This window comes from Anolis carolinensis, chromosome 2 (assembly GCF_035594765.1).
Source record: "Anolis carolinensis isolate JA03-04 chromosome 2, rAnoCar3.1.pri, whole genome shotgun sequence".
NCBI lineage: Eukaryota > Metazoa > Chordata > Lepidosauria > Squamata > Dactyloidae > Anolis > Anolis carolinensis.
The window spans coordinates 176,120,983-176,697,698 of record NC_085842.1 but is presented as its reverse complement, the minus strand read 5'-3'; the positions used below and the strand labels follow the sequence as shown (position 1 = coordinate 176,697,698).

The 576,716-nt window shown below is 39.7% G+C and overlaps 4 protein-coding genes across 10 annotated transcripts in view; 2 read left to right on the top strand and 2 right to left on the bottom strand.

The window, feature by feature from the left end:
• The window catches only part of cep112 (centrosomal protein 112), a 348,394-nt gene extending 267,287 nt beyond the window's left edge, over positions 1-81,107 (bottom strand). For 3 of the 6 annotated variants that reach the window (XM_062971149.1, XM_062971152.1, XM_008116693.3), the window contains exons 1-12: positions 80,847-81,106; positions 76,348-76,486; positions 73,911-74,101; positions 70,758-70,930; positions 63,817-63,913; positions 62,320-62,394; positions 54,056-54,103; positions 53,883-53,960; positions 10,550-10,636; positions 8,370-8,469; positions 7,564-7,682; positions 6,839-6,982 (exon numbers count right to left, since the gene is read on the bottom strand). In XM_062971149.1, the coding sequence (XP_062827219.1) occupies positions 6,839-6,982; positions 7,564-7,682; positions 8,370-8,469; positions 10,550-10,636; positions 53,883-53,960; positions 54,056-54,103; positions 62,320-62,394; positions 63,817-63,913; positions 70,758-70,930; positions 73,911-74,101; positions 76,348-76,447 (1,212 nt within the window). In that variant the 5' untranslated portion in view covers positions 76,448-76,486; positions 80,847-81,106. Of the gene's footprint in view, positions 1-6,838; positions 6,983-7,563; positions 7,683-8,369; positions 8,470-10,549; positions 10,637-53,882; positions 53,961-54,055; positions 54,104-62,319; positions 62,395-63,816; positions 63,914-70,757; positions 70,931-73,910; positions 74,102-76,347; positions 77,430-80,846 lie in introns of those variants that run through there. The other 3 variants (XR_010003101.1, XM_062971151.1, XM_062971150.1) reach the window with 3 other exon arrangements.
• Positions 81,108-88,022: 6,915 nt separating this feature from the next.
• apoh (apolipoprotein H) lies at positions 88,023-119,116 on the bottom strand. The gene is made up of 15 exons (XM_062969386.1): positions 118,878-119,116; positions 116,267-116,443; positions 115,274-115,370; positions 114,132-114,208; positions 110,358-110,546; positions 109,133-109,312; positions 107,397-107,594; positions 101,705-101,726; positions 100,183-100,298; positions 98,741-98,837; positions 95,255-95,331; positions 94,469-94,657; positions 92,715-92,894; positions 91,295-91,492; positions 88,023-90,510 (listed from the first exon to the last, which is right to left on the bottom strand). Exons 1-15 carry the CDS (start codon positions 119,113-119,115, stop codon positions 90,443-90,445), a joined length of 2,103 nt encoding a protein of 700 aa, XP_062825456.1. The 5' UTR covers position 119,116; the 3' UTR covers positions 88,023-90,442.
• Positions 119,117-183,186: 64,070 nt separating this feature from the next.
• On the top strand, positions 183,187-428,788 carry prkca (protein kinase C alpha). 2 transcript variants are annotated; one of them, XM_062971147.1, is made up of 18 exons: positions 183,187-183,685; positions 193,412-193,443; positions 293,024-293,106; positions 340,912-341,023; positions 345,739-345,867; positions 366,736-366,892; positions 366,993-367,127; positions 367,515-367,611; positions 378,359-378,388; positions 392,321-392,458; positions 393,928-394,101; positions 397,600-397,691; positions 399,691-399,753; positions 403,766-403,904; positions 406,568-406,648; positions 408,054-408,161; positions 414,382-414,522; positions 418,237-428,788. In XM_062971147.1, the coding sequence occupies exons 1-18, from the start codon at positions 183,510-183,512 to the stop codon at positions 418,399-418,401; spliced, it is 2,052 nt and encodes a 683-aa protein (XP_062827217.1). In that variant the 5' UTR covers positions 183,187-183,509; the 3' UTR covers positions 418,402-428,788. The 2 variants fall into 2 exon arrangements, with proteins under 2 accessions (XP_062827217.1, XP_062827218.1); XM_062971148.1 differs by lacking the exon at positions 378,359-378,388 and having other exon boundaries at positions 183,198-183,685.
• A 63,052-nt stretch (positions 428,789-491,840) lies between these two features.
• cacng5 (calcium voltage-gated channel auxiliary subunit gamma 5) lies at positions 491,841-570,197 on the top strand. Its single transcript, XM_062971146.1, has 6 exons — positions 491,841-492,258; positions 539,788-540,026; positions 545,843-545,929; positions 552,561-552,701; positions 553,637-553,782; positions 567,780-570,197. Exons 2-6 carry the CDS (start codon positions 539,819-539,821, stop codon positions 568,035-568,037), a joined length of 840 nt encoding a protein of 279 aa, XP_062827216.1. The 5' UTR covers positions 491,841-492,258; positions 539,788-539,818; the 3' UTR covers positions 568,038-570,197.
• Positions 570,198-576,716: the final 6,519 nt, after the last annotated feature.

Sequence of the window (576,716 nt, the reverse complement as noted above, 5' to 3'; positions counted from 1 at the left end):
ATATGATCCATCATTTTGTCTGCTTCCTTGCAGAGTCTACACTTGGAATCTGTAGTTGACTTTTCAATTCTTATTTTGATGGCATCTGTTCCAATTCCTTGCACTTGGGCTGCAAGAATCAGGCCCTTGACCTCCTTTTTCAAAATTCCATTTGTAAACTATATCTATGTTTTTTCTTTGTCAATTTTGCTCTCAATCCTTCCCTGAAACTGTCCACTGAGAACCTTCTTTTGCCAGTTTTCTCTTCTGCTCTACATTGTATTTTTATAATATTCACTCTTTGTCTTTTGCACTTAAAAAAAAACTTTGAGAAACTTTTTATAACATATAGGTATGACAAATGAGCATAAACTGGTTGATTATTCTTGATTATGATATCTTTTTAGACTAGCTCTGTGAGTGACAGATGAAGGCCTCAATGATATGGTGGTTTCTGTCATACTTTTGGGTTCTTATTGCAGAAAACACTGGTGAAGAGATGATATTATAAGAAAGAAAAAAACCAAGAAGAGAATGAAGGCAAGAAAGAAATTGTTTTCAAAGAATTCATATGGCATTTTCCTGATCTGCAAAACTGAAAATAGGAAGCAGCCAGGAAGGAGAGGGGATCCTCCACTTTCTTACTCTCAAGTAAACCATGCTGTGCTCACTCTGTGTGGAGCAGAAAGCAAGGCCTACTGCAGGTACTGTAATATGGGAGGAGGTTCATGCGAGAGACATCAGATGTCGCATAAAGTTCAGGTATTCTGGAGGTTCTGCAGTGTCAGTCATTTAGGTAGCATCCTCTCCATAATCCCCTCGTGACACCACTGTGCCCAAGCATTTAAAAAGACCGGAAATGGTGCTGCAGAAGAAGTACTTGTATATATATACATATATGCATATAAGCCAACCCATTATTTTTTGTCAATTGTATTTCAACTTATGCATGAGTATATATGGTATCTATAATGGAACAATGTGTCTGCAAGAATTTCCAAGTCTCATCACTCAGCAAAATCCACTTGTACTCAGCCAATAACACTCTTATTAACAGAATAAAAGTCATGAAAAGGAGAAAAAAGAAGTCTGAAATAATAAGAAAGGAGAAACTAATTTTCAGTGACAGTCTAGTCTTTCATCTTAAGCCATGCCTTGAACTCTACCTTGTTTAATTATTAAAATCAGGAGCTGCTGTGCAAGATCTGTCTGCATTTGATGATTCTTAAATTCAATCCTGCTGACAGACTGTGTCCATTTCTTGCCATATTTATCGCTACCTGTGACAAGGTCTGAATGCTATTTTTTTTTCAATTCAACATTCATTAGCAACACAATATTAAGAGTTTAAGCAAGCTTTATATGCAACATCAAGCAAATGATCACTTCTCTAAATGTGCTAGCGATGAAAAATGTCAAAAAGGACTTCTTGATTTCACACACAAACACACAGAAACCCAGCACAAAATCTTATAAGTGACCCAGAAGAGGAAAAAGAGACATCAGGCTTAAACACAACCACCTGTTCAAAAATGAGAGCAATAATTTTTTTTCTGTCCATCTTGTTAAAAGAATTAAAGGACCATTAGGAATGATCATGCAAGTGAAAGAAATCACTTCCCATATAACTGCATAATCCTTTCGAATACCCTCTTCTAAGAAGGCTCACTACAACAGATCTTCAACATCTCAATCTGTGCTAGTCATACTCCCTCCTGTCCCTCACTGCCAATCACCACTGGATTCTTTACCTTACCTACATAGGCCAATATTCCCTAAGACATCATGCTGGTATCTTCAATCTGTGGTCCTCCAGGTGTTTCGGTCTCCAGGTTGTTCAATGGTCAGGAATACTGGGAACTGACATCCAAAACAACTGGAGAGCTGCAGGTTGAAGAGGTTTGACACAGAGGAAAGTCCCTAAAGCCCAAAAACTTTACCTGTGTCCTCAACTGCAAAAATATTTCTGGGACCATAATTTTGTGGTTTACTATGACAGCCAATATGGACACCAGGGTTCAATTCCTTGCTCAATTATGGAAACCTACTGGTTGATCTTGGGAAGATCAAACATTCTTGGTCCCAAAAAACCTCCCACTTTCTCTCATCACTCAAAATGTATGAAAATATTCAGGTACTTCAGATACTAACAAGCTGCTTTAAAAAAAAAGGTGTTGCAGCATAGGTGAGACGCAATTAACAAATGAATATAGATTATTGCAGTCTTCATCTGTAACATAATGTAACAAAATTGGGGGGATTTGTACCTGGTTTGAAAGTGTTATTTCCTGTTTAATTGTTTGGTACTTACTATGAAAGTAGTTGCTATACTCCGTAAGCTTTGTTTCTGTGGCTGCCCACAAACATATGTTGAATTGGTTGATATCCCACAAAAACAAGGATTTTGTATTTTAGTAAACTTTTTTCATGTTTTTATGATAAAACCAATTAGGAAATAACATTTATAATCCAGGAACAAAAATCATGTTACATAGTGTAATCCAACCATATCATTAACATACCTGCACTATTATACAGTAGCCTAGCACTAAGTTCCTAGCCAATAAAATCATAAGAGAAAGATTTTAATGTAATTTACTTTACGGGCATCTCAGTCTGCAAACCTCTGCATTGCAAAACCACCAGTGCTTTTTTTTATTTTTAACTGATGTTGTTTTGTCAGCCATTTGTCTTCACGAACATTTGTCATTGCACATTTTTCATATTACCTTGATTCATCCTCAAATATTATTATTCTCTCTCTTCTATTCCACATTCAATTACTTTTACCACCTTTTCTGTTCTCCTGGATTTTTCAGTGTTTATGTCAGAGATGCTGAAAATGTGCCTTGCAGACAACATGCAGCTCACAAAGGCCTTTGCATTTCCCACAGACACCCTCCATATTTAAATGGGAAACAATGTTGGAACACCTTTACAGTAGAAAAATTACCTAAACTGCATACAGATGTAGCAGGTTGCTCTTTCCTTTCCCAGGACCCCCACTAACACCTTTCAGCAACAAAACAGCCAAAAACAAGAAAATAAAATGATGTTGTGGCCATGACAAGACAGTCAAGGAGAATGCTTAATGCAGTGTGAGGGTCCAATCCCCATGGTCTTCTAGAATCCAAAGGAAGTGCAAACCTCCATGGTAAATGTTGTCAGTGTTTTGATGTTTGAGTGAAAACAGCATTTAGTTTAAACAGCGTGTGAAACAATGTTACCGTAATTTATGAGTTAATACAATAGAGATGTGGACTATTGCTAGAGTGTAAGTTATGCAGTTTCCAATACCAAACAGAAGAGAAGAACAAAGCTTTCTTTTTCACCATGATTTGATTAAGACCGGACTCTAAGATTGTGCTGTAAATATTCTTTGTAAATAGAGTAGAAAGCAGATTTATGGAGTTTATTTGAACTGTTTTTCCTCGTGTCTTCAAAGACAGAGTCCTTGAGAGGTCAAGAAGAGCTGAAATAAATGCAGCAGATTTATGACCACTTATGATCACAATTTCCTGACAAATGTTACACTTGTGAGCACTCTCAGCACACTTCCCATGAAGTGGAAAGTGACCACAAGATAAAGGTAAAACAAAAGAATTCAAAGCAGCAGTGAAGTACATGCCTCATTATTAAATGCACTGACAAGAATCATTGCACAATCAAACATGACTGTAAACCAATATACATAGCAATTGCAGAAGAAACTGATGACAACTATAAATGAGGTGATACAGTTGTCAAACCTCAGCAATAGAGTGACCATTTCCCCAAATATTATTAACACATTTAAAATGTTTCAGACATATATAATCAATACACCGTGGAGACGGACAACGCAAAACGCAAGACATTAAACTGCCATGAATATTTTGGAAGCAGATGTTGATTAAGGATTTATCTAGGATGGATATGAACTTTTCAAACAGCTCATCTAAAGGGTAAGGAAATCACCTCTCCTCTCCCCTTACCAACATCAAATATATTCCACAAGCAGCATAAATATCAATAAAATAGTTCTCCACTAAGCATTCTGTTGATTTTACATGAAAAATAGTGTGGTACTAAAAAAAAAAAAAAAAAAAACCCGTCAGAAACCCAAATGAGGTTCTGCCACCTGGTCACCAAGACTGAAAATGTCTTAAAACATGTCATTTCTTGCAAAATGGGGGGTATTATATCCATAATTTTTTAAGCTGGCAGTAAAAATGTTCTGAAAAGTGAAACAGGTGTCATCCAAAGTTCCAAATAACCAAAACACAACTAGCATTTTAATGTTTGTGTATATTTATAATTATTTTATGTCTCGGCATGGAATGCTTGCCGTATATATATATATATAGTGCTCGACCCTGAGTCCTCTTCGGGGTGAGAAGGGCGGAATATAAATGTTTTAAATAAATAAATAAATCCCAGTCTGCATTTAATATATACCCTATCGCACAAGCTTCTAAAAAGACTCTTTCAACACTATCTACATTACACTGATTTAACTTGCAGATGAGAAAGAAGGCCACTGCAAGTAAAAAAAGAAAAGAACATAGAATCTTTTCTTTTTAATTAACCAACTCCTCTACAATGAATGAATTAAATATAAGTAGAAAGGAAAATGTTTATTGCTTAAGGGCATAAACTATTATAAACAATACAAAAGAAGCTAACATGTCTGAAACAAAGTCTTAAGCTTCCTCACTTTCACTGGTAATACAAACATCACCTTTGTAATTTGCTGAAACATTCTACAGAAAGGCTTATTGCAGAAATAACGCAACTTGACAGGATGTGCATTCATTCTTATCTAGCATAAGGATGCCTTTCCGTTATTTATTAATCATCCAGTGAAAATAAACACATAATAGGATGCTTAAGTCAATAGACAGAATAATATTGTAAATAACGTGCTTCAATTTCCTTCCAGTTTTGCCTGCTTCTGCAGAGACAGGCTTTCTAATTCATTCTTGCTTGAAGATATAAATATAGTGACTGCACTCCTGACTTGGAGCCCTGTTGCTGATTTTCTTTTTGTGACGCCACGGTATTCCATGTTTCTGATCAGCTGACTAGCAGTCTTAGGGAAAGAAATGGAAATTATATTTCCCCCTGTTTGACACCTTCCGTTTTTGGAAGGCAAGTCAGAATCCTCAGAAACATCCTCTGCTTCATCCTACTTTCTCTTCTTATTTCCTACCTTTGATGACTATCTATTCAATAATTAACCATTAAATTAGAAATGTAAATGGATAGAAGGGGAGATAGAGAAATACTTGATCAGTTGGCAAGGTTATGTAACAAGACTGAGGAGAGAGGAAGTTAGAGCAATTGATATATTCTGCCTTGAAGTGAGTTGCTCCACAAGCTTAACTGAATATAGATTCCTATATGTGAGGGGAAGTCATAGGGAAGAGGGAGCAAGCTTGTTTTCTGCTGCCCTGCAGACTAGGACACGGAACAATGGCTTCAAACTACAGGAAAGGAGATTCCACCTGAACATCAGGAAAAACTTCCTCACTGTAAGAGCTGTTCGGCAGTGGAACTCTCTCCCCCGGACTGTGGTGGAGGCTCCTTCTTTGGAGGCTTTTAAGCAGAGGCTGGATGGCCATCTGTCGGGGGTGCTTTGAATGCGATTTCCTGCTTCTTGGCAGGGGGTTGGACTGGATGGCCCATGAGGTCTCTTCCAACTCTACTATTCTATGATTCTATGATTCTAAGATTCTAGGACTACTTTCAGTTAGTTTGCCAGTTGAGAAAAAAAGATTTACCTGCAGTTCCCCATCTGGTACATACAGTCAATAAAAAAACTGTATTGCACTTGTATAGGAGAATTGGTTCATCATTAATATCAATTAGAATGATGAGCACTAGTGACAGTGCCTATAATCTGTAAAATTCTCTGCCACTGACACATGTTGACACCTTTAATTTTAGCTTTATGTTGGCTTTACCCTTCATAATGACTTTGAAGACTTTCTTGTTTTGGTCAGCATTGAGCAGAGATGCTCTTATTTGTTGGCGTAGTTTATCTTTGTGCTAGTTTCAATTCTGTTTCATAGATATTATTGCTGGCCTTTTTCTCTTTTGAGACATTGTTTCACTTGTGCAATATTATGTAATATGGACTTAATAATAAGATTAATCACTTGTGAAGACTTGAAAAAACTTGAAAAAACTGAAGTTCAACATTCTATAGTAGAAACGCTAAAACTGAAAACTAAGATCAAACGCCTGGTCAGTATTAGATCTTCAGAAAATGTACTCAGATCAACAAAAAACTTTTGATAACTATTTCAACCATACTGTAAAATATACATTGCTAAAAAGCACTTGGCATACAATGCTAAAGAGCACAAATGGCAGATCTTGTTGCACTGAACTACTGTCAATTTGTAATTAGGATATTACATCAACTGATATTTAAAAGGCTATGCACAAACCTAACATGAAAGTGAAAACTTGTGTAAGACAGGGAGGAAAGGAAAAAACAATGGAAACCATCATTTTTTTCAGCTGTCTTTAGTAATGTTTGTATTAAGTTACCATAAAAACATTTTCTTCTTTATTTCGTAAGATTTGTAAGCAAAATCAATGTTTTCCCCTAAACCAGTGGTTCTCAACTTGGGGTGCCCAGATGTTTTTGGCCTACAACTCCCAGAAATCCCAGCCAGTTTACCAGCTTTTAGGATTTCTGGGAATTGAAGGCCCAAAACATCTAGGAACTCCAGGTTGAGAACCACTGCCCTAAACAATTTCCTAAATGAAGCCATTTCTGCAACAGTGTATATTCCTTTTTCAAAAAAGGTGCTGTTTCATGATATAATAATAGTGCAAATGTTATCTTTGGTGACTACACAGCACTTACAGTTGCTTTTGTTTGTGCCAAATATTCTGCATCCATTTTACTTAGACGTGCATTTGTATCTTCCAACAATTGCTGGATATTTTCTGTGTGTTTCTTCTGAAGATCGAATTTTTCCTTTTCCATTTCAGCCACAGCATTGTGGAGCTACAAGTAGAAACATACAAACCCAAGTAAGGATATTATTCAGCAGCTAAGCTGAAGCCAAGACTATTATCATTGTCATTATTGCCACTGTTATCACCACCACCATCATTATCAGCAGCAGCAGCAGCACTTGATACATGCAGTGATGGGCATGCCTGGGAAAGAAACGGGAAAAATTCAGGACAACTCCCTCTCTCTGTAGACAGCCAATTTTCCCACACCAAAAGAGACTTGCAGTAAATTCTCAAGTTGCTTCTGACACGATAAAAAAAACTACCCAGTCAATCCCAGTTCTCAGAAAAAGGAAGCATATAAGTGAAATTAGCATAAGAATAGACTGTTTACACTGATCACTCTGTTAAAAGGATATTAATATACAGTATAACCTTGTATCACTTAACTATAACCTTCAATGTGAAAAAATATGGAGATGTAGAAAAAATATATTAAAACTGCAAACTTTCACTTTGTTGCTTCTTTAGTTGATTTTAAATCACTGCTTTAATTAAAAAGTGGTTGCAATTAGGGAAGTCATAGATGTATATGTTACTACATATTTAAATATAAGAAATATTCATTACCCTTTTCTCCCATTCATTGTTTAGGGAATCAGTGCTTTGCTCACACAGCTTTTTCAGTTCAATTATTTGTTTCTCCTTATCTTCTCTAACAACTTGTGATTGACGAACAAGCATTTGAACTGTCAGAAAAAGAAAAAATAGCACCAATATATTAGATTATTGTTCTATTCCACAGAGCTTCATTTTGTTTTTAAAAGAATTATTTTATAATAAATGTGTTACGTCTGTTCTCAACTGTTTCCCCCAGTGATGAATGTAGTTCTTGATTCTTTTTTCCTTGAAGCATGATCACATAACATATCAGTGTTTTGAATATAACTGGTGCTCAAAATCCAAAGAATGACTTTAACTGTTACCAAGAGACAAAACCAGTATGGATTTTTATAGCTTATTTTCTGCTCTGGTTAATGGATCACCTTGCCCAGTTTTAAATTACTTTTGGAAGTCCCTTCAGTTTAAAATCAAATCGATATTTGATATTGTGAACTAGTTCCAAAAAGAAAGCAAGAATGCAAGCAAGCAAGCAAGACAAAACCCTATGGACACCCAAAACTGTAGAGTTCTTTGATCACTAGCCAAATAAATTGAACTTTAAATCAAGCAAGCAAAAAATCTGAATCAATCCTGTTCCAGAACAACTGGAATTACAAACCAGCAGTGGAAGTTTTGTCAAATTAAAAGTTGTAATGGGTGCACAGCAGCTGGGGAAGGAGAGAGGACATTTCTTTCCCCAGATGAAGTAGCTCCAGTCAAAAAAGGAATGAACAGAACACTGAGCCTGGAGGACTTGATTTATGATGCTTCACCTTTCTTTTCAAGTTTCTGAATAGTCTCTTCAGCTTCACTTTGTTTGGTTTTGGACAACGTCTTCAGCACTTCAATTTCATTATTTTTTCTGTCCAAAATCTGTAGTAGAAAATAATGAGAGCTTATTAAACCTCAATGGAAATTAGCAACATCAAAAGGGGAACTCAACATAGTATAAGTAGGGACTATGGAAGGACTAAATGAAGTGTGCTGAAGCTTTCATGAATTTAGAATATTATTTTGAATAACTAAATGAACACTAGATGAAAAATCTGGTCAAAATAACCTTCGTGAAATGAAACAGCAAAGCAAAGAAAATGGTTTACAAAAAAACTGAATTTGAGAAGATTTATTTTCTCCAAGTCATCCATATCCCTTCAAAAATTATATACAGTATTTTGAAGTTTAACAAGATTTGAAAGTATAAGAATTATTGCTGAATACTCTAGTCAAAACCTCTGGGATTCCAGTAAGAAAAGAAAAGGACACAAAGAAAAGAAAACATTTAAGATTAAATGTTTTATTTACAGAAGAACTAAAAGAAGGGTATTTACCTGGAAAATAAAAAGACATGAAATGATTCTCTATACTTTAAAAACACTGTAGGACATCTCATCTAGAGATCCTGTTCTGGCAGTCAAAACAAAGTTACTTATTTTAAAGAAAAAGGAAATGAATCTCACCTTTTGTTTTGCAACACTAGTGAAATTCCAAGCAGTGAAACAGAAATATCAGACCTTCTATCAATGATGCCATACTATTACCTGTTCTACAATGCTAATAGATGATATTGTGGAAGATATGTCAGAAACCATGCAACACCTTACAGGAAAAGAAACACATCTCTATATTTCAGTTTTCAGAAAATCCTTCCAGACCAGGAAAAGGCCTTCAGAATTTTGAAGGGTACTTCTGCATTCAATCCACAATAAATAGAGAAATGGGTAAACACTAATTTAATGCACAATTTGCTTTGATTAAATATTATAATTGCTAGAACGCAAAAATGTAGCTGCCCAAATCAGAAGTTATTTGGAAGTTACGCCAACTTATTGGCTACTTTATAAATCCTTGTGAATTCTTGAAATTAATAAAAACATCTTTCAGTATTCTGATGTACAGAGAGCAGTAAATGCAAAATCTTGGTAACCGGAAGATTTGATAGACCCGATGGAAATATTTTAATTACTAACTGCAAGGGAAACATTTCCAGAGATGAAGTGGTTTCCTTCCACTAGCATTGGAACCTTGCTATGTTCTCATAATGATACAAAAATAATCATATTCGCTGCTCCATGAGTACCTACTTCAATCCACTGGAATAGCTCCCAAAGTTTTCACAGCATCCTCTCAAAAAGATTACTATGTACAAGAACCAGGTTAATTCAGAAGGCCTTGCCTCATTTCAGATACCAAAAGACTGTACAACGGGTATTAGGACACTGCAGATTGAAGACCCCCTTTCGTGTGTGTGTGTGCACACACCCATGTTTGCACGTTTCCCTATAATGTGATCTATCTGGTAGTATCTAGCAGCTGTCATATTAAAACAAGATCAATAAATGTAACTGAACTGTAACTAAATTTTTTCATTTTTCTAATTTACAAAAAAAAACCCATTAACATCAGTTTCAAATGCTCCAATAACCAATGGAATGCTATTTAAAGCTAAAATCTTAACACTGCAGGATGAAATACTGTTCTTATTTTATAGAGAAATATAATGCCATATAAAATAGTCTGAGATGCAAGAAGATTTATTGCTTTCACACATCAACACTAACTGACCACTGTAAAGATCTGAAAGACCTATATCATCTCTCCCAGCACTTTGAAAATTTAGGACAAGAGATATGATTTGCCTCTTTCTAGATCCAATTACATTCTGTTCTACTCACACAGCTGTATAAATATGCTTTATACCTGAACCTTAATACCACTCGCTACTGCATCCAAAGAAGTGAATTTATATCCACAAAAGCTCATGCTAAAATGAAAACAAATTAGTCTAAACATGCTGCCACATTGGCGAAATGTCAGGAAAGAAATCTTCTGGAACATGGACATACAGCCCGAAAGTCTCACAGCAACTCAGTAATTCCAGCCATGAAAACCTTCGACAATACATGTTGCCACATTTTTTCTCCACCTTACTTCTACTTTTTAAAACATACTATACCTTTTGAACATCTGCATCATGCTTCTTCTGTAATTTCAGCTTTTCTTCATGAATTCTTGCTTCCATTAGCTTCGTTTTCATCTCCAGCTGAAACCACAAAGTGTTTGCAAACTGATCAATTTCAGATACAAGGTAACATTCACCCTCTGTCCACCTTCCAAAACAAGCTTAGTATCTCTTAAATGAGTACAAAATCAAGCAATAAGACAGCTGTGATCAGTAAAGTCATACAACTGAATTTTCTCTTGTGAGAAAACCAAAAGATAATCGATCAGAAAAATTCAGCGCTCCAAAAATATTTCCTTTGGGCAAAGAAGCATGTATGGGAATAAAGCCATTATGAACCAATAAAAGTCAGCTTCTACTATATAGGGTTGGGAGGGGCTTTTTCCAATGTCTGTACTAGCACACACAGAAGTTCTATGGCTCAAACTAAGAAAACAACAATCATTGAACTGTGCATTGAGTTCTATACAACTAGCATATTGAAAACTGTTTAATCACATATGATCTAGGTGGGAAAGCAGTCTTTTGAGTTGCTCAACTTTTTAATATCCAAGTGAACGCAATGTCAATTACCTGCACATTGAGCTATCTGAATTAAAGAGATCAGTTCAACCCCATAGTGATTTGAAAAGCATTTCACCATAACATACCAGAAGAGGCAAAACAAAGAAAGGGGAACTGATCAAGTCTTTATTTGTGACAGAAATCTGTAAAGCAATCTCATGAAGCTGAGATTAACAATATCCTGGAGTCAAAACATTCAAAGTCTTTCTGCAATTTTCATTTGTCTTTTGCTAACTTTGTCCATATTTGCAATCAACATACGTATCATAAAAAATGACACTTGTGAATAAAACAAATGCCAACGGATGACAATGAAAACATGGTGCACCAACCTTAACACTGTAGAATTGCTTAAAAATAAAATCTACAGATCAACCAAATGAAGTAAAAATTGCACCATAACATGCAAAGCATTTAAAAGAAAAAATCGTACTCATGGCAAGAGTCCAATTGTGCTATTAAATAAAAATGTGACCCAAACACCACATTCAAGGAAATGTCAATTTGTCTTTCACATTTTCTCAGTCACAATCAATATTACAGATATGGAAAGTTTAGTACATCCTTAGATGTAAGTAAGCCCCGCTGAACAAAACTATACTTATTTCTAAGTAAAATTAAGAATAATCAATAATAATACTTTATTTCTCTATCCCGCCATCATCTCCCCGAAGGGACTCGGGGCAGCTAACAGGGGCCAAGCCCAAAACAGAGACAAAACATACCAAATTAAAACAAGCATCAATAACTAAAAACAGTGTCAGCACGACAATCAAATAAAATTGTATAAGATTGTTCTCTAACTCTTGCATCACAATTCAAACTATCAAAAGGAGAACAAAAATAAATTAGTAAATCCCCTAAACTTCTGAATAGAAAGAGCATGTAGATCATAGAATCATAGAATAGTAGAGTTGGGAGAGACTGCATGGGCCATCCAGTCCAACCCTCTGCCAAGAAGCAGGAAATTGCATTCAAAGCAACCCCGACAGATGGGCATCCAGTCTCTACTTAAAAGCCTCCAAAGAAGGAGCCTCCATCATAGTCCAGGGGAGAGAGTTCCACTGCCGAACAGCCCTCACAGTGAGGAAGTTCTTCCTGATGTTCAGGTGGAATCTCCTTTCCTATTGTTTGAAGCCATTGTTCCACGTCCTAGTCTGCAGGGCAGCAGGAAACAAGATTGCTCCCTCCTCCCTATGACTTCCCCTCACATATTTGTACATGGCTATCATGTCTCCTCTCAGCCTTCTCTTCTGCAGGCTAAACATGCCCAAGTTCTTTAAGCTGCTCCTCATAGGGCTTGTTCTCCAGAACCTTGATCATTTTAGTTGCCCTCCTCTGGACGCTTTCCAGCTTGTCAACATCTCCCTTCAATTGCGGTGCCTAGAATTGGACACAGTATTCCAGGTGTGGCCTGACCAAGGCAGAATAGAGGGGTAGCATGACTTCCCTCGATCTAGATGCTATACCCCTATTTATACAGGCCAGAATCCCGTTGGCTTTTTTCGCTGCCACATCACATTGTAGACTCATATTTAACTTGTTGTCCACAAGGACGTCAAGATCTTTCTCACACATACTGCTGTCGAGCCAGGCATCGTCCCCCATTCTGTATCTGCCAAAGTGAAGTATCTTGCATTTGTCCCTGTTGAACTTCATTTTGTTAGTTTAGGCCCATCTCTCTAGTCTGTTAGGATCGTTTTGAATTCTGCTCCTGTCTTCTGGAGTGTTACCCTCCCAGTTTGGTGCCATCTGCAAACTTGATGATTGTGCCTTCTAAACCCTTCGTCTAAGTCGTTAATAAAGATGTTGAACAAAACCGGGCCCAGGACGGAACCTTGCGGCACTCCACTCGTCACTTCTTTCCAAGATGAAGAAGACGCATTGGTGAGCACCCTTTGGGTTCATTCGCTTAGCCAATTACAGATCCACCTAACCGTAGTTTTGTCTAGCCCACATTTTACTAGTTTGTTTGCCAGAAGGTCATGGGGGACTTTGTCGAAGGCCTTACTGAAATCCAGGTATGCTACATCCACAGAATTCCCTGTATCGACCCAACTCGTAAGTCTATCGAAAAAAGAGATCAGATTAGTCTGGCATGACTTGTTTTTGGTAAACCCGTGTTGGCTATTAGCAATGACCACATTTGTTTCTAAATGTTCGCAGACAGCTTCCTTAATGATCTTTTCCAGAATCTTGCCTGGTATCGACGTGAGGCTGATCAGACAGTAATTGTTTGGGTCGTTCTTTTTTCCCTTTTTGAAGACAGGGACCACATTCACCCTCCTCCAATCTGCTGGGACTTCTCCTGTTCTCCAACAACTTTCAAAGATAATTGCCAGTGGTTCTGAAATAACATCAGTTAGTTCCTTCAATACTCTTGGATGTAGCTGATCTGGCCCTGGGGACTTGAATTTGTTTAGAGAGGACAGGTGTTCCTGGACAACTTGTTTCCCTATATGATATGCTCACTCATTTTATTTCATTTATAATATTTATATTTATATGTTTGGAGAGTTTAAAGCCAGTAAACAGAAAGCATTACATACACATGTACCTTAAATGGATTACAAAACAATTCTATAATCACATCATGCCAGAGATTAAATAGCTTTATTCACCTTAATAAACAATCTATCCCAGGGACTATGATTCTTATGTGTTCTTATTGTTTCTATGGAACTTCTCAGTAACTTTCAATGTCATTAATACCATCCTCAAAGGCTGTTTGTTCCCAGATTTCAGCAGTTGCCAGGAGGGCACATGCACAGTTAAACTCAGTATGGACCCTATCCTGGGAGAAAGGCAGGATATAAACAAGATAACAGATTTTGTGAGCTATAACAATTCCTGGAGATGCCTGATCTACCAGAGTCCCATGTCTTAGGTACAGCCTGTTTGGATTTCTGTAATATATAGGGGTGAAATATCAGGAAGTCCAAAACAATATAGCTGATTAGGACTGCTTGAAGAGATCACTTAAATTACTAGCTATTCTTTTCAGTGGCTACTGGTCTATCTCCAGGCAATGTTAAAAGTGCTGGCAATGACTGATAAAGCCTTCTACTTACCTAGTTCCAAAGGCTGCATTACAGGAACAGTCTTTGTGGACCTTACGGCAGCCTATGACACGGTGCAACATAGAAAAATGCTGCATAAAGTCTACCATATCACCCGGGACTTTGACTTTACAAAAACTGTCCAGACCCTCTTAGAAAACCGCAGCTTCTATGTGGAGTTTCAGGGCCAGAAAAGCAGATGGAGGAGGCAGAAGAATGGTTTACCCCAAGGCAGCGTTCTTGCACCAACCTTATTTAACATCTTCACGAACGATCAGCCACTACCACCACTCACAAAGAGCTTTATATATGCTGATGACCTTGGCCTTACAACACAAGCAAAAGTTTTGAAACAGTTGAAAAGCAACTCACCAATGCCTTGAAAGATCTCTCCAGCTACTACAAAGAGAACCACCTGAAGCCTAACCCTGCCAAGACACAAGTGTGTGCTTTCCACCTACGTAACCGTGAAGCCAACAGGAAACTGAAAGTTACTTGGGAAGGCCAAGAGCTCGAACACTGTTTCCATCCTAAATACCTTGGTGTCACCTTAGACCGAACACTAGGAAACACTGCATGAACACCAAGCACAAAGTAGCTGCACGCAATAACATCCTGCGGAAACTGACTGGCAGCGCATGGGGAGCAGACCGACAAGTAATAAGAACATCAGCCCTGGCCTTGTCTTTCTCAACTGCAGAGTATGCCTGTCCTGTCTGGCACAAGTCTGCCCATGCAAAGCAGGTGGACATAGCACTGAATGAAACATGCAGAATCATCACGGGATGCCTTAAACCTACACCTGCTGATAAACTCTACAAGTTAGCTGGCATTGCCCCTCCTGATGTGCGACGGGAAGTTGCTGCTAACGGTGAGAGAAAAAAGGTCGAACATTGTGAAAGCCACCCACTGCATGGCTATCACCCTCCTCCCACCAGACTCAAATCAAGGAAGGGCTTCATGAGAACCACCACTCCTCTTGATGTTCCTCCAGCAGCAGCAAGGGTGTCCCTCTGGGCAGCTAAACCTGGCAATTCCAACTGGATGGCCCCCCAAGAGGGTCTTCCTCCAGGGGCAAACCAGGAATGGGCAACTTGGAAGTCCCTGAACAGACTCAGAAGTGGAGTGGGCAACTTGGCAAGGTGGCACTACCTGGAGGAATCCTCCACCTTGTGTGACTGTGGAGCTGAACAAACAACTCAGCATATGTCTGCTTGCCCACAATGCCCTGCCTCATGTACGGAGGAGGAGTTGTTTAAAGCTACAGACAATGCGGTTGCTGTTGCCCACTTTTGGTCCAAAACTATTTAGTTGCTCGTGATTTCTTTTCTTTTTTATTTTATTTCCATTATTTGAAATGTATTTGCTGTACTAATGCTTTTGACACACACACACAAAAAAGTTCAATGCTATCTAAGGCCCCATCCAGTTTCTGAATCCAGATTATCTGTTTGAACTGGATTACAGTTAAACTCATATAATCCAGTTCAAAGCAGATAATCTGGATTCAAAACTGGATTACCATATATGGCAATGTAGATCCATCCTGAAAAATCATATCCAACCTAAGCCTCTCTAGATTTTGTAATGTTCAGCAAGAGCCACTGTATTGCTTTCATCATGCTCAAATGTTGTTTGGTGGAAAAGCAAGAGCAAGCGTTCTCAACAGATACTCTTAGGCTACAAACTTCCTTCAGTGTATGCTGAGGTGTGTCCCATCCATTGCTGTTCTACCAGAAGGCAAAGATCTTAATATTCGGGAATTTTTGAGGCAAGCATTTGGCAGCTGACTGGCTGATGACGTTGGGATTTTTATGGGATGCTTGCTCCACAACCCCATCTCTTCCCAATTATGCTTCTATTTTCTTTAATTTGATTCTTGGGTTAATTGTATTTTTATTATAACATATTGTGCTTAACTTTACCATGTTGTAAGCTGGCAAAGGTCCAGATAATTGAGAGGAGAAAGATGGGGTGTAAATTAAATAAATGCTGGTGGAAACACTGCATATAATCAACCCAGAAGAATAGGAGTATGTTTTTTTAAAATTCTGTGTTTTTAATCATGCCCTTAGTTTGAGTATTATTCAACATATGCTTAGCGCAAGAGAAAGGAAGCGAGAAGACAGTATCAAGATGATATGAAACAGCCCAGCTTCCCTCAAAACTCTTGTTACCATACTACATATACGATACTTGAAGCAATGTCTCTATACATCATGTGCAGGCAAAAAGACAATCCTTATGTACCAAGCTGGGGCTGTATTCACCATGACACCACGTTCCTAAGAAACAGAAAGAGTGGGGCAGTAGACTCTGCCACAGTCAGTAATGATGCATACTGACAGGATCCAGAAACTGGTTGGGTATCGGTGACACTAAAGGAGACTGAAGCCATGTACCTGGGCTTTAGACAAATGGTCAATCATGTACAATTCTATGGCCCTGTTGCTATTTCAATATACACTAAGCATGCTTCAGTTAATGAAGCTTCTGAGAAAGAAGCTTCTTTTATAAAAACCTTCCAGTATTGCAACTAGAAATGGGTTCCTTCCCACTGTTCCCACTCAATGGAAGGGAAAATCCTCAGCGACACTAACACATCCACAACTACAGTGATCAATCAGCTGCTTGCACAGGTTAGGCCTTAGTGTTCAAGTTTACAGTGACTCACCCTGATTCTTCCTGCAGAAGCCTCTGAGAAAAAGGCTCATTTAGACTGCCACAGTAACATGTTAAATGCTATAAGAAAAATGGCAAAGAAAACATTCTTGCACTTTGGGAGAAGCTTTCAAGTGGTTTATAGAAAGTTTAGAACTTTTAAAAATATCAGCAAGGCTTACTTGATCTGGTTGTTTCATTTTACACCTATAGTTTTGAATATAAAGTTGTTTGAAACATGTCAAATTGCTTGTACAGTTTTGTTAACCTCTCCCTATTTTTTCCTATGGTGGTTCTTCTTCTAATACTAAATATTCTAGTACTAAAGTTATGTCCAGGAATATCCTTCATTAATGAGGTAAAGCCATATTGAGAGAATGGACAGCTAAATATGCAAAACCCAAAAGTACTTAATTCAGAAACGTTCTTCACCACACCACATACCTATCTGAAAACAGATGGAATTACTGGATTTCAAATAGAGACGAGAACTTCAAACAAATAATAAAAGGTCTTCTTCAATGTCATCAGGCAAACTTGTAAGACATCTGGTATTCTTTTGACTGACCGGTGCAAAGAAAATAAATGTACAAAATGTCTCCTTGGAACATAGTAATAAATTCTAGAATCTTGCATATACTAAAGCCTTCATGAAGGTATAAAAACAGGGCCAAAAAAGTTAATATACATACTGGCTATTTTACAAAATGTTTTTGCCTTTCATTTGGAAGCACATAACTATAAAGGAATATATAGATTTTTCCCCAGTTTTAGCCTAAATTAATCCACCAAGGGCACTAATATATAAACATAATGTCCTCAGTGGGTGTTGACATACTAGGTTCCCACTGATTAAATGGGTTTACTTTAGCTGGCATTAACAATTAGATTTAGGCCATTATACATAGAATCATGAGATAATTAAGCTTTTAAAAACCAAAATCTATAAAACCCCATCTAAAATGTACAAAAATGATGTACATGTAAAAAAAAGGGTCAGATGCATAGATTAAATTAAGAGGTAGACATAAAAAAGAAAATCCCAAAGTCACAAAGAAGTATTTCCTGGAACAATAAAAACTGGTTTCATGCTATAGGAGAAAAGATATTTTGACAAAATGCTTCACTAAATTGTCACATAGTGTAAAAAAGTGTGAAATAGAAAGACATTAACATTTTGTACCAAGATCAACAACATTCTGACGATCATACAGCCCTGATGAATAAAAAAATTAAAAAATAAAACAGGCTCTGAATCATTTAACTTTTCCATAATGAAATTTAGCCTTATTTTAAATGTGTTTTTAATGCAAACTATCCCAATTTTCCACTATTAAAAAACAATCAAAACAAAAATAGCACTCAGGAGCACAGAATTCTCATACAATATTTCAGTTTTCAGGATTCAAATACCATATATACTCGAGTATAAGATGATTTTTCAGCCCTTTTTAGGGCTGAAAAAGCCCCCCCTCGGCTTATACTCAAGTATATATAATAATCAGAGTTAGACAGTCTTATCTTAAATTAGTTTTATGTAAATATTCAAAAACATTAAGCCTACTGATTAGTGTAATTTTATTGATATCTATTGTTATTTTTATTTTTTATATTTATCAGTAGCTGCTGCATTTCCTACTCTCGTCTTATACCTGAATCAATAATTTTTCCCTGTTTTTTGTGGTAAAATTAGGTGCCTCGGCTTATATTCGGGTCAGCTTATACTCGAGTATATACTGTACTTTATATATAAAGGTGCAAGTGTCTGGTTATCCACTTTAAGAAGTTTCTATAAAAACTGAGAATCCCTTTTAAATTATTAATTGTGATTTCATTAGCCTGATTAACTCCCACATACTAAAGCAATCATCATATTTTATTACAGCACTTGGCTTCCTGATGAATAACTGGCACAGATCAAGTTTGTCCGTTTTTCTTTCTTAGTGCCATATAATGTAAACATAATCAAAAATATTTTTAAATATTTTAAAACAATATAAAGACATCCCTTGGTTATATCTGAAAAAGAAAGTACAAGATGTTTAGACAACCTTGTCTAGTTGATCAAAAAGGAGCAACTGTTTTTGATAAAACTGAAGATTAGATACAAAGCAAAGATAATACTTAAGATTATCTATGCTGAAATGTTTGCAAATGCAAAATTTTTATCACTGCCACAGCTCATTCCTTTGAGTTTTTGTCATTGTTTATGCTCTTTACAGAGAACTATGAAGCAATTAAGCCTTACGGGCATGTAAACACTACTGATGTCAAACATCTGTTCTGTCCACATAATTCAAGCAATTGAGAGTCATACCAGTGAAACCAATTTTATGTGCTCTCTCTCTCTCCCTCTCTCTCTCTCTCTCTCTCTCTCTCTGAAACACTCTTTTCTTCTTCAAAATCAACATGTACTTTTCAAAAATATCTAGACTGCTGAAATTTTGGACTGAAAATCAAATGACTCATTTAACAATAGTCTTGTTTGTCACAATTCACAACCCAATCCATCTTCAGACAAGAGTAAGAGGCATTTCTGATTTTTGAATGGAAGTGGAACAAAAGTTTCATTTGACAGCAAACATCTGGGCTTCCAGGTTTGTTGTTCTAGCGAACCTTTCTTACCTTGTCCAGGGTTGAAGTGAGCTTTTTTCAGATAGCTAGCAAAATCCTAAGAAGGAACTAAAAAAAACTCTGTGTGTAAGTGAAAGACTTATATTTGCACACTTGGATTTCAACCAGTAATACATACATACATACATACATACATACATACATACATACATATGTACATACATACATGATGTCAGACAAACTGTACACATTCATACAGTTCTCATGAAGACGTTAATATTTTCTCCCATTCATAGATTTTACTTATTACACATTTCCTCCCTGCTGCCATGAATGCACTGAGCTTAAGGATAGAAACAGAGAGTACACAATCTCCAAACAATCTCTACTACTGTATTTGCAATCTGTATTGCCCTGGTCCTTAATCCTACATGTTTTGTATCCTGTCCCATTGCACTTTGTTGCTACCATATTTCTTACAGGACAGTTGCTCTCCAAACTTTAATACTTCATACAAAGATTCCCTAGCGTGACTTCTTCTTCCATGAAAAAACCATAGCTTCTTATCCTACGTATAGCCTGCTATTCAGTTTTGACCTTCTCAATAAACTACAGTCTAACGGAGTTACTACATATGTTCAGCATCAGTCCAGCAGGGGTGTATTAAACATATATAAAAATGGAGACAGACTTAATTGTTGCTCACTGCTACTACTTAACCACAATTTGTAATCAATCTCATTCATCACAAGAAAACACAAAAACCAAATGTGTGGTAAGAAAAGTAAAGAATCCTGCTCGGCACAAAGCATGTCCCACATCATTATTCATGTGAAATATAGCTGGCTAAAAATTTATTAATCTTACATACCTGTAATCTAGAGCAACAGAATAGTACATTAAGATTAACAAATGTTACATACACATTCAGCTCACAGTTTCTGTTTCAAGTTCAAATGCCACTTTTATCCAAAAACCTATTTTCAAATGCATGTAAAAAGTGAACATGGAAAGATAACAGAGATGCCTAGTGTGAGTCACAATAGTTCATTTCATATTAAAAATCTGTTCATTACATTTCAGGTCATTTTCACTAGTTTGAGTAAATATAAAAACAAGAATAATGAATTTACTGATCTTTAAGCAAGATTTCTGATACTTAATGAACATCATCAGTAATGAATATTTAAAGGAGCTATAAAACTATTCAGAGAATTCTCCACTGGTGTACAGAATTGAATTCAAATGGAAACACCCCAAAAGTTTAAACAAGATCTCTTTTACCTAAATATACACACAAGGCATTCCATTGTCTCAAGTACTAAAATAATCTTTGCTCACATATCTGAATATATGGACTAAATGTTAGACCATATGCCTTTAACACTCCAAGCTACACAAAGGATAAAACTGATTTCCTGAGGAAAATGAAGTCTATCCACAACATTCTAGAGAACATAATCCTAACCACTATGGATGTGATATTTCTATACACCAACATCTGATACCAGGATAAACTGAAAGCCATCAAGAATATCATCATCATCATCAGCTATCACTCACTACTGAGTACGATTGCCTTCCAAGTGTAGGTTCTTGGCAGTGGGTCAGTAGGTGACCGTAGAGACCTATTCTTGATCTGCATGTTCATTCATAGTGAGGACATCTATTCCCAGATGAAAGGTGGTCCTGACAATGAGTTGCCTTCCACTTCACACATTTCTCCTTTTCGCCCTTCATTCGTGCCTCTTTGAATTCTACAGCACTGTTGGTCAGCACTGAACTCCAGTTAGAACACTCGAGGGTCAGGGCTTCCCAGTTCTCGGTGTCTATGCTATGGTTTTAAGGCTAGCTTAAGCCCATCTTTAAATCTCTTCTGCTGTCCACCAACATTTCATTTTCCATTCTTAAGTTGAGTGTATAGTAACTGCTTTGGGAGACAGTAATAGGGCAGTCAGACAATGTGATCAGTCCAAAAATGTTGATGGCAAAGGATCATCACTCTAATGATGGTGGTCATTGCTTCTTTCAGCATGCTGACATCTGTCGACCTATCTTCCCAAGAGATTTGCAGGATTTTTCAGAGGCAACACTGATGAAATTGTTCCAGAAATTGAGAGAGACATTTGTAAATGGTCCATGTTTTGAAGGGGGGAAAACAGGGTTAGGAAGACAATAGCTTTATAAACAAGCACTTTGATATCCCTACAAATGTATCAACCAGATTTGATTGACCACATTATCACCGGGATCCATATACTGTATAAACTCTGGAATCCACCAATATACTCATTTAACCAGGGAGTTATCCTTCTTTGTTACCATTGACATGGAATTTTGATTTACTTTGAATGACTGATTTTGAAGAAGAGTGTTACAAACCTTGAGAATATTATCAAGACTTTAATAAGACTACTTTATGTACCAATAATTATATTTGTTGAAATTGGACATTGGATTATACATGGTTTGTTATATTGATATTGATACTATACATAAGTCTACCATTATTCATTGTGTAAACCACAGGAACGGAGTTACAGTCAATCATAATATATAAGTGACTATATCACTATAGAAGTATAGAACTATAACATAACTTACTTTATATTATATACCATACTTTTCCTTTTTTCCATTTTGCTATCCCTACAAATGTCCCAATCCTCAAACACTCTCTGTTTCATTTTTAAAAATGCTACACTTACAGAACTCAGATGGTGTTATATTTTCGTGTCAATATTAACTTTTATGGAGACATGGCTGCCAAGACAGCGGAAATGGTCAACATTTTCTAATGTTACTCTATTAAGCTAATTTTTTGGAATTGCAGAGGGATTGGCTGGTGCCTGCTGATAGAGCTCTTTAGTTTTCTCGATGTTCAGTGAGAGGTTTTGTATGCTTCTGCAAAGGTGTCTAAAGTGACTTGTAGGTATTCTTCTGAATTAGCACAGGCTACATTATCATCGCATATTAGAGTTCTATAACAGATATTGTGACCTTAGTTTTGGCTTTCAGTCTGCTGAGGTTTAATAGCTTGCCATCTGTCTGATAGATGATTTCCACGCAGTGGAAAGCTTCCTATCAACAAGGTGCATTATCATAGTGCTAAAGATGTAAAATAAGGTTGGGGCAATAATACATCCCTGTTTGACACCTGATTCCAGTTTAAATGTGTCACTTCGGGAGCCATTGCTGTCCAGGATTATTGCCGACATGTCATCAGGAAGGAACCACAGCATGTTCATGAATTTGTTAGGGCATCCAATCTTTTGGGGGATGGTCCAGAGAGCATTGTAATTCACTGTGTTGAATGCCTTTGCAAGGTCAACAAAACAGTATGATTTTAGCATAATAACAATAAGCATAAACATGCCTGGTGGCAGAATTGTTCTCGGAGCTTTTACATGACATTCTTCATTTCATAAAAAAGGTAATTTATTGATGCTCCCTTTGAACATTCAGTATGATTTATTTTGTTTAAGTTTGATTATACTGAAGTTATATACCCAGGAGGAAATATCTCTTCTTTACATTTGCTGTTTAATTTTTAGAGAAGCAACACTTTAAATTCCAATGAGTATTAGTTTTGAAAACTTGAGAATTTACATCTTTTTGTACTTAAAATTAAAAATTTAGAACTATTACCTATTCATTATTAATATAAATGTCTGTCTGGAGAGTTTTCAAAAAGAAAATATCACCTATGATTTTTTTTGTTTCTAATGTTTTATAGATATCAGCCCCAGGGAAAAAAAATATTTGAAATAAAAGAATGAGATTCCAAGTCACATGCACTCCCCAATCTATATACTTTAACTGTCAGTTGAACTTTCATAAAGTCACTTTGGAAAAATAACTTCTGAAATGAGTTTGTCCAGCTAAACATAATGGCATTGAATGCATCTCAGATCAGCAATCACTAGTCCTCATACCTACACACCAAATGAGCTTCTTTACCTCCTCCTTCCTATGTCATTTTTTGTTAACATTTACTTGATAAGGAGCCACATTAAAAGTCCTGTTAAAGGAGGAGAATTACATATATGTGCCTTAAGAACAGCAGTATTATTACCAATATTGAAGGCAAGTGATCCAAAATATTCTAAAAGCTGAACAAAATCCAAATCCAAAACATTTCTATCTCCCAAACCATTAAGCAAAGTCAACCTGAAGTGTTATGTGATTTCGGCTCTGCTAAAACTGCCCAGAGTGCAACAATTCCAAATGGCCAAATAAAACACAGATGTGCTGAAGCCAATATCGAGGCTTTATTCCCAATGGCCAGAGAGGATGTCAGCAGAGATAGCCCTTCAAAGAACTGGCATACCCCAATTGCAGAACATTTTTATTTCATTCTGACAGCTATTCAGGAAACCCACACAAATTCTGGATTGGCTTAGGGACTGTCCAGCTAGGATCTGCCTCCTGAGTGGCTCAGGAGTCCATTTGACATCATCGCTGGTTGGCTCCTCATGCTGGCGGGAAATTTGATAAACTGTCATTGGAACATTTGGAGTATTATTGTGTTTATTGATCTGTCCAGGAGAGGGGTACAATGCAGGAGGAATGCAGTGTGCCTGGTGATAATGAGCTGGGATGGGTCCCCATATCTTCAGCTCTGGCTTGATAAACAATAGGATGCTTCAATTTGTTGCCCATGTTAATAGGTCTCTCGATAGGATCAGAAACAGAGACCTGGGAAAGGGAATATTTTCAGGCTAGCCCAGGTAAAACAAACAATGATGTAAATTCATCGTGTGCCACACTCCTATTCTTCCCAGTTCAATGTTTGAGAACTGTAATAATGTCCTCTGGGTGAGGGCGAGATGAGGTACCATTTTGGGGAATTTCTAGGGAATTTATAGAAAAGTTACTGTAGGATAATCAGAAATAACAACTTAGCTAGCTATATTTCCCAAGGGAGCTACACCTCATAATTCATAATTTTGGGGTCTAATTTTTGATAACAAAATAATTTATTCAACTGTTTCCTATTCAAATCAAATGTATCAAGTTCTCTGCTTCCACTGTGTTCCATGCTTGTTCTTTTCTTCAAATCCCCTTTCTTACAAAGCTTCATTTTTGACTGACGAGTTGTATTGAGACAGAAGAAGGTTACACTTTTCAAAGAAGGCCAATCTTTTCTATACGTTCTAAAGCTAACATTCATTCAGGACTTTTATGTTCAAGGGACAATGTACTGCAAGTATATTTACACAATTACACTGGCAGCAGCCAAACAAACACCAAATCAGTGAAAATCAATCCAATCTAGATTTTAAAAAACCTTATCTGTTTGGACTAGGTGAAAGAACAGAATGACGGCAAGGACAATGATTCACATTTTGATATCCTTGTAAAAGACAAAGTATAGGATTTTTGATCCAATCCTTTCCCATTTCCTATATTTGCACAAGAAGTATCAGTACCAAAACATATTTTGCATTGAAGCAGATTTTGGAAAACAATTTGGACATGAGATCATGATTCGGCTTTTTATATGGTTTTAATCTGTTTGATTGATTGATATGTGTTTTAATTGCTTATAACAATAATAATAATAATAATAATAATAATAATAATAATAATAACAACAACAACTTTATTTTTATACCCTGCCCCATCTCCCCGAAGGGACTCGGGGCGGCTTACATGGGGCCTAGCCCGATAAAACAATCAAATATCAATGATACAACAATAAAACAATCTATATATATAAAAGAGTGATGGCATCGGGGCAGCGGACAAAACAACAAAACTACAGGCCTCCCAACCTCGAAATTTGACAACACAACCCATCATCCACGGCTCTAGGTTGATACAACAAAAAGAAAAGAAAAATAAAGTCCTAATTAGAGGGAGAGGAATAATTGTTTTTATCCAATTGCTGCCAGTTACAAGGCTAAGTTCCACCCACTTGGTCTCCTAGCAACCCACTCAGCCCAGGGGACAGGCGCAAGAGTTTGGAGAGACCCCTAAGGGCCATCCAGCCCAACCCTTTCTACTATGCAGCAGGACACAATCCAAGCATTCACAACACATGGACAACGTATAAATACTATACAATACTACACAGGGACATAGACCCCCTCTACCCTCACCACTTTCACAGTACACAAACAACCAAATGCATACTAAACATAAGGACAACCATACAACAGACATTCAATACCACCACTACCTCAACAAGTTCTCACCAATACCACCAGACAACACCACAGCAACTCATGGCCGGGCATAGCTAGTTATACCAATAAAACCTCAATTATCAGTAAAACAATCGATAAAATCGACATGAAGCATACAATATTAAAACAGGAGACTAATTCATAAAACCCAGTACAGAATGTGCCGGAATGGGGAAGGTATTTCACGGTTGAAATGGACAATAAAGTGCAAAATAACATTGGCAACGCCTCAAGAATGGGGCTATTATAAAATGGGCAGATAGATCAGTCCAACAACAAATTAAGTGTCAAAGGCCTTTTGGAAGAACCAGGTTTTTAAGCTCCTTCGGAAGGAGGGGAGGGTAGGGGCCTGCCTGATCTCTCTAGGAAGCGAGTTCCAAAGCCGGGGGGCCACGACGGAGAAGGCTCTCTCTCTCGTCCCCACCAACCACGGCTGCGAGGGTGGTGGGAGCGAGAGGAGGGCCTCCCCCGATGAGCTAAGAGAATGTGCAGGTTCATAGGGGGAGATGCGGTCTCTAAGGTAGGTGGGTCCCAAACCATTTAGGGCTTTGTAGGTGATAACCTGCACCTTGAATTGGGCCCGGAAAATAAACGGCAGCAAGTGGAACTCCTTAAACAGGGGCGTTGAACGCGCCCTGTAATTCGCTCCAGTTAGAAGCCTGCCGAACAGGGGCTGCCGAACGCTGTACTAGTTGTAATTTCCGGGCCGTCTTCAAAGGCAGCCCCACGTAGAGCGCATTGCAATAGTGCAGTCTAGAGGTAACTAAGGCATGGACCACCATGGTCAGATCAGACTTCTCGAGGTATGGTCGCAGCTGGCGCACAAGTTTTAATTGTGCAAAGGCCCTCCCGGCCACGGCCGACACCTGAGCCTCAAGCGTCAGCCCCGAATCCAGGAGGACCCTTATATGTTTAGATTGTTTATATTTTGATGAAATGTGTTTTATTGTTTACCTGTGCAGCACTGAATTTATGCCGGATTTGTAAACCGTCTTGAGTCCCCTCTAGGATCGAGAAAGGTGGGGTAGAAATGAAGTAAATAAATAAATAAAATTAAACTTACATGGACCTGAAATAAACCTCTGATAAAGCAAACTTTCAATCTGTACTACACTTTTAAATTACAGCAAAGTTTTTGATCAGTAAAAACATGATAAACTGTGTTGAGCAGAATATTTGATGACCATGGAGAGCCATATGATAACTGCAAGTCACAACTGTATTGGCAACAAATAACAATTAGCAATAAACAATTACGTAATCCAGTAATCTTCCATAGCATTATCTTGTTATCACCTGCTTCCAAATCCTGTCAAATTACCCACAAGTGCCTATATTTTTACTTTAACTCAGAATCTCGTGGCCTTATACAAAACATTCTATTTACAACTCAAATAGAATAGAATAGAATAGAATAGAATAGAATAGAATAGAAAGGATCAAATTGTCCTTGTAACACATTTAAAATTATTTTCTTGCTATGTTAGAATGCTAAACACTAAAGCACTGCTAGTATATAAAATACAATATAAAATACAATATAAAATACATTTGAAAGTGTTTCCACGGGAGCAGCCATTTTTAAACTGAGAACTGAACTCTTTCATATCCAGTAAAATAAAGTAGGTCTATTTTAGGCCCAAAGCCTCTGTGAAAGTCAGGTTTGATACAGAATAATACATGAGATTGATCCCTGGGTGATTGGCAATTATCTGAACATTGTAGTAGTTAAAAAACCTGACCTAAACTGTTAAACCAACTCTTTGATGTGCCTCAAGAGGCTCCAGTGCACATGTAAAGTAATGAATGACATAAGTGAATTATGGTCCATAAAAATGAATAGTGAAATCCTATAAATGTAATAAAGGCAATTAAGTAAAAAACCATGAAGTATTTGATTTCTGAACTTTACAGTAAACAGTTGCAGAAATAGATTTTTTTTTACTTTGGGATAATGACAATAAACTAAATCAGCCCACCTTGCATATGTGACACCATGCAGCCCTAGCCCTGCTTCCTTCTTTGTAGATTCCTTTTTTCTACCTCCAAAGCAAGGTATCCCCAATTCTCTTTCTTGAATTGAGTGCAAGATGCTCACCTTGACAGAGTTGCTTCCAAAGTGTGCAAGTTTTAAGGCTCTGGGGACAGTTCCTCAAAATGGTCAACCACATTCCCAGCCAGTGCTAGATAAAAGGCATAGGAAGGCTTCCAGATTGAGATTGGGACCTCTGGGAGTCAAAAGCCAGATTGGGGCTACATGCATGCATACTTTGATCTAGCCCCTCAAAGATCAGAGAACAGAGATATTGCAGGCTCAAAGACAGGAGGAAGCAGTAAGAAAAATCTATTTTCTATGAAATCAGAGTAAAGGCAACCTGAAAAGGGTAGGGTCAACTCTATACAATGCAGCAGAAGTTCTAGCAATGAGCATGTTTAAATTATTTTTATTATTTTTGGATTGCAAATCTTTATGAATTTTAGCTTCATTAAATCCAGGCCAAATACTTGTGCCTTTTTGGGGGGATTTGGAGGAAAGTTCCCAGGAAAGACTGTCAGTATTTGCCAAACCATCTTTTCTTTTTTCCGCCATCAAATTTATAGAAATTTCATCTACAAATACTAATCTTTTAGAAGAACTATAGACACACAGAATGAGAGGTTAGTACTCACCATGATCACTCTTGGATGACACAGTCATCCTAACTGATCAAAGGATACTAAATTTATTTTTTGTTGAAAATGTTAACTTCTCTCTGTCCCAGATAAAGGAAACTTGTGGCATCTTAGAGACTGAGACCCCATCTACACTGACCATTTAATGCAGTTCAAAGCTAGCTTCAAAACCAGGATGTCCAGACAATAAACTCTCACAAAGGAGCACAAAATAAAGCCCTTAATGCACACTAAGTGCTCTGTGGTTTGTGTAATTGTCATCCGTGCCTCAAATTAATTCCAGGATTTCCTATGTATTCATGCTTCAACATCGGTTTGAAATTGCATTAAATGGTCAGTGCAGATGTGGCCTAAGACAACAAAGTTCATAGCATTAGCTTTCAAAGAATAAGGATAGATCTATACTGTAGAATTACTACAGTTTGACAATCCTTTAACTATCCTTTCCTGCATTGGTCACACTTCTCCTGGTTACTTGACATTAGCTCAGGGCGCATTGTTTTTCGTCAATGCGACTGTCACCTGGGATGGCGACATCAATTAAAACTTGTGCGCCAGCTGCGACCGTACCTTGGGAAGCCGGACTTGGCCACGGTGGTACACGCCCTTGTTACATCTCGTTTAGACTACTGCAACGCACTCTACGTGGGGCTGCCTTTGAAGACTGTTTGGAAGCTTCAATTAGTCCAACGGGAGGCTGCCAGGTTAATAACTGGGGCGGCGTACAGGGAGCGTACTACTCCTCTGTTACGCCAGCTCCACTGGCTGCCAATTAGCTACCGAGCACAATTCAAGGTGCTGGCTTTAGCCTATAAAGCTCTAAACGGTTCCGGCCCAGCTTATCTGTCCGAACGTGTCTCCCGCTACGACCCACCTCGAAGCTTAAGATCGTCAGATGAGGCCCTGCTCGCGGTCCCGTCAGCCTCACAGGTGCGGCTGGTGGGGACGAGAGACAGGGCCTTTTCAGTGGTGGCTCCCCGCCTATGGAACGCCCTCCCCACTGAAGTCAGGCAGGCTCCCTCCCTCCTGTCTTTCCGAAAGAGGACAAAAACGTGGTTATGGGACCAGGCATTTGAGCATGAGTAGCAGCAAAAATGAGATAAGAATATATGACCTACTGACAGACCCCACATGAACATGGAAAGCGCCTTAAATGTATATTTAAATGTATAATTATGTATATTTTAATGGCTATTCTTAATTTTATTGTAATTTTTAATCCTGATGGATTTTTAAATTTGATGAAAACTGTTTTTAATGTGTATGGTTATACTGTAAGCCGCCCTGAGTCCCCTGATGGGTGAGAAGGGCGGGGTAGAAGTGATGTAATAAATAAATATAAATAAATAAATTGACCTCAAACGAATCTGTAGCTCTTTATCTATGTTTTGAATTTACAACCTATAATGTGCACTTTGCCAATCTACTATTACAACCTCACTGTTTTTACATTCTATGTTTTCAATAAGTGTGTTTTTATTCTTTTTGGTTAATGTGCAAATATTACAATTGGTGCATGTTATTGTTTATTGAAGTATTGCAAATTGTTATTGTTTTGTATTTGATATTTCTGTGAGCCGCCCCGAGTCCCCTCTGGAGGAGATGGTGGCGAGATACAAATAAACGTATTATTATTATTATTATTATTATTATTATTATTATTGTAGCTCAATTCTTCTGGTGCAACTCTTGAGTGACTCAGATCAGTTTGGTTACAGTGCCTCACCACTGGTGCTTCATTGGATATATTACTCTAAATGGGTTAGAATTACAGAAAATCTTTCTTGCTGTCATTTTGCCTTATTTAGTTTAATGTCCCAACTGGGAATGGATTGCTCTTACAAGTCATCTAATAATAATCATTCATAGTGAGCACCAATCTCCCATTCTCTAGATCACTGCTTCTTAAACCATGGGTTCCAATCCCAAATGGGATGCCAAATGGGGTTCAATGTTGGAATCCCATAAAATTGGCAACAATAAAAGGTTTCTGAACACCAGCTAGTAGCTATTTCAGCCAGTTATACCAATCTGTTGTGAAGTATTTATAGAGAAATCTGTAGAAATGCTTCAGCTATACTTCACCGAAAAGAAAACGAGCATGTTTAGCAGACCTTGCAAATGCTGATTTTTTATCTGAAAATATTTGATTTTTATACCTATTTATATACCTACAGTATATACTTGGGTCACCAAAAATTTCTAAGGCCGAAAGGGATCCCAAGCAGAAAAGTTTAAACAGCCCTGCTCTAGATAACTGCCTTGAACAATCCATACTCATAAGATATATTAAAATTCACAGGAGGGTGAGAGTTCCATTATCACTGATACTGTTTGTAATTCAGTCCTTGTAAAAAACTGCCTGAGCAGTTTGATATTTGTGTAATTTATAATGCCTTAAGAAAGTGGAGATGTTCTTCAAAACTGCTGCCTTACAAATGTATTCCAAACAAGTAGTAATTTAAAAGGCCTTGATTGTGGCCATGAATCTAATAGAATGCGTCCCCACAAGCTTAACCCTCTGCATCTTTGTGCGGTAAGAAAAATACAGGCTTTAATCCATTTTACAACAAAATGTTTGAAGCTTTGTCTCCCATAGTCTTAAGATGAAAAGAAACAAACATGGCTTTTGTGTGTCATACTGGACTTGTTTTGTTGATATAAATTCTGAGCGCTCCTAACATCTAAGGAATGTCACTGTCTCTCCAAATGATGGGTTGGTTTTGAGCAAAAGGTTGCCAAGTGTATAGTTCAATCTAAACCTTTTATATAGAGATTTTTTTGGAATGCATGTCAGATCTAAAGTCAGTGTCTCTTTGTCCTTGGCAAAATATTGTAGTGACTCAAATTGAGCTTTTGTCAGTGCATTTTACACTAAAATCAACGTGGGAACCTGTGAACCATAGCAGAAGGTTTCAAAGTAGCCCCTCAAACATGTTATAAGCACCTTAAATGTAAATTTAAATGTATAATTATGTATATTTTAATGTATATTCTTAATTTTATTGTAATTTTTAATCTCGATGGATTTTTAAATTTGATGAAAACTGTTTTTTGATGTGTATGTTTATATTGTAGGCTGCCCTGAGTCCCCTGATGGGTGAGAAGGTCGGGGTAGAAGTGATGTAATAAAATAAATAAAAATAAAATAAATAAAATATTAGGGTGTTTCAGGCCTGCCAAAATGGTTTGATAATGCTGTCTGTGTTGTGACTGCGCCTTCGGGGATTATGGATGATGGTGGTGGGATTAGAAGAGGAAGGAAAAACCCTCGCGAGGAGGGCTCATTGGAGGAGTTGCGCAGGAAACGGATTAGAGAGCTCAATGGGGAATCTTCTGAGGAACATTCAGATGGGGAGTTTGGGGAAGAAATGGATGCTGGTGAACAGGTGGTGGCTGAGGAAGTGGGCACTGAATGGGCACAGCCACCGGAGATGTCTGGGGAATTGGAACCTATGGATACTACTGAACCTGGGGTATCTTCAGGAGCAGATCCCACTTGGGCTGCTTGGAGAAGGGAGGATGGTTCTTTAAGTGTGCATGGGGTTGAGTATGGGCAGGATGATTGGAACTCCGATGAGCAATTAGGCACGCCTGATCCATGAGCTCTAGCTGTGTGGAGTTCTGATTCTGAGTAAGATCTGGGACACCTGTTGTTTGGGTGTGAGTGTTTGGACACCCAAGAGGAAGGGGAATAAATTGGGAATGTTTGGTCACTTCACTTTGCGTGTGGCAAGATGTTGCTGAAGCGTCATTGGGATTTCTGTTCGTTCAAGAAGACTGGACTGGGACTTTGCTTCTGATGTAAGTTATCTGGGATTGCTCTGCAACGGAGGGCTGGAACTGTGTGGGTTTCCCTGGACTGCACTCTGATTACTATTTCTAGCTGCTGTTACCATCGTTGCCTTGGCTCTTTGTGCCATTTCGTGGACCTGGTTTTGATGACTGCACCCTTTTGGACCCTGGACTGTAACTCGACCTTGCTTCTGCCTTCGCCCTTTGATGGATGACTACTCACGGCTCTTGACCACTGGCTTGCCCTCCTGACCCTGCTGCTGTCTCCTGCCCTGACCCTGGAGCACCCTGACAACGCCTCTTCGCCTTTCCTTTGGAGCTCCTGGCATTATCTGCATCGTAGAAGGAGTTTGCTGCAGTTCTAGTTTATTTGTTCTCAGACCAGTTTGGTGAATCTTTTGAGAACTGTCTCTTTAATTCCACAGAGCCGGCTGGCTGCCACAGTAAGGGCTTGGACCCAAAGTGCCTTTTGCACCGGCTCTAAGTTTGTTTTTCCTTGGCTTTATTTTCCTGTTCGGGATTTAAGCTACTAATTGTAGCTCTTGGAAGGTTTTTGGAAGGTTCCAAGTCATTGTTTGTTTTGTCTATTTTTATAAGCCAACACAATTTGTTTTTGAAGCTAAATTAAAGCACCTTTTTAGTTTTATCTAAATACTTGCGTGGATAATCTGGTTGGCTTGCTAAAACATACTTTTGATATATATTTTTGTTTAACTGCTTTTTAAACACTGATAGTTAAGTGTTTAAAGCTATCTTTTGTGTTTATGTTTACTTTTTGGTCTATCTCCTGAATAAACTCTGTTTTGTTTGTTAATTGGTGTCTGACTCTTGACAGTCTGTGATAATGAAGTCATAGGTATTTCCAGGAAACCCTTTTCATCTGAATATGCACGTAGTCTCCCTAAATAATATCTGAGATCATATAGTCATTTACATGTAAAATCTCCAAGGTGATTTGCAGAGTTTCCAACCTGAAATATTTCTATTTCACAAATCCATTCATGTACTTTAAATCTAGCACTGACCTGTAACAGTCATTGTGCTTGGGTAGTTAAACAAATTTGATATATTCCTTTAAATCGTGATTTACCATTATTTATTTATTTACCACATTTATACCCTGCCTTTCTCAACCCCGACGGGGACTCAAGGCTGTTTTACACATAGGCAACTACTGGATGCCTTAAAAACAATATATAATTAAAATAAACATATTACCGGTAAATAGAATTTAAAACACATTAAAAAATTAAAAACATTACTTTCACTATTAGTCACACTAACAGTAATCGTAATCCAGGCCATTCCAATTGTTTTTTTTTCCCCATGTCAGGAGCAACCTGAGTTGCTTCTGGTGTGAGAGAATTGGCCGTCTGCAAGGACGTTGCCCAGGGGACGCCCAGATGTTTTGATGTTTTTACCATCCTTGTGGGAGGCTTCTCTCATGTCCCCGCATGAAGCTGGAGCTCATAGAGGGAGCTCATCTGCACTCTCCCCGGGTGGGATTCGAACCTGGCAGCTTTCAGGTCAGCAACCCAACCTTCAAGTCACAAGGCTTTACCCCTCTACGCCACCGGGGGCTCCATTCCAATAGTCACTGTACATAATTCCATACTTATCTATTGCACTATAATTATTCTCCAAAGGGTTGATCCCAAAGCCACGTTTTTACTCTCTTTCGGAAGGTCAGGAGGGAGGGGCTGATCTAACATTCCTGGGGAGGGAGTTTCATAGCCAAGGCGCCACCACCAAGAAGGCCCTCTCTCTCGTCCTCACCAGTTGCGAAGGAAGTGGGATCAAGAGAAGGGCCTCACGAACGATCTTAGGAGGAGATATGTTCGGACAGGTAAGCTGGGCCAGAACTGTTTAGGGCTTTATAGGTTAACACCAACATTTTGAATTGTGCTCGGTAGCAGACTGGTAGCCAGTGGAGTTAGTGCAACAGGGGAGTTGTGTTATCCCTGTACCCCGCTCCAGTTAGAAACCTGACTGCGGTCCGTTGGACTACCTGAAGCTCCCATTACCTTCTCTATGACCAAGATCTATAAGAGATGTTGAATTTCCTTGCCAACTATCTCTCTCTTCTCTTTGCTTTTTTAATCTTTAGAAATATATCTATTCTTTGACTTCTTGGAAAATATGATTTTGTATCCTACAGGAGATGTGGTAATGGCTGAGTCATAACCATGTGAGGTGTATTGTAGAGGGGTTGTCCTTTACTGATGACCTGTCAGCAGGTGGCTAGAAAAGTGGGATGAAAGGTTCCATCTTTCTCTCCCCAGTGTGACTCATTCTGAGTATCTGTCTATTCTGTAAGTGACTCCCTGGATGTGATCATTTGGAAACACAAGCCTGAAAGTGGATCTGTGGATCTTAATTGTACATTTGTATATATTGCAACGGTGAAGATTAAAGCCTCCGGATATTTTGGACGAAAACCTGAATCCATGAGTTTACTAAACAGTATATAAATGATGTTTGCAGTTGGACTCTGCTGATAGATGGGCTGAAGCCTGTTTTTGCTGAGAAAGGACTTGGCTGTATTTTGCTTGCTTCTACAACACTTCCTATCCAGAGCACAGCAGTTCAGGGAGGTCATGATTTGGAAACTATAAATCTTTTCACAAACCCATCCCATGACATTCTAGTCCAACATTCTGGTCTGTCTCTCAGTAATTTAGTCTTCTTTCTCTTGTTACTGTGACTGATGTTGCTGAACATGCAGCTGTGCCATTTCCAGCATCACATACTGCAGTGCCCTTTGAATCTTATTCTGTTATATTATTGATGTACTCTGATTGTTCTTTATGTGATTTTAATATGTTGTAAGCTGCTTTGGGTCTGTGAGGGGGAAAAGCAGGACATAAATAAAGATATTATTATTATTATTATTATTATTATTTTATGACACAGCAAACAAGAAAGATATGCTGGATTTCATATCATAAAAGTCGAACACTTCCCAAGTGTCTAGGACTGTGTGGTGTATTATTATTATTATTATTATTATTATTATTATTATTATTATTATTATTATTATTATTATTCAGTGAACACTGAAATGTATGTTTTGTTAAATCTCTAATATATCCTGTACCCAGAGAATGGCTTCTCTTGAAACAGCCAATGAGGAACTGATTGCAAAAGGAACTGCCTCATGTGGCATCCTAAATGCTGATTCAGCTACCCTTTCCTCTGGTTCTTTCAATGTTGTGATACCTTCCTTAGGGGCCACAGATTACAAAATCAAAGTTGATATTAGGGCACCCACCATAGGCACTGATATATAATTTTATTTTTAAACAAGTAGAGTTTCTGGTTATAGCCCAGAAGTCTTTTAATATTGAATGGTGTCTCCTATTCGAGGCTTATGAAATCTTTATAAAGACTCCAGGTACTGGTAATTCAACATTTTTGGAGTTCATTATTTTTAAACCCAAGACCCAAAAACTATTAATGTAATCTTTATTATCATCTTTGCTCACATTTTTTTTATCCTCTAAACCCTATGTTGTAGGATTTAAACTTTCTTTAGAAGACATTTAAAATTCCGAATCCTAAATGATCTGTCAGAATGTCATCTCTGCATGTGAAGATTACTCATCTTCACTATTGATCTGTATGTCATCTGAATCTTCCCCTTCAAAAATAAAATGTTCCTCATCTGAGTCTGACTTTAAATCCTTTTAAGATTTTTCCCCCTTGCATTTCAGCTGTTTATAGAGTAAGATAAATGTTTGGATAGATTTAGACATTTCCTGTATTCTTCACCTTTCTCTTTGTTAAATCGGGCTAATGTTTGTATATCTAAATTATATCATTATGCTAAACTTATCAAATCTTCTGCTGCTTCCTGCTGTGAAAACGTGTTTGAAAATGCTTTGCATTTGAATTCATTTGGTTAAAATCCACTTGATTTAATGTTCAAATTAGCACTTGCATTAGTATGTAATGCAGATGTACTACGTTCATCTATGGACCTCAATAAACCTGTCTGTTGGAAATTCATATTAACTTGAAGTCTTCCTCTTCTTTAATTATCCACTACCCCCTTAATTATTTTTTTCGGCTCCCTGTGACGGGTGCACATTATAGTGCTGTTGTTCTACTATTTTCCCCACTGCACATTTTTGCAATTGCTGTTCCTACTGTGTCTGGAGGTTTTCTGCTGTTGTCCCTAACTGAAAGCAGAGCATTTGCCATTAGCATGTCCAAACAGAAGAGGCAGTCAGTTTGTACATTCGCAGGGTAAAAATTTACACTTGTTGAAGAACTCTTCCTCTATCCAAGTGAGTACATGGTTCGTTCCCTGAGATGTAATTACCTAGGGAGTAGAATGTCATCATTTCAGGGCTTTTCTGCCTTTCCGAATAGTTAATAGCTTTCCTAATCAGAACATCATCCTTCTGTTCAGAATGTGCCATTCCAACTTGTCAGATTAATGTGGCTACTGGGTTTTGTTTTGCTTTGTTTGTTTGTTTGTTTGTTTTGGCCGTTCCAACTTAATTTGTGACTGTTAATTTACTAAGCCCCTTATGTTTGTCTTTTTTATTTTTATAAGCAATTCCTTAGGTGTTGCCACCTGTTCTGCCATATCTGGGGTTTTTGGGGGGTTTTTGGCTTTTTGTTTTTCTGCCCACCGTTTTGCTTTTGCTTAAATAAAAATATTTTTTTCTAATCTTGTCAGGAAGTGGCCAATTGATCAATTTGATTTCTATCCATTTCACATTCTGAGACCTGATGCAATGCAGTCAAAAGAGAGGATGCAGAGGCTGTCTCTTCCTTCATTTGCCTCCATTTTTCTGACAAACATAAGGCTCCTTGTTCAGGATCAACATCCCCATATTTTCTGTTCTTCCTGCTAGTCTATGTCAGCCCAATTTACCACAATATGCCACACAACCAACCCACACAACTTTGTGAACTCCAGTTGGCTTCTGTAAATTAATATGGATGTTTGTTCAGATTTTATGTCATTATATAATTTTTGTCTGACTATGTTGGTTTAATTTATTGCTGTTAGGTTTAATTCACTGGTGTTACATTTAATGTAATGTTAGGTTTTAATTGCTGTTTTCATACGTGGGGTTTTCCTGGGATTTTATGTCAGTATTTGTTTGTTTTAAGGAGGCATTAAATGTTTGCCGTTGTATGTTGGAATCTGCCCTGAGTCCCCCTGGGAAGATAGGCAGAATACAAATAAAGATTTTTATTATCATTATCATTATCATTATCATCATCATTATCATCATCATCATTATTATTTTATTGTATGACACAGCAAAGAAGATAGATATGCTGGATTTCGTATCACAAAATCACAAGTCGAACACTTCCCAAGTGTCTAGGACTGTGTGATGTCTTTTCGGATGCTGCGCGCAGATCCCAGTAGGGTGGCCTTTTGCAGTTGGCAGATCGTAATTTTGTCAATGTCTATTGTTTCCAAATGCCGGCTGAGACCTTTTGGCATGGCACCCAGTGTGCCCATCACCACCAGGACCAACTGTACTGGTTTCTGCCAGAGTCTTTGAAGTTCAATCTTGAGGTCTTGATAGCAGCTGAGTTTTTCCTGTTCTTATTATTTTTATATTATTATTATTATTATTATTATTATTATTATTATTATTAGAAACACAACAAGATGAGTCCACAGCAGACACTCTGCTGGCTGTTGTATTGGATCACACGTCGGACACTTCCCAAGTGTCTAGGACTGTGTGATGTATCAGTGAATAATGCGTGCACATCCCAGTAAGGCAGCTGGCAGGTGGTAATTTTGTCAGCGCCGATTGTGTTTAAGTGCAGGCCAAGGTCTTTAGGCACTGCACCCAGTGTACTGATCACCACTGGGACCACCTTGACTGGCTTGTGCCGGAGTCTTTGCAATTCGATCTTTAAGTCCTATCATGTCAGCTTTTCTAGTTGTTTTTCTTCAATCCTGCTGTCCCCTGGAATTGCAACATCGACAATCCATACTTTGTTTTTTAACACAATCGTGAGGTCAGAAGTATTGTGCTCCAACACTCTGTCTCTCTGAATTCGGAAGTCCCAGAGTAGCTTGACATGTTCATTCTCTGTAAGTTTTTCCGGCTTGTGTTCCCACCAGTTCTTTGTCGCAAGCAGATGGCATTTGTGGCACAAGTTCCAATGAATCATCTGAGCAACGGTGTTATGCCTCTGCTTGTAGTCTGTCTGTGCAATCTTCTTGCAACAGCTGAGGATGTGATCTATTGTTTCATCTGCTTCCTTGCAGAGTCTACCTTTGGGATCTGTCGTCGACTTTTCAATTTTGGCTTTAATGGCATTGGTTCTAATGGCTTGTTATTGGGCTGCCAGAATCAGGACCTCCGTCTCATCATCATCATCATCATTATTATTTCAGGGGTTTTAAAATACTTATGTGGTCTGACAAATTTGATATGGAGAAATACTTGGAGTGAGAAAACCTAGACCGATGGCAAAGCACTTTTTTATCTGATGTGAGAGAGATTGGAGTTGGCATTTTCAACAGGAGAAACTTTGGATTCCTGCTTTGAGTCAACGACCCAAAAGGGAAAACCCATGAGTGTGAATAGCTCAGTCATCCAGAGAATGCCTCTATTTCTAAATCAAAACCTAAAGAACCTAAAGATTAAAATTTTTAATAAGACACCACCAATATTTGCAATCATTCAGTAAAGAGGACCAAACTTAGAAAACCACTCAAATCTGATCTGCCCTATTGACATAAAGCAACCTTGATAAAAAGGAAAATAATATTTAGTCAGCACTTTTTCCCAGCATACAATTATCCAGCCACAAGATGGCATAACAGTGCACAGAAATTACTCCAAATGTCAAGTATATGAAATATGTCCATTCATACATTTGCATCAATGGTTGTAGAATAACTGTTTCTTTTAAAAATGAAACAGTTTTCTCAGTTTAACAGAAATAAGAAAATATTAATCCAAAATGTATTTATTTTTATTTGGTGAAAACTTCCTTTAAAATTTACTTGGGAGGCAAGATGAACGTGTCTTTGAATACCATATAAAATATTACATGTAGTGGAATGGAAGCTTTAAAATTAACAGAAACACAAAAATGCCCTAAAACAGCATAGTTTACATCAAGTAAATCAATTTTTTGAACGTTGTTTATAACCACTAAAACAATACTGGTATTACACAACCAGACATGTTTCTATTTCTCTCAAAGTTCAAAACCAATTTCTAACAACATGTTTGGTTTTATGTTCCTCAGAATGTAAATAAGAACGTTTCTCTTTTCTATTTTATGGGTGGGTGGCATTCAAGATGGGTGGAGTTCAAAGGAAACTTTCTCTTTTCTCAAAATGAGCCATTTCTACCATCTGTTCTCAGTTGCTTTGGAACTGCTGAAAACAGATATGCCTGTGTTTGTTACTTTTTCCTCAAATTTTCATTGGTAACACTTACAGAACAGTTTGATTAATGTCAGAAGCACAAAGAGAAGAGCTACTTAAAATTGCTGATTGATAGTGTTCTTATTTGCTGAGATCTGTTTTGTGATGATCACTGAGAAAGGCCATATGTTAGCTATTAGGGAGTCAAAACAGGTGCAGGAATGGTTCATGAACAGAGGTTAGAGGTTAAAATCAATGAGCCTATTAACCCATTCAAACCACCCTTTTTGTTGCCAAGTGGTTTCGATTCTTTTTAGAAAAAACATGTTTAAAATATTTCATTTATATAAAATTTCAGCTGCTAGTATACTTTTGTACCTTAAAGCTATAAGGGTCTTGCTTATAACTGAGCTCATCCGTGAGCAACATCACATTTCTTTCTCTTAAATGACAGAGCAAGAGTTGTTAATGCCTACTACCATTTCTCTATGTTCAAAAGCTTTATAAAACTTAGCATGTATAAAAATAAATACATCTAACAGGCATTATGTTTTGCCTGAGATTATTCCGCATCAGTTCTTGACAACTCATTAAAATATGTATTAAAATATGCATGCAATGTAAATGTTTGTTGCATACAGTAATAATATTGGGACTTCCATTATATTTTCAAGCTACTGAGCATTCATTAACATTTCTAACATATTGACACCTCATTTTGACTCACAACCTGAACCTAAGAATCTCAAAACTGGAAAAGCAACTGAAAATAAAACGCAATCAACAGTTAAGGAGATGACTTTGTTGGAATTGGATGCAGTAGCTGCGCCTAGAGAAAGGGAAAGGGAGGGTCCTGCATTAGTATCCCTCATCCAAAATGCATAGGACCAGAGGTATTTTGACTTCAGGTTGGGGGCTGGGTGGATTGACACACATTGTCTGAAGCGCATTTTTAATTTTCTGTATTTAACAAAGCTTATGGGCATTGAGTCATCAGAAAGCAAAAATGTCAGTCCCTCAGACATCTATGAAGTGGATTCTGGAATGCTCAGCTTGTATAAAAATAAAATAACATAGGCTATATTACCCCTGTTCATGGCACAACAACAATCTCCACATTAACTAGAAAGACTAGATAAGAAAGACAGAGTTTTTTCTTCAGGCTCACCCAAATTCCATTATACAGGCAGCCCATGAACAGAAACATCTGACTTACACACAACTCCAAGTTACAGACAGAAATGGGACAACAGGATCTGAGAGGAAATTTACCCGTAGGAAGGGAAATTCGGTCCTCTAATAGTTATCATGGGGAAAAGGTGTCTCCAAAAGGTGTCTCTGTCACAGGGACAGAAAGTGAGGTGAAATCTTATGAACAGGGGCAATAACAGTGAAACAAACACCAGAGGGATATTAATCCTTCCCTATGCTATCCAAAGCTAAAAATATGTATTTTTGGCTGGATTTACACTTTAAAAAAGTACCTGTTATATACAAATTCAACTTAAGAACAAACTTAAAAAACCTATTGAGTTATCTGAGTCACTATAGTTTATACCACCCTTGCCTGCTCTTTGTTCTCTCTGGTGTTCCTTAAAATAGAGCAATGAAAAAGTATTTGTTGTCAAACTATGCTATACTTTTGTCCCAGCTGAAAGAACAATTAAACAAACTGCATGATTTTATATGCAGATGCCACCCCAATGGTTGATGTTATATATATATATATATATATATATATATATATATATATACACACACACACACACACACACACACACACACACACACACACACACACAGAGTAGAGTCTCACTTATCCAAGCTAAACGGGCCGGCAGAAGCTTGGATAAGCGAATATCTTGGATAATAAGGAGGGATTAAGGAAAAGCCTATTAAACATCAAATTAGGGTATGATTTTACAAATTAAGCACCAAAACATCATGTTATACAACAAATTTGACAGAAAAAGTAGTTCAATATGCAGTAATGTTATGTTGTAATTACTGTATTTACGAATTTGGCACCAAAATATCACGATATATTGAAAACATTGACTATAAAAATGGCTTGGATTATCCAGAGGCTTGTATAAGCGAGGCTTGGATTAGTGAGACTCTACTGTATATATACACACACACACACACACACACACACACACACACACGAGGGCTATCCAGAAACTATATTACGTTTTGGAATTAAAAATTAACGAAGTATAGGATAAAATATTTATTATATGCAGTTAAAAGCCATACTTCAATAGTACCTTTAAACATAGTCTCCATTCAAAATTAGGCCCTTTTCAGAACTATTAATGAGTTTACAAACTTCCTACCCTCTGCAGTTTCCTGCCGCGTAATGAAACTCAGCCAGCTGAAGAATGAATGCAGGAGGGAGGAGCAAGCAAAACACCCGCTCTCGCTTATTTCGCTTCTTTCGCAAGATCTCAAGAATCAAACATTGAGCCTTTCCCTTCCTGTCAGCTCAAGGAAAAGGCGTGGGTTTAATCTCTCCTCGCGAGGAGGAGCAGCCAGAATCAGCCAGGACTGTGGCTGCTTCTCCTCGGAAGGAGAGGTAAACCCGCGTGTGGAGGAAAGCGGTGTAGCCTCCGAGGAAAAGCAGCCATAGTCCTGGCTGATTCTGGCTGTTCCTCCTCGCGAGGAGAGATAAACCCACGCCTTTTCCTTGAGCTGACAGGAATTATTCCATAATTCTTTATACCAAGAATGCCCCCCCCCCAATTTGTAGCTATTATCAGTTTCGCTGCTGTTAGTGAATTGGAAATTAACTCCTTTATTTCTTGTGGTATTTTAATATTATCATATATCGACAGTAAAGCTATTTCTGGTGTGCTCATCTCCTCAAATGTTGTTATCCCCCTTATCTCTTTAAATATAATTTTCTAAAATGTTTGTATATATTTGCAAGTCCGCCATATATGTATGTATGAGCCTATTTTTTACATCCTCTCCAACATTTATTTGAATATTTCTTATCTATTCCTATCTTTGCTATTATTCCTATCTAAAGATCTCCTATGCAAGCCATGGAAAGTTGTCTTTGGGTGGGAGATGAAAGATTTCTCTACCAATCCATGTAGAAGGCCATTCAACAGATTATCTCCATTTGTTGTGGCATTTGAAGAACAGCAGGTGATTTTAACCAAAAGGCTCCATGTGTGTGCCAAGATTACACCAGGCCATGGTTCCAAAAAGCATATCTGCTAATAGAAGCACTCTTTCATTCAAGAACAGCTGTTCTAGCAAAATAAATATTTGCAAGACAACTGGCACAAAAGAAAAGAAGAACATTTATCTGTACAGGTTTTTGCACAAACGCTACAGGATCATCTTCTGATCCACAAGTTGCTATGCTATCATATTTTCCTTATTTACTCTGTTGCTAATACTTAAACTCAATCTTTTATACAAATTGCTTCAATATAGAAATACATTTTGTAGCACTTTAATTATTCATTTATTAATACTAAATACATTTTCTCACCCTCATTTTTTCAGTCAAATCCTATAAACGTTATAATGTAATGAAGCAGTTCCCAAAGTATCATTAATCCTATCAACCTTCATACTCTAGGCTTAAATATTTTGGCTGAGAACTTCCATTGAGGCTTGCATGTATCAGATACCTATGTCTTCTGATATTACTTACAAAATCCACCTTGTAAGTAATTCAGCCCTACTCAAACATACTGTGGCAGGCATGTGCAGAGAGATCTAGGAGTTCTTGAAGGTTCTCTGTAGGAGACATCCTTGCAGCATGTCCAAATACTAAAAAATAGCTGGCTATATCACCAATCATCCCATCCCACTCTCCAACAACATGGAAATGGCTATGCTTTGGTAGTGGGGCAGTACTGCTTACAAGATGGGTTACAAGTTGGCTCTTGCACACTCAGAAGAGAATTTTGGTCTCAAAAAAGTAAGCTGTACTGTAGTACCTTCAGTCCAACTTCAACTATCACAATTCATCAACAGAATGCCAACTGTCCATAGCTCTAGTACCACTTTTCATATTGAGAAAGTCCCATTAGGTCTGCTGGCTTTGTTATATTTAGTTGGTTGATAGCTTTGCTGACTTCCTCCAAATTAGGGAGTGCTGCAAGCTCATCCCTGGTTTGCTGTTGCGGATTTGCAAAATAACCTCTTTGGCCACGTTATGGTTTATCTAGTTTAGGGTACAGCTATCTCCATTAACCCTTTAAATTCATTTTAATTCAATCAATCAATTTATTAATGCTCCGACCAATGGTCATATGCATTTACAGAAACAACATCAGACAAACATTTATACAAAACACTGTAAAATCCAACAACTAAAAGTTGGATGCAAGCAGGATAAAACAGAGCATCCAAAATATACATTGCAGCAACACAAGTGCAACATGTGCTGGGAACTGCACATTTACCGGTAAAAAGCCAATATATAAGATCAGTCATTAAAAAAAAGTAAGTAACAATATCAAACAGGCATCTGTAGAAAACACTGTAAAGTTCAACAGTTAAAAGCAAGATGCATGGAGAATAAAACAGAACTTGCAAAATATAACTGGTAAAAAGCCAGTATAAAATATCAGTCATGTTAAAAACTAGATAAAAGCTTCCCTGGCACTGTCAACTGCAATGTCCGCAATCAGTCTTGCCCTGATTTTATTTTCTGCCAAGGTAAAGAGAGAGACCTTATACGTGATTATGGAGTTGGTATCAGATAAAAGGTAGAATAATCTGAAGTTGGTTGTTCCAGTAAATAGTCAGGGAGCTAGAACTGTAGACTTTTGACAACACTGGTTTCCTTTAGGTAATTTATTTACTTTGTTTTATATCCCGCCTCCTCTCCCTCATTGAGGGATTCAGAGCGGCTAACACTCAACAACAATTTGATTCATTACTATTCAGCTATATCTACTAGTGTAATGGGATATTAATGACAATTTCATACTGTAGCTTTGAGCATGAATGAAATATGGGTTGTAAAATATTCTGCAGATCAAACTGATAAAACAGATGGGAATTATTATTGCAAAAACTACTACATATCTTGTATAATACGAATAGTGAATATTGTACTCGTATTACTAACCTATCACATTTAAATTGGTTGTTTACTTTAAAAAACACAAAAATCTCTAGAGCAATGTTTAGAAATAGCAAGCAAACATACAATTTAAATCAGCACACAAACTTTTCATCATTGGGTAAGTCTCATCATGATTTCTTGGAACACAGAAATTAGACAGTGAAGCTAAAGAGACACTCCAGTGCCTGTCAGTGGAATTTTAATGGTGGTTAGTGACAACCATGTTTCAATTAAGGATGTCACACACTTCTACAAAAATGAACATTACCATTTACTCACATAAATGATGTATTACAAGGGGCATTTAGTTTAGGTTTTTATAAATCTGTTTTAACATCGGTAATATAACTTTTCTGGTAAGCGCTTAGCATTTACAAACTAACTGAAATGGAGTATGGGTGATCCACTGCTTATTCTAAAACAAAATTTAAACAAGTGTAGCAAAATAAATAAAAAATCTGCAAGTTTCTCCATTTTAAGCCTGTATTTGTATTCTTCTTTGAACTGAAAATACTCAGTCTCTGGGTACAAGAAGGGACATATTAGAGTAACAACAACAACAACAACAACAACTCTTTTTATACCCCACCTCCATCTCGGACTCAGGGCGACTTACATGGGGTCAAGCCCAGATAATTACAAACACTGTAAAACACACGACAACGTAAAAGCAAATCTATAAAACATATTAAAATCACATTTAAAATAAAACATAGTTAGATAAAAACCTGAGAAAGCTCATAAAAATGAACTGGGCCAGAAGAAAGTGCATATAGTGAGGAATATAAACTGGAAGAGAGGTAAATAACCTGGGACTATTATCATGAAAAAGGGGCTTGAGGTGGGTTAAACATGGGAACTATTTCCAACTGAATGAATAGAATAAAGTGCAACAGAGATACTGTTAATCAATAGAACAAACCCTAAACATAAAGGCGAGAATCATTCACCAAAGGCCTGTTGGAAGAGCCAAGTTTTCAGGCTCTTCCTAAAAACCAGAAGGGTAGGGGCTTGCCTAATCTCCCTGGGGAGCGAGTTACAGAGCCAGGGGGGCCACGATGGAAAAGGCCCTTTTCCTCGTCCCCACCAACTACGATTGTGAAGGTGGTGGGAGCAAGAGGAGGGCCTCCCCCGACAAACGAAGAGGCCATGCAGGACTCACGGGGGAAATGCAGTCACGAAGGTAGGTGGGTCCTGAACCGTTTAGGGCTTTGTAGGTGATAACCTGCACCTTGAATTGGGCTCGGAAGATAAACAGCAGCCAATGGAACTTCTTAAACAGGGGGGTTGACCACTCCCTGTAATTCGCTCCAGTTATTAATCTGGCTGCCGAGCGCTGGGCCAATTGAAGTTCCCGGCCCGTCTTCAAGGGCAGCCCCACGTAGAAAGCATTGCAATAGTCCAATCTAGAGGTAACTAAGGCATGGACCAAGAAGAAGGAGAGGAAGGAGAAGAAGGAGAAGGAGAAGAAGAAGAAGAAGAAGAAGAAGAAGAAGGAGAAGGAGAAGGAGAAGGAGAAGAAGAAGAGGAGGAGGAGGAGGAGGAGAAAGGGGAAGAGGAGGAGGAGGAGGAGGAGAAAGGGGAAGAGGAGGAGGAGGAGGAGGAGAAAGGGGAAGAGGAGGAGGAGGAGGAGGAGGAGGAGGAGGAGGAGGAGGAGGAGGAGGAACTTTATTCTTATATCCCACCACATTTCCTCGAAGAGACTCGAGGCGGCTTACATGGGACCAAGCCCAGTGGAACAAAATTAAAATACAACACCATAAAATAAATATACATTGCAAAGCATAACAAACATAAAAACATGTAAACCATCAGCAAAAACATAAACTCAGCAGCAACTGATTCCAGTAGCCAAGCCCTGTAAATATGGTCAGAGCTATAAGGCAGGCCAGAGCTTGTGCAGGGATGGGCTGGTGATAAAGAGCTAAGGCTAGATATTAAGTAGGGCTTGAAAGTTAAACTGATTAGTGAAAGGCACATTGGAAAAGCCATGTTTTCAGACCTTTCCAGAAAATGGCCAGGGTGGGCACTAATCTAGTCTCTCTGACATCGGTAATACAGTATAACTTTTCTGGGGGAAGGCAAATAGTTCACAAAAAGAAGTGGTAACTATATTATGAATATTATTTCCTATAGCAAATCAAGGAATTAATGTGTAATGAGAAGCTAAATTGCTTGTAAGTGCAGATGATATAACAGGGCAACAACATTACTTTGAAGAATAACGTTATGTACTAATGGCATTAAATGATTTAGTCTAATATGTAATTTGCGTGCTATTTAAAAACATTGCTCTAGAGATCATTTCAGGATTTTTTTGGGTTTTTTTTAAAGCAAACAACCAATTTAAATGTGATAGGTTAGTAATAAGTACACTATTCACTATTCATAAGGGTTTTACAAGAAATGTAGTAGTTTTTGCAATAATAATTCCCATCTGTTTTATCACAGTTTGATTTGCAGAATGTTTTACAACCAGTATTTCATTCATGCTCAAACTACAGTATGAAATTGTCATTAATATCCCCATTACACTAGTAGATATAGCTGAATAGTAATGAATTGAATTGTTGCCGAATGTTAGCCGCACTGATCTCTCAATGAAGAAGAGAGGGCAGGGTATAAAACAAAGTAAATAAATTGCCTAAAGGTACCTAAAGGTAATTACTTAGCTCCCTGACTATTTACCGGAACAACCAACTTCAGAGGGAAAGCCTAACCTAGAATTTGATCAGCTGCTGAGATATATGACATTGGAGTCAACATAATTTGGAAGCAATCCAATTAAAATGAATTTAAAGGTTTAATGGAGATAGCTGTACCATAAACTAGATAAAAAATAATGTGTCCAAAGAGGTCCTCTCGTGAATCCCACAACAACAAACCAGGGATGAGTTTGCAGCACTCCATAATTTGGAGGAAGTCAGCAAAGCCATCAACCAACTAAAAATAACAAAGCCAGCGGACCTGATGGGATCCATGCTGAAATTTAAAGAGGGTGAACCTGAGCTGACACAACTCAACCAGCTCATTGAAAAAGTGTGGGTGACCAAGAAAATCCCAGCCAAAAAAAAAAAAAATGGTCTCCACAGTTACCTATGGACCCACCACCAAGACCCTACACTTGGAAGGCAATTGTACTTGGACAGGAATGATTACCGATGATGGAAGGAGCTACAATTATGTAATGAACAAAATCACCATCTCCACCCACTAATTTATTAATATCCTGCCTTTCCCCCGAAATAGATAAAAAGTAGAAACATACATAGGTTTTTAATGTTATTGTTGAAATGTAATTAACAATCTATATAATTAAAAGCCATGTAAAAATATATATTAAAAAGGCAAGAGGTAAAAGCCCTTTCTTTATAAAACTGATCTTAAAAGCCTGTAAGAATTTTCAAAAGGTCTTAACTTGCCAACAAAAGAACAAACAAGAAGTCATTCTAGCCTCCTTAGTATCACCTAGGTTCAACCAAATATGTCTCTGTAGATGACAAGACTGAGATAAGTGCCAGTTTTCAAAACTGAGGCAGACTCATATGGGAAGACACAGTCATTCAGATAATCAATATGCCCTGAGGTCAATCTATGATGGAAGTAGGGGGTTGATGGCTCCAAGAAAAATAGTGGTGGCAGAATTTAAATCCAAAGGAACACCTCCCCACATATATATACCTACTCAAGATTGAGGACTACCAGAAGCCCTGCTTTGACCCAATCAAAAAGAGAACTTCACTATGTGAGGAATTGGGGGAAAGGTTTCCCTGCTATGGCTCCGTAATTGTGGAAAACTTCCATTCTACTAATAAGTTAATACGTAGTTCTTTATCAAACATCAGTGTTCTAATACCTCTCTGCATATACAACATTCAAATTCACTACATACTCTTCACATTTCACAATAACATTCACACTTGAATAACAGTTGCACATGTTATTCAAGTGTATCTACTATATACTCCAAAGTCAACTTTATATTTAAGTCGAGGGTAGGTTTGGGGTCCAAAATTATGGATTTTGAGATGACTCATGGATAAGTTAAGGGTCATTCTGCAGAGAGGATAAAGCATCAGTGCCACTTTTGTCCCTAGCTGCTACCAGCATTTCCACACTCAGAGATTCAAAAAAGGAAGAAGGCGGTGCCTTGGCAAAGAGAACAGAGAGGGTGAATACTTCTTTTAGGTTCTCTTTTGCCTCTCTACTCAGAAAAGGAGTTCTTCCCTTTTTTGACAAGAGTTAAGGTACAGTACTCACTCTGGCCTATAGATAAGATGACCCAGTTTTTTTAGGGGGGAGGGTTATACACATGTATATCGACATATACATGAGTATACAGCATAGTCATTGCAGGACATCTGAGAACTTATAATCTATATATATAAAAGAGTGATGGCATCATGGCGACCCACAAAACAACAAAAGTACAGGCCCCCCAACCTCGAAATTTGACAACACAACCCATCACCCACGCCTCAGGGTTGATACAACAAAAAGAAAAGAAAAATAAAGTCCTAATTAGAAGGAGAGCAATAATTGTTTTTATCCAATTGCTGCCAGTTTAGAGGGCTAATCTCTGCCCACTTGGTCGCCTAGCAACCAATTCAGCCAAAGGACAGCCAGGATTCAGTTAGGGGACAGGCAGATTTAGGCCTCATTTAGGCTTCTTCCACAGATTATCTAATTTGCACTGGATTATATGGCAGTGTAGATTCAAGGCCCTTCTACACAGCTATATAAACCATTTATAATCTTATATTATCTGCTTTGCACTGGATTATCTTGACTCCACACTGCCATATAATCCACTTCAGTCTGCATTTTATACAGCTGTGAAGAAGGGGCCTCATATAATCCAGTTCTAAGCAGATAATTTAAGATTATCAATATACAGTAGAGTCTCACTTATCCAACATAAACAGGCCGGCAGGATAAGTGAATATGTTGGATAATAAGAAGGGATTCAGGAAAAGCCGATTAAACATCAAATTAGGTAATCGTTATACAAATTAAGCACCAAAACATCATATTATACAACAAATTTGACAGAAAAGGTAGTTCCACGCGCAGTAATGTTATGTAGTAATTACAGTAGAGTCTCACTTATCCAACACTCGCTTATCCAATGTTCTGGATTATCCAACACATTTTTGTAGTCAATGTTTTCAATATATCGTGATATTTTGGCGTTAAATTCATAAATACAGTATTTACTACATAGCATTACTGTGTATTGAACTACTTTTTCTGTCAAATTTGTTGTATAACATGATGTTTTGGTGTTTCATTTGTAAAATCATAACCTAATTTGATATTTAATAGGCTTTTCCTCAATGCCTCCTTATTATCCAACATATTCGCTTATCCAACATTCTGCTGGCCCGTTTATGTTGGATAAGTGAGACTCTACTGTACTGTATTTACAAATTTACCACTAAAATATCACAATGAATTTAAAACACCGACTACAAAAACATTGATTATGAAAAGGCAGACTGCGTTGGATAATCCAGAACATTGTATAAGCAAATGTTGGATAAGTGAGATTCTGCTTTGATATGAAATAATTTCTGGGATAGAATAATGCAGAACAATATAATCTCTAAAACCAGGACAATAAATAAAGAAATAAAGAAAGTAAATAAAGCAGTGAAATTGGAAATTCCACAAAGGAAACAATCAGGGCCAGCTAACACCTCCCAAGAAAGGATTCTTCCAGAAAGGAAGCTGAGAAGGCAGTGAAGCACTGTGTATTACCAAAGTCATTATTATTACTATCATTATTATTATTATTATTATTATTATTGTGTTGCGGTCAACCGTGAAAATGAATACAATCTGGCTCCAAGTATTCAAAAACACTAAAATCAGAATATATAAAAATTAATGTGGTATAATAAAACAGAACAATACAATCTCTAAAATCAGACCACTAAATAAAGAACAACACTCTGAAAACAGGGGAATTCCACACAGGAAACAATCAGGGCCAGCTAACACCTCCCAACAAAGTATTCCCATCATCAAAGACTGGCAAATCCTCTGTTTTCTTAGGGCCACAGACATTAGAAGCACATAAAATATCGCAAACAACACCACTCTGAAAACAAGGGAATTCCAGACAGGAAACAATCAGGGCCAGCTAACACCTCCCAACAAAAAAATCACTCAGAGGAAACAGCCAGGCTTTAAAGCTGCAAGGCCATTACATCCTAATCATTTTTCCTAATTGCAGCATTCATACTTGCCTCCAAGAGACAAAAAAAAATCAGAAATATTGTATATTCACAACTTTTAGGAAATAATATCCCCTGATGGCGCAGCGTGTTAAAGCACTGAGCTGCTGAACTTCTGGACCGAAAGGCTGTAGGTTTGAATTGGGGGAGCGGAGAGAGCCCCCATTGTTAGCCCCAGCTTCTGCCAACCCAGAAGTTCAAAAACATGCAAATGTGAGTGCATCAATAGGCACTGCTCCGGTGGGAAGGTAACGCCGCTCCATGCAGTCACCCCACATGACCTTGGAGGAGTCTACGGACAACGCCGGCTCTTCGGCTTAGAAATGGAGATGAGTACCAACCCCCAGAATCAGACATGACTTGACTTAACGTCAGGGGAAAATGTTTACTCTTTACCTTAACTACCACCAATTCCTCAATACTTTATTCCCCATACCACCATACTTCGCCACAGCAACGCGTGGCCGGGCACAGCTAGTAAAGTTATAAGAGAGTTTGTTTTTAACCATGTCATGTGAGAAACCTTCATACTCAGAGAAAACATATTTACTGTGGAAAATCCAGCCCTGTACAGAAAACTTCATGTTCAAGCCTCAAGGAACATAAGACTCTCAACACAAAGTTATCAGAATGAAGAGTCCAAGCATAAATGAGCTGTACATACATAGTGATTTTCCTCAAACTAAGTTTATACTCATTATAAAAATATTTAAAATGTTTTTCACAAAACGATTTTATATGTACCAAAGAACACAGATGTCTTTACAGAGGCACAGTTGTGCTCTAACCCGTGTAGTAAGTATTGACACTTTGGGAGGGAAAGGCAAAAGGTAAACCACAACACATTTACCATGGGACTGCTTACTACGTATGTCCGTTAATTTTAGCTAGGTTGCCATTTAGTCACATCTTAAACTACATACCAAACCATGTTATATTTGCAAGCTTCTTATAGAAACCACACACTAAAATACATGTGAGCTATCGGCAGTCAACAAAAAATAACTCAGGGTGTGGAGAAAACACAAAACCACAACAAATTTAAGAATAATCTTAGATACAGCATGTGAACAGGTTCAGGAGATGTTTCTTCGTTTAAATGTATACATGTGGTACAACTGGGGTGTTTATTTCTGTGCGAATATGTCATCTCGGAAGGTAAAGATTTCATTGCATTCATGGCAAAAACATCAAAAAAGGAGCAGTGACTTTTAATTATTCTATATAATATATTCTGAAAAGGAAAAAGTACCAGAATAGCAGTTACCAGAAAGAACCCAAGAATAACATGGATCAAATGTGACTAAAAACTGGGGACAGAGGCACTAATTGCCATTATACTTTTTAAAAAATATATATTTTATTCCTTGAGTTAATCTGTGAAAATGTTGGTTGCATTCCTGAACAGAATTTCACATAATTAAGTCCCACAGACTTCAATGGAACCTAAGAACGCTAATCTTGCGCTCAGGGCTAGAAGGACATGAAACGTGCTGTATAACTTTCTTTAGAGACAACAAAAAAAGAACAGTTCAAAAGCAATATAAAAAGAGCTGGAGTCTTTTTAATATCACTTTATGGCCGTTACCCTATATACTGTATAAGTGTATAATTATATGTACACTGTATACTTATATGTATAATTCTAGACATTTGAGTCAAAATATCAACCCAAAAAACTTGGGTCGACTTATCCACAAGTCAATATGAGTACTGTACCTTAAAAGGAACCATTCTCTTCTGTGAGTAGAGTTGCAAAAGGAAACAATTTAGTCCTTCCCAAAAGAACTTAAAAGAAGCACTAAGCCCTTCTATTCTTGCTGGTGTGGCATCACTTCTTGCTTTTTTGAATGTCTGTGTTGAGAAATGGTGCTAATAGCCAGGGGCTGCTAACCTGCTGAGGTGACACTGGTGCTGTCCCCTCTCTAAGGGGTTTGTATAAGATCCATAATTTTGGCCCTAAAACCTACCCTCAGCTTATACATGTCAACTTATACATGAGTATATACAGTTGTTATACAGAAAACAGCCTGTGCTGTTTCATTATTACAAGATGATTATTTAAATCAGTGAAAGACACAATGCAGGCTTGGGCAGGGAGGTATATCATGACACCCCAAAATCTGATTTTGTTGTCTTTCAGCCTTCTAGATTTTGTTATCTTTGAGCCACACTTTTAGGAGGCCCTCAAAAAAAAAGGTGAACTGCTGTTTCAGGAACTCTACAAGAGCAGGATTTCATCTTTTAAATTGATTGCTGAAGATCACCCCTCACAAATACAGAAGAAAAGGTAACTATTGAAAACCAGAAATGGGGTTATTTATGCTCTTCGTATTTCTTTTTAGTCTCTTTTAATATTGTTCGGGGGAGGGCATTTTTTGCAGTTTGTGTACCGCCTGAAAGACCTAAGGCCAAAAAAGTCCCTGAGATCAAACACAATTGCCTACCACTGATATAAATTCTGACTAAGCATATTAACTTGGAAATATGATAGAGACTACTTTGCCACACTACAAATCAGTTACCTTTTCTGGAGGTAACACAATATCACAATCCTTTAACACTAAAATTACCTAGATAGTTCTTGTGTAGTAAAAGACAACACTGTGTTATCAGTGTTCTGAACTACAATCCTCAACCACTGTTTATGCTGTCTAGGGCTTATGCCTGTTGTAGATTAGATTGCCTGCCCTGAACTAGTGGTGACTTGTATGAGAAAATTGTTTCCTTTTTAAATGTATCAGCATGCTTGGACTAAGTTCACCATGATTACCTCATTCCATCATTATCAGGAGATAAGTCTTGTACTCCCAAAATCTGTTATAAGCACTGGAAGACCACAGTAAAGCATGAGAGAGGTAGCAGAAGAGGCTGCAAAGGGAATCCAAAAAGCATGCTTATAGTATGCTTTAGTCTGCCTGAACTCCATTCACAGGACACTTGGATGCACCATGTTTATATTTTATTACTTTAAAATTACACACTCCACATATTGAAGTAAACAATAAACAAAGCCCTTCAAAAGGTTATTTTAGCTTTATTTCAATTTTTTTTCTGTATGCCAAGAGGCTGAAACTGAAACCACAATAATAATATTTTTAAGTTACCTCTTTTTCATGTATATGGAAGAGTGTCTGTTCATCCAGCGAAGTGCTATTTTTCATCATGTCTATTTTAGGTGACATCTATTAAAGAATAAATGTATGTATTCAGAACCAGGTATGAGGACAGCTTATGAATAGAAAAAAAATTACAAATGCTACAAAAATGCACTACTTACCAGTGACAGTGGTATAGGTTTTTCACGTAAATATCTGGGATTTTCAAGCTGCAAAAGAGATATTAACATGGAATTAATAAACAGGCCCATTATATTAATATTCAACAGCAAAATAACAGGAGGAACCTAGTTCTGAAGCACCTACATTAATTGCAATCTCATCCTTTATGAGAAAAAGCATTCCCTCAGATCATGAAAGTAACTGTTGCAATTGATAACATACAATATATTTTTACTGATTGAATATATTTATTACATGTATCTACCTTTCCTTCACAGCACTCAAGCCAGCATACATCCTATCTGCATTTGTATCTTCACAATATCCTATAGGATATAGTAGGAGCCTAGGTACCAAAAGGCTCAAACTTACTTGGTAAGAGCACCTGTCATTGAAAAGACCTCAAAAACAGTTATCTTTTTACACTTTCAACAGCTCAACAGTTTCTCTTGTCAAAGACACAAAGTGTAGTCTTTCATTTTTAGAGTATCACAATATAATAGTAATCTTGTGTAATTCACAGCTTTAGTAAGTATGATTAAAATGTTTAACCCACCAAAAATGTACAGCAAATATATTTGGAAGGCCACATTAGCCATACAGATCATTTCTGTGTCACTCAGTCAACCATATACAAAAAACAGGGAATACCGTATCTCTCTGATCCTAAAATTAGTGTAAGAACCATACTAATTTCAGTACCACCATCAACAAAAAAACCATAAGATGTCATTCTAAGACATTTTTAGAGATGTTTATATGGGAAAATATGTGTCTTAGAATTGAAGAAATACAGTATTAAAGGGCTTTCTTTGAACATGGAAACCCAAAGTCACTTTCAGTCCTTTGCTGGATTAAAACTGCCCCAGAACAAGGTGGTGTGACCAAAAACAGCTCCCCTTTCACCCAAACACATACCAAGAACTGTTCTCTATCCTTGATCTAGATCAATTTGCTTCATGCACTAGGGGTACTGCCATATATGCAATAGTCATTTCACATACCATCCATGGACAGCCATCAATAAAGAATGCAAGTAGAAAACCAACGATAAATTTAAGACATGCATCAAACTGAATTAGATACCATGAGGGAAAGGAAGTCCAGTTCCAATGTCACATTTTGTGTATACACATAAAATGTCTGAAACCCCTCCATTTGAATGCACACAATTAGGAAAAATTATGAATATATATTATTTTTTCTCTCTCCATTTTGCAGTCTTGAAATTATCCAAATTTTGAACTGAAGGTGTTCTTCCTTTTCACTCAGGTTAACAGTGGGCACGAAGCACAAATATTTCAAAACACTGCATAGAAGAGTCTACGAAGCAGTTCACAACATACATATACGTACATGCACATTAGACATTAATGTTTAATTATATATTTTCAGATCTGATACATGTCCAAAACTACTGTTGATCACTTTGGTTTTGTAATACTAAAACCTAAACAATATATTTCAACCATCATTCAATTCTCCCATCCAAGAACCACAATGATTCCCATGTATATATTTTGGTTCAGTAAGGACCACTTATACTGCCTGAAGAAAATGGAAGGAAAGGAGGGGGTGTTATTGTACAGTAACTGTGCAGACAGAACTTATCTTTCATTTTACCGTAACGTTCTGACTAGAAAGTGCTTTATAAACATTGAACAAAGTTTTAAAACATTTCCCTAACTCTTGTAAAGAACCAATCAACTTCAATTGGAATTCTGAAGAAAGAAAATGCAGGCAACAGCTTTCAGGATTTGTTTTTTCCTGCATCCCGTTTTCCATATAAAAAGTACTTAATTTCTAAAAATGTTTTCACTTCCAAAATGATGTATGCAAATAGACACACAGCTATTAATGGAAATGAAAATTGACAGCTACTTTGCATATTTTATTTGGCATGAAATGCAAGAAATAAGGCTATAAGTGGGAAAGGTAAACATCACTTGTTTACAAATGAACAAAATGTGGCTGAGTGGTTGCTCACGCAGTTTTGCATTTTCCAATTTAGAGAGAACAGTACTTTGAAGTTAAATCCTTCCAGTCTGTAACCTTGTGGATTACATTCATTCAAACAGATCTGTAAACATTGTGTGTCTCAGTGTTCAGTCTTTTCCAGCTATATGTCTACACATTTTTTATTTTCCAAATTATGCCACAGTCACAATAAATAAACAAACATGATCACAATAAATGTTGCCCATTTAAAAAAACAAACCCTTAAAAAACACCAATGCTAAAACTATAAACATATTTGCCACATTAAGCAGATTGGTATTCTATACAAGAAACCCTTAAGATATTTTGAATACAGAGACTTGGGAACATTAAATTTCAGAATTTCTTAAACTTGCTAAGTTCAACAATTCTACAGGACTAGAGAAGTGACACACTACAGCTGAATAATAAAGGTATACAGTGTTTCCTTACTTATCATGGGGGTTACATTCCAGGACCACCCGCAATAAGTAAAAATCCTTGAAGTAGGGATACTATATTTATTTTAATATTTACACATTATATTAGTAGTTAGGTGGCCTTTCGCCCCTTCGCAAGCCTTCTTACTGTGCTTCTCAAAGTAGCTTGAACTACATTTCATGGACTATAGCACTACAAACATCTTGTATGGACTCTAGCACTTTCAATATCAAAGGGACTTTGAAAACATTTTATTAGAGCATAATGGCCCAATCTTTTTACTGAGCAGCAACATCGCACTGGTAAACCAAATCTCTGGACTTGGCTCATTTTTTTTTTATTCCTGATTATACTTTTAAATTGTTGAGGTAAGTATTAACAGACACATTCTAGATCAAGGTGGACAAAATGCAATATGTTGCTAGACTACATTTCTTAAAAGTTCTAGTCCGCTTTGTCAATGGCAAGAAATGCTATCCAAAAACGTCTAGAAGCTCACACATTGCCCCTGCCCTAGGATTTATTGTCCAATAGGATGTTTTTAAAAAATTCTTATAAGACAGTACATTCTACAAAGCCTTAAAAACACAACAGAATAACTGCAGAATAATTTCCAAGATTCTTCATAACCTGGCTGTTTGCTTTTATTAACTGTTACACTATTTTCATAAACTAATTTGATGATATTGTAATTTTTCCCAATTAAAACTGTTTTGTTTAGGATTTTGTTCTTGTAGCTTTTAGTCTGAAAAAGATCAATTCCTCTGTGTGCCTTAAAAGAGCCTCAAAATGGGTTTGTCACATGCTCATTTCCTCTATCATTTGTTCTGTCATTTATAACAGTGTTACACTCTTCTGCCTTTATAAACGAATGATTTGTACAGTACCCTCAAAAGGCATGCCAGATTATCCAATCATCAAATCTTTTCTTTCATTGAAGCACATAAAAGAAAGAAAGAAGGACAGACGGAAATTACTAAAAGGGAGCGTTTGCAGTCAGGTCAACAAAAAATGGAAGGTGAAGGATTTTTAAAAATGGTTTTCACTTCCATTGATATGCTGTTTCCCTATATCAAGGATTGTGCTACCGTGTTTCCCCGAAAATAAGACAGTGTCTTATATTAATTTTTGCTCCAAAAGATGCGCTAGATGCATGCTGTATTGTTCTGTTTGGTGGGTATGCTTCCAAACAAAAACTTTGCTAGGTCTTACTTTCAGGGGAGGCCCTATATTTAGCAGTTCTGCAAAACCTCTACTAGGTCTTATTTTCTGGGGATGTCTTATTTTAGGGGAAACAGGGTAGCTACCACAAAAGCATCAGGATCAACAATTCAATTGGAACCAGCTTTTCCTCCCATCTCAGAACTGTCACACTTCTGCGAGTCATGGATACATAAGGCCTTCCTGGACTATCTATGGGGAATAGAAATGTGTTGTGTTGAAAAACCCCTCTAGTTCTAGAGCAGTGGTTCTCAACCTGTGGGTCCCCCAGATGTTTTGGCCTTCAACTCCCAGAAATCCTAACAGCTGGTAAACTGGCTGGGATTTCTGGGGGTTGTAGGCCAAAACACCTGGGGACCCACAGGTTGAGAACCACTATTCTCGAGTATGGCATAAGGGGAGTCACACAATTATTAAGATGTGAAGCTACAAACATGTCATCTTATCCCTTATATGATTTAATATAAAGTCACTGGGGGAATTAAGATAAATTTGGGTTTGGATTCTATTGATATGCAGGTGAACTTGGATTTTTGTTGTTATCTGAATCAGCTGCTCAAGATAGTAATGGGAATCGTCTTAAATGTATTGGTTATAGTTTAATTAGAGCCAATACATTTAAAACAATTCCCTAGCAGAAAGAAGTAAATACAGTAGAGTCTCACTTATCCAACCTTCGCTTATCCAACGTTCTGTATTATCCAACACAGTTTGCCTTTTAGTAGTCAATGTTTTTGTAGTCAATGTTTTCAATAAATTACAATGTTTTGGTACTAAATTTGTAAATACAGTAATTACTACATAACGTTACCATGTATTGAACTGCTTTTTCTGTCTATTTGTTGTAAAACATGATGTTTTGGGGTTTAATTTGTAAAATCATAACATAATTTGACGTTTAATAGGCTTTTCTTTAATCCCTCCTTATTGTCCAACATTTCCGCTTATCCAACGTTGTGCTGGCCTGTTTATGTTGGATAAGTGAGACTCTACTGTAGTTAGTTTTCTGAATTGAATGAATGGTGCTGCACTTTTCCCACGGAGCACGTGCATAGCTTGGATGTCTCTCTCTTTCACTAGATTTCTCAGAGTGCTTGGAGACAGCACACAATAGGTTATGCAATGGTAACCTCTACTGCAACATATTGTATAACTTAGAAGCTGCAGCTACTGAAAAACAGACAAGCCATTGTGCTGCCAGGAACATCTTACAGAATCCATTATGAGACCCATCCTAAAGAAACTGCAAACAATAGCAACACTGAAAGGTTCCAAATGGCCTGGGACCCCAGTACAGACAGTCCCCAAGCTACAAACATCTGACTTACAAACAATTCATAGTTAAGAACGGGGGTGAGACAACAGGAAATGAGAGAAATTTCCCCCTAGGAAGGGACATTCACTCCTGAAAGAGATATCATGTGCATCAACTGAGGCTTTATCATTAATCCTTGTTCTCACAACAAGCCAAATGTTTCAAAATCTAATTATCACAGGGACAGAAAATGAGGTGAAATCTTCTGAACAGCGACTGGAGTCGCACTTTAAAAATGTACCTATTCCGATTTACAAACAAATTGAACTGAAGAACGAATCTACATAATCTATCTTGTTCACACCTTAGAAACTGCCTGTACTTGAAGGAACAACTCTTCCCAGATATCATGCTGGAGTAATGAGAACTACTAGAAGTCTATCCCTGTGTCCCACCTATGAAAGCTCTACATTGCATGAGGATATGAGAGATGGTCTTTACTAATATGTCACTCCAGTTGTGGAATTCCCTCCTCCTGGAGGCCCAACTGAGTTCAATGCTGAGTACATTCTGGTGTTAAAATGTGCCTTTTTGCAAACTTTTTAATCTGTTTTGCCCAGTTATATACAACAAGATTTCAAAGCTGTATTTGTTTAATATGAATTTAGGCTGCACAAGCTATTCATACTTTCATATCATTAATTTTTCCAAATACTTTTAAAGTGCTTTATCTCTCCACCACTTTAAAACCTGGTGACATATAGAAAGACATATTTTATTTAATAAATAATAAATATACTGTGATCTCAGCAAAAGATTCCACTCAGCTATAAGAAATGAAAAAAGGAGCAATTAACTAAGAAATATTATGAAGAAGTATTTGCAGAAAGGCTTGGAAGATTAATCTATACACATAATAAAACTGAAAAATGTGCATGTGGCGGAGGTGTCCACTTACACAGACAGCCTTTGGCCTCCAGAGACAGATGTGCTCAGAAGCCTCCAAAGGCAATCCTAGATTTGATGTGTTTCCTCCTCCACAGGCAGGCATCCTAGGGTTCCTTTCTCTCTCCATTGCTGTGGAATTTGCATGACCCTTTCCTACCTTTTCCTATGGCACAATAGCAAACATAGAGCAATTGATCAGCATTGAACAGACTAGAAGGGTTTGGGGGACTGACACAATAGGATCGAAGTTGTTGCTCACTCTGCATCAAGGCAGAACACCGTGACCCCTTCGATAATGGACCTGGACCACATTTGGCACGCAGAACCCCCATGATCAGGTTTGAGGGGAATTGACCTTGATTAATAGGACTTGTAGTTTACCTACATCCAGAAAGCACTGTGAACTCAACCAAAGATGGATCTGGACTAAACTTGCCATGGATGATGGGACTTGCAATACCTTCACTCACTTCCAGAGACCAATGCGACCCCCACAAATGACGGATCAGGAGCACACTTAACACACAGACTCCCCAGACCTAGTTTGGGGAGGATTGACCCACGATTCTGGAAATTGTAGTTTACCCACATAGTTATATATTTTCTAATGAGAGCATCCATAAAAAACAAAATCCAAGACTAGCTTTTTTCTAATAAATAATGTTACTAATTAACTAAATGATATTACGTAACTCCCCAAAACAAACAATGCCTTTTTCAAATAACTCAGGCATCGCCAGGTACCCAAGCTAGTTAATAAGTTCAAATCCACAACAGAGATTATAACTATAAAAAATTGTTTTGTTATATTTAGAGAAAAACGAGTAACCAGCAAGTTATTTGGGAGGAAAAGAGTAACATTTGCTAATATGTATCAATAAGAAGATGGAAGCTCAACAACTATTTTGCCCCTATCTGCTCTCAAAACAAATGCTGTTTTCAACCTTGTGGGAACAGGTTGATGCAGCAAGGAGCCTGAATTCCCAAAAAGAAAGCCAAGAAGTGGTACAGGAACAGCTAGCTACTTTAAATGGATTCGGACCATAGGGACCATATAAACTCGTAATTCTGATAAAGTTAAAAATCAGTAAACCAGGGTAATATTGTACATGCAATGTACTTTGATTTCAGTGGGGCTTCTGAAAAAGTATTCTGTGATATTCTCACAAGCTAGTATAATGTGAAAGAAGAAAGCACAAACATCAAGAAAACCAAGATTATGGCAACCAGACTGATTAATAACTGGCAAATAGAAGGAGAAAACGTGGAGGCAGTGACAGACTTTATATTTCTAGGTGCGAAGATCACTGCAATTGCAGACTGCAGCCAGGAAATCAGAAGACGTCTACTTCTTGGGAGGAGAGCAACGGCCAACCTCGATAAAATAGTGAAGAGCAGAGACATCACACTGTCAACGAAGGCACACATAGTTAAAGCAATAGTATTCCCCATAGTCACCTAGTAAGGAAGGCTGAGAGAAGGAAGCTAGACGCTTTTGAACTTTGGTGCTGGAGGAAACTCCTGAGAGTGCCTTGGACCGCAAGAAGATCCAACCAGTCCATTCTCCAGGAAATAATGCCCGGCTGCTCACTGGAGGGAAGGATATTAGAGGCAAAGATGAAGTATTTTGGCCACATCATGAGAAGACAGGAAAGCTTGGAAAAGATCATGATGCTGGGGAGGATAGAAGGAAAAAGGAAGAGAGGCCGACCAAGGGCGAGATGGATGGATAGTCTTCTTGAAGTGACTGGCTTGACCTTGAGGGAACTGGGGGTGGCCATGGCCGACAAAGAGCTCTGGAGTGGACTGGTCCATGAGGTCACGAAGAGTTTGAGAGACTGTGTGAATGAAGAAGAAGAAAGAAATGTATGTTGTTTTAAAAATTCCAATCATAACCTTTTTCATCACTGAATACAGTTAATTTTCCGATTAAATCTATGATTTAAATTAATGTATACAGGTATACCAAAGGTGTATGGGTATACAGAACCCCTAGGATCTAAAGCTGTATATGCAACATATGCATTGGGAAACAGTAGTGGAAGGTTGCTGGTGCTTTTATTTTCTGCTCAAAAAACTTCCCAGAGACATCTGGAGTGCAATATAGAACATTGATCCTCCTATATGAGCCAACATAGTTGTTCTTGTTTTTAAAAATGCCGTCGAAGGGAGTAATGTTTTTGATTCATTTAATAGTATGCTCTAAAATGTTAGCAATTCATGGCAACATATCTATGTGGACCAGAATATCTTCATGTCAACTTGCCTTGAGGTCTATTTTGACAGCTATGTTGCTTAAAAATGAAAATGTTAAAATTTACTTCACTTTCTTTCCAATTTTTTTAAACCTTAGGATCTTATCAAATGTTGACACTAAAAACACCAACACATTTTATTCTGAAACCAATAATGAAATTTTACCCCAAGATTCCAGCTGTTGAGACGAGTCTCAAAGTCACTGTCATCCAAAGAACATTTTTTTGAACGATGGTCCTCCTGAAATATTTTTACACAAAACATGTTAATAACAATTATAGATATAAAGCAAAGATCAAAAGCTGCCATTTGCTAGAAATGTATTTTCTGCAAAATTTACAGCTTTTCTAGTTTCGGTTCAAAACAATCTGTCTTAACAATGCACACTTCTTCACATAGCATGGTAAAAATAAAACTTTGGCATAAACCTATGCATGTTCAAGTGGTCCTGAACAATAACTTCTTACATTCTGCATATTTTTTATCATTTGCTTCTACCATAAAAGTTTTCATGACAGGGTCTCTTCTGTGGAATGTCCCTTTGTCAAGCTATGATATTTCAATGCAAGAGCAGATAAATTATCTAGGATAGACTGCTTGAAAGATCAATTACAAATATGCAGCCCAAAAAGTGATAGTTTTTTTTAGTTTACTCTTGCAAATTGAAGTGTCAGAAGCAAATAGTTAGCTAGATGCTGAGTCAGATCAATAGGCCATTTCTTCTGTCTTACTGTAGCCATGTAAGCTGCAGCTTACCAACAACAGGTAAGGGAAACAGCAACTACTTCCAGAATCCCTTGCCAAGTATGCATGAAGAGCAAAACAAAGGGGCATAGAAACCACTACCTCCAGCAGGTTAAAAAAGATATACTGTATATGTTTGACAATCAAAGTGGAAATCATATCAAAATCAGAGGCTGTTCAGAGTAAAAGTCACCTGGATACATTTTGGAATAAGTTTTCAAGATGTCTTGAGATGGTTCATAACATTTTTTGTTTACTTATCTAACCTCAAAGCATTCCCAACATGTTTTCACATGGGAAGGACTACAAAGGCCTTCTAGATCAACCCCCTACCATGTATGAATACATATTAAAGCACTCATCTTTCATGATGCCCATCTCCTGAAAGATGCCTATCTCCAACCACTTTTTAAAGACCTCCAAAGGAGAGTCCACCACCCTCTAAGACAGTCTTTCCCACAAAGTTCTTCCTATTTACGTATTTATTGAAATTCTATCTTGTCTTTTTCCCAAAATGCATTTCATTCTTCCTAATGTTTTCAGTAATTTGATGCCAGTGCTTTATGTTGTAGTATTTGGTGTAGCAGACATTTTTTTCCATCTTCACTATGGCATTCCTTATAGGAGGCATTCTCAAATTGTGGCCCTCCGTCTCCTTGGGGCACCAACCCCCAGAATTCCTGGCCATTGAACAAACTGGCTACAGCTTTTGGAAGTTAGAGGTCCAAATAGCTGGAGAGCCTCAGTTTGTTTGTTTGTTTGTTTATTTATTTATTTATTTCCATCATTTCTATCCCGCCCTTCTCATCCAAAGGGACTCAGGGTGGCTTACAAAACTGGCAGAATTGATTAACTGATGTATAGCTGTACTAATAACCTTCTATGACAGCTTTATAGCAAATATTAAAAATATCTTACCAGTGTTTTTGATGGAGAGTTGTCATCTACTGGCAGATGAGGAGGACTCAAAGAATGAGACTTTAGTGCACGTTTTCCATTATAAGAGTACAGCTCCCTGTTGTGAGTTAAATGGAAAATCAGGACATATTTAAATATTTATGGTTTTAATACTACCCAGTATACCTCTTCCTCATATATAATTTTAACAAAAGCAAATAAAAACCAATGGTGGCATATTAACTTTTTCCTCTACCACTTTTTGTTTTTCATGGTGAAATGCAGAGTTCTATCAATGGTTTGTTTTTCCCAAAGTGTAACTACTACTTTAGAACAAATATTATCATCACAGTCATCTTCAAATACTACAAAACCTGTTTGGACAAACCTTTTAAACTGCATTACTTAACACACTATCTACATAACAGCAACTGCTCCTCTTAAAAACAACTATAATTTCATAGACGATACTTACAAAAAAAAGTGTAAGCAAATCTTCTATCTGGTTGAATAATAGATGAAAACAAAAAACCCTATTTAATATTTCATTAACATTTAAATGTTTAAGCATTCTATATTCTTCTAATTGTTAAACAAATTATTAGACCAGATCAGAAGTGTTCATAATACTTTGTTATATTTCATACTAATGCTAATCTATTACAAAAAGTGCTAGATCTAAGAACCACTTTGTTTTTAACCAATTTAATTAGGACTCAAATTAGGATTTGATTAGATAGCTGCAAACTACCGTAGTTAGGATTTGACTGCATGATATATTATGTTAGAAGTCTATCATTTTGACTATGAGACAACATAAATGCAATTGACAAATGATGGATAGGAACAAACTACTATGTTACAGAAACCTTCCAGTGCCTGACAAAGGCAGCTTAAGATGATCAAGAAAAAAACAAAAAGGTTACCAAAACAAATGTAGCAAACATAGGACAAAATAACAGACTGTGCAAAAAGAACACATAACAACAAGGAAAACAAATGAGATAAATAGAAAGTCTGAGGACTTCGAGAGGGTGGCTTGTTTGCCTAAGGCCTACTAGTGAATTTGTTAGTGAAATGCAATTTCTGGAAAAAAAATTGACTTAATTCTACAGTTTAAAAGCGGCAAGGCTTTAGGTATTGACTATATCCTGCTGAACTTATTAAGACTAATCAACATTAGTAGCTTCTGAAGTAGCTTCCCCTTTGACTTTAGCTGCATGATGTGAATCTAATGCACACACCAATTTTGGCAAGATCATTTAGCCAAAAAAAGGCGAGCAGTAGATTTGAGTACATAGTGTATCTATGTCAAAAAAAATACTGCATTCCTGCAGCAATCTTGTATCAATTGTTACAATCAATTTGTAAATGATCTGGAAGATGTAATATGGACCTCAATGGCCATTGGCCCAAAGTGGGAGGTAGGAAAATTTCACTCTGCTCTAGGCAGATGACAGAGTTTTTTTCAGGTTCTAGCCTTGGGTTAAACTACCTGCTGCACAAATTTCTGAATTACTGTTCACAAAATAATCTAAAAAGTAATTTTGGGAAATCTAAGATTATAATTTTGAGAAGACATTTTTGCAATGCAGATGAACATTAATGATCATGTTCTGGAAGAGGTTAGAAAATTTCTATTTCTAGGGACTATTTTCCATCCCATGACGTCATAATTCACAGATCTGAATTTATCAAAAGCACACACATTAGTCAAAATATAAAAAAGCACACCAGAGAACCAACATAATGTTAAAACAGTTGCACAACTACTGTATGCTTCTGCTATTTGGATTGGGGGAGTAACATCAGTGTCAAATAATCTTTGGATTGAATTTTTGAGGGCTCTCCTCCAAATCCCCAGATGCATTCCTAATACAGTTTATTGTTAGAAACAGGGCAATGTTTTCCTATTGCACTCTAGTAAAGCTTGACAGCTTTAAAATTTGGTTAAAGGATAATATTTCTCAATTGGGCACAGGCAAACCTCTTTATTTATCTCAGCATGTATATAAGTCATTGCTCAAAGCTTCCCACTCAAAAGGCTGCTATAATTGGTCTGTCACATCCCTCCTTTTACATTTGCGCTATGACACTGCCTTCAAATAAAAAAGACTATGGGATATTGCTTTCTGTGACCTTTGGGCTTGTTCATACTCATCCTGCATACAGAGCTGAGTATAGAATATGTCAGGCATTTTCATCTATGTGAGTATTTAAAGAATTTGACTGTTGTTAATTACTGCAGGGTTTTTTCAACTAAGGCAATATTTAATGAATTTAATGCATTTGCTCTGAGGCAAATTTTCTGGTGACTCTTATATCAAAAGGTTATGTCCCGGTTGTAACAGAGAAGTAGAATCCACGAAGCACGTTCTTCTTCCTTTTTCTTCTTCCTTCTTCTTCTTGGAGTCTACAAGTAGGCTCAGCACACAATTGATCCATTAATGGCAAATTGACCCAGAAGATCAGCCCAATTTTATGTCAAAGTATAAGAATCCCAATATGACTTTAGTTGTTGCTACATTTTCCACTGAGCCAGTCAAGATTAGAGAACAGTTAATCTCGAATATTAGATGAGAATGTCTGGATAAGCTCTGCCTTACATATATGATTTCACCAATTGTTCTTTCTGTTCTTAATTTATCTTATATGTTATGTCTTATGTTGTGAATTTGAAATTGCTGGATCTTTGGACTATAACAGAAAATTGTGATTGCAATTTAATAGAGGGTTTTGCTATCCAAAGCTGATAAAACTATGGGGCTAGATATGAAATGGATTCCAAATTGAAAGTGGATGAATGCACCAATCTAGGCTTCTCCTCAAATACACGTGGCATGTTTCCAGTACACATTTCTTATTAGATAGACCCTGACTGACATAGAATCATAGAATCATAGAATAGTAGAGTTGGAAGAGACCTCATGGGCCATCCAGTCCAACCCCCTGCAAGAAGCAGAAAATCGCATTCAAAGCACCCCCGACAGATGGCCATCCAGCCTCTGCTTAAAAGCCTCCAAAGAAGGAGCCTCCACCACAGCCTGGGGGAGAGAGTTCCACTGCCAAACAGCCCTCACAGTGAGGAAGTTCTTCCTGATGTTCAGGTGGAATCTCCTTTCCTGTAGTTTGAAGCCATTGTTCTGCGTCCTAGTCTGCAGGGCAGCAGAAAACAAGCTTGCTCCCTCCTCCCTATGACTTCCCCTCACATATTTGTACATGGCGAACATGTCTCCTCTCAGCCTTCTCTTCTGCAGGCCAAACATGCCCAGCTCTTTAAGCCGCTCCTCATAGGGCTTGTTCTCCAGACCCTTGATCATTTTAGTTGCCCTCCTCTGGACGCTTTCCAGCTTGTCAACATCTCCCTTCAATTGCGGTGCCCAGAATTGGACATATTCCAGATCTGGTCAGACCAAGGCAGAATAGAGGGGTAGCATGACTTCCCTGGATCTAGATGCTATACCCCTATTTATGCAGGCCAGAATCCCGTTGGCTTTTTTAGCAGCTGCATCACATTGTTGGCTCATGTTTAACTTGTTGTCCACGAGGACTCCAAGGTCTTTTTCACACGTACTGCTGTCGAGCCAGGCGTCCCCCATTCTGTATCTTTACATTCCATTTTTTCTGCCGAAGTGAAGTATCTTGCATTTGTCCCTGTTGAACTTCATTTTGTTAGTTTCAGCCCATCTCTCTAGTCTGTTAAGATCATTTTGAATTCTGCTCTTGTCTTCTGGAGTGTTAGCTATCCCTCCCAGTTTGGTATCATCTGCAAACTTGATGATTTGTGCCTTCTAACCCTTCGTCTAAGTCGTTAATAAAGATGTTGAACAGAACCGGGCCCAGGACAGAGCCCTGTGGCACTCCACTCGTGACTTCTTTCCAAAATGAAAACGCATTGGTGAGCACCCTTTGGGTTCGTTCGCTTAGCCAATTACAGATCCACCTAACAGTAGTTTTGTCTAGGCCACATTTTACTAGTTTGTTTGCCAGAAGGTCGTGGGGGACTTTGTGAATAGCAAGTGCTGCCAGCTATATTTCAGAGGACGGAACTAGCAAAACTGCCTCTAAGTATTCCTTGCTTAAGAAAACCCTATGAAACTCACTGGGTCATCATAGGTCAACAGACAAAGGCATGCATAGCCAAACTCCTTCTCTACACCACTGTTCCAGATGGACTCTGGCATGATAAGCCAGGTTCTACCTTGAACAAGCAATTAAACCAACCTTATACAAAATTCTTACAAAAACATGCAATAGCAGCAATTAAACAACAAATAGCTATAAGATACAGAAAAAAGTTATTCAACAATAAGGAGGAGCACTATTTTCAACCTATGGATAGGTATATTTTAGCTAACAAATTGGATTTGTTCCTGGGCATTACTTTGGTACCTGAGGTACCAAAGACAGAAATACAGTGGAAAGAATAAGAATAGATTCCCACTGCCATGAAAAAGCAGTTCAACAGGTTTCAGCAGACATTTTATTCAAAACTAACCACCTGCTCATATGAAATAATGACCAGGTCAGGTAAACTTGTTTTGGAGACAAAAATGTTTTGGATCTTCTAGAAACCATTTGAAAGATTCTTCCAATACATAACTAGATTTTTTTAATTAGCTTACAGATCTATTATTTTAAAATATGCTGGGTGTAGACTGGGGGTCCCCAAATTACGGCCCACAGACCACATGCAGCCCCTGAAACCATGTATCCGCCCCCTGAAGCAGCAGCTCCCTTCTCCTCTGCCGAGGAAGGCACATGCAGCACGAAGGAGAAGGAGAGGAAGGCTTTCCCTCTTCTCTCGCCCCATGTGCACCTTTCCCGCCACCACTACCTCCCTCGCCCGGTGCGTGCTTTCCAATGTTTTGCTTGTCCTTTTTATCACGATATTTTAAGTATTATTTAATTACTTATTTGATAAATAATTAATTATTAAGGGGTACTTTGCTTGTGCTTTTGGAAGCATTACCAAAAGGCAGAAGGGGGTTGGTATAAATGGCCCAAGGGGTCTCTTCCATTTATTATTATTATTATTATTATTATTATTATTATTATTATTATTATTATTATTGCTCGATGGCCAACTATAGTCCAGCCCTCCAACGGTCTGAGGGACAGTGAACTGGCCCCCTGTTTAAAAAGTTTGGGGCCACTGGTGTAGACGATGAGACTGCCTTAACTGTTTTCCTCTTTTTCTTATGTTTTGCTCTTTTTGCATGTTCAGTAAAGGATCCTTGAAGAAGCTGCTGCTTATCCCATCTTCTGCAAGCAAGTAGAATTCTACTCTTTCTCAACTCAAGCTTTATTGCAGTATTTACTGCAGACACAGTGTTGTAATTTGCATTTATCTAGCCCTCCTACATTATCTATCCAATACTAATTCTGCAAATAGCATCCAGTACAACAGAAAGCAAGAAGAAAAAAGTGGAGGCTGTGTGGATATACAAAGTATTTATCAAAAGGACCTGCCTTCCCAGATGCTTTGTTTACTGAGGTATACCTGTGTGCCACACTTTGTGTGTGTGTGTGTGTGTGTGTCTTATACTAAGGTTCAGGCTGTTATCAGCAAATCAATATGTTTTGGAGCACCGCTCAGCATGCTCTGCTCATATGTAACTTAATTTGAAATCACTAGGAGCATGAACAGTTCCTGCACATTTTTTTCAACATGGTTCCATCTCATGTATGGTTGCTTTCTGACTTTCCCCATTTATTCCCCACATTTGATTCTTTCTTTTATGGAAATGATCACTACATTTTAATAACAAGGCAATTATAGGATATGGCCTCCTTTTTTACAAGAGTGTTTTTAGAATAACATTCAGATGACCTCTCAAGAAACAGGTAGTTCTAGGCAGGCCTGAAGTGACATACCTTCATCCCAACTAAAGTTATTCAGGGAATACACAGTCAACACAGGAACAACACAGCTTTATTAGAAGAGCATGAATCCTGCTTTAACAGAACAGTAAGCAAACTACAACACTCTGATATTCCATTATCTCTGAAAACTGGCCATGGTTTTTTGGGCTTATGGAAATTGTACTCCAAAATGTTTTAAGTGCACCAGATTGCCTACACATGCTTTGTGGGGATATGATCCAAATCAAGAAAATATAGGCCAGTCTTCCTCTGTTTCATATATGTTGGGCCAAAATTCCCATTATGTCTAATAAGCATGCTCAATGGCCATGCTAGCTTGGGATGATGATAACTCCAAAACACTTGGAAGTCACTACATTGAAGAAGGCTAGGCTTAGTCAATGTAAATAATTGGAAAGTACAGTAAATCTATTAGCAATATTTTATTTAATTAAAATCCTTCAATTTCCTTCAATTTCTGAAATGGAACCATTACTGTTATCATCACGTATCCAATAACTCTTCCGTATTTATAATTAATTCTGAAGAACAGTTTTTCAAGTGTACATTAATCCCAGTAAGATCAGGATAAAAGCAAGGGAGCAGCACATTTACAAACATATCTAAACAATGAACTAGCAGGAAAGGTAGCCTCTGTCACTCTCTTCTACAGAACACTACCACCACCTGCTGACAATTTTTGTGTCTTACACAAAGAAACCAGAAACAGTCTTCCTGAAAATGATTTCCACTTTTACTGATTCAATTGCAAACAGTAGCCAAAGTAGCTACAGAAAAAGCCAAGTTTTTGTTGTTGTTGTTTTGTGTAACTAGCCAATCACAAATTGCAGGACAGCAAACTAAACTTATCACAGAAATTAAAGCAAAATAGTATCACAAAGTCCTTGTAGAATCAGCAATCAGAATATTTGGTTCGAACAAAGCGAATTCCTTTCCATCACATTTCATATTTACCAATATAAATACATTTACTATCAAAATGGTCAAACTTTTATTTTTATGAATTTTATGAATTGTTTGTTTTTTGAAAGTGTAGACAAGTAAAAACATGTATTATTAAAGTACTCAATTCTTACCTTTGTACAGATGGAGTGGTTACCAGGGCAGACTCCTCTCTAAAAGAATGTATCGAGGATTTGTCCTGCTTACTTTGTCCCAACTCTCCCATGACCCAGTCTGGTAAGTCTCCTGCGCTTTCAGTTGAGTCATTCAGCATTCTTGCTGAATTTGGTTCATTGAAGTAGATAAACTATATTAAAAATATAGGATTTTTTTAGTTAAAATTTTCAGTAAAAAATGCTAGCTTGTTTGTATAAACTTTATGCATCTCCATATCCTGCAATTACATTCAGTCAACATTTAAATATGTATTGTTCTTAACTGCCTTAAGGTCAACTTTGATTTCTGACAACCCTAAAAATGAGAGTCCTCCAAATCACCCTGTCCTCAACAATCCTGCTTAGGTGTTGCAAGTGTGGCTTCCTTAAATCATAGAGCTGAAAGAGACCAATGGGCCCATCCATTTCAACCTGCTGCTATGAAGGGACACATAATGAAAGCACTGCCTAATTGAGTCTACCCAACTGAAATATCCATCTCTTTTCCTACTGCCCTTCACCATCAAGCCTTTTAGTCTTTTCTAGTGACTTGATTTTTCTCATGATATGGCCAAAGGCAATAATATAACAATGTTGTTATCTCTCAAAAACAGTGCTCCCGGTTTTAACTCTTGCAGATTGTGTAAAACACTGTTTTTGCCATTATCCATACACAGTCTTCAAAGATCTGTAACAGACTCAACTTGAATAACCCTTTCATATTTATTTGGATGGTCCTTTGATACCCAATACATATAATGTCTCCTTTTTCAAAGTCACTGTTTTCAGTGTATAACATTATCACCTACATACAAACAGTTCCATTAAAACTCTTAATATTTTACTATCAAACATCAAACACATCATAATTTATGTTATATTAAAAGCTTCAGAGGAAGACATGAGTAAATCTCCACTAAAAACATCTTTCTAAGAAAACCCTGTAATAGGTTAGTTTTAGGGTTGCCATGATTTGGGAACAACTTGCAAGCAGTCAACAGCAAACTATGATCCAGGACACCTAAGTCCTAGTCTACTGCCCCTGTATTGTATGGGTTTTTGTATCTATATTGGTCTCTTTGCTTCCCTATGCTCCTTTTTATTATTGAATCAACTTTTATCAACAATGTTACACTGGACAAACTCTTGAAACAATGTTCATGTCTTAGGAAACACTTTCATTAAAAGTTATTGTTATTGTACAGCTCAAAGGTTTATTCTTTCCCAATTACAATTTCCTGCAGACTTTGGGATTCCAAGGACCCTGGTTGTCTCCTGTAGGGAAATTTTGTCTGTGTTGTTGTTTTATTTTGATATAGCAGCATGTACAATATTACTACATATGAAGATGCATGCAGACTTCTCTTAAATTTGCCCAAGGTTTCACAAGAAAAGGTTAAAGCAGAACTGGTGGACACACAGAAGCTATTTGTTTTTATTACAGTATCACAATTCTCATAACAATCCACCTCTCTTGCTTTTTCAACCCTACTCACGTTTGAGGGTAGTCCAAAATTTCTGTGAGAACTGAAGGTGAGAAAAACTGCAGTCAACAGATTGGTCGCGTTCACCAATTTGTATCGCAATATGCAATTGTTTGAACTATGCTCTATCACAATGCTGAAGCCACACCATCCTTTCAAATGCATTCTTTCAAAGAGGCATACTGAATTTCCTCAGATAACCAATATTTCAAACAGAGGTTCTATACTGGCAATATGTAAATTATGTTGCAAGATTAAATGAAAAATATGTTTGAGCACCTACATATCTATTTCATATTTTCACAGCAAGTTGGTTAATAACTAACTTTAGTGGCTGAAATAACAAATACATAACATGGAACAAATGCGTAACACACTATAATCTGCAGTGCTGACACACTTCTACATCCTTCAGTAACCTGTACCCCAAAGCCACATGAAACCAGAGTTATATTGCTGTTGTTCTTTTCGTATTTTCTTTATTTGGAAGCTGTTTTCAGACTGAAGATGCAATAATTATTGTTTCTGTCTTTTCAACTTGTTTTTCATGTTCTCTGGTTTGAATAAAACTGTGAAATAGTACATCAAGTATATCTCTTGCATGTACTAATAGTACATGCAAAAGAAACACACAACCATAGGATAGTTTTAAATTTATATTCAAGTGACTGCATACAATCATTTCATGCTGAGAAATATCAATTCCTTGAAAAATACCCTATAAATAAATGTATACGCCTAGAGATCAACCCAAAAAACCTGTGTCGAGTTACCTACAGGTCAATGTGAGTAGTATACATTAACTCTTATTGAAAAAGGCTTACATCTAGTGTTGTTTAACACTACAGTAGAGTCTCGCTTATCCAGCCTTCACTTATCCAACGTTCTGGATTATCCAACACAATCTGGCTCCCGTCCAGATCCACAGCTGTTTCTCTAGGCAGCAAGAACTGACCTTTGTACAGATTTAACTTCTGACAGTGTTGTTATTCTAAGTTCATTCTATGAAATTCTATCTTTATTTGTAGTCAATTTTTCAGTAGTCAATGTTTTCAATACATTGTGATGTTTTGGTGCTAATTTGTAAATACAGTAATTACTACATAATGTTACCGTACATTGAACTGCTTTTTCTGTTGATTAGTTGTAAAACATGATGTTTTGGTGCTTAATTTGTAAAATCATAATGTAATTTGACGCTTAATAGGCTTTTCTTAATCTCTCCTTATTATCCAACATTTTCGGGTATCCAACATTCTGCCGGTCTTTTTATGTTGGACAAGTGAGACTCTACTGTACTTCTTTAATGTCTCTATGGTAGCCTTCCACACTGGCATAGCTCTAGAGTAGTGGTTCCCAACTATTGGTCCTCCAAGTGTTTCAGACTTCAGCTCCCATAATTCCTAACAGCTGGTAAGATGACTAGGATTTCTGGGAGTTGAAGTCCAAAACACCTGGAAGACCAAAGGTTAAGAACCAGTGTTCAAGAGAGTTCCCTAGCTTGCTACAATCAATTTTAAGGGTGGGAAGAGCAAGTGAGAACATCTCCCGCCCAGTTCTATTTATAGAATTACCTCCCATCAATATTACATGTATTCCCATAAACACAGAACACAAACCCTTGTAAGCTGTAATAAGAGTCATTCACCATATATGAAGGAAGAGTTTTCAACATTCCTTTTTCTGGTTTCTGCACAAAAGGTCCCTCAAGCACACCCTTCTTCAGCATATGGAGAAGCAATTTTGCATATAGATTCCGGTTCTTTCGACCAGCAATTCCTGTGCCTGCACCTGAAGGCTCACATAGTTTCTTAATCCAAAGGGCACATCTTTCACGTTCTTAAAGAAAGAAAATAGAAATTGCATTGGTCAAAACATAAGACGTTTTAAAATAACAAATACTGTACCTTTTACAAACAATGTAATATTTTGAAATTGCATGCTTATATGCTTACTCACCAAAATAAATGAGTTAGCCTTGCTACTTCATTACTCCTTCCACCCATTAGCCCTTTTATTTTGGAACTATACTATATTTGAATATACTTAGACATTTTCCTCACATAAAAACAAACACATTTCACACAAATATATGTTTTCCCAAGGTACGTGTACAAAAAGAATGTATATGAAACAGATTTATATATTATCAACACTCACAAAAATGTGCTATCATGAAGATTCGAGTACTGGCATCCATCTTCACATCACAAGTTTAGTTTTTACTAGGCATATCACTTTCCCCAAATTGTGAGTTGTGACTGCTAAGCTTTCAGTTCACTATCCCTCACCAGCTGTGGTAGATAGTTCATTTTAGTAGATTTTTCTTGGACTTAGCAGATAATATTTGGATTTTAACTACAGATGTCTTATCTGCTGATCACTGTATATGCTTACATTTATCAATTTTTTTAAATCATGTTGTACTGAATGGTGCTGCTTTTCCACCAGAACAGGAATACTTCCATATTAATAAATATAAATAGATATAGCATGTCCCTCATCCTTAATCATTACAGTGATATTGTATGCATTTCTAAGGTCGCATCTACACTGAAAAATTAATAATGTGGTCCCACCTTAATTTCTTATGACTCAATGCTATGGAATCATGTGAGTTGTAGTTTTGCAAAGTCTTTAGCCTTCTCTGCCAAAGAATGCAGGTGCCTCACCAACTACAAGTTCCAGGATTCTATAGCATTGAACCTTGGCAGTTAAAGTGGGATGAAACTGCATTAATTCTAGAGTGTAGATGCAGCCTCAGTTGCAATGGAAGGCACTAAATTGAAATGCTTGACCACAAAAAGGTATATAGTACAGTGATGATACATTTCACTCCAACATTAGGGGCTACATAGCATAGTCACTCTAATCTATTTTCTTCATCTCTGTCAAAATGTCATCCATTTACTCAAGTGCTGACTCTAATAATTATGTTTAAATATTTCAGACAGAGGAAGCAATTCAGCAGTTATATTACATTTGTTATTTCCTTGTCACTCGCTGTCCACTAGCAGATTCACAAACTATCAACATCAGCAACGTGACTCAAACAATTACTTTGCAGATTACATCAATTTAACAAGGCCCCAATTGTTTCTAATCTCTAAATTTATGAAAATGCTTTTCTACCTATCAGTAAGCCATGTTATTAGGTAACATGCTCCACAATCAGATGAAGAGGTTTCTAAAACATATTTGCAATTTTATAAAATTATATAATCCTGGAGAATATTTTTTTTAAATTTGCATTAACGTGATGTGATTAATTATAATAGAAATTAATAATTTATGTAAAAGTATATTTACGTCATTAAATTAATACAGATTATTCATGATAATCCTTCTTAACAGAAATGTTTAAAAGATAAACTAACAAAATAAATTTGAAGAGTAATGCCCATATGCAGCATTTTGCATAAAGGGATAAGCCAGCAATAATGTGTAGAAAACTTTATGAGAAGCACAAGCTAGATAGATACAGACTTTAAAAAGCACCCTGGGTATAAATATCACATGCTGCACTCACACACACAAGTGTAACTGTGTGCTGTAGAATAATAATAATAATAATAATAATAATAATAATAATAATAATAATAATAAATTTATATCCCATTTTTGTCTTTTGATTGAGATGCAATGAGGCTAATGTCAGCTGTATCATAAACTGAGAAGGTCACATTCTTCAAACCCACTAGTGCCTGAACCTCCATGGTGAAATGGATTTTCATATTACACATACCTAATCTTTTAATTTTCAATCATTCTTCTCTAGAAAAAAACAGCTGAAATACCTATAGCCATAAAATATTTGATTACTTGTGTTTGATAGTAATAAAGGTGATCTGACAAAACAGACTTAGCTTTCAAAGAATGTGAGTATGCAGTTCTCTACATTCTACTCACAATATATCAAGAATATGTAAAACTACAAGTTCAGTTGATCGCATTTGTTAATTACATGTAGCTCAGTAATCAGCAAAGCTCAGATTAAAAAACACATCTGTTTATTTTATCTGGCTTACATCTGCTTCTATACAATGAAAAAAAATTAAAGGATAACATTTCCTCCTAATGGTTACCTGGTTTATGAGGGAGCTTCAAAACATAAGGTTTCATATCCACAACACAGTGATCAAATTCTGCATCCAGTTTCTCCCACGTTACTTCCTCACTGCTCATTGCGCTGAAATTAGCATACAGATATGCTTTAAAAGATCACTAAATAGAAAAAGAAATAAACAGTAGCACAACACATATGAAAACTAGCAATTAACATAACACAATTCTCTATACAAGCCCAACAACCCACATACATTCACTGTTAATAAAGAGAAACATTCAAAAACTTCTAGCACATATATTTCAAGAACAATTGAGTTCATTGATTATTCTTCAAATATTCCTTCACAAAATCATAGAATCATAGAATTGTAGAGTTGGAAGAGACCTCACGGGCCATCCAGTCCAACCCCCTGCAAGAAGCAGGAAAATCTCATTCAAAGCACCCCCCGACAGATGGCCATCCAGCTTCTGCTTAAAAGCCTCCAAAGAAGGAGCCTCTACCACTGTCCAGGGGAGAGAGTTCCACTGCCGAACAGCTCTCACAGTGAGGAAGTTCTTCCTGATGTTCAGGTGGAATCTCCTTTCCTGTAGTTTGAAGCCACTGTTCCGCATCCTAGTCTGCAGGGCAGCAGCAAACAAGCTTGCTCCCTCCTCCCTATGACTTCCCCTCACATATTTGTACATGGCTATCATGTCTCCTCTTAGCCTTTTCTTCTGCAGGCTAAACATGCCCAGCTCTTCAAACCAGTACATTACTCTCCGATAAGCCAATTTAAATGTACAGTAGTATAAAATGCCACCTCCTCTGCTACTCTCCATTCCAGTGTTTCTAGGTTCACATGCAATAACAGATAATAGCACGCGCACACACACAGACATGAACAATGTCTTCAAGAAGTATACCATAGAATCATACTAAGGGGAAAACAATACCCCTCTAGCATTTATAGCATACTAGAGCATCATGCTGGGGGACCTAGAAAACACCTAAAAAGAACATTTTTGGGACACAGATAATAATAATAAAACTTAATTTATACCCTGCCACCATCTCTCCACAGGGACCCGGGGCGGCTCACATGGGGCAAGGCCCGACCAGCACAATTTACAAATAACAACAGCATAAATACATTGAAAAATATATATAAAAAATAAAACACAGTAAGACAATAAAACAAGAGTTAATACAGCAGTAATAATATCAATCAACCACCAAGTACAATTCAGTCAACTTCATTGGGGGGGGGGGGGGATTGCTAGTAAGTGCCACATCTAGTGTTCTTACTGTAGGGGTAGAACAGGGCAAAAGAACGGAGAAGTTTGAGGACACTGTGGATTTGTCAGGGTCTCATCCTCCTGGCCCCACTAACCCACTTTTCCAATCCTGCACTTGGCATAGGTAATGTCCCATTATGTACTGTCCTCCAGCAACAACTGCATGACGCTGCTGCACAAGAAATTAGACTAACATTTCTTTTATTACTCCTGGAACTATTGAAACAGTTAATTGAACTGCTATTCTTGAAATTCTCAAAAAAAAAAAAAAGTAACTGCGTTAGTCTCTTGCAGCATAAGGAGGAAGGGGGAGAAAACAAAAGTGGCAGAACCTTTAACTGGTTTTTATTTTTGCGAACACTTATGTGGACATAAATCCACTTCTTTGAATGCTATCAACTTTGGGTGATTTTTTTAGGGAGGCTATCATTACCAAAGTTACCAAAATTCAACATGAACTAGGTAGTGCAATCCAATGTCTATTCAGAAATAATCTTTGTTGAATTCACTAGGGTATACTTCATCTTTTGCAATCTGTATAAGTATTTCTCACTGAAATTTTACAGGAGTCATTATCACCACATGAGACTAGGCCTAGTCACATATCTTTGTAAATTCAGTATTGCTGTTTAACAAAGGAGTACCGAGAGCTTCAGTTTCTTTGAGAAAAATCAATTTGTATAAAACTTCCCATTCAGATAAACGTACATATGTCATTCCTAAATTTGATGCATATAGCAAGTAAAGCTGATTTTGTTATTTGTGATGTTGTAAATGTGTAAAGGAAGACCCTGGCATCACAGGGATTCAGCCCCCATAATTTTTTATGGCAAAAAATGACAGATAACATCTCTTTGAATGTGGTAAAGCAGGAATTCATCTTTTAATTAGACTTTAAGAGGGGGGGGGGGGGGGAGGAGAGGCCCTGTATCTTAAACCATTGGGAGATTGACAGCCACTTCTGGTTTGGACATACTCTCCTTCATCGTTTTCTGATATTTGAGAATTTAGCAAAAAAAAAAAATGTCAGCTAGACTCATCAAAATCCTTCATACCTAATATGAATATCTTCTGAGCTTTTGTTGCTGTTATTGCTTGCCATTAAATAAATTCTGAACATATTGACTTCCCCAAGAGTCCAGGGTGCATCTGTATCTGTAGAATGAATGCAGTTTTACAGCACTTTAATTGCCATGGCTCAATGTTATGGAATCTTGAGAGCTGTAATTTAATGAGACACCAGCATTCAATGACAGAAAAGGCTAAAGACTGTTCAAAGCTACAACTTCCAGAATCCTATAGCATAGAGGCATGGAAGTTAAAAGTAATGTCTAACTGAATTCATTCTACTGTGTGGATGTGCCCCTATTGATCCCTTTTTGCTATTTATAGAAATTCTGAAGGCCCCAGATACTGGAAGCTAAACAGGGTGATGCCTGGTTAGTACCTGGAAAGGGATCCATCAAGAAATGCCAGCTGCTGTAAGATATATTAAAGCAATAGTAAACCATGTGTGAGTATGCCATGCCTAAGAAAACCTTGACACATAGGGTTGCCATAAGTTCAAACAACTTGAGACACACAGAATCATAGAATCACAGAGTTGGGTTGTATGGCTGTGTGGAAGAGCCCTCAGAGTGCATCTACATTGTGTAATTAAAGCACTTTGCGATGACTTTAATCTCCAAGCAATGCTATGGAACCCTAGGATTGTAGTTTTACTAGGGTCCCTTCCACACAGCTGTATAAGATGGATTATATGGCAGCATGGACTCAGATAATCCAGGGCCCTTCTCACAGCCATATAACCCGGAATATCAAAGCAGGAAATCTCACAATATCTGCTTTGAACTGGAATATATTGCAGTGTGGACTCATATAACCCAGCTGAAAGCAGATATTGTGGGATTTTCTGCCTTGATATTCTGGGTTATATGGCTATGTGGAAGGGCCCCCAGTTGAAAGCAGATATTGTGGGATTTTCTGCCTTGATATTCTGGGTTATGTGGCTGTGTGAAAGGGCCCTTGGTCTTTAGCCTTCTCTGCCAGAGTGCTGGTGTTTCATCAAAGTGCGAATCCTATGATCCCATATCACTGAGCCATGGCAGATTAAGTGGGATCAAACTACATGTCTTATACAATGTAGACACAGCCTCAGGACCCTTCCACACAGTTGAATAAAATCCACATTGAACTGGCTTATATGGCAGTGTGGACTCAGATAACACAGGGCCCTTCCACACAGCCATATAATCCAGAATATAAAGGCAGAAAATCCCACAATATTTGCTTTGCACTGGGTTATCTGAGTCTACATTGACATATATTCCACTTCAAAGCAGATAATGTGGGATGTTATTCAGCTGTATGGAAAGGACCCCGGTTCAAAGTAGATGTTGTGGATTATCTGTCTTGATATTCTGGGTTATGTGGCTGTGTGAAAGGGCCCTTGGTCTTTAGCCTTCTCTGCCAGAGTGCTGTTTTTTCATTAAACTGTAAATCCTATATCATATCATTGAACCATCACAGTTTAAGTGGAATCAAACTACATCCCTTATACAATGCAGATGCAGCCTCAGAGACAGGCAAAGGCAAGCCTGCTCTGATCAAATCTTGACAAGAGAGCACCATAAAGGCCCCTCCACACAGCCATATAACCCAGAGGAAGATAATGCAAATAATACACAATATCTGCTTTGAACTGGGTTATCCGAGTCCACATTGCCATGTAATCCAGTTCAATGTGGATTTTATACAGCTGTGTGGAAGGGACCTTGGGGCACCTCCACACAGCCCTTTATCCCAGAATATCAAGGCAAAAAATCCCACAATATCTGCTTTGAACTGGGTTATCTGAGTCCACATTCAGATAATGTGCGGTTTTCTGTCTTGATATTCTGGAATAAAGGGCTGTGTGGAAGGACCCCTAGTCAGAACGACTGGAAGGCACGCAATAATAATACCCTCTCCCCTAAGTGTTGTCAAGATGGAACATTTATTCAGCATGTTTACTCAGAAGGAAGCCAAGGTCTTGCGTTGGACATCCTTAAAACCTCTTAGGCCCCTTCCACACAGCTGAATAAAATCCCAGTTTCTGCTTTCAACTGAGCGGCAGTATAGACTCAGGTAACACAGTTCAAAGCAGATATTATGGGATTTTCTGCCTTGATATTCTGGGTAATAGGGCTGTGTGGAAGGGCCCTTACATCTGTTTAAATCGGTTTCTTTTGAGTCTAATTACCTCGCGCGGTCCACGACGTCGAGGCTTTGGGCGCCGCCACAGAAAGGGGATGGAGCAAACTCCCACCCGAGTCCCAAACCCACCCGCCAAGCTACAGAAAGGTTCGTTTGGGAAGGAGGAAGGAAGGAAGGCAAAGCTGCCTCCGGGGCTTGAAGTGAGGGAACAACCCTGAACTGAAGGAACTGAGTGGCAGCGTCTGCTACCAAGCAGAGCCAACGGTTTAAACCAGCACCGCCCTTTCGCGCCTGGCTCCGAGCGGCTTCCGCTTCCGGCCGAGGCCTGCTGGCTTGTAGTAGTAGAACCAACCGTTGCTAGGCGACGCGTTGCTAGGCGACACGGCAGGGCTGCGAACTCTGTGGGGAAAGTGAAGGCCTAACCGAGGCCCTATCTCGTGCCTACTGCAACATATGAGGGCCCTTCCACACAGCCATAGAACCCAGAATATCGGCAGAATAACCCACAATATCTGCCTTGAACTCCCAGTCCACACTGCCATATAACCCACTTCAAAGCAGATAAGTAAAGGGAAAGGTTTTCTCCTGAGAAGAAGTCTAGTCGTGTTCGCCTCGGGGTTGGCGCTCGTCCGTAGACACCTCCAAGGTCATGTGGCCGGCATGACTGCATGGAGCATGGTTACTTTCCCGCAGCGGTACCTATTGATCTACTCACGTTTACATGTTTTTGAACTACTGGGTTGGCAGAAGCTGGGGCTAACAGTGGGAGCTCACCCCGCCGCCCAGATTCGAGCCCCCGACCTTTCGGTCAGCAAGTTCAGCAGCTCAGCGGTTTAACCTGCTGTGCCAGCAGGGGCTCCTCAAAGAAGATATTGTGGGATTTTATTCAGCTGTGTACAAGGGGCCTCATATAATCCAATTCAAAGCAGACAATGTGGATTCTCTGCTTTGATGATCAGGATTATACGGCAATGTAGAATCATAGAATCATAGAATAGTAGAGTTGGAAGAGACCTCATGGGCCATCCAGTCCAACCCCCTGCCAAGAAGCAGGAAATCGCATTCAAAGCACCCCCGACAGATGGCCATCCAGCCTCTGCTTAAAAGCCTCCAAGGAAGGAGCCTCCACCACAGCCCGGGGGAGAGAGTTCCACTGTCGAACAGCCCTCACAGTGAGGAAGTTCTTCCTGATGTTCAGGTGGAATCTCCTTTCCTGTAGTTTGAAGCCATTGTTCCGTGTCCTAGTCTGCAGGGCAGCAGAAAACAAGCTTGCTCCCTCCTCCCTATGACTTCCCTTCACGTATTTGTACATGGCTATCATGTCTCCTCTCAGCCTTCTCTTCTGCAGGCTAAACATGCCAAGCTCTTTAAGCCGCTCCTCATAGGGCTTGTTCTCCAGACCCTTAATCATTTTAGTCGCCCTCCTCTGGACGCTTTCCAGCTTGTCAACATCTCCCTTCAACTGTGGTGCCCAAAATTGGACACAGTATTCCAGTTGTGGTCTGACCAAGGCAGAATAGAGGGGGAGCAGGACTTCCCTGGATCTAGACGCTATTCCCCTATTGATGCAGGCCAAAATCCCGTTGGCTTTTTTAGCTGCTGCATCACATTGTTGGCTCATGTTTAACTTGTTGTCCACGAGGACTCCAAGGTCTTTTTCGCACACACTGCTGTCAAGCCAGGCGTCCCCCATTCTGTATCTTTGATTTCCATTTTTTCTGCCGAAATGAAGTATCTTGCATAGGGGCCAAATATACGCTGTGGTTGCATGCCTTCAACTCCTTTCCAATGTAATGGTGACATTATGGTGAACATACTATGAGGATTTTGTGTTATGCTTTACTACTGGCATATATACCAGGCATTGTCCAAGTTTGCATATTTTTTGCGGCATTCTTTCTTTTTTTTTTCTTCTTTTTTTTGTTGCTTATACCTTGTCCCTTTCATCTCTCTTTCCAGGGGTCCCCAAACTAAGGCCCGGGGGCCGGATGTGGCCCTCCAAGGTCATTAACCTGCCCCCCGCCCTCAGTTTTATAATATATTTTATATCAATTTTAATAATATAATATATTGTATATACATATAATATTGATAATAATGATAATATGTTATATAATACGAATAATAATACCATATAATAATAATTATATGTTATATATTGTATATTATATAATAGTATAGTGGTAAAGTTCAATGTACAGTACAGTCTCACTTATCCAACGTAAACGGGCCGGCAGAACGTTGGATAAGCGAATATGTTGGATAATAAGGAGAGATTAAGGAAAAGCCTATTAAACATTAAATTAGGTTATGATTTTACAAATTAAGCACCAAAACATCATGTTATACAACAAATTTGACAGAAAAGGTAGTTCAATACACAGTAATGCTATGTAGTAATTACTGTATTTACGAATTTGGCACCAAAATATCATGACGTATTGAAAACATTGACTACAAAAATGTGTTGGATAATCCAGAACGTTGGATAAGCGAGTGTTGGATAAGTGAGACTCTACTGTAGTAGTATATAATGCTAATATTGTGCTATGATAATAATATTATATATTGTATGTACATGCAGCTGCTCTGAGTCCCCTTCGGGGTGAGAAGGGTGGGATATAAATGTAGTAAATAAATGCAGTAAATAAATAATTTTAGACTTAGGCTCGGCCAAAGTCTGAAATGACTTGAAAGCACACAACAACAACAGTCCTAATTAACTTGACTATCTCATTGGCCAGTAGCAGGCCCACACCTTCCATTGAAATCCTGATAGGTTTATGTTGGTTAAAATTGTTTTCATTTTTAAATATTGTATTGTTCTTTCGTTGTTATTGTTGCACTACAAATAAGACATGTGCAGTATGCATAGGAATTTGTTTGTATTTTTTTTCAATGATAATTCAGCCCCTCCACAGTCTGAAGGATTGTGGACCAGCCCTCTGCTTCAAAAGTTTGAGGACCCCTGTCTCTTTCTTTGCTTCTTCTCTTGTTTTCCCTGATACACCTTTTCTTTCTTTCTTCATTCAGAACCCTGCCGTACAGCCATATAACCCAGATTAAGAAACCACCGTCATCGTGTTAACCATGCCACTGGATGTTCACCTCACTCTGTGAAGACTGTGTTTTGATCGGCTTATTTAGTTTGTGCCAAAAGTATTGTATAATAAATAAGTTTAAAACTGATAAAACAAATGGATCGCAAGCAGGTAAACAGTTTTAGATCAAAAGCGGGCAGCAGCCACTGCACTGTCTGTAGCTTTAAATGATTCTTCCTCTGTGCACGAGGCAGGGCATGGTGGGCAAGCATACAGATGCGGAGTTGTTTGTTCTGTTCCACAGTTGCACAAGGTGGAGGATTCTTCTAGGCAGTGCCATTTAGCCAGGTTGTCTTTTGATATGCCCACTCCACTTCTGAGTCTGTTCAGGGACCTCCAAGTTGTCCATTCCTGATTTGCCCCTGGAGGAAGACCCTCGTAGGATGCCATCCAGTTTATCTGCCCACAGGGATACTCTTGCTGTTGCTGGAGGAACTTTTAAGAGGATTGGTGGTTCTCATGAAGCTTTTCTTTAATTTGAGTCTACTGGGAAGAGGCTGAAAGCCATGTAGTGAATGGCTTTCACAGTATTCAACCTTATTTCTCTCACAGTTAGCAACAACTTCCCATCACACATCAAAGGGGGCAATGCCAGCTAGCTTGTAGAGTTTATCAACAGGTGCAGGTTTAAGGCATCCTGTGATTATTCTGCATGTTTCATTCAGTGCTATATTCACCTGGATGTGCACTGACCTTCACACATAAAAAATTTACATATTCGGACAATTAGGGATCACCTAACCATAACTCAGAATATTAAGACAGATAATCCGCAATATCTGCTTTGAACTGGGCTATCTAATTCCACACTGCCATATAATCCAATTCAATGTGGATTGTATACAACTGTGTGGAAGCAGCCCCAGTCATTACTTTCTCTTCCTTCATGTTCCCCTTTTCTTTCTTCCCTCTCCCCCTTCCTTCCTGTACTCTTCGGCTGGATCTACACTACCCTATATCCTGGGATCTGATCCCAGATTATCTTCTTTTAACTGGATTATATGAGTCTACACTGCCAGATAATCTGGGATAAGCAGATAATCTGGGATCAAATCCTGGGATATAGGGCAGTATAGATCCAGCCTAAGTTAGACTTTTCCGAACTGTGAGTCATAACACATTAGTGTGTCCACTACAGTGTGTAGATGTAACGTGACTGTAACATGAAATGACAAAAATATTGGAAATGTATATTATCTTACAAATCATTTATTTTAAAAAATATATAAATGAAAGATTTTGATGAGATATGCCAGGTCCTTGTGTATTTCATTTATACAATGTATGTATATTTCTGCACCTCTGGTTTGCTAATAAAACTGAATTCCTTTGTTGTGAAATGATGCATTTCTAAAAAGTATGCCTTGACATGAAATATTTTGAAACTTCTGCTCAAGGTGAAGAGGAAAAAATGGCTGAGCTCCTATTAATGCCTTACACAAACTGTTATGATTTTATAGTTGTGTGTGGAGCTATGTTAAAATATATAATTCCTCCTTCACTTAATAATGTGGTGATCTCTTAAAGATTAGCAATAGCGTATAAACCTGACAGCACCCTTCCTCTTTTTGCCTTAGTATTAATTCAAAGGAGCCCCCGGTGGCGTAGTGGGTTAAATCGCTGAGTGCTGAACTTACTGACTGAAAGGTCAGCAGTTCAAATTCGGGGCGTGGGGTGAGCTCCCGCTGTTAGCCCCAGCTTCTGCCAACTTAGCAGTTCAAAAACATGCAAAATTGAGTAGATCGATAGGTACCACTCCGGCAGGAAGGTAACAGCACTCCATGCAGCCATGCCAGCCACATGACCTTGGAGGTGTCTTTGGCTTAGAAATGGAGATGAGCACCAATCCCCAAGGCCCTGTAGCTCTCACTCACCAGCATGCCAGTGGATGCGTGAGCCTTTGCCTACCTGCACGCCTACCCCTGTGATTCTTCCTTCAACCTGGAAGCCCCATACCTCCACAGGGAGGCACATGGGCAGGCAGTACAACTTTTATGCAAGGAAATCTATTTCTACCAATTTTGGTACCCCAAAAAGACATGTGAGATTTATATGTGATGGAGACTATTATCCAATGAAATACAGTAGATTATTTTACTTTCCAAAGTCCAGAGGAGTGTAACTTCTCTAAAACAGAGGAATTGTTATACAGAAGTGAGATTATACAGAAGTGCTGTACAGAAGTGCTATATGGCTTGCTTCTGTTTGGGAGAATAAAAAGCCCAGAATCTGTGCACACTGCAATCCAGCTTCAAGAGTAAGCAATTTTACTAAACAGCTTAGCTGTAATATTCTGACCCTCCAGAGGAATGTATTGTCAAAATACAATTGTTGAATATGTACGAATCCCCAATGTGATATAATCCACAATTTGAATTGTAAAACTGTATTCATTGAAACAGAATGTAGCTTGCTGCTTTTTTCAAATCTAATTTTCCCATGCTCTCTTATCTTTGTGAGCACCTCAGCAGGTTGCCACCAGAAACATGAGCACAGCTTGAAGCATTCTTTCAGTTGTCTATAAAGAAAAAAAGCAGACTTCATTCATCATAATAAGCTCTTGGAAACACTTCTAGACACAGTACATTATTCCAGGGCTTCTGTGCAAACCTTTCATGTTTGAAATGTGAGTCACAAATTTCATTTCACAGCTTCAAAAGCTTTAGGGTAATAATTTTTGTTCTGCATGCCAAAAGATAATAATTACAAAAATATTAACGTTTTACTTCCATGAAATAGTCACTTAAGTGGTTTAATGCATCGAGCTTAGACACTAGTAACTAGAATTAAAGACCCACAGTTGGTAGGGTAAGTAGAATTCAAAACAATTCAAATATTTGTTTAGAAAACCATTGTTATAAGTATGGCAGGAGGTGAATCCTGCAGTGATAGAGCAGTCAATTGGTATTTTATGGTATTACCTACCATTTCCCATATGCGTAAGTGTGACAAACATTTATGCTGCAGCAATTGTTACCAAAGATTCAAGTATTATTCATGAAGATTTCAGGCAGAAGCCAATGTGTTTGTTATTATGAGTAAGCAATCCTATTTCTCACTTTTATAGGGTCTGTAGTTTACTATCCTTCAAGAAGAAATTTCTGCTAAAGTGATATTTACACCAAAAGGTATTCTGCTTCCAAGAGGGAGGATAGAGCAATACTTATGAAAAGGAACAATGTGAAATAATCCCCCAAACTTATGAAAATTTGCACCTCTGTACTGAGATAACACATAAAAACCAGGAAGAAGAGTTCTGATCAGGGACAGTTCTTAGAGATTATAAAATAAAAAACCAAACAGGAACAACATGAAGGCATTTTTCAGAATAGCAAGATGCTCTCTAAAACGTTAATAAACAAATAGTTTCTTATTTTGCACACCATTTGTGACTTTTCATTTTATTCTTTCTCAAATCCCAATGGTCTTTAGAGAAACTGCATAAGCCATTTGAGAGCAGACATAACAATCATCAAGAATCTAATTGGGAAGAATGTTGTAAAAAAAAAGTATGCAAATAGCTACTTCGGGGACACTTTGCACACACTACTGTATCAGTTTGTGTCTTATATTATTAATATAGAGAAATACAGTGTTTCCAGCAAAAAAGATCACAAATTCTGTGCTAAAAGAAAATGGTAACAAAACCCTTACCTCTACTCCACAGCAAGATTGTCAAGAAAAATAGTTACGATACTTCTAAGAGATTTGTAACACAGTAACAGATCAATATCCTTCTTCAACAGAGTAGTAAAAACAGCCTACAAGTTGCTATTTAGTGGATAAAAATAACAAATAGCTGTCCAGAACACAGATTCTTCATTACATGGTGGGAACCTCACACAACATCCTTTACCTTAGTTTGAATTTCCAGACACATTTCCTGCACATCTAACATTTTTCTGACTGACCTCATGTTTTACTAAATGAAAATGTAGGTGTTTATTGTAAGAGCCTGGTCAGGAATTTGTAATGCTGGATTCATGGGGCTGCAGTGACCAGTAGATTAGTCAAAATCAAATTTCACCTTGAGGATGCAGGAGAGCTTTCCCCTAACACATTGCCACCTCAATATACAACCATGTTTGTGTAACAGAGGAGGCCACCAGAAACAAATCAACCAATGTTTACCAAATTTAATCTGAAATGTATAAGAAATGCAATATTAAACAATGTAAATTTGAACACCCAAGAAATATTTTCATGGGTTGTTGGTCAATACCATGGTTATATCAGAAAGGAAATACGTGGAGCAAGTATAAAAGAAGAGAAATGTAACAATTATCATATTAGCAAACCTTTCCACCCCAGTTGGGTTAAGGAGGTCCCTGCAAAAACTTAGCTATTCTGTACTGAAAACACCCTCACCACAAATAAAGAAAAATCCAAAATAATGATCTTTGGCAAGAAAACTAAGGTTTACAACTGGCTCCTTGATGGGCACAAAGTGGAACAAGTGAGGACATTTAAATATTAGGTCTACATTATGCGGCATCTGGGACATGGTCCCTACACCTAAAATTAAGTATTGCAAAAGCTGATAATGCCGTGCAGGCAATTCATAAATTATGTAACCACAATTACCCAGGATCTTTGCGTCCCTTCCTGAATGTTCTTAAGGCTGAGGTGTCCCTCATTGCTTTGTATGGAGCTGAAATATGGGGGGAATCAAGATCTGGTATTGGTAGAAAGATTCCAACTTCGCCACAAAAAGCGCTGGCCATCCGCAAGAAGATGGAAGCGGACAGCTGTGATATTAATAATAATATAATAATAATAAATTTATTCTTATATCCCGCCCCATCTCCCCGAGGGGACTCAGGGCGGCTCACAACAATAATAAAAACAGTGACAAATTACACATTGTAAAATCAAACATGAAAAGCAGTCATACAATCAATACATACATCACATGTTAAAAACAAGGAGATAAAACAGTTCTAGGCCGAAATAGAGGGCTTCTGTAGCTTCGTGGCAGAAGTATTCAGCAAGGTATCAATAATCATGGCAGAACACTCTCTAATTAAATTAAATGGGCAGACAAATCAACCCCCAAAAATTAGTCGTCGAAGGCCCTCTGGAAAAGCCAGGTTTTAAGGCTTTTTCGAAAGGCAAGGAGGGTGGGGGCCTGTCTAATCTCCCTCGGGAGTGAGTTCCAGAGGCGGGGGGCCACAGCGGAGAAAGCCCTCTCTCTCGTCCCCACCAGCCGCAACTGCGAAGGTGGTGGGAGCGAGAGGAGGGCCTCCCCCGAAGAGCGAAGAGAACGTGCGCGTTCATAGGGGGAGATGCGGTCTCTAAGGTAGGTGGGTCCCAAACCGTTTAGGGCTTTGTAGGTGATAACCTGCACCTTGAATTGGGCCCGGAAAACAAACGGCAGCCAGTGGAGCTCCTTAAACAGAGGCCAATAACAAAACCCAAATTTAAAATTTACTATGGACAAGCCACTAGTTTTACTTACCCTTGCCCCCGCTTAAACCTTACCTTAAGGGAATAATTAATTTTAATTTTAATCTTTTTATTTTGTATTTGCACAACTACTTAGGAGTGGGTTGGTAGGCTAGTAGGCCGGGATGCTTTGTATCTATACATGGTTTTACATGGTTTTACTGTATATATGGGTAAGTGTATGTTTTGTATGTTTCACATGTTTTGATATGATCAAAATTGACTAATCAATAAAGAGTTGTTGTTGTTGAAAAAAATATTAGCAAACCAGTGTGACATTATAAGATTGTCTATTTGTAACACAAATTCATTTGAAATTCCTCTCTATACCAAGCATGGGCAAACATTTTTGGGTGGGGGCTGCATTGCAGGCCAGGGTGGGCCAGGCTACCCGGGAGGGGGCAGGGGGAGGTGAATGGCAGTTGGCACGGGCTGGGGATGTTTGGTGAGGGGGTGGCACAGGTGGCAGTTGGTGCAGAGAGGGTGGTATTTGGTGCAGGAGGCGTTTGGTACGAGGGGGGCAGCTGGAAGGAGGGTGCTTCTCTAGCCTGGATACACAGTGGTCCTTGGTGTCCCCAGGCAGGGAGGAGGAGGAGACACGCCACTGTAGAGAGCTCTCGGCAGCAGTGCGTTTCTCTCCTGGCTCTCTGGTCAGCCTGGGGAATGCGGCCTGCCTTCCACAGGCTGAGAGAAAGAAGAGACACCCTGCTGCTGAGCACTCTCTGAAGAGTGCTTGGCAGCATTGTGTCTCTGCCTCTCCCTCCTTTCGGCCTGGGGAGAACTGAGGCAGGTGGGGGCCGGAGAGAAGAACCCAAAAAGCCACATTCGGCCCATGAGCCTGGGTTTGCCCATGACTGCTCTACACACTTGTTTCTTTTAAGAAAGTTAAATGTATATATCTTGAGATGTACTATAAAGGAAAACTATAACAAAAATTATGCAGCCTAAATGTAAAGTCAGCATAATTATTTCTAAAAGCCTGTGTAGAATCTGCTGGTGGTGATATCCCTGTAATTGCAGGTTGGTGTAATGCAGGAGTGAATTGTGTGCTCCTCTTATGCACTTCTTCTTTTACCAATAGACAGAAATAGCCTCTTCAGTTAATGGTTTCACATGGTGGTAGGTCTGCTACGTCTGTTTTCCAGAACAATTGAATCCGCTGGTCTGTTTAAAAGGAATTACACATCGAAGTAAGGTAAATAAATTAATGGCCCATTCAATAGCCCTTAGTGGTACATAGAGAATATTTGCATTAAAGTCAGTAAAGGCTAGATTACAATGTTCAGAATCATGCAAACTATGATAGGTATAATAGCCATTTATCTTTTTATCAAATAAGATTGTCTTAGAATGCACCTTTATAAGAACCAACGACATTGATCAAAATGGGTTTGTGCTATCTGATGTTTTTCATCTTATATAAAATCTTAGTCTTTTCTATCTGCATGCTCTGAAGTAATATGTTCTATGTGCTTCTACCACATCAATACTGATGTTTTTAAAAATATTATCCCATGTATATGAATTTAAATTTGGAAACAAGACATACATTTGACTTGCAACTTCTATGCTTCTTATGCTAATTTCAGCAAAAATGATACATCATGTTAATTTCCAGGTTGTCTAGTAGACCTATAGAGGAAGGACTTTGTCTCATTTATAATAGTGTTATCTACAGATATTCCAAAATTATGACAAAGGACATAATCCTCGTGTACTGTAAGACAGAACACCATAATAAAGATTTTGATTTGACATCAGGCTCCTTCTCCATCTCCTACCCTAGAAATCTGCCTAGATGCCTTTATATTCCACTGATCCTTCCAGGACAATAACTTGCACAACAGTATGATATATTATTAAATCCTTAGACATCTTAGCTTAATCTTAATGGGAAAGAAGTCATCGCATGCTTCCCATTTCCCATAGAATAATATATTGACTGTACCTTTGAAGCAGGCAGGGACTGTGAACTTGCCATCATTACACCGAGCAGGTACTTTATAACTACAGTGTTGTTTTTTATTTTTACAGAAAAACCAAATGATCTCCGCATGTTGTACTCCATTCTTGAGGTGCTCTTGCACTTTTACTTTCTGACTGTTGTATAACACAGTGGCTCTTTTGACAGGAATGGCACATGGTGCTGTGGGAAAGGGGGTGTAACAACACGGTTGGACAATAAGACTTATGTTGAAATGTCAAATGTTGCATGAATACAAAACTCTTTATGCAAATGCTAACATTGTTATTCAATAGTTATTTTATGAATAAAGCAAGCAAAATGCTCTCTAAAGCCTGTTATTTAAACAAATCCTCTTCAGTGATCTCTCAACTAAAATTATTTGTGGTGTGCCTTGAGTTGTCATGTTTCCCTTCTGTCATGTTTTCTATACTGTTAAGCTGGAAACTACATGCAAAAAGTATATGCACCTACTACTGATGGCTATGAGTTTATTCTTATTGTTAAAACTATTATTGAGTTCTCAATGGTTTTCCCCTCTGAATCAATATTAATGAGAACACAATCTTCACAATATTCCATTATAGTAATTCACATGGGTAACATTTTTAAAGGTCTTTTCTAAAAAAAAATGTTTTTAATTGAAAGTAGTGGAATTTAACATTCACTACAACTACTTTTATCAGTCTTAAGCCATAGACTAGGATCCCAGTTGATCCTTTTAGATCTATAAGGTGGTGAGCAAAAGAAGAAAGAAACTGTATTATGGGCTACTGGCATAGAGTGGTAAATCATCAACTGCAGCTATTGATTGAATTATTTTGTCAGCTGAGTCTTGGGCATTGATTGATATTTCTATCCAGAGTTCATCATTTCCCATGTGGATTTTTTTATGACTACACAGGTCATATTATAAACATCAAACATTTTCAAGAAAGGTCTGGATATTCACACTGATATAAGGTAAAAGTAAAGGTTTCACCTACGTTAAGTCCAGTCATGTCTGACTCTGGGGGTTGGTGCTCGTCTCCATTTCTAAGCCGAAGAGCCAGCATTGTCTGTAGACACTTCCAAGGTCATGTGGCCAGCATGACTGCATGGAGTGCTGTTACCTTCCCGCCAGAGTGGTACCTATTGATCTACTCACATTGGCATGTTTTCAAACTGCTAGGTTGGCAGGAGCTGGAGCTAACAGCGGGCGCTCACACCGCTCCTGGGGTTTGAGCCTGGGACCTTTCGGTCTCCAGCTCAGTGCCTTAACGCACTTCGCCACCGGGGCTCCCTTCACACTGATATACCAAATACTAAATTGTATCTCTGCACTGCAGGTTACAAAGATTACATAAGCTCTATTGTAAATATATTAAGATATCTGTGCTGTCTTACAGATCACTAGACCCCATACCTCTGCAGGTAGGTTTTGTTGACCACTGGCCTGTCTTCTCACATCTGGATTCTACAGGTCCATCCAGCACATATGTTGGATTACAGCCATAGGTCACAGTTTCTTTGTAATGATATGCTCTGCGAAGAAGCAAATATATGTATCCATTGGCTATACCTTCTGGTCGTGGACATTCCACAGCTGTGGTAAGAGAAAGTAAAGTATCTTGTAAGAAGTTAGATTTCATAGGTTTCATATCCAAAGCAGCAGAAAAGCTCTACTAGTTACAAAGCCAATGTGGTCCTGACCCACGGAAATAACAGCAGAACCAGTACTTTAGAAGGGTTTCCCCTGATGCTAAGTCCAGTCATGTCTGACTCTGGGGTGGTGGTGCTCATCTCCATTTCTAAGCCAAAGAGCCGGCGTTGTCCATAGACACCTCCAAGGTCATGTGGCCGGCATGACTGCATGGAGCACCGTTACCTTCCAGCCGGAGCGGTACCTATTGATCTACTCACACTGGCATGTTTTCGAACTGCTAGGTTGACAGAAGCTGGAGCAACAGCGGGTGCTCACTCTGCTCCAGGGATCTGAACCTGGAACCTTTTGGTCTGCAAGTTCAGCAGCTCAGTGCTTTAACACACTTCACCACCGGGGCTCCTTTAGAAGGATTTATAGAATCACAGGACTGAAAGTGATCGCATGAGCCAAACCCCTAGTTCAAACCCCTGCCATGCAGGAAAAACACAATCAAAGTACCCCCAACAGATGGCCATCCAGCCTCTGTTTAAAAGCCTCCAAATAAGGAGCCTCCACCACACTCTGAGACAGAAAGTTCCACTGCTGAACAGCTCTTATGACTTCATCACAAAGGCTAAAATCAGCGGCATGCGCTAATTTTAGCCCACGTTACCCACGGAGCTGGCCAGCTCCCATCAGACTACACTAGCATGGCTCCATGGGTGAAGGAGGCTCCAGTGTTGCTGTATAATCCATGGGGAGAAGCAGTGCACTCACACTTCCCCCATCTGATCACCCTCACTTGGATCTGGGCAATGTGGGCATGGGGCACTGGATTTCCCATGCCCCTCTATTAAGCGGAGTGACACCAGTGGCCATATGACAAGATTGTTATGGTCTTCCTAATGTTCAGGTGGATTCTCCTTTCCTGTGATTTAAACCCATTTCTCTGAGTCCAAGTCTCCTTATTCCTTATGACAGCCTTTCACATATTTATACATGAATGACTATCATGTATCCTCTCAAGCTTCTCTTCTGTAGGCTAAACATACGCAGTTCTTTAAAATGCTCCTCATAGGACATGGTGTCCAGACCTTTGATCATTTTGTTGTCCTCTGGGTACTAATCAACTTAAGGTAAAGGTAAAGGTTTTCCCCTGATGTTAACTCCAGTCGTGTTTGACTCTGGGGATTGGTGCTCATCTCCATTTCTAAGCCGAAGAGCCGGCATTGTCCATAGGAATCTCCAAGGTCGTGTGGCCAGCATGACTGCATGGAGCGCTGTTACCTTTCCTCTGGAGCGGTACCTACTGATCTACTCACATTTGCATGTTTTTGAACTGCTAGGTTGGCAGGAGCTGGGGCTAACAGCAGGCGCTCATTCCGCTCCCAGGATTTGAACCTGGGACCTTTTGGTCCGCAAGTTCAGCAGCTCAGCACTTTAACACACTGCGCCACCAGGCATATCCCCCCTTTTCTATATTGTCTTCAAAATAACAGCATTGTATTCATATACACATTTACACAAACACTTACTTCTGCATTCTGGTACTGCACTCCATTTCCCATCAGCCTGACAGACAGCTATTTCATTTCCAAACAGGGCATAAGGCAATAAACATTCAAATTTGATTTCGTCTTGGAAGACTGATATGTTTCCTGGCTTAAGTCTGTGGTACAAAAGGACTGAAAATTCACAAACTGGAGGTGGAGGACAAATCACAGCTGGAAAAAACAAAACAAATTTACTTTACACAATGAATCACCATCTAGATTTTCTCCCTGTGTTATTGGGATAGTAAACCCCAGGGTTCCTGACTGTAGGCCTTTGTGCTTCCCCAAGGAACTGAATCATGTTCTGTCACTGATCAACGGTTTCTCAGTTTTCTACAATTCTACAACTTTCCATACAGATGTCTGTTTTGTTTTCTCTTTGTAAGAACTGATCAGGCATCACCACAATATAGGAGTAATAATATCTCAAGCACATATGAAATTGGTCAGTGGACTCTATATGGTTTAAGGTTTCCTCCATTTCCATTTCTGATGTTTTCCTTTCTTTCAAATGCAATCACTCAGCTATTGTCACCAACTCACTATTCTCAGAACCAGCCTTTGAGCCTGATTCCATTTCCTTTCTATCCAAAATTAGTCTTGTCACACGATGCAAGAGATTGCAACAGCCAGGGATTTTAGCATTAGCACATTTCTCAAAAGCATTTTAATGCCTTTGTTATCAGCAATATCACTAATATCTCTTCTTTTCCATCCCCATGAGTCAGTTGCCCCCCAGAATTCTTTATATAGATTTATCTTACATACGTTGGCATTTAGGAAGCTTAGCACTCCATTGCCCATTTTTCAGGCATTGGCTGGTGTTAGGTCCTTGAAGAATATACCTGAAAAGTATAACATTTATTTAGCAGCAGTTTATAGGATATTCATATGAGGGATTTATAAAATGTTTCATGCTGTATGGTTTTTCTTATTATTATGAAACCATATAAGTATAAAAAAGGAATACCAAATGAAGAACATTACTAGCATTTTCAGGCCATATATCATACATAATCTGTAGTACAAGCAGCATTCAACAGTCATAATTCAAGCAAGTACCAATGATTATGTCAGACACCCTGCAAGATGTCCTTCTAAATTTTCTATTGGTATCTAATCTCCTCAGAAAAGGATTTGTCAAATTTCATATAGATGTCCTATTTAATATTATTGATAACAGCAGAAAGCCTTTGTGTATAAATTAACTATTGCATTCCATGGAAGGCAATGTAGTTTTGCCATCATTTCAGTTTTAGTTGGAATGCATAAAGACACAATTCCACATCAGGGATGTGTTTGGAAATATTTTACTTTAGCCAACAAGTACTTTTTTGACTTTAACATTAAAAAGTGTACAATTGCTTCTGCCAGGATTCCATAAGCTTTTTAAGGGGATTTTAAAGAATAGTTTGGAATGAAAATAATTGTTTTAGTAATACATTAATTGTCCAGTAGAAATAGGCTGACTCTGTCCCATTTTTAAAAAACTTTTTTGTAGCAACATTTTAGTTATTTACATTTACTGATTCATTTCTCCTGTGATAGATGTACTGCATACTGAAAAGCTAGACAACAGTCATTGCAAATGCCATTGCAGATCATTCCTAATAAATATGTATGCTCAAATATGTTACAACCTCTTCAAATTATCCGTCAAATGTTTGGGAGACACTCAGTGGTTTTTGTAAAAGAGAAATATATCCTCAGCATAGGTAAAGGTAAAGGTTTTCCCCTGACATTAAGTCTAGTTGTATCTGACTCTGGGGGTTGGTGCTCATCTCCATTTCTAAGCCGAAGAGCCGGCATTGTCCATAGACACCTCCAAGGTCATGTGGCCAGCATGACTGCATGGAGCTCTGTTACCTTCTTGCCAGAGCGGTGCCTATTGATCTATTCATATTTTCATGTTTTCAGAGTGCTAGGTTGGCAGAAGCTGGGGCTAACAGCGGGAGCTCACCCCAACCTTTCGGTCAGCAAGTTCAGCAACTCAGAGGTTTAATTTGCTGTGCCACCAGGGGCTCTATTCTTATCATAGAGCTATATAATGTGCTCTTTTGATTAATTCTGATTCCACTAATATTACGGTCAGCTCCAAGTGCTTCTAAGGGCCCTTCCAGACATGCCCTATATCCCAGGATCTGATCCCAGGCTTTCTCCCTTAAACTGGATTATATGAATCCGCACTGCCAGATAATCTGGGATAAACAAAAAACCTGGGATCAGATCCTGGGATATAGGGCCTGTCTGGAAGCACCCTATGTAATAACAAAAACCAAGGGGCAATATTTTCTAGTTCCCTTGCTTAAGTAAATTGGGGGTGAGTCTCTCGGTATTTTATTTATGTAGGTAAATGCAGCAGAATGTTAATAAATATTATAGATGGCTAATAAAAAGATTATGAGACATCCTGCTTCTTCTCAAAGCATGAAGAGGTATAGCTAATTCAAATTCTCAAAATATTTTATTATTTCTGGCCACAGAACAAAATCAACTTTATTGAAGTTTGGCAGTGAAATACTATATTTAAGGTTCTTAAAATCACATCTAAGAGCTCTCAATTTGGAATAAATCCAACCCAGTCTGATATAGCAATATACATTTGTTGAATCAGTTTTTTAAAAAAACTATTTCAATGGGTTGTTGTATGTTTTCCAGGCTGCGTGGCCATGTTCCAAAAGGATTCTCTCCTGATGTTTCTCCCACATCTCTCCTGATGTTTCTCCCACATCCTCAGAGGTTGTGAGGTATGCCTCTGAGGATGCCTGCCATAGATGTGGGCGAAACGTCAGGAGAGAATACTTTTGGAACATGGCCATACAGCCCGGAAAACATACAACAACCCTGTGATCCCAACCATGAAAGCCTTCAACAACATAACTATTTCAATTTCTTCAAGTTCTGATTAAAAGGTTTTGTGTCTATAAACTGATACCTGACTGCTAGATCTGCCAAATTTGTAAAACTTTGCACAATGTGATGATCAATCCAAATGTTTCCTAAACATTACTTGTATATTAGTTTTGCATTAAAAAAAACTTGAGTAGTGTTAGGAAATTGATATTATGTTGAGACCCACAATGGGCAGAATTTTATTTATTTATTTATTTATTTATTTATTTATTTATTTATTTATTTATTTATCCACTATATTTATACCCTGTCCTCTCTCACCCCGAAGGGGACTCAGAACAGCTTACAAATAGGCAACAATTAAATATCGTATAAACAGACATAAAATAAAATAAACATACAGATTAAAAACCAAAAGGTTAAAAAAAATCTAAGCATTAAAGCTAATTGCTAAAAAACACACAATCCAAAATCATAGTCCAGGAGCCATTTCGGTCATAATTGCACTTATTCTGTATCCACTTATTTCACTGAAATTACTGTTTGAAGGCTTAGCCCAACAGCCAACTTTTTATTTATTTTTCTGAAGGTCAGGAGGGATGGGGCTGATCTGATTTCACTGGGGAGTGCCATAGCCAAGGGGCCACCACTGAGAAGGCCCTGTCTCTCATTCCCACCAATTACACCTGCGAAGGAGGTGGGACCAAAAGCAGGGCCTTCCCATAAGATCTTAACCTCTGAAGTAGTTCATAGAAGGAGATACATATGGACAGGTAAGGTAACTAAAAAGCAAAGTACAGTAGAGTCTCACTTATCCAACATTCTGGATTATCCAACACATTTTTGTAGTCAATGTTTTCAAAACATCGTGATATTTTGGTGCTAAATTAGTAAATACAGCAATTACTACATAGCATTACTGCGTATTGAACTACTTTTTCTGTCAAATTTGTTGTGTAACATGATGTTTGGGTGTTTAACTTGTAAAATCATAACCTAATTTGATGTTTAAGAGGCTTTTCCTTAATCTCTCTTTATTATCCAACATATTCACTTATCCAACGTTCTGCCGGCCCGTTTATGTTGGATAAGTGAGACTCTACTGTATTAGTAACTCTTTGAAAACCAACAAGGCAGACAAATGTGTCATTGAGTTACTGGCCTAAATCATATTGGTGAGTCCCAAGTAGTATAAACTCTATTAAGCAACTGTTAAATTTAAAACACAGTTAAATCCTATGGATTCAATGCGTGTACTTCAGTTTGATTTAACAACGGGATTTAGGCCAATATATAGCTTCTAGAATTTGTGATTACCTCTCCTAATTCAAGACAAAATATCCAACGTTTTAGAGAGAAAAATGAGACAACATTTCAATAGTGAGAAAACATACTACTTACCCAGGATCACATGAAAAGTTTATAAAATGTGGGTAGCTGAAATCTGTAAAATGTATATTTCCATTCTTCAAGAGTCCAGGGTCAGGGCATTTTTTTGCTGTTGGAATACATGAGATTTTTTTTCCATTATATTTAAATGATTAGATAGACAGATGAACAGACAATTCCAGTTTTAATGCAATCAAGTGCTTCCAACGATCCCTTGCATATTGTATTCATAATATGTATTACAATACATTGTGGGATTTTATTGAATTCTTGAAACCTCAAAATATGCTGCTAGAATATTATGGAAGGCAGGGTGGAAATGAGAGTATCCAGTAGCCACTGACTAGTCCTGCTACTAGAGAGAGAGAGAGAAAGCAGAAAAGCCCTCCATGTTTACTATCCAGATAATTGACTTTGATGACTAGAAGTGCCTCTACACTGTAGAATGAATGCAGATTGACATAACTTTAACTACCATGGCTCTATACCTTTGGGCCTCCAGGTGTTTTCGAGTTCATCTCCCACAGTTCCTAACAGCTGGTAAGCTGGTTGGGATTTCTAAGAGTGAAAGTCCAAAACACCTGGAAGCTCAAAGATTGGGAACCACTGCTCTAGGCTATGGAATCGTAGGAGTTGTAGTTTGAACAGATCTTTAGCCTTCTCTGCCGATCCCTATGCTTTAATTATCCCATGTGCTGAAGTTCTTAGATTTAAACATCTAGTCATATTTCATCATTTTTGCACTTCTCCCATATAACATCCATTCATATAACATCCATTCATATATTTAGAACACTGGTTGATACTTAATTAACTTAATCCCAATTACAGTAGATCTATTGAAGTGATGGGATTTCCCAAATGCTAAATTTCCATTCAGTTGTTAATTTCTCAAGTTTATTCTAACTGGGATGATTAGTTCCTTAGTTCAGACTGGGATTTATATTCCATTAATGCCTTCCTGCCCTCTGCCTTTGTTTATGTTTGTGCGTCTCATTGTATATGATTGTAAAGGCATTGAATGTTTGCCTATGCATGAAAAATGCTGTAATCCGCTTTGATTCCCCTAGGGGAGAAGGGCAGAATATAAATAAAGTGTATTATTATATAATTATTTGTAATCTTTGTACATCCAGCAAACTGGAGTCCTGTGGATGCAGGATGTACAACAAATTCTCATAGTGTCCCCGGTGACAGATTATATGCTTTGCTTGCACGTGGCACTGAACAGGATGGAAATAAACACATCCTGTATATAACTGTCCATTAATTAACACAATCATTTCCTTTAATTGAGCCTTTCTAGCACAAATAAATTGCTCAAAACCTGTCCTGCCCCCACAGGATGGATAAAAATAAATTGCCTAGAAAATCTATGGTGTAGTAAATCATGGTGATCAGTCCCAAAGATAACACAGTACTTTTTCTTGTGTTAAGTGGCTCGAAAAGCTTACCGTGGGCTGCAAAGACACAATGAACGAGAGCTACAATCCCTAAGATGAGGAGGGCTGGAGACATGACTGCTAAATTGCAAGCTGATAAAATGAGTCCAAACTCAGTACTTTGGTTTCTGAAATAGAGAATAGAAATTGTTAAATAGTCTCTGACATGTTTTATGTATTTGTTTATTTATTTATTGCATACAAATTGGGGAAGAGGCCATTCCTAGTAATACAGTTGAGTATATACCTTGGACAGTGAGTCAGGCAAAACTTTATGCCATTCTTATATGAATCCAGATAATTAGTGATTTCAAAAGTTTGGTTGAAAAATGATAGACTGGATTAAAAGTGTTCACATTCACAATAGAATATACTATTTCTTCTTACCCAGATCTAAACATCCCATCCCAGATCTCGCCACTTTGGAGAGCTATGCCTGTTAAGTATTGTTTTCTCAGGAAATATATCTTAACTACAGTTGTAGTTGTTTATTAATGCTTAGACAAGTGGTTCCCAACCTGTGGTCTGTGGACCACCAGTGGTCCCCAAGAACTAAAATCTGGTCTGCAGCCTCACAATTACTACACTATCGCAATGAGAACAGCTAGTCTCACAAAACTCTCTTATAGTGCTGAGGCAATGGGAATGTTGGGAGGGGAGAGGCCAACTACCCATGAAAAGTGTGACAATAAGCCTCCTGATGGCTGCTTCTCCTCTTCCTCCCTCCCCCTGAGCGGAGCCGGTTCAATGTGGTGCCTGGAAGCGGGGGCACCTTGGTGTCTTCATTTTTAGGCCCATTCCTGGGGTTATTTGAGATGCTGGTTCAGAAAATTGCATTGGATAGACCACAACAGCTCTAGATTATTAAATATGGTTTTCTGTGGGTGAGATGGTGACTACTGGATGGCATATGTTTTGTATCAGAAACTACCGCTGGCGGGATCTATTCAAAGCAATTTCCTGAATCAGCACCTCAAATAACCAAACTGAAAGTTGACTAAATACTGATTTGTAACCCTTTTGGTACTAATGTTGGAGAGTGGTCCTTGGTCAAAGTGGTCCTTGGTCAAAGTGGTCCCTTATCGAGTGGTCCCTGGTCAAAAAAAGATTGGGAACCACTGGCTTAGACCATAGGCCATTCACATACAGATAAAGAAATATGACATAAAAGTGCAATAGTATTAATTACTACATAAAATAATAAGCATGTAGACAGTTCTTATTAAGATTCAATACTATTGAAATACAATATAACACTTCAAATACAAACAATGTTAACATTTAGATTAAACAAAATTTCATCCACTAAGAACATTCACAGAGTAATCAACTACAGTGTCAGCAGTAGACGTGGAAGCTCGTGATTGCATTTTCTGTAAGACCTTGTCAGCCAAGAAATGGCATAAAGTGAAATGAAAAATAAAATCTGATCCCCCACAAAAATGGAAAACGATATTTTAAATACAAAATATATGGTGTATCGTTTCTTAAGATAATGCAGTTTTTTTCATGCTAAATGGTTAGATAAGCTTACCTTGAGCTATAAGTAAGTACAAGTTAGAACATCAGTCCATAAGATGAGAAAGGCTGAAGGTATTGCTGCTGGATTCCAAATTGCCAAATGAGCCTGAACTCAGCACTTTGCCTCCTAAAAGTAACAGGACAGAAAGGATAAATAATAACACAAATTAACACAAATTGTTTATTTATGTGTTCTAGTACACAAAGACAGAAAAGGGAGATTCCCCATGGTGCTGAGTAAACAGACTGAATCTTCAGGCAAAAGTCTGTGAAATCCTCATAAGAATCCAGAAAGCAGTGTAGTTCAAAGGTCTAGTTGTTCTGGAGAGATTGTTTCATTACGTAATATTTTTCAGAGGAGCTGATTGGAGGAAACTGATGCAGTGGGTGGTGGATGATTCACAATCATAATAGAGAGTATTGTCTCTTCTTTCCAAATCAACATCCCATTTCATTATTTTGGAAATGTCAAAGCTATAGGAATCTCAAGTTCACAATCCTTAACCCTTGGGGCAAAATTATTAGTTAAAATCATTCAAGTTGTGTTTGAAATTCTCAAGACAAAAAGAAACAACTTGATTTTAGAATTTTAACTAAATTTGCCTTTGTCAATACATAGGTTTATCTACCTTTACATTGATTTAAAATCTAATTGAATGTTACTTTTTAAAATCTTATTCGTAATCAATGTTTAAATGCATTAAAATATTCCCAGTAACATTCCAGTTTTTCTCCAATACAAACTTATCTTGTCGTAAGCTCACAGAATTCAACGCTATTACTGATTCTAAATAGTTACATAGGAAAAAGAGTGTGGCGCGATACCAGGTGATAAGTCCATGATGAACTTTATAGTCTGGCTCCAGTGGACATAATAGTTAGTCTAATGTACACAATGAATAGTTGGGGATGATGACCATCTTAATAGGTGGACCTGGCTTGGGGCATGGGCACGAGATCTTCCTCAAAGATAGCCCCGATCTGTAACAAATACGCAGTGTGTTCTTTCTTTGGAAAAGAGGGGAAACTGAATAATTTGTACCTTTTGATTGAGACTATAGGCTCTGAAAAATATAGCAGTGACACCAATTCTAGTCTATGGCTTCTTTGTTTCATGGTAATACACATAATGTTCTTTTTCATGTAATACTTACAATTCCCTTCATATCTTTAGTTCTGGTACTTCTGGACGCACCTGTGTCAGGGTGGCTTCCTTTGTTGTTCCTCATCTTAGTCCACATTTACTCAGAAGGGGCAATCTCCCATGTCCTCCTTGTTGTCCGCCAACTCAGTTCATGCTCAATCCTTTATGACGAGGGAACCTCCCAAGTGCTATACTCCTTTGACTGTACTAATCCTTGATGTTCTCAATTTATCAAGTTCAGTTCATGGTTCAGATGTTCCTCGCTTTTGGCTGTCAGAACCTCCATGCATGCATTGAGGCTTTCTCCATTTTGTCATGTATTCTTCTGGTCTTCAGGTTCTTCTTTAGCCCAAACACATTTGCTATAAAGTCATTCTAGATCATTAGAGATTGTTATTATTCCAACTCAGATACTCATTCTCACAGATCTTATTAATGGGAACAGGAAACAAACATGGGGAGCCCTGATGGACTTCAATTGAGTAATTTCCCTCTGTCTCCCAGTTCATTGTGAGGGGATTATGGGAATTAAATAAAAGGTTTTGGGGGTGGACAAACATTATAAAGGCAATTCAAAACAAAGATTGTAAGAGAGACACAGGCACACACTCATGGGGTCTGTGCCTCACATTGGAGCGGCAGCTTCTATTTCATATTTCATAATACATTTAATAATTTGGGAGTCTGATTTCTAGATATCTGTATAGGTAAATCATATCTACATATAAACCTGGGTTGTTGATAAGAGTGCCTATCTTTGTCCACAAAAGGTGTATACCTCTCTTCTGTGTCCAAGAGAAATGGATGAAACAGCTGTACTCCAAACACTACTGTAGCAATTTTTCTGCTTTGTGTACATATCTAATCTTGCTTCAGTAATTGCTGTACTATACTGTTGGCTTTGCATTAAAACTGCTCCAAGGCTTCCTTCTGAAGTGTCACACTGCAGTGTCAATTGTTCAGCTGCATTGTAGTATTTGAGTGTTGGAGCTATTCCTTCTTTTCCCTTTGCTTATGACTGAAAACCTAGTACTGTATTTCTTTATCGTTAAATCTTTCATGAGGAATCAATAAGTACCCCCACCCCAATGCATGCATTAATTCATTGTTTTTAGATGAGTACATCCACACCACACTTCAAATCACTTTGATTCCACTTTAACTGCCAGTGCACTGCTTGGGAGAAGCGTCCAAATACCCTGTAAAACTACTACTCCTAGAATTCCATAGCATTGAGACATGGCAGTTAAGCTGGTGTCATACTGAATTAATTCTACAGTGTAGATCAGGCATGGGCAAACTTCGGCCCTCCAGGTGTTTGGACTTTAACTCCTAGAAATCCCAACCAACTTACCAGCTGTTAGGAATTGTGGGAGTTGAAGTCCAAAACACCTGGAGGGCTGGTTTTCCCATGGCTAGTTTAGATGCATCCTTATAGGCTTGCTTACAGATTTCCCATAGCCATCATGTTACATCATGGTGGAGGCTCCTTCTTTGGAGGCTTTTAAGCAGAGGCTGGGTGGCCATCTGTCGGGGGTGCTTTGAATGTGATTTTCCTGCTTCTTGGCAGGGGGTTGGACTAGATGGCCGTGAAGTCTCTTCCAACTCTATGATTCTATGTGACACTGTTGGTCTAATTAATGAACAATTCTCATATAATAAAACAGTGTACTTTATTTCATATACTTTCCTACAAAATAGCTATTGTCTTCTCTTTGCCTAATTACACAGAAACTCTGCAGCAATTCCTCCATTCTTCTAGATTCTCCTTCAAACTCTCTGCTACTACTGGTTTTACATCTGATGGCTATAAGTATTGCCACAGTTCTGTGGGAAAATAATAGACTATATAACAGTAGAATATGGTGAGGTTATTTAAAATCTGTAATGTCCATAATCAAATATGAAAAAGTATATCATATTAAAAGACTAATGCACTATTGATATCTTTACTATATGTTTCTTTGATGGTGTATTAACCCCTACATGGTTACATACTCTAAGAAAGCCAGACACATGGATCTTAAAATTTAACATGACAAAGAAAGCAATCAAAGTATTATGTAGCTTTTATGCAAAGGTGGCATTACTACTTCTAAAACCTAGGATAGGATAACTATGATGTTCTTGCACTGCAGGTAGCTTCAATTGAGGAGAAGTTTGGATGTTCCAGCCATATACAGTATTTCTTCCTTTAGCCATACAAGAAAATAGCCTGTTCAGTTCATGTTCTCACATGGCGGCAGATCTGCTATGTCTGTTTTGAAGAAGGTTGCAACAATCCCACGTTCTGTTTAAAACAAATTACACATTTAGGTAAAATAGCTGGTTCTCAAAGTTTGTGAATGTTTCAGTTCATAGCCAATTATAGAATGGTACACAGAGAACATTCTGTCAGTAAGAACTTATAGAGAGAGAGAGAGTTCATAGACACACAAGCAGAGAGGGAAAGTATCAACCCATGAAAAAACTTGATAAAGTATTTCTGTATGGGAAATACGGCTGTAACGGCATTTTATATTCTTCCAAATAAGATTGCATATGAACAAATGACTTTTTAATTTGTATACTGTATATTAGAGATGTGCATGAAAATTTTTCCTTCGTTTCCTTTGTGCTATTGTTTCATTTCGACCGTTCATCTACACAAAATGAATGACATTTTCATAGGAAACGAGAGGTGACACGAAAATGAAAGCCACACAGTCATCGTGCTTGCTTTTGTTTTCCTTTCATTTCTGCCCCGTAACAATAAGAAAGTACTGACAGAGGGTTGCTTGCTTTCCCATTACAGCTAATGTGTTCCAATGAGTGTTAATAATATATATATGAGTGTGTGTGTCTGTGTGTGTGTGTGTATAGTAATAACAATAGCTACTCTGGGGATCTAAGCTGAGTCTGGGAGAGGAATGATTCCACATTACATCTGATGTGTGCCAATGGGCATTAATAATAGTAACAACAACAACAACAACAACAATACTCTGGGGAAAATCCAAACATTTTAAAAGTTGGTGGGCTAAAAGGGATCAAAATGCCCTCTGTGTGTGGTGATTTTCACCCCTCTAGCCCAAAAACCAAGGGGTGGGGATGAGGCTCGGAAGCCCTCCCATTGCTGCCAATGGCATGAAAATATTCATGTTTTTCTTTAGCCAGACAAAAACTCATGTCGCAGCCCAGTTTTGTTATTGGGAACCAAATATGAAAATGAGACGACATGAATGAAACTATACAAAACGAACAGTAATTCCATACAAAAGCACAACACTACTATATATATCAATGTATAACAGTGGCTCTCAGATGTTTTTGGGCTTCAACTCCCAGAAATCCTAACAGCTGGTAAACTGGCTGGGATTTCTGGGAGTTGTAGGCCAAAAACATCTGGAGACCCCAGGTTGAGAATCACTGATGTATAAGTTGAGGATAGGTTTTGGAGACTAAGTTATGGATTTTGATCTAGCCAATGCATAAGTTGAGGGCTATTTTGCAGAGATGGGAATGCACCCATGCCATCTCAGCGGGCAAGCTGTCTCTCTCCATGGATTTTTTTTAAAAAAAAACCACGGCAAAGAGAGTAGGGTGTGTGTGTGTGTCAGTGTTCCTCTTAGTTTCTAGTGGGATGGACTAAGCTCTTGTCTTTTGCCTCTCTACTTAGAGAAGGGAATGATTCCCTTTTTGATAAAAGTTAAGGTACAATACTCACATTGGGCCCTTCCACTCAGCTATATAACCCAGAATATCAAGGCAGATTAACTCACAATATCTACTTTGAACTGGAATATCTGAGTCCACACTGCCATATATCATAATTCAAAGCAGATAGTGTGGGATTTTATTCAGCTGTGTGAAAGGGGCCATTGACTCACATGAGTATATAGGGCAATTTTGCCATTCAATTTTTTCGTCTAGTGTATTTTAACATTTATCCTTCTCTATGTGTGTGTTCTGAATAACACTGCTTCCACAATATAAGCCCTAAAGCTTTAAAAGGGGTCATCTGGGTATATGAAATACAGAAAATTCAGGGAAAACAGAAAAAAGCACTACTTTGACATGGAACGTCCATATTCTCATGCTAGTTTCAGAACAAAATAAACTCCACACTTATTCTAAGTGTTCAGAAAATATGCAGCTAGAAGACTTTGCCATACATTATAATGTTGTCTACACATATTTCAAAATTATAGTCCCAAAGGCCATGTTTCTATTATTTTATGAAAACTTTCGGACATTAAATATTCAAGAAGACAGAACTGTTAAGGCAAAAACTAACATTATTACCCAATTTGGTTATTTTATTAATAAGACAAGCAATTTTTTTCCACTGGCCTGTATAATAACTGGAATGTTTGGAAATTACGATAACCCTGGACATTTTCCTAGGAATCCTCACATCCAGCAACTTGCACAGCAAATTAAGAAGAGACCTTGCTGTTGAATTATTACATTTTAGATCCCTAAATTATCATTAAAATTTTTAGGCACATCAGCTGAATATTAATGGGAAATAATCCATCTCACGTGTTTCATTTATCACAGAAGACTATCTTGGTCATACCTTTGAAACAGGCAGGAACTGTAAAATTGCCATCTACACACTCAGCAGGTGATGTATAACTACAGGAGAGTTCTTTATTTTTACAGAAAAACTCAATGATCTCAGCATGTTGTATTCCGTTCTTGAGATGGTCTTGCATCTTGACTTTCTGATTGTTGTAAAGCACAGTTGCTCTTTTGACAGGAATTGTACATGGAGCTAAGGAGAAGGGAATGTATACAATGTTGTCAGACAATAAAACTTCTGTTGGTAAGAAAAATGACTCAGGAACACAGAACTGTTAAGGAAAATAGTCATGTTGTTAGTCAATCTAGTTATTTTATTAATAAGGCAAGCAAAATTGTTCTGATGGAGCCTGCTCCATAAAAGACAGTGTCTACAGGACTCTTTTAACTAAAATTATTTCTAGTATGTCGTCTGACTTCTCAATGGTGTTCTGCCCCTGTCTTGTCTTCTATGTTCTCAAGCATGAGACCATATGTCAAAAATGACAGCTATAGGTTTTTTCTTATCATCATCATCATCATTTATAGGAATAGATAATTATAATACACTAGCTGTGCCCAGCCACGCGTTGCTGTGGCATTTTCTGGTGATGGTGAGAAATTGTTGAGGTAGTGGTGGTATTGAATGTCTGTTGTATGGTAGTCTTTATGTTTAGTATGCACACTGAAGTGGATTATCTCGCAATGTGGAGTCAAGATAATCCAGTTCAAAGCAGATAATATAAGATTCTAAATGGGTATATAGCTGTGTGGAAGGGCCTTGAGTCTACATTGCCATATAATCCAGTTAAAATCTGATGATCTGTGGAAGAGGCATGAGGCCTTACTGTGCCTGTCCCTGGGGCTGAGTAGGTTGCTAGGAGACCAAGTGGGCGGAGCTTAGCCTTCTAACTGGCAGCAATTGGATAAAAACTATTATTCGTCTCCCTGTAATTGGGACTTTATTTTTCTTTTCTTTTTGTTGTATCAACCTAGAGCCATGAATGATGGGTTGTGTTGTCAAATTTCGAGGTTGGGGGGGCTTGTAGTTTTGTTGTTTTGTCCGCTGCCCTGATGCCATCACTCTTTTATATATATAGATATAATATTATGACAGTATCTTATTATAATATTTTACATGCATATCCTCTTTATCTTAAATGGTCCCAGTGGGAAAAGGGTGTCTAAACTCACTTAGAGTAACCAAGATAAGCATTGTCCAGAATTAGCATTGTCGCTCTTGGGCCACAGACTAGAATTCTATCTTGTAGATCTGAATCTATGAACAGCTAATCCCTTGCATGCAACACACACACACACATGCACCAGAACTTCTGATCGCACAGAGGCCTGTACAGGAGAGAAGGATAATATCTTGTGAGCTAGTATGTGGGTAGCGGAATTACCTCCTGGAACTACTCATTGAATTATTCTATCAGCAGGTCAATCAAAACAGATCATGGTCCACTGTATATGCATGTACATGTGTGTTGTACCAAGTATATTCACATTTTTATTGTTTAGGTAATTATATATAGTAGTGCAGAAGGACTATCTGTATTCACTGGTGAGATTGCTTAAGCCAACAGACAGACACATATAGACCCTACTCCCAAACCCCCAAACCCTAATGATATTACTTGTATACAAAGTTCTGGGTTTTACTTTATGATTACATAAAGTGTATTGTAAAGGTATCAAAATCATTATGATATTTTTCAATGAAATCTTACAGAACACCAGACCCCGTACCTCTGCAAGTTGGTTTTGCTGACCACTGGCCTGTCTTCTCACATCTGGATTCTGCAGGTCCATCTAGCACATATGTTGGATTACAACCATAGGTCACAGTTTCTCGATAATTATATGGTCTACGAAGAAGCAAATCTATATATCCATTTTCAATGCCTTCTGGCCGTGGACATTGCACAGCTGTGGCAGAGAGAAAGGTGATATATTTGGAAAAAGATTAGGGATATAGTCTCACCACCCAATTTCAGCAGTTTCATACAAAGTTACGTTTATGGTTCCATTGTATTGTATTCTCAATTTTTTAGTTTTGTCAGGTGCTTAGTATTTTCTGTTACTATTGCGGCTGCTGCCGGTAGCCTACTTTTCTTTCTTATAAGACCCAAAGTGTTTCACAACATTAAAACAACACAAAATAAAACATGAGTAAGATAGAATTAAATGGTTCTAAACCAATGTTTCACAAACTCTGTTCCTTCAGGTGTTTTGAACTTCAGTTCCCAGGAATCTCAGACAGCTTACCATCCGTTAGGGAGCTTTTAAAAGGAAAGTTTCAAACTAATTTAGGTGTGCTTTTATCATTTTTTAAATCATTATCTCACTTTATCAATTATTAATGTTAAGGCCTTTAATTAGTTAATTCATATATAAATAAAAACATACTGTATATATATTTATATATTAAAGTGCTGTTCAAGAAAAGAATGTTTAAATTGTCAAAGGCAAATGGCTATATGATACTGTATCTTTGTTGACTTTGTTGTAAACAACTTATGAATTTTTTAAAAAAGGAATTGTGGGAGCTGAAGTCGAAAACATCTGGAGGAGCACAGTTTGAGAAATTCTGATCTAAACAATCAGTTTTATGCAGAAACCTCTGAAATTGGGAGGCTATCAAGTGAAATTCTCTACTCTTCCTACATTCCCAAAGTGTAGTATTGAAGCTCAGTGGCAGAAAATTTTAGGAACCTCACAGAATCATCAATTTATGGATTTCACACGGTGGATTCAGTTAATGTGATATTGAAGTGTTCTGTTCAGATAGTATATTGGGGTTCAGATCCATCCCAGAAAAAAAGTTGCCTGTCTCGTTCTAAAACTGTTGTAACAACTGACTCTAGGGAAACAACTTCAGTAGTAGTAGTACTAGGAAAGGATTCAGAGACATGTCTATTTGTCCTTAAAATAGCAATATTGGATTCATAATAACATTCATTAAGGCTATTACCTCTGCATTCTGGAAGTGCACTCCAGTTGCCATCAGCCTGACAGACAGCTGTTTCATTTCCAAACAGGGCATAAGGCAATAAACATTCAAATTTGATTTGATCTTGGAAGACTGATGTGTTTCCTGGCTTAAGTCTTTGGAAAGAAAGGACTGAAAACTCAGAAACTGGTGGCGGAAGACAAATCACAGCTGGAAAATCAAAACAAACTTATTTTGTACCATACAAATAGAAAACTTCCCTTCCCACAAGGCGCAGGCTGAGAATCTTAGGCTTTGGGATTAGATCAAGTGTTCTTGGCTTCCCTTGAGTGCCGCTTTCCATTCTATTATTAACAGCTGACTTTCCAGGTTATCTATCATTCTTCTATATTCTCAGTGTTTAAAGATAGCACATGTGATCTTGGAAACTAAGCAGGGAGACTGCCACTGAAGGCCATGAAAACCCTTTGAAATTCATGGGATTTCCATTAGTCAACAAGAGACTGAAGGAACATAAATGTATACATTTTCAGTGTTCTCCTCATCCTACTCTCTGGTTTTGCCTGTCACTAGAATTCAGCTCCTAGAACTGAATTAATGGATACTCAATATGGGCTTCCTGCTGAAAGAGACTCCTGGCTCCATCATATGGATTGTATATTATAATTATATTAATACTATGATATTATGTGCACATATTTTGTTTATGTATATGACATAATGTAGGTGGCTGTAAAAACTTAGAATATATGTCATATTTATTTGCTTATTTATTGCATTTATATCCCACCTTTCTCACCCCGAAGGAGACTCAGGGCGGTTCATGACAGAAGGCACAATTTGATGCCACATATAAAAAGGTAAACGTGTCCCCTGGTGTTAAGTTTAGTCGTGTCAAACTCTGGGGGTTGGTGCTCATCTCCATTTCTAGGCCAAAGAGCCAGCATTGTCCGTGGACACCTCCAAGGTCATGTGGCTGGCATGACTGCATGGAACGCCGTTACCTTCCTGCCGGAGTGGTACCTATTGATCTACCCGCATTTGCATGTTTTCAAACTGCTAGGTTGGCAGAAGCTGGAGCTAACAGCGGGCTCTCACTCTGCTCCCCAGATTTGAACCTGGGACCTTTCGGTCTGCAAGTTCAGCAGCTCAGCTCTTTAACACACTGAGTCACCCGAGGCACATATACATACATATAAATGTACTTACATAAAATAAAACCAACTGTATCAATTAAAACCAAATAATTTAAAACATATCAATCTTAAAATGAGTTAATTAAAACCACGCAATCCAAAGGCATATTGCAGGAGCCATTCTGGTCGTCGATTCACTATTCCATAATTACTTATTCCCCAACCATATAAATTAAAAGCAAATAATTAAAAACATATCAATCTTCAAACGAGTTAATTAAAATCACACAATCCAAAGGCATATTCCAGGAGCCATTCCGGTTGTCAATTGCACTATTCCATAATTACTTATTCAAAGGCTTGGTCCCACATCCATTTCTTCACTTTCTTTCTAAAGGTCAGGAGGGAGGGAGCTGATCTAATTTCACTGGGAAGGGAGTTCCTTAGCAGAAGAGGCCACCACTGAGAAGGCCCTGTCTCACATCCCCACAAGTTGCACTTGTGAAGGAGGTGGGATTGAGAGCAGGGCCTCCCTGGATGATCTAAACCTCCAAGATGATTCATAGAGGGAGATACGTATGGACAGGTACACTGGGCCACCACCATTTAGGATTTTATATGTCATACTCCCTTTCTCAGAGTTCCATCATTGGGAAGGATAAAATGCATTACATCTACGATTGATATTGAAGGGCTTCTCCAAATTGCATTTCAGTTCCTGAATGAGTTATGTTGCCATCTTCAATGTTGCTTTTTAGACAGGTTTGAAATACTGGGAAAGCCTTGCACTGGTCAAATAATGATTAGTGGCAAATAGAATTTCCTAAGTGTAGTCATTCTCCTTCAGGTGGGATTACACTTCAATTTTCATAAAGAGAAAAGTTGAAAACTTTCTCCCTTCCATCTCAAGATTTTCTATATGCAAGTCTGTTTAAGTCATTCTGTGTAAGAAAGAAATCTGAGTCTCCCTCGAAGTAGAGTTAAAATGCTTGAAGTACATTTGGTTTTCTTTCAAGCAACATCGCCGCCTCTCCATGATCCATAGTCACCCAACTGGCTTGATTCTATGCCAGTGTCTATTCAAAGAAAACCCCATAGATTTAAATGGGAACAGCTCTCAAGTAAATATGCAGAACAGTGAAGGAGGTGTCTATGTGTATACTTTAAATGAATAAATGTTAAACAAATGCACTGGGCTTTTATTCCTTACTAACTTGGATACCTGGCAATGCCTGGGTTATTTGAAAAGGGCATTGTTTGTTTTTGGATGTTAGGTCATATCAGTTTGGTCATATGTTATGGTCAATCACTCACAAAGCCTGCCAGTATTCACAGTTGCAATGTTGGGTGTGTGCGCCAAGTTTAGTCCAGATCCATCACTTTCTGGGTTCAGTGTTCTCTGAATACGAGTGAACTACAACTCTCTGATGTCCAAGGTCAATCACCCCAAGTTGGCAGCATTGGGACTTTCTGGCAAGTTTGGTGCAGAACTGACATTGGTGGGGTTCAGAGGGCTCATGGAATACAGTTGAACTATAACTCCCAGAGTGAAAGGTGAATCACCGCCAAAGTCCAACAGTATTTCCAGTTGGCCATGTTGAATTTGTGTGCCAAGTTTGGTCCAGATCCATCATCAGATGGGTTCAGTGTTCTCTGAATAAAGTTGAACTATAACTCCTGGATGTCAAGGCCAATCCCCCTCAAACCCCGCCAGTATGCAAAGTTGACTGTTTTGGGTCTGTGTGCCAAGTTAGTTCCAGGTCTGTAGTTGGTGGGATGCTATTAGAATGCTATTAGACTGTAGGTGAACTATACATCTCAGTCCCTACAATTCCTATAAATCATGGTGAATCTTCCCCAAACCTCGCTCTCTAATATGTTTGGTTGCTGATCAATTCCTTTGTTTGCTGTGTGCCATAGGAAAGGGTTAAGAGAGGCAGTGGGAGGGGTCATGCAAATGGAGAGAGAAAGGAACACTGGGATGTGCTCGCTGTAACCGCAATGTCCTGGGAGAGAGTGACTTGGTGGCTCCACAGCACTGGGAACTATAGCATGTTTGTGGAGGCCAGAGGCTGTCTGTGTGAATGGACACCCCTGCCATATGTACACATACAGATTTTTACTTTTATTATGTGTATAGATGGTCTTCAATATAAAGTCTGTTTCAGAGTGAACTTTGGTGAATTGATGTGCTATTTCAGAAACAATTTTTGTCTCATCATTTTATTATCCTGCCCCACACATGACTTATCTTGTATCACTAAATTATACTACTTGCAACATGTGTGTACCAAATGTACAGCTTCTAGGGAATGAAGTATTACCTTTCCTGTTTGGAGGTATCTCATGTGTATCCTCTGAAGGAGAGATAAATCATCTCCTTTCAAGGTCATTAATTTTTAGTGTCTTAAACTACTTCATGTGTATCAAGTTTCAGGCGTTGTGTTAATACAGAAGGACCTAAAGAATGAACACAAATGCCTGATTTTGAAAGGGGAGCGGCACATAACTGATGTATACAATCTTCATTTTGACATACCATCTTGGCAACAGGAAGACAAGTTAGTATATGATGACCTTGATTAAATTCTCTACCCAACTTATGATTTGGTTACTCCCATGCATGTTCATATACATATAAATAATGTTTCATACATACGCTGACATTCAGGAAGCTTTGCACTCCATTGCCCATCTGCCAGGCATTGGCTGGTTTTATGTCCTTGTAAAATATACCTGAGAATGAAAGCATTCATACAATTGAAGGTTTCAGCACATTCTAGCACTGTAAGGATTTGTTCATGTGGTGTAAATACTCATATTATGTTTCTCCAACAGAAAACATTTGACAGAACCGACAGTTTCTGTTGTATCAGATTTTATTTAGATATAGATTGGTTGCCAAAAAATGTTTAGCACAAATCACAGGTATCTAGAGGTGCATCGACACTGTAGAATTTACAGTTTAATTGCCATGGCTCCATACTATGGGATCATGAAGTTGTAGTTTATTGCAGCACCAACACTATTTGGCAGAGAAGGCTTGTATTACAACTTCCATGACTCCATAGCATTGAGCCATTGCAGTTAAAGTGGTGTCAAATTGGATTGAGACTGCAGTGCACATGCACCCTGGGATTTGCTTTTTTTAAATGGGGTTAGAAGTATTCTTCAGAAATACTGATTATCAAAGTTTACTATATCAGTTCCACAGACCGCACTCATGGACTACTATAAGCCTCCCTAAAGGTAGTTAAGTGGTTAGGAATATAAGAATAAGAGAAATCATCTTTGTGTTGCAATTCCATCACTGGGCAACAATCACATTTTAACCATCGTATGAGGAGGTTCCAACTAAATACAGACTGAGCACCCAAAACTACAAATATGTCTTATGGAGAAGAATAAGGGAGAGTCATGACCTTATTATATGAGATGCTGGCATCGCACGTATTGTGAGGAATGTGGCGCGGGAAGGATGTCCCACAAAAACAACGTTTTTGCATTTTAATAAACATTCCCCATGTTTTTATGATAGAAGCAATTAGGAAATTACATTCATAACCCAGGAACAAAAATTGTGTTACATAGTGTTATTAAAAATATGTGATTTGAAGATTTAAGAGTGCTTAAAATGGAGTGATGATGCTAAATCTGCCATCTGGACTATACATGTTGATCAGGCAGGGATGACAGGGACTTTCAAACAGATACAGATATCAAATGGAAAAGAACTCTATATCCCACTTTCCAAAGAGATAGAAGTGAAGAACCAACACCTGTTTTAAACACACAACTCACCCTGAATCACATGAATAATCTACAAAATTCTGATAGCTAAGGTCTGTCAAATGTACATTTCCATTCTTCAAGGGTCCAGGGTGGGGACATTTCCTTGCTGTTTGAATACATGAAACATTTTCATTATATTTGGATAGACAGATTATAGATAGATGTGAAACAATACCAGGGCTTGTTATTTACAATAATATTATAATAATACTTTATTTGTATTTCACCCTATCTCCCTGAGGGGACTCAGGGTGGATTCAGCAAACACAGACACAAGGCAAACATTCAGTGCCTAGAAGCAACATTAATAAGAATCTAAAACAATTAAAACAGTGTTAAACATTTCAAAATACAAACACAAGTTTTAAATGATGAATAAAATATCCCCATATAAGCTCCCTCATTGAAGTGCAGACACTCACAGTCACGTCTTCATAAAAACAACCCAGAGATTGCGGTGGTTGTGTCTAGCCATATCATTCATAACAAGTTTAATTTCCACAAGGAATGTGTCTTCTGTCAAGCAAATGGCTTATGAAAATCCAAGACACCCCAATATGTTTCTATCTCTCCACTACTGTGAGGATTACAGGTAAACCTAAAAAGAAACTTGGGATTCAATGGAGATGCATCCAATGAAATAATGGGATTTGCATTTGAGAATTGGACTTCTTTACCAGGTTGCTCCTCTTGTGCTTCTGGCCAAATTGTAAGTCCCAGGATTCCACAGGATGGACCACTGGAATATAATGTGGAATTGAAGGGCTATAGTTGTGTAGTGTGACACTATAGCAGTGGTTCTCAACCTGTGAGTCCCCAGGTGTTTTGGCCTACAATTCCCAGAAATCCTAGCCAGTTTACCAGCTGTTAGGATTGAAGGCCAAAACATCTGGGAACCTACAAGTTGAGAACCACTGCACTATAGCATTCAGATGGCTCCCAATAAAGAATTGCAGCCAATATGGTGAATTCTTCCCACACACAACATCATAATGTACTTACGTATACATCTCAGGGACACAGATGGCCATTTGCCAGTCAAAGGGCAGATATATTTCCTTGAGCCTGATTGAAAAACATATCCAGACTGACAATTGTATGTAATTTCTTCTCCAAGATTGTATTCTGCCTTGGCTACAGTGATGGAAGCAAATGGTATTGCAGGTGGCCTAGGACAGACTAAAAAGAGACAAAACATTTTACTGAGTCGTGCATTTATTGACTGCCCTACCCAGTCTCAATAGACCAGGGCTTCCCAACCTTTAAGAGACCGCAGACCACCGAGGCAAAAATTGGACACAACAAGCATGGACAAACGTCAGCCCTCCAGGTGTTTTGGACTTCAACTCCCACAATTCCTAATAGCCAGCTGAAGTCCAAAACATATGAAGGGCTGAAGTTTGCCTATGCTTGGGATACATCATGGACCATTAAGATCAATCAATTTTTCTCCCTACTGAGAAAGGATCCAATGCCTCCCTTCCCACCCCCTTCCTTTGTCCAGCATTGGACTCTTCCTTCTTTACCTGCTTTTGAGGAGGCTGATGCTGTTACAGCCTTATTTGCAGTTTCCTTGCAACCCATCCCCTGGGTTGGGTTGCAACCCAAAGCGAGTTACAGAATAATCAAAACACATAAACATTGTAAAAATACCACAAACACCCATATTAAAATCTTTCTGTAAAAGATTCTTATTAAAACGTATTTCTATAAAATACATATTAAAATACACAAACCAGAGATTAAACAAAAAAAAAACACAAGTTAAAAATTCATTCTTAAAAACTGACTAGGTAGGCCTCCCAGAAGAGATAGGACTTTAAATGGCTTTTACATTCCAATGGCTCATTTAGTTATCAGAGCTCTTCTGGCAGGTCATTCCACAATCTTGGGGCAGCTTATAAAAAGGTCCTCTGAGTGATGGTCGCCAATTGGGTTCTGACTGGTTGGAGTAACTGCCCCCCTCAGTGTCCCAAGGAGTGGATAGTACAGGAGAAGACAACCATGTAGGTAACCTGGACCCAAACCATTAGAGCAGTGATTCTCAACCTGTGGGTCCCCAGATGTTTTGGCCTTCAACTCCCAGAAATCCTAACAGCTGGTAAACTGGCTGTTGTAGGCCAAAACTCCTGGGGACCCACAGGTTGAGAACCACTGATGTAGAGCTTTAAAGGTCAAAACCAACACTTTGTACTTTACCTGGAAATCAATTGGCAGCCAGTGGAGTGACTTTAGGATAGGTGTAATATGCTCACTCCTAGATGTTCCTGTAACTAATCTGGCTGCCATATTTTGAACCAACTGGAGTTTCTGAACTTGGTACAAAAGTAGCCCAATGTAAAGTGCATTGCAAGTCCAATATCTCAGAAGGCAGGGCTAATAGAAGATTCCTACTGACCAAGGGGCCCTATTTTTAGATAGAATTAAAGGTCAGGAAAGCAAGGGCTAGTCTTTTGAAGATGCAAGTTCCAACCGAGAATAATCTAATGTAATGAAAAGTCTGAAAGTCTTGTTAGGTTTTTAATGCTGTATTCATATGTGGGGTCTTGCTGGGATTTTATGCCAATATTTATCTGGTTTTTTAAGGCATTGAATGTATGCTGTCCCTTTGGGGAGATAGGGCAGAAAAGAAATAAAATTGTTGTTGTTGTTATTGTTGTTGTTATTATTATTTTATTATGACACAGCAAACAAGATAGATATGCTGGATTTCGTATCACAAAATCACAAGTTGAACACTTCCCAAGTGTCTAGGGCTGTGTGATGTATTTTCGGATGATGCGTGCAGATCCCAGTAGGGTGGCTTTTTGCAGTTGGCAGATCGTGATTTTGTCAATGTCTATTGTTTTCAAATGCCAGCTGAGATCTTTTAGCACAGCACCCAGTGTGCCGACCACCTGCACTGGTTTCTGCCAGAGTTTTTGAAGTTCAATCTTGAGGTCCTGATAGCGGCTGAGTTTTTCCTATTATTATTATTATTATTATTATTATTATTACAGTGTTCCCTCACTTATCGCGGGGGTTATGTTCCAGGACCACCTGCAATAAGTGAAAATCCGCGAGGCAGGGACACTATATTTATTTTAATGTTTATACATTATTTTAGTAGTTATACACTATTTTAAGTCTTTATCAACCAATTGTGTGTTGATAAAACACCTCCTTCTCTTCCTGTTGCTGCTTGGGCTTCTTTTCTCTCCCTTTGGCTTCTCCTTCCTCCCTTCCTTCCTTAGGCTGTAAATTGTAATTTTTTATGATTTATAATAGGTTTTTTTTAGAGTTTATTAAAAACCGCGAAACAGCAAATCCACGAAATAGTGAGGGAACAGATTATTATTGTTGTTGTTGTTGTTGTTCTTGTTATTATGAAAAGCTGCAAAAATTAAAATTGCAAAGTATCATACCCAGACCTTTGCAAGGCAATAATGCATTTCTTTAAACAAATTTTATATTTTAGGACCCTTGTACTACTCTAAAAATTATTCTAAAACAATACTGAAACTATCATTATTTAACAACAAAATATCCAGTGTTAATATTCCATAATATACAGTGATCAGTTCCAAAGATAAAATACTTTTTTCCTCAGGTTAAAATGATTGAAGAGTCTTACCTGGAAGAGTAAGAACAGTATGCGCCAGACTAACAATCCCCAAAATGAAGAGGGCTGCAAACATGGCTGCTGACTTACAAGCTGCCAAACCAAACCAAGACTTAGTACGGTGGCTCCTAAAATAAAAAGAGCAAGGAAAGCTAAATATTAACTTACATTGTTTATTTTTATTTTCGTAAAGAAAAGCAGCAGCTATGGGGAGAGATTCACAATGCTTCTGAGTAAACAGATTGAACATGCAAGCAAAACATCGTTCAGTTCTTTGAAGAATCCAGATACTGGTTCAGTCTAAAGGTCTACTTTTTGTTTGGGAACCTTTTGTACACGATATCTCTTTGTAGACAGATTGCTTCATTACACAGTATTTATCAGAGGGGGAGAGTGAAACAAACTCATCGGTCGGGTGCTTTATTATGTACAACATACTATATCATTTCTTCTTACCGAATCTTAACAGATTATCTTATCACTTGCCTAGTATCGCTTTCTCTCAGGAGATATGTTTGAAATATAAAAAGATAAAAATTGCAATATTATTCCACACACTTTTTCACTGGGATTTTGTAACAATCTGACAGAGCTACTCAATATGTCTTGAAAGACTTTGTGTTTCCTGGAAGGAAACTAAGTGCATTAAAAAATGCTAGATGCTAAAGCAGTTGTGCTCTTTGTAGATGTGGGGAATAAATAACCAGAACCAATGAGGCAATTAATTCAATTATTCTCAAAGGTACAGATGGATACACTTTGGTTCTCAACCTGTGGGTCCCCAGGTGTTTTGGCCTACAACTCCCAGAAATCCTAGCCAGTTTACTAGTTGTTAGGATTTCTGGGAGTTGAAGGCCAAAACATCTGGGGACCTACAGGTTGAGAACTACTACACTATAGTAATATGGTACTATAAGGGGCCGGGCTGTGGCGCAGACTGTTGAGCAGCTGCAATAAATCACTCTGACCATGAGGTCATGAGTTCGAGGCCAGCCACCCATCAATTAAAAATAAAAAATAGCCCCTGCTCGTTGCTGACCTAGCAACCCGAAAGATAGTTGCATCTATCAAGTAGGAGATAAGGTACCACTTATAAAAGTGGGGAGGCAAGTTTAACTAATTTACGACCTGGAATGAGGAAGTGCCATCAGAGTGGATGATGAAGCAGCTGCTCCCCCCTGTGGCCAGAATCAAACATCCCCTCAGGAGGTTAAATTGCCTCTGCGTCTGTCTGTCTCGGTCTCTGTTTGATGTGTTTATGGGCATTGAATGTTTGCCCTATGTGTGTATAATGTGATCCGCCCTGAGTCCCCTTCGGGGTGAGAAGGGCGGAATATAAATACTGTAAATAAATAAATACTTAGTGGTACAGGTATAACTTGAAGCTACTTCTATGGAGAACATAATCCGGTAGTTCAAGTCCCAGCTTGCAGTGTGCTTCATACTGCTGCTTTGTGTTTTGATGTGGATGTCCAGAGGATAACAAGAAAGTGAGTGTCATTTACATAATGGGTAGGCATTTGTAGCATTTGCGTGTTTTTAATGGCTATTTTAACAATAATTGCTTTTAGTAGTTCATAGTAAGTTACCACTGGGAGCCAGTGTAGTGCTTTGAACATTGGATTATGATTCTAGAGGCAAAAGTTTAAATCCTTGCTCAGCCACAGAAACTCACTAGGTGACCTTGGACAAGTTGTGCTCTTTCAGCTTGAGAGAAAAGCAAAACCAAGCTATCTTTGAATGAATCTTGCTGAGAAAATCCCATGATATGGCATTCCTATAACATACCTTGGAGGTATCTATGGACAATGCTGGCTCTTCGGCTTAGAAATGGAGATGAGCACCAACCCCCAGAGTCGGACACGACTGGACTTAATGTCAGGGGAAAACCTTTACTATAATGGAAACCAATTACTTTCTTAAAACTACAGTAGTTTCAATTATTAAATTACTTCCCAAGCTTTGTTGTCTGGTCTTATTCAAGCAGTCTTATTCTAGCATTCTAGCCTGGCTTTATGAGGCACATTTATTTGATGCTATGCGATGGAAGCTATGTATTTGATTCTTTATGGTGGTACTTGCCTTTCTGATCTCTCTGTATCCCTATTGGTAATGTAAATCAATATGACAGCCAAACCTGGTTATATCCATAGAAGTCAGGCACTATTTTCTGGGAAGAAGCAGAAGCCACCTTCCCATACATTCCTCCTATCTACCTTAAGTAGCATCCAGGTAAATAGAAACATCTGCTGAAAGTCATTCTTCTATCCAACCATTAAAGGTACAGGAGACCTTAATAATTTCCCCTTCTGGGAATCCTATTTCCTGCTGTCCTCTCTCAACAGTGGAGTCTGCAGGGGGCTGAAGGCAGCAAAAACTGCCCTGCAACTCCAGAGCCATTCTTGCCCTACCTGGAGGCATAAAAAGCCTATGGGAAAACATTGCTTGTTACAAAAGAAGAAAGGGGAATAAAAAGGGAATAGTCTAACAAAAGGAAACTAAGTGATGTCTCTGTTCCCTTCTGTCATGTATTTATTCATTCATTTCAATGGTTATTTCCTCTTCAAGGATATCAGGGTGGTATAAAATAAAACTCCTAGGATACATGTGAATATTGATCATTCTTTCCAGCTCATTTTCAATCAAGTAAGGACATGATGGTTTATGACCAGCGTATGTATTATGATGATGCAAACACAACTTGAAGGGCAGGCTTCTTTAAAGTTCTTTGGGTTGAGATCATTCCAAGCAGGAAAAGGTCAAAGTGTAAGTGTGAGGACACTGGGATTGGTGTCTCCCACCCTTTTACTTTCTCAATAGAAGCATTTAACTGAGTGCTTCAATAGTAGTTTCTTGTGGGAGTCTGTGGTGAATGAATCACACTTCATAACAGAGCTGGAGTCACAGCCGCCAGAGTAAAATGTCTGTGTATGGGGAGAGGCAGGTCCTTTTTTAAAAAACAGATTTATTTCCCTGCCATAGAATCATAGAGATGGAAGAGACCCTAAGGGATACCCAACCTTACTTCCTTCCATGAAGGAAAAGCACATTTGCAGCCTATTTGACGCTGGCAAGTTTGCCTTCCATGCTCATCTCCATGAACCAGAAATGAATATTGGAAGAAGATATATTTTCTGATGGAAAGTATTATATGAATGAAATGCAAGGACTATACATGAGTTTGATACAGCAAATGAACTCTGGTGTTTTCCCATGAACTCTGCTGCAGAAGAGTAAAATTTAAGTTTTGCATTTCTTCTACTTGTGTTGCTCATTTTTGAATATAAAAAAGGACTAATCTTCAGCTGGTCTGCACACATCATCAAATCGTAACAGTCCCTGCCCATTCTGAATTCGTCTTAGATTGTTTAAAAGGAAAACTTTGCAATTGCAGAAGTCCAAAATCTTGGTCTAAAAAAAGGTGGCAAATATAGCCACAGTGAAATGATACTATATCAAATTGCACAATTCCTGCTCAATTTAAAAATTACCATAAAACTTTCTTGAAGAAGATTACTGGTGAGAAAAGGAGCAACAAGGCTCATTTTGAGACTGCCCACTCTTTAACATGATCCAACAGTTCCCATTCCACATAAGTGCCTTTACCTGTTTCTGTGTGAATCAGGAGCTCTAAAGACTATTGTTACCCGACTCTTAAAACCGCAGTTTCAACACAATTTAAACCCTTTTTTAAGATTGAGTTCCACAGGGAATGGCCAGTAGTAGTTTTGCATTATACTGTATAATGGGTTCTGTGGAACTCTAACTTTAAACTGTTTTTAAAGTGTGTAGAAATAAAGGGGGGGGGGAGAGAGAGAATGGGATCCTGAATCTGATGAGATCCCCAGATTCACTCATCTCTTTGCAGCAGAAATAACCTTGGAGGTGGCACTTTCTGGAACCAGACCAGAAACAAGTTTTGCAATTAGACTTCCTTGGAATCAGTCGTTGGCAGTACCAATTGCAATCTGTGCCAGTTTGTTTAACTGTATTTTTCCAGGTGACACAATGGCACAAGAGACCTTTCAGGGGAAAAAAGAGATGGTACTCTTAATGAGCTCTTTGATCAACTTCACTTGTTTCTTTTTTGTTGGATTCTGCCTCCTCATTTTCAAGATGTTCTCTTTTTTACATGTAAATTGAAGATTTATAACTGGTTGTTGTAGTGTGGCTTCAAGTCATTTCTATCCTATAGCTACACTATAGCATGGGATTCTTTAGGGCTGGAAGTGTACAATCCGCCCAAGGTCACCCAGTGGGTTTCTGTGCCTGAGTAAGGAATCAAACCCTGGTCTCCATAGTTGGAGCTCAATGCTTAAACCATGCTGAAATATAACAATTACGCAATTTACCTAGTTTAGGGAGGCCTACTAAGTCAAAAAAGGAAGGACATTTCATTGATGTATGCAAACTTGCAAATGCATTCAGTAATACAGTATGTGCAAGCTATGAACACATACACACCATTAATATAGAAAGTATCCAAACACATTCAGGTGGCAGATAATACCAGTATATATACAAATCTATCCATTATTTCAATAAGCAGAATTATAATAAATATACAAAAATAGCACCTGCGAGCAAATGTATTGCAATAAAAGAGAAATTGAAACTACAAACATTTTTATTCATTCACAATAAAGTCTAAGGTATAGCTTAAAAGCAACAGATGTTGTTATGTAGGGGCCGGGCTTAGCATGGACTAACTGCTAGCTGCAGAAAAATCCTGCCAATCGAAAGGTTGGCATTTTGAGCCCAGGTCAGGGTGAGCACCTGCCATTAGCCCCAGCTCCCTGTCCACCTATCAGATCGAAAGCAGAAATGAGAGTAGATAAATAGGAATTGCTTTTAGCAGGGAGGTAATAGAGGTTCCCAAAGCTCCTCAGCATGGAAGATGGAGCAACAGCACTCCCCTCCCCTGTGGCTGGAGTCGAGCAAAGCCTCCAAGGTGCCGGAAATAAGATGGGAAATGGCTTTATCTCCCTCTGTGTATTGTTTGCCCTTGTTAATTGTATAACGACATTAAATGTTTGCTATATGTGTGCCATATGTTTGCCCTCAGGGAGACAGAGTGAAATATAAATTATTATTATTATTATTATTATTATTATTATTATTATTATTTTATGACACAGCAAACAAGATAGATATGCTGGATTTCATATCACAAAATCACAAGTCGAACACTTCCCAAGTGTCTAGGACTGTGTGATGTATTTTCGGATGATGCGCGCAGATCCCAGCAGAGTGGCCTTTTGCAGTTGGCAGATTGTAATTCTGTCAATGTCTATTGTTTCCAAATGCCGGCTGAGATCTTTTGGCACGGCACCCAGTGTGCCCATCACCACCGGGACCACCTGCACTGGTTTCTGCCAGAGTCTTTGAAGTTCAATCTTGAGGTCCTGATAGCGGCTGAGTTTTTCCTGTTGTTTTTCGTCAATGCGACTGTCACCTGGGATGGCAACATCAATGATCCAAACCTTTTTCTTTTCCACAACTGTGAGGTCTGGTGTGTTGTGTTCCAGAACTTTGTCAGTCTGGATTTGGAAGTCCCACAGTATCTTTGCGTGTTCATTTTCCATTACCTTTGCAGGTTTGTGATCCCATCAGTTCTTTACTGCAGGGAGGTGGTACTTGAGGCTTAAGTTCCAATGAATCATTTGGGCCACATAGTTGTGCCTCTGTCTGTAGTCAGTCTGTGCGATTTTCTTACAGCAGCTGAGGATATGATCAATGGTTTCATCAGTTTCCTTGCACAGTCTGCATTTTGGGTCATCAGCTGATTTTTCGATCTTGGCCTTAATTGCATTTGTCCTGATGGCTTGCTCCTGGGCTGCAAGGATCAGGCCTTCTATCTCCTTCTTCAGGGTCCCATTTGTGAGCCAGAGCCAGGTCTTCTCCTTATCAGCTTTTCCTTCAATTTTGTCAAGGAACTTTCCATGCAATGTTTTGTTGTGCCTGCTGTCAGTTCTAGTTTGTAGTGCGGTTTTCTTGTACTGGTTTTTTGTCTGCTGTGCTTTGAGGAGTTTCTGATTTTTGACTTCAATCAAAGCAGGTTCTTCACTTTGCCTTACATATTCTGCCAGGGCATGTTTTTCTTCTTTGACTGCTTGTTTTACTTGTAAGAGTCCTCTGCCCCCTGATCTTCTAGGCACATATAGCGCATCAACATCACTGTGGGGGTGCAGTGAATATTGAATGGTCATGAGTTTTCTTGTTTTTCTGTCCATGTTGTCCAGTTCCGCCTGTGTCCAATTTATAATGCCAGCAGTATATCTTATGACAGGTATGGCCCAGGTGTTTATGGCCTTGATGGTGTTGCCTCCATTGAGCTTGCTTTTGAGAATTTTTCTGACCCTTTGTGTGTATTCTTTGCTGACCACAGTTTTCACATGTTCATGCTTGATGTTGTCCAGCTGTAATATGCCCAGATATTTATAGGCTTCTGGCTGATGACACTTTATTGTTTGGCCATTGGGCATATTTATGCCCTCACTTTCAATGATTTTTCCCTTCTTCAATGCCACTGTCGAACATTTGTCCAAACCAAACTCCATGCTGATATCAGTGCTAAAAATTCGGACATTGTTGGTCAGAGTCTGGATTTCAGTTTCTATTATTATTATTATTATTATTATTATTCTACCAAAAATAAGACTTTCCACTTGGTCCTTTCCAAAAATATGGCTTTTCGCAGTTCATTATTTCCCACTATAAGAAAGAAGTCTAAAGTTATTTGTGAATCCTTTTCTTTAACAAGCCAGAAGAGAATCACGTGGTCCTTAACCAGCTAAATTATGAACAGGCAGAGTTCACTGAACTCATTCAGATTTTAAAGCCTCGTTACTTTTTGGGACTGCAGTTCCCAAATTCCTCCCAGATCAGATGCCTACTGGCTGCTTCTGGAAAATGGGGGTGGGGGGTGGTGGTGGTGTACTTTCTAATGGTGATATTGCTAAACTCTGCATTTATGTGCAGTGCCATTTTTTGTTACTCATATTCTGTAAAGCATTGTTATTTTTTGCTTTAGGCTTACACTCTTTAAAGTTTATACTGTAGAGTTACACATGAATACACACACCTATATTTTAAATTATATTGCACATAGGAAACTTTTGCATCTTATGTAATTTCTTGACCTTGTCAGAAACACTGCAAAAAATCACTACGTTGGCTTCATAATGGATATCCTGAAATGTAGTTCTAAAAATCTGAATCTCTTCCAAGAGTAATTAACTGAAACTAAGATGGTTTGGCTGGAAATGCCTACTTGCATTGAAGATTGATGAAAGATGATGCCAGCCTCTCTAGCATGTTTACAGAGGACCCTTTAAAGAAAGGATTTTGAGAAAGAAAGGGGAAAAACACATTAAAAAAACCTTGCTCTTAGTATTAATAAATGCCTCATTTGCCTGTCAAATGAACATTTTTTTTGTGCTGGCTACAATACAAGCTCATGCAAACTGTATTTATTCAGAAGCAAATCCTCAGATAACAAATAAATTTGTCTGTGGGTTGTTGTGTGTTTTCCAGGCTGTATGGCCATGTTCCAGAAGCATTCTTTCCTGACGTTTCGCCCACACATATGGCAGGCATCCTCAGAATCTGGCAAGGCCATTAATGCTAATCAAGGTGATTAATGATAACACTCACACTGGTCTCCAACAGACAAGAGTTCTTTTTCCCACCCTGGACCTTCCACAGATATATAAACCTTCCTTGCTTAGTTTTTTCCAATATACCTCTCAACCTCTGAGAATGCCTGCCATAGATGTGGGCAAAATGTCAGGAGAGAATGCTTCTGGAACATGGCCATACAGCCCGGAAAACACACAACAACCTGGTCACTCTGGTCATGAAAGCCTTCAACAACACAAAATTGTCTGTTACTGCTTTGGCTTAATTGATTTCCCAGACTAACTGGTCCCATTGTTAGCTCAACATTTTGTCTAGATTTAGTCTTCATGCCTTAATTTGTTTTCCTGCTTTTTAATACAGAAGGGTCTGGATGCCTTAGTATTTTATAAGATTTCCAGATATATATTCAAACAAGAGACAGGCAATTCTAATGTTCCTGTCATCTGTGAGCACTTCCAGTCACAATCACCAGAGGGCACAACATACTCTTCTATTTAGGCTGACAAACTAGCTGCTCAAATAATGTTCTTTCTTTTTAAAGTTTGGATAGAGAATGTGCCCCATTAGTTGACCCTAGATACTTATAATCCTGTTTTCCTCCCCTCTACTTTGTAGTTGGAAGTGAAATCAAATTACCACTAGCTAAATTGTACTATGAAAAGGTATCAAGTTTTCTGTTGGTTTGCAAAGATAATTACTCATTTGTAGGTGTATGCAAAAGACAAAAACACAATTTTCAAATGTGAGCTGCTTTAGGCTATTACAGCAAAAAAACAACAAAGAGCCCAATGTAACCTTAAAGACTAACAAACTTAGGTATTGTTCCATTATCCAGCTGAGAGATTGAGAGAAAGACAAATGAAGAAAAAGGGAGGGGGACCAGGTGATAGATTGGGAAATTTGAGTGGATGGAGTGAAGCTTGATGGCTCCTCACTTCCTCCCCATTCGCTTTGTTGATTTTTTTTAAAAAACCAATGACTATGTAACTAAGATGATGATGATTCTAAGATGCACCACCCTTTTTAGCTTTTTCTTTTTTGGGGAGGTAAGCATTTCTTAGAATCAGTGAATAATAATAATAATAATAATAATAATAATAATCATTATTATTATTATTATTATTATTATTATTATTATTATTATTATATATTGGTTGCCAAAAGATCTCAGTCGGCATTTGGAAACAATAGACATTGACAAAATTACAATCTGCCAACTGCAAAAGGCCACCCTAATGGGATCTGCGCACATCATCCGAAAATACATCACACAGTCCTAGACACTTGGGAAGTGTTCGACTTGTGATTTTGTGAAACGAAATCCAGCATATCTATCTTGTTTGCTGTGTCATACAACAACACTAACAACAACAACAACAACAACAACAACAATAATAATAATAATGTAATACTTTATTTTTATATCCCACCACCATCTCCCCAAAGGGACTCGGGGAGGCTAACATGGGGTCAAGCCCAAAGAAAGAACAAGGTATAACAAGTAAAAACATATAAAAACAAAAGCAACACAATAATCAAGTCAAATAAGCAATTTCAAGCACAATTATACAATAAAACCATGATTCAATACAATTACAATATATTCTATGCCTTCACCCCAGAGAAGATTTCAGGGTGGTGTAAATTTAATAAATTAAATATTCTAGACAATTACATACCTTAAAATTGAGATATCCATGCTTGTGGGAACCAATAATTCATCTAAAATGCAACTGGACACATAATATGTAGTAGGAAAATAAAATGTGCAGTAGAATTTTCTTTGTGTGGCGATCACAATACAGCTTTAATCAGCACAAGGTTATTTCTTCAAACAAACAAATGACACAAAAGGGAATAAACAGAAAATTTAAATGACTATTATTATCATTTAATCTTCTTGATCTTGTATTAATAATATGTGCTATTATTGGCCCTGTTACTTGACATGCTGTATCAGTCACCAAGGAGGAGACATACGTGAATTGCTGCAGGCATTTGGTGTTTTCTCCAAAAAAGGGTTGAACTTCTATGTATCTTGGCAAGGAATCCAAATGGCAAATCAAGATTGATAAGAAATTGCTCAGTGATCACCTAGTTAACCTAAATTAGTTCAAATCTGCAAGGCCAGATGACATGCATCCCAGAGTATTGAAAGAATTTGCTGACATCCTCACAGATCCACTTTCCATCATTTTAGCGAAGTCTTGGAAAATGAGTGAGGTACCTGGAGTGAAGACTTTGTTGTTTACTTGTTCTGTCGCTTCCAGCTCTTCATTCTTCCTTTTTCCTTCCATTTTCCCCAGCATCAATGTCTTCTCCAAGCTTTCCTGACTTCTCATGATGTGGTCAAAGTACTGCATTTTTGCCTCTAAAATCTTTTCCTCCAGTGAGCAGCTGGGCATTATTTCCTGGAGGATGAACTGGTTGGATCTTCTGGCGATCCAAGACACTCTCAGAATTTTCCTCCAACAACACAGTTTAAATGTGTCTATCTTCCTTTGCTCTGCCTTCCTTATGGTCCAGCTCTCACATCCATAGGTTATTATGGGGAATACCATTGCTTTAACTATGCGGACCTTCGTTGCCAGTGTGATGTCTCTATTCCTCACGGTTTTATGGAGCTTGGTCGTTGCTCTCCTCCCAAGAAGTAAATGTCTTCTGGTTTCCTGGCTGCAATCTGCGTCTGTAGTAATCTTCACACCTAGAAATATAAAGTCTGTCACTGCCTCCACAGAAATGAACAAATATTGTCCCTTCCTTCAAAAGAGACAACAGAGAAGATCCGGGAACCTATAGGCCAGTCCTCCTGACTTCACTATTTTAAATGTTTATACAGGAGTCTGTCTACAAGCATCTTGATGACAATGCAGTGATCAATAGCAGTCGGCATGGATTTGTGAAGAACAAAGCCTGCCAAATTAAACTTACATCTTTTTGATCAGGTTTCTAGCTTAGTAGATGGTGAGAATGCTTTGGACGTCAGCAAAGCATTAGGTAGATTTTCCTTATGATATTTGATGGCTTAGCAAATGGATTGAATTTAGAATAGATGGACATGCAATCTCATGGATCGAAAACTGTGCTTTTTTATCATATCAGAAGCAACTTGAGAATATAGTGCAAGTCTCTTCTAGTTTGAGAGAACTGGCCATCTACAGAAACGTTGCTCAGAGGACCCCCGGAGGTGATAGTTGGGAGGCTTCTCTCATGTCCCTGCAAGCTAGAGCTGACAGATGGGAACTCATTCTGTCTAGTGGATTTGAACCGGCAACCTTCAGGTCAGAAACCGCACTTTCAGGTCAGCACTCCAGCTGGCAAAAGGGTTCAACCCAACATGCCACTGCAGCTCCAAAAACTGTGCTCAAAGAATTGTTATCAATGGCTATGCTAGGAGCCTCCGGTGGCGCAATGGGTTAAAGCCTTGTAACTTGAAGGTTGGGTTGCTGACCTGAAAGCTGCCAGGTTCGAATCCCACCCGGGGAGAGTGCGGATGAGCTCCCTCTATCAGCTCCAGCTCCATGCGGGGACATGAGAGAAGCCTCCCACAAGGATGGTAAGAACATCAAAAACATCCAGGCGTCCCCTGGGCAACGTCCTTGCAGACGGCCAATTCTCTCACTCCAGAAGCGACTCAAGTTGCTCCTGACACGAAAAAAAAATGGCTATGCTTGAAACTGGAAGGATCTCTCAAATGGAGTGTCTCAGGTTTCTTCCCTATAACCATTACTCATCAACATTTTATAAATGACTTAGATGACGAGGTGGAATGAATCTTTTTCAAGTTTGCAGATGATACAAAACTGAGGGTGGTGGCGAACACACTGGGTGATCGGAACAGAATTCAAAAGGACCTTGACAAACTAGAAGACCTCATACCTTCCCCACCTATCAAGCAAACAGAATCCACTGCTAAAATAACCACAAGCCATGCTGCCTGGGAAGATATGGATCATCATCCAAAGCTGTGGATTTGTTTTTTTGATTTATATTCTGCTTTTTCTCATAGGAGGCTCAGGGAGGCTAACAACCTCAAAATGCAGTTAAATGCATAGAAATATAAATATCTAAAAGTAATTCTTTTCCTTCCAATTCCTAGTTCAAGCTAGACTAAATCTAACGAACTAATGGCTAAATGTTAACTCCCATTAATTCAATGAATGTGCTCTGGTTGTCAGTGGCAAATGGAATTTGGCAATAAATAACAAATGTTTGCTAAAATAACAATAAAGAAGACAACTCAAAACATTTACTTGTTCCGCAGAAGCTTGTCTGAATCTGCTGCTTTTAAAATGTCACCTAGAACGCAAAAGTGTGTATTCAAGGGACATCTGGATCTCTAACAGAAGGGAGCTATGGCATCATCCTACTGCTGCTCAGTTATGGATGTCCTCCAACATGCCTTTAGGGTCATTTGTCTGAAGAGGAACTTGCCAAGTTCTGCTAGATTTCTTCTACAAACTCTTCCCTGAAAGAGTCAGAATAAATCAACAAAGCTTCACCATTACTAAACACAGGGCTTTATTTTATGAGTAATTGTGTTAAACTTGCTGCTTAGATAGAGCAAACTTCTTCTGGGAGCAGCTGTCATGCTGTCTTGCTTTGTGTACCCTACTTAACGTAATGTGATTCTTGTCTTTGACGGAATTGGTCAAAGGCACTATGACGGCTATAAAATATTTGTTTGTCTAAACAGATTTTTGTACTGTCTTCTGACTATCTGCATAAATATCTTGAACTCCATACTCATTTAATCACTGGAATCTTTGGTATTTCACATCCAACCCCCCCCCCCCCCCCCCCAAAAAAACCCCAGCATCCAGAAGGAGGGAGGGCAAAGAAATGATGGTCCATGCTTCAACATCTCCACTTTGTTGAAATGGAGAGAAACCTAAACACCATCCCATTCTGGCTGCACTTGTTTGTTTGTTGTTGTTTATTTGTTCAGTCGCTTCCAGCTCTTCATGACCTCATGGACCAGACCACTCCAGAGCTCCCTGTTGTTGGCTGTCACCACCTCCAGCTCCTTCAAGGTCAAGCCAGTTACTTCAAGGATACCATCCATCCATCTTGCCCTTGGTTGGCCCCTCTTCCTTTTCCTATTTTCTCCAGTTATTGCCCCTGATATATTTCCATGGCTTGTGAGGTTCTAACGTGTTATCGTAAGTACAAGATGTGAACCATGCAGAAGGGCACATCACTGTCCCTTTCTTCTCTGCAGCTCTATGTTTATACTGAACAGATTCTCTAAAAGGTTGGGAGACCACCCAGAGCAGAACAGGGTATGAAAGGAGGCTCTTGTGTGAGGAGAGAGGTGAATTGTGCAAATCAGGTATGTAAATACTAAACGCTAATGGAAGAGATAGCCATTGAAACACGTAAATTCCTTTCAAATGTCTATTCATACATCATAGATGCAGTGGAGAATACTACCTGGGAGTGTGGTGAAGCTTTCTTGAGAGGTTTTTAAATAGAGGATAGATGCCCATTGGTCTGGAGTGTTTTGTCTGTGAATGGCAGAAGGAGATTTGACTGGACAGTCCTTATGTCTCTCATGATGTTATGGGTCTAAGATTATGTGATCAGCAAAAATCCAGCACGTTCCCCATGTAGTTGGATACTTTGATGTGCAGTGTCCCCATTCAGTTCACGATTGTGCAAGCAGATTTGCACATATGTTCCTGTTGGACACACAAATATGCATTCTCAGTCTTAATCCAGGCTGCAGTCAGTAAAGGTATAACTTTGGTTGCACATTTCACCATGCACTTGGTTGCTCATTTAGTTGTAAAGCACTTCAATTCAACCTAGAAAGGTCATGTAGCACAATCAATGGGTAACTATGTGCACAACCTCAGTGTTGGCTTTCAGCCACTAAATTTCACAATTAGCCACAGACATGAGTACACACAGATATATAGTGGATTGTAGTGACAAACCACAAATAACAGGAGGATTGAGAACAAGTTGCCATTATAATGTACTGAGCTGGGTTGGATTCTGTATCCTGACATACTAATCCCAAGATAAAAACCTTGTTGAAGAGCCTCTGAAATGCATTGACATGGGTTGGATCTGAGATAAAGTTCAGAATAAAAAACTACTCTGATAAGCTTCTTCAAGAAGACACTTGGAATGGGTTATTTCCTGTAACTTGGCCTATCAGCCTCAGCAGGGAAAAAATAACCATATTTGTTATATTTGTATCCCTCCTTTCAATTTATACATGGTTCTCCTTCCAACAGTATCCTCTCAGCAATCCTGTAAAACAGATCAAGTGAGAAATGACGTGTCCAAGGTCACTCAGGCCTCGTCCAGACAGTACCTTTATCCCAGGAGCTCCCACAGCAATCAGGAGGGTGGCCAGATGCTGTTCCCTGTAAATCCGAAAGCAATCACTACAAAAAGCAAAAAACGCAAGATTTCCAGGTGCTGGAATATCCGGATCTTTGCATGTCCTTATGTCCCTGCAATTAGAATCACAGAATTTTTTATCTGGGTTTGTTCCCGGGTGTTAAATGTTTCTTCCTGATTGGTCAGTTCCTAAAAAGTAGAAGGCAAAAAACTTTGTCCTGTAAAGAGGAACTTCGTCCTTCACCTGTTTAATGAAGTTTGTGGCAGAAAAATGAAGTTCCTGGAGTGCAACAGGTATTTTCACATTAAGTAGTACACAATGAAGCAGGAATAGACCCTTTCAAACCAGGAACAGAATGTCATCACTGTAATTAGTCAGGCCTTGCTGTAGGGCCATCTGTTCAGACAGGTTTTGTGGTGTTCTTGTGCAAAGGAATGACAGAATGATGTTGCCGGATTATACATGTTGGTTCCTCATGGGTGTATGCTGACAACATGGGTACAGTTTAGTAAATGACAAAAATTTACTACTGGCTGTTGGGACATGGATGTGCTGGAGAGGAATGGAAATACTGAGCGCCAAGGTCATGCAGGTGGCTAATAGAAACAGCCATGTATAACTCAGGAACAGCACCCTATTGTTTGATGCCACAAGTACACAACCAAATCTGTCTGGACAGATGGCCTGGCAGCCAGGCTCTAAAAAGTGTCAGTAATGACAAAGTTCTGTTCCTGGCTTGAAAATGTGTGTTCCTGTTTCATTGTGCAGGGCTGACCTGGGCAGAGGTGGTCCTACCTCATTAGGTTTGTTTGTGTGGCAGATACTTCATGAAATGTCTGGAGGGCAGAGTTTTTCTGGTCAGGACAAAGAATGGAACTATCCGTATATCCACATCCTGGGGCTTAAAAAAAAGCTGCCGAGGTTTCCAGTGGAAGTCCCATGGTGGCCATCTTGGGAGCCTTTAAATCTCAAAACAAAGCAGCAAGTTTGGACAATGGAGGCAAAAATCCCAGGACTAACAGATCTGTATGTGGACCTCTTCTGAAGTCCTGGGATTTTTTGCCCCTGTTTAAAACCAATGATTTAGTGCTGTCTGGAAGTGTCCTGTGTAAGGTTAGAGATGTGACAGATGCTTGAATCTGCAGTTGAACCCAGTCCCATTGCAACACCTTAACCAGTACAACTACTCAAGGTCTTTTCTAAGCAGCTTCCAGGAACCATGGACATCCCTTCCCAGGAGAATGACCTGACCTTTTACAGAGACCTTCTGGGGCAAGGAGGATTGCAAGAGGAAGGAGAGGTGTGAGAAAGTCCTCTTCCAAAGTTTCTTTCTATTTAAGACTTACAGGGAATCTGCCCATCGCAATGACTGGATATATGCTTCATTTTCCACTTTTGACAAAGAGATGTCATTTCTATCTAAGGAAGTAAAGTGGCTGTTTATTTTCAACAATACCATTTATGGTCTCTCTCAAATAGTCACAGAATTCATGTTAAACTACAGTCACCTGCTATAGAGAGCAAACACATCCTTGCACTGTATTCCTTTTTTCCTATCGAGGTAGGAATATTCAGGATCATTCAAGACATGACTTAACATGGATGAAATTAAATGAGCTAAATTTATCTCACTATTTTAGATTAGGGACTTAGATGTCACATATAATTACATGATACCTCCCTTCCAAATAGTACCTTGTGGAGGGGAAAAAAGTGCATTCATCCTCCGTTCAATTGGTCTGCTGGTGCTGTGCCAGGAGGAACCATGTAATACGAAAACACACAATCTCTTCTTAATTATTCATTTGTAGTTACTGGAAAGAAAGAGTCTTATGTGAGATATACAGCTTGCACATCTCCCAGCAATGACTGCAAGTGAAGAATTGTCACCATGTTTCTAACAAAGCTGCCTTATAATCAAAGCAGGCCAAGGGACTGCAGTAAGAACGGAAACTAGCCGTGGCTTCTTTATTAGTAGAGCAATATATTTCCCCTGCTTTCTTTGAAATATTTCCGCTGAGATCAATGCAATCACCTTGTGGATGGGATTCAGCACCTTGGATATTTCATTTGAAGTCTGGGAATAGATTCAGTTCCCATGGACATGACAGCCACCCATGGTGAGAAGCCCTTTGGGTCTTCCAGATTTCTTGGCTTTCAATTCCCAGAAGTTCAAGCCATTTGTTAAATAATAACACTGGCCAGCACACATGTTGGTGCCTAAAATGGGTATATTTGGCAAGTTGATTCAAAAAATGGCACCAGTTTTCTCCTATCAGAGCTAGTTTTTGAGATACAGAACATACCGCATATCCAATGCATTTTTTTGAATCAGTGCTTCAAATAACAATCCTAAAAATGAAAACACAGAATCATAGAATCATAGAATAGTAGAGTTGGAAGAGACCTCATGGGCCATCCAGTCCAACCCTCTGCTAAGAAGCAGGAAATCGCATTCAAAGCACCCTCGACAGATGGCCATCTAGCCTCTGCTTAAAAGCCTCCAAAGAAGGAGCCTCCACCACGGCCCCAGGGAGAGAGTTCCACTGTCGAACAGCTCTCACAGTGAGGAAGTTCTTCCTGATGTTCAGGTGGAATCTCCTTTCCTGTAGTTTGAAGCCATTGTTCCGTGTCCTAGTCTGCAGGGCAGCAGAAAACAAGATTGCTCCTCCTCCCTATGACTTCCCTTCACGTATTTGTACATGGCTATCATGTCTCCTCTCAGCCTTTTCTGCAGGCTAAACATGCCCAGCTCTTTAAGCCGCTCCTCATAGGGCTTGTTCTCCAGACCCTTAATTATTTTAGTCGCCCTCCTCTGGACGCTTTCCAGCTTGTCAACATCTCCCTTCAACTGCGGTGCCCAAAATTGGACACAGACACCAAGACTTTTTTTGGACACAAACACCAAGACTTTTTTTTATCAGCCTGTGCAATGAATGCTATAGTTCAAAACATCATCCATCCCTAGATTGGTGGTAGGCTTGGATAGCATAGGGAAAGGTTAACACCATTGTGGTGTTTGTTTTGCTGTCTGTGCCCTTGTTCAGAAGATTTCGCCTCACTTTCTGTCCCTGTGATCATTGGATTTTGGAAAATGTGGTTTGTTGTGGAACCAAGGATTGGTGATAGAGCTTCAGTTGAGACATCTTTTCTTCCATGATAACTCTTTCAGAAGTGAATTTCCCTTTTGAGGGGTAGATTTTTCTCACTTCCTGTTGTCTCACCCCTTTTCTTAACTATGAGTAAGTTGTAAGTTGAATGTTTGCAACTTAGGGACTGCCTGTAATTGAGAAGAAACATATGTGTATAATGTCTCAACACCTTGTGACATCACTCATTCACAGCAATTGTCACATTTTGGAATATTCATTTTTGCTATTGTTGACTTAATTTCACGATCCTTTGATTTAAAGCAGAGCAGCTGGAGAAGGCAGAAATTGAAACACTTTCCCTGAAGACGTTAATATTTGTGTTAGTCACTCTAATAAATGCATGGTTCGTGTGATTAACAGCATATTTCTAGGATCTGAAGCAAAAGTGTCCGAGGTGCTGTTTGATGCCACACATAAGTAAACATGTTTTGGAAGAATCATTGTACCTTGACAAAGCATAGGCATACATTTAAAAAAAATGAGTAAAGCAATTGTGTGGCTCTTTTCCATAAGCACAAAGCTAAATCTACATATATTTATTCATGCCAGTGTAAATCATTGTCTGCTCATTTGTAGCACCAGCTTTAAGAAGCTTATAATTTAAGGCAGTGGTTCTCAACTTGTGGGTCTCCAGATATTTTGGCCTTCAACTCCCAGAAATCCTAACATCTGATAAACTGGCTGGGATTTCTGGGAGTTGTAAGCCAAAACACCTGGGGACCCACAGGTTGAGAACCACTGCTAAGGGATGCTTATTTTACTGTGAAAGTAGAAGAGTGATTGAGGAGTCTTTCCTCTTTCCTGTGTATGACCTGTGTAACTTCAGTGGGGTACAGCAAGCCTTTATTTCAAACTGGCTGGTATTGTTAAAAGCATGTTTACCTAGTTCCGTGTACTTCTTCAGACTGCTCCCATTTTGTAAATATAACTGAGTTGGTCACTTAATCTGTGTCTGTAGCATGATACTATCTACAGAGTCTAAATTTAGCTGGGAGCTAAGTGTAATGAGACAAAAATAAATAAATAAACATCTCTTCTCCCCGCACTGAACATACTTTCGATTAGGTCAAGTAATGACACTTTTTTGTGCTACAGCTATCCTCTAAGGCTAGAAGTGTTGTAGTTATTTGGATAACAATACAAGGTAGAACTTTCTCATATCTGGGAAGGAGTGTTATCAGAAATATGCTTGCAGTGAAGTGCAAAGTCACACAGAAACAAGCAAGACTTACTTCAATATAAGGAGGGGGCTGTAACAGTATCTCAGGTCTTCTTTCAGCAATATTATAGGAACGCCTCCTATATCTGAGTCTCAGTATCTCAGCAACAACACCAGCTTTCTTTATATGCTGTTGTAAGAACTCTGGATACATGGTAGGTTTTAAGCACTCTGATCAAGAGGATCCCTGGCTCTGAAATTTTAGAGCTAAAACCTGAATCCTATGGACTGTCCATCAGGATGTCATAGGTGATGTAATTTAATAAGATGACTTGAAAATGGTAATATTATTAATTAAAAACCCGTTACTCTAATGATAGACAAAATATTTATCTGGTTGAAAGTCAGGTTTGTCAAACTCTGCACAAATCAGAAAAAAACTATTTCCCCCTGTTCTGTTTTTAATACTTTTGTGTGGACCACTTCTAAAAACCTATAGGGCGGTAGTGCAACCAAAGAAAGTTTTCAAAACTTGCTGTTGAACAGAAAAGCATACAAGATTTTTAGGCTATCTGTAACACTTCTGTCAAAACGGTTTTTGTAAAAAATAACAGGTAGAAGTTGTCTCTCCACACACACACACACACACACACACACACACACACACACACACACATTTCCAGGCAGAAGATTATCCAAATACTGCTCTTGGTGGGTTATTCTCATAGATAAGTGTGTCTATGAATGTGTCCAGAGGAGGCCAACTAAAATGATCAAGGGTAGGAGAACAAGCCCTAGGAGGAGCGGCTGAAAGAGCTGGGCATGTTTAGGCTGCAGAAGAGAAGGCTGAGAGAAGACATGATGATGGCCATGTATAAATATGTGAAGGGAAGTCATAGGGCCCTTCCACACTGCCCTATATCCCAGAATATCAGGGCAGAAAATCCCACAACATCTGTTTTGAACTGGGTTATCTGAGTCCACACTCAGATAATGTGGGATTTTCTGCCTTTATATTCTGGGATATAGGGCTGTGTGCAAGAGGAGGGAGCAAGCTTGTTTTCTGCTGCCCTGGAGACTAGGACACGGAACAATGGCTTCAAATTACAGGAAAGGAGATTCCACCTGAACATTAGAACGAACTTCCTCACTGTGAGAGCTGTTTAGCAGTGGAACTCTCTGCCCCGGAGTGTGGTGGAGGCTCCTTCTTTGGAGGCTTTTAAGCAGAGGCTGGATAGCCATCCGTCGGGGGTGCTTTGAATGTGATTTCCTGCTTTTTGGCAGGGGGTTGGACTGGATGAAGTCTCTTCCAACTCTAGGATTCTAGGATTCTAAGTGCTTTTCACTGATCACCTTTTCTTTTCTTTCTTTTCTAAAAATATGGTTGCTGAAATCTCCCAACTTCACCTCCACCTCCTTCCTCCACTATTTGCCAGCTAGAGGCCAACAAATGGCCAACCAAGTTTACTGAATAAAATAACATTGTCATCTATGACAACAAAATACCAAATGATACAGATACCACCATAAACAATATATTTAAAGAAAAATATATAAAACCAGGCAGCAGGACAATTTATAGATCACTATCAGATTTAGAAGTAGGGCTTTATCCTTTATTATCTCACCTGGAATACTGTGTCCAGTACATAAGGTAATACATAGACTGTCCTTGTGAGACTGGGACAGTTGGTGTGCATGGTAATATCCTCCAAATAACACAGTCATTGTTAGCCTGTGTTGTCTTAGGTGTGCCTGAATTCTCATTTCCTGAGGGACACACAAAAAAAATCCAAAATCTCATCTCTTATTTATCCTCTTTGCACTTTCTTTAAACTGCAAGTCATTATTGATACCCTAGTCATAATTTTTATAAAAGCCCTTTTGGATGAAGCCAGTGGGAGTCTTTTTCTATATAATGTGTTTAGGGTGCAAATTAATCTGAGGTTATGACATTTAGAGGCCATCTGACATGTAGTTAATTTCATTAAGTAGTACAAGTAACCTCCTTGCCTCATTGCTCAAGGCTCATTATGATCTCAAGTGATTTTTTAGACTGGCCAAAGTGTTCAGTAACTGGCTGAGAAATCAATGATGTTTGAAGATGCTATTTTGTATGCCATTTTGTCTCAGAGCAGAATTAATGTCAACATAACTAGGTCTCTCCTAACTTGTGTACTCTATACCAAAAATAACTGGGAATCATGATTTCTTCACAGACTTTTTAGAGTGGCAAGGCTGGAAAGGCAAATAACAGCACATAAAGACTTAAATGTATGGGTTGTTGTATGTATCTTCAAGAGAGCAGCTGTGAAAGGCTTATATAGTTTTTACTGACCCAAAGCCTCATAATCTCTTATCCACTTATCTTAACCTCTTTGAGAAGAGAACGGATACTCTTAGAGATCTTTCCAACTCTTCAGTCCGCTGTATTGTGTGCGCGCCTTCACGCCGCCTGTTGACTTATGGTGACTTCATGCATTTTATAGAGCTTTGTTAGGCAAGGAATACTCAGTAGTGCTTTGCCAGTCTTTTCTGCTGAATATATTCTTTACTAGAAGTAGAACTAGCCTAGTTTTAATGAGAGTGCGAAATTCCATTGGTTGTTTCAGATTTCGAATAATTTCAAAGATTCAGCAGCCAAGCCATTGGAAATGGAGCCTTCCCAGAATGGAAAACAGACTGCCAAATTTTATGGCTAAAAATTTGGGAAAGATTTGTTGATTCGGACATATTTTTCACATTAATATTCCGTTTGATTGTTTTGAAAGCACAAGCAGCAATCTCTCAGTGGTGGGGGGTGAGCAGCGGGTACAGCCACACTTCCTGCAGAATCTTCTAACCAACGTTGCCCTCAAAACAATATCTCCAAGCAGTGCTCATGAGGATTGGCTCCTTCTACACAGCTGTATAAAATCCAAATTGAACTGGATTGTATGGCAGTGTAAAAGATAAAGGTAAAGGTTTTCCCCTGACATTAAGTCCAGTTGTGTCCGACTCTGCGGGTTGGTGCTCATCTCCATTTCTAAACCGAAGAGCCGGCGTTGCCCATAGACACCTCCAAGCTCATGTGGCCAGCATGACTGCACGGGGCACCATTACCGTCCCACCAGAGCAGTACCTATTGATCTAATCACATTTGCAAGCTTTCAAACTGCTAGGTTGGCAGAAGCTGGAGCTAACAGTGGGAGCTCACCTCACTCTCCGGATTCGAACTGCCAACCTTTCAATCAGCAAGTTCAGCAGCTCAGCGGTTTAACCTGCTGCACCAGCAGGGCAATGTAGACTCAGATAATCAGGTTCAAAGCAGATATTGTGGATTATCTGCTTTGATATTCTGGGTTATATGGCTGTATGGAAGGGCCCTTGGTGTGATGCACATTATCATATTGTTCACCCCTCTAGTTAGCATCCTTCGGTGACAAAGGCCATTGCTTGTAACATCTTCAGCTATGTAAGAACCTATGTTGTTTAAAACATGGTCTCTTAAAATAATCAAGTGTCATTGCACCAAAGGCTGCCCTTGCCAGAAGGCCCTGTTTGGCAGCAGCTCCCTGCAGAGTGTATGCACAGTGGCAAAACAGAGGTTGCCTTGCCTCCTCCCACCTCCCTGTTTCTATCATGAACAGCCAAAAGGGACGTAAGTCCTCACATGAGTCGTGTGCTCTGCACAACATCTAGCAAACTGTTTCTCAATTCCATGCCAGGCTGTTTTATATCACTATTGTAAACAAGGGAAAACATAACATAAAATTTATTATTTGCTTAACACTTTAGATTGTGTGTTCTAACAGAGTCCAACTCCGGTGGCAAAGGAAATGTTTCCTAGTTTGACACTGCAATGCTCAGCCTGGGCAAGGGAATTTCTAGCCTACTGGCAATAAATGTAAATTCTAAATATAGCAGTACTAGTTTAAGGTAGACAGACCACACCATTCCTTAAAGAAAGCTCGCCTCCACCAAAGCAAACTATCAAACCTAGAAGGGAAATTCCTGTTTTGTAGCACAACACTGCATGCTCTGTCTTCTACCCCTCTGGCTGCCTTCCTGGTTCCCATAGCTTACTTACAAGGAATGTTAATAAGGTTATAAAATCTCTCAGAAAAAAGAAAAACATTCCTCTTAGAGTGGTATAATTCCATCAGAAAATGAATGTTTACAGCAAATACATTTGTGGTAGACATAGCACGAAGACCACCATCCCACCCACATCTGGTGTCAGGAAATGATCTAGCTTATTGGCATTTTGCAGATCAAGATACTTAAATCAGGCTACCTCCCCTTCCTCCATCTCCTATTCCTCCCCCAACATGGCATACTTGAGATTTAATTCATTCCCAGCTGGAAAGAGGGAAGCAGCAGGGAGTGGGAAGTCATCTCCCGCAAGGTGTGATTGGACTGTAGCTTCTATCAGCCCTCCGCAGCACAGCTAAAGGGGAGGAGTAATGGGAGCGGCAGTTCACCAACTTCCAGAAAGCTCTGTTTCCCCCAATTTTGCTTTCATTGTTCTCTTTTTGACACAAACACATTAATCAGACACATCACTGCCATGAAAGGCATCTTGATTTCAGAAAACCTACTGTGTGGCCGGGCCGAGGTCCAAATTCAATACTCTTTGCCTTTCTTGGCCAGTGTTTGTCTTTTTCTGTCACCATCGGTTTTGCTCAAATTACCCATCTTTATTTCATTTATAATCCACACTTTTTTTTTTCTAGGAACTCAGGAGAATGTACATCAATGTTTCTCAAAGTCGTGGCTCATTAATCTTAAGGTACTGCTTTCAAATGTACAAACAACAGAAAGAAGGAAGGAAGGAAGGAAATAACAACAACAACAACAACAACAACAACAACAACAACAACAACAACAAACAACAATAATAACTTTATTTTTATATCCCACCTCCATCTCCCTGAAGGGACTCGGGGTGGCTTACATGGGGACAAACTCAATCCAACAAAAATTAAAACCAAACACAGATTAAAATGTATCTCAATAAAATCAACAACATTACAACAAGACAATAACATAAAAACAATAAAAAGTAATAAAACTTTATTTATCTTCTGCCCTATATCCCCAGAGAGACTCAGACATCTGCCCTATATCCCCAGAGAGATTCTAAACATAAAGGAGAAGCATTCATAGAATCATAGAGTTGGAAGAGACCTCATGGGCCATCCAGTCCAACCCCATACTGCCAAGAAGCAGGAAATTGCATTCAAAGCACCCCCAACAGATGGCCATCCAACCTCTGCTTAAAAGCCTCCAAAGAAGGAGCCTCCACCACACTCTGCGGCAGATAGTTCCACTGCTGAAAAGCTCTCACAGTGAGGAAGTTCTTCCTGAAGTTCAGCTGCAATCTCTTTTCCTGTAGTTCAAAGCCATTATTTTGCGTCCTAGTCTCTAGGGCAGCAGAAAACAAGCTTGCTCCCTCTTCCCTATGACTTCCCTGAATGGGCATATGCAGTGCCCAAACACAACAACAAAACACACATAATAATAAAAATTGACAACCCAACATATAAAAATAAATTATGACTTAACAACCTGTTATATCAGACAAAAAGCAAAGAAAGAGTTGTAGGCAATAGACATACACTGTATATGTACCAATCTCATCCTTGCACACTGACAAAAAATATTGCTGTACATTGTTTCCTCTTACCCCTTAGCTTCACAATAGTCCTGTGAAGCTGATCAAACTAAAATATAATCATTCATGAACACCCAGTAAAGGTCTTGGTTGAATAGGGTTTTGAATGTGATTCTCCTCAGCAATATCCTGATTGTCATATTACCTGTTAATCATGCATACGCTCTTCATATTTTGGTATGAACAAGCTTAAACTGAAAAGCATACTTCTGGAACAAACTGGCACAAAAGAAGCTAAAATTGTCCAAAGGAATGAAAGTAGAAGCAAGTAGGTAAAAGATCTCATGTCTATGTATCTGGCTTGCTCTCAAGAAATGAGACATGGCAGAGGTGTGTGGGGAGTATCATGTGCAGCCCATCCATCTTCTCCCTACACACCTTGTTTTCTCTCTCAAGCCAGATGGCACTGAATGAGGAAAGTGAGGTTTTATTTCTTTTCATTCCAGAGTTTGGGGAAATTTCCTGGGTTTTGTTTTTGGACATCTCTCAAATTTTCTCTGTCAGCATGATGAGTGGCCATATTGGCTAGGGGATTTGGGGATCTCCAAGATCTGCTCAAAGCACAGTAAAGTTGCTTCTGAAAAGAACTGTTGTGGCTTTTCTGTGTGTAAAGGACTGTACTGCTGGCACTCAGGTCTTACACTACAAATATTACGCTTGAGATTCCTGTTGTTTTTGTTCTGAATCTTCAAGTCATTTCTGTCTTATGGTAACACGCAGGCAAACCTATCGTGTTTTTCTTGACAAGATTTGTTCAGAGGGGGTTAGCTTTTTCCATCTTTGGAGGCTTAGAGGTTGTGATTTGCCCAAGGTCTTCCAGTGCATTTGCATGATCAAGCAGGGATTTGAACTCTGGTCTCTAGAATTGTATTGCAATGCTCAAACCACTGTGCCATGTTGGCACGATGCTGAAATTCCTGTCAACTGTTTAATTCTTTGCTATGTCCTCAATGTAGGGGCTGGAATTTATGGCACAATAAAGGCATATCAGTACTTTCTGTAAATCTTTCAAATGCCACTAAACTGCCTGGCATTTAGTACCACCAGAGAGTGAGTGGTGGCCTCACATATTGTTACGCATATAGCAAAGTTAAAGTTACCTTGTGGAGAAGTTATTATGGCACGTAGTGTGGGCGCTGAAGTATAAAGAAGTCACCATAGAATGTATATAGTCGTATGGACTGTGTAAAGAAATAGAGGGATGAGGTATAGTCAGAAGTAAAATTAGGCGTGCTGCCAATCTTTGTAAACTCCCTAAGTGTTGACCACAAGATGACTGGCAGCCTCATCATAAAGGCCAGGTGAAGCGTCCCACTTTGCCTGGCATCTGGGAGAAAAGAAGGAGTAGCCAGCGAATCTGTTGAATCCATTGGAGCTAACATGGGTTTCCCCATGATGGGGAAAGCATCACCGAGAGGGAGCTGTGTGCGGAGTGACAGATTCAGCCTGCTGCTTCCTCCATTGGTGCCAACACAACACAAAAAGCCTCCTGTGTTGGAGGGAAAGTGCCCAATTTTTTTTCATTTCAGTTGGGGGCGGGGCCTCTGCAGAAACTTACACAACATTGTGTGATGTCCAGCATAGGGCTCCATCCTCCAGATGGGGTGAAAGTGTCCTAGGACACTGAATTCACCCTTTCTGATGAGGTCCCTAGTTTCACTTCTTTTGAAACTACTACTACTTTGGGTTGCCTTGTAATGCTAGTAAAATATTGCCTGAGCAGGAGAACGAATGCATTGGATATCATTGGTGAAAAGGATAGCAGCCTGCAGTGTAAGCAAGAGTTAGGGCCTAAACCTTTAGGAGTGTGACAAGAAGACTTCACCTGGTGCAGCTTCCATTTGCTGAAAGATCTTTACTTGCACCACCATGAAAGGTGAAGGGAACCTCTCTTCTTTCACTTCTGGCTTACCCTAGTTACAGAGAAGTGAGGAGGAAGTGTGAGAGTGTGTGAGAGTGATTCATTGACATATGTATACATGTGCCTTTGTGTGAAGGGTATGTATATGGTATTTCCCATCTTGTACATTAATCACACACACACTCCAAAAACACCAACTCCTCCACACACAGCGATTACATCTCAAGCTAGTTCTTCCTTCTAGGATACACTGTCACCAAGCCAAAGAAGTCACATACATTTTTATGCAAGTGGTTAATGTTAGGTGCTACCCCTGCTCTAGTAATTTCACAGAAATTAATGGCATAGCTATTGCCAGCACAGCACGACAAGAGAACCTTCTTGATCACTTACAAGCTTGCTACACAAACATATGGGTTGGCACACATGACTTCAAGGCACAGAATAACAGGGGAGGAAATTAAATGCTTACCTATTTGAAAACCAAGAATGGCAGCCAATCTCTGTGGCATGTTGGCTCTACTTCCATGTGCCTTTTGGAGCTCTGTGGATGATATTTGTACCACAGTCATTTATTAAGCAACTTTTCAAAACTCTAGATAGCAAGAGTCTTCTATAATTTCCTCCCTCTTCCACACACCATTATTTTGTGTCATTCACATGTATGGTGTTATGTCCCAGTAGGATCAGCTACCCCATTAATTCTACGAGTGATGGGCCTGTTTTTTCTTTCCCATCACCCAGACTCTGGGCTGCTGTGGCTGACTCACGCTTCCTTCCTTCATCACCATTCCAGACAGACAGCCTCTTCTTCAGTGGATGTAATGGAAAATACGATACTACCAGTGCGGTTTTTGCTAAGGTTCCAAGAGCTGGATTCGTCTGATCAGTATTTGGGCACAAACTCTCTGAGGACATGTGGCGGTGCAAATACAGTTTTGAAATGCTATCCCTGCTTTACCACTTCGTGGCCCAGCAGAGTCTCTCTGGCATGCTTTCCCGATGTAGAATGAGTCAGTATCACCTGGGCAACCAGCTTCTCTCTGTAAAATAATGGTGCTAGAGAAACTCAGGGGGACTATCATCTGGCAAAAGCCAGATCCAATTTGAGAGGCTGTCCACCTTGGCAAAAGAAGATCTTTCCACACAAATGTCAATATACTGTTGTATTTTTCCAAAGCACAATCCTGTATTTAAAACCCTCAAGCTGTCATGAGATGCAAAATGGGATAAGCAGAAAATAATACACATGTTTTGCACATCCTGGGCATACTAAACCTAGCTATAGGCTCTCTTGCATAGTTCTGATTAAGAAGGCTTTGCACAGGTTTGCATTGGCTTAGGTGGAGTGACAGATTCACACAGCTACTCCAAGTTCCTTTGACTGGGGGTAACAAAGGAGACACTGGTGTAAGTTGACATTAAAGCTCCATTTTGTTTCTAGGGACTGAATGTGTACAGTGAAAAAAATGCTTCTGGCTTCCCATAAAACCCTTCATACATTATATTGATACATTTTACTGCAGCCAACTGAGCTGTTTTGTCTCAAATTGCTTTAATACCTGTTCCAAAAAATACAAATACTTCATCATACTTGCAATGTAGTGTTCAAAGTGATATTGATCCATGTTATATGTGGGTGCATTCAAGCTGGTAGCCAACCTATGGTGACTTGATTAATTTTATAAGGTTTTCTTAAGCAAGGAATTTGCAAAAATAGTTTTGCCAGTTCTTTCCACTGAAATCTAGCCTATAGCACCTTGTATACACTGGTACAGTAGAGTCTCACTTATCCAATGTTCTGGATTATCCAACGCATTTTTGTAGTCAATGATTTCAAAACATCATGATATTTTGGTGCTAAATTCGTAAATACAGTAATTACTACATAGCATTACTGCATATTGAACTACTTTTTCTGTCAAATTTGTTGTATAACATGATGTTTTGGTGCTTAATTTGTAAAATCATAACCTAATTTGATGTTTAATAGGCTTTTCCTTAATCTCTCCTTATTATCCAACATATTCACTTATCCAACGTTCTGCCGGCTGTTTATGTTGGATAAGTGAGACTCTACTGTATATAGATATATAAAAGGTAAATAAATCAAATATTAACTGATCATGAGTCATACATTTATTTTAAAATAATTCTTTCGTATACATATAATTTTACCCTGTATTAAAGGAGAAAGAAAATTTGCATACTAATGAGATAGATGTGCTGATTTATTCTTACGCAAAAAAAAAATCTTGGTGGATGCTGCAAAACAAGATTTTGCATGCCATACTGGCACACTTGATTTGCAACCTCAAGTGGCAGAATATACTCTACTGAGTCTTTTTTTCCCAATGGGCATAGGTGGTGTCAACCATTCCTTCCTTGCACAGCTTGCAGGCTAACTCTTCATGGCAAAGGACTGATTTTTTTTATTCCATTGAGTATGGTTTAGGAACCCAAATAGGTTTTTTTTGAGGGGGGGGGTAAACAGGTTATTTTAGTTATGGTACATAACAGAACAACAAATCATATCAGCTATAGTCAGGTAGCAATAATTTTGATGTATACATGCATATCTACATTAGTCAATCAACCAGTTAATTCTGACATTGAATGTTTATTATGATCAGTAGCTTAACTTAAAAGATATAGTCTTGCTATTTCTACAAGTTATCCACTATTTTTAGTCTAAGCTTTCTACTCATTAAAAAATTAAAATATAAGAGTTCACCATAACATTCAAATAACAATACATGTCGTATTACACACGACAAACCATACACGCACCCAAAACCCCTATCCCACACAAAATAAAAACTCTTTCCCATACCCGTGCACCCTTCACCATGTCTTCCAACACCGAAGCATTATGAAGTCTTTAGTTTTTTAGAATCAAAATTTAAAAGAGATACTTCTGGAACTGAAAATATAGCCATCAGAATAATCAGTATTTTCAAGGCCTGCTAAACAAACTGATTTTCCTTTTTAGGAAGCACAGATGAAAAATTTTCTGCAAAGCCCACATACACTGCACAAATTTTGTGTTGCCAAATTTTGCGACCCCCCCCCCCCACCCACATTAAGCTACAGTGGCCCCATTTGTGGTGGTGACCCACAGTTTAAGAAACTTTGTCCTAGAGGACACAGGAAGCATTTTGAAATTTAAAATAGTATTTTTTAAAAATACATGACATTGGGAGTGGCGCCTACAATTTGTACTTCCTCCTCACTGGCATAAAGTTGACTTCCTTTTGTCCCTCAGCTTCTTTGCCATTTAAATTCTCATTTTACTAGCCCAGCTTTGTCTTTTTTTTTTTGTTTAATGCATAAATACCAAACACAAACTGTTATTCACCTTCAAGTTATTTCTGACTTATAGCATCCTTTGTTGCCATGTGCCTTCAAGTGATTTTCGACTTATGCCAACCCTATCACAGGTTTTCTGTGGCTAAGGGTGTGACTCATCCAAGATCACCCAGTGGGCTTTTGTGGATGAGCAGGGATTCAAAACCTGTTCTCCAGAATTGTAGTTCAACACTAAAATCACTACTCCACTCTGGCTCCATGGCAACCCTATCCAAGGGTTTTGTTGACAAGATCTATGTCGACAAGATCTATTGCCTTCCCCTAAGACTGGGAGAGCTGGACTAAGCAGGGATTTGAACTGTGGTCTTCTACAGTACAAGTCCTACATTTAAACCACTCTATCACACTGGCTCTTTAACACCACTGCTATTACCACTAATGGCAATAATAAAAAGCAAAGGGGACAATAAGTCTCATCAGAAGAGGAATTTTCCAGGAAGACTCATTGTCCCCTCTGCTTTTCATTATTGCCATGATCCCTCTGTCAACAATCTACAAAAAACAAATCTCGGCTATCAAACATCTAAGAAATCTCACAAAATTTCACATCTGATGTACATGGATGACCTGAAGCTGTATGGGAAAACGGAAACTGAAATCCAGTCTCTGACCAACACTGTCCGAATTTTTAGTACTGATATCAGCATGGAGTTTGGCTTGGACAAATGTTCGACAGTGGCATTGAAGAAAGGAAAAATCATTGAAAGTGAAGGCATAAATATGCCTAATGGCCAAACAATAAAGTGTCACCAGCCTATAAATATCTGGGCATATTACAGCTGGACAACATCAAGCATGAACATGTGAAGACTGTGGTCAGTAAAGAATACACACAAAGGGTCAAAAAAAATCTCAAAAGCAAGCTCAATGGAGGCAACACCATCAAGGCCATAAACACCTGGGCCATACCTGTCATAAGATATACTGCTGGCATTATAAATTGGACACAGGCAGAACTGGACAACTTGGACAGAAAAACAAGAAAACTCATGACTATTCATCATTCACTGCACCCTCGCAGTGATGTCGACCGGCTATATCTGCCGAGAAGATCAGGGGGCAGAGGACTCTTACAAGTCAAACAAGCAGTCAAAGAAGAAGAACATGCCCTGGCAGAATATGTAAAGCAAAGTGAAGAACCTGCTTTGATTGAAGTCAAAAATCAGAAACTCCTCAAAGCACAGCAGACAAAAAAAACAAAAACAACCAGTACAAGAAAACTGCACTACAAACTAGAGCTGACAGCTGGCACAACAAAACATTGCATGGAAAGTTCCTTGACAAAATTGAAGGAAAAGCTGATAAGGAGAAGACCTGGCTATGGCTCACAAATGGGACCCTGAAGAAGGAGACAGAAGGCCTGATCCTTGCAGCCCAGGAGCAAGCCATCAGGACAAATGCAATTAAGGCCAAGATTGAAAAATCAGCTGATGACCCAAAATGCAGACTCTGCAAGGAAACCGACAAAACCATTGATCATATCCTCAGCTGCTGTAAGAAAATCTCACAGACAGACTACAAACAGAGGCACAACTATGTGGCCCAAATGATTCATTGGAACTTATGCCTCAAGTACCACCTCCCAGCAGCAAAGAACTGGTGAGATCACAAACCTGTAAAAGTACTGGAAAATGAGCACGCAAAGATACTGTGGGACTTCCGAATCCAGACTGACAAAGTTCTGGAATACAACACACCAGACATCACAGTTGTGGAAAAGAAAAAGGTTTGGATCATTGATGTTGCCATTCCAGGTGACAGTCACATTGATGAAAAACAACAGGAAAAACTCAGCCATTATCAGGACCTCAGGATTGAACTTCAGACTCTGGCAGAAACCAGTGCAGGTGGTCCCGGTGGTGATGGGCACACTGGGTGCTGTGCCAAAAGATCTCAGCCGGCATTTGGAAACAATAGACATAGACAAAATTACGATCTGTCAACTGCAAAAGGCCACCCTGCTGGGATCTGCGTGCATCATCCTAAAATACATCACACAGTCCTAGACACTTGGGAAGTGTTCGACTTGTGATTTTGTGAAATGAAATCCAGCATATCTATCTTGTTTGCTGTGTCATACAATAAAATAATAATAATAATAATAATAATAATAATAATAATAATAATAATAATAATAATAATAATGCACTGATTGATTGTTCTTATATATAGCCATTGGGGTTACTTCTGTGTTATTCCATGTATTCTTTGCAAATATTTGATTAAAGCTGTAAGCCAATTAATTTTTATTTATAAAGAAAAGCAGAGTAGAGTAGACATTTCTAAATCAACATCAGTTTGAATGGTACTGCATATTGCTACCCGAAGAGGACCACCTGCTTGAAAACAATTATCATGGCTTGGCACTGTCAAAGAGTGTCTAATGGTATCCTTGGCTGATAGATCAAATGTCTCCCTCTACATGACCTTAGTTTCTGTGATCGCTGTCAGCCTCCAGGTATTATCTGTCAGATTTCTTCTGGGCACAGCTCCAAAGTGATTGACATGAAAATACGACCTCTGTTCACTCCACTATTCATAAAGTGTCCTACAGTATGAGATTGGAGACTATTTCTATTTGATACCTAAGCACCAAGGGAGAAAGATGTCTTCTGATTGACATTGATCATAGTCTTCCAAACTAACAAAACTAACTTTATGTCTGCCCTTTTAGAACTCATCTGAATAGAGTGATGTGTTTCAAGATTTAGACAATTACAATATTTTTGATTTTGATAGGGATTTTCCTTATTTTTGAAAAGAAGAATATTGCAACAGATCTTGAATAATACATTTGGAGAGTATGAGTCTCACTTCCCCGGAAACACAGTCAGAGAAAGAAAGTATATCTACATCAACCAGCTAAAGGTCTTATGCCATTCCATGATTATTTAGAGCTGTCCAAGAATTGCTAAGGAAAAGTCACAAAAAGACAATGGTTTGTACTGACATCTAAAACAAGAAATGGCAGAAATGGTAGAAACACAAAGGGCTTTATATATGCAACTCAAGAAAGTCTATGCAGGGATGCTTTCATATATTTTTACTAGCTGTGCTTGGCCACGCATTGCTGTGGCTTATGGGAATCATTTGATGGCCAGGCGGAATAGCAGTGAATAGCCTTGCAGCCTAAAAGCCTAGCTGTTTTCTTCTTATGCAAATCCTTGTTTGGTGACCTGGAATACAATGGAATAGACTTGCTGCTTGAAAGGCTGGGTACTTACATTCTAGGGGAATGTTTTTTTGGCCAATTTGAATTTCACTGAATTGCCTTGCGTCTTCAAAGCCTGGCCGCTTTCTATATAGGGGCATCCTTCCTTGGCTTCAAAACCTGAGGGTTTTCTATCTAGGGGAAATCTTGTTTGGCCAGGTTGAACAGCACTGAATAGCCTTGCTGCTTGCAAGTCTGGCTGCTTTCTACCTTGTGGAATCCTTGGTTGCTCAGATTGAATAGCAATTAATAGTCTTGATGTGGCAAGTATGAATGCTGCAATTAGCCACCTTGATTAGCATGTAATGGCCTTTCAGCTTCAAAGCCTGGCTGCTTCCTGCCTGGGGGAATCCTTTGTTGGGAGGTGTTAGCTAGCCCTGGTTGTTTCTTTTCTGGAATTCCCATTTTCAGAGTGTTGCTCTTTATTTACTGTCCTGATTTTAGAGATTATACTGTTCTGTATTATTATACCACAATCATTTTAGATATTACATTTATAATCTTATATTACCTGCTTAGAACTAGATTATATGAGGCCCCTTCTACACAACTGTATAAAATCCACACTGAACTGGATTATATGGCAATGTGGACTCAAGATAATCCAGTTCAAACCTGTGGATTATCTGCCTTGGCATTCTGGGTTATATAGGTGTGTGATAGGGCCTTGAGTCTACACTGCCATATAATTGAGTTCAAATCAGATAATCTGTATTTTATAGGCAGTGTCGAAGAGGCCTAACTGAACTCTGCCTTTCCCCTGGGCGCCACTGTAGCTGAGTGGTTTGCCAGGAGACGAAGTGGGCAGAGCCTACCCTTCTAACTGGCAGCAAGGGGGAAAAACAGTTCTTCCTCTTCCTCTAATTTGGACTTTATTTTTCTAGGGGTTTTTTTGTTTGAAAGACATATTTTGGATGACTGTGTCTTTTGTAGCCAAATTTGGTGTGATTTGGTTCAGTGCTTTTGCTGTTTACTCCATAATAAAATAAACATTACATATTTATATATATAGATTGTGCTGTAAAAGGTAAAGGTAAAAGTAAAGGTTTTCTCCTGACATTAAGTCTAGTTGTATCCAACTCTGGGGGTTGGTGCTCATCTCCATTTCTAAGCCGAAGAGCCGGCATTGTCCGTAGATACGTTCAAGGTCATGTGGCCAGTATGACTGCATGGAGTGCCCTTACCTTCCCGCCAGAGCAGTACCTATTGATCTACTCACATTTACATGTTTTCAAACTGCTAGGTTGGCAGAAGCTGGGGTTAACAGTGGGTGCTCACTCCGCTCCTCAGATTCTAACCTGCGACCTTTCTGTCCGCAAGTTCAGCAGCTCAGCGCTTTAACATGCTGTGCCACTAGCGTTGTCCGTAGATGCCTCCAAGGTCATGTGGCCAACATGACTGCATGGAGCGCCATAGCCTTCCTTATTCACTCAATTTTGCAGAGGCTTTTCTAAATAGTACCATTTTCCATTTGTGACCTTTCTGTTAGACAGTATCTTCTGAGCTCCCTTCTGAGAGTTGTAGGCCAAAAACATCTGGGGACCCCAGGTTGAGAACAACTGCTATAGGAGGTCTCCTACCGAGCATCGACATTTCTGTCCCCAAATCCTGCTTCATGAGCTTGGAATGGTATTTTTTAAATTAATTTCATCACTAGGAATACCACAATTTCAAGATATTACCACTTTCTTTTTCCTGCTGTTTCTCCTTCATAGTAATCTTGGCTTTCAAAATTACATTACTGCTAGATTTTCAACTTTGTTTTCCTTTTTTTTTACCAACTACAGTAGGTTCCAGTGCTTAATAGGTTTCAGACTTCTGTGACTGAGAGTAAGGAGATTGGGAGGGAAAGGAGAAGAGGCCAGATAAGTAGTGTCTGTCTTAAGAATGATGCCTTCTGTCTCGTCTATGGATGGTTGAGTTAGAGACGGGAGGAGGCGATTCTGTGTGATGAGGGTAAGTAAATTCTCTGTCTTCTTTAAAGACAGAATCCCATGCAAATAAGACAATTCTACATACAAAGGAGACGATTCTCCCCACTTTCCCATATTTTTCCCCATTTTCCCCAGTTCCGTCTGATGAAGTCCTTAGTAAATCCCTAGCCTACTTTTGCTGGATGCCAAGGCCAGTTGGTTACATTCCCTCTGCCTATACTCTTAGATGCCAATCCTCACAGGTGTGTAGCTACAAAGAGGGCACAAGGGAAGCAAAATAAGGGAATCGTTCTTTCCTCAAAATAATTCTGTCCTTCTCTATGAAAATATCGTTCACTTTCAAAATTCCTTTTCTTTTGGGGAGCAAGACATTGGAAATTATTCACACACACTGCACTTTTCTTTGCTGTGTTTATATTTCCTTGCTCGCCTTGCCTGCCCCTTTTCTTTGGCTGCCTAAACTACATTTGTAAAGGCCTAAATGAAGTTTTATGTTCCTACAGAGCTAGAAATTTGGGGACTGGAGGAAAATGTCATTGGGAAGGGCAAAAGTCTTATTTGGGAGCACAATGCCCTTGTCCGTTCCCCATCTCCAGCGTGCCCTACCTCCAGAAATACCCTTCTCTTCTGCATGAAGAATTTCCCACACAAGTAAGATTGCCATTAATATTGATAAAGCAGAGGTCAAGCAAATCTTCAATCTGCATGAAAGAAACACCTCTATTTCTGTTTATCCTTATAACTGGATATGTAATCAAATTCTATGAAAAGAGAGCAAAGAGAACTGGTTGAATTGCTGACAAGGGAGTATATGTCAGAAAAGTAAAATGCCTTCCTTCTTTAGATGACTTGTGGATGACTTGTTAAAAAACTAAGTTCAGTTATTGTCAAGGACAGAACGCCACAAGATTCAAAGTAACAGAGTTTATTAGATTACAGAACTCAAAAATGCCCGTAAAACACAAGGGCCAGGCAATTTTTGCCTTTAGGAGCAAAAAGGGGCAAAAGTAAATGTTCAAAAGATAAACCGGATTAAACCGGAGTTTAATCCGGGTAAAAACAAACTGCTTTCTTCAGCCTGGGTATAAACAAAACGAAAGCCAAGGAACAAAAGATAAAGAATGCAACTAATTGGCAGCAGATTCCTCTCTGCTGCCAACACTGTGTTTAGAGTAACTTGCGTCGCTCCCACACACACACACAGCAGACAGGATTCCAACACGAACGATTCAGCCAGGGATTTTAGCAGTAGAGTAGACCAGTTCCGTTCCGTAGATCAAAGCCAGAAGCAGACGTTTGTAGTTTTTCCAAGTCCAAGAAGGGGGGAAGACAAGCCGTGGTCAGTTCAGTCCGAGTTCTCAAAGCAGGAGATGGCGTCCGTCAGGAAGACGACGGAAGGTCAAGCTAATAAGAGTAAGCACAGGTTTGCACAAACAAATGCCCACACAATCCCTCCCGCCGTCTGACCCTGGATTCCAATCAACTTACGTCTCAGCACAGGAAAGTACACAAGTCTTCAGGGAAGCGTCCCACACACACACACGAATCCCAAGCGTTTGCCCAGATTACCTTGCCCGACGCAATTTGCAATTGCTCCCAAGCCCCATTTTATGCCAGTTACAAATCTTCATCACTGTCAGCTGTCCTCCTTAACCCGGGCGTTTCCTCATCACTTTCCTCGTCAGAGCTGGAACACCTCTGACTACGCCCAACAGCATCTCCAGCTGTGGATCCCGTCCCATCCCTCCAGCTAAGCCATGGGTCTAATCCTGAAGGTCCCCATTCATCTTCTGCCCCATCATGGCCAGTGGCCCCCAATTCCTCCCTTACCCGAGTCCAATCCATCTCATCCTCCTCTGAGCTAACCAGCCCCTCCTCCATTCTTTCCGTGAACCCTTCGAAAGACTCTTCGTCAGATGGTGCTGCAAATATGTCTCGCAGTCTTTTTCTCTCTCGCTCCTCGAGAGTATCCGACTCTCGAGGAGTCTTACGTCCACGCCTGTCAGAAACAGAGCCACGAGGCTCAATCATAACACTATCCCCTCTCACAAAGGCCTCCTCCTCCGACGGCGGAGAAGTGGCAGTGATACCCTCCGCTATAGCACCACGACGACTAGAGGTATCAAGTTTCAACAGCGAACGATGAAAGACTGGATGGACCTTTAAACTAGACGGTAAACGCAAACGAAACGCAACAGAAGAAATCTTTTTAACGATAGGAAAGGGACCCAAATACCGAGGCGCAAACTTTCCCCCAGCCTGTTTAATATGTTTGGAAGATAACCACACCAAATCCCCTTCTTCCAACTCCTCCCCTGCCTGCCTGTGGCGGTCAGCCTGAGTCTTCTGCGTTGCCTTAGCGTCCAACAGTAAGCGACGGGCAACATCATGCAATGCAGCCATTTCCGTAGAGCGGTACACAGGGTCCGAAGAGACCACATTGGTCGACGGCGCCACACCTCCCCGTGGGTGAAAGCCATAAGTAAGCTCAAACGGCGTATGCTGACTAGACGTGTGCACCGCATTGTTGTAAGCAAATTCCGCCACCGGTAACCACTTCACCCAAGCCGTGGGTTGATCTAAACAAAAACAACGCAAATACTGCTCTAAGAGCCCATTAACCCGTTCCGACTGTCCATCCGTTTGCGGATGGAAGGCGGACGACACGTTTAACTAGTCCCCAAGCACTCATGGAAATGTTTCCAAAAGCGTGACACAAATTGCGGAGCCCTATCGGAAATAATCACCTCGGGTGCTCCGTGCAAGCGATAGATGTGCTTTGTAAATAGTAAGGCCAACGTAGGAGCCGCCGGAATGGTTGAACAAGGAATAAAATGAGCCAGTTTACTAAATAAATCCACCACCACCCAAATACAAGTATAACCCCCAGACTTAGGCAAATCTGAAATGAAATCCATGGAAATGATTTGCCATGGCCTCTCCGGAACAGGTAAAGACGACAACAACCCTCTAGGGCGCCCAACAGGCGTCTTACTCTGCTGGCAAACGGCGCAGCTGTCACAAAAGCGCAGAATGTCTTGCCGCATCTTTGGCCACCAGTAGCTCCTGGTGATAAGCTGTACGGTCTTGAACCTGCCAAAGTGCCCAGCCATGGGTTCGTCATGGTGGGCTCTAATCACCTCCAACCTGAGAGCCCCCACTGGTACGTAAACCTGCCCCCTACGCACCAATACCCCGTCTTGATCTTGGAGATGTGGCAGTATGGTACGGTTACCTGCTGAGAGCAACATCAGTTGCTCCTGAGTCCACACATCATCTTTCTGAGCCTCAAGGATCTGGTCATGTAACCCGAGCTCATTATCTACAACACACAGCGAGGCAGTAGGCAAGATGGTCTGACATACTACCTGCTCATTGGTCTTAAATTCTGGCTTGCGGGATAAAGCATCGGCCCGCAAGTTTGCCTTCCCCTCCACGAACTGCACCTTGAAGTTAAACCTGGAGAAAAACAAAGCCCAGCGGATTTGACGCTGGTTTAACTTCTTTGCTGTTTGCAAGTGCTCTAAGTTCTTATGATCAGACCTGACCACGATCTGATGCCGTGCCCCTTCAAGCCAGTGCCGCCACACCTCAAACGCCACCTTAATCGCCAACAACTCCTTCTCCCATATGGTATAGTTCTGCTCGAAGGGTGTTAGTTGCCGCGAGTAAAATCCACAGGGACGCAAGGTCCCTGAGGAATCCTTCTGAGACAATACAGCCCCCAACGCGTAGCTAGAAGCGTCCGCTTCTACCACGAACGGTTTGTCAACATCAGGATGGGTTAGTATGTTGTCCGATTGAAAACTAGACTTAAGTTGTAGAAACGCCTCGTGAGCTTCCCGCCCCCACACAAATGGCTGTTTCTTGCGCAGAAGCTGCGTCAAAGGTACCGTGAGCTTTGCAAAATTCGGAATAAACTCCCGGTAGTAATTAGCGAAACCTAAGAACCTTTGTACATCCTTCTTAGTCTTCAGCTCCTGCCATGAGTTGACGGCGTCAACCTTATGTGGGTCCATTTTAAGTTCCCTACCTGACACTACATGACCTAGGAACTCCACTTCAGGCACATGAAAGACGCACTTGGAAGCCTTGGCGAAAAGCCCATTAGCCCGCAGTCGGTGCAGAACCTGCTTGACATGTTGACGATGTTCTTTCTCGTCTTTAGAAAAAATCAAGATATCATCCAAATAAATCACTAAAAATTGGTCAATTAGGTCCCTGAACACATCGTTCATGAACCTCTGGAAGACCGCAGGAGCATTACAAAGCCCAAAAGGCATGACTCGGAACTCGTGGCATCCGAAACGCGTGTTAAATGCCGTCTTCCATTCATCCCCTTCCCGTATACGGATTAAGTTATAGGCCCCCCGCAGGTCAAGCTTGGTAAAGACCTTAGCCCCTTGCACCCTTGATAACAGTTCCGAGATTAAAGGGAGCGGGTACCTATCCCGAATGGTGTATTTGTTTAGGATCCGATAGTCGCAGACCAGCCTAAGTTCCCCAGTCTTTTTGGCTACAAAGAATACTGGTGCCGCAGTTGGAGAACTAGATGGGCGAATAAACCCCTTGGCTAAATTTTCATCTAGAAACTCCCGCAAAGCTTGCCTTTCCGGTACAGTCAAGGCATACAGCCTCCCTGCTGGCAGTTTCGCACCTTCTGCCAACTTGATGGCGCAATCATATGGCCTGTGCGGTGGTAATTTGTCCGCTTCTTTTTTACAAAATACATCAGAGAACTCCCCATACTCGGCAGGCACTCCCTCCATATCAGAATGAGTAACATTTAGAGTGCAACAATCCTGCCTCTTTAAAATCACTTTACGTGTTGCCCAATCTACTTGTGGGTTTACTACAGCTAGCCAATCCATCCCCAGGATCACATCATATCTAGGCAAGCTCGTAATATCCCACACAAACGTTCCCGTTACTCCCTGCACCTCCCACGTTACTGCTGAGGTTTCCTGGTTAACCACCCCAGTCTCCAGCAGTCTCCCATCTGCTCCTTCCACCCACACGTCGCATGCTTTGCGCACCTTAGGAATGCCATGCTTCTTAGCAAACTCAATATCTACATAAGAGACCGTGGCCCCTGAGTCCAGCAGTGCCAGAGTAGAAACAAGTTCCCTTCCCCCAACAGATAATGTAATGGGTACGAAAACATGCTTCCTCCCCTCAGTTGACTGCTTGAGGAGCCCTAGTGCGTTGGACTCACGTCGCACTAGGGCTGGCCTTTTCCCGAAAGCTGGGAAGGTTTCACATTACAACTTTTGGCAAAATGCCCAGCATTCCCACAGTACAAACACAAGCCCAGCTGCCTCCTACGGCTCTTTTCCTCTGTAGACAGCTTTTTAAATACCCCAAGCTCCATGGGCTCTTCCCCCATCACCTCAGGTGCCCTGGTTCCATGCATGGGTGGCGCACACATTGCTTTTGAATGTTTACGAGCCTCGAACCTTGCGTCTAAACGCAGCACCTTAGCTACTAAGGCGTCCCAGCTTTCAGCCGGCTCCAAGCGTGCTAGTTCATCCTGGAGCATATCATTTAACCCGGCAGTAAATAAAAGCATGAATGCATTTTCCCCCCAATCCAGCTGGTGGCGATACAGGTTAAACTTATTCAAGTAATCCAAAACAGTCCCCTTTCCCTGTTTCAACCGATACAGAGCCCACCCAGCGTTCTCCGTGCGGAGAGGATCCCCAAAAGTATCAGTTAACAACTTCTTGAAATTATTCAAATTGTCCTTGACTGGGTCATTTCCCAAAATTAAATTAGTGGCCCATTGTCCTGCGGGACCGGTCAACAAACTCAAAATAAAGGCCACCTTGCTAGTGTCTGTGGGAAAAGCATGAGCACTGAGCTGAGAAAAATAAAGCTCCACTTGTGCCAAAAAGGTTGGCAACTTGCACCTGGTTCCGTCAAAGCGTTCAGGAGTCAAAACATGTCCTTTCACGGCATGAGCTGTTTGGCTAGCGGTAACAGCCGTTTGCAATTGGTCTAATTTGGCTCTTAACTCATCCATCGTCTTCCTGACGGGTTTATTGCTGCAATAAACCTTTTATGGGCGTCGGGCAATCTGTCAAGGACAGAACGCCACAAGATTCAAAGTAACAGAGTTTATTAGATTACAGAACTCAAAAATGCCCGTAAAACACAAGGGCCAGGCAATTTTTGCCTTTAGGAGCAAAAAGGGGCAAAAGTAAATGTTCAAAAGATAAACCGGATTAAACCGGAGTTTAATCCGGGTAAAAACAAACTGCTTTCTTCAGCCTGGGTATAAACAAAACGAAAGCCAAGGAACAAAAGATAAAGAATGCAACTAATTGGCAGCAGATTCCTCTCTGCTGCCAACACTGTGTTTAGAGTAACTTGCGTCGCTCCCACACACACACACAGCAGACAGGATTCCAACACGAACGATTCAGCCAGGGATTTTAGCAGTAGAGTAGACCAGTTCCGTTCCGTAGATCAAAGCCAGAAGCAGACGTTTGTAGTTTTTCCAAGTCCAAGAAGGGGGGAAGACAAGCCGTGGTCAGTTCAGTCCGAGTTCTCAAAGCAGGAGATGGCGTCCGTCAGGAAGACGACGGAAGGTCAAGCTAATAAGAGTAAGCACAGGTTTGCACAAACAAATGCCCACACAATCCCTCCCGCCGTCTGACCCTGGATTCCAATCAACTTACGTCTCAGCACAGGAAAGTACACAAGTCTTCAGGGAAGCGTCCCACACACACACACGAATCCCAAGCGTTTGCCCAGATTACCTTGCCCGACGCAATTTGCAATTGCTCCCAAGCCCCATTTTATGCCAGTTACAAATCTTCATCACTGTCAGCTGTCCTCCTTAACCCGGGCGTTTCCTCATCACTTTCCTCGTCAGAGCTGGAACACCTCTGACTACGCCCAACAGCATCTCCAGCTGTGGATCCCGTCCCATCCCTCCAGCTAAGCCATGGGTCTAATCCTGAAGGTCCCCATTCATCTTCTGCCCCATCATGGCCAGTGGCCCCCAATTCCTCCCTTACCCGAGTCCAATCCATCTCATCCTCCTCTGAGCTAACCAGCCCCTCCTCCATTCTTTCCGTGAACCCTTCGAAAGACTCTTCGTCAGATGGTGCTGCAAATATGTCTCGCAGTCTTTTTCTCTCTCGCTCCTCGAGAGTATCCGACTCTCGAGGAGTCTTACGTCCACGCCTGTCAGAAACAGAGCCACGAGGCTCAATCATAACAGTTATCTTTACAAAGACTGGAATCTCAATAAAGGTTCAGGGTTTAATACATTTATCTTCTGTATAAAAATAACAAATCAAGAGTTGATGGATATGTCATCTGTATATTATACTTCTTGACTGCACTATACATATTACAGGAATTCTGAATGATGTTCTTAAAAGATTGCAGTGGATTGATTGATTCAGTGGTGACTGAAATGAAAAATGAAGGAGACAGGCAAAAAATTGGGTGTTAAATTCTCTGTGTATTTGGGTTAAAGACACTGTCATCTGTTCTCAATTCATGTCATCATCTGCCAGGTTCACTAAATACAGTTCTACACATGTATTAAATATGTGCTGTTGTTTATCATCAAAATATTCACTAAATGAAAATATGTATTATGTCAGCAGTGAACATATGTCTTGGAGCTAACTTCTAATTAAGAGGGAAGTGGGTGAGATATGCCAAATAAAGATTAAATTACCCTGGTTGGTCTCATTTCTACAAAAGTGATAAAATTCAGTGGTCCAAACCTAGCATCAAGCCAATTTTAATTCCATTCAAATCTTGTTTAAAAAGCACATTATTCTGCAGACTCCAGGATTTTTTTAGACCAAGTGCTACAGACAATAAAAAGGGGGTGGGAGGGAAGCCATTCTGCAAATCTATTTTACAAGAACATATTAATATGTACTCTGCTGACAATGTAGCTTTTCAATTGAATTTTCAAGTTGCAAACGTTAAAAGCAGAGATAAAACGCAGACTTGTATTTTGCTTCATACATTTACAGCATGTATAATGTAGGTATTGTTTTTCTGCAATTCAGTGAATGCCTTCACTTTGACATAAATTTGGCTCTTTTGAGGTGCCAGCAAAGAACTTCTCTGTTAAAATAAGCTTTTCTTGGCAAGAAACTTCTGGTTCATCCTATGCATTACGTTATGAGCCACCTCAGATCCCATATTGGAAGGAATATAGGGTGTTGATTATAATACTAAATATTAATGACCAGGGGCCATGGTGGTGCAATGGGTTAAATCCTTGTGCTGCTGAACTGTTGATCTGAAGACTAGCAGTTCGAATCCGCAGGATGGGGTGAGCTCCTACTGTTAGCCCTAGCCCCTGCCAATCTAGCAGTTCGAAAACATGCAAATTTAAGTAGACAAATAAGTACCACTTCGGCAGGAAATGGCAAAAAGACACTCCAAGTAATCTTGCCAGCCACACAACCAGGAGGTGTCTATGGACAACGCAGGCTCCTTGGCTTGGGAATGGAAAAGAGGACCTACCCCAGATCCAGAGATGAGCATTGCTTCCAGAGCCGGAAATGAAAGGAGAAGCCTTTGCCTTTATCTGTATATTTGTGTCTTATTGTATGCCATTGTAACAAGGCACTGAATGTTTGCATGTGTCCTTTTATATGTTGTAATCTGCTCCGAGTTAGGAAGGTTGAAAACCACTGGTATAGGCCTATGTGACAGAGAACTATTTACTTTGTCTCTATTTACCTCGTGTGAATTGTGTAGCTTTCCAGGTTTTGTAGGATTACTGCTCTCAGCATTTTTCATTATTATCCATCCAAGTGAAGGTTGCTTGAAAAGCATCTAGGTGGCCTCACGGTGTGGACCCTTCTTATACTCACTGAATTTGGAAAGAGTCCCTGTGAAATCAGTCAAATGTAGTTCTGAAAAGACAAGACTGGGCTGCAGATTGTGATTTAGTTGTACCTAATTATACACTGCAAAAATTATAAAGAATACTGATAATTATTATTCACTTACTGGTGTCTGTAACTATCTCCCCCCGTGGTCCTTTGCTGTAGAGACAGAAGAATGTATGCAATTAAAATGATTTTGTTTCTGAATAACATTATAGTACTTTAAAACATATTTTATGTGGGAAGAGGTTCTGTAGCTTGGTACAATGTGATTCTGGTAAATCATCACTACAGTGTGCTTAGATAGCCATTTATTCTAAGACTAAATGGCAGGAGGGAGAATTTGGTAATGGGGACAAGAAGAGATGTTTCCTTCATTAAGGTGCCCTGCAGTCAACTCATTGTTTCCATTTCTTTTGACCCTTGACACTGGGTCAAAATAAAGACGGAAGACTGTGTTCATTATTGATGATAATTTTATTTCTGTTCTCTGAGAAATTTAAATTTTAAAATCGAGTTGAAAGAAAATTTCCGATGATTATTCATTTTCAGTCCGGCAATGTTCACACTGGGCTGGGGGACTGGTGATATGTATATTTTTACCTATAAGGTTTTTAAAAAAGTATCATCATTAAATAGTCAATGACCCTGTGCAGGCCATTGTTGACATAGTAGACTCCCATATAAGAAATACCTTTTCCTATAAACAAAGCCTAATTCACCATTAAGCATCTCTCTGTACTATTCCTGTCAATGAATAATCATTTTATGTGCAAATAAAAAACCTAAAGGCACTTTTAATACAATAAGAGCTCCGACTAATTGAAATCTGCACTCTCTTTTAAATTCCATTAAGGAAGAAACAATGTGGCGTCATGGAACAGGATGTACCCCAAGAATCACAATGAGTTTTTATCTATCAGGTCAAACATTTAGCACAGGCATGGGCAAACTTTGGCCCTCCAGATGTTTTGGACTTCAACTCCCACAATTCCTAACAGCCGATAGGCTGTTAGGAATTGTGGGAGTTGAAGTCCAAAACACATAGAGGGCCGAAGTTTGCCCATGCCTGATTTAGTCTATACAGGCAGCCTCTAAGTTACAAGCATCCGACTTACAAACAACTCATAGTTGAGAATTGGGGTGAGACAACAGGAAGTGAGAGAAATCTACCCCTCGGAAGGGAAATTCACTCCTGGGGAAAAGGTGTCTCCACTGAAGCATTATCACAAATCCTTGTTTCCACAACAACCCAAAACTTTCAAAATCCAATTATCACAGGGACATAAAGTGAGATAAAATCTCTTGAACATGGGCACAGGCGGCAAAAAAATAAAATTACAGGGGTGTTAGCCCATCCCTATGCTATTCATTCTAGGTGACCAAGAATCAGACGTGGAATCAGAATGAATGTTCCTTATTTGGTACAGCACAATTTGGATATATTGGGTTGCTGTGGGATTTTTGGGCTGTATGGCTATGTTCCAGTAGCATTCTCTCCTGATGTTTCTGTGGCAAGCATCCTCAGAGGTCTGTTGGAAACCTCTGAGGATGCTTGCAACAGATGCAGGCAAAACTTCAGGAGAGAATATTACTGGAACATGGCTGCACAACACAAAAAACTCACAGCGACCCAGTGATTCCAGCCATGAAAGCTTCTGAAAACAAATTCGGATATAGATTTTGATACAATCAGTTCTACAGATACAGACCTTTACATTTTTTTTTTTTTTGCTGTAGATGAGACAGAGAATATGAAGTCTTAGGACTTCTTCACACAGGGCATTTTAGTCCCGTTTTGCTGCTTTGTTAAATGGCTTGGATGGGGCCGGGCCATCACATGACGCATGGCAGGCCCTGCCCTTATTCCTCCAAAGTGGAGGGGAAGCGCCAAAAGGCACTTCCTCCATCACTATGGGGAGGAAAGTGTGTTTTGGGTAGCTTTGATGGAGCTACCCACACTTTCCTCCCCCTTTTCCCCTAAGATGGGGGAAAGGGCTGCAGGGCAATCCATGTTGCTGCCCTTGCTCCCATCTGATGGGGACAGGGTACCAATGCAACCTGTCTTGTCTCCACCGTATGATGGGAAAAGGAGGGAGGGCGCATGAGGCACCACAAGCTACCCCTCATGCCTGCCCTTTCGCTGGCAACTGCTGGTAAAACGGCACAGCCCAAAAAAGCCTTGTGAAGTGGTCCTTAATGCAGTATTGTAACACAACATGTTTCTCTGTGAAAAATGTACTTTCACAGCTGCATAGCTGTGCTTGGCAGAACATTTTTGTGAGCACACCTTATATATGGAAATATCTGTATTTCTGGACTGATCAAAACGGGAGGTTTGCGGCAAGGCATGGGCAGTGCTAGGAAAGACGACAATATAAGGAAGCTGTCTCCTTTACTTCTTTGGACCATGAGTACATTCCCATGTATGCAGAACCAGTGTAAAGAGATTTCTACAACATGCTGTCAAACTCCCCAATCAATGTACAGTAGTCTCTCACTTATCCAACATAAACGGGCCGGCAGAATGTTGGATAAGCGAATATGTTGGCTAACAAGGAAAGATTAAGGAGAAGCCTATTAAACATCAAGTTAGGTTATGATTTTACAAATTAAGCACCAAAACATCATGTTATACAACAAATTTGACAGAAAAAGTAGTTCAATACGCAGTAATGCTGTGTAGTAATTACTGTATTTACGAATTCAGCACCAAAATATCACGATGTATTGAAAACATTGACTACAAAAATGTGTTGGATAATCCAGAACGTTGGATAAGCAAGTGTTGGATAAGTGAGACTCTACTGTATTTAGGAAGATTTGGAGGAAAGTAAGTATAAATATACCAAAATGATAAAATACAACCAAATGACAGGAACAATTCAGCAAAAACCAGTTAAAATGACACTAGCAATTATAGATATCACTGTGTACATGTGTCTTGAAGTCACCTTTTGATTTATGGCAACCTCACAAATTTTACTGGGTTTTCTTAAGAAAGAACAACTCAAGAGGTGGTTTTGTCAGTTCCTTCCTCTTAAATATAGCCTACAGCATCTACAGAACACAAAAATACAACTAATGAAAAAGCCAATGAAAACAAGCAATCTTCAAACTTTTCTGAGGAATTTCAAAACAGGGGTCATGAAAGTGCAGAGTTGTTACTCAAAAGAGCTCATCATTTATACAACTACTGTAAATGTCTTTGAGGATAAGAATGAAAAAATAAGGCCAAAAAACATGAATAAGCAAATATAGGTGATGACCTACCAAAAAATTGGGCTGAGTTCAAATATAGTACATTTCACTTGATAATGCATTGAATTATTTCACAATATTTCAAGAGAGAGTGTATGAGTGTTGCTGCAAGGCAGGAACATGACCAAAAAATCAAACTTGAATGCTAAAAACAGGTAAACTTGAAAATAATAATAATAATAATAATAATAATAATAATAATAATAATAATAATAAAAACTTTATTTATATCCTGCCACCATCTCCCAGAAGGACTTGGGGCATCTCACAAAACACTGAAGGTGTGACACAAAATACAAAATACAACAAGTGCAGAACAAAACAGGCAATAAACAGTCAACACAACATCATAAATTCACAAAGGGATGTTTCTCATCTCCACTGCTTTGTCTCACATTGTTCATAGGGGCCTCTGACTCTGTTGAGAAGCTTTTCAAAGGAGGAAAGGGAAAAATTGGATAGAAAACGTTTTTCCATGAACAAGACTAGTAGAAGTGTCACCAGTTTCTGCACCTACCCTGCTTGGACCAGATGTAGAAATAGAAACACACACCCCCTCCCACACACACATAGTGTGCCATAGCCATGTGACAGGCCTGCTACTACTTCATATTTACCTGGCCATATATTGGAAGTTGCATTGGAGCAGGTAGGCTTGGAATAGTCTGCTGCTCTGAATCCTTCCAAAGTCTTATGAATCATAGAGTTGGAAGAGACCATATGGGCCATCTAGTCCTATCCCCTGCCAAGTAGGAAAAGCACAGTAAATGTACCCCAGACAGATGGCCATCCAGCCTCTGTTTAAAAGCCTCCAAAGGAGAAGCTTCCACCACATTCCGAGGCAGAGAGTTCCACTGCTGAACAGCACTTACAGTCATGAAGTTTTTCCTAATGTTCAGGTGGAGTCTCCTTTCCTGTAATTTGAACCTATTGCTTCAAGTCCTAGTTTCAAGGGCAGCAGAAAACAAGCTTGCTTCCTCCTCCTTATGACATTCTTTTACATATTTATACATGACTATCATGTCTCCTCTCAGCCTTCCCTTCTGCAGGCTAAACATGCTCAGCTCTTTAAGCTGCTCCTCATAGGGATTCATGGTTTCCAGATCTTTGATCATATTAGTCACCCTCCTCTGGACATATTCCAGCTTATCAATGTACCTCTTGAACTGTGGTGCCCAGAACTGAACACTGTGTTATTTCAGGTGAGGTTTGACCAAAGCAGAATAGAGAGGCACCATGACTTTCCTCGATCCAGACACTATATTTTTGATACAGCCCAAAATCCCATTGATTTTTTTAGCTGCTACATCACACTGTTGGCTCACGTTTAACTTGTTATCCACCAAGACTCCAAGATCTTTTTCACATGGACTGTTGTCGAGCCAAGCATTACCCATCCTGTATCCTTGCATTTCATTTTTTTTTTTGCCTAAATGAAGTAGCCTATATTTGTCCTTGTTGAAATTCATTTTGTTTGTTGTGGTCCAGCTCTCTAATCTGTTGAGGCCATTTTGAATATGGACCCAGGACAGAACCTTCTTTATGTGCCATTAAGTATTCACTTCTGTCCATGATGGAGATGAACAATTGGTGATCACCCTTTGGGTTCGGTCATTTAACCAATTACAAATCCACCTAACAGTAGTATTGTCTAGCCCACATTTTACTAGTTTGTTTGCCAAAGGCCTTACTGAAATCAAGATATGGTACATCCACAGCATTCCCTGCATCTACCAAGTCTGTAGCTCTATCCAAAAAAAAGTGATAAGAGTAATATGATCCCATATGTCTTTGGGATTCAGACTTGGTAATTGTGGGATGCTTTTGCAAAATCAGTACAGCTTTATTTCCTGGCCCATGAAAGCCGTCATGCTTTTTTCCAAATAACAGAAGTTGCTCAGAGTATTCCACTCAATGAGAAGTTTTCTCTTAGTTTTACTATATTATTTGAGAGATTAATACTGTTACACTCATCTTCTAACACGTCTTCAGCGTACAGAAGGAAAAGCTACTTGGTCCACATATATTAGGCTGCCTTTTCGAACAGTCTTTAAATTCTAATGATGCACAACCTTCAGATTGTTACATTTTTGCAGCATAGAAGCAATGGGAATTAGCAACCTGCCTTTTCATAGCATAAGCTTCAAAAAGCACTCTGGGGCATTGTTCCTTCTTAGGAAAAAACAGTTTTCTAATTTAAACCCTGTTTTAAAATTGCCTGTCATTGGATATTTATTAAAATTCCTTGTGTTCCTTTTCTTCTCTCTCTGCTAACAGTTACTGCTACAGTGTATTGTGGCAACCATAACTGCGTAAAAATTAACATCACAATCAAACTATTACAGTATATGCTCCTAATTGGACAAAAGTGGGTCTTAGAAGTCACTGGTCAATGGGGAATAATGGGAGCTCAAAAATAATTTACCTCCGCTTTTGCCTTTCTGCTGTATAATCTCTTTAATTCAATGGGTCTTGCTTCTGAATATGCATGCATAGGATGGGATTCTATGTTTTCTTAACCTGTCTTGAAAATTTGCAATATTCTCATGAATACTTTCTTAAGAAACAATCCATATAAGCATTCATTGTATCAAAAGCCTCTGTATATTCATTCAACCAGTCCCTTGGCAACACTGATTATAAATGGCATGAAACCCTTATGTTGCCCTTTTGGACAGATTGGAATTTAATACTCAGCACAGTGAGAGAAGCAGTGATTAAGGAGACTGGATAAGATCCAGCTGAAGTCAAAGACTTGCAGTTCCCATAGGCTGGAAAATAAGATAAATTCTCTTTGGCTGTTTTTAAAACATGCATGGATAGTCCCAATTGCATATGTACACACACACACACACACACAATCATAGAATCCTAGAGTTGGAAGAGACCTTGTGGGCCATCCAGTCCAACCCCCTGCCAAGAAGCAGGAAAATCGCACGCACACATCCCCTGATGTTTTGTACCAGCAATTGTTAACCTTTGGTACATGATCTCAGACGATCTGCAAGCTGGATTAAAAAAATGATTTTTTCCCCATTTCTATCTAGTCAACCTATTTTTTTTTGCTATAATACTGAATTTTAAGATAAAAACATTGTATTTGGAAGTGTTTTACACACACACACAAACACACAATTTCCAGCTTGGTCTATGTGAAGTAAATCAAATTCAATGCACTCAAAAGCATCTGTAACATGTTATATATTTAATATGTATTTTTAAAGGAAGGGATCAGTATCTTTTTATCAGATGGTCTGTGATTCCATAAAGGGGTTATGAAGCTTCCAGTGGCCTCCTATTTACCTTACTACTTATGTCTATCTAGAAATACTGTACAATAGAGTCTCACTTATCCAACATAAACGGGCCGGCAGAATGTTGGATAAGCAAAAATGTTGGATAATAAGGAGGGATTAAGGAAAAGCTTATTAAATTCAAATTACATTATGATTTTACAAATTAAGCACCAAAACATGTTCTACAACAAAACAACAGAAAACACCATTCAATACACGGCAAAGTTATGTAGTAATATTACTGGATTTAAAAATTTAGCACCAAAACATTGCAATGTATTGAAAACATTGACTACAAAAACAGTGGCTACTAACAAATTGACTACAAATAAAGATATAAATTGCATAAAATGAACTTACAGTAACAACATTGTTGGAACTTAAATCCGTAAAAACTTCAGTCCTTGCTGCCTAGAGAAACAGCTGTGGATCCAGATAGGAGGCAAGACTGCGTTGGATAATCCAGAACGTTGGCTAAGTGAAGGTTGCGTTGTTATCAATTGGGTGGGATACACCATTGAATACCAGGGACCCTGTAGGCTATGTTTCAGAGGAGGGAAGTGGCAAAACTACCTGAGAGTGTTCCTTGCCTAAGAAAACCTATTAATTTATTGGGGTCACCATAAATCAACAGACATCTTGAAGGCATACATACATACACACAAGACCCATACCGACACATCATTTAGTAGTTCATTGTACCCCTAAGCTTACATTCATTTGCTAGTTCCAACTAGAATGGCCCTGCTTAAGCAATTAAGATGTGTTGAGTTACTGTATTCTTTAGAAATAAGGCTTATTCTGCAGCAGATCCAGTAATCCTAGATCCAGGGTGAAATCAGTTCTGCAAAATAAGGAGTAATCAGTAGACAGTGACCCTGTCTAAAGTGCCGTAAAGAATCTTTGGCTGCTTAGAAACTCAAGGGCTGGGCAGCAGAAGGCTAATTGATCCTGTGGGAGGGATAATTGATTCCTTCCACTCTTTATTATCACTTTCCCTTTTTTAAAAAATTCCATATGCCTCTAGTGCACTGATGCACATCTCTGCAGGAAATGGATGAAATCTGCACAGAGGTTTGAGACCAGGTTCCCTGTTCAATGAAGTCACCATCCTGGCCTCAAACTGGTTCCAAACCTGTAAGTCTTATCACCCATGCAGCAAAACCGGTTCCTCCCAAACCAGTTCCAAGCTGCATCATAGGGTTAGTGTCAGGGTGGAAACTGTATCATTTTCCTGAGTTTCAGCAATTAATGTCAAGAAAAATTCTAGAAGTTGCTGTCTAGCATTTAGAGGGGCAATTAATTCCCATTCCCATACCTTGGTCACACTATTAATAGATCAAGATGTTTAAGTATATCCATTAAGTACATTTCTTGAACTGTAAATAACAATAACAATTGATATGCATTATTTCTTGATTCTTATTTGCAACACACACACACATCTGTTTCTCATAAAGTGGAGGAATCTCCTTTGGATCTTTGGCTCCCACTTCTGAATGCACACTCTCCAATTGTCTTAGTTTAGCAGGGATATCCCCAGTTAATCCTCTGTTGTCACATATTCTCAGCTGCTTTTAAAATGCCCCACTTTCTCTATTTTCCTTCCACATTTTGCCTTCAGCATCAGTTTACTTTGATTGCTGTGAAACATAGCATCTCCTGTTACCTGGACACCCATTTTCACTGCACTCAGATGTTGCTCAAACACAGATGTCCCAGTATTAATCTATGAAAGGTTGGAGAGTATATGTGTGTAGAACTTATTTATAATGTTTTTGAATAACCCACCATATATTTTGATATCACTTTCATTAAAGGTAAAGGTTTCCCCTGACATTAAGTCCAGTTGTGTTCGACTCTGGCGGTTGATGCTCATCTCCATTTCTAAGCTAAAGAGCCAGCGTTGTCCATAGACACCTCTAAGGTCATGTGGCTGGCATGACTGCATGGAGCGCCGTTACCTTCCCGCCAAAGCAGTACCTATTGATCTACTCACATTTACATGTTTTCGAACTGTTAGGTTGGCAGGAGCTGGGGCTAACAGCGGGTGCTCATTCTGTTCCCAGCATTTGAACCTGGGACCTTTTGGTCCGCAAGTTCAGCAGCTCAGCACTTTAACACACTGTGCCACCAGTCATTACATGACAGTTAATATACTTAATGGGGGGAAAAACAATCCTCTACCTATGGAAAGCACATAATATAATGATCTCAAAGACCGCTTCCATCACTATAACTGAATCCAATTGTTAGTGACAGTTAAAGAAGATCTGAGTCGATGTGAACTTGGTAAATCAACACTTATATTCAATGGATTTAAGCTATTTGGATTACAATTAGATTGAGGTCTATGTCTAGAAGCATTACAAAATGAAATATCAATCCATAAAATATTGTTTGTAAATAGATTTTAAATACTTGTGCAATACGATGAGCAAAATCCTTAATGAAAACATGAAGTGTTAATTTTACAACAAAGTTTAACATTTATAACCCTACAAATTTCACTTGTAATTTTATAGGAATAGAGTAAAATGGAATAAGTCAACATTTAACTGTGCAATGTGCATCACAAACAGATTAATTTCCCATATGATGAGGTTACTTTAATAAAGTTTAATTGAATTCCTTCTGCAAATAATAGTTGACAATTTGGATTTTAAATGTTTCTGCTAATATGATAATGAACTGATGGGATTTGGCTAAGTGACAGGGAGTGAAGAATATGTAAACACATGAAACCTAGTGTAACAATGACCTCTATGCAATGTGTTACATGCCAAAACCACACATTTTTTTCTCACTAGACATACAAAAGGTAGCTTGAAATATTGTAAGTAACTCACAGCATCAAAAGATGTGGTATTGCTAGTATCTTCTGTTCCCTGAATGCAGTAATAGCAACTATGGAATTCTCTTTTTCAATATCTTTTGGGGGGAAAACAGTCAAGTGTTCTAGTCTGGACTGGTATAAAAGAGCAAGAATGCATAAGCAAACACTGTCATCAGGCAAAGATATTATTTTAGAAACAATAAAGTTGTTTGTTTTTATTCCTTTTGTTTCCTTTAATTGCTGTCTGCCGTGGCCTTTTATTTACTTAGACTATCACATAAATATTAAAACATTGCTTCCCCCTAACAGTTTTTTGCCAGCAAATTTTGTCTGTCATTAATTTATCAATCAATTAAAATCTATGGATTTGATAGTCATTTTATTTCTTTACTTAGACTACCAATTGAATCATAGATAGCATTTCTCCTTGTACACACCAGAGTGTGCAGTTTGAAAATGAACAATAATGGCCGGCCTTCCTCATTCCAACTCCATAGGAGAGAATATTCTTATGGCTGCAACGTGGTGAGAAAAAATATAATTCTTTCCTTCACACTTGCTGCAATAAAGCATTCTCACCCCACCAGACATTTTTTTATACCTTGAAGCCAATGTGGTATAGTGGCTTGAGTGCTGGATGAGGATTCAAGAAGATCAGGGTTCAACCCAGTTATTGGTGGTCAAGTCACGCCTTCTCTCACTTCGAAGAAGGCACTGGTGAATCTCCTCTGAATAAGTCTGGCCAAGAAAACCCTAGCAGAGAGGCAACCAATGACTTGAACGTGGTGGAAGTAAAAAGGCACCAATGCTTGTACAGTGGAGTCTCACTTATCCAACCTTCGCTCATCCAACATTCTGTATTATCCAACGCAGTCTGCCTCCCGCCCAGATCCACAGCTGTTTCTCTAGGCTGCAATGCGCAGTGGGCCAACACAACCAACAACAACACAAGTGCAGCCATGCTCTCAAACAAGTAGCAGACTTGTAAAACATGATGTTTTGGTGCTTAATTTGTAAAATCTTAATGTAATTTGACGTTTAATAGGCTTTTCCTTAATCCTTCCTTATTATCCAACATTTTCACTTATCCAACGTTCCGCTGGCCCGTTTATGTTGGATAAGCAAGACTCTACTGTATATAGTTATTAGTGATAGAGAATTCTAGAGAGTTTCATCTCTTTTTTTCCTTCTTTGATCTCTGAGCTCAATGCTTTTTGCTTTTTTCCTGCCTGCAGATAACACTTCAACCTTCATGAAAAAATTAGTCTTTTTATGTTCCTTTGTCTAGGAAGGCTCCTGACTTAGAATGTCTTACATTCATAGATGATAGCCAGCTTTTAGGGGTTCTTTACTTAATATTTTTATCTATCCTCTGACCTTACAAAAGCATCCTATTTTCTCCTGTTTTCTATTGCAACCTCACATTGCACTGGTTATGCAGTACTCTGGTTGATTTAGGCCCCAGCTACCCTGACCCTGTAATTTCATTCACTATTGAAGAAAGTGGTTTCAGTGAGCAGGTGATTATATAGGAAAACCTGGAACCAGAGCCTTCCTGCCCTGGTAAACTACCTTGAGCTGTGGTGAAATAATTTTTGATACTCCCTCGTTTCAGGGAAAGACGTTTGTTTATATAGGAATAAGGAACCATGTTCTTTCTCCAATGGTACTGGACTGTAAGTCCCAGTAGTATGAACCAGCATAGCCAATGGTGAAGAATGCTGGGAGTGGCAGTCCAGCATCTAAGTTCTGGATGATTTCCCAACCCAGTTTATTGTTTTGAACACAGAACATGAACTGCACTACAGAAACACAATGTTGCCAAAGAGAGATAGAGACAAACTATATTTTACAGGAGCCAGTATAATTATATACTATCATGAAACACTATTTCAAAGAAGGGAAAAGAGAAACAAGCAAGCCCTTGCAAATCCTCACCTTTGTTGATTCCTCTATTTGGACCAAAAAAAAGCTGTACTCACCTAGTAGCTGCCTTGATCCTAACTCACGAGTTTTGACCTCTTTATCAGTGAAAGCGGGAGCCCCCAGATGGTGTAGTGGACTAAGTGACTTGAAGGTTGGGTTGCTGACCTGAAAGCTGCCAGGTTCGAATCACACCTGGGGAGAGTGTGGATGAGCTCCCTCTATCAGCTCCAGCTCCATGCGGGGACATGAGAGAAGCCTCCCACAAGGATGGTAAAAACATCAAAACATCCGGGCGTCCCCTGGGCAACGTTCTTGCAGACGGCCAATTCTCTCACTCCAGAAGCAACTCCGGTTGCTCCTGACACGAAAAAAAAAAAAAAAATCAGTGAAAGCACTTCTTTCAGGTTTTAATGCAACATACCAAAATTCATTTATTGCTCCACAGCTTACAGTAACATCCAGTCTATTGCTATGTTTTGCTATATGTGAACAATTCAGATCCGTGTGGCTTTTGTGAGAGGCGGGACAGGTGTCAGGTATCACCATTTTTTAGATGTGGATTTCTACTTGCATTAAAGAGCCCTTTATTTTTGAGTTGGGAAGCTGCAGAAAGGGTGTTTCTTTGTCATTCATTTTTGCAATTAGAAACAGTAAGGGGGTGTCACTAACTCTTCCTTTCTGCTTGGGGTGCACTGCCTTCAGAACCCACCCAGCCAAGCAGCTTCTTGGCAAAGCCCCATTGAGGAAGTTGCTTGCTCAGAACAAGGTGCCCAACCATGAGATCAACAATTGGAGGGGGGCTTCAATTGGGTATCACATGGCTTGGCACCACATTCTGATGTCAAAAGTAGCAACTTGCTCACTGGGGCTCTGCCAGAAAGGCTTTTGACTGAAAGGTAGCAGCAGGCAAATCATTTTGGGAGAGAAAGGGAAATATAAACAATGCTGTTTCAAATTGGGATGTGGATAGCAATACAATTTTAATTATGTTGAGGGTACATCTGTGATGTAGAATTAATGCAGTTTGACACCACTTTAACTGTGGCTCAACACGATGAAATTCTGAGAGTTGTAGTTTGTTGCGACACCATACTCTTTGGCAGAGAAAGCTAATTACCTGGTTAAATAAGAATTTGAAACAAGGGGTGCATCTGCACTGTTTAATAGTGCAGTCTGACAGTACTTTTAGTGTCATGGCTCAATAATATGGAATCATGAGAGTTTTACACAGTCTTTAGTTTATTCTCCCGTACAATCTTCCCCAAACACTGTGGTCCTCTGGGAGGCATCTACTCCAGCCTGCCAGAACCCGACTGGCAACTGTCACTCGGAATGCTCTTTTATTGGCTGCCCCAAGACTGTGGAATGACCTGCTGGAAGAGCTTTGACAACTAAATGAGCTGATGGAATTTAAAAACCATCTAAAGACCTATCTCTTCTAGCAGGCCTTCTAGCAGCCAGTTTTTAAGCATGAGTTTTAAACTTGTCCCTTTGTTTAATCTCTATTTTGTGTATTTAATATGTATTTTATAGAAATATGCTTTAATATATGTATTTATAGAATCTTTATAATGATTATGTGTTTTATCTATGTTGTAACTTGCCTTGAGCCATGAGGAGAGGTGGGGAAGAAATAAAATTATTATTAATAATTTATTATTATTATTATTATTATTATTATTATTATTAATAAACATGTATTAAACAAGCTGATTTTTCTTTTTGTGGACTACAGTGTAATCATTTTCTGCAGAGTCCATGGATTTGTGTAAATGAGTGGCATTCAGAAACCTTTTACTGCTCCCAATTTTTTGTGGGTCCGGATCCACAGTTTAAGAAGCAATGGTCTAGCTATCCTTCCATGAAGTTGACTTCCTTCCCTTGGCTTCAGCCTTCAGAAAGCAAAACCAGCTAACTTCTAAGCTCCCTTTGGCTGGGTCTTTGCTGCCAAATAATGCAGTTGAACTACATTATATGGTCAGTGTAGCCCAAACATTTCATGCTGGTGACACACTTTTAAGAAATGCATCATTTTGCGACACAGTTGTTCAGTTTGACTAGCAAACCAGAGGTTAAACTAACCCCACATAAGAGACGCAATCACATACATAAATTGTATCAACAAAATGCATGGGGCCACAATGCACCTGATGAAAAGTTTTCAGTTACATATTTTAAAGCATATGATTTATTGCTTATTTCACATCGACTCAGAGGTTTTCCATTATATTCGCACTACACACTGTAGCTGACACACTAACAAGACGTTCCAAGCTCTGTGTCGCGGTATGTTATTGTGTAGGAGTCTATGTGAAATAAGCAATAAATTATGCATTTAAAAAATGAAAGATTTTCATGAGATATGCCAGACTGTGATTACTTTGGTTATTACACTTTATGTATGTGCCTGTCTCTCTTAAAAGGGGTTGGCTTAACCTCAGGTTTGCTCATCAAACTGAATGACTGTGGTGCAAAACGAGCGTGTCTAAAAAGTGTGCCGCTGGCATGAAGTGTTTGGAAAGCTCTGTACTATGGTGTGGCAGCATACAGTTAGGAAAGCTATGAATTTTAAAGGACGTTTGAAGTGCATTTATCATATTGCAATTCTGTTTTCAACCACGCTGTTACTATTTACTGTATATACTCGAGTATAAGCCTAGTTTTTCAGCCCTTTTTTAGGACTGAAAAAACACCTCCTCAGCTTATACTCGGGTGAGGGTCCTGCTGGGCTTATATTCAGGTGGGCTTATACTCAAGTATATATGGTATATTTATTATTTTTCTCTATTATTATTGGTATTGTTACATTTATTATTTTACTCCATTAATTATTATTATTACATTTATTATTTTACTCTATTATTGTTACTTTTACATTTATTTTACTCTATTTTTATTATTATTAATACATTTATTATTTTACTCTATTTATTATTACATTTATTATTTTACTACATTTATTATTACTGTATTATTATTACATTTATTATTGCACTCTATTAGTATTAAAAGGATACATAATTTATTTTATTTTATTTACAGTATTTATATTCCGCCCTTCTCACCCCGAAGGGGACTCAGGGCGGATCACATTACACATATAAGGCAAACATTCAGTGCCTTAACATAGAACAAAGACAGAGACAAACGCAGCTCCGAGCTGGCCTCGAACTCATGACCTCTTGGTCAGAGTGATTTGTTGACTGCTTATCAGCCTGCGCCACAGCCCGGGCTAAGCACATTTACATTGAAGAAGATGAAAATAATGATTTAATCAGAGTTAAATTATAGTTTGATGTAAAGATTCAAAAACATTTAAACTACTGATCCCTCAATTAATGTAATTTTATTGGTATCTCAGCTTATGCTGGAGTCAATGTTTTCCCAGTTTTTTTGTGGTAAAATTAGGTGCCTTGGCTTATATTCGGGTCGGCTTATACTCGAGTATATACGGTAATAGTTTTTTGTATTGCACTTTTTAAACTTGTCTAGTGTGGGATTGTTCGCCGCCTTGAGACCCCACGAGGAGAAAGGCGGGGTATAAATAAAGTTAATAATAACAACAACAGTAATTATAATCTATCCATATCTATATTCCATAATAAAAGTGAAAATATATATGTGTGTGTGGCTGTGGGACTGCCATATATTCCAATTCAAAGCAGATCGTGTGGGATTTGATTCAGCTGTGTGGAAGGAGCTTAAGTCACATGGCCTCATAGAATCATATTGGAAGAGACCTCATGGGCCATCCAGTCCAACCTCCTGCCAAGTAGAAGGAAAATCGCATTCAAAGCACCTCCAACAGATAGCCATTCAGCCTCTGTTTAAAAGCCTCCGTAGATGGAGCCTCCACCGCACTTTGGGCAGAGAGTGCCACTGCTGAACAGCTCTCACAGTTAATCACCTCAACAAAGTTGTTCTCATGAGGAAGTCTCTGCCTGTGGGAAACAGGAAAAGTGCCTTAAGCTGAGCCCGTGAGTTTCAATCCCACCACACGGGCCAGCTTTTCCCTCCCAAGAAGCACCACATTTCCCTCACCTTCTTTGGCCCCTTCCACACAGCTGTATAAAACCCAACATTATCTGCTTTGAACTGAAATATATGGCAGTGTGGCCTTAGAGCCTTTCCACAGAAGATCAAGGCAAACAATCCCTCACAGTAGAGTCTCACTTATCCAAGCTAAATGGGCTGGCAGAAGCTTGGATAGTGAATATCTTGGATAATAAGGAGGGATTAAAAGCCTATTAAACATCAAATTAGGTTATGCTTTTACAAATTAAGCACCAAAACTTCATGTTATACAACAAATTTGACAGAAAAAGTAGTTCAATATGCAGTAATGTTATGTTGTAATTACTGTACTCACGAATTTAGCACCAAAATATCACTATATATTGAAAACATTGACTACAAAAATGGCTTGGATTATCCAGAGGCTTGGATAAGCGAGGCTTGGATAAGTGAGACTGTATCTGCTTTGAACTGGGTTATCTGAGTCCACACTGCCATATGTTTCACTTCAAAGCAGATACTGTGAGATTTTCTGCCTTGATATTCTGGGTTATATGGCTGTGTGGAAGAGCCCTTGGAAGCTCTGGGAAGAGCCAGCAAAGTGCACTGAGGAGAGAAGGATGTACAGTAGAGTCTCACTTATCCAACGTTCTGGATTATCCAACGCATTGTTGTGGTCAATGTTTTCAAAACATCGTGATATTTTGGTGCTAAATTCATAAATACAGTAATTAGTACATAGATTACTGCATACTGAACTACTTTTTCTGTCAAATTTGTTGTATAACATGATGTTTTGGTGCTTAATTTGTAAAATCATAACCTAATTTGGTGTTTAATAGGCTTCTCCTTAATCTCTCCTTATTATCCAACATATTCACTTATCCAACGTTCTGCCAGCCCGTTTATGTTGGATAAGTGAGACTCTACTGTATGTGTTTCACCTTTGTAAAGTTCACATTATCTGAGGGGAATCATTCTCTCTTAAAGAGGCGGCTTTGAAGCATGAATATGTGTGGCAAAAAAAAGGTCTTCATCGCACAGCTTTGTCTCCTCTCAGGGCCCTTCCACACAGCCATACAGCCCGGACAAGGCAGATAATCCACAATAACTACTGGGATATCTGGATCCACACTGCCATATAAATAACCCAGTTCACAGCAGAATATGTGGGACTAGCTGTGCCCGGCCACGCGTTGCTGTGGCGAAGTCTGGTGGTATGGGAAATAAAGTATTGAGGAACTGGTGGTAATTAAGGTCAAGGGTAAAGGTTTTCCCCAGACATTAAGTCCAGTTGTGTCTTACTCTGGAGGTTGGTGCTCATCTCCATTTCTAAGCCGAAGAGCCGGCGTTGTCCGCAGACTCCTCCAAGGTCATGTGGGATGACTACATGGAGCGGCGTTACCTTCCCGCCGGAGCAGTACCTATTGATGCACTCACATTTGCATGTTTTCAAACTTCTGGGTTGGCAGAAGCTGGGGCTAACAGTGGGGGCTCTCTCCGCTCCCCCAATTCAAACCTGTGGCCTTTCGGTCCAGAAGTTCAGCAGCTCAGCGCTTTAACACGCTGCGCCATCAGGGGATATTATTTCCTAAAGGTTGTGAATATACAATATTTCTGATTGGTTTTTTTTGTCTGTTGGAGGCAAGTATGAATGCTGCAATTAGGAAAAATGATTAGGATGTAATGGCCTTGCAGAAAAAGTAGTCCAATAGGCAGTAATGTTATGTTGTAATTACTGTATTTACGAATTTAAGCACCAAAATATCACGATATATTGAAAGCATTGACTACAAAAATGCGTTGGATAATCGTTGGATAAGCGAGTGTTGGATAAGTGAGACTCTACTGTAAATACTACATAGCATTACTGCGCATGGAACTACTTTTTCTGTCAAATTTGTTGTATAATATGATGTTTTGGTGCTTAATTTGTATAACGATTACCTAATTTGATGTTTAATTGGCTTTTCCTGAATCCCTTCTTATTATCCAACATATTAACTTATCCTGCCGGCCTGTTTACGTTGGATAAGTGAGACTCTACTGTATATTGATAATCTTAAGTTATCTGCTTAGAACTGGATTATATGAGGCTCCTTCTTCACAGCTGTATAAAATGCACACTGAAGTGGATTATATGGTAGTGTGGAGTCAAGATAATCCAGTGCAAAGCAGATAATATAAGATTATAAATGGGTTATATAGCTGTGTGGAAGGGCCTTGAGTCTACACTGCCATATAATCCAGTGCAAATTAGATAATCTGTGGAAGAAGCCTAAGTGAGGCCTAAATCTGCCTGTCCCCTAACTGAAACCTGGCTGTCCCTTGGTTGCTAGGCAACCAAGTGGGCAGAGATTAGCCCTCTAAACTGGCAGCAATTGGATAAAAAAAATTATTGCTCTCCCTCTAATTAGGACTTTATTTTTCTTTTCTTTTTGTTGTATCAACCTTGAGGCGTGGATGATGGGTTGTGTTGTCAAATTTTGAGGTTGGGGGGCGTGTACTTTTGTTGTTTTGTGAATCGCCGTGATGCCATCACTCTTTTATATATATAGATTTTACTCAGATGTGCAGAAGGGGCCTCGCTGGCAATACAAAATCCACATGATCTGCTTTGAACGGGATTATATAGCAGTATGGACTCATATCATTTCAGTTCAAAGCAGAGAATGTGGATTTGATATGGCGGTGTCAGATGAGGTCTCTCTCTGAGGCCCCTTTCACACTGCTGAATAAAATCCCACAGTATCTGCTTTGAACTGGGATACATGGCAGTGTGGACTCAGATAACCCAGTTTAAAGCAGATATTGTGGGATTTTTTGCCTTGATATTCTAGGTTAGGCATGGGCAAACTTGGGCCCTCCAGGTATTCTGGACTTCAACTCCCACAGTTAGGAATTGTGGGAGTTGAAGTCCAAAACACCTGGAGGGCCCAAGTTTGCCCATGCCTGTTCTAGGTTATACTAGCTGTGCCCGGCCACGCGTTGCTGTGGCAAAGTGTTGGTGGTATTGGTTAAAAATTGTTGTGTAATTTTTATTTGACGTTATTTGCATTTTTTTAATTAATTTGATTGTAAGTTTTTATTTATTATATTTTATTATTTTCTTGTATTATTTTTAGTTATTTTCTGTTATTATAGTATTTTATTGTATCAATTTTTTAAGGGTTTTTTTATTATTTTTTATTGGGTTGCTAGGAGACCAAGTTGGAGGAGCTTAGCCTTCTAACTGGCAGCAATTGGATAAAAGCAATTATTCCTCTCTAATTAGGACTTTATTTTTCTTTTCTTTTTGTTGTATCAACCTAGAGGCGTGGATGATGGGTTGTGTTGTCAAATTTCGAGGTTGGGGGGCCTGTAGTTTTGTTGTTTTGTGGGTCGCCGTGATGCCATCACTCTTTTATAGATAGATAGATAGATAGATAGATAGATAGATAGATAGATAGATAGATGGTTGTGTGGAAGGGCCCTTGGACGCTCTTGGAAGAGTGCACTGAGGAGAAAAGAATGTGTGTGTTTCACCTTTGTGAAGTACACATTCTCTGAGGGGAATCATTCTATCTTATAAACAGGCAGTTTTGAGGCATGAACAGGGTGGTAAAAAAGGTCTTACTTGCAGCAGCTTCCTCTCCTCTCAGGGCTCTTTCACACAGCTATACAACCCAGAATATCAAGGCAGATAATCCACAATATCTGCTTTGAACTGGGTTATCTGGGTCTGCACGGCCATATATCCCAGTTCAAAGCAGATATTCTGGGTTATACGGCTGTGTGGAAGGGCCCTTGAAAGCTCTGGGAAGAGCCAGCCAAGGGCACTGAGGAGAGAAGGATGTGTTTTGCCTCTGTAGCAGGAATCCTCAGAGGTTGTGAGGTCTGTTGGAAGCTAGGTAAGTGGGGTTTATATATCTGTGGAAAGTCCAGGGTGGGAGAAAGAGCTCTTGTCTGTTGGAGGCTAGTGTGAATGTTGCAATTGGCCAGCTTGATTAGCTTTAATGGCGTTGCAGATTCAAAGCCTGGCTGCTTCCTCCCTGGGGAAATCCTTGGTTGGGAGGTGTTAGCTGGCCCTGATTGTTTCCTGTCTGGATTTCCTGTTTTCAGAGTGTTGTTCTTTATTTACTGTCCTGATTCCCTTTCGGTGGCCTTTTAATTATCTGCCTTGATATTCTGGGTTATATGGCAGTGTGGAAGGACCCTCACTGCTCTTCCAAACAGCCATATAACCCAGAATATCAAAGCAGAATAACCCACAATATCTGCTTTGAACTGGGTTATCTGAGTCCACACTGCCCTATATCCCAGTTCAATGTTTGGTGCTAAATTCGCAAATACAGTAATTCCTACATAGCCCTGATGGCTCAGTGTGTTAAGGCACTGAACTGCTGAATTTGCAGACCGAACGGTCCCAGGTTCAAATCCAGGTAAGGTAAGGGCGCTCCATGCAGTCATGCCGGCCACATGACCTTGGAGGTGTCTACGGACAACGCCGGCTCTTCGGCTTAGAAATGGAGATGAGCACCAACCCCCAGAGTCAGAAATGACTGGACTTAAAGTCAGGGGAAAACCTTTACCTTACATAACATTACCATGTATTGAACTGCTTTTTCTGTTGATTTGTTGTAAAACATGGTGTTTTGGTGCTTAATTTGTAAAATCATAATGTAATTTGATGTTTAATAGGCTTTTCCTTAATCCCTCCTTATTATCCAACATTTTCGCTTATCCAACGCTTTTATTTTTCAGCGATTGGTTTGGGGGTGGGGGCGCCAAAATTCTGTTTGCTTAGGTAAAGGTAAAGGTTTTCCCCTGACATTAAGTCCAGTCATGTCTGACTCTGGGGGGTTGGTGCTCATCTCCATTTCTAAGCCATTGGTCATGTGGCCAGCATGACTGCATGGAGCACCGTTACCTTCCCACTGGAGCGGTACCTATTGATCTACTCACATTGGCATGTTTTCGAATTGCTAGGTTGGCAGAAGCTGGAGCTAACAGCGGGCGCTCACTCAGCTCCCAAGATTTGAACCTGCGACCATTCGGTCTGCAAGTTCAGCAGCTCAGTGCTTTAACACTTACACTTGAAAATTACCTAGGGCCGGCCCTGCTCACTGGCCATACAAAAGCCAAATTGAACTGGATTATATAGCAATATGGACTCAGCTCCATGAAGTCATGCTGGCCACATGTCTACGGACAACGCCGGCTCTTCGGCTTAGAAATGGAGATGAGCACCAACCCCCAGCGTCAGACATGACTGGACTTAACGTCAGGGGAAACCTTTACCTTTTTATGGACTCAGGGAGCCCGCGGTAGCGCGCCATTCAGTCATGACCTCGGAGGTGTCTACGGACAACGCCGGCTCTTCGGCTTAGAAATGGAGATGAGCACCAACCTCCCCGAGTCGGACACGATTAGGCTTAATGTCAGGGGAAAACCTTTATCTTTTGGACTCATGTTATATGCAGTTCAAAGCAAAGAAGGTGGGTTTGATATGGCAGCGTCAGACGAAGTGTCTCTCAGTGTGGCATATTTTGGAAAGAGAGAGCAAGAGAGAGAGGACAGCTGGTGAATCAGGGCCGCGTGATGCATGGCAGCGGGGCGTGCCTCTGCGCTTGGCAAAGCCACAGGTGGAGGAGGCTCTCCTGGCAGAAACTAAACCCCACCTCGGAGGGAGGGGGGCCTCCTTTGGGAAGCGCGCTCCCTTCGCCCCCTCCCTGGATCCGCGCGCCCGCTGGTTGCCCTAGAGACGGGCTTCCCCGCAGTTCCCCCTCCGCGCGCCCCTCCCTCCGCGCGCCCGGTGGCTGGGCATTGGGCGCCCCTCCTTCTTTCCTCCTTCCTTCCTTCCTTCCTTCCTGGCGGGTGGGCGGGGCCGTCGGGGTTGGCCCCGAGCGGGGATCCTCCTCCTCCTGCTCCTTTTCCCCTCAGACGTCAGGAGGAGCCCGAGCGGGACGGGAAGGCAGCGCCCAGCCGCGCCACGCAGCCCAGCCTCACTCTCCCGCAGGCTGCCGGACAGGACGGGACGGGGGCTCCTCCGCTTTGCCTGGGTTCGGCCGAGGAGGGGAAGGCGGGAAGGCAGGGAGGGTGGGCGGTGTGCCGGTGAGAGGCCATGGCGGACGTCTTCCCCCTGGTGGAGCCCGGCTCGGGCTCCGAGGAGGTGGCGCAGCGCTTCGCCCGCAAAGGGGCCCTCCGGCAGAAGAACGTCCACGAGGTGAGGAACCACAAATTCATCGCGCGCTTCTTCAGGCAGCCCACCTTCTGCAGCCACTGCACCGACTTCATCTGGTAAGAAAAGAGAAGGGCCCGCAGGACAGGCAGACAGGCAAGCAGGCAGTCAGGCAGGGGTGGCCAGGGACCCCCTCCCCACGCCCCTCCCTCCCCCGAGACCCTCGCCAGAAGCACTCCTGGGGGCTCTCTCCCCACCCTCTTTACTGCCTTCCCTCCCTCCCTTCTTGCCTTGTCTTCCTTCTCGTTTCATCTTGTCTTGTTTTGCTTCCCTTCTCCCCTCTTTTCCTTCCTTTTCCCCCACCCTCCCTCCCAGTCTCTTCCTTTCATTTTCCCTTCCTTTTCCCCTTTCCTTTCTCCTTTCTTTTTCTTCTCCCCCCTTTTTCCTTCCCTTCTTTCCTTTCAGCCCTTCCCTCCCTCCTTCTATTCCTTTTCTTCCCTTCTTTCCTCCCAGTCCTTCCTTCCCTCCTTCCCTCCCCTTTCCTTCTTCCCTTCCAGTCTTTTCCTCCCTACTTCCCTTCCCTTCTTTCCTTCCATTGCTTCCCTCCCTCCTTTCCCTTTTCTCTGTTTCTTCCCGCCCTTCCCCGCTCCTTTCCTTTCCCTTTTCTCTTTCTCTTCTCTTCTCTTCCCTTCCCCTCTAGTCCTTCCCTTCTTCCTTTCCCCTTCTCCCTTTCCCCTTCCCTTCCAGTCCTTCGCCTTTCCCTTCTTTCCTTTCAGTTTTTCTCTCTCTCCCATCCCTTTTCCATTTCCCTTCCAGTCCTTTCCTCCCTCCTTCCTTTTCCCTTTCCTTCCAGTCCTTCCATCCCTCCTTCCTTCCTTTCCCTTTTCTCTTTTCCCTTTCCCGTCCTTCCCTCCCTTCTTACTTTCCCTTCCTTTCTCATCCACTCCCTCCCTCCCTCCTTCTTTCCCTTCCCTCTTTCCTTCCTTTCCTTTTTCTTTTCCCCCTTTCCTTTCCCCTTTCCCCTTTTCTTCCATTCCAGTCCTTCCCTCCCTCATTTCCTTTTTCCTTTTCCCTTTCCCCCTTTCCCTTCTAGTCCGTCCCTCCTTCCTTCCCTTCTTTTCTGCCATCCCTCCCTTCTCCTGGCGTCTGCTGTGGTGCTTGGCAAGTCATCCTCTCCTTGCTTGCTTCTTTTCCTTTCCTCCCTTTCTGTCTTTGCCTCCTTTCTGCCCGGAGCAGGAAGGGAACCAGGTTGGATGGAGGCGCTGCTCCGGGGATCCCGCGGAGAGGAGCCAGTTTCTTTCCAACCCGAAGCCCTTGCTTGGAGCGAGCTGCTTCCTGGATGCCCTTCTTGAGAACTCTTTCTTTTTCTTTTCTTCCCTTCCCATTGAAGGCAAGACACTTAGCCTGGGTGCCATATCACTCATGCCTATGGCAGTTCAGTTGCTGCGCCTGTCTGCGAACACACCCCCTTGCCAGGGCTGTCCCAGAGAAAGAGCTCTCTCTCCAGGCACTTTCACAAGTTCTCCTTTGGCAAGGATTCTTGGCATTGCGGCTTGAAAAAGACAGGCACTGGGATGGTTAAATGCCAGACCCCCTTCAGATGTGCTTCTTGCAAGTTTGTTCCTCTCTTTTGCCTCCTCCCAGCACACTCACCCCTTCTGCCTTGGAAAAGTGACAGTTCTTCATGTGCAGAGAAGTGCATCCTTACCTGTGGATGGGCGATCACTTGTAGCTGAGTGTGATTGCTATCCAGAGATAGTCTTCTGGATCTGTGTGGTTTGCCACAATGAAAGAATATGTGTTGTCGAAGGCTTTCATGGCCGGAATTACTGGGTTGCTTTGAGTTTTCCTTGCTGTATGGCCATGCTATTGAAGCATTCTCTCCTGACGTTTCGCTCCTGATGTGGGTGAAACCTCAGGAGACAATGCTTCTGGAACATGGCCATACAGTCTGGAAAACTCACAGCAACCCAATGAGAGCATAGATTTCCAGGTGGAAGGTGGTCACAACAAGAGTTGGCTTGATGCGCCTTCCTCCTGACATGTTTCTCTCTTTCGCTCTCTTCAAAATTCATGGCACTGTTGGTAATACAACCTCCAGCTATAACGCTTGAGAGCCACTGGAAATCCCAGTTCTCGGTGCTTATTCCACATTTTAAAGGATAGCTTTAAACACATCTGGAAATCTCTTTTATTGCCCACCAAGATTGTTTTCTGTTCTTAGGTTGAGAATAAAGTAACCGGGTTATGTAAACTCCATAGCCAGAAAAAAATTTGGGGGTGGGGGTGAAACTTTTTTTAGCAAATCATGAAGAGTAGTTCCATAATACAAAATAATTTAGAAATCAGGCTCCATCGATAAACTTCAGTGGACACTCAAGAGAGAAAAACTTCAGTGGACACTCATGCGGATTTGGTTAATCAGTTAAAATTCATGAGTAAACCAGGTTGTTTTTAAATCTGAAAAATTTCAGGAGGCGTTTAAACCCCTAACCGCTGCCCATAACCTACAGCCCTGCCTATAATAGTGTCATTTTGGTTCTCCTGCTCCACTCTCTGCAGTTATTTCTGAATAACCGGTCTTCCTGAGACAGCATCCATTTCCCATTTTCAACTAGACCTCCTTTGCTGGATCTGATGGGCTCAGTTCTTGTTGCCCTTAGCCACAGTGTGTGGCTAGATTGCATATTTAGCAAACACTGAAGTAAGGGAACTGCACTAATTGTATCCCAGTGTGAAAGCTGTGGTGTGCTGAACGCACTGGCTGAACTGAACTGCTTGATTCGATAGCACAGGGGTGGGTCACTTTGATAGGTGCTGGAGTCAATTTACTGTATCTAGGGTCTTCTGTGTGTCCTGTGTCTGGATATATGTATGCACACCTTCAAGTTATCTGTTCAATTATGGTAACCCAATGAATTTCATAGGCAAAGAATAGTTGGAAACATGGTCGTAGTTGGAGGAGGGGGCTTAAGGGTTCAACTCCCCCCAAATGTGTCAGGTTAAAAAACCTGGTTTACTCATGAATTGGTTAACTAGTTAAAATTCATTAGTAAACCAGGTTTTTTTAACCTTACACATTTGGGGGGGGGGGAGGTGAACCCTTAACCTCCCCCCCCCGACTAGAGCCCTGGTTAGTAATAATTTTGCTAGTACAGTGTTCCCTCACGTGGGGGTTAGGTTCCAGGACCACCCACAATGAGTGAAAATCCGCAAAGTAGGGACGCTATATTTATTTTAATATTTATACATTATTTTAGTAGTTATACACTATTTTAAGTCTTTATCAGCCAATCGTGTGTTGATAAATTGCCTCCTTCTCCCGTTGCCGCTTGGGCTCCTTTTCTCTCCCTTTGGCTTCTCCTTCCTCCCTTAGGCTGTAAATTGTAATTTTTTATGATTTATAATAGTCTTTTAGAGTTTATTAAAAAACTGCAAAACAGCGAATCTGTGAAAAGTGAACTGCAAAGTAGTGAGGGAACACTGTACCTTCCTTTGAAAGATAGCCTACAGTGCCTGGTATTCTTATGCCCATTCAAGTATTCACCAGGACAGACCCTAGTTAAGGATTTGGTACCCTTGTAAGGATGTCAAGCCTATTTTCATTGATGGCCACATCAGTCTTATGGTTGCCTTTAAAGGGCTGTTGAATCCATGGACAGAGAGTCCATGGATATGGAGGGCCAACTATAATGTTTTCACATAGTGGTCAGTGCTTTTTAGTTTTTCCACAGATTGGTCTCCAAATGTTATTGAACAGTAGCTCTTATCACTTTTCATCATCACTATGTGGACTGTGGATAATGGAAATTACAACCCAATAGCACTCGTGACTCGGTTGGGGTAAGATTAAAGGACATTTTAAAGTCAAACGTATCCACAAGCCTTTTATTTCAATTCAAACCCAACTATCCTGACTAAACAGAACAAACTGCAGCTTCCCAGATGTTACTGTTTCTCAACTGCAATCAGCTATGGTCATGTGGTCTAATGATGAGAAATACAGAGTTATTCCAACATCTGGGAGGCTATATAAAATAACATGGTGGGCCGGATTGAGTTTGGCACACGTGCTTTAGAGTATTTAGGCCCAATCTGTGTGCCTTACCAAGTGTCAAAATGCCAGAGAAATCAACCCACCACAGTCCTGAAAGTATTGTCGAAGGCTTTCATGGCCAGAATCACTGGGTTGCTGTGAGTCTTTCGGGCTGTATGGCCATGTTTTGGAACATAGTGTTCAGAAGTCTACTGCTTTAATCAGTGCAGTCTTTTTCCTCCTTTCTCCATTTTGAAATATAGTTCTTTGAAGCTTCCAGGAGGGACCATTCATTATTTTTTTGCTAGCAGAAGGATGGTTGAAGTGCCTGTGTCAAGGCTGCAGAAACAACTGGTGTGTGTGGGCGAATGAATATGTGTGTACACATACATTGAATTCCACTGCCACCCTTTAATTCCACTCAGTGCTCTCTTTCCTACACCAGTGTAGACACACACTCTCTTCCCCTCTCTTCAAACATGTCAGTACTTATACTGACTTCATTTCTGAAGCCCTCTTTACAGTCTGTCTTTGCAAAAAAGAAAAAAGAAAAAAAAGAAGGCAAAGTTCTGTCTGTCACTGCTCTTTCCTTATTGTGCTCTTGAGATGCATTGGATTGCAAGTCCCTTCACCCCAGTTGGATTGAGTTGATGGGAGTTGGAGAGGAAATAGTTGCAGAAGCCTGTTTGACACGGTTCCTCATTGCTTGACTGGAGCACCTGGATGTGCTGGGATGGAGCAACCTTCAGCTTCCCTTTTCTATTTAGCCACCACAGATAAAAGAAACATGTCCACTATTACATCTGATTTTCCTATTAATAGACATCTGATTAATCTCAGTTTTGTTAAAAAGTTTTCCTCATTTCTATCTCATAGGAAGGATTTGTCTTCCCCGCTCCTTGCCAATGAATTGGTGGTTGCAACTTGTTCAAAAACTTGATTATGTCTGGAAGAGAGCTTTGTTGTCTCCAATGAAAAATCATGATCTAATTTCTAGCAGGGAGATTTTATTTTCCCAGCAGCTCTTTCATACCATTTTACCTCTTTGATCTGTTAAGTGGCATTTTCTTAATTCCTTAATTTTCCGTCTGTACTGGTGCTCTTTGGAAATTATGTTTTCCATCCTGTGTAGTCAGTTGATAGACTTTAGGTGGTGTGTTCTGTCAAATACCCATATCTGGCAATTCCATGGCTTCCAGATGATATTTGACTCCAGTTCCTGTGAATCTTAACCAGCATAGCCAGTCATAAAAGATGGTGATAATTTCTTTCTATCTGAAGACTGTATTTTCCCCTATAGCACATCTTTTCAACTTATACCCACAAACTGTATATTGATCTCTTGTTACTCTCTTGTTACTTTCATCTATGAATGCGGTTTGATGCCACTTTAACTATGGCTCAATGGTATGGCATCAGCGCACTTTGGGTGAAACTACAACTCCCATAGCATTGAGTCATGGTAGTTAAAGTGACATCAAACTGCATTCATTCTATTGTGTAGATGCACCTGTAGTTATAGAGTTCTTTGCTCAAAATTGGATCAGATCAAAAGCAGTGCTGGAAGAAACAAACACTTTCCCATACAGTTTTTGCAGTGCAAAATAACTTGTTTCTATCTAGCTAAAGTTGAGATTTGTTCATCTCTAAATGTATTTGTGTGTGAGAGAGAGACAGATCAACAGACAGACAGACAGAAAAAGGTGATCTTCTATTACTACTGCTTCAGTTAACTTCAGAGTCTTCCACTACTGTCTTCTAGTAAATCTAATAATACATCCCATAATGGATCTCCTGTTTAGTTGGGTACTTTTATTTGAATTGATCTATAATTATATTGTACATTACTTCATTTGATGTTTTCTTTCTAAATACATTCCTGTTTTTTAAAGTTTTTTTTGGTGCTCTTGTAATATTTAAAGCTTCCTTCTCTTTGACCTCAGTCAAAATTATGCTACCCACGTATTTCATATTGATCTTTTCTCTCTTGTTGCACTTTTGCCATTCTATTTGGTGGAGATGATGGTTACATGTCTCTCTTCTTCTTGATTCTGCAACCACAACTTAGATTTAAGTTGTATGCACTTTGCTTTTCTTCTCCAGGAGTCAGTGTGATTTGCTGGCTTTTGCAACTGAAAGTGCAAATATACACACAACTTGTCCTATAAATCGTTGAATCATACATTCTTTAGCAAGGGGTTGTTTGGGAGTGCTGCTTGTTTCTCAAGACATCTAGTTAAACTTCATTTTGGTTTGACTTTTATATTTCCTTTCTTATATTTCCTGTAGTTGCCTCTGTAGGAGAGGTGGACATGGAATAACTTTGCAAGTGACATATTTTAGATATGCAAGTTCAGGGGAAAAATCTTACTATACTAAGTAATAAGAATAAGAATAATAAGCCAGCAATAAATAATATTCAGGAGCCACAAGAGATTCAATAACAGTATTTTCTGGATAGTAAAGCTAAAGGTTTTCCCCTGACATTAAGTTCAGTTGTGTCTGACTCTGGGGGTTGGTGCTCATCTCAATTTCTATGCTGAAGAGCTGGCGTTGTCTATAGACACCTCCAAAGTCATGCGGCTGGAATGATTGTATGAGGGCCGTTACCTTCCTGCTGGAGCGGTACCTATTGATCTACTCACATTTGCATGTTTTTGAACTGCTAGGTTGGCAGAAGCTGGGGCTAACAGCAGGAGCTCATCCCACTCCCTGGATTCAAACTGCCGACTTTTCAGTCAGCAAGTTCAGCAGCTCAGCAGTTTAATCTGCTGCACCACCAGGGGCTCATATTTTCTGGATAGAATACTATATTTTTTAACCTGCCTATGCACATTCTCTTTTGACTTTGCTTTCTCTTTGTGAACATATGCATAGCTAAGCACAGTTCAACATGTGAACTGTGGGTTGAGTCCAGATAAAGTTAGTTTGGCTCTACTGAAGTCAGCAGGACAATTTGTTTAGTATTTAAATTCCATTGATTTTAAAGGGTATTAAATCCAACTAACTGAATTTGGTTTCAGCCCTGTGTACATACTGCTTCTGTGTGTTCATCTGGCTGAGGGAAAACATGACTTAGGTATTCATGCCGGGCTTACCAGGAAAGGTTTGCATTCATATCCCTTCCTTTTATTTGCATGCTATAACTTGTTTGCCCAAGAGCCGGCATCTAAATGAAACACCCAGCCATTCCCATTATATCAACAACCCTGTATTAGAAGGGAGCTTAGCTGAACATAACCATTTCCCAGTGTCTAGTTCTGTTCACCCTGACTAATAGCAAGCCCTCTTGAATGTTGTTGGGTTTTATGAAAAACAGGTACATTTTGAGTTCAGTATGGAAGAAAATACTAATGCATTGCATAGGAAGCAACATGTATTACTTGCAGTGTTTAGAAAAGTTGAAAAAGAGTGTACTGTTGTCCCACCACATTTGTGGTTTTTACTTTTATAGATATGATAAAAAAATGTTATCTCTAGGAATCTCTAGCTCCTCCAGTGTGACTATATGATCAACCTCCCAAAGTAATTCTGAAAGATCTAGAGATTTTGAGAGAGAACACCTCTCTCTTAATCTCTTGGTCCTCAATTGTGATTCTATGGTCGTTTTCAGACCTAGAAATTCCTAGAGAGGTGTTCTCACAAGTAAAAGAATAGCAATTTCTTTATTCTTTATTCATGCTCTTTCACTTTCACAGGGCTCCTATTTCACTAACAGATAGACGACAAACTGTATTTTGTCTTGTATTATACATTATAATAAAAGCTACAAATGATACACAATTGTTGGCATCTGTGTTTACCTGGTCTTGCATCCTGTCTTAGAATTCTGTATTTCTTACTGTGCAAGTCTATTTTTATCTACACATGGATACAATCCATGGAGTTCAGCAGAATTGACTCTTATGTTGAAGCATTTAGGATAGCTGTCCCCTATGGACATGAGTAAGGCATGGAGAAAGAAAAGTGTAAATAATGTAGTTTGTCTCATTTAATAAATTTAGGTAGTTTTTTATAAAAAAAAACTTACTGAAGAAGAAAATAATAATAATAATGATGATAATAACAATAATAAAAACACCCAGGACTTCTATATGTACCCCCATGGATTTGTATATATATAAAAAATAAATACTTGCATCTGTATGTATGAAGTCTTCCCCTGACTTTGAAAGAATAATTGTGTACTTTTTCATAAGACTGTTATTTGCAACTGAATTTGAGTAGAGTAAACTATATGGTATAAACATCTAAGATGTCAAAACAACCTAAGAGAGGGGGAGAAAATGAAGCAAGTATTTCTATCTTTGGAAACCATTGCTTGCTTCAATGGAAGGTTTATAATAAAAACGAGAGGAAAAACATAGATTTTAAAAGTATACATTTGATTGTTATCCCTGCCTTGGTTTTCTGCTTATGTACTGCTAAAATAATCAGCTTAGTGTTTGTATTTGACATAGCAGATTCTTGCTAGGGCAACCACGAGGCGTTTGTCAGCAGGCACAAAAGCTTTTTGTATGCTCAAATACAAATCCAGCTTGGTAACAACAAATCCTGGGTATCAGGGGTACAGGCTCACCAATCAGAGATCGCCTTCACTTTGACACACAGGTGGTTGGCTCTATTGCTGCCTGACATCCTTCTGTGACAATACTATATTTTGGACTTCAAATCATAAAGATAACTTAACCATTCAGTGATGAAATCAGCCTTCCTTAGCCTGGTGCTCTGTGGGTATGCTGGGCTGTGATACCCACTGTAATAATGATTTATAGGTCATGACTTGCATCTTTCTGGTTACATTCTATTACATTCTATCCCACTCCTCCAAATGTGAAAATATGTTTCACATATCAGGCAACCTATATCTGAAGAAGTGGGCTTATGTACAAGAAAACTCATGCTAAAATAATAATAATAAAGTAGTCAGTCTTAAAGGTAGGTTGCTGTGAGTTTTCCGGGCGATATGGCCATGTTCCAGAAGCATTATTTCCTGATGTCTCATTCACATCTATGGCAGGCAGACTCAAAGCTTGTGAGGTTTGATGGAAACCAGGCAAGTGGGGTTTATATATCTGTGTAAGGCCCAGGGTGGGTGAAAGAACTCTTGTCTGTTTGAGGCAAGTATAAATGTTGCAATTGATCACCTTGATTAGCATTGAATAGATTTGCAGCTTCAAAGCTTGGCTGCTTCCTGCCTTAAATGTACTTCCAAATTTCCTTCTCCCGCCCCTGTACCTTAACATCTTTCTTTTCTAATTTCACATGGTTACTTTTCTGAAGATGATGGAATTGTAGCCTAATGTATCTGGAGGACCCCAGACTGGGCAAAACTGAGTTAAGTTGCTAGATAGGCTGTATCTATACAGAATCCCAATTATTGGTTATAAATGCGAAGTTACATTGTGAATATAATGCTCTGTTCTTTTTATTTTTGATCTATTTCTCCCTTGAAAATATCCACTATAACCATTTTTAATTACTTCATTTATTTACTAGAAATGTGCCAAAGTGAGAACAGCAATAAGGGTACTTGTAATAGAGTTTTGTATCTGTCTACCTATTTGTCAAGTTGTCAAATATACAATGGTTATAATTAATTATGTAATATTTACAAGTGTTTCAGAACTGAAAGATTTGGAGAAAAGGCTGTTGCGATCTGGGGGACATTTCTAATTTCAGCTAAGCAATATGTAGACAAAACAAGTAGTTTTGCTTTGACAGTAAATCATACGATCATATTACAATTTGATATTATTTTAATGTCAAAATAGATCTCTAAGTCCTCCTCCTTTTTTTCCCTTTGCAGGGGATTTGGAAAACAAGGGTTTCAGTGCCAAGGTAAGTGACAAATATTTTAATAATGGCTTCCGTTTCTATTTTAATCATTACATCCAGGTAATGTCTAAAAGATATGAGGAGAAGGAATTAAGCATTCAGGAAGAGTATTGAATTATCTGGAATAATGTGCATTGTTTAATCATTTATTATCTCATGAACTGTGAATCATGCATTGAAGAATTTCATTTTGGTTGAGTTTCCTAATATTAAATGTCATATAATCTGCATATAGAACACTGTTTAATTATTCATGAAAAGATTTTTTGTGGTTTATTTTGGAAGAGAACATTTTTCTTGTTGGGAGCTGGCTGTCTCTGTGTGGGTGTTCAGAAAAGTGGATTCACTTTCCACTGGGTTTCCTTTAATACTCTAATCTCCCTCTTTCTCTCCTTTCATAATCTACATGGGAATGCATTCTGATGAACCTTTATTTTCAGCTGTTTATGTTTCTGCATGGAGCAGAATACAGTAAAGCCCTTATGAATGAATTTGTGTTTAATGTATGTTGCTGGCAGTGAACATTTCAAATGATTGTCTTGTGATGGAAAAGGACTTTTTTGTTTCTGCGAATTGCATTAATGGTAGTAATATCAACAGTAGCATCAATCAAAAGATGCCATGAACAGAGGTGAACAGACAAAACTGCTTCACAGTCTTTAAGTCCATGGAGCCCATCCTGCGACAGTTCACCAGCCACTTAGGCAAAGGCCCTGAGCTGTATATGAGTGTTGTATTCTTTTACCTGGAAATACCAAAGACTAAATGGATTCTTCTTGTGGTCTATCAATTAGCTTTCTCTTATCGTATCAGATCACTGTGGGTGCATCTACACTTTAGAATTGATGCAGTTTGAGGGAACCCTTCTCTAGGCATTTGTAGATCCTTCAGCATAATCTTCAGAAGATTCCCCATGATTTTCTTGCAAACAAACTAGTTAAATGTGGGCTAGACAATATTACTGTTAAGGGGGATTTGTTGTTGGTTAAGCGGCTGAACCCAAAGGGTGCTCACCAATTGTTCCTCTTCATACTGGAAAGAAGTGACTACATTATGTCACATGAAGAGGGTTCTGTCCTGGGCCCAGTGTTGTTCAACATCTTTATTTTGATGAAGGTTTAGAGGGCAAGCTTATCAAGTCTGCAGATGACACCTAATTGGAAAAAATGGCTAATACTCCATGACAGGATCAGAATTCAAAACAACCTCAACAGATTAGAGAGCTGGGCCAAAACTAACAAAATTAATTTCAACAAAGAGAAATGCAGTGTCTAGATCAGCTATGGACAAACCTTGGACCTCCAGGTGTTTTGGACTTCAACTCCCACAATTCCTAACAGCTTGAGTACTGAAATTTTTCCCCTGGCTGGTCTAGATCAAGGGAAGTCATGGTGCTCCTCTATTCTGCTTTGATCAGACGTCACCTGTGTCCAGTTATGGGGACCACGGTTTAAAAGAGATATTGACAAAGCTGGAAGGTAGGGCAGCTAAAATCATCAAAGGTCTAGAGACCATGAATCCCTATGAGGAGCATCTTAAAAACTGGGTATGTTTAGCCTGCAGAAGAGAAAGTTGAGGGAGACATGATAGCCATATATAAATATGTGAAAGGGTGTCATAAGGAAGAGGGAGCAGGCTTGTTTTCTGCTGCCCTTGAAACTAGGATTCAGAGCAATGGGTTCAAATTACAGGAAAGGAGTTTCCACCTGAACATTAAGAAGAATGGTCTGACTGTGAGAGCTGTTCAGCAGTGGAACTCTCTGCCTTGGAGTGTCATAGTAGCCCTTTCTTTGAAGCTTTTAAACAGAGGCTGGATGGCCACCTGTCAGGGGTGCTTTGATTGTGCTTTTCCTGCATGGCAGGGGGTTGGACTAGATTGCCCATTTGTGATCTCTTCCAACTGTATTAGTCTATTATTCCAGTAGAAGCTGGCCTTAGAGCCATGCTGGAGGATCTAGAGATTCATAGAGAGTTGTTTTCGCAGATTAAAAAATAACAATTTTTATTTGTGTGCCCCCCCCCCATTTTTGTGAGATGCAAGCATTCTAATTCAGCAAATGAGGAAGAGCCCACAGTACATCTTAATTGCTGGCTTTGGTTGCAGTGACAATCTGCCAGTGAGCAGGAGTACAGTGAATATGAAATATAGTGTGCTCCCCTTTCATTTCACATTAACATGAATTTTCAAATGTTTAATTTTAGATTTAAAGGGGCTGCCTTCCAACGTATTACTTTGGTATTAACTTTGACGCTTTCATGGTCTGCGCATAGAACTCTTAATTTAAAATGTAGGTGACCTGGTTTTTCTTAAGCGTTGTCGATGACTGATAGAAGCTTGAATATGTATGAATATGTTCTGGCTGCTGTGCATGCTGGGCAGGGGGATAGAGGCTTTACAAGCAATTGGTAGAAAGCATTTCAGTAACAAGGAATGCTAAGTATCTTGGCTTGGATTCCAGACTCCTCTGAGCAGAATTCTACTCATGGGATGCTTTCACTGTCAAGAAGTGAAGGAAACTAGTTTCACTTTCCTACTTATCCAGAGAGTAGTGATACAGTCCGGTGGAACAGTGTTGTAGTTGACACAAGAGGCAGCAGGAGAAAGGAAGAATCAACAAAATTGTGGTGTCACCCTTCTCATCTATGGAAGCTTCTGCTGGACTTCAGTCTCTTTGGACAATGGAAAGAGTCCTCTGTTTTTGGAAGAGCAACTATGAAGTCAAGCCCTTTAGCGTAAATGTTTTCCCAAACAACTGAAACCCCCTATGTTTACAAAATGGCAATATAAGCAGGCACAGTACAGTTCCAACATTTAAGTGTGAGTCTGGTTTTGTAATTTAAAAAATTGAGGTCAGCGTATTATTATTATTATTATTATTATTTTATTATGACACAGCAAACAAGATAGATATGCTGGATTTTGTTTCACAAAATCACAAGTCAAACACTTCCCAAGTGTCTAGGACTGTGTGATGTATTTTCGGATGATGCGTGCAGATCCCAGTAGGGTGGCCTTTTGCAGTTGGCAGATCGTAATTTTGTCAAAGTCTATTGTTTCCAAATGCCAGCTGAAATCTTTTGGCATGGCACCCAATGCGCCGATCACGACTGGGACCACCTGTACTGGTTTCTGCCAGAGTCTTTGACGTGGTGGGGGAGCTTAACCATTCCGATGATGCTGAGGGCTGTGCTGGCGGTAGTGTAACTACTGGCAGGTCCAACCAAGCCAGAGAGCCTCAGCTGAGGAATGGAACCAAGAGCACCTAACCCATTAGCATTATGGAGAATCAAACCAAAACGAAGTCTATACTGGCTCGGTCGTCGCCCAGGATAAAAAGGACCGTGGTGGATGCTGCTGATTCTGGACATCCATCGACAAGTGGGCTGCAGAATCAAAATACAAATGAACAGTCACAGAAGCAGCAGAAATATACAATGCCAGAAAACCACACTATTGTTGTTGTTGTTGTTGTTATTATTATTATTATTATTATTATTATTTATACCCCACTTTATCTTTGCCAAAGGGGACTCAAAGCATACAAAATAAGATTCCATGAATGGGAAGAAACTTTGCTCTGATGTCTCAGAGTGACCCTTAATCAGTACTATCGGCCCTTGGTATCTGCTGGGGTTTTGTTCCAGGACATCCATGGATACTAAAATCTGTAGCCATTCAAGTCCCATTAAATACAGTGGTGTAGTAAAATAGTGCCCTTTATACAAAATGGCAAAATCAAGATTTGCTTTGGGATTTTGTTTAAAGTTTCAAACTGATGGTTGAATCTAAAGTTTCAAGCTGTTGATGGTGTGGTGGAAGCTCCTTCCTTTGAAGCTTTTAAACAGGCTGGATGGCCACCTGACAGGGCTGCTTTGATTGTGCTTTTCCTGCATGGCGGGGGGTAGTACTAGATGTCCCATGTGGTCTCTTTCAACTCTATTATTATATGAATCCATAGTTACAGAATTCATCAATATGGATGGCCGACTCCTTTTACATGGTCTTTGTAGGAAAAAGTCAGCTTAAATTTAGTGTATCAAGGGCTGCTAAGGAAAATAGTGAACTTATGTAAGATTTTTTTGGTTGATGAAGAAAGGTGAAATGGTATCGGTTTGTACCTGTGAAGTTTCTGGCTTTCATGAGTATCCTTCACCTATGATTGCTACTGGATTAATTCTCTTTTAGGGATGTCACTGCTCAGTTCTAAAGATATTTCATTTTCTGGTAACAGATATGTTGACCTAGTGATATCTCTGTGTGATGATGTAATTGACTTGTAAAGTGAAGCATGATACTATGAAGCGAGTACAAAGGGCTTTAGTGTTTTCAAAGTATTTGTGTACATTCATCCTCATGGTGACTTGGCAGGTTAGGTTCTGCATTGTGATTGTCATCATATTGCAGATGGACAGGGAGACATTAAAATAGAAAGAGAGATAGAAGGATTCCAGCCTTAAGGATCATCTGGAATTCATGGCTGTGATGACATCACAGTTCACATTTCACCCACTAAGTGATACCAGCTGTACATAATACATGACTAGTAATCAGTACAAAGTGATAGAACAAATTAATATTTCTTTCCTCTATGGTGACCTATATAATGAGTGGCTTATAACAGAAAAATACATAATAGTATATAACATTGTTTAAAGACAGTTGATTAATAGTTGCAGGATACAGTGGACACATTCAGCTACAGTCATCACTTCAGGTCATGGCTTTTACTTTTGCCAGTTTGCTTATTCATGGATTTAATTGAAAATATTCCCTCTAGGAATCTTTAGGTCCTCCAATGTGACTCTATAATAATCTTCCAGTGAAAGTTGAACATAGAATCACGCTGGGAGATCTAGAAATTCATAGAGAGGTGTTCCCTCCAGTTAAGAAAAAAAACTATTCCTTTATTCACGAGTTTTCAGTTTCATGGAGGATGTGTGCCCCTAACCCCAATGAATGTGGATGGCTGACTGTGTATAAAAACAACATTTCAGTTCTACAACACACTGTAATTTCATATTAATACTTTCAAAACCTTATCTGATACTAAATGTTGTAAGCCAACATAAGTCTGTAGGAAATAACATATTCCTCCTAGGCCTGGTCTGATGGGCCAGATGGAAATTCAGGGAACCAAGACTTGCTCTCTGGTAGTTCTCTGGACTATTGTAAGGAATTGTGTGGCTCTCCAGTGCTGGTAGGGAGAATGAGAGCTGCAGTCCAACAATGCCTGGAGGATCAATGTTCCTCACTACTCACCATGGGAAATTATGGGGAGGAGCTGACATTAGATTTGGGGCAAGTGGAATGACAGACACAGCGTTGTTATTGTTTTAAACTTGATTGCAACATTTGGGAGTTAAGCATAAACATACTTATATTGTGTAAAGGGTTCAAATTACCTGAGTGCTGAGGGTGTGGACAAGTTGCTTGGAATGAAGTCAATGTAAAGTCCTGGCTAATAAGGACTGCCAAAGCTGGAGGGTAGTTAGATGGATGTCTCTGATTTTAAATACTTCCTTGAAGGAGAGCATTGTTCCTGTTATTAAACAAATCCAAACTATTCCCATTGCCTAACTCCACTCAATTAATTTAGATAATTATTGACCAGTCACCAAGCTTTTTCGTTGTTTTTCTTTTTGGGTAAGGTTCAATATATGGATCCTTTGATGTCTGGATGTAGGTCTAGTTGTGGGATTGAAACAGTTTTGTTTGAATTGTAAATAGCCTATCAACCTCATCATATGTGCTGCTGGAATCGCCACTGACCATGGTGAACGGGAGAACCCATCTCCACGTGCCCCACATTGCCCAGCTTCCCCCCACTGCATCCTACGAGGGAAGCTTCCGCTCCCAGCTTCCACCTGTTGGTCCCAATGCAACATGGGAAGCATAGTGTAGCTTTGTTCATTTTCCTTAAGTTTTGTTGCTGTTGCTCTTTGCAATGTTCTACTGCAAGGAGACTACAAGAAATTACATTGGCAATGTGACCATCATGTTGTATCCTCTTCAATGGCCTCTACAAGTCTCATTTTAGGAAGCATCCATGAAAAATAGTGAACATTCTGCCAAGAGGCCCATTGTTTTTCAGATACTGTAGTAACAGTAAAGAAAATAACTGTGTCTCTGCAAATGTCATTTGAGAAATTTTGGCTGTACTTCTTCAGTGCCTAGTATCATTCTAATCTTTCCCAAAGTGTTACAATTTGGAATAGTCACTGGAGAAACATTTTGTCTTGATTGCAGTGACAAATATAATAAAACTTCCTCCTTGCAGAAGATGTGAGGAGGGGCAATGTTGTGTCCAACTCCAAGCTCTAGCTTCCCAATACAGTAGTCTCACTTATCCAACATAAACGGGCCGGCAGAATGTTGGATAAGCGAATATGTTGGATAATAAGGAGAGATTAAGAAAAAACCTATTAAACATCAAAATAGGTTATGATTTTACAAATTAAGCACCAAAACATCATGTTATACAACAAATTTGACAGAAAAAGTAGTTCAATATGCAGTAATGCTATGTAGTAATTACTGTATTTACGAATTTAGCGCCAAAATATCACAATGCATTGGAAACATTGACTACAAAAATGCGTTGGATAATGCAGAACATTGGATAAGTGAGTGCTGGATAAGTGAGACTCTACTGTAGTTTGATTTCCCTTTGAAAAAAGGCCTAATTTTCCTGCCATATTGTATCTTTTAGAACTTTTTGCAGTATTTAAAGCTTACTGTAACATTGTAACCAAAGATAATATATTTGTTTTTTCCTCTGTCTTGCACGTCTCGTCATTCTGCTTTCCTGGTTGCCCACCTTTCCTGTGAAAGTATTCGAAGAATGAAGTGATGATGATTGTAGTCATAATAGTAGTAGTAGTAGTAGTAGTAGTAGTAGTAGTAATAAACAGCAACCGGAACCCAAGTCTTTTTTAAATGTATTTGACTGAGGACTGAGGTCTTCTGTTTCCCACCAGTGAAAGCCACATCCTACAGGAGGACATGAGAAAGGGCCCTTTCTGTTGTGGCAGCTCAGTTGTAGAATATCCTCCATTTGGATGCTGAAAATCCAGCTTCATTCTTGCACTAAGTTAAAATGTGACTTTTTATCAAGGTCTTTGAGACTTATTTTTTTAACCAATATCTACAGGAAACATGTTTACAAATGGTTTTCCTTCTTGATTTAACTCCTTTATGTGCTTGGAGATTAGTTAAATTATTCTTTGTTGTTTGGGTCTTTTCTCTACACTACACAGCAGGTCCCCTTGATCTTTGCCATTCCCTATCCACCATCCTTGACAATCTGGCCCAGAGGACTGTGGGGATCTTCTGAAAGAATGATGGCAGTGGAGTGGTGGGAGGGATGAACAGACCATGGGACTTTCTTAGGTCACTGGGAGCAGAACCTTGCTTAGTGAATTCTCCAGGTTTGGGGAAAAGAATAGTGATACGGTTTATTATACAGTCAAAAATGTGGGTTTAACTTCTGCATACTTAATTACAGATTTGATTAAGATGTTCTTTCTTGATATCTCTCTCTAGACCAGTGGTTCGCAACCTGCAGGTCCCCAGATGTTTTGACCTTCAACTTCCAGAAATCCTAAAGGCTGGTAAACTGGCTGGGATTTCTGGGAGTTGTAGGCCAAAACACTGGGGACCCACAGGTTGCAAACTACTGCTCTAGGTCCTCCTGCCCAATTCTATGACTTGGAAAGAAGAAGTTGCCACAGAGTTATACTGAAGGGCCTAGAAACTGCTAGAGTGAAAACTTACCTCAATGTTTGTAGATCCTCCAGCCTGATTCTGTAGTCACTTTGTGGTAGACATTGATCATGGGCTGTGGTGGTGGATCGAGAGAGTCCTAGAGAAGTATTATCTTGGTAAAAAAAATACTTTTTTGGTAGTCCTATGCCCCTGACCCAAGCAAATGTGTTGGGCTGACTGTATAGTGTAAAGTACTTCACAAATTCTTGTTAGCATAATTATAATAATAATGATGATAATGATAATAATGAATTTATTACCCACCTCTCCCTGTAGCTCAAGGCAGGATGCAACATCATTAAAACAAGAGATGATGATGATGACGATGATGATGATGATAACACAACTTCATTCTTCTATCCCGCCCCATCTCCCCAAAGGGACTTGGGGCAGCTTATATTGAGACCAAGCCTAGGAATGCAACAATAAAATACAACAACATAATATACATTCAATTACAATGAATTAAAACATTGAAATATTTAAAAGCATAAAAACTTCTAGGGAGCTGGCATAGAAGCTGTGGTCTGCTTTCACATTGTATAAGAAAGGATTGACTGAAGAAAAAAATTAGTTACTTATGGTATTTCTGCTTACCCTCACATATTGTTGTATGTTTCTGTTAAGCATAAGTGCTTTGTCAGAGGAAGTTTCACTGATCACATTTACCTAAAGGCAATTTAATTCCTTTGATATACATAGCTAAAATAATTTATGGTTTGTTTGTCTTATTATGGCAAAGCCCTGGGCCTGGAAGATTTGTGATTTGCTTCCCCAGTGTAGTCGGAAATAAGCCCAGCCCGAAGTGGTGGAAATTGGGTGGCATTCGACCTTTGGTCTAGAAAAGAGTCTACAGAGGAGTGATCAGGCAGGACAGCAGAGAAGCTCTTGAGTCAGATGCCAAGAAGGCAAAAAAGGTGGGAAGAGCAAGTACAGGCAAGTAATATAGGCTATTCCAAATACAGTAGAGTCTCGCTTAACCAACGTAAACGGGCTGGCAGAATGTTGGATAAGCGAATATGTTGGATAATAAGGAGAGATCAAGGAAACGCCTATTACACATTAAATTAGGTTATGATTTTACAAATTAAGCACCAAAACATCATGTTATACAACAAATTTGACAGAAAAAGCAGTTCAATACACAGTAATGCTATTTTGTAATTACTGTATTTACAAATTTAGCACCAAAATGTCACGATGTATTGAAAACATTGACTACAAAAATGCGTTGGATAATCCAGAACATTGGATAAGCGAGTGTTGGATAAGTGAGACTCTACTGTAAACCCTTTGAAATCCATGAGATTAACGGGTGACTTGACAGCACCGACACACATGGAAAGTATGGGATAGACCCAAAGTATAACTGAAGAACTATGGCCTTGAAAATTGAAGCTGATGTTAAGAAGGATGATGTTGAACAATACATAATCATAGTGCTATGACTCCATTTCAGCTGCTAATGGCAACTTCCTGTGAAATCCTGGGACTTGTAGCTTGGGAAGGAGGATGTAGAACAGTCAGCCAGGGGGTTACTCTGTTGCCTTTGAACCAAACACAAAACCCATGCCTCCATGGAATATTGCCATTGCAGGTAATGTGGAAGATAGTACTATAATTTACCCCTTGTCTGGGGACAAATTGAGTGACCTTTCCTTCCATCATAGTCACCTCCTTGGTAACATATGGTCAGTGATCAGATAGCAAATCTTTGGATCCCTGAGTGATTGAGATTGGATTTTGTACACAGCATTATGAGAATTTGTAGCTGAGTAAGATGGTTCCTCTCCTGTTCTTTCCATGACTTTTCTTTTGCTGCATTCTTGTTGATTAAGCCATAACATACATAAGAAGTTGCAGTGATGTGAAATTCTCTGAACTGCTGTACGTAAATTTGTTCAGATTCTAAGAAAACTAACTCATATTTCAAAGACCCGTGGACAACTTATTGCTAAAATTCTGACAAAAAGTAATGATGTCATGGTTTCAATGCTCCTGACTAGTGATGGGTTTGGACTGTATATTAAGGTATTACCTTGTATTTTGAATATTTAAAAAAGCTTAATTGTAGCTTAGGGGCACACTGTACTGTTGGTTTTACTTTGTTGTAGCCCTTTTTTGTGCGTTTGCTTGCATTAGCAATGTGCTGTAGAAAAAAACAAAATCTTTACAAAATTCCCCTCCCCACCTGCTCTATTTAAATAACTTCAAATTATCTGAAACTATTTAAATATAACAATGGACTTCATCCAGTTTTTTTTCAAATCAGATGTTTTTAGTGAGTGCAGTGTTGACTTTTATTTTCATAGGCTCAGATCCAAATAACTCATAATCCCTCTCTCTCTGTGCAAGATAGAGAAAAAGACTGATTGCGTCTAGAATGGATGCAGTTTGACACCACTGGAACTGCCTCCTCAATACTTTGGGAGTTAGAGAGTTGTAAGGTAAAGGTTTTCCTCTGACATTAAGTCTAATCCTGTCTGACTCTGGGAGTTGATGCTCACCTCCATTCCTAAGCCAAAGAGCTGCTGTTGTCCTCAGACACCTCCAAGGTCATGTGGCCAGCATGACTGCATGGAGCACTGTTACCTTCCTGCTGGAGCAGTACCTATTGATCTACTCACATTTGCATGTTTTTGAACTGCTAGGTTGGCAGAAGCTGGGGCTAACAGCAGGAGCTCACCCCGCTCCCTGGATTCAAGCTGCAAACCTTTCGGCCAGCAAGTTCAGCATCTCAGCGGTTTAACCCACTGTGCCACCAGGGAGTTGTAGTTTTATAAAATCTTTGGTCTTCCTTGCCAATTGTGCTAGGGCCTTGCCAAATGACAGTGCCCATGATTTACTAGCGCTAAGCCATAGCAGTTAAAGTAGTGTCAAACTGGCTTCATTCTACAGTGTAAATGCACTGTCTGTGACCTTGTGAAGGATGATGTGCCAGGATACACATACAGAAAACTGCTTTCTCCTTGGCTATTTCCCATAACACTGTATTTTCCTTCATTTGTCACCCCCTCCATGCAAATTCCGTAGGCTGTTGCATTTTTGTGACAGCTACTTTTCTGATTGTTTTAACTATAACTTAACAGTTAAAAAATTAGTAACCTTTCGGTTGATGTAAACTACTAACATTCATGCCTTCTTATGGTATTTGAAGTTAGGAATTTGTGTTTCTTTGTGGGGGGAGGGAATAAAGTTTGGTAGTCTTTGTAAGCAATCCTTATCCTTTTGCACTAAAAGCATAGTTTGTTAATACATATTCTGACAGCTTATTTTGCAGAGCATCCAGGAGAACAAACTGAGTGTGAAATTAATGACACTTGTTCTAATGTAAATTATATAAAAGGCATGACAAGGAAATTAGACAAATCTAAAAATGTATCCTTCAACCCTGCTTTCTCCTCTGGAATATAAGCACATTGTATCTTAACAAAGTAAATGGAAGATAAGCACAGTGTGTCTGCTACTTTCATTTAATGCATATTCTTCTGTATGATATATTGGCTTAATACTTGGTTTCTTGCGGGGGTGGGGAGGAGTGGAGTGGAGGGGGAGATATTTCTTTTTTTGAGGAGCAGCATCATATAATTACTTCAGGGAGAAGTCTGGAACATACTGGAGAATTTGGAGGCCAGGAAATATCTGTCCTTAAGGGCCTTTTTTTGCTTCTAATCCTAGAATGGGTTATAAAACCATAACTCTTTGAGAAGTTTAGCAGCATCGGATTCCTTGTGGAGCAAACATCCTTCATTGCAAGTAATTACTAAATAAGATGTTACCATGGTAATTAAAAGCAGAATCCAGAAGTTCTAGTGGTGCAATGTGAAAGGTCCTCTGAGATATTAGAATAGACATTAAGAGTGCATTTGCACTCTAGAAGTAATACAGTACAGTGATACTACTTTAAGTGATATGGGTCCATACAGTGAGATTCTGAGATTTGTAGTTTGATGAGGCACCAACACTCTTGGGCAGAGAACGCTGAGGTCCTGGTAGACCTACAACTCTACTGATTCCATAACATTGAGCTATGGCATGGAGCCGTGGTGGCGCAATGGGTTAAACCCTTGTACTGGCTGAACTGATGACCTGAAGGTTGGGTTGCTGACCTTAATCAGTGAGACAGGGTGAGCTCCTGTCTGTCAGCTCTAGCTTACGGGGACATGAGAAAAGCTTCCAATAATAATAATAATAATAATAATAATAATAATAATAATAATAATAATAATAATACAAGCAGTCAAAGAAGAAGAACATGCCCTGGCAGAATATGTAAAGCAAAGTGAAGAACCTGCCTTGATTGAAGTCAAAAATCAGAAACTCCTCAAAGCACAGCAGACAAAGAATCAGTACAAGAAAACCACACTACAAACTAGAGCTGATAGCTGGCACAACAAAACACTGCATGGAAAGTTCCTTGACAAAATTGAAGGAAAAGCTGATAAGGAGAAAACCTGGCTATGGCTCACGAATGGGACCCTGAAGAAGGAGACAGAAGGCCTGATCCTTGCAGCCCAGGAGCAAGCCATCAGGACAAATGCAATTAAGGCCAAGATCGAAAAATCATCTGATGACCCAAAATGCAGACTGTGCAAGGAAGCTGACGAAACCATTGATCATATCCTCAGCTGCTGTAAGAAAATCGCACAGACAGACTACAAACAGAGGCACAACTATGTGGCCCAAATGATTCATTGGAACTTATGCCTCAAGTACCACCTGCCAGCAGTAAAGAACTGGTGGGATCACAAACCTGCAAAAGTATTGGAAAATGAGCACGCAAAGATACTGTGGGACTTCCGAATTCAGACTGACAAAGTTCTGGAACACAACACACCAGACATCACAGTTGTGGAAAAGAAAAAGGTTTGGATCATTGATATTGCCATCCCAGGTGACAGTCGCATTGACGAAAAACAACAGGAAAAACTCAGCTGCTATCAGGACCTCAAGATTGAACTTCAAAGACTCTGGCAGAAACCAGTGCAGGTGATTCCGAAGGTGATGGGTACACTGGGTGCCGTGCCAAAAGATCTCAGCCGGCATTTGTAAACAATAGACATTGACAAAATCACGATCTGCCAACTGCAAAAGGCCACCCCACTGGGATCTGCACGCATCATCCGAAAATACATCACACAGTCCTAAACGCTTGGGAAGTGTTCGACTTGTGATTTTGTGATATGAAATCCAGCATGTCTATCTTGTTTGCTGTGTCATACAATAAAATAATAATAATAATAATAATAATAATAATAATAATAATAATAATAATAATTTATGTATGGTTCTGTCTCCTCAAGAGGACTCAGGGCGTTTTCCAACATGTATGCAAAAACAGTCAATTGTCAAAACAACATACAACAACTTAAAACATAGCAAATATAATAAACACATCATAACAAGGCAAAACAATTCAGTTAAAATAGACATAGTTACAGTCAGAACATTTCATCCTACAGTATGGTAACACATCCGGGCATCCCCTGGGCAATGTCTCTGTAGACGGCCAATTCTCTCACACCAGAAGCAACTTGCTGTATGTTCTCAAGTCACTTCTGACATGATAAAAAAATTGAGCCATTGCAGTTTAAGTGGTGTCAAACTGCATTAATTCTGCTGCGTTTATGGATCCTAAATTATTGCTTCTTCACACACATCCTCAGTTTAAATCTAACTTTGGTACAGGAGCATCCCTTTCATCCTGTAATGTATTTGGGTATTTGTGTGCTTCTGAGTAGGATTATTTGTTTCTGTACAACCGTGATCAAGAGAACCAGAACTACAGCAGGCACCAGGTATAGTGTTTAAGGTCTGGAGGATCTTCATGTTCCCAAGTACTCACTGGAGTGGACATAGGCAAAACAGGACAGGAATGCTTACACCTTTATTAATTTTGTACATAGAAGATGGATTTCAGCAGGGATTACTTGCCATACAAGTGGCACTTGCTTAAATCTTTTCTTTTGTACAGCAGCTACAGGGGAAAGAGTCCTGTCTTGTATTGCCTATATCCACCCTAGTGTTCACTGTTGGGTTCCTCATGAATCTGGAAAGACATTTCCAATGGGGTAATATTGATGATGGAGAGCTCTGTCCTAGGCTTGATACTCTGCATCCTTCTATCAGTGAAGGGGATGAAAGAGTGGATCAAATCTGCAGAACTGGGGAGGGACAAGATCTGCTTTTTATATCTCTTTCCTGATTAGCAAGGCAGTACTATGCCTTTTAAAGATGTAGCTGTGGTTAAAGATATCTGAAACACTTGCGTTTGTATATTTGGCCAATCAGTATAAGCACAACAAGAGCTGAAGTATTTTGGTGTCTTTCTGTCAAAAGCATGGCATTTTATGACCATAATAATTTAGGGAATTTCTGATTTAGCTCACTTTGAGGTAAGCAGAAGTGCTGCAACCAAAGCATTATGCCCTCATTCCTGGTTCAATCTGAATGAGAAATGATGTTATTTATTAATTTGACCCCCCCCCCCCCCGACTCCATCAACTTTTACTTCATCTTGCTCACTCAAATGGGAATGCTAATGTCAATAAAATGGCTAAATATAATCATTTCTTTATGATCGCTCAGAGACTACCTGGCACATTGCAGAGCTAAATAAACAGTGTGTCATAAATATATCAAATTCAAATCAATTCTTTCAAAAGTTCCTATAGGTGTGTGTGTGTGTGTCCAGTCATCTGATGGGCAGAAGAAAGTTCAGTTGTGCAGATCAGCTTTATTATGTGTGTGGACTTCTTTGCAAGTCTTTGGTAGGGTATGGGGAACGGGACAATGCAGAATCTGGAAGCCCAGCGTCATTGATAGCCTTGTCTTTGAATAATTCAGGAACCACAATTGTATTTTGTATTCCAAATGTACCTGGATTTATGGGTTTATCTGCTTCCTTGTGGCTTATATTGTGCCTTTTGATTTACTCAACTGAAAGAATAAAATTAGATAATTATAATTAGACAAGTTGTAATTAGTGAGATACCTGATTATTTTCCATGAAATCCCAGTGGAGCTTGAGAGGAACTACCCTGTTTTCCCTAAAATAAGACATCCCCAAAAAATAAGACCTAGTAGAGGTTTTGCTGAATTGCTAAATATAAGGCCTCCCCCGAAAGTAAGACCTAGCAAAGTTTTTGTTTGGAAGCATGCCCGGCGCCCACCAAACAAAACACTATAGCATGCAGGATTGGTAAATGTACATACCAGTTGTATATGGAAATAATGTTAGTAACAAGAAATTCTTGACAGAAGTCACAGTTTGTCTGGTTTGGTTATGTTGGTTTGTGATGCCAACTACTGTACAGTATAGAATCAATGTTCATTGTTTTGTTCAACAATAAATGTGAATTCTTCTTCATGGAAAAATAAGACATCTCCTGAAAATAAGACCTGGCGCATCTTTGGGAGTAAAAAATACTATAAGACACTGTCTTATTTTTGGGGAAACACTGTAGGGACTAGAGCAATGGTTCTCGAACCTCCTTCCTCTTTATTTATTTATTTTATTCATTTTATTTCTGCTCCTTTCTGCAGAGCTGACCATTGCATTGGATAGACCACATCAGCTCTAGATAATTAAGTATGGTTTTCTGTGGGTGAGCAGAAGAGGACTATTGGGTGACATATGTTCTGTATTAGAAACTAGAGCTGATGCGGTCTGTCCAATGCAGTTTTCTGAATCTGTACCCCAAATAACCAAATCCAATCTAAAGTTGACTAAAAACTGATTTGTAACTCTTGGTACTATGGTACTATGGTAATGTTGGAGAGCAGTCTCCGGTCAAAGTGGTCTTCGGTCAAAGTGGTTCCAGGTTAAAAAAAAGAAGGTTGGGAACCACTTAACTAGAGGGTATATGATAACTCTAGAGTGCATCATGGATATTTAGCCCTGGGACATCTCGACATCCTTTAGTGTTCTTTTACTGCCAGGCGTATAATGCTGTTATCTGCTTTTTGTACAATTCCGTGCTGCTGTTTTTCAAGATGTCTCTTCTATAGACATTGCCTGATCATTGCTCTTGAAGATCTAGATCTCCTCCTCTAGCTCTCATTAAAACTCTAGCTTATATCATCCTTGTCATTGTGTATCATTTTTAGTGCTCTCTGAAATCCGGATTGCCACCTGCACAAGAGCTTCCAGCTTTGTAATATCATCCTTTCCCAGGACACTTGACTTGATCACCTTATTAATCTTTATTACTTGGAATCTCAGTCAGGGCTTAATGGCTAGTCCATTTTAGATATTTGTTTGGCCCGTCTCCGCTCATGGTGGTTTTCAATTAACCTTGGTGGTGCTCTTTTCAGGATGGGCTCATACTGACAAACAAGGCCCTTTTTGCCTGAAACATCTACATTCTTTCTTTTTTAAAAGTCTCTTACTTGGCTGTGTGTGGGAACTTTGTTTTCTGTCTGCTTTGGATTTGAAGAGGCTCTTAAACAATCTTGCCTTCCTTGCCTGGCACATGATTAGGAATCCAATATTTATCTTGTTTTTAAACATTTCCTTTGCTGTTTCTCATATATTAGTAAAAACAGCTTGCTTTTGTGGCCACACTTTTTGTTGAAAATTACAGGGTTGGGTTTTAAATCCACTTTTAAAAGAGCAAAAATGGGTAATCATACCATGGATCCCTAGGAGGTAGTAGACATGTCTGCTTGTTTGCCAAACAGTGGAAATGAGTGAGTATAAAGCAGGGTTCACCAAAATGAGATAAGTGAAATCTCAGTTGCTTTGTTAAAGAATGACAGTAAACAGTTTACTATTTTATCAATTTAATTATATTGAGGGAAATCTACATTGGTTGGTTGTAATTATTTCCTCTCAGTTACAACGTGGGAAAACAGCCTGATCGTTTTGACTTTAGCAGAATGATTTTAACTCCTGTCACAGTAGTTTGCCATTTTGGTCCCTTCTATTTTCACTGTTTTTAATCATCAGTTTGAATGGAGCTGCACATTCCTGGATATTCATGGTCCTGAAAGGCAGTATTGTGAACTGTTTTAGTTTATATTAAATGGTCTAGGAATGATGTTTGTAATCAAACCCCACCAGCCTTGATGTGTAATTGCTCAAGAGAATACCCAGACCTCTTAATAATGTTGAACAATATTTCTACTCATTTTAGGCAAAACAGCTTGCAAAACAGAATATTAAAATTATTTTGCAGTTGTTTTGTGTATAGCATCTGTAAGAAAGAGTAATTTCAGACCTTGCACTTAAGGCTCCAAAAATAGAGTCCCTGAGAGGGTGTACCCGGGATCATAGGATAATTCAGATTTTCCTTCCAAGAACCTCATGGTCAGGTCTGAGAGCAGGCAGATCTGCCCTCTCAACACCATCCATCTGTTTTGGAAATTTTGGTGGCTCTTGCCTATTCATTGACTCTTAAGAGTGGTAGATGTAAAATGTGTGTCCATTGGTATGTCAGGGATATATTGCGAAGACTTAGAATTATAGGACTCCCAGCTCCTTTCTCCTAACATGTTCACAGAATGGGAAGAAATGTAGCTGTTTTACACAATTTCTCTCTCTTTGCAACCAGTGAGCCTCAAAGAAAGGAAAACCCAATAGAACTGGGACAAAGAAGATAAAAATGTCTTAGGACAGTGGTTCTCAACCTGTGGGTCACCAGGTGTTTTGGCCTTCAACACCCAAAAATCCTAACAGCAGGTAAACCAGCTGGGAATTCTGGGAGTTGAAGGCCAAAACATCTGGGGACCCACAGGTTGAGAAGCACTGTCTTAGGGAAAAGTGCTTGCCCCACCTTTGGGTCACCATTCCCATAATTGTAGTATTGCTGTACTGCTAAAATATGCGGTCCACATTTTAGTGAAGTGCAATCATTCATTGAGCTCCTGGGATTTCTGCAATGGAAGCCTTGACATGGACTCATGCACACGTTCTTTACTTAGCTGAAATAGATATAATGATGAAACCCATTGTGGTTAGCTGTATGCAGGAAAAGGAAATTGTGAAATGACTGAAATTTAAAATTTGCATGCCCTTCATAATTCAAGGTTTTAGGAGAATGAAACCTAGAATGGTGGCTTACGACTCTCTATCTCTATCTGTTGTGGGAGGACTGACAATCCTCCCCCCAATATGCCAGAGACTGGATCTAGTAACAGGAGAAAGGTGGGATATAATGTGTATAAACAAACAAACATGCACCCTGTTGCATTTGCAGCTGGAATAATTTTATGAGTAGTTCAGTGAAGGAGCTCTGAGAATTTATAGGCTATTGGATTGTACTCTTGACTATTTGTGCAGTTTTGCTGCTTCATTTCTCCCTTGTGCATCCTCTCTTGTACAACTTTTTTTGATTATTCACATTTTTGAACATAAAGCTTTGACCTTCATCTGCAAATACAGTGCATATTCAGGCAGGCCTTTGATGTGCCATGGCATCTTATATTGAAGGCATTTTAACCCTTTCAAAGTGGGATATACCATTTTCTCTCTGTGTGTGTTATCTAATTTCATGTGAGGTTCCAGTTAAGATTTTGTTTTTGACTCGAGCACTTTTTAATGGAAAGATAGGATACAAAATAAGAATAGGAGAGCTGAATGTTGCAAGAACAAAAGGAATGCCATAGAAAAGTTGTAGAGCTGCAGTATTCTGCACAAACTGTATTTAATATGCTCAGCTCCTTTCCTATGCGAGGACAGGAAGTTCAAATTGATGTGCTAAAAGAGATTCACCATAAAATTAAAGGGTATTGTTTCATTATCTGGGTGGAGATCAAAAGAAGACCAAGACAGAGACGGATAGTCTATTTTACGGGGGAGGGTGTGTGTGGAAGGAGTAAAACCATTTCCCTCTGTTTTCATGTTATTCCCTCCATCCATGTTACCGTTGTGGAAATAACCTTTGTTTATGACATAGAACACGGGAGTGGGATGACCAATGAAAATGGAGGGAATATTTTTTTTCTGCAATCCCCTCTCCCGTAAAATGGACTATCCTTCAACAATATTTATTGCTCATCTTCCTAATAGTATACAGTACTTTCTGCTTCAAACATCACATGTGCAATGTTTAAATTAGCCTTACAGGTTATTCAGGATATTTGACAAAATGGGCTTTAATAAAGCTTCATAGCTGGGAAAATGTTGTCTTAATAAGAATGCTTGCTTGGTGATGAAGACAATATTCAATAAAACTAGATATTTTAGTGGAATGAAGGGCGGAGTTTCATCATAGTCCTAAGTGTAATCTAAACGTAGCTATTTCCTTGTCTAAAATTCACCCACATACTAATCCAAATAGCACATTATCTCTTAATTTTAGTTTCTGAATTAACAGGCCCCGTAATTGCCATGACTTGTATAGAAAAGGTTGGCTGCTGCTTCCCAAGAAAACAGTGGCTATTAATATTCACACGGCCATGTTTAAACACTCCTCTGAAGTGGAATTTATTTCTGAAATATGATCTTTACCTGAAAATTAATAGCATCCTACCTTCATCTTACCAATGATGAAATGGTTTCATAGGAATAAAAAAAAAAAACAATCAGAAAGTGAGCAGTGATTATCAGCTTTTAGAGCCCCCGGTGACGCAGTGGCTTAAACCGCTAAGCTGCTGAACTTGCTGACCAAAAGATCGGCAGTTCGAATCTGGGGAGCGGAGTAAGCTCCGCTGTCAGCTCCAGCCTCTGCCAACCTAACAATTCGAAAACATTCAAATGTGAGTAGATCAATAGGTACCACTCTGGCAAGAAGGTAATGGCGCTCCATGCAGGCATGCCGGCCACATGACCTTGGAGGTGTCTATGGACAATGCCGGCTCTTTGGCTTAGAAATGGAGATGAGCACCAACTTCCAGAGTCAAACACGACTGGACTTAACGTCAGGGGAAAACCTTTAGCTTTACCTATCAGATTTTAACCATCAAATAGATTTGATTTGGGTTGAAATCTTGGCCTTAAGGTGGTTGTGGGTCATCTTTTCTTAATATTGTAGTGTCCAAGTGGTGCTTCGCTGACTTGGTGAAAAAGAACATTGTACGTTAATACCAATTTCTGGCACAATTTGGAAAGCAAAGAAGCATCAAGAGGCAAGGAGCCTCCGGTGGCCTAGGGGATAAAAGCCTTGTAACTTGAAGGTTGGGTTGCTGACCTGAAGCCTAAATCCCACCCGGGGAGAGCACGGATGAGCTCCCTCTATCAGCTCCAGCTCCATGCGGGGACATGAGAGAAGCCTCCCACAAGGATGGTAAAACATCAAAACATCCGGGCGTCCCCTGGGCAATGTCCTTGCAGACGGCCAATTCTCTCATTCCAGAAGCAACTCCGGTTGTTCCTGACACACAAAAAAAAAATCAAGTGGCAAAACGTCCTGCTCATATCAAATCAGTTTGACAGCTGAAGGAATGTGGTACCTCATGATATCACGATCAAAACTACACAAGACCAATTTCTACCAAGAAATAGGATAGGTTTTGCTCTCTGAGTGCTGGGAAAAACAGCATTAGAAATCTGTTTACTAGTTGGCATAATCCGGCTGTATTCCCCAAACAGCATTAGGATTACTTCTTACCTTGATGAAATAGAAGCAAAAGAGGAGTGGCTAATGTTTATGGATTATGTGCTTGGCAGTGCACGAAACCTTCCGTGGATAAGTTTACTTAAAGAAAATCCAATTTGTTTTGCAATTTAAGGCCTGCAGAGACATGATTAATAACTTTGGTAGGTCTACTGTATAAACCACAGCAAAAGAAGTTTTATGTTAAAGTTAGCTCAAGTCACTGAAAGCTCATACCATCATAAATCTTTTCATTTTTAAATGTTACAAGACCTGTTTGTAATTTTTCAATGTGTGGCACTTCCTTGTGGGTAAAATTTATGCTGTTTTTTCTTTTAAATCTCTCTAGCCAATTAGTTTCTCCTGCTTTCTGTCACACAAATTGCTTTTCCCCTTGTGCATTTCTTTAGCATATATTTGCTTATCCTTTTTTTTTCTTTTTAACATGGCACGTATAGTTTGGTGAGTAATTTTAGAAAGGATCTGAATAGCAACTCACTATCTGAAAAGAACAATAAAAGTGGCAGAATCCAAATTGTGTCCTTTAGTACTGTAAGATTTGGGTAAGGACTAGATTTCCACAAACATTTGCCACCCTCAGGGATGAAATGTGCACTGGCATGTCCCTGACCCATTTCCTTAATGATTGTCCCTGGAAGGGAGGCCAGAAAAGTCTTGGGCACAGTTCTGAATTGTAGCCCTGAAACCTGAAAAATCTGGAACAAAATAATAGCTAATTGCTCTATTGGGAAGTGATCTGTTTGACTTTAAGCTACAATTGTACTATGAAAATGCTTGAAAGACCAAAAGAGCCAAAACAATTCTACAGCAGTTGGTTTTCTGTGGAATTGCTTTTGCTTTACCTAATGCAAATAAATCTTTCATCTCTAGGTTAAAGTTTCAAAAATGCCAGGTCAGTGATTTCACAGAACTCCCTCCCACATATTCACCCCCAATTTCTGGAAGGGTTATGCAATTGCAGTATTTTTCAATTCATTTGTTCTTTACAGTATTTTTCAATTCATTTGTTTCTCAGAATGTGATGAACTAAATAAATCATTATAAGATGGCATAATGGTTTGGGTGTTGGACTTGAGACCAGGGTTCAAATCCCCACTTGGCAAGTCTTGGGCAAGTCAGCCTCAGGAAAGCAACAGCAAACCTCCCCTAAACAAATCTTGCAAAAACAAAACAAAACCCCAAACCATAATAGGTTTGCCTTAGGAATGCCATAAGTTGGAAACAACTTGAAGGCACATATCAAGAAAAAAAAGGCCATTGTCAGGTTGGTAGCATGCCTGAAGAGGAGTTCTAATGGCTGAACAAATCTTTTGCATGTTTGATATATCTCCATACGTACATACACACACCCACACATATAAAATAAGATACCCCCCCTCAAATCCTCTAAAGACCCCATATTTGCAGTTTCACATATATGTGCCCTGGGAAAATGCTCTCTTCAGGAATTTACTAGGCTTTCTGGGATATGCTCCCCAGAGTTACAATAGAATCAGCTGGAGGACGGATTCAGTGAATCCCTAAGGAGGACATGTCTTCTCAAATTTCTAGGTCCTCAAGGAAGACTTCATGACAGCAGTTCTCAACCTGTGGGTCCCCAGAAATCCTAACAGCTGGTAAATTGGCTGGGATTTCTGGCAGTTATAGGCCAAAACACCTGGGGACTCACAGACTGAGAACCACTGCTATATGATATGCTGGGATGGGAGGTCAGGTAATTCAGTAGTGTTCAGTCACATCTATAATTTTGGATTACCATGATCTGGCTGAGAATGTATTCGTCATGGATATACAGCACTTACTGTGCATATTTTAATGACCCTAGGCACAAGTTTTGCCTACTGTTGTATGAATCCCGTAAGGTTTTGGTTTTGCAAACTGCTTAAAACAATTAAGATCAGCATTGGGCTGTATTACTAGACTATGGAAGCATATTAATAAAACAATGTTAATATGAAGTTTTTATTTTAATGTTTGGCACCTATAGGAAGCATTTCTTAGACAACTTTGAAAAAATCTATAGTACATTTAAATGTACTAAATGGCACAGGGGAAAAAAACTAGAAATCAGCAACTTTTGGAAAATCTGTTTTTAAGATCACGCAAGCATGATCAGGCACGAACTGGCTGATGAAAGGGCATCATAGGAAGGCAAATGCTGCAGGGTCTCTATCTTCCTGATTTCATTTGTCTACATGTTAGAAGTGGATTTTGTCCGGAAAAAGTGCAGGGTTTCCATAAAAGGGAAGTTCAGAAAATGTTACATAAAAATGCATTGCTGCAAGAAGTTTTCTTTCTTTCTGTAACTGTAATACGTGTGCTACACTGAAAGCTGGTTGGTGAAACATATGAAGAAAGAGGAGGCTGATTATCCTGTGTGATTGCCTCATCTGAGCATAATTGCTAAAAATCAAAATGGATTTTAAGTGAAGTCTCCAGTGACAGGGTAGTAGTTGTGTGTGTGTGAACACATACACACATATAGGATATACAGTATATTGGATCCCAAAGATGGACTTTTACTGATGGAAAGAAATCTGATGGCACGGAATTATATCATCTTTTTTCCATCAACCAAAACAGCAAGTTGATGGAATAAAGAAGGGATGATTTCAGTTTACCTCGCAGCCACCATATTCCATAATTCTATTCTGGAAAGGCTTCTTAAGAATATATCTGCGTGGCACAAGGCGAAGAGGAAGAGCATTATTAGCACAAAGTGGGTATAGATTTATTTTATATAAAATAAAAACTTCATATTAACATTGTTTTTCTTTTATTAATATGGCTTCCATAGTCTAGTAATACAGCCCAATACTGATCTTTATGTATGTATATGTATGTATTCTATATTATGCATGTTGACATACGTATGTATATCTGAATGCTGGCTGAAATTATGTGCATGTAATACCATTTTGAATTCTAAACAGTGTGGCCTTATATATACAGTTTAGTCTAACCACAACATAATAGGCTTTCACAGCCAGAGTCCCTCAGTTTATAGCTAGGGAGAGATTTTTTGTTGTTGTTGTTGTTAAAATTAGGTTTGGCAGAAATGAATGCATTTAAAACTTTTTTATCTTCCCTCATATTGAGATAAAACACTAATTAGGTAAGTGTTTTCTAATATATAATGGCATTAGAGTAACACTAAAATTCTTGATTTTTTCCTTTGGATTATAATGGAAAATTCCACTGTTGAAATCCATTTAAATAGAAAAATAAAGATACAGATGGCTGGATGCAACTGATCATATGAGACTGTCCCATGCAATTGACATTTTGAGAGCAGCTCCATTTTGGGGGAAATGATGCACACACTTGGCACCCTGTCTTCTATAATTGGGCCAACAAAAAAAGTCATAAAATGTGCAAACTTTCTCAAGCTTTCAATTAAGCTTGTGCCTTTTTAAAAACCATGACTCAATAAAAGTGGTGTCGCTGATAAAAATCAGGGTTTTTTAAAAAATCAGAATCGGGGCATGCATCTACATCAGTGGTTCTCAGCCTAGGGTCCCCAGATGTTTTTGGCCTTCAACACCCAGAAATCCTAACAACTGGTAAACTGGCTGGGGTTTCTGGGAGCTGTAGGCCAAAAACATCTGGGGACCTCAGGTTGAGAACCACTGATCTACATTGAAGAATTAATGCAGCTTGATATCAGTTTAACTGTCATGGCTCAGTTCTGTGGAATCCTGAGAGTTGTAGTTTTACAAGGACTTTAGCCTTCTCTGCCAACAAGTGCTGTTCCTCATGAAGACACAAATCCCAGGATACTGTAATAGTGAGCCATGGTAGTTAAAGTGGTGTCAAACTACATTAATTCTACAATGTAGATGCACTCATGGATACTTAATTCTATATGATTTTGTTTTGTTCTTGATTAACAGGAACAATAATAATGATAAACCAAATAAGAGAAATATGTATAAATTGTATGCTTTATCTAAAACCTGATTTTCAGGTTGAAAATGGGGAGTGGTGTCTCTTTGCTTAAAGGGGCGGGTATTGTGTGAACTAAGTGATGCAGTGTGGGTCCTCCCTGGTGAAAGTGACATCTGCGAGAAGAAGAAACCTTCCTTTCGACTTTTGTGTTCTGGAGTATAGGAGAAGCATTCTTCTTCCCTTGTTCTTATTTGCTAGTTCAAGCATGGGGAAAACCATTGTGAGATGTGATAGGGACCTTGGGCTTGGTGGCCCTGTTTCCACCAATACTAAGAAAGAAGGAAAAGATACTTCTGTCAACCTCCAGGACTCGTGAGTGGCATATCACATTATTAGGTAATGTTCCATTATCCGGGCGGGGGCCACCAGGGGGTGCTAGAGAGGGTGGGATAGTCCATTTTATGGGAGCGGGGAGTCAAAGGAGGAAAACAATTTCTCCCATTTTTACGGGTCATTCCCCCTCCCCCCTTTCCCCATATCATAAATGAGGGTTGTTGCCACAATGGGGACATGAGTGGGGGGAATAACAAGAAATCAGGGAGAAATGGTTTAACTCCTTCAAGTCACCCGCCACCCCCCATAAAATGAACTATCAGTCTCTAGCACCTGCAGGTGGTTTCCGCCTGGGTAGTGGAACATTAGCTATTGTTCTTACTTGTATTCATGTAATGCTGTTGAGTGCATGTGATTTGCCATTCTAGTTGCATACAAGGAATAAATATTTGATTGGGGTATGCTCTGTCAACTCTCCTCCATCTGGAGTTTGATGCTGGACAACCTCACAATGGATGCCTGATCTGAGATTTTTGACCCTTGGTTTTTATTCTGATAGCCTCCTAGGAGATATTTGTCATGTTCGTATTGGCTAGAGTATCAAACATCAGTAATCCTATATTCTCAAAAAATTCCTAAATACTCTAAAGCAGTGGTTCTCAACCTGGGGTCCCCAGATGTTTTTGGCCTTCAACTTCCAGAAATCCTAACAACAGGTAAATTGGCTGGGATTTCTGGGAGTTGAGGCCAAAAACATCTGGGGACCCCAGGTTGAGGACCACTGCTCTAAAGGCACCAGATCCCATCTAATCCTGAAAGCTAAGTAGGATCAACTCTGGTTAGTATTTGGATGTGAGACCACCAGTGAATACCAGGTGCTTTAGGCAATATTTCAGATGAGGACACTTGCCAAACCACCTCTGAGGATTCATTGCCTAATTAAATCCCTACAAAATTCATGGAGTTACCATGAGTTGACAGCCAACATTTGCACACCTCCCCAAACAGTTATTAGATTTGCTTGTTTTGTTGGTTATTATGAGGACAGTCTTTAAATCTCATAATCCCTTGTGGAGTTGCTTGATCTGCTAGACATGAATACTCGACCAAATGATTTCATAGGTTCTGCATATATAAATCCGATTGCATATATTTGAAATTCACTTGTGTAGAAAGGTCATCAAAATTAGTCAACAGAATTTCAAACACCATGACAGAAGGATACATTTGCTGTGTATTGAAGAAATATCTATTCATAGCTTTTCAGTTAATTGGTTGGGTTTTTCTGAAATTGCTTCTTTCTTTTTTTTTTTTACATTTGCACCATTTCACCTGTGTTCTGCTTCTGTGTTTTTCTCTCTTCACTAGATCTTATATTTCTTGGATAGAAACCAAACATTCAGTATATATTTGGTATAAAGAGCTGCTGCAGAATTCCTAATATTTCATTACTTTGGGGCAGAGAGCATTTCAAGGGGTTATTTTCTCATCCTAGTCTGTTGTGGGTGTCTTAAATCTCTAGAGCAGTGGTTCTCAACCTGTGGGTCCCCAGGTGTTTTGGCCTACAACTCCCGGAAATCCCAGCCAGTTTACCAGATGTTATGATTTCTGGGAGTTGAAGGTCAAAACATCTGGGGATCCAGAGGTTGAGAACCACTGCTCTAGAAAAAGAAGAGGTAGATGGAAGGTATGAAGGATTCTCTATGGACTGCTTCAGATGGGAAGGCAGAATCAAAAGAACAAAGTTAAACAAAAGGCCTGATATCCTCACCTGTGTATCCAATTATGGCTTGTCTCCTTATCATTGCAGGTAACTTGGCTGTCTTTTGAGTATGTAAGAAACAACAAAAAGACTGAGTGATTCATTGTCATCCTGAGGTCAGAGCTACACTACCATATATCATATTTAATGCTCATCTTATTATAATGCACCACCCCTGGTGGCGGCGCAGTGTGTTAAAGCGCTGAGCTGCTGAACTTGCAGACCGAAAGGTCCCAGGTTCAAATCCCGGGAGCGGAATGAGCGCCCACTGTTAGTCCCAGGTCCTGCCAACCTAGCAGTTCGAAATGTGCCAATGTGAGTAGATCAATAGGTACCGCTCCGGCGGGAAGACAACAGCGCTCCATGCAGTCATGCCGGCCACATGACCTTGGAGGTGTCTACGGACAACGGCGGCTCTTCGGCTTAGAAATGGAGATGAGCTCCAACCCCCAGTCGGTCATGACTGGACTTAACATCAGGGGAAAACCTTTTACCTTTACCTAATGCTCATCTTTTTTGGCTGAATTACATCACCAAAAATCAGGTGCACATTAGATTTGATTTTGTGTTAAGATTTGCACATGTAATCCTGCCTGCTCTCTGCTCTCCAACTCGTAATTTTCTTGACACAGTCCTGGGGGCATGGGTACCTTGCAGCCTCTGCCATTGCTAGCTTCTTTTCCTTCTCCCTCTCCTATTGGGTCAGTTACTCATTTACTGGTTGCCCCCAACTTGCCTGGCTTGACCTCCTTGCCTCAGCTTGGCAGTTTGAGAGCTTGGTTTTATGCAGATGCCTTGCAGCCACTGCTGTCGTACCAACCGTCACGTTCTCCTCTTCTCCCAATGGGTTAATCACTCACTTTGACCTCAGCCACTGCTCCACCTCCTCACCTTGGCATGGGAACCTGAGAGCTTGGCCTGATGGAGGGACATGGCTTCCCTTGTCTGTCAGCCGTTCCTCTACCTGCCTTCCTGATGTGACCCTGCCTGTATTGTTGGGCTATCATTATGGAGGCAGGCAGTGGAGCATAAGGAACGGGAAGTGGGCATTGCCCAACTTGCCTCATTCACAAGGCCTTCAAATCCTTCTCCTTATATGGTTCATTTATAAGCCTAATAAACTGGGTACTTATATTCAACAGCAGGGTGGTATTGTTTTTTTGGTAGCATCTTTAAGGGTCCTTCAACACAGCCATATAGCTCAGAATATTAAGGCAGATAATCCACAATATCTGCTTTGAACTGGGTTATCTGAGTCCACACTGCCATATAATCCATTTCAATGTGGATTTTATACAACTGTGTGGAAGGGGCCTTAGAATGATGTTGCCTATGAAAACTTTCATGTTTATTTAGCGCTAAGCTAGCTCCTTAGATGTCAATTATTTCTTAGGCCACAAAAGCACAGCTTGTCACTGACAGAAAACAATTAATTGTCTCTTAGATGCATTTTTAAAAATCTTACATTTTGTTTTTTTAAAAACTAGATAAAAATTCTTGCTAAAGCTCTATGATGATGGCAGAATATTTTAGATTCTAGTGTACACACATAAAGATAGTATCAAACAACTTTGGGTTAGGGATTTATTTATAGCTGAAAGGTTATGAGCAAAGGCTAGGGCAGTGAACATCTGTTGAATCATAGCTCCTTCTAACCGTTACCAGAAATGGAATTGTCCTCAATAAACATGCAAGCATACCGAAAATAGGACAATTTTATCCAGTCACAAAGTGTTATCAGTATTTGTTTGAAGTATTAACATAATAGCTACAGATGTGTTACATTATCTCTAAAGACAGCATTTTAGGTTAGCATGTATACCCCATAATTTGTCCAACAAGCAGATGCTTTGCTTGAAAGATGAAAAGAAAGTAGTATTCTTACACTTTTGACTGGTTTTTCTTCTAGCAAAGACTTTTGTACAGCTGTTTCCCAAGACTGCATGAAATAACTATTTTTGTTAAGTTAATTTGAGCAGTTAGCCGAAGAGCTTGAAAGAACAGCAAGCTGGCACCAACAATTATCATGGACCATGCATGTCATACTGAGTGTAGCATTGCTCTCTGGCAGGTGGGCTGAGCAACCAAGACTCTTTCCCCTGTGTAAAGCTGCAGAGATAGAAAGCCACTGTCCCACCCCAAGAGATTCACAACAGGAAGGTTAAAATCATGCAGGCTTCTAGATGTTGCCATGTTGATGCTCCTGGCATACCCCACCTTTAGCCTGTTGAAACATTTAGGGCTTGGTACTGTTCCCCAAGCTGTTTGAGATATACATGAAAACTCTTAGTAAGGTTGTTCGGGGTTTGAGGGTTCAGTGCCATTAGTATGCTCTGTTATTCAACTCTAGCCCAAATTCACATGAAAACACTACTTTCATGTGAAGTTGGAGGCCACATTAGGGGCCAAAGCACTGTCTTTTTGGTGAGGGGGTGTCCAGATGCGCACCTGTGCCAAATTAGTATCAGCATGGCCCCCTGCCCAACCTGGACACTGCTTCTGCTGTCAAAAGTAAAATGACAGGTCCTTACCGAGACTGGACGTTTCTGGCAGCTCAATTTTGCATCTAAATGCCGTGATGGAGTTTTGGAGAAGGAATGGGGAATTCCTCCTCCAGAACTCCACTGTCAGTAAGGACTTGTTTCTTTACCTTTTACACCCAAAATGCGGTCCCGGGAGAGGAGGATGCCCGGCCCATCCTACCTTGGCGGGCAGCCTGAGCTCACGGAGGCAGAATAGCTGCAGGTAGTACCCCTAGAATTGCAGATGGCAATCCTGAGATGGCAATCTACAAGCCCTCCATCTAGGAAGATTTTTCTAGGTGTTCTTTTAAACCTAGGTTTCCAGGTTTATTCTGGGTTAAACTGCATAATGTGCCTCCTACACTGCATTATAGTGCAGTGTAGATGGGGCCTCTGATACTTTTTTCTGTCTCAGCCCAAGGAAGCTGTTCCAGTTCTAAATCAGTACCTATTATACATCATAGTTTGGATGAAAGAGGTGAAACTGAATCCAGGCAAAACAGAGACATCTGGTAAGTCAAAAGGCAGATCAGGGGATAAGTCCTCCACTTGTGCTGGATGGGATAATGCTCTCCCAGAGACACAGGTCTGCAGCTTGAGTGCAATCCTGGATTCACTCCTGAAACTGAAATTCAGATTTTGGCAATGGCCAGGAATACTCAGCACAGCTGAATTATATGCCAGCTGTGCCTGTTCCTAGAGATGTTGGATTTGACCTGAGTGACACATGCCTTAATTATACCTGTTACTATGCTGTTACTGAAGAGTATTTGGAAACCTCAGCTGTTCCAAAAAGTAGCAGCCAGGTTGTTAACTGGGCTAGCTTTTACCTGTTATAAAGTTTCTTAAGCCCTGAACTGGGAAAAGGTACAAATATTAGGACTATGATGAATGTTTTCTGTAAATATAAGCAGAAATAGGGAAGAAACTAGCCGTCACAATGGTTGACTTGTCTAGCTACTCTAGGCTATACGTTTTAGACCTTTGGTCTAGTTGCAAATTACTTTTGGGATTTCCACTAAAACAAAATATTTTATTACAGTATTTTTTTAACTATATGGAGTCTAATCTCTCTGTATAAAGATATGCTTCTCTTTTGGGATGGTTATATTCACACTATACAAAATTCAAAATATTTCAAGATAATACTAATATAATTCTTAGTGATGTATAATATGAATTTGTACATAGTTTATGATATAACATAAACTGACTTTCAAGGCACAGTGTTTTATTCACACATAAATAGAGAAGAATTCTGAACTAAGCATTAAAATCAGAAAAATTGGATTGTGATTGTTGCCTCATGCACAATTTGATACTAGGAACTGTGAGTCCTAGAGGACCTACTCCCTGATTTTGGTTTGTTTTCACCTCTTGGCTTTTCTCATTCAAGATGCCTGAGGCTGAGCGAGCTAGGGGTACTCTGAGGGCAACATGTAGTCTAAAATAACAGTGTTTTTCCTGGTATTTGGAATATATGTTTTCTAGATCTCAGTGTAATCATTACTGGATTGTTGTATCTCAGTGTATGGTTATGTGTGAGAAATCTTGTTATTTCTTGTTAATCATATTTACTTAAGTATAATGCACCATCAAATGTAATGCACACCTCATTTTTGAAGGAGCAAAAAAATGGATTTTCCCTGAAATTTTAATGCACCCAGCAATGCATTCATAGCAAGTCAGGGAGGCAGGCAGTGTGAATGAGGTCATTTGGGAAGCCATGCTCCTTCATCAGGCAGCTTTGCACGATATCCAGCTTTGCATGATACCCAACTGGCAATAAGGCTAGTTGGAAAATGCATAGGATTGAGCCTGGGGGTGGGGCAAGCAAGAGGTAGGATCCATGGCTAAGCAGCATTCCCACCTCCTTGTATGGCCTCTGAAATTCTGACTTCCTCCAGGCCTTTGCACACAGGTGGGTTTATGTGTTCAATTCTAGCAATGTAATTTAGCCAAAAAAGGGTGAGCTTTAGACTTGAGTAAATATGATATTTGTTAAGCTGTATAGTTACTGTGTGCCTTCAAGTCATACTGGATTTATGGTGATCCTAAGGTGAACCTATCACAGAATTTTCTTTACAATATTTGTCCAGAGTAACATCAACAGAGCCTTTGGGTTCTGCTGAAGCTGGGAGTGGGGCTTGCCCCAGTAGGTCTCCATGGTTGAGTTGGAATGTGAACCCTGGGCTCAAGAATCATAGCCCCAACACTATACCATTCTAGCTCTTACAAGACTTTTAATGCACACAACTATTTAGATTTTGCTCTGATTTGTTATTCTGTTGTTTTAATTTTGAATTGTAAACTCTTGTTTTGAGCATGCTTTCTGTTGGAAAACCTGGTTTGCAAAAACATCCAAATGATGATGCAAAGTCAATGCAATGGCTTTCATTTGTTGCTATCTTGAAATAATTATGAGAGCAAGATATTTACACATTCTCATTGTAGGGCAGTAGTGTGCTCGCCAAATGTTTTTCGATGGAGCTCTAAATAGCCATACTTGGCTCAACCAAGATGAATGCCCTCTTGGGGATTGCAACCCCAAAACATCTGGAGGGGCATACATTCTCCATACCTGTTATTAGGTGAAATGTTTATTGTATGTAGAATGTTTTCCAGCATTGGATAGGAGACACCTCCTTGTACAAAGCTCCTCAACCAGTGTGCCTTTCAGCAATTGGATTTGGGAACCCCTGCTGAACTCTGTAAACATTGTGCCTTATTAGTGTAGATTACTACGGCTGATATAGATGTGGATATAAAGGTGAGTTAGAGGTTGCCTACTCAGTTTACTACAAGTTAAGTAAGGTCTTTCTATTTGTGGTGGTGACCTTCTGTACCCTGCATAATTCTTAACTCTACTCATCTAGCGAAAGTTGTCCACTGGAATTGAGGGCCAGATAAACAAATGTGCAGCTGTTGATGTTAAGAAAAAAAGATTAAAAAAACTTTTGGAGCAGGAAATATACAGCATGACAATCGTATGAGAGGTTTTAGCTGGTTTGGAACTACAGTCGTGGCATGGAGGAAGAGTTTTAGTTGAATTGGTTTTGCAAGATGCATCATTCTGCTGTTAGGGCAAGAAATCCCTTTTAGATCATGTTCTGTCAGTGATATAATGGGAGGGAGGCAAATACGTTTAACTCTCAGGGTTGTTTAGTTTGCCATCTGTTTCCCATATAGAACCAGAATATCTCTCACATGCTTAGCCTGATACACTGTACCTCATTTATTATGAATGAAAGCTAATTGTCTGGTTAATGCAGGATTCCAGCCAACACTTAAATGTGGGTACTGCTTTCAATCAAGTATTTGTTTCTGTAATTAAGTTTGTGGGGCTCCCATTGAGTGAGAAATGTAATCTCATGTATTTTAAATGCATCAGGCAGTGCTAATCAATTTTTCATATGTGTTGGTGTAGCAAGCGGGAGGATAGCTTATGATTTCTATGATAGCCCAGAAATACACTTTATTAGATTGCAAAACTGTAGTTGTTTTCCTGTCTGTAATGGCCTTTTTCTTTCATCCTCTTTCTCCCTACCTTCTTTCACTATTGCTTTCCCCCCTTTTTCCCCCTTTTACATAGTGGGTGGAATCTGTGCACTTAACAATGGAAATATTTCATATGGTATGAATCACTGTGCTGTTCATGGTGCTGTGACATTTATCTGTTTAATAATAACAAGAACTTTGCAAGGTAGAACCATAGACTGCATATATCACACCTGACTCAACACCGCAGAAGGCATGAAGTGTTTAGTCATCTAAAAGGTTGGTAGACCTTTCTTCCTTCATTCACGGAAGTTCGTTTTCGGTGGCAGCTTCATCCAGGTATGGTGGGAAATGTTCAAGCACATGCTGTACTAGATTTGTAACCTTTGAAAGCTGGTTCAAGAAATTGAATCTCCTGCATTGTAAATCTATGCTAATGGAGCTCTACAATCCTAAACTCATCATCTTTGCCCCCTATCCCAAAAGCGAGACCTAACCGTCTTATGTGAGTGTGAGGAGATGATCTTCTTAGCCTCATTAGTTGCTGATGTTTCCCCTATTGTCTGCCTCCAGCTTATAGTTCAAGACTAAGTGGAAGTCAGTCCTGTTCCTCTTCTTCCATAGTTGGGTAGGAATTCAAGACACACCTGTCCACCACTGCTTTCTACTTGCACTACATAAAACTTTTTAAAAAAATGTTTTACAATGGTATGGCTGTCTTGAGAGCCAAAGTGGTGTAGTGGTTTGAGCATCAGTCTAGGACTTTGGCAGACCAGTGTTGAAATCCTCACTCAGCCATGGAAACTGGGTAACCTTGGGCAAACCACACTTCCAACTTCAGGGGAAGGCAAAAGCAACTCCCCTCTGGACAAACCTTGGGAATAAAATATTGTCACCATATGTTGAAATGACTTGAAGGCACACAGCAGCATGGACCTCTTGGATAATTATGTTGTGGAAAATTATAGATGCATATCCCCACTTCCACAAAATAAGAGCTATCTTTGGATCATATATTAACTGCAGACAAAGAATGTTATGCAAATAGTGTTTGCTGGATTGTAGTGATTAGTGCTCTTTGAGTTTCAGTTTACCTAGCATTCCACCACATGGGCACTTACCATAATTGGGCTGATTATTCCATAGTTTGCACATGGAATCTAGGTGAAGTTTTCTATGCATATAAGAAAACCTGCATGAAGGAACTTGTCACTGCTATTCTAGCCATGTCTTCTTTTGTATAGAGCAGAGGAGAAAGCAATTGCTGCAAGATGGCATGAGTATTACCTTTCTTATTGGCAAATTAGGCCGGGCTGTTGTGCAGCTGGTTAGTAGCTAGCTGCAATAAATCACTACTGACTGAGAGGTCATGAGATCGAAGCCCGGGTCAGATTGAGCTCCCAACCATTAATAGCCTAGCTTGCTTTTGACCTAAGCAGCTCAAAAGACAGTTGCATCTGTCAAGTAGAAAATTTAGGTACCGCTTTATCCGGGGAGGCTAATTTAACTAATTTACGACACCATAAAAACTTCCAGCAACGTGTTGAAAGGAATGAGGAAATACTCCATCAAGGACTCAGTCTCACAAGTGGCCGATGAAGCGGCAGCTCCCCCTGTGGCCAGAATTTAGCATACCCTCAAGAAGCCGGAAGCTGAAAAATCTTAAATAGCCTCTATGTCTGTCTATATGTCATATGTCTAATGGCATTGAATGTCTGTCATGTAAATGTGCATTGTGATCAGCACTGAGTCCCCTTCGGGGTGAGAAGGGTGGAATATAAATGCTGTAAATAAATAAATTGTTTGAGGGCTGCCACTTTGTTGGTGTGTGTGGATATTTAAATGTTCTTTCTAGCTAAAAATACAATCAACTACATTTCTACATAATATGAATTGAAACTAATTAAAATGATCAAATAACATTAAATGAAACTAATTAAAATGATTAAATATTATTACACTTATTTAAATCCCCTGATTCATTATTAACAAGCAAACCTCCACTCATACCTGATTACAGTAGAGTCTCACTTATCCAAGCTAAAAGGGCCGGCAGAACCTTGGATAAATGAATATCTTGGATAATAAGGAGGGATCAAGGAAAAGCCTATTAAACATCAAATTAGGTTATGATTTTACAAATTAAGCACCAAAACATCATGTTATACAACAAATTTGACAGAAAAAGCAGTTCAATACGCAGTAAATGTTATGTTGTAATTACTGTATTTACGAATTTAGCACCAAAATATCACGATATATTGAAAACATTGACTACAAAAATGCATTGGATAATCTAGAACCTTGGATAAGCAAGTCTTGGATAAGTGAGACTCTACTGTATTACCAAAGTTATATTTCTGTACAGATGAACTTGAGATGTCCTGATGTTAATTAATATCGTGCTGCTTATTGGAATCAACATAAAAGGAACTAATTGGGTCCTGATAACTGACTATGATATTAAATATCCCATTAATTATAGTGTTTTTAGTTCATATTGAATGTGGTTCATCAAGGGTACACCCCAATGTCATTATCCTTGAAAAAAATTAGAAGTTGCAGGGAAATACTAGAGGGCACACAAAAAGGACAGAGAGTGCATCCTTGGTCCCGCATTAGTGTAGAATTTCGGTGAATAGGAGGAAGATTCCACAACTTTACAATGCTGGTTATAAATCGGATTTATAAGTTCGGTTTATTGAATTGAGCAGGCATTAAGCAGTTTCCCTTGTTGTTTAGCCAGTCTATGAGGAGTTGTGCTGCTTCCTTTTTTACAAGACATAGAAATATATCTTATGAATTATGATAGAACACTGATAGCAATTCATTCTGATATATTATTCGCCCCGGTGGCGAAGTGTGTTAAAGCGCTGAGCTGCTGAACTTGCAGACCGAAAGGTCCCAGGTTCAAATCCCGGGAGCGGCTTGAGCGCCCGCTGTTAGCTTCAGGTCCTGCCAACCTAGCAGTTCAAAAACATGCAAATGTGAGTAGATCGATAGGTACCACTCTGGCGGGAAGGCAACGGCGCTCCAATCAGTCATGCTGGCCACATGACCTTGGTGGTGTCTACGGACAACGCCGGCTCTTTGGCTTAGAAATGGAGATGAGCACCAACCCCTAGAGTCAGACATGACTGGGGAAACCTTTACCTTATATTAGTCTCTCCTGCCCGTCCATGGGTTGTGTATGTCTTACTTGAATCTATCTAAAATGCTTTCATTGCCTGCAAGTATGTTGAGATTGCGAGGACAAATTCTTGCATTCTGTGGGTTCCTTCCACCAAGTTATATAAAAAGTAAATTCTCCTTTTCAAATTTCTTATTCAGAATGTCCTCTCCAGATGGGGTAACTTCTACAGGTATAAATTTTTGGTGGTACTCAAAATGTTTTTGTTTTCCAGTTCATTACTTTTATTTGCTAAGAAGGTTTGTCAGTTTACATTTTAGTTGCGTGGGGATGTGCGACACAGCGTCTGCTTCAGAGACCACAAATGACACGAGCCCAAGGTTGGAGAAGAAACTGGCCACAACTTGTTTATTGATTACAGAACAGCAAATGGGTTGGCAGTCATGCATGGGTTCTGGATCCAGAGAGGGTCAGCCAATGCTGACATATACCGAAGCAAAGCCGGGATGCAACCGGGCCAATATACAAAGGAAAGCCAGCATCCCTGGCAACCACCAAGCACTCCCCCCGCCATCCGGTAGGGGGGGGAGGCAAACCAGATCCAGGGCCCATGACAAACGCCCACCAAGTTGTGACAAAGCAGAAAATAAAACATGCAACCACAAACAAAGCCATGCAGGGAGGGAGGGATGGGACAAAGAACGAAGGCCCAGTGCCTTCAGAGACCCAGAGGGCAGCCTGATAAAGGCTGCCTGAGCCAATCAGCGGCAGGCCCTGACCTGTGGGCCGACAGGCAGGCCTCGGCCGCTGATAGGCCCGTTGGCCTTCGTGACAGGAAACATTCCCGCCAAGCAAGGGGCTCCTGGGAAGGAGAAGCCCCTTGCCGACGCCATAGGAAGCAGGGAAGCGCCTACCCCCGCAATGGCCATGCCAGGTAAGTCTGTCCCTTCTTTTGCGTGGGGATGTGTGACACAGCTTCTGCTTCAGAGACCACAAATGACACGAGCCCAAGGTTGGAGAAGAAACTGGCCACAACTTGTTTATTGATTACAGAACAGCAAATGGGTTGGCAGTCATGCATGGGTTCTGGATCCAGAGAGGGTCAGCCAATGCTGACATATACCGAAGCAAAGCCGGGATGCAACTGGGCCAATACCGGTACAAAGGAAAGCCAGCATCCCTGGCAACCACCAAGCACTCCCCCCGCCATCTGGTTGGGGGGGGGGAGGCAAACCAGATCCAGGGCCCATGACAAACACCACAAAAGGGGAGTGGGGAACCCACTGCCCTGCTGCCAACCCAAGCCTCCTGCAACCAATGAACAGCACAAAAATGATTGCCAGCCGAAACCCCAACCCAGAACAAAAACAAGAAGCGCCGAACAAGGGCCAAGCACCCTAAACGAAAAAAGTCCTTGCATGTGGAAAATGAACCCATCGCTGCTGGCATCACGAATTTACATCCCAGCAGTCAGGTATTCAACAGACAGAGAGTCCAGGCAGTTCAGCAGTCCCCGGTTGGCTCCTCCAAGAAGGATGAATATTCCTCTGACCCATGCTAGCTGCAGGTCAACCGGCTGGAGTTGCTCCTCGTCCTGTGTGCCCGTTTTCTGGCTCCTTTCTTTCCTTTGCCTGCTGCATCTACCCTGTTGATAGGAAAAAGAGAACAGCCAGCAGATTCGCGTGCCTCAATGAGAAGGCCTGGCCTCACATAAGATGTGTAAGCCGAAGACTTCCAGCGACCGAGTAACTTGATAACATCCACAAGAACGCCACCAACTGCAGCTGTGGTGGCGGCCCCAATCCTGAAGGAGTGTCCCCCATATTCAGCCCACGGGAGTCCCAGGTGTTTGAGGGATAAGCGAAAGATGGCCATAAACTGATATCTGGTGAGAGGGCTCCTATCCTGGTGGATGAACAGCAAGCCCGGGTGCGAACCCCGGGTGTCCAGGAACTTAGACAGGGCTCGGACTGGGCACAGCTGCCCCGAGTCCAACCCTTGAATTGAAAGGGAGACCCCCTTTCCCTGTTGGTCCGTCTTAGACTTGCGGACCCAAATGCCCAGGGAGTTGCCCTGAATGGAAACGTCCCTAAATTGCAAAGCTCTGCCAGAAGAATCAGCCTTGGAATAGGCAACCACCTCACCTAGTCGAAGAGCCCCGAAGAAAGCAGTAGAAAAAGCAGCAGTAAACAACTTGACCTCGTAACTTGAAGTGCAAATCCTCCGCAGAGATGTGGTGACTTGGACTAGGGTGGTGTAGGAAAGAGGGCGTCTGGTGTCCGGCATTTTTGGAGACTGCTTGTTCCAACCCTTCAGTAGTTTCCTGATCCTGTATGCTTGGCAAGGATCCTCAAAACCAGCAGCTTTGCAGTAGAAGGCGATCCCTGCCAGCTGGAGCCGCATAGCGTGCATAGAAACCCTGGCCCTTCTCTGATGGATGATGAAGTGGAGAACCTCATCCTCCGAAACTGGCCCCCTGCTGTCATAACCAACCTCCGATCTGAACTTTGTGAACTTGGCCATGGCCGCGCGGTATGCCTTCTGAGTAGCCGGTGCGACAGACAGCATCAATTCTGACCATGCCTCTCGTCTCCAAGGGTCGACACATCCTGGGGAAAGCTGGTAGGCAGAGGATCCGCATCGGGTGCCAGGGATCAAAATCTGTCCTCCTGGAAACGTGACAATGCATCCGCTACTTCGTTGTTCAATCCTGGAATATATTGTGCTAAGAAAGAGATATTAGCTTCCAAGCAAATTAAGACAAACTGCCTGACCAGCCTCATGACCCTGGGTGACTTGGAGGATTGTCTGTTGACAACCCTGACTACTGCTTGATTGTCGCACCAAAACTGGACCCTCTTATTGCTGAATAAGTTGGCCCAAATACGTACTGCAACTAAAATGGGAAAAAACTCCAAAAAGGTGAGGTCCCGCAAAATGTTACCCCTGCCCCAACTGGGTGGCCACCTGGCAGAGCACCAGTGGCCATTCTAAACATGAAAGACATTCAGAGTGTGGTATAGTATTGTGAAAATGGGCATTATTACAGTTCACAAATAATTAACTAAGAGCTGTTGATATTACCTGTCTCATTCTGGCACAAAGAATTCATTTGGCAGTGTTTGCTCTTCACATGAGTAATTAATTACCTATGTGCCTTTATTAAAGAGATAGTTCTGTTAAAGAGGGCTCTAGATTGCCACCCGTTATGTTATTTTTTCCTCAGTGTCTTTCCATCAGAGCATGATGGCCTTGAGCACAGAGGAGATATCTTGAGAGTTTTCCGGACTGGCTGCTGGTGATGAACACTAGGAACCTATGAACCCGCACAGGCTTTGTGATCTACCAGGGAGGCCCTATTCTAGGTCCCACCTCTGTCTTAAGGCTTGTGGGGACAAGAGAGAGGGTCTTCTCGGTGGTGGCCCCCTGACTTTGAGAGGAGATCAGGGAGATCAGACTAGCCCCTACCCTTCTGCACACAATTAAAAACATGGCTTTTATGACAAGCCTTTGACCATATTTAGATTCTTTACGAATATATATAAGGGCCTTCAGATTCATTATCAAGCACTTTACAAGATAGAGATCATTCCTGATGTTTTACCTGCAGCAATCACTGTTTTTTTAAAACTATTTTTAATTAGGAGGCACTGTGATGTTGTGATGTTTATATTGGCTGCTTATTGTTTTATGTTATGTTTTATGTTTTTGCATGTTGCACCTTGAGTGCTTTGTGAGCCACCCCGAGTCCCTCTGGGAGATGGTGGTGGGGTATAAATAAAGTTTGTTACTATTATTTAACCTCTGGAGGCCCTTTGGGGGCCATGTAACCCTTCTTGACTAGAGTGGCATAGTTATTGTAGAGGGACAATAGAGATAATTTAAAAAACTTCATTCAGTTTTTTTCTTGGTATGCTGAACAGGCCACACAAGTAAAAGAAAGACCTTGTTAGCTTCTCACTGCTTCAAGTGCAAGATGATATGTAAAATATTTATACTTGTATGGCATATGGAGGAGAACTTGTGAATTTCCTACAGTAGATGACTGCAAGTGTATAGGCTTAGTTATTAAATTCTACGCAGCTCATATCCAGCAGCTCAGATTTACAAGTTGAATTGCACATAATGTTGGATGAGGAGATGTAGGAAGCAGCAATCACATTCTGAGTTTCCCTGTAACATTTATTCTGATTTTGTCCCTGTCAGATCCCTCAATACTGGTTGGGTCTAGTGATATTTTTTATGCCGGTACTAGTGCTACTTTATTTGTGTGTGTGTGTGTGTGTGTGTGTGTTGTTGTTGTTGTTGTTGTTGTTTACACAATCAGCGTCAACTATGTTTCAGACATGTGAGGGAGCTCAAGTGAACAAAATGGGTATTGGCTAGGTGGGAGACTGCATTTATGCTTCCCTTTTATATTGCACTTCACTGTCTTGCCTCCTTTGATTAGTGAAGTGTAAATGTGAGAGAATGCCACCACTGTAATAATCTGGTCATATTAGGGACCTAGTCTCATCCGATTCTGTTTTTCTTCTTCTTCTAAATTTAACCAACAATCTCCAGTCTTGTCTAACCACAGTAAGTTTAAAACCCTAGAGAGGTAATCCGCTACCTCTGTACTACATTATGACAATCTTCCTAACATAAAAAAGCTAATTAGAGCCAATCAGTCTTAATCCCCCCATTTCCCCAAATGCCATTCCAGATATTTTGTTAGAAAGAAATCCTACTGGTTGCTAATCTGTCTAAAAAAAGATGTTGAAGAGAGGATTTGTTCTTTTCTATTGTCTAAAGGCTGGAGGGGGAACCTCATAAACAGCAACATTATCCTGAGCTGTGTGCAGTTTGTAGAACAAGGCTTGCATCAGTAGCATCATTGCCTTCAAACCAAGGGTGCATTTGCACTGAAGAATAAATGCAGTTTGATACCACTAACTGCCATAAGTCAGTGCTGGGGAATCATGGGAGTTATAGTTTTATAAAGTCGAATGTCCTATAATTCCTATGATTTCATGGCATTGAGTCATGGCAGCTAAAGCTCTGTCAAACTGCATTAATTCTTCAATGTAGATGCAGCCCTATTTGTATGTCTCTAGAACAGTAAAATGTATTTTTATAGTCTGCTGTAGTACAGCTTTTCTTTGTTAGATAGCAGCTTTGCATCCAGGCTGATATTGGCCTGTAGAGATTGGAGGTTTTTCCTTTTTTATGGTGTTTATTTTATTTTATTTGTGTCCCGCCCTTCTTCTCACAAGGCTAGAGTGACTAACAAGCTGCATAGAAATACACTTAAACTCGCAACTCCTGAAAAATGGAATTCACATCTAATAAAATGCAGCAACCAGCAATCAAATCACATCATTAAAAAGCAGTAGAACGAATAAAATATTTCCCTACATTTTGAAATCTCACAAAAAAATTGAAATAAACATATGTGAGTGACACCTGAATCTCTGATGGAAGGGACTTCCATAATCATGGCATCACTACAGAGAAAGAACCTGCTGCATGAGCTAGTCCCATGACATAAATCATACAACTCAAAGTACTACAAGGTAAATGTTTCCAGATGTAGGTATATTGTTATTGACGGGTCCATAGACACCTCCTAGGTAATGTGGCTAGCATGACTGCATGGAGCGCCGTTACCCTACACAACTGGAGTAATAAACATAGGCTGGCCCTATATTGTAGAACAGGCATGGGCAGACTTCAGCCCTCCTGGTGTTTTGGACTTCAACTCCCATAGTTCTTAACAGCTGGTAAGCTTGCTGAGATTTCAGTGAGTTGAAGTCCAAAACACTTTGAGGGCAGAAGTTTGCCCATGCCTGCTGTAGAATGAATATCGTTTGAAACCACTTTAACTGTCATGGCTCTATGCTATGAAATCCTGAGTTGTTACTTTTTGGAAGACCTCTTCAAACTATAACTCTTTGATTTCATAGTATTGAGCCATGGCAGTTAAAGTGGCATCAAACTGCATTCATTCTGGATGCACCCATACATTTAAACAGTGTATAAGAAAGATGTTTGCCCTTTATTTTGATTTGCAGTTATTTATTTATTGTGTCAGAAGTGAATTGAGAATACAGTTATAGTGTATAGAAAAAACCCACCAACATAGCCAAAAACCTGGCATTATACTAAATTTCCTTTGACCAGAAACTGGCCACTTCAAGTGCCTCTGGTGTTACTGTGAGAAGGTCCTCTGTTGTGCATGTGGCAGGGCACATACTGCATTGTAATAGGTAGTCTGTGGTTTGCTCTTCTCCACACTCGCATGTTGTGAACTCTACTTTGTAGCCCTATTTTGTAAGACTGGCTCTTTATCTCGTGGTGCCAGAGTTCAGTCTGTTCAGTGGCTTCCAAGTCGCCCAGTCTTCTGTGTGCACAGGAGGGAGTTTCTCATCTGGTCTCTGCCACTGATTGAGATTCTGTGTTTTAGCCTGCCACTTTTGGATTTTTGCTTGCTGAGATGTTCCTGCGAGTATCTCTGTAGATCTTGGGAAGCTATTTCTTGATTTAAGGCATTGGCATGCTGGCTGATACCCGAACAGGGGATGGGCTGGAGATGCCAATGCCTTGGTCCTTTCATTGTTGGCTGCTACTTCCCAGCGGATGTCAGGTGGTGCAATGCCAGCTAAGCAGTATAATTTCTCCAGCAGTGTTGGATGTAGACATCCTGCGATAATGTGGCATGTCTCATTAAGAGCCACATGCACTGTTTTAGTGTGTTGATATACATTCCACACTGAGCATGCCTACTCAGCAGCAGAGTAGCAAAGCACAAGTTCAGATGCTTCACTGTGTCTGGTTGTGATCACCAGGTTGTGCCAGTCAGCTTTTGTATGATATTATTTCTAGCACCCACTTTCTGCTTGATATTCAAGCGCTGCTTGATTTGCACTGAATTATTGAAATGCTTGATTTGTAAGGCCAACACACTTTCTGAACATAAGGGTTATCCAATGTTAGTTTCTGGTTTTAGCTTCTGACCTAGGTGTGGGCTGCCATAATGCTTGTTTCCTGTTAGATCGTGACTGTCTTTCTTCTCAAACACAGCTACTATGTTCAGAATCTATTTGGGTATTTTTTTGTTTGTATGGTGCATTTCAATAATCTCCTTGTAATCTTATGATAAACTGCTTAGTTTGATAGAGAATATCATACATCAGTGAAGCGTGCTATTGTGGCAGTAAAGTCAGACTTATTTTATAACATCCTTTCAAAGGATCTACTACAGCAGCTGTGTAGCTATCATTGCATTAACCTAATCAACCCTCTTCTGAAAGAGGGGCATGTCCCAGATTAACATTTCTAAAACCTCCCCATTATCAACAGTGCCACTGGGTCTGCACATCTGAAAGGATTTTAATCATTTTACTTCTCTTTGTATTCTGAGAATGCTTTTTGGTTTATGTAATTGCTTTTTGTTCCATCAGTCTCTCTTTGTGTGGGAAGTCCTTTTTTCCCTGGACTTTTCTTCCACTATTGAGGTGGCATGTTCTGCCAGAATAGCTGCAAAGAGATGCTGCTGACCCCTTAAGTAGAATCGCTGATTATTAACAAAACAAGGCAAATAACCACTAATAGATCCGATGCCCTCTTCAGCATTCGAATGGAACTTTGGACCTGAAACACAACAAGGGGTTTCTATCTCTTTTTTTGCCTTTACTGTGTCATCTCACTTGCTCTGCATCTCAAGTTACTCTGATCTATTCTAGGAAGTGTTTTTATTGTGAATAAAATAAGAACATTTATTGCTTGCACTTTATTTTTGATTCCTCTGATGCGTATGACCTCTTTCTCATGAATATATCCCCTCTCTTGCTTCTGCAATAAGCCTAATTCTTTATTATGGGCAAAAACATAGCAGACTAACATATATCATTTTGTTTATCAGGAAGATTTCATTTCAAAAATATTTCTTAAAACACATGCGTGAGTCCTTAGTTTCTTTCAAACATTTTGGCTTGCTTTTCTAATAACTGGTGAAAACCATGTAGAAAGAACATTACTATACTTCCAATAAAGTAATTATGCTATTAAAATACCAACCATCATGGCTGGCAGAAAAACTTGCCACAGCTCTGATAGAGTTGTGTTCTGCATACTAAGTATATGTCATTAAGGCCAACGGGAGGAAGAATATTATAAATTATGACAGTCCTAAACACTTATTCACTTGTACTGCTGTATATTGCAGTCTGTGCTCTGGAACATGGCCTGTAAATAAATGTATCAGTTAAAGGCTAGATCCAGCCTTATGCCTATGGCAGCACCCTCTATATCTCCCTCCCAGATATCTGTAGTTCTGATAATCTGCTCTGCAGTGTTTCCCGGCTTCCCCAGCAAACCTTTATAGGGCTCACAGATGTTACAGAAAAGGAGAATCTTTCTATTTGCATGAACTTCTGGGAAACACCTTCTATTCGCAGAAGCATCGGCAAATTTGATTCTGGTATAAATTATCTAATTGGGTGTTAATGTTTTTACAATACTTGTTCAGAATGTATCCATGGTAGCAAGAGCTATTGTTTAAATGTCACAGAGGCAAATATTTTTGATTTAAGAAACATAAAACGAACTACTACCATCTTATTGAACAAAACCTTTGGGAGTTTTTTTTAAAAAAATCTATCATTGATCTACACTTAGTATTTATGTGGATCACAGATGCTGGCTTGGTGAAGTGATAACCAAAAACCCCCACAAACCAGGCTCTAATCATTCTAAAAGAAGCCCAATAGCCTACCAAAATATGCTAAAAGAATATAATATGTCTATGAGTTTACCTTTAAACTTGTAATTGCATCCTAACCAAGGTGTGGGTTTGACAGGTTTCCATTCTCAAACTTGGTTTTCATGCATTTTAATACTTCTGAATGGCTGTACTGAGACAAATCCAACACACTGCAATGCTGAATGTGTGAAGTGAGCAGTCTCTTGATTCCAACCTTTTACCCATCGGGTTGGATCCTCACACACTTTATGAGACAAGACTCCATTCCCTCTGCAATATGGGGGTAAAATACAGTTCACCCTCCACATTTGAAGGATTGACTTTTGCAGATTTGATTATTCGTGGATTTGATTAATATGGTCTCTCTAGGTGTTCTAGCACAATTCTGTGGTCTACTTCCAGCAAAGAATAACATTGGAGGACTGAGGGCCCTTCCACACAGCCCTATATTCCAGAATATCAAGACAGAAAATCCCACATTATCTAAGTGTGGACTCAGATAACCCAGTTCAAAGCAGATATTGTGGGGTTTTCTGCCTTGATATTCTGGGATATAGGGCTGTGTGGAAGGGCCCTTGAGATTCCTAGGGATGTGTTCTCCTGGATTAAAAAAGCATTTTTATTAATGTTTTTCCCCATTTTCACAGGGATCCTGTGCCCTTAATCCGAATGAATGTGTGGGTCTGACTGTACTGTTACACCTTACATAGGAGTGCAGTGGAGGAACTGCACTGCAGTGCACAACAGTGTGATGGGAATATCCTTTTGAAAAGCTTAACCTCTCAGTCAGGGCCACTTTTTAGACCTAGAATATAATTCCAAAGCCAACACTCAGAGACATTATTTTGCTTTATACTTTCTGCTGTGGTTTTGTAACTGGGATTTCAACAGTTCTGTGTCAAGGCCAAACCTGTTTAGCTAGAAAAAAGACATTTGATAGGTAGATAAGGAGCTTTGGGGTGGAAGGTGTGGCTTGTGTGATGTTGCACAGGAGTACTTTAGGACTTTATAAAGCACTGTGTGTACATACAGTAAAATACTGTGTGTACTCTGAAGACACACACCCTCAGACCCTTGTCATTTCTTTTTCAGTAAACAGGGCCACTATGTCAATAGAGCTCCATATCTGTTTGGCTAGAAAGCAGAAATTTAACCTCCATCTCTGTTCATTTAAGCCTGCTGGTGAATAGGTTATATGGGGTGGATTGCAAAGCCTTTGCTGCTTCGCCATCTCCCCACAGCTTTGGGGACAATGGGGAAGCAGCCGTGAAGGTTTTGCTCACTGTCTCCTCAAGTCCGCAAACTACAGGGTGGTTGACAACTGAAAACATTTCCACTCAGTTCTTGAAGCTGCAGGGAATGACAATGCCCTCCCCCCCCCCCCCAGAAGTCGACTGGTTCATGGACTTTGGTGGGGAGTGGTTCGTCTTCCCACAGCTTCTGGAAAGACACAGTAACAGCACCCACCTGCCAGCAATACCAGAAAACCTTGTCTTGCCCCATGAGATATTCATGGGTTTTGCACCTTCACAGGGGATCTCCAATCCCAACCTCTGTGAAAGTGAAGGGCTAACTGTACTACTCACCAAAATGAGCCCTGTAAACTTTATGGAAATATAGTGACATGGTTGCTGTGATTTGTCGTCGAAATGAAATCAACACTGGAGAGAAGCTTATAGGCTAAGCAAAACTAAGATGTAAAAATAATTATTTCATAAGGATTAAATATTGGTTTTCAAATGAGATTGTTTAAACATTCTTTTTTAGCTACCATTTACAATATTTAAGATTTTTATCCCACAGGTAAATGAACTCCCAGTGTCTATATCTTCAGACCAATTTCCCTAACATGTACAACCAAGAACAGTTGTTGTACAGTAGTCTTTCTCTGCCTCATCTCCCTCTTATTACTTTTGCTACTTAGGCTGAGCCTCATATTTTATGAACTTTTCCATCTGATCAAGGTCCTGCTAGAAGCTTTCTAGTCCTAGGGTTATACTATCTACTTGAAGGTCCAGCCTGAATTCATAAGAATGCTTCTTGTTCTCCTCAGACAACACATCAAAGGTGTTTTGTTGTTTCTTTTTTGATCATCATGTCCCGGCATAGCAAGGCGTGTTCAGACAAGGAGAGCTTATCCTTTCTTCATTCTGAATTCCAACCTCACTAATGTTTTCAGATTCCCTAGCCATTCCTTACAAATTTTGATCAGCCCTTCTTGCCAGACCTTCTGACTACTCATGTTCTTTCAATAGGGTTTTAAAAATTATAAGCCACTTTGAATCCCAGTTTTGAGAGAATAGCAGGATAAATATAAATATAATGATATTAATTTCCCTTTGTCAAGGCCTCTTCAGTGTTGATATTTTAGTGGCTGTTTAGTAGTTTCATATGAACCTTTGTATTGTCAGTTATATTTATGATCATACCTTGGTTTTGAGATATTCAGAGGTAGTCCTTCTTGCCATCCTGCCACCTTCACTGGAGTATCTGGTGGGGATGTGGAGCATGATTTCCTTGAAGGCTTTTCACTGCTTACTTCCTTGAGAGAAGAAACTAGTGCCATCTATGACATTCTTCCCAAAGCAGGATTACCGATATGTATATAAATATAGTATATGTTGGGTATGTGTATGTATGTGTATAGAACTATACTTAGACCCAACAAATACTGTAACACACACACACATACACACTTGGATACAAAGCTACTTCCTACACTTATTATTTTCTTCTGTCAGTTTGAGGTCTTTCTTTCTCCCATACCTCTTGGCAATGGAAGCTGCCCTATACCTGACACGTAATAGCCTAGCTCTAGCCTGTCTTCTGGCCTGCTTGGGTACATTATAAACCTGCTCAAAAATTATTAGCTGATTGTAAACATTACAAAACATAAACCAATAAAGATAGGATATTTACTCCCTGCTGTCCTCTTAAAAACACTGCTTCCCTTTGCAATGGTTCATGCATTTAGGCCATTTAACTCTGCCTGTATTTCATTTTAATTTTGTGTAGTAGTTCCACAGGTTTCTCATTCAAAAGTGAGAAATGCAGTGCTGTGAGATCCGGTCTGTGATGAACTGGTCTTCCTGCTGCTTTGACATTCCAATAGTTTTGCTTTGCTGGAGCAGAGAAGTACACAGTCTTAAAAGAAAACAGAAATCAGTAAAGCAGAGGATTCCAGAAATGGTAGTGGATTGTTGTATTGAATTGCCATACTAAGTTGGTGTTTGTTATTATTTTTTACTTTAATTTATAAACAGTATATTCTCTCTTTCTCCCAATAATGGAACTCAAGGTAGCTTAACAGTATAGTTAAAAACAATATAGATTGAAACTATGTAAGGTCATTAATAAAATGTATAAATATGAGAATTAATTATAAGCTATTGAAGAATGGATAAAGTAAAAACATTAAATATTAAAAAGATGTAATTGCATTAAAATATGTTGTTGTGTGCCTTCAAGCAATTTCCAACTTATGGTGACCCTAAAACAAATTTGTAACAGGGTTTTCTGGAAGTCAGAATATGTGATTCATCCAAGGTCACCCTATGGCAGTGATTCTCAGCCTGTGGGTTCCCAGGTGCTTTGGCTTTCAACTCCCAGAAATTCTAACAGCTGGTAAACTGGCTGGGATTTCTGGGAGTTGTAGGACAAAACACCTGGGGACCAACAGGTTGAGAACCACTGCCCTATGGGTTTCCATGGTCAAGTTGGGAATTGAACCCTGATCTCCAGATTTGTAGTCTAATGCTCAAACCAACACACTATGCTGGCTCTCAGAAAACATATACCAATTTTTAAAAAATCATTACATGACATTGAAACAATTCCTCAGTAAGTTTTTAAAGATCAACATAATAAACATGTTTTGCTTACAGAAAGAGAAGGATGTATCCATCCAATTTGTTTGAAAGGTTGTCTGTCTGTTCCCTTATATTTATTCTAAAGCTTTCCATCCCAAAATATTGCCAATACCAATATTAGAAGTGTTACTAGATGGGCTGTGAACATCTGTTTATCTCCTGACTGTTGTTGCACAGAGAGGTGTCTGACACTCCCACATCCAAAGGGCAAAAGCAGCAGAAATTGATGCACTCTTTCATTTTTCCAGTACAAATTCTGAGGGCTTGGAAATAGGGTTTGCAGCAGAGCGGATGAATGGATTTGCGGGGCTGAATTGTCTGCAACAAATGGGTGGCAACTAATCTGTTACTGGGCTAAATACTGGTAATCTGGAAAGGCCCAAACAGATTGCTGAAGTTTATTGAGATGACATCTTTAAGCTTCTGGCTCACATGTAGTGCTCAGTTAGCAAGAACAGACCAATCCCATGAATTAACATGGCAGACAAAGTATCATTTGAGCTGGCTCTAAATGTTAGGATTATCTGTATTAGAAACTGGCTAAATAGAAAGAAAGGATTTCATTGGATAATGTAATAATACTTCTTTTGTTTTCAAGAGAAGCAGCTCTAATTGTTCCTGATCAAATATGACTGGGTTAGCTGTATCTGGAAGAGAAGTAGCCTTTTGCATAACCTTGGGAAAACATGCAAGACTGTATAAGAATGGTTGATACTCCGTGATGTCATTAGTAGTGTACATTTCCTACTGATTTGCTTAAACGGATTAATTGTTTTATATTAACTCTATGTCAGTTATTAGAAAATGGAAACAGAAGACAAGGGGCATAAAGTTCGGTAAACATCACAACAAAATATTCCTTTCAGTCTGTCTTTGCATCTTAGTCTAGTTTAGGTAACAAGATGTCAATCTCTTTGCAACTTTTCTGATATTCCAACTTATCTACATGGTTTGTGCCCAGGTTACCTATAGGATCGCCTTCTTCCATACAGTCCGCCCCACACACTTAGGTCCTCTGGGGGGCAGTTACTCCAGGTATCTAAAACCTGACTGGCAGAGGAGTGTTTTAAAATGATTATCTGTTTATTATTTTAGTAATGCTGTAACCCACCTCAAGCCATGAGGAGAAGTGGGCAAGAACTAAAACTATTATTATTATTGACACAAAGATACAGTATAACACAGCCATTGAGATATGTAGGCTGGATTTCATATCACAAAATCACAAGTCGGACACTTCCCAAGTGTTTAGGACTGTGTGATGTATTTTTGGATGATGTGAAATATAATAATAATAATAATAATAATAATAATAATAATAATAATCTGCAGTTTGGGTTTTCTTGCCATTAGTATTGAAGTGAGGAATAGTAATGATGGTAAATCTTCTGACCTCCACCATATTGTCGGATGTGTAAAATAAGCATTGTCCTGAAGAATTTATAAGATAGATGAAAAGTACAGGAAACTCACCAAGGCTTATTTAGTTTGTGAAAAATCCTCATACCTTTTTCCTGTTGGTTACTATCTTTACTCTCCCCTTTTCATGCCATTTGTTATAAAAGTTTGTTTTTTATTGTTCTCTGTTGGGTTAAAGGTGGCTTTTTATAATAACCCTGTCACGGTTGTTATACATGGATGCTTGCATAACAATGCAGGAGGAGCTGCCCAGTCAGAAGGAGCTGTCCAGCCTGAAATGCAAATTCCAAAATCCATATTGTGGAATTACTTTTTTGTTAGGCCAATGAAAAAGGTGCAAAAGCCTGTTTGCAAGGCATTTTTCATCATGCAAATATATATTCTTTTTAAAAAGCAGGTAGGTTAAGCGGTGCAAGATGACAGCCTCAGAGTCATGTAGTTTACATGTTGCATTGCAGCTTCAATGAGGAATGTCATCAGACTCTATACACACAAACGAACGATTGTCAAAAAGTTGCTGTATATTTGATTGAAGAAAATAATGATGGAGCACCGCTCTCAAAAAAGTCTTCAAAAGTAAAGTACAAATAAAGTCCCAATTCTCAAAAAGTTGCTGTATATTTGATTGAAGAAAATAATGATGGAGCACCGCTCTCAAAAAAGTCTTCAAAAGTAAAGTACAAATAAAGTCCCAATTCTCTACAGGGGTCCCGGGTATTTTTGACCCTGTTTCAGGGGAAAACCCCTTCTTCAGGAGTTGTTAAACTCAGCAACAATGAATTTCTATCTAAAACAAAACATAGAGTAACAAGTATTTTACCAGCAGTATTAACAGAAGTAAAAGTAACCCATATAACAGTATATACTTACATAGTGCTAAATGCTTTCACTGAGTGACTCTGCTTGTGGTGATTTCAACTGCGAGTAATTCTGGAGGTTCACTCAAGGGTTTTTGAAGAGTACTTGAAGGTTTAAAGGAAACAGCTAAAATTAAGTGATTCATTAAGTCCCTGAGGGGAAAAGGTTTTAAACTTAAAGATCCAGTACATTTCCCTTTGGGATAATAGTTTTTCCAAGTCCATGAAAGGTTTTTGAGAGATGCATTCCAGAACACAAAATTTAAATGAGGTAGGTGAATGTTTGTATTGGGTGAAGTGTGAATATAAAAGAGATTCTGTAGATAAATTTTTGATTCTGGATTTATGTTCAGAGATTCTGATTCTCAAGGATCTGGTTGTTTTTCCAATATACCAGAGATCACAGTCACATGTCAAGAGGTAGATTACATTGTTGCTATTACAAGTAGAAAAATGTTTTAGTGTGGTGCCCACTTTGTTCCTATGATTATATATCTCCTTAGTCTTCCAAGATTGAGGACAACACTTACAGTGACCACAAGGATAATGGCCTCTCAGGGTGCTCTTTGGTGTACTAATAGGAGTGGTTAAATCTGTATGGATTAAATATTCTCTAATATTTTTAGTACGCCTGTTTCCAAAAATAGGTAATTTATCGCAACCTGAAATATCTTGAAGAAGATGCCAGTGTTTTTTTATAATTTGGATTATGTGTTTGGAGTAATGTGATAATTCTTGTGTCCAGATAATTTGATTTTTAGTTGGTTTAGCAGATTCTTTCAGTAGGGTGGTTCTATCAGTTTTTTCAGCTTTAATTAATGCCTTTTTGATGACATGTTTAGGATAGCCTCTACTTCTAAACTCCTGGCTTAAGGTCAGGCTTTCATGAATGAAGTGTTCATTAGAGCTTGAGTTACGCTTTAGTCTAAGTAGTTGTGAAAATGGAAGATTGGTCTTTAAACCAAAGTGGTGGAAGCTGTTATAATGAAGAAAAGAATTCTTATCTGATGGTTTTCTGAAGTTCTTGACCAACAGTTTGTTATGATGTTTATACACAGTAACATCTAAAAAATTGATATGTGACAGGTTGAGATGACTGGTAAATTTAATAGACGTATGTATAGTGTTAATCCAATTAGAGAATCCTACTGCGGCTTCAGTTGTTTTAAATACTATGAATATATCATCAATGAATCGGCCATAGTATATTATATTAGAATAGTACATATTTAAAGATGGATTAAGCAATATAGTGTTTTCTAAATGTGCCATGAATAGATTGGCAATCGATGGAGCTAACGGACTTCCCATAGCGACACCGAAGGTCTGAAAGTAAAATTGGTTTTGAAAACGGAAATAATTTTTCTCTAGTACTATATCTAACAAGTCCATCAAGAAGTGTGTAGGTGGTTGCAACTTTGTTCTCCTACGAAGGATATTTTCTATAATGGTACGAGCCTCATCTAGTGGAATGTTAGTATAGAGTGAGGTGACATCAATCGTAACTAAAATGCTGTCCTCCTCAATATTGAGATTTTCTACGATATTAATGAAGTGCTTTGTGGAAGTTGGAAAATAATGTTGTAAATCATTATAATTTCCACTGCCTTCTTTCTGTTGTAATCCATTCTGACTAAACCAGTTGTCTGGAAAATGAAACGTGACTTTTTCTATGGTAGTTTGTTGCTTGAGATGGTGTGAACAGTCAATGTTGCTGTGCCTATTCAGGCATAACAATTGATTCTTTACGATCATTTTTACTGAAGAAAAGTGAAGACAGCCTACAGTTTTGGAACTATATAATGTGAAGGATATGGATCTTAACTGTCTTCAGCTTAGGAAGCATTTTTGTTTACTAAAGCTATGCGTATTGTTGCCTTTCAACACTAGCAACTCCATAGTGTCTAGGAAAACAAATGTTACTCATCAGGAATGATATATGCTTTTGTGAGTTCCACTAATGCAAAACCATGGCATGTAGACCAGAGTTATCCATAGAGTTATTGCACATTGCTATCAAATTTAAGATGGCATTTGCCAATCCCCAGTTAAGGTCGCTCCAGCCTCTGAGTGGAACCTTACTTGTTGTTTTATATACTAGTGGTTTTATTTTGCATTGTACTGTGTGTTTATTTTATGCATTATTTAGACACCTTTTGCCATATGTAAGCCACCCTGGGTCCCTTTGGGGAGATGGAGGAGGGGTACAGAAATAAAATTGTTCTTACAGTAGAGTCTCGTTTATTAAACTTTTGCTTATCCAACTTTCTGTATTATCCAATGCAGTCTGCCTTTTAGTAGTCAATTTTTTTTAATGTTTTCACTACATTGCAATGTTTTGGTGCTAAATTCATAAATATAGTAATTATTACATACCGTTACCATGTATTGAACTGCTTTTTTCTGTCGATTTGTTGTAAAACATTATGTTTTGGTGCTTACTTTGTAAAACCATAATTTAATTTGACGTTTAATAGGCTTTTCCTTAATAGCTCCCTATTATCCAACATTTTTGCCTATCCAACATTCTGCTGGCCCATTTATGTTGGATAAGTGAGACTCTACTGTATTATTATTATTATTATTACTTTGATTGGTAGTGATTTAAAGACTAACTACAAGGCACTGTATGGCATTGCGTTGTCCCCCACACCCCAACATTTTAAGACAGGCGTGAAAGAACCCAAGAGGAACAGGCTTATTCCCAGTTCCCAAGACATGATTGCCTCTACAGGCCAACGCCATTATTATCAATTTCATGTGTATTATATTTTCAATACGGAAGATTTGTCTCAAGCTTTGTCACACTGTTGCATCCACAATCTTTCTTACAAAGAACCAAAGCAAGGGGGAACTTTATATCAAGTAAGATCCAAGGCCAGAGTTTTTTTTTGTTTTTGTTTTTTTTTTGAGCTATAGCTTCACTCATACTGTCTGGGGAATTCTGGTTCAAAATCACATTTCCACGTTCTCTGAAAGGTCACTGTTATCAAAGTCAGCTTGATTAACATACTGGACAGCTTCCGAAAAGGGAATAACTTAATTTCCCAGGCTGAGGCTCCTCTCGCTTATATTGTTATCCTGTGCATGGTTAGTCAGCATTAAATTTCACTGAATTCAGTGAACCTTATTCTCCAGGTAATCACTGGCATGATTGTAGCCTCATGGTGACTTTTTAAAAAAAAATAGATGCACATTTATGACAGTAGCCTCTGAAGAAAAGAGGGGGAAACACATTTTTTCTACTGATTTTTTTTTAGCGTGAATGTTTTTTTAAAAAAATGTTTATTATATTACTATTCATTTTGTTGGGCCTCCGGTGGTGCAGTGTGTTAAAGCGCTGAGCTGCTGAACTTGCAGACCAAAAGGTCCCAGGTTCAAATATGGGGAGTGGAGTAAGTGCCCGCTGTTAGCTCCAGCTTCTGCCAACCTAGCAGTTCGAAAACATGCAAATGTGAGTAGATCAGTAGGTATCACTTTGATGGGAAGGTAACGGCGGTCCATGCAGTCATGCCGGCCACATGACCTTGGAGGTGTCTACGGACAACGCCGGCTCTTCAGCTTAGAGCACCAACCCCCAGAGTCGGACACGACTGGACTTAACGTCAGGGGAAACCTTATCTTTACAATTCATTTTGTTACAAAGGAAAGAAAAATCTTTACAATCATATAATTAAATCTTTTCCTTCCCCCAGTGTTCTACCCATTGTGCTCCCAATCACCAGAGTCCATTTCTTTATAGTCATTTCTTCTGGTGGGGGTTGATTCCCATCTTCTCTCCTTAATGTTTCTTTGATAAATTTCTTCCATATACTTTCAAAATCATTTTTCTTCCTTAGGCCTTTTTTAACATTTAAATTACATGCTAATTTATCATTTATTGCTAATTTCCAAATTTCCTTGTACCAATCTTCTATTTTAATTTCCACCTTCCCCTTCCAATTTCTTGTTATTAATAACCCTGCAGCTGTTAGCAACATTGTTATCAAATTCTTTTCATTTTCTTTCCATTCATCTGTATTATAAATAGATAATAGTATAGTCGCTGGGTTTGTATTGATTTTTTTCTTCATGATACTTTCTATTTCTACTATGACCTTTCCCCAAAAACTCTGTACATACTTACATTCCCACCACATATGAATATATGTCCCCCTTTCTTGACAACCCCTCCAACATTTTTCTGAACAGCTCTTATCCATATTATGCATCTTTATTGGGGTCAAATACCACTTCCATACTATCTTGTAGTAGTTTTCTTTTATTCTAATTGATAAATTTATGAGATGTCTTGCTTTCCATAATTTTTCCCAATTTTTTTCTCCTACTTTTATTTTTATTTTAATTGAGAGGGAGGGAGAATTTCTGTTTTAAAGAGCTACTTGTAAGTTGGGGACTACATTTCTAAGGTAATAAAACAAACACATTTTATGACAGTCTGAAAGAGCTATATATGCAAAACCACATTTAGGTTTCTGTGATCGTGGCATGCATTTCATATTATAAAAAGAGTTGTTTTTCTTCAACAACAATCTTTAATACATTATATATGATATATACCTGTATAAGACTCAAACCTCAGGATCTCAGAAGAATTTCTGAACTAGCCTCATCGTTTTTGCTAGATTTGAATGTCAGCTCTTTACTTAGATCTCTTTAATGATAGTGGCTACTTAGGTATCACATAATTGGATTTCCTGCTTAATGGCATTAACCAGTGCCTTGGCTTAGCTGAGCTATAATGCCTTTTCTGATTAAGATACTATTAAACAACAAAATAATGGTCTAAGTGAGATTTGGTGTAGGAGTAAACACTTATCATTTCTACGTAAACTAAAATTACAAAATTCTTCTCATGTATAATGTAAGCCCTTAATATCTGTTGGGGTTTGGTTTCAGGACCCTCTTTCTGCAATGGATACCAAAATCCATGGATGCTCAAGTCTCGTTATATATGGAAAAATACAATGTTGTCCCTTATGGAAAGTTGCAAAATCAAGGTCGCTTTTTGTATTTGTGTGTGTATGCAGAATCTGTGGATGTGGAAGGCTGACTGTACAACATTTAAACAAAGCTTTGGAAGTGTTTCTGCAAAAGCTAGCATTACTTTAAAATGCTTGTTACCCATTCATTGCATGTTAAAAGCAAATTGGTTTCTATTTTTAAGCCTCTAAAGATAGAAAGAATAGCAAAAAAAATCCCAAAAGAACCCCAACAATCATTTGAAATAATGGGAAGTTGCTACTCTTTGCAATAAAAAAATCTAATGAGATTGTTAATGCACTAGTAGCATTGTTTTCTCCCATCATTTCAAGTAGCAAATCGTAAGAAGTAATGTTCCTTGTAACCCATTTCACTTTGCCCAGGTGGTTCTCCCAGGTCCAGAGCAGATTTCTGGTTTCTTGTTTGTGCTAATTCATGAAGTTCCAGGATGTTGGTTTCAAACAATGTGACAGCCTTACTGCTGCAAGTCGCTTCTGACACAATAAAAAAGCCTTGCTGCTGGTAAAGATTTCCTAAGGGTCAGTAATCTGTAACATTCTTAAAATTCCAACTGATTAAGAAGTGAGCCTGCTGATTATTTAACCCCAATACCTTCAGTGATTCCTGCTTTGTACTTTGGAATCAGGAATCAATAGATATGAACATAAGTAACATTTTTGAGATGAATTTGAGCCAAATTATTTGGATTATTATTAAAATACTACGGTAATTACTAGGACTTGTACATACTTAAACTTTTACCTCTCAGATAGTCTGTGATGCTTTAAATGTCACCTATCTTTACATTCTTTGGTCTTTTCATTATATGGCAACTGAGTTTTCCTGAGTCCTTGTTTGACCTTCAGTTTCATCCTAATTTTGTTGCCAGAGAACCCACTGTCTCTCTGTCATCCACACAAAAACATATAGGGTATTAGGGTAAGTTTTCATTTTCCTCTATGCCTCCTGCAGTGTCTCTTCATTTTAGTGAGACTGATTAAGAAGTTATTCCTGATGGAGGATAAGAAAATAATAATGGGACAGTCGATGAAATGACTCACCACCAAAATAATAGTGTGAATATATATATATATATATATATATATATATATATATATATATATATGTTCTCACCGTTTTCCCCTTAACTTAAACAACAAAACTACACGACCAAATCACATCAAATTTGGCCACAAAAGACATAGTCATCCAGTCTGTGTTTTTACATGAAAAAAACAAGAAAAATAAAGTCCTAATTAGAGGGAGAGGAATAACTATTTTTTCCCCTTTGCTGCCAATTAGAAGGGTAAACTCCGCCCACTTTGTCTCCTAGCAACCCATTCAGCCATTTAATGGTGCCCAGGGCCTCTTCAATCAGGCCTCTTCCACACTGCCTATCAAATACATATTATCTGATTTGAACTGGATTATATGGCAGTGGAGATTCAAGGCCCTTCCACACAGCTATATTACCCATTTATAATCCCATTTATCTGCTTTGAACTGGATTATCTTGAGTCCACACTGCCATATAATCGACCTCACTGTGTATTTTATACAGCTGTGTAGAAGGAGCCTCATATAATCCAGTTCTAAGCAGATAATATAAGATTATAAATATACAGTAGAGTTTTACTTATCCAACATAAACACCCCGGCAGAACGTTGGATAAGCGAATATGTAGGATAATAAGAAGGGATTAAGGAAAAGTCTATTAAACATCAAATTACATTATAATTTTACAAATTAAGCACCAAAACTTCATGTTATATAACAAATTTGACAGAAAAAGTACAGTAGAGTCTCACTTATCCAACACTCGCTTATCCAACTTTCTGGATAATCCAACGCATTTTTGTTGTCAATGTTTTCAATATATTGTGATATTTTGGTGCTAAATTCATAAATACAGTAATTACTACATAGCATTACTGCATATTGAACTACTTTTTCTGCCAAATTTGTTGTCTAACATGATGTTTTGGTGCTTCATTTGTAAAATCATAACCTAATTTGATATTTAATAGGCTTTTCCTTAATGCCTCCTTATTATCCAACATATTCGCTTATCCAACATTCTGCCAGCCCGTTTATGTTGGATAAGTGAGACTCTACTGTAGGTAATGCTATGTAGTAATTACTGTATTTACGAATTTAGCACCAAAACATCACAATGTATTGAAAACATTGACTACAAAAACATTGACTACTAAAAGGCTGACTGTGTTGGATAATCCAGAGCATTGGATAAGCGAATGTTGGATAAGTGAGACTCCACAGTAATATGAAATAATTACTGTGGTATATTAATACAGAACAATATAATCTCTAAAACCAGACAGTAAATAAAGAGCAACACTTGGAAAGCAGGGAAATTGGGAATTCCAGAAAGGAAACAATCAGGGCAAGCTAACACTTCCCAACAAAGGATTCTCCCAGGCAGGAAGCAAATATGCTTTGAATCTGCAAGTCTATTAAATACTAATCAAGGTGGCTAATTGCAGCATTCATACCTGCCACACTGAGACTACTAATTGCTATTCAACCTGGCCAACCAAGGATTCCACAAGGTAGAAAGTGGCCAGGCTTGCAAGCAGCAAGGCTATTCAGTGCTATTCAACCTGGCCAATCAAGATTTCCCCTAGATAGAAAACCCCCAAGCTCTGAAGCCATGAGGCTACTCTGTCCCATACAACCAGGCCTAGAAAGGATGATTTGTGTAGAAAGCAGCCAGGCTTTTAAGCTGCAAGACTATTCAGTGCAGTTCAAGCTGGCCAAACAAGGATTCCCCTACTAAGGAAGAAGCCAGGCTTCAAAGTGGCTCTGATTGAGGGTGCTCTCCAGCTACTCCAGAAAAAGGCCAGGCTTTGAGGCTGCAAGGCTATTCACTGCTATTCCACCTGGCCAACAAATGATTCCCATAAGCCACAGCAACGCGTGGCCGGGCAAAGCTAGTATTATATATATATTGCAGATACATGAAGGAGGCAGTGAAGGTCGTATGCTTGCATTCAATATGTACATTGGCTTAAATGTGATGGGTTCCATTTGGAAAACATCAAGAGAAGATATACATTAATTTGTTATACAAAGAAACGATAACGACTGGACTGCATGGCACACTAGTATTTGCTGTCATTTGCTGCTGTAATGTCCACCCACCCACTCGTGTTGGGTCATTTAAGGCTAAATCAGCAAATCTCCCTTCTATTTTATAAAGCTTTTGTTTACCACTTACTAATTCAGTAGGATTTTGTGTTGTGTGCAGCATGAAGAATTTACTGTGTGATGTATATCCTGCTTTTGGTTTGTACTTATGGATAGATCTTTAATAACATTTCAAGAAACAGATGGCTAATTATGAAGGGAGAGAAAGTTTTTCTGCTCATACATTATATGCCTAAATAAAAATGTAGTATAGTTTCCCTTTATTATTTTCAAATGAGATTATGTAATTTGTTTTGTAATTCTATTTTCAGAACTCTTAACTTAATCTTGTGCTGTTCAGGCATATTAATGAAAATAAAATAAAATTGCATTACATTCAAACATTAAGTTGATATATTTCTGTTCTCTTCCTGTTGCTTCTAAGTTACAAAGGTTGGCATTGTTTTTCTAGAGCTAATTCGGATCCAGTGAATGGGATATTTTAAATCTACAAAAATATTTAACAATCTGTTTCTTGTTTTGTTTCAGTATTGTGTTTGGTAGTGGCTGCATGAATTATTTATACTGGTTGTTTTTAGACGGGGTTTTATACTGTATTTTTGTCATTTCAGAAGTAGCTAGTTCAAGGTCTAGCAATTCACTTTTACCGATCACTTGTAATTCTACTTCTAAATATTTATCCCTTCAGGTTTGCTGCTCCTGCTGCTGATATTAAATCTAACTGGATTCCATTCAGAATTATTTGGCCAAGTTCTGGAGTCCCTAGACAAGAGCAAAGCTAGTGTAGGGATCTAATGAAATATTGACATAATAGAACTACCAAATAAAAGATTGCTGTGAGTTTTTCGGGTATATATACCCCACTTGCCTCATCTCCAACAGACCTATGAACAAACGTCTGAGGATGCCTGTCATAGATGCAGGCGAAACTGGAATATGGAATGCTACTGGAAGATGGAACATGGCCATACAGCCCGAAAAACTCTCAGCAACCCTGTGATTCTTACCATGAAAGCCTTTGACAACACTATTAAAAAAAACTTGAACTTTTCCATGTTCTGTTTCCCATTTGGCATCCTCCTTAAGAATGCTTTAGTCCAAATATGTAAGTATAAAACTGGCAGTGGTACTTGCAGTACCATTGAAGAAAATTAGTTTGATGTAATGGACTACACTCAGATGTTTAATGAATATAAAATGCTGAAACAATACAGGATTGTGTGTAAATTATGGATCAGTATTGACTGGCTTTCCTTGTATTTCTGGACTCTTAAGACCAACAGTCCTTGCCTGTATAATGATGAGAGAAATTGCAGTCCAAAAACTTCTAGTTTCAATTCATGATGTAGTCATGACTGCTCAAGATAATTTGTTTCAGTGCAAAGTAGGGGTGAGCAAGATCAAGCTGTTATGATTTTTGAGATGGGTGAAGAGTGGGTTTCTGCAAGAGCCCATCTTTAGACTTGCCCCAGATATTGGCCAGAATGGAAAAGAAGAAAAATGCTAGAAAGGAAAGATATCATCTGACAATCCTAGTTTGCTTTGTCCTAAAGGGTATTTGGCTAGCAAATTGTGGATTTGTGTAGCACAAGATTCTTAATCACTTTCTCTAAGGCAGGGCTTCTTAAACTTTTCTGCTTTAAACCCCTTTCAGACAGAGACAGGTTTATGTGACCCCTGGTATGTATATGATATAATACCCAGACATTTACTGATATCAAGACATACTGAATTTTCGTTTTATGGAGTACATCTGAAGGCTCTTCTGTAAAGTTCACTGTACACACTAAACAACAGATTCATGTAAATATTTAAAAACGTCTAAGTGACATTTAGAAAAAAAATGTTGCCAGATTTTTCATGACCTGAACATTTTTTTATCATGTCAGAAGCAAATTGAGAACATGCTGCAAGTTGCTTCTGGTGTGGGAGAATTATCTGTCTACAGAGACATTGCCTAGGGCATGCCCGGATATATTACCATCCTGTGGGAGTCTTCTCTTATGTCCCTGCATGGGAAGCTGGGGCAGACAGACGTGAGCTCACCTGCCTCACGGATTCGAACCATTGACCTTCAGGTCAGTAGTTCAGCTGGCACAAGGGTTTAACCCAGCGGTCCTCAATGTTTTTGGCCTACAACTCCCAGAAAGCCCAGCCAGTTTACCAGCTGTTAGGATTTCTGGGAGTTGAAGACCAAAACATCTGGGGACCCCAGGTTGAGAACCACTTGTTTAACTCATTGCGCCACTACAGTTCCTACCTCAACATTGAGTTAAGGGGACCACATTTGGGGTTATTTCCCACAGTATAAGAAGCAGTGCTCTAAGGGATAATTTTTCTGCTAAGACAGACCTTATAGTAGAGGAGATACAGAGCGCAGCATGATCTAGGATTTTCTAGCACTGTAGTAAAAAATATGAAGGCAGCACCTATGCAATTACCATGGTCACATGCAATAAGGAGTAAATTTCCTAATATGGCAATGATATACCTTACACAGCTTCTTACATTTCCTTATGCTCATTGCTGATTTTTCCAGTGTTGAGGAATACATCCCCACATTATATAACAACATACTCCCTCACTCAGCTCACTATGCGGATTTCCCCATCCAAATGTAAATTAAAGTGGTGTTGGGAAGAAAGTAATTCTCTAGATTACTTAAGTAAATTGGCAAGGATTTCTAACACTCAGTGATTTAATAGTTCTAGAAAAAAAAGAGGAAAAGACACCACCTTTCTGCCTTAATGATATTATTTTAAAAAGTAAGCATAGGATAAGCAGAAGTGGGTTTGGAGGGGGGTATATAAAAAAACTGTGAGTGTATTTCACTTGCCCCTGAATTAATTCCTGGGATCATTATTATTTACATTTTAATTTCCTGTCCATAATATTCCTGGAGGTTATTCCAGGTAAAAGTCAAAGCTATTGTATCATTAGTGACAGCCTAATTTGATTATCTACAAGCCTTGTCTGCTCCATTGTTGCTAAGAACTGAGACCATGACAGCAATATGATTTTGCCTCCGGTTCCCTTTTGTGACATATCTCAGCCGGCCATTTCTGCCATCTTGTTGATAAATTCATAGAAGACACTGAAAGCTTGTAGGCATTTTTGTACCTTTCTGGTTGGCACAACAGAAGGTATTACACTGTTACAGATGTTGATTTTTTCAAATTCATGGTTAAGATAGTTATTTTTGCTTTGTGTGTGTAGTGGAGGATGCCAGTATATGGTTCTTTAATAGCAGAGCTATATGCTGGCAAAAAAACCAGAGATGTTATTCTTTTGACCTGCAATCACAAGGTAGAATTACCTATTGTTATTGGAAAATGGCACTTATAACCTTTTGAAAAACACCTTTTGGAGGTCATACCTTTTTGGAAAAGCATGACCTTTCAGAGAAGAGCCAGAAACCCTTTAGAATAGAATCTTCTCTTGTGGTATACAACCAGATATAATTATGCAAGGCAATGGTTTCAGTTGTTAGACTGAATAACCTGTTATCTCTGATCTGTTACAAAAACAGAGATTTTGCCAGTACATAAAAACAGCATAGCTTTAGAAGTGCTGTTTATGCCCATTTTCTTAAGAATAAACTATTCTACATATGGAAGGACTTGCTTTTGATATTATAGGTAGGATGCTGCTGCACATGACTTAAAAGCTGCGATAGTGTATGAGTATTGCAGTACTGCCGAATCAACTGAGCTGTGTTTTGACTACTATTTTACACCTCTGTGTACCAATAGCCACTGTTAAAACTAGCTTTTTAACAGGCATTTCCTTTTTTTCGTAAGACCTGAAAATATGCTAATAGCTAATTGTGTCATTTGGAAGATGCTGGTGATGGGTGCATCGTTTTATAGAAAGTGTGCCATAGAAATGTGTTGGAAAAAACCTCCCTTCCCCCCTTCCTTCCTTCCTTCCTTCCTTCCTTCCTTCCTTCCTTCCTTCCTTCCTTCCTTCTTTCCTTCCTTCCTTCCTAAATCGAACCATTGCTGGGACCACTAGGCATTGCAGTCCTGCCCATCAAGCCATAGCTATTGCATTTCAAGACAATACTACCTTGTCCAACTGTTCCAAGTTGTTTGTGGAACTAACACTTGGGATTGTAAAGGAGGGATAGCTAAAACTCCAGAAGACAGGAGCAGACTTCAAAACGATCTCAAGATTAGAGAGATGGGCCAAAACTAACAAAATGAAGTTCAACTGGGAAAATGCAAGATACTCCACTTAGGCAGAAAAAAATGAAATGCAAAGATATAAAATGGGAGAGGCCTGGCTCAACAGCAGTACGTGTGAAAAGGATCTTGGAGTCCTCATGGACAACAAGTTAAACATGAGCCAACAATGTGATGCAGCAGCTAAAAAAGCCAATGGGGTTTTGGCCTGCATAGATAGGAGTATAGTGTCTAAATCCAGGGAAGTCTTGCTACCCCTCTATTCCTCCTTGGTCAGACCACACCTGGAATCACCTTGTGTCCAATTCTGGGCACCACAATTTAAGGAAGAAGTTGACAAGCTGGAAGGTGTCCAGAGGGAGGGCAACTAAAATGATCAAGGGTCTGGAGAACAAGCCCTATGAGGAGCGGTTGAAAGAGCTGGGCATGTTTAGCCTGCAGAAGAGAAGGCTGAGAGGAGACATGATGACAATATATAAATATGTGAGGAGAAGTCATAGGGAGGAGGGAGCAAGCTTGTTTTCTGCTGCCCTGGAGACAAGGATGTGGAACAATGGCTTTAAACTACAGGAAAGGAGATTCCACCTGAATATCAGGAAGAACTTCCTCACTGTGAGGGCTGTTTGGCAGTGGAACTCTCTGCCCCAGAGTGTCGTGGGGGCTCCTTTGGAAGCTTTTAAGCAGAGGCTGGATGGCCATCTGGTGGGGGTGCTTTTAATGTGATTTCCTGCTTCTTGGCAGGGGGTTGGACTGGATGGCCCATGAGGTCTCTTCCAACTCTATGATTCTATGATTCTTTTGTGAATGGTCAAAGTCATGATAATAATAATAATAATAATAATAATAATAATAATAATAATAAAACTTTATTTATAACCCGCCACCATCTCCCCAATGGGGACTCGGGGCGGCTTACATGGGGCCATGCCCAGACACCATACAATATCACAAAATAAAACAATATATCATAACACAATATAATAGTACAAAAATAATCATATACATTACAACACAAATCAGAGCAGACAGGGCGGGCCACATGAACATTTAATTAAAAACTCGGGAGAGAGAGGCATATAAATAAAGAGAACAGGGGTATAAGATGGAACAATCCAAACAGTCCAAAGGATAGAATCCAAGGGGGGTAATCAAGAGGTATAAAACAATTACTCCCCGAAGGCACATCGAAAAAGCCATGTTTTTAGATCTTTCTTAAAAGCCGATAAGGTGACTCTCACACACCTTTCATTAAAGCAAGACTTCCTCCTCAATCATTGTTCTTGTTACACTGGTTATTGACCCCATTAAAATGGATAAGGTGTTTCCCTAAATATGCAAGAGTGGGAGCATTTTCCCTTTTCCTGGACATTGGCACCGCTGCCAGTCGTTTGCTGCACTGATGCTGCAGCATACTAGATAACTGCATCAGGCTGTTAGAAATGCAGAATTAATCACCTCTCCCTGTTAGTGACTCACCAAATATTTATAAAGGTCATTGAAAGGTTTGCCAAGATATTTTTAGGCTTTATTCAGAGCTTTTTTTTCTAGGAAAGATGCTGGTGTTCAGGATAGTACCTACTCATACCAGATGGAAATCCTGCTCATCCCTTAAACCTTTAATTCACTGTATTCTGTTGGTGACAATCACATCTAATTTGTTTCTAAAGTGTGAAAATCATAACTTTAAAACATAAGGACAAGGCATAGCTGTTATCTTGGCTTGAAAACTGCAATCTGGCTTATTGACATAAATGGTACACCTCTTAGCAAACACCTGGCACTTTGAGAAAACAGCCTCATTGCCCAAATATTACTCTTGAACACCACTCCTGTTCAGTAGGTAAGCCTAATAATATTATATAGAACTTGAGAAGTTAACTTTATGACAGTGACATGTAAAAGTAACATCCCCTTCTCTTATATAGTATGGCGAAAGTCATGAGCTTTAGTCCATCCTGGGAGCACCTCAGAGAAGAACTCTTTTTGTCATGGTGCTGCTTCTGGACTTCTTGAACATCTGGGAAGGAAAATGGTAGCAACAGCCAGGATAGAGGACCCTTTGGGGTGCCATTGGTGCTTGATCCTCTCTACAGAATGACCCTCAACTTATCCATGGGTCATAACAAAATCCATAATTTTGGTCCCCAACCCTGCCCTCGACATTTACATAAGGTTGATTTATACACAGTGCATGGTACTTGTATCTCTTCTTGCCAAAATTACTAACTTCAGTTCCAAAAAGAGTTGTTTTGAAGGAAAAAATCAAAAGTATATGATGTGAAACTGCTAAATTTATTTTTAGTGGTGAGTGTAAGTAATGCAATTACTATCTATGATCTTTCTCAAACACAAAGATCATGTTGAATAGTCTTGTGAATTGTAAGGTTAATGGTGAAGTCTCCTTAAAATATTCCAGGATCAAGCACATCAGAATCTCACTTTGCATGCTTCAAAGGTTGCTACCATGCCCTTCTGAGGCCCATTTTACAGATGGAAAACTGTAGGCTACAATCTATTCCCAAAAGTCTTCACAGTGACTTGAAAAATGTGGAATTGACACAAACTCAAAACGTTTTCTTTGAAATGACTTGCTGCCTGAAACATAGCAAGTGTTTATTGTGAGAAGAGCCTTTTTAATAGTGACATTTGTGTTATGGAGTGAACGATTACTGTTATCATTATTTGTATTGTTTGGGTATTATTTGGGTATAAGGACAAGACTTTTTAATACTGTGTGGGAGTTCTGCAATTAAAAAAAAACATCTTCATATGTTGTGGAACTGATGATTTCTAGGACTAGTGCTGTAGATTCCCCATTGATGAATTCTCCATCCCTAGCAGGTAGGTAAAGGTAAAGGTTTTCCCCTGACATTAAGTCTAGTTGTGTCTGACTCTGAAGTTTGGTGCTCATCTCGATTTCTAAGCGAAAGAGCTGGCATTGGCCAAAGATACCTCCAAGGTCATGTGGCCAGCATGACTGCATGGAGTGCTGTTACTTTCCTGCCGGAGCAGTACCTAATGATCTGCTTACATTTGCATGTTTTCTAACTGCTAGGTTGGCAGAAGCTGGGGCTAACAGCAGGAGCTTACTCCACTTCTGTCAGCAAGTTCATCAGGTCAGCAGTTTAGCCCACTATGCCACCGGGGGCTCTCGGTAACTAACTATTAACTACCTTCACACATCAACATCTTAAGAAAGTTACATTGTTGAAGGGAAAAGGGAGTCATTAGCAAAGGGAGTAAACAGTGCCACTTCTGTTACATTGATACAAAGTGAAAGAGTATGTGGGATATCAGCACATAGTGCTGTTCACTTTGCCAAGCCTGTGGTTGATGGATAAAGGAGAGGACACCCTGTCCAGGCCATATTAAACTTTGTCAATGGAGAGCTTCCATTATTTTGCTTAAACAGAAATAATTAGCATGAGCAGCAATCAAGTAAAATCTAAAGGAGCTGCTATTGAAGGATTTCCTAGATTTTAGAAAATAAAACACAAGCCTAATAGGACCTGCTGATGTTAAGCCCCATTTTTAATTGAAGCAGGAGAGATTTTAGCTGAACCAGGCTTTTCACATTTAACATGCCACAGGAAAACTCTCTCGCTTTTTAAAGGCACGGAGGCAGGTTAGACAGATCCTTTCATGGGTTTTAGGATTAAGAGACTAAGCAGCTTTTGGAAACCGCATCAAATGTACACTCCTTCATCAGTGGACATTAAAAGCCAAAAAGACTTAGTAGATTTAGCAGATTTAAATTTGGATGCATTTCACTGATGACTTTCCTGCTAATGATTTTTTAATTTAATCTCTTGAACTTTTCAATGGCTTCCTTATTTCTTAAGATGGGTGTATATCTTAAAGCAGAGCTTAATCCAAATGCTTAATTTTGTAGTTCTAAATTATCTGTTTGACAGCCTGACTATACAAAAGTTGAACTGAAAATTCTACTTGTGATATTTAATGTGATTTTTAAATGCATTTTAAGCATTCTTTATTCACAATTCTGAACTCCCAGACACTCCAAAATCTGAAATTGTCCACATAGGTGGCTGAAAGAGTACTTTCTGAGGGTTCAGTGTGCACAAATGGCTTAATGCACAGAATTATTACATATTTTGTATATATAGTAGCCTTCATGCGACGTATATGAGATATGTATGAAATACAATGACTTTTGTATTTAGACCAGGATAGTATATAATTCGGAGCCCCCAGTGGTGCAGCGGATTAAACCGCTAAGCTGCTGAACTTGCTGACCAAAAGGTTGTCAAGGAAGACCAAAAATTTTATAAAACTACAACTCCCTGGTGGCACAGTGGGTTAAACCGCTGAGATGCTGAACTTGTTGGCCAAAAGGTTTGCAGCTTGAATCCAGGGAGCGAGGTGAGCTCCCACTATTAGCCCCAGCTTCTGCCAACCTAGCAGCTCAAAAACATGCAAATGTGAGTAGATTGATAGGTACCACTCCGGCGGGAAGGTAATGGCGCTCCATGCAGTCATGCCGGCCACATGACATTGGAGACTTCTATGGACAACGCCGGCTCTGGCTTAGAAATTGAGATGAGCATCAACCCCCAGAGTCAGACACAACTGGACTTAATGTCAGAGGAAACCTTTACCTTACCGATTATATAATCCATTCCTTGGAGCCATCTGCCACCAGTGAGCAAGTGTTATTTCTTTCCCTTTCAAATATGGTTCACTGTCATCAGATGATGGTTCCTTCTTAGGCTTTCTTGATTACAGCCCTATAAATGAAGCAAGAGGAAGACCAAACCACTGGTGGGATGAATAGAATCTTCTCTATACATTGCTTTATGAGTTGCTATTAATATAGGTGTGACATTTGCAGCTAGGGCTTTCTAAGGCTTTTAAATCTTGCAGTCTTATGTAAAAATAACAGAATAGTCTACTTGCTGTGTTCCTCTAAAGGTGTAATTTAATTGAGAAGCAAATTGGTTTTTGGTTAGAAGAGTTACTGCAGTTATTGCATCTTGATGCCCACATCTCACTGCAGCTAGCTGACTCCAAGGTGGATGCATACCAACTGTTGCTTAGAGTAATGCCAATGAAGTAACACTTGACATTAATGTTATACTGGGTCAGCATGATGCTACAAAATGAGTTTTTATGTTTCAGGCCAGTCATTGAAGAGCAACATTAGGATAAGGTAATCATAATGTTGTTCTACAAATAAATATTGTGAGCAGCTTCTTTGCTAAAGCCTCTATTTTCTATATCTATGTATTTTGGTATTAATTGTCATATAGCTCTAAACACAGAAGAATACTTCCCCTTTAAGCTTTTCATTTCAATGGTGCATCTAATCTAAGGGTATTCAAGGACTGTCAACTTGCTATGCAGAAAGTTTCTAGGTTTCGCATGTCCTTTAGTGTTCGACATTTGCATAATTGCTCTCTAATATTCAGCACTGTATGGTTATAGCTATTGCATTTTTTGCCTACCATTAATTTTGTTCTGAACATGCCTACTTTATTCATTCAACCTTCTGACTAATATCTGGCTGTCTAAACAGAGGTTTAAAATAATTTCTAAATCATTTAACATCTTGCAGCCTAGTCTTATAATAGTCCAGGAAGGTGGTGGCAGTGGTGGGCACTTTGGTATTCTTCACACTATTTAGGAATATTGGCAATATTCTTCCAGTTGCTAGATGGATATTGTCTTGGAATGCCCTAAGTCATTATTATTCAGCAAAGTGCTAATCTAATAGATCATTCTCCTTTTTCATTTGTTTTAATTCAGCAGTGGGAATGGAGTAGGAAATATTTGATAAACAAAAATTCATGAAGCAGTTTCTGTACAATGCATAATAAAATAAATGATCCTGGTAATAAAAGGATATTACCAGAGTGATTCATTTTGTTTTGAACATTAACTGCAGTGACTCTTCAGATGATAACTGCCTGACAAGTGGGTCTGCTAGGCAGCAGAAACCAAAAGGAGGTAGGCATAAAGTACCGCAAGTAATTAATTTTCAAAACTTCTTTTATCTTTTGTTTCCTTGTGGTAAGCTGTCACCTATTTTAAAAAAACACACAAAGAAATGCACACTTAAGTTTTATTTAGCATGTACTCCCTTTTCCTCACACACCCCTTTCTTAGAAAAAGAAAAGATCCTTTTTCAAAAGGATGTTATGATATTATTATTATTATTATTATTATTATTATTATTATTATTAATTTTTTGTCCTGTGCTTCCAGATTGAAAATGACCCATCAGTTTTACACCAGTTCTTGCTGCAAGGAACAAAGCCCTTCCTTAAACATTCTGTAAGTGAAGTGAATCCCTCCTGAATCATATGCAAATCTTGTAATAGCCAGTTGCACAAAGCATTTTTTCACTGTATTGTGAGTTCGCCTCTCTAGGGCAGTGGTTCTCAGGCTTCCTGCCTTCAACAAATGCTTTCTCCATTGGGATGGCTTCCATGAAGGATGACTAATCCTTACAGCAAGCTGTGCAAGTTTGGGGTCGAGATGGGCAAAAGGTGTCTCTCAGGCCAGCTTGTCAACCAGAACATGATACTGTTCTAGGGAATAGCCTTGTGGTATCATTACTATTCCAGGCACCACCACTGGAACTTTTGTTATAGGTAGCATTAATGTGTGCTACTGACCCCATCCTTGCCCATGCTTCGCCAGGGAATGTTTACAGGAATGGAAATACTGCATACATTCCAGACAAATTTCTGTATTTTATTGAAAACTACTATATGCATTGTAGTTGTTGCATTTAAGTCATTTCTGACTTAAGGTGATCCTGATGTGGTCTTTCTCAGCAGTGTTTGTTTAGAGGATATCTGCTTTTCCTTTCTTCTAAGACTGGAGAGTGTAATTTGCTCAAGATTACTGAATGGGTTTCTGTGGCCAAGGAAGATTTGAACGCTAGTCTCAAGAGTCCAACATCCACTCTATGAGGCTTTAGCTTAGAATAGGCATGGCTGCTAATAAATCTGTACAACCATGTTGAATTCTCATGCTGTGTCTTTCCTTGAACCATTATTTTTTGTATTCTATACCCAATCATCCCTCATAGAGCACTTTTTGAAACCAAATACAAACTTAAGGGATATACTTTAAGTACATAGTTCACAACTTTAACCTCAATATTTTTTTTTACTTCAGCCCAGACATGAATGAATTTTATTGTTACGGTCACAGACCAAGAGTATAAAACTATACAACATCAAAAAACAGAGTTTTTAAAACAGTGTCAGACCCTAGGCAGCGGAGCACCAAGAACCAGACACGGAGGTCAATAACTATCTAATATCTTTATTAAAGAAGTATATAAGAATAATAAAAACAAGTAGAAAATATAGTCCAGAAGCAGACCTTTCAAATGAGGCCAAATATAGTCCAGAAATAGTTTGTCCAATAAGTGATATTAGAGTTCAAAGATAAAATCCAATAAACCGAAACACACACTATTGCCAGGCAATAGTGTGGGGAATGTCCAGAGTCTTTCAAGGCACAAGGTAAATCCACAAGAAGACTGGGAACGAGGCTTGAATCTAGGTGACAGGGTCCGTGGCTCAAACAAAGCAAGGCAATCCAAAACTTGATTCTAAGAACAAAATCCGTGGCTAGAGGCAAGGTAATTCCTGGATACTTGAATAGGCAAGGCAAGGAAACAAGAACAGCGGGCTTAGCGAAGTCCGCACTGGAAGCATGAATTCACTCCTGAAGCTGACCTGATGAATTCACTCCTGAAGCTGACCTGTTGTCTCCGCAAAGAATCAACAGAGCCCGATACTTTTATCTGGGTCTCGTTTCCCGCCAAACGGGCGTCCAGCGTTCTCTTTCCCTAGAGAACAGGGAACGAAACCCAACTTGCAGGTGTGAGACTCTCTGGATTTTCCCAGGGGAAACATGGCTAATCAGTATCTTGCTTGGCAGCAATTCGGGCACTCCTGCGAATTCTCTCTTTCACTCCCCTATCTGCCGAGAAGGATTGCTTTCTAGCGAAGGGAGGTGAGCGTTGGTCAAGGTCAGTTTTAATTGGTTCTTGGACAAGAACATCAGGTATCTGGAAAGACTCTGGCTGTTGATCTGGAGAAAACCCCATGTTTTCATCCTCATCTACCACAGTGACACTAGGCACAGGACTACAAGGCCCATGAGGCATCACAAACAGTGGCAATACTTTTATACTTCTAGTTATTCCAGTCTTGTTTGGGATTGCCATATATAGGGAGGGAAGGATTATACTTTTCCACAACTACCTCCCTAAATGTATTACCTTTGGTTAAGGGGGTGGGATTATTTGACAGTAAGAAATGGTAATTCCTTGTGTTAGATCTTGAAGAGTGTATTTACATGTGTGATTAATGTCTCCTCTATATGTGCACAACAATTTCAAGTCACTTTCACCCCGCCATAAGCTAGAAAGTGAGGATCAGCTGCATGCCACATACTTAACACAGCATGTGTTTTAACTCTCAGCCTCATTGTGCTGTGGCTGGAATAGAACGAACTCTTTGTGTGTCATGGCCTTTTAGGTGTTGGATCCTATTATCGTCCCATGAAAAGCTGCTCTTCACCCACTGAAGTGAGACCCATGCCCCAGATCCATTAGAGAGGTAGGATTCTATGGCGAAGAAATTATACTTTATCAATACGTTTTATTGATTAGCCCATCGGCTGAAGAAATGATAGGTTTAACAGGCACAGTTGTGGTTTCCTTACTCTCGTGCAGGGAAGTGGTGACCGAGAGGAAAGACGGTGACTCCTGAGTTCATGTTTCCCAAATGTTTAGCTTGCAGGTGAGATGTACCAGTAAGTGGGCAACTTGGGGAAATGATGATCTGGTCCAGGTGATTATTCAAACCACTCTTTCCCATTTTGTCTTGGCACTGTGGAATCTACTCAGCTCCCAGAAGAATCTAGCCAGTACCTCCTCCCATCACATTTAGTGCTACTTCCTCCTTATTTCCTCCTCGCTGCTACCTTTCCTTTTATACTTCCTCCATTTGCTTTTCTGGCATAGATACACCACTTGTGGATTTCAGCTACATTTTGGGAGTAAGGAATTCCCATTCAAAAACAAACCAAACAAGTGTGTGTCAAAAGTGTTTCTGCTTGAACAGTTAGTTCTTTACTTCTCACTATTAGGTTTGAGTGTGTTCCTGCTTTTTTAGCTCCATGTACTAGACATTGTAAAATCAAATTATTGCAATTTTCTTTTTTGGCTTTTATTGCCTACTTCTTTCAGCTCAGATGCTTCCCAGTGCACTTGTGCTAAATGGTTTAATTAAAGCAGTACAATATAAATGTTCTATGTTTGCTGTTTGTAGTCTTGGAGCATAACGTAAATTTAGCTTCTATGATTCTATGCTGTAAGCTAGCATTTTATACTAAGGCCAACATATAAGTACCCACATTTTAGTTTGCATATCTCTGTAGAGGTCATAAATGTGGTGTACACCTGTTTCTTCTTCAGGAACATGCAATTTTACCTTGATATTTAGAAGGTTTCAGAAATACATATTTTTAGATGATCTATCCTGAAGGCTGCAAATGAATAGTTTTTAACCCTACCAAACTCCTTGTATACTTGAGAAAGTAAACGAGGCAAGAATTCTTCTTCTGAATATGGTTCGTCACAATGTTTTTTGGACTTAAACCTCTCTTTTTTTAACCTTTTCCCTTTTATTGTGGAACACATAGAAACATACAATCTTTGATATTCCACCATCAAAATACAATTTCCCCCCAGTTTCCACCACCTCCCCATTCCCACCCATGAATCCCCAACCTTGACTTCTCTTTACGTAATATGAAGGTACAGGAATACTATTAAATATTTATACCTCACTACGATCAAGCATGTAATCATTTCCCTTGATTTCACCAGCTATTCTGTTATCACTCAGAATCTTATTAATCTTAGACATATGATTAATCTTATACATGCAAACAATGTAAAAGGATGATGAAGAAAATAAAATGAGTACTTTTGAGAATCTCAGGACAGATGTCTATGTATAAGCCTTTGTCACAATATGACGTATCTTATGGTGGCTGCTCTGGCATTGGTTTCAATGTAAAAGACCAGCAGTACTGCTTAATCAAAGTTGTAATTTGTTGAGGAATAAGCATTTTGCTGTTCTTATACAGTAGAGTCTCACTTATCCAACATAAACGGGCCAGCAAAACGTTGGATAAGCGAATATGTTGCATAATAAGGAGGGATTAAGGAAAAGCCTATTAAACATCAAATTAGGTTATGATTTTCCAAATTAAGCACCAAAACATCATGTTATACAACAAATTTGACAGAAAAAGTAGTTCAATACGCAGTAATGCTATGTAGTAATTACTGTATTTATGAATTTAGCACCAAAATATCATGATGTATTGAAAACATTGACTACAAAAATGCGTTGGATCATCCAGAACGTTGGATAAGTGAGACTCTGCTGTATATCAGAATGATGTAGCTAGAATGATAAAAAAATATCTGCTGAACCACTGAAATAGAATGCTCTTTGTACTAGTTCAGGACTGGGACATTTGGTTATTTCTTTCTAGTAGAATGCGTTAAGGCTCACAACTAGAGCCGAATCATTCTTCTTTTCTTTCACTCTCTGAGTCTTTGAAAGAGGCGTTTCTTCATATTTATTCAGGTGCATTATAACAGCTATAATACTGTGATGCAGTGATTTCAGGGCAGTTGCTTATTTTTCTTGGTTTCTTCCCATTTATACATGTGAACAAATAAACATTCACCATTTATGATATTATTTTGAGATGTTTATCTCTTTTCTTCATTGGGATCATGCAGCATATTGAACAAAATTCTAAGGTGGCTCTCTTCTTGGACTACACCACAGCAGACCAGTATATAGGCACAACTAACTATATGTTGTTGAAGGCTTTCATGGCCAGGATCACAGGGTTGTTGTATGTTTTCCGGGCTGTCTGGCCATGTTCTAGAAGTATTCTCTCCTGACGTTTCGCCCACATCTATGGCAGGCATCCTCAGAGGTTGTGAGATTGCCTGCCATAGATGTGGGCGAAACGTCAGGAGAGAATATTTCTAGAACATGGCCAGACAGCCCGGAAACATAACAACAACAACTATGGTTTACAGGAAAATGTGGTGTTTTTAAGGAACTGGTAGCATGCAGGAGAAAATGGAAAAGCCCGAAGCTTACTGCTGCTCATTAATGTGAAATTGTGCTTTGGCATTATTATTGAATACAGTCCAGACTTCTACAATTGATGATGTTGTTTATTCGTTCAGTCGCTTCTGACTCTTCGTGACCTCGTGGACCAGCCCACACCAGAGCTCCCTGTCGGCCACCCCCAACTCCTTCAAGGTCAGGCCAGTCACTTCAAGGATACCATCCATCCTTCTTGCCAGGGCCGGCCCCACCATAGAGGCCACGTGAGGCGGCCGCCTCGGGCGCAGGTCCCCGGGGGGCACCGTCAGGCTTCCCCTGCCCCTGCAGGGGGGGGGGGGCGCTTTTCCCCAACCCCTGCGTGGCGCCGGCGGGGGGGGGCGCTTTTCTCCACCCCCGCTTAATATTTTAAATTATCCCCGGCCGGCCCTGCTTCTTGCCCTGGTTGGCCCCCCTTTCCTTACATTCAACGATTGAAAGCTGACTTTTATTTACATCTTCTTACATCTTCTATACAGAAAGGACTCTTTATTTGATGCTGTTTTATAGGCAGCTGGTTTGAAAGACTTTTTTCAAGTTGCTATTTACCCATTTTTTTTCTTTGTTGTTCAAACATGGCATAACCAACAATTTTTTCCACATAAAGGTTTTTTTTATTTTCAAAAATAGCAAACAGTTGACATGAATGGCCTTTGTTAACAGTATTTGGAAGTGCATAATAACTAACCTAGAGTGCTTTTGAAATGGAGTCAGCAGGAAATAAATTTGAAAATAAATACCTATAATTTTCAGCTAATGAATTCTTTTTGCCATTTCCTCCCCCTTCCCTCCCCCAAGTTTTCAGTGAGTCAGGGGAAGCAAATCATAGATGATCCTTTGACTTTCTAGTGTAATCAATATTAATTTTTTAATATTTTAGACAGTTTTATGCTTAATGTTTCACACTAATCCAATAGCTCTTAAAGTTGATTTAATGGTTCTAGCAACACACAAGCCAGTTTTATTTCATTCCAACTATTGCTGTCCTTCTTAGCCTAGAAATTTCATCTCATCTTGTTTCATCTCATCTCATATGAATAAGGCTCAGACAGGTGCCCTAGGGATGACAGCAAATAATTACTTTTGCCTTAGGGGAAGCTATTTTAGAATTCATTCCTTGTAGGAATACCTTAACGTCTCACCACTGCAATAGTTTGTTAGGATAATACATTACTGTAATTCTGTGACTCTCCTGGATATAGAAAGCTTCTTCATGAAGTCAAGTCATTGAGCTCCAACTGTGTAGTAGTAAATTGGTAGACTCTTTCATTATTGGTTGATGGTATTACTTAGTTTGGAATTATTGCTTTGGTGTGTGCATGTGTGCAAGTATGTCTCCTATTGACTTATGATGACCTCATGATTTTCACATGGCTTTCTTAGAGGTGGTTTGCCATTTCTTTACTCTGAAATATAGCCTTGGTGTAAAAGTAGCTACACCTTATTTTGTAAAGTGGTACTGATGAATGGACCAAAGTTTGAGAACCCACAATGTGCTTATTCACTCATAATTAATAATTTACCAAAGGCAAAATGTTTGCATAACATTGTCATGCCATTTAAACTTCAACATAGTTGTACTCAACCACCATGTTCCTATTGACAGTCAATACGGCTCCCAATCTGAAATCAGTCACAGTTTCTCACGGCAGCCAATTGGGAGAACTGTGGTTTGTTCCTGGCTTCTTTCACTGAATGTTCACTGAAATGCCAGCCTTTCATAGCCTTGGCTCTCAGTGTTGACCTAAAATCCCATCTTCTCTTGGTAGTTTTCTAAACGATCAGTAATGATACATGTTATAGCAGAACAACCAGAACTTGGGAAAGTGATTACTTATAAAAAGTAATAAAGTAAAAGTAAAAGGCCAGGCTGGATGTAGCATTAGGAAAGTTATAGTCCAAATTAGCATCGCCTTGTTGAAGATGCAAATTTAATTTCCTTGAGTCAAGACGTTATGGGAAACTCCAATTTGCTTAAATTTTATTTATTTATTTATTTCCAACATTTATATCCCGCCCATCTCACCTGAAGGGACTCAGGGCGGTGTACACAATTGGCAACAATTCAATGCCGACACATAATTAAAATCATAACAGTATATAAAATCCATTAAAACAATTAATACAGTATAAAAATATAAAATATATGGTTAAAATCCGTTCATCCAATATCCTTGAGCTTTAGCCATAAATCAGTCCAGGTCATTTTTGGTCATTTATTCATTAAAAGCCTGAGCACATAGCCATGTTTTTAGGGTTTTTCTAAAGCTCAAAAGGGTTGGGGCTTGTCGTATATCCATGGGGAGGAGCCATGACCAAAAAGGCCCTGTCCCTTGTTCCCACCAGCCGCGCTTGCGAGGCAGGTGGGACTGAGAGCAGGGCCTCACCACATGACTTAGGGATCTTCCTGGCTCATAGGAGGAGATACGTTCAGACAAATAGATTGGGCCAGAACCGTTTAGGGCTTTATAGGTCAAGACCAGCACTTTGAATTGGGCTCGGTAGCATACTGGCAGCTAGTGGAGCTGGCTTAGTGCGGGGGGGGGGGGGGGTAACGCTCCCTGTAAGCCGCCCCAGTTATTAATCTGACTGCCGCCCGTTGTACTAGTTGGAGCTTCCGGGCTGTCTTCAAAGGCAACCCGGTGGGAGAGGGACATGTGAGCCTAAGCCTTTTTTGCATTTTGAAAAACCATCATTTCCCATCAAGTCTGAACTAAGACTTTTGTTTTTTCTGTCTCTTTTAGTTCAAGAGTCAGCAGGCGTTTTAAGATGGCAAGAGAGGATGTATGATAGTGATGAGGAAGGGATTTTTTTGTGTGTGTGTCAGGAGCAACCTGAGTTGCTTCTGGTGTGAGAGAATTGGCCATCTGCAAGGACGTTGCCCAGGGGACACCCCAATGTTTTGATGTTTTTACCATCCTTGTGGGAGGCTTCTCTCATGTCCCCGTATGGAGCTGGAGCTGATAGAGGGAGCTCATCTGCGCTCTCTCCGGGTGGGATTCGAACCTGGCAGCTTTCAGGTCAGCAACCCAACCTTCAAGTCACAAGGCTTTAATCCACTAGGCCATGGGGGCTCCTGGAAGGGATTTAAGAGTGTAAATGGAGCACGGGAGATCAGGGCTTTGCATAGATTGCAGAGCTGGTTGGATTCATTACTATCCACTTCCCGTTACGTTTCCCTGATGGTAGCAACTGGTCCAGTTCTCCCAGCTATATTGATTGACCTACTGCTTTTTAAGTATGGTATACTCTGTGTTAAGTGAACCAAGAAATTTAATATGAACTGAAAGTTCTAAATATGAGCACAATGTAACTTGTAACTCCTGAACATTGAAACTATTTGCTTAATGTGTTAGGCATCTCAGGGTTGCCTTTTTATTATCGCTGGAATGAAATCTCTGATGATATTATGAGATTTACATAGCATTTGAAAACTAGCATTTTTATCCTCTTTAATAATACAGTATTTCGCGTGGGAGTATGATGGGTGGCCTATGCCTTTCTGCTGGCATGGAGCGTCAAACTCAACTCATGTAGAATTAGTGGATGGCTGTGAAACATTCTATGTTGGCGATCATTAAGGAAGAAGTATTGGAGAAAATAGAAAATGCCCTACTGCTCCTAGAGTACTGTGTACAGTTCTAGTTGCCACATCTCAGAAAGGATATTGCATTTTTGGAGAAACTACCATAAAGGACAGGCAACAAAATCAGGATGTTGAAGCAATTCACTTCTGTGTAAATTTTGCTCCTTGGATTTTTCAGCTTAGGAAAAATCAGGTGAATTGGAGGGAACATGATAAATGTGCATAAACTTGTACAAGGCATGAAGAAAGTAAACCTAGATAGAATGTTTTTTTCTCTCTCTCCTAATAACATAAACTAGGAGCATTGCATAAACTCAGGAATAATAAAAGAAAAAACAAAAGGAAGTATCCACAGGTGTTAGGTCCAGGCCCCCCATGGATACCCAACTCCATGGATGCTCAAGTCCTACTATAAACTATGGCATAGTACAATGGTTGGATTTCTCTGAATATCTTCAAGCTGTGGATGGTTGAATTCATAGATTCAGAATTTGTGGACACGAAGGGACAGTTGTACTTTAGTTTTTCATTCATTCCCACAGGATGCAGTGATATCCACCAACTTGTATGTCTGTAAGTAGAAATGGGACCGATTCCTGGAAGACAACACCACCCCTGGCTCTTAATCATGCTAGTTATGTGTTGGCTGCAGAGTGAGAGGCAATAGGCCTCTGAATCTGGTTGTATTGAAAAAGAAACAGGTGGCTTAAGGCTATAGTGACAGGAGGGCTAGTTATATACATGTAAGAAGATTATGGGACAGACTATCATCATGGTTAGTAGAGTATTGGACGATTGGCTGGGGATGAAAATTTTAATGAATTTTTAAAAGGTCTCAATTTCTTCAAGTGCTGGGAAGTAGCTATTATTTGGCCAAACAACAACACAATAGATCAAAAGCGGGCATATAAGTCTTAAAGCCAACTGTGTGATAATAAATCAGACTCCTATTCTGTTATATATAATGCCCATTCTCTAAAATAGAGTTTCAAATCATGCTGCGTGTCAGGTCCTTTTGAACTGTAACTCGCAGTCCAACAGCATTTGGAGAGATGAAGGATTCCTACACTTGCCTTAAAATAAACTAATCTACAGTGTAATCTTTGTTTAGGATTAGGATTAATACGGGGCCTAGTCTCTTCTCCAAGCAGGACTGCCCTTTTGCCAGCAGAACGCTTTTCTACTAGCTGGTTATAAAGTCCCCTCGGGTGAGAAGGGTGGGGTAGAAATGATGGAAATAAATAAAAATAAATAAAGAGCCAAAAATGAAGTGGAGCCACACAGGAGAAGAAAATCTCCCCCGGCCCAATGACACTGACCCAATGTTTCGTAATGTCAGGCCATTTTGAAAGTAGTCCAATTAATTTCCAGTCCACTAAAGTTTGCAAGGAGTTTGGATAGCACAGCATCCAATTTTTCATCTGTTAGGGTCATGATCTTTGGTTCATTTTTGATTGGCCTAAACAAGTTTCCCCTTTTTCCACTTAATGCATAATCATTATTTTTGAGAGTGCAGTCATTCAGGCATTGTGTGAGATAATATAATTGTAGAATCATAGTATCATAGAGTTGGACGGAATCACAAGGGCCATCCAATCCAATCCCCTGTCATACAGGAACACACACAATGTAACCATATTTATTGCTTTTGTAATAGCAAAATGAAAAAAAATGTGTCACAAGATTACTACCTATTAATGCTGGGCAATGTTAGAAAGAGTGTGGTATCAGGGTTTGAGCATTGGATTATGACTCCGGGCATCAAGATTCAAATCTTCCATTGGCTGTGAAACTCCATGAGTGACCTTAAACAAACCTATGGGGGTGTGGGTCACCGTAGGTTGGAAACGACTTGAAAGCACACACCGTGTTAGAAACACCAATATTGATATTAGGACCATAGCCAGAAAAAAAAAGTCAGGGGGGGGGGGTATTGAAACTTTTTTTAGCAAATCTTGAAGAGTAGTTCCATAACACAAAGTAATTTAGAAATCAGGCTCCATCTATAAACTTCAGTGGACACGCAAGATAGATAAACTTCAGTGGACAGTCATGGGGATTTAGTTAATCAGTTAAAATTCATGAGTAAGCCAGGTTTTAAAAAAACTGAAAATTTGGGGTGGGGGGGGGGGGTGAACTCCTAACCACCCCACCCCTACCCCTTGGCTTCAGCCCTGATTGACATGGAGCTTTCTTGGAACATTGGCAGCTATTTTACAGAAACAACATTATGAGGAGTTAATTTTATTTTTTTTACAATTGAGTCAGGAAATGTGGGGAAAGGAGAGATGAGAAGAGACCGTACTGATTTAAATGTGACTGATTGTGCAGACATATGTTATCATTAAATTTGACCATCTCTTGCTAGTTTCAGATTTCCATTATAGCCTTACTGTTCTAATTTGCGGAGTTCAGAATAGATTCTCCTCCTGGAATGCTTTCATGCACACTGCTGGGGGAGTAAGATTAGTGTTCTCAATTAGAAGTGTGGAGGTGTGTGCCAGGAGAAATGAAAATGAGACAGACGCTTCAAGGTTGCAACTTTAAAAAAATAATGGGCTTCTGTGTATGTAGGTACAAGTAATTTGTTTACTAAAAATACATCTTACATTTCAGATAGACCTTAATAACATTTCAATGTAGTGGGTTTTAGAATGGATGAAAGGATACAATAGACTGTGCCATCATTTTGTGAACTGTAGATATGCTTGATCAGTGCTTGATTTCTCTCAAATAGCATTCTTAGTCAGATGAGCAAAGCTAACACAAAAGAATGCGTACATTTTTTAAAATTTCTTCCAGGACTCTTTCTCAGGCAAGGTGATATGACAAGCATGAGATGAGGAATGGTTTTAAACAGGAAACCTCTAAAATTCACCCAAGTATTGTGGCTGAGGTCCAAAATCCAATATCATTGAAAATGGTAGATAAGTTTTGTTTCTTCAGTAATGGGTTTTTTGCAAGTTTCATGATTATAATGCTAGCTTGTATAGCAGCAAAAGTGGTCTATGTGAAATCTTCAAAAAAAGCACACAAAACCCTGGAAAACACAAGCAGAAAATGCTAGCTAAGAACATTACAAAATCTCAGATATACAGTAGAGTCTCACTTATCCAACACTCGCTTATCCAACGTTCTGGATTATCCAACGCATTTTTGTAGTCAATGTTTTCAATACATTGTGATATTTTGGTGCTAAATTCGTAAATACAGTAATTACTACGTAGCATTACTGCGTATTGAACTACCTTTACTGTCACATTTGTTGTATAACATGATGTTTTGGTGCTTAATTTGTAAAATCATAACCTAATTTGATGTTTAATAGGCATCTCCTTAATATCTCCTTATTATCCAACATATTCGCATATCCAACGTTCTGCCAGCCCATTTAAGTTGGATAAGTGAGGCTCTATTTTAAAAGAGCCATGTAGAGCCATGATGCTTAACCTTGAAGGAAGAATAAAACTATTGGGATTAATCTGAGGACTATGGGAAGCTTTTAAAAATGTACTTGCCACTTCAGGCCCTTGGGATTTCAGGTTTCCAAAATGTAACAGAGGCATGTAATCTTCCCTGTCATATTCATGTGTTGTCTTTCAGACACTGGTTGCGAGAGATGTCACCTCTGATTAGTGGTAGAAATGGGAGTTTGCTGCCAGCAAAGGGCACATCTGCCTCTAGTGCTGTTACGGTTCTCACAGCATAGTTTAGCATCTAACAGTTACTGCCAAACATATGTATAAATAACTGGTACAATATCTCTTAGTCTTCAGTTCCTTTTCTACTTGGGACACAGAAGTCTTTGAATCTCTTAGATAAAAGGTAAAGGTTTTCTGCTGACATTAAGTCCAGACGTGTCTGACTCTGGGGGTTGGTGCTCATCTCCATTTCTAAGCCGAAGAGCTAGCATTGTCCGTAGACACCTCCTAGGTCATGTGGCCGGCATGACTGCATGGAGTGCCGTTATCTGGACTTCTTACCAGTGTTTAATACTGATTTTTTGTGTATTTACATTTGTTGGGAAAAGAATGGGGAGCCCTCATTTTCTACAGATCCAGAACATGAAGCTGTATGCCAGAATACTCAACTTAAAAGATCTCACTTGCCATGCTAAAGATGTATCTTGCAGTCTGGTGTGTTATTTTCTATTTACTTTTCTCATGTAAGCATACAGAGAACTGTGCTGTTGAATGAACTCTACATTTTCCTGTGATAATTGCATTCTTAAGAAGGTGTTTGAATGCCTTTGTTTTTTTCCCACTGGCTAGTCTTTTAATAGTATATATATTTTTGAACAGATGTTTTGTTATGGTGATTAGTGTGTTTGAGAAAGTGGACTAAAAAGACCCTCTATTTGTACCAAAGTATACACAATTCTAGAGATAAGTTATGGTGACCAATCCTCCTTGGTCAATATTGACATTACATATGTATTTGTGAATAGCTGCTCTTTTCTGATGTGTTCCCCTTAAGTAAATTGTTTTTGTTTCACACAGGAATACATTTTTGATATCATTGCATAAGCGGTTTCTTCTACAGTAGAGTCTCGCTTATCCAACATAAACGAGCTGGCAGAACATTGGATAAGCGAAAATGTTGGATAATAAGAAGGGATTAAGGAAAAGCCTATTACACGTCAAATTACATTTTGATTTTACAAATTAAGCACCAAAGCATCATGTTTTACAATAAATGGACAGAAAAAGCAGTTCAGTACACTATAACGTTATGTAATAATTTCTGTATTTACGAATTAGCACCAAAACTTCATAATGTATTGAAAAATTGACTACAAAAACATTGACTACTAAAAGGCAAACTGCGTTGGATAATACAGAACGTTGGATAAGCGAAGGTTGGATAAGTGAGACTCTACTATATATTTTTCTCTTTTTTGTTACAGTTAATGTATACCAATTGTGAAGTTTACATATATTGCTCCTGCAGGGAATCTATCATATTAGCAGATTGCCAATATTTGTAGATATTAATAGGTTAATTAAAAGTTGCCTTTTTTCACAATTGCTGCTTTCATAGCTGGAAGAAAAACAGTGTTGTTGCACCAATCTTTTTAAAGACTGGATAATATTAGAAATATTACTATTGGCATGGAGTGTGGGTTCTCCTGAAGACATGCCTTCAGTACTTTGCTAACCATAAACTGGGTGGTTCCCTTTGTGAGTTGGAATTCCCCGACTCCAAATGTCATTCCTGGACAGATGCCACAGTCTACCCCAGAGCATATAAATCTTTTTCCCTTTAAAGTATGAAGTCAACTACAACACAGAGTTTGAAAGTCAGATGTCTACAAGAACAGGCAAAATACAATATGTCTCTGGCATTATGATTTATGTTTGGGACAAAGGCTGCAAGGTTTGTTGCTGTTGTGTGCCTTCAAGTCATTGCCAACTTTTGAAAACCTTAAGGTATTACAAGGTTTTCCTGGCAGTATTTATTCAGAGGGAGTTGTCTTTACCTTTTTCTGAGACTGGGAGAGAGTGACCTGGCCAGGGCCACCCAATGTGTTTCTATGAGCAAGTGGGCCATTCATTTCCCAGTCCCCAGCATCATAGGCCAGTACTGAGACCACTGCAAGTGGTAGTTTTATTTCTGTTAGGACTAACAATTGGGTTTAAGCCATTGATGTTATACAGGAAGTGTTATATTCTAGGAGAATGTTAACGTTAATGTTTGGTTTCTTCTTTGAGTAACATTTCTTCTTTCAATAAGTGTTAAGGTACAATATTTACATTGACCCATGGATAAGTGGACTGTTTTTTTGGGGCAACTTTTTGATCAAAATTTCTAAAGTTACACATGAGTACATGCATTAGGTTCTGGTGTTGCATTCCCATGTCTGTTTCTTACAGACTATGATATTTTTGTTGCTCCAATAGAATAATGATAGTGATATGGTTGCTTTCAGGTCTGTTGGAAAGGGATTATTTTATCTTGTTCATAATGAATGCTTATCACAGTAGGTAAGGTCTTTGTAGCTTCCCCCCGCAGGAGTACAAAGCTCCACTTACTCCTAATTAATTTTAACAGTTACATAATAAATGACTGAAAGCAGGGAGGGAGATTAATGAGAGAAACTTTGTGTGAATTAGGTCTAACATTTCTTCAAACAAGCAACAATAGCGCTTAAGACACACTCCCCCCCCCCCCCCCCCCGTGAAGCAATGTTAACTTAAGTATGATTCTTCAAAAACCAAATTCAAATTATACTTTTGAATTTCTATGCACAGACATGTAATCTGTAGGAGTCTTGAATTCTCAGTTCTATTTTTTCTGGTCTATTTCGGTGTCAGAACTAGAAGAGCCCATGTTAAGTGACTGAGGGTCCTTCAAGACAGGTGTTGTATCCCAGGTTTTCTGTTTATCCCAGATTATCTGGCAGTGCGGACTCCGATTATCCAGTTTAAAGCAGAAAACCTGGGATCAGCGTCCTGGAAGGGCCCTGAGATGTTCTGTGAAAGTAGAATGTGGATCATTAGGTTGGTAGAGCCCTTGTTCAAGTATATCCAGTTTCTAAAAGTACAGAGAGAATGTACAGAGAGAGTACACACAAGAAAAAGCAAGTACAGTAGAGTCTCACTTATCCAACATAAATGGGCCGGCAGAATGTTGGATAAGCGAATATGTTGGATAATAAGGAGGCATTAAGGAAAAGCCTATTAAACATCAAATTAGGTTATGATTTTACAAATGAAGCACCAAAACATCATGTTAGACAACAAATTTGGTAGAAAAAGTAGTTCAATACGCAGTAATGCTATGTAGTAATTACTGTATTTATGAATTTAGCACCAAAATATCACGATATATTGAAAACATTGACTACAAAAATGCGTTGGATAATCCAGAATGTTGGATAAGCGAGTGTTGGATAAGTGAGACTCTGCTGTATAAGCTTGAAACTCATTTCTTGTCTCACCTTATTTAGAGATTCTGAGAATAATAATAATAGTAATAATTTTATTTTTATACCTGGCTCCATCTCCCTGAGGGGACTCGGGGCGGCTTACATGGGGCCATGCCCAGGCGAAACAGACAATATAAAACACAACAGTATAAATACAGATCAATAACAAATAAGATCAGATACTTTAATAAAATCCTGGGTTGACTCCTAAAAAGAACTGGGCCAAAGAAAGTTGGCCAGTAGAAGGACACTAGAAGTATATCATGGCGTGGAGCTTTGAACATTATCAGTTCCATGAAATATTGTTATTTCTACAATTTTATTTCTAAACTCTGATAATAGATAGCTTCATTCTGCATTTACCCAGCAGTGTCAAAGTAAGTCCTCTTTTCCCCAACAATCTCTTCCTCTAAGTAGGTAGTTTGAATATCTAACTTATACCAGTTACCAGTTCTTAATCAGTTTTGAACAAGGACTGCGACAAGTTTTAGGAGATGCTGGCCCCTTTGAGTCAATATTGTGCATTTATATGTATAATACATTAACAGTTACTGAGAAAGTAATTCTTTCTAAATGGGCATCCAATGAAACATCAATCGTGTGTAAATTTAAATGCAAAGCAGTCCCATCATTAAAACAAAGCTGGCTCATTATAAATATATAAATTGCCTGCTACTTGCCTCTTTGCTATTTGAGCATAAAGCTGTGATACATGGGGGAACGACCGATGTGTAATATATAGCCAGCTAGTAGTTTCATGTAGAAGTTTTCAGTTAGATGTTTACTAGAGAGATGTTTACTAGATTTAGTTGAAAGCATCCTTATGCAAATGTGAATAGATCAATAGGTACTGCTCCGGCAGGAAGATAATTGCAGTTCATGCAGTCATGCCGACCACATGACCTTGGAGGTGTCTACAGACAACACCAGCTCTTTGGCTTAGAAATGGAAATGAGCACCACCCCCAGAGTCGGGCATGACTAGACTTAATGTAAGGGGAAAACCTTTACCTATCCTTTTACAAATATTTCTTTTTAATAAACCTATTGTCTATAGGATAGATAAATCCTAACCTTTACATTTATCACTTATAAACATTTGTATTTATCATTTTCTACCAAGTCTCAACTGTTGTAAAAGTTAGGCATAGGGTTAAATAGATCTGCAATGAGTATGCCATCCCAAACACACTTTAATTTTAGATGCTTTGTTTACTTCCCTATCAGCTCTCTGGGGAAATTCCCCCTTTCTCTTTTCATTTTTTGGTACTGAATGCCCTTATATACTTAGTGAAGTTCCCCCAAATCACCTTTTATTTTATCATCCCAAATCCTGTTTACTATCAACATATTTAGAATCTTTTAGATGTCCAAAAATAAAAATAGAAATACACTTCTGTATACCTCTGAGATCTCTCCCATATTGCTTTGTAATAGTTTCAGATTTTCCAATTGTTCTTAAGGTTTTACTTGAAAGTTGCCTTGAGGTGCCCTGTGTTGCCCCAAAAACAGTAAATAAATTAATGAATTGATGAATAAGCCTATAGTTTTGTGAGTGAGTGAAGAACATGTAACCTTGAAAACCATTTCCAATCTTATCCTATATAGAAGTGTTCAGGGATTGAAAATATCATTTGAACAGTGTTTTTTAAAAGGTGATCCATCACGTATGGAATCAGTCCCTCTGGGACAAAACTCCTTGAAAAAGTTATACATTCAGTATGGCGATCGAAAGCCATTAACTAGATATCCAGTAATTTGTTTTTATAAACTAATCGCAAATATAATAACAAACACCTTGGAATATATGTGACCAAAAGGAATAACTTTAGGAGGAACTGAACTCACTAAAATAATGGTTTGTGAAGCAGTAGATTAAAAGATAAATACAAAGCCTCTCCCATCATATTTGTCTTCTTCAGGCTGCATTACTGGCCGCATAATCCAATCCCACTGCAGCCTTTGAAATCTGAAAACTTGGAGAATCTTCAAGGAATGTCTATTTTTTTTATCATGCCAGAAGCGACTTGAGAACATACTGCAAGTTGCTTCTGGTGTGAGAGAATTGACCTCCCACATAGACGTTGCCCAGAAGATACCTGGATATGTTGCCATCCTGCTGGGAGGCTTCTCTCATATCCCTGCAAGCTAGAGCTGACAGATGGGAGGTCACCCTGTCTCATGGGTTCAAATCAGCAACCTACAGGTCAGCAACCCAACCTTCAGGTCAGCAGCCCAGCGGCACAAGGGTTTAACCCGTCGCGCCACTGCGGCTCAAAGCATGTCTATGAGAATGTATTAATGGTAATTCAAATCTGAAGATGACAGATCATTTGTTTCTTCCGAGGGGTCACTGTCTTAGAGCTCCATCATAGTTCTGCTCCTTTTTACAGTGTGGCAAGTGATTTGGGCAAGATTGGCAATTGTGCAGTGAATGCGCTTTTCAATACTCATTTATCATTACAGTTCTAGATTAAAGCAACTTTTCCTAATTATAATTTATCAGAGACAAGAGTTCTTAGATCCTTCACAGGCAGCATTGATGTACAAGGAAACTGGCAAATATCTCATGCCAAAATTTCATTTTTCTTATGTAGCTCTTGGCTGATGTGCAGTGTATAATAATTCATTTCTTGGCACTTCCTGCAGGGCAGATAGTCAATGCTAGAGTAATATAATGATTAACAAGGAAGACTAAGGGGCTACTTAAAAAGGAATTCAGATTTTTTTAAAGAAACGCAGACATTCCTAATAAGCCTCCAGTAAAATGTATGAGGAGCCCTCAATGGCACAGCAGGTTAAACCTTCTGAACTTGCTGACTGAAAGGTCAGTGGTTTGAATCCAGGGAGCAGGGTGAGCTCCTCCTGTTAGCCCCAACTTTTGCCAACCTAGCCATTTGAAAACATGCAAATGTGAGTAGAACAATAGGTACCACTCCTGTGGGAAGGTAATGGCACTCTATTCAGTCATGCCGGCCACATGATCTTGGAGGTGTCTATGGACAACGCCAGCTCTTCGGCTTAGAAATGGAGATGATCGCCAACCCCCAGAGCCGGACACGACTAGACTTGATGTCAGGGGAATGCCTTTACCTACCTTAAAATGTGTGAACTGGCGGGAAATGGATATACTTAACAATTCCAGGCACCTTTCACCATTAATTTTTGATTGCTCATGATCATGTGCAAATTTGTTACAAAATCCTGATTTGCCATCCACCAGCATCTTTGTAAAGAACTGATGGGAGGAAAGCAGGACACATACCTTTTCATTCAAGTAGAACATAACAATAAATAGCACTGTGACTGTCAGAATTATTTTTGAAGGTGATGAGTCACGAGGAACAGAAATGTATTTCTGGGTCTTGGCAATGTAGGTGGACAAAACTGGTATCCCATAATGCCCATTTCAAAAATTTAAAATCCAATTGGTGTAAAATAAAGATGAATGAATTGGTAATCCCATATAGTAAGCAAGCTGTTTCAAGTGAACTGAGCAAGTGTGAAGTAAGAAAAATGTTTTCAATTTTTTTTGTTCTGATGTAGTACATTTGAACAAACAGGAATATGTTTTCCTTTGTGATTTTTCCTTTCTTTTCCTTTGTGATTGAGAAAACCCAAGTAATGTATGTTCAAAATTTGGTGAACCTTGGCTACAGTGCCGGATCCGGTAACATCTGGAGGGCTGTATGATTGCCACCTGTACTTTGCAGATTTGGTTTTCAGAGGTAATTTGGAAGAATTCCTACAAAATGGTTAATCTATTTATTGTTTATTGTACAGCCTACCTTCCACTTTCATGGCTTTCACTTTCCAGTGCTGCAGTTGCTCACTTTTCATATGTCTTCTTCAATCGTTGAAATAAGATGGAGATAAAACCTGACACAAAATTTTACAGCCAAGTAAATAAATAAAATTTGTTGTCAAAGACTTAGAAATTTTGTTTGGTGAAGTTATTTTGGTTTACAGCCATGAAAGTTTCAACTCTGTTTTTTTATGCTTGTCAAAAATGCAGGAATTAACCAATTAACCAATAGTAGTGCTCAATCTGAACCTTGAATGAAGGTATGCTTGTTATATTCTTACAGCACGGAGGTGGTTTTTCATGAAGACTCAAACTGTAACCAAGATGTAATCTAATACGGAACAAAACGATATTTAAAAATTGTGTCAAATTGTATTTCCAGATCACAGAAATGCATTTTGGAAATGGTTTTAAAATTTCATGTCTTGGCATGACAAGGTTAAGGCATATGCGGAATTTAAAAATAATTGTATTAGAATGTTTATTTTATAGGTATAGCCACCTCACTGCAGGAAGCTTTATTTTTTAAAAGGAAAGAATGGTTAGAAGTAAGAAATGATTGTTTTATGATTATCTTTTGTACTTTGAACATGACAGCTAGGAGCTTAAATCAAGAGATAAGCTTTTCAAGGAGGGCAAAGATCTTAACTCCTTTGCTTATTTGCAATTTAAGGATAGATTTAACTAAGATAAGAGTGAAGTAGCCACAAAGGTTGGAGAAATAAGTATTATTCATTATTGTGTAAGGATGATGCTTGCATAAAAACGAAATAAATTTCTAATGAAACGCGAGATGAAAGATGAGACAGTAAAAGAGTACATGATAAGGTGGCACCCAAAATTTTGAGCATAATGTTCAAAGTAACTTGAGGTAACTGGCTTGACTTTGAAGAAGTTAGGGGTGGCCACAGCTGACAGGGAGGTCTGGCGTGGGCTGGTCCATGAGGTCATGAAGAGTTGGAAGTGACTGAATGAATAAACAAAAACAACAACAGTGTTCAAATGAATATATGGGGAAAATGTAGACCAAAGGTATAACATTTGTTTTGTACAGTAATTTAAAAGAAAATACATATTAGGTGATGTATAGATGGTATTTACCCTCTTACCTGAGGTCACTGGAAAGTGAAATTGGGAGCCTCAAAGAAGTGGTGGACGTGATAATTATGTCTGACAATCAGAAGGAAATGGCAGAACTAGAACTCAGCCTCATCCATGTCCCTACAGTTTGCTCTGCGGAGGGATGGCAAATGTCAAAAGATCGGAACGTTTCATTGTAATGAGAGGAAATGATATCACTGTTCCCAATGCAGCTTGAAAAGGGAGAACTGTTCAGCTGCCTTTTGCAGATTGGCTGTTATACTGTATTTTTGCTGGCCCAGGAGCAGAAAGGAAGAAAACCAGCATTAATAGCATCTTGCTGGGTTAGCCGTCTCTTTGCAGGGCAGCTTTCAAGCTGGGAAGTCAGACTATACTTTGTATAACTTGGCACTTTATTACTGGTTTTATTCTAATCTTGGCCTTTGGAACAGTGCAGTTTCTGTGCATACTCCTGCTTTCAAATTATTATATTTTAAATGCTTACAGGAATGTTGCAAAGTGCACAGGAGTAACCTTTTAGATTGCTTCAACTGGCAAAGGGGATTATAGCTCTCTCCAGGCAGCTTGGTCTTTCTTCTTTGTATGTTTAGGCTGGGTGAGGAGGAGAGAAGGGAGAAAACACTTTCCTCCTCATTCAGCACTAAATTAATGCTTGATAAATAACTAGAGAGCTAACCGTGGCATATGTGTATCCAGTGAGCTAATTATCTCTTTTTGGGAATAGAGTATTTTTCCTCTGATTTGATTCATAACAACTAGCAGCAGAAGCAAGGACAGCAGCTGGCAGATCTTAATAGCCAAGATGCAGTCAAGAAAGGTCAGAAATGTTCAGAACGTGGCATTGGAAGGGCAGAGAGTAAACAGCTCATTACTGCAAACATATTGGGAGCAGACAAATCCAGGTAGATGTTGTCTGACTCATCTGAACTCAGGTGAAAGACCAAGACAGAAAGTCCCACAGTATTAATGCACTTAGGTGCCTACTTTCCCAGGGCATATAGTTCTCCACTTAAATAATGTTGAAAGAGAGAAACAGGGTAGTAAGGTCATGTTTTAATGATCTCAGTGTGAAAGAAGCACTTACTGTCTTTCTTATATGACTCATTGAATTTGGACCTGCCTACACCATCTAGAACAGGCACAACCTGTGGCCCTCCAGGTGTTTGGGCTCCCAGTTCCCTAAAGCCCTAGCCGGCTTGTTGTTTGGTCAGGAATTCTGGGAGTTTAAGTCCAAAACACCTGGAGGGCCACAGGTTGTGATCTAGAAGAACTCCACAAACATATAAACACAGCCATATATTAAAGTGGGAATTCGATTCACAAACTTTTTTTTCTCCCATCTTTCTGAATTATTCAGTAAGGAGAGGGATTGAGGAAGAGCTCATGAGGGTCACATAAGAAGAACTAAAAACAAGGTTTTAAAAATGTTTTTTTTTTTTTTGGATTGCTACTCCCAGAATCTTCCCCCAACAAACATGGTGACCATGTGGTTGGGGGGATTCTGGGAGTTGCTGTTCAAAGAGTAACAATTCCAGTTTATGCTTAAAGGTATTGCATAAGAATTGGTAGCTGGCTTTACCAGGAGGTCTGCCTTACCCTTTTTACTTGCAGCTGCCAACTGGCAAAGCAAAGAGCCAAGGATGATTTGGACATTCTCTCTTGAAATCTGTGTATTCAGAACTTTTGTAAAATGAATATGTGAAGTGATCTGAACTGTTGGGACCAAATAGCATTTCGACATTTCTTTTAAAATGTTGGAACTTCCTCCAATAATAGCTCATTTTGCCAAGAAGGCAATTAATCTGCAATTGGCCCTCCCCGAAGGGTGAAAAATGAACACTACATTGTTCTTTTCCTTCTCATTTCCCTCTTTGTGGTAATAACAGATAAGGATTGTTCTTTTACATGTGGAAAGTATTTTGAAAGTGCAGAGTTATTAAAATGCTCTTGAATAGGTTTCCAGCTCTGCCCATGGCCTTTCTCTGGTGAACATTATCCTTAGTGCATGGTCATGACAGTGTTTTCCACTGTCAAGTGTTATCAGACTCCAAACTTGAGAAAGCGGGGGAAAGCATGTAAAAGACTGGGAAAGGACGTGAGATGGGTGGCCATCCCAGAAGATGGTGAAAGATGGTAGGGAATGTGGTAAGATGGTCCACTCAGCTTCTCCCTGCTCACCCCTCCTCGGACTGATGAAGGGGTTAGTGGAGATGATATAGCATTAATTCAAGAACATCCAGTCCTTAAAATGACTTAGATTTTGAATTAAATGGAATACCTGAATCTGGCAGACTGTAGAAGCTTTGGGTTGTTTCCCCACTAAGGTGCTTCCACACAGGCCTAAAATGCCTGCTTGACTCACTGTAGAGACCAGATGGTCAGCCAAAATCCCACTTTTTTGGTGGGGTGGCAGTCAGATACCACCTGTGCTGATCCGAGATCAAAATGGATGGGCAGGGGCACTGCCAGCCTCCCTCTCAGCCCTCCCTCTCACTCTCAACTACTAGCCCAAGCCCCAGATGAATGGAAACCTCCAATGTTCTTTTTTGGTTGTTTGAGGGATAGATCTATGTTGGATCTGGTCCGAGTCTCACTTGATTTGGAGGCTTTGTTGCTATATGTTTTGTGAGTGACCGTAATGCTCTTTCTCAGTATTACCTGTTTTATGATGTTTCTAGTCATTCTCCATTAATTGCCTGTAACACTGAATGGGGCTAGTGTTAGGCAGAATCCTGAACACTGTTATACCATTTGTGTTGGTAATTGGAAGCATATACAGTTGTTAGGTCCTCTCATTTCTGTAAGTCCAGAAGGGACAAGCCTTAAAGGTAGATCTCCTTGGAGGATGGTGGAGTATCTATCTTTGGAAGTCTTTCAGCTGAGGTTGAATTGGCGTCCTTCATGATTGCATGTTAACATCACTTTCCTTATGACACTACCTTTTCCAAAGATGGCATTTCCTACTTCATGTAGATGTCTTCATTTGCTGTACTCAAAAACTTCTCATGGTAATATCTATAATTCTGAAGCTTAATTTGACCTGTCTGATCAGAGGACAGCACTGATCTGATTGCTTGTACTTATATGTAACCACTGTAGGCTAGAAGAAAGGTTAGAAAGCATTGTTGTTTCATAATTTTTCCCAAAAGAGTAGATGATGCAAAGAGGCATAGAACTCAAGGTATCCAGACAAATCTATTGATTAGGCTACAAGGTGAAATGTAGCCAGGTACTGGACCTCTGATATATCGTACCATAATATGCCTTGCAGCCTGGGAACAGATTATGGTTGGCAATTCCTAATGTGATAGAAGACAAATATCTTGTGATCAGATGTCCAGTGAACTCAGCTTTACCTGTTTCCTCCTCTAACAGGCACAGGAAATGAAAAGTCCAATTTAGGTATCACACCTGAATATGGTCTTTTTATGTCAGATAAAGTTTCTGCACCGCTGTGTCTTTGGATTGATCTGAGATCATGTTTGCTATCTCTGTCATGGAGGAAAAGGGATGGTTGAAGCAGATGTTATGGAAAATTGTTTTGTGTTCTTGTGATGTGAGTCTGTAACTTCTCTGAATTCTTTAAAAGCCACTTTAGGTTTTATGAAAGAATGAATACTGATACCAGATTTGGGAAAGTATCAGGAAATAATAAGGAAAATGCATTTTAGTGTTGGCACAAAGACTTTTCATTAGTACTGTGGACAAGCAAAATACCACAATTAAGTCTTAAGCTATACAGTAAATTACTAAAAAGTAAGTATGAGGGTTGAATGAAAAAATAAAGCCTCTACCTTAATTACTTGGGTTTGGATAGGAATATTTTAATAAATCAAACACAGAAATAATCCTTAGAATGTGCTCTTTAATTACCACTATTCACTTTTCCACAAAATCACCAGACAATTGGATACATTTCTGCCAATGATGAACAAGTTTTCTGAAGTCGTCAAGGAAGAAGTCAACACTCTGTTTCCGCAACCAGCGTCTCACAGTACCCATCGTGCACAAATCTTCCGACAACCAAGCAAAGCAATAATGTGACCCACACATTCTTGTGAAATGCCAATTATGCTTGAAATTTCTCTCTGAGTGATACGACGATTGTCCTGAATCAATCTGTCAACCTTTTGCTTGTGAAACTCGGTGGTTGCTGTCACAGGACGTCTAACTCTGTTTGTCACGCAAGTCAGATGTTCCCACCTCAACATCTTTAAACTTACTTTCCCAATGATGCACAGTACTCACATCAACACAATCACCATAAACAGCTTGCATTCTCTGATTAATCTCTTTTGGGGTGACACCTACTGTCAAGAATTCAATGACTGCATGTTGCTTAAGTTGCGTTGACCAACCATCTGCACAGGGTTCCATACTTCGCACTTTAACAACGCAAGCGTTCAATGCTAAGGCTTCCCGCCAAATGGAACTGTAGAAAAGAGTCTACTGAACAAACCAGTACCTGCCGCATATCAGTACTGCCATCTGTTGAGGAGTTACAAAGGCGGAGGCATTACTTTTCATTCAACCCTCGTATCTGCCAAGAATTGTTACGGGAAGGATGGGGGTGGGCAGAGGGGCTTTTGCTCCTCTGTCTTTCTGCATCTACCTGGACATTTGGTTTTTCTGCCCATCTACTTCTGCTCTACATATCCTCCTCTTCCTTCTCCTCTTCCCTTTTTAACTCTAACAATTGGTCAGAAGAACTGATATCATTTTTGGAGTTTAGACACACATAGACTAAACTGTGCACAAGATTTCAGTCAAAATGGCTAATGCAGATTTGAAACATCATTCTGTATATATCCTTAACGAATAAAACTATTTTGTGGATTGAGCAGAATGCCATTCGGATATCTTCATTTTTTAAGTGGATTGAATGATCTAGGGCTTTATTTTGCATCCACTTATCTTCTAAAACTCCCATTAGTGTGAACACAAATTGAGCTGGAGCAGTGCTTGGCAGATTACTTGTTTTTAAAGTGAATGAAAACAACATGAGGGATGGATATCAGCACAATAAATACTTTTGTGTTTATTGAATCTGCTGATTAAAATGCTTTGATAGCAAACATCTTGTGTTTTGAATATTTGAAGCAGTGAACTCTGACCTTAAAACATCCATGTTCTGAATAATAAATTAACTATTTGGAGCAAATAAGTGCTGTTATATTAAAAATAGCAAAATTCCTCCTTTCTAATTACCCTCATTATTGGCATCAAAGTTATTCTCTTTTGGAGTGGTTTTAGTTATGTGTATATGTGTGTTTTAGAAAAACCCTCACACTCTGCAAATGGTCTCTTTCATGTGTTATCGTAAACATATAAATTATTGTATTTGTCTAAAGTACCTATAAAGATTGATGGCATTGTAGTTGTTTACATTTATGGATAACAGAAGAAAGGCATAGAAATTGTAAAGATAGTTTCCCTTTATATCAGCTCATGAAAAGAAAACCTGAGTTAGACATAGTGATCATCTATAGTAAGGAGTCACAGTGGCGCAATGGGTTAAACCCTTGTGCTGGCTGAACTGTTTACCTGAAGGTTGGGTTGCAGACCTGATGGTTGCCAGTTCAAATCCGTGAGACGGGATGAGCTTCCATCTGTCAGCTCTAGCTTGCTGGGAAACACATCCAGGCGTCCCCTGGGTAACATCTGTGTAGATGGCCAATTCTTTCACACCAGAAGCAACTTGCCGTATGTTCCCAAGTCGCCTCTAACGCGAGAAAAACAAAACAAAAACCATCTATAGTACATAGGTATTACAACCCAGGATCACAATGTTCTCTACTTCTGATAAGTATTTCATCCAACAGAACAACCCTTTAGGAGTAAAGATGTCTTATGTATATTATTTACCAGTTTTGAGAACCCAATCTAATTATGTTTATCTTTAATATATATCCCACTTTATTCCATGAATTCCTGACTACACATGGGTATAATTATAATCTTTAAGTGCCTTCTTTTTTCACAGAAAAAAAGATTAGCTTTTTTCATTCTTAGATTTGAATGAAAACATTCCTGGCATTTGAAACTCCCTTGTGTTTTTCTTTGGCGCCCTCCTTCACATGACTCAAATGCCTAAACTGTACCATTTTCAAAAATGGGTGGCTTGATGATGTGAGCCTCTTTTGTTTGCAAGCTCGTGGACAGGACCTTTGACTGTGCCAGTTAAAGTAGCAGTCTGCTCCTGGAGAGCAATGCTTCTCTTTCCAAAATCTTTTTATTTATTTATTTTTAAAATTATGTCTTTCAGTGCTGGGTTACTCCTCGATCTTCATTTCGGCTTGGGTCATATTTGGAAATACACATAGGACTTTGTGTGGCAGAATTCTTGGGTGCTTGAATCCTCCTGCCAGTTGTGTGCGAATGCCACATATCCCCTGTTGTATTATGGAAATACTAATTGCAAATGATGGTGGATACTGGATTGTTCTGTGAATTGCAGACTGTATTTTTAGCAACACTTTCTCCTTCTCTAAGAGTTCTTCATTTGCTTATGGAGAGATTCCTTGGAGATATTTATAGAGACAGGATCCTGGAAAAGAATGTCAGAGCATACCATTTTTTAGGTCACAAATTGAGTGTCTACAGATGGTGGAGATCTTGCCCTCTGCTGTTGTTTCTAAATGTCCTTTCCCCCTGCTCATATGGTCAAGTAGATTTGGGAGCACATATGTTGTACATTTTTAATGATCAACTATGTTCTCTTCAGCTGCATATAATGGTATTTTCTGATTGGCTATCCTCCACATTTCTGGAAGGTCAATCTCATCAGTCACACACAGTATGGCAAGTGATTAAGGGTGACGGAAGATATCATCCAAAGAAGACCAGGAGAATATTGTTTTTAAGGGTCTGTTGATTTGCAAGCCATCTTTGACCATTCAGACCAAAACAAGTTTATGTTATTATTATGCTTCAGCTGTTTTAGTGTCATTCTATGACATTAAAACGAGCATGGTGTAGTAGTGGTTTGTGTGTTGGTTGATGACTTGGGAGACCAGGGTTAAAATCCCTGCTCAGCCATGGAAACATACTGGGTAATTTTGGGTAAGTCATACCCTTTCAGTCTCAGGTGAAGACATACCCCCTTCTTAACAATCCATCTTAAGTGGGGGAAAACATGAAAGGAAAGAACAGCAATGATCAGTTTTTTTGTGCTAATGTGACCTCTGTATTTCCCATATTTTCTCCACCTACTACTTAGCTCGTGGACTGTTTAGCTACATTGTATGAAGGGTTGCACTGGTATTGATGTGTGCATGTTCATGGGAGTTCATCTGTTGTGCTTGAACAAGGGGAGAAAGGTGGGATTGTATGCGAGTTGTCCAAGATGCAACAGAAAGATCAATTTAATTTACAGAGAGATGATGAAGAGCCCTGTTTCTTCTACCCTCAATGACTTTTTTCTTTTTTGTCATGTTGAAACCATTTAGTTTTTATAGATTGTGCCAGATTATGTGTAGCTGGTTAACTCATCTGTAGGCTTGAGGTCTAAATGCAGCCAATATCTTGTAAGGTTTTAGGGTAATTAAAGCATGCTGCTGAACTTGTTGACTGAAAGGTTGGTGGTTCGAATCTGGGGAGCGGAGTGAGCTCCCACTTTTAGCCCCAGCTTCTGCCATCTAGCAGTTTGAAAACATGCAAATGTGAGTAGATCAATAGGTACTGCTTCTACGGGAAGATAACGACATGGTCACAAATCACTATTTGAAATATATATGCTTTACTATTAAATAAAATGTATGCAGCATGTCTTCATTATTAATATTTCTTAGTCACAGAACAATACTGTCTTTACGAAGTACAAAGATAAATCTCTAAATCTCCGGGATTGAAAGACATAGGTCTGTGCATTGCTAATTAGGAGTGGTATTAGTAATAATAATAGAGTCTGAAGTGAGAAGATATTTAATTCCTGAACATAGCTGCATAACATTACTGTAATGTACCATTAATTTTATTTACTATAATCTACAATTAATAATTGAGCTTTTCAAAGGAAGATGAAGGTATGAGGTAGCAAAAGACTTCAAACTCAAGCATACGTGGCATTTGTTAATAATGGAAAACATTCTTGAATGTACTATTTGTAATACATTCAAATATAGTGATTTGCCATCGCCTGTTTTTATAGTTATCAAACAGTAAGGGTAAGAGCTGGAGGTCTAGCCTGAGAATTATCCATGAAGGGCAAGGAGGGCAGAAGGGTGTATCACTCAACTACTCACACACCCTTTTGCCTTGTGTTCCTTTTTCCTTAGTACAATAAGGCACTATTAATACAAAGCTATCAGGTGGCCTTGGACATTATACAGTTGTCCCTCCATATTTACAGTTGTGACATTTGCAGATTTGATTATTCACAGATATGATTGGTTCTCTCTAAAAATCTCTAGCTCCTCCTGTGTGAATTTATGGTCAACTTCCTCTGCTTATGTGGAAGACCTAGGGATTTCTAGAGAGATAACCTCTCTTAGGGATTTCAAGAGAAAAAACCTGTCTAAGAATCTCTAGGTCCTGGGGGACGCCTGGCTCGACAGCAGTACATGGGAAAAAGATCTTGGGGTCCTCGTGGACAACAAGTTAAACATGAGCCAACAATGTGATGCGGCAGCAAAAAAAGCCAATGGGATTTTGGCTTGCATAAATAGGAGTATAGTGTCTAGCTCCAGGGAAGTCATGCTCCCCCTCTACTCTGCCTTGGTCAGACCACACATGGAATACTGCGTCCAATTCTGGGCACCACAATTGAAGTGAGATGTTGACAAGCTGGAAAATGTCCAGAGGAGAGCGACTACAATGATGAAGGGTCTGGAGAACAAGCCGTATGAGGAGTGGGTTAAAGAGCTGGCATGTTTAGCCTGCAGAAGAGAAGGCTGAGAGGAGACATTATGAGGGCCGTGTATAAATATGTGAGGGGAAGTCATAGGGAGGAGGGAGCAAAATTGTTTTTTGATGCCCTGGAGACTAGGATGCGGAACAATGGCGTCAAACTACAGGAAAGGAGATTCCACCTGAACATTAGGAAGAACTTCCTCACTGTGAGAGCTGTTTGGCACTGGAACTCTCTGCCCCATAGTGTGGTGGAGGCTCTTTCTTTGGAGGCTTTTAAGCAGAGGCTGGATGGCCATCTGTCAGGGGTGCTTTTAATGTCATCTTCCTGCTTCTTAGCAGGGGGTTGGACTGGATGGCCCATGAGGTCTCTTCCAACTCTATGATTCTATGATTCTACTGTAAGTGCAATTCTCTGGTCATTTTCCAGCCAAGGTTGTCCATAGGGCCATGCTGGAAAACCTAGAAATTCCTTAAAAATAGCAATTTATTAACAGTTTTCCACTTTTACAGGCTCTTAACCCCAGTGAAAGTAGAGAGCAGACCTAGGTCATTACATTGGTTCTTAATGCGCTCTTTGCATTCTTGGCAAGGTGCTAACTTGGTATGGAAGCTATGTTGGACTTCTGTGTAGTGAGTTTGAACAGCCATGTTTCATTTCCACCTGTTTTCTGAAAATCTCACACTTATGTGTTTGCGCCCTCCGATTTGGGAGCCCATGGGAATTATTTGTGCAGAGGTACAATATACATCTCTCTTTCTTAGAATTTTACTGATGCCACATTTCTTTATTGGGAGGAATTAGATGATGCAACTATTTCCAGCGTGGCAGAAATTACTCACTACTGATGGTAGCTAGTTTGAAAGGAGGCAAGCCCAAAGCAGTGAGTCAGGTGGCATCTCAGCAAGAAGCATCCTTTGTGGGTGGATACTTCCATTTCCTTTAAATCTTAAACTGCTAAATTATGTTTTTACAACACTCTAGCCCTTCTCTCCTGGCATACAGTCAGGGAATTACTCTGTTAACACAAGAAGTGTTCTAGAAAGGCTCTAAAGCTGAATTTAAATTGTCTTGAGGATGACCATTTACATGCTAAACCAACTAGTATGTCATGTTGGCATATGAACCGTGTTTCCTTTATCAGCTAAAAGTTTTTGAACAGATTGTAGGTTCCTGATTGTCCATCATAAATCAAGGTTTTATGGGATGCCATTCTAATCGAAACTCATGCTTTGTGAACTTAATGTTATCAGTTACATATCTTTGGAAATACACACCTAAACCTATGTCTTTAAAAAGACAACAGAAAATTTGTTAGTGGCTTTGTCATTTGAATGTCTTTTAGACAATTCACAAGACAAATTGGTTTAGCAGACACTTGCATACATGTAAACTGACCCTTATATTTAAAAGCTTATAGTCACCTATATATTTTTTCCTTCTTTTTCCAGTTTGCTGTTTTGTGGTTCACAAAAGGTGCCATGAATTTGTTACCTTCTCATGTCCTGGAGCAGACAAGGGACCAGACACTGATGTAAGTATATGAAATTCTGGTGTTTAAAGTGTGTTTTGATGTATTGCTCTTTTTGTAAAGTGTCATGAATTGTTCAAAGTACAAGCAGTGGCTAATATGTTATTTGAGTATGTTCTTTTCAGGATAGTGGACAGCCATAAACTAAGGAAATGAAAGAAAAATGAGGGGAAACAGTTATCAAACAGACAAAGTTAAGAAATATGTATATGCTTATTATTTTAGTGTCAAAAGCTATTGATCACATTGAATACTCATTGCTGCTCCAGTATAAAAGGTGGATGATGGATTTAAATGATGGATTTCAAGCCATGTGAAACATTATTTTAATTTCATTTTAATTCTTTATATATTTGGATTAGTTTCATTAACTAGTTTTAGGTTTCCATGTGTTACTTCCATTTTGGTTGCAAATTAAAAGCTATTTCCCATTTTTATTTTGCAATGGGAAAACAACCATTTTATTATTTCTATAGTTCTGATCCTGAAATTGACACATCACTGTGAATATTCTTGCCTGTCCTAGGAAATGGCCTAGTCCTTAGGTAACCTAAATACTTTCTTTTTAAATATGTGAATGGGTACTGATGTTTGCTGGGAAGCTGAGTAAACAGACCCAAGTGTTAATGCTATTCCTGGGCTATACGGTTTAGTACATTAGGTGCAGTAGAGGCCTGCATGTTTGATTATTCACACATCTAACAAAAATCTCAAATTGGCATGTTCAGGAAACAGTATTGCATTATGTGTTGTCGAAGGCTTTCATGGCCAGGATCAGAGGGTTGTTGTGTGTTTTCTGGGCTGTATGGCCATGTTACAGAAATATTCTCTCCTGACGTTTTGTCCACATCTATGGCAGGCATCCTCAGAGGTTGTGACTAGATAGTCATATTTAGAGGTGAAATAAATGGATTTGTCTGGAAATCAGTGGAACTAAAGGCAGGTATGATTCACTTAATTTTTAGTGATTTCTTTGGATGTGGTCTAAGCATAACAACATCTGGGTTGAACCCATGAGGTTTACTCTCAGCACTGAAAGAAAAATGTTGCAGTCATCAATAAACAATTCATTGTTTAAAGGAGTCAGCAGTGTACACCCAAAGGTTTCTCTATCCAGCCTTGACCACTCAAGAGGCTCCTTCTACTTTTTCCTCCCATTCCAGGGTAGCTCCCAGAATAGAAAAACAAAACAAAATATACATTTACTGGAACTGCATATACTCTGCTTTTGAGCTTTCTACATGCAAAAATATTAACATGAAAGAAATTAATTTTCATGCAAATATACCTAAACAAATATTACCCCTACTACCATCCCAACCAGCGGGTTAAACTGCTGAGCTGCTGAACTTGCTGACCGAAAGGTTGGCGGTTCTAATCCAGGGAGCGGGATGAGCTTTCACTGTTAGCCCCAACTTCTGCCAACCTAGCAGTTCAAAAACATGCAAATGTGAGTAGATCTGTAGGTAGTGCTCTGCTGGGAAGGTAATAGCGCTTCATGCAGTCATGCTAGACATGTTACTTTGGAGGTGTCTACGGACAATGCTGGCTCTTCAGCTTAGAAATGGAGATGAGCGCCAACCCCCAGAATCGGACACGATTAGACTTAATGTCAGGGGAAAACCTTTACCTTTATCTACCATCCCAACCTGAAGCCATTTCCATGCACAACAACCCCAAGCTGATTGTGATGACTTATGGGCCATGTAGTCCCGTTCCTAGTACTGTTGTGACAGATGAAGAGGAAAACTTGGGTTTCCCACCGTTTTTGCCAGAATTGGAGCCCTTGCAGCTGCAGGATGTTTGCCCACAAGAAGTCACACAAACAAGCCTTGAGGAGAAATCTCCCCCATTTTCTCGCCGCCTTTATTATAATCAAGATAGACACGCGCGGGAGGCTACTCGCCGAAGCGCCCGAATAGCTGCCAGACAATTAGATGATCAAGTCTGGTTCCCTTGGGAAAGTTTAAGGAGTCCTGCATCTGGACAGTTTAGGTTTCGGTTCTTGTTCCCCAGAGAAAGTCTGCTTTGGCGGGAAAACAAGATCCTATATAGATGCTTGGCCACAAGGATTCCTTGCGGAGTCAATTCGTCAGCTTCGGGAGTAGATTGTGTGTGGACTACGCTACTCCAGTTTCCAGGACCTTGCTCTCGTTTCCAGCCCTGCCTTGTTCCCCGGACCTCGCCACGGATTTCGCCACGGACCCTGTTCTTGCTCCTCGCCTCTTGTTGCCTTGAATCAAGCCTTGTTTACCAAGAATCTAGTTTGCTTCCTAGCCTTGCATTAAGCTCCATGGACTAAAGGACCTTGCCATCTCCCCTCACTTTGCTTGGCAAAGTGAGTGTTTCGGTTATTGGATTACAACTTTGGACCTTAATATTTCATATTGGACATTGTTTCCTTGGACTAATTTTGACCTTTCCTGAAAGGTCTACTTTTGAACTATTTCCTACACTTGCTTTTATTAACTTTATATATTTCCTCAATAAAGATATTAGATAGATTCTGGCCTCTGTGTATGGTTATTGGTTCTCTGCAGCCTGGGTCCAGACACTGATATATATTGCAATGCCAAAGTAGAGGTTCTGCAGATAAATAACTTTGGAAACAACTCACCAAACATTAGAGTTGATGTCATATGTTTTCCAAACAATGTGAAATGGATAAGGAGGACAATTTATATCAAGTCTGTTTCCCACTGTTTAGTAGCGGCTATTAGGGCAAAATCAGTGATGCTTGACAACTGCATCATAGGTAATTTCACCAGTAGGGAAGGGATATATAGTGTTAGAATACCTCAAAGGTGCTGGGCCACTTAACCTGCCAGTGCATCTTTCCTTTCTTATCCAAGCTATCTCTCAGAATTGTCCAAGTAAGTATAGAAATTTGGTGAAGTGATTTTCAATTCTTTCATTATAAGAAACAGTCAACAACTTTAACCCCTAATACTTGCCTAGTGGGGCGTCTGAAGTTGTCAGAGTGCAGCTCCTAATGCTGTATGGCAGAATGCTTCAGAAACTTGGAAGTATCAAAAGCAGCGTGATATAACATAAAGTTGCTGCTTTTCTAAAGACAGAAACCCCGTTGTATAATGTAAATGTCCACTTATCTCTGCACGAGCTCTGTGGATTTCCGCTATGGCTATTGCAAATCCATTTTCCCCTAGAATCACTCTTAAAAGCTCCTTTGTTTGATTGAGTTCAAATGATATTAACTTTGACAGTGTCACAGTAAATAGATCTAAAATTAAACACGCTACATTGTTTTGTTTTGTTTTTCAAAATTGTCTTCTGGCAAACAGATACAGAATACTCTTTCCAAAAGAGACAAAGATCATCTCAGTTACATTTGTCCAAGTTACAATGCCATAGAGAAGAATGGTTGGAAAAAAAAATAATTTTAGCTCATGCTACAGTTAGTAGAAAGACTTCAATTTCCTCAGCAATTAATTAGTACAGTGTTTCACTTGTGAATTGGGTCAACTGATTGCTTCCTATTGTAAAAGATGCTACGTTTTGTATAATACTCTCCTAGGAAAATGTTATTTATAATCAAGAGAGGCATTTAAAACTGATCACTTCACTGTACTTCAACATACTTCTGATGTACAAAGAGCAGAATCATTAGCCCTTTCTAAATATGTGACATCCTCATCTCTTCCCTTCCTATGGAAACTTGTATTTATATAAATATGTGCATGAAATATGAGGCTCTGTGGGAATTCTAAAACTGGGATTGTGAGCCAGACGCTGCCAGGAGGATAAATCATCGTTTCTTGTGATGTCTGAACGTAGCCGTTGCTTAAAAACATTTAAAACACTAAGTTAAATTTATTAATTTTTGTTCTCTTAAATCTTTCACTTTTGCTACTTTTGCATAAAATGTTGAAATCATAACACAAGCACACTGGAAAAGTTATTTTCATGGAATACAAATCAGGTCTTGTTTATATAGCAGCCACAAAAATGTCCCTAGGGTGTACTTTCTCCATCTCTTGCTATGTAGTAATTTTTGATGGGAATTGTAACTAATGTGCTAGACAATTCATTATATATTAGCCAGGAAAATGCAGGGAACAAAATCAACCTTTGTACATGGCATTGATTGACTTTGCAAAGGCATTTGACATAGTGAATCACAGTGCTCTCTGGACCATCCTCCAAAAAATCGGGTTCCCTTACAAATTTGTGAACATTCTGTGGCTCCTCCATGATGACATGATGGCAACAGTCTTGGACAACAATGGCTCCCAAAGTGACCCATTTAAGGTGGAATCAGGTGTCAAACAAGGATGTGTCATTGCCCCTACCTTATTTTGCATCTTCATTGCTGTGATACTTCATCTTATTGATGGGAAGCTTCTCACCAGAGTGGAAATCATCTATCGAACTGATTCTAAACTATTTAACCTCAGCAGACTGAAAGCCAAAACCAAGATCACAACATCTGTTATAGAACTCCAATATGCAGATGATAACATAGTCTATGTGCATTCAGAAGATTCATAAGCCACTCTAAGCACCTTTGCAGAAATATACGAGAAGCTCAGCTTCTCATTGAACATTGAGAAAACCAAAGTGCTCTTCCAGCAGGCACCAGCCAATCCCTCTGTAATGCCAGGAATCCAGCTTAATGGTGTAACATTAGAAAATGCTGACCATTTTCGCTACCTTGGCAGCAACCTCTCCACAAAAATCAGCATTGACACTGAAATACAACACCGCCTGAGCTCTGCGAGTGCAGTATTTTTCCGAATGAAGCAGAGTATTTGAGGATCGGGACATCCGTAGGGATACTAAGGTGCTTGTTTATAAAGCTGGATTACTGCAACACACTCTACGTGGGGCTGCCTTTGAAGACGGCCCGGAAGCACCAGCTGGTGCAGCGGGCAGCAGCCAAATTAATAACGGGAGCGGCTTACAGGGAGCGTACAACCCCCCTGCTAAGCCAGCTCCACTGGCTGCCGATATGCTACCGAGCCCAATTCAAAGTGCTGGTTTTGACCTACAAAGCCCTAAACGGTTCTGGTCCTGCCTATCTATCCAAATGTATCTCCTCCTATGAGCCCGTTAGAACCTTAAGATCTTCCGGGGAGGCCCTGCTCTCGATCCCACCTGCCTCGCAGGCGCGGCTGGTGGGGACGAGGGACAGGGCCTTCTCGGTGGTGGCTCCTCGGCTGTGGAACTTCTTCCCCAGTGATATCCGGCAAACCCCATCCCTCCTGGGATTTAGAAGAAAACTAAAAACTTGGCTCTGCGCCCAGGCATTCAGCGAATAAGCTCATTGGCTGATGTAATCGGGTCGCAAATCTGTAATTGTAGCAGTATTGAATGACTGAGGATGGTGCAATATCGCTGCCTTGCAGCGTTTTAATTTTTGTATACTTTTTACTGTGTTTTAATTGTTTTGTTTTATAGTATATTTGTTGCTGGCCCTCGTGGCAGAATGTAAGCCGCTCTGAGTCCCCTCGGGGAGAAGGGCGGGGTATAAATGCATGTAATAAATAAACAAACAAACAAATAAATAAAATTCTTCTCCCAACCCTGTTATACACCTGCAAAACGTGGACGGTCTACAGACATCACATTCAACTCCATCAGCGTTGCCTCTGAAAAATCCTGTAAATTTCTTGGGAAGACAGGCGGACAAATGTCAACATGCTGGAAGAAGCAAAGACCACCAGCATTGGACTGGCCACGTTGTCTGAATGCCCGTCTCCCAAAGCAGTTACTCTACTCCTAACTCAACAACAGAAAACAGACTGTTAGTGGACAGGAAAAGAGATTTAAAGATGGGCTTAAAGCCAACCTTAAAAACTGTGGCATAGACACTGAGAACTGGGAAGCCCTGGCCCTTGAGCGCTTTAGCTGGGGGTCAGCTGTGACCAGCAGTGCTGTGAAATTTGCAGAGGCACAAATAGAGGGTGAAAGGGAGAAATGTGCCAAAAGGAAGGCATGTGAAGCCAACCCTGACCAAGACCGCCTTCCACCTGGAAACTGATACCCTCGACGTGGAAGAACATGCGGATCAAGAATAGGGCTCCAAAATAAGAATAGGGCTCTTCAAAACAACATGGAAAAGCAAGAAAGGAAACAGACTGGGAGCAACTTGATGACTTCTTAACACAAAAAATGGATACTTAAGGAGAATGGCATAACTTCAGGAACAGACTTAATCAGAAGAGATTCTTCGCTTCCAAATGAGTAAATCGTTAGAGGAGAAAGGAGAAAATACCAGAGAATGGAGAGAGCAGACTGCTGGAAAACAAGATACATGAACACTCCCCTTATGGAGTTGATCTGGAAGTAACCATCTCCCCCCCCCCCCCCCCCTTGATTCTAATCCCTCCTTTTTCCTTTCCTTTTTTCCCTTCATTTTTTTGTTTTTTTTTGTTCGTTTTGTTTTTGTCTGTTTACTTATCCTACCCTTTCTGCCAAACCCTAATGCCCCCCCATGTTATGCCTCCTTTCTTTTACTCTATTAAAAAAATCTTTCAATAAAGATTTATATATATAAGAATAGGGATCCACAGTCACCCACAGACCCACCACCGGTTTCACTCCTTTAGCATTTTAATTTGATGGTAATTTAAGTACACTCTTACTAGCCTTAAAACATTTTGCTAAAATTTTCTCCATTTGGTTTGAACTAACATGATTTTTTTTTTAAAAAAACAACAATTTTTTAAAGCTGGTGAAATACATGGATATTTGGTGTGTGTGTGTGTGTATCATAATAAAGCTGTAAATGGCATTTTGCTGCTGAACACTTATAATGAGAAAAAATTAAATCTATTTAATTGTTTTTCTTCTTCAAGATCTGATCTAGTTCTAAATTTTAGAGCATTATTTCCAAAGGTTAATATGCACCAGTGGAATATTTTATGTACTATTAGGCAGCGAGTAGGCAGAAATGTGCAACCCTTGCATCAGCCATCTTCCAAAACAGAGGCTATTTTTAAAATAATGAAAATAAAAGTTGGGAGTGAGGAACACCAGTCCAATATATATACAGCAGAGTCTCACTTATTCAACATAAATGGGCCGGCAGGACGTTGGATAAGTGAAAATGTTGGATAATAAGGAAGGATTAAGGAAATGCCTATTAAATGTCAAATTACGTTATGATTTTACAAATTAAGCTCCAAAAGATAATGTTTTAAACAAATCGATAGAAAAATCAGTTCAATACATTGTAATGTTATGTAGTAATTACTGTATTTACAAATTTAGCACCAAAACATTGCAATGTATTGAAAATATTGACTACAAAAACATTGACTACTAAAAGGCAGACTACGTTGGATAATACAGAATGTTGGATAAGCAAAGATTGGATTAGTATATAGTACTCTACTGTATATAGAAAAATGCTGGAAAACTTTCAAGGCCAGATGAACTGTGCAAAAAGAACTTGCAAGGAGTAATCTCAGAGCCAATGTTGATAACCGTTTGCAATTATTTGGAAGAGATGAGGATTGTACAAACGAATAGCAAGCAAACATCATCATCACCATTAAAAGGGTGTGGGAGAGAACAACCAAGCCAACTATTGACCTGTCCACTTGGCATCAATACCAAGAAAATGTCATTTAAAAAATCAATCTATAAAGAGTTTGAAAAGAATGCTATTGTAACTTAGAACCAGTGTGGGCTTTTCGGAAACTAGTCATGTTATGACTTGTTTTTGAGTCATGACAAGCCATGAATAAATTTTTCTCTTTTTATACAAACCAGGCATGCCACGAAAACGCTGTGGCTAAATACAGCTTGATTTCAATAAAGCTTTTGACAATGTACCCTACAACGAGCTAGTAGAGTACAGGGAGGATTTGTACAATAGTAATGTAGAGGCAAAAAAATAAGTGAATCTAATTCAAGGTTGCGTCAACAGAAGTTCAGTGTCTCTTCAAGGGAAGTAAGAGATCTGCTCTATTCTGCTTTGGTCAGGCCTCACCTGGAATGCTGTGTGCTGCTGTAGGAACCAACATTTGAAAAGGATACTAACAAACTTGAGTGTGTCTAGAAGAGGGTAATTAAGATTCTAGAAAGTTTAGAATTTAAGTCCCATGAGAATGGGTGAGGGAGCTGTCTGTTTAGTCTGTAGAAGTGAAGATTCCGAGGCCATCCACACTACAGAATTATAGCAGTTCTATACCACTCTAACTGTCTTAGGCCCTGTTTTCACCGCCATATAATCCTGCTTAAACTGCATTATAAAGGCCAGCGTAGACTCAGGCTGAACCTACACTGACATATAAACCAGAATCCAGATTATTTGCTTTGAACTGGATATGTGTCCACACTGCCATATCATCCAGTTCAAAGCAGATAATTTGGATTTTATATGGCAGTGTAGAAGGGACCTCATATAATGCAGACTGAACTGGATTATAAGTGTCTACACTACCATATAATCCAGCTCAATGCAGTTAATTTGCATTCTGAAATTGCATTATAGTACAGTACAGATGGGGCCATAGTTCCATCCAGTGGAATCATGGATTTGTAGTTTATTGTGGCACCAGAGTCCTCTGGTGGAGGAGGGGTTTTCATGGCCAAGTGACAAGTCTCCAGAAAGCTGAAATGGAATAGTTTCAGAACTTTCTTTAAAATTAATTTTATGGAATTTCTTCTTTAGGATCATTTTGAAATGTGGTGACCTCTTTAAAATCTGGTAGCCTTACAACTGAGACAACAGCCTATCTTCAAATGTATCAAGATATAATGTCATGAATGATGAGATCTGATTTCCATGGTAGCTAGAACAATGAAATAGAAATTAGATAGCTGAACAAAAAGTGCTGTTTCTTGCAGAAAACTCTGAGCATTCATTTTCCTCCTAGATTGGTGAAAATGATGATGTTGATGATTGCTATTACTGAGACCATTAGAGAACATGTGTTGTTGTTATTTGTTCAGTCGCTCCCAACTCTTCTTGACCTCATGGGCCAGCCCATGTCAGAGCTCCCTGTCAGCCGTGGCCACCCCCAGCTCCTTCAAGGTCAAGGCAGTCCCTTCAAGGATACCATCCATCCACCTTGCCTTTGGTCGGCCCCTCTTCCTTTTTCCTTCCAATTTCCCCGCATCATTCTCTTCTCCAAGCTTTCCTGTCTTCTCATTATGTGGCCAAAGTACTTCATCTACAGAGAACATATACCCATATGCCAAAAAAAAAAATAGAACTGCAGTTAGCTGCCAGTAATATATGGGGTAGCACGCCAAAGAAATGAATATAGCCAGTGATATGTGTAGTCTTTGCATTTTCTAAATGTATTGGACTTCAGACTGCATGCATGCCTAAGCAATAAATCCCAAATTATTATTTCCTGCTGATTAGCAGCCGAAGAGAAGGCACTTTCAATGAGATTTCATTCCTTTGTATGCAACAGAAATGCAATAGAATCTCATTTAAAATAATGCTAGTAAGTGAGATTTGTCCATTAAGAATGCTGCCTCAATACAGACAACTTAAAGAATATTTTAATAAGGATAAAGTAACAGGGTACATGGAAAAAGAATCTATATGGGATAAAATAATTCAACTTGAAATGAAAGCAATTACAAAAATATTTAAAGTTTTGTTGAACTGGTTGACAGAAACTGAAGTAGTAAAAAGACTGTATGACAAAATGGAGCACTAATGTAAGTCATCCAGTTAGAATGGAAGACTGGGAAAGCAATTGGAATAAAAGATTGAAATATACCTATGCATACAGCATAAAGGAGAATTGGTACAAAAGTATGTACCATTGGTATATTACTCCACAAAAATTGGCAAGATGTTACAAAAATTTACAGGATAAGTGTCACAGACAGAACGCCACCAAATAAGGTTCAACACAGTTTATTAAAGTTACAGAACCAAAAATGCCCGTAAGAAACAAAGGGCTAGGCAAACACTTGCCTTCGATGTGAAAAGATACAAAAAAGACTTTGCTGGAACTAAAAACGGTTCAAAAGATAAACCGGATTAAACAGGAGTTTAATCCGGGTTAAATCAAAAATGCTTACTTCAGCCTGGCACTTTAGACAAACAAAAGTTGATAAACAAAGATTCAATGAAACACAAATAACTGGCAGCAGATTCCTCTCTGCTACTCAAAAGCTACGATTGAGTAACTAAGTTGTTACTCCTCCGTGCAACGAGCGAACTCCGGGTCCAAACTCATCAATCAGGGTAGCAGCGGTCAGCAGGGTCCCAATCCGGTCCAAGGTCGAAAGCCAGGTACAGACGTCTTTAGTTCACCAGTTCCACCGATAGCCACAGAAGGGATAGTCCGAGGTCGAAGTCAGTCAGTCAGTCCAGCAAGAATAGTATATGCCAAAAATTGGAAATTGAAAGAAACCCCTCGAGTAGAAGATTGGATACTAAAAATATTAGACATTATGAATATGGACAATTTAACACAACTAAATAAGAAACAAGGTGTACCAAAGATAACAGCAAACTGGACACTCCTGAAAAAATATATAAAACAAGAAAGATTGAAAACAGAAGCCTAATTGCAAGGCAAATACGAATAAATGGGTGGCTTGAAAGAAAAAACAAATCACAAATATTGATTGTTAAACCTCGATGTAAAATAACAAATTCCCCCTTTTTTTCTTTTCCCCTTTTCTTTTTTTCTCTTTCTTTCTCTCTTTTTCTTTTATCTCCTTGGAAAACTTTAGTAAAATTATTTTTTTTTAAAAAAAAGAATGCTGCCTCAAAAACATCAGGTTTAGCAGGAAGCTTTCAAAAATCTGTTGAAATTTAGCTGTAACCTCAAGCTTGTGCGAACAGACTTTAAATGGTTAAAAGAATCAACAGGCAATAAGAATTCATACACAGCTTACATTTGTTGAGGCATTTTTAAAAAATAAATAAATTAGTTTTATCTCAGACACTGGGAATATATACCATATTAAAGTCAGAAACCTTTCCTGAACTGTCCTTAATATTAATGGAACAATCTGGTATCCGTGCAGTAATCCCCTCCATCTGTCTTCAGAAATAGGCTGAAGCCTTAAAAGAGCCTTCTGCTTCGATAGCAACAATCTTTGCCTTACAATGAGTAGACTAAGCCTATGTTACCCTTGAGAATTCATCCTGTAGATTTAAAAAATGCTGCTTTTCAGATTCTTTTAATGACACAAACTATAAATTACGCAGCAAATACTCCCCCCCCCCCATCAATGGTCTTTCAGGTTTGAAAGACTTCTTATGTTTCTTTGAAGGTCACCCCAAATTTTGGATGAAGAATGAGACTTTTAAAATACTTTGCTCTTTTGAACTTGATTCCAAATCTTGATTAAAGAAAGCCAGAGGGCATTAAATTCAGCCGGTTTGGACTGAAATGAGTTGACATTTCCCTATCAGATTTGCAGATATAAGTGTAGAACTGATATCCATTTTAAATTGAAGCTTAATGCAGTTTCCACGAAGACACTGCATAAATCTGAACATGACTTAAAACATTGCAGCTTTATTCTCTTTCTATAACTAAGCTTCAGAAGCAAAGCTCTCTGCTGCCTTACAATGCTAGATAGGATACTTTGTCAGCCAATTGATTTTGGGATTTTCACTCTTTGAATAGCCAGTTAACTCCTTCAAGTGAATATCCTCACAAACTCAAAAGGATAAATGTCTGTTAGCATTATACATTCCCACTAGTGCCTGGTTTTATTTGTCCTATAAAGCTGGTCATGTGCAATTTTCACAGAAAACTATTATTCCAACTATAAATGTTATACAGTGATTTAACTTTCTATTTGTTAATTTAAATAGATAACTTCAGTTTTTATTTATTCTGGCTGCTTTAACAAAGATATCTAAAAAAAATAATAAGGGCAAATCCAGTTAAAATAGGGTTGTTGTATGTTTTCCGGGCTGTAAGGCTATCTTCCAGAAGTATTCTCTTCTGATGTTTCGCCCCATACCTCACAACCTCTGAGGATGCCTGCCATAGATGTGGACAAAACATCAGGAGAGAATACTTCTGGAACATTGTGATGCCTCATGGGCCTTGTAGTCCTGTTCCTGGTACTATCGTGGCAGATGAAGATGAAAACATGGGGTTTTCGCCGGTTCAACAAGAGCCGGAGTCCCTTCACCTGCCGGATGTTGATGTTTGCCCACAAGAATTCAGTAAACCAGGCCTTGGGAGGTACTCCCCTCCATTTCCCAGGAAGGAATCTTATTCTAGAGACAGAGGAGTTAGAGAAGCTAATCGGAGAAGTTTAAGAATCGCGGCCAAACAACTGGCTGATTAGGTCTGCTTCCCTTGGGAAATTCTAAGGAGTAATGCATCTGGACAGAGTGGGTTTCGCTTCTCGTTCTCTAGGGAAAGAGATTGTTGGCGGGAAAACGAGACCCAATATAGGTGTTTGGCGCGAGAGATTCTTTGCGGAGTCAATTGATCAGCTTCAGGAGAGAGATCGTGTGTGGACTTCGTAACCCCAGTTCCTTGTTTCCCGGATCAAGTTTTCGAGCCTTGCCTTGTCTTGCAGTTTAACCACGGGCCCTGCTCCACGCTTCACGTTTTGCCTTGTTTCTAGTCACGGACCTAGTCAAGAATCAAGTTTATTTCCAGCCTTGTTGTCAAGCTTCATTGGACTTCTAAGACTCTGACATTTCCCGACACTATTGCTTGGCAAGAGTGTGTGTTTCGGTCAAGTGGATTAAAACTTTGAACTCTAATATCATTTATTGAACAATACATTTTTGGACTATATTTGACCTCTTTTGAAAGGTCTGTTTCTGAACTATATTCTTCACTTGTTTTTATTGCTTTTATATATTTCTTTAATAAAGATATTAGATAGAGACTGGCCTCCGTGTAAGGTTATTGGTGCCCAGCAGCCAGGGTTCTGACAAACATGGCCATACAGCCCGGAAAACATACAACAACCCGGTGATCCTGGCCATGAAAGCCTTCAACAACACCCAGTTAAAATAATGTATTTATCGTGTCAGAAGTGAATTGAGGATACAGTTTTAATGCATTTACAAACAAAAAGTTAAAAACTTGGCATTATACTAGATTTTCTTTGACCAGAAGCTGGCCACTTGGCATGCCTCTGGTGTCACTGTGAGAAGGTTCTCCATCATGCATGTGGCATGGGGCAGACCACATTGTAGTAAATTGTCTGTGGTTTACTCGTCTCCACACTCGCATGTCATGGACTCCACTTTGTAGTCCTATTTCTTAAGGTTAGCTCTGCACCTCGTGGTGCTAGAGTGCAGCCTGTTCAGTGCCTTTCAAGTTTCCCAGTCTTCTGTGTGCCCAGGAGGGAGTTTCTCATCTAGTATTAGCCATGGATTGAGGTTCTGGGTTTTAGCCTGCCACTTTTGGACTCTTGCTTGCTGAGGTGTTCCTGCCATAATCTCTGTAGATCTTAGGAAGCTGTTTCTTGATTTAAGGCATTGGCATGCTGACTAATAACCGAACAGAGGATGGCCGGAGATGTCACTGCCTTGGTCCTTTCATTACAGGCTACTACTTCCCAACAGGTGATATAATACTGGCTAAACAGTGTAATTTCTCCAGTTGTGTTGGACGTAGACATCCTGTGATAATGCAGCATTTCTCATTAAGGGCCACATCCCCTGTTTTAACGTGGTGAGATGTATTCCACACTGGGCATGCATATTCAGCTAAAACAATTAAAATAGCATTTTAACATACTATGTGTATACAATGTTAGTGTGCCCAATCAGGCTTTGGACTGGCCACCTTTCGGTTGGTAGATCTTATTTATTACTGCTGGTCATTTGCCAGCTGGGCTAAAACCCAGCTCCTCTAGGTAGGAATAGAGCCCTCTAGGCCAGCCATCTAGGTAGGAAAAGAGCCCTTGAAAAACAGTGCTTCCAATGCAGACTGTCAACCCAGAAGGATTCTGTGGTAGATGGTACCAAAAACTAACAGAAAGGTCAAAGAACATAAAAAAGCTGTAACCCACCTGTCTCTTCTCTGTCTGTGGTCATTCATTCATTCCAAAAGGTGACCAAGACCGTTACTTCCAACACTGTTTTAAAAAAAAAAACTAGAGAGAACAGGGGGAAACAAGTTCCCATCACTGGCATTCAGTTGACTCCTTACTTATGTCCCAAGCATTTTCAAACATGTCTTTTGCCCAATCTTTGTCTTTCAGTTATTCTTTCTCTGTGCTTGTTGGAAAGCTTTCCTCATCATTCCTGTTTTAATGGTTCCTGACAAACATTATAGCTGATCCAAAATTTCTGATTTAAATTGACTGAAATAAGCCATCACAGATGAGAGAGAAAATGCATTTAAAAGCACTTTCATACAAGTCCCATTCTTATAATACTATTAAACCTAATTCATTGACTTTAGAATGACAACTTCCTGTACTTGGATACAGGTCTTGATGGTATCTTGAATTCAAGTTCAGTAGCTTCTAAATAGTTTGGTAGGGTTGCCAGATTTAAAACTGAATACTTTACGCCCACTCACTGTTGTTTTATTATGCTTTAGACTAATTAAAATAGGATAAGAGAGGGAAAAGCAAAATAGATTTCAAGTACGTGGGGATTTCATAAAGCTTTTTATAAAAACAGATAGCTCTGTCCTGTTCCTGTTGCGTGCCAGAATTGTGTGGCTCAAATATTTATGATTTAATTTCACTTCCCCACCTCCCTTCCAGGAAGCAACAGTAATTTAGGATAATCCCAGATTGAAATGTGATTGAAAGGTTTGATCTGTTAAATTGAAGTGCAGACCTTTTCTATTGGCCTTTGAAAATTATGAGTTACACTTCTGGATGCATTTCCTCCCTCCTTATTTAAATGACACTTTATAACATTAGAGTAGGAAGGGGCAACTAAAAAGTGTTCAAAAAATTGTAATCTCACCAAGCGGAGGAAACTTTTCAAATTTGTCAGTCTTGTGAACAAGAACAAAATAAGCAAAGTTGTATCTCTCAATGGTTCTCACCTTTTGCTTTCCTTTTTGCTATGACGAGTTCTTATAGGAAACAAGGAAGTAATTGCCTGCCTTCTCATGGTCTTTCCATAGAAAGGCATAACAGGGTGGATTTTGCTTTTCTTACTATTCAATCAAGGACTATATGTTATGAGTAAGGTGACTCAGTAGTAGCTGCGGCCAAGGTCACCAGATGAATTTACCTTCTCTGTGTTCACTAAACGTATGAACGACTGCTTTTGGAGCAGGCTATGGGTTGCCTGCTCCTAAATACGGTTTAATCCAATGTAGCAAGTCCAGTGATTCTTAGTAATTTCATAAAATTTATTTGGGAGATGTCTTCCACTTGAACATGAGAATTTGATCAAGCCCAACCTGAACACATAAAATTTGCAGCAGATGTGGTCCATGCCAGTTTGTGAGTCCCAATGTAATATTCATTATCTGCTATCATGTTTAAAAATCCATCATGGTAATAAGAATTTGGATTTCAGTGTACCAGTTTTTTTTTTTTTTTTAAAAAAAGCCTAAATCTCTAAAACACATTTCATTTGTGTGTGTGTGTGTCAATCTGATAATTGTACTACATATTTTTGGTGGAGTGGAGGGTGAGTCAGAGGAAATATTTGGCATGCATTTGCTTATTTAAATATTCAGATTAGAGAATAATCTTTCAACAAAACTAGGAATTAAGGAAGTATAATAACATGTTTATCCACGTTAAGCTTTCAGTGAGGGTACACTGAGTTGGTTATTTTTAATTAATTCTTATTGAAGCATCAATTTGAATTAGTTGTATTTAATCTAACTCTCCTTTCTATAAAGGTAATAGCTACAACTTTATCTAATCTGTATCATTAATATTGGATTTCCCCAAAGACCTAAGAGATCAGTTGATACTTTGCAGATTGCAGTATGATGCAAAAAGCAGCATTGCCACATTTGTTTGAGAAATGTCTTTCTACATATGTCTGAAACCTGTTTGTCCATGTTCAGGAAATTTGCCCTTCTGTGTGCAAATGAATGATGGGACCCCATATTTCTTATGTGGTTCTGACACTTTTTCAAACACACCGACCCCAGTGTAATTAGAATCCAATTGATAAAAACAGGCTAAACCCCTGGTTAAACAAATGTATGAGGTTTGGGAGAAGCTGTGCAAGCAGGTATCTGATACCCTCCTATGCAAAACTTCTGGAACAGCAAATGGGTGGGAGCCTTTGGGCATAGCTCCATTTTCCTAGTAATTACTACAGAGATGCACACAGTACATAGGCAGCGGATTGTGCATTTATAGTTGCCAACATTAATAACAGATGAATTGGAAGGTCATCAACAAAAACACTTTCATGGAAACATTATTTATTATTATTTGCAGTATTTATATACTGCCCTTCTCAACCCCTAAGGGGACTCAGGGCAGTTCACAGTGTTAGCAACAATTCAATGCCCTTGATAAAAAACAGTACAAAACATTGAAGCTGCCCCTCTCCTAATAAAACATTAAACATTATTAAACAAATCACATAAAATAACATAATATATCACACAAAGACATACCATTGTACAGTTAACCCTCCATATTCATTGGATTATGGATTGTTGAATCCCTTCAAGAGAGAGAAAAGCACCTTAAATGTATATTTAAATGTATAATTATGTATATTTTTAATGTGTACTCATAATTCTATTGTAATTTTTAATCTCGATGGATTTTTAAATCTGATGTAAACTGTTTTTTGATGTGTCTGTTTGTATTGTAAGCCACCCTGAGTCCCCTGAAGGGCGGGGTAGAAGTGATGTAATAAATACAATAAATAAAACTGCAAATAAACAAAATATTATTTTTTTTACCTGGGAGAATACCATTATATAGGAATCTCTACGTCCACCAGCACAAATGTCTGCTAGAAGTTGACTATAAAAATCACACTGGAGAGCCTAAAAATGCCTAACAAATTCTCCAGGTGCTCTAGAACTCAGACACTGCAGTTAAGAATATTGGACGCCAGCTGGTTTGAGTGGAAACCTGTGGCTATGCTGAAGATTATACCAGAAATGCCGCTGAGTTCAAAATATTCAGATTAATAATGGAGATGTCTGCAGAAACTTCCCATTCTAATCTACATGGTGTTTCCTAATCTGGGGTTGTTGTATGTCTTTCGGGCTGTGTGGCCATGTTCCAGAAGTATTCTCTCCTGATGTTTCGCCCACATCTACGGCAGGCATCCTCAGAGGTTGTGAGGTATGGATAAACTAAGTAAGGAAAGGAAAGAATATATATCTGTGTCGAGTCCAGGGTGTGGCAAGAGTCCTTTGTCACTGGGAAGCCAGCATTAATGTTTCAGTTAATCACCCTAATTAGCATTGGAAAGGTTTTTGTCTCTTGCCTGGGGGCATCCTTTGTTCAGTCATTAGCTGCCCTCTGCCCTCAGGGTGTTGGTTCCCATCTACTGTTTTGATTTTAGAGTTTTTTTAATACTGGTAGCCAGATTTTGTTCATTTTCATGGTTTCTTCCTTTCTGTTGAAGTTGTCCACATGCTTGTGAATTTCAATGGCTTCTCTGTATAGTCTGACATGATAGTTGTTGGAATGGTCCAGCATTTCTGTGTTCTCAAATAATATCCTGTGTCCAGGCTGGTTCATCAAGTGCTCTGCTATGGCTGATTTCTCTGGTTGAATTAGTCTGCAGTGCCTTTCATGTTCTTTGACTCTTGTTTGGGCGCTGCGTTTGGTGGTCCCTATGTAGACTTGTCCACAGCTGCATGGTATCCGGTAGACTCCTGCAGAGGAGAGAGGAGAGTTGGACAACTTCAACAGAAAGGAAGAAACCATGAAAATGAGAAGTTGACTGCAGAGTCATGCTGGAGAACCTAGAGATTTGTAGAGAGAATATATTAATCAAATTTGTGAACAATCAAATCCACAAGAGTGACACACACACAGGTGGAAGGGGTTCTTATAATTGGTTATTTAGTTCTTATTTCTTCTTAAAAGATTGTAACATCATAAATGTGGCACAGAATAAGTAAAATAGTTTGATGCTTTGGTCTTATACATTTTCAAATAAAGGTCAACAAAAACAATTTTGCAAAAATAGATTTTGGCTGAAGATGAACAGCATCATTTGCGAAAGATTGCTAGAAGTGCCAGAACTGTAATTAACGCCAGATGTGGTTACAATTATATGGGACTTTGAGTTGCTGGCAGCTGCTATGGATGTCGCAGATCTAGTCAGTGAGTTTGAATCTATGTGTCTATGTGGGAATAAAAGATGTCCCTTAGCAAACCTAGATACTTATAAAATGTGAGCTTCTTTTGCCGTCTTTGTTTTGGTATAGAGTAAAGCATAACAAACTGAATTATAATAGTATAAATAGAAGGCAATGCAATTACCTGTACTAATGTGGGGAATATATTCATAGTTTTTGCACTATGTTTTGGAACCCAAGAACTCAGTTTTTGGAACAGTGATGAGTGTATCCCACAACAGTCTGTTTTAAGTGGGCTGACCATATCTTTGGGTACTCATTTTAATGCTGTGTGCGCATTTTAATTATGTTAACATTTTAAGAATCTCAGCCCATTGCATTTTTTATTCACCTCTGAACTACCTTTGATCAGCTTTGTACACTGGGCCTTCTGAATCCATGGAGTGAGTCTGTATCAATGGATTGAACCATCTATGGTTTGAAAATATCTCCCCCCCCCCCCCTCGAAAAAGAATCCCAAAAGCAGACCTTGAATTTCATGTGTATATATGTGTATGTGTGTGTGTATACACATACACACACATACATATATACATACATACATACAGTGTGGAAAAAGTATTTAGTCAGATACCAATTGTACAAGCTCTCCCACTTAAAAAGGGGAGAATTGATATCATAGGTAGACCTCAACTATGAAAGACAACATGAGAAAACACATCCAGAACATCACATTGTCTGATTTTTCATGAATTTATTTGCAAATTATATTTTCTTGTTTTTAAGTAGTTTGAATTTCCAAGATCATAAACACGCATAAGTTTTGACACACACACATAATAACAAATTGGTGACATCATACTTGGCTTAAATGGGATATCTAACCAATACTGTCATCCTGATTAACATTGTTTTCTTGTGTCCAACCATAAGGTGCAAGATATTTAGCAAAAATGTGTATGATTCAGCCAGTATCTCATATGTATAACTATACTCCAGTACTGAAGTTAAAAGAAGCTTGTTTCAAAGGCTGTTTAATGCTCAAGGTAGGCAAAGCTGCATGCTCCTTTCTATTAGCAGTAAAGACTCCCTTATATCTCTCTAAAATCTTTGCTTGTGTCGTGCTGCTGTTGCCAAGGAAACCCATCCTCTTGCAAGCTCTGTTACTCCATGTATAACAGGCTTCCTGAGATGGTCATATCTTTCAATTTTTACTACTGACAACAGATTTCCCATAAAGATCCCCCCCATCTAAACCTTTTGACTAATATTTTATTATTAACAGATATATTGTAATGACTTCATCACCTACATCTGTAATGACTACAAATTAAAACACTTCCAAAGGTATAATTTCAAAATACCTGTGGTTAATGTGAGTTGAACTCTTAAAAGTAACTGGGGCAGGTTACAGGGAGCATATATAACCCTCTTGCTGAAAAAAGCTCCACTAGCTGCCAATTCTGTTCCTACATGACTAAGGCCTCTTCCACACTGCCCCTATATCCCAGGATTTGATCCCAGGTTATTTGCTTATCCGAGATTATCTGGAAGTGGAGACTCATATAATCCAGTTAAGCAGATAATCTGGGATCAGATCTTGGGATATAGAGCAGTGTAGAAGGAGCCAAAGGTCATATTATGGATTTGTCTACACCAGCCCTTTACCCTGAAGTGGATCAGAAACTGAATCTGGATGTCTAGATCATGTCCAGGGGCTCCTAGTTCTTACCGTGGTTGAGACATTTTAATCCGGCATTAAGCAAAGTTGGGGAATGTTTCAGAATGAGTGTGGACAGGAGACCACCTCCAAAGTGAAGCGGTTTGCTTTCTATCTATACAGGCCATTGCTGCCTTTCCCTGTCATTTAAATGGAAATTGTATATATTTTTCACTACAGTAGGGAAGACAGTGGCCAGTCCTGTTTGTTCCTGCTCAACTGGATATGCAAGTACCTTCTGCTGGTGGGAAGCTCCAGGGCCTCTTCTTATGTCCTTTAACTTTAAACTGAATTTGAACTGTACAATTCTTGAAAGAGCCCAAGTGTCAGCCAGCATAACACATGGCAAGTAATTGTGAGAGTTGTACTCCTGGAGAGCTAGTTTTTCAACCCTAGAAGCAGAGGAGTCTTTCAAATACAAGATGGTCCTCTGAAAGCTCTTCAAAATGAGGACTGCCCTCATAAAGTAGAACACATGTCCCTACAACCATTTTATGGTTCTTCATCTCTTCCACACCTCCAGCAACCAGAGTGATGATGCCCAGGACCATTTTTCAAAATATGGAATATGCCCACAGACCCTTAAAAGTCTGGCAGGCCCTTAACAGAGGATAATATTTCATCCAATTCTAGGAAGAGACAGATAACCATTTTCTATAGCACTGTATAAACCAATGTTACTTACATTTTTGTTCAAGGAAAGCTCTTAAATGTTGAGAAAAATAGCTTGTTAATCCTACAATTTATAGTCCAGGTATCTTCGCACCTCCTGTGGATCGCAGGTATCACATACACTGAACTATGAACCTTTGCTCTCTGAGTGATCATCTGTCCAAGGTGGCCTCAATGTTTGCCTCGCCCTGGAGGCAAGACCAATAAATGCCTGCCCTTGAATTATTTTCTTCCGCACATTTTAAGGTGAATGATACATCATTTTACTTTAACAGTTACTATATGGCCTTTCAAGGAATCAGGCTACCCAAGGCAGTTCACAAGTAAAAAACATACAATAATGAAAAGCAATTCAGATACAGAAAACACCATTATAAGTTCGCTCTTTGGGTTGCCATAAGCTGGAAACAACTTGAAGACATAAAACACAAATTAGAAAAGCCATGCATGTGCAAGCATTAGGGGTACCAATGACGCAGGTTTTATTCAGGTCCAAAGACAAACCTTGCAGGCATGTAATCTTCAGCTCACAGGGTTATATTCTGATTTTAGGCTGGGATAAGCACAGAGTTGCTTCATTTCAAGCCAAACTACAATGAACTACCTCTAATAATTGCCTTCAATACAGGTAAAGGAGAAAATTAAGTTAGCAGAGGTAGGACTCTTCTTTTGAACATTTGTTTTGCTTTTTTAGTTTGGATGTTTAGCCTTTTCCCTAGGAGGGCTTCTAATTATGCCAACACCCTAAGATCCTGTAACATTTAGAATTTATCCACTCATCTGCATTAGTTGCTGTTTTCTTCCCTTGGGAAAGGGGCTCTTTAGAACTCAGTTTGTGTTTTCCTGTCATTTGGATTAATTAATATTTATAATGTGTTCATCCTGTATTATACACGAACAATTGGTATGTGTATGTTCTTTGGTCTTAAATTGTGGGATTTGTGTGTGAGAGAAAGCTCTTTTTCTTGGACATAGAACTATTGTTGCAAGATACTAACCATTAATAGTTATAATATTTGTTGCATGATTGAAGCTGATATTTTATTTTACTGAGGATTTCATAAAGGTCATACCATAGCTCCAGGAAGCATTCATTATACCTTCAAACACGCATTCTGGACTTTAAGAGAGCTGACTTCCAAAAAATGAAGGAATTACTGAGCGGCATTCCATGGACGTCGATATTAAAAAACAAGGGAGTTAAGGATGGATGGGAGTTTTTCAAAAGTGAAATACTCAAGGCGCAAATGCAAACAGTGCCAACAAAGAAGAAAAATAAGACAAGTGCAAAGAAGCCAGAATGGATGTCCAAAGAACTTCTAACTGAGCTAAAGCTCAAAAGTGACATGCACAAGAAGTGGAAAAGGGGAGAAATCACCAAAGAAGAATTCAAACGTATAGCCAACACCTGTAGGGAAAAGGTTCGCAAGGCTAAAGCGCAAAATGAGCTCAGGCTTGCCAGGGACATAAAAAACAACAAAAAAGGCTTTTTTGCTTACGTTGGTAGAAAAAAGAAGAAAAAGGAGGCGATAGGGCCATTGCAAGGAGAAGATGGGGTGATGGCGACAGGGGACAGGGAAAATGCCTTCTTTGCCTCGGTCTTCTCAGAAAAAGAAAGCCATCTTCAACCTCAGCAACACGGAATGGACGAAGGATTGGGGGAAATCCAACCCCAAATAGGGAAACAAGTTGTCCAGGAACACCTGGCAACTCTAAACGAATTCAAGTCCCCAGGGCCAGATCAGCTACACCCAAGAGTACTGAAGGAACTAGCGGAAGTTATTTCAGAACCACTGGCAATTATCTTCGAGAGTTCTTGGAGAACGGGAGAAGTCCCAGCAGATTGGAGGAGGGCGAATGTGGTCCCTATCTTCAAGAAGGGAAAAAAGAACGACCCAAACAATTACCGTCCGGTCAGCCTCACATCAATACCAGGCAAAATTCTGGAAAAGATCATTAAGGAAGTGGTCTGCGAACACTTAGAAACAAATGCGGTCATTGCTAATAGTCAACACGGATTTACCAAAAACAAGTCATGCCAGACTAATCTGATCTCTTTTTTCGATAGAGTTACGAGTTGGGTCGATACAGGGAATGCTGTGGATGTAGCGTACCTGGATTTCAGTAAGGCCTTCGACAAAGTCCCCCACGACCTTCTGGCAAACAAACTAGTAAAATGTGGGCTAGACAAAACTACGGTTAGGTGGATCTGTAATTGGCTAAGCGAACGAACCCAAAGGGTGCTCACCAATGCGTCGTCTTCATCATGGAAAGAAGTGACAAGTGGAGTGCCGCAGGGCTCCGTCCTGGGCCCGGTTCTGTTCAACATCTTTATTAACGACTTAGACGAAGGGTTAGAAGGCACGATCATCAAGTTTGCAGACAACACAAAACTGGGAGGGATTCTATGATTCTCCCATTTTCCTTCATGACCAAAGTCACTATTAGAAGTGTAGCATACCCGATTTAAGACTGTCTCTCTATCTGGAAGTTGTCATGCATTATTATTATTATTAATTATTTATTTACTACATTTATATGCCGCTCTTCTCACCCTGAAGGGGACTCAGAGCGGCTTACAAATCAAATGTACATACAATATATTATTAGCATAGCACAATATAAGCATTAAATTACCATATTGTACTATATAATTTTATGGTAATATTATTAGTAATATTACATTTAATATATAATATATAATTAATATTATATTGTATTATTAATTAGTATAAAATTGTGCTTCATTAAGCATTATGAAGACTACTAGTGCCAAATCTAAAGTGAAGCCTTTTAAAAAATATGTGGTAGATAAACCCAAAGATTCTGACAGTGATGCACCTTTTTACCAAGTTTTTTTAAACCTGACAAGCCTCCTCCTTTTCCTCCTTCCCCTTGCTCCATTTTTCCTCTATGTTGTCTATCTAGCCAGAAGGTTATTGGCATTTGCTTTGGGATGGTGGTAAAAGAGGGCTTTTGTGTTAGGTTACAGCAGCATGTCTATGGTAAACAAGGCAATAAAGTTTGAGGTGAGGAAAGGATGTGTTATGTTATCCTACTGCAGTTTGTTCCTATTTACAACAAACAAGGGAAACCGCTGCCTTCAAAATCCTGTACTGAGTATGTGCGGATAAAAAAGCAGAAAAAAGGGAAAGTCTGCCTCACTAGCTACACTAGCATGTTAAAGACCATGCTATAAGTTTGGCCAAAAGGAAATCATAAGAAAATGGAGGCTGGTGAATTAGTATACGTTTTATTGATTAGCCTATTGGCCATATCAAAACATTGAGGCTGGTGAATTAAGTCACCTCTGGATGAATTGTAGAAGAGGCCTTCAAGTGGCCTCTTAAATAGGACTTCGTAAACTTTTTCCACTCATAACCCTTTTCCACCCGAGAAATTTGTATGTGACCCTGGGTGTAAAGGTATATAAAATAGGTGGAAAATCTGATAACAAATCAGAATTTGCAAGACTTACTAAACAGGCAGATTTTCCTTTTTGTGAAGTACAGCTGAAGCATTTTCTGCAGATTCCACTGTAAATGCTGAATGTCAGTGCTAATAGATTGGTGTAAATGGGTCACATTCAGAAACCTTTCAGCGTTGCCAAATTTTTCATGACCCCAGCATTGAGTTAGGGGGACCTCATTTAGTCAGGACCCACCGTTTAAGAAGCAGAGCTCTAGAAGGTTCAGTATGGTTTTGTTTAATTATTCAAAGTTTACCAGATCTGTTTGTTTCATTTCACATGTGCCTATTGTTGTTATTGCATAAATGGTTTACAGGGTGTTGTTGACTGGCTCTTTTTATGATATAGGAATCTATCCTTTTTCTTTCCATGTTTTTTCTTTCTCTGGCTCCAAATTTTCTGTTAAAGAAATAATATCCAGGAATGACATCTACTTTGTTAACTAAGGTTATACCTGCATGCTTTTCAAAATGTCTGTATACATAGAAAGGGGATGAAAGGTTCAATTGACTTGAGAAGCTGTAGTGGAAGCTGCCTGATGCAAAGTCAGATCATTTGTTTATCTGTCTTTGTGTTGCTTTTGCTGTGATTGGCAGCAGGTCTCCAGGGCTTCCTAGCTGCCTGTTTCTGGAGATGTCATGTATTAAACTTGAGACCTTCTGCAGTGAAAGCATGTGCTCTGTCACTAAGCTGTAGCTCCATATAGATAACAATATAGATAGCAGTGGATTATGGCTTTGAGGGGTATCTTTTTTTTGTAAGTTGTCTCACTGAAGCCAATTAATATTTAACCTTTTTTGGCTTAGTGACTTTAAAAATGGAATTGGAGAACAAAGTGAGATATATAAACTGTTTAAAAGCCCTCACTGTATCATTAATAAGACAAATTAAATTCATTGCCTTGCATTCATAAACAAAAGAGAGAGTCAGAGAGCAGATACACAACTAAATCAACCTGATCTATTTTTTTCTAAATGTTGACACCATTTTTAATATCAGTGGTAACCTGTTGTCTGCCTTGCATAAAACTGTCTCTCGGTCTTGGAACCATAGCTTAATTTGGATCTGTACACGAATCAAAGTTTTATATGAAGGATACGAATACCCTGATAAAGTAACTCGAGATAAAAGGAACAATAGGCTTGATTATGCTCTTTATTTTAAATCCTGGAAATGGAAAATATCCTTCAGAAAAAAGGAAAAGTAGCCATATAATCACTTATAAAGCACCTGCATCAAACTGAATTATCATTCATATAGTTGCTTTTACAACATCAAGCAAGGCAGAGAAGGCAGCTGTAAAAGCACTTATGAGTCATCTAGGGATTTCCTTAAGAATGATGGTTGGACTTCAGCCAACAATAATCCTCAAGATTAAAAGCAAGCCAAGATAGCATCTATTTCCTCCATTTCACCATTTCCTGCACTTTACTTCAGTGATTCCCAAACTTGAATTCCCAGACTTTAGCTCCCAGAAATCACATCCAGAATTGGCCAATGTCCAGGAACCTGAGAGCTGCAATATAATAATAATAATAATAATAATAATAATAATAATAATAATAATAATAATAATAATACCCCGCTTTATATCTCCAAAGGAGATTTATAGTGGCTTAACATAAAAACATTAGCATACAATTTAAAATACAATTAGCATACAATTTAAAATATACAAATATGCAAACATTAAAACAGAATTCAATACAATATAAACAGCATTAAAATGCACAGTTAAAAACTATTAAAACATATTCCGTTAAAAATCACAATACCCCCCTGAATTGATCTTATTTGGGGACCCACAACTAGGAAGCATTATTCTGTGTGTATATATGAAATGTGTATAATCAGCTTTCCACATTCATCAGAGCACAGGATTCCTGTGAAAGTGGGAAATCTGCAAATAATAAAACCATACACAAATTTTTTAAACTGAGAGATCAGAGATCTCTAGAATCTCTGGGTCGTCAAACATAACGCAATGGCCAACGTCCACCAGATCAAGATGTACAGCCTCCAAATACTTAGAGAAGTGTTTTCTCTAAGAATATCTAAGTCCTCCAGTGCAACTCTGTGATCAACATATTGTGTATATTGGCTATATAGTTATGTTGTAAGACTTAGATGGTGCTAGAGGAAACATATTAATCTAATCAATATATAATTAAATCCACAAAAGCTAAGCCCACAAATATGGAGGGCTGACTGAACTTTATTATGAAAATACCTATCTCTATGTTAGCCACACATTTTGGAATAAAATGGTAAAACTAGATGGATGGGGAAGGAGGAGGATATTGACTACAATAACAACTATAGGCAAACAAAACATAAGCATTATCCATGCCTGGATTGGTCTGTTAATGTCCAGATTAGGGGCCTGAAACTGCAGCTTGAAAATGAATTAAATGAAGGCTTGGAGCTGTATTTTGTCTCCATTTGGCTGAGAAACTCAGTCTCAGACGTGAGGGCTGGCCACATTGTTATCCTTCCTGACCCCTCATTCCTTCAAGAAAAGACCGAAAAACGTGCCTTGCCATTCTTGCAGGTCCATACTTCCTCATTCTGGTGTCATTAGGAAGCAACTGATCTTTGCAGGAATTGGAGGGAAGGAAGGACTGCCTCAGCCTGAAGAATGCAGGATGACTGTGTGGGTGCCATCTGGGACCACATATGGCGATCCCAGACACCAGTTTCCACTGCCACCACACCACACCTGCAAAAATTCAAATTTTCCTGGAAGATCTGGTTCTTTCATAGTTTTTTTAAAATCTAGGGTCAAGCCAGAATAAAAGGCTTACCCTGGGTTGAAACGTACATGCTACAATGCATTATATGGCAATGTAGTTGGGGCCTCAGTCTTCCATTGGTTCATAGATTGCATAAAGAGACAAGAATTTTGAGAAATCGAGTGGGAAAAGGATCTTGTTTATCATGTTCCCTGTTCATGGGGGATAAAGAAGAAGAAAACCTCCTCGCTCCCCCCCCCCCTTTCTCCCTGTCGTTTGGCAAAGAAGTGGTTTGACATTCATAGAATCACAGAATTGGAAGAGACCACACGGGTCATCCACTCTATCCCCTGCCTTCTAGGAAAAGCACAATCACAGTATTCCTGACAGATGATCATCCAGGGCATAACTTAAACCTGTACTGAAGTGGGTTTTAAAAAGTTCACCCCCCCCCCCAAAAAAACCTGGACTTTTTCAGGGTGTGAGGGGTCTAAATGCCATCCTGGTAACTAAAGGGATGCCATTATGGTGGTTCTTCCTTCCTCCAAGTGTGTAGAAATGACGTGCCAAGAGAAGAGGGGAGGAAGTCTTCTAGCATGTCATTTCTATACGGCAGGAGTACAGAAAGACCACCATAATATTGACTCAGTAAGTTTACTTTTTTAAAAATTAAGCTTGTTTTGGGGACTTGGGGGGAGGGAGTGGGTGCTCTCTCAGTTTTCTGGGCTCATGGAGCCCAAAAAACCAAGATGGCTATGTGGATTGGGCCTGGGGATTGTGTGATGTTGTCACCGGGCCCAATCCTCACAGGGGCCACACCTGGTATGGTCCGGATCTTACCTATGATTAGAGTCTTATCAGGTGTCTAATTAATTCAGAAGGAAACCCTGCTTTGTTCCTAATTAATTCGCTTTTACCTGAGGCATCATTTGGACGGGCCCCCAGCCTCTGTTTAAAAGCCTCCAAAGAAGGATCCTCCACTACACTCCAAGGCAGAGAGTTCCACTGTTCAACAGCTCTTATGGTCAGGAAGTTCTTCCTAATGTTCAAGTGGAATATCCTTTCTTGTAATTTGAACCCATTGTTCCATTGAGTTCTAGTTTCCAGGACAGCAGAAAAACAATACTATATTTTTTGGAGTAACAACATCATGTTGTCAGTTTTTTTTTTCAAATACAGCTTCAGGAATTTACACTTGATTTATTGCCCCTGGTGGCACAGTGTGTTAAAGCGCTGAGCTGTTGAACTTGCGGACCAAAAAGTGCCAGGTTCAAATCCCGGGAGCAGACTGAGCGCCCGTTGTTAGCCCCAGCTCCTGCCAACCTAGCAGTTCGAAAACATGCAAATGTGAGTAGATCAATAGATACTGCTCCAGCGGGAAGGTAAGGGCGCTCCATGCAGTCATGCCAGCCACATGACCTTGGAAGTGTCTATGGACAACGCCGGCTCTTTGGCATAGAAATGGAGATGAGCACCAACCCCCAGAGTCGGTCACGACTGGACTTAACGTCAGGGGAAAACCTTTACCTTTACCTTATTGCACTTAGACAAGCAGAATAAAGATGCACATAGAAGGAAAGTAAAAACTAGACTGGCAACCATTACCCAGAGAGGACCCTATCATCGGCCACCCCAAGACTGTAGAATGTCTTGGCGGAAGAGATCCAACAGCATTTGAAAATCTATCTCTTTGGGCAGCTCTACCCAGCCAGTTTTAATGATAAATTTTAAACTCATATATTGTACATATATTCTAATATATTTATTTTGTAGAAACATGTTGTAATATTTATGGTTTATATAATGATTGTGCGTTTTAGCTATGTCGTAACCCACCTCAAGCCACAAGGAGAGGAGGGTAAGAAATAAAATTGTTGTTGTTGTTGTTGTTGTTGTTGTTGTTGTTGTTCAAAATGAAAACCAGGCCCTAATTTCTGCATTCTTATATCCCTTAGTAAAGTGTTTTGAGCCGTGCATTCCAGTAGGACTGTGATTCCAGAATGGGAACTTTTACAGTGTTTGGGGACAAGATATTTTGTAACTCAATTTTTTTGCCCTGTTGATGGTAAGAAGTGTACAGTATTGATATCATGTGATTTTATAAAATAAAAGCTGTTGGGTTTTCTGGATCTATTGTTGAGAAATGTTCATCCTTGTTAAGAGGGGTTTTTTGTAGCTGTATTCTGATTAAGGAGAAATATTTTCACAAACTATGCATTTTTTTCATGCAGAGAATACCTTTGAAAGACTGATTTTAAAATGCTCTTCAAGCAATGATACTACTTATACAGGAGACGCCAAGGTTAAGAATCTCCACAGTGTTCGATTCGATTCTTACATTTTCAGCCTGAAATGTTTGGAGAAGAAAAATGCAAACCTAATTTTTAAAGGTCTCGCTTTGTTTGGGATATTTAGACTTGCAATTTCAAACCAGTGGGAACTGGAAGTCCCTTAAGAGTCAAAGGATTAGTGTCTGTAAATAAATAATAGAATAGTTTTCAAACTTTATTCAAGACTGGTAGGAGGATACTTTGTTTAAAAAATGACAAGAATGAGTGAGGGAGGAATAATAAGTTCTGTTTTTCTCATTCTTTAAAGAATTGCTTTTTGTGTTGCTTCTGCAAATCATCCATGGCAGGAAGAAAGGCATAGTAAGCATTATCCCTAGAGAAAGAAATGAGTAGATACAACTTGGCAGTAGTGTGATTTGGCAATATATTGCAGGTCCTTCTCTTGGAAACAGTAAAGTCAGATACTTTTTCAATGGCATATTTTGAGAAGTGGGAATTACTTGCAAGGTCATTTCTTTGCTACAAAAACGAATCTGGAGAATTGTGTAAATGCTTGTTTAAAACTTTTCAGGGTGTTCAGATTAAGCATCTGGTTTGTGTTGGATTGGGAAGAGAAAGGGAAATAATTTTTCAGAAAATGTAGAAAGCTGTATTTTAAACGTATATGGGTATGGTTAATTTGGAAATGAAGAGATTTCAGGTATTGTTTTCAATTTATGTTTGGTTAAATGTTTTTTCACTTACTCCAGCATTTACAGTTTATTTAGGGCAAGGAAATACAAGCCAAAAAGGCATTTTCGAAATACAAATGAATGGAGGCTGCATGAGATTTATGTTTCCTGGATACAGATTTCTAAGAAGAGGGCCCCAATGGTCATGGATGCAGGATTGTTCCCCTGCTGCCTTTACACAAATCTGCTACAATAGATCTGTTACTGCACATAGGTTGTTGCTCCTACTTTAAGATGCCTGTTGTTTGCTGCGAGTAAACTTGAGAAGCTGAGCCAGGAGAGAATCTTTTACAGTATTCTATTTACCTGGGGGATAAACAGATCAATAGCATAGAATTGTCTAGCCAGCAAGCTCAAGAGGTGCAGTTTTAAAACACTATATATGGAAGCTATCTGTGATTGAGATACTTGATCAAAGCAAGTGGAGGACTTTCAGTCCTGGATTTTCCTAATCAAATCTGGGTTTTGATAGCCATAATATAGGATGGAGGATTGTTACCAGTTGGGGTTTGATAATAGAATCAAAGCTTTACAAGAGACCTCTTGGGACATCCAGTCCAACCCCCTGCCAAGAAGCAGGAAAATCACATTCAAAGCACCCCTGGCAGATAGCCATCCATCCTCTGTTTAAAAGCCTCCAAAGAAGGAGTCTCCATCACACTCTGGTGCAGAGAGTTCCACTGCTGAACAGCTCTCACAGTGAGGAAGTTCTTCCTAATGTTCAAGTGGAATCTCCTTTGCTGTAGTTTGGAGCCATTGTTCCATGTCCCAGTCTGCAGGGCAGCAGAAAACAAGCTTGCTCCCTCCTCCCTATGACATCCCCTCACATATTTATACATGGCCAACATGTCTCCTCTCAACCTTCTCTTTTGCAGGCTAAACATGCCCAGCTCTTTAAGCTGCTCCTCATAGGGCTTGTTCTCCAGACCCGTGATCATTTTAGTCACCCTCCTCTGGACACAGCTTGTCAACATCTCCCTTCAATTCTAATGCTCAGAATTGGCCACAGTGTGATTCCAGGTGTGGTCTGACCAAGGCAGAATAGAGGGGTAGCATGACTTCTATGGATCTAGACACTGGACTCCTATTTATGCAGGCTAAAATCCCATTTTTTTAAGCTGCCGTATCACATTGTTGGCTCATGTTTAATTTGTTGTCCACAAGGACAAGATCTTTTCTCCACGTACTGCTGTTGAGCCAGGTGTCCCCCATTCTGTATCTTTGTATTTCATACTCCAGATTGGAGTATCTTGCATTTGTCCCTGTTGAATTTCATTTTGTTAGTTTTGGCCCATCTCTCTAATCTGTTAAGATCGTTTTGATGCTTAACCCTTTCTGTGTGAGCAGTTTTTTCTCCAAGAAATATAGTGTCCAAATCCACTGTTAAGCCACACTTTTATTTGTACCTTCCAGAACCTATCAGTGTGTAATGTTTTGAGTTATCCAGAACTGTTCATCAGACCTGGGGTGCATCTACACTGTAGCATAAATTCAATTTGACATCACTTTAACTGCCATGGCTCAGTTCTGAGGAATGATAGAAGTTGTTGTTTTACAATATCTTCCTTGTCAAACTACAACTATTCTGATTCCATGCCATTGGGCAATGGCAGTTAAAATGGTGTCAAACTGCATGAGGGTGACACTGTAGATCAGGCATGGGCAAACTTTGGCCCTCCAGGTGTTTTGGACTCCAACTCCTATAATTCCTAACAGCCTACCAACAAGCTTGCATACTCATTTGTGGCATTTTGGTTGGTCTAATAAACTGGCATTAGCCAAATGTAGTAATGTCCAAGGGGGTTTCTTTTGAATTCGTCAGTCACTATTGTGCTGTTATTCCCACAAGACCAGAAGACATCTGGTTTGTGGGAGAGGAAAGATACTTTAGCCAGAAGTGAGCACCCATGAGGGGAAGGTCAGTATAATACGATGAAGATTGTTTTGTAAGCCAATGAGTTGACATTGTTAAAGGTTATACTGGAGAAGATGTTATAAATGTCAGTATATTGTTGTAAGGTTTTAGCCATCAGAAGGACAATGCCATTTCAGTAAAAAAACAAAAAACCTGCTTTATTTACACAGGTACTGGATGGTTGACAGATTGTTCAGATGAAACTGGTGGTAAAAAGGCAGGATATTGAATGAAAGAATAAATGAATGAATACAATAAAATACCTTCTCCCTTTTTTGTGGAAAGATCTCAGTGACCCGAATTTTCCATTAACTGCCTAAAACCTTATGCTTTGCAAAGCCGGCATGTAGCTCCACATGTTACCTAATTTACTAAAGTACGGTGATCACTATTCCAACAACGAAAGCATATTACATTAAATTCCTGAGTTAAGATCGTGAAACTGAAATAATCAAGCAAGCAATCTTGGCATAAATAGTTTCCACAGGCACAGGCCATTTTAGTCTTTTCAGAAAAAAAAACCCCACGAACTATTTTATGGCACTTTAAAATATCAACACATTTGTGATGTGATCATTTTCTTGCCTTGTTGGGGTTGTATAGGTCCTACAGCCTATAAGATATTTGTTAGATTCTAAGATACAACAGGACTCTTGGTTGTTCTAAGAGACTAAGGTCCCATCTACAATGCCATATAATCCAGTTTGAGCTGCATTATAATGGTCAGTGTAGATTCATATAATGCAGATCAAACAGCATTGAACTGGATTATATAAGTCTACACTGCCATATAATCTAGTTCAATGCAGTTAATCTGCATTCTGAAACTAGGACCCCTTCCACACAGCTAAATAAAATCCTAGATTATCTGCTTTGAACTATATGGCAGTGTGGACTCAGATAACCCAGTTCAAAGCAGATGTTGTGGGATTTTCTGCCTTGATATTCTGCTATATATGACTGTGTGGAAGGGCCCTGGGTTATCTGGCAGTGTAGATGGGGTCATAGCCAATCTTGTGTTAGGAGAAAAGTAGAAGAGAGAAAGAGAGCTGGATGATAGACAGACGGACAGACAGGCAGACAGATGGATCCAATGTCCTTGCTCTCCCTATTATATATACAAAAAGAACTGTGTAGGTAGTTTGATAGAATCAGCATCAAACTATTTTTCAGCATTTTCAAAATGTACACTCTTGTTGTTTTTGTTCACTTGATTATTTACAGTCAAAACTGGAAGACTAGTTTGCATGCTGACGCAATACTGGTTGATCCTGAATATCTCTGTTCTTAACCTAGGTCTTAAACCTTCTACGAGTGGTTTCATCTGCCTTCCCTACAACTCCTGTATACAGAAGTCTTATTACATATTTGTAACTGACAGTTCCATTTTCAGCAAACAAGGTTTATGTCTCTAAGGCAGTCATGTGAAACAGGTAGAAAGTACTTAGATATGAAGAAATGTAACAGATTCAGAAAGGGGTGTGTGTTTTTCCAGCACATGTTACAGAGTATCTGTCTTGTACCTTTCCCTTTCTTGTTGAAGCTTTTGACATAATTAATCAGCCGTACAAAGAATGTAAGATTCTAGCAGCTTCCTAAACTGCTACCAAACATTTAATTTTCCAACTTTACATCTCATTTAGTTAAGATACTATTTGTTCCTTGAAATAATAAATGCTATCTGTTGAATTTCGCTTTCTTGACTATATGTGTGTGTGTGTTCCATTTTTCTAAAACACTTGTTTTCTTTTCCGGTGCCTATTGATCCTCCTGTATTTTTCCAGATGTCATTACTTGATTCATGCCTTTTCATTCTTCACATATATTGCTTCTAGGATATTGCCTTGTGACCCTCTTAAAATAAGTACACGTGTATAAATCTGGAGCAGCCTGGAGACGCAGGCCCCTTCTACACTGCCATATAATCCAGATTATCAAAGCAGATAATCCACATCATCTACTTTGAATTGGATTATACGAGTGTGCACTGCCATATAATCGAGTTCAAAGCAGATAATCTGGATTTTATAGGGCAGAGTAAAAGGGACCTCAGTCATTTACTACAGTAGTAGCTACTGAAGGAAGGATTTAGAATAGTTTTACATTTGTATGGTGTCAGGTGCTGTAATTGCTAGAACAAAAGCCATTTATGGATGGCTGGTCTAGAAAATCAATAGTACAGTTCAGTCAAGATTTCATAATCTTAAACTCATTCTTTCCCATCTATTTTGAAATTGTTAATTTTGGTATTCATTTTCTCAAGGCTCTGGAAACCCAGTTTTTCTACCACAACTTCAGTAAACTAGTGCTTGTAGTTTAATTATATACGGTAAGCAGGTTTTTTTTACAGAGGAAGAAAAGCTGTTCTCCACATTTTCACCATAGGGTTGTGTTACAGCACTTTGCAGTATGGTTGTTCAGAAATTAATGGTGGTCATGATCCTGCAAGTCAACGCTGACTTGTGTAGTCTCCATTTTAAGATTTTCTTAGCAACATTTATTCAGATGGCATGACCTTCCTCTGAGGCTGAGGGAGCGTGACATACTTCAGATCACCAATAGGATTTCCACAGCAGAGTAGTTGCTTGGTGTCCCACACTAGTTTTGATTTGCTTGTGGCTCTATAAAGAATTATGTAAAAAAAAGTAAAGGTTTCCCCTGACGTTAGGTCCAGTCGTGTCCGACTCTGCGAGTTGGTGCTCATCTCCATTTCTAAGCCGAAGAACCAGCATTCTCCTTAGACACTTCCAAGGTCATGTGGCCAGCATGACTGTATGGAACGCTGTTACCTTCCCGCCAGAGCGGTACCTATTGATCTACTCACATTTGCATGTTTTCGAACTGCTAGGTTGGCAGAAGCTGGAGCTAACAGCGGGCGCTCACTCCGCTCCCCGGATTTGAACCTGGGACATTTTGGTCTGCAAGTTCAGCAGCTCAGTGCTTTAACACACTGAGCCACCGGAGGCTCCTGTGTATTACTTTAAGGATAGCTAATTCATGCAAATGCAATTCTAAATGATTGCCTGGACCCAATAATCATTCTACTGTGGATAGAGCCTTTTAATAAATAATTCTACCATGTTTAAGTGGGAAACTGTGCACTTCTGCAGTCTTCTATGGACGTTTCTACCTTTAACTGTATGCTATCTCAGGCACTTGGCCATATGCAGCTTTCTTGTAGGCTGCCTTCATCAGTTTTCCTTTTGCTTTGGTTTTTATGTGTCCTTTTACTGACACTAGACACTAAAAAGAGCAGCTTGAATCACCGTGTGCTACCAGATCTGAAGTACTGTGGTGATGTGTCAGCATAGTTGCAAAAATAGGCAGTACTTTATAAAGACCTGGCTGAATTCCCCACTCTCAGCCAGAGTTAAATGGCTATACAGGATAAGAAATATCCCATTATATATGGAAGTTTTCATTATATGAAGGGTGTGGAAACTTGTTACACCTGATAAAGGTTTTCAGGACTTGAGAGCCCAAAAGGCTTGATGAGCATGTCCAATGGTGAAGTGTTATGGGAATGGTAGTCCAATCTGCAACTGTTTATACCAGAGCTTTCCAAAACTTTTGCGTGGGTGACATGCTTTTTAGACATGCATCATTTCACGACACAGTAATTCAGTTTTACTAGCAAACCAGAGGTTAAAATAATCTCTTATAAGAGACAGGGACATATACATATCTCACATATACGTAAAGTTTTTGATAGCATAGGGAAGGGTTAATACCCCTGTGGTGTTTGTTTTGCTATCTTTGCCCCTGTTCCGAGTTTTTCACCTCACTTTCTGTCCCTGTGATTGGATTTTGAAAAAACTGGCTTGTTGTGGAATAAGGATTGGCAAGAAAGCTTCAGTGGAGACACCTTTCCCCATGGTAATAACTTCCAGGAGTGAATTTCCCTTCCAAGGAGCACATTTCTCTCACTTTCTGTTGTCTCACCCCCATTCTTAACTATGAGGCATTTGTAATTTGGATGTTTGTAACTCAGTGACTGCTTGTACAATAATATACATTTCCCATATTTTTGTCGTTTCTTGTTAACGTTTGCACCACATACCTACACACTGCATCTGACACACTAATATGTCACAAAATATTGTTTGGAAAATTCTGGTCTTTACTATTTGCCTTGCTATTCTATACTTCCATTTTGCAAGAGTTAAGCGTAAATAATGTAAATAAAAGCAGAACCGTTCATGAGACAAATCACATGGATTCTTATATAAATATAGTGGCCTTAACTTGGGCAGGTCAACTTGAATTCATTTATTTGCTCTGTAGGCAAACTGAGAAATACAGAGATCTTTTGCAAAGCCATGGTGTGTACAGAATAGATGGCACACTCCAGTTAAGCGAACTGGGGAAATTTCCATATTGACCAAAGATAAATATGAGCAATGGTTTTCTTTGTATTGTGTTGGTTAACTAAGTGCTACCCTCACAAAAACTGACTCATTGATTCAGTGAGATTTATATACACACCTCTTCTTTGTGCACACATTGAGTGTCCCTCTGCCTATCTGTCTCTCTGAAAACACCCAAATAGCAATTTCCACTGGGGCCTCATCTCCCACTTTACTCATACTAATTCAGTATTCCAGAAAGTAGATTTTCAGAGTAGAGATATGTGTGAGATAATGTATTTGGATATATTTTCAGGAACTGATGTTTTAAATCAAATCAGTTCCGGGTGAAAAATGTATCTGCACCTGAACTACACAGAGGGGGTCAAAGGAATGTACAAGAGTTGGACTCAATAATCAGTTAATATACAGCTATTCCTTGATCAGCCTGCCAATAACCACTTCCTGCCTCTTGTTTTTTTGTTTTAAAATAGTGTTGTAAAATTATATTTCTATAAGAACTGGATAGATTCCCATCTATTAGTATGAATAGGCAGAAGGGACAATTTCCTCTTACAGAATTCAGTAATACCTTCCTGTTTTGTATAATGGGCATGAATAAATGCAAACAGGGAAACTGCTGATGCTAACATTTCTAGTTCAGATTGCAACAATGGGATTGACAAATGACTTATTTCCTCATATGGAAGCTACCAATATAAAGTATATGTTTGTTCTTCCTACCAGAGCCTAAAACTAATTGCATTAATCTATTAAGTTACTGATTTATTTACACTTTTCTAGTGACTTTACTTAACTTTGTAAAAGTTACTAAATATATTTTAGTGAATTACGTCCTTGAAATCCATGGCCTTTGCTACATTCAATAAAAGAAGACTTGCTGGAGAAGAAATATTAGAAAAGAGTCCTTCCAGTGGCTGAGAAGGATGAAGTTGATTTGTTAAATAACTAGGAGCCCTTCTACACAGCTCTATGACCAAATATCAAGGCAGAAAATCCCACAAAACCTGCTTTGAACTGGGTTATCTGAGTCCATACTGCCATATAGCCCAGTTCAAAGCAGAAAATGTGGGATTTTATTCAGCTGTGTGAAAGGGGGCGTAGATTAAGAATGCCAGGCACCATGTAATTTTATCTGAGGCCCTTTCTACACAGCCATATAATACAGATTATCAAAACAAATAATCCACATTACCTAGTTGAACTGGATTATATGAGGCCCCTTCTACAATGCCATATAACATCCAGATTATCTACTTTGAACTGTATGTTATGGTAGTGTAGACTCATATAATCCAGTACAAAGCAGATAATATGGATTATCTATTTGATAGTCTCGATTATATGACAGTGTATAAGAGGCCTGAGTCTACATTGCCATATAATCCAGTTCAAAGTAGATAATCTGGATATTATACGACAGTGTAGAAGAGGCCTGAATGGTTTCATAAATTGCTAGTAAGTAACCATTTAAATTTTGTGTAGTTTGAATGATATGTTTTCTCTCTCTACTTTCCTTTTCATCTGAAGAACAGACCATATGTTTTGAAAAGAAAGAAGAAGAAAAATAAAATAAAGCATTTCTCTAAGTTTAGTGCAAATTATTATGTCACAGATTAATAAACATGCCTTCTGACTACATGATGCTATAACCCTTTAGTCAAAGAAAAATGTTGATAGTTTGCCATTGCAGAAATCAGTGGTGTCCTTGCATAATACATTGAAGAAATTAAACAATATTTTGTGCCAACTTTGCCAAGAAGTTATCATTTCCTTGTAAAAGTCACCACACACACACACACACACACACACACGGTATATTTCTCACTTGGACAATTATTAGAAATTCTATTGGTACTCAAGGATTTATTGTAATTCCTACCTTTATGGAGTCTTACTTAATATTTTGCAGGCTTCAGAGTAATACTTTGATATGCAGGCTTTAAGACAAGTCATTGCTAACTCATTAGCAGGAATAGCAGCATGTTTGCTGACGGTAATGTTCTTTTACAAGTACAGTCGTCCTTCCATGTTTGCAGTTTTGAATTTTTTGTATTTAATTATTCACTGATTCGATTTGAAATATCCTCTTTAGGAACCATTGAAAAGCAGAAATTTGACTGTGTCTTGCTTCATTTTGTTCTTGAGTAATAGAAATTTCTTTTCTAATAGACAAGAAGGGGACATGCATCGAGGAGAACTATTATGATACGCTTTTATGTGAGCCTTAGAAATTACATTTTCAAAGAAAGAAAGAGTTACTGGTACATGATAGTACTGGCTTTATTATCCCAGCTTAAAATTGGATGACTTCTTAAGAAAGCACTCCTTCACGAGGCCACACATTATGGTAGAACTTTTTGGTCATACAGTGGGCTTTTTTTCCTTTTTCCAGTGTATCAAGAGCTCAGGTATAGACTTCTGAGAACTAGAAAGCTTAGCAAATTAGAGCAGCTTAGAAATTGTTCTAAAAGTATCATGTTGTTTATCTTTTGCTCTCTAAAACAAAGTTATGAAAGTAAAAGTCTGTAATGAGCATGTCTACCACACTTAAATCTTACGAAATTAACTTAATGACCCTTCATTTCCCTCCTAGTCTTGATTTGCCCTCAGAACACTAATTTGGCTTTTCACAGGATCCCTTGTTTATATGTTGCTCCTAATTAAGTTGCAGTTCCTTTATTAAAAAGACTGCAAAATATAGTTATGTTGGTAAATACCGAGCACATTCTTTCCAAATGTAACAGCTCACATTGTAATTAGAAAACAAGAAACCCCACTGGGTGCCACATACTGCTTTCTGAGCTTGCCAGCTAAATCACTACCATTATAAACAATAAGAACATTAAAAGCAGGCAGCAGTCAAACACACCAAGCTCTGTGTCTGTTTTCCGCTTTTCAGTGTGTGTTACTGGTTTCAGGATTTGTTAAAGAAAAATATTAACTTAAAATACAATATAAAAGAGATGTTTTTCCCTATCAATTTAATTGGTGCACCTTGAAATGCATTTATGTCTTTTAAAATTAAAAATATTGGGTGAGTACCGTTTTTAAGAAACGTATTACTATTAACAACGTATTTCAAAAAGAGGTATTGCACAATACCTCCTTATATGTATCCTTATGTGAACATAAATGATTATATTGCAGTTGTTCTTGTTAGTTTTTGTTATGTGTTTTTTGCTTATATAGAGAGACACCTGCCCACTGGGGCACAAGACCCCCCACAAAAGTAAAAAAAAAAATACAAATCAAAAACACTTCCCTAGGAATCTCTTAAGTTCTTCTGATTGAGATTTTTAATAGAATTGCCCTGGAGGATCTGGAGATTCCTAGAGAAGTGTTAAGGCATCTTTAGATCCTCCAGAGCAATCTATCATCATAGTTATGGTGGAGGACCTAGAGCAGTAGTTCCCAACCTGTGGCCCGTGGATCTCCTGTGGTCCGTGGACTACTGGTGGTCCCGAAGAACTAAAATATGGTCTGTGGCCTCACCATTACTACACCGTTGCAACGAGAGCGACTGGTCTAGCAAAACCCTTTTATAGTGTCAGGACAAAGGGGATGTTGGGTTGGGAGTGGTTGATGACCCACTAAAGGCGCGATGACAAGCCTCCTGACTACTGCTTCTCTTCCTCCCCCTGAGTGGAGCCATTCTATGTGGCACCTGGAAGTGGGAATGCCTTTGTGTCTTTTAAAGTCTTTTTCCTGGGGTTATTTGGGGTGCTGATTCAGAAAATTGCACTGGATAGACCACATCTAGATTATTAAATATGGTTTTCTGTGGGTGAGCAGATGGCGACTACTGGATGGCATATGTTCTGTATCAGAAACCAGAGCTGATGTGGTCTATCCAAAGAAATTTTCTGAATCAGCACCTCAGATAACCAAATCGAATCTAAAGTTGACCAAAAACTGATTTGTAACTCTTTTGGTACTAATGTTGGAGAGTGGTCCCTGGTCAATTCGTCCTTGGTCAAAGTGATCCCTGGTCAAGTGGTCTCTGGTAAAAAAAAAAAAGGTTGGGAACTACTGACCTCTAGAGAACACAGTAATCAAATAATCAAATCTGCAAAAGTTAATTTTGCAAATGTGCAGCAGTACCTGTATTTTTGCTAATTATATTTCAGAAGATAAAAAATGATGAATTTGTTTAAATCATGAGTATCATTAGAGTGATGAAGATTAGCAAGTTGATGACTTTGTTAGTGATTGATTAGTATTTGAGTCTTTAAGATCTATTTATTTAGGAGGGTTTTTTCTTAACATTTCTTTGAACATGTTACAGTTTCCTATCTCACACCTGCCAAGAATAAATCTATGTAACAGTCCAGACAGAGAATCCAGAGGGTGAAGGTCTCTGACAAGACATACGTATTTTCTGAAAGGAATGGCTTTGCTGGTGTTCCCCTCCATTGCTATAGATCAGGGGTCCCCAAACTAAGGCCCGGGGACCGGATGCGGCCCTCCAAGGCCATTTAGCTGGCCCCCGCCCTCAGTTTTAGATTGAGGCTCACCCAAAGTCTGAAATGACTTGAAGGCACACAACAATCCTACTTGACTATCTCATTGGCCAGAAGCAGGCCCACACTTCCCACTGAAATCCTGGTAAGTTTACAGTATGTTGGTTAAAATGGTTTTTATTTTTAAATATTGTATTGTTCTTTCATTTACTAATATTGTAAATGAAATATTGTAAATGAATAATATGGTAATATTATATATTGTGTACACATATAATATTGATAATATTATAATGTAATACAATATAATATTTATTTATTACAGTATTTCTACCCCGCCCTTCTCACCCAATAGCAGACTCAGGGCGGCTAACAATAATAATACAATATAATAATATTGTATTATATAATAATATTAATTATATATTAAATATTAAATGTAATATTTCTAATAATATTATGGTATAAAGGTAATATATAATGCTAAAAAAAATTTTCACTACAAATAAGACATGAGCAGTGTGCATAGGAATTTGTTTGTATTTGTATTTTCAAATGATAATTCGGCCCCTCAACAATCTGAGCGACCATGAATCGGCCCTCCACTTAAAAAGTTTGAGGACCCCTGCTATAGATTATGCAATGCAAATGAAACCTCTGCCAATTTATCAACAGGATTCCAGTTAAAGATGCCAAAGGGTGAAAATCAACTTTTCTCTAAAGCAAGAATCAATTGGTTCCACAGGAGAACTAAGGCTGAAAATGCTTGTAATCCACTGTATTTAGAGTGCACTAAAGACTACTACTTCATATTGAAGACACCAGTATATATCCCACATTGTATTATATCTTTTTGCCAGGCAGACATCCCACCTGTCTACATGTTTGCTTTTTAATGTAAAACTGAGGGCATATAATCTTCCTAATTTGCCAACACAATTGTATTGCTTGTGAAGCTTTGTATCCACAGCTGTCTGCAAGGTTTGCCTTTCTGTACTGCATCAAATGGCTTATAGGCTTTGGTGTTCTCTGTTTACTTGCCTAATGCCTCTCACCCTGAAGATTTGTGGTGTGAAGGACAGAGAAAACGCATCCTTGCAAACATCAAGAGATACCTAAACTACACACCTATTCCGGACATAATGTTTTCTGTTCTGCCATTTCATGGAAGAGTGGTAGCAACTGCATTTATTATTAGTTATTACTGGCTGCATTACTTTTCTTCTTTCTGTGCTTTGGAGTGACTGTCATGCAAGCCATATGTCAAGCTGCAGAATTTTTTTTTTTGGTGGTAGCATCTGGCATTTTGGCACAATCTGCAGACCTTTCAGGCTAATCTGGATGTAAATGTCTATGGATCTCTTGCCTTTTGGGATCCTGGTTGGCTTCTCTAGCATCTCATATGTTTCCCTAATTAGTTATTCCTAATTAGTAAGGAGGCACCTTTGAAATTAGGGGCCCTTCCAGATAGCACTAAATCATGGGTTTTAAACAGGGGCAAAAAATCCAAGGACTTCAGAAGAAGTCCACATACAGATCTGTTAGTCCTGAGATTTCTGCCTCTGTTGTCCAGATTTCCTGCTTTGTTCTGAGATTTAGAGGCTCCCAAGATGGCCACCACGGGACTTCTGCCAGAAACCTCAGCAGCTTTTTTTTAAAAAGCCCCGGGATGCTGATATATGGATATTTGGATATATAGATATGCGGATCTCTGCAAAAGTTCCGTTCTTTGGCCTGGCCAGAAAAACTGTCCCCTACAGATGTTTCATGAAGTATCTGCCACCCAAAAAACCTAATGGGGTAGGACTACTTCTGCCCAAGTCAGCACTGCACAATGAAACAGGAACACACACTTTCAAGCCAGGAACAAAATATTGTCATTATTGACACTTTTTAGAACCTGTTTGCCTGGATCTGTCTAGACAGATTTGGTTGTGTACTTGTGGCATTGAACAATGGGATGCTGTTCCGGGTAATACATGGTTGTTTCTATTAGGCACCTGCATGACCTTGGCTGTCAGTATTTACATTCATCTCCAGCACGTCCATGTCCCAACAGCCAGTAGAAAGTTTTTGCCATTTACTAAACTGTACCCATGTTGTCAGCATACACCCGATGAGGAACCAACATGTATAACTTAGCAACTTCATCCTATTGTTCCCTGGCACAAGTAAACCACGAAATTTGTCTTCACAGATGGCCATACAACAATGATGACATTCTGTTCCTGGTTTGAAAGTGTCTGTTCCTGTTTCATTGTGTACTGCTTAGTGTGAAAGTACTTGTTGCACCCAAGGAATTTCATGTTTCTGCCACAAACTTCATTAAACGGGTGAAGGACAAAGTTCCTCTTCCTAGGAAAGTTTTTGCCTTCTATTCAAGTGTCACCTTCTTTTTAGCAACTGACCAATCAGGAACAAACATCTAAAGCCCAGGAACAAACCCAGATGAAAGATTCTGTGATTTCCGATTGCAGGGACATACAGACATGCGAAGATCCGGATATTCCCACATCTGGAAATCTCACTTTTTTTTTTGCCTTTTGTAGCGATTGCTTCTGGGTTTACAGGGAACAGCATCTGGCCACCCTCCTGATTGCTGTGGGAGCTCATGGGATAATGGTACTGTCTGGACAGGCCCTAGGATAATCATTTGCTTTTTTGGTCAATGGTTTTTCTCTTCGATGTAGTTTTTCCAATTACAGAGGAGTTCTACTGGATGAAGCAGAGAAACATTACACATACAATAGCATGTCACAATAACCTGTGAGACAAGTGCACATTAAATTGTCAGTGAACCGCCCTTGGAGTAAGGTTTCCGCTTCCCAATATTATCTCTGCACTTCAAAGGCAATGTCTGGCAGAGTTATTCTGGGCTTCTGACTTGTACTTTGGACTTGACAAGATTTTAGAGAGATCAGGGGGTTAGAAGCCAAATAATTCCTGGATGGGGAACATATATGTTACAGTACTCAATGTAACACATAACTATTTTTAGAGCTCTGCTGACTTGATCGATCATCTTCTATAATAAAGGAGCCAATATAGTAAACATGAGATGATCATTTGAAATTGTTAGTATCTAGAAAAATATATTTTAGAAAATACAGTATATTACCAATGAGCAAATGGATACCCAAAGAACTTTACATATATGTTTGGATGTATCATGTTGGACTTCCTTAACATGTGATCAATTGCTTTTAGTATGCACATGTGTGGAAGAGAGATTGTCAGGAAGGACTAAATAAGCAATTTCATATTAGTACTACCTATTAGCTTACTACATTATTTATATTGTAGTTGCTATATTAATTGCTGTACTAGACTTTCCTATATGTTCTTCTGCCTCCCTCTAGAGGGGTGTGTAGGTATTTTAGACATATCCACATTCTGTGTATTCTTCATGTTTTAAAGATGGGTTAAAAAAGAAACAATTTTTGGAAGATCTGGGTCCCTGATGGCATGAAAAATATATCGACTCTGAAGGGGTTTATTACATGAGTAGGGAAATGGTTTATCTGAGGGATAGTTTAGAGTTAGACTAACACAGTGAGTAATTTTTTCCACTGAGAGATATCTGAGGTGATATAAGTGCATCGGGACAGGGTCTGCAACATCTCAGCATTGTGTGAATTCAGCCTCAATCAATTCATTGTCAAAGATTAAAGTATCACGCCTCGTGTATCTTGTGTTTGGAAGATGATCAAAGCCTTTCAGTGTTTTCCCATTGCTTTGTTAATCTACAAGCCTGTGATGTCCTGTCCTAAAACTGAGATACCTTTGTGCTACTATAAATCTGATGTATTAAATAACCTTACCAGTGTAAGGTTGTGAGATTATATTTCTCTTGGCTGTGCTTTTGTTTTCTGTTGTCCTATTTCTAATACATTACTCCATGCCTGGAAAGATAAACATTCACCATTCTTCATTCCATGATCACTGGATTTTACTGCTTTTAGCTACACATAAACATGAATTTAATAGATGTGATTATGGAACGGCCTTGGATCATGTTTTTGGATGATGTGTTTTAACATTGAAATGAATTTTAATTATGCTATGATGTATGTGTTAATTTTTAAATCCAATTTTATATTTACGTTTTATGTCATAAGGCACTGTATAAGTGTTGTTTGTAAGCTGCCTTGAGTCCCCCTTGGGGTAGAGAAAGGCGGGGTATAAATTAAGTAAATAAATAATAAATAAATTAATTGTTAGTTTCGAGATCATTATTTATTTTATTTATTTATTACATGCATTTATACCCCGCCCTTCTCCCCGAGGGGACTCAGAGCGGCTTACATTCTGCCACGAGGGCCAGCAACAAATATACTATAAAACAAGACAATTAAAACATGATAAAAAGTATACAAAAATTAAAACGCTGCAAGGCAGCGATATTGCACCATCCTCAGTCATTCAATACTGCTACAATTACAGATTTGCGACCCGATTACATCAGCCAATGAGCTTATTCGCTGAATGCCTGGGCGCACAGCCAAGTTTTTAGTTTTCTTCTAAATCCCAGGAGGGATGGGGTTTGCCGGATATCGCTGGGGAGGGAGTTCCACAGCCGAGGAGCCACCACCGAGAAGGCCCTGTCCCTCGTCCCCACCAGCCGCGCCTGCGAGGCAGGTGGGATCGAGAGCAGGGCCTCCCCAGAAGATCTTAAGGTTCAAGCGGGCTCATAGGAGGAGATACGTTCGGATAGATAGGCAGGACCAGAACCGTTTATAGCTTTGTAGGTAAAAACGAGAACTTTGAATTGGTTTTTGGAAATAGTGATCAGCTTGTATTACAGTCTGTGCCTAGTCCTTGTCCATATTTTCCTACCTTCTTCATCTCTCCCTTTTATTGTTCATTCCTTTTTGTAATTTCAGTTTTAAAAATTCAATAAAATATTATCTCTGTATATAATTGCCGAAGGAGTGAAGTCTTCTGTAAGGGCCATATCCCACCAGTGGGGCAATACAGTATGGCAGAAGGAGAGAGTAAATCGTTTCAAATGATTTTATTCAATTCTAGCCTGAGATCCCTGTGTTTGTTCTTGTGTGTCTACAAATCATTTGAGACTTATGGTGGCCATAAAGCAAACCTGTTATTGGGTTTTCTTGGCGAGATCTGATAAGGTATCAAGAAATACACATGCTGCACATATACTTGGGCTCATGTTGTACATTTTTGTTAGAAGTATGTTTTCTGGTTGAATGGCACCTTACTGTTACAAATTTTGCAGAAATAGCTTTCTACCATTTATATCCTGCACTTTGTAAAACCTTTCTTATCACAATAAACACACCGACTGGACTTCAATTGCCATTCCCAATTAGCACTGAAGCAACAGGTAGATGCTGCATATATTCATGTATAAAGGTAAAGGTAAAGGTTTCCCCTGATTTTAAGTCCAGTCATGTCCGACTCTGGGGTTTGGTGCTCATCTCCATTTCTAAGCCGAAGAGCCGACGCTGTCCGTAGACACCTCCAAGGTCATGTGGCCGGCATGACTGCATAGAATGCCGTTACCTTCCCGCCGGAGTGGTACCTATTGATCTACTCACATTGGCATGTTTTCGAACTGCTAGGTTGGCAGAAGCTGGAGCGAACAGCGGGCACTCACTCCCCTCCTCGGGTTTGAACCTGGGACCTTTCGATCTGCAAGTTCAGCAGCTCAGCACATTAACACGCTGAGCCACCAGAGGCTCCTTATATTCATGTATATGTCTAGAAATTAGGTCGACTTATCCTTGGGTGAATGGAAGTATTGTACCTTAACTCCTATCACAAAAGGAAATACTTCCTCCTGTGAGTAGAGTGGGAAAAGGCCATTTTGACTGCCTGGGCAGGAAAACAGTAGTGCACCCCTGAGAAAGCACTGGTGTGTTCCCCTCTTCACAGAATGACTCTTGACTTATCCATGAATTATATCAAAATCTATCATTTTGGCACCAAAACCTGCCCTTGATGTTTACAGGAGGTTGCCTTATGCACAAGTATATACAATAAATAGTTATATTGGTTTAATGGATTTGAGCCACAGTTGTTATCTTTGTGATTCTGAAATTGTACTTAAGCTGAGCCACTTATTTCAAGTTTTTCTTTACTGACTTGGCTCAGAAAAAAGGCTGCCTAACTGCCTTTCCCTCATTGCTTTATCTGCTCTTTGTATCTTGCTTGTTAGCAAGAAATCCACAAGGAATGCTTCGTTTGTAAGAACACTGGAAACTGCCTTATGCCAAGTAAGGCTCTTTGTCTGTTTAACCCAGGCATGGGCAAACTTGGGTCCCCCAGGTGTTTTTGGACTTCAACTTCCACAATTCCTGGCTTAAGCAGCTGCGGGGGGAAAGGAAAGGGCCTGAGGCCAGGAATTGAGGGATTTGAAGTCCAAAATACCTGGGGGACCCAAGTTTGCCCATGCCTGGTTTAGCCTAAGTATGACTAGATGTGTTCTCCAGAGTTTCAGGTAGAAAAGGTATCAACTAGTAGCCTAATTCCTCTGGAGGTGACAGGGACTAGATCTGGAATCTTTTGAATTCAAGGAGGCTGAAATCTTTCTTTTCTCCAATATTAAGGATAGCCAAAGTATTTCAGTAACTCATCTTGCTTCTAGCTACAGGAGGACAGTTCATAGTCACTTGTGGATTTATGCTTTGTCACATCTCCCCGTGACATATCCAAATGCTAAGCAAAAATAAAATAGAGTTGGCATTGAGTTTTTTTTAAGCACAAAGTTTTCTGACTGAAAGCCCTAAAAATGAAGGGACACTCTTCTAGCTCACCTAAAAAACACTTTTCCTTTTATAAATGTAAAGAGCCATTCTCCCATGCCGACCAAAATGCAGTCAATTGATTAGAAATAGATCCTCATGGCAGGGATTTTCTATAGTTGAGTGGTTGGTGGGCATTGGTTCCCTGGGCAGTTCAGGCTGTTCCAGCCATGGCATCACAAGCTCCCAAAAGAAGATTTGTGGTGCTGAGGTCTGCATTGCTGGAGCCACAGCGGGAAGCCATTTCGTACAAGAAATGTGCCTTGTGCCGCTGTTTTATTGTCAGTTATCACACAATCACAACAACAAATGAACCTAATTCTGCAATTCTGTTTTTTTATTATAGAATATTACTGTACATTTTAAGTCTATGTGGAGGGGAGAGAGATTTGGCAATATGTCTTGCAGAGTTATATTGAAGAAAGCTTTTTGCTTCAAAACAGTAAAGCAGCCTTTACTATATAAAGTTACATATTGTAACTTATAGTTCTTAAATAAAGTTTGACATCTTGTTTTCTTTTTATTTCTTTTCTTTTCTTAGGATCCAAGAAGCAAGCACAAGTTCAAAATCCACACATATGGAAGCCCAACATTTTGTGACCATTGTGGGTCACTGCTTTATGGACTTCTTCACCAAGGGATGAAATGTGACAGTAAGCAAATCTTTTCCTGTTAATAGATTTTTAGAACCTTTTTGATGAAACCATTAACTGTCAACTGACCACTTAAGAGGATAATATTGTGTTCATTAGTGACTGCCAATTGAAAATTAATATTTGAACACATTTGTCAAAATAGTTGAAATGAATGGAGACTCTCCATTTTGGATTTTGCTCCAGCAGCACATTAAGGCAAACTTACTGGAAGGGACAAGCTAGTTACAATTAGAAGCTGATCTGGAATATAAAACCCAAGCATTTTTAAAAGCCAAGACTATTAAATGTGATTTGTGGTTTCACAATTGTGTTTTATATTATCTGCCCAGCCTTGTCTGATCTTCATTATCTTTGATCTTGATGTGACTTGTTGATTATAAACCACAAGATAGTTTGTTTTCTGAATGGAATAGGAACAACTACATGACACCTTCTAATGAAGAATCATAGCCAGTTCCGAGCCCATGATCGTATCCTCTTTGTAGAAAAGGAGGTTACAATCTTCCAGGAGTTGTATTCATTTTGAAGGGTGGTACTCCTCTTACATGGCTTTCTAGGCTCAATCACTCTTAACATCAAGCTAAGAAATTAATAATAACTGTATGCTTTGATCAGTTGGATTTGAGAGATCCATGATTGTAGAAGTGACTAAGGAAAGCTGGGCTTGAAGTATCTCTGTCTTTTCAAACACCAAGTGTTGTCAAAGTCCTTAGGAAGTCATTCCCCAAATCAAGGGTGGCCAACTTGTGTCTCTCCAGATGATGCTTGATATCAGGTTCTATCAGTCTGCCAGTACAAATAATGTTGAGGCATGATAGAAGTAGTTCCCCAGTAACATCTGGAGGACCACAAGTGTCTAGCATTTGTATGTATCATCCCAAAGCTGTGAGCAGAGGAAATTTTCCCCTTTGCAATGCACTAGTATTCTTGAACTGAATGTACTTATTCTCAGGGCTCTTGCATACCTAAGCAATATACAAGGAGAGGAAAGTACTAGAATTCCCTGTGAAGATCCAGCATTTCAAACTGTGAGCAACTGTTTGATGTCCAATTTTATAATGTGGGTTTCCTAGAAACAGATTCAAGTCCATACAATGTTTTATTATAATGAAAGGGCCATGTTTCACCTACTGAAGTAATATATTGGATCTAGCAGCATAAAAGTCACTGCAGCTCATGCTAAGTCTATTGTTCAGAAGCAGCTTATAACAGCTGCTTCTGAACAGCTGGAGAATCATATCCTTCACCAGACTTCGTCCTAAATCAGCAGTAGGAACCATGCAAGTTTCCAGAAGTTTTGGACTATAGCACATAACATTCTTCACCATTAGTTGTAATGACTAGAGCTGCTGGAAGTCACACTTCAGCAACATCTGGAGGACTACACACTTCCCATGCTTGATCTACAAGAAATGTATTGGGGTCAGTCTAGGCCATTGGCTCTCAACCTGTGGGTCCCTGGGTGTTTTGGTCTACAATTCCCAGAAATTCCAGCCAGTCTACCAGCTGTTAGGATTTCTGGGAGTTGAAAGCCAAAACATCTGAGGACTCAGAGGTTGAGAACCATTGGTCTAGGCCTTCCACATCTGATCCCACTACATCTCTTAATATTTCAAAGGTCTGACTAATAATCCCAACAGGAGCAAATGCAGTAAATCAATAGTATATAAGTAAAGATTGATTTTTCATTCATTAGTTGATTTAATAGGTCAACTCTACCTGGTATGGAGATGTAGAGAGGTCAGATGTGGAATACCAAGACTGCATAAATTTGATAGATAGATAGATAGACAGTTATTGGAATAGTTTTAACTTTGTTAAAGCGTTTGGTCTGTTTCATGACTTTGAACAAGTAGGCATGTTCTCTTTATCCTTATCATACAGGCTTGTGAAAAACACTCTTGTTTTCTTCTCATTGAGCTACATCATTTCTGTTAGTGTCCTCCTTCAGGGAGAATCTTGAAGACAGAGTGATATGAACCCAAAGACTAGTATTTTTATCTAGCAATTTCTTGTGTTTGCTAAATATGTCAAGGAGATATGTTAAGGAAGAGTGGTCTGCTATGGTCTACATGGCAAAACTCGTTACAACAGATACATTATTTGAAAAAAATGTAGATTTAGTTGGCATACAACCTCTTCTCTCTGTTAGCATGTGCAGTGTTGAACACCTCCCTAGTAGCATTAAAAACATTGAGTTCTCAAATATGACTGATTAGATGGTTTAGGAGATACTTAGGGATTCTGTAGAAGTATCTTCTTATTAAGCTTTAATCAAAATATCCCTGCTTATCAGTTTCATTTCTGTTTCTGATTGTTTTCAGTGTGTGGACCATTTCTATCAGTTCAGGGCACTATGATTTACCTGATCTATAGTACAGGCAGTCCTCAAATAACAAATGTCCAACTTGCAAATGACTCACAGAACAGGGGTGAAACAACAGGAAGTAAGAGAAATCTGCCTCTTGGAAGGGAAATTCACCCCTGAAATAGTTATCATGGGGAAAAGGTGTATCCACTGAAGCATTGTCACCGATACTTGTTTCCACGGCAAATTAAATTTTCTAAACTCTAGTGATCACAAGGACAGAAAGTGTGGTGAGATCTTCTGAACAGGGACACAGACAGCAAAACAAACATCACAGAAGTGTTAACACTTCCCTGTGTGTGTGTGTGTGTGTGTGTGTCTGGAGTTACACTTAAAATATACCTGTTCTGACTTACAAACAATTTCAATTTAAGAACAAACCTACAGAACCTACCTTGTTCATAACTTGGAGACTGCCCCTATATATGTAAATCATGAGGTCCCTGCCTCTCCAGGGAATCATCTACCTAGTTGCCTGACCACATCTGCCAAGCCTAAGGCAGAAGCTGAATGGTTTTGATTTTGCTAGATCTTTTGGGCTTTAAGAGTCTACTGTGAAAGAAATCCTGAAGGCCCATCTCATGTTCTTCATGTAGGAAAAAGCCATGAAAGAGAGAGGCAGTGAAATCTCTGTACATTTTTCTTTCCATTAGAAGAAATTATTTTTTCTTGCATGCATGAATTTCTCATATGACTGGGCACATTTGCACACTGTGCCTTGTGAGTGGTTTCTGAAAAGGTACGAGGGAAGGCATTGGTATTTTACTGCCTACTGAGCATGAAGTACCCTGATTTCTTCTCGCCTGAACTTTCTTTACCTCAATAGTCAGTTTACGTCATCTTGATTAAAATTGGATAGGTTACCAGGACACAGGGTTAAATGATATATTCCTTGATATGAGTTAACTGCTCCTATAGTCTCCAAAAAATCAAGTGTTTTGTCATCTGACATCTTTGTGGTCAGGTCAAGAATGTCACTGCATTGCATCTCTCGGCTGTGTTTCTTAGAGAGTAGCAAGGTTTTTCTCTTCAAAGTGCAGGATGTCCTGCCTGGATCAACATAACCCAAGGCTTCATTTTAATCCAATTCCTTTGTCTTAATTACTAGACAGTAGAAACTAATCTGTTGAAGGATTCATATGTAGTTGTTGAGTGCTTTCAGAGCCCTTGAGTCATATAATAAAGGACCTTGGTACAGTATAACTCTTCCGTCCTGTTTGATATATTCAGTGAGAGGAAAAGATTAAGAGATTCCTCCCCTGTTTCATCCTACTCAGCTTTGCATTTAGAAGAGTTCTGTTCTTCTGATATTCTGTCTCTGGATGTTTGATTCTTTGTTTCCTTGGCTCCTGCCTCTTACTAAATAAGAGGGCCATAGTGGTTGTGATGAGAAGGGAGATTCACACATGAGAACAAAAGTTTGCTGCCTGCCCATAAACAGCAACTTTTTGTGCCTTCTCTTTCTTGGCTCCTGATATTGCTTTCTTGCATGTGCATTTCTCTTAATCATCCTCTGTGGTTCCTTTGTCTCGATCTCTTCCTTCATCCCTATATTTTCTGTTGCAGTTCTCAGTGGCATCCCTCTTCATGTTTTGTTCTTTTCTTATCTCTCTTGTAAGACCTCTGACAAGTTCTCCTTTGACTTAAGTATTGCCAAGTCACCCACAGATTTATCTCCAGTCTGAAGCCATCCATACCAACTGTCATTACCACTTCTCACATCAGTAATATCTGTCAGAGTCAGCTTGGATGACTGCAGTTTGTCTTTTACAAATAACATCCTATAACCAGTAAGTGTGCAGCTACTAAAATTACAACATTCAGTGGAGGAGTAAAAGAAAGAAAAGAAAGAAAGAACAGGAAGCTGTAGCTTCTCTGCTCATCTCCCTGGCTATCTTTCTTTGATTGTATTGCCTTTCAAAAGAAAGATATAAATATATTTTTCTTATGCCTTTGTTTCTTATTTATATGGCTTGTGAATATTCTATGATGGAACATTTTGTTTTGGCATGTGGATTATAACCGCACAGGTTTCCCTGGCCACTTAATAGGAAAGATCATTGTTCACAGGGCTGTTCTTTGCCTTTAGTTAGTGCAGTGGGTCCCCAGGTGTTTTTAGCCTACAAATCCCAGAAATCCCAGCTGGGAGTTGTAGGCCAACTAACAGGTGGGAAACTGGCTGGGATTTCTGGGAGCTGAAGGCCAAAAACATCTGGAGACCCCAGTTTGAGAATCACTGCTTTAGTGGCTATGGAAAGTCCCTGCATTTGCAATCCTTAGAACTGTAGTCATCAGTGTCACTTGGAAATATAGAAACTGAATTATTATTTTTTCTGATTTGCAGCCTGTGACATGAACGTCCACAAGCAATGTGTAATAAACGTCCCAAGTCTTTGTGGAATGGATCACACGGAAAAAAGGGGGAGGCTTTATTTGAAAGCTGAAGTGGATGGTGACAAGCTAGAGGTCACAGGTAAGAAAGCTGCTTAGAAACACTAAGCCTCATTTCCAGACCCTTCTTGACTATCTATGAAGAATATCCAAAACCAACTTTACTATTTCAATTCTGTATGCATTTGAAATGACAAAGATAATATTTTAACACCTTGTATATCTGTTCATTTTAAGTGAATATCTTTCCTATTAGATTGCTGTTTGAGATAAGGAATGGAATTCGGACATGACTGTTAATCTGTTTTAACCTTGTTTTTATTAGTATCGGTAACTTGTCATTATTGCTTTTATATTATTTGTTTTTTGTCGAATGTTCTGTACTGTTTATTTGAATTGTTTAGTTTATTGTTGTATTTTACGGCATTGAATGCTTGCCTTTTATGTTGAGAGCCCCCACAGGGAGATAGGGCAGGATAGATAGTAAGTTTTACTTATTAATATATTTGATATAAAGACCAGATCTGTTTGAGTAGGATTCTGGGAGACCAGGGTTCAAATTCCCACTTGACCATGGAAGCCCACTTGGTGACCTTGGACAAGTCACACTTTCTTAATCTCACAGGAAAGCCATGCCGACCCCCTTCCTTCCCCCCAAAAAAGTCTTGCCAGGAAAACCTCATGGTAGATAAATTTGAAATCATTGTGAAGGTGTATAACAAAACAAAAGCAACAATGTTAGGATGAGCATAGAACACACAAATATCACTGTCTATAAGAAATGATATGAGAGTAATTAGCAACTTAATTATATTTGTAGATAGCCACAAAATGGTTGTGTGTTCAGCATTTTTTTCCATTACAATTGTAAACAAAAAAGATTAAAATGCTGATCACATAGCTGTACATTTTTATTTACAATTGTTATGGAAAAAATGTTGAACACACAACCATTTGGTGGCTATCTACTTTCAAAGACAACCATTTCCTGTTGCTGCTCCATCTTTCAGTGGATATTTGTCCTGAGCCAAATGGTTTTCAAGACAGTGCATAACATATTTTCTTTAACTTATTTATGACATTTCTAGGCCATTGCTCAACCTGATTGCTCACAATGGTAGTAAATTATTAGCAGACGGAAGAACTGTGCCTTTTCCTACTTTATGTTCATGCCAAGTTACAGTATATCTCCATCTCTTTAAAAAAATACTTGTGATTATATTATTTTGTTAAGACCACTCTGGTCCCTATAAAATTTATGATTCATCAGATAAGTACATGTTTTAATGTGAGTTTCAAAGATGGCTTATAGTGGAGGCAATATTTGTTCCCAACTTCAGTTGTTATATGGTTTGTTTTTCTTCACTTGAGATTCAGCTTTAGCCTGAGAATATAGAACAGGTAGGATTGGTTCAGAAATAACATCGAGGCACATGCCCTTCTTTTGGCATTGATCCCAGTTTTCCCAGCATTTGTTCCTTTAACTAATTTAGTGTGCCTGTTGCCATGTTTTTGCAATTAAAAACTGTCCAACAAGGGATCAAAAGTCAGAGCTAAATTCATCCGGACTAAAGCATCACAGTAGACAGGGAGGCTTTTATAGCACATGTGCATATATGTGCACCCTGTTCAGGAGAACCTAATGCCCTATTTGGGTGGGTGGTACCACTCAACACCATTTCATTGGTTGGAAAATGTACCAAGCTTCAATTCTGTCAGCTCGCCAAATACAGTATCTAAAGGATCTCACCTGTAGACCTTAGCAGTTCCGTAAGAAGTAACATTATTTCTCTTTGTGCCATACAGAAAGCACAAAGAGAAATAATAAATCCAACCAGCTAATCTGTTAGTCTTAATCAAACTCATTAAATCAGTGGGAATGGTGTAATTCAGCAGCTGATTTAATGGGTCAGCTTCAGTTGGAATGAAGAATTGGACTGAGACCTAATTGAACAGGCTGTGTGAACACATATTGAGACACATTGTTCTGAGTCTGGACCAAATTAGGAAAATTACATTCAATAATGATGGTGCAATAGGATCCTCATACTTGCGGAATCAATATATGCTGTTTACTTATCTGTGGTTTAGGCTGCACTTTTGGATCTCCATTGTTCATTCCATTGAAAACAATAGGGTTCACTGGTGCAATGGGTTAAAGGCTGACCTGCTGACTTGAAGGTTGGTGGTTTGAATCAACAAGACGGGATGAGCTCCTGTCTGTCAGCCCTAGCTTCCCATGTGGGGACATCAGAGAAGCCTCCCAGCTGCATGGTAACACATCCAGACGTCCCCGTCTTTGTATACAGCTGATTCTCTCACACCAGAAGCAACTTGCCCCAATTTGCTTCTGGCACGATAAAAAACCCTATTGGCAGTATGTGTAGTTTCTACACATAATGTGGGGGTGTATCTCACACAGATGAGGGGGTCCTACTTTTTTTCTTAAATAGGTGAAGTTTGAGGTCCTGGTTTGCATATCTCTGTCACACTTTGAATTGGGCCATCTAGATATGGAAATCTTCTGGCACTATTTCAGCTTGGTGTACTTTTATTTGGGTAATGGGGGGATGGACAGGAGTCTTAGCTCCACTTTTTTTTTTTTTTTTGCTTGAGTACTGAAGACTCATGAAACATGTCATTTTGGTTTAAATGTCATTTTGAATGTTCCCTGTAGGTACCAGATCATAAGAGGCCATAGAATGTAAACAATATAATTATTTTTGGAAATCCTAATCTTGTGGCTTATCTTTCTGAAAGCTTTATGGCATCTATTCTTGAATTCTTACACAAATGTTAGACGTTGAGATAGCATTTCAAAGCTGTTACTTATTTTCATTGGGGGCTATGCAACTATAGTTTAATGTCAGGGTGAGCTAAAGCAGTTACAGTTAAAGCTTAGATATTAGAAAAGTTTACAATAAAAACACTTAAATATTTATAGTCCAGTCACTCTTTCTTTCAGCACATGTCTCCAGACAACTAAACTGTGGAAAAATTATGAGATATTTGGGATAACTTGTCAAATGTGTAAGGATCCCTTCACTGACTTAAAACTACAATGGCTAAATAAACTGACTTCAACTGTGGTGCATTTCAGCTTATTAATAAACACAATTCTTTTAACAGCACTTGATAAATCCAGCCACTTAATATGTTTATAGAGGGTCATTCCCAACTTCTTATGAATTGCTTCTTATATTTTGCAATATATGTTAAACAGTATAAACTAGGATAATAATAATCAATGGGTTAGATCAGGGCTTTCCAAATTGTGGGTCTGGACACATTAGTACGTCAGCTGCAGTGTGTAGGTGTGTTGCACAAATGTAACAAACACCTCTGAATCGGTATGAAATGAGCAATGAATCATATATTTGTAAAATATGAATGAAAGGTTTTCATGGGATATATTATGTCCCCATACATTTGATTATTACAATTTATGTATGTGTCCGTATCTCTGATAAGGTGTTTGTTTAATTTCTGGTTTGCTCATAAAACTGAATCACTGTGTCGCAAAATGATGCATGTCTAAAAATTGTGCCCCCAATATGGAATGTTTTGAAAGCTCTGGATTAGATGATATTGCAGTTTTCAGTTTACCTGAAAAAAAAGGGAGGGGTTGCTACTTGCCTATCCAAGGCCAAAAGTCAGTAGCGGTAGCCTTGACAAAATAGACTGGCTATAAGAGAGAGAGGCTTCTCAATGGTGCCACCCTGCTTATGGAATATCCTCAAAGAGGTGTCCCTCACGCATTGGCACAATCATATCATTTTAGAAAACTTCAACTGGGACTCCAGCTGTGTATGATATCCATATGTGCAATTGCTATACCTTACCTACTGAATATGTGAAGCTCCTGCAGCTCTCAAAAGCCACAGGAGCCCTTTGAGGATAAAAAGGTGGTAAAGGAAAGGGGAAGTAGGGGATGTAGAAAACTCCTTGGGCTCCCTATATTACAGTCAAAGTATTCAAGAAACAAAACCCTATGGTTTTCATTAATACATTTGAAAGAATTGCTTCCGAATGGGAACTTAGTAGCATATGCACATGCTGGTCAGCCCTTTTGAGATTCATCTCATGAATTGCATAATAATAAAATACTTCTCATACTATAGAAATTAGGATTTAAATACAGCAACCTAGAGGTAGCGGTCAAGTGACAAACTAAGACACTAGCTACTCTGACATGTAAAATCCAGATTATCTGTTTTGAACTGGATTATATTAGTCTGTACACTGGGGACCCATGAGTTGAGAACCACATTGCTCTAGGCGAATCTCTCTATATCTTTGAGATGAAAGCATTTTGCACATAAGCGAGATCTTGCACTGTGTTGAATGAGAAGATCAATTTTTCTTTGCCTCATTTACTGAAGCTAACCTATTTTCTTTTGTTTGAACCTTACAAAGGTCCATCTACAACATATCTGTATTTTTAAAATGTAGCGATCTTTTTTATTAATATATATGTTATGTGTACACTCTACGAGTGGTCGTGTGTGTATTGTATGACACTAAAATCAAATGTGTGCAAGTACTTGGAAATTAGTGAAATATTTGTGTAATTTTTTCATATATCTGTAGTATCGAGTTTCATTCATTGCAGAAGCTGTTACTTTTATCAGAACAGTAGAGTCTCACTTATCCAACACTCGCTTGTCCAACGTTCTGGATTATCCAACACATTTTTGTAGTCAAGGTTTTCAATATATCGTGATATTTTGGTGCTAAATTTGTAAATACAGTAATTACAACATAACATTACAGCATATTGAACTACTTTTTCTGTCAAATTTGTTGTATAACATGATGTTTTGGTGCTTAATTTGTAAAATCATAACCATTTTGATGTGTAATAGGCTTTTCCTTAATCTCTTTTTTTTATCCAACATATTTGCTTATCCAACGTTCTGCTGGCCCGTTTACATTGGATAAGCGAGTCTCTGCTGTATATACAAAAATGTTCAGTGTTAGTATTATGTACATGCAAAGAAACATTCTAAAAACAAAAATGTGCACTATGAATTTCATTTGTATTAATAGGCATAATCTCAAATAAAGTACACACTTCTGAATTGAGTGTCATTGAAACTGTTACCATGAAAATGATAACCTTGTAACTGGAAGCAGTAAGAGATATTATAGAAAATAAGCTGCTTCCTCGCTGTCAATTTGACTTCCCACTGGTACATTAATAAAAAGAGTCCTTTATAGTTCTTTGCTTAATCTAATCTGATAAATGATGCTATTTCACCGACTATACAGAAACATTTTATGGGCTTTGGATTCAGATGTGTCAATAGAGTTGAAGGGAATACAATGTAGTTAGCCTGAGGCATTGCCTAGCAATAAGATTTACCAGTCTACTATTTGTACATTATATCACAAAATATCTGTTCATTAAAAAAAAACCACAGGAAGAAGATTAATAATAAAAACAAGCAAAGACATTTAGAATTCAAGAGAAGAGAAACAGAAATTGACTAGTGTATACTGTATACCAGGGGTCCTCAAACTTTTTAAGTGGAGGGCCGGTTCATGGTCCTTCAGATTGTTGAGGGGCCGAATTATCATTTGAAAAAAATATATGAACAAATTCCTATGCACACTGCACATGTCTTATTTGTAGTGCAGAAACACCCCCCCCCAACAACAATTATTTATTTTTATTTATTTGCTACATTTATACCCCACCCTCTCTCATGCCGAAGAGCAGCTTACAAGTTGTATGTACATACAATATATTATATTATTAGCATAGCACAATATTAGCATTATATATTACTATATTGTACTATACCACTATTCCATAATATTGTTAGTAGTATTACATTTAATATATAACGTATAATTAATATTATTATATTATAGAATATTATTATATTGTATTATTATTAGCCACCCTGAGTCCCCTATTGGGTGAGAAGGGCGGGGTAGAAATACTGTAATAAATAAATAAATATTATGTTGTATTACATTATAATATTATTATCAATATGTATACACAATATATTATATTATTAGCATAGCACAATATTGGTAAATGAAAGAACAATACAATATTTAAAAATAAAAACGATTTCAACCAACATATTGTAAACCTATCAGGATTTCAATGGGAAGTGTGGGTTTGCTTCTGGCCAATGAGATAGTCAAGTTAAGTAGGATTGTTGTTGTTGTTGTTGTGTGCCGTCAAGTCATTTCAGACTTTGGGGGAGCCTAAGTCTAAAAGTGAGGGTGGGGGCCAGGTAAATGACCTTGGAGGGCCGCATCCGGCCCCCGGGCCTTAGTTTGGGGACCCCTGCTGTATACCCTTTGGCAGGACTGTGGAGGCATGTTATGTGGAGAAAGGAAAAGGGACCCAAAGACAGTGAAATGTCTACAGATTGATTCTGGTTTACAGCTTTCTATCTTTACTGACATCCATGATGATATGCTACATAGATATAATGTCAAGCTTAGATTACAAAGGAGAAGAATGCATTATTATTATTATTATTATTATTATTATTATTATTATTATTATCATCATCATTATCATCCCCACCACCACCACCACCATGGGGACTCAAGGCGGCTAACAATCCCATACTTTTATCAAAGTCTAAAAAAGTGCAGTACAAAAGTCTAAAAAATAATTAAACAGTACAGTGTAGTAAAAATAGATTAAAATATGATAAATACAATAAGAACAGCCTCTAAAACTCACAGTCACGCCCCCAAGAATCCCACTCACACTTCCCCAGCAGCATGCATATCTGGTTTGTTATTTAAAGTAGAATGTCCCCTTCCCTCCTGACCATTAAAAGAGAAAACTACCTGTTTAATGCAACCACACATATAGGAAATCATGTTTTGGCTCTCAAGTGGTCTACATAATCAGGCCTCTTCTACACTGCCATATAAAATGTTTTGACCTACAACTCCCAGAAACCCCAGGCAGTTTACCAGCTGTTAGGATTTCTGGGAGTTGAAGGCAAAAACATCTGGGGACCCACAGGTTGGGAACCACTGCTCTGTAGGAACATCATTCAAATAAGACATAATGTATTAAAGATTCCACAAAATCTCACTAAATTATTGGTTCTAAGTGAGATGGGTTATGTTTGCACAGTGAGATAGTTTGTCAAGATGTGGCTTGGTTGACCTAATGCAGTATTTCTCATCTCCACCATGATAATAAGAGACAAAGCCTTTTTTCCATTGAGGTTTCTTGAATTTGCTCAGAAAATTATTTGAGTTTACAGTATATACACAAACACACACACACACACACACAAGACATTCATATACATATATATGTATATGTATATCTGTGTGTAAATATGAGTCCCCTCAGGGAGATAGGGCAAGGGTGGGGTATACTTGAAGTTTTATCATCATTATTTTCATATGTGAGTAAGCAAACGCTCTTACATGACTTGATGGTTCTGGACCAAACTAAGTACACAGACTCTTGTTATCCAACTTAAAATACTGGTAGGATCTCAACTAAAGCTCCCCTCTATTCAGGGCACCAAAAACAACGAAATGGCTATGTATGTATGCAGTGCTTTAGTCACAAGAGAGCAGTATAGATTGTGAGGCTATCTCAGGCCCCTTCTACACTGCCCTATATCCCAAGATCTGATCCCAGATTATCTGGTTTAAACTGGATTATATGAGTCTCCACTGCCAGATAATCTGGGATCAGATCCTGAGATATAGGGACAGTGTGGAAGGGGCCTCAGAGAGTGAGATGACACATGAAAATGTGCTAGAGAGCCAGAGCAGTGCTATGGAGACTTTCTAAGGGAGGCCTTCATAGAAGGACAGACAAAGATGGAAGTGAGCTGGAGAAGGGAGAAAGGAGTCCTTCAGATGACAAAACTTGAAAAATAATTTGGCCTTTAATGGAATCCTATATTCAGAGCACTATGCATGGAGAAAAAAATTAACCTGAGTTAATCTGTGCTGAGAAACTGAGTACTGAAACTTTTATAAAACACTAGCGTATTTACCTGGTGTTCCATTTTCCGATGGGAACATTCATAAAATCATAAAGCTAACCATGAGTATTTCAAATAAATATTTATTACCTGAGCAACATTGAATACATTCACTATTCGTAAATATAATGTGATACATCTACAGAAATATAATTACCTTAGATACTAAGGTTAACTGCTTGCTCTAGAAAAAAACAATGAATCAGTTTTCTATGACTTGTGGTACAGAACACAACCCAAGAGCCTTTTAAATGCTCTGTGGTTATTATAGAATTACTCTTTAGAAGTCAAGACCTGTAAACGTAATGAAGAGTCATTGCCCTTATGAGACATTTTAAAATAGTTTGGCAGAACTGAGAATAGTAATGTATTACGGAGCCTCATATTTCCAAAGGGCATCAAGAATTATGACATTTAATACTATAAAGAAAATGTAATTCATATTGATATTGTCATATGGTGTTGCTGCAGATAATTAGAATGGTCTAATGTCTCATTATTTTTGTAAATTGGAAATTCATTGAAATAGTATTTAGCTTTCATTTCATTTGCACAAAGAGGGATCCATTAAGCTCTTTCTAACAAGGTGCTATTGATGTCAGAAGTATTATGAGAAGGAGAGGTCTTCATAATTTAGTTTTAGTCCCAACACATCATGAATAATATCAAAGAAATAACAATGACACTGAGGGAGTTATCATGTGGCATTATATATTCCTGTATTGCTAGAATGAAGCTTCTAGCAATATAGGAGTATATAATGAACAAATTAAATACTTTCTCTTGCAGATGTATCAACAAACTACTGTCTTAAAGCAACACAAATGTGCTTTTGTGCAATATTAAAGAGGTATATGAGGTTTGTAAATCCTGGTAGTCATGGGGAAATAGTTTACCCTTGGCTCCAGTATGTTTAGTATTTGTATTTTGTTAGGGGTTTGAATTCCTGCTAATTTCATTCCAGGATTTGGGGGCATTTGAAAAAATGTAACTGCTTAAAGTAAAATAAACTTAGTGAATAGTCTTATTGTAATGGTCCAAAAGTAATGTAACATATCTTGGATCCTGGCTATTTGAGGGTCCAAGCTCTGGAGGAGAGCAAATGTGGTCCCTATCTTTGAGAAGGGAAAAAAGGACGACTCAAACAATTACTGTCCGGTCAGCCTCATGTTGATACTGGACAAGATTCTGGAAAAGATTGTTAAGGAAGTGGTTTGCAAACACTTAGAAAGGAATGCGGTCATTGCTAATAGTCAACACGGATTTATCAAAAACAGGTCATGCTAGACTAATCTGATCTTTTTTTTTTTTTGTAGAGTTGCAAGTTGAGTAGATATAGGGAATGCTGTGGATGTATCATATCTGGATTTCAGTAAGGCCTTCGACAAGGTCCCCCATGACCTTCTGGCAAACAAAGTTAGTCAAATGTGGGCTAGGCAAAACTACTGTTAAGTGGATCTGTAATTGGCTAAGTGAACAAACTCAAAGGGTGCTCACCAATGTGTCTTCTTCATCCTGGAAAAAAGTGGCAAGTGCCGCAGGGTTCCATCTTGGGCCCAGTTCTGTTCAACATCTTTATTAATGATTTAGACGAAGGGTTAGAAGTCTCCAAAGCACAGAATTCAAAACAATCTTAACAGATTAGAGAGATGGGCCGAAACTAACAAAATGAAATTCACCAAGGACAAATGCAAGATACTCCACTTAGGCAGAAAAAAATGAAATGAAAAGATACAGAATGGGGGACGCCTGGCTTGACAGCAGTACATGTGAAAAAGACCTTGGATCCTCATGGACAACAAGTTAAACATAAGCCAACAATGTGATGCAGCAGCAAAAAAAAAAAAGCTTGCATAAATAGGAGTCAAGTGTCTAGATTCTACCCCTCTATTCTGCCTTGGTCAGACCACACCTGGAATCACATTGTGTCCAATTCTGGGCACTGCAATTGAAAGGAGATGTTGACAAGCTGGAATGTGTCCAGAGAAGGGTGACTAAAATGATCAAGGGTCTGGAGAACAAGCCCTATGAGGAGCGGCTTAAAGAGCTGGGCATGTTTAGCCTGCAGAAGAGAAGGCTGAGAGGAGACATGATAGCCATGTATAAATATGTGAGGCTAAGTCATAGGGAGGAGGGAGCAAGCTTGTTTTCTGCCGCCCTGAAGACAAGGACGCAGAACAATGGCTTCAAACTACAGGAAAGGAGATTCCACTTGAACATTTGGAAGAACTTCCTCACTGTGAGAGTTGTTTGGCAGTGGAACTCTCTGCCGCAGAGTGCGGTGGAGGCTCCTTATTTGGAGGCTTTGAAACAGACTGGATGGCATCTGTCGGGGGTGTTTTGAATGTGATTTTCCTGCTTCTTGGACTGGATGGCCCACGAGGTCTCTTCCAACTCTATGATTCTATGATTATGAGCCCATTACAGCTCTAATATCTTCAGCAGAAAGATTTCTCTCTGTCCCACCAGTATCTCAATCTCGTTTAGTAGGAATTAGGGAGAGGTTCTTCTCAGGTGCTTAATGTGGATTAAAGAAGTGGGATTAAAAATCCTCATACCTCAAGGAGAGTCCACACATGGAGCTCTCAGTCCCAGAAAATGATCCCACGACATCCAGAAAAATTTGGTTAATTAAAGGGAACCCCAAAAGGTATAGCGAGACATACACTGGAAATTTTCTTCTATTTTTTTTCTTTATGACTCTGAGATGTGCTGCAGCTTGTAAGCTTTTTGCCAGAGTTGCTGCAGATATAATGAAGGGAGCACAAGTAGATTTTCTCCTCTCCCTCACTCCTGGTGCTTCCAGGTCTGCCCCCTTGAACCCTGTTTCCCTTTGGGGTTACTTACCCACAACATGCTGCTGCCCACTGTGTAATTTCAATCCCTGTTTCCTTTTAGAAATACACATGATTTTTTTTTCGTGTCAGGAGTGATTTGAGAAACAGCAAGTCGCTTCTGGTGTGAAAGAATTGGCCATCTGCAGGGAGGTTGCCTAGCGATGCCCGGATTTTTTTTGATGTTTTTACCATCCTTGTGGGAGGCTTCTCTCATGTCTCCGTGTGGAGCTGGAGCTGATAGAGGGAGCTCATCCATTCTCTTCCCGGGTTGGATTCAAACTGGCACCTTCAGGTCAGCAACTCAACCTTCAAGTCATCAGTCCTGTCATCACAAGGGTTTAACCTATTGCACTACCAGGGGCTCCATAGGAAATAAGATCAAAGCATTGGTCGGAGAGAGTTGCCTTCCTTTTGTGTTTCCATTTAGCCACTTGTGTGTCCATGGCTCCATCTGTTTACATCCCACATTAGCTGTTTCAGGATTTTAAAATGAGGATAAGCACTGGAGCAGTCTACACCAGCATACCACAAGGTAGCATTGGGCCATCCAGTGTTTTGTAGCAGTGCATTTTTAACCCGATGTCAGATTTTATGCTAACCTTTTTGTCGCATTATTTTCATGCCATCCCACGATCATGCACACTTTTTGGGTTTGCGTTTTCCAGTTGTCGTCCGCCTTTTCATCCCATTTTCTACCGGGTTTTCAGACCTGTCTAGATGGGTCTCAATGACTACTCCAGTCTTTGGCATTTTCTTCCCAGAGAGGCTAGAATAGTTCCCTCATTCCTCTTCTTCCCACAGCAAGTTGAAACATCCTTTTCTTATTGGCATCTCTCATAGCATTTTATCTGCTCAGAGACATTCTTGACACTTTATTTTTATTTCTCTTTGGCGTTCAAAAGAGAGGAAGTGCTCTTACCTGCCATAGATGGAAGAAAAGAGCTGGGTGGGGGGAGCAGAAGGACATATATTTTGCTTCTTGCCCCTCCCTATGGTGTATTACGTGTATTACATAATAATGCCAAGTGTCTGATTTGGAGAATAAAAAAGAACTCCTGCTCCCAATTATGCCTGGCCTGTATCATTAAAAATAGGTTGCCATCCAATCGGTGGACGATAGAAGCAATAGTCCTTTTATAAGTTGGTATTCTGTCCAAACATTGTCATCATCTTGCTGCTTTGAAGAAAGAAACACAAAATCAGCAAGAATAAGGAGGATATCTATCTGCATGCTAATTATGTAGACAAAAGTACAAATCTCGTAAAACAAAAGTGAGGAAAACAATGATTTTTTTTGCCCTGTTAGCAACCTGTGCTTAGCACTTTCACTGACATATCTTGAATAGCCTTTCTATTCTTTTCCTCCTGTCACTTCTTTGCTTTTCAATGTTTTTTTGCTATGAGAAGCAGAGCAAAAAAAAAAAAGTATTGCATAAAGTCTAGATATTAGTATTGTTTCCTACATCTGAGATTGTGCCTGCAGGACATGTTACTGATGCTCTAGGAATGTTTTGTATCAGCAATTAATGCAAATAGCCTTAGTTTCAAACATAGAAGTCCTCATATGTTGAAAAACTTGTTTTATTGGCACCTGTTTAAGTATCTGTAAGGGATGATCTATAGACACATAGTGGAAATTTTTTCTTCCTTCCTATATTACTGAAAACGCATTCCTAAACATACACAAATATAGTAAGTGAAAATATTTATGATTTGTTTTTGCAATAATACGTTACTTGGGGTAGTGCCAAATAATGCCACAAAAGTGTGTAATTTGGTATGGAATTCCTTAAATTTCCTAATTTTTGGTATCAAACCAATTGCTTAAAGAGGTCGGTGCTGAAAATTTCAGAGAAATCCAATATTACTCCTCCCATTTTACTGGATTTTCTTCTAAAACACATACCAATCACATATACAGTAGAGTCTCACTTATCCAAGCCTCGCTTATCCAAGCCTCTGAATAATCCAAGCCATTTTTGTAGTCAATGTTTTCAATATATCATGTTTTTTCGGTGCTAAATTCGTAAATACAGTAATTACAACATAATATTACTGCGTATTGAACTACTTTTTCTGTCAAATTTGTTGTATAACATGACGTTTTGGTGCTTAATTTGTAAAATCATAACCTAATTTGATGTTTAATAGGCTTTTCCTTAATCCCTCCTTATTATCCAAGATATTCGCTTATCCAAGCTTCTGTTGGCCCGTTTAGCTTGGATAAGTGAGACTCTACTGTATGTTGGAAATTGTAAGTACAGTAACTAGCTGTGCCTGGCCACGCGTTGCTGTGGCGAAGTCTGGTGGTATGGGAAATAAAGTATTGAGGAATTGGTGGTATTTAAGGTAAAGGGTAAAGGTTTTCTCCTGACATTAAGTCCAGTTGTGTCTGACTGCACACTGAAGTGGATTATATGTCAGTGTGGAGTCAAGATAATCCAGTTCAAAGCAGATAATATAAGATTATAAATGGGTTATATAGCTGTGTGGAAGGGCCTTGAGTCTACACTGCCATATAATCCAGTGCAAATCTGATAATCTGTATTTTATAGGTAGTGTGGAAGAGGCCTAAGTGAGGTCTAACTCTGCCTGTCCCCTGGGCTGCGTGGGTTGCTAGGAGACCCAGTGGGCGGAGCTTAGCCTTCTAACTGGCAGCAATTGGAAAAAAACAATTATTCGTCTCCCTCTAATTAGGACTTTATTTTTCTTTTCTTTTTGTTGTATGAACGTAGAGGCATGGATGAGGGGTTGTGCTGCCAAGTTTAGTATTTCTGGGATGTGTAGTTTAGTTGTTTTGTCCTAGGCCGAAATTTCATTACCCTTTTATATATATAGATTGTAAGAAGTATAGAGCTACTCACTCAGGGTTTTTTTTCCGCTCTTTCCAGATTAGTTACATTTTATGCCTTCTCAAGCATAGTAAAAGTTCTAGAGTAAAAATGACAGCAACATTAAATTAAAAACTTGTGTAGTATTTCAGAATTATACTCAGAAGCAACCAATCCTCATGATGAATATAAGGACTTTAAGGAAACTAAGAAATTAAAGATAGTAATAAATAAAATGAAGCATCTATCTTGAGGGAGACATGGGCAACCAAGTTGATAAAAGATTTGGAAGCTCTATAGGCAACAGTTTAGGCAGCTGGGTACGTTGTTTGGAGAGAGATGATCTGTTAGCCACTTTTAAATATTTGAAGGGATGCAGAAAATAAAGCCAGCTTGTCTTCTGCTGCTTCAGAGACCTAACCCATTGAATTCAAGTTACAAGAAAAGATTCCACTTAAATATTGGGAATAATTTATTGATAGTAAAAGCTGTTTGACAAAGGTATAATCTGCTTTGGAGTTTAGTGGCATTTCATATTAGACACAATTCTGTATCAAGAACACATATGCAAATCCACAATAAAATTTCTCATGCCATACAAATCCAATTCACCACTTGGAGTAGAGATTTAGACTATCTAATGCCAATTCTGTTCCACTCCCCCTCCGCATATTGTTTATTTGTTAGTGCTCTTAGTGCTATATATAGATTTAAAGATTTCAGTCTGAAGATTACAAAACTGTTTAAGTAAATTAGTATGGATAACTTATGATTGTTACAAAGTGGGTGGGGCAGCTAGTGCCAGCTTTGATGTTGCAGAATGAAAGACTGTTCTGTTGGACTTTTAAAAAACTGAACACTTATGCAGACTTCACTGTTTGTTTGTGTGATATGCCCAGGTCTTGCTTTTCATTGTTTATTGTCTCTGACAGACAGAAACAGCAGTGTACCATTGTAACTCCCACCAGATTCATTCCCTTATTTTTAAAAAGAGGGGAAGGGAAAGTCATGTTTTCCACCAGCCAGTTTGGGAGGCATTCTGAGCTGTGATTTACCACTGGGGTGTAATAAAAAAGTATGTGAAATATTAGGCTGTGTTTGCCTAGTATTTGTTGCATTGGTTCACTACTGAGATTTTCTGTCTTTAGGCATTAATAGAAAGCATGAGCCAAATAATTTGCTTTCATCTTCTCCCCCTTTTTCTTTATTATCCCTGAGGCAACATAAATGAAACTAAGCAGTAAAAATTCTAATCACAGTGCAAACTCTATAGGAGAAAAAAGACAGGAGATTTTCAGGGTGTGTATGTGTGTGTTGATTCCTCTTTTCCTTTTAGCCCTCTGTAGATCCATTCTACAGATGGAACCCCCAGTGCCCAGTGGGTCAAACCCGTGAGCTGTTAAACTTGCTGACCAAAAGGTTGGCAGTTAGAATTTGGGGAGCGGAGTGAGCTCCCGATGTTAGCCCCAGCTTCTGCTAACCTTGCAGTTCAAAAACATGGAAATGTGAGTAGATCAATAGGTACTGTTCCAGCAGGAAGGTGACGGCACTCCATGCAGTCATGCCAGCCACATGACCTTGGAGGTGTCTACAGAAAATACCAACTCTTCCGCTTAGAAATGGAGATGAACACCAACCTCCAGAGTCGGACACGACTAGACTTAATGTCAGGGGAAACCCTTTACCTTTACCTTAGATCTGTTCCAGAGATCTGGGAAATTGTAGAAGAGTGTGGGAAGTGTCACAAAAAACAGAATGGGGAACAAATGTAATCTGGTCTAAAAGCCGCCATGGGTCTCCACTCTACTTCATGGGCAGAAGTAGCACTTCTCATTGTGGAACAGCATTTCTTTGATCCTTTTCTAAGCATTTGTAGGTCCTACAACTCATGTTGACCATAGAATTGCACTGAAGACCTACAAATGCCTGGAAAAATATTCTTAGTAAGAACCTCTAGGTCCTCCAAAGTAGAGTTGACCATAGAGGTGTGTTGGAAGACCTAGAGATTCCTGGGAAAAACATATTGACTAAAGAATGAATAATCAACTCTGCAAAGGTCAGACCTGCAAATATGGAGGGCCAACTGTAGTTTTTCCTTTCAAAGATGCAGCCTCTTCAACACATCATGTTCATATGCGAGCATTAGATTAGAAAGTTACTGACAACATTATCCATAAGTGGGAAAGAAGGGAGGAGGGGAAGCAGTGAAAAATGGATAATGTCCTTACTCTAACCAGTGTCAGCAAGCATTCTTGTGCTTCCCAGATACTTGCTTGCAGATTCGTCTGCCACTCTTCCTTTCCAAGTCTCCCTTACATGGAAGAAAGAGCACACAGCTGATGTGGCAGTAACTTTAGAAATTAAATTGAAGACACGTTGGGTAGTGGCGAGAATTTTCCTAAGCACTGAGATACTGCCCTTCTTCGTATAGGGCTGGTTAAGATGCAATACTGTAGCATACTTAGCATTTCTGAAATGAGCTATGCAGGTTTTTTGGGTTCATATGTAATTACCTTTATACATAACTATGAGGAGGAGTTCAGAAACTTTCACTTGCAGTTTACCATACTGCTTGACTCTTAACAAACTGTAATGAGTTTTAGCTATGATTAAAAGAAACAAGCCAACTTGAAGTGATGGCACATGTAGTTAGCTTGTTCGTTAGAACTAAAATGTTATGAGGACCTTGGAAGACATCTCAGTGTGCCCCATTTAATCACCCCCCTCATTTTTTGATGTAATTCAGGATATCCAATTTTTATATGATTTTATATGATTTTTATTTACACACATTAACAGCTTACAGTGTAAACAAAACACAACACAATGAACATTTTACAAACACATAACCTTACCACCAAGACCTGAACAAGTATCATTTCCTTTGCCATAAATTTGTGAGTCAACCAGTAAACAAATGTCATATCCAAGATTCTTGACCAACAAAGTTGTATTGTTTTCCTTTTTCACTCTCTAAAACATATTTAATAAAAACTGACCGGTATAAATCAAAATCAGATCTATTAGTTTCCCCCTGAACACCTTCATTTCCATTGATAATTTATCATTTAAAGCTACGTTCCATACCTCCCCATACCATGCTTCCAGTGTGAGATTGGTTACTATCTTCCAATTCCTTGCAATTATAAATCTTGCCACTGTGGGTAAAATAATCACAAATTCTTTCTTTTCCATTTCTAAATTCAACTTTCTGGCATCCATTAGTAATGCTAACCTAGCATCTGGGGTGATGTTTAATCCTGTAATGTTACCTATTTCTATAAATATGTTGTTCCCAAAACTCTTCAACTGGGCACATTCCCACCATAAATGAAAATATGTCCCTTTATGCATGCCACATCTACAGCAGAGGTTACTTTGCTTCCTATCCATCTGGTGTAGTTTAACCCGTGTGGTATACCATCTCCATATAACTTTATAAACATTTTCATTTCATCTAATTGACAGATTCTTAACCACTCGCCACTTTAGAACCATTTTCCAATCAATATCCATCAGAAACCCTAGGTCTCCTTCCTATATCTTTTCTAACAGCTTCCACCCTATTTCTTCACCTATTAATCAAGTGTATATTTTTTAATTAAACCTTTCCCAGATATTTCTTGCTTTTTAAGTTGACTTAGCCATTCTTTATATTTATTTAGCTCTCTACATCTGGAGGATATCCAAATGAGGATGAAAATTGATACACCACAATTATTCCGAAGTATACCTAGTGCTCATCACCTGAGACAGCCCTCACCATTGGGAGGTTTCTCCTGTTGTTTAAACACAATATATTTCCTCCCAAATTTTTACCCATTGGTTCTAGTTCTGTCCTTTGGAGCAACAGAAAACATGTTTGCTCCATTGTTTGTTGGCAGCAATTCTGACCCCCTGTAGTTTAAAGTAACCATAATTTAGGGTTCAAATTATTATTGTTATGTGCCTTTAAGTTGAGCCTATCCTAGGGGTTTCTTGGCAAGATTTATTCAAAGGAGATTTATCATTGCTTCCACTACAGCTGACCGAATGCATTTAAGCATGGTTCCTGTGGCAGAGCAGGGATTTAAACTGGCATCTCTCAGAATCCTAAGGTTCATCTACAGTATACAATTAACGCAGTTTGACATCTCTTTCAACTGCCCTGTCTCGATGCTGTAGAATTTTGGGAGTTGCAATTTTAAAAGGTCTTTAGCCTTTTCTGCCAGCTATTGCTGGTGCTTTACCAAACTCTGAATCCAGGATTCCATTGCATTGAGCCATGGTAATTAAAGTGGAGTTAAACTGTGCTAAATCTGCATTGCAGAATCAGACCTAGCCCAAAATTTGAACCACTACATCATACCAGCTTGGTGGATGCTTCTGATGCCCTTGTAATGGAAGGAGTGTTCATTGCGGCTTGTTCTCATAATATTATTATATTCTTTCCAAACCAGGGCAAAAATGAGTTCTGCTAAAACCAGAGAGACTGGGTTTCCTTCTTTTGGAAGGAAGGCATTTTTTTCCGCAGTCATTAAATTTAACTTTAAGGTCACTTTGCTAGACCCGAAGTCATTTGCCTGTGATTCTTTTAGATGTGAAAGTTCCTCTGGTGGCTTCCTAAACTTCTCCAAATGTTTAGCTTTATTAAAATTCTGAGCAATGCTTTTGTGTTCTCTTTCAAATGAATATAAACCGAATGTTCTGTACTGAAAACAGATGGTATTAACTTCGGGAATACTAAGATAGACATAATGGCTAATGTTTCTACAGCAAAAGTTTCCGTGATAAATTCCCTCTTTATACTGGCCCATCACATTAGCAGGGCTGTGAGGATCAGTGCCTTTTGCACACCTCAAGTCATTGTAAGAAGAACATGTTATTACTTGGGCCCCATCTACACCGCCATATAATCTAGTTTCTGAATCCAGATTTTCTGCTTTTTGTGAATTATAATATGCCTGTGTATGGTTGGGATGAATATGAGTGCATTAGATAATTTGCGTAATAATGTACTATTGGAATTATGTTTTGATCAGGTCAGCACAACAGTTTTTTCAGTGTGAGGTTTTAGTTTTTGTAAGCATTCCACTAATACTGGTGGGCTGACAGTATTGTGATGGAAAGAGTAAATGAAGTGTTGAATATACATGCAACTGACTCCCTTAAAAAAAGAAAGAAGCCACAATTGTTTTCTAAGTTAATAAGCAAGCTATTCCTCTCACTTTGCTCATACCCACTAAATGCATCATTTCATCTCTTTGCATGGCTCCAACCTTAACATTTCTCCTGATACTCAGCTCCATCCATGTTCAGGTCAGAATAGCAGGTGTTTAACATATTCTTGACCCACTGGGAAGAAAACTGTCTAATTTAAGCTTGTATCTCTTAAAATGGCATATGTCCCTGACACATCTTTACCCAGCATGTTTATAATTGTTGCAGATTCAAATCTGGAGTGCCCCTACCCATAAATCTTTGGAAAATCATGGCAGTAAAGATGTCTGGCACAAAACTTAGAAAAGTAATCATTACAGGCAGTCCCTAATTTACAGAAATTGGACTTACATACACCTCCTCGTTACAAATGGGGATGTGGCAGTGAGAGAAAATCTAACCCTAGGAAGAGAAATCCACTCATGTAAAAGTTATCATGGGGAAAAGGTGTTTCCACTTTATCCCAGTCTTTGTTTCCATGACAAACCATTCTTTTCAAAATCCAATTGTCACAGGGATAAAAAGTGAGATGAATTCTTCAGATCAGGGGCACAGGCAGCAAAACAGACATCACAGGGCTGTTAACCCTTCCCTAGGCAATCAAAAACTTTAAAAAATATTTTGGGTGGAGTTATACTTAAAAATATACCTGTCCCAATTTACAGTGACGTTCAACTTAAGAACAAATCTTAAATATCTTTTCCCACCCCATTTTTTTGCTCTTATTTATTTCATTTATTTAGTCATGCAATGGTCAATGGGAAGGAGTTGTTCCTGAAAATCTGAAGCCCTCTTCTATTGGCATGCTCCTTTATCTCGTGCTGCTTTTTTTTTTTTTTTTGTCGTGTCAGGAGTGACTTGCGAAACTTCAAGTTGCTTCTAGTGTGAGAGAACTGGCTTCTCCAAGGCTGTTTCCTTGGAGATGTTTTACTATCTTGTGGGAGGCTTCTCTCATGTCCCTACATGGGGAGCCAGTGCTGACAGATGAGAGCTCACCAGCTCTCCCTGGATTCGAACCACTGAGCTTTCTGTCAGCAGTCCTGCCGGCACAAGGGTTTAACCTATTGCGCCACCGAGGGCTCCATCTCATGCTACTGATCTTGGTAGATATGGTATCCCCAAACGGGAATGTGCTGTCCAGTTGTTGTCAAGTTTTAACAACTTTGGTTTAAAACTGATCAAGAAGGGCTGCTGCTGCTGCTGCTGCTGCTGCTGCTAATAATAATAATAATAATAATAATAATAATAATAATAATAATAATAATAGATTTCATTTATTACCCACCCCTCCTGGTGGTGTGGTTTGAGACAAGATACAACACATTAAAAAACAAATGATCATAAAATACAATAAATTACTAAATTACATAGAGAAACACACAGAAATATGAAAACTTGTACCACACACAGCTGCAGAATTGACATATAGTGGCAATAAAAATGTAAATCGAAATTCATGCTTGAAAATTGACTGGGTAGGCCTGCAAGAATAGACGGGTCTTCATTTGTGTTTTAAATTCTGACACCTCATTTAGCTGTCAGAGCTCTTCCGGCAGGTCATTCCAGAATTATGGGGTGGCTGATCAAAATGCCCTTTGGTTGACAGTCGCCAGTTGGGTTCTGGCTGGTTGAAGTTACCTTAGTGGGGGCAAGGATTATACAGGATAAGGCAATTTGTAGATAATCTTGATCCAAACAATGTGGAGGAGATGTAAGTGAAGTGCCTGGCATCAGATTAAATCACCATTTGTACTGTTTTGCAGGAGGTTCCACTCCTCCACATAAGCCAATAGGAAATTTCCTTTCTGCCAATGAAGCCAATGCAATTTGGAGAGATGGGAAAGAGCAGGAAAATATGTTTTTCTTCTAGTGTGTCAATATGAAAGTTCTATGAAACTGCTGTACCAACTACCTGTTCTTTCCCTTTACCTCCTTCTTACATAAACTAAAGATCCATAATAATCTTGTGATGGAAAGGATAATGTGGCTTTCACCTTAAATATCCATGATTACAGTACGATATGCCTAACAGCTAAGCATTATTTTAATTGAATATATTATAATTCAGATTGCGTTTTTGTATCTGCAGTGAGAGATGCAAGGAATCTAATTCCGATGGATCCAAATGGACTTTCAGACCCATACGTGAAGCTGAAACTTATTCCAGATCCCAAGAATGAGAGTAAACAAAAAACAAAAACCATCCGCGCCACGCTTAATCCTCATTGGAACGAGACTTTCAAGTTGTAAGTTCCAATGCAAACTTTTTTCTTCCAGTTTCTTTGTTGTTTCATATATTTCATAAATATACCAAAACAGCCACTGGTTTTCTGTGCTTCTTTGCAGTAAATTAAAGCCTACAGACAAAGATAGAAGGTTGTCTGTGGAAGTTTGGGATTGGGACCGAACAACCAGGAATGATTTCATGGGCTCTCTTTCTTTTGGGGTGTCAGAACTCATTAAATCACCGGCATGTGGATGGTAAGAGTTTTTGTGATGGCCTCTCACACATTACTGATATGTCTTTTATCTGTTACTAAGATAAACCCTTGTCAAATATGTAAAGGTTTCCTAACTATATCCTATTGATATTATATTGTATGACTTGCTTTGTTGTTTTTTGGGGTGGTGGTAAAGTTGGAATCAATAAACTGCTCAGGTCCAGACTATTTGACAACCACATCTCCTACTATAGACCAACTCAGATACTGCGGTCATCGGAGGAGGCCCTGCTCTCAGTCACACCTCTGTCCCAAGCATGGCTGGTGGGAACGAGAGAAAGGGCCTTCTCCATGGCTGCCTCCCACCTCTGGAACTCCCTTCTTAAGGAATTAAAGACCAGGAAATGTTTGTGTTTATGATTTATAGGTACAAACTACTTAACCAGGAAGAAGGTGAATATTACAATGTCCCAATACCAGAAGCTGATGAGGATGGAAATACTGAACTGAGGCAGAAGTTTGAGGTGAGACTATAAACACACGTAGGACAATATGTAGTTCAGTAATCCTGACACTGGAATTTCTGTAGAAGCACATCTACTAATCCCTCTGGATTTTCACTGTGTCTTTTAATCCAGTTTGCACAATTTTTGTTCTAGTGTTATGTGCACAGCACTAGAATTTTTGATACCACAATTAAAGAAACATTAAAAGTTATAGTTCTCTTAATGATACAGTCAAGGGAGCTGTAAGGACTATGTGCTAAAGATTCAGATCCCTCCTTTCAGAATGTTTTTCCATTCAATCTTTCTTACAAAATAAGGACCTCATTTTCTTTTGCTTGTCTGAAGTGTTACTCAATTTGTTGTCGAAGGCTTTCATAGCCGGAATCATTGGGTTGCTGTGAGTTTTTCTGGCTGTATGGCCATGTTCCAGTAGCATTCTCACCCGACATTTCGCCTGCACCTGTGGCCGGCATCTTCAGAGGTCCGTGAAGATGCCAGCCTCTGAAGATGCCAGCCACAGATGCAGGCAAAACATCATGAGAGAATGGTACTGGCACATAGCCATACATCTTTAAAAACTTACAGCAACCCACTATTACTCAATTATTATTATTGCTTTGACTTGAAAGAGTAATGATGTAGATTAGAAGAATAAACTAGGGAGAAGCTATGAGAGGGGGAAGAAGCATGTGCAGGCAGAAGGAGGTTGTGCAGATTGCAATGAGAAATATGAACACGGGCAGATTTTGAGAAGGGTCTCAAAGAAATATTGGAGAAATGATGGAAATGGAGAAATTCGAGCAGGGTCGAGATAGGAATACTGTGAGTGCATCTACACTGTAGAATTAACAAAGTTTGACATCACTTTTCTTGCCCTGATTAATTGCTATGGAATTATGGGTTTAGTCTACCAAAGACTGTTGGTACCCTACCAAACTACAACTTCTCAAAAGTGAGTCATGGCAGTTAAAATGATGTCAAATTGCATTAATTCTACAGAGTAGATGTGCCCTGAGAGTAAGAGGGGTTGGTTTTGCAAAGACACTAGAAATAGTTTGATATGATGAAGGATATCAAAGTGAATTATTGAGCGAAAGGATTTAGGAAATACAGTGTTCTCTCACTACTTTGCAGTTCACTTTTCGCGGATTCGCTGTTTCGAGGTTTTCTAATAAACTCTAATAGACAATTATAAATCATAAGCAATTTTTTGGAGAAGCAGAAGGGAGAGAAAAGGAGCCCAAGCGGCAATGGGAGGAGAAGGAGGTGATTTATCAACACACCACTGGTTGATAAAGACTTAAAATAGTGTATTACTAAAATAATGTATAAATATTAAAATAAATCTAGTGTCCCTACTTCGCAAATTTTCACTTATTACGGGTGGTCCTGGAACCTAACCTCCGTGATAAGTGAGGGAACACTGTACTTCTTAAAGAGTAGATTCCTTATTATCTTTTGAGCAATCAAATTGGGTCTTCGTTGGCTGAGACATAGGTGAGTTTCTTGCCTTACCATACAGTCACATAATTTCCTTGTGTGTCTAGAAGCAGGCCAGGACTTTGCAGTCAGCCATAGCTTTGTGTTGCTATACTGACTTAGAAACTGTGGTGAATGGCCTTCAGACAAACTGGAAAGTGGAAGCCATGATTTAATTGAACTGGAAACCATTATTTTGCTCCAGACTTTGACAACACTATGGAAACTTCACTGTACGAGCTTAACTATGGCTTTCCTTCCAAAGAGAACTGAGTGTTTCTGGACACTTAGTACAGTTCTCCTTTTATAACTTTGCTTATAAGATTTCCTTTTATAACTTTGTTTTTTTTCTCATAATGACATTTTTTGCTTCAACTATAAGTTCTCTTTCCTGAGCCGGAAAATGCTTGTTTTTTCTGAATAGTATAAAATAATGAAACAGTACATGAGGTTTTCCATTGCTCGTTTTTATTATATTTTGCATGTAATGGGTATTGATTACTACTTAATTGCTAACCACTAAGGAAGCAGTGTGTTGCACAAAACCTAGATTTTAAAGGGTAATCTACCATGCAATTTATAATGGAACACATACAATTGTAGATCAGTTTTATACCTTAATAAAATCATAATCATTACATGAGAAATGAATCAGTGGCAAAGATAGTAGATACAATGAAAACCTTTCTGACGTTAGCCACATACATACATTTCCATCTCTTCTTTAAAATAGTAACTGATAGAGCCACTGGATATAGATTTTACAAAAATAAGTTCCTTTCCAAAGCATCTTTTGAACTACCTCTCATGGGTTTTAAGGAAGAGAATTGATGGTAAACCATTACAATAATGGAGATGCTCATATATGTTTTGAAATGTTGGACATCTTTGGAATTCCTGTGCTTGCACACTCTTAAATATGACAATTTTCTGAAAACATGTAGCATTGTAACTAAAAACAAATCTATAATTTCCATTACATTGATAGTTGGTAGCAGTGCAGAGGAGAAGAACTTGTGTAGGAGAACCTACATCTCGAGTTAATCAAGGAAACAGTATAATTTCAAGTAATTTCATTTTGAAGCAACTATTCTGAGTTTTCAGAAGTTTGCATATACCTCTACCTTGTGTTTGCAGATAATACATAACTGGTATTAAACTGACGTGTTTCTCCATTTATATTAGATGGTCTACTTGCAACAGACATTAGTCTTCTTCAGGAATCAATAGGTCCATTGGTCAGAGTGACTAATGGAAATTGTACTTGTACAGGTGATTTTAAAGGGTACTGCTGTTCTGTATGTTGTGTTCTCATTTCACATCTGAGAGCCTTTAATTGAGGAGTGTGAGCCGTTTTACTGGGGACAATTGCTTCTATGCACAGTACTGTGACCTCTCCCATCCACTCCAATCTTCTAATTGAAATGATTTGAGTTTAATATCGGTTGCTCATTTCAAGGCTGTCTTGCTAGATCGGGGTGCAGTCATTACTGTTGGGAATCTATTGAATGGTTAGACTCAAAATAACCCTCTTTTGGGATGATTTCACCAAAAATATAGCAGAGTGCTAGAAGCACACATCACAACCAACAGAAATTTATATGTGGTGAGCTGGGACAAGCTTCTGTTGCTTAGGATGGCACAGGATTGCAGAGCCAAAATATAAGTTCAAAAGTATTTATTGAAGTAAAAGAAATGCATTCTGGATAGGAAAGTTTTTAGAGGTAACTAACTTTCTAAATATCATATTCAAAAGAAGGCAAAAGATAAAGATATCAAAAAGTATGCATTCAGCTACATCTTGCCTGAAGAATGGCAAGATGCATCCTCACAGGAGGAGACAAAAGGCAGAAGAGAAGAGAAAATAGAGGCCGATCATGTGGTCAAAGCCTAAGCCCAAACAAGATGGCAATAGGGAGGAAGCTGCGCCATACCTCAAAGAGATCACATTGCTACATCAACAAATGGGGGAAGAGATAGTAGCAAACAGGAAAAGAGGAGTAGAGACAGAAAGCACCTTCTGGGAAGGCATGCATAGGAATAGAGAAAGGAATCCCTCATTCTAATCATGCTTCCTTAATCTAACTACTCATTGGGAACTGAAGACTTGTGGAGTCCAGGATGACACCCCAAAAATTACAATCTTTATTTGCATATCGAGCATAATTCTCTGGGCCTTGACAAGTGGCCTTTTCACAAGAACTTGAGACAGGCATGAATGTTCCAGTTGAGAGAGCTGGAGTTGACAGGGAATATATAGTTGCTTTCAGTAGCAGTCATAACAGCTACAAAACAATTTTACGTTAGTCTTTGTTTATGGACCTTTAGCTGATTTCTCATCTGTTTAACAGCCCAAGTTCCGTTTATAAATTTAGTTTGTGTTCCATACTTAACAACTGTCATCTCTGTTTTGCAAGGGGAAAAATGTGCATCACCCTCATTTTCTGCTAATCAGTGCACAACTCCTAAAAGAGAAATTAGCATCAAAGTTGGTAGAGCTCTTACTTGAATGGAAACACAGAGAAAAGCAGCAGCCTGACTTACAGAAAGGATAATTGTGTTGTCCATCAGAGTTTGCTTTTTGCCTTGCCTATCTTCCTGATAACTCTTGACAAGGTTATTGTCTTCTTTTGCACAATGCTTCAAGCATAAAACACTCTAAAAAGTCATAAACTGTTCAGAGTTTTAACAGTTTTAGCAGAAACCATGTTGCTAAATCAGGGACTTTGATTCCCTCCCTTATAACAGAATCACATCATTAAATCCTTACAGTGCAGTTCAATCAAAATTCTTCAACAGAGGAAAAGCAGGTTTCTGTGACCTGGAAAAAAATTATAAGAAACCAAGTAAGCCTGTATTTATTCTGCTAGAAACCAAAAAAGGGCGCATAGGGCTATGAAGAGTATTTGCATCCTTTCCATCTTCACTCTCCACTGTTGGAGATCCCCCTTTTCCTAGGTTCTGTGATTTTACCACTATTTTCACTTGGAACCCTATATTCTTAGTTACTCCACAAGAGTAACAATTTTTCTCTTTTGTGAAAAACTGGAATTGTACAAATCCACTCAGGCCCCTTCTACACTGCTAGACAATCCAGGTTGTCAAAGCAGAAATTCCACATTATCTGAAACAGATTATCTTTGTCTACACTGCCAAAAGTTAACTTTTTAATTTTTGCATTGCTCTTTGTAAACCGTTCTCCCCATGGGGACTCAATGTGGCTAACATCTATCCACACTAAACAGTTTAAAAAGAGCAATACAAAAGTTTTAAAACAATTAAATAAAAACAGTGTGATACAGACAGAATTAAAATACATTAAAATGGCCTTTGAACCTCATATCCTCCCAATCCCACCCACCCTCCCCAGAACCTCCTCTAGGTGGTGGTCAGAAACCTTTCACTGTTGCTATTATTTTTGCAACCCCTACATTAAGCTATGACAACCCCATTTGGGATTGTGACCCATAGTGTAAGAAGCAGTGTTCTCAACTACAAGTCGAGGACTCCATAGGTTAGAATAATAGCACTACAGTTCTGCAGTGTGAGTTGACCCCAGGTTGGAGAAGGCTGCTGAGGATACTGCTGATAGTTGATTGACCTGGCAATCCTCCTCCTCGCTGAGTGGTTGACAGTTTACTTCATGTTGTGTCTGGCACAAACAAGGTCAAAGATCAGAGGGCTGTTGGCTGATGGGCATGAAACCCCATGCCATTCTGCCTTCTGTGATTCTGTTACTTGAGCTCACTGTGACCATTAGAGCAATGACCCAAAAGAGAAGACTGGGAAATGATTATAAGTACACGTTCTTTCCAACCATCCCAAAGGTGGTGTAGCAACACCGAAAGGCTCACTGACATTTTAAGTGGGCCCTTGATTAAGACACAAAAAGGGGTAGTCTGCAAGAACATGTAGATTGCTGTGGGCCCTATTGAACCACTAGCAAATACTTCAGAGAATTTTCCTGTGCACCAGCAGCCTTCCACTGGAGAAAATCATTGGCAAAGTGGCAAAGTTCCCTTCCTATGTCTTCCTGCAGCATGAGCCTAGCCTACAGCTGAATTTCAAGGATCCCTCCTGTTTACTGGTCTGGGTATACCCCCTGTATCTGCAGAAGATACATATCTGGATATATCGCATGTATAAGACCCCCGTATCTGCAGAAGATAACATATCTGGATATATCCTATGTATAAGACTCCCTGTATCTGCAGAAGGAGCCCCGGTGGCGAAGTGCGTTGAAGCGCTGAGCTGCTGAACTTGCAGACCGAAAGGTCCCAGGTTCAAATCCCAGGAGCAACTTGAGCGCCTGCTGTTAGCTCCAGCTCCTGCCAACCTAGCAGTTCGAAAACATGCAAATGTGAGTAGATCAATAGGTACCGCTTCGGCGGGAAGGTAACGGCGCTCCATGCAGTCATGCTGGCCACATGACCTTGGAGGTGTCTACGGACAACACCGGCTCTTTGGCTTAGAAATGGAGATGAGCACCAACCCCCAGAGTCATACATGACTGGACTTAACGTCAGGGGAAACCTTTACCTTTATCTGCAGAAGATACACATCTGGATGTACCCCACATTTAAGACCCCTTGTGTCTGCAGAAGATACATACCTGGATATACCTCATGTATTAGATCGCCTGTATCTGCAGAAGATACATATCTGGATATACCCAATGTATAAGACCCCATGTATCTGCAGAAAATAACATATCTGGATATACCCCATGTATAAGACCCCCTGTATCTGCAGAAGATACATTCCTAGCATTCCGCTAGAGGACCTAGAAATTCCTAGAGAGGTATGCTATCTGGGTATCCTCTCTAGAAATTTGCTATGTCCTCCAATAGAAATCTATGATAGCATCTAGGAAAATTATATCATAAAATCACCCGGAAACCCTAGCAAATTCCTGGGTGTGGGGGCATTTTCATCCTGGGACTGGTAAGTGAAACTGCTGATTGGGTCCCTCAGTCATAGAGCTCTTAAGGCAACTTTGTGTTTTGTAATTAAACAGATAATGCTAAAAAGTGTTAAATGTACAAAATAAGGATCAGAAAGCAACAAATAATTAGCTACAGGTTTTATAAAATCTGCTTTAATTTCTTTAATTTTCTATTTCTCAAATGTAACTACAATTGTTGCCTGTGGTTACTAGGATGTTGTATATGTTTTCAGGTACGATAGCAATGCCAGAAATGTAATGACAATGTGACATATCCTTAATTGGCATAGTTTAATTTTAATCTTAATTTATAGTTTAAACTAGGATAATTTATTCTGGATTGGTAGGAATCGATATTGAAAGAGAACTTCAGAGTAGTGAAGCAATCTTTAGTGAGGTGAATTCTTGGTTTATTCAGAAAAAACCCTAAATTTTGCTTGTAAAGAATAATGGTGAGAATATTTATTTTTAGAAAAGCAAAAGCTATTATTCCTACTTGAAAAATAGATGCAAATAACATGTTGAGTTCTCCTAATGCCTACATTCTGGATTGTTGTGTGAATAATGAATATGTGTTTAAAACTTTTAAAGTGATATGACCTGCTTATAATGGGATACTTATTCTAACAAATATAATTTTGGATTTGTTTACATTTAGCTCACCTTTGAGAAAGGCATTGCATCCAGAATGATGTATATTTACATATTTTTCTTACCATTATTAACAATTGGGGGAGGGTATTGGAATAGTAAAACCCAGAATATTTTATCTGAGAACATATTTCAAATGCAAATAAATCCCATCTGATGTATTAAAATAACCCTGCAAAATGTAGCCGCAGGAGAAAAGAAAGATAGGTGGGTTTATAGCAGAATGCTCCAGTAGCATTTATCTATACACATAATAAAAGTAAAAGTGTGTGTGTGTGTGTGTGGCTGGGGTGTCCACTTACACAGACAGGCTCCCACTTCCACAAACAGCTATAGCTCCCACTGCTTAGGAGACACCAAAGGCCTTCCCTCCAATGACATTGCAGGTTATAGAGAGCTCCGTGAACATGTCCAAGAGCCCTGCCAATGTCCTCCACAAATACCATTCTGCCCACCATGCAAGTGAAGGCTTTCATTCGGGGACAATTTCATCCTAGATTTTATGTATTTCCTCTACCACAGAGATCCCAGTGTTCCTTGCTCTGTCCACTTATATGGAATTTGCATGACCCCGCCCACTGCCTCTCCCATAACCCTTTCCTATTCTTTTCTATGGCAAATAGCAAAAAGAGGAATTGATCAGCAACTGAATATATTAGAGAGGTTGGGGAGAATTCGCCATGATTTATAGGAGTTGTAGGGACTGGGATGTATAGTTAGTTCACCTTCACTCTAAGTTCACCTGGAACTAACCTGGCACAGATAACCCCCATGAACAACAAAAAATACTGGAGGTCTTTAGAGGGATTTATAGGAGTTGTAGTTCACCTACATCCAGAGAACACTGTGAACCCAAATACCGATGGATCTGGGCCAAACTTGGCATGCATACCTGATATGCCAAAATGTAATTGTTGGAGGGGTTTGGGGGGAACTGACCTTCCTTTCTGGGAGTTGTAGTTCACCCACAACCAGAGAAACGGTGACCCACTGATGATGGACCTGGACCAAACTTGGCACACAGAACTTCCATGACTAACTTCACCTACTGAAGGGCTTTGAGGGGACTGACCCACCATAGTAGGAGTTGTAGTTTACAGCTAGAGAGCACACTCCACTGATGATGCATTCAGAGCAAACTTGCCCAACATAACAAACTTTAAGTACTAATGGAGTTTCTCGGGGTTCACCTGGCATGGTGTCAGTTGTAGTTCACCCACAACCTTATGCATTTTGTACAATTAAAAAACTGACTTTTTCAAATAACCCGGGCAATGCCAGGTACCCAAGCTAGTGTTAAATATATGAATGTATAAAACTATATGTTTGCTCTTTCAACACATGGTTTTATATATTGGTGTGTTTAATTTTTTAATACACTCATTATCTATCTAGAATCATTCATAGCTCATCTTGTCTGGTAATTGAAGAGCCGTTGTGATGTAGTGATTTGAGCAAGGAGTCTGCAGACCAGAGTTTGGATCCATGCTTGGCCATGAAAGGCCACTGGGTGATCTTACACAAGTCACAGAGAGGCAAGCCTCTTTTGAACAAATCTTGCCAAAAACTCCATTATAGGATTGCCATAAATCGGAAAATTACTAGAAGGCACAGCAACAACATTGTAATGTATTCAGCTGGGGATAAAGAGAAGCTGGGGCAAAACAGGTATCCGTAACAACAGTGGTACCTGGGCGCATGGGCTTTTCATCACCCCCTCTTTGCAACATGATCTTTTTGGGAAATAGAGACACAGTCTCTCCTGGCCACTTGATGGACCTTGGGATGATGGAAGGGGCCAGATTACATTCCCTTTAAAATTCCAGTGCAGTTTGCAGTTGGATCCCAGTGCCCTCTCTACAGAATAGGGCCAAGTTCCCTGAAGCTCCTCTTCCTATGACTACTGGGTTTCCTTTTGCCATGAGGACACAGGGTGCAACCTTCCCAAGTCCTTTGGCCCCCTTTCTCAAAGGCAAGAGACCAGTGTGTTCTTTCCTTAAGCTAGAAATATCTGGCTGTTATTTACTTTGCCTCTCAAGTACAAGCAGTGTTCCAAGCTGATCATAGATAGCAGGGAGATAATTTGTAGTATGTGATTGAGAAGATGAGCAAGCAAAACCAGATGCACATGGAGTCTTGGTCTTTTTGAACCATGAAATGGGCAGAGAGATTAATGATGGGCAAAAGCACTATTTTTGCTTTTATCAGTCGCACTCAACCAACTCATTAGGAGATTAAGGGAATGGCACATAAAACAGATTGTTGTGACCTATGAGTCATTTTACTGCAGCTGACAAGGAAAGCAAGGACATGGGTTAGCTTTGTTGTAAATATGTTGTCACCCATAAAAGTATCTGTGGAATATAGCAATCCAGATACTGGGGAAAGGAGCAGTTTAGGAGGGAGAATCTTCTTTGTGTGATGTGCCTCTGTCTGATCTAGTTCAAACTCTTAACCAATGTTTATGTTAAGAGTACTGAACAACTTTATTGAGATAATTGCTATAAATAGGACTTCTCAGTTTCAACCTCACAAGAGGTAGGTGACTCAGAGGTGCCATGAATACGTCTTTAAGATTATTCTCTTGTACTTTTGAACACCAACTGTATACTACACACTACAATGCCAGGTAGAACAAGATAAATCACACAACTAGCAGGGCTGAGCCCATGAGCAAATAATGGTGGTCCATGAGGTCACGAAGAGTTGGAAGCGACTGAACGAATAAACAACAAAAGAACTGAAAAAAGCATAGAGAGCCAGTGTTTCTGTTCTTAACGTGCCTTTTGTTGAAATGGACACAATGGTTGCCAAATTAATTTGAATTTTGTCTCATTAGGATTGAACAGAAAGAACCACCAGTTGGCCCTCTTAGGTAGAGTGGAGCTCCTCAGTTTGGCTTTACCATTCAACAAGTGACAGTTCTGGTGGGAATCTTTTCTTCTGACGGCTGGATATATTTTCCCTTTTCTCTGCATTCCTGAATCAATAAACCTTTTGAAAAATTATATTTTGAGTAATATTATATGTGAATTCATCACTAGTGGCAGAGGCCATGAAATGACACAGAGAAATTTTGGGGAAATTGGTCGAGGGAAACGCAGTGTAATGGGGTGACAAGAATGCAAATGTGGCATTGCTACAATACATTAAAGAAGTAAAGCCCAGGTATATGTCTACTTTGTTAACCGAGGTATGCCTGTAATTATTCCTTTCAGCCCTTCATTCATATTGCCTCTAAATATCGGCAAGACAGTCTTATGTGCAAGCCTCCATAAATCTATTGATCTTCTCAAATGGATTCTTTATAACAGCCCAATAATTGCCTAACAACCTTGTCTTGGTCAATGAGTCCAACTGTCATGTGAGGTAAATGACACTCATGCAGAGAGGATGCTTTACTTCCTTCATTAATGGTGTACTTTTTATTTTTATTTTGCTTAAGGGCAATATCCTGCATTGTGCCTGTTCCTGTTTACTGCTCCTGTTTCCCCTTTCCCAATTTCTTCCTGGCTCTGAGCAGCTTTTGCTGCAGGTTTTTTTGGATCTGTGTGCTCCCTATATCGCTGCTGCCATTATTGTATTGCATTTGTCTCTTTGTTTCTGCTACTAATTGTTTATGGCTTTCTTTTGCCAATCCCTGTACTAACATAGTAGTTTTTTCTCCCTTTGCTGTCTTTTTCTTTTCAGGGCTGCCATATATATATTCACTTCCTAAAGGTAGTTTTCTCCTTTGTATTCTGTTTTCACTCACATTCACAACATATCCTTCCAGAATTGTTTTCACTTCCTGAGATTCAGATACCAATTCATTTTGTCACATTTTTAAAGATGCACTGTATCTTATTAAAGTAGTTGCTACTGTTTTGCCATAGGGAGAGTGGAAATACAACATTTTGGTGTATACCTTAATGATGTTGCAAGCTGATGCACAATTTCTTTTGCCAAGTTCACTTAGAAGAGCTCCCTAGTGTCATCAGATATAGCCTTATCTTCCCCTGAAAATTGAAATAGTGCATCTTTATGATATGAAGCATTGGTGTTTTTTTATTTTTGTCCTGGTGATATTTTATAGTACATTTTCTGAAATTACCTATGTAGTCACACATTCTGTGTTTAGCATGCCTTATTATTGCAGTGTGGCATATCATCATCACAGTGTTTGGGTTTCATAAATATTACACAGATGTTCCCGTGCCTGGTTTGCTAATTCATCTTTCCTTAACAATTATAATTATTATTTCACAAATCCCCCAATCTTTGAAATTATTTCTATGGAAAAGAAAGGTGCTAGGGGTTTGCATGCAATGTTATTTGAAACACTGAAACGTGTTTTGTTCCAATATCTTTTCTACTGTAGTACAATCTTAAATGCAGGTTTTTGCTGTCACAAATTGTCATTGGAGTCTTAACTCAACACATGGTTGCTTGAGGACACCTGCAGTCTTAAATGTTGCTACAAAGACAAAACCTGTCAAAAGTGGCAGGAACCTGTGATAATGAACATGTTTATTAGTAATACATGCAATTAAATAACATTCCTATTTTAACATTACATATTTATGCTGTTCTGCATGACATAATTACATTATTTCAGACTTTAACTGAACAATCAGACAGCCATTTGGAAGTGAAGCTGAAATGAGGCGGCAGTGACCTCCGTTGGTGGAAATGAGTTTATAGAGAGGGACAGTGGCACAAATTTTGTGAAAAGCTCTATAATGAGGAGTTTTACCACTGTCCCTGTTTATGCCAGTAGTAGGCATAAATTACCTACTATAGGGGGGAAATTACCTATAAGAAACACTGATTTAAAATCATATATCTTTTTTGGCCATCTAGTCCAACCCCCCCGCTAAGAAGCAGGAAATCGCATTCAAAGCACCCCTGACAGATGGCCATCCAGCCTCTGCTTAAAAGCTTCCAAAGAAGGAGCCTCCACCACAGTCCGGGGCAGAGAGTTCCACTGCCGAACAGCCCTCACAGTGAGGAAGTTCTTCCTGATGTTCAGGTGGAATCTCCTTTCCTGTAGTTTGAAGCCATTGTTCCGTGTCCTAGTCTGCAGGGCAGCAGAAAACAAGCTTGCTCCCTCCTCCCCATCACTTCCCCTCACGTATTTGTACATGGCTATCATGTCTCCTCTCAGCCTTCTCTTCTGCAGGCTAAACATGCCCAACTCTTTAAGCCGCTCCTCATAGGGCTTGTTCTCCAGACCCTTAATCATTTTAGTCGCCCTCCTCTGGACGCTTTCCAGCTTGTCAACATCTCCCTTCATCTGCGGTGCCCAAAATTGGACACAGTATTCCAGGTGTGGTAATCTATTAAGATGTATTGGATTGCTAAATTAAGGATTTTTTTAAGTGATAGGTTTTTGGGAGAGAAAGGGATTTTCTTGCCATTCTCTCTCTCGTGACATTTTCACACAAAATGAGAATCAACCCATTAAATTGACCTCCAGTATGTTTTTACTTTTAGCCAATTTCCCCCCAAAAATGAATGAAAGATAAACAAAACAATCAGCAAAGCAGGTTCAATTGATTATCAGTTTTCTGAGAGGAAATTGGAAGTCATCAATCTCATTAAAGGTGGTTCTGAAGATACATTTGCAGGAATTAAGTTTATCCTACAAGAAATCCTTATACTCCACTTGGGACCTCTTCACACGGATTTCTTTTTGCGGCAGCAACGGGGTTTTTCAAGTTCAGCCACAGAAGCCGATGGCTCCCATCACACCCATTCCAAGTACTTCTGGGGCGACTCCATGGCTGAACTGGGGGGAAAAACACCTTGCTGCTGCCGAAAAGAAGCTGGCAGCTCATAACAGAAGGCTTCTCGTATTTCCATAAGGAAACACGGGTTAAAGTGGTTTATTGAGGTTTTTTCCTGTATGCTGAGGCAGGGGGAAGCCGGGACAGTATGGGACGTGAGGTGACAGGTCCCTACACCCCCTGAGTGGGCTTATGGGGCTGTCATTTTGGAATGGAGGCAACAGCAGTGCGTGGAAAGAGACAAGAGGAAGCCCTGTGTACCAGAAGTGTGAGGTGGCAGCTCTCCATTGCTCCTGGCACACAGGACATCTTCCTGTCTCCTCATCCCCTTACTATAGCCACCTCAAAAGAGAGAAAGAGAAGGATTCCCACTCTCTTAGCCACCTTTCCACTCTAGTCCTCTCACTTCAAAACAGGTTGAAGGCAGGGGGCAACCCACCTTTTTGCAGAGGCCCTGGATCCAGAGATGAGAGGGCTATCTATCTGCCTGCTTTCCTGCCGCCTTGCCCTCCAGGGAGACCGGGGTAACAGCCGAGCCCACCAGTGGCCTCCAGGACACTGGAGGGGTGCCTTCTTCATGCTAGCCGCCATTGTTAGGCAACGTCGAAGGGAGATTTGGTTGGCAAATGAAGCCAGCAGGCCTTTCCTCCTCCAGGGAGTGATCCTTGAAGTGCAGATGGAAGGGCTTGGGCAAGCTGAGGGAAAGGAGGAGACACAGAGGGTCAGTGCCATGGAGGAAGGAATGAAGGAGCCTTGATGTGTGTGTGTGTGGTGAGGAGGGCTCTCTCACTGGGGGCAAGGAGCCTCCATTTGCACAGGGCTCCGGGACCAGGGTGTAGTGAGGCACCTTCCTGGCTCTCCTTACTTCCTTGTATGATGAGGAGAAGCCGGGATGGAGCGAGGTTTAGGGCAACAGGTTTCCCATGCCCCTTTAGTGGGCGCGACTGAAATGTGGCCAGACTGGCTGATTCAGGCACATGTGACAAGGTCCTTTGATGCCATCTACAACCACAGCAGCCAGAGACCCATTCATGTTAGTTCTGCTGATTGACCTTTCTGCTTGTGAAAGAATTTAGATATATTTGTTATGGTTAATATGTGATATTGAAGCTTTAAGCTCTTCTCTTGCTTGATGCATGACCGTTAATGTTTAGCTTTTTCTCAAGGTAGTGGAGTTCTAATAATCAAGCAAAATGAGGACACAGGGAGGAGGTTATTAGAATGAAAGCAAAGGTGCATTAGACTTATATCTGCCTTGAAACTTTGCCACTTAGATGAACATCACTTGTGAGATCCAAGGTTTGGGTTCTGCCCTGAGACAGTTGAGACCAGAAGTGAAAGTAGGAGTTTTTGTAATAACTCATCTTAATAAACAAAGTAGACATGTGGGCTGTTTTCCAGCAGTTTGGGAGAAGAGCACTGTGGGTTCTTGTTACAAAAAAAAACAAAACAAAAACCAATCATGTTTACTAAAATCACCTAAAGCCAAAGGAAGCTGTCCTGACCCTAAACCAGTGTCTGTCATCAGTAATGGATTGGATGAGGGCAAACTAATTGAAACTTAATCCAAACAAGACAGAGGTGCTTTTAGTCAGTTGGAAGGCAGGTCAGGGGATAGGGATCCAGCCTGTGTTAGATGGGGTCACGCTCCCCCTGAAGACACAGGTCTGCAGTTTGGGGTTCATCGTGGACTCAGTGCTGAACCTGGTGGCCCAGGTGTTGCTAGTTGCCAGGAAGGCCTTTGCACAATTAAAACTTGTGCGCCATCTGCGCCCGTTCCTTGAGAAGCCAGATCTGGCCACATTGGTCCATGCTGTAGATACATCCAGTTTGGGTTACTGCAACACACTCTACGTGGGGCTGCCTCTGAAGGGTGCTTGGAAACTTCAGCTGGTCCAAAGAGCTGCAGTCAGGTTGCTCACTGAGAGTTGCAGCTCAGTCGCCTACTTCACCCCTTTTACATCTAAATATCACACAGCTGATCAAGAATAATAATTTTATTAAGAAAAGAGTATCTAATATAAAGACAGTTTCAAAATACATCCATGAGCTAGATTTCCAGAATCTTAACAAAAAGCAAGGACCAACTCTAAATACGAATCCCAAAATCCCTTAAGGCAAAAGCAAGAAACTGTAATCCAAGGGTTGTTGCACTTACACTAGAATTATATCCAAAACCTTGAAAGCATTAACAGGACCATAATAAAAAAGGCTTGATACTTGAACTTGACTATAATCCCAAAGGCTTGAAACTTGAAACAAGATTTATAATCCAAACAGGAGACATGAAACTAACAGAAAAACAAGTTACAGATCCCAGAACATAACTCAGAGCTCCCAAGACAGGCAACTTGGCACATGAAAATCCAGCGTTGATCTCTCCACTGAACATTGACTACAATTTCTTAAGTATAATCCCCCTTGACCATGACATCACTCTTTCTCACACCTGGGTTCCTTTTGTTTATCTTTCAGTTTCTGGGAACACTGGATTTGTCTCTGTTTCACACTATCCTGTCGCATCTGTAAAGTCTGGGTTATATGTCACCCTCCTGTCTCCTCCACATTTTTTTCAGAGTCAATCCCTGGGTGATTTTCATGAAAATCATTGCCTGTTTCCCCAACAACAGATTTACCTAAAACATTCCCATCATTTTGAAAAACACTTTTGCTTTCCCCCACAAAAACACCAAGTTCAACCAGAAAATCCTTGTCCTCATCCTCAGAGGCTTCACGGCCTCAACTGGCTGCAGAGAGCGGACAAACCTCCAGTTGCAGCAGCTCCACTGGCTGCAAGTCTGTTTCCAGGCACAATTCAAAGTGCTGGTTATGACCCTTAAAGCCCTAGACAGTTCAGGTCCAGACTATTTGGCTGACCGCATCCCCTTGTACAAACCCGTCCAGGCCTTGAGATCTCCAGGAGAGGCCCTTCTCTCAGTCCCACCTCCACCTCAAGCTCAGTTGGTGGGAACAAGAGAGCAGGCTTTCCTTCTCAGCCCCTCAACTCTGGAACTCCCTTCTTCCCAGGGAAGCCAGAATAGCCCCCTCCCTGCTGTCCTTCAGGGGCAGGCTAAAACTTTATTATTCAGACAGGCTTTCAAAGAAGGTTTTAAATATCAATTCAGGTGGTGTTATGGTTTTAACTTGGAACATGTTTTAATAGATTTTAACTGTGCATTTTTAATATTGTTTATATTTAATTCTCTTTTAATGTTTGCATTTTTGTATTTTTAAAGTGTATGTCAATGCTTTGCTGTTAAATCACTTTAAGTTTCCTTTAGGAGAGATAAAGCAGAGTATAAATAAATATAGGGAGGAGGAGGAGGAGGAGGAGGAGGAGGAGGAGGAGGAGGAGGAGGAGGAGGAGGAGGAGGAGGAGGACCTTGAGATTCCCAGAGATAACATATCTCTAGGAATCTGTAGTTCTTCCAATGTGATTCTAAGGTCAATGTTCACTCAAAGTTGACCATAGAGTCATACTGGAAAACCTAGACATTCACAGAGAAGTGTTCTTTAAGGTATAAAATATAGAAATTTTAAATTTGTGGCTTACAGAATTTGTATGCCCCTAACCCCAGTGATTGTGGAGGGCTGACTATACTGCTAGTGAAACAACTTTGTGTCTTTCCATTTCATGATGGACTCTATTTCAGCTATGCTTCAGACTCAGATAGTTTTCTACCTTATGCTTTGCACAACTGCAAGAAAGTAAATAAATGTAAAAAGCTCAACTAGACATCTAAGCATATGTATATGTGTCATATTTTAAATCAAGTAGCTGCATCCACTTGATACTATCTTTTATTTGCAATTTGCAATCCACAGGAGGGCAGTAGTGCTTTACTATAATAGAGCAAAACAAACAGTTTTTGCTGCCAAGTGTTCCTTTAGGAATTTGAACAGGACACTAAGATAATCATAAAACTGATACTCGGTATGTGATTAAGATATTCATACAAATGTATCATGTTATTAAGAATTATACTTATGTATTTAATAGTTTAAAACTTTCCTAGCATTGCCCAGCATCATGATATTTACAATTTTGCTTATAATCCTTAACACACCAGTCTCCTACTCTTTTTAAAGTGGGGAAAAATCTGTTGCCTTTTGCCAATTCTTCTGGACTTTTGGGTTTTGAAGCTTTTTGTGAATTTGTCTTGTTTATGGATTCAAGATCTGTGAGTGTGCAATTAGCTCTCTCCGTGAATATATGTTAATCTCTTTTCCATACACACCAAATGGGAACTACGACTTTCTCTTCTTTAAGACATAAGAATATTGTGCAGTTCCATTTTTCTCTAAAGCTCCATTGTTCTTATGCTATTTATATATGTCATGTTTTCTCAGAGTAGAAATTTGTAAATGAGCTACAGAGATGTGTGTTACTCAGGAAGACCTCTTACACAGATCAGCTTCTGAAGATATTATTGAAAGGGATAAAGACACAAAATGAGGACTAGAGAGGTCATAGACCAGTGGTTCTCAAGCTGGGGTCTCCAGATGTTTTTGGCCTACAACTCCCAGAAATCCCAGCCAGTTTACCAGCTGTTAGGATTTCTGGGAGTTGAAGGCCAACATCTGGGGACCACAAGTTGAGTACCACTGCCATAGACTCATGTGTCCCTTGAGTTATATTACACACAGTATAAGTTAAATAAGCTTTCCACTTGTCAAGGTAGAGAGTTGCTTAGAGATCGTCTTATGAGTGTTTCTATGAAAACAGACATACCATGTCTTTTTGAATGGAGACTACATAATAATCACACTACTACTTATACCCTAATTATAGAATCATAGAGTTGGAAGAAACCAAAGGGCTATCCAATCTAACCACTTTCTGCCATGCAGGAACACACAATTAAAGGACTCTTGAAAGATAGCCATCCATCATTTGCTTTAAAAACCCTCAAGAGAAGGAAGCACTACCATGCTCCAAGACAGCATATTCCACTGTTAAACAGTTTTTACAGTCATGAAGTTTTTCTCAATGTTTAGGTGCATGACTTTACTTGTAATTTGGATCTGTTGCTCCATGTCCTAAAGCAGCAGAAAACAAGCTTGCACCTTCCTAATTGTGGCATCCTTCCAAATATTTAAACATTGCTATCATGTTTTTCTCAACCCTCTCTTCTCCAAGCTGAATATATCTAGCTCCCTAAGGGCTCTTCATATAGTTTGACTTCCAGAACTTTGATCATTTTGGACACCCATCTCTAGACACATTCCAGCTTGTCAATAACCTTCTTGAATTGTGGTGTCAGAACCAGACAAAGACATATTCCAGGTGAGGTCTGACAAAAGCAGAATAGAGTGGGACTATGACTTCCCTTGATCTAGATCTATTGATGCTGTTTAGAATGACATTGGCTTTTTAGTTTCCAAATCACCTTGTTGCATTATTTTCAACTTGCGATCTACCAATACTCCTAGATCCCTTTTACTGTTGTCAAGACAGGTATCATCCATCCTATGTCTCTGCATTTCTTTCTTCTTCCTTTTTTTGCCTAGATGTAGTACCTTGCATTTCTCCTTGTTGAAATTCATTTTGTTTGTTTTGGCCCAACTCTCTAATCTGTTGAGGTCAGAATACAGTAAATAAAATCTTGGATTCTGATCCTACTCTCTGGAGGATTAGCACTAGGGACTGTGGCTGCAGCTATATAGTGGCTGTTAGCTATTTTCCTAACCAAGTCTGATTCATGTCCTCAGCAGATGCCATGCCGCCTGGGGCCATGTGCTCAGGCAGAGGACCTGAGGCTACATACAAAAGGCCAGTGGAACAATAACAAAGAGTTTCTCAAGTAAGCCTCCATTCAACTCAGCTCACATAGTCAGTGTTAACTCAACAGACAAAAGCTTCACAAAACACAACAGGACACTGAGGAGCACATAATCATGCCTCCCCTCAGCTTATATAAACATAGGTTTACCCCAACCATCACAACAGCCTTAACTCAAGAGGCCCCTGCATAAGACTCTGGGACTTGGGAGTTGTAACCTAAGAGACATGAGTTCACCTTATGTTGACTCTTCCGTCATACCCACACATAATATTTGTTGTCCCTGCCTGTTCGTTGAACTTTAGGGACTGCACATGCAGCTTTATAAAGAGCTAGTGACGGTGCAAGTAGCTACTTCAAGTTTGTCATTATGTGATTCACAGGCAGAGCGCAAATGTAAGGACAAACTAAAGTGTTTTCATACATCGCTCTTACGCATATACTCTGTCTTTACTTCCTAGTTTTTTTAGTATGCAGTGTTTGTTGTAATGTCCAAAAGAGCACCATAAATTACAACACAAATCAATCTTGGAAAACTCACATCACACCGTCGTCTCAAGAGATAGCCTGAAAGTAAAGCACTTGAATCCAGACTGTTTTTAATAGAAATTAATGTGGAGTATAAATCAAGTAAGGCAATTGTATTGAGGGTGTAATATGTATTAGTTGGTTGTGTTAACTCTTTGCCTCAGTACAACTCCGAATAATCTGCTTGAGTGTTACTCTGAATTCTGATGAATAATATTTACATGACCAATGTATGTCCACTCTTGCCCCCTCTTTCTGACTTGTACTGACAGCATGGGAACTGGGCATCCCAAAGCCCTCCAGATGTTTAATGGAACTCAAAACATTTCTCACCATTGGTTAAGCTGGCTAGAGCTGCTGAAAGTTGTGTTCAGCATCTGGCAGGCTACATGATTTGAAGTCTGGTATGAAAATAATTTCAGCCTCAGCCAATAGGTATTTATGAATTCATGGCTTACTGTTAAACCTATAGAAGTATAGATTTTAGCTGCAACAAAAATCAAAGCTGTTTATTAAAATATTGGTCACGGGGACTAGTGTTAGTTTTTGCAGCGCCATTACTGGAATATGTGAGACTGAGTGGGCTTCCCTCATGCTACCAAATTAACTTATTCCCAGGCATTAGCTGATCTGGCAGGAATAATTTTTTGATTCATCACCAGGAGGGAAATGATAATTATAGACCAAGGTGAACACATGCTGTGCCAGCTAATTTGTCTTTAGGACCACATGTGCCAACAGTTATGCCAGCCCCTAGCTTTTCTTCGTGACAAATGGTACGATACTGATATTTTTATAGCTTTTCTACAGAAGCAAGGTTTAAACAAATCTTAGAGCAAGTAATAAGACTGTAGTCTTTATATGTAGTTTTCCTTACATATATGGTTTGTAAAAGTATACCTGCGGATCTGTTATAGAGATAGCTGTTTGCAACTGTCTGACATTTAAGATCAAGAAAGAGAGCTCTGTGACAAATCTTCACAGAGTACTTCAGTATTGTTGGACTACATCTCCCATCAAGATTAATCAGCATAATGAATGAGGAAACATGAGGAAAATTGCAGAGGCACATTATTTGCAATCATGTCTTGCACATACATTTCCATCTATGAAGAAAATAAGAGTTACACAGTTTCCATATAGCCTTTACAGAGAAAGACACAAGAAAAACTACAAGAGAATATACCCACTGTTTCTGACAGGTAGAAGGATTTTGTCTTTCGTTTCATGCAATTGACTTTGAAATGTGTAAAGTGCATCTTGCCTGTGGTTACAGGATAAAAGGAAGGTCCGAGATAAGGTGCGTCCAAACCAAAGAAAGTAAGACAACGTGCATGTCTTGTTGTTGGTTTTCTTCTCTGAGTGCTGGAACTAATTCTTATTAAGCTTCCATGTTTTGAGGTTGCAAGCTGGATTTTGTGTGGAATTTTTTTTTTGTTGAACTCTGCTAAAATATAGTAATTGCTATAGTTAATAATTCAACTTGGGTTTTGGTGGTGATGCCTTGGTAGTCTACAAGTCAAGTCCACTTTTGTGGCCATTAGGACTATAGTTTAAGACTCATAGGCACCAAAACTGGCCGATCGCAGTGAACTGAGGTTCTTCTAGAAAGAAGAAATCCAACACATAGTAGTGACATTGTCCACATAGGTTTCTTTAGTTTAAACAGAACTACCTCAGAATTTTGAAAAGTCATCTTTTTGGGTCTACACTTTTGAAATCACTCTGTTGAAAGGACCCCATGGTGTTCAGAGAATTTGGGGAAATTGTGCTTTTCCCATGGGCTGATAATTTTTATTCCCGTTCTCCGTTAACCCACCTGGTGGCCATTAAATCCCAAATTTATTGTTTCAATTCTAATATGAAAAAAGCACAATGGCAGACATTTTTTGGAAACTGCCTTGGTCATGGGACCAGATGAGGCAGGGTGGGGGTTGAACAGACTATGGCATCTATATGACACATGAGGCTGTTCTCTTCTAACACCTGGAGACGGGATAGATTCGGAACATTAAATGCCTTTGAGAAACAGAGTAATGAGTAGATTATTCATGCTCATTACAGCATTATCTAAGATAAGTGTGTTTGAAACTAATATCAGAAAAAGAAACATCACAAATAAACTTAATGTAATTACAGAGAAATTACATGGCGCTTTATGGATTTAATTTAAAATTGTTACCAGAAATCAGTTTCTATTCTAAACAGTAATCTAATTAACAGTATAAATTATCTTTGAAGACTGGAAGGCTATGCAGTATATGCTACAGCATACTAATTAAAGTGTTCTCAACACTAAAAATAAGGATGCTTCACTGTATTTTAGTTACAGAATAATATTTCATGTTCTGCGGTTTGGCTCCAATATGTTAATAACTTTGTAAGTCATGTTTTTGAGCTTATTTGCCTTTTGCATCATGTTTATTTCACTGTATCACCAAGTTGTTTGTGTGTTCCTCAGTCGAGGAGCAAAAATGAAGAGTAGCAACTCATAAAATAGACATTAAAACATCCCTAATTCTCTTTGTAAATCCTTTATTTACACCTAGGAAGGGCCATAAAGTGAACCCCAAATTCATGGCAGTTGAAGCCCAGGGCACAGATATATGGGAAATTTCAGCTAACATAGGCCAATTCATTTTGAGTTTTTGGATGGCATAGTGTTAGGATCCCTTTTAGGAGGGACTGTGAGAAGTTCCTGGTCCTCAGTTGGTGTTCATTTGGACTATGCTGCAAAGTATGGAATGGGAATGATTTTAAATTCTGATTTGTCAAAGTGTCAACTAATTAAAAACGTTTGTGTGAGAAAGCATTTCTTAGATGCTATGATATCATTACCCAATAATTTGCTAGACTTGGACCCATACAATTTTAAACCTTGTTAACCATTACAGTATTTAAATGGGCCCAGATTGTCTAATATCTTTATTGTGCTTAAGTCTTAATCTGCCTGAAGCATCTTGTTAATAGTTCCCAGTATTGAATTCCTAATTATCTTTCCTTTCCAGTGCATATTACCAATTCTGTGTATTAGAATACGAGACAAATTCTCACTGTATGACAGAAACTTTAGTGGGACAGGATTATGCCCATTATTTTTGTGCCTCTGCCAATATTACTCTCAAACTGGCTTTTAAAAGCTTATTTTGTATCTTGAGAATATAATCAATTGTGATAAGAGCCTTATTTAGCTTTTTTAAGTGGACAACTGTAATTTTTAATTGCAATTATGACATTTTGGGGATATAGACTAATTTTAATGAATTCATGGTACTGTTCATATTCATATAATTCTCTGGAATTAGAAGCAGTTATGGCATCAAGGCTATGGGGACCATCCTATATTTTTATGGTCCTTACTTTTTGTTTCTTTCCCTCTTTTGTCCCTCATTCAGCAAATATATCTTAATTCACTGCAGATATAAAGCACTGAAATGTCTGAAGTGGGGAAAAGATGTTTCAAATTATGAATTCTTAATGTAACACCTGTGATTCTAGTAGTAGCCTAGTCTGAATTTTTGTGTGTGTTATTCCTCTTCTCAGACTATTTTATAATAGTGATAGAGAGATCGCTGCTCAAAAAGAATATGCTGTGTTCAGCGGTTAGGTGCTCCCAGTGCTTAGAAATATAATTAAGTTCTTAGTGAAATGCTGTGGTGAATATAATGCATACATATCTAGTGTATCTTTATAGAAGGAACCACTTTTCGAAGCTGGCATGAGATTTTTGCATTGATGTTGTCTTATATAGCAATAATTTAACATTAGCTGGAAATACGTGAACAGCATGGATATTTTGATGGCATGTATCTCATACTTAGGTCTGTCTAAAGTAAAAACTCTCTTTGTTCTAAGACGAGTCAGCCTTGGTTAGTACGTAGATAGGGGACCACCAAGGAAGTTCAAGTGCTGTAGGCTATATTTCAGAGGAGCAAACCACTTCTCAGTAAAAATTAGAGCTGTGTGCAGAATTCATTTCTACTGTTTCTTTCGTGTCTTCTGTTTCTCCAGGAGCATGAAACGGGAAGCCCCCTCCCTGCACAAAAACCTGTTTTTGACTGTAGCCGAGTGCCTCCCAGAACTTGCTCCTTGCTGTAAAAAGAGAGTACGTGTGCGACGTGCAGGCCCAGAAAGTGCACGTGCCTGCCAGTACCTGCAGCTGAGCACCTCTTACTCTAAAGTAAGAGCTGCTTGGTTGTATGCACTGGCAGGCACTTGCGCTTTCCGAGCCTGCACACCACACATACACTCTCTTTCCAAGGAGAACGTGAGTGTGGCGTGGCGTGCAGGCAGGCCCAGAAAGCATGCACCTGCCAGTGGCTTGCAGCCTCTTATTCTAGAGTAGAAACAGCAAGTAAGAAATTGAAGTCTCCTTAAAACGCTCATACGGAAGGGGAGCCTGGGTGGGAAGCCCCCCCCCCTTAATAGTCTAATTTTTGGGGCTCCAAACCGAAAACAGATGTCTACTCTCCCGATTTCGGGAAGCTCCCAAAAAACAGATCAGGGCCCCCAATGAAAGGCAGGACATGAAATGGGGCAAGCTTTCCCGCAAATGCACAACCCTAGTATAAATCAATAGCTGACTTGGCACATGCAGTGCACACATAAATACACCCTTGGTTTTTCAGATTCATGTTTATTGTCCAGCACAGAGTGCTGGTTTCCTTTCTAGTCACACTAATGAAAAACTGATATTATTTTGAAATTCCTTCCCTTTCAGTAGATTTTAAAGGCATTCAAGTAATAAGAAAATGTTTTCACTGATAAACTGTTTTACTTTAATACCTGCTGATAATTGATGTTTAAGATCAAATTTGATAGAAGCAAAGTAATAACAATTTAAGGCAGACATTTTTTGAGGTGAGTCTTCTAATTTTACATGTATGTGGCTTGAAAATAAATTAATATAAAGACTTGCTCATTGCTGATAAAAGTTTGCATATGCTTAATGATGTTTCTCCAAAGTATAAAATACATAAGATGCTTTGACTATAAAAATATTTTTTCCACCAAGGTCAAAATTTGATTTAAAATCAAATTTGATGCCAATAGCTGGAAGTGGTGCTAACAGTGTTGACTGACATAATATACTGTCTGTTTAGTCTGGAATGAAGGTTTTATCTCCATAAAGCATGTCAGGAGTTATGAAGAGTGAATTACAACTAAAACATTTGCAAATGTTTTCTGTGTTCTTTTAACAAAAAAGCATGTTGTTGTTTTTTTTAAAAAAAAAACAACACTCTTCATATTTGAAAAAACACTATGATTAATTTGGTTGGATTTTTGGCATGAAGTTAATGTAATGATTTCTTCTGCGCTTGTTTTTTTCCCCCTATTAACCTCATGAGAGATATTGCTGCTATCTCTTTACCCCTTCACTTTACATATAACACTGTTGATGTTATTGTTGGAATGGGTCTTTTGTAATTATGCTTGTGTTAATGCACTCCTTTCTGTGAGCATAAACCTTCACATCAGCCACATACAAATCAAATACTGTCTCATTCAAATATCTGATTATATCTGAAAAAAGCTACAGAATTTACATTAATATTTTTATCTATTTAATTTAGAAAGCTAGACTTGGCCCTTCAGCAAACAAAGTCATCACTCCAACTGAAGACCGGAGCTTACCATCCAATAAGCTTGATCGGGTTAAGCTGGAAGATTTCAACTTTCTCATGGTCCTTGGGAAAGGAAGTTTTGGGAAGGTAGGAAGTGTGATAGGTTCTTCTTCCATTTGCTTTGTCTTAAGGATTTCCTTCTTAATACAAGAAAAATGCATAATAAAAAGTATGGTCATTAATCCAATCAGCTTGTTATTACTCTTCAGTGTGGACATGTTCAGATTCAGAGCCGGTCCAACAATGAGGTGAATTAAGCGGTTGCTTCGGGCGCAAAACATACAGGGGCGCAGTCAAGACTGCTTTTTCTGTTGATTTCTTGTAAAACATGATGTTTTGGTGCTTAATTTGTAAAATCTTAATGTAATTTGAGGTTTAATAGGCTTTTCCTTAATCCTTCCTTATTATCCAACATTTTCGCTTATCCAACGCTTTTATTTTTCAGTGATTGGTTTGGGGGGGGGGGGGTGCCAAAATTCTGTTCGCCTACACTTGAAAAATACCTAGGGCCAGCTCTGTTCAGATTCTACTAACAGCTAGCCACAGGATCACTGGCAATCTAAGAATGTCTCTGCCCTGTCTCTAAACATTTGTGGAAGACTTTTAAAACAGGGATAGGTAGGTAAAGGTAAAAGGCTATCCCCTGACATGAAGTCTGGTCATGCCCGACTCTGAGAGTTGGTGCTCCTCTCAATTTTTAAGCCAAAGAGCCGGTGTTGTCCATAGATGCCTCCAAGGTCATGTGGCCGGTATGACTTCATGGAGTGTCGTTACCTTCCCGCCAGAACGGTACCTATTGATCTACTCACGTTTGTATGTTTTCAAACTGCTAGGTTGGCAGAAGCAGAGGCTAACAACAGGAGCTCACCCCGCTCCCTGGATTCAAACTGCCGACCTTTCAGTCAGCAAGTTCATCAGCTCAGCGGTTTAACCTGCTGTGCCATCAGAGGCACCAGGGATAGGTAGTATGGCCCATAAATGTTGTTTTCTGGACTACTAACCTTCTTTACTTTCCTTAGGGTACACTTTTTAGCTTCCCCAGGGAAAACTGTCTTTCCCGGAAGCCTCAGATACCCCTTCCTTCCATCCTCTCAAAAATTGTCATTTCACTTTTTGCTTTGCAGGGTATTTTTGAGAATCCATTAACCTTTCCCTCAAGGATCCCAGTAACAGAAAACTGGATCCCAGAGCTACTTGGTTTGCTTGTCCTTGTCCTTAAAAACATTAGTTTATCCCTTTAGACCTTGTGAAACCAAATTCCCCAGAAAGGGGTGCACTTGTTTTTATTGTGTGAATTATGTCTCCTACTTGTAACGTGTAATGTGAAGATACCTGTTCCTAGGAGAGAAGATTGACTGTTGAGATCTGGGTTTCATATCAAGTCCCAATTTTCAACATAAGAAGAGGTGTGTTTTTGTTATAAACGAGAAAATAGAAAACGAAGATTTCCAGAGCTTCTTTACTATAAGACAGGGAAATGAAATATCATCATTGCCTGCCCATTTTGCTAGGTTCTGTGGTTATCAGGGTTTTCTTCTTTCTTTGTTCTTGTGCAGGTGATGTTGGCAGAACGGAAGGGATCAGAAGAGCTGTATGCAATAAAAATATTGAAAAAAGACGTGGTGATTCAGGATGATGATGTAGAGTGTACCATGGTTGAAAAGAGAGTCCTAGCTCTACAAGACAAGCCTCCTTTCCTAACACAGTTGCATTCTTGTTTCCATACTGTGGTATGTCCACATAAAATATTTTAAAATATGGCTATATTTATTATTAGTATTATCACTACTATTTTACAGTCGTTGCTTTCAGAGGTCTGCTTAACTGATATTCTGATTGTTGCATTTACTCTATTCACATCGCAAAGCTTCTATGTTCTTAGAATATTGCAGTGAGACTAAAGAGTACTGATAACATAGCTATAAGCACTTTACAAAAACACTGTAAGGTACACAGACTTATTAGATCAGGCATGGGCAAACTATGGTCAGGGGGCTGGATGTGGCCCTCTGGGCGCTTACCTCAGGCCCTCCTAATTTTCCCTGTCCTCTTGGCATAGGGATACGACAACCTGTCCTCTGGATCACTCTCAGCCACTGCATAAGGATGGTGCAAGCAGTTCCAATCCTCCTCCCGATCCTCCTCCCCTGATCCCATACCGGTAGCAAAAAAAGTTTGCCCATACCTGTTCTAGATGATATCCTTTATTCCAGATATCATCTAATTTCTGCTGTTGTTCTGAAGCTCCTATATTTTTCCATGGCCCGGAACAGGTGTATTGAATTGGGGGTGTGGGTGTTGTATCAATAAATTCCTGTATTTTGTGGGCCATTATATTTGAGTATTTTCCTTATATGGTACATCTTTGCAATATTTTGAAAAGGCACTATTTATTTTGTGTGATTGAAGCTTCATTTCTAGGCGGCTGAATCAATCCAAATGTGTTTTTCTTTGGATGAATTGACTCAGGCTCAAGATGGATCCAAATTGGCTCAGTTTGAGTCAGAATTTGACCAAAATAGTCAGCCATAGAAAGTGTCCATACTGTAGGAAAAATTGAACTTTAAGTATACATGTACAGTAAAGTTTGCATCTGTTTATTAATGAGTTTAGTAATGAAAAAAGTCTTTATATAAAACTTTTTTAAAAATAGAGATGGTTTATCAGTATTAATAAAAAATAATTAATTTCACCCAGGCTATTTCTCTTTGAAGCAATAAAAATAACTTTTAAAAAACCTACAAGAGTCTAAGTTATTGGATATTGTAACATTTAATTAATATTAAATTTCTAAGGCAATCGAATTAAAACAATGTAAAAAAAACTAGACACACTAAATTAATGAGTTTCTGATACATTATGTCAGTTTTACATATATTTCAAAATGCATGAACACAGTTGAAACAAACAATAGATGGCAGGAGGGATGTTATAAATATAGCCCTCTAATTGAGAAGGGAATGTAATTATTCTGTCCAAATATAACAGAATATTATTTCACTCCATTCAACATACACTGAATTTTAAAACCAGACTTTTAGTAAGATGCAGAAACTTTATACAGCAAAAGCTTGTAAAGCAGGAGTCAGGAAACTTGCCCCATTTGATATTTTGAATTATAGTTCGTGGAGTTCTTTACTGTTGTCTATGCTAGTTCAGGCCGATGAAGGTTAAGTCTAAAACAGTGGTTCTCAATCTGTAGGTCCCCAGATGGTTTTGGCCTTCAACTCCCAGAAATCCTAACAGCTGGTAAATTGACTAGGATTTCTGGGAGTTGTAGGCCAAAACATCTGGGGACCCCAGCTTGAGAACCACTGGTCTAAAACATCTAGAAATCCATAGATCTCTCACTTCTGTGGCAATGTCCTCCATCTGCAATTCATGAGGAGTTGCATTCCACCCTGCAATGACTCTCATAGTCAAATCAATGTAATTGGACCTGATTCAAACACTCACCCAGCTAACTAAAACCTTTACATCAAGGAGAAAGAGACTTGCACTCTTTTTTCTACCATGCTTCTCTCACTCAACCCAGAAGCCTAATTTATTTGATTTACCCCACTTCAGAAAGGAATGAAAAGGCTATAACAGTTTTGTTTGTACTCCTACGGGGCCTTATTTTATCTTCACTTCTGTGGTGGAAGAAGGGGGTGGGTTTGTATGTATGCATGTACCTGACCCCACTCAGTCCAAAGCCAGTCATTATCTATGACAGTGTATTAACTTGCAGAAAGTGCTGCTCTTTAACATTCACTTTGCCACATTTTGAGATAATAGCAGAAATTATCTCATATACAGGTAGTTAGTGAATTGTTGCCAGCAAATCTGCTCCAGATTTCCATTCCACTTTCTGAGTTGCATGGGAGCTGTGCCAATGTCAAGCTTCTGAAGGGAGAGGGGGGCCTTCTATATGATTTAGACCAGTGTTATTCAAAATAGTGGTCCCTAGGCTGGTGCTGGTACTGGAACTATTGGCTACCAGTCCTTGGCACACTGGGAAAAGATCATTAGCAGTTCTCTATCAGACCAGAGACTTCTGTAGGAGGAGTGTCAGGGCAGTTCTACACAGCCATTTAATCTGAGTCAAGATGTAGATTAAGAGAACTGGTTCGTTGCAGAGTGCCTACACAAGCACCCCAGGAAACTGGTTGTAGTCTGAGATGGTGGCCACAAAGATCTCTTGATTGCAGATCTATCTGCACCCACTTATATATATTTTTCTTACCTTGTCTGGTGAGATGTCCTGATAGGCATCAACATGGCAAGTGCTGATGAGCAGCACCATATCCAGTCGGGATCAGTACTAGATGGCAGGGCACAGCAACAAAAGAGTAGAAAGCAGGTTTTCCCATGGGAACACTGTTTCCTTTGCAGGGAGAGAGGTTTTTGTTTATCTTCCAACAAACTATGTTTATGGGTTTTTCGAATGGGCCAGTGCTAGGCCTGTCCTGACAAGTGCTCCACATTTTTCTGTTTCTTGTTCAGCTCTGCATGGGATATACATTGACCAGCTGCAGTGGATTTTACGGCTTATTTCAAAATTTCCTAGGAAGTTTTTTTAACACATTGTTTCTGACTAGATACATGCTGGAGTGCCCATTGAGAGTGTATGTACCTGACTTTGAGGTAGCTTTAAACTATGCTTTAATACTTGGGTGGAACCGCCCCTAGTAAACTCAAAAGATGATTTCCCTACTTTGCTATGCCAATAGCTCTACTGAATGCCCTAATGAAAACTGTGTCATGTGTCTGAGATAGGACCTAAACATGTTTAATCAAACAAAAATGTCAGAGAAGTAAATTATGCAATGATTTCCATACATTTTCTGAGAAAAGAAAGCAAAGAGAGAAAAAAACATAGTTAGGTTTTTTAAGGAAAGGCACCAATTAATATGACGATTTTTTTCCTCTTGTCTCAAAAACAGGAAGTCTTCTAATCCTAACCCTAATCCACTCCCCATATACAGAGTTAAATATAAATAAGGTAGTTGGAAACAGAATGACCTTACAATACAGCATCTCTATTAAACAGAACTTTCATTTTGACATTATTACGGCTATCAGTCCCTCTTATTTTTATCTGATTATGTTATCTGAATGTGAAGGTTTGGTTAAAATTCTTCCCATCTCAACACTCACCTTCCCCCAACCACCAACCCACATATTTATATTTTCATAGCAGTGGTTTCTGCTGCCTGACATATGTTTGTTTTCATATTGTGTGCTAGGATCGCCTGTACTTTGTCATGGAATATGTGAATGGTGGTGATCTCATGTATCATATCCAGCAAGTAGGAAAATTTAAGGAGCCCCAAGCAGTGTGAGTGTCTCTTTCTATTAATTTTAACTTAAAACATTGCAATTTGATATTTTGTTCCAGGATTGAATCTTTCTCTGGCCCTTTCCCAGTTCCACTTTCCTGGTGTGTGTAATTGACATGACGTCACAGTAGTTCTCACTACCAACACTCATCAGTATTGTACAGATGGAAAATAACTGCATTTTAGATAGCTGGCATTTTAATTATCGTCACATAATTACTCCATTGAAAATTTTGAAAGGATCTGCATTTTTTGTACAATGGTATTATGTGTGACTGAGCTGCAGTGTGAGTCACAAAGATTTAGATCCTGGCTGACATGGCAATGTGTGATCTCCAATTCAGTCTACTTTCTCGTGTCAGAATGACTGGCTAATGATGAGTGCACCACATTTCTATTAAACCTAGTGTAACATTCAGGACTGATATTGATAACATGCCTTAGGCTGGGAGTGGGAGACTAGGGAATGCAATATAAGCCCTTCCATAGCCTCATTGGGCCTTTATCGGAGTCAAGGAAGAAGCCTTGGCCATCATGAAAGGCAGAAGGAAGAAATGAAAAAACCAAATTATAATAGCATGAAGGAGTACCTCCCTTGCTTGCAAGCTGAAGAAGCTTTTGAGTCCTGGAAAGAGAAACTGCTTTGAACAACAACAACAATTTTATATTCCGCCCTATCTACGCAAGGGTACTCTGGGCGGATCACAGTACATTTACACGGCAAATATTAAATGCCATTTGGACGAACAGAACAGAACAGACAGACAGAAGGAGGTATGTTGTCTTGAAGTCTAGTTTTTTGGTATCTTGGCGGTTGAGGTTGAGCTCAGATTTAGTCACGGGGGGTATTGTTGCTCCATTCTCTATGACGAAGAGCCATAAGGACTTCCACTTTCCTCTCGGTCACCGCATTTCTGGTCTTGTTCTTTATGGTGTCATAAAATATCTCCCCCGCAATTTGCCGTACCTAATTTCTCTACTTGCGGCTCTAAGCAATTTTCGAACTGCTTAGATAAACAGTGAGCTGGGCTTGATGGTCAAGCGCTCACCCCAACTGGGCTTTAAACTGGCCACCTTTCGGTTGGTAGATCTTATTACTGCTGGTGATTTACCAGCTTTGCTACAGCCCAAGTAGACGCACACAGGTAAACCCACACAGGTGCTGCTCGCCTTGAGTCAAATAAATGTTTCCCTTACCTCCTGGTCTACATCTTCATATGATAACACAAGTTGGAGTGTTATTCTTTCTAGCTTAAGGAATGCCATAAACCTCTCTACAAAAGATAGTGGAAGTGACAGATTCCTCCTATGTCATGGTTGAGCACTGGGTCATCCAAAATTTGAAAGATTTTAGCTGTTCATCCCTTTTCGAGATACCTATTCAGACTTTCTAGATTTCACATGATCAGAGGTCTAAGGAATTTTGTATTACCGTTGAAGATAACAGGGGTATGGGGAGTTTCTACTGTAAGCTTTTGTGGAATCCACTCTACTTTAATGGACTGGAATTCATAAAATACCTTTGCAATACTTTTTTTTCTGTCTCAAGACAGCTCCAGGACTCCTCTTCTCTTCTTATGCCAGAACAGATGGCCAAGGTGGTCTAGGAATACTACTGTGATAAAGGGAGAAGAGGATTCTGCTGTCACCCCCTCCCTTTACAGCAACTGCTGCCACCAGACATGTCATTTTTTTCTTTTCCCTCCTGCCATCTACATGCAACATACAGAAGAAGGTCTGAAGCAGGAGATTTGGGTTTCAAGACCAGGATCCTATACCTGCCACACAGAGACTCTGGATGTAACCCTTGGTGGAGGTGGCATTTCCACTGGTTAAACAGTCTCCCTTGCTACATTCTAACTGAGCAGTGCAATCATATCTGTTCAGACATTTTCAGGTGCCTCCATGGCACATGGCACTTTCCATGTATGCTCAGTACTAATTCTGCAGAGAAGCTGCATATACATGCTCTCACTAGCTGAAATTCTTTTCTTCCAGGTTCTATGCAGCAGAGATCTCGGTGGGGCTTTTCTTTCTTCATAAAAAAGGAATTGTGTACCGGTAAGTTTTCAATAATGCATTTTGATGTGCAGTACAAATGTTGGCACAAGAGTTGAAAAAGAAAGGGATACAGAGGAAAACACAGTGTGGGAAGGGAGAAGTCAGGCTCTGAGCTTTTGAAAGGAGGAGAATGTTAATGTCGGATTTGTGTATTGGCATATGGATGTTCCTTGCTGGCCACCAAGTGGATTTATTGAGTGAATTTAGCAACAGTTAATTTTATGCCACCTTTCTACTTCCCAAAATAGGAGGTTCAAAGCAGCTTATGAAGTTACATTAAAATACAAGTATAGTCACAACTATTTTTAAAAGTATTAAAACAAAGCAAGGAGATTGCATTAACAAAAATAAAAAGTCAAGCCAAATGTAAAGTGATGTGTTTGCTGTGTAAATGTTAATAATATGCTTTATTTTATATTATATTCTTTGTGTTCTATCTGAACAGTTGTATCGTTTTATAGCTTTCCTTTCCCACTGTGTGTATATGTATGTTTTCTATGTCTTTGGCAGACTGGGTATTTGTTGTTGTTTTACTTGTAAAGTACACTGTATGTTGGTGGCTCCATATAAATGAATGATTTTTATGATAAATGATAATAATGATGGTGATACTAAAAATTCTTGGCTAGAAAGAAGAGTGTCCAACCAGCAGTGGATAACTATTTGACGGAAAAACACAAATCTCCAGAGATAGATATTTCCATCACCAGCTGTTGAACATTCCGTTTCCTTTATGCCCATCATCTTTACCATAGGTTGATTTAACATATGAGTCAAGTTAGAATATTTTATTTTACTTATTTATCTTCTCTGTATAGATAGCTGGATAACTGAATGAGTCAAATAGAGACTACATTATTTTATAGGCACCTAAAAATGTGTCAAAAGTCAGACGCCAATTAGAGAGCAAAATAGAGTTTATTAAAGCAACAGTCCAAAAAATAGCTCAACAAACTAAAAATACTTAAAACACTTAACTTTCAGTGTTATTAAGTAGAACAAGCGGGTAAAACCCCAAAAAACAAGAACTGGCAAATAATCCGGATTAGCCAGAGATATAATCCGGGCTAAACTTAAAGTTCTAGAACTTGACCCAAAAGTTCACAATGGGCTGAAAAACGGAGGCATGAACTAAAGCAAGTAGTATTGAAGCCCACAAACCTTTCCCAAAACTCAAAAGTACAAATAGGAGTTCAAAACAAACAAACACCCAAACTGAGCTAGGGAACTCCCAGTTGAGAGCAGCAAAGCCAGCGAAACAGTGAGACACTGGCGAGTTCGCAGCAACCACTGCTGGAACATACACAAAACCAAGAGTTAAAGGAGCAGAGCGGGAGAACGTCGTCAAGCCGGTCTGAAGTCGGGATAAGCAGACAGCGTCAGTATCAGGAGTGAAGGTAGTAGTCAGCAACAGCAGACAGCCACGGAATAGAGAACGACGCCAAGCCATGGATTGAGAGCGAAGAGCAAAGCCGAGTCAAGTTCCAGTCCAAGGTCCAAGGTCCGAGAGGTTGAAGTCATCCAAGAAGGTCACAACACAAAATGGCACAGAGAGCCAAAGCAACGAGGGTGAACAGGAGCTAATACAAAATAGTAATAACAGTGCAGTCCAGGAAAATCCACACAATTCCAGCCCTCCGTTGCAGAATAACCCAGATTAAATTTATATCCGTTGCAAAGTCCCAGTCCAGTCTTCAGTAACACACACACAGGAAGCCCAATGGCGCCCAGCAACACCTTGCCACATGCAAGGTATAATGGCCAAACAACCCCAATATATCCAGGTCTCCCTGGGCTTCCAAACTATCCACGCCCAAAGAGCAGGTGTCTCAACTTCTTAATCTGAATCAGAATTCCACGCAACCAATGCCTTTGGGTCAGGTGTTCCGAATTCCTCATCAAAGTCCCAATCATCCTGCCCATGCCCAACTCTATCCACACCTGTGAACCCCCTCTCACTCCTCCAAGCAGACCAAGTGGGATCTGCTTCTGAAGACACCCAAGCTTCCCCAGCATCAGCAGTATCCATGGGCCCCGATTCGTCCCCAAGCATCTCCGGTGCCCGTGCCCAGTCCGTGCCCAATTCCTCCATTAACACCTGTTTCCCAGCATCCATTTCCACCTCAGAATCCCCACATGAATCCTCCTCAGAAGACTCCCCATCAGTCTCCCTGACCCTTTTCCTAAACAAATCCTCCAATGAGCCCTCCTCGCGAGGGTTTTTCCTTCCTCTCCTGATCCCACCACTATCATCCACAGTCTCCGAAGGCGCATTCACAACAAAATGAGTTGTATTGTTATTAGAATCATAGAATCACAGAGTTGGAAGAGACCTTATGGGCCATCCAGTCCAACCCCCTGCCAAGAAGCAGGAAAATCACACTCAAAGCACCACTGACAGATGGCCATCCAACCTTTGCTTAAAAGCCTCCAAAGATGGAGCCTCCACCACACTCCGGGGCAGAGAGTTCCACTGCTGAACAGCTCTCACAGTTAGGAAGTTCTTCCTAATGTTCGGGTGGAATCTTCTTTCATAGATTTAAAGAAGAAATTATCGAAATATATTTGCTTTTGATAGATATCTATACAGATACATACCACATCACATCATAATATGTAGCAATATGATTGAAAGATTTGTACATTTTAAATAAAGTAACCTCAAGCACAACAATATGAGATGTGAAAGAACAAAGAAGAAGCAGCGTGAAAACAGAAAGTTTGTGTAAAGCCACATATATAAAAGCTGTATAGGTCTTTAGAATCAACTGTATGATTACAGTGCCTTGATATCTACTGGGTTTTGGTACCAATATGCCCCATGGATATCAAAATTGGTGGCTTTTGTTGCACTCCAAGCCTGGAGTGCAACAAAACACCTATGGCCACTGCACCACACAAGAGTTCAGGAATATGAGCAGTCAGTTTATTGTAAAAGCATATGAAAAGCATATAAAATCAGGAATAAGAAAGGAAGATATATAATCCAAAAAGGTTTAGCAACAGCTGATATCTAAACAGTAATCCAAATGTCTCATAAAGTTCTCAAGGTGACAAAGTCCAGGAACATCCAGGAATCACAGATACAGTATAAGTCCACAATCATGAAGGTGTAACTAGTAACACTTGAACAGGAATAAATGGACAGTAACACAGAGAACTTCCAAGATACTTACATTCAAGATCAAAGCTTGACTTGAAGTAGGAACAAGAGAACTCAGGCTTAGCTTCTCACTCTTATGCAGCATTGCCTGAACTGAGCTTAAGGTAAACAACTTGTTGTTTAATAGACACCCATGAAATCATGCAGTTTCCTGTGAATTTCTTTCTCAACTTTCCCACGTAATCTCTCTGAATGACGCAATCAATGGCTCTGATTTGTAAATGAACTTTTGTTGATCTCCATAGCTGCAGATGGGTCCCCATGGGAACCCTCCTTATCACTCAGCTCTTCACTGGATTCCTTCTCTGCTGTTGCTACGCAGACTCCCCTGAATGCCCTAGAAGCCCTGCACTATCTGAGCCAGTTTTCTCACACTTTGTGCCATAGGAACGCTCACAATCCTTTCTAAGTCATCACTTAAACCATCAGCCTCTGGTGACTGATCTACAGCAGCTTTCAAGTCCCATTGTTTACAATAGTGTCATAAAATGGTGACTCATAAAAGGGCAAAAAACAAGGGGTGGATTTATATATATATATATATATATATATATATATATATATATATATATATATATATATATATATTCAGGAGTGGATTGTTGTCTGTGGATAAATAATCCATGGATATGGAGGGCTGACTGTATATACTTCTGTATAGGTCTACTTATATTCACTATACAACTTCCAAACCAGTCCAAAATTAAATTCTTCTTCCAAATACTTATTTGATTTGCTTATTGATTTTAAATATCTGTCCTAATTTTAGATTGAAGGCATCTTAAGGAGAATATCATCAGTATCCTTGCAACAGATATTAAAACCTTTCATTGCTGTGATTTCTCATAGGGATTTGAAATTAGATAATGTAATGCTGGATTATGAAGGACACATTAAGATTGCTGATTTTGGGATGTGCAAAGAGAATATGAATGATGGAGTAACAACGAGGACTTTCTGTGGAACTCCAGATTACATTGCACCTGAGGTGAACTTCTTATTTCAAACACTATGCATTTTTGGATGTTTCCCCCAAAGAATTGTAAACATTTGAGCAGTCTCTTCAGCAAAAGGCTTTTTAAAAATTAGTTGGGTTCCAATGACGATGGAAATAATGGATTGTGACAAATTGGGGTAAATCGTGCCTACCCAGGCTCTGCAACCAAGCAATCAATGAGGAGTGATGAGGGGGAAGTGGTGGAAATCAGAGCCACGCTCACAGGTTATTTCTTAAAGCCACTCTTTACTTAACTCTGTGCATCTCAAAGAAATTGATTTCGCAATTGCATTTTGGAATTGCATTTCAATTCACCCCTCAAAGTAAGGTTTGTTTACTGCATATACTTATATATAAGGTGACCTCATGCATAAATTGAGGGCAGTGTTGGAGAGTCAAAAGTATGAATTTTGATAAGACCCATGGATAAATTGATGGTTATTCTATGGAGAGGGAAAAGCATGAATTCTACCTCAGAGTTCGCCATGACCACGACCATTTCCCCATCTAGACATGCCCTGGTGTAGAGAGTAAAGATATTCATTGCTTCTTTTACATTCTCCCAGAACAGATTAGGTAAAGTGTCAAAAGACTTTACCATTTTTTAAAATAAGAGTTAAGGTACACTATTTATATTGACTCAAGCATAAGTCAACCTAGGTTTCGGGGGGGGGGGGGTGTTGATTTTTTTTAACTAAAATTATAGACTTCTGTATGAGTATATAGGATAGGTAATGGTATACTGTATCTTGAATTAGTATAATGTCAAACTGTCGTATTGGTTACAGAGGAATGAATCCTTATAATTATTTTGTTATCTTTTAAAAAAACTAGCTTCTTTATCATCTACAGTTGTAAAATGAATGAGGTGAACTCTACTGTTTCCCCCCCTCTGGTTTCCATTTTTCTGCTCACTTTCGCTTTATAACTTGAAAGAGAATAATTTGGCTGCACAATTACTAATGTCCTTGAAATACATTTTGTCTCAGACCCCTTCTACACAGCTGTATAAAATCGACATTATCTGCTTTGAACTGGATTATATGGCAGTGTAGATTAGGGCCCCTTCCACACAGCTGTATAAAATCCACATTGAACTGGGTTATATGAAAGTGTGGACTCAGATAATACAATTCAAAGCAGATACTGTGGATTATCTGCCTTGATATTCTGGGTTATATGACTGTGTGGAGGGCTCCAAAGATAATCAAGTTCAAATCATAAAATGTGGATTTTCTGCTTTGATAACCTGAATGATCTGGCAGTGTAGAAGTTATCAGTCATCACCTTGAATAGTACAGTACCCACTCATTAAATGTGACCATAGTTTCCATTCTCTTTTACTTCATGTGCATTAGCATGGGTGGCTGCTTTTTGACATTTTATTTCTATTGCAAGAGTAAAATCTTCTTAGGATTTAACTGATAATGCACCTAACTTCTAAGATTAGTATGATTTTTTAAATCCCCTTTTAAAATCAAATGATTTGAATAATACTGTAGTTTATTTCATTGTTCACTTCCTATAAGCTTCTGCTTACTAAACCATAGCAAAAGCATAAACATCCTTATTTTTTTTCTTTTGAGGATGACTGCCTTAGTTGCAATATCTTTTCCACCAGCCAATTTCTGTTCTGAAACTTTAATTCAATGTACATGACTGCTTAACCAAAAAGAGGTATAGCCCTGATAGAATCCTTGATCACTGTCCACACTAACATGTTTTTCCCCTTGATCCTTAACTGCATATAGAAATTGTGATTCAGGTTGCTAAAGGCCCATTTACATGGGCCAAATGAAGTAAAGCAGGAGTTAATAGACTTCATGATGTCCACATACTTCATGGAGCCCATTTGTCCTGCATGCCCAGGAAGGCCACTTAACATGACTTTGCTCTGCATTATTCAAATCGAAGCAGTACTACATTATTGAAAAACAGGAGCGGGCAGCCCTAGGTCCATTTTCAGCCCTTGGACTAATTTCAAAGGTGTTCCGAAAGAGATTATTTGAGACTGCTTGGCAATAGCAAATTGGACTACAGAGACATTCCAGGTTAGAAGGTACAGCCAAAAGAAAATTACTTCCTGGTGCCATAAGGGTAAATGTGTGCACATCAGACAAAAATTCCTGTGAAATATAGTCTATATTTCAGACTATATTTCTGTGACTTCATGTTCACATTTTTTTTCATGTCAGGAGCGACTTGAGAAACTGCAAGTTGCTCCTGGTGTGAGAGAATTGGCTGTCTGCAAGGACATTGCCCAGGGGACGCCCGGATGTTTTGATGTTTTTACCATCCTTGTGTGAGGCTTCTCTCATGTCCCTGCATGGAGCTGGAGCTGATAGAGGGAGCTCATCCACGCTCTCCCCAGATTGGATTCGAACTGCTGACCTTGGGTTCGAACTAACCCAACCTTCAAGTCATCAGTCCTGCCGGCAAAAGGGTTCAACCCACTGTGCCACCAGGAGCTCCTCTCGTGTTCACATGAGACAATTGGATCTATAAGACAATTTGTCCATGCCTAAGATACTAGCAAGGGTCTGGAATTGGAAGTAAAAATTATAGCTTTTGTATTACATATTTTAATTTGGTTTTTTTTTTAAAAAATTAAACATTAAAAGGGATTTCCTTTTTTTCTCCCTTGCAATTTGCAGATTATTGCCTATCAGCCATATGGAAAATCAGTGGACTGGTGGGCCTATGGCGTATTGTTATATGAGATGCTAGCTGGCCAGGTAAGGATGGCTATGCCATTATCTTCAGTTGGTTTAGTTAATCTGAATAAATAATAAACATAAAACATACCATATTAGATGGGAAGATTTACGACAGACTGGTCAGCTGTATGGGCAGATTGGTCTCTGAACGGAAGTTTTAAAATTATATGGTGTGTGTTCCATGCATGGTTTATAGCTCATTAGCCTTAATCACCAGCCTGCTACTGTGTGCATGCATGCTAATCCTGTTTATTTAAGCAATAAGAAATGCAAACATTGAGTGGCAGAGTTCTGCTGGAGGCAAGATATCAATGTAATTTAATGATGTTTGTGCCTGGAAATGTTGTGCAAATGACTTCCTGAGAAGTTAACTAAGATTGTCTATAGCATTCTCCCCCTTTGAAGCCATCTTTAAAAGGCAGGGATGCTCTGCCAGCTCAGGGCAGACCACAACATTTGTTTTTCTATACTCCTAAATGTTTCCTAATGCTCAAGAGATTGCTAGAGTATTAATGGTTGATGCACTGAAAATGTGATGTCGCCCTCCCTTATGAAATGCAACATGAAATTAAAATGCAAATATTCCAAACTTCACCATCAATAACAAGGCTTGCCTAGTCAAGGCTACAAATTCATGTTTCAAACTGACATGCTGGCTCTCTTTAAACCTTTTACCCACGACATTATGATGAGTTGACTTTTAACACAAGTGTTGTAGAGCAGAAGCCTAGTTGAATCGTAGAGTCAAACCTGTTGTTCTCTTTCCATTTTGTATACTATCTTGCTGTCTGCTTCTTGAGTCAGTAGATTGCAGGCAAAACTCAATCAGTGGTAGAGTTGTATATTAATGCTCACTGTAAGAGCTTTTATCTTCTGTGTTGAAATGGACCATTGGTACATTTTCCAGGAAGACTGTTTTATGTGTTTGCTTGCTTTTTCAACCAAATTCTGTTCAAAGTGGCTACCAGCAATGAAATAGAAGTTTAAACTTTTTTATTTTTAGTTCAGTCATATGGAGGTATATAGCCAATTTAATTTTGAGTTAGGGAATTGCCCCCTGAGCATTTTTTTTCCTCCCAGACAAAATATATCTTGAGATGTCTTGTTTGCCTCTTTAATACTATTTTGGTTGCACGCGGGGGGGGGGGGGGGGGGGGGGGGTATCAATAGGACACAAAACAATAAAACCAAAACAAAATAAAAATCCGTAAAGTGACCACATATTACTTCTTTATGCCTAAGCTGTTAATGTTCCAAGCCTTGCCATTTGCTTGGTTTTGTGCCAAAGTGAATGAAAATTATGCTAACTAGAAGTGTCTGTAATTGCTTTCTTTGATTAGTCTGCTTTTGAATAAATTGTCCTGGATCATTATGTAATTTTGAGTTTCTGATAAAACACTTAGCTTTTGCTTTCTATCAACAGCCACCATTTGACGGTGAAGATGAAGATGAGCTTTTCCAGTCAATAATGGAGCATAATGTTTCTTATCCCAAAGCGATGTCCAAAGAAGCTGTGTCCATTTGCAAGGGGGTAAGTTAGCAAGCGATAAGGATAAGGGAGCCATGCCGCCCAGATTAATGCTGTGTCATACATATTGGCAGCTGACCTGTAAAACCTTTACACTTCATTAGCATATATTGTGTGGCTAAGATGGTCTCTCTGGCCATATTATCACTTGACTTTGAAATCCTACTTCTTTGCAGGTTTCTATTTCACTTTTCAACACCCACCTGCTTCAATTAAAACTGCTGTTAGAGGTCCCTTCTACACTGCCATATAATCCAGATTATCAAATCAGATAATCTGGATTTTATATGGCACTGTAAAAGGGGCCATAGTTGCTTGGAGCTCTGGTTATGGCTACAGTAAACTCTTGCTATTATTCTTGCATATCACTTAGGCTAAGAGGATGCCAAATAAATTGCATAGCTATCAGAATTATACAATTGGAATGTAACCCTGTGTTGTCTAGGCCAATTCCCTAATAGTGCAAAAAAGGAACTCCTAAAGTATCCCCATCATGTGCCCAAGAAACCGCACTTTAGATCCCTCTAACCAAGCACTGAGGAGCCCCGGTGGCGAAGTGTGTTAAAGCACTGAGCTGCTGAACTTGCAGACTGAAAGGTCCCAGGTTCAAACCCCAGGAGCGGCGTGAGTGGCCGCTATTAGCTCCAGCTTCTGCCAACCTAGCAGTTCTAAAACATGCCAATGTGAGTAGATCAATAGGTACTGCTCTGGCGGGAAGGTAACGGGGCTCCATGCAGTCATGCCGGCCACATGACCTTGGAGGTGTCTACGGACAACGCCGGCTCTTTGGCTTAGAAATGGAGATGAGCACCAACCCCCCCCCCCCCCCCCCGAGTCAGACATGACTGGACTTAACGTCAGGGGAAACCTTTACCTTTAACCAAGCACTGTCCAGTCTTTTTGGAGATAGCCTTTTCTACTGCTGGACTGGTCTTTCTATGAGGCTGTAAAGATGTCAGGCAGGAGGAATCCTTTTAAATCCCACCGCTGCCACCAATTTGTAAAGATGTGGCAGGGAGGAATCTTTTTATTAATTATATTATATATTTTACTATAACCGCTACCACCAGTTGTAGAGATCTCAGGCAGAGGAGAATTTCTTTTTCTTTTCTTATTCACTTTAGATGGTAGCGTTACTTAGTTTTGAATATAGGTGAGACTTGGATATTGAAAGAAAACAACAAGTTTATTTCAGGCACAGAGCTTAGTGGTTACAGTATTGCTTCTTTAAAGGCACTTAGATAATGGTTGCAAATATAACTTATGATGAATACACTTTCAAATACTTGATCCTTTCCTTGAGCAGTCTAAACCTGATCACTTTGGATCTAACCGGGATTACTTCCCCTTACTACTCAGACTCTACAATTGAACCTAAACAAGTCACCTAACTTGCTTAATCTGACACAACTAGAGATCTGAGTTCCCCTGGTTTCCCTAACTTGGAACCAGTGTCTTCCCTGTGACTAAAAATCACAGACTGAACTGTTTTTAAAACATTCCCTCCTTTTTCCTCCGCACGGCAGTTGGCTCCGCCCTCATTACTATGGTAACCTGCCTCAGAATGCTGAGCTGGTTACCATCCCCCACGCACTGGTAACTAATACTTACCCTTATAAACATAGTTAAACATGACTTTTAAAATGAAATTAAACATGACATCTATAAATCAAAATAAAAACACACTTCTTTACAGAGGCTATTCTTCTTCACGTAGACTGGAAGGAAAAATGCTACCACTATACAGGCAGGCCCTGGGTTACAATCAACTTGTAGTTGCAAACAGCATGGCCAGCTCATGGGGAGTGTCAGCACTCTCCCGTCCTTCACCAGCAGTTGCAGCTTGGGAAGAAGGGGCAAGAGAGCTTGTGGCCAGTGATCCTTCTCCAGCAACCGTGGCTGGAGTGGAGAGGCAAGGGACCTTGTGGTCTGTCTCCTTTGTATTTCCTCCACAGTCTCTATTGAAGGCAAGGAGTGAAAGAACCTTTTGAGAGCCTCGCTCACCCTTTGCTAGGCATCATGGCTGGGGAAGAAAGCCAAGGGAGCTTGTTGACAGCCCCTGGGAAGTGTCCCCCCCCCCCCTCGGGCAGCCAGCAAGCTCCATTTTGCCCAGCTGTCCATGACAGAAGGCGAGGGAGCATGGTAGCCTTTGACTGTGTTATAGGTGACTCTGGACCTCCTCCCGTAAGAGATATCCTGTAGGAAAGGTGTCTCCACTGAAGCTTTCTCACCTGTCCTTGTTTCTACAACAATCTACAATTTTCAAAATCCAGTTGTCACAGAAAGTTTTTTAAATGGCTCGAGTTACACTTAAACAATGTACCTGTTCAGACTTCTATATAAATTTAATTTAAGAACAAACCTAGGCCCCTTCCACACAGCTGTATGAAATCCACATTGAACTGGATTATATGGCAATGTGGACTCAGATAATCTAGTTCAAAGCAGATATTGTGGATTATCTGCCTTGATATTCTGGTCCCCTTTCACTCAGCTGAATAAAATCCCACATTATCTGCATTGAACTGGAATATATGGCAGGGTAGTCTCAGATAATTCAGTTCAAAGAAGATATTGTGGGATTTTCTGCCTTGATATTCTGGGTTATATAGCTGTGTGGAAGGGCTCCTACAGACTCTATTTTGTATGTAATCCAGGGACTGCTTGTATAAAGGGCTTTTCTTAGCACTGAATCAATTACAATGTAAAGAGTGGCTTGTTGATGTATCATAGGTATTTAAGAGACTGTTTATCGTGATGTTTTCTTACTCAGAAACACATTCCTACTCTTCTGTATATTATTTATATCCATTTTATAATATTAATCATATTAGTATTATCAGTATTGTTTCTACCAGTAAAAAATTGCTATAGTATGAATGATTCTTTAAAAGGGCTGGGTTTATTTATATATCGCTGCTGCTACTATCACTTGATGTTTGGATGTGTCTTCAAGTTGTTTCTGAACTATGGTGACTCTGAGGTGAATCTATCACGTTTTATTCCCAAGAGATTTTCCCCAAGAGATTTTATTTTGTCTTCCTATGAGGCTGAGGAAATGTGACTTGCTCAGTGGGTTTCATGACTGAGTAGAGATTCAACCCTTGGTCTCCAGAGTCGTAGTCCAGTGTAGATTTCTTTCATAGAAGTAGATGTCATGCAGGTCTTATTATCCTACATGGAAGTGATATGTATTTGTGGAAACGGCACCAAAATTATTTTGCAAGTGGTAATGCTGTCCTAGATACATTTAAATAGTGATGATGATACATTTAAAAGTGATGATGATGATGATACTCTCTTCTCTCTTAAAAGAGACTCAGGCTCCATCTACACTGCCATATTATCCAGTTTCAGACTGCATTGAACTGAATTATATCGCAGTGTAGACTCATATAATCCAGTTTAATGCAACTAATCTGTATTCTGAAACTGGCGGTGTAGATGAAGCCTTAAAGCATCAGATGGTACTAAAATGATTACAATGGACAATTTAAAACCTATAGCATATAAACACTAAAAAAAATTGAACAAAGATTACACCTCTAGGTGGCATATTCGTCATGATTTGCTATTTGAGTTCATCCCTTTTGTAGCTGAGTCTTCTTAAAGATACGCTTGTGAAAGGCCACATTGTTCATACATTTAAAAACACACAATTTCTTGACTGATTAATGTAGTCACATTTTTTGAAATAAAGATGAAAAACAAAATCCTTGCCAGCTACTCAACTTGATCTATCAACAGGAGTGCCATTGTGTATCTAATAAAGAAGTTACCTTTGTTGCAGTGTAGGACTAAAAATGACTACTGCAACGAGAAATGACTTTCTGGTTCCTGGCGAAAGGCTGTTGTCAATTCAGATCCAATAATAAATCTGTAATTTCTTTAAATCTCTTTAAGCCTCTTATGTGTCCATTTCCTCCCCTCCTGGCTACCCTTCTTCATCAACAAATTTTTAATTTCCCAATTGTAATTATAACAACAGCACACTCATATAGATTTGGTTTGGGTCCAGAGAAGACAGCAGCTCTTGCCAGTAATGAGTATGTGTGAATTTGACTTTAGTAGGATGCTTTTTATGTACATTTTTTGTCCACTTAGATTTTTATCTTGTTTCAAAATTTTAATTGATTTACTTTTTGTATTTAATATAAACTGACTTAGGAAATGTTATGGCTGAAGAAGTGGTTTATAAATACATAATACAGAAATATCCACCATCACTATCCCTTCAACACTTCTAGAATTTTTTGTATGATAGGTTGGAAATATAATGGGTGTAATTGGCATTATTCAAGTTTTATTAACAAGTGGTGGCAATGCCAGTTAAATCCATTTCAGTTTCAGATTTTAAAACAATGAAATGTGGAAATGTCAGAGGTGAACACTTCTACAAGACACTATAAATTAAAGGAATATTTCTAACATTGTAAATAAAAAGTGTGCATTCAATATTTAGTATTGTTAAAAAGTGAGGGCATGGAATAACTATCTCAGATTATTAAGCTGGTGATCAGAGCATATAACTTAATTAAAAAAAATGTCTGCCAGCTATCCAACTATTTACCTCTAGTAGACCTGCCTGATAAAAGAGTGCATCCTTTTTCCAATTATATAGTGTTTCTCCTTTTTCTAAGATTTTGTTGTCTCCATCAAATTACAGTAGACTCTCAGCCCCCATCTACACTGCCATTTTAATCCAGTTTCAGAATGAAGTTTAACTTCATTGAACTGGATTATATGGCAGTATAGACTCGTATAATCCGATCCAATGCAGTTCAATCTGCATTATATAGAGTCTACTACACTGGCCGTTATAATGCAGTTCAAACTACATTACCTGGCTGTGTAGATAGGGCCTCATTTATCCATCACTCCTGGGGATTTGTAGATGCTGGATAAATGCAGTTTCTGGTTGCTTGGGAGTTACTATTAAAGTAGAGCTAACTAATACTACACCATACCATAAATTCTGTATTGACTTGATACTAACATTGTAATACAGTAATTAAAAGCAAATAAAGGTGCAGCAGGTTAAATGCTGAACTATTGAACTTGCTGACCGAAAAGTTGGTGGTTCAAATTTGTGGAGTGGGTGAGCTCCCGCTGTTAGCCCCAACTTCTGCCAACCTAGCAGTTCCAAAACATGCAAATGTGAGTAGATCAATAGGTACTGCTCTGCCTGGAAGGTAAGGGTGCTCCATGCAGTCATGCCAGCCACATTGCCTAGGAGATATCTACAGACAACGCTGGCTCTTCGGCTTAGAAATGGAGATGAGCATCAACCCCCAGCATCAGACATGACTAGACTTAATGACAGGGGAAAACCTTTACCTTTACTAACACTGGTTTAGGTAAAGGTAAAGGTTTTCCTCTGACATTGTCTAGTTGTGTCCTACTCTGGGGGGTTGATGCTCATCTCCATTTCTAAGCCAAAGAGCCGCCGTTGTCCATAGATGCCTCCTAGGTCATGTGGCCGGCATGACTGCATGGAGTGCCGTTATCTTCCTGCCGGAGCAGTACCTATTGATCTACTCACATTTGCATGTTTTTGAACTGCTAGGTTGGCAGCGGGAGCTCATCCCACTCCCCGGATTTGAACCGCTGACCTTTCGGTCAGCAAGTTCAGCAGCTTAGCAGTTTAACCTCGCTCCCAGTGTAGAGTAAACACAGGTTTACTCTATTATAAAAACAACTTTTTTAAAATTTAAAATATTTCCTCATGTTTTTTGCCACTTGCATGAGAATCAACTGTGTTTGATTGAACTAGTACTAAATATGCAACTGGAAAGGCATAAATTAGTTAATGGTTCCTGTAACTCGTGAGATGGCTAATGTGTGCCCGGGAACAGTTGTGTTTATAGAGCTGGTACAAGGAATCTCTTTGAAATGTTGTAGGAGAGCATTCTCATTAGATCCAATCAGCAGAATAAAAACCCAGAGTTCCATGACTCCCTATTACAAAATTACACTGCAATAAAATTCAAAATTAATTTTGTTAAATATAATGAAATTGCATTTTTAGTTCTTGGCTGTAGTTTGGTCTTTGTAATAAGAAGGCAGAAAAGAGCACAAATGATTTAAAGATAAGGTGTGCATGTTTTACAAGCAATTAATTATCAGTTTTCTTTGAAGGTCAAGAAAAATATCAGTGTAATCAGTAATGTGTTGGTCTCATTCTGAAAATCACCTTTTCACTCTTGGTATGTTTGATATCTAGTTAATGACTAAACACCCTGTGAAACGTCTTGGCTGTGGTCCCGAGGGGGAGAGAGACATTCGGGAGCATGCCTTCTTTAGAAGAATTGACTGGGATAGACTTGAAAACAGGGACATCCAGCCTCCATTCAAGCCCAAAGTTGTAAGTAAAACAAGCAATACATCCTTCCTTGGTGAACCATTTCATGGTTTGTAACCCAGAGTATGTTGTTTCTTCTGAAACAGGATAAATGGTGGTCAGTGATGATGGGTTGGATCCAGTTTTTATTCCACCAGATGATGGTGCCTCTTTATAGAAAAAATGGACAATTTCACTAGTTCTGAGTTTTCTGTATTTTTATTTATTTATTTATTTATTTAGAGTACTTATATTCCACCCTTCTCACCCCGAAAGGGACTCAGGGAGTCTCACAATGCACATATACATGACAAACATTCAATGCCATTAGACATACAACATGCAGACAGACACAGAGGCAATTTAACATTTTCCAGTTTCCAGCTTCATGACGGTATGTTTGATCCCGGCCACAGGGAAAGCTGCTGCTTCATTGTCCACTTATGACACCGAGTCCTTGATGGAGTACTTCCTCATTCCTTTCTGCATGCTGCTGGAAGTTTTTATGGTGTCGTAAATTAGTTAAATTAGCCTCCCCGCATAAAACAGTACCTAAATTTTCTACTCGACAGATGCAACTGTTTTTCGAGCTGCATAAATCAACAGCAAGCTAGGCTATTAATGCTTGGGAGCTTAATCCGACTGGGCTTCGATCTACTAACCAGGTGTACCACAGCCCAGCCCTAATTTTCAGTATTTTTAGTACTAAAAATTATATAAGTTGAAGTCTTATTAGCCAATATGATTTGATCACACCAAAATTTGTATAATGTGGTCCTTTTCTTGACAGCTGAACAATAAAGATTTTTAAAAATACAGCACGTGAAAATATCATCTTTCCATTTCAAGTATAGGCCAGTGAGAAAGCTTTGTGTACCTCGTGTACCAACACGGCTTTATGAAAATTGCATTTGATGGAAGGAGTAATTTTAGTTCTCCTGAGATGTTTTAGTGCAGAAGTGGATGTTTTAAAAGAGTTCTCTTAAACATCTATTTATAGTGTGTTTGTGGAAATTTCACCAAAATGACAATTACTTTGTAAAGGCTTTGTTGATTGTCACAAAGCTTTTTTTCTTTTTCTTTTTAAAGACATGCCTAGGAATAGTAGAAAGTATTGTTTGAAATAAGTTTCCATTTATTAATTTAACTAAACATGAGGATAGTACATGTTAGCATAGTGATAGTGACAAAGCCTGCTACGGGGTAGCTGTGATTCATAGCCATTGCATTATAATGGCCCGCTCCAACTCATATTACAAATGAAACGTGATGCTTATGTTTTTCACTGCAAGGCATAAACTTGCAGCAAATAAACCTTAGTTTGTAGAACATTGCAAAAATTATATGTGTGGGAGTGAGTAGCTAAGGTAGTGTTATTTCATATGCTATTTACAATTTTGCTTCTGCTGACAATCTTTACATTAATTCTGTTCATCAGAATAGATATGCTGAAGCAGTGTCTTATGTGGACAGTTACTTACTTTTACTTAAGTGATCCCTCATTATCCGAGTATGATGTCCTTCCAAGTGTAGTGTCTTGGCGGTGGATACGTAGGTAACTGAGGAGCCCTATTCTTGATCAGCATGTTCTTCCACAGTGAGGGCTCTAAATAAACATTGAATATTTGAGGCACAGGTCCACCCCAGTCTATTTCCAGGGGCTGCAGGAATCAAATATCCAGGATTCCAAAATCCAGAATACTCCAAAATCCAAAATTGTCCAAGGGGGTGGCTGAGGTAGTGACACATTTGCTTGCTTATGGTTCAGTGTAAACAAACTTTATTTATTTAAAATATTGCAAAAGAAACACACTTCAGACTATGTGTTTAAGGTGTACTTGAAACATACATGAATGTTTTGTTTAGATTTAGATATCATCTCCATGATATCTCATTATATATGTATATGCAGATCCAGGTTTTCCAACATCCAAAATACTTCTGAGCCTATGTGTTTCAGATAAGGGATATTCAACCTGTATCTGAATGTATTCCTACCACTGAATATTTCATGGGTTTTACCATCAGTTGTGGCCATGTGGATTGTCTTGTTTTCCTAGATCGAGGTATATGATTCCAATAATTTTTGAAAGGTTTAAGAGTCATAAGATCTTCTGAGAAGGATTGGGAATCATGTGAACCTCGGATGTTGTTCCACTCCCGACATTCCTCACTATTGACTATGCTGACTAAGGCCCCATCTTTACAGCCATATAATCCAGTTTTTGAATCCAGATTATCTGCTTTGAACTGAATTATATAGAAGTGTAGACTCATATAATCCAGTTTAAAGCAGATAATCTGGATTCAGAAATTGAATTGTATAGCAGCTTAAGGCTGATGGAAATTCAACGACCTCTGAAGAACTGGAATTATTACCACTTCTCTTCTAAAATGTAATTCATTGCTATTTTTTCCTGGGTGTTTTGTGGCACACCAAGATAGGAAACTGAATCCCAGTCCTCTGTTTTCTGATCACTGTACCATGATGGCAACTGGGTTGTTGTGTGCTTTCTGGGCTGTATGGCCATGTTTCACAAGTATTCTCTTCTGGTGTTTTGCCCACATCTATGGCAGGCAACTGCTGAAAGTGGGATGACCAAATGCTTCCAAACTTGTGTATCCCTTGTGGACACATCCCTCCCAATCAATGTCTTCTCCATGTGTTTTTTCTTCTGTATTTGGAAAAAATGTGCATGCCTTTTGAGTGCCTTTAGTGCATGTCTCATACAAAATAAACACTTTTGTTCACATAAAAGTATGTATTTTATGTGTATCCTCAACCGCATTGTGCATATTTGGCCAGTGTCTACCTATTGAGATGGACACAATGTGTGAATCACATTACTGAAGATAAAATCAGGTCATGAACATCATGGTAGAATAAGAAAAGTACCACCATAATTACAGGAATTCCTGTTCACTGTAGGCTTAGCACACATACTGGGAATGTATGTACAGAGTGGGCCAAAAGTCACAAAGGGGTTTCAATATTTGATAACTCAAATATTTTTTTGTTTTTGATTCACAGTACCATAGCATTATTCATATATATATATATATATATATATATATATATATATATATCCTGCAGAAGAGAAGGTTAAGAGGAGACATGATAGCCATGTATAAATATGTGTGGGGAAGTCATAGAAAGGAGGGAGCAAGCTTGTTTTCTGCTGCCCTGGAGACTAGTAAGCGGAGCAATGGCTTCAAACTACAGGAAAGGAGATTCCACCTGAACATCAGGAAGAACTTCCTAACAGTGAGAGGAAGCTATTCAGCAGTGGAACTCTCTGCCCCAGAGTGTGGTAGAGGCTCCTTCTCTGGAGGCTTTTAAGCAGAGGCTGGATGGCCATCTGTCGGGGGTGCTTTGAATGCAATTTTCTGCTTCCTGGCAGGGGGTTGGACTGGATGGCCCATGATGTCTCTTCCAACTCTAGGATTCTATGATTCTATGAAATAAATGTACATTATTGAGAAATCAAATCTTGTAAATGCCAACCAATATCATAGAATCATATACAGTTTATATAGGATCCTTTTGTGACTTTTGGCGTACTCTGTATATATGAAATATTTTGTGAACTATCCACTATCCACTAGTTATGTAAAGTTAACAAAAAGCCCAGTGCAATCCTGTGTCTGCTAAAATGTAATGTTTGCAATTAATTCAGAATACCTTTAGTTTCCAGTTTTTACATTCATTCACGGTGTTTTCTTTTTGTCTTCTGACAGTGTGGCAAAGGTGCTGAAAACTTTGACAAGTTCTTCACCAGAGGACAACCAGTGTTAACACCACCCGATCAGCTTGTCATTTCCAACATAGACCAAACCGATTTTGAAGGCTTCTCCTATGTCAATATCCAGTTTGTACATCCCATGTTGCAGAACGTAGTATGAAAAACAGACAGAGAGAGTCCTCACAAGTGAAATATTGTCTGTACCCTGGAGTTTTTAGACCTTTGCCTTCTTGATTCCATTTGGGTCTGAAAATTTTAGGGGGAAGAAATAAGAAAGCTACAGAGGTTTACAACAAAGAATGTGTGATCTTAGATCACAACATAATACCCAATGTATTCTCCTAGGAATCACTGTTGCTTTTAGATTACTCTTACGAAGCTAGCCTTTGTCATTTTTATAACTTCTATGTCTTACTTTGTACCCTGTAACTCTGAAGTTTTCTTCTTATAGGATTTATAACAAATTTAAGAGTATAATGTAGGCTTAAGAAAAGTACTTAGTCATTTTAAAAAATCAGTCTGACATATTGCACATGCAGCCAAATACGACCAGTCTTTCTCATTGGTCTGCTTGGTGTTAAATGATGGAATGAATGACTAGAGAATAATAGGCCTGAATATGTAAAATAAAATTGAAATAGAGAGAAGTTAGGGATAAAGTAAAAAGTCTCACAATTGAAGATAAGAAGGTACTTACTTATTAAAGCAAATAAATCATGAATCAGGTCCATAAGAGCTTTTTAAAACAGTTTTTTCAAACTAGAGGCTATGGACTGAGAAAACTAAATATGTACGATAAAAGCGAACTAGAATCTGTGATGAACTTGTTTAAAGGTAAAACTGCATAATACTGATGTGTATATTAATTTAATCTCCATGAGATTATACTGTGATCCAGGGTGCCATTTTACTACTTAATTTCACCACTACTCAAGTTTATGTTAAGACCGTGCTAAAACCTTTTCCAAAAGATTTCTTACCTTGAGTCTGAAACAAATCTGCAATTTATACTTATTTATTTAGTGAACTGCATGGTCGGTGTTGAGTATGGAAAGTATTTGTACAGTAAATTAACCGATGCATAAGGTTCATAATCTCTCCCTCCTTCAGCAAATTCAGCATTTTAACCTTGGCTTGAGAGACTTGGAACCACAAAAGTAAAGAACAAAGTGAGAATCCAGATACAGCCGGAAATATTTTCTTCAGCTGTGGATCTTCTCACTGAAGTTGAATACAGTCTTTGAATCATGCATCATGCAATGAACTTTGCATGTTACTAATTATAAGCATTAAATTAATCTGTATTATGGATAAATGTATCAAGTATGAAGATAATGATATCCATTTTTATAAGACACATCTGTGCTATATCTGTGAAGGTTCTTGTTTGGGATGACCATTCATTAGATTTAGCTTTAAAGTTTTGTTATTGCTATTTTTTGTTTCTGATTTTTTAAGGTTCTGCTTAATGTTAATAGTTTAGGCAAATTATGTTTTTTTTCTTAGGTAGGTCTACTGCTAAATTATGATGGCTACTTGTGTGTTTTCTACAAATATGCATGCATGCTTCACATGCATGTATCATTTTAAAAATTGTTTAACAGCTCCCAGGCTGCTAAATAGAAACTGTTGGTGCATGCAAAGGTATCATTTACCCCTTGATTACCCTTTATGGTTATCCAGCCTGAAATCAATATATTTTGGCTATTCAATAAGCAGCTCTAGGTTTTTGTGTTATGGGGAAGAAGACTTGGGCCGGAAGCTTTGGGAAGAGCCGATTGCCCACTCAGAACCAGTGCATGTCTGTTTTTTATTTTTTATTTTGTAGATGTGGCTGGAATTGATGGGTATTACATAGTGACAATGTTCAGAAAAGGAAAAGAGTAGTAGATCAGTCTTATTAGCAAACACAGCTTTCCCTTGTAGAATGTGTGTCCTCTTTTAAAATAGTTCATACTTTTCCCACTCCCTCCTTTATTGGAAGATGCTGATTTTTAAGACCAGTAAATGTTTGATTTTTATTTGAGGCATGTAACGTGGTATGCTTTCCCTCTGTAATGTTTCCCTTCTTAATATTTGTAAACTTGAATACTGAATGTGTGTATGTCCGTGCCAGGATCTTGTCACGTCTCTTGCTGTAGCAAAGGCCTCCTGCCTGCCGTTTTTGCTATGCAAAAATGTGCACCAAAAATGAAGTATTTCTCAAAAACACCTGGAAGAAGAATGGTAAAGGTTCCTGGTTATAATTTGGAAATTATTTTGCTGTGCCAAAGAAAAAATAATTAAGCAATTCTCTCTTGGAAATTCTTTCCCCTTGCTCCTGTTGTGAAGACTTGTAAAGATTTCTTTACACATGTTGATTTGGATCCATTCGGAGCTACTGGAGCAAGGAGAAACAGACTCATGCACAGTTATGTTCTGTGTGGAGGTAAATACATCTACTTGTTTTGCTTGTGTTGGATGAACACTGCTGACACTGCTTACAGTTGTCTAAATGTGTGAAATAATAAATAACCAGAGTCTAGATTTATATCTAGGTGCATGCAATTGGATAGTCAGAAGCAGACTTCTTTGCTTCCTCCTGCCCTACAGATGTTGCACATAAGGTCATAGGATTCTGAATGGTCTTTAAACACCTGTTGAAGTGGTATTGGGTTCTTTAAAAATTAGACAGGTGGATTATCAATAAGTAGAATCTTTCAGTTAGCAATAGGCAGAACATGGAGATCTACTTTTTAGAATCGTAGAGCTGAAAGGGATCGTAAGGGCAATCTAGTTCAATCCCATGCCACATAGGAATACACTACTAAAGCACACTCGTGAAATCGCCACCACAATTTCTGTTTAAAGACATAAAAGAAAGGAGAGTCCATCATTCTTCAAGACATTCTGTTTCACTATTGAAGAGTTCTGACTTTAGGATCTTCTTTCTTGTATTTAGACAGAATCTTTTTCCTAGAAATTTGAATCTATGAATTTGGGTTAACTGTTTCTGAAGCAGAAAAGAACAAGCTTCCCCTTCTTCCAGATATCCCTTCAGATATTTAGAGATGGCTATTATGTCATCTATCAGTCTTTTCCCCCCAGGCTAAACATACCCAGCTGCCGATGTCATTTTTTGTGCAGTTGCCCTCCTCTGAATATGTTCCAGTTTGTTTTTATTTTTCTTGAGCTTTAGTGTCCAGGAGTGGTCTAGGTGAGGTCTATCCAAAGCAGAACAGTATAATACTATAACTTATCTCCATTTAGACACTATACCCCTGTTGCTGAAGCTTAGAATTTCATTGACTTTTCTACTGTTATTGTTGTTTCCATATCATACTGTTTACTCTTATGGTCTGCTAAGATCCCTAGATGTTTTCCACATGTACTGTTGTCAAGCCATGTATTGCCCATTTTACATTTAAGCATTTCATTTTTCCTGCCTTAATGTAGTACCTTGCATTTATCCTTGTTGAAGTTCATTTTGTTAATCCTGGCCCAGTTCTCCAATCTGATCCAGTCATTTCAAAATCTGATTCTGGGGCTTAAGCTAATCTTTCCAATGGGCATCACTTTCAAACTTAATAAACATGCCCTCTATTCCAGTGGATCCCAACTGTAGTTGGGATGTTTTGGACTTCAGATCCCACAATTCCTAACAGCTGGTAAGCTGACTGGGATTTCTGGGAGTTGAAGTCCAAAACAAGTCCAAAGGGAACTATTGCTCTATTTCAGCATCAAAGTTATTTATAAAGATGTTGAACATCATTGGGCACAAGATAAAACCATGAGGCACTTTAATCGTTTTTTTCTCTCCGGGATGAATAGGAACCATTAATGACCACTCTTTTAGGTTAGTCCATCAACCAGTTAAAAATCCACCCACCTGATAAAGCCAAATTTTATCAGCTTCTTTCCAAGATCCTATGATAGGTAAAGGTTCTCCCCTGACGTTAAGTCCAGTCATGTCTGACTCTGGGGGTTGGTGCTCATCTCCATTTCTAAGCTGAAGAGCTGGCATTGTCCATAGACACCTCCAAGGTCATGTGGCTGGCATTACTGCATGGAGCGCCATTACCTTCCCACTGGAGCAGTACCTATTGATCTACGTACTCACATTTGCATGTTTTCAAACTGCTAGGTTGGCAGAGGCTGGGGCTAACAGCGGGCGCTCGCTCCGCTTCCAGGATTCGAACCTGCAACCTTTCGGTCCGCAAGTTCAGCAGCTCAGCACTTTAACACACTGTGCCATTGGGGGCTCCATGATCTCATGATAGCTTTGCTGAAATCAAGATACATTAGATCTGCAACATTTCCCACAACATTCCAAATTTGTATCTATATCAAAAATGGGAAATAAGATTAGTCTGACATGATGTGTTTTGAGAGGCTTTTAGTAAACTCGGCATTTTTCTCCAAGTGTTCATGTGTAGACTATTTCATGATCTTTATATAACGTTTCCTGGTACTAATATCAACCTAATTGCTTGGTAGTTAGCTACCTGAGTATTCTCCTCTTTTTGTAATTGGAGACAACATTCATCCTTCTCCCTGCTCCTGTTGTCCAAGAATTCTCAAAGTGTTTTTGACAGAAGCTCTGGGATTACATCTCCAAGTTCCTTTACATGGTGTTCATCCAGCCCTTAAAATTGTTTTAGTAGCTAGGTGTTCCTCTGCCATTTCTTTATCTATTCTGCCCTTGCTGGATAATTTATTCTACCTGCACCATTGACACTGTTTTCATTTTGCTAGGCAAAGTAGGCATTGAACACTGGCGCTTTTTCTCTTTGGCTTATCATTACATCATTTGGAAAAGAGCAAACCACAGACCACTTACTACAATGCAGCCTGAGTCCTGCCACATGCACAATGGAGGACCTTCTTACAGCGACACCAGAGGCACTCCAAGTGGCCAGCTTCTGGTCAAAGGACATTTAGTATTTTTAACTTTGTGGTTTTTCTATGCATTATAACTATTCTCAATTTGCTTCTGACACAATAAATAAATAACTCACCACATCACCATCTTTGCCATGTAGTGGCCCTGTTCTCTAAACATAGCCAACTCCAAACACTTCTATTGCTTTTATTCTCGCTAGTGAGCCTGAGCTCATTCTGATTATCTCCCTGCAGCTATTGGCTGTATTCCTTCTTTGGGATTTCCAGTTTGTTCCATTTGCCTAAAAGTTCTTACACACCCACATTGGTTTCTTTATTACCGAATAATGATCTGCTGAAGACATCCATAACTGAGCAGTGGAGATAAGATAGTGTTTTGGGCACAGCTCTGGCAGAAGAATGATCCTGAATCCAATTCCAGGTGTCTTTATTTTTGCACATGCTTTTCCCCTTGGCTGTGTAGATAAGGCAGTTGTGAATGGTCCTATGCTTGAGTATTAGGCATGCTGCAAGGGGTCTCTGCATGAGGCCAGGCTCCCATTTTAGAAACACATGGCAGTCATTCAATCCTATACTTATCTAAAGCTGGACAGAAGCCTACCTTTAAAAAGGATTAGGCAATAGGCATAAGCTTCTTGACAGAACGGAAGTTATGTTGGGTTTGAGTGGCCACTTGTGTCCTCCTGTAGTAAAGTAAAGGTTCTGTTCCAGTTATATACTCTTTTACCAACCTTGTAAAAATCCTGTCCTTTTAGCCACACTTCTGTTCATAAGTTCTTGTTTTTCTCATCCAGCAACTAGATGAAGATATACTTTACCACAGTTTCCATTTCCAGGTTTCCAAAGGCTTACAGAATAAAATAGACTTCCAAAATAGTTCAGTCAATTCACCCTCTAGTTTACTTTGAGTTTATCAGGGCAGGGAGGGGGGAGCAAACAAGCAAATAGCAATATCCTTGTTAAAATGCTTTAATGAAGGGACATGAGGTGGTGTTTTATGCCCTGAAGCAAGCATAGTATTTGAAATCTGTAGCAGAGAACTAGCACTGTGAATAAAGACATATTTTAAGAGGGGGAATTCAGATTTAGGTAATCTAAGGTAAGGAATAGTGTAAAAATGAAAACTATGGTCAACATAGATAGACCGTTGTTATATGTAAACATATTTTTTAAAATTATATTTTACAATACACATATTTGGGTAAGTTTAGAATTTGTCATTAGCTCTTTTTCATGTTTGTGTCTTTTCTTTCTAAAATCTGTCACCATTTTAGAGAAAGTATATATATTGCCATTATTAAACAGATATTTTTGAACGTTCAGGTTTAACGCTTGGTAGCTTATCTATAATTAGCGCAGCCTAGTAAAATTAAACATGTTGGGGAGGGGGTTGTCTGTGTGTGTTTTAAAATTGTCCCATTTATTCAGTGAATTTTCTGCCTTTGGATGAAAACATAATTGCTACCAGGGATGGTATTCTTGGGGGAATAATTAGGCTCCAAAACCTATCATCTTTCTGAGAAGTCCATTTATTTCAGAGCATGTTTTCTTCAATAACGATCTCCATTTCTCCAGCACTGACATAGTCCCACATAGTCAGACCAATGGGATTAACATATACATGAGTCACAATAATATTTATTTTTATGGTTCCACCAGTGGCTATTACACCTTTATGGAGTAACAAGGTGATATATCTCTATCCTAAATAACTGACAATCTAAAATCAGGAATGTTATCATTCCAGCTCCATAAGGTGGAGGTGGATAGCTGTGTCCTTCAATAAGTTTTGGGCATGAACCCTGATCAACACAGACAAATGGTTAAGGAAGAATGTGAGAGCTGCCATCCAAAAACAATTGCCCAACATTGCCATAGACATGAGACTATAGCTGTGTGGAACATTTTCCCCCCAACATGTATAAAGTCCTATATTTAATTTGTGGCATGTCTCAAGTAAAGAGGAGCAGATGCCAAGTGATGTGGAAGAGTCTCTGCATAGGTTGCTGGGGAGCTGGTGCTCGCCAGAGCCAACCAGGGTGGGGCAAATGCAGGATTAGATCTTACTGTAGTGTGTGTGGCAGCTATTGGAGATGAGATTGTAGTCCAGTAATATGTGGAAATTGAGACTGCCCACCTCTGAAGCTCTGGGCTTGACAGACAAATAGTCTGACCTAGTTTGTCCCCCTCAACCAAGTGCTAGATAGTGGAGAGAAGGGTGTTGAACAAAGGTAGGAAGAAAGATACGAGTGCTTCTAAATCACCTGAGGAAAACAAAGATAATGATAAACTTACATTTCTATCACTGTGTGGAATGATATCCAGTTAATCCTGCACATTAATGGATTCCGCATCCATGGTTTGAATCATCCATGGCTTGTCTGTGTTGATCATGGCTCATGGGTATTGTATGCCCAAACTATTTTGAGGGACACAGCTACCCACCTCCACTTTATGGAGCTGGAATGCTTACATTCCTGATTTTAGATTGTTAGTTACTTACCCTGTTTCCCCTAAAATAAGACATCCCCAGAAAATAAGACCTAGTAGAGGTTTTTCTGAATTGCTAAATATAAGGCCTCCCCCGAAAGTAAGACCTAGCAAAGCATGTCCGCCAAACAGAACACCAGAGCATGTAGGATCGGTAAATGTACGTACCATTGAGTGTTGTACATGGAAATAATGGTAGTAACAAGAAATTCTTGATAGGATTCACAGTTTGTCTGGTTATGCTGGTTTGTGATGACAACTATTGTACAGTATATAATAAATGTTCATTTTTTGTTCAATAATAAATGTGAATTCTTCTTCATGGAAAAACAAGACATCCCTTGAAAATAAGACCTAGTACATCTTTGGGAGAAAAATTAATATAAGACACTGTCTTATTTTCAGGGAAACACGGTAGGATAGAGATATATCATCTTGTTACTCCATAAAATATTCCCCAAAAAGAAAATTCCAAAAGCAAACCTTGATTTTGTCAATTTTAGAAGGGACACCCTTTTGCTATGCCATTGTATATAATGCGAGCATCTGCGGATTTTTGTAGACATGAGGAAATCCTGTAACCAAACCCCAGCAGATACTAAGGGCCCACAATAATATTAAGGAGAATCCGTATGATGACTAGATCTCATTCCTGGGCCCTGTTAGGAGTATTTCAGTTCTCTGGCTATGTTTTAAGATGTGTTAGGCACAAAGTGGACTACTGCACTATAAAATTAAGCCCTTTGCTTTTAGTTTCTTTCTTAGCCAGCACATAGAGTAGGTTGCTTGGAGCTTGTAACCAGTAGCCACCCTCTCCCATAACTCCCACTGCCAACTTTGTTATCCTTCCCCATTCTCTTTTCTATCTTCTCCCCCTCTTTCTTAAAGCCTCCTGGAAGTTGGAGGTTTTGCCCACAGAAATTCAGTGTAGGAATGTCAATATGGGAGTGCATAGGGTTGGATATATAGAGTTTGTATTGGATTGTATCCCCACCAGAGATGCCGCGGGAGAGGGAATACATTTTGATTTATCGTTGACATTGTCTATGTTATCATGATTATGTTGTTGTCACTGGTTCTTTCAGTCTCTTTGCATTTGTAAAATGTATGTGTCCTATATCAGAAATTCACTTGTAACTATGTTTGGTTCAACCAAAAAACATCCTGCAATATAATAGAATGAAATCTAGTAACTATGCCTCTCTTTCCTTCAAACCCATAACTACAAAATTTATTTCAAATGTTTATAGTAATTTGACAGTGATTTAGTACTGGTAATTATAGCTTCATACTATCAACAGATATCCGTGCCAGTGAAGCTTGACTTTCATACAGCCTTATAATCAGTAAGGAAGCATGCACTTAAAACCCTTCTGTTCCTAGGAAGACATTGAATGGAAAGGGTTGGATATAAATGTTCTCATAGTTTTATCATCAATCTGGGATCTAGGAACAGCGAACTATAATTCTCAGTTCTGTGGGGCCCCAACTCTATGGCCTTGGGCAAGGTATTCAACCTCTCTGCCTCCATTTCCCTGTCTATAAAATGGGGATAATAATACTCTTATTCCTCACAGGCTCTTGTGAGCTGTTCTGTTCCTGTTCCTAGTGCACTTCTAATGTGAAAAACAATCTATTAAAAGTATTAAACTTGTTAATGTGGAATCAATTTATTGAATTAACATGGTATGCTGTGCTTTTGTACTTTGAAAAAATACAGCTATAATAATACTGCTGGGAACTGTGCACTTATCCTGAGACATATCTGACATAAAAACTGAATATTGTTTCCTTTTTGCAGAGCAAACACACAGTGCTGCAAAATGCTGTTTGCAAAATTATATGGTGGCTTCCTTATTACTGAGTTACCCTGCATAAATAAAAAAAGTTATAGCATCATTAGTTATTGTAGGACAAAGCTTTCCAGGAAATTTTACACCACAATCTTTTGTGCAATAGTAAATAAGTCATGACTGGACTTAACGTCCGGGGAAACCTTTACCTTTTAAATAAGGTAAAGGAGGGAAATTGTCCTTGAAGACAATGCACCATGCCAGGAAAAAAAATCTTTCAGCTAGTAATTATGTTTGGTTTAGAAATTTGGTGAGATTCTTCTATAAGTGGTTATTGGGACTGTATTGGAGAGAGTTATTAGGATTTTATTAAACATAAAATGATATTATTAACCAATGGTGTTAGAGAATACATCAAGTCAAACCCAATTCTTTAGTGTTGAACCTGATCGCCAAAGTTCACAGATTCCTGTGCTAACTTCATTGAACTCTTAGGTATAGGAAATGCACACAAGGGTATTGGGCAAGATTATGCAAATCATTGCATTACCCATTTTAAATAAAAGCACACCGATATTCACTCCCTTCCCATGCCCTTGAATGTTCTCTAAAACCTCCAGTGCAAAGGCTTCCTTGTCATTGAAAACTTCCCATTCGCTTCTTGGCATTTCCATACTTTTCCTTTCCACTGGCGGAAGTAGAGAAACAATTGCACAGCAAATATGTACTTCACCTGAGTGTGTTTGGGTGTAAAGTGAGTTTCAAAATAGTCAAACATAAACCCATTTTAGCTTTTTGGCATGTGCCAACTAATTTTGGCCTGGGATTTCAATTGTAGTTTGCTTATATTTATACTATAAACCTCAGAAATAGCTTCAGAACAAAGTTAATCTCTTTCTATTATGAAAAGGAATGCAAGACAGTGTAACAAAACAAATTGTAATTTTGTTAATGTAATGCCTGAAATATACAGGTCATAGATCATTTTTCAGGTTGCAGACAGAAAGGAGGCTCATCATGTCAAAATATTTGCTGCGTTACTCCGTTGCTTTTCTTTTCTTTTGACAAAGGCGGAAACAATAACATTTTTACATTTTATATACAATACTACTTTATGGCTCAACATTTCTATTGAAAAGAGAAAGAAATGTTTTATAAATTATTTACTAACTCTGAGATATTGGGTGGATAATGGAGAAGCCATTCATCTGCAGGTTGAAACTATAACAAGAAAAATAAATAATATCAGGCAAGATTAATGTACACGTTGTGCACTTTTTCCTTAATCTTTAACGATTACTCTTTGTTTGCATGACATGTTTTTTGTTAAATATTAATAGTAGTTTGAAAGCAAGTGAGTATGAATAAAGATACTGATAATGATGTTGTGGAATAGTGTGTTTTCTTTACACTTTTATTTTTGACAAGGCAAAAGATTACATTGTAAATTCTATTAGTATGTACATATGTTCAATTTGCACTAGCTCATGCCACCCTATAGAGATGACAACAGGATTAAACCATTCTGCCTTGGCTTGTTAAAACAATTCTTCCATGTCTTGTATTTTCCCATTATTTCAAAGCAATGCTTTTGTTTGTGATTATTAATCTTACCCTTTTCCAAGGTACAGGACAGAGGTATGTAATGTCCCAAATTAAGCCTATATTTTATCTCAGCTAGAACCTCTTTGTCACATATTGTAAATTACAAGGATAATAACAAGGGAGATTATCTGGCATCTATATTTATGTGGCATATTAAGACTGTATGAACAGCGCTTCCTTTGTAAGAATATTTCCAACACTTTCATGGGTAACCATGATCATTTTGGTCAAGCTAGGTATCTTTACGTTGTAGGCTAAATGTATGCTGAAATTTTGCTTATTGTGAAAAGGGTCAATGGGACTGTAAACTTAATATAACCTAATATATAAATATATGCCATTGTTCATATTGTTTTGTATTATTCCTGCCTAGTCTGAGGCTCAGGTATCTTAGGTCCAACTTTAGGCATTTTTAATTCGGCCAGAAAAAGAAACTTGCCTGGAACTCTTTTGTCGTTCGGCTTAGAGGTCTAAAGACAATAAAGCAGGCATGGGCAGACTAGGGTCCATGGGCCGGATGTGGCCCCCTGGGTGCTTACCTCAGGCCCTCCTCATTTTCTCTGTCCTCTTGGCAGGACACAGCGGCCCACTGCATCTTTATTCCAAAAAAAAATGGGGGAGGAAGGCACGTAGCAGCTGAGAGCCCTCTGGAGCACTCTCAGCTACCGTGTGTCTTGACCTCCTCCCGACATAAGAATGGTGCGAGTGGCCCCATCCTTATGCCGGAAGGACAGTTTGAAGAAGGCACACAGTGGCTGAGAGCACTCTCAACAGCCGCCTGTCTCTCCCTCCTCCCAGAATAATGCCCAGAGGACAGCTTGAGGATTGAGAGAAAAGGATTTGAAGGGGGATCAGGGAAGTCACTGCATGTCCTACCTTCCTCCCAGCATAAGGATAGGGTGAGCTCTGCTCTGCTCAGTCACATAGTCGCTTCCGACTTCATGAACTCATGGACCAGTCCACGCCAGAGCTCCCTGTCGGCCATATCCGCCCCCTGTTCTGTCAAAGTCAAGCCTTCAAGGTTCCTTCAAGGGTCAGCAGCCCCATCATAATGCTGGGAGGGCAACTTGAGGATGATGCAGGCCCTGCCCGCCCCCTCCTGTCCCTGCCCTCTCTTGAACCCTTTTCCTCCTGGGGCCACCCCAGCCAGACCTACAATACGGCCCCAAGAGAAAAAAGTTTGCCCATGCCTGCACTAAAGGCACCAGATCCTGTCTGATTTGCAATGTAAACAGGATCAGTCCTGGGTAGTACCTGGATGGCGGACCACCAATGAATACCAGGTGCTATAAGCTATATTTCAGAGGGAGGAACTGGCAAAGCCAACCCTAAAGAATCTTACGAAATCCCTATGAAAGTAATGGCATTGCCATAAGCCAAGAGTCAACCTAAATGGAGCCATGAGTGGGTGGTTATTTTGCGGCCAGAGTCCATTTTTCAGCTTGACACAGGCCACACACACTTTTTGTTAATTTTAAAAAAAAAACTTTTTGTGGAACATTTTTAAAAATCCCTTCTAAACTTTTATTATAGTTCTGAGTGTTAATAAATTGAAATGCCCACAAACCATCTTCCTACTCACTCCTAAAATCCATCTATTTTATATAGTCAAATATCATATTAATTAAGGTAAAGGTAAAGGTTTTCCCCTGATGTTAAGTTCAGTCGTGACTGACCTGGGGGTTGGTGCTCATCTCCATTTCTAAGCTGAAGAGCTGGCGTTGTCCGTAGACACCTCCAAGGTCATGTGGCGGGCATGACTCCATGGAGTGCTGTTACCTTCCCGCCGGAGCGGTACCTATTGATCTACTCACATTTGCATGTTTTCGAACTGCTAGGTTGACAGGAGCTAGGGCTAACAGCGGGTGCTCACTCCGCTCTCAGGATTTGAACCTGGCACCTTTTGGTCCGCAAGTTCTGCAGCTCAGCGCTTTAATGCACTGTGCCATCAGGGGGCCCATCATATTCATTACAAACATTATTTCTCAGCATTAAAAAAACTATCCGAAACCAATCAAATTAAATGATTGTACATTATTTATTTATTTATTTGTGACACTTCTACCCTGCCTTTCTCAACCCCGAAGGAGACTCAAGGTGACTTTACACATAGGCAACTATTTGATGCCTTTAAAAACTGTACAATAAAATAAACATTTAAAATAGAATTATAAAATACAATTAAAACATTTAAAACAATACCTTCACCATTAATCACATGATCCACAAACGTAGTCCGGGCCATTCCAATAGGAGAAAAAGGAAAATCAACTGAATCATTTAAAACTCAGTAAAGATTGAATTAAAGGACCAGTGGAATGTCACAGTTAGAGCCATAGGGTTGCTGTAAGTCAGAGGCAAACAACAATGACAAAAAAAGTGTTATTGTTCAATTAATATCACTTGAATAAATCATATTGAATAGGAATATGATGCTATGATATCATGTATAGTGTATTTTCTCTTTGATTATATACTGCATTTAACTTTTCAAAGTAAGGACCTGAATAGCACAGTATGCTGGATGCAGCCCACTAGTGACAATTGGCCCACTCTTATTGTAGACAGTGACAAGTTAGATGCACTGATGCTCTGACTTTCTATAAGATATTTCCTATGTTCCTTACTGTTCACATGGCCAAGTTGCCATGAGATATTTCTGAGCGTCTCTAGGTTCTGGATGGCATTATATTCCCAGTGAATCTAAAGCACCGCCTTGTGCAAATAATCTGGGCAGCCATTTTGCCGGGAATCTCTCACTTTATTATCCCCTTTTTTCATTCTTCATGTTTCGGCTGTTCAGTTATTTTTATTGCAGATGTCAAATTTTATGAACACATTATTGGCAGCTATTTCTTCTTTTAAGTTGTTGCTAAATCCTAAAAAGCATGTCACTTTTTTATGAACGAGAGGGTAGCAATTTTTAGTATCAGCTCTGCATATTTAAGTTTTTTGTGTGATAAAACCTGTGAACCCTGTTCTGTTTCAGAGAACAGACAGATTGGGTTCTTCAAATGTGGGGTAGTCTTGAAGAGGAAAGCACACTCTCAGGATATAGGGAATATAGTTTTCATTCAGTTTCCTGTGTATCTGCACTGTGAACCTGATCCCTTCCTTATGGGATACGCTTCACAATACAAAACATAAAAACTTGATTATAATATAGACACAGAGTTGGAAGAGACCACAACAGCCCTCTCTGCCATGCAGGAACATCTAAACAAAGCACTCTCTACAGATGGCCATCCAACCTCTGTTTGAAAACCTTCAGAAAATGAGGTTTCTCCACATTCTGAGGCAGCACATTTCACAGTTGAACAGCTTTTAATTCTTCCTAATGCTTAGGTGAAAACTCTTCCTCTAATTTGAATCCATTGCTCTGTGTCCTGGTTTGTGGAGCAGCAGAAAACAACCTTGCTCCAGCTTCAATAAAAGATCATTTGAAATATTTATGATTTTCCAACATACCCAGCTACCAAAAAGCAGCTCCTTGTAAGGCACAGTTTCCAGACCTTTAGGTGGATCTGTAATTGGCTAAGCAAACAAACCCAAAGAGTGCTCACCAATGCGTCGTCTTCATCTTGGAAAGAAGTGACAAGTGGAGTGCCGCAGGGCACCGTCCTGGGCCCGGTTCTGTTCAACATCTTTATTAACGACTTAGACGAAGGGTTAGAAGGCACGATCATCAAGTTTGCAGACGACACAAAACTGGGAGGGATAGCTAACACTCCAGAAGACAGGAGCAGAATTCAAAACGATCTTGACAGACTAGAGAGATGGGCCAAAACTAACAAAATGAAGTTCAACAGGGACAAATGCAAGATACTTCACTTTGGCAGAAAAAATGGAAATCAAAGATACAGAATGGGGGACGCCTGGCTAGACAGCAGTACATGTGAAAAAGATCTTGGAGTCCTTGTGGACAACAAGTTAAACATGAGCCAGTAATGTGATGCGGCTGCTAAGAAAGCCAATGGGATTCTGGCCTGCATCAATAGGGGAATAGCGTCTAGATCCAGGGAAGTCCTCCTCCCCCTCTATTCTGCCTTGGTCAGACCACACCTGGAACACTGTGTCCAATTCTGGGCACCACAGTTGAAGGGAGATGTTGACAAGCTGGAAAGCATCCAGAGGAGGGCAACTAAAATGATCAAAGGTCTGGAGAACAAGCCCTATGAGGAGAGGCTTAAAGAACTGGGCATGTTTAGTCTGCAGAAGCGAAGGCTGAGAGGAGACATGATAGCCATGTATAAATATGTGAGGGGAAGTCATAGGGAGGAGGGAGCAAGCTTGTTTTCTGCTGCCCTGCAGACTAGGACACGGAACAATGGCTTCAAACTACAGGAAAGGAGATTCCACCTGAACATCAGGAAAAACTTCCTGACTGTGAGAGCTGTTTGGCAGTGGAACTATCTGCCCCAGAGTGTGGTGGAGGCTCCTTCTTTGGAGGCTTTTAAGCAGAGGCTGGATGGCCATCTGTCGGGGGTGCTTTGAATGCGATTTTCTGCTTCTTGGCAGGGGGTTGGACTGGATGGCCCATGAGGTCTCTTCCAACTCTACTATTCTATGATTCTATGATTCTTTCACCGTTTTGGTTGCCCATATCTGGACATATTCCATCTTGTCAGTATCCTTGAATTGTGGTGCCCAAAACTAAATTCCATATTTCAAGTGAGGTCTATCGAAAGCAGAATAGAAGGACATGATTCCTTCCCTGCATTGAGATACTATACTTGTATTAATGCAGGCTATCCAAGCATTGGCTTTTTAGCTGCTGTATCATATTGGTGACTAATTTTCAGCTAGTGTTTTAATAAAACTCCTAACTCCCTTTCACATGTATTGTTTGCAAGACTCATCCATCCTGTTATTGTTTATTCATTCAGTCACTTCCGACTCTTCGCGATCTCATGGACCAGCCCATGCCAGAGCTCTCGGTCGGCTGTTGCCACCCTCCGGAGGTCAAGCCAGTCACCTATCCTACATCTGAGCATTTCATTTCTCCCTGTTGAAAATCATTTTGTTAGTTTTGGCCCAGGTCTTCAGCTTGTTGTGGTCATTTTGACTTCTGATCGTTGCAATAACAGAGTGGCTGCATGGAATCTAAGTCCAAACACACTCAATGCAATAGCCAAGGTCAACAGTCCAGGGTCAGAAATGCTGATTGCCAGAGTCCTTTGAAAGCAGCAGAATAGTCAAAAATTCAGTCCAGAGTCAGAAACACTCAGTTCAAACAAACAACGACATCAAAGCCAAAAGTCAGATCACGAGAAGTCAAAGTCAGAGGTCCTTTAGTGTCTAACTGAGAAGAAGCCGGGTTGCCATAAGTCAGCAGGCACATTGACAGCACACACAGACACATGTAGCCAACTTAATTCCCACTTTATGTTAATCTGGTGACCAGCATTTATCCTCTTTCTATCCCTCTGTTCCATCAGAGGTTCTAGGAGATAGGCTGTCCTGTTTTATGTCCCAGTAACACCATGTGACACTGGTTACCCTGAGGTCTGGCTAAAGTTATTCACTGAATTTTATAGATAAACAGAGTTATGAATCCAGGTTTTTTGTTTGTTTTTTTGGAAAGGCATAATCTTTAGAGACTATAACCTTTTGGAAAACCAGAATCTCCATAACCTTTTGGAGAAAAATTGCATTCACAACCATTTGAAAATCATAACCTTTTGTATCAGTATGATCTTCCAGAGAAGAGCCAAAACCTCATTTGAGTAAAATCTTCGCTTCAGTGGTATGTATCCACATGTACTTATGCAAGGCAATTTGGTTTTCAATTGTTAGACTAAAAACCTGGTTGTCTCTGATCTGTTAGGAACAGAGATTATGCCAATGCTCAAATTATAGCAGTTCTTCAGAAGTGTTCTTTTAAGTGCCCAAAAACATTGACTCTCACATAAAACATCATGTTTCTCTATCATGCTCACAAGAGACAAAAAATAGAGTAGACTTTGTTAAAAGTAACATATTTGGTTTACTCACAACCTTCATGTATTCAGCATACAGGTACATAACTTGTCAACCTAGTTGAAGTAGTTTCTCTGTGCAAATAACATGGGGCATCTTTCTTACAATCAACAGCAACATGAGTTTGCTCTTAACCATCCAAAGTCTCATGGTGTCTTATGGAATCTGTGCCCTAATGGAGTCTGAAGTCTAAAATGCAGTCTGAGTTCATAGTCCCAGATCTACTCATATGGTCTGCAGCCCCTCCCACAACCTCAAGAAACACAAAATAAAGAGAAAGCTGTGTATCAAAATACAGTAGAGTCTCATCCAAGCTAAACGGGCCGGCAGAAGCTTGGATAAGCGAATATCTTGGATAATAAGGAGGGATTAAGGAAAAGCCTATTAAACATAAAAATTAGGTTATGATTTTACAAATTAAACACCAAAACATCATGTTTTACAACAAATTTGACAGAAAAAGCAGTTCAATATGCAGTAATGTTATGTTGTAATTACTGTATTTACGAATTTAGCACCAAAATATCATGATATATTGAAAACATTGACTACAAAAATGGCTTGGATAATCCAGAAACTTGGATAAGCGAGGCTTGGATAAGTGAGACTCTACTGTATACATATTCAATACAGTAAGCAAACAGAATCATATACAAAACAAATTACTAGTGAAGGCTTGAAGAAGGTTGCTATTTCCAACAAGTTTTCTACACTCACTCTCGAAATAGTATGATGCCCTAGCAACAATTCATCATAAGTGCTTTTTTATTGGATCCCCTTTCTGTTCTGCTTTTTCTCTTTGCACTTTTCAAAAAATCTCATGGAACAGTGTCCTTTTATTTTTCACATCAAGCCACCATCTCTTTCATTTGATCTCAGTTCTCAAGTCAGAGTCAGAGATATATTTTCACCTAGCATTTTCCATGTTGCACCTGTCTGGTTTGAGAAATTGCTCTTCTTCACATTAGAAATGATTGTGGACACAAATTCTCTGGTGCTTCAGCTGTGATTCAGCATCCAAATGCATAATCTCAGAATGTCCCTATGGCATTTCCACTCTCTAGATCAGGGGTCCCCAAACTTTTTAAGCAGAGGGCCGGTTCACGGTCCCTGAGTGTTGGGGGGCCGGACTATAGTTTAAAAACAAATATGAACAAATTCCTATGCACACTGCATATGTCTTATTTGTAGTGCAAAAAAACAAAAGAGCCAATGAAATGTTATGGTTTGCAAAGGCACTGTGCTATATTTGTGTGTTAACTGGAATAGCCGATTGGCTGAACCTGCAAATACCTGTAATTTGATTTGAAACTGTTTCTGTTCTGCTGCTGGAGAACCGGTTTGAACAAGTGTTTGTTCAGTGTGAGTCTGTGTGGTGACTGAGTACTGCCTGGCAAAGATGGCTCTGTACTCAGAGAGTCCTTGCTATTTCTGAGGCCTTGTTTGCTACTGGGAAAAGAGGATAAAGAACCAGGACTGTATTCTTCACTGAAACAGATTTATGGACTGAAAAAGGACTGTTTGTGACTGCTGGGTTTCTGTAAGCTCGGGCTGTGGCGCAGGCTGGAGAGCAGCTGCTATGAATCACTGCAATGAATCACTCTGACCAGGAGGTCATGAGTTCGAGGCCCGCTCGGAGCCTATGTTTGTCTGTCTTTGTTCTATGTTAAAAGGCATTGAATGTTTGCCTATATGTGTAATGTGATCCGCTCTGAGTCCCCTTCGGGGTGAGAAGGGCGGAATATAAAAGTTGTAAATAAATAAATAAATAAGCAAGCAATCAGAGGGACTGTTGTGAATACCATTGTTCTTTGGATCTCTTGGAATTAGTAAAGTTCTTGTATTATTTGTTTTGCAAATCTGAGTGGTGCATCATTGTTTTGCAGGGTGACTCTGGGCTCACGGGCACACGTAAGAGTTTCAGTTTACCATCTACAATCCGCAACACAAAAGAACAATACAATATTTAAAAATAAGAACAATTTTAACCCACAGAAACCTACCAGGATTGCAATGGGAAGTGTGGGCCTGCTTCTTGCTGATGGGATAGTCAAGTTAATTAGGATTGTTGTTGTTAATGTTGTTGTTGTGTGCCTTCAAGTCATTCACACTTAGGGCGAGGCTAAGTCTAAAACCGAGGGTGGGGGCCGGATAAAAGACCTTGGAGGGCCGCATGTGGCCCCCGGGCCTTAGTTTGGGGACCCCTGCTCTAGATAGACATATTCCACACCATTAGGCAATGGTTCCAGTACCTAAATGATGCTGCTTGTTTCAAAAGGTCATTGTTTATTGTGCTTTCAACCATTTGTGTTTTATTAACACATCTACAGTTTGAGCACAGATTGAATTGCACACCAAAACTTTGACAAGATCATTGTCCTTACCAATCAGATTTCTAGAGGACTCATCGATACCTCGAGATCTTTGGAGACTTCAGCTTGACTATCCCTGTGATGGCACGCCCGAGCCTTTGGGAGAAGTAGAGTGTCTGGCTTTACTCGGGGGCTATCTGTATACCTTCTATTAAGATCAAGACCCTTAACATACAGAGGCACCTTAGGCAAGGTGAAAAGATAACCAAATGAGTTTACTAAAAACATGATGAATAGAGTTAACTCCAACCGGGACTATTGTAAGATAGCTTAAAACAATACATTACAAAAAGAGATTTTGCTGGTTGCAGTCATCTCTCTGGAGCTTTTGAAAGTCCTCTACCTCTGGTGCAAAGCAATGGGTCACAAGCTGGAACCCAAAGTCTGTATCAATCTTCTTTCTTTGTGAAGCCTAAGCAGGTCAAAGGCTTCTGTTGTCTCTGGGACTGTTGGTATAAGAATACTGCTGAGTGCAGCGTTTAGTGCTAAGGATGCCTGTTTTGGATTGCTAGGCCTAGGGTTTCCAGACAATATCCAGGCCTCTAAACGCTATAGCTCTGCTGCAGAAAGAAAAGAAGTCTAACAAGAGGACTCTGTACAGGCAAAAAGACTAAATCAACTAAGGTTGGCCTCTAGGGGGATTTTATGCTCCACCCAAAAACTAATACCAATGAAGGTATCTACACTATTGGGAAACCTAAACAGAGGGAACTGAAGCAAAGGAGAGGAAAACACAGAGCCAAGACTTCATAATCCCCATCATTTATTCTGACACTGGCTGAGATTCCATGTCATACTGGCTGAGCATAAATCTGTATGTATATATGGGGAGTAGTGGGGGCTATTTGGCCTGGTTTCTTCCCCACCCCAAAATAATCACTGAGGGCACAGCTCCATCATCCAGGTCACTGATCTGCTCTTGGAGCCCCCGGTGGGACAGTGTGTTAAACCCTTGTGCCGGCTTGATGACTTGAAGACTGAGTTGCTGACCTGAAGGTTGCCGGTTCGAATCCAACCCGGGGAGAGCACCCTCTATCAGCTCCAGCTCCATTGCGGGGACACGAGAGAAGCCTCCCACAAGGATAGTCAAAACATCAACACATCTGGGTGTCTCCTGGGCATGTCCTTGCAGATGGGCAACTTGCAGTTTCTCAAGTCACTCCTGACATGGAAAAAAACTGCTCTTGAGCTGTAAGGGAAAAAGAAGCAGCCGCAATTCCACGCCCAATATAAAATAGGCATTCCCGCCCCCCCCCCCCCTCAGGGAGCAGAGAGAAAATGTCCCATTGCAAGGAACCAGCATCCAAAACTACTAGATCCCCCTCCTGCAAATTCAAACTAGTACAAAATCCAAAGTGAATTTAATTCCCATTCATGCCCATATATGTCACCAACAGGATGCTAGTCAGCCACCCCACCCCATCTCCATATCTACACGTAACCTTGCTGAACCTTGCGCCACAGCCCGGGCTGTGGCGCAGGCGGGAGAGCAAGCCAGCTGCAATTAACTGCAATGAATCACTCTGACCAGGAGGTCATGAGTTCGAGGCCCGCTCGGAGCCTATGTTTGTTTGTCTTTGTTCTATGTTAAAAGGCATTGAATGTTTGCCTATATGTGTAATTTGATCCGCCCTGAGTCCCCTTTGGGGTGAGAAGGGCGGAATATAAATGCTGTAAATAAATAAATAAATAAAACTGGTCTTCTGTTTCTCATATGGAGACAGATACTATATCCCTTAGTGGGTAGGGATATTCGGACACTTCACCGAGATACTTGAGAGCCCTTGATAAGGACATTGGCTATTATTACTGTTACACTGCCGTATAAAATCCATATTATCTGCTTTGAACTGGATTATATGGCAGTGTAGACTCAAATAATCCAGTTCAAAGGAAATCATCTGAATTATATGGCAGTGTAAAAGGGCCCTAGTTGGGAGAATTAGCTAGCCTTCTTGGGTGCTTTGTTAAAGCAATGGAAATGCCCCCAAATTCTGTTCTATAGATTACTGCTCCTTGCAGTGAAAATTAATTTAGGCAACAGTGATCCTTGGCAGACAACATCCAGGAAATAGAATGTCTGTCATCCAATTAATGTTTTCACTGGCAAAATGTAGGGAATGGAGAGCAGTAGTTTTATAATAGCTGCCTTCCTAGTAGTCAGATGGTACATATTTTTTATTTCTCAACCTTATGTTCCTTTTTTGAATTTCTACAAGAAAGCTGCTTAAATATTCAGAACATTCTGCCCAGGCCATAAAGTCTTCTACTTGGTGAAATTTACTGGAGTATGGGATTTAGGGAATAAAAATAAGTAACTGGAATGATTCTCTCTTAGCAGGCATATTGATGGCTGGGTTATTTTATTTGATTACTGTTACTCCAAAGTAGGAAAACCATTTAGCTTTGGCTCAAACTGGAATGGGTTGCAAGCCCAGAGTAAAAGTTGAAGCCAGGTTTCATGCCAAGAGCAGAAATGAAATTAATATGACAAATACTGGGAAAGGGGAGAACTTGTATTTGGGAGTGTGAAGTTGATTTCGGGTATAGATGCAGTTGCACGAGACCATTCCATGAAAACAAAGGACTAGTATCTATACACATTTCTGTTTGCATAGTATACAGCCAGATGCCTGAATGTGAAGCCCACAAGCAAGAATAATTTCCAGCACCCTAAAACTTGCTTCTGATAGTCATAGTATGTGTGTGTGCTTTCATGTCCCTGTCAACTTACAGCAACCTCATTAATTACATAGAGTTTTCTTACTCATAGGTGGTTTCATAGGATCCTCTAAAGATGCCAGCCACAGATGCAGGTGACATGTCAGAAGGCAATGCTGCTAGAACAGTGGTTCTCAACCTCCTTAATGCAGTGACGTCTTAATACAATTCTTCATGTTGTGGTGACCCCCAACCATAAAATTATTTTCGTTGCTACTTCATAACTGTAATGTTGCTACTGTTATGAATTGTAATGTAAATATCTGATATGCAGGATGTATTTTCATTCACCTTCAAAAATGGACTGGTCAGCTCTTGGGTGAGGGTGCTTTTGCAGGAGATTGTGAACTGAGCATAGAGTTGGACCTGATAGCTCATGAACTCTCTTTAATTGTATGACTCAGTTTCTAAACCCCTAAGCAATGCTGGATCCAGTCTATCAGGGCCCTTCCACACAGCCATGTAATCCAGAATATCAAGGCAGAAAATCCCACAATATCTGCTTTGAACTGGGTTATCTGAGTGCACATTGCCATATATTCCAGTTCAAAGCAGAAAATTTGGAATTTTATTCAGCTGTGTGAAAGGGGCCCCAGTCTTCCACATATTCCACATTTGGGGCTGGGCAAGGAAGTGGTCTTGTCACTGTGTCATGATCCACAATAGTGTTGTTCAGTTGCTACCAGAGAAACAGCCTTCTAGTAGTGAGCAGACATCCACAGACCTCCTTTCAAAGAGACTGGCTTTCTCATAGTCTACCTTCCATTTCCAGAAGCATTCAGTACATGCTTATTTCTATCTTTGCTATCTAAAATGCAGACTTTTGATATCATTTGTTTAATACTATTTTTGATTTTCCAAAATAATTTATGTTAGTAAGCTTCTTCTAGAGCGTTGCCAGTTTGGTGGTATATCAGTATTTTAAAGGAGCCCCATTTCTCAAGCTGTAAGCGTGTGCTGGTTGAGTGATAGCTTTTATATATGTCCTGAATTTCCCACCATTCAGACTTCTTTTTGGAACAACCTTTTTTTCTAATACTTAGGGCCCTTCCACACAGCCATATTACCCAGAATATCAAGGCAGATCATCCATAATATCTGCTTTAAACGGGGTTATCTAACCCATATAACCCAGTGCTGTGTGGAAGGAACCTAAGAGAACAGGAGAAACAAACACCTTCTCAACTATGCATATACTTTCTCCATACCTGGAATAATTTGATAGATTACTATCAAATTTGATAATTTGATAGGTTACTATCAAATTATTTAACCCGCTGGAGCCCCCAATAGCACAATGGGTTAAATCGCTGAGCTGCTGAATTTGCTGACCAAAAGGACACAGGTTTAAACTCGGGGATTGGAGTGAGCTCCAGCTGTTAGCCCCAGCTTCTGCCAACCTAGCATAGAATCATAGAATAATAGAGTTGGAAGAGACCTCATGGGCCATCCAGTACAACACCCTGCCAAGAAGCAGGAAATCACATTCAAAGCACCCCCAACAGATGGCCATCCAGCCTCTGCTTAAAGGCCTCCAAAGAAGGAGCCTCCACCACAGCCCGTGGCAGAGAGTTCCACTGCTGAACAGCCCTCATAGTGAGGAAGTTCTTTCTGATGTTCACTGTTCCGCGTCCTAGTCTCCAGGGCAGCAGAAAACAAGTTTGCTCCCTCCTCCCTATGACTTCCCCTCACATATTTATACATGACTATGTCTCCTCTCAGCCTTCTCTTTGCAGTTTGAAAACATGCAAATGTGAGTAGATCAATAGGAAGGAAGGAAGGTAACGGCGCTCCATGCAGTCATGCCGGCCACATGACCTTGGAGGTGTCTGTGGACAATGCTGGCTCTTTAGCTTAGAAATGGAGATAAGCACCAACTCCCAGAGTCAGACACAACTAGACTTAATGTCAGGGGGAAACCTTTAACTTTACCTTACACTTGGGCAAAATGTTTCTATTATATAGGCAGTCCACAAGTTAGAAATAAGGTTCTGTAGGTTTGTTCTTCAGTTGAATTTGTCAGAACAGGTAAATTTTTAAAGTGCTCCTCCAGCCAACAATATATCTCTCTTAGCTTTGGAAAGTTTAGGGAAGGGTTAACATCCCTGTGGTGTTTGTTTTTTTTGCCTTTGGCCCTGTTTAGAAGATTTCACTTTACTTTCTGTCCCTGTGATAATTGGATTTTGAAAAAAATGACTTGTTGTGGAAGCAAAGAATGGTGCAAAAGCTTCAGTGGAGACACCTTTTCCACATGATAACTCTTCCAGGAGTGAATTTCCCTTCCGAGGGATAGATTTTTCTCACTTCTTGTAGTTTCACCCCCACTCTTAACTATGAGTCGTTGGATGTTTGTAACAAGGAAACTGTCTGTAATCCCAATTAAGTTCCTATCAATCGTGAGAAATTTTCATTTTTTTTCTCTGTTCCTTTGTGTCACCATGTCAGCAGAATGTAGGAAAGCATATAAGCTGATAGGACACAATTATCTCCTATGTTCAAAGCGGGCACCTGCTCTAGCAGAAGGGAAAGAGGAAAAAGAGACTCGTGGGGCGGTTAGACTATCAGGTCAGATGGAGCTCATTACAAGAAAGTTGCTGAAATACCCCCAGTGGCTTAAACCCTCCTCTAGGGAATGGTTAGTGCTTTAGAAAAAGAGGCATGTGGAGGGGTAGTTATTTTGGACTTTGTCTACCCAGAAGATCACCGGCCAGATCGGCAAACAGGTATATGAAAGCCCTTAGTCATCAAGCTGACCTGGCTCTCGCAACAAGGAAAGGTCAGGTACATTTGTGAAATTGTATAAATGGCTGGCTCACAAATAAAATTCAGGCTGAAGTAAGAGCCAGCGCAGTGTGTTTCTGGAAGCACATTCTAAAGATATCCTGGGGCAATCAAAAAGCGCCACTTTTGTGCAATTACTGCCAAACAGGGCACTTAACAAAAACGGATGTGCCTGATCAGAAGTGTACAGTGAATGGTTCATAAGTAGGTGGATTCAGAAGAGGACCATTATTAGTTGAGGAAATCTCCGCTGATTAATTGCAAGTGTTTTGATGGACTGAATCAACTATTCTCAGATTATTTATGTTTACATAGCAACTACCGTGTTTCCCCAAAAATAAGACAGTGTCTTGTATTATTTTTTACTCCCAAATATGCGCTAGGTCTTATTTTCAGGGGATGTCTTATTTTTCCATGAAGAAGAATTCACATTCATATTCATATTCATATTCATAGCCTGGGGCTGTGGCGCAGACGGGAGAGCAATGAGTCACTGACCAGGAGGTCATAAGTTCGAGGCCCACTCAGAGCTATGTTTGTTTATCTTTGTCCTGTGTTAAAAAGGCATTGAATGTTTGCCTAATATGTGTAATGTGATCCGCCCTGAGTCCCCTTCGGGGTGAGAAGGGCGGAATTTAAATGATGTAAATAAATAAATAAATAAAATGTTGAACAAAAAAAATGAACATTGATTCTATACTGTACAGTAGTTGTCATCACAAACCAACATAACTAAACCAGACAAACTGTGACTCCTGTCAAAAATTTCTTGTTACTACCATTATTTCCATATACAAGTGGTATGTAAGCTGCCCCGAGTCCCCCTGGGGAATGGAGGCGGGGTATAAAAATAAAATTATTATTATTATTATTATTAATATTATTATTATTATTTACATTTACCAATCCTGCATGCCATGGTGTTTTGTTTGGCGGGCACTGGGCATGCTTCCAAACAAAATCTTTGCTATGTCTTACTTTTGGGGGAGGCCTTATATTTAGCAATTCAGCAAAACCTCTACTAGGTCTTATTTTTTGGGGCTGTCTTATTTTCAGGGAAACAGGGTATTTCAGATGATGAAAGGGGGTCCCAGCCTCTCTGGGACCCACTTCCCCACTTAAAAAATGCTAAAACATTGGCTACTGTTTTCATCTGCTTGTATTTTTTGTTTCAGGAGTGACTTGAGAAACTGCAAGTTGTGTCTGGTGTGAGAGAATTGGCCGTCTGCAAGGATGTTGCTGTCAGTCTTTGGAAGATATAGGACACAATGCAGGGCTCACACAGATAGTTCCATGGAAATGCTTTATTAAAATCCGTCTTGCCAATATGAACACAAAGCTAGCACTAACTCTTTCCCGCCAACCCTCCAGTATATCAAACTACTCCTTCCCCCACAGCCCCCCTTCCCCATTCTTCTTCTTCTTAGGCGATCCCTCATACGAAAATAAGACATCCCCGGAAAATAAGACCTAGTAGAGGTTTTGCTGAATTGCTAAATATAAGGCCTCCCCTGAAAGTAAGACCTAGCAAAGTTTTTGTTTGGAAGCATGCCTGTCGAACAGAACACCAGAGCATGCAGGATTGGTAAATATACGTACCATAGATTGTTATACATAGAAATAATGGTAGTAACAAGAAATTCTTGATAAGATTCACAGTTTGTCTGCTCATGTTGGTTTGTGATGACAACCACTGTACAATACATGATAAATGTTCATTTATTTTGGTTAACAATAAAAGTGAATTCTTCTTCATGGAAAAATAAGACATCCCCTGAAAATAAGACCTAGCACAACTTTGGGAGCAAAAATTAATATAAGACACTGTCTTATTTTCAGGGAAACACGGTAGTTCGAGGATGATGGTCCTCCATTTCTTGGAAGACGCCTGTGCGTGATTTTCTTTAATGTGTGGAGGTCGGTGCACAGCCGGTCAACACACAGTCTTCACAGATTGAGGTCCCAGTAGTGGTGTGATTAACACAACGAGAGTGGCTTCTCAGTCTGTTGCAGCCTTCTTCCGCCTTCACAGCCGTTGTAACATGTACAATGTTATCCTCCGCCTGCTCCGCCATTGAGGTCTTTGGGTCTTTGGATTGTTCTTGGTCTGGATCCTCCCCTGTGGCCACTCCTGGGAGTGTATGACTCCAGTGGTTGTGCCCTCAGGTTCATTGGAACAAGCAAGCCCCCTCACTACATCAAGGTGACAATCCATTGAGGGGATTGTCACCTTCCCCATTCACACCTCTCTGTCAAATAGTTCCTTCCCATGCTTGAAAACCAGAGCAGGCCATAAATCAATCCTCCTAGCCAAATGGTTCTTATCATTCAGGCTATCTCCTTCCCCCATTGCTCTGGCAGGATGTGAACAGGTCAGTTAGGTGAATGCTGGGCTTTTGCATCCTGACAGTTGCCTAGGCAACTCCCGGATGTTTACCACCCTTGGAAGGCTTCTCACATGTCCCTGCATGGGAAGTTGGAGCTGATAGACCATAGCTCACCCTGCTCCCCAGATTTGAACCACCGACCATCTGGTCAGCAGTCCTGTTGACACAAGGGTTTAACCCACTGTGCCACCGGGGCTCCTTGTTCTGCTTGTTGAGATGGCATATCGAAGCAATCACTGCACCAGCTTGCATGGCAGAACAAGGACCTCATAACATGGATGAGGTCCAGTGTTGTGATTTGCCATCCTTCATGATGAATTGGGCTGGCAGCAAGGTGGTAGCGGGGCAGTCCTGGTGCCCTGGCCACCAGCTGATGCTTCCCCATTCCGTGTGGGAAAGTGTTGCTGCACAGCTTGAGTTTGCCAAATCCCCATTGTTCTGTATGGAACACAGGGAGACTCATGTTGCTGGCAGCAGCATCCCACCATGCTGCCATGCCAGTTCACTCATGGAGCCCCACCGGAAGTCACCCTACGTCATCTGATGGAGTGAAGGGCTCCATGGGTGCCCTAGGAAGCTTTTTTTTTGCCCCTTGTGATAAGACTGCAAGTTAAAGAAGCATTCTAATCTTAGTATGTGAAAAGGCAGAATGCTTTGGAAAGTGTCATGTAAAGCATTCTTGAAAAGGGAATTTCATATCATGACAGGCATTAATATCACCTTCTTGGTGAACCAGTTAACTGCAAAATTTAAGGTTTTGTTGTTGTTTATTTGTTCAATCGCTCCCAGCTCTTCGTGACCTCATGGACCAGCCCATACCAGTACTCCCTGTTGGCCATTGCCACCCCCAGCTCCTTCAAGGTCAAGCCAGTCACTTCAAGGATATCATCCACCCACCTTGCCTTGGTCGGCCCCTCTTCCTTTTTCCTTCCATTTTCCCCAGTATCATTCTCTACTCTAAGCTTTCCTGTCTTCTCATTATGTGGCCAAAGTGCTTCATCTTTGCCTCTCATATCCTTTAGTGAGCAATCAGGCTTTATTTCCTGGAGTATGGACTGGTTGGGTCTTCTTGGCACTCTCAGAGTTTTTCTCCAACACTACAGATCAAAAGCATATATCTTCCTTCTCTCAGCCTTCCTTATGGTCCAGTTCTCCAGCTCTCATAAGATAAAATATCAAACATTTAAAACAGCCTTCTTTAATCTATCTCTCTTTATATATTGACAAATTCTATTATGTCTAACCATTGACCATGCTGCCCCGGACTGATGGGAGCTGTAATTCAAAATGCAATTGAGATCATGAGGTTATGGCTGCTCTATTCACCAAGTTGAAGGAAAAGGACTTAATCTGTTAGTGCACCCCTTTCCCCCCCTTTCCAAGCTGTGACCAGCACTTCCTATTACAGTAGAGTCCCACTTATCCAAGACTCGCTTATCCAAGGTTGTGGATTATCCAATGCGTTTTTGTAGTAAATGTTTTCAATATATCGTGATATTTTGGTGCTAAATTCGTAAATACAGTAATTACAACATAACATTACTGCGTATTGAACTACTTGTATAACATGTTTTGGTGCTTAATTTATAAAATCATAACCTAATTTGATGTTTAATAGGCTTTTCCTTAATCCCTCCTTATTATCCAAGATACTCGCTTATCCAAGGTTCTGCTGGCCCATTTAGCTTGGATAAGTGAGACTCTACTGTAATTTGTTTCCACAGTTCCTCACCATTAAGCAGCATGAGAGAGGTTTAATAATTCTAGGGGTGGAATGGTGGAGAAGGCTGCAAAATGTTCTGTCTGCACTATATAGGATCTTTTGTCATGTTATATGTGGGCTTAGTTAAAGCTTTTACCATTTGATGAAGTCCCTCAAAGGCCTAGAAAACATATCAGTTTTGAGATAAGAGGACATAGTGAGACTTTTGTAAATCTCATTGAAGTAAATGTGATTTAAGCAATATGTGGTTGAGATCACGGTCAAGTTCTCAAGTGAAAATATATCTTTAGGATCCAAGTTCAATTTTTATTTATAGAATCATAGAGTTGGAAGAGACCTCATGAGCCATCCTGTCCAACCCCCTGCCAAGATGCAGGAAAATTGGATTCAAAGCACCCCCAATAGATGGCCATCCAGCCTCTGCTTAAAAGCCTCCAAAGAAGGAGCCTCCACCACAGTCCGGGGCAGAGAGTTCCACTGCTGAACAGCTCTCACAGTGAGAAAGTTCTACCTAATGTTCAGGTGGAATCTCCTTTCTTGTAGTTTGAGACCATTGTTCCGCGTCCTAGTCTGCAGGGCAGCAGAAAACAAGCTTGCTCACTCCTCCCTATGACTTCCCCTCACATCTTTATACATGGCTACCATGTCTCCTCTCAGCCTTCTCTTCCACAGGCTAAACATGCCCAGCTCTTTAGAAATGGGCAGCTATCAGAAAAACCATTCAGTTTATTTATTTATTCATTTATTTATTTACAGTATTTATATTCTGCCCTTCTCACCCCGAAGGGGACTCAGGGAGGATTACAATGAACACATATATGGCAAACATTCCATGCCAACAGATAAACAACATATATAGACAGACACAGAGGCATTTAACATTTTTTCCCAACTTCACGATTCTGGCCACAGGGGGAGCTGTTGCTTCACTGTCCAGTAGTGGCTGTACTTCCTCATTCCATTCCTCGTGTTTTGCTGGCAGTTTTATGATGTTGTAAATTAGTTAAATTAGCCTCCTGCATAAAGCGTACCTAAATTTCCCTAATTGACAGATGCAACTGTCTTTCGGGGCTGCATAGGTCAACAGCAAGCCGGGCTATTTAATGGTCGGGGGCTTAACCTGACCCGGGCTTCAAACTCATGACCTCTCGGTCAGTAGTGATTTATTGCAGCTGGTTACTAGCCAGCTGCGCCACAGCCCGGCCCTTCTCGCCATTTCTCACGTTTACTTCTCGCCATTTCTCAAATTTTCCATCTCAGAAATAATGCTCTGTTAACAATCCTGTTCTAGGAAAGACCATGTGCTCCAGCAGATGTACTGCTTTCATGTACTAACACACATTCAATCACATAACTGTGATACCAATGTGATAAAAATACAGGGAACAGGCTGCTCAGAGGTGTTCTTAACCCAATTCCCCAGCTTCTCACAACCAGCAAAAATAACTCACTGCTTTGAGAATATTGAACCACAGCCATTATGAATCAAGAAGGATATGTTGCACCAAAGAATTTCAAAAGAAACCCAACCTGTGCTTCATAGATTATAACAAAGCCTTTGATTATACAGATAATGAAAAACTAGGGTTTGCTCTTTTAAAAATGTATCAGTAACTTGTACTCAGGGCAAGTGACTACCATCGGGACAGAAGACGGAGAAACAGAATAGTTTCCGATTGACAAAGGCAAGATTATGGAGATAAAGTGCATTTTATCACCTTTTTAGCCTGTGAACTGAACATATCATGCATAAAGCAGGATTAGATGTGGAGAAAGGAGGCGTGAAAATTAAAGGAAGAAACTATTTCAGATATGCAGATGGCACCACACTACTACCAAAAAATAGCAAAGGCTTGGAACAATTACTGAAGAAAGTGCAAAGGGAAAATGATCACAGATTATATAAAGCAGACAGTGACAATATTGAAACATTTCAAGGTTTTCAATGCCTTGGCTCAGTTTTTAATCAGAGTGGAAATTGCAGTCAAGAAATCAGAAGACTAGGACTTGGAAGGGCAGCTATGAAGGAACCTTGCAAAATCCGGAAGTGTAAAGATATATCATTGAACATAAAAATTAGAATGGTTCCAAGTCATTGTTTCCAGCAGTTGTGAAAGTTGGACAGTGAAGAAAGCTGATAAGAAGAATCATAAAATCAACTCATTTGAGGTGTGGTGCTTTAGAAAAATATTTTGGACTGCCAGAAAGAGAAAATCATGCCTGAAATCTTCCAAGAAGCCAAGATGTCTCAACTGAGACTATTGCACTTGGGCCATATCATGAGAAGGCCGACACAGGCTGGTTAGTAGCCAGCTGCAATAAATCACTATGACCAAGAGGTCATGAGTTTGAGGCCAGCTCATGTCAGAGTGAGCACCCTACCATTAAAATAAAAAATAGCCCTGCTCGTTGTTGACCTAAGCAACCCAAAAGATAGTTGCATCTATCAAGTAGGAAATTTAGGTACCACTTATGTGGGGAGGCTAATTTAACTAATTTACGACACCATAAAAATAGTCCAGCAGCGTTTGGAATGAGGAAGTATCAATCAAGTTGTCACAGTGGGTGATGAAGCAGCTGCTCCACCTGTGGCCAGAATCAAGCATACCCTCAGGAAGCTGGAGAAGGTTAAATTGCCTCTGTGTCTCTGTCTTTGTCTCTGTCTCTATGTTCATATGGCAGTGAATGTTTGCCATGTATGTGTACATTGTGATCTGCCCTGAGTCCCAATCGGGGTGAGAAGGGCAGAATATAAATACTGCAAATAAATAAATAAATAAATAAATAAATAAATGTCTCACTAGAAAAGATGTTTAGGTTGGTAAAAAGCAGTAGAAAAGAGGAAAACCACATCCCAGATGGAGAGGCTCAACCAAGGAAGCCATGGCTGTGTTGAGTCTGCAAGATCTGAGCAGGACTGTTGAAGACAGGATAACTTGTAGTTCTTTAATTCATAGGATCACCATAAGTCCAGGTCAGCTTGAAGGCAATTAACAACAACTATAAAGCGTATTTCAAAACAGTGGACCCAATTTGAAATAGCTACACCTCTGCAACCATAAACCACCCATGAATGAAACTCTTACCACTTGAAAGCCTGGGGCATTACCACTAGACAGCCCCAAGATGGTGAACTTGCAACTCACAGCATTTTGTATTCTGCTGTTCAGAAAGACTGAATCTGTAACTGCAGTGCAGTGGTGTTTTGGCATTAATCAGTCATCATTGGTACTGACAATTTGAGGAAACAAGCCTGTTTATATAAAGGTGTTGTGACCGATAGGAGAAATAATACCAAAAGAAATCCTTTTGGGAGGTTTATTTTAAGGAAAACCAGCTGGAACTGACTCTAGCGTGGATTACTCCAAAAGGCACTAGAGCACGGACAAAGAGCTGTCTTCCTATACTTATACATTTTTGAAATACAGACAAGCAACATACTTCTACATATGTATCATCATCACTACATCATTTTACATGTCATAGAAATATCACATTCTATCTTTCTACATAAAGGTAAAGGTTTTCCCCTGACGTTAATTCCAGTCGTGACCAACTCTGGGGGATGGTGCTCATCTCCATTTCTAAGCCAAAGAGCCGGCGTTTTCCGTAGACACTTCCAAGGTCATGTGGTCGGCATGACTGCATGGAGCGCCGTTATCTATTGATCTACTCACATTTTGCATGTTTTCGAACTGCTAGGTTGGCAGGAGCTGGGACTAACAACGGGTGCTCATTCCGCTCCCGGGATTTGAACCTGGGACCTTTCAGTCTGCAAGTTCAGCAGCTCAGCGCTTTAACACACTGCGCCACCACCAGGGGCCTACTTTCTACATACATTGGCTTATATATGCATGTCTCAGCATTTTCCCTTTCTAAGGCACTCTGAAAGCAGCTTGCAGGTTCAGCTATAGAGATCAACCAAGGATGCTGCTTTTGACCTGTCAGGGGAGAGTTGGAAGAGTTGGGACCATCTCGCACTGGAATGTATAGATAACAGACCCCCCTTCTGTACCCTGTCCTGCCATCCCTAAGAATCTAACACAGAGAGAGTCTGATTTTTCTACATTTCAGTGCTTCTAATGTGCATACAATATATGTGTGAATATCTATATTTTGACTGCAGCCAGGAAATACGAAGACATTTACTTCTTGGGAGGAAAGCAATGACCAATCTTGATAAAATAGTGAAGAGTAGAGACATCACACTGGCAACGAAGGTCTGCATAGTCAAAGCAATGGTATTCCCCATAGTAACCTATGGATCCGAGAGCTGGACCATAAGGAAGGCTGAGCGAAGGAAGATAGACGCTTTTGAACTGGTGTTGAAGGAAAATCCTGAGAGTGCCTTGGACCGCAAGAAGATCCAACCAGTCCATTCTCCAGGAAATAATGCCCGACTGCTCACTGGAGGGAAGGATATTAGACGCAAAGATGAAGTACTTTGGACACATCATGAGAAGACAGGAAAGCTTGGAGATTATGATGATGTTGGAGAAAATGGAAGGAAAAAGAAAGAGGGGCCGATCAAGAGTCAGATAGATGGTGACTGGCTCGACCTTGAAGGAGCTGGGGGTGGCGACAGCCAACAGGGAGCTCTGGTATGGGCTGGTCCATGAGGTCACGAAAAGTTGGAAGCAACTGAATGAATAAACAACAACTTCTGTGCGTGGTTTGACTGGGGCTCCCTTTCTCACTGCATCATTTTCCCACCTGTAGCACTGTAACTCCACTTCTGGTTTGTGCTTCTGGATGTTTTAGTCCAATTTCCCTTGTTTCAAGCTAGAAGAAAATGGCCATTTACATCATTCAAACTGACACCTTTGTATTTCTCAAACACTGGAACTGATTTGGGGGATGGAAGAGTGGGAGGTCTATTTGGACTGAAAAGGAGACACGGAGAAAGGCTCCTGTTCCAGATGTCCAAATTTGTTACACATACTTGGATGGCATCACCTTTAGCTGAGTCTTTCTGTTTGCTCTTCTACTCATTTAATAACTGGAAGAGCTTTCCTTTCCTCCCACACATCACCTGCTAAAAGTCTGGAAAGATGCCTTCCTAGAAATAAATCATCTGCCTGCACAATAAAAATCTTCAGCTCCCTCCCCTCTTCTTCCTATCTCATTTTCATTTCAAAAATTAGCCTCCAACACATCACTCTCGGAAAAGGAGACATCATTCTTAGCACGAGCATATATTTTCACCTGTCATTTGATCTGTTGGCCAATTACACCCCTATTCTGGTTTTCTCTCAATTTTCTGTGTGTGTGCATATCCTCAAGTTGTCTATTGACTTATGGTGGCCCCATGAAATTCATAAGCTTTCTTAAACAAGGAATATTGAGAGATGATTTTGCTAGTTTTGCCAGTTCCTTCCTCTAAAGCAGGGGTTCTCAAACTTTTTCAACCATGGAGCTCTTTTTGAAGCCAAGGTTACTCATGGAGCCCCAGGAAATATGTATATTTCAGGAAAGGAAAATTTTTTGGACACAGGGGTCGCATTGCATTTTAAAATTTGACAGGTGGGTGGAGCGTATTTGTGTGAATTAATTGAAAAAAAATGAATAAATGCCTATGCACACTGCATATATCTCGTTTGTAGTGCAAAATGAAAGAAAGAACAATACAATATTTAAAATGAAAAACCATTTTAACCAACATAAACTTAACATAAACACTGATGATGATGGTGATGATGATAGCAGAAAACTCAGGGGCCATCTAGTCCAACTTCCTTCTGCCATGCAAGAAAAGCACAATAAAAGCACTCCCAACAGATAGAATCATAGAATAATTGAGTTGGAAGAGTTGGGCTATCTAGTCCAACAGAAAAGCACAAGGTATCCCTAACAGATGGCCTTCCAGCTTCTGTTTAAACGTTTCCAAGGAAGGGGCTTTCACTACACTCTGAGGCAGAGAGTTCCACTGTTGAACGCCTCGTATGGTCAGGAAGTTCTTCCTAATGTTCAGGTGGAATCTCCTTTCCTGTAATTTGAACCCATTGCTCCTAGTCCTAGATTCAAGGGCAGCTCAAAAGAAATCTGCTCCCTTTTCCTTACAATACCCTTTTACATATATTTTATACATGGTGATCATATCTCCTCTCAACCTTCTTTTTCGCAGACTAAACATATCCAGTTCTTTAAGATGCTCCTTACAGGGATTCATGGTCTCCAGACCTTTGATCATTTTAGTTACCCTCCTCTAGACACCTTCCAGCTTGTCAATATCTTTTGAAATGTCGTGCCCAGGAAGTGGTATTTGACCCCAATATAGATACATAATATGGATAAGAGGGTTGTTGTATGTCTTTCGGGCTGTGTGGCCATGTTCCAGAAGTATTCTCTCCTGACGTTTCGCCCACATCAGGAGAGAATACTTCTGGAACATAGCCACACAGCCCAAAAGATATACAACAACCCTGTGATCCCAGCCATGAAAGCCTTTGACAACAAATATAGATAAGAGCTGTTCAGAAAAATGTTGGAGGGGTTGTCAAGAAAGGGGGACATATATTCATATGTGGTGGGAATGTAAGTATGTACAGAGTTTTTGGGGAAAGGTCATAGTAGAAATAGAAAGTATCATGAGGAAAAAAATCAATACAAGCCCAGCGACTATACTATTATCTATTTATAATACAGATGAATGGAAGGAAAATGAAAGAATTTGATAACAATGTTGCTAACGGCTGCAAGGTTATTAATAGCAAGAAATTGGAAGGGGGAGATGGAAATTAAAATAGAAGATTGGTACAAGGAAATTTGGAAATTGGCAATAAATGATAAATTAACATGTTATTTAAATGTTTAAAAAGGCCTAAGGAAGAAAAATGATTTTGAAAGTATATGGAAGAAATTTATTGAAGAAACATTGAGGAGAGAAGATGGGAATCAACCCCCACCAGAATAAATGAGGTTCTGGTTGGACTATAGAGAAATGGACTCCGGTGATGGGGAGCACAACAGGTAGAACACTGGGGGAAGGAAAAGATTTAAATATATGAACGGTAAAGATTTTTATTTTCTTTGTAACAAAATGAATAGTAATGTAATAAAATTTTATTTAAAAAATAAAGATAAAAGAAAGCTATAAATGTAAAAAAAAAGAAGAAAGAAATGTGGTGCCTAGAATTAGACACAGTATTCCAGATGAAGTCTAACCAAAGCAGAATAGAGAGGCACCATGATTTCCCTCGATCTAGACACTATACTCCTTTTGATGCAGCCCAAAATCCCATTGGCTTTTTTAGCTGCTGTATCACACTGTTGGCCCATGTTCAACTTGTTGTTCATGAAGACTCCAAGATGATCATTCAGGCTTTGTCGTAGCAGTAGCAGTAGTAATAGCAGAAAACTCAGGGGCCATACAGTACAATCCCCTTCTGCCATGCAGGAATAGTACAAAGCACCTCTGGCAGATGGCAATCCAGTAGTAGTAGTAGTAGTTGTTGTAGCAGCAACAACAACATTATCATCATCAACAACAACAACAGGAGGAGTAGGAGGAGTAGGAGAAGGTAGTTTTCCACCCAAGTACCAGGGCTGATCTCACTTAGCTTCCAAGATCTGATGTCTTTAGTGTATATAGGCTCTACCTCTTCCTTAACATCAGAGACTCCAGGATAGTAACACTTTCCATTGGTCACCCTTCTCTTAGGATCGTATTTTCTGATCTTCCGGTATTCAGATCTTGGCCTGGGCCAGACCAAAGCACTTATGATGCTTCCATTCATACTATAAATAATATAGTAATTGGGTTTTTTCCCCACAGGAATACATTTATTAGTTTTGTTAACATCTGAGTACCAGACTACTAGGTACAAAATGCATGGTTATTATTTTATGCATTATGGTTTTTGTACAATTGATTGCAGAATTAGAATTGGGACCATGACATAAGGAAGTCCTCCACACTGATTCTCATTGCTTACCTAAAACACAGCCTCATTCCCAAAGTTCCCATGTGCCCCATAAGGACATTTACATCATTTTCATCCTTTTGCCCCTGTAGTCCCCATATTTGTATTTCTTTACTAGTTTAGGTACCCGACAATACCGGGGTTGGGGATTCTGTAACACTATTTGTTAGACGTATTGTTTGGTTTGTTTGTTGTTTGGTTTTGGATTTTATGAATGGTTCCATTAGAAAAATGCATAAGAATGTAGGTAAACTACAACTCCCATCATCATCTATCATTGCACCCAAACTTGAGAAGTAGTTAAAATTGGTCATGTTGGGTAGGTGTGCAAAGTTTGGTCTTGATCTTTTACTGGTTGGATTCAGGATGCTCTTTGATTGTGGGTGAACTACAACTCCCATCTTATTTATTTTTATTTACAGTATTTATATTCAGCTCTTCTGAATGGGAGTCAGGGCGGATCACATTACACATATAAGGCAAACATTCAATGCCTTAACATAGAACAAAGACAGAGACAAACGCAGGCTCCGAGCTGGCCTTGAACTCATGACCTCTTGGTCAGAGTGATTTGTTGCAGCTGGATGCTCACCAGTCAATTTCACTCAAACTTCTCCAGTGTTTTCTGTTGGGCATGGTGGGGTGTGTGCCAAGGTTGGTTCAGATCCATCCTTGATGGAAGTCACAGTTCTCTCTGGAAGGCACGCCATCTCGAAAAATGCATGCAAACATTGGTAAATATATACATACATATATACCAGGAGCCCCTGGTGGTTCAGTGGATTAAACCGCTGAGCTTCTGAACTGAGCAAAAGCTCGGAAGTTCAAATGCAGGGAGTGGGGTAAGCTCCCGCTGTTAGCCCCAGCTTCTGCCAACCTAGCAGTTTGAAAACATGCAAACGTGAGTAGATCAATAGGTACTGCTCTGGTGGGAAGGTAACGGTGTTCTGTGCAGTCATGCTGACCACATGACCTTGGAGGTGCCTACGGACAACACCGACTCTTCGGCCTAGAAATGGAGATAAGCACCAACCCCCAGAGTTGGACACGATTAGACTTAATGTCAAGGGAAAGCCTTTACCTTTACTTTTACCTTATATATACATATTTGACTTTTATTATATACATCAATAGATGGTTGTTTTTTAAATACTGAGAGGAAAAACTAAATACATCAAAAGAAGTAGCATATTCATCCGTTTGAATTGGTTTGATTTCAAGCATATGGCAATGTTTGTGACATATTTGATTATAGTTTATTTTTATTGCTTTAGAAAATACATTCCATGTTTCTTTCTTCCCCCTGAAAGCAAAAACTGAAGTGGTTCTCAAAATAAAGCAAAGAGCAACGAAATCAATCAATGAATTAAGAAAATACTAAAATATCTCATTCAAAACCAAAGAGAACCAAAGACGGGAAGGGATTGTGCTAGGCTTAGAATTCCCTTAGACACCCCCAAGCCCAATACGAAAAGGAGCAAAGAAGCCTGCTGTTTTCTGCCTGTAAATCCTTCTGAAGGAATGGCCTTTAAACAGTTCCTCCACCTCAAAAATAGCACAAATGTAGCCTCTGATGGTGAGTAGAAGTGACAGAACATCCCTTTTAGTTTCTAAAAATAGCACTAATACGGCCTCTATGGAGTCAGAGGGATCTGATAAGTCTTCTGTTTGCTCTTCATGCCCACCCATGAACGAAGGAATACACTTTCTCACATCCTTTCCTATACTGTGTTTCCCCGAAAATAAGACAGTGTCATATATTAATTTTTGCTCCCAAAGATGTGCTAGGTCTTATTTTCAGGGGATGTCTTATTTTTCCATGAAGAAGAATTCACTTTTATTGTTGAACAAAAAAATGGACATTTATTATATACTGTACAGTAGATATCATCACAAACCAGCATAACCAGACAAACTGTGAATCCTATCAAGAATTTCTTGTTACTACTATTATTTTCATGTACAACAATCTATGATACGTACATTTACCGATCCTGCATGCTCTGGTGTTCTGTTTGGCAGGCATAATTCCAAACAAAAACTTTGCTAGGTCTTACTTTCAGGGGAGGCCTTATATTTAGCAATTCAGCAAAATCTCTACTAGGTCTTATTTTCTGGGGATGTCTTATTTTCAGGGAAACAGGGTAGTTCACTTATTAACATACTATCTGGTTTCTAGTGATGCCTGATGTTTCATCCATTGCTAGTGATGCCTGATATTTCATGATGCATGGTGACACCATGAATTTTATAGGGTTTTCTTAGGCAAGGAATCCTTAGAAGTGCTTTTGTCAGTTGCTTCCTCTGAACTGGATGGGATTGTCTACCATCGGACTATTCAGGGGCCAAGAGGTATGATTCCTATCCATTGCCAAGCCTAGAGACATCCGCTGCCTCCATTTTAGACCAATAGGGAAAAGAACAAGGAATAATAAGGATGCAATGTAGAACTAAATGAGTCTCACACCACTTTTTCCTTGGCTCAGTGCTATGGAACCAGGGGAGATGTAGTTTTACAAGGTTTTAGCCTTCCCTGCCAAAGAGTGCTGGTGCCTCATCAAACTACAACATTCAGGATTCCATAGGATTGCGCCATGTCAGTTAAAGTAGTGTCAAACTGCATTCGTTTTATAGTGTAGATTCATCCAAGGAGTCCACAGAAAGAAGATTCTTCAGTCAGGGGAATGGTATAAAGGCCAGGCATGGTTTCAGAAAGAAAGATGTGTTCAAGGAGGAAAAAGGAGGAGGAGAAGCAGAAGAATAGGAGGAGGAGGAAGAGGAGGAGGAAGAGGTGGAGGTGGAGGAGGAGGAGGAGGAGGAGGAGGAGGAGGGAGAAGGAGAAGGAGAAGGAGAAGGAGAAGCAGAAGCAAGTATTGTTTGGATAATAGAACAATACCCAGAAGAAGAAAAGGAAGAAGAGGAGGAGGAGGAGGAGGAGGAGGAGGAGGAGGAGGAGGAGGAGGAGGAGGAGGAGGAGGAGGAGGAGGAGGAGGAGGAGGAGAAGCAGAAGCAGAAGCAGAAGCAGGTATTGCTTGGATAATAGAGCAGTACTCAGAAGAAGAAGAAGAAGAAGAAGAAGAAGAAGAAGAAGAAGAAGAAGAAGAAGAAGAAGAAGAAGAAGAAGAAGAAGATGATGATGATGATGATGATGATGATGCAGGAGAAGAAGATGCAGGAGAAGCAGAAGCAGAAGCAGGTATTGTTTGGATAATAGAACAGTACCCAGAAGGAGAAGAGGAAGAAGAGGAAGATGAGGAAGAGGAGGAGGAAGAAGAGGAGAAGGAAGAAGAAGAAGAAGAAGAAGAAGAAGAAGAAGAAGAAGAAGAAGAAGAAGCAGCAGCAGAAGCAGCAGCAGCAGCAGCACCACCACCGCCGCCACCACCACCACCAGCAGGATAAGAAGAAGCAGGAGAAGCGGAAGCAACAGAAGAAGAAACAGAAACCTGGGGTGATATGTTTGATAGACTCATTCCGAAGGGGTGTTTTAAGAATTAAAGCAAATTGCTACAGGTTGTATTTCAAAGGAAGGAAATGGCAAACCACTCCTGAGCATTCCTTGCCTTAGAAACCTTGATGAAATTCATGGGTCAACACACAACTCGAAGGCACACACACACACACACACAGGTGAGGAGTACGTAATGCTACAGCCATATAGGAGCACTTGGAAAGAACAAGAAGCTGTTTTAAAATATTCAGGCTGTGATGCATATACCTGGGGAGCAAGTTCCACTTAGAACCTGTATCAGAGTAGACACATCTAAGGCAGCCCCGGCAGTGTGTTTCTATGTAGGACAAGGCTGGCGAAAGAGCCTCCCCATTTCCTTGTGATGGAGGCAAAGTTCCCTTTTAACAGCCCTCCAGTCCCTTTGCGATAATTGGTTGCAAAGTACATTTCTTACAATGAAAAACACTTACTTCCACCGCAGCGTGGCTAAATTGGTCCAGGTGACATCTGCCTGGAGAGGCTTTTCAGTCCCCGATTGCTATAGCAACCCCTCATTTCAGCAGCTGCCATTCCCAGGAATGCCTCTTTTTCTCTCCCTTGAGGCCCTTCGGTGGAGAAAAGAGCCCTGGCAGTCCATGGGCCTCGCAGTTTAACACTGATATTGAGAACAGTCTCTTGTCACGTCAAGAGTGTGTCCTATGTTCAAAGAATGACTAACCTTGTCATAATCCATAAACTCGATATTTGTGGTTTAACTATTCCGGGAATAATACTATGAATATCCAGGGATGTTACCTTTTTAAATAAAGAGCAAGGTTGCTTTATTTTATCTGAAGCACTTCCAAGCTGTAGAAGAAACACAACATGTAGGCATATGCAGCCATTTCCGAAGAGGGACAAAAGTAGTGGTTATATTCCAGAAACTTTGTTTTTGTGGCTGTCACAAACTATGTTGAATTGGTTGAGACTCGATGAGATATTCATTGAAAAAACTATAGCAAAGCATTCTGCAGGATGTCCCACTGATGAAGGTGTATTGGGAAAATATAATACTTGTATTGGAAACTATATATTGAATGTAATCATATTAGAAATAGGAATAGGAAAAATGTAATCACAAGCAGATTGTGTGCATATAGCCAAAATACACTCTGCTCAGCAAATAACCGTCTCCCCATAAGCAGAAGACCAAAGTTCACCCTAAGTTCCAGAGACATATGTCAAGTGTCAACAAGAATAGGTAAGCTAATGGACAAAAGACAAATTAAGGCTTTTGGGATGTTAAGATAAGACCTGGCGCCATGTAGGAGTACTAATGACTCTCTGACAAGCTAAGGTAGGGGGGAATTCCTTAATTAATGGATCCCTGAGAGCTTAGATGGGAATTCCTTAGATAAGGTCTAATGGAGGGTCAGAGGTCTTGAAAGTAACCTATATTTTAGGAAAACGCAAAAATAGCTTTTAGTAAAGTGCAAAGTAAGACTTTTTTGACACTAATTGGTGATGGATAATGCCTAAATGACGTAGATAGATGAAGGCAAAAATAGTATATAAGAACCTGTGTTTCTTTGTTCTGTACCCTTTTTTTCCTGGAGACAGGAGGGTCTATATTCTCTCTGGCCACTGAGAATAAATGTCTCTTTTTCTACAGCCACCGGAATTCTCTTTGTCTCATTACCTCAAAACATTTGTCTGCCATTTCACCACAAAAACAAAGTTTTTGCAGTTTAACCAACTTTTTCCATGTTTTTATGATAGAACCCATTAAGGAATGACATTTATAACCCAGGAACAAAAAATGTGTTACATAGCTAAAGTAATCTGTAATAACGTATGACCCCAGGATTTATAAGGGACACATTCCTGTGAATAATAACATCCCTTATTGAATTGAAATACTTTTGACCCCAGAATAGTCATGCTGGAAGGCTTAGAAAATGCCTAGAGATTATCTATTTTGTTAGATATGGATACATTTAAATATGGGTACAAATCTCATGAGAATGGTGTACATACTGTGCTTTTTAAAAAAAATGCTATAATAACATAATTAAATCTAATTAAAGTATTATAATATTGTTCTAAACACACTGAAATCTGTTAAGAACCAGCACACTGGCTGCAATAACTCAACTAGTTTAAAGCCAGACATGTATTTAAACAAGAAGTTTTTGCCTCCGAGTCAAAAGAGAAGAGCAAGGAGGGTCTCCTTTGACAGAGAGTTCCACAACCTAATAAGCATTAAGATCCCACTGCATAAGACTAGCAATTTCATAGACTAGAATGAACCATATTGAGAACAGCATGAGGAGCAGCCAAGCCTTCCCCTACTCTAAATTCCTCTCTACTTAAGCCGCTTCTCTTCCCAGTGGGATATCGAGTAGGTTTTTGCCCTCCTGGAGACACATTTGAAGCATTTCAGAGGAGAAACAGCAATAATGGGGTTTTAAGTAGGGAAAAGTCGGAAAGAAGGTGGAATAGTTAACAATTGATTTCTTCACACATCCAATGGGACCTCCCTTAGGTTGCCATTAGTTCCATTTTCATGCCTCCGACCTCAGCTGTTGGAAACGGTTCTACCTATTTTTTGAAGTGCTAAAGTAATAATTAATTGCTTGTTCCAGCTTTTCTGTATATGGAGGTGAAACGAAGGCGGTAGGTATATAGGCATCTTGGTCTTGGAAAACGCATATAATAAAAAGAACAAAATATACTCTGTTTTCTGTATTCTGTGGCTTTCTGGTGTTTGCCGGACAATATGTAGGGTGATGGAATCAGCCCACTAGACTACTATTTCCCAACATTTATTAGTTTTCCAGATATTTTGAACTTCCAACTTCTAGATGCCCCAATGAATGAAAAAGGATTCTAGGGAGCGTTATTTGACAATGTCTGAAAAACCACAGGCAAGTAATGTTGAAAATAGCAACCTCCCAAGCTATTCACTTGTTCATTTGTTAATGTGTGTATTTGGTAACCTGTATTCTGTATGTATGTTGATTTGCCAGTTTGACTAATGTGGGAGGAGTTAGAGACATGTGATTATACTGAGCATGTGCAGACTCAAGACTCCATTTTGTATTCAGTATCTGTTTAGACTTCAATTGAGAAATATCTGTTTTGATTTCAATGGGAGCAAATGACTTGTATCAGATCTCAGAGGAGGTGAATGCATACAAGTTGCTGTTTGGACTTCAGTGGAGAAGTCAGTTTGGAGACTTCCATATTTGCTTATGGAATTCAGTGAGTACAGCTATACTAAAGACTATGAAATATTTATTGATAAAGACTGATATCCTGTGTTCTCAACACAAAGGAAAAACAAACTATGTCCTATCTGTAACTGAACTTATATGCTATTTTTCAAACAAGACTTTGTTTTATCTCTGAGTGCATATTTTAACTAAGAGGTTTAAAGGGAGTATATATCTTTTGGGCAACTTCAACTGCAAAGAACCAACCATCCTCTGCTAACCCAATATATATTTTTAGTGGCATGTCTTTACCCTTGGCAGTCTAAAGACATAGTTCTTCAGTTTTACATGTGCTATTACATGAATGCTTGTGAATATCACTTGTTCTAACAAGTTCATGCTTTTCTTGACTAGTACAGTAGTTTTCCAAAGGTGGTCTCCACATATTCATGGAGATTCATATTTGTGCCCTAGATTGGGTGGAGTGATGTTCCACTAGCTTATGCAATAAGTTATATTTTGCAATAGATTATGGAATGTCCAATAAGTAAACACTACTCTAGATCAGGGTTCTCAAACTTTTTCAGCCATGGAGCCTTTTTTGAAGCAAAAGTTTCTTGTGTGTGTGTGTGTGTGTGTGTGTGTGTGTGTATATATTATATATATATATATATATATATATATATATATATATATATATATATATATAATATATAGTGTGTGTGTGTATTGGGCCCAGGCTGTGGTGCAGGCTGGTGAGCAGCCGGCTGCAGCCAGCTGCAACAAATCACTCTGACCAAGAGGTCATGAGTTCGAGGCCAGCTCGGAGCCTGCGTTTGTCTCTGTCTTTGTTCTATGTCAAGGCATTGAATGTTTGCCTTATATGTGTAATGTGATCCGCCCTGAGTCCCCTTTGGGGTGAGAAGGGCGGAATATAAATACTGTAAATAAATACATAAATAAATAAATATAGTAGAGTCTCACTTATCCAACATAAATGGGCCGGCAGAATGTTGGATAAGTGAATATGTTGGATAATAAGGAGAGATTAAGGAGAAGCCTATTAAACATCAAACTAGGTTATGATTTTACAAATTAAGCACCAAAACATCATGTTATGCAACAAATTTGGCAGAAAAAGTAGTTCAATATGCAGTAATGCTACGTAGTAATTACTGTATTTATGAATTTTGCACCAAAATATGATATATTGAAAACATTGACTACAATGTTGAATAATCCAGAACGTTGGATAAGCGAATGTTGGATAAGTGAGACTCTACTGTATATATATAAAAAATCAGGCATGGGCAAACATTTTGACCAACATAAACGTAACAGTATTTCAGTGGAAGACCCCAATGGCCATCCAGTCCAACCCCTTTCTTATTTGGCAGTGCAGAAGGGACCTTAGTATAGCTTGACGAAAAGTTCTAATGAACTCCAAAACTTACCTTCTGGTTTTGTGGTTTGGGGCTTACCTGCAAAAGAGGTATTCCTAAAGAAGGGATAAGGCTTTTCAATGCAATATAGAATAATGGAGTTGGAAGATAAATGGGTCATCAAGTCCAATCCCCTGCCATGCAGGAAAAACACAATCAAATCACTTCCAACAGATGGCCATCCAACCTTCATCTTCATCATCATCATCATAGGAGCAACCCCAGGGACCTTCCAGTCCAAGCCCCTTCTGCCATGCAGGAAAGGCACAATCAAACACACTCTTAACATGTAGCCACCCAATCTTTGTAATTATGCCGGCCACATGACCTTGGAGGTGTCTACGGACAACGTCGGCTCTTCGGCTTAGAAATGAAGATGAGCACCAACCCCCAGAGTCAGACATGACTGGACTTAACGTCAGGGGAAACCTTTACCTTTACTACTACTACTACTACTACTACTGCTAATAATAATAATAATAATAATAATAATAATAATAATAATAATAATGGGGAAATGGTTTGGGTGGTGAGAACTGGGAAGCAAATGAGTTGGGGGAAAAGGCTTTTGGGGGTGAGGGAAGCAGGGGAGAGAAAGTAACAGGAAAAAGGAGGAAAAGGAGGGGGAGGGAGCGGCGGAGCCCCTCAATATGCTTTATGGAGCATCAGAGGCTCCACGGAGCACACTTTGGGGACCACTGCTCTAGATAAACAGTTTGTTATTCTGGTGCTTGTCTGATGTTCATACCCTGTTTCCCCTAAAATAAGACATCCTCAGAAAATAAGACCTGGTAGAGGTTTTGCTGAATTGCTAAATATAAGGCCTCCCCTGAAAGTAAGACCTAGCAAAGTTTTTGTTTGGAAGCATGCCTGCCGAACAGAACACCAGAGCATGTAGGATCGGTAAATGTACGTACCATAGAGTGTTGTACATGGAAATATTGGTAGTAACCAGAAATTCTTGATAGGATTCACAGTTTGTCTGGTTATGCTGGTTTGTGATGACAACTACTATACAGTATATAATAAATGTTCATTTTTTGTTCAATAATAAATGTGAATTCTTCTTCATGGAAAAATAAGACATCCCCTGAAAATAAGACCTAGTGCATTTTTGGGAGCAAAAATTAATATAAGACACTGTCTTATTTTCAGGGAAACACGGTAGTTAGCTGTACACTATTGTGGTTAGAGACCCAACAGATTTGGAAGGCTACAGGTTGAAGAAGGCTAATCTAAATGGCGAGGGCCATAAACACTGCAGATGCTTCAAATTGAAGCAATACATGACTCATATATAGTGTAAATGAAGCCTGAGTTTGCCTGTTTAGTGCCCATAGTCTGTTGTCATCAGAACAAAATTGAATGTTGATTCCAAATAGATCCTAGCAGCTAGGTACCACCTCATGCAGCCACTTAATATTAGGCAATTTCCGAAATGCTGAGGCACCAACCCTTAATTTAGCATCCTAGTGCCTTTGTTACGAGAGTGAAATATATGAGAGAAATGCGTGCTATTTTAACAAGGCATGGTATGACTTCCTGTCATACTCAGTCCTTTGTTTTTGTGACTCAGGCTGAATGTAGAGATGGCTGCAGAGCTCTCCCTCAAAATGTCAATATGTGTCTCATTAATACAAATTGGAGGATAGGAGCCTTATTTTTGAGGGTTACAGGGGTGTTCAGGTTGAGAGACACTTAATTCACACTGTAGACTTAATGTTGGACAACACTCTTACTGTTATGGCTCAATGCCATGAAATCATGGGACTTGTAGTTCGATGAGACAACTGACTCTTTGGCAGAGAAGGCTAAAGATATTGTAAAATTACAACTCCCGTGAGTCCAGATCATTGAGCCATGGCAGTTAAAATGATGTCAGACTGAATTGATTCTATAGCATAGATCAGTGGTTCTCAATCGGGGGTCCCAGATATTTTTGGCCTACAACTCCCAGAAATCCCAGCCAGTTTACCAGCTGATAGGATTTCTGGGAGTTGAAGGACAAAAACATCTGGGGGCCCCCACATTGAAAACCACTGGCAAAAATGCAACCTATACTGTAGGTTATCCCCAACATCTCCTCCATCACAGAACTCCTACCCAGCAAGGAAAAACCAAAGAAGCAGAGTCTAGAAAGTTACTTTTTAAAAAGTAACTCACGCCAGTATTTGAGAAGTAACCTGTTTACCATTGTTACAATGTTGAAAAAGTGACTTGTTGCATTACTAATTGTGCTGCTCACTATTTTTACATTATTTTCTATTACTCCTTTAAGAAAGAAAGTAACATGTTTAATAATAGAATGGCATAAAATCAGTATCAAAATCCCTTTAAAATATAACTCGGACCTTTTATTGTCCACCCTGGTGAGTTAATCTATCCTAGCTAGTTAAGGTTGGGTAGCCGTAATTGTTCCTTTGAAAGAAGAATGCTTCTTTTAGCTGTTGTGTTACTGTCAAAGGCTTTCATGGCTGGAATCACTGGATTGCTGTGAGTTTTCCAAGCTGTATGGCTATGTTCCAGAAGGATTCTCTCCTGATGTTTCACCCACATCTATGTCAGGTATCCTCAGAAGTTGTGAGGCCCTCTAGAAGTTTTGGACTTCGGCTCCCAAAATTCCTAGCTATTGGTCAAACTGGTTGGGAATCTTAGAAGATGAGGTACAAAACATCTGGAAGACCAACATTTTGGAACAATTGTTATATACAATAACTTTGTGGTAATATAAGCACAGATGTGACAACGTACTGCAAGGACGAGTATAACCCAGCCTTCCCACATCTATACTAAAAGTGAAAATATTTATGTGTATATGTGGCTGGGGTATCTACTTACACAGACAAGCTCCTGCCTCCACAAACAGCTATAGCTCCCACTACTCAGGAGACACCAAAGGTCCTCCCTCCAATGACATTACAGGTTATAGTGAGCGCTGTGAACATGTCCAAGAGCCCTGCCAATGCCCTCCATAAACACTATACTGTCCACCACCCAAGTGAATGCTTTCAGATGGGGACAATTTCATCCTAGATTTACTGTTTTTCCTCCACCACAGACACCCCAGTGTTTCTTACTCTCTCAATTGGTATAGAATTTGCATGATCGTGCCCACTGCATCCCCCATAACCCTTTCCTATTCTTTTCTATGGCACACATCAAACAGAGGAGTTGATCAGAAACTGAACATATTAGAGAGAGAGGTTTGGGGAGAATTCACCATGATTTATAGGAGTTGTAGGGACTCGGATGTATAGTTTACCTGCAATCTAAGAGCACTCTGAACTCCACCAACTATGGATCTGGAACTAACTTGGCACACAGATCCCCCATGACCAACAAAGAACACTGGAGGTCTCTGGGGAAAATTCACCTTAATTTGGGGGAGTTGTAGTTCACCTACATCCAGAGAGCACTGTCAACCCAAACACTGATGATGGAACTGGACCAAACTTGACACACAGAACCCCCACGACTAACTTAACCTACTGGAGGGGCTTGAGGGGACTGACTCACTATAGTGGGAGTTGTAGTTTATCCTACAGCCAGAAAGTACACTGAACCTCACCATCTAGAGCAAACTTTCCCAGCATAACAAACTTTAAGTACTGATGGAGTTTCTGGGGATTAACCTGCCATCATGTCAGTTGTAGTTCACCCACAACCTTATGCATTTTCTACAATTAAAAAACTGTCTTTTTCAAATTACCCAGACATTGCCGGGTCCCTAAACTAGTCTTATATAAAAAAGGGAAAAGACTGACCCCATCTTCACTGTCATATAAAATCCAGATTATCTGCTTCAAACTAGATTATATGGCAGTGTAGACCCATATAATCCAGTTCAAAGGAGATAATCTGCATTATCTGCTTTCATAAGCAACTCCGGTTGCTCCTGACACGAAAAAAATAAATAAATCTGGATTATATGGCAGTGTAGATCCAGCCTATGATAGATCTTGCTGCTCAATGGTGTAAATCAATATTCAGGCCAGAGTCCCTTTGGAAAATATATTTTTGCATGCAACCTTTTTGCAATACAGAAATGAACTGTGCTATCAATGGTTAGAAAATAGAAGAAGTAGGGCATATATCATCATGCCCCAGGTGTTCAAAGGATACCTTTCCACTAGGGCACCTTTGTATTTTGATGACATCTACCTTTTTATTCCTGGTGCTTCATGTAACAGAGTGACTGTCACTGACTCATATGTTTTGAAGGCTACTCACCTTGCTCTGACGGTAACTCACTGCAGACATTTGTTTCCAACATAAGACCTTCTCCTTTGGAAAAAAAAGGCCCAGGTTCATCCACTAGAAGATGTTTCTGATGAGTTCCTCTGCTTCGCAGCCACCAAATTTTCACCTCATAGATTATCTCTGTGGATAGCAAAATCTGTGGGTTCTCAAGTCCCATTCTATACAGTATTGTAGTAAAATGGCATAGCTTATATGAAATGGCAAACAACTCGAGGGAGTGCCAGAGTAAGCCTGCAAATGTCTGAAAGGTGCAACAGGGCATGTGTAGTGAACCTTACCTATTAGGCCTGGAATGAAGCCTGGGTAACAGTGAGTGAGGCAAGCCTCCATTTTGTAGAGGAGTGCCAGGCAGCCATCTTGAGTGTGGTTAGAAAGGGGGAGGAGCTTAGAGAGAGACTTCTAGGATTGGCCAGCCAGAGCAGATGGGAGGAGCCAAGTCTTAGAGTGCAGAGGGGGAAAAAAGAGCTCTAGGCAGTTCTGTTTTGGGGTTTGAAGAGAGCAGTTCGGTTTTGGGGTTTGGAGAGGAAAGAGGAGTTTGGAGTGTGTGTGAGAGAGAGAACTGAAAAACTGTGAAACTGACAGGCTAGGTCAGGCATTTTGGATCTCTTGAGGGGAAGATAACTCAAGGGATTGACTCTCACTACTGGGCTGGTTAATAGAAGGACTCTAGATTAGAGTTAATTAACAACCCAGGGGAACTCGTGACTATTCTCAGCAAATAGAACGAGGGTTTTATGACCAATAGATAGATTGGTTGGTTGGAACTGTTTGAAACTAAGTGAAGTAATCTGAAACATACAATTAAGTTAAGCTGAAGAACGTCTGTAACCGATTACGCTTATGAACTTCTCTGAAGTAATCATTTGCCTGTTTTTAAGAAAATAAATTTTTATTCTATTTTCAACTTTCAAAAGCCTCCATCAAGGTGCCTTTATAAAAGTTCTGGCAATACAACAATAAAATATCACAGAAAAGCCTCATAGTGAATATCGGTTTGGGAGTCAGGGGTAGAAACAGTGTGGGCAGGGAATGGGAGAAGTTTGCCTCAGACACATTTAATAACAAAAATCCTAAAGACATTTTAGCCTGGTGGCAGCTACCATTTAAAAGAAAATCTAAAATCAAACGGTATACTCTCGTCTCTCACATATGTGTGCTTGCGTGTGCGTGAGTAGAGTGGAGAGGTGTCTGCCCTTTCTGCTATATTGGTGGCAGCGGTGGGATAAAAAGATTCCTCCCTCCCCCCCCCCTCTCTCTCATTTTATTATAGTATGCCTACACAGTAGCATAGTGCTTGCCATACAGCAAAATCTAGGTTAGCTTTTTGAATTTATTTCCTAAAAATATATTAGAGCTGTGATCGGTTGTATCTGTGGGTAACTCATAGATACAGAGGGCTGACTGTGTTTAAGTTCATAAGTACTCACAATCTCTCTCACACACTGAGATAAACTATTGTATCAAGGTTTTATGTATTCTTGTATTTATGGTTTTTTTCTGACTTTCACTACACTGTATTTCTGAGTGATTTACATAATACCAATAAAGCAATACACTGAAACAAGAAGAGACTCAGCAGGTAGAAATTAAAAGAGTTGTTTTATTAATGCCCCCCAAAAAAACAACAACGTCAGAGTTCAAAATAACTGGCAATAGTTATCTCTATCACATCTAGTTGCTTATAACTCTTTGTTTTAAGACATTTTACTACATTGTTATAGCATAATGATTCAGTAGTACAGTGTTCCCTCACTACTTCGCGATTCACTTTTTGCAGATTCGCTGTTTTGCGGTTTTTCAATAAACTTTAAAAGAATATTATAAATCATAAAAAATTACAATTTACAGCCTGAGGAAGGAAGGAAGGAGAAGCTGAAGGGAGAGAAAAGGAGCCCGAGCGGCAACGGGAGGAGAAGGATGCGATTTATCAACACATGATTGGTTGATAAAGACTTAAAATAGTGTATAACTACTAAAATAATGTATAAATATTAAAATAAATATAGTGTCCCTACTTCGCGGATTTTCACTTATTGCGGGTGGTCCTGGAACCTAACCCCAGCAATAAGTGAGGGAACACTGTATCTCAGGATGCTGTAGAATTAATGCAGTTTGATACTACTTTAACTGCCATGGTTCAATCCTATGGGATTATGGGAGTGATGCTTTTGCCTACATCCACTACAATTGATGATGACGACGATGATATTGTTGTTGTTGTTTACTATACTTCTGCCCTGCTCTTCTCACCCCAAAGTAGACTCAGAGCAGCTTACAGATTGGCCAGTTTATTTATTTATTTATTTACAGTATTTATATTCCGCCCTTCTCACCCCGAAGGGGACTCAGGGCGGAATACAATGAACACATATATGGCAAACATTCAATGCCAACAGACAAACAACATACAGTATAGACAGACACAGAGGCATTTAACATTTTTCCAGCTTCAAGATTCCGGCCACAGGGGGAGCTGTTGCTTCACCATCCACTAGTGGCTGTACTTCCTCATTCCTTTCCTCATGTTTTGCTGGCAGTTTTATGATGTTGTAAATTAGTTAAATTAGCCTCCCGCATAAAGCGTACCTAAATTTCCCTACTTGACAGATGCAACTGCCTTTCGGGGTTGCATAGGTCAACAGCAAGCCGGGCTATTTAATGGTTGGGGGCTTAACCCGACCCGGGCTTCGAACTCATGACCTCCCAGTCAGTAGTGATTTATTGCAGCTGGTTACTAGCCAGCTGCGCCACAGCCCGGCCAGTTTAGTGCCACACTACAAAACACAGTGTATAAATACATCATATTAAACAATAACAACTAAAACATATAAATACAATACAACTGTTAAAATGGTTAACAACATTATGCTAAACTCATTGTCATCCTTCAAGTTCCTGCATTTTTGTCTGTTCCGTATTGCACTATCGCTCTATTCCCCAAACACATGGTTCCCAAGCCAGAACTTAACTTTTTCCCTGAAAACCAGGAGGGAGGGAGCTAATCTAAAATCATTGGGGAGAGATTTCCATATCCAAGGAGCCAACACTGAGAAGGCCCTGTCTCTCGTCCCCACCAGTTGCACTTGCGAAGGGGGTGGGACCGAAAGCAGAGCCTCCCCAGCAGATCTTAACACTCTAGCTGGTCCATAGGGAGAGATACATTCAGACAGATAAGTTGAGCAGGAGCCATTTAGGGCTTAATAGGTTAAAGCCAGCGCTCTTGAATTGTGCTTGGTAGAAAACTGGCAGCCAGTGGAGCTGACGTAACAGGGGGGTGGAATGTTCCCTGTACGCTGCTCTGGTGAGCAATCTGGCTGCCGCCTGTTGGACTACTTGAAGCTTCTGAACAGTCTTCAAAGGCAACCACACATAGAGTGTGTTGCAGTAGTCTATTTGAGACGTAACAAGAGTGTGGACCACCATGGCCAAGTCTGGCTTCTCAAGGTACGGGTGCAACTGGCACACAAGTTTTAATTGTGTGAAAGCACCCCTGGCCACCACCGAAACCTGGGTTTCCAGGCTCATTGATGAATCCAGGAGAACTCCTAATCTGTGAACCTATGTCTTCAGGGGGAGTGTAACACCTTACAGCACAGGCTGCAACCCTATACCCTGTTCGGCCTTACAGCTGACCAGGAGGACATCTGTCTTGTCTGGATTCAATTTCAGTTTGTTTGCCCTCATCCAAATTGTCACATCTGCCAAGCACCAGTTCAGAACCTGGACAGCATCCAGAACCGGGATTCAGAACCTGGACAGCATCCGTAGCAGTAGCTACAGACAGCATCCATAGCGGTCTGAAAAATTCCATCCGGCTGCGTACCTTTTTTCAGGAAGCACGCGAAAACGGATAAGGGGGTGTCTACCAGTATATGGCCAGCAGAAACAGATCTGAAATGCACAAGCTTAATAGTAGCAGGCTGCAGTAGTAGAAATAATAATAATAATAATAATAATAATAATAATAATAATAATAATAATAATTGTGCGGTTTTCTGGCATTGTATATTTTTGCCGCTTCTGTGACTGTTCATTTGGGTTTTGATGATTCCGTAGCCCACTTGTCGATGGATGTCCAGAATCAGCAGCATCCACCGCGGTCCTTTTTATCCTGGGCGACGACCGAGCCAGTATAGACTTCGTTTGGGTTTGATTCTCCATAATGCTAATGGGTTAGGTACTCTTGGTTGTGCTCCTCAGCTGAGGCCTCTCTGGCTTGGTTGGACCTGCCGGTAGTTACACTACCGCCAGCACAGCCCTCAGTCATCATTGGAGCAGCTAAGCCCCCCCACCACGTCAAGGTGGCACCAAACGGAAAAGCAGGGGCACAAAAGACCAGTTATTGATTGACAAAATGATTCTGGAGAACTGTAAGAGCCGAAAAGCTAATCTTCACTTGACGTGGATTGACTACAAAAAGGCCTTTGACTCACTCCCACACAGCTGGATCATCAAGTGCCTGGACGCCATCGGGATTAGTAAAAACGTTGGCACCTTCATTGAAAACATGATGGAGCACTGGAAAACTGAACTGTTTGTTGGAAATGAAAGCTATGGACTTGTCAACATCAGGAGAGGAATTTTCCAGGGAGATTCATTGTCCCCTCTGCTTTTCATTATTGCCATGATCCCTCTGTCAACAATCTTACAAAAAACAAATCTCGGCTATCAAATATCTAAGAATTCTCACAAAATTTCACATTTGATTTACATGGATGACCTGAAGCTATATGGGAAAACGGAAACTGAAATCCAGTCTCTGACCAACACTGTCCGAATTTTTAGCACTGATATCAACATGGAGTTTGGTTTGGACAAATGTTCGACAGTGGCATTGAAGAAGGGAAAAATCATTGAAAGTGAGGGCATAAATATGCCCAATGGCCAAACAATAAAGTGTCACCAGCCAGAGGCCTATAAATATCTGGGCATACTACAGCTGGACAACATCAAGCATGAACATGTGAAAACTGTGGTCAGCAAAGAATACACACAAAGGGTCAGAAAAATTCTCAAAAGCAAGCTCAATGGAGGCAACACCATCAAGGCCATAAACACCTGAGCCATACCTGTCATAAGATATACTGCTGGCATTATAAATTGGACACAGGTGGAACTGGACAATTTGGACAGAAAAACAAGAAAACTCATGACCATTCATCATTCACTGCACCCTCGCAGTGATGTTGACCGGCTATATCTGCCTAGAAGATCAGGGGGCAGAGGACTCTTACAAGTAAAACAAGCAGTCAAAGAAGAAGAACATGCCCTGGCAGAATATGTCAAGCAAAGTGAAGAACCTGCTTTGATTGAAGTCAAAAATCAGAAACTCCTCAAAACACAGCAGACAAAAAACCAGTACAAGAAAACCGCACTACAAACTAGAGCTGACAGCTGGCACAACAAAACACTGCATGGAAAGTTCCTTGACAAAATTGAAGGAAAAGCTGATAAGGAGAAGACCTGGCTCTGGCTCACGAATGGGACCCTGAAGAAGGAGACAGAAGGCCTGATCCTTGCAGCCCAGGAGCAAGCCATCAGAACAAATGCAATTAAGGCCAAGATTGAAAAATCAGCTGATGACCCAAAATGCAGACTGTGCAAGGAAACCGACGAAACCATTGATCATATCCTCAGCTGCTGTAAGAAAATCGCACAGACAGACTACAAACAGAGGCACAACTATGTGGCCCAAATGATTCATTGGAACTTATGCCTCAAGTACCACCTCCCAGCAGCAAAGAACTGGTGGGATCACAAACCTGCAAAAGTATTAGAAAATGAGCACGCAAAGATACTGTGGGACTTCCGAATCCAGACTGACAAAGTTCTGGAACACAACACACCAGACATCACAGTTGTGGAAAAGAACAAGGTTTGGATCATTGATGTTGCCATCCCAGGTGACAGTCGCATAGATGAAAAACAACAGGAAAAACTCAGCCGCTATCAGGACCTCAAGATTGAACTTCAAAGACTCTGCCAGAAACCAGTGCAGGTGGTCCCGGTGGTGATGGGCACACTGGGTGCTGTGCCAAAAGATCTCAGCCGGCATTTGGAAACAATAGACATTGACAAAATCACCATCTGCCAACTGCAAAAGGCCACCCTACTGGGATCTGCACACATCATCAGAAAATACATCACACAGTCCTAGACACTTGGGAAGTGTTCGATTTGTGGTTTTGCGAAACGAAATCCAGCATATCTATCTTGTTTGCTGTGCCATACAACGTCGTTGTGTTGATAATAATAATAATAATAATAAAAAAAACTCATGACCATTCATCACTCACTGCATCCTCACAGTAATGTTGACTGGCTATATCTGCCTAGAAGATCAGGGGGCAGAGGACTCTTGCAAGTAAAACAAGCAGTCAAAGAAGAAGAACATGCCCTGGCAGAATATGTAAAGCAAAGTGAAGAGTCTGCTTTGATTGAAGTCAAAAATCAGAAACTCCTCAAAGCACAGCAGACAAAAAACCAGTACAAGAAAACCGCACTACAAACTAGAGCTGACAGCTGGCACAACAAAACATTGCATGGAAAGTTCAGAACCTGGACAGCATCCGTAGCAGTAGGTGAAAAGGAGTAATAGAGCTGGACGTCATCTGCATACATATGGTATCGAACTCCAAAACTCCGGATGATCTCTCCCAGAGACTTCATATAATTGTTAAACAACATAAGGGACAATACTGAACCTTAAAGGATCCTACAGGAGAAATGTCGAGTGGCCAAGCAGGTGTCCCCGAACAACACCTTCTGAGAGCGGTCCTCCAGGAAGGACCGGAGCCACTGTAAAACAGTGCTTCCAAGTCCCATTCCTGCAAGGCATCCCAGGACCTCATCAGATTATGCTGGGAAGTGTTCAGAAGTGTTCAGAAGAAGAGAGTTCAGTCACTTCATAATAAAATGGAGTTTTCCCTACCTTATAATCATACTGTTTAGTGCACTCGGTTGTCTTGCATATTTTTCAGTTAAGAGGTTGAAAGACATTTGGTCCCACACACCATCCCTCTGGGTGCTTTTTGATACTTCAGCTCCCACAATTCCCAACAGCAGGGAGGGAGATAGAAAAAAGGGATGGGAAGGAAACCCATTTGGAACGGCAACAGCAGAGGCTCTGGTGGTCTTTTGGACTGCAACTCCCACAATTCCCAACAGCAAGGAGGGAGGGAGAGAAAAGGGGTGGGAGGGAAATCCATTTGGAAAGGCAACAACAAGGGTTCTGATGGTCCTTTGGACTGCAACTCCCACAATTCCCAACAGCAGGGAGAGAGAGAGAGAAAAGGGATGGGAGGGAATTCCATTTAGAAAGGCAACAGCACTGGCCGTCCCGACACAGGACACAGACAAACCATGGAAGGAAGGAATAAAGGTACCCTAAAAGGCTATTTTATTTTTATTTTTTTGCAAAGTAGAAGCATTATGAGGTAGCTTACAACCAAACCTTCCTGCTTGGGGAACAAAAGGCAAGTGCCCAAAAAAGTTTATTTTGACTCCTCTCCCAATTTCTCCTCCCACAAATTGGGTGATTCTAACCTGAGAGCAATGAGTGCTATTTCATTAGAAATTTGGCAAAACATCTGGAGTATTGAGAAAAATCCATTTCCTCACTTCTTCCTGATACGATGGGGAAAAAATACTGCTGGCAACGTTTAAAAGACTCAAAACCCGCATTTTAACCCAAACAAATGTGGTGAATCCAGTGGAATGCCAGATTTTAAGTGTAGAACTCAGTGGAATTTATGTTATGTGATGAAGTGGCTAGAAAGATACCGTGGATCATCCACAAAGGAGATCACGGTTGTTTCAGTTCCATGGCCCAGTTTAAAACCAGACTGTGATGGATCCAGACAATCAGTTTCTTCCAAGGACAGATACTGTGGTTTTTGTTGCCTGTTTTTTATATAACTGCTGATTTTATAAAGTTTTTCAGTATACGGCTCGGGCCCTACCTATCTCCGTGATCGCATCTCTTCCTATGAGCCAGTGCGGACCTTGAGATCATCTGGGGAGGCTCTCCTCTCGTTCCCACCACCATCTCAAGTGCGGCTGGTGGGGACGAGGGAACGAGCCTTCTCGGCAGTGGCCCCCCGCCTCTGGAATGCACTGCCAAAAGAGATCAGGCAATTCCCTACATTTTCCAATTTTCATAAGGAACTGAAGACCTGGTGGTGTCGGCAGGTTTTTGAGTAATTACATTGGAATACTGCTGATCTCTGGGCCTGAATATATTGCACAAGATTTATCTAGCCTACAATGATACATTTTAATATATTGGGTTTATGGTTCCCGTCCCCTTGATCAGGTTGTGTAAGTGTTATTTATTGCTATATAATTGTATTTTATCTTGCTTAATAATGTGTTATTATGTTGTTATGTAATGTATGTATGGTTTTTATTATTGGAAACCGCCCTGAGTCCCATCCGGGAGATAGGGCGGTATATAAATAAAGTTTTATTCTTTTATTATGAGACAGCAAACAAGATGGATATGCTGGATTTCGTATCACAAAATCACAAGTCGAACACTTCCCAAGTGTCTAGGACTGTGTGATGTATTTTTGGATGATGTGCGCAGATCCCAGTAGGGTAGCCTTTTGCAGTTGGCAGATCATAATTTTGTCAATGTCTATTGTTTCCAAATGTCAGCTGAGATCTTTTGACACGGCACCCAGTGTGCCCATCGCCACCGGGACCACCTGCACTGGTTTCTGCCAGAGTCTTTGAAGTTCAATCTTGAGGTCCTGATAGCGGCTGAGTTTTTCCTGTTGTTTTTCGTCAATGCGACTGTCACCTGGGATGGCGACATCAATGATCCAAACCTTTTTCCTTTCCACAACTGTGATGTCTGGTGTGTTGTGTTCCAGAACTTTGTCAGTCTGGATTCAAAAGTCCCGCAGTATCTTTGCGTGCTCATTTTCCAATACTTTTGCAGGTTTGTGATCCCACCAGTTCTTTACTGCTGGGAGGTGGTACTTGAGGCATAAGTTCCAATGAATCATTTGGGCCACATAGTTGTGCCTCTGTTTGTAGTGTGTCTGTGCTATTTTCTTACAGCAGCTGAGGATATGATCAATGGTTTTGTCAGCTTCCTTGCACACTCTGCATTTTGGGTCATCAGCTGATTTTTTGATCTTGGCCTTAATTGCCATTGTTCTGATGGCTTGTTCCTGGGCCGCAAGGATCAGGCCTTCTGTCTCCTTCTTCAGGGTCCCATTCGTGAGCCATAGCCAGGTCTTCTCCTTATCAGCTTTTCCTTCAGTTTTGTCAAGGAACTTTCCATGCAGTGTTTTGTTGTGCCAGCTGTTTTATTATTATTATTATTATTATTATTATTATTATTATTATTATTATTATTACTTTACCTACAATATTGTAGTCTGGTCTGGTATGGGAAGAGATCATGGCGAAGGAAGCTACCATACCGGGTGACACCAACCTTAGAAACACTATTGCTTGTCCCCTCTCAGGTCCCTTCTACACTGCCATATAAAATCCAGATTATCTGCTTTGAACTAGATTATGTGGCAGTGTAGACTCATATAATTCAGTTCAAAGCAGATATGTGGATTATCTGCTTTGAGGATCTGGATTATAATACGGGGCCTCAGTCTTCTCCTGGCTAATTATATCTTGCTCCGTAAGTATTCCTCATAGGGCTTGGTTTCCAGGCCTTTGATTATTTTTATCACACTTCCTTGTTAATATCTTGAATTAACAAACACTATATAGCCCCGATCTCCACTGATAATTGCCACACTAAACTACTTATTTCCGATCAGAAGAGAGAGTTTCTGCTGACACCTACCAATCACAACAAACTTTATGCAACACTCTTATCTGGCCAATGAGAAGATGGCCAGCTCCACATCTGCAAGGAATCTGTACACTGAAGCACCAGTGATTTTCCATAGCACATGCCAGCTGTGGCTTGGTTGCCCATGGTGTTCAAAATCCCTGTGCTAAATTGCTGTCATGGTGTATGAAACATATTTAATTTCTTTAGGCAAGTCACCAGGTAGCTTGTCAACTTGGGCAAGGGCACATGGGGAGCAATGAAGCAAAAGCATTTTGATCCATTGTTTGTAATTCAAAGTTTCTGAATTGTCAGATCCAAAGCAAGTGCTCATTATGGTACGGTTTTTGTTAAGTTTTTCTATTTAAATATTCTTGTCCTGGGAGCTTTCTGTTCAGACAAATTGTATTGAAAGCTTAAAACTATATTTAGTTCTCACCATTTCTCCATATTTTTTTTTGTTTAATAAATAAAAGATCTTGCCTATGCCTGGCATGTTGTTGCCAAGGCGGCTGAACTATACGCCTCTGTAGACCTAATTATTTAGAAATAAGATCACTTTCAAAATGAACAGCTCTGATTTCAGGTTAATCATAGACACGGTCCACTCAAAATGCATGTATATGACAATAAAATTTGAAGGAAACATCACTCAAAGCTATGCCTCTGCTAGACATTGTTCCTTATTTTCGTCTTTAGAGTTTGATTCCACAGTCTTTACCCACAACATAATAATGTGGCCGAATGGGCGGTGGTTATCAATATCAAAGTATTTTATGTTTTGGAGGAGCCTCAAGTGGTGCAGGAGGCTGGATCTTCACTGCCATATAATCCAGTATCTAATCCCAAATTGTCTGATTTAATCTGTTGCCAAAGGCTTTATGGGGCCCTTGGTGGCACAGCGGGTTAAACAGCTGAGCTCCTGAACTTGCTGACCAAAAGGTCGGCGGTTTGAATCCAGGGAGCAGAGTTAGCTCCCGCTGTTAGCCCCAGCTTCTGCCAACCTAGCAGCTGGAAAACATGCAAATGTGAGATCAATAGGTACCGCTCAGGTGAGAAGGTAATGGCACTCCATGCAATCATGCCAGCCACATGACCTTGGAGGTGTCTACGGACAACGCCAGCTCTTCGACTTAGAAATGGAGATGAGCACCAACTCGCTGAGTTAGACACAACTAGACTTAATGTCAGGGAAAAACCTTTACCTATGTTTTGGAGTTGGCCTGATAAATATATCACTTTGGCGATTTTCCTGTATTTTACATTAGCCCAAAGCTTTTCTTATAAAGATGTGGTGATGTAAATCTTTATCTGTTTAATTTCATTTTGCTATTAAACAGATAAAGATAAAGAGGGGCTGCGGTGGCACAATGAGTTAAACCGTTGAACTGTTGAATCTGCTGATCTGAAGGTTGGCCGTTCGAGGCTGCGGTTCGGGGTGAGCTCCCACTGTTAGCCCTAGCTCCTTCCAACTTAGCAGTTCGAAAACATGCAAATGTGAGATCAATAGGTATCACTTCAGCGGGAAGGTAATAAGGCGCCCATGCAGCCATGCCAGCAACACAACCAGGAGGTGCCTACGGACAACAGGTTCTTCGACTTAGAAATGGAAGAAGAGCACCTCCTTATGGCCAGAGTTGAGCACTGCTTCCAGAAAGCCAGAGATGAAAAGAGGGAGCCTTTACCTTTGTTCTGTGTATTTGCATGTCATTGTCATTCCACTGTATTAAAAAGGAATTGAATGTTTGCCTATTTGTTTATGTTGTAATCTGCTCTGAGTCCCCTCAGAGATATAGAGTAGAATATAAAAAAGTGTATTATTGTTGTATTATTACAGACACTGAAGAATTTGAGGAGAAAATCAGCCAGTGCTTTATAGTAAAGGTAAAGGTTTCCCCTGATGTTAAGTCCAGTTGTGACCGACTCTGGGGGGTTGGTGCTCATCTCTATTTCTAAGCCGAAGAGCCGGCGTTGTCCATAGACACCTCCAAGGTCATGTGGCCGGCATGACTGCATGGAGCACCATTACCTTCCTGCCGGAGCAGTACCTATTGATCTACTCACATTGGCATGTTTTTGAACTGCTAGGTTGGCAGGAGCTGGGGCTAATAGCGGGTGCTCATTCCGCTCCCGGGATTTGAACCTGGGATCTTTTGGTCCGCAAGCTCAGCAGCTCAGTGCTTTGATTTTGTAGATCATGAAAAATTAGATCGCTGTAAAAGAAATGGTGTGGAACAAAATTTGATTGTCTTTTTGTGTAATCTATACCCTGGACTGAATATGGAGTAACATAATAGTCTGCCATTGGCAGGTAGGTGAGACAAGGCTTAATTTTATCTTTTCTGCTTCATTTACATCAGAACATATAATAATCAAAAGCATGATTGACTCAGAGGAAAGAAGTGTGAAAATTACTTGCAGAAATAGTCAATAGTCAAAGTCAATTGGATTGCAATTAGCACCCTCAAAAATGCGATGATTCCCGAACAGAGGGTGGAAAGGTGGCAACCAAAGATATGTGAACCAAACAGTGTGAAGCAGAAGTGGCTTTGAGGAATTGTTAAAAGAAATAGACCACATGATTTAACTAACTAAGCCAGGCATTGTATCTCCGTGAAGTATGGCAAGTAAACTCTTGACACAATGTAGTGTGTGCACTTCGGAGATAAGAAAGGAAAGGAGAAAACGCAGAGGAGGAAATACAGTAGTCAGGATTCAATTCCTTCTGAAATAAAATGATTGCTTCCATTTACTATCTCAGAGGTAGCCATCCTGACATCTACCAAATGTTTTTGCAATGTCTTAGCTTTAGCCCAGAAGCTAATGTTGAAGGTTGATGGGCATTCTAGCCCAAAAAATCTGGAGAGCTATAGCTTCCCAATGTATTCTACTTGGAATAGCCTCCTTCCAAGCACTAAACTGGTCCTTATGGGTTTCTGTATTCAAACTATCCATGGCTTTGGAAAATTAGAAGCTCCAAAGCATGCCAGTCCAGCAGGTCCAGCTGTGTCATGAGGCCCATCAATTGCGTGCCTCTGCCCCACCATTGGATGGGCCGATTGCCTTTCTGGTAAATGCCTAGAAAGCCTTGGCAATCCTCATGTTGCCAATGGTACAGCAAGAGACTGGTTAGGAGAGACTGTGTGCATCTTTCCCTCCTTCAAAGATTCTTTGTGTATGTTGTGTGTGTGTTGCATTTCCAGACGAAACGGGGAAACATATGGAAGGACCCCAAGAGGAAAACATCCACACTTTCTGTACAAACACTTCTGTGGACAAGTCAAAGTAATTGCATGAAGAAAGCCTCATCTGGAAACATCTACCAGGATAACGATAATATTTTTATAGTCTTTGGACAAAATCACCAAGCACTTTTCTGTTACAAGATTACTAACTAAAAATGGGCATATTGGCTGAGAATGCATTTGAAGGGTGCTTGTTTGGGGCCCTTGTATTATTATTATTATTATTATTATTATTATTATTATTATTATTGACACAATGACATAGTCTGACACAGCAAACAAGAAAGATATACTGGATTTCGTATCACAAAATCACAAGTCGAACACTTCCCAAGTGTCTAGGACTGTGTGATGTATTTTCGGATGATGCGCGCAGATCCCAGCAGGGTGGCCTTTTGTAGTTGGCAGATCGTAATTTTGTCAATGTCTATTGTTTCCAAATCCCGGCTGAGATCTTTTGGCACGGCACCCATCACCACCGGGACCACCTGCACTGGTTTCTGCCAGAGTCTTTGAAGTTCAGTCTTGAGGTCCTGATAGCGGCTGAATTTTTTCTGTTGTTTTTCGTCAATGCGACTGTCACCTGATATGGCGACAATAATAATCCAAACCATTTTCTTTTCCACAACTGTGATGTCTGGTGTGTTGTGTTCCAGAACTTTGTCAGTCTGGATTCAGAAGTCCCACAGTATCTTTGTGTACTCATTTTCCAATACTTTTGCAGGGTTGTGATCCCACCAGTTCTTTACTGCTGGGAGGTGGTACTTGAGGCATAAGTTCCAATGAATCATTTGGGCCACATAGTTGTGCCTCTGTTTGTAGTCTGTCGGTGCGATTTTCTTACAGCAGCTGAGGATATGATCAATGGTTTCATCGGCTTCCTTGCACAGTCTGCATTTTGGGTCACTTGCCCAGGAGCAAGCCATCAGAACAAATGCAATTAAGGCCAAGATCGAAAAATCAGCCAGTGACCTAAAATGCAGACTGTGCAAGGAAGCCAAAGAAACCATTATTATTATTATTATTATTATTATTATTATTATTATTATTATTATTATTGATACACAACAAGATTAGTACACAGCAAACAAGATCACTATGCTGGCTTTTGCATTTGATCACACGTCAGACACTTCCCAAGTGTCTAGGACTGTGTGATGTATTGGTGAATAATGTGTGCAGATCTGGTAGGGTGGCCTTTTGCAGCTAAAAGATGGTAATTTTGTCAGCATGGATTGTTTTTAAGTGCAGGTCAAGGTCTTTAGGCATGGCACCCAGTCTGACAATCACTACTGAAACCACCTATACTGGCATGATGATGATGATGATGATGATTATTATTATAGACCCCATGGGCCATTTAGTTCAACTCCCTTCTGCCCTGCAGGAAAAGCACAATCAAAGCACCCTCTGAGAGGTGAGATGGAAATAAGATTTTGAAAGCAAGGAAGGTGAGGAAAAAAGGCTTTTGGGGGCAAGGGAGGCTTGGAGGAGGAGGATGGAAGTGCTGAGCTCCTCAGTATACTTCATGGACTTTAAGAACCACTTCTTTATTGTGTCATAAGTGACAAGAACATACTACAAGTCGCTTCTGATGTGAGAGAATTGGCCGACTACAGAGACGTTGCCCAGGGGATGCCCGGATGTGTTATCATCCTGCTGGGAGGCTTCTCCCATGTCCCCGTAAGCTAGAGCTGACAGACAGGAGCTCATCCTATCTCGCAGATTCAAACCGGCAACCTTCAGGTCAGCAACCCAACCTTCAGGTCAACAGTCCAGCTGATATATATGGATATAAATCCCAACTCCCAGTCCTTTCCTACCAGACACAGTGGTGGCAATGAGTAGCCATTGTTGGCTTTATCCTCCATACGTTTTATTTAATCCCCTTTAAAGAGCCATTCTGTATGCATGACTTTCATGGCATCTTGTGACTAAAAATCCTAGTTTGAAGGAAACACTGTGGGAAGGACTTCCTTCACTGAATGACCTAGGCTCCAGTATGAACAGAGAGAAAGAGAGAACAATTCTATCACCTTTTTCGAATCTGTGTCCAATTTTATACATCTTTCTCACATCTCCTCTGATTTTTTTCTAAGTCCCAGATATTGTAACCCTCCCCTCTTCTTTCCACTCATGAAACTATAGTGCAACAGAATAACATATTTTCTTTATGCTTTTATTCTTTCTACTTTCTACAACACAATGCAACATTTCCCCCCTACATCGCTGTATTGCTTGCCGCTGAAGTTGATTTTATGCTGTATATTTTTATTTCTATGGATGTTTTTCATTTGTTTTACATCATGCATTTCACGGTTGTGTTCCTTCCAGTAATTTCTGACTTATGGCATCTGTAAAGTGAATCTGCTATTATATTATTTCCAATGTGATAAATATATGATTTTTTTTAAAAAACCAATATAGTAGAGTCTCGCTTATCCAACATAAACGGGCTGGCAGAATGTTGGATAAGCTAATATGTTGGATAATAAGGAGGGATTAAGGAAAAGCCTATTAAACATCAAATTAGGTTATGATTTTACAAATTAAGCAGCAAAACATAATGTTATACAACAAATTTGACAGAAAAAGTAGTTCAATATGCAGTAATGCTATGTAGTAATTACTGTATTTACGAATTTAGCACCAAAATATCAAGATGTATTGAAAACATTGACTACAAAAATCCAGAACGTTGGATAAGGGAGTGTTGGATGAGTGAGACTCTACTGTATTTCTACCATAATACATTTATCAGGTTTTATAGTCTCAATATCGCCTTTACTACTTTTTTTGAGGAAAGGAGCACCAAAGTTTGTAATCTTTTGTCTCATGATTATTTTATCTGTAATTTTCATCACTATTTCTGGATCTTGGCTTGGAAAGTGGAGTCACGATATCATGGGAGCCCCCAATGGCACAGTGGGTTAAACTGCTGAGCTGATGAACTTGCTGACCGAAAGGTTGGCAGTTTGAATTTGGGGAGTAGAGTGAGCTCCTGCTATTAGCCCCAGCTTCTGCCAACCTAGCAGTTCAAAAATATGCAAATGTGAGTAGATCAATAGATACTGCTTCTGTGGGAAAGTAACGGCGCTCCATGCAGTCATGCCAACCACTTGACCTAGGAGGTGTCTACGGACAATGCCAACTTTTCGGCTTAGAAATGGAGATGAGCATCAATCCCCAGAGTCAGACATGACTGGACTTAATGTCAGGGGAGAACCTTTACTAATGGGTTCTATCATAAAAACATGCAAAAGGTTTATCAAACTGCAAAAACGTTGTTTTGCGGGACATCCAGCAGCACATTTTGCTATATATTGTCAATGAATATAATTGGATCTCAACCAATTCTACATTCTGTAGTTTATGGCAGCCACAAAAACAAAGTATCTGGAGTATAACAGCTACTTTCAAAGTAAGTATCACACAATTAAACAGGAAATAACACTTTCAAACCAGGAACAGAAAAGTTTTCAAATGTTGTTACAGATTTGTATGGCAGCATAATAACATTGGCAGTTTTATTTTCAGTCCCTTTTTTAATGACATAAACATTATGTCATTAAAATCTAACATAAAATCTGCCTAGTGCACAGCTAGTCTGCAGTGTTGCCAGGTTTTGGGGGGAAAGCAATAAGAGACCATTCAAATTCATGACACGCAGGCTGGACAAAGGAGAAACAGCTATTACCGAGCAAGTGTTCTACCTAAATTCCAAATGCAAGTATTGATTTCAATCAACCTAGCCATGTATTTCTCTGTAAAATTAATACACGACCCACATTCATAAACTGCTTAATGCCTACCTTTCTGCCTTTTTGAGGAATCCAGATCCCAAATCTTGAGATGGGAGCTTCCGATTCTGCCTATGTAAATGCAAAAGCTTTCCAATAAGGGACACCTGGCAACCATACATGTTCACTAGGTAACATTTGCCCCCAAATCCTTTACTAGTCAGTCATTGCTAGCTCATGTGGGATCATCATATGAAAATTAAATATATTCATCTTGCACAGGCCTATGCTGAACCAATTTGGGTTGTGCTTTGAGTGCTGGGCTAAGGCTTTGAATTCTGGGCAACCTGCACGTATCTCTTGGAAATCAGTTACCATCCTTTCATTTGTGCCAGTCTTTACACATTGCATAGGGCCATTTAAAAAGTCACAAGATATATTATTATTTTGCAATATATATGCATCCAAGAAGGATCCCCCGATGGTGCAGTGTGTTAAAGCGCTGAGCTGCTGAACTTGCAGACCGAAAGGTCGCAGGTTCGAATTCGGGGAGCGGAGTGAGCGCCCGCTGTTAGCTCCAGCTTCTGCTAACCTAGCAGTTCAAAACCATGCAAATGTGAGTAGATCAATAGGTACTGCTCCGGCGCGAAGGTAACGGTGCTCCATGCAGTCATGACAGCCACATGACCTTGGAGGTGTCTACGGACAACGCCAGCTCTTTGGCTTAGAAATGGAGATGAGCACCAACCCCCAGAGTTGGACACGAGTAGACTTAATGTCAGGGGAAACCTTTACCTTTACTTTATGCATCCAAGAAGAACTAGTGGTTTGAGAGTTGGACTACAGCTTTGGAAAACAGGGTTCAGACCCCTGCTCTGTTGTGGAAACCCATTTAGTAACAAGTCACACTCTCTCGGCCTCAGAAGAAGACAAGGGCAAACCTCATCCAAAATCTGGCCATGAAAACACCATGATAGGTTTGCCTTTAGCTTAATCATTACTCAGGACAGAGATTGGAGTCAAGAAATTAATCCGAAGGCTAGTAGTTGGAAGGATGGTTTGGAAAGAACTAGGCAAGATCTTGATGTGTAAAGATAGATCACAGAATACCAGTCAGGGTGGTACATGTGGTCGTATTTTCCATTTCCATGTACAATTGTGAAAGCTGAATGATCAGAATCCATACACACAACATGTGCAGGGCTCACTCTATCAGTAGACACAAAGATTATCTCCCATTCATGACCAGTGCACTTCAAGGTTTCCACTGAAATGAATGGAATGATGTCCATCTTAGCTGTACTTTGAGGGCCTTCTACACTGCCAATAGGGACCATGACATATAATCCATATTATCAAAGCAGATAATACACATTATCTGTATTGAACTGGCCATATAATTCAGTTCAAAGAAAATAATCAGTGTAGAAGGGGTCTCAGTTTTATTTCTAGTAGACATTAATTTTCTTGTGGATATTTTACATTGTTTTAGAAGCCACTGTGGTCACACCCTAAGGATAAATCTACCCTCTGCTTCATGGAGTGCATCTACGCTGTAGAATTAGTGTAGTTTGATGCCGTGTTAGTGTCCGTGACTTAATACTACGTGATCCTTGATGTTCTAGTTTTACAAGGTCTTCAGCCTTGTCTGCCAAAGACCGCTGGTGCTTCACCAATGATGACTTCCATGATCCCATGTCAATGGGCTGTAAGCGGTTTCAAACTGCAATAACTGCACAATGTAGATGCAGATCAAAGGAAAGGCAGAATGCAAATAAGGAGGAGGGGGAAGATAAAGAAGGAGAAGAGGAAGAGGATGAAAAGAAAAAGAAAAAAAAGAAAAGTAAGACGAGGAGGGGAGGATGAAAAAGAAGAATATAAGAATGAGAAGACGTAAGAAGAAGAGGGGAAATGAAGAAGAAGTAGTATGAGAAGAAAAAGAGGGGGAGGATGAAAAAGAAGAAGAAGAAGAGAAGAATGAGGAGAAGTAAGAAGAAGAGGGGGAAGATGAAAGAGACAAAGAGGTGGAAGGTGATGAAAATTAAGAACACTGGCTGCCAGTTTGCTACCAAGCACAATTCAAAGTGCTGGCTTTAGCCTATAAAATCTTAAAGCAGCGTGTTGTCGAAGGCTTTCATGGCCGGAATCATAGACTTGTTGTGTGTTTTCCGGGCTATATGGCCATGTTCCAGAAGTATTCTCTCCTGACGTTTCACCCACATCTATGGCAGGCATCTTCAGAGGTTGTGAGGTATATATCCTCACAATATATACCTCACACTCTCTGAGGATGCTTGCCATAGATGTGGACGAAACGTCAGGAGGGAATACTTCTGGAACATGGCCATACAGCCCCAAAAACACACAACAAGCCTCTTAAATCAGCGTTTCTCAACCTGGGGGTCGGGACCTCGAGGGGGGGGGGTCACAAGGAGAGTTCAGAGGGGTCGCCAAAGACCAGTATTTTCTATTGGTCATGGGGTTCTGTGTGGGAGGTTTGGTCCAATTCTATCATTGATGGGGTTCAAAGGGCTCTTTTGTAGGTGAACTATAAATCCCAGCAATGAGAACTCCCAATGGCAAGGTCTATTTTCCCCTAACTCCACCAGTGTTCAAATTTGGGCATACTGAGTATTTGTGCCAAGTTTGGTCCAAATCCATCATTGTGTTCTTTGGATGTAAGTGAACTACAAATCCCAAACTCAAGGTCAATGCCCACCAAACCCTTCCAGTATTTTCTGTTGGTCATGGGAATTCTGTGTGCCAAGTTTGGTTCAATTCCATCATTGGTGGAGTTCCAAATGCTCTTTGATTGCAGGTGAACTATAAATCCCAGCAACTACAACTCACAAATGACAAAATCAATCTCCTCCGAACCCCACCAGTATACAAATTTGGGCATATCGGGAATTCTTCTGCCAAATTTGGTCCAGTGAATGAAAATACATCCTGCATATCAGAAATTTACATTAAAATTAATAAAAGTAGCAAAACGACTGTTATGAAGTAGCAACGAAAATAATTGTATGGTTAGGGGTCATCATAATAAGAGGAACTGTATTAAGAGGTTGCGGCATTAGGAAGGTTGAGAACCACTGCCCTAAACGGTTCCTGGCCAGCTTACCTATCTGAATGTATCTCTCTTCATGAGCCAGCTAGAGCATTAAGATCGGCTGAGGAGGTCGTGGTCTTGGCCCCATTGCCCTCGCAGGCACAAATGGTGGGGACGAGAGACACGGTCTTCTTAGTGGTGGCCCCTCAACTGTGGAACTCCCTCCCCAGTGAGACCAGATCGGCCTCCTCCCTCCCCACGTATAGGAAACTACTCAAAACGTGGCTTTTTAAGCAAGCACTTGGAGAGTAAGATGAAGCAGCCATGGTAACTTTGGGATTGGTGCAATGTCCAATATTTTATTTATTTATTTATTTATTTATTTACAGTATTTATATTCCGCCCTTCTCACCCCGAAGGGGACTCAGGGCAGATCACATTGTACACATATAAGGCAAACATTCAATGCCATATAACATAGAACAGAGACAGACACACGAGACAATTTAAACCTTCTCCAGCTTCCAGCTTCCTGAGGGTATGCTTGATTCCAGCCACAGGGGGAGCAGCTGCTTCATCATCCACTGTGACGGCAACTTCCTCATTCCAGCGGCGGCTGGATGATTTTTATGGTGTTATAAATTAGCCTCCCCACATATAAGTGGTACCTAAATTTCCTTCTTGATAGATGCAACTATCTTTCGGGTTGCTGAGGTCAGCAAGGAGCAGGGGCTATCTTTTTTTATTTTTAATTGTCGGGTGCTCACCCCAACACGGGCTGGCCTTGAACTCATGACCTCTTAGTCAGAGTGATTTATTGCAGCTGGCTGCTAACCAGCCTGCGCCAAAGCCCGGCCCAAATTTGTATTGTCTATGTTTGATGTTTTATAGTTTACTGGGTTTAATCTATTGTTACATGTTATTTTAATTGTGTGTCGTATTTTATATTTTGTGAGGCACTGAATGTTGCTGTTGACTTTGTTGTGAACCGCTTTGAGACCCCCCCAGGGGTTGAGAAAAAGGGTCTGGAAATGAAATACACACATAAGGGGCTGGGCTGTGGCGCAGGCTGGTGAGCAGCCAGCTGCAATAAATCACTCTGACCAAGAGGTCATGAGTTCGAGGCCAGCCCGTGGCGAGGTGAGCACCTGACAATTAAAAATTAAAAAATAGCCCCTGCTCGTTGCTGACCTAGCAACCCGAAAGATAGTTGCATCTATCAAGTAGGAAATTAAGATACCACTATAAAGTGAGGAGGCTAATTTAACTAATTTATGACTCCATAAAAATAATCCAGCCACCGTTGGAATGAGGAAGTGCCGTCGCAGTGGATGATGAAGTTGCTGCTCCCCCTGTGGCCGGAATCAAACATCCCCTCAAGAGAAGGTTAAATTGCCTCTGCGTCTGTCTCTGTCTTTGTTCTATGTGTATATGGCATTGGATGTTTGCCTTATATGTATACAATGTGATCCGCCCTGAGTCCCCTTCAGGGTGAGAAGGGCAGAATATAAATACTGTAAATAAATAAATAAGAGGAAGGGGGAAGAAGAAGAAAAAGAAGAGCCAAGAGAAGAAGGAGAGGAAGAAAGAGAAGATGGGGAGGAAGGGGAAAAGAAGAGGAAGGAGGAGGAGCAAGAAGTAGGAGAGAGAGAAGAGGAAGAAGAAGGAAAGGAAGAAGATGGGGAGGAAGGGGGAAGAAGAGGAGGAGAGAGGAGGAGCAAGAAGTAGAAGAGAGAGAAGAGGAAGAAGAAGGAAAGGAAGAAGAAGGGGAGGAAGGGGGAAGAAGAGGAGGAGAGAGGAGGAGCAAGAAGTAGAAGAGAGAGAAGAAAACAAAAAAGAAGGAAAGGAAGAAGAAGGGGAGGAAGGGGAAAGAAGAGGAGGAGGGAGGAGGAGCAAGAAGTAGGAGAGAGAGAAGAGGAAGAAGAAGGAAAGGAAGAAGATGGGGAGGAAGGGGGAAGAAGAGGAGGAGGGAGGAGGAGCAAGAAGTAGGAGAGAGAGAAGAGGAAGAAGAAGGAAAGGAAGAAGATGGGGAGGAAGGGGAAAGAAGAGGAGGAGGGAGGAGGAGCAAGAAGTAGGAGAGAGAGAAGAGGAAGAAGAAGGAAAGGAAGAAGATGGGGAGGAAGGGGGAAGAAGAGGAGGAGGGAGGAGGAGCAAGAAGTAGGAGAGAGAGAAGAGGAAGAAGAAGGAAAGGAAGAAGATGGGGAGGAAGGGGAAAGAAGAGGAGGAGGGAGGAGGAGCAAGAAGTAGGAGAGAGAGAAGAGGAAGAAGAAGGAAAGGAAGAAGAAGGGGAGGAAGGGGGAAGAAGAGGAGGAGAGAGGAGGAGCAAGAAGTAGAAGAGAGAGAAGAGGAAGAAGAAGGAAAGGAAGAAGAAGGGGGAAGAAGAGGAGGAGAGAGGAGGAGCAAGAAGTAGGAGAGAGAGAAGAAAACAAAAAAGAAGGAAAGGAAGAAGAAGGGGAGGAAGGGGAAAGAAGAGGAGGAGGGAGGAGGAGCAAGAAGTAGGAGAGAGAGAAGAGGAAGAAGAAGGAAAGGAAGAAGATGGGGAGGAAGGGGGAAGAAGAGGAGGAGGGAGGAGGAGCAAGAAGTAGGAGAGAGAGAAGAGGAAGAAGAAGGAAAGGAAGAAGAAGGGGAGGAAGGGGGAAGAAGAGGAGGAGAGAGGAGGAGCAAGAAGTAGAAGAGAGAGAAGAGGAAGAAGAAGGAAAGGAAGAAGAAGGGGAGGAAGGGGGAAGAAGAGGAGGAGAGAGGAGGAGCAAGAAGTAGAAGAGAGAGAAGAAAACAAAAAAGAAGGAAAGGAAGAAGAAGGGGAGGAAGGGGAAAGAAGAGGAGGAGAGAGGAGGAGCAAGAAGTAGGAGAGAGAGAAGAGGAAGAAGAAGGAAAGGAAGAAGATGGGGAGGAAGGGGGAAGAAGAGGAGGAGAGAGGAGGAGCAAGAAGTAGGAGAGAGAGAAGAGGAAGAAGAAGGAAAGGAAGAAGAAGGGGAGGAAGGGGGAAGAAGAGGAGGAGAGAGGAGGAGCAAGAAGTAGGAGAGAGAGAAGAGGAAGAAGAAGGAAAGGAAGAAGAAGGGGAGGAAGGGGGAAGAAGAGGAGGAGAGAGGAGGAGCAAGAAGTAGAAGAGAGAGAAGAAAACAAAAAAGAAGGAAAGGAAGAAGAAGGGGAGGAAGGGGGAAGAAGAGGAGGAGAGAGGAGGAGCAAGAAGTAGGAGAGAGAGAAGAGGAAGAAGAAGGAAAGGAAGAAGATGGGGAGGAAGGGGGAAGAAGAGGAGGAGGGAGGAGGAGCAAGAAGTAGGAGAGAGAGAAGAGGAAGAAGAAGGAAAGGAAGAAGAAGGGGAGGAAGGGGGAAGAAGAGGAGGAGAGAGGAGGAGCAAGAAGTAGAAGAGAGAGAAGAAAACAAAAAAGAAGGAAAGGAAGAAGAAGGGGAGGAAGGGGAAAGAAGAGGAGGAGGGAGGAGGAGCAAGAAGTATAATATAATAATAACTAGCTGTGCCCGGCCACGCGTTGCTGTGGCAAAGTGGTGGTGGTATTGGTTAAAAATTGTTGTGTAATTTTTATTTGACGTTATTTGTAATTTTTTTATTAATTTATTATAAGTTATCTTTTATTTATTATATTTTATTATTTTCTTGTATTATTTTTAGTTATTTTCTGTTATTATAGTATTTTATTGTATTCATTTTTTAGTGTTTTTAATTATTTTTTAGTGTTTTTTATTATTTTTTATTGGGTGGCTACGAGACCAGGTTGGAGGAGCTTAGCCTTCTAACTGGCAGCAATTGGATAAAAGCAATTATTCCTCTCTCTCTCTAATTAGGACTTTATTTTTCTTTTCTTTTTGTTGTATCAACCTAGAGCCGTGGATGATGGGTTGTGTTGTCAAATTTCGAGGTTGGGGGGCCTGTAGTTTTGTTGTTTTGTGGGTCGCCGTGATGCCATCACTCTTTTATATATATAGATAATACAGTAGAGTCTCACTTATCCAACACTCGCTTATCCAACGTTCTGGATTATCCAACGCATTTTTGTAGTCAATGTTTTCAATATATCGTGATATTTTGGTGCTAAATTCATAAATACAGTAATTACTACATAGCATAACTGCCTATTGAACTACTTTTTCTGCCAAATTTGTTGTCTAACATGATGTTTTAGTGCTTCGTGTTGTCGAAGGCTTTCATGGCCGGGATCACAGGGTTGTTGTATGTCTTTCGGGCTGTGTGGCCATGTTCCAGAAGCATTCTCTCCCGACGTTTCGCCCACATCTATGGCAGGCATCCTCCTGCCATAGATGTGGGCGAAACGTCGGGAGAGAATGCTTCTGGAACATGGCCACACAGCCCGAAAGACATACAACAACCCTGTTTTAGTGCTTCATTTGTAAAATCATAACCTAATTTGATGTTTAATAGGCTTTTCCTTAATGCCTCCTTATTATCCAACATATTCGCTTATTCAACATTCTGCCGGCCCGTTTATGTTGGATAAGTGAGACTCTACTGTAACTTTATTTTTATTACCCCCCCCCCCCCCCCATCTCCCCGAAGGGACTCGGGGCGGCTTACATGGGGCCTGGCCCGATAAAGCAAACAAATAACAGTAACAAAGCAATAAAACAATTATCCCAGTAAAAAAACACCAACATCAATAAAAACAATCGTTAAAGTCAACAAGCAGGATGCAGTGTTAAAAACAGGAGACTAAGTAGAAGAGAGAGAAGAAGAAGGGGAAAAAGAAGGAAAGGAAGAAGGGGAGGAAGGGGGGCAGAGGAGTAAGGAGAAAGAGAAAACGAGGAGGAGGAAAGAGACAGAGGAGGAGGCGACAGGCTCAAGGACCCCCTTCTCCTTCACGCTCAAGACTCGTGGTGACCTTCAGGAGAGCGGAGAGTTAGAGAAGAGCATCCTGCTGCGTTGGGATGCTGGAGGCTCCCTCCTTGGGTGCCTGCTGTCCGGAGAAGTCTCCCTTGGGGTCTCTGAAGCCTTCTGCCCCTCCGCTCCTGCCTCAGTCTCCCTGATGAGGAGGAGGAGGAGGAGGAAGGAGGGCTCTTCTTCCTTTCGCGCCGCCCTCCTCCTCCTCCCCCGGGAGAAAGGGCCAGCCATAAAACCCGGCGGCGGAGGCGCCTTCCACGTTCACTCCACTGCCGCCCTTCCCGCGGTCCGGACCCGGCTCTGCCTGCCTTTGCAGCCTCTCGAGGTGAGACTCCGCGGAAGGTGGGAGGGAGAGGGCTTCCTGGTGTGGGGGGTTGATCTCAAGGGGGCGAAATGTCTAAGCTCCCGCAAAAGAGATCCGCTCCGGGTTTTAGTCCGAACTCCAAAGAAGCCAACGCGGCCGGGAGGCTTTGAAAGAAGAAGCAGAGTGGGCATCGGTAGGAACGCAGATTGACTCCATTGCAATGGCTCGGCGCTAGGGATTGCTGGCTGGCTCTACACTGCCCTATATCCCCGCATTTTATGCTTCTCTGCTAGTGGAGACTGACTGAGGCCCCTTCCACACAGCTGAATAAATTCCCACATTATCTGCTTTGAACTAGGATATATGGCAGTGTGGACTCAGATATCCTACCCTGTTTCCCCTAAAATAAGACATCCCCGAAAAATAAGACCTAGTAGAGGTTTTGCTGAATTGCTAAATATAAGGCCTCCCCCGAAAGTAAGACCTAGCAAAGTTTTTTGTTTGGAAGCATGCCTGGTGCCCACCAAACAAAACACCATAGCATGCAGGGATTGGTAAATGTACATACCAGTTGTATATGGAAATAATGGTAGTACAGTAGAGTCTCACTTATCCAACGTAAACGGGCCGGCAGAACGTTGGATAAGCGAATATGTTGGATAATAAGGAGAGATTATGGAAAAGCCTATTAAACATCAAATTAGGTTATGATTTTACAAATTAAGCACCAAAACATCATGTTATACAACAAATTGGACAGAAAAAGTAGTTCAATACACAGTAATGCTATGTAGTAATTACTGTATTTACGAATTTAGCACCAAAATATCACGATATATTGAAAACATTGACTACAAAAATGCGTTGGATAATCCAGAATGTTGGATAAGCAAGTGTTGGATAAGTGAGACTCTACTGTAACAAGAAATTCTTGACAGAAGTCACAGTTTGTCTGGTTTGGTTATGTTAGTTTGTGATGACAACTACTGTACAGTATATAATAAATGTTCATTGTTTTGTTCAACAATAAATGTGAATTCTTCTTCATGGAAAAATAAGACATCCCCTCAAAATAAGACCTAGCGCATCTTTGGGAGCAAAAATTAATATAAGACACTGTCTTATTTTCGGGGAAACACGGTAGTTCAAAGCAGATATTGTAAATTATTTAGCCTTGATAGGTAAAGGTTTTCCCCTGACCTGGGGGTTGGTGCTCATCTCCATTTCTAAGCCGAAGAGCCAGCGTTGTCCATAGACACCTCCAAGGTCATGTGGCTGGCATGACTGCATGGAGCGCCCTTACCTTCCCGCCGGAGCAGTACCTATTGATCTACTCACGTTGGCATGTTTTCAAACTGCTAGGTTGGCAGGAGCTGGGGCTAACAGCGGGCGCTCATTCCGCTCCCGGGATTTGAACCTGGCACCTTTCAGTCTGCAAGTTAAGCAGCTCAGCGCTTTATAGTGTATTGTACAGGTTTTATATGTGTGTTTTATTGTAAGCCGCCCTGAGTCCCCTGTTGGGTGAGAAGGGCAGGATATAAATATTGTAATAAATAACACACTGCGCCACCACATTCTGGGTTATATGGCTGTGTGGAAGGACCCTCAGGCCCCTTCCATCACAGCTGAACGCAAAGCCACATTATCTGCTTTGAACTGGAATATATGGCAGTGTGGCCCTTGGTGGCACTGTGTGTTAAAGCACTGAGCTGCTGAACTTGCGGACCAAAAGGTCCCAGGTTCAAATCCAAGGAGCGGAATGAGCGCCCGCTGTTCGCCCCAGCTCCTGCCAACCTAGCAGTTCGAAAACATGCCAATGTGAGTAGATCAATAGGTACCGCTCCGGCAGGAAGGTAAGGGCGCTCCATGCAGTCATGCCGGCCACATGACCTTGGAGGTGTCTATGGACAACGCCAGTTCTTCAGCTTAGAAATGGAGATGAGCACCAACCCCCAGAGTCGGTCACAACTGGACTTAACTTCAGGGGAAACCTTTACCTTTTACTGGACTCAGGTCCCTTCCACACAGCCATATAACCCAGAATATCAAGGCAGAAAATCCCACAGTATCTGCTTTGAACTAGGTTATCGGAGTCCACACTGCCATATATTCCAGTTCAAAGCAGATAATGTGGGATTTTCTGCCTTGTTATTCTGGGATACAGGGATGTGTGGAAGAGTCCTCAGTTTAAAACAGATATTTTGGGATTTCCTGCCTTGATATTCTGGGGGCCCTTCCATGCAGCCATAAAACCCAGAATATCAAGGCAGAAAATCCCACAATATCCCACAATATCTACTTTGAACTTTGTTACTGCCAGTTGGAAGGGCCCTGGGTTATATGGCTATGTGGTAGCTAAAGGTAAAGGTTTTTCCCCTGACCTTAAGTCCAGTCATGTCTGACTCTGTGGGTTAGTGCTCATCTCCATTTCAAAGCCAAAGAGCCGCAGTTTGTCCATAAACACCTCCAAGGTCATGTGGCTGGCATGACTGCATGGATCGCCCTTATCTTCCCGCTGGAGCAGTACCTATTGATCTACTCACATTTGCATGTTTTCGAACTGCTAGGTTGGCAGAAGCTGGGGCTAATAGCGGGAGCTCGCTCTGCTCCCTCGATTTGAACCACTGATCTTTCGGTCAGCAAGTTCAGCAGCTCAGTGGTTTAATCCACTGCGCTACCAGGGGCTTCAGTTGTGTGAACTGTGTATTAGGATCCTCATATAATCCAATTCATCTTGGACCAGGTCCTAGAATATAAGGCAGTGTAGATCCAGCTGAAATCTCATGATCCCTTAACCTTGAGCCATGACAGATAAAGTGGGTAACTTGGGGCCCTTCCACACAGCCATATAACCCAGAATATCAAGGCAAAAAATCCCGCAAGATATGCTTTGAACTGGGTTATATGAGTCCACACTGCCATATATTCCAGTTCAAATCAGATAATGTGAGATTATATTCAGCTGTGTGGAAAGAGCCTTAGACTATATCCCAAAATCTGATCCCAGAATATTGTCTTATCCTAGATTATCTAGCAATGTAGACTAATATATTACAGTAGAGTCTCACTTATCCAAGCTAAACGGGCCGGCAGAAGCTTGGATAAGCGAATAACTTGGATAATAAGGAGGGATTAAGGAAAAGCCTATTAAACATCAAATTAGGTTATGATTTTACAAATTAAGCACCAAAACATCCTGTTATGCAACAAATTGGACAGAAAAGGTGGTTCAATATGCAGTAATGTTATGATGTAATTACTGTATTAACGAATTTAGCACCAAAATATCATGATATATTGAAACATTGACTCCAAAAATGGCTTGGATTATCCAGAGGCTTGGATAAGCGAGGCTTGGATTAGTGAGACTCTACTGTATTATTATTATTATTATTATTATTATTATTATTATGAAAAAGGTTTGGATCATTGATGTTGCCATCCCAGGTGACAGTCGCATTGACGAAAAACAACAGGAAAAACTCAGCCGCTATCAGGATTGAACTTCAAAGACTCTGGCAGAAACCAGTGCAGGTGGTGCCGGTGGTGATGGGCACACTGGGTGCCGTGCCAAAAGATCTCAGCCGGCATTTGGAAACAATAGACATTGACAAAATTACGATCTGTCAACTGCAAAAGGCCACCCTACCGGGATGTGCACGCATCATCCGAAAATACATCACACAGTCCTAGACACTTGGGAAGTGTTCGACTTGTGATTTTGTGATACGAAATCCAGCATATCTATCTTGTTTGCTGTGTCATACAATAAAATAATAATAATAATAATAATAATAATAATAATAATAATAATAATAATGAATGTATATTCTGCCCTGTCTCCCCAAGGGAATTCAGGATATAAGCCAGTTCAAAGCAGATCATCTCTTGGATCAGATCCTGGGATATAGGGTTGTGTAGATCCAGCCTTAGATGGAGGTGATTTTGTTGTTGTTGTCATCAACACCCAGAGAGTCAATGGTTGCATCTACACTGTGGAATGTGTGCAATGGTTTGACACTGCTTTCACTGCTATGGCTCAAGGCTATCCAATCCAGAGATTTGTAGTTTAAAGGCACTGGCTCTCTTTGGTGGAGAAGATTCAAGACTTTCTGACACAACAAATGCCGTTATGCTGGAGATTTCAAGCTGTGGCAGTGAAAGTGGGCTCAAACTGCCTTCATGTTCAACAGTGGAGATACATCCCAAGGGCACTGGGTAGCTCCACCTCCTGCTGCATGAATTGAGGGTCTTCCCTGGCAATTTGGATGATGGAGACTCATGTGCTTTCTTTGAGGAATGAGTACTGGAGCTTGCAAGTGTGGAGATGCTTGCTAAGGTTTCAGCAGCCTGGCATGACTCCAAAAAACAAAGGAGAACACAGTCACAGCCAACTGGAGTGGTGAAATGTAAGCAAGTACATTGTATTCTTCAGCATCCTCTACATCTTTGGTCTTGCTGGTGCTCCTGCCTATCTGAAGTCTATGGTCAATAGTATAGGAGATTCCACCTGAACATTAGGAAGAACTTCCTGACCGTAAGAGCTGTTCAACAGTGGAACTCTCTGCCTTGGAGTATAGTGGAGGCTCCTTCCTTGGAAGCTTTTAAACAGAGGTTGGATGGCCATCTGTTGGGGATGCTTTTCCTGCATGGCAGAGGATTGGACTTGATGGCCCATGTCTCTTCCAATTCCATTGTTCTATATTGCATTGAAAAGCCCTATCTTTAGGGACACCTCTTTAGCAGGCCGACCCCAAGCCCCTAAACCAGGAGGTAAATTTTGGAGTTCTCTGGAACTTTTCATTAAGATATATTAGGGTCCCTTCTACACTGCCATATAATCCAGATTATCAAATCAGATAATCCACATTATCTACTTTGAACTGGAGTATATTGCCATATAAACCAGTTCAAAGCACATAATCTGGATTTTATATGGCAGTGTAGAAGGGGCCTCAGTGTATTGGTTTGTGTGTCGGGCTATGATTTTGGAGATCAGTGTTTACATCTCTGCTTGGTCAGAAAAACCCAATGAGGCTCCATCTACACTGACCCTGTGCCAGAAATCTCATTGTGCACATCAGCGCTCTGTGGATCTGTGTCATCACTGCCATGTACCGAATCTAGGATTTCCTGTTGAATCACCTGCACAATGAAACCACTTCTTTTCCAATCCTGGTTTGAAATTGCAAGAAACGGTCAGTGTGGATAGGGCCTGCGTGACCTTGAGCAAGGCACACTCTCAGCCTCAAAAAACGCTGCTATGTATCTGCCTTAGATTTGGCATGACTTGAAGGCTCACAATAACACAAGCAAAGCTATGCTTAAAGGGGTGGGATGGAAGAAATGGAAAAGATATTGATATTAAAGCCATGGGGTTGACATAGAGCAATCACAGGGCCCTTTCACAGGCCACACCGTTGTAACATTTTGATATGGTATACCTGCCTCAACTTTTCCTATGGGATCTGGCAGTTTGTAGTTCCTGGAAGCATTTATCATTCTCACCCAGGCTGGATCTACCCTGCCCTATTTCCCAGGATTTGGTCCCAGATTATGTGTTTATCCCAGATAAGTTCAAAACAGATCATATGAGATCAGATCCTGGGATATAGGGCAGTGTAGATCCACCCCAGAGAGAGCCCTGGATTCAAAGTGGAATCAAAGTAATATAATTTTGTATCATGAAAGAGGTGGTGAAATAGAAAATGGCTGCATGCATTCAAATGAGACTCTGTCCAGTGCTTGTGTTCCTGTTTGTTCTATAGTTAATAGAGTAGAACAGTATTCTATTTTGTTAAAAAAGGTATACGTTGTTACTTGATACTGTCCTCACCCAAAGGTAGAAAAGAGAAGCTTTAAAGAAGCAGTAGTTTTTTTTTACAAGACAAACAAAGCCACAGATCTAAAATCATCACAGATATAGCCGTCCAAAAGTTTTGGGTTCCCAATTCTTATCATCCAGTACACTATGTAAAAAAATTAGGTTTTTTTTTGTTTGTTCCTAGTTTGAAAGTGTTATTTCCTGTTTAATTGTATGGTGCTTACTTTGAAAGAAGTCATTATACTCCAGAAACTTTGTTTTTGTGGCTGCCACAAACTAGGTTGGATTGAAAACTCATAGGTTGGAGTGCAAACTCATATAATATATGGCAGACCTCACACCTCTGAGGATGCCTGCCATAGATGTGAGCGAAACATCAGGAGAGAATGCTTCTGGAACATGGACATACAGCCCGGAAAACTCACAGCAACCCAGTGATTCTGGGCCATGAAAGCCTTCAACAACACATTAAATCAGATAATCTAGGATCAGATATTGGATTATATGGCAGTGAAGATTCATCCTAAGATACTGGATGACCCACACCCTCTGGCTCAGAGGAAAACCCTCTCTGAATATATCTTCAAAAATATAGGAGAATGTTGTCATAAGTTGGGGTCAGCATGAATGTACATAGTAACAGCAACAAAGTTTCATTTCAGATCAGTCTGAGAGATGCTAAATTAGTGAACTGTACTTGCTTTTGTGAGGAACCCTTAGAAAATCGTAGATTGAAACTGGGACATTTGTAGTCAACAACATCAGTGTGTGGTCACAATGGATAAAGTTATTAATGAGGATGAATATAGGAGCATTGATAGTCTGCAGCAGTTTTCTTTTGCCTGGGTGTATACAGAAGGGAAACATTCCTCTCCTATCCTGTCCAGCATGTAAATATTTAGTTCCCACGTCATTTGTTTATGCATAGTAACACATTCAAAATGTTCCCCCAGGAGAGCCACATGTTAACATTTTATTCCATGTTAAGTACAGTAGAGTCTCACTTATCCAAGCTAAACGGGCCGGCAGAGGCTTGGATAAGCGAATAACTTGGATAATAAGGAGGCATTAAGGAAAAGCCTATTAAACATCAAATTAGGTTATGATTTTACAAATTAAGCACCAAAACATCCTGTTATACAACAAATTGGACAGAAAAGGTAGTTCAATATGCAGTAATGTTATGATGTAATTACTGTATTTACGAATTTAGCACCAAAATATCATGATATATTGAAAACATTGACTACAAAAATGGCTTGGATTATCCAGAGGCTTGGATAAGTGAGGCTTGGATTAGTGAGACTCTACTGTAATATTATTATTATTATTTACATTTACCAATCCTGCATGCTATGGTGTTTTGTTTGGCGGGCACTGGGCATGCTTCCAAACAAAATCTTTGCTAGGTCTTACTTTTGGGGGAGGCCTTATATTTAGCAATTCAGCAAAACCTCTACTAGGTCTTATTTTTTGGGGCTGTCTTATTTTCAGGGAAACGGGGTATTTCAGATGATGAAAGGGGGTCCCAGCCTCTCTGGGACCCACTTCCCCACTTAAAAAATGCTAAAACATTGGCTACTGTTTTCATCTGCTTGTATTTTTTGTTTCAGGAGTGACTTGAGAAACTGCAAGTTGTGTCTGGTGTGAGGGAATTGGCCGTCTGCAAGGATGTTGCTGTCAGTTTTTGGAAGATATAGGACACAATGCAGGGCTCACACAAATAGTTCCATGGAAACGCTTGGAGGCTTGGATAAGCGAGGCTTGGATTAGTGAGACTCTACTGTACTTATATCAGTACAGTAGAGTCTCACTTATCCAACATTCGCTTATCCAAAGTTCTGGATTATCCAACGCATTTTTGTAGTCAATGTTTTGAATATATCATGATATTTTGGTGCTAAATTCATAAATACAGTAATTACTACATAGCATTACTGTGTATTGAACTACTTTTTCTGTCAAATTTGTTGTATAACATGATGTTTTGGTGCTTAATTTGTAAAATCATAACCTAATTTAATGTTTAATAGGCATTTTCTTAATCTCTCCTTATTATCCAGCTTATTAGCTTATCCAACGTTCTGCTGGCCTGTTTACGTTGGATAAGCGAGACTCTACTGTATTGATATTTGTTGGAACAGGGATGCAGAGTGGGGTCTCTTGTCACTACCATTTGACGTGAGATTTTTCTTGTCACAGAGGACATAATTTTACCAAGTATGTGATAATTTTAAACTGGAGGAGGAATTGAAATCTATAAACATTTAGAGCTACCACCCATACGTAACTAATTTAGAAGATGGTACAGGTTAAACGTCCTTATCCGGAGTTCTAAACTACAGTGTTCCCTCAGGGGGGATTACTTTCCAAGACCACCTGTGAAAAGTGAAAATCCACGAAGTAGAGTAGCTATATTTGTGTTGTTTACAAGTAGCGTCTCTGTCCCTTCCTTGCGCTCCCTTATGAGGAGAAAACAAAGCTGCTTCATCCTCCTTTTCTCTCCTTTGGCTTCTCCTTCCTTCCTTCCTTAGGCTTCTCCTTAGGAAGGAAGTAGAAAGACAGATTTATAATATTATTTTATTATTTATACTATTATTTTAGTGTTTATTAAAAACCGCGAAACAGCAAGTCTGGAAAAGCAAACCGCAAAGTAGTGAGGGAACACTGTACTCCAAAATCGTCCATATAAGGGTCCTTCCATACAGCCGTATAACCCAGAATATCAAGGCAGATAATCCACAATATCTGCTTTGAACCGGGTTATCTGAGTCCACACTACCATATATCCCAGTTCAATGTGGATTTTATACAGCTGTGTGGAAGGGGCCTCAGTGACTGGGATATTGACACTTTGGCACACTAATGTACACTAATGATGCTTGTGGCAAATGATTATAAATATTGCATATAACCAGCGTTTGGCAATGTGTATAAGATGTATATGAAACATAAATGGATTTCATGTTTGGAATTGGATCCCATCTCCAAGACAGTTCATTATAGCTAGTCCTCCATATTCTCGGATTTTGCATTTACAGATTCAACCATTCGTGGCTTGAAAACATTTTAATAATACAAAAGACAAACCTCGATTTTGCTGTTTTCTGTAAGGGACACTATTTTATATAATGCAATGTCAAGTCCTGGGATGAAACCCAAGCAACGACCAAGGGCTTACTGTATATCAATAGGTCTATGCAAATATGTATATTCCAAAATCTGGAGAAAAATATGCAACATTGTAAAATACTTCTGGAACCAAACATTTCAGATTACTCAACCTGTAATATATTTCAGAAATGATATTATGGCCAGCATGGTAGAAATTGATGGATACTATCAGTTAGCTGATTTGTTTTTTAGGTGCTGGTCCAAAATTAATGTGATATCAATCTGTAAAAGTTGACCAGAGTATTAGTATCCAAAATATGGACATTAGCTGTTAGATCTGACCTTTGCTGCAAAGAGGGTATAAATACACAATTAGGAAGATGTTGCTGGTACATTCCTTTTATATTTCCTCTTCTGTTGCTTGTTATTTGTTGATAAGGCCCATTGACCTACATGTCTATTCTTCTCCCAGAATGTCCCAAGGCAGTGTATGCCAACAGCCAACAAATTGCCCATTTCAAAGGCTGCCCCGGAGGCAATGTATAGAACGCAGACAGAATACAATACCATCTTCCTGAACATGTTTTAAGCGGTTGCTATTGAGAGACATCTGTCTCTGACACAGAAGGGAATCTATTAGCACTAGGATCCCCAGCCCTACTTATGGCTTTATTGCCCATACATTTGTATTGGAATGAGCATTCCTTCTGCTACCATTTTTCTGCTCCATGTTGCAGCTTCCCTCAGCAGATTTTAAACAAATATGGGAGACTCTGTCTGTCTGCCAAGGGATGCCTAGCCGGGACCTGAAGGGAAAATCAAGAACCTCAATATGTTCTGTGTGTGAGCCAACCCTTCAACGTGTGTGCCCACTGGAAACACCTTGCGTACGGCTTGCCAGCTGGCAGATCGGCTGCCCGCTTTCCCCAATTCCCACAGGCAGCTTTGTGTCTCGCTAAGCGCTGCCCTCTTCTGAGTTGCTCTTCACATCTTAATCACTGATCACAACCTTGTCGTAGTTTCAGCCACAGTCCAATTAACTCGAAGCTTTAGAGTTGAAAAACAAAATCGTGTCGCTCCAAAGGGCTACACGTTTACAACCGGCAAAGCCTGGTACCTTGGAGTGCCGTCTTTCTTGCCAAACCTCTCCAAGTCATTTGACTTTCTACTCTTGATTTGGCCAAAAACACCATATGGAAGTGTGTCATCCTTAAAGGTTTTGCATGAAATGATCTCTTTGTAGCTTTTATAGAAAACAGCTACGTGAGAAAAGCGAGAACAGAGGGATGACTGGGAAAATGAAAGTCTTATGGCTACTAGCTGCAAAAGAGTCAAGTGACAGCCCTGGCTACCGAAACTCCCTAATGGCTGTTGCTTCTACCTCTGCTGTCTTAAAGCCCCCAAATTCCTTGTGTTGTGTTGCATGTTTAAAATAGCTGTCACAGATTCGATCCCCTCTCTCTATAGCAACCATTTGATATATCTACATTGAGACAGGAGTGGCTAAACTGGTGGGTGGAGGAAACAGCCTGGCAACCAGTAGGTCTGGGGGTAGTGGGCTTAGAAAGAGGGCCACTCTTAGACATCTACTAGCTTTTCCCGGACACGTGTTGCTGTGGCTTATGGGAATCCTTTGTTGGCCAGGTGGAATAGCAGTGAATAGCCTTACAGTCTCAAAGCCTGGCCGTTTTCTGGAGTAGCTGGAGCTTTTTGTTGTATGAACATAGAGGCATGGATGAGGGGTTGTGCTGCCAAGTTTAGTGTTTCTCGGATGTATAGTTTTGTTGTTTTCTCCTAGGCCGAAATTTCATTACCCTTTTATCTATATAGATCAAGGTTAGGCCGTTGTCTAACACTTTCCATGCCCACTTAGACTATGCCATAGACTGCCCAGTAGTTGGTTCTGTGCTCATCTAGGCTCCATAGTTAATTGAATATATACACAGAAATGCTACAAATTGGCTGAGTACAGATTGAAAATCCCTTATCTGGCATTTCCAAACACCTGAATATCCAAAATTGTCACCAGAAGTGGCTAAGATGGTGACAGCTTGGCTTTCTGATCATTCAGTATGCAGACATTTTAGCTCTATACTGCCTTATATCCCAGGATCTGATCCCAGATTATCTGTTTTTAACTGGATTATATGAGTCTACACTGCCAGATAATCTGGGGTAACTAGACAGATCTATATCCCGGGACCTGCCTGGTTTTTTTTTACCGGGGGAATCCAAATGATGCCCCAGTAAAGACAAATTAATTTGGAATAACCTCATTTATTCTGAATTAATTAAATACCCCATTAGATCCAGACCTTCCAGAAAGGCCCAGGTCTAATGAGGTATTGGACCTTTGAAAACTCACCCCCAGGTAGTTCCAGAACTAACCGGAACTACCCAAAGGTGAGTCCCAATGTGTAATTCCAAATCTTTTGGGCTCCTGGAGCCCAAAGGTCCGGGATGGCACCCAACCCCTCCTTCCCCAGCCCCCAAAACAATCCTTAAAACTTAAGAAACTTACTGGGCCACCATTAAGGTACTTCTTGTGTCCTGGCATGTAGAAATGACATGCCAGGAGACCGGGGGGGGGGGGGGAGCTATTTTCTTCCTTGCCTCCCCCCCCCCCCCCCCCCCCAAGTCTCCTGGTCCATCATCTACATGCCGGGAGAATGGCGGCCATATAAGTTTTAAAAAGTTTTCAGGGTTGTTTTGGGGGCTTCTGGGTGGCTACCTGACTAGGCTCACATTTTCAAAACTTAGGCAATCCTTCACAGCCCTTCATTTTCAAAGTACAGTATGCCCCAGGCCTGTAGCGAGGGGGGGGGGGTTAGGGGTTCAAACCCCCCCCCCCCCCGAAATTTTTCAGGTTATAAAAAAACCTGGTTTACTCATGAATTTTAACTGGTTAACCAAATCCCCATGCTAAGTCTATGAGACACAAAACATTAAGAGTCCCTCCAGGCACTAATTCAAGCAGATATTGACAGGTTTGTAGCGGGGAGGGGTGTGTGCTAGGGTTTAACACCCCCCCCCCCCGAAATTTTCAAAACCCCTCCTGAAATTTTTTTCTGGCTACGGCCCTGGTATGCCCATAGTGGTGACTGATGGTAGATACATGGGCACCCCTCTGGCTCTTTGTTTGTTTGTTTGTTTGTTTACTATATTTATATGCCGCCCTTCTCACCCCAAAGGGGACTCAGAGAGGCTTACAAATTACATTCACATACAATACATTATATTATTAGCATAGTACAATACTAGCATTAAATTACTATATTGTACTATGTCATTACATTATAATGTTATTAGTAATATTACATTTAATATATAATATATTATTAATATTATTAAATTGTATTATTATCAGTATTATATCGTAATACATTATAATATTATCAATATTATATATATATACAATATATTATATTATTATATATTATTATAAGTTAAGTTGTATATTATATACAATATATATATATATAGTATATAGGCATAGTAACATGTAACATAGTAACGTAGAAACATGGTGTTTCTTCCACCCATCAGTTTAGCCACTCCTGTCTCAATGTAGATATATCAAATGGTTGCTTTATGTGTGTGGGGCCCCAGAAATTGAGGATTTGCCTCACTATTTGTTTTCCTGCCCTCTGTTTTCTGAGCCAAGAACTAAAATTTTAGGGCCTATTATTTATCTCCTTCATAACTACTGTGTCAGAAAAGATTTTCTACCTTTTGGCTGACACTAACCCTGCGGTTACTCACAAGCTGGCTCTTTTTGCCCTGGCAGCACAGAAAATCCGTGCAAGACTAATTTCTGATATTGCAGTCAACTGTGCTGGGGATGCTTTTAACTAATAGTGGCTGTTTATATCCAAGCTGTTCGCTTCTTAAGTTTTAATAATGCTGTATTTTCTTAGTTTTACCTGGTTTTTAATTATGCAGGTGCTAGTCCATGTAGTATTCTAAGATCATATCTCACCACTGATATATGCAGCATTTTAATGATTTATATAGCATTTTAATGATGTATTTTATATTGTACAGGAGAGTCTCACTTATCCAACATAAACAGGCCGGCAGAACGTTGGATAAGCGAATATGTTGGATAATAAGGAGGGATTAAGAAAATGCCTATTAAACATCAAATTAGGTTATGATTTTACAAATTAAGCACCAAAACATTGTGTTATACAACAAATTTGACAGAAAAAGTAGTTCAATACGCAGTAATGCTGTGTAATAATTACTGTATTTACGAATTTAGCACCAAAAGATCACGATGTATTGAAAACATTGACTACAAAATGCGTTGGATAATCCAGAACATTGGATAAGCGAGGCTTGGATAAGTGAGACTCTACTGTATTTAATAATCTGGTTTTCATCTATTTGTTTGTTTTCCTTGTATGTGAAAGTCCTATGGTCTAAGCATCAAATAAACCTGGACTTGGACTTGCATGTAACTACCTTCTTTGGGAAAGCCTGAATTTTTTGAGGAGAGTGGCACATATTTTGGTGCTATCTGGAAATGCCCAATGTGAGATCAGATCCTGGGATATAGGGTAGTGTATATCCAGCCTTTGTTTCATGCATAACATTATTAAAAACTATTGTATGAAACAACTTCCCGGCTATGTGTATAAAGTATATATGAACATAAATGAATTTCATATCTAGATTTCTGCCCCATTCCCAAGATACATATCTCATTATGTATATACAGTAGAGTCTCACTTATCCAACACTCGCTTATCCAACGTTCTGGATTATCCAACGCATTTTTGTAGTCAATGTTTTCACTATATCATGATATTTTGGTGCTAAATTTGTAAATACAGTAATTACTACGTAGCATTACTTCATATTGAACTACTTTTTCTGTCAAATTTGTTGTATAACATGATGTTTAGGTGCTCAATTTGTAAAATCATAACCTAATTTGATGTTTAATAGGCTTCTCCTTAATCTCTCCTTATTATCCAACATATTCGCTTATCCAATGTTCTGCCGGCCCGTTTATGTTGGATAAGTGAGACTCTACTGTATATGGAAATCCAGATATTCCAAAATCCAAACAGTTCTGGTCACAAGGATGTCAGATAAGGGATACTCAAATTACGTGATCTTTCTATTTTCCTTACTTTTATATTTACACCACACATGCACATTTTAAAGATGTGAAGAAGGGAAATGAACATTTGCAGCCTAACCTACACTGACGTTTTATATATAGCGACCTATGAAGTCCTCTCACTTGACATTCCCAAACACCAGAAGGCAGCCTTTAAACTGGGGAGTTCACTGGCTACCAATGAGTGCTGCCATGGGCCCTTTTAGGAGAACAATAGGAATTTGGGTCAGTCAGTCTTATCAACAAATATGTGACCTCATTGTTAAGTGAGATAGTACATAGAAAATCACGCAATGCGCTGGAAAGGCTGGAATCAGTGAACTGAAGCATGCTGCACTGTAAATGTTGAGTGTGTGTGTGTGTGTGTGTGTGTACCTCCAAGCTGTTGCAAATTGTCATAAGGCCACGGTTGTAAGCATCCCTTAATTTGGCCAATATGTATAGCACAAAGAGAATTCCGATCTATCTATTCCTCAAGACTGTGCCATTTCACTTTGGGAGTTGTGGGCACTATTGAAAAATCTTTCTTCTATGAACAATTATTATTATCATCATCATTGTTATTATTATTATTTTATTATGACACAGCAAACAAGACAGATATGCTGGATTTCATATCACAAGTCGAACACTTCCCAAGTGTCTAGGACTGTGTGATGTATTTTCGGATGATGCGCGCAGATCCCAGCAGGGTGGCCTTTTGCAGTTTGCAGATCGTAATTTTGTCAATGTCTATTGTTTCCAAATGCCGGCTGAGATCTTTTGGCACGGCACCCAGTGTGCCAATCACCACCGGGACCACCTGCACTGGTTTCTGCCAGAGTCTTTGAAGTTCAATCCTGATAGCGGCTGAGTTTTTCCTGTTGTTTTTCGTCAATGCGACTGTCACCTGGGATGGCAACATCAATGATCCAAACCTTTTTCTTTTCCACAACTGTGATGTCTGGTGTGTTGTGTTCCAGAACTATGTCAGTCTGCATTCGGAAGTCCCACAGTATTTTTGCGTGCTCATTCTCCAATACTTTTGCAGGTTTGTGATCCCACCAGTTCTTTGCTGCTGGAAGTTGGTACTTGAGGCATAAGTTCCAATGAATCATTTGGGCCACGTAGTTGTGCCTCTGTTTGTAGTCTGTCTGTGCGATTTTCTTACAGCAGCTGAGGATATGATCAATGGTTTCGTCGGTTTCCTTGCACAGTCTGCATTTTGGGTCATCAGCTGATTTTTCGATCTTGGCCTTAATTGGATTTGTTCTGATGGCTTGCTCCTGGGCTGCAAGGATCAGGCCTTCTGTCTCCTTCTTCAGGGTCCCATTTGTGAGCCAGAGCCAGGTCTTAGTGGTGTCAAGCTGCATTAAATCTGCAGTGTAGATACACCCATAATCTAACCTTCCTTGAAACTAGGGAAAGTGTTGGAAGGAAAGCTGATTCTCATTGCGGTAAGTATCCTAACTATGAGCTTCATAATATATCTTCTGTCTCCCTTGCCACTGGCTAAGATGTTGGGGACGATGGGAGATATAGTTGAGAAAATCTGGGCAGTGTAAATTTAGAAAATGTGCTCTATACAGTTCTCTCTGGCAATATAAAATCCAGATTATCTACTTTGGATTATATGGCAGTGTAGACTCATATAACCCAGTTCAAAGAATGTGGATTATCTGCTTTGATAAATCTGGATTATATGGCAGTGTAGAAGGGGACTCTGTTAGCCATTTTAAGATGGTTTTTTCCTCACCTGGTTCTCATTCGACACAACCAAAGCTTTCCCATGGAAACAGTTTGTCACCTGTTAGGATCAGGAGATATTCTTATCTCCTTTACTAAGCTTACCTCCACCACTAACCATTTTTACCACCCCTAAACCAAGTCTTGCTGGGAAATGTCTCCTATTAAGAGCTTTGCAGTCATTATGGGACCCAGTAAGTAAGTATATCTGCTGTGAGTACTTCCCACTTAGCAGGTGTCTTTTGAAAAGCCAAGTGCCTGAGACATTATAAAGGTAAGTATAAGCAGAGCTAATGGTTCCCTTTTCTTTCAGAGAAATCAACAGCTTGACACCAACAGCCCGGTTTGGCGAAAGTCTCTTTTGTTTCCATGTTTTTTTTCTCCCTTTGAATTCACATACTTGGGCTAATTTTAGTGACAACTGTGACTCTTTTGTGGGTGGAAATGTTTCACGCTGTTGCATCACGGTTTAAATTAAGTACAAGGCTAACACAGACGCACTAAGACGAGGTTAGGAGAGTGATGGAATAATTTTGCACCCGATATCTCCTGCTGCATGAAAAGGGTGGCTCTGTGCAGAGTGACTTTGAACCAGATCAACTTGAGAAGATGCTTCTTTGATTTTAAGCCACAAAAAGTCTCATGGCTTTTTAAGAGACCCACACATTTTTACTTGACATAAGCTTTCATACATTGCAATCTACTTGCATCTAATGAATGGGATCTAGGATATCATCTTACCACTTTTTGCTTGTAAATGGCTCTGCATGTCCTTATAGTAATATTTCATAAGTTGTGGTGGTGCTGCGGTGATTTATCACATTGTGGTTTAGCTATTGGATTCCGTCGTTGTTAGAGCAAGAGCAGTGTAAACCCAGCCTCAATCTGGGGCCCCATATAAAATCCAGATTATCTACTTTGAACTGGATAATATGGTAGTATAGACTAATATAATCCAGTTCAGAGCAGATCATCTGAATTTTATATGGCAGTGTAGATGGAACACGGGACAGTCTTAATTATCATTCCTTTATCATTGCTCTCTTCCTCTGACTTTATGTTTTGCTCACTTTGATTGCTGCAAATTGAGTATTAGGACCACTTCCCATTTTCCAGTAGGAGTATTCAAATTGGGTCTCCCTTATCCAAAAGCCATGATACCAGACATGCCTTTTTTATTTTTTGTTCTTTTTTTCTTTTCTTTTTTTCTTTTTGAATTCGAGAATATTTGTTGCCCTCTTTTCACTCAGAACCACACCAGAGTCCAATAGTACTAACTAGAATAGTTCATTAAGAAAAACAGGTGCGAAGGGGAAAAGGGCATTTTCCAAAAGAATACAGTAGAGTCTCACTTATCCAACACTTGCTTATCCAACATTCTGGATTATCCAACACATTTTTGTAGTCAATGTTTTCAATATATCGCATTACTGCGTATTGAACTACTTTTTCTGCCAAATTGGTTGTCTAACATGATGTTTTGGTGCTTCATTTGTAAAATCATAACCTAATTTGATGTTTAATAGGCTTTTCCTTAATGCCTCCTTATTATCCAACATATTCACTTATCCAACATTCTGCTGGCCCGTTTATGTTGGATAAGTGAGACTCTACTGTAGTAGGAAAGGAGCTATGAAAAAGCAGTAGTCAATATATAAAAGAACAGTAGTCCAAAAATGGCAAAGTACATGAAATCAAGGAAGTCAAGATCACAAGCATAAATCCATAAGCATGAAAGCAGGAACTTTTTCCAAGGCAAAACACTTTCAGGAATATAGGCAACCCAGGAAACTTGAGTCATGAACTTGAGGGCCAATTTAAGCCCAAGCCTGACCAAGAAGCCATGAGGTCTTGCCTCACACACCTGGTTTTCAAGGACTTCCATAGAGTCTCTCTGAGCACTTAATTAATCTATCCTTCACTCCCTCAATGTGGAGACCTAATCTGATATTGTGGGAAAATTGTCCATCAGTTGAAGGCTAATTGTCATGAGAACTGGAGTTTCCCCCTTTCACTAAGGAATAGACGTTGGAATTCAAAACATCTTCATCTTCAACTGCTTGCACTTCGCTCTGATCTAAGGCCTGCAATTCACCCTAATCACACACAGACTCCTCAGTAGGAAACCTATCATCCCCCTAGTCCTCTGAGAAATCCCCAGCATTTTGCTGGGCACCAACAATACTGCTATTGGCAGTAAATAAGAGATAGGGTGAAAGGGAAGCTAGTCACACGTCCAGCACCCATTGAGTTTTTCTTCGAGACATGTGAACTGGGGAAAAAGAAGAACATAAAGGGGCGAGAGACTCTGTTTCCCCAGCTGTCACCACCTTTTTAGCAAAGGGCAGAAGGCACGTGGGAACCCTCTGAGATGTCTGCTTTTTACACAGCTTATGTAAGCAAAGTCCTTCCCCACATCTCTTTCCCCTGTCAGAGCTTCTTGAGGAAAAACTGAGTGGGTACTGGAAGTGTAACTAGCCCCCTTTCCCCAAAGGCGGAAGTAGGCGGATGACAGCTAAAAGTTTCACTTCTTGGAGTATTTCAAACTTCCAATTTCCAGATAAGGGAGACTTAAATTGTCCTGAATCATAGTGGGTCTAGTTCCTGAGTTCATGCTGGAGGATGAGGAGAAATAACAACAACAACATCAAAAGAGCAGCAGTTCCTTCTGGGGTTCTAGGGCTGGATCTACATTGCCATATAGTCCAGTTTCTGAATCCGGATTATTTGCCTTGAACTGAATTATGTGAGTCTACCCTGCTATGGAGCCCCGGTGACGAAGTGTGTTATAGCACTGAGCTGCTGAACTTGCAGACCGAAAGGTCGCAGGTTCAAATCCCGGGAGCGGAGTGAGCTCCCGCTGGTAGCTCCAGCTTCTGCCAACCTAGTAGTTCGAAAACATGCCAATGTGAGTAGATCAAGAGGTACCGCTCCGGCGGGAAGGTAAGGGCGCTCCATGCAGTCACGCCAGCCACATGACCTTGGAGGTGTCTATGGACAACGCCGGCTCTTCGGCTTAGAAATGGAGATGAGCACCAACCCCCAGAGTCAGACATGACTGGACTTAACGTCAGGGGAAACCTTTACTTTTTTTACCCTGCCATATAACACTATGTAACACAATTTTTGTTCATGTGTTATGAATGTCATTTCCCAATTGGTTCTGTCATAAAAACATGGGAATTTTTTTTATTAAAGTGCAAAAACATTGCTTTTGCAAGACATCTTGCAGCACGTTTTGCCATAGTTTTTCAATTAATACCTCATCAAGTCTCAACCAGCTCAACATAGTTGGTGGCAGCCACAAGAAAAAAGTTTCTGGCGTATAACAACTACTTTCAAAGTAGATGCTGCCAAATTAAATAGAAATAACACATTTAAACCAATTTTCAAATTTTGTTACATAGTGTAAACAGATAAAAACAGATAACCTGGATTCAAAAACTGGGTTATATAGCAGTGTAGATGGATCCTAAGAGGCTGCTGGGTTGAGTGTATTAACATCATGGCATTGAGGACCCACCAATGTTTTGATGCCTGTAGAGCTCCCCTGTGAATGGAAAAAAATTGAGTTTGTGGTTGTGCCAACGCAAACAATTCAGACAAAAATAATGATATAAACTTGGGGTAGGGAGACTGCTTTCCACGTTCTTTTGATAAAACCAAGGTGTTTCCTGGACCCAAAATGACCCAGACCAGTCCTGAAGGATGATTTAAATGTACCCTTTTTTCCTTTGGAGCATTTGGGAGCTCTTTTTTTTTAAATGAAAGCATGTACATAATGCTCTTAGAATACTAGTGAGATCAATGCAACATAGAACCCATTTTATTTATTGTATTTATGTTTTGTCTTTCTCATGCCCTGTTTTCAGGAGAAGCTTTTAGCAAGCCCAGCTTCTTTCTCATTTTGTATGTCCACAGTGAACAAAGTATACTCAGTTTTGAAGCGTTCCTCTTGTCTGAACAGCACAAATCCTCTTGATTGTAAGTCTAGAGATATGGAAATGCAGCACTGATGTAAAAGATAAACAGGGCCAGAGTTGCATACACCATATGGTATCCAGTGGCCTATTCATGATCTATTCATTTTCCCATTCAGTGCATTTCTCTGTATCTATCGTGGTCATATACCCGGCCCCAAAGGAGCAGAGTTCAGACTGGCTGAGGAGGCAAAGGATTGTGCAGATGAACTCACACACAAAACCTAGAATCCTAGAGTTGGAAGAGGCACCAAAGCCGTGCAGTCCAACCCCTTCTGCCATGCAGGAATACCTATTCAAAGCACTCCTGACAAAGGGCCATCCAGTCTGCTTAAAAACCTGCAGAAAATGTGATTCCACTACATTCAATTGTCAGCAAATTCTTCCTAATGTTTCGGTCAGTGTTTCTCAACCTGGGGGTCGGGACACTTGGGGGGTCGTGAGGGGGCTTTCAGAGGGGTCACCAAAGACCCTCAGAAGACACATATTTCTGATGGTCTTAGGAACTCGAATCCAGTATTTTCTGTTGGTCATAGGGGTTCTGTGTGGGAAGTTTGGCCCAATTCTATCATTGGTGGGGTTCAAGGGGCTCTTTGATTGTATGTGAACTATAGATCCCAAATGTCAAGTATTTTCTCCAAACTCTGCAAGTGTTCACATTTGGGCATATTGAGTATTTGTGCCAAGCTTGATCCAGATCATTCATTGTTTGGAGTCCACAGTGCTCTCTGGATGTAGGTGAACTACAACTCCAAAACTCAAGGTCAGTGCCCACCAAACCCTTCCAATATTTTCTGTTGATCATGGGAGTTCTGTGAGCTAAGCTTGGTTCAATTGCATTGTTGGTGGAGTTCAGAATGCTCTTTGGTTGTAAGTTAGCTATAAATCCCAGAAACTACAACTCTCAAATGACAAAATCAGTCCTCCCCCCTCCCCCAACCCCACACCACTATTCAAATTTGGGCGTATTGGGTATTTGTGTTAAATTTGGTCCAGTAAATGAAAATACACCCTGCATATCAGATATTTACGTTATGATTCATGACAGTAGCAAAATGACAGTTATGAAGTAGCAACGAAAATAACGTTATAGTTGGAAGTCACCACATGATGAACTGTATTAGGGGGTCGCAGCATTAGGAAGGTTGAGAACCACTGGTTTAGATGAAATCTTTCTTCCCTGTAGTTTTAATCCATTGATCCATGTTTTGGAGCTCATCTACTTTCTCACTGTGCAGTCAATTCTGCCTGTCCCCACAACTTCGGATTGTTCTGAAGTTTGTTTGAATCTTGTCCTTATTAGAGTGGATAGAAACTTGGTCCTAGTACAGTGCCTTCTCGGTCCATGTTCAGTAATATTAAGACATTCCAAGAAAGTGTGAATCCCACTTTCAATATTCTTCTCAATCACCCTATTTTTCTCCAAAGAAGGAAAGTTCAATGTAGGGCAATATCAAGAAAGATGAAGGTCATTGGGTCTACTGTCCATAATTCTGGTCACTAAAATCTAGAAAGCACTATCTTATCTCCCGAACTATGCCCAGGTTGGATATTTTGAAATGATAAACATCAGAAATAGTATTTTTTTAGCTTTGGATTTTATTAGAAAATACATAAAGATACACCATCTTTGTGATACGGCCTAAGGGCTAATCAACAAAATGTATTACTATTATTACAACTCCCATTGTCATCTGTCATTGCCCCCAAACTGCACTGGTACAGTAGAGTCTCACTTTTCCAACACTCATTTATCCAACATTCTGGATTATCCAACACATTTTTGTAGTCATTGTTTTCAAAACATTGTGATATTTTGGTGCTAAATTCGTAAATACAGTAATTACTACATAGCATTACTGCGTATTGAACTACTTTTTCAGTCAAATTTGTTGTATAACATTATGTTTTGGTGCTTAATTTGTAAAATTATAACCTGATTTGATGTTTAATAGGCTTTTCCTTAATCCCTCCTTATTATCCAACATATTCACTTATCCAACGTTCTGCTGTTGGATAAGTGGGACTCTACTGTAGTTGAAATTGGTCATGATGTATATATGTGCCACATTTGGTCCATATTCATTATCGGTGGGGATCACACTGCTCTCTGGATGTGGGTGAACAACAACTCCTGACATCCGAGGTCAATCTGCCCTAAATCTCGCCAGCACTGAAAGTTGGTCATGGCGTATGTGTGTACAGTAGAGTCTCACTTATCCAACACTCACTTATCCAACATTCTGGATTATCCAACACATTTTTGTAGTCAATGTTGTCAATATATCGTGATATTTTGGTGCTAAATTCGTAAATACAGTAATTACTACATAGCATTACTACGTATTGAACTACTTTTTCAGTCAAATTTGTTGTATAACATGATGTTTTGGTGCTTAATTTGTAAAATCATAACCTAATTTGATGTTTAATAGGCTTTTCCTTAATGCCTCCTTATTATCCAACATATTCGCTTATCCAACATTCTGCCGGCCCGTTTATGTTGGATAAGTGAGACTCTACTGTACCTAGTTTAGTCCAAATCTAGCATGATTTGGGGTTCCTAGTGCATTTTGCAAATGGGTGAACTATAACTCCCATCATCCCCTGTCATTGCCCCCCAAACATTGCCAGTTCTTAATGTTAGTCATGATGAGTATGTGTTCAGCTCTATCATTGGTTGGGTTCATCATGCTTTCTGGATCTATCAGGGATACTTCACTCATCCATAGATGGATGTGTTGACTTCCAAAATCCCTTTCACAATTATGGTTCTGAGAGGAGGCATCCATACAACATTTTTCTTAGTGATGCTAGAAATCTAAGGGACACATTACTTTTACCCCATTAGCAGAAACTTTGAAGGATCTCTGGTGCCCATGAGAATCATGGATACAATGTGTAGATTTGGTGGCAGAGTGAACATTGTGACATGAAACAAGCAGGGAATCCAGGAAGAAAGCAAACGCATCCATAGCAGCTTCCCATCTTAGCTTCTCCAGCATCAAGGCAGCCAGCACACCGGATTCGTTCCAAGCGGCTTCTTTTTCATTTTCTTTTTTTCGTCTGCAAAGCATTCTGACAATTCTTCTCATCAAGAAGAAGGGCAAGAAGATTTGTGCTTGCCAAATGTCTGTTTCCCAGCTGGCACCAAGGTCTCTAGCAAAGGAGGTGGCAGATGTTTAAGTGAGAGTTGCGACGCCAGCTCTAATATGTACTTGGAAATATGGGAGACTGCATGAAAGTCATTCCTCTTCAGTGCAGGCAATTCACACTTAATTTAATCTTTATTGCTAATGGGATGATTATTTTCCATGTATTTTCTCAAGATATAGCATCTAAAATATTAATATAAAAAGGAAAGTATGAAAAACGAAGGATTTTTAAAAGGTCCTGCTGATTTTATGGTACACAGTACCCCCTCCTCTGTTCCAGATTTGCTTTGACAACAACTCTATGGATGGATGAGACTGGGTGATGTTATCATCTAGGTAGGGCTGACTTTCATCAGGAACAATATATGGCGATGTTATAAACAAATAGGAAATTATTCAGTGTGTGATACATTGTGATTGAGCTTTCACTGCTGAGAAGCTGAAAGAGGTGCTTCAAAAGATTTTTGTTTCAGATGTCAGAATTATTTGGTTGGTTGATGGCTGGATCTACACTGCCATATAATCAAGTATTTGATCCCATATTATGTGCTTTAAACTGGATTATATGAGTCAAGGACCGGGCTGTGGCGCAGGCTGGAAAGCAAGCCAGCTGCAACAAATCAACAAATCACTCTGACCAAGAGGTCATGAGTTCGAGGCCAGCCCGGTGCCTGCATCTTGTCTCTGTCTCTGTTCTATGTCATGGCATTGAATGTTTGCCTTTATGTGTGCAATGTGATCCGCTCTGAGTCCCCTTCGGGGTGAGAAGGGCGGAATATAAATGCTGTAAATAAATAAATAAATTGCCATGTAATCCACAGACAAACGGGGATCACAAACTGGAATACATGGCAGTGTAGATCCAGCCTAAAATACAAGGTAGTTTGGTTTCTTGGTATGGAGTGGAAGGGATGTGAACGCCATTTGCTGTTCTGACTGTAAATCTGTTTCTGTGAGTTTTTAATTGTCCTTGTCACAAACTCACAAGCATTCCTTTCCACTCTCCTGAAAAAAAAAATGACGATATTTCCCCTGACAAGCAGCGGTTCTTAAACCTAGTTGAGAAGCTGCAGTGGGAGGGCTGTAAGAGAAAATCATTGTCAAAATGTTGGCAAAATCAGGATGAGGAAAAATAGTTGGGAGTATTGTCAAAGGCTTTCATGGCCGGAATCACCCGGTTGCTGTGAGTCTTTCAGGCTGTATGGCCATGTTCCAGAAGCTTTCTCTCCTGACCTTTCATCCTCTGAGGATGCCTGCCACAGATGTGGGCAAAACATCAGGAGAGAAAGCTTCTGGAAGATGGCCATATATAGCCCCAATAGTTGGGAGCTTCTTAAGACCTTTATCAAAAAGCTGTCTTGGGAACTGAGATAAGCTTTCTTCAGTACTGGACTCATCTATATATATAAAATGATAAAGTTGTTTGCGCAGTGACTATAACAACAAAACTAAACATCCCAGAAATACGAAATTTGGCAACACAATGCAAAAGGCTTGCCTCCAGGTTACAACAACACAACCACACCTCAAAACCACAATCCAGACCCACAAAACACACAACAACGCATCATGCGATAACAACACAACTAAACGCCCCAGAAATACAAAACTTGGCAACAAAATGCAAAAGCCTTGCCTCCCAGTTGTAACAACACAACCACACCACAAAACCACACAGGACCCACAAAACTCACAACAACGCATTGTGACTATAACAACACAACTAAACGCCCCAGAAATACGAAACTTGGCAACACAACGCAAAAGCCTTCCCTCCAGGTTGTAACAACACAACCACACCACAAAACCACAAACCGGACCCATAAAACTCACAACAACACATCGTGACTATAACAACACAACTAAACGCCCCAGAAATACGAAATTTGGCACACAACTAAACGCCCCAGAAATACAAAACTTGCCAACACAACACAAAAGTCTTGCCTCTCAGTTATAACGACACAACCACACCACAAAACCACAATCCAGACCCACAAAACTCACAACAACGCATTGTGACTATAACAAATACAAAATTTGACAACACAACTCATCCACCTCCTTAATCCCTACATTCACACTTGGCCTCCAAAAAAACAATTACAATAATAACAATGACAACAACAACAACAATAAGAATCAACACCATCACAGGCAAGAAACAGCCAGGCACTGAGGCTGAGAGGCCAGTCAGTGCTACACTGGGCCTCCAAAAAACAATACAGCAGCATCTAACTTATCCAACCTTCATAATCACTACAACAACAACAATAATAAACACCTACACAGGCAAAACAAAAAAAAGACTATTGTACCACAATAAAAATATAAACCGCACTCAGCAGAATCAGACATCACGATTAACAACAAACCAAAGACAACAGGGATCTCAAGCAATTATCAATTAACACAAAAATTGAAGAAGGTAACAGACTTCAAATACTACTACGAATGTGAGTATAAAGAAGGTGGAGGTCACAGCATCAATACAACCTAATGTAGACTGACCAACACCACCAGACTAAGCCACAGCAACGCGTGGCCGGGCACAGCTAGTTTTTACTAAAGTTCTTATTGGAAGATTTTTCCTAAGTTCTGTGCTATAGAGCTAGTGCTATACAAAAGCATTGCCTTAATTGGGACCACTGGAAGGTGAGCAAAGGCATGTTATTGGCCTGTCTGGTCTCATACATATTTCCCTCTAGTGTTCAGGGAGGGACAGAGTCCTAGCCATTTCCAGATATGGCTGGGAAATTCCCCCTTCTGAAACCCTGGGCAACTGCTGTTAAAATTAAAAACTCACAGAAGCCCTCCAGAATCACTGATTCTATGTGCATGGATTCAACAATCAATGGCTTGAAAAATATTTAAAATAAAAGCTTAAGGTACTGTTCCATTATTTGGATGGAGGCCACAAAGGGGCGCTAGAGAGAGGATAGTCCATTTTATGAGGGTGGCAGATGGCTTGAAGGAGGAAACCCTTTCCTCCTGTTTTCATGTTACTCCCTCCACCCATGTCGCCATCGTGGAAACAAACCTTGCTATGAAATGGAAAAGGGGGGGGGGGATAATAGGCAAAAACAGGGAAAATGGTTTTCCTCCTTCAAAAGTAGGTAAAGGTTTCCCCTGATCTTAAGTCCAGTCATGTCTGACTCTGGGGGTTGGTGCTCATCTCCATTTCTAAGCCGAAGAGCCAGCATTGTCCGTAGACACCTCCAAGGTCATGTGGCCAGCATGACTGCATGGAGCGCCCTTACCTTCCCGCCGGAGCGGTACCTATTGATCTACTCACATTTGCATGTTTTCGAACTGCTAGGTTGGCAGGAGCTGGAGCTAACAGCGGGCACTCAAGCCGCTCCCGGGATTTGAACGGCCTGCAAGTTCAGCAGCTCAGCGCTTTAATGCACTTTGCCACCAGGCAAAGTTTTTCCTCCTTCAACCCCCCCCCCCCCCCAAATGGTCTATCCTTCTCACTTTAGCACCCCCTTGTGGCCTCCGCCTGGAAAATAGAACAGTACCAAGCCATTTTATATAAGGGATACCATTTTTCTATTCCACTGCATATAATGGGACCTGAGCATCCAAAATTTTTAATATCCATCGTGAGTTCTGAAACCAAATCCTAGTGGATACCAAGGACCCAATCTACTGAGCTAAATTATTTTTGCTAAGGCTTTCTCTAATGCAGAGGTGCATTTTGTTCTTACAGTTGTTTCGGACTTTAGCTCCCAAAAATCTCAGCTAATTTACCAGCCGTTAGGACTTGTGGGAGCTGAAGTCCAAAACTTGGAGGACCAAAGGTTGCGAACCACTGCTCTATAGTGACCAAAGTCAAGCAAAGCTATAACTAAGGCTATTTGTTTGTTGCTACAGTAGAGTCTCACTTATCCAACATAAACGGGCTGGCAGAATGTTGGATAAGCAAATATGTTGGATAATAAGGAGGCATTAAGGAAAAGCCTATTAAACATCAAATTAGGTTATGATTTTACAAATTAAGCACCAAAACATCATGTTATACAACAAATTTGACAGAAAAAATAGTTCAATATGCAGTAATGCTATGTAGTAATTACTGTATTTACAAATTTAGCACCAAAATATCACGATAAAGTGAAAACATTGACTACAAAAATGTGTTGGATAATCCAGAACGTTGGATAAGTGAGTGTTGGATAAGTGAGACTCTACTGTATATCTTTGTGGTGGGCAAATCCTGGCCTTGGGGTCCCATGCAGCCGCATGGCTGTTTTTATAGCCCTTAACCCAGGATCTGATCTTAGATTATCTGCTTTGAACTGGATTATTTGAGTATCCACTGCCATATAATCTGGGATTATTAGATAATCTGGGATTAGATTATGGGATATAGGACAATGTAGAACAGTGGTTCTCAACCTGTGGGTCCCCAGATGTTTTAGCCTTCAATTCCCAGTAATCCTAACAGCTGATAAACTGCCTGGGATTTCTGGGAGTTGCAGGCAAAACACCTGGGGACCCACAGGTTGAAAACCACTGTTCTACATTGTCCTATATCCCATAATCTGATCCCAGATTATCTAATTATCCCAGATTATATGGCAGTGGATATTCAAATAATCCAGTTCAAAGCAGATAATCTAAGATCAGATCCTGGGATATAGGGTAGTGTAGATCTAGCCATATACATGTAGTGAATTGTCTATCCTGAGAGCTTCCAAGAACCGCAATTCGCCATTGAAACAAGTTGTGAGCCCTTCTGTACTGTTAAAAGAATCTCCCTTTTCAAAAGCAGAAATATTATTCAAACCATTTCCAATGTTGCTCTGTCTCTCCCCCCCCCCCCCCCCTTAATTACTTGGCATTTTGACAGTTTGTACAATCCCTCCTACTAAAGCTGATGGAAATCCATAAAAAATAAGGGCATAAGAAATGTTGTGGAAATATGTCTGCATTCTGCTCCAGGCATCTAGGTAGCTATTTTCAGCATGGTGGGATAATTTGTAAAAGAGCTCTTTGATGGAAGAAGCTGTTAGGTGGAGATGGGGCTTGTAGGAGAGGAGTAGGAAGCCCTGGTGTGTTGACTTAACACTCCTCCTTGCGAATCTCCATAATAAACTCCATAATAAGAATAATAATAGGTCTGTTGGACTGGTAAAATTTTCACTGCACTTCATGTAATCCCCAGGCTTTGACCTAGATAAGGTTTTGTAACACAGATAATATTTAAGTCAGAGTTCACCAGGGGGAAAGCAGATTTGCTGGAAGCCTGCGGCGGCTCCTTTCTAAAACTAGAACTTGTTCAATATATTATGAGTCCAAGAAGAGAAAATACATCCAGAAGGTTTTAATCTGCCATGTTGCATTCAGCTGAATGGCCTGAAGAACATGAAAAATAGCTTTTTGTTTTTCTTTTAAAATAATGAACAGAGCATAGTGTCTTAAAATTTAAAAGAAGCAAACCCCAGACGCACTAGCAGTCCAACTCTGTATGTGTCTCTGCAGAAGTGAGTTGCATAGAGTTCAGTGGGACTTAATCCCAGCTACATGTGTACAGGATTGGGCTATTCTGAAGGGAATGGCAAAAAGATCCTTTGCTTGCTTGGAATAGCCAAATACCGTATATACTTGAGTATAAGCCAACCCGAATATAAGCCGAGGCACCTAATTTTACCACAAAAAAACTGGGAAAACATTGACTCCAGTATAAGCCGAGAGTGGTAAATTTCAGAAATAAAAACAGATACCAATAAAATTACATTAATTGAGGCATCAGTAGGTTAAATGTTTTTGAATATTTACATAAATCTCTAATTTAAGATAAGACTGTCCAACTCTGATTAAATCAGTATTCTCATCTTCTTCAATGTAAATGTGCTTATGTATCCTTTTAATAATAATAGAGTAAAATAATACATGTAATAATCTATATATATAAGAGAGTGATGGCATCAGGGCAGCGGACAAAACAACAAAACTACAGGCCCCCCAACCTCGAAATTTGACAACACAACCCATCATTCATGGCTCTCGGTTGATACAACAAAAAGAAAAGAAAAATAAAGTCCTAATTAGAGGGAGAGGAATAATAGCTTTTATCTAATTGCTGCCAGTTAGAAGGCTAAGCTCCACCCACTTGGTCTCCTAGCAACCGACTCAGCCCAGGGGACAGGCACAGTTAGGCCTCACTTAGGCCTCTTCCACAGATTATCAGATTTTAACTTGATTATATGGCAGTGTAGACTCAAGGCCCTTCCACACAGCTACATAACCCATTTAGAATCTTATATTATCTGCTTTGAACTGGATTATTTTGACTCCACACTGCCATATAATCCACTTCAGTGTGCATACTAAACATAAAGACAACCATACATTCAATACCACCACTACCTCAACAATTTCTCACCAACACCACCAGACAAGCCACAGTAATGCGTGGCCGGGCACAGCTAATAATAATAATAATAATAATAATAATAATAATAATAATAATAATAATAATAAAAAATACAGGAAAATATTACATGTAGTAATAAATAGAGTAAAATAATATATATAATAAGAAAACAGAGTGAAATAATAAATGTATTATAATAATAAAAAATAGAGTAAAACAAATGTAATAGTAGCAACAATAATAATAGAGAAAAATAATAAATGGAATAATACCAATAATAATGGAGAAAAATAATAAATGTACCATATATTCTCGTTTATAAGCTGACCCAAATATAAGCCAAGCAGGACCCTCACCCGAGTATAAGGGGGGCTTTTTCAGTCTTAAAAAAAGGGCCGAAAAACTAGGTTTATACTCGAGTATATACAGTAAGTTTGATATATTAGTGCTGTAATGTCCAAACATGACTGATGGCACCTAGAAATTGTGCAATGAATATTTAATGACAGGAGGCTTTTAAAATCCACATCCCTTTTGCTAATGCCTTAACTCTGGCCCCTTCTACACTGTCATATAAAAATCAAATTATCTGTTTTGAACTGGATTATATGGCAGTGCAGACTCGGATAATCCAGTTCAAAGCAGATAATGTGGATTATCTGCTTCGATAATCTGGATTATATGGCAGTGTAGAAGGAGCCATAGTTTGTGATCCTGCATCAGTTGCTCTGTTTCTTCAAGAGCTGTTGTGAGAAAGGATATAGATGATGGGACACAATGTATATGGCTTTGATAAACTCGATCATATGGCAGTGTATAAGGGGCCTCTCTCACTGGTTGCTGGTCCAGGATCTGAACCAATTGTCCCATAAGAGCGAAGGGCAAGCTACCCAGTGTTGCTGGACTGGAATCCCCATCATTTCTCATTATATTCACAGTTCTAGCTAGAGCTGATGAGTGTTGCAGTCCCCCAACAACATCCTGAGTGCCACATTGTGTCCAGCGTTGTTTAAACTGACAGTAGCCTCAGCCCTGATTCTATAAAGCAGTGGTTCTCAACCTGTGGGTCCCCAGATGTTTTGGCCTTCAATTCCCAGAAATCCTAACAGCTGGTAAACTGGTTGGGATTTCTGGGAGTTGTAGGCCAAAACTCCTGAGGACCACTGCTATAAAGTATGAATAATACTAAATTTTACAAGAGTATTATCAGGGTTGCCTATCCCTGCCCTATGGTAATCAAGACCCAATAATCTATATATATAAAAGGAGAATGGCATCGCTCCACCGGGCAAAAGAACAAAACTAAAGGTCCCCCAACCTAGAAAATTGACAACACAACCCCTCATCCACGTCTCTATGTTCTTACAAACAAACTACACATCCCTAACCTCAATGGGGCCAAAAAAACCCCAAAAACCAGAATGCACCCCTTTGTGACCCACCTTGATTGACACTAAACAGCCTTGCAGCTTCAAAGCCAGGCTGCCTCCTAGGTCACAGCAAAAAACAAAAAAACAAAAACAAAACAAAAACAAAAAAACACCACTTCAGTGTGAATTTTAAACCATTGTGTAGAAGGGGCCTCATATAATCCTGTTCCAGGCAAATCATATAACATTATCAATATAATGTATAATAATTACTGTGCTCTAATAACAATACACAACAATATAATCTCTAAAATCAGGACACTAAGTAAACAACAACACTCAGAACACAGGAAACAACCAGGCCCAGCTAACACCTCCCAACAAAGGATTCCCTCACGCAGGAAGAAGCCAGGCTTGGAAGCTACAAGACCATTCAATGCTAAACAACTTAAATAATCACACCCAGCTAACACGTCCCAGTAAAGGATTCTTCCAAGTACTAACCAGGCAGACCTTGAAGCTGCATGCCTATTCAGTGCTAATCAAGGAGATCCATGGCAACACCTGCCTCAACCACACAACAGTTCTTTCTACGACACTGCACATTATTCCACACATATATCAACCCCTTTGTGGCCCACCTTGATTAACACTGAACAGCCTTACAGCTTCAAAGCCAGACTTTGGAAACCACGAGGCTACTCCATCTCATTCAACCTGGCCTAGCAAGCATACCCTATGTAGAAAACGGCCAGGCTTTCAAGCAGCGAGGCGATTCACTGCAATTTCAATTGGCCACAGCAACGCGTGGCAGGGCATAGCTAGTGGCCATATAAGGTAAGGGTGGGAACTGTGTGGCTTTCACAACATTGTTTGACTGTATGTCCTAATATTCCTTACTATAGAGTAAGCTAAACAGGGCTATTGGAACCTGCAGACCAGCAACATCAGAAAAACCATACAGTTCCAAAGTCAGAAACTGATTGATATTTAAACATAAAATTTATTTATTTACAGTATCTATATCCTGTCCTTCTCACCCCGAAGGGGACTCAGGGCAAATTACAGAGCACATATACCGCCAACATTCAATGTCAATTATAACAATAAAACGGACAACGGATAGAGGAATATATAGGCTTTCCCATCTTTCGGCATCTTTGGAGGCTGTGCTCTGTTCCGGCCACCGGGAATGTTGTTGCTCCATCTCCCTGCCGAAGAGCTTTCTTTGTTTGTAAACTTCCTTCTTTTTTTCTGATTGAAACACCGAGCCTAAATACCTCCCCATTTTAATGCAGTTCCTATTTATCTACTCGCATTTGTTTTCGAACTGCTAGGTAGGCAGAAGCTGGACTAAAGGTCAGGAGCTAACCTAACCCTGGCTTCAAACTCTCAACCTTCTGGTTAGCAAGGTTTATTGTAGCTTGGTGATTAACCTGCTGTGCTAAAGCCTGGCCCTTTGAATTGCAGTACTGTCAATGGCATTGACTAGATCCTGCCAACACTGGAATACTGTAAAAAGTCTATAGATGCTATTTATTGCATCTAACCCTTAATCTGATGCTACAGAAAGGCCATTCTCATAGAGACAGATGCCAGGGGGGCAAAAGTGCATTCATTATGCAGTTCCAGGGAGAATAGTCTCTTAAATGGCTAGGCTGAGAGCTAACATAGTATAGCTGGGTTATGTGGCTCTGGAGACAACGGTTCAACCTCTTTGGCAAGGCAGATACTCCCAAGCCCTAGAAAACCCTGTAATAGGTTTGGTTTAGAGTTGCCATCAGTCAGAAATGATTTGAAGATAAACAACAACAACAAAAATAATATGTGCACCCATTGCATAGCCAGTAGGCTTGATCGATCCATGAAAAATTTGATTCTAAACTCGTTTCAAAACTAGAGGGGGCAGTTTTTCGTTTTTGTTGCTAATAACGAATTTGGCCCCCAAAATTTTTCGAAATTAACGAAAATTCGTTATTTTCTAAATTAATTCGTTAATGGCGGACGCGCATGCGCGGTGGCCCAAAAACAGCCCGAAGGGGGGGGGACTTAGGGGGCTCTCCCGCCCTCATTTTTTGAGTGATCTTCTTCAAACTTGGTACAGTGGTAGAACACATTTAACACTGATAGCTCACCAAAATGTGGAACGTTTCCCTTATCCTCTGATTTTTGGAGAATTTTCATAGCTTTTATAATAAACCATTTTTTAATAATTGCAGAAATCTGTTCCTGGTTTGAAAGTCTTATTTCCTGTTAAATTGGGTTGTCTTTACTGTGAAAGTCATTGTTCTACTTCAGAAACTTTGTTTTTGTGGCTGAAACTTTGTTAAATTGGTGTGTGTGTGATATATATTGTCCCTGCTTGTGTGTGTGTGTGTGTGTGTGTGTGTGTGTGTGTGTAGGTAAAGGTAAAGGTATCCCTTGACGTTAAGTTCAGTCATGTCTGACTCTGGGGGTTGGTGCTCATCTCCATTTCTAAGCCCAAGAGCCAGTGTTGTCCATAGACACCTCCAAGGTCATGTGGCCGGCATGACTACATGGAGTGCCATTACCTTCCCAGAAACACCCAGAAAATGGGAATTCCAGACAGGAAACAATCAGGGCCAGCTAATACCTCCCAACAAAGGATTCCCCCAGGTAGGAAGCAGCCAGGCTTTGAAGCTGCAAGGCTATTCAATGCTAATCAAGGTGACCAATTGCAACATTCACACTTGCCTCCCACAGACAAGAGTTCTTTCTCCCACCCTGGACCTTCCACAGATATATAAACCCCACTTGCCTAGCTTCGCACAGACGTCAAAACCTCTATGTCTGCCACAGATGTGGGTGAAACGTCAGGAGAGAATGCTTCTGGCACATGGCCATAGAGCCCGGAATACATACCACAACAGTGTGATCCCGGCCATGAAAGCTTTCGACAACACAACCACAGTATCCATTCAAGTTCATGTAGCGTGGTATGGACTGGAGACCTGTATTGGGGGGAGGGAGGGTGCGAATCTGGGCCCCTGGGAGCAGCCGAGGACGGGCCTGGCCCACACCCCCTCGCATCCCGGGCCTCTTCCTCCTCACCGCCGGGCCCCTCTCGGTCTCTCCAGGCCTGAGCTGAGGCGAGGCGGCGGCGGCGGCGGCCATTTCCCCCCTCCGTCTTCCTCCTCCTCCTCGGCCTCCTTCCCCCTCGCCCCCTCCCATTGGCTGAGCCTCCCATTGGCTGAGGGGCAAAAGGAAAGGAGTTTGGGTGATTTGCAAAAGCTTTTTTTTCTTAACGAAAAAACGAAGAAATAAGAAAAAACGGCCTCTCGCGATTCGAAACCACGATATCCAGACGTGTGGACAACCAAGGTTCTATATTGCTTCAAAACAAACGAAAATAACGAATTAATAACGGGTAACGGGGAAATCGAATTATTTGAGCAAGCCTAATAGCCAGTGTGGGGTAGCAGTTTGATTGTTGGCTCAGGGTCTGGATACCAGGTTTCAAATCCCCACTCGACCATAAAACACTTTACATGACCTTGGGCTGAAATCTTGCCAAGAAAATCCCATGGTAGATTCTCCTTAGAGTTGCTATAGATTGAAAATGACTTGAAGGTACACAACAACAACACAACAATGAATCCTTCACATGCCATCTTTATGGTGGATTGGACCTAAACATATTTTTTCATCTGTAGATTGGGATTGACTAAGTTGCTACAGCCAGTTTAATGTTTTACTTCCATTTTTTTTAAAAAAATACTTGTTTGGTGTGTCTCTCATGTAAACACATTTAGCACATTCTAATTCTTCAAATGAAAACACACAGCTGTAATAGTGTGACATGAAAAATGACAACAAAATCAAAACTCAGCAAAAATAATATCTGCTGTCATCACTAATGCTTTATTGCTTCTGTACAGCAAAAAAGAACACATTATTAAAAAATGAAATCCAATGGCATTTCTATCATAAACTTCTTGTTTTTTAAGCTAGGTAAGTCCCACTGAATTTAATGGGGGCTTTAAGTAAACATGTAAAGTAGACATGGAGCAAGAGTTGCCAGATGTATAAGCTGGGTTTAGAAAAGGCACAGGAACGAGAGACCAAATTGCCACTATCCGCTGGATAATGGGGGAAGGCAGGGAGTTTCAGAAAAACATCGATTTCTATTTTATTGACTAGCCTTTGACTGTGTGGATCATAATAAATTGTGGCAAGCTCTTGGTGGTATGGGGATACCAAGTCACCTTGGTATCGGTATAGTAGCAACACTAAGATCAGATCATGGAACAACAGACTTGTTCAAGATTGGGAAAGGAGTACAGCAGGGCTGTATCCTCTCACTCTACCTATTCATCATATATGCAGAACACATCATGCAATGTGCGGGACTTGACGAAATTGCTGGAAGAAACATTAACAACCTCAGATATGCAGATGATACCACTGACGGCTGAAAGCGAGAAAAAACTGAGGAGCCTTATCACCAAGGTGAAAGAAGAAACTGCGAAAGTTAAACATCAGAAAAACCAAGATGATGGCAACCAGACTGGTTGATAACTGGCAAATAGAGGAGGCAGTGTCAGATTTTGCATTTCTAGGCACGAAGATGACTGCAGATGCAGACTGCAGCCAGGAAATCAGAAGACGTTTACTTCTTGGGAGGAGAGCAATGACCAATTTAAATAAAATAGTGAAGAGTAGAGACATCACACTGGCAACGAAGGTCCGCATAGTTAAAGCAATAGTGTTCCCCATAGTCAAGCCCCCAGTGGTGCAGTGTGTTAAAGCACTGAGCTGCTGAACTTGCAGACCGAAAGGTCTCAGGTTCGAATCCGAGGAGCGGAGTGAGCAACCGCTGTTAGCTCCAGTTTCTGCCAACCTAGCAGTTCGAAAACATGCAAATGTGAGTAGATCAATAGGTACTGCTCCGGCGGGAAGGTAACGGTGCTCCATGCAGTCATGCCGACCACATGACCTTGGAGGTGTCTACGGACAACGCCGACTTTGGCTTAGAAATTGAGATGAGCACCAACCCCCAGAGTCGGACACAACTGGACTTAACATCAGGGGAAACCTTTACCTATTCCCCATAGTAACCTATGGGTGCGAGAGCTGGACCATAAGGAAGGCTGAGAGAAGGAAGATAGATGCTTTTGTTCTGTGGTGTTGGAGAGAAATTCTGAGAGTGCTTTGGTCTGCAAGAAGATCCAACCAGTCCATACTCCAGGAAATAATGCCTGACTGCTCACTAGAGGGAAGGATATTAGACGCAAAGATGAAGTTCTTTGGCCCTGTCATGAGAAGATAAGAAAGCTTGGAGAAGAGAATGATGCTGGGGAAAATGGAAGGAAAAAGGAAGAGGGGCCAACCAAGGGCAAGAGAGAAGGATTGAAGTGACTGGCTTGACCTTGAAGGAACTGGGGATGGCAACGACCGACAGGGAGCTCTGGCGTGGGTTGGTCCATGAGGTCATGAAGAGCTAGAAGTGAGTAAACAAAAAGGATTATAGCTTCTTCTTTTTTAATGCTGATTGGCTATCGAACATTTAGAATCAATAAATGGAGAAATAAACAGGCTAAATAAAGAGAGTCAGTTCAGATGCAGAGAGCACAAATAAAATGTGTCACCTGGAAAGTAGGAGTGGGGGGCATGCATCACTTAGCAAAAAGCAGAAAGTACTAAAGGAATGACATAGGAAGGGATCTGGAATGATGCAGATTGTCACCCATCCATCATCCTTCTGACCTTGGAAAGACTAGTTTCCAAACCTCAGTTGACAGCCAGATACCTTCCTTCCCATCCTCTCCTCCATCAGGTCATTCACCTCCACTTCTCATTCTAGTTTTCCTCATTTGATTTCCTTCCCTTATTCAGTATTCACGTTGCCTAGGGCTGCCATTAGAGACAAGCATTGGAAAGCCTGGGTAAACACAAAGCACTCAAGGCAAAGTAGGATTGCTGGATCACTAGACTGTAAGCACTTAGAGTATAAACGTAGAAGCTAACCTAACAGCATGATATACTCTGGCACAGTCCTCCCTCCCTCCCCCTCCCCCTAAACTTGCTTTAATGTTTTGATTTTGTAATGTGTGACTGAAGATTTATTTCGGAAATAAAGAGTAAACAGAAGGAACGGGGTTAACATTTTCTGATAAGACTTTCAAAACATGTATTAAACATCAAATTTCCTAAAGATATGTGTATGGTATCTGTGTTGTTGTTTTTTAATTCAGCGCCCCAAAATACATTAGAAACAACTACAGTATCAAGATAATTTTTTCCATTGGAGGTCTATGATTAGTCGTTGAATCAGTTAGCATGATCAACTAGATATTCCTTTCTTTTGGTCTGTATGGCTTCTGCATATTTAGAGCATCATTTTCTCTAAAAATTTACATGTAAATAGTTTTAAAATGTCACTCAGTGTGCATTGCTTGTCACAACTGATGGATTTGCAAGTGATGGAGCTGCAAGCTCCTACTTGGCTAGAGTCAATTTCTACAAACTGAAAGATGGCAGAAATGGAACATTAATCTACAACTTCGTCAGAGTGCTGAAATGTAATTTTGAATGGCTTGTGTGTCTCTCAAGAGTTTTCCTCTTTGATGTGTCTATACCTATCTGGTCTTGTATCATTTTTCTCTTTGTATGTGGTTTTCTGATTATTTTCCCATAAAATGTATTCTGTAGATACTCTAGTTAAATTGATAGATCCATGGGAGGATTGTATAAAGGAACATTTGCTGCTAGTATCAGAGTTTAGGGGGAAAAGTGCTTTCTTGAACTACAGTTCCCAGAATCTCCTGGCCAGAATGATAGCTGGCCATTGGAACACCCCTAGGCAACGCGAACACTGTGAACCAACATGGAGGCCAATAAACAATCTAATATCTTTATTAAGGCAATAAAAGTTTCAAACAAAAATAAGCAGAATAGATAGTCAAACAGTTGACCTTTTTGTAAAGATCAGAATTAGTCCAAAGAATGAAAGTTTTATGTCCAATATTAGAGTCCAAAGTCCAAAGTCCAAAATCCAAAACCGAAACACACTCAAACTTATTGGTAGTTTGAGTGGGGAAAGGAGCAAAGTTCCTCTAGAAAGTACTTGAAATAATAGTCCCAATACAAGGTTCAAGGCAAGGCAAGGCTGTTTGTGGTGGATCTGAAATGCAGTCCAAACCTGGCAAGGGACGAGCCGCAACGCCCAGTCTACTCGAGAGCAAGCGCGCCAACGGGCCGCTTAGAAGCTCAGGATCAAGAGACGATGTATTCTTCCTTAGAAGTCCAGTTGACACCGCAACAAAGATCCTTTGCACAGAACTTTTATTGAAGTCCAAAAGCTTCCCCCAAGCAGGTGCGTGACTCCCCAAATGTTCCCAAGAGAACAAGCTGCTAACAACGAGGTGCCAGATGCCTGCCTCCTCAATTCTTCCCAGGAGAACTAACTTAGCCACAATCTCCCCACTCCGCTAATCTCACACTTCTCCTTAAACTTTGTCTTCGAGAGCGATCTGTTTGGAAAGTAGCCCTTCTATCAAAGTCTAAACCCTCCGGAGATCTGGGAGGAACCACCACCATTTCAAGGGCATTCCTAATTGGCTCTGGCTCTGCAATGTCAACAGGAGACATCTGGAAAGGGATTGAATCATGCTGCGGTGGGAAAAAACCCAAATCCTCTTCATTTTGATCCGCAATGGCTGCTGGATCGGGGGCCAAAGGCCATGATAACCAGGGGACAGATATTTCTGAGAATTATGGTGTAAAATAATAATATTTGAAACTTCTAAGATTTTGTAGGTCACTGCATTGGAACAGAAAATTCTTGAGACTCTGGAACATTAGAACACTTTTGGGACCTTCCAGATTTGCTAATTTCATAAACAAGGTGTTTGGCAGCAACAAATTCCACCTCCGCCTGCTCTGCGCTTTCAAATTAATCACTTCCCTTCTCTGTTTAGGAATGCGATCCAAGTATTATCAACTGTCAGTTGATTTTTTGCTTTTTTGTTCACGTGTGATTCAAGAACATTTTACATAATGGCATTTCAACTATCCTCCACGTTGGAATTAGACCCAGACAATGGACCAAAGAGCCCAAGAATTATATGTAGGCCACTATCTTCCTGTAAATTGTGTCATGGCCTCAGCAACCAAGTGTTCCCTACTAAAGAGGCATGGTCTTTGAATTAAGCATACCTACCCAAAACTCCTTTGTAGCATGTCACATCTGTGGTGGTGTTTTGCTATTAATTCAACATTACACTGGAGATGGATCATCTAATTACCTGATTTGAGATCACTTTTGTTTCTCTGCTCCTTGTGACAGCTGTAATTTGGGTTAGGAACAAGAGTTAACAATTGGTCTTGACCTCCTTACTTTTCTCTGCACATATGTTCTGAATTTTGACCTGGGTAAAAAAAACAACAACCTCCTAGCATTTAGAAAGCTCTTTATTTTTATCTGCTTAGAAGCTCTGACAGTACTTTTGTGGAGATGTGAACATTTTTGTAGAATCTTTCTTTCTGCTTCTCAACATGGGTTGCCTTTCCAGTATTCTCTTTCCACATTTGTCCCATTTTTGTTCACATTTAAAGATGACCTACTTTAGGCCAACCAGGCTCTGCTGTTAATTATGTGAATTCAATTAGTTAACAGTCAGCAGACATACTGTATATACTCGTGTATAGGTCTAACAATGTTAGTCAAAACATCAACTGTAAAAATCTGGGTCGATTTATCCATAGCTCAATGTAGCTACTGTAAATTAACTCTTATTTTAGAAAAAGAAATATCAATTCTCTGAATAGAATAGTAAAGGAGGGAGCTTAGTCCAACTTGAGAAAACCTAAAAGAAGCTACTGTCTCTTCCGTGGTACTGTTTCTGGAATTTCTGTGCAGGAAAATAGCAACAATGCTGGCACCACAATGCAGTCGTGGTGCTTTCCCCTCTTTAAAGAAAAACCCTCAACTAATCATATCAAAATCCAAAATTTTGTCCCCAAAACCTTCCCTCAGCTTATACCTGAAGTTGGCTTATACGTGAGGTCAATTTATTCATGAGGTTGATGTACACAAGTATATACAGTAACCCCCCCCCCCCATGTTTTGCCTTTCTTATAAAAGTCTCCTCTCTGAGGCTGCTATTTCCATTTCTTGGCTGGGGAGCTCCTTAAGATAAGTTCACTAGAAATGAAAATGCTAGCTTTTGGGGAAAGGACCTTTGCTCGAGTTGTAGCCAGGTGAGAATGGAACTTCCTTTCCTCCACTTCTACAACTCTGCTTTCATTTGGCTCCTTTCTACATAACAAAATAATGCCCTATATTGTCACAATGACAAGAAATTATATAGTTTGGTACTCCAGTGGTCCTTGTTGGAGAGCTTGGTAAGTTATTTTAGTACAACAACCTAGTTTTTCTGCAAATATCAGGTCTCCAGGCAGACTAAATCTCTGTCCTGTGCATACACATTCCTGTGCCTTCAAGTTGACTGCCAACTTACGGTGACCACATTAACTTGATAGAGTTTTCTTAGACAAAGTATCTTGTACCCCTTTATCCAGTCTATGATCAACCCCCCCCCCTTGAGATGGTGAGCCAGGAAGCACCTCCTCTATCTCTCCATCTGCCCTTAAGTCTCACAGGACCTCATTCAAGTCATCAATAAAGATGTTGAACAGGACTGCGTCCAGGACTGAACCCTGCAGCACTTCACTAGTCAGTTCTTTCCAGGATGAAGAGGAACCATTAGTGAGCACCCTTTGGGTTTGGTCACTTAACCAATTTCAGATCCACCTAATAGTAGCATTTCCTAGCTCACATTTGACCAGTTTGCTTGCAAGAAGGTCATGGGAGACTATGTCGAAGGCCTCACTGAAATCAAGATATACTACATCCACAGCATTCCGTTCATCTACCAAGCTTGTAACTCTATTAAAAAAAGAGATCAGATTAGTCTGGCATGGCTTATTTCTGAGAATCTATGCTGACTTTTAGTAATCACAGCATTCCTTTCTAAGGGATTGCATACTACCTCCTTAATGATCTGCTCCAGAATCTTTGCTGATATTGATGTCAGGCTGACTGGATGGTAATTGTTTGGATCCTCTTTTTTCCCTTCTTAAAGATATGCCCTTTTTATTGATTTTAATCTCTCTGGCAAGCCTGAGTTCGTTTTGTGCCTTAGCCTTATGAACCTTTTCTCTACATATGTTAGTTATTTGTTTGGATTCCTCTTTGGTGATTTTCTCCCTTTTCCATGTCTCTTTTAAATCTTATCTCAGTTCAAAGTTCTTTGAACATCCATTCTGGTTGTTTTATAATTCTTCTATTTTTTTTTCTCTTTGCTGGTACTGTTTGCAATTGTGCCTTCAGTATCTCACTTTTAAGAAACTCATTCATCATTAACCCCCTTCTCTTTTAGTATTCCTGTCCATGGAATCCTGCTCAGCATTTTCTTAAATTTCCTGGCGTCGGCTCTCCTAAAGTCTAGAATGTGTGTTTGACTTCTCTTAGTTTCACCCTTCCTTTTTACTTTCTAAGTGATTGCAGACTGCTTCTTTAATGATTTTCTCCAGAATCTTTGCTGGTGTTGATGTCAGGCTGCTGCTGCTCAGTTGTTTAGTCGTCTCTGACTCTTCACTTCTTGGGAGGAGAACAATGGCCAACCTTGACAAAATAGTGAAGAGCAAAGACATCACACTGGTAACGAAGGTCCACATAGTCAAAGCAATGGTATTCCCCATAGTAACCTATGGATGCGAGAGCTGGACCATAAGGAAGGCTGAGAGAAGGAAGATAGACACTTTTGAACTCTGGTGCTGGAGGAAAATCCTGAGAGTGCCTTGGACCACAAGAAGATCCAACCAGTCCATCCTCCAGGAAATAATGCCCGGCTGCTCACTGGAGGGAAGGATATTAGAGGCAAAGCTGAAGTATTTTGGCCACATCATGAGGAGACAGGAAAGCTTGGAAAAGATCACGATGCTGGGGGAAATGGAAGGAAAAAGGAAGAGAGGCCGACCAAGGGCAAGATGGATGGACGGTATCCTTGAAGTGACTGGCTTGACCTTGAAGGAACTGGGGGCGGTGACAGCCGACAGGGAGCTCTGGCGTGGACTGGTCCATGATGTCAGGCTGGTAATTCTTGGGGTCCTCTTTTTTTCTCATTTCCTGAAGATCAATTGCCGGGACTTCTGATCTCCAAGAATTCTCAAAGATTGTTGCCAGTGGTTCTGAAATGACTTCTGCTACTTCCTTCAATACTCTTCGATGTAATTCATCTTGCCCTGGAGACTTGAATTCATTTAGAATAGCCAGATCTTCCTGGACAACTTCTTTACCTATTTTGGGTTACATTTCCTCTATTACCTTGTCCGCTCCGTATTGCTCAGGTTGAACATCAATCTCCTTTTGGGAGAAGACTGAAGTAAGGAAGAATGAGAATGAATTTAGAGTAGTTTGAGAATTGGAGATATGGGCGCTTGCCAACACCCCCCTGAAGGATTCTCTAATTCTGACTAGAAGTGTCTGAAATATATTAGACTAGATACCAGGCTCTCTTGCATTCTCTTCTCCTTTATGCTTTCAGTTTCTAATTCCATTTTTTTCGTGGCCACCCACTGCAGCAGCTGATTCACTCCAGCACCTACACCTTCTCCTACTGTGGTTGATTGGTTTTGCTCTTTCCCAGGAAGACATTGAGACAGCTCTGCTGCAAAAGTCAATTTACTCCTCGGTGTGGAGATGAAAGGATAATCTCTGTAGTCTAGACCCGTCATTTGCAGGCATCCTCTCCTCAGGGAATCGCTTCCCCACTTGGCATAAGTACCAAGGAACCCCAGCATGTTGCACATGATTCAGTGACATTGTAAGGTGTGTTCTCATGCCGTTGAAACAAATCAGCTTCTACAGAAGTTAGCAACAGAAAATGTTCCCTTCATCGTGAATGTGATTTTCCTGCTTCTTGGCAGGGGGTTGGACTGGATGGCCCATGAGGTCTCTTCCAACTCTACTATTCTATGATTCTATGATTCTATGAATGTTGTGAAATGCTAAACAAGAATGGTGAACAGTGAACAACCAGCATGCTTAGTCTTTCCATTGAGGCTCCCTGATATGCTCACAGAAACACAATACAGTCAGCCCTCCATGTTTGGTGGCGTAATAATAATAATTCTGGAACACAGACATCACAGTTGTAGAAAAGAAAAAGGTTTGGATTATTGATGTCGCCATCCCAGGTGACAGTCGCATTGACGAAAAACAACAGGAAAAATATCAGGAGCTCAAGATTGAACTTCAAAGACTCTGGCAGAAACCAGTACAGGTGGTCCCAGTGGTGATCGGCACATTGGGTGCCGTGCCAAAAGATCTCAGCCGGCATTTGGAAACAATAGGCATTGACAAAATTATGATCTGTCAGCTGCAAAAGGCCACCCTACTGGGATCTGCGCGCATCATCCAAAAATACATCACACAGTCCTAAACACTTGGGAAGTGTTCGACTTGTGATTTTGTGATACAAAATCCAGCATATCTATCTTGTTTGCTGTGTCACACAATGTCGTTGTGTCAATAATAATAATAATAATAATAATAATAATATAACTTTATTCTTATAACTTTCCTCCATCTCCCCAAAGGGACTCAGGGCGACTTTCATGGGGACCAAACCTGAAAAACAAGTGTACAAGATATAAAAACAAACATTAGTGGTAGAGGATCTGTGGAATGAAGACATTTCTAAAAAAATATTACCCAAGAGAACAACAGACGTTGCTGTGCTCGACATCTGCTGGAAGCTCATCACAGGATCACATTGGAGGACCTAAAGGTGTCCTCTCTCTGGATCCTCCAGTTTGACTGGGAGAAGTTGACCATACAGTCATACTAGAGAACATTGAGATTCCTAAAGAAATCATTGTAATCAAATCCACGAATTATCAAATTTGTAAAAATCAAACCCACAAATCTAGAGAGCCAACTGAATTTTGCAAACTACTTCTGTAGATTGTGATAATCTTCTCAGTTGTACATGCTTTTCAGACATCCCTGGTTTGACCTAGTCACAACTCCAGCTTAGACTATCATCCTGCTGCTATGGCCATGCTAGCTGGGGAATTCTTGGAACTATGTTTATCAAAAGTATTGTGGATGCATATTTTCTAGATTATCTAGTTTACTATTAATGTGCTACTGGCATTAGGAGTTTGCTGTTGTTGGATTGTTACTGGGTTAATTTGATGCAGTCAGATGTCAAGGAGGTGCCAATAGCTACCCTGTTTCCCCAAAAATAAGGCATCTACAGAAAATAAGACCTAGTAGAGGTTTTGCTGAATTGCTAAATATAAGGCCTCCCCCGAAAGTAAGACCGTGCAAAGTTTTTGTTTGGAAGCATGCCCACTGAACAGAACACCAGAACATGCAGGATCAGTAAATGTACGCACCATAGAGTGTTGTACATGGAAATAATGGTAGTAACAAGAAATTCTTGATAGGATTCACAGTTACTCTGGTTATGCTGGTCTGTGATGACATCTACTGTACAGTATATAATAAATGTTCATTTTTTTGTTCAACAATAAATGTGAATTCTTCATGGAAAACTAAAACATCCCTTGAAAATAAGACCTAGCGCATCTTTGTGAGCAAAAATTAATATAAGACACTGCCTTATTTTTGGGGAAACACGGTAACACAGAAAGACCCCTAAGTAAGTCAATGGGGATGTTTTGAATGTGCTTTTCCTGCTTCTTGGCAGGGGGTTGGACTGGATGTCACTCAATGATTCTATGTTGAATTGTTGCCATGTTTCCAGATACTCTTTCAGCCTTCCTTTCTTGTTAGCAAGTTACTGGATACTTACTGGTTAGCTTCTCAGTCCACACACCACGGCTATATCTAACCCACCCTCTCGTTCTGTGGGTGTTTTTATTCAGAGACATTTTGTCCAGAGGAAGGAGCTACTTTGGGAACTTCGGTAGGAATTTCAAGCAAGTGGTTTCTGCTTTGTGCTGACCTTGGTACTATGTCCGCATTAATTTTAATTTCAAACGTTTGGGAAGAACAAAATGTCTGGTCCTTTTATGGGCTAAGGCAGAATTGTGGTGCCACTGCAGAAGGCTATCCATAAGATGCCCTTTGTACAACACCTTGGTTTTTTAGGTGCTTCATAAATAACACTGATGATATCATGACGACTCTTTTTCCTCTAGCGTGCATGGCCAGTTCCTTCTAGGGAGAGAATTATGCGTCCTGGCGGAGGAAGGCAGGACAGAGAAGTGGTTCACACACTGCACGTTACCCATGTCCGAGCTTGCAATCATTTTGTGCTTGTCCCTGAGCCAATGCCAACAAAGAGCTAATTGGCTGGAAGGGAAATGATAGGACTCAAAACATTACAAGAAATATAATTTGTTGGCCTTCTTGTACTGCTGAGTCCGACATCTTCTCAATTGCATCAAGAAGCTGCTGAGCAGAGATTTTTCAGAGCCCAAGGCAGCAGACTTTCAAACCTTGTTTGCAACGTGGTGATCTGATTTTGCAGAAACATTTAGTTTTCTCTCTGAAGTAAAGCGCTCAGAACTTCGATGGCTTGCACAATCTCTCAGACAGAATACAGTATGAAATTATACCATTGATGGGTTCTGCATCCACCGATTCAACCATTCCCAGCTTGAAAATTTTCTTAAAAAATATTTTAAAAAATCAAAAGATAAACCTTGATTTTTCAATTTTACCATTTTATTAAGTCATTGAATATAATTGGACCTTCTGTCCAAATCTCATTTTATCTTTTTCTTTTTTTTCCTCTTTTTTCCTCATTTTATCTAACAATTTACAACAAAATTAAGTCATGAGCTGTTCTTTCTTGATGGGAACACTTAATGCCACCAGTCAGAAGGGGCTGTGCAGCTAATCTAATCTTCCCTTTTTACCTGCCATTTTCTGTGGGCAAAAATGTATGATGGTGAGAAGGTGTAGGATGGTTCCAAAAGGAAGACTAATATACAGAATAAAACAATGGTAACAAACAAATTATAATCCTTACAGGCGCATGAGTAATACACAAATACAAAGTGTTGTACTCAGTTATTGAACATATTTATCTGTTACTGAAAAAACATACAAACATGAATATAATGTTTGATGTAATGCTGTAAACAGTTTGTATTTGTGTATTACTCATGCATCTGTAAGGATTATAATTTGTTTGTTACCATTGTTTTATTCTGTATATTAGTTAGTAATAGGACAACTGTATCTTTACATGTATTATAGATTTCTGTGTACTTTAGTGTCCAAAAGGAAGACACCATCATCTTGTGTTCTCTTAAAATTAGGTGAATTTGCAGCAAGGCATTTCACAGTGAAAAGTTACATACGAAAACATGTACTGTATTATAGTGAGAAATGCTCTTTCATAACAACAACAACAACAACAACTTTATTTTTGTATCCCGCTTCCATCTCCCCAAAGGGACTCAGAGCGGCTTACATGGAGACAAACCCGATCAACATAATTAAAATGTAACACACTAAAATTCATAAAACAATATAATAAAACAGTTTAAAACAACTAAACATAAGCCCTGTTGTCTGAGGGTGCATCTACACTTACAATTAAGGCAGATTGACACCAAATTACCTGTCAAAGCTCAATGTTATGATTCTTGGGATTTGTAGTTTCATGGGGCACCAGCAGCCTTTGGGAGAAAAAGCTTGCAAAATTACAAGCTCCATGACTCCATAGCATGAAGCCATGGCCACTAAAGTACAGTAGAGTCTCACTTATCCAAGCCTCGCTTATCCAAGCCTCTGGATTATCCAAGCCATTTTTGTAGTCAATGTTTTCAATATATCGTGACATTTTGGTGCTAAATTTGTAAATACAGTAATTACAACATAACATTACTGCGTATTGAACTATTTTTTCTGTCAAATTTGTTGTATAACATGATGTTTTGGTGCTTAATTTGTAAAATCATAACCTAATTTGATGTTTAATAGGCTTTTTCTTAATCCCTCCTTATTATCCAAGATATTCGCTTATCCAAGCTTCTGCCAGCCCGTTTAGCTTGGATAAGTGAGACACTACTATACTATCAAACTCTCAAAATCATTCTGCTTGCCATATCTAAGTCCTAGGGAGCACTGATAGGGACAAAGACTATTTGTCCCAGTGCAAACGAATAGATAAATACAGATATTTAGAGATCTTGTATAGTATTCTGGCTTCATCAGAGCAAAATATCTGAGGCAGGATGAGAAGGTGAATAAAGCTACTCCTTAAACACAGATGTCTCTACTGGTTTCTGCTTCTGGCACAAGGAGACAAGCTGAAGTGTAGAATGTGTCTTAGAAAATGCTTTTCAGGAAGCCCTTGTGGGTATCTTTTATGTCTGTCTTGAAGGACATGCAAGAGTGTTGCAGGCCCCTTCCACGCATCTGAATAAAATCCCACATTATCTGCTTTGAACTGGGATATATGGCAGTGTGGACTCAGATATTCCAGTTTGAAGCAGATATTGTGGGTTATTCTGCCTTGATATACTGGGTTATATCTATATATATAAAAGGGTAATGAAATTTCGGCCTAGGACAAAACAACAAAACTACACACCCCAGAAACACTAAACTTGGCAGCACAACTCCTCATCCATGCCTCTACGTTCATACAACAAACAGCTCCAGCTACTCCAGAAAACGGCCAGGCTTTGAGACTGCAAGGCTATTCACTGCTATTCCACCTGGCCAACAAAGGATTCCTATATGCCACAGCAACGCGTGGCCTGGCAAAGCTAGTGTCTGTATATATTTGCAGTCATTTGTGTTTTTTCTTTCTCTGCTAACAGGCTTCTCTCCTTTTCTCTCTTCCCTCTGTTTAGGAGTTCTCTTTTGTCCTCCCATTGGGCCCTGATGCTTTTGGGAATGAGCACTTGTGGCAGAAAAGCCCTGACTCTGCTCAGCAGCGTGTTTGCTGTCTGCGGATTAGGGCTGCTGGGCATTGCTGTGAGCACCGACTACTGGTTGTATCTGGAGGAAGGGATCATTTTACCCCAAAACCAGAGTACCGAAGTCAAGATGTCTCTGCATTCTGGCCTCTGGAGAGTTTGCTTTTTGGCTGGTATGGCATTTTCTGTTAAAGGAAATCTGTCTCTTGCTCATTGCTTCTTAATTATTCATACTAACAAGTCTTTCCAATGACATATTAAGACAAAATGTGTACATGGTGGCTGTTTAAGATATTCCTTCATATATAGACTCACAAAACAAAACTGTTGATGGTTCTTAATGATCTCATTTTAAAGAGAGGGAAAAGACACCATTTGGAGTAATTTGAGTTGATTCACATATGCAGGTCTATTTGCCAATAGATGTGGGTTCATATATGTGCTAAGGATAACTAACACATCTGTTAAGATCACCATCAAAGAATAGGCAGCATTAAGATCACCATCAAAGAATGATCAGTCTCCTTGTGGAGAGAAAAATCATCATCATCATCATTATTATTATTATTATTAAATAATAATAATGATGATGAATTTATTTATTTATTTACCATATTTATATTCCGCCCTTCTCACCCTGAAGGGGACTCAGGGTGGATCACATTATATACATATAGGGCAAACATTCAATGCCCATATACACATAGAATTGAGACAGACGCAGAGGCAATTTAACCTCCTGAGGGGATGTTCGATTCTGGCCACAGGGGGGAGCAGCTGCTTCATCATCCACTGTGACGGCACTTCCTCATTCCAACGTCGTAAATTAGTTAAATTTGCCTCCCCACTTTATAAGTGGTACCTTATTTCCTACTTGATAGATGCAACTATCTTTCGGGTTGCTAGGTCAGCAACGAGCAGGGGCTATTTTTTATTTTTTAATTGATGGGGGCTCACCCCACCACGGGCTGGCCTCGAACTCATGACCTCATGGTCAGAGTGATTTATTGCAGCAGGCTGCTCACCAGCCTGCGCCACAGCCTGGCTCTTCTATTGCTGTTCTTGCCATTGCTTTTATCATGCTAATTAGCTAGCTAGCTGTGATCAGCTTTAGATAAGTCTGGATAAAAGTGATCTGTATGGATTAGCAGGCAAAAAAGCAACATGACCATAGATCTGGTGAAAATTGGAACTAGAGGTGTGCAGTATTCCCCCTCCCATCTTGCTCGGAAGTGTAACTTTCCTGTGGAAGAGAGAGCACTGAATTCCTCTGTTAGCTTTGTCCAAAGTTGTTCATTTATGAATTGACAGGCAGAATAAGTATCTTAATGCCACACAGCCTGCCAAGGCTAATGGTCAAGCAATGTCAGTCTAGCCATTAAAACCCAAATCAGTTTTCTGACATTTTAGGCTTCAGTCTGCTCTATTGAGCACAATGAGAATTACTTTCAAGTAAACAGATGTAATATTTTGCAGTGAGAGGTCATTACACACCATCTCCAGGCTCAAAAGGCATTCGCTGCTGGAATAAATGTGACATGCTTGCCGGGTCATTGAAACAGCCTAATGTCCACTTGTTCTCATTGCTCAATGTCAGTCTAAGCCCAAAACAACTGAGCCTTAAGAGGCCAAGGTGGAATGGTAAAGCAATCTTGCACTTTCCCCACATCCCTACTCCATTCATTATATATTATCCAAACCAAACCACAACCAGAAATCTATTTTGCATTTATGACTTCATCACACATGCCTTCAAAAACATCCTAGGACACTTGCAGCACACTTCATCTATGGAGCCCCACACTGCCCATCACATGATGCACAATCACTTCCAGTGGGGGTCCATAGATAAACTGTGCCGCAGGCGTCCTAGGACACTTCACCCAGAAAACAGGAGGTTTCCTATTTTCTGTAGGTAGCAGCGAGATCAGCACTGGGGGTGGGGGGGCAGCTGCATGGCAAACGCTTCCTCATGTATGATGGGGAAGCGTCGCTGTGGGCGATGCTGGCTGCGAAGCGGTGGGATTGCCCCACAAATAAGCCATGGAGACTGGCAAATCGCCCCACTACCCCATATCAATGTGATGAGGTCCATTGTCCAGGTATGGATGTCTGCAACCCTCCAGATACTATTTTGGATTTTGCCTGTTTTCATGACTGTGCCTACTAGGGCTGATAAGAGTTTTATTTATTTATTTATTTATTTATTTATTTATTTATCTATCTATTTATTTGCAACATTTATATCCCACCCTTCTCACCCCGAAGGAGACTCAGGGCAGCTTGCAAGTTATGGGTACATACAATATACTGTATATACTCGAGTATAAGCCTAGTTTTTCAGCCCCTTTTAGGGCTGAAAAAGCTCTCCTCGGCTTATATTCGAGTGAGGGTCCTGGCCGGCTTCTATTCAGGTCAGCTTATACTTGAGTATATACGTATTCAGAGTTGGACAGTCTTATCTTATTAAAGTCTTATTATTATTTTAAATTACACTTTAATATAAATATTCAAAAGCATTTAACCTACTGACACCTCAAATAATGCAACTTATTAATATCTATTTTATTTTTGAAATTGATCCGTAGCTGCTGCATTTCCCACCCTCGTCTTATACTCGAGTCAATAAGTTTTCCCAGTTTTTGTGGTAAAATTAGGTGCCTCAGCTTATATTCGGGTCGGTTTATACTCAAGTATATACGGTATTATATTATTAGAGTAGCACAATATAAGCATTATATATTACTATATTGTACTATACCACTTGGAGCCTCCGACGGCCTAGAGCAGGGGTCCCCAAACTAAGGCCCGGGGGCCAGATGCGGCCCTCTAAGGTCATTTACCTGGCCCCGACCCTCAGTTTTATAATATATTTTTATATCAGTTTTAATAATATAATATATTGTATATACATACAATATTGATAAAAATATTATAATGTTATACAATATAATACTAATAATAATAATACCATATAATAATATTAATTATATGTTATATATTACATATAGTATTACAGTATAGTGGTATAGTTCAATATAGTAATGTATAATGCTAATATTGTGCTATGCTAATAATATCATATATTGTATGTACATACAGCTGCTCTGAGTCCCCTTCAGGGCAAGAAGGGTGGGATATAAATGTAGTAAATAAATGTAGTAAGTAAATAAATAAATAATTTTAGACTTAAGGTAAAGGTTTCCCCTGACATTAAGTCCAGTCATGTCTGACTCTGGGGGTTGGTGTTCATTTCCATTTCTAAGCCGAAGAGCTTGCGTTGTCCATAGACATCTCCAAGGTCATGTGGCCGGCATGACTGCATGGAGCGCCGTTACCTTCCCGCCGGAGCGGTACCTATTGATCTACTCACGTTGGCATGTTTTCGAACTGCTAGGTTGGCAGAAGCTAGAGCAACAGCGGGTGCTCACTCCACTCCCGGGATTTGAACCTGGGACCTTTCAGTCTGCAAGTTCAGCAGCTCAGTGCTTTAACACACTTCGCCACCGGGTCTCCTAATTTTAGACTTAGGCTCACCCAAATTCTGAAATGACTTGAAGGCACACAACAACAACAATCATAATTAACTTGACTATCTCATTGGCTAGTAGCAGGCCCACACTTTCCATTGAAATCCTGATAGGTTTATGTTGGTTAAGATTGTTTTCATTTTTAAATATTGTACAGTAGAGTCTCACTTATCCAACATTCGCTTATCCAACGTTCTGGATTATCCAACACATTTTTGTAGTCAATGTTTTCAATATATTGTGATTTTTGGTGCTAAATTAGTAAATACAGTAATTACTACATAACATTACTGCGTATTGAACTGCTTTTTCTGTCAAATTTGTTGTAAAACATGATGTTTTGGTGCTTAATTTGTAAAATCACAACCTAATTTGATATTTAATAGACTTCTCCTTAATGCCTCCTTATTATCCAACATATTCACTTATCCAACGTTCTGCCGGCCCGTTTATGTTGGATAAGTGAGACTCTACTGTATTGTTCTTTCATTGTTGTTGTTTCAAATGATAATTCGGCCCCTCAACAGTCTGAAGGATTGTAGACTGGCCCTTTGCTTTAAAAGTTTGAGGACCCCTGGCCTAGAGGATAAAAGCCTTGTGACTTGAAGGTTGGGTGGCTGACCTGAAGGCTGCCAGGTTTGAATCCCACCCGGGGAGAGTGCGGATGAGCTCCCTCTATCAGCTCCAGCTCCATGCGGGGACATGAGAGAAGCCTCCCATAAGGATGGTAAAACATCAAAACATCTGGGCGTCCCCTGGGCAACGTCCTTGCAGACGGCCAATTCTCTCACTCCAGAAGCAACTCCGGTTGCTCCTGACATGAAAAAACAAAGAAACTATACCACTGTAATGTAATATTATATTGTACTAGCTGTGCCCAGCCACGCGTTGCTGTGGCTAAGTATGGTGGTATGGGAAATAAAGTATTGAGGAATTGGTGGTAGTTAAGGTAAAGGGTCCCCTGGGCTGAGTGGATTGCTAGGAGACCAAGTGAGCGGAGCTTAGCCTTCTAACTGGCAGTAATTGGATAAAAACAATTATTCCTCTACCTCTAATTAGGACTTTATTTTTCTTTTCTTTTTGTTGTATCAACGTAGAGGCATGGATGAGGGGTTGTGATGTCAATTTTCGAGGTTGTGGGGTGATTACTTTTGTTGTTTTGTCCGCTGCCGTGATGCCATCACTCTTTTATATATATAGATTACATTATAATATTATTATCAATATATTATATATTGATATATTAAATTATTAGTATAGCATAATATATTACATTATTAGTATAGCATAATATGAGTATTATATATGATTATAATGTTATATTAACACAGGAGATATGGTGGAATGATGTCTTCCTGGCCCCCTTCTTCACTCTGGCCCAGGATGCCAGTTAATCCTTGGGCTTCCTCTGATGACATAGCAGGCATAACTGCTCACTCCCTGGTTTAATCCATAGGAGGGAGATTTGGGGGGGGGGGGGGGGGGAGAGAGAGAGAGAGAGAGAGAGAGAGAGAGAGAGAGAGAGAGAGAGAGAGAGAGAGAGAGAGAGAGAGAGAGATAGATGGGCAGGATGGTAGCAGTGGCAGTCCCTCTTCATGTTTCCCCATCCTATCCCCTTTCAAGGGCAGTGGGAAGGAGCTGAGATAGCAGCTCTTGCAGTGGTAGCCCTCCATTCACCCCAAGAACCTGCACACCGCCCACTGTGTTTAAGTACAAAGGTAGATGAAGCCCAGTTTGTGCAAGAAATCATTTTAAAGATTAAAAAAAACCCAGTAAGTGCAGGAAAGCTTAATCTGGGTTGGGATCCTTGTGAGCAGCAGGAAGGGTTCTTCACTTCTTTTGGTTCTTCAATCCACACCTTAAGGATGACAAGGAGCCCCAAAAGCTAAAGCTACCCCTATGTACTTGTGGAGCCCTGGTGGCAAAGTGCATTAAAGCACTGAGCTGCAGACCGAAAGGTCCCAGGTTCAAGCCCCGGGAGCGGCAGGAACGGCCACTGTTAGCTCCAGCTCCTGCTAACCTAGCAGTTTGAAAACATGCCAATGTGAGTAGATCAATAGGTACCGCTCCGGCAGGAAGGTAACGGCACTCCATGAAGTCATCCTGGCCACATGACCTTGGAGGTGTCTACGGACAACGCAGGCTCTTCGGTTTAGAAATGGAGATGAGCACCACACCCCAGAGTCAGACATGACTGGACTTAGCGTCAGGGGAAATCTTTACGTTTACCTATGTACTTGTGGAGTGCCAGTCCTGCTTGGGCACCTGTCTCAGTTGTTACTTGCTTAAATGAAATCTTGTGTGTTTCGTTTTGCATCCTCAAACATTTTGGAATTAAAAATATTTAAACTGGATGAGAGTGATTGATTAAAAGTCCCCGAGGTGAAAGAAACATGTCTACTTCATTAAAGCTATCTCTTTTTCTAATAAACAATTAAATCTGGCTTTTCTCCCTGCAGGTGAAGAACGTGGGAGATGTTTCACCATTGAGTATGTTATGCCAATGAATGTCCAGCTCACATCTGAATCAACAGTCAATGTTTTAAGTAGGTGGTTTCTGTTGTGTGGGCTATGGAGGGGGGCTGTTTTAAGCTCCATGTGTATCTTCTAAATTTTGCTGTCACTAGAGTGGGCTCCTGCACAACCAGCAAAAATGAAGGGACACCCCCCCACCCCTCTTTTAATGCTGGTCATATGGACACCCCTTCTAACATCAGCAGAGGAGCCCACAATAGCTGGGGGCTTGAATGGAGCTCCATGGCTGGCTAGGCACAGTGGCAGCGGCATGTAGGAGGTCACATGCAAGTCATCCCAGTGGAGCAGATGTGGTCTGGATTCATGCCAAATTTGAGATTTACACTAGGCTGATCGTCTTGGTGTAAACACATCCTTAGCAAGGATGGCAGATGCTCTTTCACATTCCATATCAACCATACTCACAAAATATATAGTGGCGAAACTTATTAAGGATGATGAAATAACAAAATGATCCCCACAATTCTACCTTAGCAGATATCTGTTGTATAAAACACAAGCTGGGGTCACTGAAATGACATCACTGAGACCTTTCTGCTGCAAATTACAATAAGTATAGTAGCCTTGAATTCTAATAACCACTCTCTGCAGATGAGGTTTTACAAGGACTTGCAGAGGTCAAAGCATGGGCCTAAGAATTAGTGATCAGCATAACTGGTACAGAAAACTACAATCTGTATGTGTCTCCTGGTACCTGTGAAGAAGGTATTCCCTGCCAGCTACATCTTTCAGAGCATACTCCAGTGCAGACCATGTGGAGTATATTGCAATGAAAGAGCCTGGAAGTTACTGAACTATGGATTATCATATCAGGATCTACCCATCCAAGCAGAAGAAATTCTCCATATTCATTGACGAAGCAAAATGGGCATTCAGCCCCTTCTGGACTTTCATATAAAATCCAGATTATCTGCTTTGAACTGGATTGTATGGCAGTGTAGGCTCATATAATCCCATTCAAAGCAGATAATCTGGGTTTTCTATAGCAGTGTAGATGGGGCCTATGATAAGAGTTAACCCATTGGAGGGGCTAGGGCATTTGGATTGTGCTGCAGAAGAAGCAGGGTCAAGCCTTTCTTTTGCCACTGTCTGGAAAATTCACTTGCTTGAACTAAAGTTTCCAGTGCCCTCTAGCTAGTGATATCGAATCTAGACCACAATACTTTGAGAATCCTGCCTGGCAAGGAATGCTAGCAATTAATTAAATTCCCAAATTTGAATTCACTCACCAAAGGCAGTTGAAGACATAAGACAGAGGCAGATTTATTCATCCATGGCCATAGGAAGGAGACCTGTGGGCTCAAACCCAAGAGACAGGCCTGCCACATATCTTCCTGCAAGGAGCTAAGTAGAGTCTGTTTCATTGTTACAGTTTGAATCCTCCCTCCCTGTCTTGGGATTGGCTGAGTCTTCAATGGTGTGGCTAGAAATATCCTCCCAGCCAGGTTTGGACTAGGCTCAGGTGGTCGGGAAGAGTCCAGAGGGGAGATAGGCATGTATCCAGCAGGGGATGATGGGATTATGAAATCCAGGCCCAGGAAAACAATGGAGGGTCTGGTCAGGAGGAAGCTTGATTTGACAAACCAGTTTTGAGAGTATATGAATGTCTTTCACCCCTGGTATTTGAGTTCCTTTGTGAATCATTGCCTGGGACTGGTTCACAATAGCAGAGTCGTTTAACATGGATTTCAGTACCTTTCCACATGTTCATTTCTGATATATATATCCTTGATTAAATGTACACAGATTTAACATGGGAAGGGGATCCTTGCTGCTGTTACTCCTTTTGCAAGGTGGCCAAGATTTAGCCCCTTTTATACCATTTCAGCTTGATGCCTGTAAAGAGACTATGAACGTCTAAGGCTCCTTCAGGCAGGGGGAATCTTTTGATCCCACCGCTGCCACCAAATTGTAAGGGAGCTAATAACAACTGCCAATACTTTGTAAAGATGCAACCACCAAAGACTCAGGGAGGAGACCTTTTACTTTTTTTTCTTTCTTTTTCTTATTCACTTTAGATGGTAGCGTAACTTGGTTTATAATATATGCAACAGAGGCTTAGATGTTGGAATAACAATAACAAGTTTATTCAGGCACAGAGCTTTGTGGTTACAATGTTGTTTCTCAGAGGTATTTTTATTAACAGTTACAATACTAGAATGAGATGAGTCAAACTCCCTAAAATGTCACTTCTTTTACTTAAAGTAGTTAGAACTTCTTTCTCTGCTACTTTTAAACCGCAGTCACCCCTGTGATATATGATCACAGATTCTCTGTTCCTTACCAGGACACAGACTACATTAAATAAGTTACCAAACTTATTTAAAACCGACTCAAAATGAATAATTGTGTCTCCTTGATCCCCTCAACCTAGGATCAATCTTCCCTGTGTCTCATCAGAGCACAGACTGACTCTCTTTTTTAAATTCTGCACTTATTCAACAAAACGGCAGTTGGCTCCGCCTACTTCTCCATGGCAACCAGCCTCTGAGTGCTGAGATGCAATAACTGTAATACTTACCCTTTAAAAACACAAACACACAATTAAACATAACATCTGTAAACCAAAAATTCGTACTTCATTACAATGCCCTTTAGCAAACTACAGTTCTCCAAACTATTGATCCTTTTTTATTTGGGAGGAGTGGTAGTGGTGTTTGATAACACTAGCATAGAATATTCTGGAAATATTCACAAAACTAGCCAATCTTTGTGCAATTCTAATTCAGAGTCTCTCCCACACCAGCTCCTGTTAATCATAGAATGGAAAACATTCACAGCCATCTGTTCTTTAGGTTAGAAAAATATTTGATCTTATATAACATTTTCCCCAAAAAATATTTTGTGTAATGAAACACTTCACACCTCCATTCTCAATTTTACAGCATTGATAGATTTAAAATCTTTCGGAATTGTCTAAATATTTGACATGTTACAGTCAAAGACAATCTGCTCAAACAGTTCAAAAACACACACAACAATTCCTTTGCCTGGCTCTAAAGTCCTTAATTTGACACAAATATTTGAAAGAGTTTCAGGAGAATTGACAAAGGCTAGCTACTATACTTCTTTCTTTTTTTCTGCAAGAAAGCTTCTTTTGTTGCTATAGCAATTTATGTCTCTGTTTCCAGAAATGCTAATTTTATATTTGATGCTCACATGAGAGAACAGAGGGATGAATTTATATTTTGCAGACATTAGCATTTCATTGCACCTTCATATGCTACAGTCCTCTAATCCCTTGTACAGCAGCCCAAGAACTATAGGATGCATTGACACTGTAGAATTAATGCAATTTGACACCCTCTTAACTACCATGACTCAATGCTATGGAATCATGGTTCAATACTGTGTCAGGTTGGGAGTTATAGGTTTTTACAGGCTGGATCTACACTGCCCTATATCCCAGGATCTGATTCCAGATTATCTGCTTCAAACTGGATTATATGTGTCTCCACTGCCATATAATCTTGGATAAGAAGATAATCTGGGATCAGATCCTGGTATATAGGGCCGTATAGAAGGGGCCACAAAGTTTTCAGCTTTTTCTGACAAAGAGTATGAGTGTGCCTCATTAAACTACTTGTGGCTGTCATTTTGTGAGATAAAGCTGAAGATTTTGTAATCCTATAACTCCCATGATTACATAGCATTGAACCATGGCAGTTACAGTGGCATACCAAAGTATATTTATTGTTTATTGGTACAGTAGAGTCTCACTTATTCAATGTTCTGGATTATCCAATGCATTTTTGTAGTCAATGTTTTCAATGCCATTGTGATATTTTGGTGCTAAATTCGTAAATACAGTAATTATTACATAGCATTAATGTGTAATGAACTACTTTTTCTGTAAAATTTATTGTATAACATGATGTTTTGGTGCTTAATTTGTAAAATCATAACCTATTTTGATGTTTAATAGGCTTTTTCTTAATCTCTCCTTATTATCCAACATATTCGCTTATCCAACGTTCTGCTGGCCCGTTTATGTTGGATAAGTGAGACTCTACTGTATATGTGATTTTATCTGTTTTTGATTTGTTTTCTACTGTTGAGTTTTATATTGTTTGTTGCCGGGGAGATGGGGCGGGGTATAAAAATAAAATTATTATTATTATTATTATTATTATTATTATTATTATTATTAATAATAATAATAATAATAATAATAATATTACTTTATCAAGCTGCATTAATTCTACAGTGTAGATGCACATTTACTCCTCCAGATGTTTTGGAGTTCAGCTCCCAGAAGCTTCAGCTGCCTTGGGACTCTTCTACATTGCCATACGAAATCCAGATTATCTTCTTTGAACTGGATTATGAAGACTCATATAATGCAGTTCAAAGCAGATTATGTGGTTTATCTGCTTTGATAATTTGGATTATATGGCAGTGTAGAAGAGATCTTGGTCAGTTATTAAGGATCCTGGGAGCTGATGTTTAAAACTTCTGGAATGTCTAAAGTTTCAGAAAAATTGTTTGTTATAGATCACCCCTTCCATGGCCACAGAGAAAGAGAGAATAGTTCTCAGTGACAGTCCTACTCGGCTATCAGTGGAACGATAGTCCACCGGAGCCTCCGGTGGCCTAGGGGATAAAAGCCTTGTGACTTGAAGGTTGGGTTGCTGACCTGAAGGCTGCCAGGTTCGAATCCCACCCGGGGAGAGGGATGAGCTCCCTCTATCAGCTCCAGCTCCATGCGGGGACATGAGAGAAGCCTCCCACAAGGATGGTAAAACATCAGAACATCCAGGCATCCCCTGGGCAATGTCCTTGCAGACGGCCAATTCTCTCACTCCCGAAGCAACTCCGGTTGCTCCTGACACAAAAAAAAGTGGAAAGATCCATTGCACCACTGATATCATACTGAGAGATGCAAAACACTGCAAAGTTACCATGAGCCCTATCCACACAGAATATCAAGGCAGAATAACCCACAATATCTGCTTTAAACTGGGATATCTTGAGTCCACACTGCCATATATCCCAGTTCAAAGCAGATAATGTGGGATTTTATTCAGCTGTGCCTATGTCTCCCTAAATTCTACTGCTAATGGAGCTATTAACCATGCTGACTAGGGAATTCTGAGCTATGTAGTGCAAAACAGATATTTTTCAAAGCTCAGCACAACAGCCAGGGTAAAAGTTTGCCCTTGATGGTGGTCAGGAAAGATTGACGCAACTGAGATCCTCCACTGGGATGGTGTAACATAAATCCTGATTTATTTATTTTTTCCGTGTCAGGAGCAACCGGAGTTGCTTTTGGCCATCTGCAAGGACATTGCTCAGGGGATGCCCGGATGTTTTGATGTTTTTACCATCCATGTGGGAGGCTTCTCTTATGTCACCGCATGGAGCTGGAGCTGATAGAGGGAGCTCATCCGTGCTGTCCCCCGGTGGGATTCGAACCTGGCAGCTTTCAGGTCAGCAACCCAACCTTCATGTCACGAGGGTTTTATCCCCTAGGCCACCGGAGGCTCCTATAAATCCTGATACTAACTATGTGTTGGTGGAATTATGAGAACATTTTCCTGAATGAGAACTCTACACATTGCACACTACAGGATGTGCAAAGAAATGTGAAAAAACTGTATTCACACTAAGAGGGTAATGATCTACGCAAATTCCAGAGCTAGACTAAAAAGTTGCCATGCCTGTTTCCTTCTTTTTTTTTCTCTGCCTCTCTGATAAGAATGGAAGAGATCTTGCAGATTCAAACACTTGACCAATGCACCCTTGTGAGCAGTTGCTCCCACCCCTGGCTCTAATTTTAGAGTTCTGACAGTAGAGGTCACACAGACTGGGTGGGTGCTTTTAACCAGAATGAGAACGTGATGTGCTGAAGATATCACAGGGCAGCATCCCTCCCCTTCCTCTGTTTTGGGTGGTTTCAATATGTCATTATATTCCACTCTGCTTAATTACATTTCCCAAGCTATACACTACACCATTGATTGGAAGAGGCTTCGAAATGTAGGTCCTAGTCTCCAGGTTGCTCTCTCCCCATGTCAAGAGATAAAGCTTATAGCCAGAAGTGACTCTGATATTAGTTGGATGGAGGAATTCAGCTCAGTAGCTGTGGCATGGGATTAGCAGTAGGATATTGAAGGACACAGCTGCCTTGTTTCCTTTCTTCTTGGTCCAGCCTTGCCTACAGTCCTGCCTGTGCTCCTTAGTGATGATAGAACTGTAATTTTTGTCATCTTGATGGACCCTAAAACTGAAAATGAAAATCTCCTTTTGTGTTTGCAGAAATAGAGTAACATAATTGATGGTGAAAAGTCATGAAAAATAGTGCATCAGCAGTCTTTTTCTATATTTCCATATTTCTGTGTGACAAATAGAGTGTAGTCAATTAAAAGAGAAAAACCTCCAAGGCATATAATCCAGTTTCAGAATACATTTTAACTGCATTAAACTGGGTTATATGACAGACTCATATAACCCAGTTCAATCTGCATTATATGAGTTTACATTGACCATTATAATGTAGTTCAAACTGCATAATATGGTGGTGTGTATGGGTCCAAAGAGCAATGTGTTACATGTGCAGAAAATGCTTTTGCTACTCATAGTGTTGTTCGTTCTTTTCCGACTTGGAAGCACTCACTTTTTTCTTCTTATTGCCATCAACAGAGATGATTCGATCTGCCACTCCATTCCCACTGGTCAGCCTCTTTTTCATGTTTATTGGATTCATCCTGAGCAACATTGGACACATCCGGCCCCACAGGACCATCTTGGCCTTTGTGTCTGGAATATTCTTCATTTTGTCTGGTGAGTTTAAGATAGTAGCATATATATATAGTAAAAGGTAAAGGTTTTCCCCTGACTTTAAGTCCAGTCATGTCTGACTCTGGGAGTTGGTGCTCATCTCCATTACTAAGCCGAAGTGCCGGCGTTGTCCGTAGATACCCCCAAGGTCATGTGGCCGGCATGACTGCATGGAGCGCTGTTACCTTCCCGCCGGAGCGGTACCTATTGATCTACTCACATTGGCATGTTTTCGAACTGCTAGGTTGGCAGGAGCTGGAGCTAACAGCAGCTGCTCCCGCTGCTCCCGGGGTTTGAACCTGGGACCTTTCGGTCTGCAAGTTCAGCAGCTCAGTGCTTTAACACACTTCGCCACCGGGGTTCATAGAGGGAGGGTAGCCCCCCTGTATAACCAATAGGATAACTTTGTTTGACATTAAAGCAGGACCAGTTCCATGGAGCTTTAGACTGTGGCTGTTGTGCGTACCAGCGATGGGCTTGAATAGGTGGAGATCTGAGACGTGAGCATGTTTCCCTATGAGAGGGGAAAACCATGTTTTATTCATAGCATTAAGGGAATATTAAACAACCAAATATGACTGCAGAGCTTAAAAGCTTTTACTTACACTGAGCACTTGGAGTTCAAAAGATTTGCATCAGAGAATGTAAATCTTTTGCTTAATTCAGCGCGGAGAGCTCGTTTCTCCATGAGTGACTATTGAAACAACTACAGCCTAATGGCTCTTGCGTACCACACCCCTTACTTCTGGTTTCATGTATCCTTTAAGAACATGGAGAGGGAACCTACAGCCTTGCAGGCATTGTTGGAGCTTAGCTCCCATAAGCTCCCAGCAATTAATGGTAATGCAACATGGGGAGGGTCCCAAGTTCTCTGATGTCTTGGGTTTCTGCAAAAGAAAATGTCCCTGTCTTTGACTTGAAGGTTTTTTCCTCCCCAGGATTATCTCTGGTTGTGGGCCTTGTCTTGTACATCTCCAGTATCAACGATGAGATGCTTAACAGAACCAAGGACTCCGAGACTTACTTCACATACAGATATGGATGGTCCTTTGCTTTCTCTGCTATTTCTTTCCTCCTGACAGAGGTAAGTGCTTGTGAGCTCACTGGACTGCCTCAAGATAATGGGAGAAGAAGGCTATAAATGTCTTCCCCATATGTGAATGCTGGGAAGGAGCAATGAGAGGAGCAGCATCTGCAGCTTGGTCTTATTTGGCACTTGCTCAAGGACAATTTTAGACTTGGGTTAACGATCTTATGAGGGGAGCCCTCAACTCTCTAAGGATGTCTTTAGCTACATAACAACTCAGATAGGTAACAAAAATAAGTATGTACAAAAATAAGATCATTCTCCAAATGATAGGGTTCTTTTAGGGATTGAAGACTTTTCAGAACAGGAAAGCGGGTAGCAGCATCAGGAAGGGAGTTGTGTTTTGACCCCACACCCTATTCTGATAAGTGGTTCTAATCAAGAAATACTCCTGCAGGTGGAAAAGAAGCAGCATACAACCCACTGAGATTATCTTTATTAGGGTGCAGCTGCTGTCAAGACCTAGGCTGCAGAACACCAATAACCATGCGCAGAGACCAGAATCTATCTAATATCTTTATTAAGGAAATATATAAAGTTAATAAAAACAAGTGTAGAATATAGTTCAGAAGTAGACCTTTCAGGAAAGGTCAAATATAGTCCAGGAAAACAATGTCCAATATGAGATATTAAAGTCCAAAGTTGTAATCCAATAACCGAAACACACACTTTGCCAAGCAAAGTGAGGGGAAATGACAAGGTCCTTTAGTCCATGGAGCTTGATGCAAGGCTGGAGAGCAAACTAGATTCTTGGCAAACAAGGCTTGATTCAAGGCAACAAGAAGCGAGGAGCAAGAACAAGGTCCGTGGCGAAATCCGTGGCGAGGTCCGGGGAACAAGGCAGGGCTGGAACGAGAGCAAGGTCCTGGAAACTGGAGTAGCGTAGTCCACACACAATCTACTCCCGAAGTTGACGAATTGACTCCGTAAGGATTCCTTTGCGGCCAAACACCTATATAGGATCTTGTTTTCCCGCCAAGGAACACTTTCTCTGGGGAACAAGAAACGAAACCTATACTGTGTCCAGATGCATGACTCCTTAAAGTTTCCCAAGGGAAGCAGACTTAATCAGCTAATTGTCTGGCAGCTATCCTGGCGCTCCGGCGAGTCGCCTCTCGAGCGCTTCTATCTTGATTATAATAAACCCGGCGAGAAAATGGGGGAGATTTCTGCTCAAGGCTTGTTTGGCTGTCTTCTTGTGGGCAAACATCTTGCAGGTGCAAGGGCTCCGAATCTGGCAGAAACGGTGGGAAACCCAAGTTTTCCTCTTCATCTGCCACAATAGTACTTGGAACGGGACTACATGGCCCATGAGTCATCACAGCTGCACTGTAGAATTAATGAAGTTTGGCATTATAATGACCAAGTAGCCACAGTAAGAACAGATCACGGAACAACAGACTGGTTCAAGATTGGGAAAGGAGTGCGGCAGGGCCGCATACTTTCACCCTCCCTATAATAATAATAATAATTATTATTATTATTATTATTATTATTATTATTTTATTCTTATACCCCGCTCCATCTCCCCGAAGGGACTCGGGGCGGCTTACATGGGGCCAAGCCCGAACAGAACAATATAAAAACAAAACAATAAAACCAATCAATCAGACTATAAAAGCAAGTCATAAAAAAACCACATACGACTTCCGGGTGAGCGCACATGGCGGCGGACACGGGTCGCTAGGGCTCCGGCGACTCACCCGATGTCGCGTCAACAGGGTTGTGAAACCTAACCCCCGGCGTGGATTGAAGCGAAGGGGAGATTTGCCAAGCCAGCAAGGTTCCCGATGACCCCAGTGAGACCTCATTCCTCAAGAGTGGGGGCTCGAGAGGGTCCGGGTGCTCTGGCGTGCAAGACGCGGATTGGGAAGCGAAGATAGTTTGGCACAAGCCGTACGCCGCGCTCGCTCCAACAATAACATGGAGAATACAAGAAAAAAGGAGTTTCCGGTGGTCGGGGGGCCGGATAAAATGTAAGTAATATCTTTCTTTTGAATCGCCAACTTCCACGAAGATTACAGGCATTTAGATAGAAATATTAGTATTTACAGTATCTACATCAGGAGTGACCAGCCGCAAAGGGAAGGAAGATAAAGATCCTACCAATTACCAATCATTTCAACTACCAATTAATCTACAGCTAATGTTGTGGAAAAAAAAATTCAATATAGGTTAGAGGAGCAAAGAAACGGCATATTTAGGAGAATAATCGGGTATCAGTGCCAGTGCCTGATAGAACTCTTATCCATATAGAGGTTCCAGAGAGCCTCTCTTTATCTCCTCGCCTCGCCGATAGAAAGTCTGCCGTAGATTATACAACCTATTGTTCTCCTTCAGTCGGTTGGAATTTGGATTGGGAGAGAAACCGCATGGGCGCCATAGCAATGGCAATGGGGGAATAGAAAAAAAAAAAAAGATAACTCAACAACCTACTAAACAAAGGCTGACCTTGGCGGAGAGTGACGGAACGAGGTGTTGTGTCTATAAGGCGCATCCCACGAAGCATCGTGCGAGAGTTGGGGAGGAGTCCGCAACTCGAGCCGATAGCGGAACTTGTTCCCAGCGAACAGGAAGCGAACGAGGGAAATCCTTCGAAGCGACACACCAAAGAGTGACGCGCCAGATAGGCGGGTTCTCAGAACTCTCACTGCAAAGGCCAGCCAGAAGTATTCCCCATATTAAAGGAAATTAAGAAGACGGTAAATAGAAGGACTTATACGTTTCTCCCACGCCTTAGTTACTCCCTTTCCCGCGTCTGATACTTTAAATTGGAATACACCAGATAGTTGTATCTACTTGGCAGTTTATAAGAGCGGCAAAATATAAGAGCGGCAGTCCCCGATATAAGTTAAGGGTAAAAAGCAGAGGTTCGATAGCACAATGGCGACACCTAAGGGCAAGAATGACATAAAGGATGCCAAAACCATACAGAGAAGGAACTCGGTACCAGAGGACTCCAATTGGAGAGAATTATTACGAGAGATTCAGAATATTTCGACGAAGCAGGACCTTATACAGAAAGAAATGCATGAAATCGCCACCAAACAGGACGCACAACAAAGACAACTGCAAGAAGACGTGGCAGATCTTAAGAGAGAAATCAAAGAGGAAATATCCAAAATCAAATTGGAAGTTCAAGATAATGCCCGGGATATCACAGAATTGAAATTGCAAAACAGCAAGATAGAGAAAATTCAATTTAAATTACATAACAAAATGGAAGCAATGGAATTTAAAAACATCAAACTAGAAAAAATACAAGAAAAGCTGGAAAGAAATGAAACAGACTACCAATTAAGATTTAGAAACATAACTGAAGACCCGAAGGAAAACATCAGGCAAATTATTGTCCAAATAACAGCTAAAATACTGAATTGTACAGAAATAGAGGCATCAGGACAAATAGACACTGCCCACAGAATCCACACTAACTATGCTAAAAGAAACAAGGTAGCCAGAGATATAATTGTCCACATGGTGAAACGAACGACAAGAGAAGAAATATTTAGAAGGTCCAAACTTAATCCGATTATATATAAAGACAAGAAAATTATGATTTACAAAGAGTTCCCCCAGTCTACCTTGAACAACAGAAGAAAATATTTCTTCCTAACGGACGAGCTAAAACGCCTACAAATTAGGTTCAGATGGGAGAGACAGGAAGGCTTAATGTTAACTTATAAGGACGAGAAGGTTTGGATAAAATCAGAGGAAAAAGCCGATGAATTTTACAGAAAGTTAAAGGAGGACCAATCAAAACAACAACCACCAAGCTGGGAAAAAAATCCAAAACAGTCAAAGAAGAGAAGAGAAGAGTCGCCAAAGGACATCCAAACACCTCTGTTTACCAGGAACGATCCAAAGGAAGCGTCGGATGAGGAGGAGGGAGCAGCAAGTGACATAGCTACAGATGAGTAGTTTTTTAAGCTCAATAAAGATTTTTTCTAACAACATTAATGGTTTAAATTCTCAAATTAAAAAAAAAAGGTTGTTTAACTATTTTGCAAAAAATAAGTATGAGGTTATAGCTTTGCAGGAAACGCGTATTGCCAATAAGCATATTAGGCATTTAACAAATAATAAATTGGGCTTCGCCTTCCATTCTCTAGATGGGAAAAAGAAAAGAGGGGTCTCATTGTATATAGATGAAAAATTAAAACCAGAAGAGGTATTCAGAGACAGTGAGGGAAGAATGATCGCGGTCAAAATAATATTAGATCGGGAATCTATCCTAATCTGTAATGTCTACATGCCAAACGGGCCAAAAAGAAAATTTATTAAATTATTAAGGGAAAAATTTAATCAAGCAGAAGCGGATCACTGGCTAATAATTGGCGACTTTAACGGTATTATAGATAATAACTTAGATAAATCAACACAAAAAAGAAGTAAACAAAAGAAGGAAAAGAAATCACTCCCGAAAAATTTTCTACAGCTAGTAGAAGAATTCGATTTATTAGATACATGGAGAATTAAAAATCCTAAACAAAAAGATTTTACACACTATTCAAATAGACATAAGCTATGGACAAGGATAGACATGATTTGGGCCTCAAAAAGTTTGATATCTAAAATACAAGAAACAAGAATATTGGCAAGAGATCTATCAGACCATTGCCCAATAATTATGTCAATCAACAGAAGTAAGTTAACAAGATACTGGAGATTAGATGATAATTTGATAAAACAAGAAGGAGACATTGAGAGGGTAAGACAAATGACTAAAGAATACTTCTTACTAAACGATAATTCCAATACCAATCCACAAATTATTTGGGACGCATACAAGGCATACGCTAGAGGGTTTTTTATACAACAAAAGGCAAGGAAAAATAGGATCAAAAACCAAAAGATACAAAAAATACAAAGAGAAATCGAGGAATGGGAAAAAAATTGAAATTAGACCCAGGAAAAAGTAATATATCAATAAAATTAAATTTTTTACAAAAAGAAAAAATGAACCTCCAATTAGAGAATCTGGCTAAGCAACTAAAGTGGACTAGGCAAAATGCCTACGAAAACGCCAACAAGCCAGGAAAATGGCTAGCTAGAATAATAAGGAAAAAAACAAACAAACAGCAAATTGTTAATATTAAATCAAATGGAAAAATTATATGTACAGATGATGAAATAATAGCTGAATTTGAGAAATTTTACAAAAAACTGTATAAAAAAGATGAAATCAATTTAGAAGCTATAACAAAATATATTTGTAAACAAAAGTTATCAAAAATATCGGAAGAGGATAGATTTAACTTAAATAGAGAAATTACAGTAGAAGAAATCAAAAAAGCTATAGCAAAATTAAATTCAGATAAAGCCCCAGGTCCGGATGGATTCACCGCCGGCTTTTACAAAATTGATGAGGAAATAATATTGAAATACCTAAAAAAAATAATGAACATAGCTCTAAGCGAAGGCAAAATACCAGATTCGTGGAAAAAAGCCGAGATAGTTCTGTTACATAAAGAGGGAACAGACCCAAGTAACGTAAAGAATTACCGCCCCATATCATTACTGAACAATGATTATAAAATTTATACCAAGGTATTGGCAGAAAGATTCACAAAATTCTTAAATGAATGGATTGCGGAAGATCAGACAGGCTTCCTGCCCAACAGGAGCACAAAAGACAATATCCGGATTGTTATTGACACCATTGAATATCTTGAACAAAACCACCAAAAGGAAGTCGGCCTCTTAGCATTAGATGCGGAGAAGGCTTTCGACAATGTAAATTGGGATTTTTTTAAAATATTATTTGGAGAATTGGACATGGGAAACCAATTTCTAAACGGGATTAATGCAATCTATGAAAAACAATATGCAAAAATAAAAATAAATGGCAGGCTGACGGAAGAATTCGAAATTCAAAAAGGAACAAGACAGGGCTGCCCACTGTCCCCCTTAATCTTTATATTTACTTTAGAAATTTTATTGAGATCAATAAGAAAAGAGGAAAATTTAAAGGGTATAAAAATAGAGAAACAAGAATTAAAGGTACGAGCCTTCGCCGACGACGTGATTTGTATATTAGAAAACCCAAAAGAAAGAATAAAAGATTGGTTAGAGAAAATAGAGGAGTATGGGACCCTGGCTGGCTTTAAAATTAATAAGGAAAAAACAACGATCTTAACAAAGAATATGTCAAACAAAAGTCAGGGGGAACTTAAAGATATTTCGGGATTAAAAATTGTCAAGAAATTTAAATATTTAGGAATCTGGATAGGAAATAGAAATAATCAACTATTGGAACTTAATTATGGAACGAAATGGAATGAGATCAAAAGGGACCTAGAAAATTGGAAAAACCTAAATATATCATTATTGGGTAGAATAGCAATAATAAAAATGAATGTATTGCCTAAATTATTATACCTTTTCCGTAACATCCCCATCATTAGAGGCAAAAAATTATTCAACGATTGGAATCGCGAACTAAACAAATTTATCTGGAAAAATAAAAAACCTAGAATTAAATTTACCACGATGACTACCCCAAAAGAAAGAGGGGGATTTGACATTCCAAATTTAAATTTATACCATGAAGCATGTGCGTTAGATTGGATAAGAGATTGGGTAAGATTGGAAAAAATTAAAATACTATCACTAGAAGGAAGCGACCTGAGATGGGGATGGCATGGTTACTTATGGCAAGACAAAGCGAAAATAGATAAACAATTTGGTAACCACTTTGTTAGAGCAGCATTATTGGCAACCTGGCAAAAATATAAGAGATTTCTTTACGAAAAAACCCCACTTTGGTTGTCTCCGTTAGAGGCAACGCAACGTAGGTTGCTCGGCTGGCAAAAATGGCCGACGTATTCGGAAATTATTAAGAAAGCAGAGGCGGGGATACCTATACCCCCGATGAAAGAATGGGAGGACATTAAAAAAGAATATAAGAATGTCACATGGCTACAATATCATCAATTAAAAGAATGTTATAAAAAAGATAAAAAATTAGGTTTCAGTACCACTACAAATTTTTGGGACAATCTGCTGAAAAGGGAGAAAAAAGTTATAACAATCCTTTATAAAAAACTGCTTGAATGGAATACGGAATCCGAAATAGTCAAAGAATCAATGATAAAATGGTCCAGGAACCTGGGAAGACCTATAACTATAGATGAATGGCACACTATATGGAATAAAAAAATTAAATTATGCTACTCTACTGATCTAAAGGAAAACTGGCTGAAAACAATACACAGATGGTATTTGACGCCTAAAAAATTAGGATTTATGTACAAAAATAGAGATAATAGATGTTGGCATTGTAGGGAACGAGTAGGATCATATTTCCACATGTGGTGGAATTGTAAGATAATAAAAAAGTATTGGAAAACAATTCACACAGAATGTAAAAAGATATTAAAACTGGAATTTGAGTGCAAACCGGAATATTATTTACTAGGTCTATATAACTTTAAAGAAGGGGGGATAACAACTCCAGAGCAAGAGAAGAAGAATAAGGAAAGACTATTTACATATATGGTAACGGCCGCCAGACTTGTGATAGCAAGAAACTGGAAGGACGGAAAAAATCTCTCAAAAGAATTGTGGCTGGAGAAACTAATGGATATTAAAAACATGGACAGACTAACCTTCCTGATCAAAAAAACTACGGGAAGACCAATGAGAGAAACAAATTGGTCACCCCTGGAAGAATATCTTCAATGATGATGAAATGAAGAAACTACATGTTTGAAGATGGAAGCTGGTTGATTGGAAGTCATGTACCCCTCCCCCCTATCCTACCCCCCTAGGATAGGGCTTTCCCCCCCTTCCCTATTTACCTATTGCCCTTCCCCTCCCCAATCACCTATTCCCCAATATTTCCCTCCCTTCCTTTTCCTATACTTCCCCTCACATACATGAGTCATATCCTCCTCCCTCACCCTCCCCCACAATTCATTGTAAAACCTCAATAAAAAAATTATTTAAAAAAAATAAATAAAAAAACCACATACAAGATAAAGTGTTAAAATCATGGATTGGGTTCAAAGGATCTAGGCCAAAGTGCTAAAAATGCAAATATATCATGTCATCAGGGAAGGGTGGCCACTCAGCTATGATGGCTATAAAGTGCCATTATAATACTGGGGAAGGCATACACTGTCAAATGGACAACAGGTCGATCATACAGAGATCAGTCACCAAAAGCCTCTCGGAAGAGCCAAGTCTTCAGGCTCGTCCAAAAGGAGAGGAGGGTAGGGGCCGGCCTATTCAACTTGTACGCAGAACACATCATGCAACATGCGGGGCTTGAGGAATCCAAGACCGGAGTTAAAATTGCTGGAAAAAACATTAACAACTTTAGGTATGCAGATGATACCACTCTGATGGCTGAAAGTGAGGAGGAGCTGAGGAGCCTTATCACCAAGGTGAAAGAAGAAAGTGCAAAAGCTGGGTTGCAGTTAAACGTCAAGAAAACCAAGATCATGGCAACTACACCTATTGATAATTGGCAAATAGAGGGAGAAAACGTGAAGGCAGTGACAGACTTTATATTTCTAGGCGTGAAGATCACAGCAGATGCAGACTGCAGCCAGGAAATCAGAAGACGTTTACTTCTTGGGAGGAGAGCAATGGCCAACCTTGACAAAATAGTGAAGAGCAGAGACATCACACTGGCAACGAAGGTCCGCATAGTCAAAGCAATGGTATTCCCCATAGTAACCTATGGATGTGAGAGCAGGACCATAAGGAAGGCTGAACGAAGGAAGATAGACGCTTTTGAACTCTGGTGCTGGAGGAAAATCCTGAGAGTGCCTTGGACCACAAAAAGATCCAGCCAGTCCATCCTCCAGGAAATACTGCCCGGCTGCTCACTGGAGGGAAGGATATTAGAGGCAAAGCTGAAGTATTCTGGCCACATCATGTGGAGACAGGAAAGCTTGGAAAAGATCACGATGCTGGGGAAATGGAAGGAAAAAGGAAGAGAGGCTGACCAAGGGCAAGATGGATGGACGGTATCCTTGAAGTGACTGGGTTGACCTTGAAGGAACTGGGGGCGGTGATGGCCGACAGGGAGCTCTGGCGTGGACTGGTCCATGTGGTCATGAAGAGTCGGAGACGACTAAGCGACTGAGCAGCAGCAGGCATCATTTTAATTGCCAAGGCTCAATGCTGTGGAATCCTGGGATTTGTAGTTTGGTGAGGCACCAACACTTTTTCGCAGAGAAGGCTAAAAACATTGTAAAACCACAACTCCTATGATTCCATAGCATCAGGTTATGGCAGTTACAGTGGTGTCAGACTTCATTAATTCGATGATGATGATGACGATGAGAACAACAACTTTATTTTTATATCCCGCCACCATCTCCCCAAGGGGACTCAGGGCGGCTCACATGGGGCAAGGCCCAACAACACAATTAAAATGAAAAATTACATAAAAATGCAATTCACAGTATAAAAACAAAATAAAAACAGAATAAAAACAGCAATATTGTAGCAATAAAGAATGACTTCAACCGGCAACCAAACACAGTTTCTGTTACAGTAGAGTCTCACTTATCCAAGCCTCGCTTATCCAAGTTTCTGGATTATCCAAGCCATTTTTGTAGTCAATGTTTTCTATATAGCGTTATATTTTGGTGCTAAATTCGTAAATACAGTAATTACAACATAACATTACTGCTTATTGAATTGCTTTTTCTGTCAAATTTGTTGTAAAACATGATGTTTTGGTGCTTAATTTGTAAAACCATAACCTAATTTGATGTTTAATAGGCTTTTCCTTAATTCCTCCTTATTATCCAAGATATTCGCTTATCCAAGCTTCTGCCGGCCCATTTAGCTTGGATTAGTGTGACTCTACTGTATTTTCATGGGTGGTTGGACTAAATGAAACAGTACAGGATAGGTTGATATCTAAAGTGCATAATCATTAAGACACTTATTATTTATAAGACTGTATTAAAGTGCAGGATAGATTGTTAATCCCCTTTGGGGCTGGTTATCTAAAAGACTGTCTATAGTGTAGATGCTCCTTAAGTCTCACTGCTGTATTGTCTTTCTTGGACCAGCAAGTGGCTCGATGCCTTTATATTGCAATTTCCCTGTTTACTGAGAAGAATTAGATCTTGGAATGGTTTGGAAGGAAGGTTTGGACTATATTTCCCATTGTCCTCCAGCCAACATGGCCAAGTACCAAGCTCTGGTTCTTTCCTATTTTATTTTAGAAGCTTCTTCTGAAGTTAATGATGTTTCTTTTGCAGCATAATCCTCAAGACTCTATAAGAATTTGTAATATTTTAAAGTAATGTGTATAAGGGTAGTAGCAATAAAGAATTAGATGTAATAACTAGAATTTAGTATGATGTGTCTCCCTCTAGCCCCTCAACCCTCTTCTTCCCGGACAATATACTAGATATTTAATCTAAGAGTTAATCTTCTAACAATGGCTCCACTACCCCCACCATCCCCACCCTTTTTTTCTTTCTTTCCCTTTTACCCAACTGTTCTAGTATGTATGTATATGTGTGTGTGCATACTAACATAACTGCCACCCCATGGCAGCTAAGGTCTAAGGGAAACTAGAACAAGGGCTGAACATTTTCAGCAACTTGGTCACTTAAATTGGTCCAGGTATACACTCGCTCTGTGCCATAATGTTTTTACTGACTATCATATTTAAATTTTTTGTTTTTCTAATGTGGAATTTTATATTATAATGTATATGTTATTGTCAGGGGCCCCTGGTGGTGGCGCAGTGTGTTAAAGCGCTGAGCTGCTGAACTTGCAGACTGAAAGGTCCCAGGTTCAAATCCCGGGAGCGGAATGAGCGCCTGCTGTTAGCCCCAGCTCCTGCCAACCTAGCAGTTCTAAAACATGCAAATGTGAGTAGATAAATAGGTACCACTCTGGCGGGAAGGTAAGGGCGCTCCATGCAGTCATGCCGGCCACATGACCTTGGAGGTGTCTACAGACAACGCCGGCTCTTTGGCTTAGAAATGGAGATGAGCACCAACCCCCAGAGTCGGTCACGACTGGACTTAAAGTCAGGGGGAAACCTTTACCTTTACCTATGTTATTGTCATTTTATACTTTTGATAACCACCCTGAGTCCCTCTGGGGAGAGAGGGCAGTCTAGAAATATATTATTATTATTATTATTATTATTATTATTATTATTATTATTATTATTATTATATGTATTGAGTCAAACCAGGGAACATTCAGGCAAGGGAATGTTGGTGATGTTATAAACGCAGAGATGGATTGGACCAGGCTGTTCCTCTGCTTGAAGGGGACGGTTCACTCATATCCCATTCCTCACTTCAGCCGCACAATTACTTACTTTGAGTCCAGTGCATCAAAACTCTCAAGAATACCTTAAACTGTATGCATGAGTAGAATAATGGAACAATGAGCATTCCCAAAGCTAAGCAGCCCCTGGCTCTCTGCTGCACCTTCATGCATTGTAAAATTGCAAAACCTTAGCAGATCCATAAGACTGTCATGCCAAAATATGAACTGGCTTGATCGTGATGAATTACTTTTCAACTCAATTTCAAATGAACTGCATTCCGAAATTACATTTAAATCACAAAGGTGTGCTTGGTGGCAGAACCTTTGTGTCCCTGGCAGGAGGCATGGCCACATTGCCAGATCTGAGAAATTGCCGTTAGTACCTATATTGAGGAGGCATTTTGACCATGTCACCCAGCAGAGAGTGTCTGCTTATTTATGCACACAGGTCCAGGAGTGACGGCTTTTTGCCAAGAGCTTAACATGGTACGTGCAGGACAAGGTTTTATGGACTGCAGGCAAGCTTGCACTCCATAAAAGTACATTTTAAGAACACCTCACTTGGCTTCCTTGTTGCCCAGACTTGATGCACTTCACTGTTTCCTGATCTACTTACAAGCCAGGAGGTTTGCTGACTTTTACAGTAGACTTGTGGCCTGTATGCTCACTATCTTTATGTCACAAGTTAAGACCACAAAGCTCCCCTTAGTTATCTCTATATATAAAAGAGTGATGGAATCAGGGCACCGGACAAAACAACAAAACTACAGGCCCCCCAACCTCGAAATTTGACAACACAACCCATCATCCACGGCTCTAGGTTGATACAAAAAAAAGAAAAGAAAAATAAAGTCCTAATTAGAGGGAGAGGAATAATTATTTTTATCCAATTGCTGCCAGTTAGAGGGCTAAGCTCCACACATAGACCCCCTCTAACATAAAGACAACCATACAACACACATTCAATACCACCACTACCTCAACAATTTCTCACCAACACCACCAGACGCCACAGCAATGCGTGGCCAGGTACAGCTAGTGCTTACTAAAGCAAAAAGAAGATAAGAACAGAAATGTTCATCTCAGCCCTCTGGTACACCATACAATTCAAGAAGTAATTTATATAATCCTACATAAAGGCCCAGTGATTTCTTTCCTTCACTAATATTGGTGGTTTCTGACAACTGTTTGCCTTCTAAAAACCATTTGAATGCTTTGATATAGTAGAGATAGAGTAAGAAAAATTCTCTCCCATTCGAGTACTCTTCTATATAGCCAAACATAATCAACAGTCAGAAGGAAATATAGTAGATCCCTAAAGATCAGATTGTGGGCACCTGGTGGTGGCGCAGTGTGTTAAAGCGCTGAGCTGCTGAACTTGTAGACCAAAAGGTCCCAGGTTCAAATCCCAGGAGCGGAATGAACGCCTGCTGTTAGCCCCAGCTCCTGCCAACCTAGCAGTTCGAAAACATGCCAATGTGAGTAGATCAATAGGTACCGCTCCGGCGGGAAGGTAACGGTGCTCCATGCAGTCATGCCAGCCACATGACCTTGGAGGTGTCTACGGACAACGCTTGGCTCTTTGCCTTAGAAATGGAGATGAGCACCAACCCCCAGAGTCAGTCACGACTGGACTTAACGTCAGAGGAAAACCTTTACCTTTAAAGATCAGATTATTTATGGTTGTTTAGTCCAGTTAGATTAACCTGCCATGGAATGCCCTGGCATATCTGAGACAGCAGTAATTGACATAACTTGTGGGATCAAGGGTTAAGATCCTACATAGGAATTGTACTTGTGCTATGCAACCCTTGTGCTATGTCAGTGGCAGCCTTGTACAACTGAAGCAAGATGACAAATGCATATTCAAGTGCAGTATGCACCTATGCATAGATGAGCAATGCATGTAGGTTTGATTTATCTGCCCATTCAACAATAGCTCCATTGATGATGCTTTGCCAGTATTATAATGCACTTTATTGACTATTTTAGCTGTGGATCTACCTCTCCCAATTTTGAAATATTCTGCACTTTGGCCCAGATCTGTGTATTAGTCTCCTGTTTTTAACATTTTATTCTGTATGTTGATTTTTATGATTGTTTTATTGTTGCTGATGTTTTATTGTTGGGATATTTGTTTTATTGTCTTGTTGTTGTTGTTACATTGTTGTGTTGAGCAAGGCCCCATGTAAGCCACCCCGAGTCCCTTCGGGGAGATGGGGCGGGGTATAAGAATAAAGTTATATTATTATTATTATTATTATTATTATTATTATTATTATTATTATTATTATTATTATTATTATTTGGATGTAATATGCCTGAATGTTCATAGAGAATGTGTGTCTATATGTACAAGGGCATTGCATATGCTGCTCTGTTTCCGCAGACATCTTGCATGAGACAGAAGGCTCCAACTGTTTCTCCGGGGAAACATGTGTATGTGTGTAAAGCACCAGTCAAGGAGTTTAGTCACAACAATCTCATGCTGGAATGTTTTTCTGATGGGTAGATGTCTGCAAAATTCTCCCAGCAGCCTCTCCACCAAAGTAATTCCCGTTCACCCCAGACATAGATCCAGCACATATATGATCACTCCCTCATGCAAAGGAAATTGTGTCACGATGTTGGAGATGGAGACGAGGTTGAAGGGAGATGTATCATGGGCCACTGACCTGTTTTCTCTGTCACCAGAGAAATTACAGTACTTTGTCTCTCTCTCTGTCCTTCAGAGCGCAGGTGTCATGTCTGTCTACCTGTTCATGAAGCGATACACGGCTGAAGAGATGTACCGGCCTCACCCTGGCTTCTACCGCCCACGGCTCAGCAACTGCTCTGACTACTCGGGCCAGTTCCTCCACCCGGACGCCTGGGTCCGTGGCCGCAGTCCTTCGGACATCTCCAGCGATGCTTCCCTCCAGATGAACAGTAACTACCCTGCTCTGCTGAAGTGTCCTGATTATGACCAGATGTCCTCCTCCCCCTGTTGAAGGACAACGGACAACCTCTCCATTTAGACATGAAAAAGTTGGCAGAGGATGTTATGTCCTGAATTTTGTACTTTTTTGTTTTTTCAAAAAGCCACTCGTACAGGACAGCCCCTCTCTGTTTATAAATGTAGTGAATGATATTATTACTTAGAGGTATAGGGAGGGGGATGGTGCTCTCCTGTCAGTACACGTGTGTGCGTCTGGTAAAAAAGCAGGGCTGGTTTTGATCCTGGACCTGGTCCATAAGCCCAGATCTCTTGGACGGAGAGAGAGAGAGATCGCAGGTATGGAAGAGAGACAGGATCATTCTTAGTGGAAGCCCGATGCCAAAAAGGCACCAGTAAGAAAAACAAATAAGTATCCTGTGATAGGCCACAAAGGTTTGTGGATTAGTATCCTTTTAATGTCAAACATATTCCTAGAGCAAGGAGTAGATGTACATCGCTAGAGCATAACCATTAGGATGGAATTTTGTTTTCAAAGACATCTGATCATGGCATTTCAAACCAACATGAACAGCATGGCTATATGTATGTCTACTCAGATGTAAATCCCATTGTGTTCAGTGGAATTTGTTGGCAGCTAAGTGGGTGTAGGATTGCATCCTAAGAACCCTTCCTCTTGCCTTCATTTTATTATCATATAAGGTTGGATTTGCTCTCAGAAACAGACGATTAACGCTCACCAATCATCACTTTCCAGCCTGATTCTACTGGGCCTCCTTCCAATTTGGCAAGTTCACAACTAGGTCAAACCCTCTGCACTACAAATACAATCTCAAAGGGGGAAAAGTGCCTGATGCTTGGCTACAATAAACAAGTTCTTCTCTCTCCCCCAATAACACATTCAGAATATTATAGATTAGATACTGTAATAATACGTTAAAATCCATTCACCTCATGCCATGTAGATGGACATCGCAATTGTCTCATTCAGAACGGCCTGAACAGGATTTATTATACTCATTTATTTATATTCCCCCCCCCCCAGAATAAAGCCCAAATTCTGTGGCATGGCTTTTGTTCATTTTGATCTTTCCTTTCTTTGAGGCATTTTTCTTTCCAGCAGAACTGTTTGTGTTAATTGCTTTGTATGTAAGAGGATTGATTGGTCATGTAGCATTCAGCTCTTCTCTTTGTAAGTAAAGTATGCAGAAAAGAAAGACTTATATGTATATAATAACCTGCCTGAAGAATAAGATTGTCCAGAGAAATACAGTGTGTGTATGTATGCATGACTATCTATCTATCTACCGTGTTTCCCTGAAAATAAGACAGTGTCTTATATTATTTTTTAATCCCAAAGATGCGCTAGGTCTTATTTTCAGGAGATGTCTCATTTTTCCATGAAGAAGAATTCACATTTATTGTTGAACAAAAAAATGAACATTTATTCTATACAAACCAACATAACCAAACCAGACAAACTGTGACTTCTGTCAAGAATTTCTTGTTACTACCATTATTTCCATATACAACTGGTATGTACATTTACCAATCCTGCATGCTATGGTGTTTTGTTTGGTGGGCGCCGGGCATGCTTCCAAACAAAAACTTTGCTAGGTATTACTTTCGGGGGAGGCCTTATATTTAGCAATTCAGCAAAACCTCTACTAGGTCTTATTTTAGGGGAAACAGGGTATCTATCTATCTATCTCTCTATCTATCTATCTTTCTATCGGAGTCCCCAGTGGCGCAATGGGTTAAACCCTTGTGCTGGCAGGACTGCTGACCAAAAGGTCAGCAGTTCGAATCCAGGGAGCGGGATGAGTTCGCGTCTGTCAGCTCTAGCTCCCCATGCAGGGACATGAGAGGAGCCTCTCACAGGATGGTAAAACATCAAACATCCAGGCATCCCTTGGGCAACGTCCTTGCAGACAGCCAATTCTCTCACACCGGAAGCGACTTTCAGTTTCTCAAGTTGCTCCTGACATGAAAAAAAATCTATCATCTCTTTCTCTCTCTCCATGCATACACACACAATCTAGTCTGCTGATATTTCACTGCTTTTCAAAATACTGCTGTACAAAGCTTTTTGTATGTTCTTTTTCTTTTTTTCTTTTTTGGGTTGTAATCAAATGCTAATTTCTGGTCTGTTCACAACCTATTTGTATTGTTTCTCATTATTTCATTTTTTAACACATTAAAGAATCTAAAAACATTTGAGTCTTTGCAACAAAGATTTTTGTTCTCACTGAATATCAAGTGCAAATTCACAGATATATACTTTGATGCATTCTTAACCATATATGAAATACACATACTGAGTAGTTTTTCACTAGATGAGCTAATTGAGGATATGTCTTGGATGTGTATGGAATAATGGAACACATCTTCTCATTGTATCTCTGCTTAACTTCTAGGATTCTAATTTCAAATTTCAGGTATTGGGTAAAAAGTGTGATAATATGTTTTCTTATTAAACCCATCTGTCAGGGGTTCTTTGAATACGATTTTCCTGCTTCTTGGCAGAGGGTTGGACTGGATGGTCCACAAGGTCTGTTCTAACTCTATGATTCTATGAAATCTCAAATATGAAAATAACTGTAGTTCGAGTAGAGAACATGACTTGAACACCAAGAAGGATGGCTTACTTATTTCTCTCGAGTGTGGAGAGCGCTCTCTCTCTCTCTCTCTCTCTCTCTCTCTCTCTCTCTCTATATATATATATATATATATATATATATATATATCTATATATATAAAAGAGTGATGGCATCACGGCGATGCACAAAACAACAAATCTTCAGGCCCCCCAAACTCGAAAATTGGCAACGCAATCCATCATCCCCGCCTCCAGTACGAAACAACAAAATATCACACAAACAACAATCACAGGGCCAAAAACCACAACAGACCATGTGCGCCTGCGCCAACACACAATCCTAGAAACGCTTCCCCCCCCCCCCCCGCGCGCGCACACACATTCCCCTCGCCCACGCGCTCAACTTCTCCCTCCTCCGGCACCGCCTCCATCTTACAAAAAAACCTCTTCACCAATCCTTCCCTCCACCACCTTCCCCCCAACGGAACACTCCATCCTCCTCCTTCTCTCCAGGCCTCCGAGGTAAAAAACAAAACAAAAACGGAGAGCCTCCATTCAGCGGCTTCTTCGTCAGCCACCTTTTCCTCTTCCAGACACTATGGCTTCCTTTCTCTCCCCCTCGCTCCTTCTTCCGCCTGCCTCCCGATTCGAGGCGAGATTCCTGAGGGAAGAAGGGAAGAACCACCACCAGCAGCACCTTCCGCCTCAAAATCATTTTCTTCTCCCTTTTCTCCGCACACCCCCTCCCTCTCTCCCTTCCTTCTGCCTTACTGTCTTCCTTTTAGTACTCCTTTCCAAAACTTTCAAATGTTCTCAACTGCTGTGAATCTCAAAGGCTCCTTTAAGAGCCAGCCTCTATTCTGGGGAAACTACAGTTCCCATCATGCTTTGCCATGCCTCTTCCCCAATGGCAGGGAGAGTTTACAACGTTTCCTTAGCTACTGGATGGAAAACTTGCATTCTTCCTCCTTTGGTTATACAACAGACAAGCTTGGGTTATACAAAACCAGCACCTCGTGGCTCAAGTGACTTCACTCCAATCGATATTAAATAACAATCATAAAACAATACATTAATCAGTCAATAAATAGGCAATATACTTTCCTCCTGTTTTTCTCCCAACAGTTTCCAAAAAGCGAACCTCTGAGGATGTGCAAAGTTTCTTTTCTCTGACATTCTGTTCTCTCTATTGTGTATAAGGGGTGGCTTTTAAATACCCCATAATATTATAATGCTATCATCATAATAAGGCTTTTTAATACTCCATACTATAATAATAATAATAATAATAATAATAATAATAATAATAATAATAATAATAACAACAACAACAACAACAACAACACTTAACCATCATTGGATCTTCAAACCAAATCTCATCAGATTAATTACCATTGAATGACCTTACAACTTCAAACCCTGCCTGCTTCCTACTTAGGGGAATCCTTTCTTGGGAGGAATAATAATAATAATAATAATAATGAAAATAAACCTTTCAAATATAATAATAATATTAAATCATAATAATAAACCTTTGGAATATAATAATAATAATAATAATATAATATAATACAGCAGGTTGTATATATACACACACACACACACACACACACTGGTATATATGGATAACCCATACTCACCATACACCATATATAGGTGTGGGATACATACATATATGGAATATATATAGGCAACTTCAGATTATTTCTATGAGAAACAGAATCTATATACATATACACACATTTGTATATGGATACAACGTACAACAGATGCTCAATGTACAACATATGACTACTTCCTACCAAGGGCAACCCTTTGTTACCCAGCTTAAATACAATTGAATATCCTTTCACCTTCCAACCCTTGCTCCTTCCTACCTAAGCTAAACCTTTCTTGACCACTTTTAATACCATTCAATACCCTTACACCATCAAACCGTACTTCCTTCAGACTTTAACTACTAATGGACTTACTGGAAGTTCACTAGACATTATGTGAGCTCAAGATCACACACAATCTTATCCATTTTCTACATATATACAACCATAACACATATACCACGACTTCCTCATTACTTTATTTTCAACACCACCACACTCCTCCACATCAAGACGTAAAGAACAACACTCTGAAAACAGATGAATTCCACACAAGAAACAAACACAGCCACCTAACACATCCCAACAAACGATTCCCCCACTCAGGAATCACCCAGGCTTTGAGGCTGAAAGGCCATTACATGCCAATCATTCCAGCTAATTGAACCATTCATACTTCCGTCCAAACGACCAAAAAAAAGGAATAACCACAAATACTGCATATTCACAACCTTTGGGAAATGACATATACCAACTACCACCAATTGCTCAATACTTTATTTCCCATATCACCAGGCTTCGCCACAGCAACGCGTGGCCGGGCATAGCTAGTATATATATAAAATGATAAAGTTGTTTGCGCAGTGACTATAACAACAAAACTAAACATCCTAGAAATACGAAATTTGGCAACACAATGCAAAAGGCTTGCCTCCAGGTTACAACAACACAACCACATCACAAAACCACAATCCAGACCCACAAAACTCACAACAACGCATCATGCGATAACAACACAACTAAACGCCCCAGAAATACAAAACTTGGCAACACAATGCAAAAGCCTTGCCTCCCAGTTGTAACAACACAATCACACCACAAAACCACACAGGACCCACAAAACTCACAACAACGCATCATGACTATAACAACACAACTAAACGCCCCAGAAATACGAAACTTGACAACACAACGCAAAAGCCTTCCCTCCAGGTTGTAACAACACAACCACACCACAAAACCACAATCCGGACCCATAAAACTCACAACAACGCATCGTGACTATAACAACACAACTAAATGCCCCAGAAATATGAAACTTGGCACACAACTAAACACCCCAGAAATATAAAACTTGACAACACAACGCAAAAGCCTTGCCTCCCGGTTGTAACAACACAACCACACCACAAAACCACAATCCGGACCCACAAAACTCACAACAATGCATCGTGACTATAACAACACAACTAAACGCCCCAGAAATACGAAACTTGGCACACAACTAAACGCCCCAGAAATACAAAACTTGGCAAAACAATGCAAAAGCCTTGCCTCCCATTTGTAACAACACAACCACACCACAAAACCATAATCCGGACCCACAAAACTCACAACAATGCATCATGACTATAACAACACAACTAAACGTCCCAGAAATACGAAACTTGGCACACAACTAAACGCCCCAGAAATACAATACTTGGCAAAACAATGCAAAAGCCTTGCCTCCCATTTGTAACAACACAAACACACCACAAAACCACAATCCGGACCCACAAAACTCACAATAATGCATCATGACTATAACAACACAACTAAATGCCCCAGAAATACAAAACTTGACAAAACAATGCAAAAGCCTTGCCTCCCGGTTGTAACAACACAACCACACCACAAAACCACACAGGACCCACAAAACTCACAACAACGCATCGTGACTATAACAACACAACTAAACGCCCCAGAAATACGAAACTTGGCAACAAAATGCAAAAGCCTTCCCTCCAGGTTGTAACAACACAACCACACCACAAAACCACAATCCGGACCCATAAAACTCACAACAATGCATCGTGACTATAAGAACACAACTAAACGTCCCAGAAATACGAAACTTGGCACACAACTAAACGCCCCAGAAATATAAAACTTGACAACACAACGCAAAAGCCTTGCCTCCCGGTTGTAACAACACAACCACACCACAAAACCACAATCCGGACCCACAAAACTCACAACAATGCATTGTGACTATAACAACACAACTAAACGCCCCAGAAATACGAAACTTGGCACACAACTAAACGTCCCAGAAATACAAAACTTGACAACACAACACAAAAGCCTTTTCTCCCGATTGTAACAACACAACTACACCACAAAACCACAATCCGGACCCACAAAACTCACAACAACGCATCGTGACTATAACACAACAAAACGCCCCAGAAATACAAAATTTGACAACACAATGCAAAAGCCTTGCCTCCCAGTTGTAAGAACACAACCACAACACAAAACCACAATCCGGACCCACAAAACTCACAACAACGCATCATGACTATAACAACACAACTAAACGCCCCAGAAATACAAAACTTGACAAAACAATGCAAAACCCTTGCCTCCCGGTTGTAACAACACAACCACACCACAAAACCACACCGGACCCACAAAACTCACAACAACACATCATGACTATAACAACACAACTAAACGCCCCAGAAATACGAAACTTGGCAACACAACACAAAAGCATTCCCTCCCGATTGTAACAACACAACCACACCACCAAACCACAATCCGGACCCACAAAACTCACAACAATGCATCGTGACTATAACAACACAACTAAACGCCCCAGAAATACAAAACTTGGCACACAACTAAACGACCCAGAAATACAAAACTTTGCAACACAACACAAAAGCCTTGCCTCTCAGTTGTAACAACACAACCACACCACAAAACCACAATCCAGACCCACAAAACTCACAACAACGCATTGTGACTATAACAAATACAACATTTGACAACACAACTCATCCACCTCCCCAATCCCTACATTCACACTTGGCCTCCAAAAAAACAATTACAATAATAACAATGACAACAACAACAACAACAATAAGAATCAACACCATCACAGGCAAGAAACAGCCAGGCACTGAGGCTGAGAGGCCAGTCAGTGCTAAACTGGGCCTCCAAAAAACAATACAGTAGCATCTAACTTATCCAACCTTCATAATCACTACAACAACAATAATAATAAACACCTACACAGGCAAAACAAAAAAAAAAGACTATTGTACCACAATAAAAATATAAACCGCACTCAGCAGAATCAGACATTACAATTAACAACAAACCAAAGACAACAGGGATCTCAAGCAATTATCAATCAACACAAAAATTGAAGAAGGTAACAGACTTCAAATACTACTACTAATGTGAGTATAAAGAAGGGTGGAGGTCACAGCATAAATACAACCTAATGTAGACTGACCAACACCACCAGACTAAGCCACAGCAACGCGTGGCCGGGCACAGCTAGTATATATATAAAAGAGTGATGGCATCAGGGCAGCAGACAAACCAACAAAACTACAGGCCCCCCAACCTCGAAATTTGATAACACAACCCATCATTCACGGCTCTCGGTTGATACAACAAAAAGAAAAGAAAAATAAAGTCCTAATTAGAGGGAGAGGAATAATAGTTTTTATCCAATTGCTGCCAGTTAGAAGGCTAAGCTCTGCCCACTTGGTCTCCTAGCAACCCACTCAGCCCAGGGGACAGGCACAGTTAGGCCTCACTTAGGCCTCTTCCACAGATTATCAGATTTTAACTGGATTACATGGCAGTGTAGACTCAAGGCCCTTCCACACAGCTATATAACCCATTTAGAATCTTATATTATCTGCTTTGAACTGGATTATCTAGACTCCACACTGCCATATAATCCATTTCAGTGTGCATACTAAACATAAAGACAACCATACAACAGACATTCAATACCACCACTACCTCAACAATTTCTCACCAACACCACCAGACAACGCCACAGCAACACGTGGCCGGGCACAGCTAGTATGTATGTATGTATATATATGTATATATATATATATATAGATAGATAGAGAGAGAGAGAGAGAGAGAGAGAGAGAGAGAGAGAGAGAGAGAGAGAGAGAGATCATTCTTTTCCTCTCACACAAATTCATCACTCAACGTAATGATGAAAATGATTTGGGGGCTTGTGCAGCTACCAAATGCAAGTCACCAGATGCTTGATCTTTGTATTAATACTACTGTGGTGAAAAGTAACATGCAACAGTGGTATTACCATACTTCTCAGCATACTTTTTGTTAAACACCCCTCCCATATCAATGAGGGCTATTCAGAAAGTACATTATGTTTTGGAATTAAAATGAACAAAGTATAGGAGAAAACATTTACCATATGCAGTTGGAAGCCACACCCAAATACCACATTTCATGTAGTCGCCATTCAAATCTAGGCACTTACCATAGCGAT

What these genes read in the sequence shown, in the direction of transcription:
- cacng5 (XM_062971146.1), top strand. Translation starts at nt 539,819, where the DNA reads ATGCTTTTGGGAATGAGCACTTGTGGCAGAAAAGCCCTGACTCTGCTC. An exon ending in GAGAGTTTGCTTTTTGGCTG is followed by an intron (nt 540,027 to 545,842) that starts GTATGGCATTTT and finishes TTCTCCCTGCAG; the next exon opens with GTGAAGAACGTGGGAGATGT. An exon ending in AATATTCTTCATTTTGTCTG is followed by an intron (nt 552,702 to 553,636) that starts GTGAGTTTAAGA and finishes TTTCCTCCCCAG; the next exon opens with GATTATCTCTGGTTGTGGGC.
- prkca (XM_062971147.1), top strand. Translation starts at nt 183,510, where the DNA reads ATGGCGGACGTCTTCCCCCTGGTGGAGCCCGGCTCGGGCTCCGAGGAG. An exon ending in ACAAGGGACCAGACACTGAT is followed by an intron (nt 293,107 to 340,911) that starts GTAAGTATATGA and finishes TTCTTTTCTTAG; the next exon opens with GATCCAAGAAGCAAGCACAA. An exon ending in ATTCTTGTTTCCATACTGTG is followed by an intron (nt 394,102 to 397,599) that starts GTATGTCCACAT and finishes ATTGTGTGCTAG; the next exon opens with GATCGCCTGTACTTTGTCAT.
- apoh (XM_062969386.1), bottom strand. Translation starts at nt 119,115, where the DNA reads ATGTTCAATCTGTTTACTCAGAAGCATTGTGAATCTCTCCCCATAGCT. An exon ending in TGCACTTCCAGAATGCAGAG is followed by an intron (nt 109,313 to 110,357) that starts GTAATAGCCTTA and finishes TCTCTGCCACAG; the next exon opens with CTGTGCAATGTCCACGGCCA. An exon ending in AGTCCCTGCCTGCTTCAAAG is followed by an intron (nt 90,511 to 91,294) that starts GTACAGTCAATA and finishes CCTTTTAAACAG; the next exon opens with ACCAGCGGATTCAATTGTTC.